Source organism: Leucoraja erinacea, chromosome 27 (genome assembly GCF_028641065.1).
Source record: "Leucoraja erinacea ecotype New England chromosome 27, Leri_hhj_1, whole genome shotgun sequence".
NCBI lineage: Eukaryota > Metazoa > Chordata > Chondrichthyes > Rajiformes > Rajidae > Leucoraja > Leucoraja erinaceus.
In genome coordinates this window covers 29,626,318-30,079,544 of record NC_073403.1, presented here as the reverse complement: position 1 = coordinate 30,079,544, position 453,227 = coordinate 29,626,318, and the positions used below count along the sequence as shown (strand labels likewise).

At 45.8% G+C, this 453,227-nt stretch overlaps 2 protein-coding genes across 3 annotated transcripts; one reads left to right on the top strand and one right to left on the bottom strand.

The window, feature by feature from the left end:
- Positions 1-51,994: 51,994 nt before the first annotated feature.
- Positions 51,995-130,928, top strand: grnb (granulin b). Of its 2 annotated transcripts, XM_055657355.1 has the most exons (14): positions 51,995-52,094; positions 59,078-59,152; positions 85,393-85,536; positions 89,179-89,307; positions 92,147-92,296; positions 92,554-92,781; positions 95,308-95,386; positions 101,946-102,055; positions 102,498-102,645; positions 107,059-107,156; positions 111,045-111,275; positions 119,365-119,595; positions 125,080-125,298; positions 128,072-130,928. In XM_055657355.1, exons 3-14 carry the CDS (start codon positions 85,396-85,398, stop codon positions 128,210-128,212), a joined length of 1,905 nt encoding a protein of 634 aa, XP_055513330.1. In that variant the 5' UTR covers positions 51,995-52,094; positions 59,078-59,152; positions 85,393-85,395; the 3' UTR covers positions 128,213-130,928. The 2 variants fall into 2 exon arrangements, with proteins under 2 accessions (XP_055513330.1, XP_055513331.1); XM_055657356.1 differs by lacking the exon at positions 119,365-119,595 and having other exon boundaries at positions 52,002-52,094.
- A 12,453-nt stretch (positions 130,929-143,381) lies between these two features.
- fam171a2a (family with sequence similarity 171 member A2a) lies at positions 143,382-424,396 on the bottom strand. Its single transcript, XM_055657354.1, has 8 exons — positions 424,169-424,396; positions 325,701-325,928; positions 275,815-275,907; positions 229,447-229,605; positions 218,716-218,892; positions 161,992-162,108; positions 155,133-155,256; positions 143,382-145,328 (listed from the first exon to the last, which is right to left on the bottom strand). The coding sequence occupies exons 1-8, from the start codon at positions 424,257-424,259 to the stop codon at positions 143,771-143,773; spliced, it is 2,547 nt and encodes an 848-aa protein (XP_055513329.1). The 5' UTR covers positions 424,260-424,396; the 3' UTR covers positions 143,382-143,770.
- Positions 424,397-453,227: the final 28,831 nt, after the last annotated feature.

Here is a 453,227-nt window from a genome sequence, read left to right as displayed (position 1 = left end):
AGACTTGATGGGCCGAATTACCTAATTCTGCTCCTAGAACTAATGTTTATTTTATTAATCTTGCTTTTCTCCTAAAGTACATACTGAATTTTCTCAGAAACATCGCCTATTTCCTTCGCTCCTTAAATGCTGCCTCACCCGCTGAGTTTCTCCAGCATTTTTGTCTACCTTCGATTTTCCAGCATCTGCAGTTCCTTCTTAAACATACTGAATGTTCTTAACATTTTCAACACCACAATCAACTAACCACTCTAACTTTTACACACAATTACATGCAAATGCTCCTCATAATTTAACCATCTAAGCTTTGCTACTATTCTAATTAATATATGCAACACCACCTAATATCACTGTTTTGAGAGATTTACATATTTTCTGGGTAGTCTCAACAGGCAATTAGGAACTCATTCAGAAAATGGTGCAATAGGGAATCTTAAAAACATGTGATTACTTTTACCCATTACTTACCATGGATAAGGAGTATGGTATCTGAGAATTTCACTTTTTGGTAACATATTGGTGCGGTCTTTTATCGGGAATCAGCTCAAGGAACAGAATTAGGCTGGTCCATCAAGTCTACTTCACCATTCAATCATGGCTGAGCTATCTTTTCCTCTCAACCCCATTCTCCTGCCTTCTCCCCATAACCTCCGACACCCGTACTAATCAAATCTATGTGAACCTATTTGTATGACCATGAAACAGTGACACATTTAACTTTCTAGACTCATGTGCTTCAAGTCCATTTTACAATGCAAACAAGGAATTATATCAGAGGTTCAAATCCAATGTAATTTCTGTGTCATACGGACTTGCCTATGAAAGCCAAGTTGCTACACTTTCCGCCCAAGTTTTCAAACTAGGCGAATCAATGTGGTTCTTCAATCAATATAATGTTCAAATTAATGCTGGCTAGTGTGGTGACTTCTGATGTCTGGTGTAAGTAAGCTGCCCAGGCATTTTCAAAGGGAAAACCTGTTAACAAAAGCTTATTTAATTCAATAATTAGAACTTTGTCATTTTGGCAGCAGAAAATAATGGCTTTAAGTTTAGTTTAGTTTAGTTTCGAGATACAGCGTGAAAACAGGCCATTTCGGCCCACCGTGTCAGCACAGCCCAGCGATCCCCACACACGAACACTATCCCACACACACTAGGGAAAATTTACAATTTTACCAAGCCAATTAGCCTTCAAATCTGTACATTTTTGTAGTGTGGGAGGAAACCAGTGCTCCCAGAGAAAACCCACATGGTCACAGAGAAACATACAAGCTCCGTACAGACTGCACCCATAGTCAGGATCGAACCTGGGTCTCTGGCGCTGCGAAGCAGTAACACTGCCACTGCACCACTGTGCCTCCCTAATTTGACATAAAAACCTGTGTTGCCTTGTAAGAGTTATTAAAAGAACAGTCATGTGTGATATAGTCATGTCATCTGAAGAAGGGCTTCGGCCCAAAATGTTGCCTATTTCCTTCGCTCCATAGATGCTGCTGCACCCGCTGAGTTTCTCCAGCATTTTGTGTGATATGTTAGCTCAAAAGTCATTTTTCCAGTTTCATTTCAAAGTTATTTACATTAAAAAGTCTTTTAGTTCCTTTAATGCCATAGATTGTATTTCAAACAAATTGACCCCACTGATTTATTAAAGCATTAATGTTTTTTTTTACTGGATCAGAATAAATATCACAACTATAAATCATTTTCCTAAACCCTTCAAGACTGACATACCTAATATCTCAGTCCCATTGCACAGGTTTTCTCTTTATCTTGAAATTTGTTATAGGTGGTAACAGCCAGTAAGCTAGTGTTGCCACGGCAAGGCTTATTCCTGCTGCTGCCAATCCAACATCTAAATTGACTTAAGCAAAATTAGAGAATACAATTGAAAGGTTGAAGTCCTGTTTCTCACTGTTGCTTTCACTGCTTATGTTGCACCTATATAAATAAATGCTTATCATATGAACCTAGCTTGAACAGAGCGTCTCAAAAAACAGAGGTCGTTTGCGTCTATAGACAGGTACATGGATAGGACGGGTTTGGAGGGATATGGACCAAACGCGGGCAGATGGGACTAGTGTAGCTGGGACATATTGGCCGGTGTGGGCAAGTTGGGTTGAAGGGCCGGTTTCCACACTGTATCATTCTATGATTCTCGGTAATTGATATTGTATGGAAAGGCACAGAAAATGCCCAATAGCAATGGCTCAGATGACCTCTATAGTATATATATAATCCTTTGGTTTTTAGCAAACATCTATTTATTTGAATGTTCAACATTGGTCTACTGTTATTTAAATTTCTCTCTCTGGGGGAGATATTTCTCATAGTCTTACTTTGGCAGAAACTTAGCCTGCAATGTGGTACTTCCTATCACTGATAAAATGTCAATGTTCTCCAAGATGCGAAGAAATTCCTGTGCACAGCTGCATGTCTTTTTTTTAAATATATAATTACATTAGGCAAGCTTTAGTTTGTAAATATTGTTGAATTCTTGTAATTGACTGCATGTGAGACAGCCAAAATTTTATTTATAACTGAGGCCAAATCCAATGATGTAAGACTGTTGGCAGGAAGTGTGACAGATCATTAATAATGATGTACAAAGTTGCATTGGCATTTTACAGCAGAGCAACGAATTTAATTAAATTAATGCAATGATCTGCATTCTGATCACTCCTGGTCTTGTTCCTTTTTCCAGAAAGCCGATGCTTATGAAATATCTTTGGGGAAAGATTATTTTACTAAATAGTGCAAAAAATCACTAAATCCTTGTCAAATCTCTGATGCTCAGACAGTGTCAACATAGAATCACTGCTGGTCAGGCAGAGATGAGAGTGGCAGTGAAGGCAGTAAACTCCTCCCTAACCCCACTAACAATGATGACATCTGGAATGAGGAGAAGCTAATATGTCCACAAAGCACCCATCAAAGCCATTCAGTTCAGAATTCAGAATGTATCATATGGACCGGCAATAATCTCACTATAAACCTTGGCACAGATCAGTAGGACTGAAAGAAGGGTCTCGACCCGAAACAACACCCATTCCATCTCTCCAGAGATGCTGCCTGTCCCACTGAGTTACTCCAGCTTTTCCTGTCTAGTCCGTTTCCATGTTCATGGGCCTCCCCCAATATGCCAGCATGTGATCACCTTCTATCTTCATTCACAGAACACCAAGTTTCTTTGTTTAGCTTTTACTCAGGATGGAAAAACGAAATACTAGAGAGCAGAGCTTTAAGGCGAGAGGGGAAAAGTTTAAAGGAGGTGTGCAGGGCAAGATTTTTACACAGAGGCTGTCGAGTGCCTGGAAAACGCTGCTGGGGGTGGTGGGTGAAGCAGATACGATAGTGGCATTCATGAGACTTTTGGATAGGCACATATGCAGGGAATGGAGGGCAATGCATTATGTTCTGGCAGATAAGTGATGTTCATAAGCTCATAGGTAATAGCAGAATTAGATCATTCGGCCCATCAAGCCTAACCCACCATTTAATCATGGCTGATCTATATCTTCCTCTTAACCTCATTCCCCTGCCTTCTCCCCATAACCCTTGACACCAGGTATTTGGCACTATGTTCAGCACAGATATTGTGGGCCGAAGGGCGTGCTCTTGTGCTATCTGCTTAACGTTCTTATCTAAAACAATGCAGCCCTTTATTTTCCACTGCATTTCTCATGGATAATTAAATAGATAAATTGAGCTCTTATATATAGCCCTATCCATACATAACTCTTTCCATCGAAGAAGGTAAGTTGTCCCATTGAGTCTGTGCCACATCTCAGAGCAATCCCTATCCTTCATCCCCTCCTCCACCCCCCCCCCCCCCCCCCCCCCCCCCACCCCTAGTCGTCCTACTAGTTTTGACTGTTGTCCTGTCAAGTTCCATTGTCTGTAATAGCTTGTTATCCTACAGCCAACAGTGGGCCATTGTGGGCTCCACCTTTCTTTGATTATCACCATTTTTGCATATCTTCCACTCATTTTTCCTAGTATATATCTTTATATCTCATTCCCCTCTCCACTGACTCTCAGTCTGAAGAAGGTTCTCAACCCGAAACGTCACCTATTCCTTTTCTCCAGAGATGCTGCATGACCCGCCGAGTTAAGGGCATGTCCCACTTTCACGACCTAATTCACGACCTCTGCCGAGTTTGCCCTTGAATCATACTCGCAGCATGGTCGTCACGAGGTCATAGGAGGTCGTGGGAGGTTGTAGGTAGGTCGTGATGCTAGTCATAGGTACTCGTGGCATCAAGTAGGTCGTGGCGTTTTTCTAGCCTGATGAAAAACGTCCATGAGTAAAAAAGGTCATGAATTAGGGACAGGCCCTTTACTCCAGCTATTTGTGTCTCCCTATCCCCCAAGTTATTTTCTATGGTAACCCATTACATGCTTTCCACCTCCACCCTGAGTATCCTCCACTGCGGATACTCCACAAGCTGCGGATATTCCACCTTCATTAGGAATGTGGGAGGAAGCCAGAGCACCTGAGGGGAACCCACACAGTCATGCAGAATATGAAGTCTCCAACTTAGACAGTACAAGAGGTCTGGATCAATGTAGATAGCTGGAGCTCTGAGGTAGCAGCTTTAGATCCTGCTCTGCTTTGCCAAATCAAAGGCTCCTCCTAATTCCTTGGTTATTTATATTATTTTCAGAAATGGCCATTAACCAGAAATGTCACAGAGCCACAGAACCATACGGCACAGAAATAGGTCCAACTGTCTCTATGCTGTTCACCAAGTAGCCATCTATGCTCATCCCAAACCCTTCACCTAAGAAACAATGAAAGATCATTTTGTCTTTGTATAACCTCATGCAGTATCAAGCTCAAGTAATGTCCCTCATTCACACTCCCAAGGTGCGGCTTAATATTTAAGAATGAAATTAGTCTCTTTGTCTTAACTTTTTCTCCAGTTAAGGTACATCATGAGTCCGTTATTTCTGAATCAAGGAATACAACATGGCTCCAGTAGGTGAAGAGAAATAGTTTCTACTGGCAAATGTGTCTGTAACAAATGGACACATTTTAAGTAATCACCTAAAGAACTAGTGGGTTTACTAAAAGAAAGAAAGGTCCACCGCACCATGATGTGACCTGTATGTCACAGATTGGAGCTGTTGAAAGCAGATGGAATAGCAACTTTTGAAAGACTATTGATATACTTGATAATGATAAATTTGAAAGATTATGAGAAATTAGGGCAGTGCATGATAGATGAATGACTTTCTGTGAGGTAAGGTTCAAATTAACCGATTGTAAGAGTATTTAAAACACCTAACCGTGAGATTGGCAGGTTAATTCTTAAATGTGATAATCAACTAAATGGGGTGGCATGGTGGCGCAGAGATAGAGTTGGTGGCTCATAGCGCCAGAGACCTGGGTTCGATCCTCACTACAGCTGCTGTCTGTACAGAGTTTATACATTTAGCCCCGTGACCTGCATGGGTTTTTTCCAGGCCCCCACTCCAAAAAAGTACACGTTTGCAGGTTGGCTTTGGTCAAATTGACTTTGGTAAAATTGTGAATTATCCCTAGTGTATCGGATAGTACTAGTTTACGGGGTGATCATTGGTCAATGTGGATTTGGTGGCCGAAGGGCCTGTTTCCGTGCTGTATCTCTAATGTCTAGAGTCCAAAAGTAATAGGATGGCTCCTAGACTAAACGCTTCTTGCGGCCACTTCCAGCTGGACATGGACCCTTTTATCAGATGACATCATTTGGGTTCCAACCCATTTATTTAGTCCATTCTGGATTCTAACCTGCCAATTAGCTATTGATAACAATGTAACGGTTCATCAAATCCAGGTCAATGAGTCCATCCATTGAAAGGATTAAACTATTCAACACTTGGATGGACAATTTGACCATTCTGCCCAATGTCCTCTTTCTACTTGCTAGAAATTACATTCAACCATGATGATGCCTTAGGAAATGTTCCAATCTCCTCTCTTCATTGCCCACTTGCTACAAAGGATATAGTCTGCCAATTCATAGTTTTGCTGCTGCCTTCAAAGGTGCAGTGGTGACCTGGTATGAGAATAGAATTTCCCCTTAGGCAGCTGCAACTTTGACTGATTTAGCTCCCCGTCTCTCTCTCTCTCTTTACACTTCTTCACATCCCAACTTTCTCCTTCGTTGAGATCCTCTTCAAAAGATATCTCTTCTGAGTTCTCCTAATCCTCTCGATCATTTCACCTTTTTAAAAACTCCATGGCCAGTACATGTTTAAGTGTGCTTACTGGCAGAATATTGGAAAACGAAGCAGCCATTTTGTGCAAGGCAAGTTTACGCAAACAGCTACATGGGGACAGGGAATTCTCAAACTGTCCTGACCTTGATATATATTGTCACTCCTTCTATAGCACTTAAACTGTGGAACTTAATAAGTAAATGCACTGTGGAAAGTGCCTGCAGATATCCAAGAAGATAGCTCAACAACCCACCTTCTCGAGCACAGCAATGGACACTGAGGTACAGCATTCATTATTGGAACCATTACCAAGTAACCATTGCCGAGCATAGACACAAAAGGAACAATGAATGAAGGATATGCAAAAAAAGTAATGATGAGAAAGGAAACATGCTGGGGCAATCCTTCTCTCTATCCCTCCCCCACCCAATTTGCACTAGCTTCTAATTTTCACCCGACAAATAGCTTACAATGGCCCGTTTCCGTTATCATCATTACTTTTTGGCATATCTTTCGTTCACTGTTCTTTATCGCTGCACATCACCGTCCATATCTCTCGTTTCCCTAATCCCCAAACAGTCTGAAGAAGGATCTCGACCCAAAACGTCACCCATTCCTTCTCTCTAGAGATGTTGCCTGTCCCGCTGAGTTACTCCAGCTTTTCGTGTCTATCTTCGGTTTAAACCAGCATCTGCAGCTCCTTCTTACACACATCCATTGCCAAGGTACAGTAAAGCTTTTCACTGTACCTCAATACATGTGACAATAAACTGAACTGAACCAATGGCTGGCTTTGTCAGTGATATCCACATCCTCTGAATGAATAAATTATAAAAATCGGGATAAACAGTCAAATAATTCACTTTATTGATATTAGTCAAGAGATAAATATTGACACGGTCACCAGGGAGAAATATACTACACTAATTTGTGTAGTGTCATGTATTCTCTTATGTCTTCCATGGAGTCCAAGTATAACTCTCTTCTGAACGATGATCACTCTGATAGATCACTGTACCCACACATCTATCATGGACAGTAAAGTTTAGAGAGATATGGGCCAAACACGGGCAGGTGGGACTAGTGTAGACGGGGCAACATGGGCAGGTTGGGCTAAAGGGCCTGTTTCTATGCTGTATGACTCTATGACTCAATCTGCACTATGTGCCGGTGTATTTCAACTGGGCATTGAACCCATGATTGTCTAATGTGGGAACATTTATTAGGATAATGAGAGGAGAGAAATTTGCATGTATTTATGCATAGCCATTAGTGCTTGCGTCTCAAGCAAAGTCTGAGGAATGGTCTCGACCCAAAACATCACCCATTCCATCTCACCAGAGATGCTGCTTGTCCCGCTGAGCTACTCCAGCATTTTGTGTCAACCTTCGCCAGCAAATAACTTGTTGCATGAAATACTTTAAGACATTTTATCCACACGTTATGAAATAGCAGAATCTCTTTCTTACTTTCTCTAGGCACAGTTACCAACTTGCTTTATTTTATGCATTAGTTCCTCAATTACAATGGAGGACAAAGAATATGTACACGGATGCATTTTGTTTTTGATACACAATCATTGTTAATCTCCAAGTGAAAATAATGTTTTTTCTGCTCTGGATTACAAATAAGATGTCCACCAGAAAAGACAGGATCAATTAATAAATCTGATGCTTTCTCTCTGTTCATCTCAACATTTTCTTTGGCAAATCTTTAAATATTGGGAATGTGATTGTTTTGAACTATTTCCAGAGCGGACTGGATTTTGTGAACACTACAACTGCACTACAAAAGTTCTTAAGGGATAAACCCCATGGCCTTTATAGCCTAAAAGGCTGGTTATCTGTATTGTTAATGTGTTAACTGTATTGTTAACTTGGGGATGTAAGATGTATCAATTATGACGGATAAGACGTTTTTGGAGGGGGCTGAAATTTTCTCTGTAAAGTTGTAATAAACTATACATTAGTAACTAAATTAAACTTGATTTCCTTGATTGCTTGGAGGAGACCACAAGCCACCCTAAGAGCCACACTGCTGTTAAAAAACACCAAGCCGACATGATTTCCAATGCACACTCATGATTTCGTTTAGTTTAGCTTAGTTTAAAGATACGGCATGGAAACAGGCCCTTCGGCCCACCTAGTCCGCACCAGCCAGCCATCCCCACACACTAACACTATCCTACACACACTGGGGACAATTGTCTTTTAACATTTATACTAAGTGTAGATGACATATGCATGTGACCCTTAATATAGTTACCTCATCCCTACTAACCACTCCCCATATGGCAAGTATAATTACAACCTCCCCACCCACATATCGCTCTCTAGTTGGTGTCCGTGACAGACCAGGTACAGCCAGTGCTTTCTGTAATGCCACAGTATGAATAAAGGAAGTAAAGTCACAGTGTGTTGATAACACTTCTTTACACTAAGCTAGTTACATAGTGTGGGAAGAAACCGAAGATCTTGGGGAAAACCCACGCAGGTCCCTAGGAGAACGTGCAAACTCCATACAGACAAGCACCCGTAGCCAGGATCGAACCTGGATCTCTGGCGCTGTAAGGCAGTAGCTCTACCGCTGCACCACCGTTCCGCCAGTTGGTTGTATGACTTTCAATAGCTTTAGTATGTTTATATGACATACACATTCATTAATCAGTGGCAGATGTTCATATTGATCAGCATTCATGATTACTAAACATTTGAGTTAATTGGATATCATTTAAACATAAATCTGATCTTGATTCTTGGGCTCTGCAGCTTGACTTATTTCTCCAATCTCAGCCAATTCTACGAAGATAAATCCTGACATTAGTTTGGCTAGTTTTTCAGCACTAATTCAATAAATCGCAAAGGAGGAATTTCTCCACTTAGTTTAGTTTAGATTTAGTTTTGAGAAACAGCGCGGAAACACCGTGGCCACGAAGCCAAATTAACCAACGCACATGTACGTCTTTGGAGTGTAGGAGGAAACCAGAGCACCCGGGGAAAACCCACTCGGTCAGAACCCTGGTGTGTACTCCATGTGGTCCTGGTGATTTATCACATTCAGACCTTTCAGCTGGCCAAGCACCTTCTCCTTTAGTAATAATAACCTACAAACGCCTCCCTCCACCCCCCTCCCCTCCCTCCCTCTTTCCCCCGACCTTCCTCAACTAAAAGTTGGTTAACCAGTTCCTCAGTCACAATGATGTATCCCTCTTGGACCCCTACCATCTCTAGCCAACAATCAGCCGAAGTGGAAACCTCTTTGCCTGAGGTCATCTGTTGCTGGCCCTGATTTGTCCTGGGCTTTTTCTACTTCCAGTTCCCTTCCCCTCTACTTTCAGTCTGAAGAAGGGATCCGACCCAAAACGTCACCTACCCTTTTTCTCCAGAGATGCTGCCTGGCTCGCTGAGTTACTCCAGCACTTTGTGTCTATGTTTCATTTCCACTTTGCCCAGTTCTGCCCATGAATTTCTTTCAGCCACCTAAGCAACTAAAACTTGGCCATTTTATCATGCACTAGACCAAGTGGGACCCGTTGGGTCCCTGACACACGGGAGACCTGGTCCCCCAACGCAACCTGTTCCCCGATGCAATATTCTACCACTCACCCGTTCCCCCAACGTAACCAGTTTCCACCACTCACCTGTGTTCAAGAAGGAACTGCAGATGCTGGAAGATCGAAGGTACACAAAAATGCTGGAGAAACTCAGCGGGTGCAGCAGCGTCTATGGAGCGAAGGAAATAGGCGACGTTTCGGGCCAAAACCCTTCTTCAGACTGATCTGTCTGATCAGTCTGAAGAAGGGTTTCAGCCCGAAACGTCGCCTATTTCCTTCGCTCCATAGATGCTGCTGCACCCGCTGAGTTTCTCCAGCATTTTTGTGTACCTTCCACCACTCACCTGTACCTCCAACGCAACCTGTTCCCCAACGCAATATTCCACCACTCACCACATAGTCCTCAACTGCACAGGCGCAGCTCATTTCCCCTCATCCCCCACCACTACCTCCCCAACCTTTTCACCCTCCCTCTTCTCTACCCCTCTCCTTCTTCCCTCCTCCATTCCCTCCCTCCCCTTTCCCCTACCTTCAGTCACTCCCTACCCTCAGTCGCTCTCTCCCTCCCTCAATAAACCTTCTCCCCTCCCCACCTCCCTGACCCGTTGGGCTCCGTTCTCCCAATGCATTATTCCAACACTCACCCATTCCCCAACACAACCCGTTCCCCGAATACAATATTCCACCACTCACCGATAGCCCCCAACTGTGCAGGCGCAGCTCAATTCCCCTCAAGCTCCAGCATTCCCTCACCTACCTCTTCACCCTCCCTCTTCTTTCCCTTCTCTCCTCCCCTCCCCGACTCCCTCCTCACCTCTCCTTCCCTCTCCCTCCCTCTCCTTTCCCCTACCCTCAGTCACTCCCTCCCTCCCTCCAGAAACCATCTCCCCTCCATACCCCCCTCCTCTCCCTCTATCACCATGCTCCCCACTCCTCACCTCTCCCCTATCGCACTCCCCCACTAAACACAATGTTTAAATAACATTTCACCTCCTCCCCTCCCCCTCCTTACACCAATGTAACAAATCTTTCATTGCACTGAGTGGAACACTGTTGAAGAGCAGTTTATGTAAATGAGATCCCATTGTGACATCATAGCTGCTAACTGCGAGTGCAGATGGAAGACATTTTTCACAAAGTTAAAAATGTGAATAACTTGTAAAATATAACATCAATCTGAACAAAACTTTGATACACCACACCACAGGATAATGGTGAGTAAGGTGGTCCAAAAATTGTAGTGCTATCATGTACCATTTTTGGCGTAATTCAGGGCACGAGAGACATACACATAGACATCCACACAGACAAGATGAGATTTTAGTAATATATAGAAGACCAACTGGGTCCTGTTGGGTCCCGGTCACAGGGGAGGCTTGGTTCCCCAATGCAACCCATTCCCCCAATGCAATATTCGACCACTCACCCGTTCCCCCATATTCCAGCACTCACCCATAACCCCCAACTGTGCAGGGGCATATACCCAAGCACTGCCTCCCCCTCTTCTTAATATGAGGATTTTTAAAAATAATGCAATTGCCCCCTCCCTCTCCTGTTGAGCTAAAAACTTGCTGGAAGGACTGAGTGTTCCTCAATTGCAACTTTGTATGCAACTTTGTAAGGATTTAGCTGTTAAATTCTTCTTAGAATTTAAATATTATGAATAAGGTGAAATATAACATCAATGTGAACAAAACTTTATAGGAACGACCACGGGACAAAGGTGAGTAAGGTGGCGCAACACTTTTTGCGCAACCGTGTACCATTTTGGTGTAGGTCCCAGATCGCATACATATAGAAACAAACAAAATGAGAATTTTAGTATTATATAGATACTAGACCAAGTGGGACCCAATGGGTCCCTGTCACATGGGGAACGGACAGGCTTGATGCAGGAAGATTGTTCCCGATGTTGGGGAAGTCCAGAACACTGGGTCACAGTTAAAGGATAAGGGGGAAGTCTTTTAGGACCGAGATGAGAAAAACATTTTTCACACAGAGAGTGGCGAATCTGTGGAATTCTCTGCCACAGAAGGTAGTTGAGGCCAGTTCATTGGCTATATTTAAGAGGGAGTTTGATATGGCCCTTGTGGTTAAAGGGATCAGGGGGTGTGGAGAGCAGGCAGGTACAGTATACTGAGTTGGATGATCAGCCATGATCATATTGAATGGCGGTGCAGGCTTGAAGGGCCGAATGGCTGAATGGCCTATCCTGCACCTATTTTCTATGTTTCTATGTTTCTATGAGAGGCCTGGTCCCCCAACGCAAACCGTTCCCCAACGTTCCCCAATGCAACCCATTCCCCCAACACAATATTCCACCACTCACCCATAGCCCCCAACTGCCAGGAGCTGCTCATTTTCCCTTATTCATCCTCCCTCATTTTAAACTTTAAAAAAAAGCAATTTCACTTGCTAGGGCTGGCATGAGTCAGTGTCCTAGGATAGCAACATTGTAGTGAGCAGGGCTACAATCCCATTGTGACATCATAGCTGTAAGCTGTGCAAAATGGTGGCCCCTGCGGCAGCGGCCCCTGCAGTCCGTCTGTCCTTTTTTAAATTTTTGCCCCGTTCAATGTGTAGTTTGCTGTGGTTTTTATATTGTTTTTGACTGTGTATATGTGGGGGGCGGGTGGGGAAGATGGGGGTGTGGGGGAAACGTTTAAATCTCTTCCCTGCATGGGAGACCCGACCTTTTCCCTGTCGGGTCTCCGTTGTCGTTGGGGCCTAGCACCATGGAGCGGCCTCCAGCCGGAACCACCTGGGGGCTCCAGTCGCGGAGGCTGCGGACTTAACATCGTGGGGGTGGCCGACCTCGGAGCATGGGGAACTGTGGTGACGCACAGCTGCGACCAGACTTCGGAGCTTTGGAGGCTCCAGCTGCAGGCCTGTGGTTGGTGACATCGGGAGCTTGCGGGTCCCTGGTGGGAGACCGCTTTTCGGAGCTCCGACGGCGGCAGCTTCTCCCGCCCGAGTTGCGGGGCTGAAAACAACCCAGGGCGGGGCCTGACATCACCTGGCGCGGCCTTACCAGCCGTGGGACTTGCCGAGACTTTGCCTTCTATCACAGTGAGGAGGAGATTCACTGTGATGGATGTCCGTGTGAATTGATTTGGTTGTGTGTCTTGCAAAATTGTTTACTTTTGTTGTATGGCTGCAGAACCCAAAGTTCGTAATAGAAAAATAAAGCTCATTGAATTGAAGTGCCAGTGCAGAGTGAAGAAATCTTTCTCAAATTGAATTTTGAAACGTTAAACATGTGAATAACTTGTAAAATATAACATCAATCTGAACGAAACTTGAGACACCACACCACAGGACAATTGTGAGTAAGGTGGTGGAAAAATTGTAGTGCCATTATGTACATACATACACACACACACGCGCGTAGAAACACACAAGATGAGAGTTTTAGTAATATAATATATAAGTTGGGACCTATTGGGCCCCGTTCCCAATGCAATAATCCATCACTCACTCATTCCCCCAACGCAACCCATTTCCACCACTCACCCATTCCCCCAACGTAACCCGTTCCCCCAGCGCAATATTCCACCACTCACCTATAGCCCCGATGGGAGGCCTGGTCCCCCAACACAACCTATTCCCCAATGTAAGATTCCACCACTTCCCTGCCTCCCCAGCACTGGAATTAAAAAAATCCAATTCCACTTCCCCTGGCCCCTCCCCCTCCCCCTCCTGTTCAATCACTTGCTGCCAGGACCACGACTAAGTGTTCTATGATGGCAACATTGTTGCAAATGTCGGTGGAGGACTGTGAGATCCCATTAGGACGTCATTGCTGCAACTGCCAACACTGAAGTGTTGAAGTGTATATCAAAGTGGATTTAGTAAACTTAAAAATGTGATAACTTGTGAAATATAACATAAATCTGAACGAAACTTGATGCAAACAACCACAGGTCAATGTTGAGTAAGGTGACGCAAAGATTTTCTCTCTATTGTGTACCATTTTGGCGTAGTTCCTTGGGATCGCACGCATGCAGACAGACAGATATCCAAACAAGACGAGACTTTCAGTAATATACTAGACCAAGTGAGACCCATTGGACCTTGTACACCTAATGCAATATTCCACCACTCAACCATAGCCCTGATGGGAGGCCTGATCCCCCAACGCAAACCTATCCCCAACGTAAGATTCCACCACTTCCCTGCCTCCCCAGCACTGGAATAAAAAAATTCCAATTCCACTTCCCCTGGCCCCTCCCTCTCCTGTTCAATCACTTGCTGCCAGGACCACGACTAAGTGTTCTATGAAGGCAACATTGTTGCAAATGTCGGGTGGAGGACTGTGAGATCCCATTAGGACGTCATAGCTGCAACTGCCAGCACTGAATTTTCGAGCTATTGTTTACCGTTTTGGCGTAGTTCCTTGAGCTCAATCACACACACGCATGCACGCAGATAAACAAGACAAGAGTTTTAGTAATATGTAGAAAGATGGATAGATAGATATAGATAGATAGATGTGAACAAATAGCTTTTGTCGATAGGTGGAAATCATCGCGATTCTTGGAAAGGCTTGCATGATAATTCAGCCTTATAAGGATGGCAATTCTCGCTGCAGCTGTCTATTAGGTGGAACTTACGGAGAACTCCCTTGCTTTTATTGAGCATGAGAGGACACAGGATCAAATGTTTGATTTGAATGTTAAAAATGGTCAGATGGGCTTATTCATGTCTTCTGTTTACTGATGCTCTCAGTAAAGGAAACCTGATGTCCAGGATACTCACGTTACAGTATTATTTTGGTACAAATTGCCTTCCGGTTCATTCAATTTTGAACACTAATTTAGAAGTTGGTAATCCAAGAGATCCTGTGCAAATTCCAAGTCTGGAAAGGAAACAAACATTTCATATTTTATACATCACGATGAGTTATGTCCTTGAATACGGAAGCAGATCCGAGCTGCCGAAGAATCTCTGCTAACAGTTGTCCAGCGTGAGTATTTAATTCCTGATATAGATTTGCTAACGAGCCATAGGCTTAGAAATTACTGTTGGTGATATTAGCGTGCAAACAGTTAACATAGTCAGATAATATTGCTTTCATTGTTATGGCAGCGTTGACCCACAACAGACTCATTGTCCCAGATGCTTGGTGTACATATAGGAGACCCAGGATATGATCAGTTACCAATGAGCTCAGTGAGCTGCCAAGATCAGTGCCTAGGTCTGGCTCAGATCCCCACAGCAAATTTGGTATCAGGTCCAAATCTGGGTATTGCAGGTTAATACGTTCATAAGTCATAGGAGCAGAATTAGGCCATTTGGCCCATCAAGTCTAGTCCTCCTCCTCCAACCTAGAACTAACGTGTTCGATGTGGACGGTGGACTGTACGGCCTGCTCCATGATGTATCACTAAAAAAAAACTATTAAGAATATTTTTAAACTATTATATATAAACCAAACTGCAACTAAAAGGATAGGAGTAGAATTAGGCCATTCGGCCCGTCAAGTCTCCTCTGCCATTTATTCATGGCTGATCTATCTCTCCTTCCTAACCCCATTTTCTTGCCTTCTCCTCATAGCCCCTGACACCCTCACAAGTCAAGAATCTGTCAGTCCCCACCTTAGGCAGGGATACAGAGATGGAGGAGTGAGGATGGTGTGGAGTTGAACATTGCCAGGGCTCGAGGGCCTGATGTACAGGGAGAGGTAGGGCAGGGGAATAGAAAGAGAGGGGAATAAATACAGTGCTTATCCCAGGGTAGGGTAGTCTAAAACTAGAGGGCAGATATCTAACGTGAGAGGGAAAATACACAAGGTGGGTCCTGAGGTGTGATTTTTTCACACAGAGGATGGCGGGTATGTGGAACAAGCAGCCAGAGGAAGCTGTGGAGGTGGTACAGTTACTTTGTCTGAAAGACGTTTGAATAGGTGCATGCATAGGGGATGTTTAGATATATAGGGCAATTGCTGGCAAATGGGACCATAGAAACATAGAAACATAGAAATTAGGTGCAGGAGTAGGCCATTCGGCCCTTCGAGCCTAAACCGCCATTCAATATGATCATGGCTGATCATCCAACTCAGTATCCTGTACCTGCCCTTATCTCCATACCCACTCATCCCCTTGGCCACAAGGGCCACATCTAACTCCCTCTTAAATATAGCCAATGAACTGGCCTCAACTACCCTCTGTGGCAGAGAGTTCCAGAGATTCACCACTCTCTGCGTGAAAAAAGTTCTTCTCATCTCGGTTTTAAAGGATTTCCCCTTTATCCTTAAGCTGTGACCCCTTGTCCTGGACTTCCCTAACATCGGGAACAATTTTCCTGCATCTAGCCTGTCCACCCCCTTAAGAATTTTGTAAGTTTCTATAAGATCCCCTCTCAATCTTCTAAATTCTAGAGAGTATAAACCAAGTCTATCCAGTCTTTCTTCATAAGACAGTCCTGACATCCCAGGAATCAGTCTGGTGAACCGTCTCTGCACTCCCTCTATGGCAATAATGTCCTTCCTCAGATTTGGAGACCAAAACTGTACGCAATACTCCAAGTATTGACCAGCTCAACAAGGCAACATGGCTGGCATGAACAAGATCCAAATGACCTATTTCGTGCTCATAAACCTTGTTTGCCTCTAACTTTTTTAGTTTTGTTTAGAGATACAGTGCAGAAAATGGCCCTTCGGCCCACCGAGTCCGCGCTGGCCAGCGATCTCCGTACATTAACGTTGTCCTACCAATTAACTTGCAAAACTGTACGTCTTTGGAGTGTGGGAGGAAACCGGAGAAAATCCACACACATCACAGGAAGAACGTACAAACTCCATACAGACTGCACCCGTAGTCAGAATCGAACCCGGATCTCTAGCACTGTAAGGCAGCAACTCTACCGCTGCGCCACTTTGCCACCCACATCTGTGTGAAAAAGTTGTACCTCAAGACTCCTTTACGTAATTGCCCGCTCATCTTACATTTATGCCCTCTAGTTTTATACTCCCCTACCATGGGAAAATGACTGTATCCATCCCCCTGTGGATTCTACTCCCCTCTCTCACCTCACCCCATCAGCCTCCTATGCTCCAGTTATAAAATCCCCAGCCTATCAAGTCTCACCATATAACTCATCCAGTCCCGGTAACATCTTTGTAAATCAGTTCTACATCCTTTCCAGTTTAATGACATTCTTCTCAGAGGTAGGCGACAAGAACTGATCACAATACTCAAGTGTCATCTCACCAAAGTCTTGAACAGTTGAAACATGATGTCTCAACTCTTGTACTCAATGCCCTGACCGATGAAGGCAAGCATGTCAAATGCCTTCTTCACCATTCTCTCTACCTGTGTCACCATATTCAGGGAAGCCTGTACTTGTACTCCCACTCCTCTCTGTTCTACAACATTTTCTAGAGAATCTACCATTTGCTGGGAAAGTCCTGCCCTGGTTTAACGTGCCAAAACCAACTTGTACGAATTGTGCTTGTGCGAATTACATTCCATCTTCCAATCCTTAGCCCAATTTTGTATTAGTCTCACTTTCCCAATCGATCTTGATCTTGTTTAATCTAAGCCAACCTTCTTCACTGTCCACTGAACCATACATCTTGTTGTCATCTGCAAACTTACTAACCATACCCCCGAGATATACATCTAAATTTAGTGTAGTTTAGTTTAGAGATACAGCATGGAAACAGGCCCTTTGGGCCACCGAGTCCACACCAACCAACGATCCCCGCACATTATCACAAGCCTACACAGTCTAGGGACAATTTACACTCATACCAAGTATACAAACCCAAGCCAATTAAACTACAAACCTGTACGTCTTTGGAGTGTGGGAGGAAACCGAAGATCTCAGAGAAAACCCACACGATCACGGGGAGAACGTACAAACTCCATTAGACAGCACCTGTAGTCAGGATCGAACCCAGGTCGCTGGCGCTGAAAGTGCTGCAAGACATTGTTGATATAAATTTAAAAAAACAAGTGGACCCAACTCAGATGGGTCACAGGCCTCCAATCTGACAAGGAACCCTTCATCACCACCTCCTTCTGACTTCTACAACCAGGTCAATTTTGTATCCAATTAGCTAGCTCACCCTTCAACCCTCGTGTTCTGACCTTCCAGACCCTACAGAATCTTACGTCTGTTTACTGCCAGAAAAAGTACACTGTGCAGATAAATATTTATCCTATTAAATATAGCTTTACGGGACCTTGTCAAAGGCCTTGCTCAGGTCCACTGTAGACAATGTAAGCACTTGTCTCATCAGTCCTCTCGGTCACCTCTTCAGTCACATTAGTGAAATACAATTTCCCATGCGGGGTTGTAGATTAATTGTCCTCTGTAAAATTGCCTCTAGTGTGTAGGGAGTGGATGAAAGAGTGGGATAACATGGAACTAATACAAAACTAGTGTGAGGGGGTGATCAATGGTGAGCATGGACTCTGTGGGCTGAAGGGCCTGTTTCCATGCTAAACTAAACTCACTTGAGCGAAATGCAATGCTGCGGTCACAGTAATACAGCACAGAAACATTCCTTTCAGTCCACAATCGCAATGCTGCCAATTACATATCCAACTGCGCTAATCCCAAATTCCAGCATTTGCTTCATTGTCTCTATGCCCTTGCAATTCAAGTGCCCTATGAAGGAATCTTTGCCTCTACCACCCCTTCAGGCTGCATTCAAGATTCCAACAACCTTCTGGACGAATGGTTATTTTAGATTAGTTTAGTTTAGTTTAGTTTAATTTAGTTTAGAGATACAGAGCAAAAGCAGGCCCTTCAGCCCACCGGGTCCATGCCGACCAGCGATCCACACACATCAAAAATATCCTACACGCATGAGGGACAATTTACAATTTTACCAAGCCAATGAACCTACAAACCTGTACGTCTTTGGAGTGTGGGAGGAAATCTGAGCATCCCGGATAAAATCCACGCGGTCATGGGGGAACGTACAAACTCCGTGTAGACAGCACCTGCAGTCATGACCCAAATTCAGAATGGTTCAATAGTTTGTTATGAGCAGGAAAGAACTACAGGTACTGGTTTAAATCAAAGGTAGACACAAAATGCTGGAGTAACTCAGCAGGACAGGCAGCATCTCTGGAGAGAAGGAATGGGTGACATTTCGGGTCAAGACCCTTCTTCAGACTGATGTCAAGGGAGTGGGCAGGACAGAGATAGAATATAGTCGGAGACAGTGAGACTGGTGGGAGAACTTTGAAGGGGGAGGAGATGGAGAGAAAGGGAAAGAAAGGGTTACTTGAAGTTAGAGAGGTCAATGTTCATACCGCTGGGGTGGAAGCTGCCCAAGCGAAATATGAGGTGCTGTTCCTCCAATATGCGGTGGGCCTCACTGACAATGGAGGAGGCCCAGGGCAGAAAGGTCAGTGTGGAAATGGGAGGGGGAGTTAAAGTGGGATATCACGTTTATTATCACGTGTAGCAAGATACAGCAAAATACTTTTTTTTTGCAAACAGATCAACAAGACTATCCCCATTCACAACCCCCCGATTAGTACAGAATGTCCAGGACAGCTCACTGAGTCCATATGAAAGAATCGCCATTTTGGCGACATTGTACAGTCCCAGCTGCAGCTGGCAACGAAGGCTCACTGCAGCCGTCACCTGCATTCCGGTCGTCCCATGAACAATCGTCCCTCTCCTCGCCTGGCCCTCTTCAGCCCTGTTCCCTGGGAGGCGCCTCCCGCAGTTGACTTTGACAGTACAGGAGATAAAACCTCCTGGATCTTCCTAACAGGCCTTTATTCCAGCATCCGCCGCCATCTTCCTCCATCATCCTCTCTGATTCACCATCTCCAGGGGCGAGCAGGGGCCGGGCTCGCCGATCTTCCCACTCCAGCCCGGTTCCCGGTTCCCGGTTCCACGGCGGGAGAGCCAGGCCTGCGGTTGGGAGAAGGCCGCAGCTTGCAGGGAAGCATTCTCACCGCCTCCTCTCATCCTCCCTAAACCTTCCACTCTCACCTTCAACCTCTGCCTTGGATTTAGACAGCTTTGTTATTACATTCTACAATAATGTCGTATTATGCTCAGTGACATGTATATTGCCACCAGTTTAGGGCACTCTGCAGGTAAATATTTAGTCAATCAAACATTGCTTGCTACAATCACAAACAGTCATTTCTTAATTGGGTGGCACGGTGGCGCAGTGGTAGAACTACTGCCTTACAGCGTCAGAGACCCAGGTTCAATTCTGACTACAGGTGCTTGTATGTAGGGAATTTGTAAGTTCTCCCTGTGACCTGCGTGGGTTTTATCTGGGAAGCTCCGGTTTCCTCCCACACTGCTGGTCAGGGTAGATTCCGTGGGCTGAAGGTGTATATCTAAACTAAACTAAACTAAACTAAACTAAACTAAATTCTCGTTTATGCTGGACTTTGAATTCATAATGTACACTTCAAACATGCTCATTTGGTGAAACTATTGGTCAAATCGTTAGGCAAGATTCAGATTGCAATGTCCTTTAGACAATTTCGTAGCTTTGAAAATTGCGCATTGCAACAACAGTTTGCAATTCTAAATCTTGCATTTGACATTTTTCTACAAGTGCTAAGCTATCATCTTGTGGTGTAGCAGCGGTCATCATTTCTATTTGTGGAGACTAATGCTGGTCGAAGGCTCTCTCTCTGCCAAGTCAGAGATGGACCCGTCTTGTTCCTGACATGGAGCGTGAACTTGATATCCAGAGGCATCTGCTAATGTGATCACAGAACGTCCATCGTTTCTTAATGAGCCTTGTGTACTTATCCCCTTAAAAACATATGCAGCAAACTTTAATATCTTTGAGGTCATTCAGAAATGCATCAATGAAAACAGTTTGCCCAGAATTAAATAGAGAATACGTGTTCGGCACGGACTAGAAGGGTCGAGATGGCCTGTTTCCATGCTGTAATTGTTATATGGTTATTACAGCTAAAACATCTGGCGTTTCAACCCAGCTAACTGCAAGTATTTAAGCTGCATATGAGCATCCATCTGCCCTAATATATTTCACCCTGTCAATGTGACCTATTCATTTCTCCCTCATGCACCGGTAACTTTCACTTAAACTCCTCAATACTATTGCACCACTGATTAAGGATCAATGGGTCCAGAGATGAAGGATCTTCAAGGAGACTCTTGCCAGGACCAGTTCAATGTTTCCACGACTCGAGGGCTTGAGCTATAAGGAGAGGTTGGGCATGCTAGGGCTTTTCCTTGGCATGCAGGAGGTTAAGGGGTGATCATGTAGTGGTGTATATCTCTATAGGTAGATGCACAGAGTCTTTTACTCACAGTAGGGTAATCAAGAACCAGAGGACATAGGTTTAAGTTGAGAGGGCAAAGATTTAATTGGAACCTCAGGGCCAAGTTTTACACATACATGAGATATATGGAACTAGCCACCAGATGGTTGAAGCAGGGAAAATAATAACTTTTAAAAGTTACTTGTTCAGGTGTAGAGCTTTAGAGGGATATGGACCAAACACAGGCAGCTGGGACTAGATTACAGGTGGCATCATGGTTGGCATAAGCAAGTTAGGCCGAAGGGCCTGTTTTGTACTGTATGACTCTCTGACTCTGTGAGGTTCGGGGGCGGCAGTGGCACATCAAGTAGTGCTACTGCCTCACTGCTCCAGCAACCCAGCTTTTTTCCTGACCTCCCTCGCTGTCTGTGTGGAGTTTGCATGTTGTCTTTGTAACTGTGTGGGTGAATTTTTAGTCAGAGGGTGGTGAATCTGTGGAACTTTCTGCCACAGAAGGCTGTGGAGACCAAGTTTTTAAGGCAGAGGCAGATAGATTCTTGATTAGTACGGATGTCAGGGGTTATGGGGAGAAGGCAGGAGAATGGGGTTAGGAGGAAGAGATAGATCAGCCATGATTGAATGGCTGAGTAGACTTGATGGGCCGAATGGCCTAATTCTACTCCAATCACATGACCTTATGGCCTTGTCTCTGTATCCTTCAGTAGAAAGCAGAATGTGGTATGTTATGTGGTTGGTTATACAGAGGATTTCCAGGTGTATGGTTGCATGTGTATGAAACTGGGGGATAGTTTCAGACCAGAACCACAACCAGGAAGGAAATAATGAGGAGTTTCAGTGCCTTTGTGTTCACACTCACTACAACCATATGCACGTAATCAGAGCTGCAAGATCTATGCATCCACCAAGCTCACACTTATTATTCTGAGCTGGTTCACTTTGCATTCTATAAACCAACCTTTGCATCACACTCCCTTCCATTGACTCCATTTGCATCTCACGCTGCCTCGGCAAGGCCAGCAGCATAATCACCCTGACCACTCCCTCTTCTCCCCTCTCCCATTAAGCATAAGATATAGAAGTGTGAAAACACACATCTCCAGATTCAGGAACAGTTTCTTCCCAGCTGTTATCAGGCAACTGAACCATCCTACCACAACCAGAGAGCAGTGCTGAACTGCTATCTACCTAATTTGAGACACTTCAGACTATCTTTGATCGGACTTTACTGACTTTACCTTGCACTAAACATTATTCCCCTTTACCCTGTATCTGTGCACTGTGGATTGCTCGATTGTAACCATGTATTGTCTTTCTGCTGACGGGTTAGTGTGTAACAAAAGCGTTTTACTGCACCTCGTGACAATAACCAAATGTGACAACAAACTAAACAAAACTAAACTAAACTAGATATATAGATTCAGAAGGAACTGCAGATGCCGGAAAATCGAAGGTAGACAAAAATGCTTGAGAAACTCAACGGGTGAGGCAGCATCTATGGAGCGAAAGAAATAGATGACGTTTCGGGTCGAGACCCTTCTTCTAGAGAAGTTGTATGCAGCTGCTCGATGGACGGTATAGATACTGTATGGTGGGCCTGAGTATAAACTAAAAATATGTCACATCATTGAATAAACAGATCACTTCCTCAAATTAGGAGAACAAAACTGTACAGAATTATCCAGATGTGGTCTTACCAGAGCCCTATACAAATGCTGAAGGAAATGCTCTTTACTCCTATATTGAAATCCTCTTGTTATGAAGGCCAACATTCCATCAGCTTTCTTCACTGCCTGCTGTACCTGCACGCCAACTTTCAGTGACTGGTGTACAAGGACACCCAGGTCTCGCTGCACCTCCCCCTTACCTAACCTAACCCCATTGAGATAATAATCTGCCCCCTTGTTTTTGCCGCCAAAGTGGATAACCTCACACTTATCTAAATTATACTGCATCTGCCACGCATCTGCCCACTCACTCAACCTGCCCAGGTCACCCTGCAACCTCCTAACATCCTCTTCACAGTTCACACTGCCACCCAGCTTTGTGTCATCCGCAAACTTGCTGGTGTTGCTCCTAATTCCCTCGTCCAAATCATTAATATATATGGTAAACAGTTGCGGCCCCAACACCGAGCCTGCGGCACTCCACTCGCCACTGCCTGCCATTCTGAAAAGGACCCGTTCACTCCTACTCTTTGCTTCCTGTCTGCCAACCAATTTTCTATCCACGTTAACACCCTACCCCCAATACCCTACCCCCAATACCATGTGCTCTAATTTTAGTCACCAGTCTCCTATGTGGGACCTTATCAAAGGCTTTCTGAAAGTCTAGATACACTACATCCACTGGCTCCCCTTTATCCGTTTTACTTGTCACATCCTCAAAAAATTCCAGAAGATCTTACACCAGTCTAACTAGGCAAGGTCAGGATTTTAATTAAAATATAAAAGACTAGAATAAATTGGATATTAGGTAAAAAAGAAAAAGACACAAGTGCTGGAGTAACTCTGCAGGACAGGCAGCATCTATGGAGATCTTGTATAGGTGTCATTTCAGGTCAGGACCGCACTTCAGACTGATTGTGTGTGTGTGTGTGTGTGTGTGTGTGTGTGTGTTGGGGGGAGGGGGCAAGGTGTGGTAGATAATAGGTGAACACAGGCAAGGGGGTTATTTGATAGGCAGATGTTTGGACAAAGGCCAAAGATGAAAGGACAGAAGATGTGAGACAAAAGGATTGAAGGACTACAAATAGTGAAGCCAGATGAGGGAATGTGGGTGAAGGGGGAGGGAGGTGTTAGATAGGTGATTAGTTAATTCCAAAAGAGTAGTTTGACACGCTAGTTTGCTTTGCTTCTGTAAATCACCACTATTGTAGATGGGTGCTTGGAGAGCCCGTGGGTGGACATTGGTTAGGATGAGGGCAGACAAGTTGTATACAGCTGCTCGATGGACAGTATAGATATGATGGGCCTGGGTCTGGTTCAATATTGCATGACTTGGTGTCAATTTCTCATGGACACTTCAGCTGAATTATGTCTCCTCTAATCTTTCTCTATTCCAAAAAAAACAACAAATCTGGCATATTTGATCTTTCCTCAGAGATACAGTTCCAGCAACAGTTTTCTAAATCTCCTCTGTTCCTCATCATTTTCCCAGTTTAATCGCATCTTTTCTGTTACATGAAGACCATGTATGCATTACTCACACTGTGTTTTGTTTCATGGCCTCCTAGCTTTGATAACCAATGTTAAGCTTACAAGTAAAAGTTTAGTTTAGTTTTGTTTAGAAATACAGTGTGGAAACTGGCCCCACAGCCCACTGAGTCCACGCCGACCAACAATCACCCATGCACTAGTTCTATCCTACACACTAGGGACAATTTACAGAGCCAAGTCTTTGGAATATTGGAGGAATTTTCTTCTAATTCCACAGCATTTTCTCATTTAATCTCATTTATTCTACATTTCCCTGTCTTATTGCACCTTCCCAAATACAATACCTCGCCTTTCCCTGATTTAAGTTCCATTTACCACTTTTCTGTCTAACTGATCTTCCTTCAATCTAAAACGTTTCTGTTTACTGCATGAGGGATTTTAATGGAGAAATTAACCATCAACTGTATTTTTTTAATATATCGGGTTGCTAAGAACAAGAATGTAATTTGTATAAAGCAAGCAAGGGATTGGTCTATTTGTATAAAGCAACCAATAAGGGCTGACGATTTGGGATGTAACTTTCAATTGCTTGAACTTGCTTTAGAGTTGTTTATTAATAACAACAAACTTCCTTAACTCTTTGATATTTTCAAGTAAGATTCTAATCAGTGAATTCTGGAAATGAAAATTGGCCCAACAGAAGCTTCAGTGATACAATGGTGCACTCTAGTGGTGACCTGCACAACTGCATATCGCCAATGACGAACAATGAATAGTTTTTAAATGTTTTCTGTATTAGGCTTCTAACGTTTATAATATTTTCAGTGTTATCAATTAGGAAAATCTGCATGAATTCAAAATCTGAACTGTACGATGCATTAATCAGAATGAATTAAAATATAGTATTCAGCACATTTTTAACCATTGGAAGGAAGATAGGACTGCTTCAGTTGCTGAGGTGTTGTACATGTCCACTACCGGTTTTCCGGCAGCCCTGGTTCCAGAGCCTTGCTGGATTAGCTGTTTTCACGGACCAACAGAGGTCACATAATAATGATACAACCATACACCTCTGAAAGACTAATTATATCCTTCACGTGTCTGTATAGCACCATGGACTGCTAGAAACTTAAACAAAATATATATTACAGAAAAAGCAATTTATTTGTTTGTTTATTTATTTATTTTTAAATCTTCTTGTTGTTTCTTTTTCCAAAAAAACAACAATAAAACATAAAAAACAGCAAAAAGAATAATGATAAACATAACAATGGAATTGATACATATCGATCAGGGTTACATTAATAACAGGTATAACCTAATATGAGACCAGTGTCAAAATACAACAATACAATACAATACAATACAATTTTATTGTCATTTGAGCCCCAGTGAGGCTCAAACGAAATTCTGTTTCCACAGCCATACAAACAAAGACAATTTCCTAGACATACACACAATTTAATTCACACAAACATCCATCCATGATGGAAGGCAAAGTCTTTTCTCTCCCCTGTTCTCCATGTCTCTCCCGATATCCAAGCCCCAGGTGGGCGATGATAAGTCCCACGGCCATTTTAGGCCGTGCCGGGCGATTTACGGCCCCGCTCCCGGTCTAAATGTCACAAAGTTGGAGCCCCCGGCAGGCGCTGGAATGTCCCACGGCCATGAAGCCGCGCTGGGCGATGTACGACCCCGCTCCGGGTCGTTCCAACCCCGCGACACTTGGGCTGGAGAAGTCGCGTTGCGGGAGCTCCGGGACTCTTTGATATTTTCTCTCTCTCTCCCCCCGGACCCGCGAGCTCCCGATGGCCCAACAGCTTCAGTGATTCACCGGACCTGTGGGACCTGCGTTGCTGGAGCCTCCGACGCCCCATGGATGTTTTCGTAGTCGCAGCAGCGAGTCACCACCGCTCCCCCACGCTCAAATCTGGTACGATGCATTAATCAGAATGCCCCACGATGGTGAGTATTTTCCGCAGCTCCGCAGCTCCGCAGTAAGACCCGAGCCCTGAGGTGTTGTACATGTTCACTTCCGACGATTTTTTGGAGGCCGCTCCACGGTGCCTTGCCCCAACGGCAACGGAGACCGACAGGGAAAAGGTCGGGTCTCCCGGACAGGGAAGAGATTTTTAACGGTTTCCCCCGCCCCCCCACATATACACATTTAAAACTAGTATTAAAAAACACCAACACTACATTTAACTAGACAAAAAATAAAAAAAAACAGAGACAGGCTGCAGGGGCCGCTGCAACTGCAACTGGTGAGTCGCGCCGCCAACCAACCAATACACAATGAATATAGATTTCCCGGTCTCTATGTAAATATAGTTAAATCTTTAAAAGGAAACATAAATGTAAAAAAAACCCACAAAGATAAAACGACAAAAAGAAAAAGAAAAAAGGTAAAAACAAAACCCCCCTAAACTAAAGGAAAAAACATTAATAATAATAAAATAAGAATAAAAATAAAATAAATAAAAAAACAAAGCAAAACAAAACAGAATCTGAACTGAGAATTTCAACAATTTAAGTCTGTTTGTCGTCAAGTCCATTCCACCCGATAGAGGTAAAATAATTTTTATAACGGTTAAAGAGGGAGCAAATTATGTTGTATGAAAGTGTTCAATACATTTTCCCCAAATTATCAAATTTAACCAAGGGTTCAACAATGTAATTCCTGATTTTTTTCTAAATTTAAACATGATATCGTTTCAGAATACCACTGGAGTGTGGTCAGAGGGTTGGAGGGTTTGGAAAAAAAATAAATAAATAAATGCAATTTAAAATTACAGTGAAACGTGCCTTTCTTGCATGGGCAGCCCAGGCGCTGGTTAACTGGAAATCCTGATGAGGGTTGGATCAGAGACCACCAGTGGGGCCGAGGGGCCACCTTGCTGGCAGGACGACCGGGCCGACCCAAGATTAGCCAAATCTGCTGAAAATCTCCGCCACCGTCTGATACGAGACTCCGAGAGGAGTCAAACGGTGCTGGAATGGTTTACTTAGGTTACCAGGGGGCTCCTCAAACTGCGGTGCATCCTGGACAATACAGCTCACCCCATGCTGCCCCTCCCCCGAGTCACAACAGAGACCCCTAGTCCTTACCTTCCACCCCATCAGCCATCGCATACAACACATAATCTTCCGAAATTTCCGCCACCTCCAACGGGAACCCACCACTAGTCACATTTTCCCATCTCCACCTCTTTCCGCCTTCCACAGATACAGTTCACTCCACAACTCCCTGGTTAACTCATCCCTTCCCACCCAACCCACCCCCTCCCCAGGTACCTTCCCCTGCAACTGCAGAAGATGTAACACCTGTCGCTATACCTCCTCCCTCGACTCTGTCCAGGGACTCTGACAGTCCTTTAGGTTCGGCAGAGGTTCACTTGCACCTCCTCCAACCTCATCTACTGTGCCCATTGTTCAAGATGTGGCCTCTTATACATCAGCGAGACCAAACGCAGACTGGATGATCATTTCACAGAACACCTTCGCTCAGCCCGCCTGAACCTACCTGATCTCCAGGTGGCTCAACACTTTAACTATCCTTCCCATTCCAACACATACCTTTCTGTCCTGGGTCTCCTCCATTGTCAGAGTGAGGCTAAATGCAATTTGGAGGAACAGCATCTTTATTTCACTTGGGCAGCTTACAGCCCAGTGGTATGAATATTAATTTCTCTCACTTCAGGTAGCCCCGGCATTCCCTCTTTCTCTATCCCTCCCCCACCCAAGTTGCACAGCTTCTCATTGTCACCCTGCAAAGTTAACAATGGCCTGTTTCTTTTATTATCGCTACTTTTTTGCATATCTTTAATTCATTGTTCTTGATCTCTCCACATCACCGTCCATATTTCTTGTTTCCCTTATCCCAATCCAGTCTGAAGAAGGATCTCGACCCGAAACATCACTCCAGAGATGCTGCCTGTCCCGCTGAGTTACTCCAGCTTTATGTGCCTGTCTTCGGTTTAAACCAGCAGCTGCAGTTCATTCTTACACACGTATGTAGGTTAATTGGCTCTGTATAAGTGTAAATTGTCCCAAGTGTGTGTAGGGTAGTGTCAATATGCGGGGATCGCTGTTCGTTGCAGACTCCATGGGCCCTATGGCCTATTTCCGTACTGTTTCTCTAGATAGATAGATAGATCCTTTATTGTCATTCAGACCTTTCGGTCTGAACGAAAACTCTAAAACCAAAACTAAACTAAAATGTCTTTCTGCATCGCTCATTGGACCACAATCGACAGTAGTAGTTGAGCGAATATTCCAGCCCATGAGCTTATAGACTGTGCTGGCTCTATCTCTGTTGTTGCTGATGCTCTACAATTATGGAATACAACTGATGGAACTGTTCTAAATCAATCTCATTTTTGCCAGCCCACAATACATCCCATCGGTAGGTACAGGACTTTAAGGTAAGATGCCGTGAGGACAACAAGATCAAGATATTTACAAAATGCTGGAGTAACTCAGTTGGTCAGGCAGCATCTCTATAGAAAATGAATAGGTGGGCCACTTCTTCAGAGTGAAGAAGGGTCCCAATCCGAAAAGTCACATATCCCTTTTCTCCAGACTTGCTTTCTGACCCGTTGAGATACTCCAGCATTTTGCGAATCTATACTATTACTAACACTCTCATTTTACCACTTCCTATATTGCTAAGATTACTCGCCACCTTACTCACCATTCTCCTCTGCTCCAAGCACACCATGTTTTGTTCCGATCGGTGGATGATTTCAAAAGTTATGAATGTTTAAAAAATCGTGAGATCAGCAGATTGGTCTTCTCGCCTGTCACTCACCATGAAGGTAACGCCCCTTCCAGAACCCACAGAGAATATAATCCCTGGATGCGGGGCTGAGTCCACAAGCCGTGCGCCCGCTGTGAGTCTCCATCGCACCCCCAACCCCTTCCCCTCTGGTCCCCCTCGCTGGCTCCTGCCACTTCCCCCGTAATACCACCTCTCCCCAAGGCTCTTCCCGCTGCCCACACACACCCCGAGCTCTCTCCCTGCATCTTTACTGCAGCTGCGGGAGGCTCTGGTTGAGCCGGCCCGGCCCCACACAGCCAGCGCCGAGTCGGAGACGGTGCCAAAGTTGCCAAATGGAAAGCGGAGATTTGATCCGCGAAGTGGCCAGAGCCCGCATCTCCCCCGTGGCTCTCCCCGTCTTTTTCTCCAAGCTCTTTCCCCGCCTGCCCCCACACCCCTTCCCCCCCCCCCCCCCCCCCCCACACACACCCCTCCCCCTACACACCCAACCGCCTCCCACACAACCCTCACAACCACCCCCCTTCCCACAAACAACCCTCTCCCCACACATACGCCCCACACACACCCCTCACTCCTCCCACTATCACTCTTCCCACACATACCCCCCTCCAACCCCCCCAACAAACCCTCCCCCCACACCCCCCCCTCTCCCCCCACAACCCCCCACCCTCCCCCACAACCCCCCTCTCCCCACCCTCCCCCCACAACCCCCCACCCTCCCCCACAACCCACACTCTCTCCCCCACAACCCCCTCCCTACCCATAAACCCCCTCCCCCTCCCCCTCCGTCCACAAACACCCCCCATCCTTCCCCACAACCCCCCGCTCCCCCCCCCCACACAACCACCTCCCCACCCACAAACCCCTCCTCCACAACACCCCCTGCCCACAACCCCCTCTCCCCCCCACAACCCCCCACCCACAAACACACCCCTCCCCTCCACACACCCCCGCACACACACCACTCCCCCAAACCACCCCCCTCCCACATCCTCCTCCCTCCCCCACCCCCCCCCCCCTCCCCCCACAACCCCCCACCCCTCCCCCACAACCCCCACCCTCCCCACAACCCCCCCTCTCCCCCCAACCCCCCCTCTCCTCCCCCACCCCCCCCCCCTCTCCCCCACACCCCCCCCCTCCCCCACAACCCCCCCTCTCCCCCACAACCCCACCCTCCCCCACAACCCCCGCTCTCCCCCACAACCCCACCTCCCCCACACATCCCCCCTCCCCCAACACAACCCCCCTCCCTACCCATAAACCCCCCCCCCCCCTCCCCCTCCGTCCACAAACACCCCCCCATCCTTCCCCACAACCCCCGCTCCCCCCACACACAACCACCTCCCCACCCACAAACCCCTCCTCCACAACAACACCCCCTGCCCACAACCCCCTCTCTCCCCCACAACCCCCCGCCCACAAACTCACCCCTCCCCTCCACACACCCCCGCACACACACCACTCCCCCAAACCACCCCCTCCCACATCCTCCCTCCCCCCCCACACCCCGCCCACCACACCACATCCCCCTTCCCCTTCCCCTTCCCCTTCCCTACCCACTCATCCTTCCTCCTCCCCTCCTCCCCTCCCCCCCTCGCAAACCCCTCCAGCCTACATACACACTTTCTGCTTGCCTTTTCCATGCCCAGCCCAGGTATCCGTGAATGCTGGGCAGTCCAGTGGTTTAACCTTCCTCTCTTTCAAAACAGAAGGTGTGGTGCAACAGCTTGAATTGCTAAGCCATTCAAATTTCGACCACACTTTTTGCAGCCCAGTAGTTTTTCACTCATCATTAGCAATGACGTGCCGGAAGAAGGGTCTCGGCCTGATACGTCACCCATGCTGTCTCTCCAGAGATGCTGCCTGTCCCGCAGATTTACTCCAGCATTTTGTGTCTATCATTACCAATGACTAATTGGATATGAAACAGAGGGAATGGGCACGTTGCATTGGGGAACAGCCAAAGCTGTGATCGAGGCTGCGATTGTAAGGAGTGCCTCAGGGTTCATGGTGATGGGAAGAAGAAATATCAAAACAACAGTGATACCAAAACAACACAAGTGAAAGTAACCGATCGTCAGCACTAGGCCTGATTTCCCCTCTCTTATGGGGGTCATTTGTGACACAACCCAATGCTCGCAATTTTAACCAGAAATAAAATCAGATTTTAAAATTCTCTTCCTGCATTCAAATAGTAAAGAAATAAAACTACATTACTGATGCTTATATAATTAATGGTTAAATGCAGTACATCTGCAGTGTCTGTCCTTTTCGTCTTTTTTTGTGTTATTTTTAATGTGTTTAAACAGTTTATGTTAATGTTCCCTGCTTTGTTTTATGTGGGGGTGGGGGCTGGGGGAAACTTGTTTTCAATTTCTTACCTTGCTGGAGATGCGATTGTTTTCCGTATCGTGTCTCCGGTCGCTCTGCAGTCTAACATCGTGGAGCTGTAGGTCTTGCTCGGGACTGACTTTGAGCCCCACCGCGGGGCCGTGGACTTACCATCGGAGCCTGCGATCCCTTGCCAGGGATCAACACTCCAACCGATGCCTGCGGGTTGATACCGATGTCGGGAGCTCCAAAAGCCGCACAACGTTCGACCAGCTCCGACCCGGGGTAGATCGCCTGGCGCGGGGGAGCTGAGATTCCCCCCCCGATGCAGGAGCTCGATCGCCACAACGAGGAGGCTCGCCGATGGCAATGGGGGTAAGATCGTCCCGTCAACGGAAAGTTAGAGGCCCCCAACCGTTGGAGGACAAAGAAGGGAGAGATTGAACTTCTTTTCACCTTCCATCACAGTGAGGAATGTGGAGGAGTCACTGTGGCGGATGTTCTTGTTAAAATGTATTTGTTGTGTTCCGTTGCTCTTCATTGGTATAACTGTATGACAAATCAAATTCCTCGTATGCTGTAAAACATACTTGGCTAATAAAGTACGTTTATGATTATTATTATGATTATGGTCTGATTAATCATTTGCAAATTAATTCTACTTAATTACTTCTCTGAAAGTTGCAAATACTTGTATGTGCTCACAGACTTTGGATATAAGAATAAAGACTGGGCAGCATGGTGGCATGGCAGTAGAGTTGTTGCCTCACAGCGCCAGAGACCCAGGTTTGATCCGGGCCACGGGTGCTGGCTGTACGGAGTTTGTACGTTCTCCCCGTGACTGCGTGGGTTTCCCCGGCATCTCCAGTATTCTTCCACATTCCAAAGGGGTACAGGTTTGTAGGTTAATCACGTTTCAGTAAAGATTGTAAATTGTCCCTGGAGTGTAGGATAGTGCTAATGTGCAGGGATCGCTGGGCGGCACAGACTCGGGTGGGCCAAAGGGCCTGTTTCCGTGCTGTATCACTAAACTAAACTAACCTACAACTAAAGAAAATAACGCAGCCACTTCTGTGTGGCTCTGGGTTATATCCTTCCTCATTCCAGTTAGAACCCACAAGGTTTGCATAAACAAGCTGCGATAAGGCACCTGATGGAAACCACCAGATCAAGATAGGGCATATTTACAGAACTCTTAAGCTGGAGTAAAACTCAGAAGTTAATGTTTACAATGCCTAAATCCAAAAGGTCCACCAAGAAGCCAGTATTCCTGAAATTATAAAAACAAGGAACTGCAGGTGCAGGTTTACAAAAAAAGACATAACGTGCTGGAGTAACTCAGTGGGTCAGGCACCAGCTGGCAACTGAATCATCCTACCACAACCAGAGAGCAGTGGTGATAGTACTACTATCTACCTCCTTGGTGATCCTTGGACTATCCTTGATCGGACATTGCTGGCTTTATCTTGCACTAAACTTTCTTCCTTTATCATGTATCTATACACTGTAAGTGGATCGATTGTAAACATGTATTGTCTTTCTGCCAACTGGTTAGCACACAACAAAAGCTTCTCACTGTACCTCGGTATTGTACACGTGACATCAACTAAACTAAACATCCCTGACTACAGAACCACTACAATGGCAGCCTCTGCCTACAGTCTGCCTGTTTTTTCATCATTTTGTTATTTAAGTCTGTTTAAAAGGTATGTTTTGGAGGTTTCTTCGTCTTTTTTATGAGGAGGAGGTCGAGAGGGGAAGGGGGGAAACCGTTTCTCTGTCACTTTGTGGCGAGAATGCGACTATTCTCCGAGTCACGCCGTCCCCCCCTCACGGCCTAACATCTGGATTGGTGCAGTCTTTCCTGCCGGAGACCGACCAGAGCTTCAGCGGCGGCGCAGAACTGATTTACCATCGTGGAGCGGGCGATGCCTTACCGGGGATCGCTTGTTGAAGCTCCAGAGTGTTGGGCCTGCTGCTTTATCCTCGTGCAGCTGTGGTTGCAGAGCTTCTAGCCGCGGGCGGGCGCTGACTTGAACAATGCGGAGTCCTGGTGATCCCTTTGCCGAGGGCCGCCAGCGTTGAATCTCCGCCCAGCTTGGCCCGTGGAGCTGTGGACTCCGGTAGGAAGTGGCCGATTCGGAACTCCAAGCCACGGGTGTGTTCTTCCATTCCGACGTCGGAGTTCCGATCATCCCTGTCAACCTGTACAAGATTGAGGGTGGATCTTATAGAAAGTTACAAAATTCTTAAGGGGTTGGACAGGCTAGATGCAGGAATATTATTCCCGATGTTGGGGAAGTCCAGGACAAGGGGTCACAGTTTAAGGATGAGGGGGAAATCATTTTTTACACAGATAGTGGTGAATCTGTCGAATTCTCTGCCACAGAATTCAGATTCAGATTTAGATTCAATTTAACTGTCATTGTCAGTGTACAGTACAGAGACAACAAAATGCATTGACAACGAAATGACATTGACAACGAAATGACAACGAAATGCAACGAAGGTAGTTGAGGCCAGTTCATTGGCTATATTTAAGAGGGAGTTAGAAGTGGCCCTTGTGGCTAGATGGATCGGGGGGTATGGAGAGAAGGCAGGTACAGGATATTGAGTGGGGGAAGTCCAGGACAAGGGGTCACAGGTTAAGGATGAGGGGGAAATCATTTTTTACACAGATAGTGGTGAATCTGTGGAATTCTCTGCCACAGTACAGAGAAGGTAGTTGAGGCCAGTTCATTGGCTATATTTAAGAGGGAGTTAGATGTGGCCCTTGTGGCTAAAGGGATCAGGGGGTATGGAGAGAAGGCAGGTACAGGATACTGAGTTGGATGATCATATTGAATGGCGGTGCAGGCTCGAATGGCTGAATGGCCTACTCCTGCACCTATTTTCTATGTTTCTATGTAAGCTCGCCAATTAGGTCACCGCAGTGGGACAGCCCCTTAACATCGGGAGCTGCGATCCTTTGCCGAGGGTTGGCAACGGAGCTCCTACCTCGTGGCCTATGGACTTTAACACCGTGAAGCCCCAGTCTCCAATAAGAAGAAGCCGACTCAGGATATCCATGGAGTGTTCCGATCCATACCGACACCAAGTTTCGATCGTCCCAATTATTTTATGTGGCTGTGTGTATTGTTGCTTTTCACTTAGTATGGCTGTATGGTAACTCAAATTTCACTGTGCCTCGGTTGGTTACGTGACAATAAACGCAAACTTGAACTTGAACTTGGACCTCCAGCAGAAGACATTGGTGAGGCCGCATTTTGTGCAAAACATTGGTGAGACCACGTTTGAAATATTGTGTTGGATTTTGGTCACCCTGTTGTAGGAAAGATGTTGTTAAGCTGGAAAGGGTGCAGGGAGGATTCATGACCATGTTGCCAAGACTTGAGGGACTGAGCTATAAGGAGAGGTTGATCAGGCTAGGACTATATTCCTTGGAGCGCAGGAGGATGAGGGGTGATCTTATACAGGGGTATACAATCATGAGGGAAATAGATAGGATAAATGCACGGAGTATTTTACCAAGTTACTAACTTCAAATAGATCTTGCTTTCCCTGTCTCTCGATCCCCACCCCTTCCCAGTTCTCCCACTAGTGTTACTGTCTCCGACTACATTCTATCTCTGTCCCGCCCACTCCCCTGATATCAGTCTGAAGAAGGTTCTCGACCCAAAAATGTCACCCATTCTCTCCAGAGATAGTGCCTGGCCCGAGTTACTCATTTTGAGTCTTTTACCAAGTTGGGGAATCAAGAACCAGGTGACATAGGTTTACGGTGAGAGCAGGCACGTGCCGTCAGGGTGGGCAAGGTAGGCACTCCCTACCCTGACTAAAATTATAAAATGGTAATTACTAAATACAAATCGTAAAGGCATAGGAGAATTATGCCTATCTAAGAGATCGATGTCTTAGGTAGGCATAATTCTCCGTGCCTTTCATCTGCACCACTTGCAACAAGCGAAGGTCTGTGCAGCCCACATGCCATCAGCGCTACTTCAAGCCATCAATGACAAGCGGAGCTGAAGTCAGCTGAAATTCTGCCTTTGCTGTACTGCGCAGGCGCGGCAGCCTACTGTGCATGCGTGGCGCTGGTTTCTTGGCGGGCTTTTCAAATATGGATTGCCATTATCTGAAGTATAACTTAGGAAACAAGGAGAGAAGAATGGAGTTTGTGTACCAATAATGTGGTAAGTACATTTCTTGGTGCTATGTTTTTAAATGCCGTATTTCCCGGGGTAGGGGGGGGGAAAAAGTTCCTTTCACAGCGTTTGGGGAGTCTGACCTGGGGTAAAGTTGCGGGGAGGGCAGGAGCGTTGTGAAGGAGGGGATCCGGATCATGCCAGTAACCCACTTGCGACGTTCCTTGCATGGAGCCACCGCATTGAGGCGGGGGGGAGAAGTAGCTCAGGTGGCTGTGAGCGGCCGCCACCTCGGCACCTTCTGCCGGCCCCCGCTCACCTCTGGCAGCTCTTCATCTAAAAACCTCGCTCCTGCCGCTCGCTGGCCTTAGTGCGCCGATAGTGCGATTGAGGTTACTCGGCTGTGGGAATTTAAGGATTTGCGGGAAGCGACTGACATGAGCAAAGTCGGCGAGCTGCAGGTGAGAGGTCTTCAGACGGAGAGCGCTGCCAAAGGTAGAAGGCGCTGAAGTGGCGGCTAGTTCTGCTGTCGGGTCCCGGCGGCCGCTTGCAGCCACCCAAGCTGCTTCTATCCCCGGCTACAATGCGATGGCGCCACGTCTGGAGTGCCGCAGCAGCGGTGAGTGAGTGATTTACTGGCATTATCCCCGACCCCCTCCTTCTCAACACTCCCGCCCTCCCTGCAACTTTACCCCCGGCACGGACTCTCCACACGCTGTGAAAGGAACTCTCCCCCCAATTGGTCCCCTGAACAAGTGTTGTCATTCAATAAGATGACAACTGTTTCAACTTGTCCCGGTGTGCTCCCGTTTTCCCCACCATCAATCCACCTGCCATTACCCTTCACCCCCATTCAGTAATTCAGAATAAAGGAGACGTGGAAGCCTTAGGCAAATTGAATTGTTACTGTCTTTATTTTGTTTTTTATTTTTACGGAGAGAACAATTTGCGCATGCGCGGTTTAAGTTTTTTTTTAAAGACGACTGACTGCCTACCCTGAGTAATTAATCACGGCACGTGCCTGGGTGAGGGGGGAAAGATTTAATAGGAACCTGGTGGGCAACATTTTTACACAAAGGGTGGAAGGTATGTGGAATGAGCTGCCAGAGGGGGTAGTTGAGGCAGGTTCTATCCCAGCACTTCAAAGGCATTTGAACAGGTACATGGATACAATGAGTTTACATGAGCCAAACGCAGGCAGGTGGGATTGGTTTAAATGGGGTATCATGGGCAAGTTGGGCCGATGGACCTGTTTCCACTCTATTACTATTGTCAGTGGCCAAGTAACCTACAAACCCACACGTCTTTGGGATGTGGGAGGAAACAGGAGCACAGAGAAAACTCACACGGTCACAGGGAGTACAGTTGTAGGGCGGCACAGCGGTAGAGTTGCTGCCTTACAGCAAAAGCAATGCCGGAGACCCGGGTTCGATCCCGACTATGGGTGCTGTCTGTATGGAGTTTGTACGTTCTCCCCGTGACCTGCGTTTAGTTTAGTTTCGCTTTATAGATACCGTGCGGAAACAGGCTCTTCGGCCCACCGGGTCCACGCCGACCAGCGATCCCCGCATGCTAACACTATCCTACACACACTAGGGCCAATTTTTACATTTACCAAGCCAAGTAACCTACAAACCTGTACTTCTTTGGAATGGGGGAGGAAACCGAATATCTCAGTTAGTGACCTGCGTGGGCTTTCACCGAGATATTCGGTTTCCTCCCACTGATCCACTGGAAGAATCAATGAATATCAAGGCGGAGTCACAAAAATTAATATCATATCTATATAACAGTATTTTAAACATAGAATTACCATCAACAGAGGCAATTAGAGAAGACTGGGAAAAATAATTAATGATAAAAATTTCAAAAGAAACGTGGGAAAAGTATTTGATATATATATACATAAATGTTCGATTAACGCTAGACATAATTTAATTCAATTTAAAATAATACATAGATTATATTATTTAAAAACTAGGTTGAATAAATTATATCCAAATATCTCTCCCATCTGTGATAAATGTCTTTCTCAAAATGCCAATACTACACACTCATTTGTTTCTTGTATAAAACTTCATAAATTTTGGTGTGATATATTTGATATATTCACAAAGCTATTTAAGATAAAAATGGAACCTAATACTGAAATGATTATATTTGGTGTAAGAGGAGATGGGAACAAATTAAATAAACACCAAAACTCATTCTTTAATTATGGGTAAATAATAGCAAAAAAACTCATACTTAAATTTTGGAAAAATGCTAATATACCAACATTTAAAATGTGGATCAGTAATATGCTGGACACAGCACATTTGGAAGAAATGAGACTCCTCCTAATAGACAAACAAGACCAATTCTTAATGAGTTGGTCCCCATTTATTGATTTCTTGGAGTCATGTGGTGCTACAGTATCGTGAAAATTAAAAGTTTCAGGTATGGGTGAAAGATGATCTAGAGCATAAAAAATCATCTCCTTGTGGCGATTGAATAAACTCCCTTCTGCTTTCCCTCCTCACTTATTCTTCACTATTTTCTTTTTCTGTCTTTTACTCATGCACACTAGCCTATCCCTCATTCTTTACTACCTTGCTTTCCTTTTTCTCTTCCTACTTTTTTCTTTAAAAAAAAAAAGGAAGTTGTACAGAGAATGTAATATGTTAACATAATTTTGGGAACCTGTAAAAAGGTACCACTGTATTGTACTTAATTCTAATAAATAAATTTATTTATTTAATTATTTATTTTTTTAAATAAAGAAAAATCCTTAAACTGTGACCCCTTGTTCTGGACTTCCCCAACATCGGGAATAATCTTCCTGCATCTAGCCTGTCCAACCCCTTAAGAATTGTATACGTTTCTATAAGATCCCCCCCTCAATCTTCTAAATTCTAGCGTGTACAAGCCAAGTCCAGTCTTTCTTCATATGAAAGTCCCGCCATGCCAGGAATCAGCATGGTGAACCTTCTCTGTTCTCCCTCAATGGCAAGAATGTCTTTCCTCAGATTAGGAGACCAAAACTATACGCAATACTCCAGGTGTGGTTTCACCAAGACCCTGTACAACTGCCTCAACTGTTCTCAACTGACAGTTTAGAACAGTTTGCCTTCAACTCATACTCGTAGCAAGGTTGACACGAGGTCCTAGGAAGTCTTTGTAACTTTCCTTCATGCTTGTGAGTAATTCCCGCGTACTCGAGGCCTCACCTAGGTCGCAAAATATTTTTCAACATGCTGAAAAATGCCCGCGAGTAAAAATAGGTCGCCATGGAAAAAATTGATATATTCTTTACTCCTAGGTTTAGTCGAAGTAGGTCATTGTTGGTCGGCATGTTATTCTTACGTAATCGAGGGTAGTTGAAGGTAATCGAAGGTAGTCGAAGGTAGTCTTCAACATAGTCGAAGGAGGTCAATAGACAATAGACAATAGGTGCAGGAGTAGGCCATTCGGCCCTTCGAGCCAGCACCGCCAGTCAATGTGATCATGGCTGATCATCCCCAATCAGTACCCCGTTCCTGCCTTCTCCCCATATCTCCTGACCTCTATTTTTAAGAGCCCTATCTTGCTCTCTCTTGAAAGCATCCAGAAAACCTGCCTCCACCGCCCTCTGAGGCAGAGAACTCCACAGACTCACCACTCTCTGTGAGAAAAAGTTTTTCCTCATCTCCATTCTAAATGGCTTACTCCTTATTCTTAAACTGTAGCCCCTAGTTCTGGACTCCCCCAACATCAGGAACATATTTCCTGCCTCTAACATGTCCAAAACCTTAACAATCTTATATGTTTCAATGAGAACCCTCTCATCCTTCTAAACTCCAGAGTGTACAAGCCCAGCTGCTCCATTCTCTCAGCATATGACAGTCCCGCCATCCCGGGAATTAACTTACGCTGCACTCCCTCAATAGCAAGAATGTCCTTTCACAAATTAGGGGACCAAAACTGCATACAATACTCGAGGTGTAGTCTCACTAGGGCTCTGTACAACTGCAGAAGGACCTCTTTGCTCCTATATTCGATTCCTCTTGTTATAAAGGCCAACACGCTATTCGCTTTCTTCACTGCCTGCTGTACCTGCATGCTTACTTTCATAGACGGATGTACAAGGACCCCCAGATCCCGTTGTACTTCCCATTTTCCCAACTTGACGCCATTTAGATAGTAATCTGCCTTCCTGTTTTTTCTACCAAAGTGGATAACCTCACATTTATCCGCATTAAACTTAATCTGCCATGCACCTGCCCACTCCCCCAACCTGTCCCAAGTCACCCTGCATTCTCATAGCATCTACCTCACAGTTCACACTGCCATCCAGCTTTGTGTCATCTGCAGATTTTCTAATGTTACTTTGAATCCCTTCATCCAAATCATTGATGTATATTGTAAATAGTTGCGTTCCCAGCACCGAGCCTTGCGGTACTCCACTAGTCACTGCCTGCCATCTCTGAAAGAGACCCGTTAATCCCTACTCTTTGTTTCCTCTCTGCCAAAAACTTCTCTATCCATGTCAACACTCTACCCCCAATACCATGTGCCCTCATTTTGCCCATTAATCTCCTATGTGGGACCTTATCAAATGCTTTCTGAAAGTCCAGGTACAAAAAATTCAAGAAGATTAGTCAAGCATGATTTCCCCTTCGTAAATCCATGCTGACTCGGACTGATCCTGTTACTGCTATCCAAATGTTCGACTATCTCAACTTTTATAATTGACTCCAGTATCTACCCCACCATCGAAGGAGGTCTTCAACATGACACTTTTTCAAACTCTCCTAAAAACTCTCCAATTAGGTCGCCGCAGTGGGACAGCCCCTTTAAAGTCCGCGTGCGCCCGCGGCTTGAAGCTCCGGGCAGGTCTCCAGGAAAGGCCACACCACTCCTCATTGTGAGCCGCAGGGGGGGTATGGAGACATGGAGAAAAATCGCATCTTCCTCAAGGTAAGTGACTGAAATTCTTGAACTTGGTAATACAATCAATCTTTAAATTGAAAATGCAAATTAGAGGAACATCACCGCATATTTTGCTTGTGAAGCTTACAACCCAGCGGTATGAATATTGATTTCTCTAATTTCAAGTAACCCTTGCATCTCCTCTCTCTCCATCCCTCCCCCACCCTGGACGACCTACTAGTTTCACTGTTTGTATCCCTTTGTTATCACCTCTTCCACAGCCAACAATGGGCCATTGTGTGCTCCACATTTCCTGGCTCTGATTTGTTTTGAACCTTTTCATACCGCTAGATTTTCTCCCCCCTGATTCTCAGTCTGAAGAAGGGTCTCGACCCGAATCGTCACTGTTCCGCTTCTCCAGAGATGCTGCCTGGCCCGTTGAGTTACTCCAGCTTCTCATGTCTATCTTTTATATTGTACTTACAGCAAGTCGGAGGAGGCTATTTGGCATGTCGGGTGCATGCTGCATCCCAGAGAGGAATGCTGTTAATGTTAATCCCTTGTTCTTTTCTTCCTTGTACCCCTGCAATTTATTCTTTCCCACACGTCCATCAAGCCTTTAACATTTTTATTATTAACCTGTACCAAGGGGTAATGTACAATAACTAATTAACCTAGCACTACATCTTTCAGATGTGGGCGAACATCGGAGCACCACATACATCATGGAGAGATTATCACACAGCATTGGCCACTCCCTCTTCTCCCCTCTCCCATCGGGTAAGAGGGAGAGAAGTGTGAAAACACACACCTCCAGATTCAGGGACAGAATCTTCCCAGCTGTTGTCGGGCAAGTGAACCATCCAACCAACAACCACAGAGCAGTTCTGAGCTACTATCTACCTCATTGGAGACGCTGGGACTATCTTTAAATGGACTTCACTTGCTCTATTTTGCACTAAACGTTATTCACGTCATTCCCTTGATCACCTATCTCGACATTGTGGGTGGCTCGATTGCAATCATGTATTGTCTTTTCCGCAAATGGGAAGCACGCAACAAAAGCTTTTTACGGTACCTCAGAACACGTGACAATACACTAAACTAAACTAAACGTGAAAGAAGGTACTGCAGATGCTGATTTAAACCAAAGATGGACACAAAATGCTGTAGTAACTCAACGGGACAGGCAGTATCTCTGGAGAGAAGGAATGGGTGACGTTTCAGATCGAGACACTTCTTCAGACTGGTTAGGGAAAAGGGAAACAAGAGATAGAGGAAGCAGCTGATTGGGTGCAACCCCAGGTTTACATTTCTGCTTTCAGGTTAAGGGATCAGTGAGTTAAGGGATCTGTGAGTTAAGGGATCTGTGAGTTAAGGGATCTGTGAGTTAAGGGATCTGTGAGTTAAGGGATCTGTGAGTTAAGGGATCAGTGAGTTAAGGGATCAGTGAGTTAAGGGATCAGTGAGTTAAGGGATCAGTGAGTTAAGGGATCAGTGAATTAAGGGATCTGTGAGTTAAGGGATCTGTGAGTTAAGGGTACAGTATTTATTAGTAAAGGTACAGTTTAAAGGATGAAGATTTTATAGTGTGAGGGAGTTGAGTTAATTTGGGAGTAAGCTATGTCAGTGGAGATTGGCCCCGTGGTTTGCACAGCCTGCAACATGTGGGAGATCAGGGATGTGGTCGGTGTCCCTGGTGACTACGTTTGCAGGAAGTGTGTCCAGCTGCAGCTCCTGGCAGACCGCATTGAACCGTTGGAGCTGCGGTTGGATTCATACTGGAGCATCCACGATGCTGAGAAAGTCGTGAATAGCACGTACAGCGAGTTGGTCACATCGCAGGTAACAGGAAAGAGGACAGAAAGGGAACGGGTGGCCAATAACCAGCAAAGCAGTAGGCAGGTAGTGCAGGAGTCCCCTGCGGTCATCTCCCTCCTAAACAGGTATACCATTTTGGATACTGTTGGGGGAGATTGCTCATCAGGGGAATGCAGCAGCAGCCAAGTTCATGGCACCATGGGTGGCTCTGCGGCACAGGAGGGGAGAAAAAAGAGTGGAAGGGCAATAGTAATAGGGGATTCAATTGTAAGGGGAATAGATAGGCATTTCTGCGGCCACAAACGAGACTCCAGGATGGTATGTTGCCTCCCTGGTGCAAGGGTCAGGGATGTCACTGAACGACTGCTGAACATTCTGGAGGGGGAGGGTGAACAGCCAGTTGTCGTGGTGCATATTGGCACCAACGATATAGGTAAAAAAAGGGATGAGGTCCTACAAGGTGAATTTAGGGAGCTAGGAGATAAACTTAAAAGTAGGACCTCAAAGGTAATAATCTCTGGATTACTACCAGTACCACGGGCCAGTCAGAGTAGAAATAGGAGGATATTGCAGATGAATACGTGGCTTGAAAAATGGTGCATGGGGGAGGGATTCAAATTTTTAGGGCATTGGAACCAGTTCTAGGGGGGGTGGGACCAGTACAAGCAGAACGGTCTGTACCTGGGCTGGAATGGAACCAATGTCCTTGCGGGAGTGTTTGCTAGTGCTGTCGGGGAGGATTTAAACTAATGTGGCAGGGGGATGGGTGCAAGAACAGAGAGGCAGAGGGGTATAAAATGAGGGTACAAGCAATAGGTAGCAAGGTGAAAAGTAAAAGTGGCAGGCAGACAAATCCAGGACAAAAATCAAAAAGGGCCACTTTTCAACATAATTGTATAAGGGGTAAGAGTGTTGTAAAGACAAGCCTGAAGGCTTTGTATCTTAATGCAAGGAGCATTCGTAATAAGGTGGATGAGTTGAATGTGCAGATAGTTATTAATGATTATGATATAGTTGGGATCACGGAGACATGGCTCCAGGGTGACCAAGGCTGGGAGCTGAACATCCAGGGATATTCAATATTCAGGAGGGATAGACAGAAAGGAAAAGGAGGCGGGGTAGCGTTGCTGGTTAGAGAGGAGATTAACGCAATAGAAAGGAAGGACATTAGCTTGGAGGATGTGGAATCGATATGGGTAGAGCTGCGAAACACTAAGGGGCAGAAAACGCTAGTGGGAGTGGTGTACCGGCCACCTAACAGTAGTAGTGGAGTTGGGGATGGCATCAAACAGGAAATTAGAAATGCATGCAACAAAGGTAAAACAGTTATAATGGGTGACTTCAATCTACATATAGAATGGGTGAATCAAATTGGCAGGGGTGCTGAGGAAGAGGATTTCTTGGAATGTATGCGGGATAGTTTTCTAAACCAACATGTAGAAGAACCAACGAGAGAGCAGGCTATTCTAGCCTGGGTATTGAGTAATGAGGAAGGGTTAGTTAGCAGTCTTGTTGTGCGTGGCCCCTTGGGCAAGAGTGACCAAAATATGGTTGAGTTCTTCATTAGGATGGAGAGTGACATTGTTAATTCAGAAACAAGGGTCCTGAACTTAAAGAAGGTGACTTTGAGGGTATGAGACGTGAATTGGCCAAGATAGACTGGCAAATGATTCTTAAAGGGTTGACGGTGGATATGCAATGGAAGACATTTAAAAAACTGCATGGATGAACTACAACAAGTGTTCATCCCAGTTTGGCGAAAGAATAAATCAGGTAGTACATCCGTGGATAACAAGGGAAATCAGGGATAGTATCAAAACAAAAGATGAAGCGTACAAATTAGCCAGAACAAGCAGCCTACCAGACGACTGGGAGAAATTCAGGGTCCAGCAGAGGAGGACAAAAGGCTTAATTTGGAAAGAGAAAATAGATTATGAAAGAAAACTGGCAGGGAACATAAAAACTGACTGCAAAAGCTTTTATAGATATGTGAAGAGGAAAAGATTTGTTAAAACAAATGTAGGTCCCTTGCAGTCAGAAACAGGCAAATTGATCATGGGGGACAAGGACATGGCAGACCAATTGAATAACTACTTTGGTTCTGTCTTCACTAAGGAAGACATAAACAATCTGCCAGAAATAGCAAGGGACCGGGGGTTAAATGAGGGAGGAACTGAGTGAAATCCAGGTTAGCCGGGAAGTGGTGTTAGGTAAATTGAATGGATTAAAGGCCGATAAATCCCCAGGGCCAGATAAGTTGCATCCCAGAGTACTTAAGGAAGTAGCCGCAGAAATAGTGGATGCATTAGTGATAATATTTCAAAACTCTTTAGATTCTGGAGTAGTTCCTGAGGACTGGAGGGTAGCTAATGTAACCCCACTTTTTAAAAAGGGAGGGAGAGAGAAAACGGGGAATTACAGACCAGTTAGTCTAACTTCGGTGGTGGGGAAAATTCTGGAGTCAGTTATTAAAGATGGGATAGCAGCACATTTGGAAAGTGCTGAATTCATTGGACAAAGTCAGCATGGATTTATGAAAGGTAAATCATGTCTGACGAATCTTATAGAATTTTTCGAGGATGTAACTAGTAGAGTGGATAAGGGAGAACCAGTGGATGTGTTATATCTGGACTTCCAGAAGGCTTTCGACAAGGTCCCACATAAGAGATTAATATACAAACTTAAAGCACATGGTATCGGGGGTTCAGTATTGATGTGGATAGAGAACTGGCTGACAGACAGGAAGCAAAGAGTGGGAGTAAACGGGTCCTTTTCAGAATGGCAGGCAGGGACTAGTGGGGTACCGCAAGGCTCAGTGCTGTGACCCCAGCAATTTACAATATATACTAATGATCTGGATGAGGGAATTGAATGCAACATCTCCAAATTTGCGGATGACACGAAGCTGGGGGGCAGTGTTAGCTGTGAGGAGGATGCTAGGAGGCTGCAAGGTGTCTTGGATAGGTTGGGTGAGTGGACAAATGCATGGCAGATGCAGTATAATGTGGATAAATGTGAGGTTATCCACTTTGGTGGCAAAAACAGGAAAGTAGACTATTATCTGAATGGTGACCGATTAGGAAAAGGGGAGATGCAACGAGACCTGGGTGTCATGGTACACCAATCATTAGTAGGAATGCAGGTGCAGCAGGCAGTGAAGAAAGCAAATGGTATGATAGCATTCATAGCAAAAGGATTTGAGTATTTGAGTAATCTGAGGAAAGACATTCTTGCCATAGAGGGGGTACAGAGAAGGTTCACCAGACTGATTCCTGGGATGCCAGGACTTTCATATCAAGAAAGACTGGATAGACTCGGCTTGTACACACTGGAATTCAGAAGATTGAGGGGGGATCTTATAGAAACGTACAAAATTCTTAAGGGGTTGGACAGGCTAGATGTAGGAAGATTGTTCCCGATGTTGGGGAAGTCCAGAACTAGGGGGCACAGTTTAAGGATAAGAGGGAAGTCTTTAAGGACCGAGATGAGAAAATCATTTTTTACACAGAGAGTGGTGAATCTGTGGAATTCTCTGCCACAGAAGGTAGTTGAGGCCAGTTCTTTGGCTATATTTAAGAGGGAGTTAGATGTGGCCCTTGTGGCTAAAGAGATCAGGGGGTATGGAGAGAAGGCAGGGATGGGATACTGAGTTGGATGATCAGCCATGATCATATCGAATGGCCGTGCAGGCTCGAAGGGCCGAATGGCCTACTCCTGCACCTATTTTCTATGTTTCTATGTTTCTATATAAACGGTGTGGTGGAGAGATAAAGAACAATGAATGAAAGATATGCAAGAAAAGTAAAGATAGTAAAAGAAACAACCCATTGGGAGCTGTTTGTTGGGTGAAAATGAGAAGCTAGTGTGACGAGTGTGGGAGGGATAGAGAGAGAGGGAATGCTGGGGCTACCTGCTGAGAGAAATTAATATTCATACGCTACCCAAGTGAAATATGAGATGCTATTCCTCAAATTTGCCTCACTCTGACAATGGAGAGGACCGAGGACAGAAAGGTCCGTGAAGGAATGGCATTAAGGATAATTAAAGTGTCCAGCAACCGGGAGATCAGGTAGGTTCACACGGGCTGAGTTAAGATGTTCCGCGAAATGATCACCCAGTCTGCGTTTGGTCTCGCCAATGTATAAGAGTCTACACCTTGAACAATGGATACAGCAGATGAGATTGGAGGAGGTGCAAGTGAAACTCTGCCTAACTTGAAAGGACTGTTGGGGTCCCTAGACATTCAAGGGAGGAGGTATAGCGAAACTAAACATGGATACTACGCAAACATCATCCCACGGCCAGAGTTGAACATGGCTCACTGCAACTATAACAAAAACTGCAGCATTTATTGGCTCTATCATTCTGCAGCCAAGTTGTGAATTTTCCTAGAGTATAACTCCTTCATAAACTGAGAAATACTTGTGAAAATTGTGAGATCATACAGGGCAACATTAGCAAGTTTGCTGATGATACAAAAGTGGGTGGTTTTGCAGATAGTGAAGATGGTTGTGAAAGATTGCAGCAGGATCTGGATCGATTGGTCAGGTGGGCTGAGGGATGATTGATGGAATTTAATGCAGAGAACTGTGAGATGTTGCATTTTGGGAAGTCTAACAAGGGCAGGACCTACGCAGTAAATGGTAGGCCTCTAGGTACTGTTGTAGAGCAGAGGGATCTTGGAGTACAGGTGCATGGTTGTTTCAAGGTCGAGTCGCAGGTAGATAAGGTGGTCAAAAAGGCTTTTGGCACTTTGGCCTTCATCAGTCAGAGTATTGAGTATAGAAGTTGGGAGGTCATATTGCAGATGTATAAGACATTGGTGAGACCGCATTTAGAATATTGTGTTCAATTCTGGTCATAGGAAAGGTATTGTCAAGCTTTAATGGTTCAGAGATTTACGAGGATGTTGCCAGGACTAGAGGGTGTGAGTTACAGGGTGAGGTTGAGTAGGCTGGGTCTCTATTCCTTGGAGTGCAGGAGGATGAGGGGTGATCTTATAGAAGTGTACAAAATCATGATAGGAATAGATCGGCTAGATGCACAGAGTCTCTTGCCCAGAGTAGGGGAATCGAGGACCAGAGGACATAGGTTCAAGCCGAAGGTGCAAAGATTTAATAGGAATCTGAGGGATAACTTTTTCACACAAAGGGTGGTGGATGTACGGAACAAGCTGCCAGATGAGGTAGTTGAGGTTGGGCTATCCCAATGTTTAAGAAACAGTTGGACAGGTACATGGATGGGACAGGTTTGGAGGTATATGGATCAAGCACAGGCAGGTGAAACTAGTGTAGCTCGGAGATAATGGCCTGTGTGGGCAAGTTGGGCTCTATGACTATAAGTCCTGAATGAACCAGGAGACTCAACCTGCTGAGGGTTCGATCAGTGGTGGTTAAGACTAGCGACCCAGTAGCACATATGAAGTTTAAGTATAGGTTTCTGATGGTCACCAAGAATATGAAGAGACAATTTGGAGCTATACTGAAGATGCAGATGAATGCCTGACAAATGTAGGTGGGATTGCTGTTGTCGACTTCTACAAGGCAAGACCGGGTTGCATAAGTGGAAACAACACATCAATTCCAGGTGGGCTTGATGCCGTTTATACACACTTTGAAAGGAAGAATGATGACACACCTGTAAGAGCCCCCACATCTCCTGAAGATCCTGTGATATCAGTCTCTGAGGTCAACACCAAAGTATCGTTCAAAGCGGTGAATCCATGTAAACTATTGTCCCACACGGCGACCCTGCCTGAGTGCTAAAGTCCTATGCAGACCAACTGGCTGGAGGATTCAAGGACATCTTCAAACTCTTGCTTCTGTAGTCTGAGGTTGTTACCTGCTTCAGAAGGGCATTGCCCAAGAAGAGCAAGGTGACCCGTCTCAATGACTACTAAGCCAGCAACACTTACATCCACTGTAATAAAGCACTTTGAGGGGTTGGTTAAATCACAAATCAACTCATGCCTCAGAAATAAACTGTAAGTGCTTCAATTTGCATATTGCTGCAAAATGTCAACAGCAGATGCAGTCTCACTGGTTCTGGATACTCAACTCTGGACCATCTGGATAACAGGAACAGGTACGGCAGGTTGCCATTCACCCACTCCATCTCTATCACCCTCTCCAAACTATTCACAAAGCTCCAAGGTCTGGGCCTCTTTACCTCCCTTTGTAATTAGGTCCTTGACCTCCTCATTGAGAGATCTCAATCAGTGCAGAACAGTAATAACATCTTCTCCTCACTGACCATCCTCACGGGGGTACACCTCAAAGCTGTGTGCTTATCCCCTATTCTGCTTCTCTTCAAATCTATGGGTGTGTAGTTAACTGCAGCTCCAAGGCCAGCTGTAAATCCACTGATAACCACACTGTGGTTGGCTGCATCATGTGATGGAGGCGACTCAGTATACATGAGAGAGATAGAACACACCTGGTTGAGTGATGCCGCAACAACGACTTCTCACTCAGCGACAACAAGACCAAGGAACTAATTATTTGACTTCAGAATGTGGAAGTTGGGAGATCAGGTGCTTTCACTCTCTTTCCATCCCTCCCCCATTCTAGTTCTCTGACCAGTCTGACTATTCCCGATTAAATTTAATCTCTGTATGCTTTGTTGTCACCGTCCTCTCGCTAACGATCCATTCTATATTTTCCTTGATCTCATCTCCTTTGACGTCTCGTTTTCACTACTATATCTCTGTGTCTCCCTCTTCCCTGACTCAGTCTGAAGAAGGGTTTCAACCCGAAATGTCACCCATTTTTTCTCTCCAGAGATGCTGCCTGTCCCATTGACACCCTCCTCCTCCCCCTCCTCCCCCCATTGGTACGGAACATTTGCATTTTTCAGCTTGAAATTGTGCAATAGGGTGCATACTGTAGCGAGTCTTTTACCTTACACTTGAATGCAATATATATGCTTTAAATTGGATTGGAGCGTTTTTGAAAGGGGGGAGGCTGTGGGATCATTGATCAGTGGTCTTGGGGGTACCCGGTGAGGGAGTGGAGCAACCGAGTGGGGAGAGGGTGTAGCCAAAGGGTGTCCCCCCTCCCAGGGTAGGAATTTTTTGAAATTTGAAGTATTAAAATCATGTATTAGTGCACTGTAGAAGTATGATTTCAATGTTTTTTGTATGAAGTATTTTTAAGAGGTAACTTTTTAAGGGGCAACTTTATCCACACAAAGGGTGATGGGTTTATGGAAAAAGCTGCCAGAGGAGGTAGGTGAGGCTGGGACCATCCCAACATTTAAGAAAAAGTTAGACTGATACATGGATAGGACAGGTTTGGAGGTATGGACCAAAAGCAGGTGGCTTAGTTTCATGTTGGTAGGTGTGGGAAGGTTGCACCGAAGGGCCTGTTTTCACACTGTATCACTCTATGACTACATTATACCTCCACCATGCATGAATGCTTCAAAATCAAGTGATCGAGTTTTATTGCCATATACTCAAGCATAGAAACATAGAAAAATAGGTGCAGGAATAGGCCATTGGCCCTTCGAGCCAGCACTGCCATTCAATATGATCATGGCTATTCATCTAAAATCTACTGATTTTACTGATACTGTTTTTTCCCCATATCCCTTGATGTCGTTAAGAAAGTTTGTTCTCATCTCAGAACTAAATGCTCCCCCCCCCCTCTCTCTTGAAAGCATCCAGTGAATTGGTCTGCACTGCCTTCCCAGGCAAGCAGGATGCTTTCACCAACCACCCCCATTTGAAGTCCACTATCTTCCACCGTATCTACCCAGTGCTTGGTACTTTCTTCCAGCAGCCACTGGTTGTCCTCCAGGATGCATCGAGCCGCAGCCTGATCCATGCTGGTCACCTGGGCAAATTCGGCACCGAGACTCTCACGGCAGCGGCGCAACGCTTCGATGCCTCCGACGGCCCGGGACTCTTGCACTGAGGTTGCTCCATGGCCCGATCTGCAGTAAGCGACTTGCCAGCCCGGCAAACACTCGCCAGCCCCACTCCCTGTCCGCATCTGTCCCCGCCACTGCTTCTGCTTCCAACACCCACGGCCCATGCAGCTGATATGAGTTTTGAATTTTTCGTTGATCACAGAATTTCTCACAATAGAGCGAGAGATATTTGTGATCAGCGTGAGAATTTGGTGAAATGCGTGATTCTCACGCTCAATGCATGGGAGCTGGCAGCCCTGCCTCTCTCCCCCCCTCCCTCTCCCCCTCTCTCTCCACCTCTTTCTCTCTCTCTCTCTCTCTCTCTCTCTCTCTCTCTCTCTCTCTCTCTCTCTCTCTCCCCCCCTTCTCTCTCTCTCTCTCTCCCCCCCCCTCTCTCTCCCTCCCTCTCTCCCCCCTTCCCTCTCTCTCCCCCCCCCCCTCTCTCTCTCTCTCTCTCTCCCCCCCCCTCCCTCTCTCTCTCCCTTCTCTTCCCCCTAACTCTCTCTTCCCGTTCTTTCCCCTAACTCTCTCTCCCCTCTCTTTCCCCTAACTCTCTCCCCTCTCTTTCCCCCCCCTCTCTCTCTCTCGTTTCCCCTCTCTCTCTCCCCCCCCTTTCTCTCTCCTCCCCTCTCTTCCCCTCTCTCCCTCCCTTCTCTTTCCCCTCCTCCGCCTCTCTCCCTCCCTTCTCTTTCCCCTCCCCCTCTCCCTTTCCTTCCTCTCTTTCTTTTCTCTCTCCCCTTCTCTCTCTCTCTCTCTCTCTCTTCCCACCTCTCCCGCCTCTCTCTCCTCTTTCTACCTCCTCCCTCTCTATATCTCCCTCACTCTACCTCTCTCCATACTCTCCTCTCTCTCTCTGTCTCTCCTTCTCTGCTTCTCTCTCCCTCTCTCTCTCTCCCTCTCTCCCCCATTTCTCTCCCTCCCACCTCACTCTCCCCCCTGGCTCTCTCTTTCTCCTCTGTCTCTATCTTCTCTTTCTCATTGCCCCCCATCTCTTTCTCTTTCCCCCTCTCTCTCTCTTTTACCACCCCTCTCTCTTCCCCCTCTCTCCCCCCTTTTCTCCAACCCTCTCCTCCCTCTCCACCCTCTCTCTCTTCCCCCTCACCGCCCTCTCCCCCTCCCCCCCTCTCCCACCTCCCTCTCTCCCCTCTCTCCCCCCCCCCCCCCCTCCCTCCTCCCTCTCCCCCCCCCCCCCCTCTCCCTCTCCCTCTCTCCATTCACGCCCCCTCTGTCTCTCTCTCCTCTCTCACCCCCTCTCTCTCCGCCCACTGTCTCCCTGTCTCCTCCCCCCCCCCCCCTCTCTCTCTCCACCTCTCTTTGAGAGTCTGTCCCTTCGGCACAGAGATTCTCACGGCAGCGGCGCAACGCTCCCGACAGCTCCGACGGACCGGGACTTGCACTGTCCGGAGTGCTCCATGGCCAGAGCTGCAGCGAGCGACTCGTCGACGCCGCAAACACTCGCCTGTCCCGGCTCCCCGCAACTGTTCCCGCCGCTGGTTCTGCTCCCATCCCTCCCTCAGCCCCGGCTCTCCAACACCCGCGGACCATGCAGTTTATCCGAGTTTTGACATTTTCGTTGATCGCAACATTTCTCACCACTGAGCGTGAGAAATTTCTGATCAGCGTGAGGGCGTGAGAGTTTGCTTGAGGGCGTGAGTCTCACGCTCAATGCATGAGAGTTAGCAGCCCTGCACATGGCATATGTTTACGGTGGGATGGTTAAAGATTTTTCACACAAAGGGTACAGGTCCATGCAGTCATGTGTGTGGAAGTACCGCCCACTAGACGCATGCCCCGCCCACTAGACGCATGCCCCGCCCACTGGATTCAGACCCCGCCCACTGGACACAGACCCCGCCCACTGGGCACATGTCCCGCCCCCCAGAGCACAAGCCCCGCCCACCAGCTGGGAACGAAGCCCATTGGACATAATTCTTGTTCATCAGCGGGTAGCTCCGCCCCGCCCTCGCCAGGTCCCGCCCCCGGCCCCACGTGACGGGTGACCGCGGGAGGTGAGGAGAGGGCGGGACGGCAGCGGCGCCGGCGGTTAGGACAGGAGGACAGGTGAGGTGAAGGAAGTGGCCCCGTGGTTGTCGACCGGCCGACGGGCGCGCTGCTCACGGGCTGTGGCGACGGACAGAGCGGCTGGGCAAGGCGGGGGTGGAGCCTGGGCCCAGAGCACACCCCGGCCCGCCCCCCTCCTCCCCCCCCCCCTCACCCCCCTCCCTCCACACCCCCCCCCCCTCCTCTGCCCCTTCCCCCCTCACCACACCCCTTCCACCCTCTCCCCCCCCCCCCTCCCTCCCCCCCTCCCTCCACACCTCTTCCTCCCTCACCCCCTCCCCCCTCCCTCCACACCCCTTCCCCCCTCTGCCCCGTCCCCCCTCTTCCCCCTCTCACCCCCTCCCCTCCACACCCATCCTCGCTCCACACCCCTTCCTCCCTCTGCCCCGTCCCCCCTGAACCACATCCTCACCCCGTCCCATCCCCCCCCCCCCCCTGTCAACCTCACTATCTCCCCCCACCCCTTCCTTCTACACCTCTCGCCCCCATCTCTGCGTCCCTCCCTCGTCACTCTGCCCCTTCCCCTCTCCACCCACAAGTATATCGCTGTACCCCCAACCACATCTCCCCGTCCCCATCACTCGTTCCCAACCCACAGTTTATGTTTGTGATTATCTCTGCTAGTCCTCCCTGTGCTAGGGTTGGATTAAACTTTCATGTGCATTCGTAAAGATCCATTCTGTTTCTGCATTTCTCTGTCTCTGTCTCTGTCTCTCTCTATTGGGCTTGTGCTTGGTCCCATGCAGTTTGGCAAAGTAATGATTTGGATTAAAGTATTGCTTGCATAATTAGTAAGTTTGTGGATAACACCGAAAAATTGGTGTCCTGGGCAGTGAGGAAGGTTACTACAGGAAATTGGGAAATTCAGCAAAGGAATGATAGATGGAAATCTACTCAGGCAAGTGTGAAGTGGTACATTTTCGGAAGTTAAAATGAAATGGGATATACATAATGAATGTCAGTACTGTGGGAAAAATTGTGCAGCAGAGCGAGTTTGTGGACACCAGTACAGAGGTCCCTGAAAGTGGTGGCACCGGTAGACAAGATGGCGTATGGCATGCTTGCCATCATTGGACGGAAAGTACAAGAGTTGGATGTTATGTATAAGATATGTGAAACCCCATTTATAAGTATTGTGTACAGTTCTTGCAATACTATAGGAAGGATGTGATTTAAGATAGAGGAGGTGCAGGAGAAAAATACAAGGATGTTGCTGTGACTGGTTTAAGGTATGAGGAAAGACTGGAGTCTGGACTCGTTACCTTGGAGCACAGGTGGCTGAGATGACTTAAAAGAAGTTTATAAAATCCATAAGGTGTGTCCAGTAATACTCAGTCCTTCCCCATCATTGGGGGGGATTTACAACTGGAGGGGATAGGATTAAGGTGAGAGGGAAAAGATTTCAAAGGGAACCCAAGGGGCAAGTTTTTATTAACTGAAGGAAGTATATGGAATGAGCTGCCAGTAGTGGTAGAGGGAAGTATAATGACAATGTTTTAAGGACATTCGACCAGATTCATGGATAGATTTGGAGGGAGATGGGATAAATGCAGGCATATGGGACAAGCTGCAGAAGCATCTTAGTCGGAATGGACGAGGGGACTGTGGGCTGTTGTATAATTCTATGTTCTGTGTTCATTTTCACTTGGGAAAATCTTTTGCAGTGAGAAATGCAGTAAATCAGAGTGACAGTACATCCTACTGGTGATAAGCGAGTTCGGTATTCCGGCTGCGCATGCCCAGGTCATAGGTCACTCGTGATAAACATTATCGGCAACTGTGCTGTTACATGTATACAGACCTGCGTTTGATCCGCAGTCAGGATCGAGCCTGAGTCTCCGGCGCTGCAAGCACTGTGAATTGCTACTGGACGTCCCCGTCTGCTGAGTGTCCCATCCCAGTCCGTGGGCGGTCAGAGATTTCCTGGACTGACGGACACCGGCCCGGAGCAGTGGCAATGCCAGGCTTGCATCCAGCGTAGAAAAGAAGCGCTAACTCCACCTGAACTCTGCCGGTCTGCCGGGTTAACCGACAGCCCTGGACTGACCAGCCCAGAACAGTGGAGTTTGCTTTTCTTCTCTGCGCTAGCTGTAAGAAAAATAATCCAAATTTGTCTAACCTCTTCTTATAGCTACTACCTTTTAATCCAGGCAGAATTCTGGAAAATCTCCTGCACCCACTATAATCCTTCATGCCCTCACTGTAATGGGGCAACCAGAACTGCCTACAATACTCCAAATGTTATCTAACCAAACTCCTATATAACTGCATCATTGCTTTCTCATCGCTCAGTCCGCCTGAACCTACCTGATCTCCTGGTTGCTAAACACTTTATTTCCCCTCCCCATTCCCACAAAGAGTTTTGTCATAGAACAGCATCTCATATTTCGCTTGGGCAGCTTATGGCCCAGTGGTATGAATATTGATTTATCTCACTTCAGGTAGCTCCAGCATTCCCTCTTTATCTATCCCTCCCCCACCCAAGTTGCACAGCTTCTTGTTTTCACCTAACAAACAGCTAACAATGGCTTTTCCTTTATCTGTGTTACTTGTGTGCATATTTTTCATCCATTGTTCTTTATCTCTCCACATCATCGCCTATATCTCTGGTTTTCCTTATCCCTGACCAATCTGGAGAAGGGTCTCGACCTGAAACATCACCCATTCCTCCTCTCCAGATATGCTGTTTGTCCCGCTGAGTTACTCCAGCTATTTGCAACATGACAATGACAATTAAAATTAAAATTGAATCTGTATTTGCAACATTGCTTTATGCTCAACGCTCCTGACCTTTGAGCAAACATACTGCATGATGAAGATAGTTTAATGTAGCTGTGTATTGTATTATCTATTGGCAAAGCTCACTGCTTTTGCCTCGTGTCGCACCAGGAAGCAAATTAAATTTTAAGACGAGTCTGACACAACCGCTTTCCAAAGTTGTTTTGGAAATATTTTATTGCCTGTTTATACTCTGACTTTTGGAGTTTTACTGATATGGCACAAAACCTTTACTCTGCCAAATCCACTGGTGCCATCAAGCTCCCTTTGGACTAATATGATATTAATTCCACATGAGTATACTTTCTGCTCACTTCATTTAACTTTCCCGAGTAGGAGAGTCGAGAACTAGAGGTCGTAGCCACAAAGGATATTCTTTTAGGAAGAAGATGAGGAGAAATTTCTTTAGTCAGAGAGTGGTGAATCTGTGGAATTCTTTGACACAGCAGACGGCTGTGGAGGTCAAGTCAGTGGATATTTTTAAGGCACATAGATACGTTCTTGATTAGTACAGGTGTCGGAGGTTATGGGGAGAAGGAGGAAGAGATAGGTCAGCCATGATTGAATGGTGGAGTAGACTTGATGGGCCGTATGGCCTAATTCTACTATCCCTTATGATTTTCCACACAACAGCATACTACGGTGTTTAAGAAGGAACTGCAGATGCTGGAAGATCGAAGGTACACAACATTGCTGGAGAAACTCAGCGGGTGCAGCAGCATCTATGGAGCGAAGAAAATAGGCGACGTTTCGGGCCAAAACCCTTCTTCAGACTGATGGGGGGTGGGAGGGGAGAAGGAAGGAAATGGGTAGGAGGAGGAGCCCGAGGGCGGGGGATAGGAGGAGACGGCTTGAGGGTTAAGGAAGGGGAGGAGACAGCAAGGACTAGCAAAATTGGGAGAATTCAACATTCATGCCATCAGGATGCAAGCTGCCCAGGCGGAATATGAGGTGCTGTTCCTCCAATTTCCAGTGTTGCTCACTCTGGCAATGGAGGAGACCCAGGACAGAGAGGTCGGATTGGGAATGGGAGGGGGAGTTGAAGTGCTGAGCCACCGGGAGTTCAGGTAGGTTATTGCGGACTGAGCGGAGGTGTTCGGCGAAACGATCGCCCAACCGCTGCTTAGTCTTCCCGATGTAAATCAGCTGACATCTAGAGCAGCGGATGCAGTAGATGAGGTTGGAGGAGATCCAGGTGAACCTTTGTCGCACCTGGAACGACTGCTCTGGACCTTGAATGGAGTCGAGGGGGGAGGTGAAGGGACAGTTGTTGTATTTCTTGCGGTTTACATACTACGGTGATTTATGGACAATTAACCTACAAATCTCGAGCTCTAGGAAAATAAAAGAAAACTGCGGCACTCGGAGGAAATCTATGTGGTCACGGGAAGAGAATCTGGAAACCCCACACAAAGTTGAGGTGTAACTGGGCTGTAAGGGAATGAGGCATCAGCGTTCTCAAGGAGTCCTCACCTAAATGGTGATGACCCCTTCTCCCATCTCCACCGGTCCCCCTCACCTTGGACTCCCCAGAACAGCCTTCTATCCTCTCTAGATCTCTTTATTTCTAACTGCCGGTGTAATATCAACCATCTCAACTTTTCCACTCCCCTTGCCCACTCCAACCACACACCCTCTGAATGTACAGCCCTCTGCTCACTGCAGCAACCCTGACATTATAATCAAACTCGCCGACAAGGGTGGTGCTGTGGTAGTCTGGCGAGCTGACCTCTACCGGGCTGAGGCCAGGTGACAACTCTCAGACACCTCCTCCTACTTATCCTTGGACCATGATCCCACAGATGAGCACCAGGCCTCAATCTCACACACCATTACTGATTTCATCACTTCTGGCTGTCTGCCTTCCACAGCCTCCAACCTTATTGTTTCCCAGCCCCACACAGCCCGGTTTTACCTTCTTCTCAAAATCCACAAACACAACTGCCCTGGCAGACCCATTGTTTCTGCCTACTCCTGTCCCACAGAAATGATTTCCACGTACTGCGATTCTATCCTATCAGAAGAAACCATCACAAGAAATAGACTATAGACTGACGTCTATTACAAACCCACTGATTCCCACAACTATCTTGACTACAGTTCTTCCCACCCTGCTTCCAACAAAGTCTATCCCCTACACCCAATTCCTCCATCTATGCCGCATCTGCGCCCAAGATGAGGTGTTCACACAGAGGATCCGTTAGGTGGCGGGACTCGCGTCAACAGCGGCCTCTGCAGCCCGTCTGCGTTTTTATTATTTTTTGTCTATGTTTTTATGTAGTTTTTGTTATTTTTTGTTGGGGTGTGTGTGTGGGGGGGGGGGTGGGGTGGGAGGGAGGGAGGGGGTAACTTTTAAATCTCTCCCTGCACGGGAGACCTGACCTTTTCCTTGTCGGGTCTTCGTTGTCGTTGGGGCTGCAACGAGGAGCAGCCTCCAACAGGAAGACTGGGGGCTCTGGTGCCGACGACTCACCTCACCGTTGCGGATCTGGCCGAGTCGAGAGCGGGTGGAGCGGTGGTGGAGTGCTGCCGCTGCTGCGGCCTGACCTCCGGAGATTCGGAGGCTGCTACTGCGGGTCTGGCGGACGGCGGCACCGGGAGCCCGCGGGTCCCTGGAGGGAGACCGCTTTTCAGGGCTCCCGCAACGGCGACTTCTCCCGCCTGAGTTACGGGGTCGAAGAGCTCCTGGAGCGGGGCCTTACTGCACCGCCCCGCGCGGCTTGGAATGGCCGCGGGACTCTGCGAGCGCACGCCGGGGGCTCTAACACCAAGACCCGGTGTGCGACCTTGCACCACCTGGCGTGGCTTTAATGGCCGCGGGACAATCGCCATCGCCAGCCGGGGGCTTTGACTTTGACTCTGACATTGGGGGGGGGGGGGGGGGGGAGAGTGCAGTGGAGAGAAATTTTTTTTGGCCTTCCATCACAGCGATGTGATGGATGTTTATGTAAAATGTAAATTATGTTGTGTCTTGGGTCTATTTGTTTGTAATGTATGGCAGCAGAAACGGCATTTCGTTTGGACCTCAAGGGGTCCAAATGACAATTAAATTGAATCTTGATCTTGACTAGGACATTGAGATGTCCTCATTCTTTAGGGAATGGGGGTTTTCCCCTCCCATAATAGATGAGACCCTCACTCGTGTGTCCTCAGTACCCTGCAGCTCCGCCTTTGCTCCCCCTCCCCCTCCCCTACTCGCAGCAGAGACAAAGTCCCCCTGGTCCTTGCCTTCCACCCCATCAGCTCTCTCGCTCTCTCGCGCTCTGTCGAACTAGCTTCTCATTTTCACCCTAAAAACAGCCAGTTTCCATCATCATCATAACTTTTTTGCATATCCTTCATTCATTGTTCTTTATCTCTCCACATCTCATTTCCCTTATCCCTCCTAACCAGTCTGAAGAAGGATCTCAACCTGAAACGTCACCCATTCCTTCTCTCCAGAGATGCTGCCTGTCCAGCTGAGTTACTCCAGCTTTTATGTCTGTTTTTGGTTTAAACCAGCATCTGCAGCTCCTTCTTACACACTTAGCGCTTCTTACTATTCTTGTCTTCCTGAGATTCATGGTGCAGGGTGTCACATCCTCTCACCAGGTGACCTGCCTTGTGCTACAACAGGTCAATCTTTATGTGCATATTGTTGGAAATGTTTTCCTGTTCTGGTGATAACATTAGTTACAAAAACATAAACTGCAACTAGTTGCTGTGTTTTATTGTGAATACAAGCAGTGGTCTACTTTTTTTTTAATGGTCTATATAATCTGGGCAGAATTTGACCAAGAGCTGAGTAATATCTGTACTGTTTTCAAGACGTAGAACTCAAAAATACCTAAAGCCACTGACTGATAACATCACTGTGGGGTGCTTAAGATGTTTTACCATGTTAAATGTTCTGTATATATACATGTCTTTGTGACCAACTACCAAATGGTGACTTTTTCTTTGGTATTTTCTTCTCTTCTGGTTATGGTTATACAGGACTTGAAGAAGGAAGTTTTGAGTTTCTTTGGAAAAAGTTAACCACAAATATGGGGATGTTCAAATCTGAGCTCAGTAATCTCAGTACAAAAACAGGATCTTGTGTCATGAAACTCTGGCAGCGGTCATGCAGCATGTGACTTCTCTTTGCCCAATGTGGTTGACTCGCTGAGAGTGCTGGTTTGAGGCTGCAGTTTGCAACACCCTAATTGTTACATATTTGATTTCAGATCTGAATCTTGGGAGGAACATTGCATTTGGAAAATTTGGGGTGCCTTTTCTGCTGCTGCTATTACTCATCTTTGGTGAGATGCCTTTGTATTTCTTTAATGGATTAGTAACAAAGTGATTTTTGTAAATTGGTTACAGAATTTCTGCTCTGCATTAATGCTGCTGTAGATATGATGTAGTGTCACCCAGATCACTTTGTGCTCTCCTCTGCTCTGGATGTGGTGGTAATGAATATTGGTCATCTTAATTTGAATTAAATTAAAGGAATTTAGGATTTGGCTATATCTTAATCCGAGTTTGAGGTTCTGGTGCAAGTTAAGTTAAAAGTTCATGATGATTTCCCTGCTGCTTCCCTTGTTCTTAACCAAGCAACCCAAACCATTTTAATCACCATTGCTAATTTTTTCCAACTAAAGGATCCTGATCTTTAACTTAAACAGTCTATTGGGTTGATTTTCAAGGCTTGTTCATTGTGATATTTTACATGATATTTATTAGGATTTAAATAGGTGCTTAGTAACATAATTCAGCTAAATCATCTGTACTTGTATTTTATGCAATGTCTGCCTTTTAACTTTTATTTCTATTCCTTTTTATATTTCCAAGAAGTTTCCTATTTCCTATTTTCAAGAAGTTTCCCCAATTGTCTCCCAGTTTTTTCACATTTTTTTATTTTTGCCTTGCCAATTGATTTGCAGTAACCTTGAATTTTGAGGGCTTGGGTTTGATGTATTAAACTAGTGGAAGCAGTCCTCCATTTGTACACTAATTAATTCATTCATGGTTTTGAAGACCTCAGTCAGGTCTCCAATTCTTTTTCAAAATAATTCTTCTTCCTGCTGAATGAATGCTCCAAACTGTTCTTATTTGCAGCTTAAGACCGTTCTGGTCCTATCTTTCTAAATCTCTTGTACATATCCTACATTTGTTTGTACTGTTTGCAGTAAGGATCACTGCATGGTGCGCAGACTGACCAGGTCCCAGAAAATTTTACACAATTTTACAATAGAACTTTATATATGTAGGAATCTACTTCATACTTATGGTTTGTTGACATTCAATCCTGATTTCAAGATTTACAGAGTATTCCTGTTATCTTCATTAGACCGATTACTATTACAGTTTACAACATGAGCTATGAATTACAAAGCCAGAATTACCTAATGTTGAAATATTCTGTCATGCTTGCAATGGAGTAATATAAAGTGCTGGCAAATTCATGATATGGAACCGTTCATGTGCATCAATTTGAATTTGTCTAGTTCCAATCTTTAAACGTGAAGTTTTGCGTCAATTTTTGTCTCATTCAATAACTACAGATTTTTTGCGGTCACTTTTTATTTTGCTGTACTTGAAATAAACTGAATTACCAACAAAATTATTTTCTGACCTGGCAGCAAATCTAGTTGCAATGAAGTGTCCTGTTGCATTTTGTGTCGGAAGGAACTGCAGATGCTGGATTAAACCAAAGATAGACGCAAAATGCTGGAGTAACTCAACGGGTCAGACAGCATCTCTGGAGAGAAGAATGTGATGTTTCGGGTCGGGTCTGAAGAAGGGTCTCGACCCAAAATGTCACCTATTCCTTTTCTCCAGAGATGCCGCCTGACCCGCAGAGCTATTCCAGCTTTGTGTGTCTATGTCCTGTTGCATTTACTTGCTTCACTTCCTTTAAGTTTGGCATTATTGGGATTATGCTGTGGTATCTGATTTGAAGGCTGTTATAGTGTATCATTGACTGTAGAATGGTTTTAATATAATAGCTTGCTAAATTTGGGTATATAACTCAATGCTTGAAATTGATTAGTTTTGCTATTGTTCTAATTTTAATGAAAACTTGAATGAACATCTTTAATAAAAATGGCATAAGGGATCAATTTATTAAACACTATCAATTTGCTGACATTTTACTTTAAAACTGGAATAGTAAGAATACTAATCTGAGCCATCACCTCCATGCGGAAGAAGCCATCTTAACTATGCCTGGCTTACTTTCATCTGCACTGAGTTAATGGTAGGACTGGAGTGGCTGAAAGATATGGGAGCAGCTAGTAATCAGCATTGTGTAGCCTTACTGGTGTCCATTCACTGGATGTTTTTATATACCAAGTAGCTTGTAAAATAACTAAATGAATAGTCTTCAAGATATATGTGGGACGAAGTGGTTTGTCATGAAGGTCCGAAGGGGGAGTGCATTGGGTGCGACCGCACCCCCCTTTTTTTCCCTTAAGAAAAAAGTCACCAAAAAAAAAAATTCGAAAAACAAAATTCGAAATTAAAAAAAAAAAAATCAACGTTTCCACTTTGGAAACGGCCAGTTCTCTGTTCTCCCGTCCCCGGGCGGGAGTGGCTGAATCTGAACCCAACGGCTGTATCCCCAACACCAGTCGCCGCTGCGGCGGAGCCCGCTCCCCTCGCCACCCCCCGCCAGCGGGGCCCAAGCCATCTTCCTCCCACACCACCCCCGCTGACCCCGGCTGGGCCCACGCCACCCCGGCTGGGCCCACGCCACCCCGGCTGGGCCCACGCCACCCCGGCTGGGCCCACGCCACCCCAGCTGACCCCCGCTGGGTCCACGCCACCCCCGCTGGGCCCACGCCACCCCCGCTGGGCCCACGCCACCCCCTGCTGACACCCGCTGGGTCCTCGCCACCTCCACGGGGACCCAAGCCACCTTCATCCTCTCCCGCCCGCTGGGCCCGCGCCACCTTCATCTTCGCCCCCCCCCCCCCCTGCAAGAAAGAGGAGGGATGGGGGAGGGGGCGAGAGAGTGGGGAAGGGAGAGGAGAGTCATGGGGAGGGGAGAGGGAAAGGGGGATTATCTTGAGTGAGATTGCAAAATTAAGGTAGGTTTTAGAGCTATTATATTTTCTCCTCCATATGAATAATATAAAACAATATCAAATAATATCAAACAATTGGAACTGCTTTCTTTTCGATAACAATACTGAAAATTATAAATTCCATAGTTTGTGACATAAATACACATTTTAATGGGATCATTATATACAGATGTAACATTTCCATTTTGAGATCGGGGGGAAAGGGGTGTGTTGGGGGCAAATACAGGTGCACAACCTTTTATCCGGTGTTCCAGAAACCGAAAAGCTCCGAAAACCGGCCATTTTTTCCAGATGTCGTCTGCGCACCAAAGCTCGCGTTTGGCCCCAAACCTGACCCAAAACTACCCACGGTCAACCCAGGTCTGTACTACTGTAGCGGCTGCCTCCTCCCTGGAGACCGGGAAACGCTTAAACATCTGTAAATCATTGCTTAAATGTTAGTCAGTTAGTTTGGAGGGCTTTTATGTGAAGGGGGGTGAAGGGGTAAACTTTAATTCTTAGTCCCCTACCTGGTCGGAGAGGCGGGGAGCGGTCAATGCCTTACCGGGTCGCTGTGCAGTAAGCTCCGCAGCGCTGTGGCCGGTGGGGCCGCGGGCGGCGCCGGTTGTAGCTCCGACCCCGGCAACTCTACCCCTGGCTGCGAGGCGCTCCAAATCCAGCGCGGCCCGCGGCCGGACGCCCCAGCTCCGCGAATGTCGGGAGTCGGCGGCGTCGCAGCGCTGGGATACCAGCGGGGTGCGGGCAATGCCTTACCGGGTCGCCGTGCGGCAAGCTCCGGAGCGCTGTGGCCGCCGACACACAACATCGCGGAGCGTCGCTGGATTTGGAGCCACGCAGCCAGGGGTAGAGTTGCCGGGGTCGGAGCTCCAACCGGCACCGCCCGCGGCCGGACGGAGCCCCCAAATCCAGCGACGCTCCGCGAATGTTGGAAGAAGGTGGCCACAGCGCTCCGGAGCTTGCCGCATGGCGACCCGGTAAGGCATTGCTCGCTCCCCGCTGGTATCCCAGCACTGCGACGCCGCCGACTCCCGACATTCTCGGAGCTGGGACGTCCGGCCGCGGGCCGCGCTGGATTTGGAGCGCCTCGCAGCCAGGGGTAGAGTTGCCGGGGTCGGAGCTACAACCGGCGCCGCCCGCGGCCGGACGGAGCCCCCAGCTCCGCGAGGTTGGGAGTCGCCGACCAGGTAGGTAGGGGACTAAGAATTAAAGTTTCCCCCTTCACCCCTTCACCCCTACACCACCACCACCACATAAAATCCCTCCAAACTAACTGACTAACATTTATGCAATGATTCTCCCGGTCTCCGGGGAGGAGGCAGCTGCTCCAGACTTTTCAAGCCGCCCGCGCTACCTACCTAATCTACGCTAAAAATCTTCCATTCTGAAATCCGAAAATGTCCGAAATCCGACAAGTGTCTGGTCCCAAGGCTTTCGGATAAAAGGTTGTGCACCTGTATGCGTCAAGCCGATAGCCTAATCGTTAATGAGTTAAAAGATAGCCTAATCGATAAAGCGCCGAGAAGAGGAATCAGAGCTGCCAAGGAAAGATACTCTGAGAAGTTGAGGAGCAAGTTCTCATCTAGTGATTCTTCTTCAGTTTGGAAGGGCATGCAAGAAATCACCGGCTATAAGAGGAAAGCCTCCCGCTCTTTGGACAATCGTCAGCTGACAAACAACCTGAATGAGTTTTACTGCAGGCTTGAAAATCAGAAACGTAACCCCAACAAACACAGCCAGACCCCAGTCTGCAAAGAATGGACCCTGCACCCTCTCCTTCACTTTCACCACTTCACACCTACTTAAGGCAAGACTCCAGTATGAAAAGAGTGGAACCTTTCCCACCCCACCCAACCACTTCACACCCACTCACAGCCTGACCTCAATCAGCAAAAACTGGGCCCTTCTACACCCACCCCACTCCAATCACCACTCCACTCCAATCACCACTTCATACCCAATGACTGCACCTCCACGGACATCTCTGTCAAGCTTCTCAAGTTTGTGGATGACAAAATTGGACTGATCCAGGATGGGGATCTCTGTACTCTTTTCAGTTTGACATATTTCCTATAACATGGTGCCCAGAACTGAACACAATATTCTAAATGCGGTCTCACCAACGTCTTATACAACTGCAACATGACCTCCCAACTTCTATACTCAATACTCGGACTGACGAGGACCAAAGTGCCAAAATACTTTTTGACCACCTGATATACCTGCGACATGACCTTCAAGGAACCATGCAACCATCAACCATTCCTCTGCCCACCTGGCTAATTGATCCAGAACCTGCTGCAATCTTTCACAACCATCTTCACTATCTGCAAAACCACTCACTTCTGTATCATCAGCAAACTTGCTAATCTTGCCCTGTCCTGTGACGTTTCAGAGTGCTAGAGTAACTCAGCGGGTCGGGTGAGTATAGAAGTTGGGAGGTCATGTTGCAGTAGCATAAGAAGTTGGTGAGGCCGCATTCAGAGTATTATGTTCAGTTCTGGGCACCATGTTATAGGAAAGATGTCATCAAACTGGAAAAGGCAAGTGAAGATTTATGAGGGTGTTGCCAGGACTAGAGGGCCAGAGCTATAGGGAGAGGCAGAGTAGGCTGGGACTCTATTTCAAGGAGCCCATGAGGCTGAGGGACGATCTAATAGAGGTGTATAAAATAATGATTTGAATAGATATGATTGAGTCTTTTGCCCAGAGTAAATGAATCGAGGAGCAGAGGACATAAGTTTAAGGTGAAGGGCAAAAGATTTAATAGGAATCCGAGGGGTATGTTTTTCACACAAAGGGTGGTAGGTGTATGGAACAAGCTGCCAGAGGAGGTAGTTGTGGCGGGGACTATCGCAACATTTAAGAAACAGTTAGACAGGTACATGGATAGGACAGGTTCGGAGGGGTATGGATCAAACGTGGGCAGGTGGGACGTGCAGATGAGACATGCTGGGCCGAAGGGCCTGTTTCCACACTGTATCACCCTATGACTCTATCTTTCCCTCTCAAACCCATTCTCCTACCTTCTCCCCATTACCTCTGACACCCGTATCAATCAAGAATCTATCAATCTCCTCCTAAAAAATGTCCAGTGACTTGACCTCCACAGCTGTCTGTGGCAATGAATTCCACAGTTCTCCACCCTCTGACTTAAGAAATTCCTGCTCATCTCCTTCCTAAAGGAATATCTTTTAATTCTGAGGCTGTGGCCACTGATCCTAGACTCCCACTAGCGGAAACATTCTCTTCAAATCCACTCCATCCAGGTTTTTACCAGGCTGGGACAGACGGCAACAGCTTCACACCATGCCCCAAAGCTTGTGTCCTGTCCTGCATCACCCAAGGCAGCAGAGACGTTATAGGAGAGGACAAGCACCGTAACAAAGTAGCTCACGATGGTTTGGGTAACATTCAGGAATGTCTATGCATGGCACATCATGAATATTACTGAAGAACGGTCTTGACCCGAACTATAATCTATACCTTTTCTCCGGAGATGCTGCCTGACTCACTGAGTTACTCCAGCATTCTGTGAAACGTCGCCTATTCATATTCTCCACAGATGCTGCCTGACCCGCTGAGTTACTCCAGCACTTTGTGACTATTTTCCCTTCACCCATCTGCCCAAGCCCACTCTCCCCCCTCCTTTCCTATGTTCCTTTCCACCCATAAACCTCTCTCTGCCTTTACATTTCACTCCTCTTTCAAATCTGCTCTACTATCTACATGCATTTTTCTTCTTCACTTTTTAATCATAGAATGATGCAATGTGGAAACAGGCCCTTCAGCCCAACTTGCCCACACCAACCGACATGTCCCATCTAAACTAGTCCCACTCACACACGTTTGGGACATATCGATCTGAATCTGTCCTATCCATGTACGTGACCAAATGTCTCTTAAACATTAGGATAGTCCCAGTCTTAACTACCTCCTCTGGCAGCTCGTTACATACACCCAGCACCCTTTGTGAAAAAGCTACCTCAGATTCTGAAATATTGGTCATAAATTTGGTACAAAAATGCTCCAAAACAAGGCTCAGAACGGATCAGAGATCATCTTAAAACCCCTGAGCGGGCCCTGGACCCCGGCATCGAGGGACTTCGCGCTCATGATGTGTGCAGCGCACACATTATTTAACATTAAGTTTTTTGTAATCCTGTCATGCCGCCCCCCTTTTTGAAAAGCTTTGTACGGGCCTATTTGTGACAGGACAACTTTGCAGTTTTGTTGCATAAATGTACTGTGCCATTGCAGAAAATGTTAAGTCAAATCAAATTTCACTTAGAAGTTATCTAAATATTTGGAAACTTTCATTCTGAACTATACCATACTATATTACTCAACTACTATACATCTATAAATGTCAGCACTGTGGTGTGATGGTATGCATGTCCTGGAAATACTAGTTAAATTTACTTTGGTTTAAGAAAATTGTCATTTGCTAAAAGGATGGAATCTTTTAGCAATATGAAGCAAACTTGAAGCTGTCTGATTGTGGAAAAAAAAATTGTATTTTGGGTTAGTTTTGTGATTCAGCAAGGAAATAGGCCCTTGGACCCAATGAATCTACGCTGGCCATTCACACTACTTTTAAGTTCTACTTTTGCATACGATACAATAGAACTTTAATTTTTCCCAGGAAGAAAATTGGTCTGCCAACAATCATAAAACACAACCAGATGCATGAAACGTGAAACTAAAGGACATGGAAAGTCCAAGATTGGGGATTGGGAGTCAGTCTCCCCCACGACAGATGGGAGTTGTGCAGTTAGATAGCCACAGGAACAATGGCATAATGTGGTGTTCTGTGCTGCATCTTGGATCCAGTCTGTTGCTGTAGGTGCTCCTCAGGTTGACTAGTATGTCATGGAGGGGGTGAGCTGTATTGTCCAAGATGCTCTGCATTTTGAGGAGCAAGCCTTCCTTATGAGCTTGTTAATTCTGTGTCATCTGTGGCCTTCACCCTGCTGCCCCAACACACGACAGTGAAGAAAATGGCACTGACTACCACCGGTAGAACATCTGCAGCACCTTACAGCAGATGTTGAAAGAGCAGAGCCTCCTCAGAAAGTACAGATGGCTCTGTCCCTTCTTATAGAGTGCCTCAGCATTCCTGGACCAGTCCAATTTACTGTCCAGGTCAACTCGAAGATTCTTGTACTCCTTGATAAGCTGTACATCCACACCTTTGCTAGAGACAGAGGTGTTCCTCTGCTCCTAAAGTCCACCACTAACTCCTTAGTCTTGTTGGTGTCGAGCTGCAGGTGATTCAGCCCACAACACTCAACAAAGTCGTTGACTACACCTCTGTATTCAGCTTCCCTCCCCTCACTGATGTAGCTGGTGTAGATGGTAAACAAGAAGGGAGGGAGGACTGTTCACTGTGGGGCCCATGTTGCTCATTTGCATGTCTGTTCCCTACATACTAGGGGCAATTTACTGAAGCCAGTTAACTATATACCTATAACTATATAATCAATCTGACGAAGGGTCTCGACCTAAACCATCACCCATTCCTTCTCTCCAGCGATGCTGCCTGACCTGTTGAGTTACTCTAGCATTTTGTGTTAACTATATACCCACATGTCTTTAGGATGTTGGAGGAAACATACGTGGTCACAGAGAGAATGTGCAAACTCCACACAGGCAGTACCTGAGGTCAGAATCGAACCGGTGTCTCTTGTGTCGTGAGTTCAGCAAGGCTACTAGCTGAGCCACTGTGCCACCCATATTGACCTCGATGATATTTTGTCAGAATGTCTGATACCTAATGATTGGTTTTAAAGTATCCTTGCAATCTAAATTTTGGACATGTTATTTAGGCATTTTGAAGATTTAATATTTTGACCTTCTTCACGATATTCTAATGTGGCCATCAGTAAAGTACGTTGCAGTGTAGTTGCTGTAGTAATTTGGGGAATATAGTTGGACTTTTATGCACAGCAGTAAAATAGTAGCTTTCACAGTCAATTATTTCTCAAGCTTTGATATTCAGTGTCAAATTAGGTCGGATAAAAAAGAAAAATGCTGTTGTTGAAAATTAAAATGTTGGAAATAGCAGGTAGCATGTGTGGATAGAAGAAATGTGAACACGAAAGTCTTTTGTCAAATTTATCAATGAGCCATGTAAAGAGCTTAGGATAGGTGGCCAAATGTTTAATCAAAGAAGTAGATTTGGAGTACCTGTATGAAAAGGATTGAGAATTCCAGAGCTTTCATAGAACTGTGGAATTGTGTGGTTCAGATGCAAGGCTATATTAAAAAAAACTTTGGATGTTTCCAACACCCCAAATCCTTAACGACCATAAAATAATAGCACTTTCAGTGCACATTCAGTTGCTTTTTTAACTGTGGCGAGTGTTACTCCCTTCTGCCACCACTTTTCAAGAAGTAGTTCAGAGTCCCACTGAAATGAAAATAAAATTCCCCTCCACTTCCTTCTCATTTTAACCATTTACTTTCCAGTTCGTAACTGTTTTTTAGGAGATTAGGTAGTTCCTGGTCGCCACATCCAGGCTTCTATTTTTTGCCTGTTAAATTTGCTTTGGTTCTTGTGCCCAATATTACAACCACAGCCATCAAGTCCCTCTTCTAAACTAAAATCGCACATTTTGGAAACATTCATATACATTTATTTTGTGGCCTTACCTGTTGTGTTTTCAATGCAAGCCAATAACTTAGTGGGTGAGGCAGCATCTCTGGGGAATATGTATCTAATGTATTATTCACATTTGTTTTACTTTGGTGGGGCTTGGCAGCTGGTGGAGAGAGGTATAAGTGTTCAGATGGAAGGGTTGCAGAGATCTGAGCATTACCGAGCTGAATATGTTTGGAGATGGAAGCTATGAAAGCAGTTTTGAATTGTAGGCATTACTGTAGTAGGAACTGGTGTAAATTGAGCAATAGTGTGATGGATGAATTTAACAGTGCAAGTTGGAATACAGACAACATTTTGGATTGAAGTTTGAAAAGTGGACTGCTAGCCAGACGAGTTGTGTAGAGACTGGGTATATCATTCGAATGGGTTGGGAGTAGAGGGTTGAATTGTTTTGCTATTGGAATATTACGCTCATATTTCGCTTGGGCAGCTTATTCATTAAAATTAATTCCTCTAACTTTGTAACATTTGCTTTTCCCCCTCTCCCTCGCTCTCTGTCCCTCCCCACCTTAATTCTCTGACTAGTTTCACTGCCTTCCTGATTAATTTTACTGTTTGTGTGCCTTGTCACCTTCCCCTCGCCCAACAATCAACCATTCTACATTTTGTAGAACATCATCTGCTTTGATCTGTCCTTTTCACACTTTACCCTTCTAAATCTCTAGTTTCCTCTTCCCTGACTCAGTCTGAGGAAGGGGTTCGACCTGAAACGTCGCCCATTTCTTCTCTCCAGAGATGTTGCCTGTCCCAATTTAGATCAATATGACCTTTCTTTACATTTTGATAGGTGGAATTTGTGTAATACTTGAACTGAAACTTGGTTGTGGAAAGCTTTCTGGTACATTATCGTGTGCATAGAGTCTAGGACACATGAGATGTGATTGGAACTTCACTACCTGAGTACAGATTCTGAACTGAGAAACTTGTCTAGAATATTTAATTTGATGCTGATATTGTTAGAGAAAAACAGAAAATGGATGTAAATTGATGTAGGAAGCTAAAAATAGATCTTTTTAACTAATGTTCTTGATTATTAAATAGTGAGTTTAAGTGGTAAAACAGTTTGATCATCATTAAGTGCTAGAATCGACAATCCTTTGAGTTTAGTTGGTATGTATCATGGAACTACAGTGATTTACTTGGGTATTTCAGTATGTGAATTCAAAGTTATATACTAATAGACCTGTCCCACTTCGATTTTTCAGGTGACTGCTGGCGACTGTCAGAGTGGAGCAGACACAGACACACAGATACAGACACACCTTCCTACACACACACACACCTTCCTTCACCAGCCTGTTATGCAGGCGGGGGACAGGGCAAGCGAGGGGAGCGTTGTCCGAGTGAAATTCACACGGTGCAAAGCCAATGTAATACAGACACACACCGCGATGAACAGGAAGCTTGGCGCTGTAATTAAGATGGTGAAAGTACAGTGTACGGGAAGGGTCACGCAAGTCCTTTAAAAGGGGGGGGGGGGCGGGAGGGGGCAGAAGGAGTGGGGACAACTTTTAAGAAGCCAGAGATACTCGGCTGTGAAGCTCGGCAGACGTTAACATTGCCGGTTGGTTATCCTCGATTCTGAAAACTACGGCTTAAGTTTTTTTTCCCCAATGAGCCAATGAAATTCACCAGTCAGCACCGGCTACAACCTACATGAACCTTCGACCTCCCGGCAACCCACTAGGACCTGCTGGCGATCCACCGATGGCACGAGAATTCTCGCTACTCTCCATGGCGACTTTATTCTGGTTGACGCTAATATTTCAACATGTTGAAAAATTTGCGGCGACCATTCCCAGAATGTGGGAACTCCTGACGACCATGAGAGTGACTCCCCGGCGACCACCCGCAAACATGTGGCGGCCCTGTGGCAGCCGCAGAGTCTCCTGCAGTTGCCTAAGTGGGACTGGCCCATAAGGCTTTGGGACAAGCTGGATGTCCTGCATTTTGAATGACCTAATTTAGGGTTCAATGTCGTCAGTATCGGAGTAGACCTTGACTGAGTTTCTTCCATCACGTAATTGGTTTGTAGCGATCATTTAGTCTTATTTTACTACAGGTGTTCAGCGATGATGAAAACAAGAGAATACTTTAGTGATTCTATTTCAGCATGTGGAAAATGTGGCTTGTCTTTCAGACTATTTTGACTCCTTTAAGTAATCAATTTGCTTCAGACTTTCAAATATCATTCAGGCAGTAAACCTCAAAATTAACAGATGCTCGTTTTTTATAGCTGATGTCTATTCTTGCCAATTTGGCATTTTAAGGAAGTAGGATTTTGGTGTACAATCTGATTGCTAACTTCATGACTTGTGTTTAAAAAAAAAAAAAAAAAAATCATTTTATTTGAACATGTGCTATCATTAATAATGCTGTAAGTAAGAAAAATCATTTGATTTGGACTCTTGAGCTAATGTATTAGAGGCTGATAAAGGGTTGACAATAAGGTGAGGACACCAGGGGGAATAACATATTTGGGTGCAATGTAAATCGTGGCATTGCCTCGTGAGTTCTGTCAAAGTGCCAAATATCTGTTTGGAGATATTGTATAAACTGGCATGATTCTGGAAAACTGGTATTTTTAATGGGTTTGCACAGAAGCTCAGATCGTGGAATGAGTTTGCAATTTTAAGGGAACATCAAAAGGCAATTTTTACAGAAAATGCAGGATGTCGGGCAGTAAACATGGAAGACTAAAAAGCATTTGTTCTCCATGGATTTATTAGACTAGAGACGAAAGGAAAAGTCCAAACAAAATGAGTGGTGTCTTGGATATTATAGTACACAAACATGGAGGGCGTGCGAATAGAAGGCAGTTTATAGAATACCTGCGTTTGGGATATTTGTAGCTTCAAATTGTGGGGATGAAGATAGAGCATTAATAAAAACTGGGATGGATTTAAGTGTCATAGTCACAAAATCAAACACCACAGAAATAAGTCGTTCGGCCCAACTTGCCCATGCCAACGAAGATGCCCCATCTACGCAATCTGCCTACATTTGTCCCATATCCCTCTAAACCTTTCCTGTCCACGTAGCTGTCCCAATGTCTTTTAAATGTACCTGTCACAACTACTTTTTCTGGCAACTTGTTCCATATACCCACCACGCTCTGTGGTAAAAGTTACCCCTCTGGTTTCTATTACATATTTCCCACATTCACTTCAACCTACGTCCTTGATTCCACTCTTTTACCAAATCTGTTCCCCTCATGATCTTGCATGCCTCTATAACATTCTTGCTCAGCTTTGCTCTTCACAGAATAAAGTTCTGGCTTGCCCGGCCTCTTCCCCATAGCTGTAGCCCTCGAGTCATGGCAACATCCTTGTAAATCTTTTCTGCACCCTTTCCAGCTTAACAACATCCTTACTGTAATAGGGTGACCAAAACTGAACACTATTCCAAATGCAGCATCACCAATGTCTTGTACAACTGTAACATAACATCACAGCCTCTAAGCTCAATATACCCTGTCTGACGAAGGCCAATGTACTGTAAGCCTTCTTGACCATCCTATCTACCTGTGATGCCACTTTCAAGGAACTATGTACCTGGACTCCTAAATCCCTTTGTTCTACAATGCTATTCACTGTGAAGTTCCTGCCTTGTTTTGACTTCCCAAAATGCAACACCTCACACTTATTCCTCAGCCCACTTGCCCAACTGATCCTGCTGTAATATTTGATAACCATCTTCGCTATCTGCAATACTACCCTCTTTAATGTCATCTTCAAGCTTATTAATCGTGCATTCTACATTCTCATCCAAATTTTTGACATAAACCACAACCAGCAATGGGCCGAGCACTGATCCCTGAGCCACACTACTAGGCATGGGGCTCCAGTTCATAAAATAACCTTCCACCATCACTCTCTGCTTCCATGAAGCCAATTCTCTATCCAGTTGTTTAAGAAGGAAGTGCAGATGCTGGAAAATCGAAGGTAGACAAAAATGCTGGAGAAACTCAGCGGGTGAGGCAGCATCTATAGAGTGAAGGAAATGGCGCCAGTTCAGTTCGCTAGCTCTTGCTGTATCTCGTGCAATCTGACTTTCCACAACCACTAACCACGCAGAATCTGATCAAAAACCTTGCTCGGCCAAATAAACAACTTTATCAACCTCATCAACCTATTTGGTTACTTAAAACAAAACTCAATCAGATTCATAAGATACAATCTCTCATGTTCATGCTGACTATCCATAATCAGCCCAAATGCACAGAGGTGAAGCTCACTGAGGTATAGTTCCCTGGCTTTTCCTTGCAGCCTTTCCTAAATAGAGGCATAGCATTAGACACCCTCCTGTCTTCTGACACTGCACCCATGCACAACGATGATTTGTATATCTCAGCCTGGGCTCTTGCAATTTCTTTAGCTTCCCACAGTGTCCATAAGATTTATCTGCCTTCATACACCTTAGGATGTCAAGCATCTCCTCGACTGCAAATCAAATTGTCCTTGAGACTCTTCCATTAGCTGTCCAAAGTTCCCCAGTCTTTGTCTTTCTCCGCAGTAAAAGCAGAGGGGAAATACTCATTGGAGACCTTGACCGTCTCCTGTAGCTCCATACACACAGATGACTACTTTGATTTCTGTGGGACTATAATTTCCCTGTTTTCCTTAATTTACATAAAATCTCTTCGGATTATCCTTAATATTATCTGACAGAGCTATCTCCTGCCTCCTTTTTACCCTAATTTCCTTAAGTACTGTCTTCAGTTCCTGTAATTCCTTTGTGCCAGCTGCCGATTGGCATCTCAAGTCTTTTTCCTGACAAGAGCCTCGATTTCTCTCGTGATCAAAGGATTTATCATGTCATTGGTGAACATTTTTAAATAATAAAAATTGAAAATGATAGCTGTCAAAGTGTTGTGTTGAATTTAATTAGTACATGTGTCAGAGGATATGGGGAGATGGCAGGAGAATGGGGTTAGGAAGGAGAGATAGTTCAGCTGTAATTGAATGGCAGAGTAAACTTGATGGGCCAATTGGACTAATTCTGCTCGTATCACATGAACTTATGAATTGATGGCCAAAAGATAGTGAATTTGAAAGTGCAGGTGGAAGTAATTATGTAAAAAAAAATGAATATCTTCAGAGTACCTTCACTTTTACCCTGAAGACCAAACATTTTTTGGGGCATAACCATATGAAGTGGGTAAGCAAAGATCTTAGAGCAGAGCAAGATGGGTTACTCTCACGCAAACGTGTAGTACGCTCATGGGCAGATTCATCGGTGATTATAGGACCCATTTTAGCAACCATCCCGCCATCTTGTTCCGCCATCTTGCTCCGCCATCTTGCTTCCGGCCAAAGATCGGATCTTTGTTTCCGCAGCGGGGTGAGGGGGTGTGTGTGCGGGGCAGCGGGAGGGGGGGGGGGGGGGGGAGGGCAGAGGGTAGTGCGGCCCGGGAGGGGGGGGGGAGACATTGTAGTGGGGGGGCAGTAGTGTGGGGGGGGGCGAGGGAGGGGGGGGGGGGGGGGGGGGGGGGGGTAGAGAGAGAGAGTTGAGGGGTGGGATAAGGCCTAGTGTGTGTGTGAAGGTTTACAATGTTTCTTATTTAATGTCCCTTGTCTAGTCTGAAATAAAGTTCATCATTGGATCAGAAGAAATATAATTGTGTGTGTTATATGATTATATACATTTATATCGCATTCATGTATGTGTGTTTATAAACATTTTATTCTTTAACAAGAATTAACAGAATTATGAACTAACAGAATTATGAATCTAACCCTATATCACACAAAAACTTCCCCCGCAATGTCAATTACCCTGCGAGTCGGGTCGGGTAGGTTCCGGTTACTACAAAATCAACTCAAACACTGCTTGTGAGCCATTTAAAAATAAATGATTTAAAAAACATTAAAAAAAGACAATTACCAGAGTCAAATTTTATTCTTGACAAGAAGTATGAACTGACAGAATTATGAATCTAACCCTATATCACACACACAAACTGTTGCCCCGCAACATTGATTACACTGCGAGTCGGGTCGTGTCAGGTAGGCTCCAGTTACTAAAATGGGCGATGAAAAATGCCCAGGATCCCCTCCGTAGCGTACTACACGTCAGCCCATTGTATTTCGCAGGAGTGGCCTATCTTGCTCTGCTCTAGGATCTTTGTGGGTAAGTAGCATCATTTTCAAATTGCTAACAAAAGTAACATTGAGTTTGCTCAAGATCTTGAATGATATTGGTTTTTCCATCAGTGTTCTTGGGTATTAATATTTGATGTATCTATGTTTGTAAATGCAATCCTTGACATTTCTGTCCACATTAAATGGATTTAGTAAGCAAAAAGGACAGATACTTCTAAAAGCTTAAGTTGGACCTCAGAGAAAAGGGAAATGTGGAACCTAAAGGGCCTGTCCCACCAGCATGCGATTGCATGCATCTAGCACGATCAAAATTGGTGGCTTGAGGCGTACAGCCTCATGGGGCCGGTCCCACTTCCAACCGCGGAGCCATCTAGAGTTGTAAGGGGCCGGTCCCGACATCATACTCGCCAATCAGCTGGGCAGGAGGTGGGCCGACTGAATTTGGACATCGCACGGTGTCGGGCGGTTACGTCATCACGCAACGGCACGCCGGACGGTGACGTCATCGCGCAATGCCACCGCTAGGCATACACCGTCAAGATGCTGTGTACGGCGTCAAGAAGCTGCTAACGCCCGTCGAGGCGCTGCGTAAGGCCTCAATGTCAGTTTTTCGGAACCCCGCGCGATGTCGGGACCAGCCCCGCACAACTCCATACGGCTCCGGCAATCGAAGTGGGACCGGCCCCGCGAGGCCGTAAGGCTCAAGCGACCACGTTAGATCGCGCTCGCCGCATGCAGTTGCATGCTGGTGGGACAGGCCCTTGACTAAATGTATCTGGCTTGTGTTGAGTGTATTTTCTGTTGAATCATTGGTTAGGTTGGGCTGTGCTGAGCCAGGCTGGCTCTGTACTTTAAGCAGTCTATCCTGACCTGGGTAGTATTAGTGCCTGGTCAGTAGTTGGTGTTTCTTAATGCTATGATTTAAAAACAAGTTGAGGATAAATTACATGAGATTTTGGAGCGGCTTAGTCATTGGCATTGACAATTGATGTCAGCTGATGTTGATTTTTTTTTTGATTTGATTCCTTTATTGTCATTCAGATCTTTCGGTCTGAACGAAATTTCTTTGCCTGCAGTCATACACAATAATAATAATAATAAATAACAAAACATACAATAAACACAAATTAACATCCACCACAGTGAGTTCACCAAGCACCTCCTCACTGTGATGGAGGCAAATGTCTTAGTCTCTGTCTCTTCCCTCCTTGTTCTCCCTCTGCGCTGAGGCGATCCAGGCCGAAGATGCCGCCCTCCAGTCCAGCGGACCTCCGAAGTGATGTCGCCGCTGCTAAAAGCCGGAACGCAGTCTCCACTCCGAGTCGGCCTGCCACAGCCTTGGCTCCGAGTCGGCCTGCCACAGCCTTGGCTCCGAGTCGGCCTGCCACAGCCTCGGCTCCGAGTCCCGCCGCCTCGGCTCCGAGTCCCGCCGCCTCGGCTCCGAGTCCCGCCGCTGCCGAAAGCTGGAACGCCGCATCAGCGAGTCAGGCCGCCGCCGCCTTAGCCCCGAAGTCGGCCAGCCTCGCGTTGTAAGTCCTGGCTGGTTCTGCCTCAAAGAGCCTCGAGGTCGGTCGCAGTTGGAGACCGCCAGCTCCGCCATTAGGCCTCAGCACAGACGGAGGCAGAGAAGGGGGATACGACAAGAAAAAGTCGCATTCCCCCAAAAGAAGAAGACAAAAAAAACATTTCACCCCCCCCCCCCCATAACACATCCTAATATATCAAAATTTAACTAAAACAAGACAAAAAAAACCAAAAAAAAGTAAAAACAGACGGACTGCAGGCGAGCAGCAGCTGTTCAACAGCGCCGCCACTTCCGGACTTGATGGAGGATGTCAAGTTCCAGGATGTTTGGAGAACAGAATTGGAGGAGCACAGATAGAGTAAATGAATGTAGAAATAACGGACTGCAAATGCTAGTTTACAAAAAAGGTCAAAGTGCTATAGTAACTCAGTGGATCAGCCAGCATCTCTGGAGAACATGGATAGTGATGTTTCTGGTTGGGTCTGAACAATGGTCCTGACACAAAATGTCTCCTATCAATCTTCTCCAGAGATGCTGCCTGACCTGCTGAGTCTAGCACTTTATTTCATTTTTCATAATGAATGAATGTAGGACCAGAATAGTTCAAGTTAACGGGAGGTCGAGGCCATGGAATGACTTTGAAATGGGGATAAGATTTTTTCAAATAACTGCCAGAAAGCAGATAATGAACATTGTTATGAATTAATATATTTTAGGATAATGATTGGCATAAGCAACCAATATTTGATAACCTTAAGTTTATCTTTATTGAAGCCAGTCAACAATGAATGGCAGGTACAACAGCAAGTGGTCATACCATGGTCATGTTCTTAAAGGTATACAAGTTCAAAATATTGTTATGTCACTGGAATAAGATTCGGACATGAGCAAGAGAAAGTGAGGTGTAATTGGATGTAATCAGTGAGTATGTGCAAAATATTAGATTTTGCTGAAGAACAACATGTAGATAAGTTCATTGGCAGGATTGGTCCCTGGTAGACACCACAAGGAAGAAAGAATCTTTATTTACCAAGCACCTTTTAGCACTTTGACTATAATCAGCTTTATGAAAGTTAAATGAAATCCTTTTGAAGTAAAGCTACAGTTGTGCCTTTGCTGCTTCTGATGTAGTGATGAAAGTTTAAAGTTTGTGCAGTCAGCCTCTCTGAAATATAAATTGACCTGAAAACAAGTCATTTAAAATGGAGGTGCACAAATTTCTTGAGGGTAGTATTCTCTGACACAGTGGATGGTGAAGGCTAAATCATTACAAATATTTAACTTTGAGATAGTTGTCAAATCCGCTTTCAATATTATGTATGGGAATTTGTATAGAAGAGTTAAGGCCAGCGTAGATCAGCTGTGATAATTTAAAATGGTGGAACAGGCATGAAGAGCTGGGTCTCTGCCAACTCTTGCTCCTATTTGCTTTTGTTCTCGCGTAATGTGGAAACTCCCTTGCAAACCATTTATCAATCTTCTCTATTGCCTCAGCAGTGCTGGAAACGAAACTAACTGATAGAGAACTTGAATGTTATGGAAACTGCTGTGAACTGTGTCTAAAAACTTTCTCAGTTGAGGTGAATTAAAACTGCTGGAATAGTTTCTGAAGCAAGTTAACAAACAGTAAGCTTAACTACAGTCTCTGCATCACTGTTTGACCTGACCATGATTATCACCCAAACTGAGAGTAGACTAATGTGACTTTATACATGCTAGATGGAATTTAATGCAGAAAACTGAGAATTATCTACATTAATATTTTAGACTTTTGCTTTGGTGATACAATGTGGAAAAAAGCCCTTCGGCACACCGAGTCCGCGCCGACCAGCAAACATTCCGCCCACTAACACTATCCTATACACTAGGGACAATTTTACAATTTTTACCGAAACCAATTAACTTACAAACCTATACATCTTTGGACTGTGAGGAAACCGGAGCACCTGGAGAAAACCCACGTGGTCACAGGGAGACCATTCAAACTCTGTGAAGATAGTACCAACAGTCAGGATCGAGCCCTGGTCTCATGTACTATAAGGCAGCAACTCTACTGCTGCACCCCTGTGCTGATCTGAAATTCTCGAAGGGGATGTGTTAAGAATAGTAATTAAATAGTACAGTTTAGAGTGTCATGCATAATTTTTGAAAATCGCTGTTTTTTCTTTTTGAAAAATGAACAGTAGATGTTTGTTATAATCAGACACAAAAATGAACAGTGAATTAAATCAGCTGCAGAATTTGGGTCTCGGTCCTTTATATCCAAATCTGGGCTGCACACAAGTGGAACGGTTGCAGGCTTTTGCCATGTGCCAGAAATGAGCAATGGTGTCCTCTGTTGCTTGGATGTTAAAGCACTGATATAAGTTATAGGATATGGCTTGAAGTTTCAGGCTGGATTTCCAGGACTAAACTTCTAGATACTTTATTACAGTGCATGCTGGGTTGCTGCATGGCCTCATCTGAAAGATTGTATTTAAGACAAGGTTTCATCTGCTGTAGGTTGAACATAAAAGAACAAGTGGTATTGTTTTGAGACAATAAGATGTGGAAATATTAGGCCATTCAGCCCCTTGAGCCTCCCCTACCATTAATAGGATCATGGCCGATTCCATATTCAATATCACTCTTTTATTCTTTGCTCATAATTTCTGAAATCTATCAAACACTCATTCCTCAGTCTTAAATGGTTCTGGGACCATGCAATCTTGTTATGGCTTAGCTTCATGAGATGTATCATTCACTCAGCATTTAGTGTCTAGTCTAAGATTCTCCTGCAGCATTTAACAACAGAAGCATAACTAGGCTGCTCTCCCCCTCGTGCCTGCCCTGCCATTCACTACGATCTGTCCCAGGCTTAATTTCCTTTGTGTCTGTTCCCCAGTCCTTTAGCTTTTAACGCAAAATGATCTAGGCTCCTTTTAAATGAGGTTAATTTCATTATTCTTCCATAATGAGCAAGGTTGCAGTTACCTTCAATATTCTACATTTTTAATATGTTGACCCCTTACTTAAGCTGTATCTCAGGGAAAAGTGCATTTGCCTTGCAACTTGTCTTTCCACCTAATTTTGTTGGTAAATGTGGCTGCATTCATTTATGCTGTACTATTAGCTTTGAATTGCCAACTGGAAAATGTCCCCCCTTATCTGTACTTGCTGCTTCCTGCTCATTAGTCATTCCTCTACCCATGCCAGTATATTGCCTCTAATAAAGCCCTTTGTTTCCTAACCTTCTGAGACACCTTCTGGAAAGCCGATTATGGGGCATTGGTTCCCCATGATCCACTCGGGTAAAGAGTTTGTTATAAAACTCTAAAGGGTCTTAGAATAGAATAGTTTCTTTATTGTCATTGTAACATGAACCATGTACAACGAAATTTAAAAATGTCAGCCAGTCAGTGCACCATTCAAACATTTCTAAAAGCTAACGATACATACAAGATAAAATATTAAAAGATAAACAACTAAAATAAATATCACGAAAATAGCACGCATAAACACCCAACCCTCCATCCTTCTGTGGATTTCACAGTGTACCACAGTCCCTTAGTATGTATCGCCCCTGCGTTCCTTGGCGGCTACATTTAGTGCTTTTATAGCAGTGGGGTAAAAACTGTTTTTTAGTCTGTTCGTCCTTGTCCTTGTAGATCTGTACCGTCTGCCTGACGGCCACAGTTCAAACAGGGAGTGTCCGGGGTGGGAAATGTCCTTTATGTTACTCTGGGATTTTTTGATGCAGCGGGAACTGTGTAAGTCCTCCAAGGTAAGGAGAGGGCACCCGACAATCCTCTGGGCGTTGTCAATGGCCCTCTGGAGCGCTTTCCTCTGAGCCGCTGTGCAGCTGGTGTACCACACGCATACACAGTATGTTAGTATGCTCTCAATGGAGCACCGATAAAAGGACAGCAGCAGTCTCTGAGTGATGTTATTCTTCCTGAGCACCCTCAGGAAGTGCAGTCTCTGCTGGACCTTTTTCAGCAGCGCAGTGGTGTTCACGCTCCCATGTCAGGTCCTCCTCAATATGGATTCCCAGGAAGTGGAAATCCGCCACCCTCTCCACACAGTCCCCTCTGATAATCAATGGTACCATGTCCGTTTTATTCTTCCTAAAGTCTATTATTAATTCCTTTGTCTTTAAGGTGTTGAGGAGCAGGTTATTTTCTTCACACCACACTGTCAGCTGCTCCGCCTCATCCCGGTAGGCGTACTCGTCCCCCCCCAGAGATGAGTCCCACCACCGTAGTGTCATCCGCAAATTTGACAATGGTGTTGCTGTGGTGGGCGGGGGTGCAGTCATGTGTGTAGATGGTGTAGAGCAGGGGGCTCAGTACGCAGCCCTGTGGAGAGCCGGTACTGAGGCTGAGGGCCGTGGATGTATGATGACCCACTCTGACTCTCTGGCTGCGACCCGACAGGAAGCTATTTATCCACGTGCAGGTGGAGTGTGGAAGTCCCAAGTCCCCCAGTCTTTGGCCTAAAGTAATCATTATTCTTGTATCTTGTAACCTTGTGTTCATTTATTTTCATTTTCTTTCATCCTCCTTAACTAAATTCTAAAATTTGTCTCCATCTTTCGATTTACTGGTTTATTTTGCCTCATGTTTTCTGTTTTAAGCAATGCTTTCCTTGGTTAACCATGGTTGATTCATCTGTCCAATAATATATTTCCTCATTTGGATATATTTTTGCTATGTATTAACGCTTGCTAACCTGCTTGCTAACTGCTTGCTAACCTGACTGCTTATTCCACTTGAGTCGTCCTCAACCATTGTAATTCCATTTTATTTAACTTCAATAGTTGTTTCTAGCCCAAGTTCCTTGTGTCGCCAATAGCTACAAACCCAACTGGGTCCAGTCACAAATACCATTGTTATCATAGCAGGTATCCTGCCCTGAGTGACTTGTCTTGACATCCTATCTAGAAACCAACCTCCCTTCTATTGACTCCATCTATACTTTATGCTGCCTCGGCAAGGCCACTCGTATAATCTAGGACGAGTCTCACCCCAGACACTTCCTCTTCTCCCCTCTCCCATCAGCCAAGAGGTACAGAAGTGTGAAAACACACACCTCCAGACTTGGACAGTTTCTTCCGAGCTGTTATCAGGCAACTGAGCCTTCCTATCACCACTAGAGAATGGTCCTGACCTACTACCATCCACCTCATTGGAGATCTTCAGTATATTATTTAATCAAGTTTTACTGGACTTTATGTTCGATACATCTCTGCATGTGCAATTATATTCGATACATCTGCCTTTCTCTCCCTCAAAATCCCATCTCCCTGCTCGTTACTCCTCCTACGTAAACTTTTCGACTGCCAGTAAGTTCTCTGAGGCTCTCATAGCTGCCCCCCACATCTCAGCACTAACGACCTAATTTCTTTATTCAATACCACTTGCTCTTCCATCCTGGATTCTGTTGCTCCTCATAAAATGAAAAAGCTTAAGCCTAAAGACTGGCCTGGCTCAATGACTCCACCAGAGCCCTAAGAAGAGAGTGCAGAAAATCAGAACGGAAGTATAAATCTGATAAGCTTCCAATTTCCTTTGAACTTCTGAGAAACAATCTTCTCAAATACCAGGAAGCAGTAAAGTCTGCGAGAACACAATACTTTTCCGACCTTATTTCACAAAACGCCCATAACTCCAAGGTCCTTTTTAGTACCATTACCTCTGTCATATGTCCTGCCCCCAGTACCAGCTTAGCTGGCTCCCCTGCGAAGTGCGAAGAATTAACAACATTTTTCACCAGCAAAGGTAAGAAAATCAGAACAGATATTTCCCCTCCCATCCGTGACCTATTCCCCCTGAAACCCAACAACCAATCAAATCTACTCGGCCTTATTCACTGCCTCGAGGATATAAAGTGTTGGATGATCCAGAACTTCCTCCAACTAAACAAAAGCAAGTCTGAGGTCATGCTACTCGGCCCCTCGGACTCCATCAAAACTTAGCAGGCAGCCTTGGATGCCTTACCCCCTTACTCAAACCTCACGTCAAAAACCTTGGCGTGATATTGCACTCCGCGTTGAAGTTTGACAAACAAGTCAATGCTGTGGTAAAAGCTAGCTTCTTCCAGCTTCGCACGATTGTTCCAAAACGCCGCAGCGAGACTTCTTTCAGGCACCCGAAAAAGAGACCACATCACTCCGATTCTGGCCTCTCACCACTGGCTCCCAGTGTGGTTCAGAATAAATTTCAAGCTCCTCCTTTATGTATACGAAGCCCTTAAGGGCTTGCCCCCACCTACATCAGAAATCTGCTAACCAACCATACTACCTCCAGGTCCCTCAGGTCAGCCGACTTGGGATAACTGACTATCCCGCAGTCCAGGCATAAGCTCAGGGGCGACCGTGCTTTTGCGGTTGCAGCACCTAGACTATGGAACAGCATCCCTCTTCCCATCAGAACTGCCCCCTCCATCAACTCTTACATCTAGACTTAAAACTTATTTTTACTCACAAGTGTTTCTTGAGGTCCTCTGAGAGAGCGCTGTATGTATTTATGTATGTATTGTTTAATCTATGTACCATTGTTTGTAGAACATTAGTACCTGCACTGATGTAAAGCACTTTGGTCAATGAGAGTTGTTTTTAAATGTGCTATAGAAATAAAGTTGACTTGACTTGACTTTATCTTGCACTAAACATTATTCCCTTTATCATGTATCGGGCTTGATTGTAATCATGTATAGGCTTTCTGCTGACTGGATAACACTCAGCCAAAAGCTTTTCAATAAACTAAACTAAACCATTAAGTATAATGGAATATTTTCCTCTTGCGTGGAGGAGAATGGCTCCAACAATTTGCAAGGACCTAAGAACCATCTGAGACCAAGTGTCCTATTTGATTTGCACTCGTTTGCCACCCAGTATTCATTCCTTCATATACAACTTAAGGTTGTTACTTGCCATGGCTTCTGCATCTCTTCCTAAACCTGTGGGGTTTTTTTGCCATCTGACAGTCAAGGGCAGCAGTTGCCTGGGAAACATCACCATCTGAAGATTCTTGTCTCAAGTCATATCATCTTGATTTGCAAATGCATTACCAGTCCTTCACTGTTGGGTCTAAATACTAGAACTCCCTATCCAATACCATAATACAATGGCTCAAAAAACACTGCCATCTAATGTGCGGTTAGAGATTGGCAATAAATGTTGGCCTCAGATGACCCTCAGATCCCAAAAATAAAAAGAGCAAAGGTGTGATCTATCTGATGTCTTTGGCAATGTGGATTCCTCAGTCCACTGGTTATTGCATTGCTATTTGTCATGACTTGCTATGTACAAAGTGTTACATTATTTTGTGGAAGTGTCAGGTTTTTTGGTTGGTCATTAAAGCCCTTCTTGATTGAATTTTCCTTTTAACTAAAAAATACCAATTTGAGGCTTTAGTGCAAAAGAATTGGGGATAAATGAGAATTGAGTGATCTGGAAAGCAATGACTGGAAATAAAATTCACTGTCCCCTTCAAAAAGGGAATTTGATCTTAAAATTCAAAATAATCCTTTTCAATAGTTCAACAGTACTTATTTGTCTTGTGTACAGTGAAATTCTTTTTTTTCATACAATTCAGTGGCAATCCAATATATAAGGAACAATCATACTATGTATCGTACGTTGCTGTGCAGGTTGATACAGAACTCTCTCAAAGCTTTAAGATGTGCATTATAGACTGTTTAAATGTTCGTCCCTGATCTTGTACATGTCCAGATTGAGAAGCTTACAACTCGCTAATCAAAGGGAAGAGCCTTAATGTTTTGACCTGACTCCACTTTGAGCTTGCTTACAGCCCCCATTTTGGTAGCTAATTTTACAAGCCAATTCCAAATGCAGTTCTGAATGCATGTCAATGCTTAATCTCATTGAGCAACGAACTCTTAAGGCAAAAGAATTGCTTCCTTAAGTCAAATGCTGTGGTGTCGACATGTTAAACGTTTAGCATCTCTTGTATGTGTTTTGGTAATGTGTATTTTAATGTATTGTCCTGGGTTTTCTTTTGATGATGCATCTTCCAAAAATGATGTTTCCCTTTTAAAACAAAACACGCTGCAATGACTTAAGCTCTTCAGCTTGTTTTGATAAATTATTGATTCTGCAGCAGCCTGGTGTTTTCTAGTATATCTGCATTCTTTATCCCAACGACTCTTTTGTTTTGTGTAAAGCCTCAACAGCAACTGTGATTATATGACATTTCAGCTGGGCTTAAATTTGTTCTTATAAAACATGTTTCCAATGGGCATCTCTGAGCAGGAGGAACCCTAGACTCTCCCCTTGTTTCCATAGTCAATATTGCCCATTGTCCCTGAACTGTATCTTCATTGAACTGTTGAATAAATTGATTTAAATGGATATTAACTCGGGTATTACTGAATTGAGCAAAGATCCATAAAGCTGGTTCAGCTTTGAGTAGAATGAAGGGGAAGTAGTTTTATTCAGTATTTGTAATGAGTAGTCAAAGGTACCTTTTTAGAGAAGGTGAATGCTCCTAAATTATACTTTCCTGATTTAAATAAATTTGCTCAACTAACGTGATTAAATTTGTGCAGTTTCATAATACTCATTTGAGATTTTTTTTTTCTTGAATACGGTTTAATAACTGCGAAAAAACGTATACTTAAATTCTGGAAAAAGATAACTGTCCCCATAGTGAAGATGTGGATCACTATGTGAAATGACAGAGCCACTACATCTAGAAAAAATAAGGTTTGTCTTGACTGACAAACCAGATCAATTTTCAAAAATATGGTCTCCTTTTATTGAATTTCTTCAACAACATAATGGTTGAACACAAACTCAAAACTGATGGTAGGGTCGGGTGAGCGGGCGTATGGAAGGGTAGTTGGATGTATCTCCGCTTCTTTTACACCTTTGTTAGTTCCGGGGTTTTTTTTCTTGTTTTTCTTTAAACATTTTTTTCTTTCTCTCTTTTCTTCTTTCTTTCCCTTTTTTTCCTTTTTCTTTTTATCCCATCTAGTTATTAGTTTATAAAATGTTAAAACTGAAGCAGTATGAAAATTGTATAACTGTTATGTCGATCATTTTATTTTTGTACAATTGCTTCTAACAAAAATTTTAAAAAGAAGAGAAAAAAAAAAGAAAATACGAAGTATCCAGTTTATGTATAAGCAGATAAAGGCATTATCCACTCAATTTGTGCACTTTTCTGTTCTGTTTTAGGTCATGATTCCAAAGTTTCTGCTCCTGTGCCTGGTTGTTGGCCTGGCTTCAGCCGTCATTTGTCCAGATGGACACGATTGCGGCGATAACGCAACCTGCTGTAAGAAACCAGATGGAACATATGCCTGCTGCCCTTTACCCAAAGTAGGTTCCACTTGTTGCTCTTTAATAAATTGCTTCTAGTGACTCTTCAGGCTTTGCCACTCGGGTTGAAATGCTTGTAGTAATTTTCTACAAATTCCTTTAATGTTTTTGCCTCTCTAAAGAAACTGGTAGAATTTTGAAATTGTTCAAAGAGTAATTGATGCTTGGTCATTTGTTACTCAACTCCACGCAATAGTTTATTGGTTCAGAGGGAAGAAAATCCACCTTTTTGTCTGACATTTTCCACAGTAATATTTAATCACTATATTTATAGCCTTTGCTGAGAAATTTGAGATTTTGACTCCTGGGGTTGGTATATTTATTTCCAAAACCCACATAACTTTTGCGTGCCTATTTTAGCGTTCCTTAATGTGAATAAACTTAATGCCAGTTTCTTATTTTATCTTGAGTTTACATATTTGCTTTAATTCCCCTCGTCTTTTTCTTTACCCACGAGTCAGTTTTAAGAATAAGTATCTTTGTATATCCAAGTGTAAAACATTCGGGTTGTAATCCAACCCGCATCATTTTTGCACATTCGTAAAGCTTGCAGTAAATTGACCTTGTCAATAATTTGCTAACCTTATATTTGCAGCTTTCAGGTCAGTGTTTGCCTCCAACCAGAAAGTGACCTAACAATTAGAAAACTTAAATAACTGAAATGTACGTTTTTCAAATGTCATTTCCTTCCATGTACATTTCTAAATTGTTTTTAGTTTCCTAATATACCAATAGTGGTGTTCTTTCCTCCTTTGTTCATGGGTGTTTTTCAAATATTTGTAAAATGTGGATGTGTGAGAGTTGAAAACTCTCTTCCAAATATGACTTGCCAATTGGTGTGTCATCACTTATGAGAACTGGGTTCAGATCTTGTTTTTAAAGTTGAATTAAGCATTCACTATATATATATATATATATATTTGCTTTTTATCTAATAACAAAGTTAAGTCAACTTTGAAAAGCTTCAGTAAGCACAATTGAAGCTTAAAGCCTTTTAGGCCTGACACATTAGGGCACTGTTTTAGTCCATTGCTTTTTTTTTCTGCTAGAAGAGGCTTTGTCCTCAAAAGCAAGGACCCAGAAAGAAAACATTTGTGTTATTCCCCTTTATCATGTATCTGCACACTGTAGATAGCTTGATTGTAATCATGTATTGTATTTCCGCTGAAAAAGGCTTTTGCTTTTCACTGTACGCGTGACAATAAACTAAACTCAACTCAAAATGCTACATTTGCCATCGCTCCCCAAAGCCCAATAATGATGAGGCTTTGAAAAGCTTGATTGTTAATGAATCATATTTGAATTATTTCATATAATTTAAGGAGTATTCTGGGGGGGGGGGACAGATTAATTTAGTGTGGATCAGTGCTTAGGCTTGATGTTGTGGCCATTCTGGGAACTTGGTTGCATGAGGGATGTGACTGACAGCTCAATGTTCCAGGGTTTTAATGTTTCAGATGGAGAGGGAGGGAAAAGAGATGGAGGAGCTGCTTTACTAACCATGAAGAATATCATGGTACACTCAAAGGACATGGCGGAGGGTTTATCTGCTGAGAAGATAGTGGACCAAGCTCAAAAATAGGAAAAGTGCAAGCACTCAAATGGGATTGTACTATAGGCTTCCCAATAGCCAATGGGAAATAGAGGAACAGATATGTAGAGGCATTACTGAAAGATACCAAAGGAACAAGGTTGTCTTAGTGGGTGACCAAACTTCATCTATGTCCACTGGGTCTTGCTCGGATGGGGCAGAATTTGTTAGGTGTATCCAAGAGGTTTCTTGAAGCAGTATGTGGATAGTCCTGTACCCTATGTTGAGGGATACACAAAATGCTGGAGCAACTCAGCTGGACCGGCAGCATCTCTGAAGAGAAGGAATGGTGTGATGTTTCGGGTCGAGACCCTTCTTCAGACCTGTTTCGGGTCGAGACCCTTCTTCAGACTTGTGTTGAGGGAACAAGCTTGGCCAGGTAACTGGTGTTTCAGTGGAAGAGCATTTTGGGAACAGTGACCGCAACTCGATAATTGTTAAGATTAATTTGAAGGCTGGACCTTGTGGTAAGTACTGAATTGTAGCAAGGCAAATTGCAACGTTATTGAGCAGGAGGTTGGTTACATTGGAAGTAGTTGTTATTGGGCAAGTCCATATCTGACATGTGGGAATTGCTTAAAGGGCAATTGATCAAGAGTGACAAGTTCCACTAAGGAGAGGGATCAGGATGTCAAAGTAAGGGAAAATTGGATAACCAAGGAGGTCGTAAATTTGGTCAAATGAGAAAGCATAAACAAATTTTTAAAAGATAAAATCAGACAGCCTTTGAGGATTATAAAGCAAGGAGGAAAGATTCAGGCGATTGGGGCCACAAAATGGCTTTGGCAAATCAGATTAAAGAAAATCCCATGTTTTTTTTATACTTAACATTAAAAACAACGGTAAACAGTACAAACTCAAGGATAAAGGATGGAATTTGTGCTTGGAGTCAGGGGACATAGACGGGGTACTAAATTAGTACTTTGCAGCTGTTTTTACCAAGATGGAGGACAGTGAGATCGGTGTGGAGTACACTACTCCCATATGGAAGAGAATAAGTTAATTGGGGATAGTTAGCATTGTTTGTCCATGGCAGATTGTGTCTTACTAACTTCGAGTTTTTTTTGAAGAGGTGATGAATGTGATTGATGATGGTAGGATTGTGGATGTTGTCTATGCATCGTCCTCCATGGTAGGCTGATCTAAAAGATTCAGGTGCACAGGTTTAACAGTGAGTAACTTGGTGGTATTGTTTCATTATTGGCTTACTGATAGAAGGTTGTGGTGGAAAGACAATATTGTGGCTGGAGGTCTGTGGTCAGTGATGTTCCATAGGGATCGGCAGGGACCTCTATTTCTAATATATATAAATGACTCTGACATAACCTTAGATAAATTGGTTAGTAAGTTTGCAGATGACACTAAGATTGCTGGGGTTGTGGACTTGAAAGGCTGTCAAATTATACAGCGGCATATGCTGCAGATTAGTTATAAAAATAGGCAGAGAAATGGCTAATGGAGTTTAATCAGAGCAAATATGAAGTGTTGCACTTTGTGTGATCGAATGTAATGGGAAAACAAATGAATAAGGAAGAACCCTTAACAGCATTAATACATGGGGATCTTGGAGCCCAAGTCCATAACTCCCTGAAAGTGGCAACACAAGTAGATAGTGATAAAGAAGGCATATAATTTGCATCCCTTCGTTAGTCAAGGCATTGAGTATAAGAGTCAGGATATCATGATGTGGCATTTTCGGACTTTGATTAGGCTACATTTGAGTATTGCATTCAGTTCTGGTCGCCCCAAAACAAGAAGGACCTGGAGGCTTTGAAAAGGGTGCAGAGGAGGCTTACCAGAATGATTAACTATAGGGAGAGGTTAGAAATGGACTGCAAATCTACTTCAGCTAATTAGTGCAGGGGGACTACATGGGTTTAGTTTGGGGTGATTATTTGAAATATAGACTCTGTATTCATGCATAAAAATCCCTGGTGTCATTTTATAGTCAAAATAACTTAATATGGATTGAATCGCTTACTTGTTAAGACTGTCTACAAAGCGTAAGGTTTTGTATTTTCCACTCAAGATTGCATATTTCTCTGTTGCAGGCAGTTTGTTGTTCTGATATGTTGCACTGCTGTCCTGAAAATACCACCTGTGATACAGAGCATTCAAAGTGCATTGGTGTGACTACCGTACCCTGGGTGGAGAAAGTCCCAGCAATCAGCACTTCCCTGGTAAATCAAGATTAAGTTCTATGCTGTAAATTAAGCAACAGAAATTTCATTAAATTGTGTTACGAAATAAATTAAGTAATTTTCAAGCCAAAATTACACTTTTTACATTTTGGTCAAGTGTATGGTATTACAAATTCTTTCATTTCAATTTTTTTGTTTTTTCAGTATTCTAGATTGTTGAACTGGCTTGAGGACAATAATTAATAATTATTTATTAATCATTTTATTTCTCCAGGTATATCCGCTTCACAATTTTCTATCTAAAACAATGTGATGTGAGCTCATTTTTTATGCAGACCTAGCTTACATTCTGCCATTGTTTGACAAGCCATGACAGTCTTGACATTCTGAGCACTTTTTTGGTCCCAGCATTTAGTTTCCTTATCTCGGTAGTTTATCAAGCCAGTTATCCCTGCTCAAGAAAAAGCTGTTTATAGAGTCATACAGTGGGAAATGGGCCCTTTGGCCCAAATTGCTCACACCGACCAACATGTACCTACTACACTAGTTTTTGGTACCTACACTACCTATGTTTGGCCCATATCCCTTTAATCCTGTCCTATCCATGTACCTGTCCAAATGTTTCTTAAACATTGCGATATTACCTGCCTCAAATACCTCCTCTGGCAGCTCGTTCCATAGACCCACCACTCTCTTTGTGAAAAATTATCCCTCAGGTTCTTATGAAATCTTTCCTCCCTCACCTTAAGACTATGTTCTCTGGTTCCTCGATTCCCCTACTCTGGGCAAGAGACCGTCTACCTGATCGATTCCTTTCATGATTTTGTACACCGCTCCAAAATCACCTCTCATCCTCCTGCACTCCAAGGAATAGTCCTAGCCTGCTCAATCTCTCCCTATAGCTCAGGCCCTCGAGTCCCTTGACGACCACTAGGGGCGCTGCATTGAAGGCGCCTCTGCCTACAGCCTGTCTGTTTTTTCCCTTTTTTTAATTTTAGTTTGTTTTGGGGTTACTTTAGTTTTTCTATGTGGGGTAGGGTAAGTGGGAAATCGTTTCTTAGTCGCTTCCTGGCGGGGATGCGACTATTTCTCCGAGACTCGTCCTCGCCCCACTCCCTCCTCGTCCTCGCCCCACTACCAGCTGGATCGGAGCGGCGTTTCCTACCAGAGACCGGGGACCGGACCACAGCTACTACAGTGGCGACGCGGCGCTGGGTTCCCCGCGGAGCGGGCGATACCTACCTAGATTGCCGTTTGGAGCTCCGGAGTGTTGGGCCTGCAGCATCGACATTATGCAGCTGTGGTTCATGGAGCTCCCAACGTGGGCGGCGCTGACCGACATCGCGGAGTCCTGGGGCCCTTTGCCGAGGGCAGCCAGTGTTGAATCTCCGCCCAGCGCGGCCTGGGGACGTCGGGAGCTGCGGACTCCGGTGGGAAGCGGCCGTTTTGGAGGTCCAAGCCGCTGAGGTTGGCCTCCAGTCCCGACGGCGGAGAGCCAACATCGCGGCGAGCGGGCCTGAGCGGCGGGCTGCCCGGAGCGGCGACTGCGTAGGGCTCCGGAGGCCCCAACCACGGGTGAATATCGAGGAAGAGACTGACTTTGATGCCTTCCCCCACAGTGGGAAACTTTTGATTCTGCTGTGTGGGGATGTTATATGTTTAAATCTATCATGTGTTGTGTTCTTTATTTTAGTGTATGGCTGTATGGTGATCACATTTCACTGTGCCATCTGGCACATGTGACAAATAAATATATCTTGTATCTCTTGTATCCTGGCAACAATCTTGTAAATCTTTTCTGCACGCTTTCCAGCTTGACAACATTTTTCCAACATGATCCCTATAACTGAACACAATACATGTTCACTATAACTGAACACAATACTCTAAATGTGGCCTCACCCACATCTTATATAACTGCCACATGACCTCCAAACTTCTATGGTCAATTCTCTGAGGAAGGCCAATGTGCCAATAGCCTTTTGATCATCCTATCTACCTGCGGTGCCACTTTAAAAAAGCTATGTACCTGCATTCCTAGATCCTCTGCTCTACCACACTCCCAAGAGACCTATCATTCATTGTGTAGGTCCTGTCCATGTTAATCTTCCCAGAATGTAACACGTCTCATTTCTCTCCATTGAATTCCATCCTCAGCTGAACTGCCCAACTGATCAAGATCCTGCTACAATGTTTGACAACCATCTGCAATCTACTTTGTTGACTGATTAGTCGGACTACTGTAGTTCTTTTATTTTGCAGAGAAATCAAAGGTTTCAAATGTCTTTTATTGTCACGTACCATAAGGTACAGTGATATGCGAACTACCATATAGCCATACGAAAAAAAAAGCAACAAGACACATAATTACATAAAAGTTAACATAGACATCCACCACAGCGGATTCCCCACACTCCTCACTATGATGGAAAGCAGAGAAGTCCAATCTTCTTCCTCGTTATTCTCTCGCGGCCGGGGCAGTCAAACCATCCGCAGTCGGGGTGGTCGAAACTTCCGCATCGGGGCGGTCGAAACTCCCCCATTTTGGAGTTCCCTAAGTCGGTCTCTGACCGTGAGCTCCGTGATGCTAAAGTCTGCAAGCACCCACGGCGGAGCTCCGAGGTTGATCCCTGGAAAAGGGATTGCGAGCTCCATGTTGATAAGTCCACTGACTCCGCGGCAAAGCTTCTCGAAGAAGGTCTCCAGCAAAGGCTGCCAATTCCTCAATGTTAGGCCGCAGTGCGGAAGGAGATACGATACGGAAAAAAATCGCATCTCCGTCGAGGTAAGAGATTAGAAAATGTTTCCCACATAGACCATGGTGAACAAAAAAGTTTTCAAATGAATGAGAAATGATATCTTGTCTCTCTAATTCCAGTGGGAAGAAGTCGAAACCACCCCACTCGTGCAAGCAGGAACAACGAATGCAGTGACTGAAAATGTGTGTCTGGATAATACTGAATGCCCGCCTGAGTACACGTGCGTGCCTACTTCTAAAGGAGTCTACGGCTGTTGCCCACTCACTGATGTAAGATTACTTTGTTTTAATGTCCTTCCTTCATGATTACTATCTTGTGCACACCACAATGGCTTTTTCACTGAACATTTTGCACCATTACTTGCTGTCACCAGTTTAATGCAAGTAAAACATAATGGAACACGAGTTCAAATGAGTAAATGCTTTTGTAGAACCTCAGAATATTAATTTTTCATAAATTTGCTCGATCTACTCAGATGTTTTTTTAATATAAAATGCTGGTTTTAATTTTTTTTCTTTCTGTTAAGGCAACCATATGCAAGGATTGGGAGCATTGTTGTCCAAAGGGATACGAGTGTGATCTAGTCAAGGCCAGATGCAAAAGGACTGGAGTCGATGAAGAATTACCATTGGTTTCTGCAGTCAGAAACCTGCGTACTGCTGAGAGCGAGCTTTGTGGGAACATGTCTTGCTCCGAGGGATATACCTGTTGTACCTCTACAGGCTTTGGTTGGGGATGCTGTCCTATGAATGATGTAAGCCTTGAATGAAATTACCTTTTATGGTTTCTCTTTGAAGCAAGTACCAATACAGCACCTATAATTCATAACTAACTTTCCATACATATATTGACACTGAATGTTTTTATTTTTTATTTTATGTGAAAGCAAAATACTACAAATCTGTAGGTCAGCCACCATCTGTGGAGAATTGGTGTGCTAGGCCAAAGACCTTTCATCGTATCTTGGTGAAAAAAGTTTGGAATTAAATTATGGGAAATGCCAGAGAAAGGGAGAAGAGGATGAGTGAAGGGCCTGTCCCACTTGCGTGTCCTTGTCGTCACGTTGAGGCGCACGGGCATCTTATGGCCGCGCGGGGCCAGTCCCACTGAGAAGCGTGGAGGGGTATGTAGTTGTGCGCGACATCGCTCGGGGCTCCAAAATTTTTGTAGCAAACGAAATCTTCGCGCGCCAATGGCCTGTCGCATAACTGACGGCCAAAGTGGGACAGGCCCAAGACCCTCGCGTGACGCAACTTCTCACCTCCAACAGCAGCAGAAGCAGGCAAACGATCGTCGAACTCGGCCTGGCGCTCACGGCCGTTGAGGTCCAGATCCGCCCCCACTTCTACACCCAGAGCGGGGCCAAGAAAATTGAAGATAGACACAATGCTGGAGTAACTCAGCAATGGATGACGTTTTGGGTCAAGACCCTTCTTCAGTCTCGACACAAAACATTATCCATTCCTTCTCTCCAGAGATGGTGCCGGTCCCGCTGAGTTACTCCGGCATTTTGTGTCCATCTTCAAATTATGTCACGTGCTCCAGACGGCTGTGCGGTCGAATGAAATTGCGCACAACCTTCGCGGGACCGACGCGGCTTAACGCGACCACGATGTCGCGTAATTAGCGTGCCAAGCACATGCAAGTGGGACGGGCGTATGTGTTTTTGAAGGTGGAATTCATTCTTCTCTCCAACATAGGCTTAATAAACTGCCCTGCAACTTAAGGCTTGAAACTGAGCATTGAAGCTGCTCTCTTTTACAGCCAGTGAACATGTTTACCAACTGTTGGCAGATTCACTTAGTTCAGGACAATTTCTTTTCTGTAATGATACAAAATGAAGAATGCACCTCCGGGTTTTTCCTGATGTTCTCACATTTGACTTGGTCAAACATTTCTATTGACAGGAATTCATAGGAAATCTGGCTGAGAAATTAGCCATTTAGCCCGACCATGTATTGGGGTCATAATCATTAGTTTTTATGCTTCTCTATCTATGATTTCAAACACCTGACTGCCAACGAGGCTGTTTGGTAGCTTATGTCTTGGTATTTAGCTGACTTTTCGAAAAATGTGCCTTACTTTGGACTGCTCATCAAAACATCTTCAATTATTGAAGCTTAATGCTGAACTTAGCAGATAGACACTCAGCTGTCAATGTTCAGGAGCTCCTGTGATGAGAGAATTTCAAAAATGTTGCAAAATATCGCTTTATTACACAGCAAGTAGCGTCTCATTCAGATGTAGGAAAAGCAGATTCAGCTATTTGTATTCAGTTGTGTTGTTGTGCACTCTGGCATTCTGCACCTTGAACCAGACATTGTTATTAGTGGTCTTCAGAAAAGCTTGGAAACAAATAATATATGCAGATTATAACATTAAGCTACTATTACTGATGGAGGGTTTGACTTTTAATATGCAAAGGATATTTTTAACATGGGTATTATTGGTCTTTCAAGTCCTGGATTGTCACTAGCTATTACTGCACTAGCTATATGCCTTTGTCGTTTTTGCCTTCAGAAAGGAACAAGAAAGCCAACCCACACTTCGCATTCCATCAGCATTGAGCCTGAAACTCTTCTTGTTTGGGCAGAACATCTGACGTGACTGAGATCACGAGCTAAAGAAGCTGAAATGTCTCCCAAGTCCTTTGTTCAGGCAATTGGTGACATTTCGCAAGATTCTCATTCCATATCATTGCCTACTTGTTATAAAATAATTTCCTCTGCAAACCAGGCCCATTGTCAGGTTTGAGGAATGAAGGAAATGGGGTTAGATTATGATCACCTTAAAAGAGCAGTACTGCTATAATTTCTGGACTTGCTTCTTTTCCACCTGCTTGGTTGTCATAGTCATACAGCACAGAAACGTGCCTTGAAGCCCAAGTCGTCCATGCTGACAAAATTCTCATCTATGCCATTTGCCTGCATTTTACACATATTCCTCTAAACCCTTCCTATTCATGTACCTGTTCAATACACAATAACTTTTAAAAGACTGCCCCAACCTACCCATCAGTGGTTCACTTGGCTGTGAAATGAGAACATTAGTTTTAGTTTAATTTTAACAACTTTAGTTTTATCTATGCTGTCAATAGTTGATTTTTTTAATATATATTTTAATGCAGCCTGCAATATTGCATCCTTTGTACATAAAACAGACACCACTAGATATTATTTGTTAACTTTTTTGTCTATCGGGTTGAATGGAAGAAATATTGTTTTAGTTTTTAAAAATTGCACTCTTTCCTGAAGTTGCCCCCAATTCCATCTCATTACAGGCTGTATGTTGTGGTGATCGCTGTTGTCCAAAGGGGTTCCAGTGTGATAAGGCACGGAAAACCTGCATCAAACCCATTGGTAAGTTGCTACAAGATTGATCCTGGCAAGTATTTAGACTCCAGTCATTATAGCCTTTCCAATATATTCAAGCATCATGTTTATACAAGATACAACAAGATACAAGATAAATTTAATTGTCACGTGTGCCAGATGGCACAGTGAAATGAATTCCCATACAGCCATACAATAAAAATAAACAGGACTCAACACACTATAGAATTCAACACAAAACATCCCCACACAGCAGCACCAAAGTTTCCCACTGTGTGGGAAGGCACCAAAGTCAGTCTCTTCCTCCACTGTTCCCCGTGGTCAGGGTCTCCCCAAGCCCTCCGCAGTTGCAGCTACGGGCGGCCCGATGTCCAGGACCGCTCGCCGGGATGATACCAGTCCGCCGTCGGGGCTGCGGGACGTCCTCAGCGGCGTGGACACCAGAGTCGGCCCCCTCCTACCGGAGTCGGCGGCTTCCAATATCCGTAGGCTGCGCCGGGTGGAGACTGCTGCTGTAGACCCTCTGCAAGGCGCCCCAGGACTCCACGATGTTGTTCAACGCCGCCCGCGTTGGAAGCTCTCCGCACCAGAGCTCCACGATGTTGGAGCAACGGCCCAACGCTCCGGAGGTCCAAACGGCGACCCAGGTAGGCATCGCCCGCTCCGCAGTGACTCCAGCGCTGCGCCGCCGCTGTAGCAGCCCTGGTCCGGATACCGGTCCCCGGCAGGAAAGGCCGCTCCGATCCAGCTGGTAGGCCGCGAGATGGGGGGCGAGGACGCGACTCGGAGAAATAGTCGCGTCCCCGCCAGGAAGAGACTGGGAAACGGTTTCCCCCTTACCCTGCCCCCCTCCCCCACATAGAAAAGTAAAAGTTTCCCCCTAAAACAGACTTTAGACTAACTAAAAATAATAAAAAAGATGGAAATGACATACAGGCTGTAGGTAGAGGCTGCTGCCAGGGCAGCATCTGTTCAAGTATCTGTTCAAGCCAGAATGGATATGTTTTCAATTATCATTGCTGGATGAATTTCAAGCTATGTTTTATTGTGAATTATATCACTGTTCCAAAAGCCTTAAGTTATTGGCAACCACTGCAGGCTGGGTCATCTGACTCGCTCCCTAATCACCAGTCCTGTCTGTCCTTGGCCCAGTGGTCATTCTGGATGCAGTCTTGTGCAATGAACTGCCTCCTAACATTTCTCAACCTTGGTTAATGCACTGGGGCAGTGTCAGAATTAAAGGATGGTGCGTCATGGGAACAGGGTGGAAGTCCCATGGGATTAAATACCAATGGTTTGGCATGTTTTCTCACCAACAATTCTAGTTTGCATTTAAACACAGGCTCAAATGTCAGCACTGAGTCCGTGTGTCAGGAGAGCAACACCTTGTGCAATATCCAGTGACGTCATTGCAACTATAGCAAAACTAGCAATTCTGAAAGTTAATTGAAGATAAGACCAAAATGTTGGAAATACCTGGCAGATCAAACAGCATAAATGGTAGAGTGTAAACAGTTAATGTGTTTCAATTAACTTTTATTTTCAGTTGCAAAAAAAAAAGACAGTAGATGTGAAGGAACATAAACGACAGGCCAAAGATAGACACAAAATGCTGGAATAACTCAGTGGGACAGGCAGCATCTGTGGAGAGAAGGAATGGGTGATGTTTTGGGTCGAAACCCTTCTTTAGTCTTGACCCAAAATGTCACCCATTCCTTCTCTCTAGAGATGCTGCCTGTCCCACTGAATTACTCCAGCATTTTGCATCTATCTTTGGTTTAAACAGCATCTGCAGTTTCTTCCTACACAAATGATAGGCCTGTGTAAGGCAGAAGCCCAGAAGAAATTGAGCAAAAAAAAATTGCTCGAGGAACTTGGCTGGCCAGGCAGCCTTCGTGGAGGGAAAATACACAGATGATATTTGGGGGATCCTTCTTCATGGTGAAGTGAAATGAGGTCTGTCAGGTTTGCTCCACAGAAGCTGGCTGAACTACAGATCTAGAATCTAGAAACTTTGACCAACAATGCCCTTGTTGAACATGATACCAAGACCAACTCTTCTGATGCACATAATTGACATTTCTTCATTTGCCTACATATTCATATGCCCAATCAAGGAATGCCACCATTGTATCTGCCTGAATCACCACCCTGGCTGCGTGTTCCAGGCACCCACAAGCCTTTGTAAAGATGAAAACTTGCCCTACACATCTACTCTTAAACTTTGCCCTTTTCACTTTAGAGCGATGCCCTCTAGAATTTGGCATTAGAATGCCTGGGTTTCAACAACTAAGTTACAGAGATAGGTTGAATAAGTTAGGTCTTTATTCCCTGGAGCGCAGAAGGTTAAGGGGGGACTTGATAGAGGTCTTTAAAATGATGAGAGGGATAGACAGAGTTGATGTGGACAAGCTTTTCCCTTTGAGAATAGGGAAGATTCAAACAAGAGGACATGACTTCAGAATTAAGGGACAGAAGTTTAGTGGTAATATGAGGGGGAACTTCTTTACTCAGAGAGTGGTAGCGGATCCTTGTGGAATGAGCTTCCAGTGGAAGTGGTGGAGGCAGGTTCATTGGTATCATTTAAAAATAAATTGGATAGGCATATGGATGAGAAGGGAATGGAGGGTTATGGTATGAGTGCAGGCAGGTGGGACTAAGGGGAAAAAAAAATTGTTCGGCACGGACTTGTAGGGCCGAGATGGCCTGTTTCCGTGCTGTAATTGTTGTATGGTTATATGGTTAATTTGAGTTTCCATCTGAGGAAAAAGGTTCTACGCCTACCCTATCCATGCCTCTCAATTTTATATACTTCAATCACGTCTCCAGCATATTCTGATGTTCCGGAGAAAACAATCCAAGTATGTCTGACCCGAATCTAATAGCCTCTAATCCAAGCATCATTCTGGTAATCATCCTCAGCACCCTTTCCAAAGCCTCCACATCCTATTTGTTTTGAGGCGACCAGATCTGAATGCTAAAAGCCTCAACCAATGAAAGCGAACATACCACATGTGGTCCTTACCACTCAATCTACTTCTGTTGCCACTTCTGGACACTAGAATCCCTCTATATATCAATACTGTTAAGGGGCATGTTATTAATTGTATATTTTCCCCCTTGCATTTGATCTCCCAAAGTCCAAGACCTCACACATGCTTGGATTGAACTCCATTTGTCACTTCTCCACCCACTTCTGTACCTGATCTATATCCCGCTATATACTAGGACAGCCTTCCTCAGAGTCCCTCACTCCAGCAATCTTGGTGTCATCTGCAAATTTACCAGCCAACCATCTACACTTACATCCAAGTTCCAATGTTCAGGAAGAGTCCCAGGATTTTGACCCAGTAACTTTAAAGGAATAATGATATTTCTAAGTCAGGAATGTGCGTGCCTTGGAATGCCACCAGCTTACTTCAAGCTGGTGGTATTACCATTCTTTTGAAGCCCACTTCATTCTAGCTGGTGGAGGATGTGGGTTTGGAAGATGTCTAAGGAGTCTTGGTGAGTTACTGCAGTGCATCCTGCAGTATAAACAGCCACAACCGTGCATCAGTAGTTGTGTGAGTGCCTGGTTGTGGGTGGGCTACCTATCCAAGCAAGTCGCTATGTCCTGATGTCAACCTTCTTGCGTGTTATTGAAGTTTTTCACATCAGACTAGTGAAGAGTATTCTATCCGAAGTTAGAATTGACCCCGGGTCTCTGGTGTTGTGAGGCAGCAGCTGATGCTAAGGGCACACCCTTGGCATCAGTGTTAGTTTGGTTTGACCAGTCTACATCGACTAAAGTCAGTCTTGATTGCAGCTGTACCCTTTATTACACTAATCTTTAGTTTCATATTTAATTCCATCCTCTACATCACTGCGAGTGATTGGGAGCTTGTAGATAACCCCCACCAATGTTTCCTGCCCTTAGTGTTTCTTATGGTCACCCATACTGTGGTGCAGCAGACGTTCTACTGCTGCACCACAGTGTTGCCCTAAAGTTTTGATATAATTAAGGACTGCCAATCACCACCACCCCCCCCCCCCCCCCCCCCCCCCCCCCCCCCCAGACACTTATTATTTTTTATTCAAATCGTTTGCTATGTCGCTCTTCAAGGGAGATGCTAAATGCATTTCGTTGTCTCTGTACTGTACACTGACAATGACAATTAAAATTGAATCTGAATCTGATACTGATTGCTTTTCAATTTTCCATCCAACCTCGTCATGCAGTGAGTTCCTCCTTTTCTACCAACATCATGAACTTCCTTTTCTTATTGAATATTCCTCAATATTCATTTCCTAATCCTGGTTATCCTCCAACCAGACCTCAGTTATAAACAACAATATTATACCATTTATACCTCCGTGCTGTTAATTCATATCTTATTGTACATTTAAAAAAGCCTTTAGACTTTTCAATCTCGTGAATCATTTTAGTGTTTTTTTTTGTATTGTGGCCCTGTTTGCATATTTCCACATGTTTTCTGCGTTTTCACTTCTGCTTTTGTCTTTCACTTCTCTACTGGTTTTCTTCGCTCCCCGTCCCTATGTCCCTGCTCAAGTTCCTCTTGCCCTGGTTCTGACCGTTCCAGCTGACACCACTTAACACCCATTGGTCTAATCCTGCCCAGCATCCATTTGTACTGGTTGCATGGTCTCACCTCCCCACAAATGTGTCCCTGGAATCAGTTCCTCACGATGCCACCACTCCAGCCCAACATTCATTTGATATATTTTTACATTTCATCATACTGGTTTGTGACGTCCAAGGTAATCCTAAAATTGTAGTCCTTTTCAACTTGCCTTTTACCTCCCTGTGTTGTTTGTGGGACCTTGTCAATTTTTAACTAGTTTAATTGAAACATAGAAAAATAGGTGCAGGAGTAGGTGATTCGGCCCTTCGAGCCAGCACTGCCATTCAATATGATCATGGCTGATCATCTAATATCATTACCCCATTCCTGCTTTTTCCCCATATCCCTTGATTCCTTTAGCCAGAAATCTAAGAGCTAAATCTTAACTCTTGAAAACATCCAGTGAATTGGCCTCCACTGCCTTCTGTGGCAGATAATTCCACAGATTCACAACTCTCTGGGTGAAAAAGTTTTTCCTCGTCTCATTCCTAAATGGCCTACCCATTATTCTTAAACTGGGACCCCTGGTTCTGGACTCTCCCAACTTCGGGAACATTTTTCCTGCATCTAGCCTGTCCAATCCTTTAAGAATTTTATATGTTTCTATAATCCTTCTAAATTCCATATTTGTTTCTCATCCTTCTAAATTCCAGTGAATACAAGCCGACCCATTCTTTCATCATATGTCAGTCCTGCCATCCTGGGAATGTTCCAGAACCAAAGGAACTCCCATCTATTAGTTTAAGATTGCATCCTCAATCACTACAGCTTTCTGACTCGTCCTCCCTATTGTGCAATAGTTTATGGCAGCATAAACGTGGTTGCTGCTGCCTTTCTCTGAAATCCATCATCCCTTATCAGTGTCCACAGCAGTCCATCATTTAGAGAGGGGATAGCTATGGTATTCCTACACCAAGCATCAACACAAAATGCTAGAGTAACTAAGCCGATTTGGAAGCATCTCTGGAGAAAATAGGTAGGTGAACTTTAGGGTCATTACCCGTTTTCAGACTATTCCTACACTACCTGCCTTCCTTAACTCTGCCTGGTGTCCATGCAGTCTTTACCAGTAGTGGAATCACCTTGTCATGTGATATCCACACGCAATTTGCCATTGTGAATGCTCCACAGTGAACCTCTCTGCAACTGGTCTGTAATGCTCTGTTCCCTCTTTGTTAATTGGCATCGTACAGGTTGATGGATTTTGACAAGTTAAAGCAAGATCATGGGCTCTGGCAAGAGGGTTAGTAACCAGAGATCATAAATTTGAAATTGGTTGCAAAATATTCCAATTGTTGTGATCTATAGCTTGAATAAATGATGGAAGCTATTTCATTTATTGATTTTAAAGAAGTGCTTGAAGATGGGCTTGATTTACAAATGGAAAATGATATTAAGTTGGATTGGTTATAAGGAATCTTCATTGCTCTGCCAGAGACTAGTGCAAGGTTAATTGCAAACAACTGTGACTAATTATAAGGAACCAGACCTGCCTTGGGCCTTTTTTTTGGAGCAACTGCTGAGCAGTGATCGTTATTGATTTTTATTGTAAATAAATGTCCATGAGTTTATTGGTTGACTTTGTGACGTAACAATCTTACTTTTTCTTGAGCAAGGAGCCATTGTGAGTTGTTGAGCTAATCATTTTTATTTGTGTCCCACACTTCTCAATTTCTCCCGTGCTTTCATTCATCATCTCCCAGATATTGATGGTTCTTTGCACTCTTTGTGGGCACCAGCACCCTGCCACTTGTCACTCTATCACAGTTATGTCCTTTCCTCTCTGCATGCCTTCACTCCAACTTAAAGCATGCTTGAGTTCTAACTTTTTCCCCAAGCTCCATCAAAAAGTCATTGGTGTGAGAACACCAGCTCCATAGACCTCGTTATTTCCAACATTTCATTTGTATTTTGAGTTTTTCTTATTTGTTTCCAATGACTGAAATAAGATTTGTTCATAGCTGAAAATATGAAGGCAGTTATTTGCCCGGACGGGGAATCGGAGTGTCCAGATGGGTCCACATGTTGCCAACTTTCGGATCAGCAATGGGGATGCTGCCCTTTGGAAAAGGTATTAGTCAAGTTTACTGGAAGACTCTAAACTTCCAATAATAATTTCTTACAGTAGACTGCTGAACATTTTAATTAAATGCAAGGGCCAAGTGTTGTAATTATAACAGTAGCATGGTAGAGGTCTATGGTAGAGATGGTGGAGATTCATAAATTGAAAGTTTGGACCACGTGATGTGAATTATGAAATTGATTTCAACACACTTAACAATTTGAGCCCTAACTATTGTAAAATTTGCAGAGAGATTGCAAGATTAAATATTGGATTTCCATGAACCGATGGTGTTTTCTGAGTCCTATAGTTATTTTTGCAGACTATAGAATATGTATTATTAACAATGGGTTTGTATTAGCAGCTTCCGTTTTTTCTATGTAAATATTTTGTCCGTGGATTTGAATATGCTTCTGTATTTTTCATTTCCCCTATTATTTTGCATGTACAGGCTATATGCTGTGAGGACCACCTGCATTGTTGTCCTTCAGATACCAAGTGCGACCTGAAGCAATCCAAGTGTTTGTCTGAGTATGGAGTGATGGAAATGTGGACAAAATTTCCAGCCCGCAGACGATTTGCCATGAAAAACACACAAGGTTTTTTATTCTTATTATTGTTTCTCACACCCTAAATTATACTTTATTTTAAATGGATCTCATTACTTCTTTGAGTGTTCTAATATGAAAACTTCAGTGAGATGAACTGAATAAGTTGAACTACAACACGGGCCACCGCAGGACACAACTTCAATTTTTTGTTCAGCAGGGTATGCTCCTTCTGGGGTGTTGTGGCTTATTGCTTCATCTATATATTATATTACATTACTAAAACTCTCATCTTGTTTGTTTGCGTGCGAGTGCGTGAGATCCCAAAATTCCACAAAAACGGTACACGATAGCGCTACAATTTTTGGCGCACCATACCATTATCCTGCAATGTAAATGAAATAAGTTTCATTCAGATTGATGGTATATTTTGCAAGTTATTGACATTTTAAACTTTACAAAAATACTGTTACAAAAATCACTTTTCCACTTGGCCTGCCCGTCAGCCGCGAATGACGTCACAAGGGGATCCCGAATTTCTTTTTTTTTTTTTAAATCGCCATGGGTTTTTTTCCACGTAAAGTTGCCTGGCCTCACATCTGGGATCCAACGGCTCCACGGGAAAGGTTTCTTCTACTTTATAAACGCCTCCATGGGTCCTCTATTCACTATTAACTTTAACTTATTTTCAGCCAACAACGGCACAAGTTTGAACGTGCGCAGTTTGGTGTAATATTGCATTGGGGGAGCGGGCCCAACACGTCTGGACTTGGTCTAGTCTCCATTAAGAGCCATGCCTGGCCATGCAATTGTTGATATTATTACTTGCCCTTCCCATCACTAAGAGCACCGAATGTACTTCCATAATAATGCAGCAACTCATTTGTACTACCTCCAGTTTGTATACTGCTCACAATAAGGTAGATTTTACACTGGTGAGAAACCAAGCCTAGTGGGCGACTACTTTGCAAAACACTTCTGTAAATATGATGCTGAGCTTCCAGTTTGTAGATACCCCACTCCACAGGGTGACACAGTGGGGCAGTGGTAGAGCTGTGGCCTTACAGTGTCAGACAACTGGGTTCATTCCTGACTCCGGGTGCTCTCTGTACCGAGGTAGTACGTTCTCCCCATGATTGCATGAGTATTCTCTGGGGGCTCGGTATCCTCCCACATTCCAAAGACATTCAAGGTTGTAGGTTAATTGGCTTCAGTAAGAATTGTAAATTGTCCCTAGTGTGTAGGATAGTGCTAGTGTACGGGGATTGCTAGTCGGGGTGGACTCGGTAGGCCAAAGGCCCTGTTTCCGAGGAATCTGCCTCCAGACAGGAAGTGACACAGCTGATGCCCCAAACCATCGCAACAACCTAGAGCTCAATGCTCTTAAGACGGTGGAATTTATTGTAGGGTTTAGGAGAGCTTCCCCTCCCCTCCCCCCACTCACCATCAACAACACTACAGTCACATCTGTGGTCATTTAAGTTCCTTGGAACCATCATCTCCAGGGACCTTAAATGGGAGGCCATCATCGTCTCCACAGTCAAAAAGTCAGTCAAACAGAGGATGTATGTCCTGCGGCAGCGGAGAAAACACAACCTGCCACAGGCAATGAAATAAAAGTCCAGATTTATACTGCCATCCCAGGGTCTGTCCTCACCTTCTCCATCATGGTCTGGTTTGGCTCAGCCACCAAGCATGACATCCGGAGGCTGCAGCGCATCATTCGATCAACTGAGAAGGTTGTTGGCTGCAACCTTCCCCACATCGACAAACTATACACTGCAGGGGCCAGGAAGCGAGCGGGGAAGATCATCTCTGACCTGTCTCACCCTGGCCACAAACTATTTGAAGCACTTCCCTCTGGAAGGCGACTCCAGACTGTCAAAGCTGCCACATCCAGCCATTAAAACAGATTTTTTTTCCACGAACAGTAGCTCTAGGCAACGGCCAAAAGTCTGTAGCCTCCTTCTGCTCCTGTATTTTATTTCATTCTTCACATGTTTAAATCATAATGTTTTATTTTTAATTGTCTCCTGTATATCTTGTTGTGACTTGCGTGCAAAGCACCGTGGCAAATTCCTTTTACGTATACATATTTGGCTAATAAAATGTATTCCATATTCAATTCAATATCTCGAATGTCTAAAACTAAATTAAACACTAAAAATGTATTCCTATTCCTTCTATACTCTTCCAGCAAAGCTTAACTCTGTTCTCCCTTGTCTTTCTGCTGAGCATGTTAATCCCCCCAGATTAGATTTAGTTATGCCGCATGGCAGTTGATGGCTTTTCTACCATTAATTTCCCTTCTAATTTGGGAGGTGGTGCTTTGCACATTTATAAGCTTTCCCAGATATGATTCATTAATCCCTGTATCATTTTGTACATAATGCTTTTACCACTGTCCTTCAACTCGCAACACCACCTCATCTTTTATTCCAACTCTCCTGGTCTACACCGTATCATAGATATTCCTTAGTTTATTCATGTTCATAGGTTATAGGTTATAGGAGCACAATTAGGCCGTTTGCCCCATCAAGTCTACTCCGCCATTCAATTATGGTTGATCACTCTTTCCCCTCAACCCCATTCCCCTTCCTTTTCCCAATAGCCCCTGACACGCTGCCACCATGTTAGTCTGTTTGAATGTTTGATGTGCTCCGATCTTTGCTCCATCAGTCTGGTAATGACCAGATGTGAGGATATTTTACAGGCCTGCCGTCGAGGCAAAGGTTGACATTGACATTTTTCACTGCCTTCATTGTGCCTTTGGTCAATTGAGGTAAAGGATATTTGAAGATCACGGCCAGCTTTACCAGGGAAGTGTGTTTGATGCTCTGTGGGGTGCACAGATGCAGGCATTTGCAGTTTTAGAAAACTCATAGTTGACCAGGCTACAGTGATCCCTGCCCTATTATAAATCCTAGAATGCCTGCAGCAAGCATTTCATTAAAATAATTTCTATGCAATGCCATCTCTGCAAAATTCTCCCAATTTTCTGGACATAAAAGCAAATAGACATCAACACCTTTCAAATCAGAATGAAAGCTTGTAGACGGAAGGAGCTTCAAGTGTTAGTTTACAAAACGACAAAGCTGGAGTAATTCAACAGTACAAAAATTGACAGTGCTGGAGTATTTTGTCTAAAGAAGAGTCCTGACCCAAAATGTCACCTACCCATGTTCTTCAGAGAATGCAGTCTGACTTGCTAGTTGCTCCACCTCTGTGTCTTGAATGAAAGCATGGTTGCACAATTCGGCTATATTGAGCTAGCTGTGCCATCCACATACCCAACACCAGATTTTCCAACCAGACTATTCTGAGGTCTTTATAGAAGTAATTACCAGACTGACGGAGCAGAGATTGGAACACATCTTATAAATGATCCACTGTTCAACCACTAGCCATCACGTACCCTATCTGTGGAAGAGTCTGTGTAAACCACATTGGCCACCTCAGAACCATAAAATTGGAACTGAGATTAAGTCAACCTCTCTCCCAAACGACTGGCCAAGAAATATTGAAATGTCGTTAACACTAAGGTAGGCAAATGAAATCGTGAAACATTCATGAGTGACCAAACGGCAAGAGAGGCTGAATGGCAGAATTTTAATGTATTCAAGGCTTAATAACTTGGTAAATTTGAAGAAATTTGAAGCCCTCCAATCTCAACCTCGAGTTTGCGTACACTTTGGAATGTGGGAGGCTGGGGGGGTGGCCTAATTCAGGTGTACCAGATCATAAGGGGCATGGATAAAGTGAACGGTCACGGTCTTTTTCCCAAGGTAGAGGATTATAAAACTAGACTAGAGGACATAGGCTTAAGATGAATGGGGAGAGATCGAAGAGAGACCTCGGGGGCAGCTTTTTCACTCCATATCTGGAACAAGCTGTCAGAGGAAGTATTGAAGCAGATATAAATATGACTTTTTAAGGACATATAGACAGAAATATGGGATATGGGCCAATTGCAGGTAAATGGGACTAGCCCAGAATGCCAAGTAGGCATGGACAAGGTGGGCCAAAGGGCCTGTTTCCACGTTGTACAGCTATGACTCTGGACTTCCCAACATTTATAACTTATACTGAGCTCTTGACTTGCTCAATAAATAGGCACAAATTTTACATCCTCTTCGACTGATTATAACCTTTCAATGCTGAGATGCTTTGGTTGAATGAAAGTGTTCTTTGCTATTATACAACAGATATGCTCCAATTGTGGTAGACTTTCAGTCAATTGATGGAAACAAGATCTTTCTTTCAGACTTTCAAATAAATAAAGTATTTCAAGTTTGTAGCCATAAGAGATGTTTGAACTTGCTAATGCCTCGAGTTTTTGTAAATTCCATCACACATGAGAATTTAATTATTACTGCCTCCTGTTCCTTTCTCATCGTCCTTTTATTTTCTTCCTCCCGTGATGATTTTCTAGTTTTGTTCAACCTTATCATGTTTTCTTTGCAGTTCATAATGTGCAGTGCAATGGGACTGTGTACTGCCCTGGAAATGCAACCTGCTGCGTGATGGCCTCAGGAGAGTATGGGTGTTGTCCTTTGCCAGATGTAAGAGATTTGCACACTTGAAATGTGTAACTACTTTATTTTCAGCCCATCTGTAATGTTGGGAATCTCCTGACACAATAGGTTGACAACTTTGAGGTGGCCCTTTGGCCCAACTTGCCCACACCGACCAACATGATCCATCTACACTAGTCCCACCTGCCTGTATTTGGCCCATATTACCTTAAACCTGTGCTGTCCATGCACCTGTCTAATTGTTTCTTAAGTGTTGCGATAGTCCCTGCCTCAACTCTCTCCTCCTCCTTCAAAAAACATTGAGCACCTGAGCCCCACAGACTGGGGAATGATTCTCTGCTGATCTATGCTGAGTTAGTGGCTCTTTATTAGGAGTCTGAAGAATGCTGCATCAAATTTCAGTTGTCTGGGTTCTGGGAAAAGTGATTTGATTATTACGATCGCTGTAGTGCATCGAGCTGACAATATTTATGTGTTTGTTGGGTAAGAGCAGGCTTGAACTTGACCTGCAAACATGACTTGGCTAATCTCGTAAAGAACCATAAAAGGTGCACCTGTAGCGTATCAAGTTCCAGCTTTTGGGAAGATGTGTACGGAATTTATTTAGGTGAAAGCAAAATTTAATGTCGCTGCACAAAATGTAAGAATTAATTATCCATTAGTTTAATGTTGTAATTCCTGTGTCCAACTGCATACACTTCAGAAATTGCTTGATTTTGCACTGTTATACCAAACGTTAATAGTTGTGTTGTTTTTGTAACCCAAAATCGGAATCAATGCGTGGGCTTTGACATAAAGTTTAAGTAATTTCCTTACCAAAAATTAAAGTACTTCATGCATTGCAATTACCAGCGGCATTTACTCCTGGGACTGTTAACAAAACACATGGTGCTCACCTCTGCCTGCTTCTCTCATTCTCTCATTTGCTTGGGTTTGTCCAGAAGAATACCTTCACACAATAGACAATAGGTGCAGGTGTAGGCCATTCGGCCCTTCAAGCCAGCACCGCCATTCAATGTGATCATGGCTGATCATCCACAATCATTACCCTGTTCCCCATATCCGCTATCTTCAAGAGCCCTATCTAGCTCTCTCTTGAAAGTATACAGAGAACCGGTCGGTCTCCACTGCCCTCTGAGGCAGAGAATTCCACAGACTCACAACTCTCAGTGTGAAAAACTGTTTCCTCGTCTCCGTTCTAAATGGCTTGCCCCTTATTATTAAACTGTGGCCCCTGGTTCTGGGCTCCCCCAACATCGGGAACATGTTTCCTGCCTCTAGCATGTCCAAACCTTTAATCTTATATGCTTCAATAAGATATCCTCTCATCCTTCTAAATTCCAGAGAATACAAGCCCAGCCGCTGCATTCTCTCAGCATATGACAGTCCCGTCATCCCGGGAATTAACCCTGTGAACCTACGCTGCACTCCCTCAATAGCAAGAGTGTCCTTCCTCAAATTTTGAGACCAAAACTGCACACAATACTCCAGATGTTGTCTCACTAGGGCCCTGTACAACTGCAGAAGGACTTATTTGCTCCTATATTTGATTCCTCTTGTTATAAAGGCCAACATGCCATTCGCTTTCTTCATGGCCTGCTATACCTGCATGCTTACTCTCATTGACTGATGAACAAGGATCCCCCAGATCCTGTTGTACTTCCCCTTTTCCCAAACTTGACACTATTTAGATAATCTGCCTTTTTTTGCTTCCAAAGTGAATAACCTCACATATATCCACATTAAACTGCATCTGCCCACTCACCCAACCTGTCCAAGTCATCCTGCATTCTTATGGCATCCTCCTCACAGTTCACACTGCCACCCAGCTTTGTGTCATCTGCAAATTTGCTAATGTTACTTGTAATCCCTTCATCTAAATCATTAATATATATTGTAAATAGCTGCGGTCCCAGAACCGAGCCATGCGGTGCCCCACTAGTCACTACCTGCCATTCTGAAAGGGACCTGTTAATTCCTACTCTTTGTTTCCTGTCTGCCAAACAATATTCTATCCATGTCAGCACACTACCCCCAATACCATGTGCCCTAATTTTCCCCACTAATCTCCAATGTGGGACCTTATCAAATGCTTTCTGAAAGTCCAGGTACACTACATCCACTGGCTCTCCCTTGTCCATTTTCAAAAATTTCTAGAAGATTAGTCAAGCATGATTTCCCCTTCGTAATTTCCATGCTGACATGGACCGATCCTGTTACTGCTATCCAAATGTGCCGCTATTTCATCTTTTAAGATTGACCCCAGCAACTTCCCCACCACCGATGGCAGGCTAACTGGTCTATAATTTCCTGTTTTCTCTCTCCCGCCTTTCTTGAAAAGTGGGATAACATTAGTTACCCTCCAATCCACAGGAACTGATCCTGAATCTATAGAACATTGGAAAATGATCACCAATGCGTCTACGATTTCTAAAGCCACTTCCTTAAGCATCCTGGGATGCAGACCATCAGGCCCTGGGGATTTATCAGCCTTCAGTCCCATCAGTCTACCCAACACCATTCCTTGTCTAATGTGGATTTCCTTCAGTTCTTCCATCACCCCAGACCCTCTTGCTAGTACATCAGGAAGATTGTTTGTGTCCTCCTTCATGAAGGCGGATCCCAAGTACCTGTTCAACTCATCTGCCTTGTTCCCCATAATAAATTCACCCTTTTCAGTCTTCATGGGTCCAACTTTGGTCTTAACTTCGACCCGGAGGGAGGTGGGTGTATGGAACGAGCTACCAGAGGGGTTAGTTGAGGCAGGGACTATTGTAACGTTTAAGAAACAATTGTGTACATGGATAGGGCAGGTTTATCCAATCCAATCCAACTTTATTTGTTAAGCACTTTAAAACAGCCAATGTTGACCAAAGTGCTGTACAGAAGAATAAACAAGACATCGTAAACAGACACCATAACAGCTCACATGAGGCACAAAAATTACATATGAAATACAACAATAAATTAAAAGACATAAAACATGAGTAAAAATAATAGCCACGGAATAAAAGCAATCAAAAAATAAGAAATTCAATCAAGTAAACAAATAAAGTCGACATCTTACTGGGTATCAAAGGCCACGGAGAAGAGATGGGTTTTAAGAAGTGATTTAAAAACAGACAGAGAAGAGGCCTGTTTAATGTGGAGAGGCAGATCGTTCCATAATTTGGGTGCCGACACAGCAAAGGCACGGTCCCCTCTGAGCTTCAGCTTAGTTTTAGGCCCACTCAGGAGCAGATGATTATCTGACCTGAGAGAGCGGGCGGGTGTATAAGGGTGTAGAAGCTCAGATAGGTAGGGCGGGGCAAGACCATTCGGGGATTTAAAAGAAAATAAAAGAATTTTAAAATGGATCCTAAACTGAATAGGCAACCAGTGGAGTGAGGCTAAAATGTGCTCATGTTTACGTGTGCCAGTTAAAAGACGTACAGCTGCATTCTGTACCATCTGGAGATGGGCGATGGAGGACCCACTAACCCCCACATACAGTGCATTGCACTAATCCAGCCGAGTGGTAACAAAGGCGTGGATTACCGTCTCAAAGTGCTGCCTTGATAGAATTGGCTTTATTTTGGCCAGCTGCCTCAAATGGAAAAAGCTTGATTTAACAGCCTTGATCTGACTGTCAAATTTAAGCTCAGGGTCCACTTTAACCCCTAGGTTTGTGATGCTTGGTCTGATATACTGGGCCAGAGGGATATGGGCCAAAGCCGGGCAGGTGGGACTAGTGTGGATAAGACATGTTAGTTGGTGTGAGCAAGTTGGGCTGCAGGGCCTGTTTCCATGCTGTATGACTATAATAGTCAGGAATATAAAGTCTTAAACATTGTAATGATTTAAAATTACTGTATTTATTATTTTTGTGACAATATTTAATTGTACTACAATAAGTTTTCTTTATTCTCCCATCAGGCAGTTTGTTGTAGTGATAAAATACACTGCTGTCCACAAGGAACGACGTGTGTCGGTGATACTGGAGAATGTCAGAGGAAGCATGCTTCCATGCGCTGGAGGACCAAAATGCCAGCTGTTGTGAAAGGTGCCATGATCGATGTGAAGTGTAATGCTACCACGAGCTGCCCCGCAGGTGAAACCTGCTGCAAGCAACCTTCTGGGGACTGGGGATGCTGCCCTATCCCATTGGTTAGTTCTAAAAACAAATCTTTAATTGTAATGGGCGAACAATGACATTTGTATCTGTTATGGAAAATAGCTATCCAATTAATTTAAGGAATCTTCTTCATTAATGTTCCCCATATGAAATGGATGGAAAAGTGGCTTGTTTGTAATGTAAGTCGGCTGGGCCAGACTTATAGCCCCATTGGAAGTCACACTTGTACAGCTTTATCTGGATCAGGGATGTTGTAGAGTACGTTAATGTTATCTACAGCATACAGTGCATTCAGAAAGTATTCAGACCGTCACGTTTTCCACATTTTGTTATGTTGCAGCCTTATGGATTAAATCCATAAAAAATCCATTTTAAAAATATTTTTTTATTATCATCTACACACAATACCCCAGAATGAAGAAGCGAAAACAGGTGTTTAGAAAGTTTAAGTAATTAAAAATAAATAACTGAAATATCATATTTACGTAAGTGTTCAGAGTCTTTGCTATGACACTCAAAAGACGAAGGAATTGTCCGTGGTCCTCCGAGACAGGATTGTGTCGAGACACAGATCTGGTATAAATCGAGGAAGGTATAAAACAATTTCTGCAGCATTGCAGGTCCCGAAGAGTACAATGGCCTCCGTCATTCTTAGATGGAAGAACTTTGGAACCACCAGGAGTCTTCATAGAGCTGGCCGTCTGGCCAAACTGAGCAATCGGGGGTGAAAGGCATTGGTCAGGGAGGTGACCAAGAACCCGATGGTCACTCTGACAGAGCTCCTGAGCTCTGTGGCGATGGGAGAACATTCCAGAAGGACAACTATATCTGCAGCACTCCACCAATCAGGCCTTTATGGTAGAGTGGCCAGACAGAAGGCACTCCTCAGTAAAAGGCACATGACAGCCCGCTTGGAGTTTGCCAAAAGGCACCTAAAGGACTCTCAGACCTTGAGAAGCAAGATTCCGCTCATCACCTGGCCAATACCATACCTACGGTGAAGCATGGTGGTGACAGCATCATGCTGTGGGGATGTTTTTCAGCGGCAGGAACTGGCAGACTAGTCGGGATCGAGGGAAAGATGAACGGAGCAAAGTACAGAGAGATCCTTGATGAAAACCTGCTCCAGAGCATTCTGGACCTCAGACGTGGGTGGAGGTTCACCTTCCAACAGGACAACGGCCTTAAGTACACAGCCAAGACAACGCAGAGTGGCTTCATGACAAGTCTGTGAATGTCCTTGAGTGGCCCAGCCAGAGCCTGGACTTGAACCCGATCAAACTTCTCTGGAGGGACCTGAAAATAGCTGTGCATCGACGCTCCCCATCCAACCTGACAGAGCTTGAGAGGATCTGCAGAAAAGAATGTGTGAAATTACCCAAATAGGTGTGCCAAGCTTGTAGCGTCATACCCAAGAAGACTTGAGGCTGTTGTTTAAGAAGGAACTGCAGATGCTGGAAAAATCAAAGGTAGACAAAAATGCTGGAGAAACTCAGCGGGTGAGGCAGCATCTATGGAGCGAAAATAGGTGAAATATCTGGTCGAGACCCTTCTTCAGATTCTTCTTCGAAACCCTTCTTGAGGCTGTAATCACTGCCAAAGGTGCCTCAACAAAGTACTGAGTTAAGGGTCTGAATACTTATGTAAATGTGATATTTCAGTTGTTTCTTTTTAATTACTTTGCAAAAATTTCCAAACACCTGTTTTTGCTTTTTTATTATGAGCTATTGTGTATAGATTGATGATAAAATGAATTTAATCAGTTTTAGAATAAGGCTGTAACATACTAAAATGTGGAAAAAGTGAAGGGGTCTGAATACTTTCTGAATGCACTGTAGATTCAGTTGTTACCTGAAAATAACACTGTTCAGGAAATGAGGGTCCTATTGAATCTACTGTCTTCTGAGTACTTACTATTTTGTGTAGGTTTGGAGTTTTCGTTCAGTATATGTATAGCTCCCACTGGGGTTATGGGTGCTATTGCAGTTTCAGGTCAAACAACCTCCATTCCATTGATATTTTGTGAACAGAAAAGTTAATGTGATGCCATTTATTGAGGGGCTGCACAGGTCAAGCAACATCTGTGAAAGGAAATGGACGGATGACATTTTGATCGCGACCCAAAACATTGCCTGTCCATTCACTTTCCGCAGATGTTGCTAGGGCTGCTGCGTTCCTCCAGCAATTTGCTTTTTGCTCAAAATTCCAGCATCCACAGTTTCTTGTGTTTGTATTTTGGGAACTAAATTAGAGTGAAACCATACAGTCCTTCAATTTTCAACTGCTTTGACTGGTATGAGGCATTATGTCGAACATGGAATTGGGTCTGAAGAAGGGTCTCGCCCGAAATGCCGCCTATTCCTTTTTTCCAGAGATGATCCATTGAGCCACTGCAGCATTTTGTGTACCTATTGTACCCTCGGCCCACAATGCTTGTGCTGAACATGATGTTAAGATCAACTCTTATTTGCCTGCACGTAATCCATATCCCTCTATTCTCTGCATGTCCATGTGCCTTTATAAAAGCCTCTTAAATCCTCTATATGAGGGCCAACCCACATTCTTTCAGGAGGACACTGAAAAGCTTTGCTAACAATCACTGCAGTGAGTATGCAATAGCTGGTGGAAGAGACGTACGATTCAACCAGTATGCTGTTTTCAAATAACTGGTCTATCTTATGTTTAAATTAGATTGTGTTTAAATTAGTCGACACTATTTAGTCTGTCACCCTTGAGACCAGACTGATGCTGGACCACAAATATTGTCCCTGATTGTCTCCTGAGCAGGAGAACTATTCTTAAGTAGAGGTATCCCCAGGTTATGTATGGGTTCCAAGAACTGTTTGTAACCCGTTTCTCTTAAATCGGCAGCATTGGCTGTCTGCTGAGATTGCAAAAGGTATACTGGTAAGAGTTACTCAGCTACAGATTAGGTTTAAAACGTGCTGGGTCATGGGATTTACTGACCATGGGAAGTTGAGCCAGAAAATTTCAAGCTGCATTATTGTTAGGGGAAATGGACAAAAGCCTGGAGTGGGATTCTGATGTACAGGTGGCTGGGTATTGAACTGAGATTATGATACTGCCCTGCTATCCTTATTTCAGGATGACGACTTTTGGGTTTCACGGAGACTCTTACGGCAGACATTGACTTGTCTCTTGGCAGTCACATCTTAATTTGATTTAACTTTGCTGCAGCCTGCAATGTGCTGTGAAGATCTTGTACACTGCTGTCCCAATGTCTCCTTGTGTAATCTTCAGGTAGGGCTCTGTTGAGAACATGAGTGCTTCTGTTCCCATGGCGCTAAAGTAATGAATGTAAATAAAATGAAGGCAGCATGTCTGACACTGGTGTAGTGATGTTAGTGCAGCAGTACAGGCATGCTGCAGAATTATCCTTTACCTTGCGTTGGAGGGATTCTTCTGCTAACTTCCCTTTCTGTCCCCTTTAAAATGCAGAAACTTTACACATCTGATTAGCCACAGAGGAAGCCTGTTTGATATTTGGCATCTTTTTGGTCCTGAGGCTGAAGGAGGAATTGTCAAACCCTACCGAACCTTACTAAAACAAGTCAAACTTCCTAAGACAGCTCCAATTCTCCCCCTCTCAATCTGCCACACTTCTTAGAATAAAGGGGAGGCCTTTTAAGACTGAGGTGAGAAGAAACTGTTTCACCAAGAGAGTTGTGAATTTGTGGAATTTCCTGCCACAGAGGGCAGTGGAGGCCAAATCACTAGATGGATTTAAGAGAGCTAGATAGAGCTCTAGGAATCAGGGCTAGTGGAATCAAGGAAGATGGGGAGAAGGCAGGCACGGGTTATTGATTGGGGACAATCAGCCATGATCGCAATGAATGGTGGTGCCGAATGGCCTCCTGCATCTATTTTCTATGTTTCTCCCTTCTACAGTCCGTGATGGTCTTAACCTGCCCCTGGTGTTCGACTTTCCCTCATCTTCGCCATTTGACTAGAATTATAATTATTTCCATTTCTTCCTCTTAACCTTATTTATTTATCCCAGCCTTAAGCTTTGCCTTTCAACTGAGAAAATATGAAATTAAGCTTTTGTCACAGTAAAATTCTATTTTTAAATTTTGGTCACATTCAAAGACTTGCATACAGAAACATAGAAAATAGGTGCAGGAGTAGGCCATTTGATATGATCTTGGCTGATCATCCAGAATCAGTACCCCGTTCCTGCTTTTTCCCCATATATCTTGATTCCGTTAACCCTTAGAGCTATATCTAACTCTCTTGAAAACATCCAGTGAATTGGCCTCCACTGCCTTCTGTGGCAGAGAATTCCACAGATTCACAACTCCCTGGGTGAAAAAACCTTTCCTCATCTCAGTCCCAAATGGCCTTCCCCTTATTCTTAAACTGTGACCCCCTGGTTCTGGATTCCCCTGACATCAGGAACATTTTTCCTGCATATAAATTATAATAAAATTTATCATTCATAACCTACAGATTTTAGCTGAATTTTACATTTATTTTCTCATTAAACACCTCCTTGTCTTGCACTGTTTCCCTGCCTACCTTTTCTTCTATTGCCACCAGAGAGACTTCTTTACTCTCCCATCCTTAAAAATATCATCCTTAATCATACCATCCTTAAACTCATTCTAACTTCACTCCTGGTATACAATTCACCTATCATTCATCGATGACTTGTTTTTTTGCTGATCTGTTAATGCCTTACATTTTTTGATAGGCTTATTTAAAATCGTGATTATGTACATCACAATTGAGAAAAGCTACTATCTAAACGCACATTCCGGCATTAGGTTTAAGGCATTGCAGATCACGGGTCTTTAAATATCCCATTGCTGTTACAGTGCCCTCCATAATGTTTGGGACAAAGACGCATCATTTATTTATTTGCCTCTATACTCCACAATTTGAGATTTGTAACAGAAAACATTCCATGTGGTTGAAGTTCAATTTGTCAGATTTTAATAAAGGTCATTTTTATACATTTTGGTTTCACCATGTAGAAATTCCAGCTGTGTTCTACATAGTCCCCCACATTTCAGGGCACCATGATGTTTGGGACACATAGCTTCACAGGCGTTTGTAATTGCTCAGTAATTGCCTCCTTAATGCAGGTACAAGAGAGCTCTCAGCACCTAGTATTTCCTCCAGTCTTTCCATCACCTTCAGAAACTTTTATTGCAGTTTATCAACACGAGGACCAAAGTTGTGCCAATGAAGTCAAAGAAGCCATTATGAGACTAAGAAACAAGAATAGAACTGTTAGAGACATCAGCCAAACCTTATGCTTACCAATATCAACTGTTTGGAGCATCATTAAGAAGAAAGAGGGCACTGGTGAGCTTACTAATCGCAATGGGACTGGCAGGCCAAGGAAGACCTCCACAGCTGACGACAGAAGAATTCTCTATATAATAAAGAAAAATCCCCGAACTGTCTGACAGATCAGAAACACTCTTCAGGAGTCGGGTGTGGATTTGTCAATGATCACTGTCCGTAGAAGACTTCATGAACAGAAATACAGAGGCTACACTGCAAGATGCAAACCACTGGTATCCGCAAAAATAGGATGGCAAGATTACGGTTTGCCAAGAAGCACTTAAAAGAGCAACTGCCGTTCTGGAAAATGGTCTTGTGGGCAGATGGGACAAAGATTAACTTATATCAGAGTGATGGCAAGAGCAAAGTATGGGGGAGAGAAGGAACTGCCCAAGATCCAAAACATACCATCTCATCTGTGAAAAAATGAAAATGAAATGATTCAATTTATTGTCATTGTCAGTGTACAGTACAGAGACAACGAAATGCATTTTTAGCATCTCCCTTGAAAGGGAGACACAGGGCGTCGCGGTGTGCCCGCGCCTGCCGCCGTAATTACATTCCATTACAGGCAAAGGTGGGTGAAGTGTCTTGCCCAAGGACACAACGACAGTATGCACTCCAAGCGGGATTTGAACCGGCTACCTTCCGGTCGCCAGCCGAACTCTTAGCCCATTGTGCTATCTGTCGCTTTCCTGTGAAACACAGTGATGAGGGTGTTATGGCCTGGGCATGTATGGCAACTGAAGGAACTGGCTCACTTATCTTCATTGATTATACAACTGCTGATGGTAGTAGCATAATTAATTCTGAAATGTACAGACACTTCCTATCTGTTCAAGTTCAAACAAATGCCTCAAAACTCATTGGCCGGTGGTTCATTCTTCAGTAAGACAATGATCCAAAACATACTGCTAAAGTAACAAAGGAGTTTTTCAAAGCTAAAAAACGGTCAATTCTTGAGTGGCCAAGTCAATCACCTGATCTGAACCCAATTGAGCATGCCTTTTATATGCTGAAGAGAAAACGGAAGGGGACTAGCCCCCTAAACAAGTATAAGCTAAAGATAGCTGCAATACAGGCCTGGCAGAGCATCACCAGAGAAGACACCCAGCAACTGGTGATGTCTATGAATTGCAGACTTCAAGCAGCCATTGTATGCAAAGGATATGCAACAAAATACTAAACATGGCTACTTTCATTTACATGACATTGCTGCGTCCCAAACATTACGGTGCCCTGTAATGGGGAGACTATGTATAAACACTGCTGTAATTTCTACATGGTGAAACCATAATGTATAAAAATGGCCTTTCTTAAAATCTGACAATATGTGCAGGGGTAGGCCATTCGGCCCTTCGAACCAGCACTGCCATTCAATGTGATCTCTGACAATATGTGCAGGAGTAGGCCATTCGGCCCTTCAAACCAGCAATGCCATTCAATGTGATCATGGCTGATCATCCCCAATCAGTACCCCGTTCCTGCCTTCTCCCCATATCTCCTGACTCCGCTATTTTTAAGAGCCCTATCTAGCTCTCTCTTGATGTGCACTTTAACTACATGTGATTTATTTTCTATTGCAAATCTCAAATTGTGGAGTACTGAGGCAAATAACTAAATGATGGGTCTTTGTCCCAAATATTATGGAGGGCACTGTAAATGTGAGCGTGGTTACTGTGCGTAGCACCTTTGCATTCTGGAAGTTCCAGACTTGTTCTGGATGGGATGGGGTGGAAAAATTCTTGCCTCTGTTTTTATTTGCCATTAAGAAGTCTTCATCAAAAAGTGGTGCCCTAGACAAGGTGACTAATACTGTGTTGTGAAATTACAAGCTGCCGAACAAGCACTCCATGGTGTCAGCTGAACTGTGGGATGTGGGGGACTTGCTGTCTGCTTCTACGATACTTGAAGATGATTTAAGGGCCTGTCTCACTTGGCGATTTTCTTAGGCGACTGCCGGCATCATTGACTGACGCATCATGTTACCAAAAAAGTTGAGGCGGTGACGCACGTGGTGGCGTATTGACGCACGGTGTTTCCTCAAGTGTCGCAACATTTTTTCTGTGGCCGCTGGATTTTGAAATGTTCAAAATCTTCTGGCGACCCTGATACGTCAGTCAATGACGCCAGCAGTCGCAGAAAAAAACGCGAACAGAGACAGGCCCCTTATGTTTCTCTTTGTATTTTGGTCAAATTTGGTCATTTGCTCCTTTTGCATATTATCGTGACTGTTTTTTTGCAAAACAATATTTTATCCTCTTTGTGGCTTGAAGGTTAGCAGAAGAGTTCATTTGTCCACCAGAAGGTCTTGTCTCAAATAATGCCCTTGGCAATGCAGCACTCCTTCAGTACTGCAACAGGTCGTTTCTGATGCAAGAATGACTTGTTTTATAGTGTGGCTTGAATCCTAGACCTTCTCGTCATGAGATTAAGTATTGAGCCATGTGACACTTCAACAACGCCTCCAATCTGGAGAGCAATAGAAGAAAAGCTAATGCAGCCAATTGTGACATGGTATGCTTTGTATCAAGTATGAGATCATATTTTAGGGGGGAAAAGTGCATTTTTGATGACATTTGGTTTTGGTGAGAGCCAGGTCATCCAATGTATTGCACAGCTGCTAAGGATTTGTGCTGCATATCTTGTGGTTCAATGTGGAAAATAAACCTGAGGATGGAAACAGGATATTTATTCCCAGAAGTAGATTGTTAGAGTGAAGCTACTTAATCAGCTTTATTTTAGAATAACACTTTGTGGATTATGACTTGGGTTTTGAGATATAGCAGTATTTCTTTTCTCTATCAGGGAGTTTGCTGTGGCGATCATATTCATTGCTGCCCCAGTGGTTATACATGTGATGTTCAAGCACAGCTCTGTCACAAAGGCAGTATTTCTATCCCCCTATTAACAAAGATGCCAAGTATTGTGAAAAGCGAAGCCTTAGATGTCCAGTGTGATGAAACTGTGAAGTGTCAATCAGGCTCGACTTGCTGCAAGTTGACCTCAGGATCCTGGGCCTGCTGCCCTCTTCTACAGGTTAGTTGTCGCTGCTTGGTTATATTTCTTCGTGCCATCTGTGTGAATGCTTGTGTGTTCATTCATGCCATACTGCCTTGGTGCTTCACATGTGGCTGGTGCATTAATTTCTGTATGCATGCACATCGTCTTTTCTGTATTAGTTTCCATTTGTATAGTTTAGAGAGATCGCGCGGAAACCGGCTCTTCGGCCCACCGACTCCGCGCGGACCTGCCATCCCCGTACACCAACACTATCTTAAACACTAGGGACAATTGGCAATCTTTGCCAAATCCAATTAACCTACAAACCTCTACATCTTTGGAGTGTGGGAGGAAACCGGAGCACCCGGGGAAAACCCACGCGGTCACGGGGAGGACATACAAGTCCGTGCAAGCAGCACGTCTAGAAACCGGGTGTCTGGTGCCGTAAGGTAGTAACTCTACCGCTGTGTCATCATGCCGCCTTGCTTTGTTTTACAAACATGCAATACCTTACTCTTCCCTGTTTCTTGCTGCATGGGTTTTAGCTTTGTGTCTCATGCACCTCAATTCTTACACGTGGGAAAGAAAGATATGAATATGGTCATTATGCAACAAGCAATTATCTTTAAATGAGGTATAATTATAGGTGAGATGAAATAACATTCATAGAATGTAGAAAATGTACAACACAGACTGCTTTGTTCTGATCAGAGCCTAACTCCATCTTGCAATTTAGTCTGTAGTTCTGTAGCTCATGACCCTCAAAGTACATCAAAATACTGAAGGATTCCAAGCCAAAGCATTACCTGTACATGTTCTCCAGAGATGCTTTCATACCTGCAGAGTTACGCCGACATTCTTGTTTTTGGAAACCACCATCTGCATTTCCTTGTATTCTACTTTATTCCCTTTCCACTAAATCTTTCAGGGTAATGAGTGCCAGACACTGGGTGAAAATATTTTATTGCTCCTCTTCTCTTAAAGTATGTTACTTGGAAGGAAAACTACCATGTCAAGCTTTGAACTTAATTTCTTGCTCCTTTATACTTTTAATGAAATAAATAAAGATCAAGTGAAAAAAATTAATGTTAGAAGAAATAACTTTATTTGTCTCTGCAAAGCAGTTCATTTAGCTCTGTTTTCAGTTTGCATATGAAGGCGATACAATGAAATTGGCATAAATTTATCATTGACATGTTAAAAAACAAGTTTTGCATTCTATCCACACAATCATACTATGCTTGAGTACATTGGGTAGTGCAAAGGAATAAACACTGCTGAATATAGTGCCACAGTTAAAGCGAGCGTGCCCATATAAACTGCAAGAGCCGACTGTAAGAGGTCCCTTAAAGAGTCTGATAACAGTGGAGAAGTTGTTCTTGAATCTGATGGTACGTGCTTTCAAGCTTTAGTATCTTCTGCCTGATGGGAGAAAAATGACTAAGCTGTGTGAGTGGTCCTTGATTATATTGGCTGCTTTTCTGAGTTTGTGTGAAGTATAGAGTGACCAGATATTGTCAGATCCCAACTATGTCCTGCCCTGTGCTCCCTATTTCAGCCGGGCTTGCTCAGTAGCGGACCTTACAGGCAGCATTTCCACACTAGATACCAGGGTGATTCATTGAGTGGATTGGCAGGAATTCACGCCACATTCCTGGCATGGTTGCATGCGGCAGAGGGGTGAGCAAGCGTCTGTCGAGTTCCTGATGCAGCAGTGGGGATGGCAGGGTTTAATGTCCGCCTCTTGGCATAGCACCTTGAGCAAGTACAAGGACACATTCCTTGGGGTGTTTTGACTGGAGGACCTAGGGCATTATAATATATTGCTGCTCTGGGGAAAGGGCTATGTCGGGTACCAGTGTACAAGAGGTGTATTTTCATATTTACTCTGCATTTAAAAAAATATTTCCATTGAAGAATTCCCGTGAATGGCATCTCTGGGTTTTAGTCCCACTGGTATGTTTCTGGAATGTAAATTTCAAGAATAGACACCGTGCTGCATGTCAGGCAGCATCTCAATGCCCATTTCACCCATTTCTCCCCCTTCCACCTACATTCCATCCTCTGGTGCCACAATTTGCAATTTTCTATCCTTATCTCGCTCCTTTTTACCTTTTCATCTCTGGCCTACATCCAAAGATCTGCCTCTCAAAAACCCTCACCTGTATCTGCCTATTACTTGCCAGGCTTTGTCCTTCCAGTCTTTTCCAGCTTTCTTTCTCCCCCACTCCCCACAATGTTGTTGTTGTTGGTCCTTTGTAGTCAAAGAAGACCATGACTTCAGTGTTTTTGTTTGTGGGTCTGGAGGTGACTGGTGAGACTGACCTGGGCCCGGAAGGCTCGCCCACATATGGGTCACAGTTGGATGGGTGCTGCAGTAGAAGTTGAAGTGGCTGGAGACTTGCGCGCGGCTCATTTCCTCTGAGCTTCTGCGGTGCACCCCTTCCCAGCTGCACGCTCTCCTGTGGTGATCTTCCTTTGCCCAGTTGGGCGGTACGGGTCCCGAAGTCATGACTTGCGCTTGACTTGGATTAGAGTGAGGGAGAGTTGCACAAATCGTCAGCCTCACTCTCTCATCCCGGCCTATCTGGATCCAGTGGCAAGACATAGTCATGATGGCTGGCGATAGGTCAGGATGCAGTGGTCGGCCATCAGTGTTCAACATGAACATTGTGCCCTAAATGCGCTCCACGACGCTTTGCTGGGTCCACCTTCCTACCCGTTGGACCGCCAAATGGTGGTCTCCTCCGTGTATTCTGCCGTACCAGTCTTCACCTTTCCTGAATAGGGTAATAGCCACAAGGCAGTGGAGGTTTGCATTTGGTGTTTTACTTCACCCCTCCAGGGTGTTATATGGAGGACGCCTGTGTGCGACTTTGTTTAATGTGGGGAGACTGTTGCACAGGCAGTCACCCCATGGTCCTTGACAGATTTGGGTCAGGATCTGGTGGCATGGAGACAACCGGAGACTCTTTGCTGTTGCAGCCTTCATCCGCTTTCCCAGCTGTTGTGACGTTCAAGTGAGTTTATTGGCATGTGTCCCTGTATAGGACAATGAAATTCTTGCTTTGCTTAAGCACACAGAAAATAGTAGGCATTTACTACAAAACAGATAAATGTGTCCATATACCATGATATAAATATATACACGCATGAATAAATAAACTGATAAAGTGCAAATAACAGAGAGTAGTTATTCATAATCATAGTTTTGTCCGAGCCAGGTTTAATAGCCTGATGGCTGTGGGGAAGCAGCTATTCCTGAACCTGGTTGTTGCTGTCTTCAGGCTAATGTACCTTCTACCTGAAGGTAGCAGGGAGATGAGTGTGTGGCCAGGATGGTGTGGGTCTTTGGTGATACTGCCAGCCTTTTTGAGGCAGCGACTGCGATAAATCCCCTCGATTGAAGGAAGGTCAGAGCCGATGATGGACTGGGCAGTGTTTACTACTTTTTGTAGTCTTTTCCTCTCCAAGGCGCTCAAATTGCCGAACCAAGCCACGATGCAACCGGTCAGCATGCTCTCGACTGTGCACTGTGTAGAAGTTAGAGAGAGTCTTCCTTGACAATCCGACTCTCCGTAATCTTCTCAGGAAGTAGAGGCGCCAGGAAAGATCTTCAGAGATGTGCACGCCCCGGAATTTGAAGTTCTTGACCCTTTCAACCATCAACGATATAAATGGGGCTGTGGGCCCCCCTCCTACACCTTCCAAAGTCCACAATCAGTTCCTTGGTTTTGCTGGTGTTGAGGGCCAGGTTATTGCGCTGGCACCATATGGACAGTTGCTCGATCTCTCTTTTGTATTCTGACTCATCCCCATCAGTGATACGCCCCACAATAGTGGTGTCGTCAGCGAACTTGATGATGGAGTTCGCACTGTGGTTCGCTACGCAGTCATGGGTATAGAGTGAGTACAGTAGGGGGCTGAGCACGCAGCCTTGAGGTGCTCCCGTGCTGATTGTTATCGAGGCTGACAAATTTCCACCAATACGAACAGACTGGTCTGTGGATGAGGAAGTCGAGGATCCAGTTGCAGAGGGATGCGCAGAGACCCAGTTCTGCGAGTTTGGTAACCAGTTTGGAGGGGATGATTGTGTTAAATGCCGAGCTGTAATCAATGAATAACAGCCTGACATATGAGTTTTTGTTGTCCAAGTGGTCCAGAGCGGAGTGGAGGGCCAGCGAGATCGCATCCACCATTGATCGGTTGTGGCGGTAAGCGAACTGCAGTGGGTCCAGGTTTTTGCCAGGGTCCACTAAGGTCAGCCATCTTCCTCTGCCTGTTCCACCTTTGAGGTCTTGGTTGGATTGCTCTTTGTCCCCATGGGTGGACCTACCAGGAGCATAGCTCCAGACGGCATTGCTCTCAGGAACTCGGGTTCATACAAGCTTCTCCACCACGACAATCCACAATAACTCTGACAAAGCATTCTGATTTGAAAGGTCACCTATCCATGTTCTCCAGAGATGCCGCCTGACCAGCTGAGTTACTTCAGCACTTTGTCTTTATATTGTAAACCAGCATCTGCAGTTCCTAGTTTCTTTGTAAATTTCAAGATGTGGGAGATTTAGGTTGTTTTGCTTAAAACCCCAATGGAGTGATTGCTCAGACTTCATCCTGCTAGATCTCGTGATTAACCTCTGATATTAATGTACCTGATAATGTCTCCATTTGTTGATCCAAACCATTGGGACAATGGAGTTTTCATTCCTCCTAGCCCATGATATTCCGACAGGGACAAAGCACTAAATTACAGAATACAGTTCATTGGTGGTGTAGGTGCTCTGAGAATCTGATTAGCCTTAAACTCTGTTTGGTTGAGAGATACAGCATGGAAAAGGACCCTTGATCAACCGTACACTAGTTGTATCCTACACACTTGCCAACTTACAGAAGCCAATTAATGTTTCAACGGTTAAGGTCTTTTATTGTCACACGTCACACCAATTAAGGTACAGTGAGATGTGAATTATGAGGGGGAAAAAAAGCCTACAAGACACACAACTACACAAGTTAACAATTAACCTACAAACCTATACGTCTTTGGATTGTGGAAGGAATCCGGAGAAAACCATGCCGTCATAAGGAGTATGTAAAAATTCCATAAAGACAGCACCCGTAGTCAGTATTGAACCTGGGTCTCTAGCACTGCATTTGCTGTAAGGCAGCAACTCTACCTCTGTGTCACTGTGCCATCCCAAAACGTAAATTGAAAATATCAATGAACCATGATTGAGTCGTATTAATGACATAGGTTAAAACATTTAATAAAAGATCCACATTGTGTTGCATGTATCCTGTTCATGCTAGAAGATGGTAATGCCATAAACTTTCAAGCAGTTTTGATTTAATATTTTCCCCATGGCACCTGCTTTTCCCACCCTGTTGGATTTTTTAAAATCATAAATTACTTTGTGTTTGAGAAGTGTTTTTGATTTTTTTAAAAGGCTTCAGTTTATTTGCTTGGAGCGGGAGGGCCTTGAGTGAGATGTTGCTGTAGATTGTTCTCATCTCTTCCAGGCGGTCTGCTGTGAGGATCATGAGCACTGCTGCCCAAATGGCTACACCTGTAACTTGGCATCCGAGACCTGTGAAAAACAAAGTGTCTCCGTACCTGCGATTGTCAAGCCGTCGCCAGCCTCTGCCTCCGTGAAATGTGATGACGAGGTGCAGTGCCCGTCTCCAGCCACTTGCTGCAAGGTGGCCTCGGGCAGCTGGGCTTGCTGTCCGTATGAACAAGTAGGTGCTTCAATAATCGTAGAGTTTCTGCCGCTCGCCGTTTGTCTCGTCAGGACTGGTCAGTGTTGACTTTAGAGGTACCGCGTGGAAACAGGCTCTTTGGCCCACTGAGTCAACGCTGACCAGCGATCACCCTGTACACTAGCACTACCCTACACACAGTAGGGACAATTTACAATTTTACAGAAGCCAATTAACCTACAAACCTGCACGTCTTTGGAGTGTGGGAGGAAACCAGAGCTCCTAGAGAAAAACCATGCGATCACAGGGAGAACGTACAACATTCACACATAGCACCTGAGGTTAGGATTGAAACCAAGTCTCCGGCGCTGTGAGGCAGCTGCTCTTCCACAGTGTCACTCTATGCCATGTTATCTTTAATGATGGTGCTAAATTGAGCTGAATTGTTGCTGAAGGTACTTAAACTGTGGTTTAATGTAACGTGGTGAGAAGATTGCACCAACCAGATTATTTTAACTGTCCAGCACCAGTAAATAACGTGAATAAATTAAGGCATAATGCATCCTCACATAACATCCCATGACCATGCCCAATAGTGCACTAAATTGGTTAATCAGCAGTTGAAGAATGCTGGTTGGAACTACAAATCATATCCTTTCATTACTGCTGCAAGGATAACGTGCTGAAGCTGATTCTTCAGCACATTACAGCCAGGTCCTTATCTCTTGAACCAAAACTCATTGTACATTACCTTTAATCTAAAAAAAATCCACTAGTGAGAGAATCTAGGACCAGAGGTCATAGGCTCGGAATAAAAGAATGGACCTTTAGAAAGGAGATGAGGATGAATTAATTTAATCAGAGGATGGTGAATCTTTGGAATTCATTGTCACAGATGGCTGTGGAGGCCAAGTCAGTGGATATTTTTAAGGTAGAGACTGATAGATTCTTGATTAATACAGTGTTATGGGGAGGGCAGGAGAATGGGGTCAGATGGGTCTGCTATGATTGAATGGCAGAGTTGACGATGCGCTGAATGGCCTATCACTTATGAAATCCACATGCATTTAGAAACATAGAAAAATAGGTGCAGGAGTAGGCCATTTGGCCCTTCAAGTCAGCACTGCCATTCAATATGATCATGGCTGATCATCTAAAATCAGTACCCCATTCCTACATTCAATACAATACAACGGTTTATTTGTCACATTGCACAAAAAGTGCAAGTGAAATGATATGTCAGCAGCGATACAATGATAAAGGGCACACACAAAAACACAATAAAATTTTACATAAACATCCACCACAGCATTCATCACTGTGGTGGAAGGCACACAATTTGGCCAGTCCTCCTCCATTTTCCCCCGTGGTCGGGACCTCAACCCTCCGCAGCCGTTGCTGCGGGCGTCCAGATGGTAAGGACAAGGTACAAGTCCAGGTAAGTCCAGAGTCGGCTCATCCCCACCGGAGACCGCAGCTTTTAGTTGATATAGGCCGGCGGCCGAAGATTTAAAGTTCCCTCCACGTCGCAGCCATAAGCACCGCAGTCTGCAGGGCCGGCGGTCGAAGCTCCCCTCCAGGGGTGATGTTAAGTCCATACCGGACCCGCGGTAGAAGTTGGCCGCGGGCCGGCGGTGGAAGCTTCTTCTTCCCCCCGGGTCCCCCATGAGGTCCCCCATCATTAAAGATAACATGACGCCGCGCCAGCTGGAGCTATGCAGACTGCGGCTTCAGGCTGCCGTCTGCTGCGGGCCAACGAAACGGAGCGCTCCCCATTCTCCCCATATCTCTTGATTCCTTTAGCCCTAAAAGCTAAATCTATCTTGAAATATCCAGTGAATTGGCCTCCACTACCTTCAGTATTTTTGCAGTGTCACAGCATTTTCCCATGGCTTACCTTGACAATCAATTCAGTAAATGGTGGCACTGAGCTTTACAATTATTCCTAACACTAGTTTGGTTTTATATCTGTTTATATCATATTGCAGTCCCACAATTTAATTATTAAATAATACTGAATAAGTAAACTGGACCCTCTGTTAAACATTAGTACAGTCCTGGCCTGATTATCTCGCAAAGTAATCGTTTGTCAGTAAATTCCTTATTTGGCTTTTATAATCTGTAATGTGAAAGATTAGTTTCACTAGTTAGAGGGATATTGCATCTTGTAATCGGGATTGCTTCAAGATACTGATTTCCACTGCTGCTGATTTTACGGGGGGAGAATTGTTAAATCAGATGGGTAATAACTGTGGCCATGCCAGCATCACTCATGCTATGAACAAATTGATTGTAAGAGATTGTTTCAATATTTAAATTTGGATCACAATATGGAAAGAAAATTCAATGAAAATGAGAAGATATTCCATTGCACTGTAAAATGTAAAAATACAATTTTGTATACATGTAAAATAAAGTGAACAGTTCAGAATGTAAAAAGTATCTAAAACAGTCCAAGGTCTTACTTTTCCACTAAATGGTGTCTGATTGACTGCAGGTATTTTATACATTTAGGATCCAATAACTAGAGCGTAGCATGATGTTATTCTTTCTCTAAGATGAAATAAACATTCAGAAGAAAATATTCATTTTGTTCTTTGCATTAATCGTAACTCTGCTCACCAATGGCTTTCTGTTGCTCTGCATCAGCATAGCTTTTCCAGGAATGAATGTCAGAATGATTTAAAGATCAGGGAAACTGAGTTCAATGTGCGTTGTCAAGATGTTACATTGGTGTGCACCCACCCCTATTGCCCAGCATTATGATCCAACATTATGGGGTCCTTAACCTGATGTTCTGATTCTTTTGCAGGCAACGTGCTGTGAAGATGAAATGCACTGCTGCCCATATGGCTACACGTGCAACATGGGAGCTGAAGCATGTACTCTGCAGCGTCTTCGTCGCTGGGACCTATTTTTCCCAAAGCACATGAAGACCTTCAACACTCTGTAACATGTTTTGGTCCCCTAAACCACTAATTGTGTAATGGTCTCAAACAAAACTCTTCAATTTGTAAACTTGGGCTATTCAAAGAGGGAGATTTGGCAAACTTTTGATAATGAATGAATCTTCTGACAAAGTATACCCCACAGGGAATATCTCTGGTGGTGAGTCCATATTGCAAACTGTTTTGGAAGTTGATTTATTTCAGAGAGCAATATTTTTTTTTTCTCTAAAACCTTGGGGCCTTGAATTGAATTTTGTTTTTGTGCATTACATGGATGTTGAATGTAAAATTACATCACAGTGAAATCTATCTGCTTGGTTTGCATAACAAATGGACAATTCTCAGCTTGTTCACCTAAAAAAAACAATGAACAGGCAACGTACGTGATTTAAATTTGTAACCCAATTGATGCTTGGCTTTAATTCAGAAATGCTGCATATTTACCTAGATCTTTAAGTTCAGTAGTGATTTTTTTTTGTGTGTTGTGCACTCTTGGGATTGTTCCCTTAACCATCTCATCTGACAGAAACACATGGTTCAATTGTGGTTAATGCTATGCAGGCACATTAGCATCGGTGGAGGGTGGATGAGGAATAGGAGTATTGTTCTTTAGTGTTTGGTCTAGGTGGTCATATACTTCTCGCCCATAAAGTTAGAACGCGCCCACGCTCGACCCCCCCCCCCCCCCCCCCCCCCCCTCCCCCGTACACACTCCCTCAATTCATTTTCTTCTTCTTATTACGTATGGTGTGCACAGCCTAAAGTTGTAGGACAACTTGTTCTATTCGATCTTACTTGATTGTGCACGCCAGGTTGATTGCATTCGTCGAAACATGACGAAAAATTTGGCGGACCACGTGAAGGTTGCAATCTCCCACCCCAATTCATTCTCTCTGCCTTATACACTTAATCCTGGCAGAGTCGAGAATGTCATCCCAGAGTCAGTGATCTGATATCTTGCCCAAAATCTAAGTTTCACCAGATATCCCAGCTGATCTCATGCTGTAATGCCCCTGTATACAAAAATGACAAAGCACAGGAAGTCTATTCTAAAGCTCTTAATTTGAAGATTTGAGTTTCAGCATAGACTAAAGATTGACAATAATGAGTGTAGAATTTAGCTTGATTGTAAAATTTCAGTAAGAATGCCTTGTGAATAACTTTGCTAGAACTCCAATCCATAGTACACTACAATCCCAGTCCTACACTCTTTAAAATTGTAGTAATATCTACTTTAATGGTGTTTTGAAGAGCAAGAGAAACAGTGTGCTGGTTCCAAGGTATTGATAGCTTGCAGAATTTGAAATGGGAATAATTGCAAAAATTCCAGCTTATACAGACTCTAGTGTTTAGGTTTTTGTGCACATGAAGGATTACTGGTCTCATTTTCTAATGCAATTAATATGTTTAAATTTCATTAAGTTGAATATAAAATACAGCATTCAGCAATACAATCAGAATCATAAACATGGAATGGGCCATTTGCCCCCTACTGGTCCGTGCTAACCAGTGCGAACATTCTGTATTGACCCCATCATTCAGCACACTGTACCCAAGTGTTCAAGTGTTCGTTGACTCACTTAAGTGTTGCAGGAATCCAGCTTTAACTCCACTTAGTACATTCCAGCTACTTACCAGTCTCTTGGTGAAGGTCCCCCATGTATCCTATGGGAAATCTTTCACCCACCACACCCTCGCCCCCTTACCGTAAACCCCTGTATCTACCTCTATTGTGGGGGACGGGGAAGAGGTTTTCTGCAGGCTACCTTAACTATATTCGTACACCTCAATCATGTTCCCTCTTAACTTCCTCAATACCAGTGGGGAAAAATAAATGGCTTCTTCAAGCCATCCTCACAACTGAAATGCTCCATCATGGGCAATATCCCTGTGAATCTCCTCTGTACCCTCTCCAGTGCAAACACGTCCCTCCTGTGGCTTAGTGGTGAGTCCTGCACCCAGTACTCTAAACCAAGTTCTGACAAAATGGTTTATAATGTTGGAGCATAACCTCCCTACTTCTGTGGCCTGATTAATGAAGGCCAATATTCCACATGCCTTCCCAACTATTTGCACTAACCCATCAAGGATCTATGGATTTGTACTTGGACATTTCGGGTCAAGACCCTTCTACAGACTGAGTCGGGGGTGAGAGAAACAAGTTTGTCTGCAGAAGGGTCTTGGCCCGAAACGTCACCTTTTTTCTCCAAACCTACTGAGCTACTCCAATTGTTTGTGTTTTTCTTTGGTATAAACCATCATCTACAGTTCCTACACAGCATATGTCCTGCTCCTTTTTGGTGTTCTATACTAGTAGCTTTTGTTTAATTATTTGTTCTGGATTGTTATTAAACACTCCAAATGAGGTGCATAGTTTCATAAATTGAATTAATGGCAGTAATTTTCTATTTTTGCTCATTTATAATAAACAATGCTTGAAATGAGAGTTTCAGATTTAGCAGTTTTGAATACTTGTATCTGCAAAACAATGCAATTCATTAATCAGACCGTTCCATGGTGGCCACTCATTTAAAGCACTTCATTGCTACCTTTTCACTGAAACTTGGTCATCTGGTGGATTCTGAGCATCACTCACTTGATAGAAGAGATGGCGCTCTATGGCTTTTGGTTTACTGCAAAGGGAAATTTCATGATGGAAATTGTTATTGCTTGTACGGTGTGGCTTTCTTTCTTAAAAATAAAATTGAACTGATTTGAAAACCTCTGTAGTCCGACTGCTCCATCAGGACCTCATTACCAATGGAATAAAATGGCTGCTCTGGTGAAAGGCATCTGTCCCTGAGGTTATATACATTTGAATGTGTTCTACTATTGCAAAGGCCATATTTTGTGTTAATTAGGGTGTTCTCTTCTCATTCTGCATTGAGGATTCGGATGAGACAATCAAATTAACTCAATTATAACATGAGTTGAGCTTGCCAAAAAAACACAGCGCAGGAGTAACTCAGTGGGTCAGGTAGCATTTCTGCAGAACATGAAGAGGTGACGTTTAATTTAGTTTCTTAGATGCTACTTGATACAAATGACTGCATAATTATGTATCATAGAGCAGCTATTATCTATAAATCAGCAGAGCTACTAAATTAGCACTGCAAATATGACAGGAGGAGGCGAGGGTAGTTTGGGAGTGTGTGACATAGTGAGAAAGGAAAATTAACGGGAAACAAATCCACTACTTTACATCATTCTTAGTGAACACAAAATAGCCTAAAGATATTTCAAATAGTAGGGACAAACTTTTCCTTCCTGATGGATATTGTTTTTAAAAAAATGCCTTTTGGATAAACTAAAAATTAAAGGGAGGATTAAAGGCAGACAAGTTAAATACTAAACAGGATTTATACATAACTTACAGGGACCTCCAGGAATTTTGATGGGTAGAACTCCCTGAAATGTCATAGCTCCCTGAAATGGTGACCCAGGTTGATAGGGTAGTGAAGAAGGCATTTGGCATGATTGCATATATAGGCAGAGGCATTTAATATAGGAGTTGGGATGTTATATAGTTATTTACCCAGGGTGGTAGTGGTAATAACGCACTGCCGCATACTGCACAACAATTCAACACAGCATTTCACAGACACACACTGCCAAATCACAGTCCCACTTGCAACAATAGCAATATTTTTAAATGCTTTCTACGTGCTTCAATAAAAAAGCATATAGAAGGTTATTTCATTTCATATGGTTCCTAGTCCGTGATCAGCAATTAAAAAGCTGGACATTTGGTAGCTGGAGAGGGTCCTGAAGAATCCTGCGTGACTTTAAGACTGTTGGTCGCATAGGGCCGTGGAGAGTTTCGGCTGGCTGCTCTTTTTGAGCAGACTTGACCTACCTTCAACAGCGTTTCTGTTTTGCTGAGGGATTGGAACTCAGCTAGTGAACGAAGAATGTTATTGACACAATGTATTAATCATGTATTGACTTTCTGCTGACTGGATAGCATGCAACAAAACTTTTCACTGTACCTTGGTACACGTGACAATAAACTAAAACTGAAATTATATGGAGGAAGTGGTAGACAAAATACAATTACAACATTTAAAAGGCATTTGGACACTTATTTGGAAAGATATAGATAAACCTTGTGTTTAGTGTGAGTGAGTTGGGTAAAGGTGCCATTGTTCAGTTGCACAACGGTGATTCTAAAAGGAATCAAGAGTCGGGCGAAGGGTCTTGTCCCAAAACATCATCCATTCCTTCAATCCAGAGATGCTGCTTGACCCGCTGAGTTACTCCAGTATTTTGTGTCTACCAAAGAAACAAAGACTGATTTTGGGCAACAAGACAAAACAAAATGGCTGCACCTGGTGCAAGTTCTGCTCCTCAACTGCAGACTGGCTTACAGAGGGCTTACTCAAAATAAGATGGTCACATATTACTCATCATCCATATGAAATAGATTGTACCAATTTTATGTTTGAGGGGTGGGTTAATATTCATCTTGTGGAATACCATAACAGTGGAGGGGGGGGTTACACAGTGGGGTCTTGGAATGTGCCGCTGGGGTAGAGATGGAGGCAGATATGATTGTGGTTTTTAGGAGGCTTTTGAATATGTACATGGAAGTGCAGGGAATGGAGGGATATGGATCATGTGCAGGCATGTGAGATCAGTTTAACTTGGCATCATGTTCGGCACAAACATTGTGGAGCAAAGGGCCTGTGCCTGTGCTGCACAGCTCCAGGTTCTCAAAGTATTCAATGGGATATAGATTACCTAAAGAAATGGCAGATAGAACTAAATCTGTGCAGGGGTGAGCTGTTACACTTTGGGAGGTTGAATGCAATGAGAAGGTATTAACTTAGCAATATCCTTAACAGCACTGATGTACAGAGGGATTTTGGTGTCCCAAGTGCACAGCTCCCTGAAGGTGGCAACACAAGTGAATGGAGTGCTGAAAAAGGCATATGGCATGCTTGTCTTCACAACCCAGGACATTGAGTATCAGAGTTAGAGAGTCATGTTGCAACTTTATAGGACTTTGCTTAGACCAGACTTGGAACGTGCAGTTCTGGTCGCACCATTAACTGAAGGATGTGCAGGGCGGAGACAAGGTTTATCGGAATGTTGCTTGGGGATTAGCTACAAAGAGAGGTTGGACAAAGTTGGAATTTTCTGAGGATGTAACAAGTAGAATGGATAAGGGAGAGTTTTCAGAAAGCCTTTGTATGGTCCCACACAGGAGATTAGTGGGCAAAATTGGGGGTAGGGTATTGGCATGGATAGAAAATTAGATGGCAGACAGGAAACGAACAGTAGGGATTAACGGGTCCCTTTCAGAATGTCAGGCAGTGACTAGTGGGGTGCCGCAATGCTTGGTGCTGGGATTGCAGCTATTTACAATATATATTAATGATTTAGATGAAGGAATTAAAAGTAACAATAGAAAATTTGCAGATGACACATAGCTGGGTGGCAGTGTGAACTGTGAAGAGGATGTTATGAGGATGCACGGTGACTTGGATAGGTTGGGAGAGTGGGCAGATGCAGTATAATGTGGATAAATGTGTGGCAAGAACATGAAGGCAAATTATTATCTGAATGGTGTCAGGTTAGGAAAAGGGGAAGTACAACGAGACCTGGGTGTCCTTGTACATCAGTCACTGAAAGTAAGCATGCAGGTTCAGCAGGCAGTGAAGAAAGCTAATGGCATGTTGGCCTTCATAATGAGACGAGTTGAGCATAGGAACAAAGAGATCCTTCTGCTGTTGTACCGGGCCCTGGTGAGATCACACCTAGAGTATTGTGTGCAGTTTTGGTCTCTAAATTGAGGAAGGACATACTTGCTATTGAGGGAGTGCAGTGTAGATTCACAAGGTTAATTCCCGGGATGGCGGGACTGTCATATGATGAAAGAATGGAATGACTGGGCTTCAATTCACTGGAATTTAGAAGGGTGAAAGGGGATCTTATAAAAACATATAAAATTATTAAGGGGTTGGACATTTAGAACTGAGATGAGGAAAAACTGTTTCACCCAGAGAGTGAATTTGTGGAATGCTCTGCCTCAGAAGGCACTGGATGCATTCAAAAGATAGTTAGATAGAGCTCTTTGGGCTAGTGGAATCAAGGGATATGGGAAGAAGGCAGGAACGGGGTACAGATTGTGGATGATCAGCCATGATCATATTGAATGGCAGTGCTGGCACGAAGGGCTGAATGATGCTGTTGGTTTATTTAATGGCCGCCACTCACTCGTGCAGCAGCTGCAGACTGAGCTCGCACACACCGCCGGCTGCAGGACCTCCCGCCAACGCCACCACCCGCGCTCACTGCAACCGCACCACTGTCACCTCCCACAACTGTGTGACAAGCACGAGGTCCAGCAGCTGACTGATAAATCACAACTTAGTTTGGATCAGTGCTGTTAAAAATATTTGTGGCCCAAAGAACAGAGGCCTACCCTGGGAAGAACCAAGTGTGGGGGGAAGATTATCAGTGTGACTTGTTTAATTTGCACTTAGTATTGTCACATGACCAAAATAAAGTGAAAAGCTTTTATTTGTATGCTATCCATTCATAGAAAAGACTGTACATGATTACAATCAAGCTGTCTACAGAGCATAGGTAAAGGATGAAAGGTACAATATTTAGTGCACAGATATAACGTTGAAGTCTGATTAAAGATAGTTCAACTGCTCTACATCGGTGCGATCAAGCGCAGGCTTGGTGATCGCTTCGCTCAACACCTCCTCTCAGTTCACAATAACCAACCTGATCTCCCGGTGGCTCAGCACTTCAACTCCCCCTCCCATTCCCAATCTGACCTTTCTGTCCAAGGGCTTCCTCCATTGCCAGAGTGAGGCCCAGCGCAAATTGGAGGAGCAGCACCTCATATTTTTCTTGGGGAGTTTACATGAGTACATTTGTATGAACATTGACCTCCAATTTCAGGTAATCCTTTCCCCCCCCCTTCCCCCCCCCTTCCCCGCCCGCCCACAGCCCACTTCCTTTCTTTTCCCCCCCCCCCCCCACCCCCCCCCCCCCCCCCCCTTCCCAGCTCCCCAAAAAGCCTACTGTCTCCGCCTCTTCCTTTCTTTTTCCCATCCCTCCACCCTTCCGACATCAGTCTGAAGAAGGGTCTCGACCCGAAATGTCGCCAGGTCCTTCTCTCCATAGATGCTGCCTCACCCGCTGAGTTACTCCAGCATTTTTGTCTGCCAAAGATATATCCAAGGTCTCCAATGAGGTAGATGGGAGGTCAGAGCCACACTCGGTGATGAGAGGACCGCTCGGTTGCCTGATGGGAAGAAACTGTCCATGAATCTGGAGGTATTCAATTTCAAACTTTTGTTCCCTTGCCTTGCAGGAGCGGAGAGAGGAGAGTGATCGGGGTGAGAGTGGACCGTGAGTATGCTGGTGGCCTTGCCGAGGCAGCATGTGGTGTAGATAGAGTTGAGGTTTGTGTGATGGTCTGGGCTACATCCACAACTCTGTAATTTCCTGTAGCTGCCCAATGCTTTCCTCAGACATCAACTCATTCAGTGTATTCACATTTGATGTAGTACATTCTACATTTTTAAGTAAAAAAAACGATCTCCTGTTTCCCTGATCTAAATGAAACAACTTTAGGACTATCTTAAAGGTTAAGAATAGACTATGATACACTCTAAGAGTAAATACCTTTCCATTCTGTGGTGGAGAGAGTAAAATTGATGGAAGCAAGATTATATTATGAAAATTGAATAGATTCACAGATGTGTGCAGCGTGAGTAGCAAAAGGCAGGGCATGTTCATCACATTTTCTCATGTGGAAATGTCACTATCACAAATGGTAATTGTCTTCCAAAGCTTTCTTTTCTCTCTTGCTTACCTGATATACCAACCTGTTCACTGGCATGTGGTTCCATGGTTGGCTAAATGTTAATTCTTTGCTTATCTCTAAACCCTATTTCACCCATGGGGGTCTCATAGCTGAATCCATACCAGTCTACACCTGATATCCCTTCACTCCAACATGCAGGAAATCTGCTGCTTCCTCTACAGGTCAAGAATTATCCATTGGTTTGGCATCATCATAGGATGCTTGCACCAACCCTGGGCAATATGGTTCTGTGGGAGCTGAAATGCAAGGCAACACTACAATGTTTGAAATCAGCCTCGTTAGTGTCACTTGTTCAGCTCAGCCTAGAAGCCAAACTCTAACCTTCCTAGTTTTTTAGTCTAAAGATACAGCACAGAAATATGCCCTTCGGCCGACCGACCAGTGATCCCCGTACATTAACACTTTCCTACACACACTATGGACAATTTCCAATTTATACCAAAGCCAATTAACCTGCAACCCTGCACATCTTTGGAGCGTGGGAGGAAACCGGAGATCTCGGAGAAAACCCACAGGGAGAACAGACAAACTCCGTACAGACAGCACCCGCAGTCAGGATCGAACCCGGGTCTCTGGCACTGTAAGGCAGCAACTCTACCGCTGTGCCACCATGCCACCCCACCTTGTTCTAGTGGTAAGGGAAGGGGGAGGAAAAGTGAGATCCAAAACACTTCAACTTTATATAATTCCAATGTCTGTATATCGCTTCGCAACACTTGAAATTTTTAATTCAGTTTAAAGAAATCTATTCATTTGTCAAAAATGTTTTTAATAAGCTTTATTTTAACAATTTTACTTTAGGAACAAGCAAAAAAGATTGCACAGAATTTTCACCATGTTTTCTTTGAAAAGATCAGAGCAAACTGGAAGCAAGCACACATCTCTGTTCAAGACCACTTCATTTAAAAAAAAACGTGGCCAAGAATAAAACGAGAGACACTGAGTCACTAGCACTAATAATCAGTTTAAAATGTAGCCACACATACAACACATCCAGTAAAAACAGTCCCATATCATTCATCTTCCCTTAGTTGTGGCACAATATCTGAAACTCAATGACATGAACTCTCCAAAGGAGATGTGAACCGATGGCACAAAGACAAATGTCTATCAGGTTAGAAAAACGCGTCCACAATTACAATACCAATAACTCTTAAAGTAGTTCCTGTCTTGAGCCTAAAATTACAGTGTTTAATATGTGCATGAACAGTAAAGCTAGAGTGCCTTAATTAAATGGAATACTTTATAGTCACATGTGTTATGTCACAGTGAAAGTCTTAGCTTGCATACCCGAAGTATGCAAATAGTTGCCACATAAAGGCCACTGACAAAGTATCCCCTCCCCCCCACGCTGAGCCCTCGTTTGTTCTCCCCCTCCCTCACAGCAGTCAATAGGCTTTTTGTTTAAAAATGAAAACATGTTAAAAATATACATTCCTTAATACCTCTGGCCTACTCTGGTCTATAGCACCTGCCCACTACTTGTGGGCAGTGAGCAGATGCTATAGACCTGCACGGGAATGTAGATGCTCCCGCCCCCACGAGTCTCGGGCAGATGGGGCTCGTCAACCTGGGAAGGCAGTCCATCTAGGGGAGGGGAAAACTCTGATTTAAAACCTCCCTGCCTTGTGGCCATATCCAGTCATGGAAAAGGCTCCTGGTGTAAACCTCAAGAAAATCCGGAGTCGGAGCCCCTAAGTCTACAACCTCGCTCTGGTATCTCCTGCGATGGCGCTGGTGCCAAACTGTAACGGCCCTGCTGTTCCTTTGGATCAATTAGCGATGTGGAGAGGGGGATGTGCTGCATGGGCAGCAGCCTGTCCTCCATATGACATCGTCCAGGCTTGCATCCGACCAGGATGCATCACCCATGGTCAGTCATGACCTAAGGGGGCCTACTACTCTGGTCTATCATGGGGAGAGTTGTGGTTATTTCACAACAGCTGGGGTAGTTTATGGGTTTGAACCAGGAGTGAAAAATAAGGGTGCTGATGCCACCAGCAACCCTCTGGCCTTGTGGGTTTCTGTGGCAAGAGCTCAGCCTGGCCTGAGGACGACAGTTTCGCCACTTGTCAGCGTTTTGCTGAAGAACAAAGTTTGCCTGCGATCGCACGCTCCACCTGCACTAAATTCATAACGAGAAGATCGACAACTTCCCTCGAACAAAACATCCCTAAAGAGGTACGCTACGCAGCGGTACAGTTACTGCGCCAGAGATTCGCGTTTGATTCTCTCCATGGGTGCTACCTGTACAGAGTTTGTACATTCATCCCGTGACCTGCGTGTGTTTTAAGAAATGTAGAGAGAAAACGGAAAATTATAGACCAGTTTGACACATTAGTAGTGGGGAAAATACTTGGGTCGTATTATTAAAAATGTAATAGCAGTGCATTTGGAAAACAGTGAACTGATCGGTCAAAGTCAGCGTGGATTGATGAAGGGGAAATCATGTTTGACTAATCTTCTGGAATTTTTTGAGGATGTAACAAGTAGAATGGATAACGGAGAGCCAGTGGATGTAGTGTATCTGGACTTTCAAAAAGCCTTTGACAAGGTCCCACACAAGAGATTAGTGTGCAAAATTAGAGCACATGGTATTGGGGGTAGTGTATTGATATGGATAGAGAACAGGTTGGCAGACAGGAAGCAAAGAGTAGGAATTAACGGGTCCTTTTCAGAATGGCAGGCAGTGACTAGTGGGGTGCTGCAAGGCACGGTGCTGGGACCCCAGTTATTTACAATATATAGTAACAATTTAGACGAGGGAATTAAATGTAACATCTCCAAGTTTGCGGATGACACAAAGCTGGTTGGCAGTGTGAGCTGCGAGGAGGATGCTATGAGGCTGCAGGGTGATTTGGCTAGGTTGGGTGAGTTGGCAGATGCATGGCAGATGCAGTATAATGTGGATAAATGTGCAGTTATTCACTTTGGTGGCAAGAACAGGAAGGCAGATTATTATCTGAATGGTGTCAGATTAAGAGAAGGGGAGGTGCAACGAGACCTGAGTGTGCTTGTACATCAGTAAGTAGTAGCAGAATGTAAGCCTGCAGGTACTGCAGGCAGTGAAGAAAGTTGGCCTTCATTACGAGAGGAGTTGAGTATAGGAGCAAGGAGGTCCTACTGCTGTTGTACAAGGCCCTGGTGAGACCACACCTGGAGTATTGTGTGTAGTTTTGGTCCCCTAATTTTAGAAAGGACATTCTTGCTATTGAGGGAGTGCAGCGTAGCTTCACCAGGTTAATTCCCGGGATGGCGGGACTGTCATATGTTGAAAGAATGGAGCGACTGGGCTTGTATACACTGGAATTTAGAAGGATGAGAGGATATCATATTGAAACATATAAGAGTATTAAGAGATTAGACACGCTAGAGGCAGGAAACATGTTCCGATGTTGGGGGAGTCCAGAAGCAGGGGCCGCTTTTTAAGAATAAGGGGTAAGCCATTTAGAATGGAGATGAGGAAAAATGTTTTCACCCAGAGAGTTCCGAATCTGTGGAATTCGCTGCCACAGAAGGCAGTGGATGCCAATTCTCTGGATGCTTTCAAGAGAGAGTTAGATAGAGCTCTTAAAGATAGCGGAGTCGAGGGATATGGGGAGAAGGCAGGAACGGTGTACTGAATGTGGATGATCAGCCATGATCATAATGAATGGCGGTGCTGGCTCAAAGGGCCGAATAGCCGACTCCTGCACCTATTGTCTATTGTCTTTGTAGTGTGGGAAGAAACCGGAGCACCCAGAGAATACCCACGCAGTCAAGGGGAGAACGTACAAACTCCGTACAGGCAGCACCCATGGTCAGGCTCGAACTTGAATCTCTGGCGCTGCAAGGCAGCAACTCCACTGCTGCGCCACCATGCCACCCAGCTGCTCACTGAAATCTATGGTTCCTGGCTGTAATGGAGAGCAGAAAGATTATGGTGCACCAGGTAACAGGGCTGTACGGGGAAGGCTAGACAAGTCTCCTTCAGTTAGTCTCTTCCATGAAGACAGACATGAGTTCCATTCGGATCCACCAAATATTGAAATGCCAACTGGGCTTATTCCAAGTCCTTTTGTCCTGTTTTTATGTACCTTTCCCGAGAAATGGAATTATTTCAGAGTTGTTATCCTATTGGGAGTGGGTACCTAACAGCTTGCCAATTAATTAAATACAAGTTCCAGATGGTTTATGTCTTTAATAGTCAGATTCAGTATTGCAAATAAATTATTTTCTTTAGTATGAATCAATCACATCGGGGGAGGGACATTTCCAGGTCTTTCTCACCTTAATGATCACTGGAATACTATCTGTCAGTGACACAGGGTGTCAGGGGTTATTGGAGTAAAGTTTGTTCTCTTTGTTTCAACCATGGGATTTTGACTTGGGTTCAATTGTAGTATGTCCTGCAAACTGTGGCTAAAGTTACTGGATATGTTCAGATGAAATATCTCCTCCCCCCACCCACCCACCCACCGCCCCATCACCCCGAGCTGTGTTTGAACCCACATCTAGCAATATGCAATATGTGTTCATACTCTATATCCAGTTATTCAACAGGAAATACTCGATCCATAAAAAGAAAGCAAACATGTCAGATCTATTTCCTGCAGCTACCTATTGCTAAATTGAGTCAAAGCACAGGATCACACACAAGCTGAACTTTGAAGGGAGCACACTGTACAGAGCAAAGCACAAAGTGCTGGAGGAACGAGGCTGTTGCCAGGTCTCGAGGGCCTGAGCTACAGGGGGAGGCTGGGCAGGCTTGGACTTCCTATCTAGGAGCGCAGGGAAATGAGGAGCGAGTATATAAGATCATGTGGGGAATAGATAGCATTGATACACAGGGTCTCTCACCCAGTTGGAGAATCAAGAACCTCAGGACGTAGGTTTAAGGTGAGAAGGGAAAGATTTAATAGGAACCTAAAGGGCAACCTTTTTCTGGTGGGTTTATGGAATAAGCTGCCAGGGGGGGGGTAGTTGAAGCATCTACCATAGCAACATTTAATAGATACTTGGACAGATACATGGATAGGAAAGGTTTAGAGGGATATGGGCCCAACATGAGCAGGTTTGGGACATCTGTAGATGTGGCATCTTGGTCAGCAAAGGCAAGTTGGGATGAAGGGCCTGCTTCCAAGCTATGACTTTATAACTCAGTTTGGAAGAATATAGCTGATCCTTCCTGGAAATAAAATCATGGGGCTGAATCAATAGCAATATCTTCACAACAGGGACTGCAGTGGTTTAGAAAGGCCACTCATCACCCTTTCATACAACATTTTGCAACAAGCTTTAAATGCTGACCTTGCTGGCAATGCCCAAATAGGAACAAATAAATACTTGTTTGGAAAACCCTAATTAAATATTTTATTATGTTTTCAACCACAAATCAGTCATCTTCAGAAGTATATAGTGCTCGTAGATATTAAACTAAAGGGATTCAAAAGAAGTAAAATTGTCTTTTACCGTTCGGTTCAAGTTGATTTAACAACTAATTCATACGTTGAAGAAAATAAAATCATTTATCCTTAAATGACAGAACAATTGAGTTGCAAGTGTGTTACTTACAATGACTGGTGTAAGGGTCTAGTTGGCAGACCTGTGTGGTTGATCAGTGGGGGAGACCTGACCTACATTGATTCCCTGGTCACAGCTGCATTGGGACAGCAGGATGCGATGAATTTGGTTTCTCATGGAGGCCTAAACAACCTCGATACCAAGAGGTGGAGGAGCTGTGTGGGTATAGGGCAGTGAGCAAATCTCACGGCAGTAATGGTCCTGGGAAAACCAGTGAAGAATCCTCATTGATGGGATACTCTTCAAACCTGTTACTCACCCCCATGTTTCACCCTTTGACTTGCTCCAACAAGCCGCATCCAGAACATGGTAGACACTGTCCCAGTAATATTGTATCATCCCAAACTACACATAACATGGACTAACTCCAGTGGGTCAAGTGGCATCTATGGAGAACATGGATAGGCGACTTTTTCGGTTGGAACCATCACCTATAAATGCTGTCTAACCCGCTTCAGTTACTCCAGCAATTTGTGTCCTTTTCTGTAAACCAGCATCTGCAGTTCCTTGCATCTACATATGAAATGGGTCCGTCCTCAATCGAAGGATCCTCCTCTCCATGGAACAATGCCATAACTCTTCATGGATCTCACCATCATGTCTCCATGGACCAATGCCATAACCTTCATGGACCTCACCATCGTAAGTCTTCATGGACCCCCACATATCCCACGAGGACAATAAACAGAGGGCTGCCCATTTTCAAGGCACTGGCCCACACCTCCTCCCCTCCGTCACTGTCCCACTCTTATCTTCAGGACAAATGGATACATTTGTCCCACTTTTCCCACACATTCCACCCCGTGAACTGGCCACTCCAGCCTTGCACCTAGGATCGCTGCAGCAGAATTCCAGTAGTCACGTACATTAGCTGATCTACACAAAAGATTTACAAATGCATCATTGTTTTTTTGTGTGTAAATGATTATTTTACTCTTGTGTCCAAGATGGCTGCCGGAAGGGAGCGTGCACGCTGGCGCGCTTTAGCTGCCGCTGCTCTCTCTTCATATTGTGTTTTTGATTTTTGTCTTTGGATTGAATTCGGTCTTTAATTTGTGTACTGGTGATGTCTTTACTATTTATTTCATTCCGCTTACATGTTTTTACTCTATTTGCTAAATTTTGTAAGGTGTCCTTGAGACTCTTGAAAGGCGCCCATAAATAAAATGTATTATTATTATTATCATTAATAGGACTCCTTCTCATCTTTCATCTCCCATATTGATTAAGTAATCAACAGATGAAATTTACTTATTAAACGCTGTTGTGAACAAATTGTATACAGATTAGCGTTTCCTACCTGGTATATTGACCAGAGTCCAGGAGAAATCACAGTGGCAATGGGGATACATTTCTTTAGCTGTTTCTGCACATATTAAACATTACAAAACAAGTATAAAAATCTTTGACTTCCTAACTTCAGGCTCCTGATCACCACTCTCCACTTCACATCGGTACAGTCAATAAGAGTTGCTTTCCCTCCGGTTTTTTTTGCACAACTTAGACATAAAGAAGGCACTTGGAGAGTCCTGGACCAGATCTAAGTGGTCTGCTACTGGAGATGGTTTGGGGTCAAGTTAAGGAAAGCACGGTACACAAAAAGGAAAAGAAAATCTACCTTCCAAAAAAGCCTCGATTCAAAAAAGCCATGACATGTAAAATTACTGATCCTCAAGCATGAAAATGCTTCATTTGGTAGGGTTGTTCCAATTAAAATAACAAAAAGGACTGAACCTTTATATAGTCTTTTCATCTTCCTCAGGAAAAACAAAATTCAGTGAGTTTATTGTGTGGGTTGGTACCACAATGACTTTTTTTTTTTTACAAAAACTCAGTTATAAGTTCTAAAGACAACATGAATGCTTGTCCAATCCGCCCTTACAGAAGACATGCAGTTGCGTCACTGAGATCCTTCCCTCCTTTTCAACCATTGTTTCAGCTTAGCGATATAATGTTGCACAAGTTCTGGGAGAATGATTTTGCTGCTCCCTGGGTCCAAGGGTCCTAATACAAGAGGCATGTTGGGTTTTGTTACTCTAGACTTCATCGACTTCCGTTGTTTGTGCTCAGGTTTTCTCACGGGATGCTGATGCGCTTTCAAAAAACTTGTGAAGATTTAATTCAAGGTGTTGGAAAAGTCAAGTAGGCCCGTTCACTTCAGGTTAAACACCATCAGTGGCCGCTCCTCCCTCTTCTGCCAAGGACTCTTTTTGTTCTCCCCTTGGTCGTCGCCCCCTTCAGACTGATCCTGCATCTCCTCCTCTGGGCTGGTGGTGGAATCCCTGCGGGTCTCGCTCATGCTGCTCCTCATGCTGTTGCCTCTGCTGTGCTCTCGATGGAGGGTCTGCCTGTGCTCGGAGCTCTCCTCCAGCAGAGGAGTCAGCGAGTTGTCCTCTGGCGAGCAGACCGCCGTTCTGCTTTCACTGCTGCTCTGCTCATTGTCCTCCACGTAGACCAGTTTGCTGTAGGCCATGTTTCCGGGACCGTGCCTCTCCCGCTCCTCCTTGGGCTTCCTCCCAGCCTTGGTCTCGTTCACGTCCACACCAGAATCCAGACTGGCGTCGTTGCTGCCGATCCTCTCCCCGGTCTGCAGGTCGATGTAGGAGTGCCGAACGTGAGCGTTGGATCTGCCATCCAACGACACAAACCAGGCCCTGGGGTGCTGAGGCTTCACCCCCAGCTCCAAGAACTTCTTCTCGGTCAATGCCTGCAGCTCCCCATTCATCTGTGCCATCGCTGACTCGTTCAGCAATACCGCCATTGGGCCGCTCATGGAAGAGGAATGGGGGCCCCAGGGTTTGTCTTCTCCATCGTCTGACTGAGGGGTCGCCTGTTGGCCTTGGTGTTGATACTGCTGGGCTCCAGGCTGATGGGACAATGGGACTCCCATCTGCATCCCTTTCATCTCCATCTGTTCCATTGGGCCGCTTGCTGACGAGTCCATGCAAGGATAATCGGAAGTTAATCCCACGTAATGGGCGGGAATGACCAAAGTAGGCATTACATTCCTGTACATGTTGTCTTTCATGTGATCGATTGATCCACAGAAGATTAGTTGACCGTGCTGGGACAGGGTTGTAGGCCTGGCCAGATGGTCAACAGATTGGGACATCATGTATTCCGAAGTCTTATTATCCATTTTGTGGCCACCAAGAGATTCGAAAGGTGGTGGCAGTGGGGGGGGTGAGGGTGGATCATTTGCACACAGTTTACTTTCAGCCAAAACGCGCCGGCCCTGAATCTCTCTACCCTTTTCGTCTGTTGGTTGCTGTGAGACCATCGAATTATAGCTGCGTCTGTAGTCATCCATCAGAGGCGGTTCCAGCTCTCCTGAAGCATCCATGGACCTTGCAACCTTCAGCGGATAGCTCTCCACCGTCCTGTGGTAGTCTTCCTTGGAATTCCCTCTGTGGGCCAGAGTGTCAGTGGATGCTTTGCTGATGTGCCTCATCTTTGGACCTGAATCCCTATACGGAATCTGTTTGAAGAACTCTTCCCTAGAGCTCTCAAACTCTCGAGAGGTACTAAAGGCGGACTTCAGGATGGGTGTGTGAATGTCCATGTCCCCGTTGGAGGACACCGACTCCAGGTGGCTGGTACTGATCAAGTTGATGTGAGACATGGAGGTGGCCTGGTCCTTCTTGGAGTTGTCCGACGTGGAAGCAATCTGCAATTTTCGGTGATGTTGCCGTGGTTTTAGACATCTTCGCCTGTTGAATTAAAAAACACTGTTAGTGAAATTACTAGGTGCGTCAAGTCACCACAAGTCCACATGGAAACTACGTGATCCAGGTGACAACTTTCACTTATATTGCAGGTCAATTCAAATTCAATACTTGGCTTTAGAAGTGTTAAGGGCCGGTCCCACATACACGACCTATACAGGCGACCTCCGGCACCCGTGATAGGTCGCCAAAATTTTCAACATGTTGAAACTTCAACGGCGACCGGAAAGACGCTACGACTGTTTGGAGACCTCGCACAACCGTAGGAGACCTCTCACCCCCTTGGTCGTGAGTGGTCTCCAAAGAGTCCCAGCGTCTTTCTGGTCGCCGCTGAATTTTCAACATGTTGAAAATTTCGGCGACCTATCACGGGTGCCGGCAGTCGCCTGTAAAGGTCGCGTAAGTGGGACAGGCCCTTTACGTTATAAAGACATTTCTAAATGAGTTAGAACTTTATACTCAGTCAAGAGTCTGCACTGGTTTTTGCCAAAAACTGCCCCAGTGATCCAGGTACAACTTCCAAACATGTTGCTGATCTTTTCAAGCTCAATACTTGGCTGTAGAAGTGTTATATTATAAAGTATTACTAAATGAGTTCAAACTTTATTAATCGGTCAATAGGCTGCACCGATTTCACCAGAAATGGCTGGAAAATGTGCAATAGGACCAATAATAATTGTTATAAAGTTTAAGAAGGAACTGCAGATGCTGGCACAATCGTAGGTAGATAAAAATGCTGGAGAAACTCAGCAGGACCGGCATCATATATGGAGCGAAGGAATGGGTGACATTTCGGGTCGAGACCCTTCTTTAGACTACTTCAAAGTAGTTTGTGTCAGGAGTGTAGCAACATTACAGCAGGGATAAATTAACTGTAGGTTACACAAAAAAGCTGGAGAAACTCAGCGGGTGCAGCAGCATCTATGGAGCGAAGGAAATAGGCAACGTTTCGGGCCGAAACCCTTCTTCAGACTGAAGGCTTCGCTCCTATTTCCTTCGCTCCATAGATGCTGCTGCACCCGCTGAGTTTCTCCAGCATTTTTGTGTAACCTTCGATTCTCCAGCATCTGCAGTTCCTTCTTAAACACATAAATTAACTGCATCTGTGTGAAGGATTCCATAGAAATACTTGTTTAAGATCGCATCCCAATGGACGCTACTTTTTCCCTTAAGATACATACATTTGATAAGGTCCCACATAGGAGATTAGTGGGCAAAGTTAGGGCACTTGGTATTGGGGTAGAGTGCTGACATGGATAGAGAAGTGGTCGGCAGACAGGAAACAAAGAGTAGGGATTAACGGGTCCCTTTCAGAATGGCAGGCAGTGACTAGTGGGGTGCCGCAAGGCTCGGTGCTGGGATCGCAGCTATTTACAATATACAGCGAGCACAAATTTAATATCTTTATATGTGAAATACGTTACCTGGACTATGGAAGTTAAGGACATGTAAATGAAGGGGTTTACACACATTACACACATAGATAGTAACAGGCACACGCTTATTGCCCGTGCTCCATCCAGTTTCTATGGGGTTGCACAATCAGAGGGGAGGCTCAGCTCGTCGCTGCCTCACCTCTCATCTCTCCCTGTATTTCCAGCGGAGCTGTGAAAATTTTTAGATTTTTACTATAAAAAATGATTAGATTAATTTAGAAATGACATTTATAACACAGATCAGTGGAAAAATCTTTATAATTATTTTATTTTATTATTATTTTTCTTTACTTTTCTTAACAGCTATTTTCATTGGGAGTATGACAGGTGAGGCTCTGCTTCCCCTGACCCGCATGTCCCTGGTGTCACTCTCTGACTCTATGGCTATCTCTGTGACAGCAACAACTTCACATTCCCATTTGCTAGTCATTGGCTTCAGTTCCACCACCCAACCTGGCAGATGCATTGTATAACAGTGACACTCCAACTCTGCCTCCCTCCAGTGCGTTTAGTCAAGTCTAAGCAGGCTCTTCCGCTAGGATTGACATTAGTTTTCCAGCTTCTTTGTCTATTCCTCACCCACTATTATCGTTCTACCCTGTGCCTCATTCCCCAGACGAGTTAATTAACCTCTCTCCAACAGCGCTAACAAACCCCCACAGCAATGTTGAACCTGTTCCAGTTCAGGTGCAACCAGCTCAGCTTGTACAGGTATCACCTTCCCCACAGATCCAGCGTGGTTGGGGAATGTAGATCATTTATCACTGTTTTTAAACTCGTTTGTGTTGGAGTTGGATTGTTGCAACCTTACGACAGTGACAATTAACTAGTTTAGTTTAGTTTAGAGATACAGCACTAAAACAGGCCCTGCTGCCCACCGAGTCCACGGGGACCAGCGATTCCCGCACATTAACACTAACACACACACACACACACACACACACACACACACACACACACACACACACACACACACACACACACACACACACACACACACACACACACACACACACACACACACACACACACACACACACACACACACACACACACACACACACACACACACACACACACACACACACACACACACACACACACACACACAACAGAAAATTTACAATGTTACCGAAGCAAATTAACCTACAAACCTGCACGTCTTCGGAGTGTTGGAGGAAACCGGAGCACCCGGTGAAAACCCACGCAGCCACAGGAAGAACGTACTAACTCCGTACAGACAGCACCCTTGGGGTCAGGATTGAACTTGGGTATCAGGCACTGTAAGGCAGCAACTCTACCGCTGCACCACCGTGCTGTCTCTAGAATCATTTTGCAAGCAATGAGGTCCTGTTATATCTTTACCAGCGGCATATGATTACACCATCGGTTTATTTAATATAGTTTAGAGATACAATGTGGAAACGGACCTACTGAGTCGATGCCAACCATCGATCACCCATTCACACTAGTTCTATGTTATCTCACTTTCTCACGGTGGAGGCAGGTTCTCTGGATGCTTTCAAGAGAGAGCTAGATAGGGCTCTTAAAAATAGCGGAGTCAGGGGATATGGGGAGGAGGCAGGAACGGGGTACTGATTGGGGATGATCAGCCATGATCACATTGAATGGCGGTGCTGGCTCGAAGGGCCAAATGGCCTACTCCTGCACCTATTGTCTATTGTCTATTCTCATTCTCTCCCTACACACTAGGTGCAATTTACAGGTCTATTAATCTATAAAACTGTACGTCTTGGGAATGCGGGCAGAAACCAGAGCACCCGGAGGAAATCCATGCAGTCATAGGGAGAACGTGCAAACTCCATACAGACAGCACCCGAGGTCAGGATCGAACCTAGGCCACTGCCGCAGTGAGGTCTCTGAAACACAGCATGAATCATTCACATAAATCCAGTATTCATCTCATAATGTACATTCAGGTTCTATCCAGATGTCCGGAGCTGCCTGTGTGGAGTTTGCCTGTTCTGCCTGTAACCACATTTCCCGCGGAGCTCTGGTATCTTCCCTCATCCCAAGGGTGGGTGGGTTGGTAGGGGAATGGCCTCTGTTACTTTCCCCTTGAGTAGGTGGCCGGTGGGAGGATGAGGGGAATGCAAGTGGGCATGTGTGAGAGGGATGTAAGTGGAGGAATGGGATTGCTCTGAGATCTGGCATGCACACAATGAGCTAAATGGCCTCCTTTGACCAATGGAAATATGGATGGGTGCACAATCTGGTGGTCTCTCGCTCCTGTAGTCTTTACACACTCCTACTGTAGTGCTAATGATTCCATGAAACGCCCTAGAGGAAACTCTGATATACTGGAAGAACAACACAGTGACACAGCAGGCAGTGCTGCTGCCTCACAGCACCAGAGACCCGGGTTCGATTCTGACCTCGGGCTCTGTCTGTGTTGAGTTTCATGTTCTCCCTGTGACCAAGTGGGCTTCCTCCGGGTGCTCCGGTTTCCTCCCACATCCCAAAAGCGTACGGGTTTGTAGGTCAATTGGCCTCTGTAAATTGCTCCTAGTGTGTAGGGAGTGGATGAGAAAGTGGGATTGCATAGAACTTGTGTGAACGGGTGATCGATGGTCGGCGTGGACTCAGTGGGCCGAAGGAACTGTATCTCTGTACATTCCATCTCTAAACTAACTGAATTAAAACAATGGTGAACTCATACATCACTGCTAAAGATGCAACCGCAACTCACTGCTTGCAATATGAATCTCATACCTCCCCTTGGACTGATCGTCCCCAATCAATAACCCGTGCCTGCCTTCTCCCCATATCCCTTGATTCCACTAGCCCCTAGAGCTCTATCCAACTCTCTCTTAAATGCATCCAGTGACTCGGCCACCACTGCCCTCTGTGGCAGGGAATTCCACAAATTCACAACTCTCTGGGTGAAAACGTTTTTTTCTGACCTCAGTCTTAAATGGCCTCCCCTTTAGTCTAAGACTGTGGCCCCTGGTTCTGGACTCGCCCAACATTGGGAACATTATTCCTGCATCCAGCTTGTCCAGTCCTTTTATAATTTTATATGTTCCTATAAGAATCCCCCTCATCCTTCTCTGGTTGTGGTAGGATGGTTCAGTTGCCTGATAACAGCTGGGAAGAAACTGATGCTGAATCTGGAGGTGTGCGTTTTCACACTTCTGTACCTTTAGCCTGATGGGAGAGGGGAGAAGAGGGAGTGGCCAGGGTGAGACTGGTCCTTGATTATGCTGCTGGCCGTGCCGAGGCAGCGTGAGGTATAAATGGAGTCAATGGAAAGGAGATTACACATCCTTGTCACTCAACCGGGAAATAATGGGCACATTGCCTGCCATTTATTCCCTGTGTAGAGCATTGCACAGTACAGTACATAACAGGCCCTTTGGCCCACAATTGCACAATGCTGGCACAAGGAACTGCAGATGTTGTTTGATGCCAAGTAAACTGATCTCATCAGCCTGTACATGGTCCCTCTATTCCCTGCAGTTCTATGCAACTATCTAAAAGCCTCTAAAACACAAATATCCACCAACACCCCTGGCAATGCTTTCCAGGCCCCCACCTCTCTCTGTGTATAAAACTTGTCACGCACATTGCCATTAAACTTTCCACCTCATATTATGCCTTCTAGTCTTGGACATTTCCACCCTGGGAAAAACAGTTCTGACAGTCTACCCTATCTCTGCCTCCCACAGTGTCATGTACTTCCATCAAGTCTCCCTTCAAACTCCAACATTCCAGAGAAAACCATCCAAGTTTATCCAAAAATAAATTAAAAATGTGGGAGTAACTCATTGGGTCAGCACCTTTGGAGAAAATGAATAGGTGATATTTCAGATCAGGACCCTTCTTCAGCTCAACTTAGGTTTATCCAATCTAGATAAATGCAGAAAAATCATAGCAAGTACATCCAGACCTTCGCAGCAGACAAGTCAGTGACAATGGCCTGGATCCCCACAGCCAACAATAGACCATTGTGGGCTCCACCTTTCCTTGATCTTCGTTGCTGTCTTTGATCTGTCCTTTTACATATCTTTCATTCATTTGTTCTATTCTTCTGCAGGCTCTGGTGAGACCACATCTGGACTATTGTGTACAGTTTTGGTCTCCTAACTTGAGGAAGGACATCCTTGTGATTGAGGCAGTGCAGCGTAGGTTCACGAGATTGATCACTGGGATAGCGAGACTGTCATATGAGGAATGATTGAAAAGATTAGGCTTGTATTCACTGGAGTTTAGAAGGATGAGGGGTTATCTTATAGAAACATATAAAATTATCAAAGGACTGGACAAGCCAGATGCAGGAAAAATGTTCCCAATGTTGGGCGAGTCCAGAACCAGGGGTCACAGTATTAGAAGAAAGGGGAGGCAATTTAAGACTGAGGTGAGAAAAATGTTTTCACCCAGAGAGTTGTGAATTTGTGGAATTCCCTGCCACAGAGGGCAGTGGAGGCCAAATCACTGGATGGATTTAAGAGTTAGATAGAGCTCTAGGGGCGAGTGGAATCAAGGGATGGCAGGCACGGGTTATTGATTGGGGACGATCAGCCATGATCACAATGAACGGCTGTGCTGACTCGAAGGGCCGAATGGCCTCCTCCTTCACCTATTTTCTATGTTTCTATGTACCTTTGCATATCTCGCTGTTCCCTCTCCCCAACTCTCAGACTGAAGAAGGGGCTCGACCCGAGACGTCACCTATTCTTTGGTGCCTTTCTTTGGATAAATTTGGATTATTTCCTCTGGAATGTTGGAAGATTTGATCAAAGTGTGTAACATTGTGAGAGGCATAGATAGGGTAGACAGTCAGAGCTTTTTTTCCAGGGTGGAAATGTCCAACACGATAGGGCATTGCTATAAGATGAGAGGGGAAACATTTTAAGGAGATATGCAGGGCAACAGGGAATCCTGTTGTTCAGTTCTCCCACCCAGGTTAAGTATTTTGTTGATAAAGTTGGCGTTATATTAATTTGATGATCGTTTGTTTGTAAAACAGTCAACATAGGCCGTCTTTGATTGTGCTAAGTTGTATTTTTATTTTTATTTTTTTGAATAAAAGTATTTGTGTGATCAAACAACAGTGTGGGTACTGACAAGCAGAGGCAGTGTGAGCCGCAGGCTGAGAGGCTCCAAGCTCAGAGCGCCACCTACTGGTGCTTTCATCTCTCATGATTCACAGGGCTTGCAGCTTGATTTTGTCAAACTCTCTGAATGAGTTGTACATGCAGCTTATGTAAAACCGGTTCCACTGACTGGTTAGCACGCAACGAGAGCTTTTCACTGAACCTCGGTAGACGTGACAATGAATTAAACTCAAACAATTCAAACACCAACCACCATATTGTGTGCAAATGTTGCCCCTCAGATTTCTATATATTTTCCCATTCACCTTAAACCTATGTCCTCTGGTTTTCAATTCAGACTGATTGTGGAGGAAAGCTGGAAAGAGGTGGTGGTGGGTCAAGTCCTGGCAAGTGATAGGTGGATACAAGTGAGAGGGGATACTGATACGCATCTACCGTGGAAAGTGGCCAAATGGTGCGAGTTTATTTCATGACAGGAAGTCGAGTTTATAGCGTGTGCAAAAATGGAACTTGCTCTCTGGGAACATAGAACATAGAACAGTACAGCACAGGAACGGGCCCTTCGGCCCACAATGTCTGTGGTGAACGTGATGCCAAGCTAAACTATTCTCCTCTGCCTGCCCTTGATCCAATTCCCTCCAATCCCTGCATATCGATGTGCCTATACAAAAAAAACTCTTAAATGCCACTATTGTATCTGCCTCCACCACCACCCCTGGCAGTGTTCCAGGCACTCACAACTTGTCTTTTAAAATGTATCCCTCTCACCTTAAAGCTATGCCCTCCAGTCTATGACATTATCACCCAATGGAAAAAGGTTCTGACTCTCTACCTTATCTATGCCTCTTATAATTTCACAGACAATTATCAAGTGTCCCCTTTACCTGCGATGTTCCAGAGAAGACAATCCAAGTCTGTTCAACCTCGCCTTCTGGATAAAAACTACATATCCAGACATCATTCTGGTAAACCTCTACCGCACCTTGTCCAAGGACTTCACATCCTTCCTGTATTGGGGATTGCACGCAATACTCCAAATGCAGCCAACCCAAGACCTATAAAGTTGCATCACGACTCCCTAATTCTTGTGATCAATGCCCCTACCAATTAAACCAAGGATTCCATATGCCTTCTTCACTACTCTATCTACCTGTGCCTTCTTCACCACTCTACCTGTTTTGCCACTCTCAATGTGTTATGGACTTGGATCCCTCTACATCAATGCTATTAAGGGTCATTCTTTTAACTGTCTACTTTTCCCCTGTATTCAACCTCCCAAAATGCAACACCGCACACTTGCTGGAATTAAACGCCATTACTCACCCATTTCTACAGCTGATCTACACCCCGCTGTATACTTTGACAGTCTTCCTCACAGTCTGCAGTTCCACCAATTTTTGTGTGGGTCAGCAAACTTAGGAACCATCTACATTTATGTCCAAGTCGTTTATGCCCATCACAAACAGCAGAGGTCTCCTGCACAGATCGTTGCCGCATTCCACTGTCACGGAGCTCCAGCACAATAACTCCCTTCCACCAACACCCTCTGTATTTATGAGTAAGCATTTCTGAATCCAAACACCAAAGTCACCGCGGCTCCCATGCAACCAAATCTCCTGGACCAGCCTCTCATGAGGGACTTTATTGACATACTCTTCTACCCTCAATGATCACCTTTGCCATCTCGACAAAAAAACTCCATCAAGATCCACGTTCTGGGCTGCAATGCACCAGAGTATAAATTTGATGCCCCGTCATGAATCGTTGCACCATTTGCCAACGTTCTACGGAAGGTGTGCAGGCAATGACATTGGCGCAGCTCGTAGAGCTGCTGCCTCACAGCGCCAGAGACCCGGGTTTGATCCTGACCTCGGGTGCAGTCTGTGTGGTGTTTGCACGTTCTTCCTGGGACCACGTGGCTTTCCTTCAGGTGCTCCAGTTTCCTCCCACATCCCAAAGACGTGCGAGGCTTGTAGGTTAATTGGCCTTTGTAAATTGCCTGCAGTGTGTAGGGACTGGATGAGAATGTGGGATAACACAGAACCAGTGCAGTCAGTAAGGAATCGGTGGGCCGAAGGGTCTGTTTTCATGCTGTATCTTTCACTCAATCAATTGTTCTGATGCCCGCTTGCCATTGGCCCTCTGAGCCACACCAACCATTCAGAATGGCCCCCACCTAAATTGTCAAAATGTCACCTATCCATGTTCTCCAGAGATGCTGCCTGACTTGCTGAGTTTGTCCAGACACTGTATCTTATAAACCAGATGGATTCCTTGTTTCAATAAGTTTTTAAGGTGTTGCTTGCTTGACAGAAGCTCAACTTAAAGGGAGTTTCCCCAAACTGGTCAGGGCCTGGCTCTGGGGATCTTACTTGGAGAAGGCCCTATTTGTATACATCTACTCTTCCTTAGGCATCCTGCCACATGGACCATCAATGCACCAGTTCCCTCCTTCATAATGTTTGCGTACCTCTACACCCACCTACACACAGGCCCCAGTAGCAGAAACCAACCCCAAACACCCACCACCCGACCGTGCCACCAACTCACCACCCACCTCACTCTAAACCCCACCCCCCCACCTCCTCCAACCTGGCTGCCCACCTCAATACTACTGCTGGGAAAGATAAAGATTTAACAGACCTGGATTCCTTCAATCCATATACCATCCTGCCCATTGTCACTGTAGGGTCCAATTCCTGGCATTTTCTCCAACAGCACTGTGAGATGTCCAAGGGGTCAGCTTTCCACCAAGGCAATGGTCAATAAATGCAGGCCTTGTCAGTGATGCCCATAACAGCAAAAACTCATGGAGGTCCAGAAATCATAGTCATACAGTGTGGAAACAGGCCCTTCTACCCAACCGGCCCACAACGACCAACATGTCCCATCTACACTCGTCCCACCTGCCTGCATTTGGCCCATATCCCTTTGAACCTGTCCTATCTATGTACCTGTTTAACTGTCTCTTAAATGTTGCGATAGTCCCTCAACTACCTCCTTTGGCAGCTAATCCAACCTTTGTTTGAAAAAGTCACCCCTCAGATTCCTATTAAATCGTTCCCCTTCACCTTAAACCTTAGTCCAAAGGGTTAAATTGTCCTTACCCCAACATGTCTCACTCTGCTGTATTATAGGGACCCAGTGATGCTGAGAGACAGGTAATGTGGGGTGGGATTTGGGGGAGTGTGGGGGGTGGGGGTGAACAGACAAAGAACAGAAACATTACAACACTTGCAAAGAAAATTAATCAATTCAATGAATGGTGGGTTTACCTGCAGTAATAGAGAAGCAAGCACAGGAGCACCAGGACCAGGAGAGCCATGGCTCCAAGGATGGTGAGCAAGAATATGGTGTGGTAGGTGCTCAGGTCTCCAAACCTTGATGTGTTGACTGCAGCTGTAAAGAAGCGGTGAAAAACAGAGTTAGCAACTAAACCGGTTTCTGACAGAAAAAGATTGAGTCATAGAGTGATACAGCGTGGAAACTTGTCACTTCGGCCCAATTTGCCCACACCGGCCAACATGTCCCATCTACACTAGTCCTGTCTGCGTTTGGTCCATATCCCTCTAAACGTATCCTATCCATGTACCTGTCCCTGTCTCAACTACCACCTCTAGCAGCTTGTTCCATGCACCCACAACTCTTTGTGTGAAAAAGTTACCTCTCAGATTCCTATTAAATCTTTAACATTTTAAAAAGTTGGCTCTAGAAAATATTCCTCGTCCTCAGCTTAATATTGTCTGCTGGCAGATGAACAATGGAGATTTTAAGTAATAAAGACAGTCCATCCAGGCCAACAAACCTATTTCCTGATGGAAGGATGCAGGCACCTACCACGGCAACACCACTCCATCACCTCCCTCCAGTCATAACCTCCTCCAACGCAAAGGGCCGAACGGCCTACTCCTGCACCTTTTGTCTTGTCTCTCCCAACCTGGACCTGCTTCAAAGGCATTTAGTGACAGCTTGGTTCTTAACTCTGAACACTGACAATGTGTTCACTTCCCCATCTCACCTTTGATCATTGACAACCAGGTGCTTGGAAATATGTTCAGTCAGGGAGGTGAGGTGAGATGGGAAAGGAATGTGAAAGGAAGGAGATGGCTGGAGGCCTGTAACAGCCTGGGGCTTGCCTGCAACACGCACCACTCATAAGAACTGCAGCGTGGACTGAAAATACCGCCAAACGCAGTAAAATGGCACCAAAACATGGCGCCTCTTTCACGCGGGCTCAGTAAACCATTTGCTAATCGAGGATCGGGTCTACGGCAACAATCTATTGGATTGTTTGTAAGATAAAGAATTGCACTGTGTTAGCACTTCACACATTTATACGTAACTAAACCTCTGATCTTGTTATCTTCCGGTTTAGCGGTCATTCTATTTCAAACGGTTTGCGATAGCGCTACGACTTTTTGCCAGTTCGTTCACCGTTCTCCTGTGCTGCGAGTGCACCAAGTTTTGTTCTGATCGGTTGAATGTCGTAAAAGTTAGCGAGGTTTAAAAATCTTTAAAACTGTGTGTGCACATATCAATGTCTTCTCCTGCCTTCCAGCACCGCGCAGATTAGTCTCTTCCCCTGTCACTCCCCCGGACGGTTCACCTCTTCCTGCGCCATCACTTCTTTAGTGGAGTTGAGGATGGCCCACACACACACAGCCCCCGCCCACACACACACAGCCCCCGCCCACACACACACAGCCCCCGCCCACACACACACACAGCCCCCCCGCCCACACACACACAGCCCCCCCCCCACACACACACAGCCCCCGCCCACACACCCCCCCCTGCCCACACACACACCCCCCCCTGCCCACACACACACAGCCCCGCCCACACACACCCCCCCCTGCCCACACACACACAGCCCCGCCCACACACACCCCCCCCTGCCCACACACACACAGCCCCGCCCCACACACACACAGCCCCCGCCCACACACACACAGCCCCCCCTGCCCACACACACACAGCCCCCGCCCACACACCCCCCCCCTGCCCACACACACACAGCCCCCGCCCCCACACACACACAGCCCCCCTGCCCACACACACACACAGCCCCCGCCCACACACACACCCCCCCCTGCCCACACACACACACAGCCCCCCCCGCCACACACCCCCCCCCTGCCCACACACACACAGCCCCCGCCCACACACACACAGCCCCCCCACACACACACAGCCCCCCTGCCCACACACACAAACCCCCACACACATACCCCCACACACACCCTCCCCTTCACACCCCGCCACCCACACTCACACCCCCCCCACACACCCCCCCCCCTGCCCACACCCCCCCCCCCCCCCATTGCCCACACACACCCCCCCTCCCCTCACACACACCCTCCGGTCCACAATCACCCCACCCAGCCCACACACACACACACACACACCCACACACCTCGCCACCCACAACCTCCCCCGCCCCCACAAACCCCCCTCCCCCACACACCCACACAACCGCCGCCCACACCCCTCCTCCCCCCACAACCCCCCCTCCCCCACAACCCCCCGCCCTAACATCTCTCCCCCCACACCTCCCCGTACACACACACCCCTCCTCCCCTCTCCCCCCACAACCCCTCCCCTTGCCACACAGCCCACTTCCCTCCCTTGCTGCCCTCCCACAAATGAAGAGGAGGGGGAGGGAGTGCTATGGGTGAGTGGTGGAATATTGCATTGGGGGAACGGGTTGCGTTGGGGGACCAACGCTGGAACTTTTCTATTTCAATCCCTTTAGATGACAGAATAAACAGCACAGAAGTGCAGTGAATGAGTACAGTGTAGAGTAGACGTGGTCCTGGGATCTGTAAGGATTTTCCAAAGGGGGAACATCCCATTAAAACATTTTCATTTGCGTCTGTCCGAGCCAGGAACAACTCCCAGAACCAGATTCCTAGATGATCCCGGTCAGTTAATGTGGAATCACCTTTATTTTCCGAATTGGTTTATTATTAGAATTGGCTTACTATCTTCACGTGTGGCATGTAGTACTTTGTTTTACACACTACCTAGACATCGCACCATCCACGAGGACAATCACTTTGTGTGGGAAGGAGCTGCAGATGCTGGTTTAAACCGAGATAGACACAAAAAGCTGTAGTAACTGAGCAGGACAGGCAGCATCTCTGGAGAGATGGCATGGGTGACGTTTCGGGTCGAAACCGTTCTTCAGACTGACGAAGTCTGAAGAAAGGTCTCGACCCAAAACATCACCCATTCTTTCCAGAGATGCTGCCTGTCCCGCCGAGTTACTACAGCTTTTTGTGACTACAACCACATTTTGTTTAGTTTGCGAAGCCAAGTGTAGGAATACACACATCTTGTCAATTTACAAAAAGGTTTGCTCAAATCTCCCAGTTAAAAACATCTTTCTTTTTGAGAAATTGCAGAATTTCAGTACATTTACCAATTGATAATAAAAGTGGCCTACAGTGACTATGAACTGTAATAAGTAAGGTTCACCTACTAGTTCTCAGTACAACATAAGGCCACACTACAAAATTAGAATTGAGGGCAGTCCACATGCTCAGACATACATATCCATCCAGCAGTCTTGATCGTAAATCCCCAAGCACTTCTTTAGCCTCCAGTGTCACACTTACACAGCATCTGGGTTTACTCACCGTGGGCTTGTACAGCTCCACAGATTTATTTCATCCAGCTGATGATAAAGCAGGGCAATGATTCAGCGGCCCTGCAATGGTGGGGCAAAGGAATCCCTCCCTTATTGATGGCCTCTGGTGCATGACTAGTTCAACAAAGTGTACATAGAGACATAGAAAATAGGTGCAGGAGTAGGCCATTCGGCCCTTCGAGCTAGCACCGCCATTCAATATGATCATGGCTGATCATCCAAAATCAGTACCTCGTTCCTGTTTCTCCCCATATCCCTTGATTTCATTAGAAATGAGGGCTAAATCTAACTCTCTCTTGAAAACTCCCAAAGTGGAGAAAAGACTCTGCTGGTCTTCTGCAAAAACCATTCCAGAAACTCGTATGTGTGGAAGGAACTGCAGATGCTGGTTTAAATCGAAGATAGACACACAAAATGCTGGAGTAACTCAACAGGACAGACAACATCTCTGGAGAGAAGAAGTGAGTGATGTTTTGGGTCAAGACCCTTCTTCAGATTGATGTCAAGGAAGAGGGAGATACATAGATAAGGAAGTGTAAGGTGTCAAAACAGAAAAAAAAGGGAATGGAGATCTTTGAAAATGTGGAATAGATCATTGTGAGAAATATGAGGTGCTGTTCCTCCAATTTGCACCAGAAACTTGGCAGTTTGCTAACATTGCCTTGTCCTATGAGCCTTCTGGAGTGGATAGTTATTTATTCAGACATCATGTATATGGGTCGAATGGCCTGCCTCTGTGCCAGAAGTTTCAATCATTCCGTGGTTTCAAGTGACCACGAGGAACATTGAACAGAACAGCACAGGAACGCCCTGCACGTGATCCATGTAGCTACGTGAAAGGCTCTTAACTATAATACCTGCCTCCTCGAGCATCCCTGGCAACCACCCACCCACCACTCTCCCTGTAAAAAGAACCTGTCCCAAACATCTCTTTTGAACTTTGTCCCGCTAACAGTAAAACTATGCCTTCCAGTCTTTGACATTTCCACCCTTGAGAAAAAAGCTCTGACTGTCTACCTTGTCTATGCCAACATATCAGAATTATGCCTTGTGTGCACACTGCGTTAGCTGTTTCATATCAGCTCGGCTTTTAAATGTGCTTCATCCCTCAAAGTTATAAGATAAAGAGTAGGTAGACACCTATTCCTTCGCTCCATAGATGTTGCCTCGCCCGCTGAGTTTCTCCAGTATTTTTGTCTACCTTTGATTTTTCCAGCATCTGGAGCTGGAGTCGTTTTGTGCTTTTGTGAACAGTGCTAATTAATTTCAATGAGAAATAAAATGCAATGACTTGACCTTGTTGTAGTGAGGAGAAATCCAAACAAGTGGAGTGTGCTCCGATGGTGCAACCACCTCTGCAGTATTTGTGCATGCATGCAGCCTGAGCTCGTCACACACAGGTCACTCATGCAGAGGCTGCACTTGTGTGGCCAGCCTCGATGATACTTAAAGCAGACTGCCCAGGGCATGTACCTCACAGGAGTCTGTGAACCTGTGGAATTCATTGTCACAGACGGCTGTGGAGGCAAAGAGGAGGGAGGGGGGAGAGAGAGGGGGGGGGGGGGGGAAGAGGGAGGGGGGAGAGAGGAGGGGGGGGGGGGAGAGGGGGGGGGGAGAGAAGGGAAAAGGGGGAGAGGGAGGGGGGGAGAGGGAGGGGGAGAGGTGGGGGAAAGGGAGGGGGGAGGAAGGGGGGGGGGGTGAGAGGGGGGTATGGATGGGAAGAGCGAAGGGGTGGGGGGGGGAAAGAAGGCGGGAGGATAGGGGGGGGGGGGAGAGAAGGGGAGAAGGGAGGGAGGAGAGGGGTATGGCCGGCCAGCAGCCGTCGGCCTCAGCGTGAGCCACAGCCTCAGCCATTTCCAATTCCAGGTCTGTTTTCTGGGGGGGGGGGGGGGGGGGGGGGGGGAGTGTAAGGGCAGAGAGGGAGAGAGAGACAGAGAAAATTTGAGCAGTGCAAAATTGAATGTAAAAGTGAATGAGCTAGCGACATGGAAAAAATGACGGAGTTTAATGATAGAGTGCTGGCGTAGCAGGGAATCAAAGGCCAAAGCGCGCACACACGCACGCACGCACACACACACACACACGCACACACACACACCCACACACAATAATAGATTTGGACAGGTCCATGGATAGGTCTAGAGGGTTATAGGTCAAGTGCGGGCAGGTGTAGATGGAGCATTTTGGTCAGCGTGGACAAGTTGGGCCAAAGGGCCTGTTACTACACTGTATGACTCTATTAGTATAAGTCCCATTTGCTATTAAGTCCAAACATTGATAATGGTTATGTTAGAATATCCTTATTTAGGATAGGCCCTTCACCTCAAGTCAAGAGAGTTTATTGGCATGTGTCCCAGATAGGACAATGACATTCTTGCTTGCTGCAGCACAACAGAATATTTTAGGCATAAATACAGATCAGATCAGTGTGACCATATACCATAGAATATATATATGCACACATAAATACACAGATAAAGTGCAATAGGCTGTTATAGTTCATAGATTATTTGAAGTTGTGTTTAATATTCTGATGGCTGTGGGGAAGCAGCTATTCCTGAATCTGGTTGTTGCAGATTTCAGGCTCGTGTACCTTCTACCTGATGGCAGCGGAGAGATGAGTGTGTGGCCAGGATGGTGCGGGTCCTTGATGATGCTGCCAGCCTTTTTGAGGCAGCGACTCCGATAGATCCCCTCAATGGTGGGAAGGTCAGAGCCGATGATGGACTGGGCAGTTTTTACAACTTTTTGCAGCCTTTTATGCTCCTGGATGCTCAGGTTGCCGAACCAAGCCACGATGCAACCGGTCAGTATGCTCTCTACTGTGCACCTGTAGAAGTTAGAGAGAGTCCTCCTTGACAAACCGACTCTCCGCAATCTTATCAGGAAGTAGAGGCGCTGATGGGCTTTCTTTATGATTGCATCAGTGTTCTGGGACCGGGAGAGATCTTCAGAAATATGCATGTCCAGGAATATGAAGTTCTTGACCCTCTCCACCACCGACCATTGATATAAACGGGACTGTGGGTCCCCATCCTACCCCTTCCGAAGTCCACAATCAGTTCCTTGGTTTTGCTGGTGTTGAGAGCCAGGTTATTGTGCTGGCACCATTTGGTTGCCATACCAAGCCACGATGCAACCGGTCAGCGTGCTCTCTACTGTGCACCTGTAGAAGTTCGAGAGAGTCCTCCTTGACATACCGACTCTCCATATGTCATCATCCCAATTCAAGGCTTTCCAGGGATGGAGGGCTGTTACAACATCTCTGTAGATGCAGTAGGTCCAGTGGTTCATTTTTTGGACACCTTACAAAACTTGACAATGCTGCTGTATGTAAACCCCAGTACCATATATTACAATATCACAATCATATTCAATAGCAAGAACTGCTCAGAAACCAACGTCTGGGTTCAGATCTGCTCGTGGATACCAGTGGTTCCTTGGTTACTGAGGGTGGATTTGGACAAGGCTAGCTCACTTACCTTGGCTTAAGGGAAGCAGGGCTGCTGCCCAGTAACCCAGCTGTGGAGCGCGGTACACCCAGGTGAGCTGGCTCCCGTCCTTCATGATCATCCCGGTCCCACTCCTCACCCAAACCCCTGCAAAACAGGTCAACGAGGAGCCGTCATTCTCATTGCACTCCAGAACGGGCCGCGTTGTGTGATCAAACAAACAAAAGAATCATAGAGTCATAGATTCATACAGTGTGGAAACAGGTCTTTGGCCCAGGTCTTTGGCCCAACTTGCCCACACCGGCCAACATGTCCCAGAAACACCCTTTATGTGAAAAAGTGACTCCTCAGATTCCTATTAAATCTTTTCCCCTTCACCTTGAACCTACGTGCTCTGGTCCTCAATTCACCTTCTCTGTGCATCTCCCGATCTATTGCTCATTCCAACCTCATGTCTCCTCATTCTACCATCCCCCTCCCACACCCTGCCTCTTCCCTTACTCAGCTCTTCATGTAAGGAGCCGTCTGAGAAAGATGCTAAGTTGACTTTGGTCTACAGATAAAAGCTGCACGTTTAGAAAGAGAGAGTGCAATTGAAGACAATGCATAAAAGGGCCTGTTTCCACACTGTTTTATTCTATGACTAACTAAACAACTACAAAGGTTTAAACGCCATATTTAATTTACAGCGAACATGCAAATCTCAGTGGAGAAACAGGCCATTCAGCCCCACACAACTATACTGGTCTTTATGCTCCCCATGAGCTGCCTCCCACCTTAATTCATCTCACCATGTCCTACACATCCTTCAATTTATTTTTCCACCTGCGGTACACTATCTTCAGAATGCAACAATGACTAACAGAGGGCGGCACGGTGGCGCAGCGGTAGAGTTGCTGCCTTACAGCACTTACAGCGCCAGAGACCCAAGTTCTATCCCGACTACGGGTGCTGTCTGTACAGCGTTTGTACGTTCTCTCTGTGACCACATGGGTTTTGTCTGAGATCTTCAGTTTCCTCCCACACTCCAAAGACGTACAGGTTTGTTGGTTAATTGGCTTGGTATAAATGTAAATTGTCCCTAGTGTGTACAGGATGGTGTTAATGTGCGGGGATCACTGGTCCGCGAGGACTTAGTGGGCTGACGCGCCTGTTCCCAAGCTGTATCTCTAAACTAAACTAAACTAAACTCCCTGAGGGAAGAGGTTATGGCTTAATTTCTTATTGAAATAAATGTCACCAATATACATTTAAGGAACCTAGCTTACCAATACTCATTCATAAGCAATAACCTCTCTATGTTCACCTTATTAACCTCTTTCATAATTATCTAGATCTTCACCACATCCCCAATCAGCCCCCATTGTAAAAGAGAAGGATGTTTCTGTTCCGACTTCCTTGGCCTTAGCCTCCCTTGTAAAATTCTTCTCCACTCTGTCGCATCTATAATGTTTTTGTTGTAAAATGAAGATGCAATTCGCTACAAATGCCATCAAATCAAAGCTAATGCTCTTGTTGTAATTATACTTCACACGTAGTAGGATGCAGTGTGATGGCAGTAAGTGTAATGGCTATAACTGCTGGATATTTAAAACTATGAATAAAAAAATTTTGAACGAATGAAAATGTTATTTGCCAAGGGTGTATACGTAAAAGGAATTTGCCTCGGTGCTTTGCTCGCAAAAGTATAAAATCACGCAGCAAATAAAACATTATAATTTAAACATGTGTAAATACAGTGTATACAGAGGCTACGGACTTTTGGCTGTTTAGTAGAGCTACTGCTCGTGGGAAGAAGCTGCTTTTATGTCTGGCTGTGGCGGCTTTGACAGTCCGGAGCCGCTTCCCAGAGGTAAGTGATTCAAAGAGTTTGTGGCCAGGGTGAGAGGGGTCAGAGTGGTCAGGTCAGGGATCCTATATTCTGAGAGGAAGAGCAGCCAAGGTGCCAGAGCAAAAGAATGGGAGCCCCTGTCATCCCATCTGCTTTCTTCTACATTATCTCCACTTTTCCACCCTGTCCTACCCCAAATCCGTTGGTTCTCTGAGTGACCAAACATCACAATTGCCTGATTCGTGACTACCTCCTTTTTGTTAGGCAGTATTTTAGAATCAAGAAGGGTTTGAAAGTTGCTGATTAGACATTGTATCATTTCTTTGATAATATTCCAATCAACCTGGCTGTGGCCCTGGCATTTTTCTTTTACCTGCGCTTTCTCTGTATGTGTAACATTATATTCCCTTTCTGTTCATGTATGGGATGTATGGTTATATATGGTTTGATATTCAAAACACAGTGTAATCTTCTAACCATCTAGCTGGTGGAACTGCAGTTGGGGATTATTATTGAAGGGAGTAGAAGAAATTCAAAGGACAGCACAGTGGTGCAGCTGATAGAGCTACTGCCTCAGCGCCAGAGACCCAGCTAGGGCCCTGACCTCCGGTGCTGTCTGTGTGGAGTTTACAACTTCTCCCTGTGATCACGTGTGTTTCCTCTGGGTGCCACAGTTTTTTCCCATGTCCCAAAGACGTGCATGTTGGCAATTAATCGGCCTCTGCAAATTGCCTTAGTGTGTAGGGAGTGGATGCGAAAGTGGGCTAGCACAGAACTAACGTGAACAATGATCGATGGTAAGGAATTGATGGGCTGAAGGGCCTGCATCCATGCTGTCTCTCTAAACTAAAAAATAAATAAATTGAGGACCTGCTAGCTTTGATCAAAACACACGCAGAAGACAGAGCAGGGGAGAGAGTGGTAACTTGCCCAGTGAGCTGATTTGCAGCTGTAGTCAAGAGTGCAAGAGACATATAACAAACTGCTCAGGCACTCCAAATAAATTGTAGCAACAAACACATGCTGACAAAAAGTCATAAAGAAATCACAGAAGCATTAAAATTAATAGCATAGAGTTGGTCCATAAGAGCCATCCAGCCTAATCCCACTCGCAGCCTGGGGCCACGATATCACACTACCTTCACGAACCTTTCAGCAGTCTCACACAATCCTCCAAACTAAAACATTACTCACCCCTCTCTGCTCCTATAGTTAACTCACTTGCAGGCCCCCTGTTATCCAGCTCCCAGCTCAGGGACACGAACTCCTTCAATCTTAACCCATACTCTCTTCTATTCCAAAGAAAGCATTAAAGTCCATCCAATCTCTTTCCATAAACCTCTCTCATCTGGCACCTTCCGTGTTAGAGCCCCTTGGTGACCCATCTCAATGGAGCTTAATTTCTACCATGTGCAAATGCACAGTGAAATAATTTTTTCATATTTACACATGCAGATGCCGCCATGCTTTGTTGCTATTTCCAAAGTCCAAAGTCAGGCCCGCCCGCTCGCTCGGTCTACTGGAGAGGCTCCCGATCCAGGCGAGCCCCAGGCTCCTGCTGGGCCTTCGACCAGATCAGCCCACAAACCAACGTCCCTCCCTGGTTCTGGGAGTCCAGAACCAGGGGCCACAGTTTACGAATAAGGAGTAAGCCATTTAGAACGGAGACGAGGAAACACTTTTTCTCACAGAGAGTGGTGAGTGTGGAATTCTCTGCTTCGGAGGGAGGTGGAGGCAGGTTCTCTGGATGCTTTCAAGAGAGAGCTAAATAGGGCTCTTAAAAATAGCGGAGTCAGAGAATATGGGGAGAAGGCAGGAACGGGGTACTGATTGGGGATGATCAGCCATGATCACATTGAATGGCTCGAAGGCTCGAAGGGCCGAATGGCCTACTCCTGCACCTATTGTCTATTGTCCTGGCCCAGTCATCGTTGTGTCCCTTGGGCACCTCCTGCAGCCGACCATGAGGCCCTGTTTACACACTTCGTGCAGAGTGGTGGCTGAAGATGTGCTCAGTGCTCTAACTCTGACTTTAGTTTAGTTCAGCGATAGAGTATGGAAACAGTCCCTTCAGCCACCGAGCCTGCACCGACCAGCAATCACCCCGTACACTAGCAGTATCCTACAAACTAGGGACTATTTACAATTTTTTTACTGAAGCCAATTAATCTACGAACCTGTATGTCTGTAGAACGTGGGAGGAAACCGATTCTCCCGGAGAAAACACACGCGGACACAGGGAGAACGTATAGACTCCGTACAGCCACCACCCGTGGTCAGGATCGAACCCGGGTCTCTGGCGCTGTAAGGCAGCAACTCTACCACTGCGCCACCGTGCCATCCCTTTTTATACTTTGTACAGTTCCAAGATAATGTTCCTGCTCCCATATTCTATTTTTGTTATTATACATATTAATTTGTTGATATAAATATTAATATATTTATTATTGGAAAGGATCCATGTCTTCTACCCTACCAACAGTACCATTCCCGGGACCCCTGGATCTCTAATCCAAGTGTCCACTGCTCCTGTCTAAAAAATCCTTTCAGATGATATTTCCTCGTTTTTATTACACGCCAGTGAAATCAATTCTTGATAATGAAGAACCGTTGCTTCCTCGTCACCAGTTACATTCTGCTTTTTATTACAACATTCCAGGAGCTCTGCCAACGTTTTACAGATCACATTCCATGATTTATGTTTTCTCGTCTTGTTAATAAATCCCGATTTATTTTAAAAGACATCAAATTGATATAAACACATCAGGAAACTTCAGTGGGGTTGTGGAGGGCGCCAGAAAATCTTTGAAAATTTTAGATTTTAGTCCTGCACAACTGTATACAAGTAGGTGATAGCAAATTCATGAGCATTAGAAAGAAACTAGTTCACATCATCGCGCAAAATCAATGTCTAAACAGCTTTGTAGGCAAAGTGTGTTAATTTATGTACGATATTTAACTGGAGGCTTCAGAACAGGCCTGAACTGTACAGATCAGTCATTATAGGAAGGATTAGCTCCTTTCAAGTGACAAACAGAACTTGTTTTATGTTAAGGGCCTGTCCCACTTGGGCCATCACTTCCGTGACAGGCCGGTAGTGACGGTCGTGCTACGGTCCCGCGAGAGTCGCGTGCGATTTCATGCGTCCGCACAGCCGTCTGGAGCGCGTGACGTCATTTGAAGATGGACATAAAATGCAGGAGTAACTCAGCGGGACCGGCAGCATCTCTGGAGAGAAGCAATGGGTGATGTTTCATGTCGAGCCTCTTCTTCAGTCTGAAAGAAGGGTCGTGACCCGAAACCTCACACATTGCTTCTCTCCAGAAATGCTGCCGGTCCCGCTGAGTAACTCCTGCATTTTGTGTCTATCTTCAATTTTCTTGGCCCCGCTCAGGGAGTAGGAGTGGGGGGCGGATCCGAATCCGCAATGGCCGTGAGCCCCAGGCCGAGTTCGGTGATCGTTTGCCTGCTTCTGCTGCTGTTGGAGGTGAGACGTTGCGTTGCACCATGTCTTGGGCCTGTCCCACTTCAGCCGTCAATTACGCGACAGGCCTTTGGCGTGCGAAGATTTAGTACAGGACAAAGTCCACACTCCTCCACGCCACTCTATGTGCCCGTCCCCGCGCTACCCACACGCTAGCAGGTCGCGTAAATGGCGCGCGAAAGACAGCCAAGTGGGACAGGCCCTTTACTTTTTACTTTATTACCAATAATCAATTAGAGTAAAAAAGTAAAATACAACAAGTGCTGTTTGTCACTAGAAAGGAACTAATCTTTCCTGTCATATTATAATTAATAAAGTAAAGTAACATCCTTTATTAACCGATTAACACCTGCGTTTTACTTTATGAACCAAGTAACACGTACACATCCCCGTATCACAACATTTTTCCGTTCACAATTTGCCCATTCAGCAGTTTACACTTGAACTCGAACCAAGTTGGGGAATGAGATCCCTGGGATAGGCTTCCGGACCACCGCATGCCGCCTGCATGGGGTATCCGCCAATCTGGGGCTCTGCTCGGAGAACGCGGTAGACCACGGCCTGGGAAGGTGAGCCCACCGAGCCAACCCTGCGCGTCCCCTGAAGACCAGAGACCAGGAGGATGGAGCCGGCGGTGGACGAGGCGGGGCTAGTAGGAGAGGAGAGGGAACCGGGGAATGGCCTACCATGCCCTCGAGGTCAGCTGTAGGAGGTGTCTCCGGGGTACAGAGGTGGACGGACGAGGAGAGGGACGGCGGTTCGCAGGTCGACCACCACGTACAAGGAATGTGATGACTGGAGGCCTTGCAGCAGCCTGGGGCTCACATGCATCAGGCAATGCTCATTACACCTACAGCATGGACTGGACTGCCAGGAGAATGAATCCAAAACCTGACACCTCTTGCATGTGGGATCAATAGACTATTTCTGTGTAATTTGCTAATCGGGGAACAGGGGTATGGCAATACGCTACTGGACTGTTTGTAAGAAAATAATTTCACTGTGTGTTTGGACTTTGCACATGTGACAATAGAACCACCATTGTTGGCGACTGGGAGCAGGGTCTTGAATGCCTGGAGTGCGGGCCACTGCCACTGCCACTGCCACTGCCTGCCCTTCCATAGCTGAAGTTCCAGTCTTTGGGAACGGGCTTTGGGTGATCTCCACAATGTGGCAGAGAGCAGCAAACAGAGATGTGGCAGAAAGAAATGTGGGCAGTAAAATGGAACGAGCCAGGAAGCCGAGACTAACCATGATCTTGGTTTAGTTCAGAGATACAATGCAGAAACAGGCCCTTCGGCCCACCCAGTCTGCACCAACCAGCGATCCCCGCACATAACACGTCACGAGGGGCAATTTACACTTACATCAAGCCAATTAACCTGTTTGTGAGGGGAGTGGTGAAGACACGTATGAGGTTACAGCTGGGGGTCACAAGTCACGTCTCTCAAAGGACACAGGACTTTGAGTGTTGGCTTTTTAACTCAGAAAGATCTGAATTGAAAGATCCAGCTTGGAAATTGGCCCTTCGGCCCATCCACCGCCAATCACCCATGTTAACCACGCTCCATGTTATCCCATTTCTGCATCCACCTCCTACACTCTAGGGGCAATTTACAGAGGCCAATGAACCTACAAAGCAACATGTCTCTGGGACGTGGAGGAAACCCACTCGGTCACAGGAGGACATGTAGCAGGCTGGATTGGAGGGTGATTGAGAAGTGAAGATTGCATGGGGTGAGGTGGCGGGGTGAGAGCAGATCACTGTTGGGGATGAGACAAGGTCATGCTGGGAGGGTTATGGCAATGAGATTGTGGTGGAGAAGAGAGAGGGTGACTGGAGTGGACCAGCAAGACAGACAGACCACCCAATGTCAGGATCAAACTTGGGTCTGTGGCATGTGTGGTAAGTTTGAGGGCGATTGGAGATTCAACCAGAAAGTAGGTATGTTACAAAACCTACCTGAATCGCCATTGGGAATCTGCCCACAGCCAGGTCCGCGATTTTGGCGCTGTTTGGAGGGGGCGGGTTTAAAACGCGATTTTTACTAGGCTGTACTAATCGCAGATGTTCAGCCTAGTAAATCATTAACGAAAAATCGCTGCAAGACCCGGTCGCAAAAGGTATTATTAGTTTTATAGGCCTCGATAATATAGTTATAATAGTTTTAAATTACTGTCTCATTCCGCAACCTCTCGCAGCCCCAGGGTTTTATAAAGCAAACAATTAAAGGTATGTACCTTATTTTTACATTAAATGGGGCATATATATAACCCTATATATCACGTTATCTATAGCGAGTAGTTCCTTTTGGGCTTTTTATATCCCGCAGTATTTTTCTCAGCATTTGAGGGCACTAATCCAGCGCGATATCAACGTTCTAAACCAGCGCGTTCCACATGAACCCACTAGAAAGCCGATTTAAATGGGCATTTATTTACAGCAATTGAACACTAAATTCCTTCAATTTGGCCTATAAATTAATGTAAATTAGATATAAAAATCATGTTATATTGTGAATTATTTGTGAATAATCTTTGGACACTTAGGCTATTTAAAAATGTTAATCTTTCCTTAAGAAATGGGCCTTTGACTATCCAAGATCACAGCTTTTTTGTAATGTCCATTGAAAATCAATAGGGAACAAGATGCTAATTTCCGAGTATGAAAATGGCCATAACTTTTTTAATACTTGAGATATGAAAGTGAATTTGGTGTCAAATTAAACTTATTGTTATGCTTTATCTGATGGGATAAATTGCAGACTTGATTTTTAAAATCTCAAAATTTTGTAACATTGCTACAGAAAGGGAGCCTATTTTTCCGACAGAAATCCATACCAAATTCCTTTATTTCAGTGGTCCATGGTTTCCCCCACAATTCACGAGTTGTATGAACCAAGTTAAGTCTTCCATCTTAAATCAATGCTTCCTGACTCTTCTGAAGAAGGTTCTCGACCCGAAACGTCACCTATTCCTTCTCTTTGGAGATGCTGCCTGTCCCGCTGAGTTACTCCAGCATTTTGTGTCTATCTTCGGTTTAAACCAGCATCTGCAGTCCTTCCTACACTTTCTCACTCTTAGTCTGATGAAGGGCCTCGACTCGAAACGTCACCTATTCCTTTTCTCCGGAGATGGTGCCTGACCCGCTGAGTTACTCCAGCTTTTTGCGTCTATGTTTCTCGACATAGGCTCTCCACTATCTCCTCATAACTCAAGCCCTCCCATCCAGGCAACAACCTTGAACTCCTCTCCACCCTCTGCTATGTCATATTCTTCCTATAGTGAGGTGACCGGATCTGTAGAGAATCCTCCAAGTGCGGCCTCATCAACTGTACAACTGTAACATGGTGTCCCACCATCCTTCCGAACACTCTTCCCACTCTGAAGATAGACACAAAAGGTGGAGTAACTCAGCGGGACAGGCAGCATCTCTGGAGAGATGGAATGGGGGAGGTTCCTGGTCGAGACCCTTCTTCTGACTGTGAGCCAGGGGAGAGAGAGACATAGAGATATGGAAGGGTAAGGTGTGAAAACACTTCCCACCCTACCCGATACAGACAAGGAGGTTAGTGGAGATTAAATAATTCCAGTGTCTTCAGTCTCCAAAAGACCTTTCAGAATAAGGAAATACACAAAAGGACTTGCAGAAGAGAAACTGTGCAAATGAATAATGCAGATGATTAAACAAATAGAGACTACCCAGGAGTATGAATATTGATTTCTCCAACTTCAAGTCACCCTGCACTCCCTCTCTCTCCATCCCTCCCCCACCCATGTCACACCAGCTCCTCATTCTCACCCAACAAACAGCTAGCAATGGCCTGTTTCATAGAAACATAGAAGCATAGAAATTAGGTGCAGGAGTAGGCCATTCGGCCCTTCGAGCCTGCACCGCCATTCAATATGATCATGGCTGATCATCCAATTCCTTTATCATCATTACTTTTTTGCATATCTTTCATTCATTATTCTATATCTCTCTACATCATCGTCTCTATCTCTCATTTCCCTTTCCCGTGACTCCGTCTGAAGAAGGGTCTCGACCCGAAACGTTTCCTATTCCTTCTCTCCAGAGATGCTGCATGGTCCGCTGAGTTACACCAGCTTTATGTGTCTATCTTCTGTTTAAACCAGCATCTGCAGTTCCTTCTTACACATTCCTTATTTGGTTATCAGGAACAGTCTGTACTTGCTGACAATCTCACAACAAGCGGAAAAAATGAAGACTTGTAGTGACGGTGCTTCTGCAGATGGCCATTGAAGAGATAATCAACAGCTGCTCAGAAGACAAAAATCAGCGACTTTGCAAATCAGTTATTCTCCTGAGTCACACTGCTACTAAATAATTCAAATGCCAGCATCACTTTGTTTTTTAGTGAAATATTCACTTCACATCAAATTACTTAAAAGGCTCAGCTAATTTAATTAAAACTCACTGTTTTTTTTAAATGTAAATACATTGGTTTAACATTTGACGTGACAGTGGTGAACTCTTTGGTAGGCGGCGCGACTCTCGTCAGCAGCGGCCTCTGCAGCCCGTCCGCATTTTTATTATTTTTTTGTCTATGTTTATATATAGTTTTTGTTATTTTTTGTTGGGGTGTGTGTGGGGCAACTTTTAAATCTCTCCCTGCACGGGAGACCCGACCTTTTCTTGTCGGGTCTCCGTTGTCGTTGGGGCGGCCTCCAACAGAAGAAGACCGGGGACTCTGGTGCCGACTCACCTCACCGTCGCGGAGCTGGCCGAGTCCAGAGCGGGTGGAGCGGTGGTGGAGCGCTGCTGCTGCTGCTGCTGATTCGGAGGCTGCAACTGTGGGTCTGCGGACGGCGGCACCGGGAACCCGCAGGTCCCTGGAGGGAGACCGCTTTTCAGGGCTCCTGCAACAGCGACTTCTCCCGCCCGAGTTGCGGGGTGGAAGAGCTCCTGGAGCGGGGCCTAACATCACCGCCCCGCGCGGCTTGGAATGGCCGCGGGACTCTGCGAGCGCACGCCGGGGGCTCCAAAATCAAGATCCGGTGTGCGACCTTGCATCACCCGGCGTGGGTTTAATGGCCGCGGGACAATCGCCATCGCCAGCCGGGGGCTTTGACTTTGACTCTGACATGGGGGGGGGAGAGTGCAGTGGAGAGATAAGTTTTTTTTGGCCTTCCATCACAGCAATGTGATGGATGTTTATGTAAAATGTAAATTATGTTGTGTCTTGGGTCTATTTGTTTGTAATGTATGGCTGCAGAAACAGCATTTCGTTTGGACCTCAAGGGGTCCAAATGACAATTAAATTGACTCTCGACTCTTGATGGTTCATTTCTATTAATACACGTTAGTATTTGCATCTGAAAGGAACTGCAGATACTGGTTTACCAAAAAAAAGACATCAAGTTTTGGAGTAACTCAGTGGGTCAGGCAGCATCTCTGAAGAACATGAATAGGCAACTTTTTGGGTTCCCTATTTAGTCTGGGGAAGTGTAGACCCAAAACATCAGCTAGCCATGTTCTCCGGAGATGCTGCCTGACATTATGTCATACATAGACACAAAATGCTGGAATAACTCAGTGGGTCAGGCGGCATCTCTGGAGAAAAAGAATAGGTGACGTTTCGGGTTGAGATCCATTTTCAGACTGAGAGTCAGGGGAGAGGGAGACTAGAGGTATGAAAAGGGCAGGCACGTGCCATGAGTAATTACTCAGGGTAGGCAGTCAGTCAGCGTTTAGAAAATCTTAAACCGCACATGTGCAGATTGTTCTCCTCTCTGTAAGCTGTCAGTCGACTTTTATAAAGTCTTCAAAAGCCATATCTCTTAATAAAGTACCGTATTTCCTGGCAATGAAGACGCACCTGCGTCGAAGACTCACCCCCATTTTGAGTTGCTAAATTTTGAAAGAAGCCTGGCGGGACATTTTCTGGCTCAAAAAATTAAAAAGTAAAAATAAAGAAAGTAACAATTCAATTTGCCCAAGGCTTCCAAATCTCCTTCATTCTGATTTACTGAATGGGTGGGGGGTGGAGGGTGATGGTAGGTGGATAGATGGTGGGAAAAATGGGAGCGCACCGAGACAAGTTGAATCAGTTGTGATCTTATTGAATGACAATACTAGTTCAAGGGACCAATTGGGGGGAGAGTTCCTTTCACAGCATGTGGGGAGTCTGGCCAGGGGTAAAGTTGTGGGGAGGATAGGAGCGTTGAGAAGGAGGGGGTCGGGGATCATGCCAGCAACTCACTCACTCACCATTGCCGCGATGCTCCGGGCGAGGAGACGCAGCATTGTGGCCAGGGAGTGAATTAGCTCGGATGGCTGCGAGCAGCCGCCTTGACTGGACAGTGGAACTGACCGCCATCGCAGCACCTTCTGCCGACCCGCTCACCTCTGGCAGTGCGGGCGGTGAAGCTTACTACTGTGTCAGCGCGAGTAACCTCAATTGGTCTCTTGATCGCGCTGACACATGAGTAAGCTCAACTGCCCGCACTGCCAGAGGTGAGCGGGCTGGCAGAAGGAGCTGAGGTGGCGGCTACTTCCCTCCCCGTCCACAATGGGGTGGCTCCGCGCCCAGAGCGTCGAGGCAGCAGTGAGTGAGTGAGTTTCTGACATGATCCTTGATCCCCGACCCCGTACATCTCAACGCTCCTGCCCTCTCCGCAACTTTACCCCTGGCCAGACTCTCCACATGCTGTGAAAGGACCCCCCCCCCCCCCCCCCACTAAGAACACTATCCTACATTGTTCTTGATGTTGCTGTACTGATGGATAGCCAAGTCTATCTTTCTTGGCTAACAACCTAACCTTCGGCCTCCAAGACACCGGTATCTTTTAGTAAAAAAAATAGCGTCTTCATTGCCGGGAAATATGGTAGCTCAAAGAAATCTACAAAGAACCATTTAGCTCAAAGAAATCTACTTACAACATAATTTGTACATGAACTCCATTCTTCCCTCTTTGTTTCTTAAGATACTCTTAAGATAATGACAATCCATGTTTGAAAAACCCGCCAAGAAACTTGCGCTGCGCATGCGCAGTAGGCTGCTGCAGTACGCAGTCCACGGTGCAAAGGCAGAATTTCAGCAGCCTTTAAAGACCGTTGTCATTGACGGTTTGAAGCAGTGTCGACTGCGTGTGAGCTGCTCAGACGTTTGCATGTACTATACTGTATTACATATACTGCGCATGAAAGGCACGGAAGAATTATGCCGACCAAAGAGATCGATCTGGTAGGCATAATTCTCCCATGCCTTTACTATTTATATTTAATAATTACCATTTTATAATTTTACTCAGTGCCTACCTTACCCACCCTGACAGCACGTGCCTGGAAAAGGGACAGGTGCATGATGCTGCTCTGGGCTACCCCAACACTGGTTTTGTTTAGTATTTGCATCTCAAGGTTTTGCTCTTGAACTCCTTTCCTGAATGTCATTATCTATCAAGCTATACAGCTATAAAACGCATTGACTCAAGCACACAATAACTGCATATAGACCAACATTAAGCACATGTAGATATCGAGCCTCTGCTGTAATGTAGGCATGGCTGCGTAGCAATAGAGTTGCTGCCTTACAGCGCCAGGGCCTGTTTTTGATCCCGACTTCAGCTGCTCTCTGTATGGAGTTTGTACGTTCTCCCCAACCACTAACACTATCCTACACACACTAGGGACAATTAACTATTTTAACCGAAGCCAAGTAACCTACTAACCTGTACGTCTTTGGTGTGTGGGAAGAAACCGGAGCACCCAGAGAAAAAACCCACGCGGTCATAGGGAGAACGAGATAAATCCCCAGGATGGCGTCTCTGTCATATGAGGAAAGATTGGAAAGACTGGGCTTGTATTCACTGGAATTTAGAAGGATGAGAAGCTATCATAGAAATATATAAAATTATAAAAGGACTGGACAAGTTAGATGCAGGAAAATTGCTCCCAATATTGGGGGAGTCCAGGACCAGGGGCCACAGTCTAAGAATAAAGGAGAGGCCATTTAAAACTGAGATGAGCAAAAACTTTTCACCCAGAGAGCTGTGAATTTGTGGAATTCTCTGCCACAGAAGGCAGTAGAGGCCAATTCACTGGATGAATTCAAAAGAGAGTTAGATAGAGCTCTAGGGGCTAGCAGAATCAAGGGATTTGGGGAGAAGGCAGGCATGGGTTACTGATTGTGGATGATCAACCATGATCACAATGAATGGCGGTGCTGGCTCGAAGGGCCGAATGACCTCCTCCTGCACCTATTTTCTATGTTTCTGTGTAACAGGATTGTAGGTTAATTGACTTGGTATAATTGTAAGGTACAGGATACTGAGTTGTCTGATCAGCCATGATCATATTGAATGCCGGTGCAGGCTCGAAGGGCCGAATGGCCTACTCCTGCACCTATTCTCTATGTTTCTATGTTTCTAGTGGGTGTAGGATAGTGTTAATGTGCAGGGATCACTGGTCGGTACAGACTCGGTGGACAAAAGGGCCTGTTTCTGCGCTGTATCTCTAAACTAACCTAAACCTACAAAAAGAATGTCTCAGAGAAAACCCATGTGGTCACAGAGAGAACGTACAAACTCCGTACAGACAGCACCCATAGTCCGGATCAAACCTGGGTCTCTGGCGCTGTGAGTTTGCGGACAGCTGATGCATGGTGCAGCATCACCAGAGTTTAGAGGTGTGAAGCTGGGACAGAACAAGTCCAGACCTGGTCTAGCTATCCTGCCCTTGCATATGTGCAGGAAGGGACTGCAGATGCTGGTTTACGCCGAAGATAGACACAAAGTGCTGGAGTAACTCAGTGGCTCAGGCAGCATCTTTGAAGAAAAAGGATGGGTGACGTTTTGGGTCATCAGACGTCTGAAGAAGGGTCCCGACCCAAAACGTCACCCATGTGTTGACCCCTGTGCCAGCTTCTCGGCCACTCTCCACTGGGGTAAGGCCCTTAATGAGAATACTTCCACATTTCCTCTTTCTTCCCAATGTAAATCTCAAAACATGTTATGGTACATTTAAACATTAGGTAAATAAAAATGACAGCAAACTCCCAGGTGTCAAACCGCCATGAAGGTGGTCCACAGAACGCTCTCCCAGGCAAGGTTATCGCTAACTGTACTGAGGGAGTGCTGCACTGTTGCAGATGCATATTTTTAGATAAGACGTTAACTTGTAATCCTGCCTGTTGCTCGAGGTGCCCACAAAAAGAAAACATCCCATGATGTTATTAGACAAGGAAATGGAAAGTTAATATTACCTGGGTTAAGATAAGCTTAGACAACAATGGGAATATACCAGTGTTCAGCTAACAGTGAACGACATAAATCGGCATTGTAGTGCGGCATAACAACTCCCAATATGGTCACTGTGTAATCCAGCACACGTCTCCAGGTCCTTTAGCAAGATCCATTCCTTTCTTCTTGCGGCTTTGTAGATTAACTGGCCACTGTAAATTGTCCATAGTCTGAAGAAGGGTCTCGACCCATAATGTCACCTATTCCTTCTCTCCAGAGATGCTGCGTGTCCCGCTGAGTTACTCCAGCTTTTTGTGTCTGTCTTCAGTTTAAACCAGCATCTGCAGTTCCTTTCTACATCGAGTGTGTAGGCTGGGAGTGGATACAAAAGTGGTATAACACAGAACTGGTGTGAACGGGTGATCGATGGTCAGCGTGGCCACGATGGTCCAAAGGGCCTGTTGTATCTCTGAAGGTTGAACTCTCAACATACGTGACTTCATCTCAATACATGCACTGCTCCCTCACTGTCGGGTGAGAGGAGTTACCACTGGGTTGTTCCAATATCTCTCTCACACTGCCCTGTGAGGAGACCAGGATCCCGGCGACAACACAAGGTGGAGGCGGATGGTTTCCACCAGCGATGCCTGACAATAGCTGTGTGTGAAACGGACTGGCCTTGAACTCTGTTTCACCCGTGCCACCCGGCCCTCTGGCAGCTTCAGAGCGCAGCACTAGAACTCACGGCTTTACTAAGTGGCACGTTAATTAACAATCTGTACAGCAATGGAGGAGCTGAGGAGAACAGCGCTGATCGAGTGAGCAGATGGAGGGCCCATTCTTCTGCTTTACACAATGGATATTTTGGGTAGAAAGACACATAAGGCTGGGGTTTTAACCAGCATCTGCAGTTCCTTCCTACATAATGTGGGTGAAATTCCCTAAGAATGTGAATGCATGTATGAGTGTGTGGGCATATATACATATGTGTGTGTGTGTGTATATATATAGGTATGTGCAGTATATCTATATTACTAAAAGTCTGATCTTGACCACTTCCTGTAGTTCTGTATATTGATTTTAGAAAAAACGTTGCCAATTACGATTGTGATTTTTGGCCATCTTACTCAAAGTCCCCCTCCGCTGCCCAGGACAAGAAGATTTTTCCCATCGATAAAAAACAAAAGAGTTATTAGTGTTTGAAAAATGTTGAGATTCTCTCTCCTGAAGGCCACACCCCTTCCGGAGGGAAGTGTTGAGTGCCTCAGTCGGGGAGAGGCACTCAACACTTCCGTCCTTGTCGGGGAGCGAAAGGGTCACGTCTCTCAGTCTGAGCTGTGAATAACACTGAACACATTTCTACTAAACTGTGAGTGGTTTTACTGACCTGTCAGTGTCCTTAATGTGGTTTGAAAATATAGTTTGGAAAAGCTAAAGCTGTGTTGCCTTTGATTTGGAAATGCTAAAGCTGTGTTGCCTTTGGTTTGGAAATGCGAAAACTGTGTTGCCTTAGATTTGGAAATGCTAAAGCTATGTTGTCTTTGGTTTGGAAATGCTAAAGCTATGTTGCCTCTGGTTTGGAAATGCTAAAGCTGTGTTGTCTTTGGTTTGGAAATGCTAAAGCTGTGTTGCCAAATTAAAGTTGCCTTGCCTAATTAAAGTTGCCTTGCCTAATTAAAGTTGCCTTGCCTTCTATATAATTAAAAATCTAATCTTGACCACTTCCTGTTTGCGCTTTATATTGATTTTAGAAAAACGCTACTAGCGTTTTGGACATCTCACTCAGAAGCGGCCTCCGCTCATCAATTGCCGAGGATTTATCCCATCAATGAAAAATATCAGTTATTAGTGTTTAAAAAATGTTGAGGTTCTCTCTCCTGTCAATCATGCCATGAAGGCCACGCCCCTTCTGGTGGGAGAGACTATAAAACCCAGAAGTGTAGGCGTGGCAGTCTCTGCAAGATGGAGGAGTGAGAGGTCAAGCTATGAGAATGCAGGGTGACTTGGACAGGTTGGGAAGATGCATGGTAGATGTAGTTTAATGTGGATAAATGTGAGGTTATCTACTTTGGTGGAATTGGTGAAGAGGTTGAATATTGCGTTGTGGACCAGCCCTCCCGTGTGATGCTGGGACCCAACAGGTCCCACTTAGACTAGTATATATCATACTTTTTGCGAATATGAATATATATATATATTTTATTACATTTTTTCATAAACAATTTTTCATTTATTATATTGTTTACAGAGTACTATGTTTACATATTCTAGTTAGTTTAATTTAGTTTAATGATACAGCGTGGAAACAGGCCCTTCGGCCCACTGATTCCGCGCCGGCCAGGGATCCCCGCACATTCACACTGTCCTACAATTTATAATTTTACCAAGTCAATTAGCCTACAAATCTGTACGTCTTTGTGGAGTGTGGGAGCTAACCGGAGCACCTGGAGAAAACCCACCAGGTCACAGGGAAAACGTACGAACTCCAGACAGACAACATCTGTAGTCAGGATTGAACCCAGGTCTCTGGAGCTGTAAGGCAGCAACTCTACCACTATGCCACCACCTGTTGTGTACCAGGGCCACCCATCTTTACAAAACATATAACTATAAAGTATGTAGATAGGAACTGCAGATGCTGGTTTATACTGAAGATAGACGCAAAGTGCTGGAATAACTCAGTGGGTCAATCAGCAATGTCTGGTGACATTTAGTTTCGGGACCCTTCTGCAGACTGGATGTTTCGGGTCGAGACCTTTCTTCAAACTGGCCAGTCTGAAGAAGGGTCTCGACCCGAAATGTTACCCATCTTTTTTCTCCAGAGTTGCTGCCTGTCTCGCTGAGTTACTCCAGCATTTTGTGTCCATCTTCAATAGCTGTAAACTGGTCATGATCCAGTTGTATGCTAGGTAGACAAAAGTGCTGAAGCGAAGGAAATAGGCAACATTTCGGGCTGAAACCCTTCTTCAGACTTTCAGCCCGAAACGTTGCCTATTTCCTTTGCTCCATAGATGCTGCTGCACCCGCTGAGTTTCTCCAGCACCTTTGTCTACCTACGATTTTTCAGCATCTTCAGTTCCTTCTTAAGCACCAGTTATATGCAAAGCATCACACACACACACATTCCCAGATAGACACTGACCCAGGAATCAACCAGAGAGATTGATGTTTGTCTGAGATCAACAGCAGGCCCAACTGACACTTACTCATTCCACACGCAGCCTATCTAATCTGGCCATACCTCTCCAGTACACACTACTCAGCGGTCGGTCAAAGCTATTGCTTTGCTCTTTATTTCCCACCCATAAATTGCCATCTAATTTAAGAATCTCTCAACCCCCTCATTCAGCACAATTCAGTCCCTGACAACATGCATATTGTCCTGGTCTTGAACCTGGCCACTTTACAACATCAATACCATTGATGACAAATGAATCCATTTGACTCTGTCCCAAAACATTGCCGATCCACTCCTCTTTACTATATTCAGCTTCAAACTGAGAACTGAACAAGCTAAGATTTAACAGGCGGGTTGGCACGTGGCGCAGCGGTAAAGTTACTGGATTACAGTACCAGAGACGCGGGCTCGATCCTAATTGCGGGTGCTCTCTGTACGGAGTTTGTACGTTCTCCCCGTAATCACGTGGGTTTTCTCTGCGTGCTGCGATATCCTCCCACACTCAAAAGATGTACAGGTTTGTCGGTGAAATGGCTTTGGTTCAAATGGGAAAATGTACAGGAAAAGTTACGAAAGACACCCAAATTAATGGGACGGAAAGTTCAAGAAGGGATAAGAGAGCAAGGCCAGGTGAAATAGGAACCGGTGTGAGAGTGGAAGTGAATACTGAATTAAAAGTGTTATATATGAATGTGCAAAGTATAAGAAATAAAGTGGATGAGCTTGAGGCTCAGTTAAAAATTAGTGAGTATGATGTTGTGGGAATTACAGAGACATTGCTGCAAGAGGATCAGAGCTGGGAACTGAATATTCAAGGGTATACATCCTATCGAAAAGACAGTCAGATGGGCAGAGGGAGTGGGATGGCTCTGTTGGTAAGGAATGAAATTCAGTCCCTTGTGTGTCAGCATGGATTTACGAAGGGGAAATCATATTTGACTAATCTTCTGGAATAAGTAAAATAGACAAGGGAGAGCCAGTGGATGCAGTGTACCTGGACTTTCAGAAAGCTTTTGATAAGGTCCCACAGGAGATTTTTGGGCAAAATTAGAGAACATGGTATTGGGGGTAGGGTATTGACATGGATGGAAAATTGGCTGGCAGACAGGAAACAAAAAGTAAGGATTAGTAGGTCCCTTTCAGAATGGCAGGCAGTGACTATTGGGGTACCGCAAGGTTCGGTGCTGGGACCACAGCTATTTACAATATACATTACTGATTTAGATGAAAGGATTAACAGTAACATTAGTAAATTTGCAGATGACACAAAGCTGGCAGTGTGAATTGTGACGAGGATGCTATGAGGCTGCAGGATGACTTGGGTAGGTTGGGTGAATGGGCAGGTGCATGGCAGATGCAGTATAATATGGATACATGTGAGATTATCCAATTTGGTGGCAAGAACAGGAAGGCAGATTATATATCTGAATGGTGTGAGGTTAGGAAAAGAGGAGGTGCAACGAGACTGGGGTGTCCTTGTACATCAGTCATTGAAAGTAAGCATGTAGGTACAGCAGGCAGTGAAGAAATCTAATGGCATGTTGGCCTTCATAACGAGACGAGTTGAGTACAGGAGCAAAGAGGTCCTTCTACAGTTGTACAGGGCCCTAATGAGACCACACCTGGAGTATTGTGTACACTTTTGGTCTCCTCATTTGAGGCAGGACATTCTTGCTATTGTGGGAGTGCAGCATAGGTTCAAAAGGTTAATTCCCAGGATGGCAGGACTGTCATATGCTGAAAGAATGGAGTGACTGGATTTTTATTCACTGGAATTTAGAAGGATGAGAGGATTTCTTATTGAAACATTTTTAATTATTCAGGGATTGAACAAGCTAGATGCAGGAAACATGTTCCCGATGTTGGGCGAGTCCAGAACCAGGGGTCACAGTTTAAGAATAAGGGGTAGGCATTTAGAACTGCAATGAGGAAAAACCTTTTTACCCAGAGAGTTGTGAATTTGTGGAATTCTCTGCCTCAGCAGGCAGTGGAAGCCGATTCACTGGATACATTCAAAAGAGAGTTAGATAGACCTCTTGGGGCTAGCAGAATCAAGGGATACGGGGAGAAGGCAGGAACGGGGTACTGATTGTGGATGATCAGCCATGGTCACATTGAATGGTGTTGCTGGCTCGAAGGGCCGAATGGCCTACTCCTGCACCTATTGTCTAAGAATCTTTGTATCTATGTAAATTGTCTCGAGTATGTGCAGGATAGTGCTGGTGTACGGGGATTGCTGGTTGGCGCGGGCTCAGTGGGCTGAAGGGCCTGTTTCCGCACTGAACCTCTGAACTAAAAATGACCCGAAATGTCACCCATTCCTTCTCCAGCAATTTGTGTGTACCTTCAGTGTAAACCAGCATTCCTTCCTACACATAAAACCTAAACTATTCTTGTTCAACAGCAATCATTTGCACCGACTGAAAGCCAGTTCCAATCATTATTGTTCGGTAAACATCCTAACAATAAGCCAGTCTGTTCAGAGGCAGATATCAGCTGCTGGTCTCTCAGATTGTCAAGGTGCCCCTTATTGTGTGTGTGGGTGAATGAATTCCTCTTTTGGAACCTCAGACGACTTTTTTTTAACTTAATTACTATCATCAATCAAACCCACTCCCCATTCAACCTTCACCGCTCTTTCACCTTATGTTCAATCACATTCAGGGACTGTGAGGAGGGAGATGGTAGTATTTCATCGGAAGCTTCACAATGCTTGATTGGATTAATTATAAAATATGAGTGCGGCTGGAACAGAAATGTCACGGGCAGTTTGTATTGAAACCAAACTGATCTGAATGAGTTTACAAAATGGTGAGATATTTTTGATGTATTTGACTTCCATCAACGGAATGGGCAGAGATCGTGCAGGGTTATGAGAGCAATAACATTTAAAAAATAATGACAAATAATTAGTTAGCCAGCATGAAAACAAAATATTACAAGTCAGAGAACACTGGTTCTCTGGTTAACCAACGCCAGTATCTGAGTGGAAAATATTTATCAGCTGCATTCCATCAGTTTGTCTTGTTTAGTTTAGAGACACAGTGGAGAAACAGGCCCTTCGGCCCACCGAGTTCGCACTGGCCCTTGCAATTTTTACCGCAACCAATTAACCTACAAACCTGTTTGTCCTTTGGAGTCTGGGAGGAATCTGGAGCACCAGGAGAAAACCCATGCAGGTCACGGGGAGAATGTACAGACAGCACCAGTAGTCAGGATCGAACCCAGGGCTCTGGCGCTGTAAGGCAGCAACTCTACTGCTGCGTCACTGTGCCGTACTCTCCATTAATAGCACGTACCAATTTATCATCCCTGTGGTGTCTAACATGAAGGGCAAGAATGATCAATGTCATGGCAACCGTGCGGCCTCTGTGTACATCGTTCAGTCTGACCAGATTGTCATCTGGGGTAGTACCCTGACATTGGCCAAGGCAGGAGCACAATGACTTCAGCTTCCATGGCTGCCTTCACAAAGATTCAGATTCACATTCAAACTTTATTGTCATTGTGCAGTGTACAAGTACAGAGACAACAAAATGCAGTTAGCATCTCACCCAGAAGAGCGAACACAGAATAATGGAACAGTAATATAGGGGGGGAGGGGGGGAGATCAGTCACTGGGGAAGGAGTGTCCAAGGTGTGGAGGGGGGAGGGGGGTGACTGGCAATCACCAAGGTGCAGAGTTAAGTAGGGTAACAGCCGCAGGGAAGAAACTGTTCCTGAACCTGCTGGTCCGGCAACGGAGAGACCTGTAGCGCCTCCCAGATGAGAGGAGGGTAAACAGTCCGTGGTTGGGGTCATAGCAGTCCTTGACGATGCTGCGCGCCCTCTCCGCAGACAACGCTTGCTCTGGACAGACTCAATGGAGGAGAGTGAGGAACCGGTGATGCGTTGGGCAGTTTTCACCACCCTCTGCAATGCTTTCCGGTCTGAAAGAGGCACAGCTGGCAGAGCTATTGCAAGAGGAGGATGTTGAGGCAGGTATTATAACAGTATAGAACAATGCACAGCACAGGAACAGGCCCTTCGGCCCATAATGTCAGTGCCCAACTTGATGCTAAGACCAACCCTTATTTATCTGCACAAGATTCATGTCCCTCCATTCCCTGCATATCCATGTGCCTTACCAAAAGTCTCTTGGAGAGGAGAGCTCTTCAGCGGCAAAAGGCGGAGAGGAGAGCTCTTCAGCGCGTCGTCCACAGAGCGCAGAGGATTATTGGGACACAGCTACCAGCCTTGGAGGGCATCTACCACACATGGTGCCTCAGGAAGGCCGTCAGCATCCATAAAGACTCCTCACACCCTTGTAACGGACTGTTCGAACTACTTCCCTCCGGCAGACGTTACAAGGCCTTCTACGCCCGAACCTCCAGACTCAGGAACAGCTTCATTCCCAGAGCTATAGCGGCTCTGAACCGGCCCTGCTGAGTGCCCCCCATCCCCCCTGGACTGTCTTCCTCGGATGGTCACGTCACACAGACACATCTGCACTTTAGTCTGAACTGTTTTGACTGTTTTACTGTGCTTTTTACTATCCATGTTCTCGGGATATCTAAATCCAAATTTTACTATTTATTTATGTTATGACATCGGTTGGAAGCTGCAGACCAAATCTCGTTGCGCTTATGTGCAATGACAATAAAATATATATTATTATTATTATTATTATTATTATTATTAATTATTATTATTATATGCTACTATTGTATCTGCCTCCACCACCACCCCTGGCGTTGGTTAGGGCCAAATGCTGGGAAATGAGACAATGGGGCATGTTGGTCGGCATGGATGATTTGGGTTTCCATAGGTCAGGATCGAACCCTCGTCTCTGGCACAGTAAGGCAGCAACCCTACCTCTGCACCACTGTGCCGTCCCAAATTTAAAATAGTATCGCATCAGTCAGATACAGGTCAGTGTACTGTCCTCAAAGCACTCACTGTAATCAGAGCTGTCAGAAATCGAAGGAAGAGCAAAAAAAAAAGACTCTTTATTGCGAGCAGACTCAGAGCCCATCAAGTTCACGGCTCTGCTCCCCTCCTGCTGCCTCAATGATAAATTGCATTAACGGGACGATAACAGAAATCTAATTAAAATACGGATAACACGCCAGTGAATTTGCCAGCTGACTCTCCAAGATGGAACTGATGTGATGTGCAATGGAGGCAGAATTTATGTCAACAGGAGGCAGATTACTTCTCTGCAAACCAGCGTCATAAACATGTTGGGTTATTCTTGTGTGTGAATGTTTCCCAGAGCAAGGATAAAAGAGTGCAGAGGGAACAGCTGCCACATGAGAACCACATTTAATAAAACAGTGACTGAAACAATTATTTCCCTTCAGTAAACAGCGGTGCGGTAGTTAACAGAGTTATGGAGACAGGGCTTGGGGTAGGAATTATCCAGAGCCCAGGATCTCTAATTGAAGGCAACACAGTGGCACAGCTTGTAGAGCTGCTGCCTCGCAGCACCAGACACCCGTGGTTCAATCCTGACCTCGGGTGCTGTCTGTGTGGAGTTTGTACACTCTTACTGTGACCCCGTGGGTTTACTCCAGGTGCTCCAGTTCCCTCTCACATCCCAAAGATGTGCAGGTTTCTAGGTTAATTGGCCTCTCGTCTGCAGAGGGTGGATGAGAAGGTGGGATAATGTAGAACTAGTGAGAACAGGTGATCGATGGTTGGCATGGAATCGGTAGGCCAAGGGGTTTTCATGATGTATATCTAAACAAAACCACTGAATTTAGCAGTAAAATTTGAAAACAAGGTTAATGCCAGGAAAAGAGAAGACAAAGGTGCTGGAAATGTATTAATACCTGACGGTTTCAATGTCAATAAAGAAAGCTGCCATCTTTACCCAGTGGGTCGGGCTATATGAGGAATAGAGTGAACAATTCTGGTCAAAAACTTTAATCAGAAAGTTCCCCCCTGCTTTACGAGGGCATCAATAATACCAGTGCTCAAGAAGAGTACTGTACCTCATTGACCGTTATGTTAAAGTGCTTTGAGAGGTTGGTTATGGTGCATATCAACTCCTGCCTCAACAAAAACCTCGACCCATTACAGTTCAACAGGTCAACGGAGGATGCGATCTCACTGGCTCGCCACTCTATACTGGACCACTTGCACAAGCAGAACACATATGTCAGTAGGTTCACGGCCTACAGCTCGGCGTTCAATACCATCATCCTCACCATTGGGGACCTGGGGTGGAGGGTATTGCACCGAGGTGTTCCCTGCAACCTGTTTCTCTCGTGGTTCACAGACTCGCCAGCCGCCTGCCACTTGTGGGCTGGAAGAGTCTGTGTACCACGTGTACATGGAGTGTGTGAGGCTGCAGTCACTGTTTCAATATCTGAAGGGGCTGCTCCTTGCCTTCTGGCTGCACTTCTCACCCACCATCCTCGACTTTGGACACCCTGTGCGTAGGGGAGAGGGTAGGGCTGATTGGGTTGGGTTGCTCCTGGGCCTGGCCAAGCTGGCCATCCGCGAGTCACGGCGCCAGGCGGCGGAGGGCTCTGTCCAAGCCGGCTGCCTGGTGCTTTTCCGTGGTTACATCTGTGCCCGGGTGGTCTCGGAGAGGGACTACACGATGTCCACGGGCACCCTGGGGGATTTCCGGGACCCCTGGGCACTGCAGGGTGTGGAATGCATCCTGGACAAGGAGTGTAACATATTTGTATAGTAGTTTATTTAGTATATTTGTTTGTTTTGTATTATGGTGGTGGGTCCTGTTTTGTTTTATTGTAGTGTAAATATTATTTTTAATAATTGATTAATTTTTTTGGATTAAAAAAAAAAGTTGGTTACCAAGCTCACGGAACTGGGTGTGTGCGCATCTCTCTGCAACTGGATCCTCGACTTCCGCATCAACAGACCACAATCAGTACGAACTGACACCAACGCTTCCTCCTCGATAACCATCAGCAAAGGACCACCTCGAGGCTGTGTGCTCAGCTCCCGCTCTACTCACTCTATACTCACGACTGTGTAGCCGGGCACGGTTCCAACTCCATCTTTTAAGCCGCTGATGACACCACCACTCTTGGGCGAATTACATGTCGTGATGAATTGGAGTATACGAGGGCGAGAATGTGATTGAATGGGGGCAGAACAACAACTTCACTCTCATTGAACATAGAGGCTGATACAGAAGCAAAATACTGAGGATCCACAAACACCCCCGCGACATGTTGACAAGTGATGCCTGCATGGTCGTGGGCAGTTGCCCAAACAGTCGTACCTTTTTCTGGTCGCCGCTGGATTTTCACCATGTTGACATTTTCGGCGACCTGCTGCGACTATGACGGGGTGCCGGCAAGTCGCCGAAAAAAATCGCGTAAGTGGGACAGGCCCTTAAGGTTGTTATTCTGGACCCTTTCAATCAGATTCTCTCCCTCCTATACTCCAACACTGTTTACGTTCACAAGTGTAGGTAGAGACTATATTGATTGGTTGCATCACAGTCTGGTTTGGCAACTCGAATGCCAATGGATGAAGGAGGTTACGTAACGTGGTGGACACTGCCCAGTCCGTCACAGGTACTGACCCCCTCACCATAGGAGGGATCTACAAGAGGTGCTGCTTCAAAAAGGCAGCCAGCATCATCAGAGACCCGCACCACCCAGTCCATGTTCTCATTTCAATCCTGCCATCGTGAAGGAGTCTAAAAATCAGGTTCAAGAACAGCTTCTTTTCAACAACCATCAGGCTCTTAAACTCTAGACAACACTAAACTATGAATGATGGTCTGTCTTTGGCTTCCCAAGGACTTAGATCTTTTTATACTAGTTTTACTGGAGTTATTCATTAATTTTGTTAATTTTAATGTTATCTATGACTATTTTGTTGGACTACAATCATTTCTCCTAGTGACTAAACTTCTTGACATTCATGATCGTATCTTGAGTAAATGTATATTACCAGAAACTCCAAGCTGAAAGGGATGTCTGCTGTTGCACACAGCTTACTGGCATAATTACATGATTACCTTACTGGAATGGAGTGCAGAACCTGGGCCATGGAATGAATGAAAAATACTCAACTGTTCGATTGAGAATTCAGGTGCAAATAATTAATTGAAACAAAAATAAAATATCTGTAATTGTAAGGGTGACCGTGAAACTACCAAAAGATAGATATAAAATGCTGGGGTAACTCAGCAGGGCAGGCAGCATCTCTAGAGAGAAGAAATAGGTAATGTTATGGGTCGGAACCCTTCTTCCGACTCTGGACTAGGGGGACTATGTCTCTGTTACAACCAGGGGGAGGGAGAGCTAGAGCGGAACTACGGGATACAGAGGAGACACATGTGAGAAAGGGGGGGACCCCCGTTTCCTAAACAATGAGGACATCTCAAGTGTCCTAGTATGGAACACCTCATCTTTGGCGCAAATGCAGGAGAAAGAGAGGAATTGGGAGTAGGGGATTGAGTATTTGCAAGAGGCAGGGTGAGAAGATGTGTAGCCCAGGTAACTGTGGAAGAATACGATTGTGGGTTCCCTCCCTACTATCACAGATGAGGCCCTCATAAAGGTCTCCTCTGTACCACGCAGCTCTGCTCTTGCTCCCCTCCCCCCAGTTTGCAACAGGGACAGTCCAGCAAGTCTAGAGTCTGAAGAAAGGTTCCGACCTGGAACAGCACAGATGCTGCCTCACCCACTGAATTACTCCAACATTTTGTGTCTATCTTCTGTGTAAACCAGCACCTGCAGTTCCTTCCTACACACTGTGAAACTACCAGGTTGGATGACAATCCCCTTCAGGCTAGGAGAGCTCTGTGCCCCTTGTCTGACCTATATCCATCTACAGATCCATCAATGTCACCAATCAACAAACATCTGACATTAGAGAACCATAGGTTCAAGGTGAGGGAGGGAAGATTTAATAGGAATCTGAGGGGTAACTTTTGCACACAAAGGGTGGTGAGTGTATGGAACAAGCAGCCAGAGGAGGCAGTTGTGCCTGGGACTATAGGTACAAGGTGAGGGAGGGAAGATTTTTGGAACAGGCCTTTTCACAAAAAGTGCGGGGGTGGGCCGGTGTATGGGACAAGCAGCCAGAGGAGGCAGTTGTGGCTGGGACTATCCCAACATTTAAGAAACAGTTAGACAGGTACATGTATAGGACAGGTTTACAGGGATGTGGGACAAACGCAGGCAGGTGGGACTAGTGTAAAGGGGCTGTCCCACTGCAGCGACCTAATTGGTGAGTTTAGAAGAGTTCAGGAGAGTTTGAAAAAATGTCATGTTGAAGACTGTTGAAGACTACTTGCTTCGGGAAAATTGGACACTGAATAATGGAGAGTGAAGACAACCTCTCTCGATCTCCTTCGACCTCCCTTCGACTATGATGAAGACTACTATCTATGACTACCTTCGACTACCCTCGATTACCTATGAATAACATGCCGACCTACCTCGACTAAACCTACGAGTAAAAAAAGTATCGATTTTTTCATGGCGACCATTTTTTACTCACGGCAATTTTTCAACATGTTGAAAAATACGCCGTGACCTAGCTGAGGCCTCGAGTACGCGGGGACTACTCGCGAGAATGAAGGAGAGTTACAAAGACCTCCTTGGACCTCATGTCGACCATGCTGCGAGTAGGAGTCGAGGGAAAACCTGCCAGAACTCGCGGATTAGGTCACCGCAGCGGGACAGCCCCTTAATTGGGACATGTTGGTCGGTGTTGGGCAAGTTGGGCCGGAGGGCCTGTTTCCACTCTATGACACTGCAAGTTGTTGGATTCAGTGGGAGTAGCCAGAGATGACAAGAAACACTGAACTCCACAGCATGTGAACATATTAATCAAAGATTTGGCAAGACTGGAAAGCAAGCCAGCTGTGTTCAGACAGCCCGGTCGGTGTCTGGTTTAACACAGACACAGTAACCGTTTGATTTACTAATACATATTGAAGGACAATGGCTAAATCCAATGGGCGGCTCAACATACAGTGCAGTAGCTGGGTTTGCTCCAGCAGAACCGAGCGTCCCTGAGGTAAGGTTGAGGAGAGGCAAGAGGGGAAAGCTAACCACGGCTCCTGCCACTGATGTTTAAATGCATCTTAATAGTGACATTGTTAAGGAAGGAACTGCAGATGCTGGTTTAAACCCAAGATAGACACAAACTGCTGGAGTAATTCTGCAGGTCAGACAGCATCTCTATAGAAAAGAAATAGGTGACCATTGATATCCTTCTCATAAGGGTATGACTGTGCCTGTGTGTGGGTCTTGACTAGAAATGTCACCTATTCCTTCTCTCTCTCTCTCGAGACGCTGTCTGACTCACTGAGTTACTCCATCTTTTTGTGTCTATCTTAATTGACATTGTTCACATTCCACTAAGATGCTACCATGCCCGCAATATGGCTGGCAATCATGGTCTCATACATGTTAATGCCAACTGGGCAGAATATTAGTTTAGTTTAGAGATACAGTGTGGAAACAGGCCCTTCGGTCCGCCGAGTCCTTGCCAACCAGCGATCACCCTTACACTATTTCTATCCAACACCCTTGGAGGATAGTTGGAGGACTTGTAGAAATTTTAAAAAGCCAATCGCAATAATGACTTTAGACTTTAGAGATACAGTGTGGAAACAGGCTCGTCGGCCCACCGAGTCCGCGCTGACCTGTGATCCCGTACACTAGCACTAGGGACAATTTACAATTTCACCATTGTCAATTAATCTACAAACCTGCACATCTTTGGATTGTGGGAGGAAACCAGAGCACCCGGAGAAAACCCACGCAATCACAGGGAGAACGTACAAACTCCACACAGACAGCACCCATAGTCAGGATCGAACCTGGATCTGTGGTGCTGCAAGGCAGCAGCTCTACCACTGCGCCACCGTGCCGCCCGAAATGGTAATCAGAAAAACCTGGACATAAAACCTTTCTGCCACTTTACCTGCTCTGGCCTCCAGTGTAACTTCAGCCCAACATCATAGCTCAATGTTCACTGCCTTCCCAGTTCATGGAGCAGTGGGAAGGAAAATAAAATGTTGGTGTCTACTCCAATGTAAGACTGACAGAGTGATGTGAAGTTATGACACTGTCGTTTGGATAATACATTACACTAAGGCCATGCTCGCAGATGAACAGAGAAGATCCCATGTGTAGGAAGCAACTGCACATGCTGGTTTACACCTAAGATAGACACAAAATGCTGAAGTCTCAAGAAGGGTCTCGACCCAAAATATAACCATTCCGTCTCTCCAGAGGTGCTGCTTGTCCCGCTGAGTAACTCCAGCATTTTGCGTCTATCTGTAGAAGATCCCATTCCAGATTCAGGGACCAGATTTCAGATCCAGATTTCTTCCCAGCTATTATCTGGCAATTCAACCATCCTCTCACCAGCTATATTGCTGTCCTGACCTCTCACCTACTTCATTGGGGACCGCTGAACTATCCGTAATCTGACTTTGTTGCACTGAATGACATGCCCCTTAACCTTCATCTTTCCACTGTGGACGGCATGATTGTAATCGTGACTAGTATTTTCTGTGACTGGATAGCACACAACATTCTTCACTGTACCCCAGTACACAGGATAATAGTAAATTATTAAAATAGTATTATTAAAATGTAAAATTTAATAATAGTAGATAAAAATAAAAATAAAAATAAATTAAACAAGTTCTCTGCAATGTTCTGGCAAATATTTATCCTTCAGTTTAATTTAGTTTAGTTTAGAGATACAGCGTGGAAACAGGCCCTTTGAACCACTGGGTCCGTGCCGACCAGCGATCACCCACATATTAATGAACACTATCCTACACACACCAGGGACAATTTTGACATTTACCATGCAGGTCACTGGGAGAACGTACAAACTCTGTACAGACAAGCATCCGTAGTCGGGATCGAACCCGGGTCTCCGGCACTGCATGTGCTGTGAGGCAGCAACTATACCGCTGTGCCACTGTGCCGCCCATTTTAGCTGACATTAAAGAAATTCTAATGGTCGGTGAGAATTGCAGACGGCACAAACTGTCTGCCGTTTCTACTGTTATAATCCTGACCTCACTTCAATGGCTGCAAGGCAGTGAATGCCTGAGATTGATGTAGACCTCACATAAATACAAATCTTTCTTTTCACCTTTTCATTAAATTCCTCAACTCCAACCATCATTTACAGTTGTGTATTTAAGCCATTCGTATATCCTCGGGTAAACACATTTGAAAACATTCGACAAACAAATCTCACAAATGAAAAAATGATTTGACAAATATTGAAACAACACAGATGAATCAGGATCTTCTTTTATCCATTGACAAGTTGACCTCGGCTGTATACACAGCTTGCCGCTGAGGGCTCGTCCTCCTGATAACCTCGCCGCGTTACAATGCACAGTAAATCGTGTTGCTGCCTCGTTTGTGCGTTCGGATCTCATCAGCTGATGGTCTGTGTGCTTTCCCCTCGGGACGTGTCTGGATATTGTGCCCCTGTGGTAGCTCAGCTCAAAGCTTTCTCTAAAAGACCATATGCCCACCCCAGCTAATTCACCAGTGGACAGATTGACTGGATTCTTGCAGGCCCTTTGTGTATCTTTATTTGTCAAAGGGACAAATGGAAAAGACCTGCGTTTGTTCATTTAACAGAGGGATGTGGACCGCGTACCCGAGCAGGATCTGAACCTCACGTCCCTTTACCCTTTACCCAGACAGCTTTACATTAGGGACCTTCCAATGACATTGAACGATATAGCATTGCAGACAGACGGCATGGCGGCGCAGCGGTAGAGTTGCTGCCTTACCGCACCAGAGACCAGGGTTCGATACTGACTATGGGTGCTGCCTGTGTGGAGTTTGTACGTTCTCTTTGTGACCGCATGGGCTTTCTCCAGGTTGCTCCGGTTTCCTCCCACACTCCAAAAATGTACAGGTTTATAGGTTAATTGGCTTGGTATAATTGTACATTTTCATGACGATAGACACAAAATACTGGAGTAACTCAGCGGGTCAGGCAGCATCTCTGGAAAGAAGGAATGGGAAACGTCACATATTCCTTTCCTCCAGAGATGCTCCCTGTCCCGCTGAGTTACTCCAGCATTTTGTTTCTATCTTCAGTGTAAACCAGCATCTGCAGTTCCTTTCCACTATGTAAATTGTCCCTAGTGTGTGGGATAGTGCTAGTGTACGGAGATCGCTGGCTGTAGTGGACTCGGTGGGCTGAAGGGCCTGTTTCCATGCTGTATCTCCAAGCTAAACTAAACAAGTGCATGCAATATTATTTAGATTTAAGCATTTACTTGTTGACGTGGTGTAGCAGGAAGTTAGGCTTCAATTCCTTCATTCCTCAAATCTTCCTGACACAACAGATGAGGATGTTTATGTTCTCTACCGACAAGACTGGGATCTATCAGCAACATCTGTATGGACCAGTGAAGAGGAGTAAGCGGGGGGTGAATTAGCTGAGGTTCCACTGTACTGGAGCATGCTGTCTCTTTCAAAATACTATGTAAATGGAACAAAGGAGACTAAAACAATATTCTTTACACAGCTCCGACAGTTACATTCCAAAGACGTACAGGTTTGTTGGTTAATTGTCTTTGGTAAAATTGTCAAATTGTTGCTCGTGTGTAAGATAGTGCTCGTTTAGTTTAGTTTAGAGATACTGTGTGGAAACAGGCCCTTCGGCCCACCAAGTCCGTGCCACACATTCACACTATCCTACACACACTAGGCCAATTTATATTTATACCAATTAACCTACAAACCTGTACGTCTTTGGAGTGTGGGAGGAAACCGAAGATCCCGGAGAAAACCCACGCAGGTCACGGGGAGAACGTACAAACTCTGTAAAACAGCACCCGTAGTCAGGATCGAACCCGGGTCTCTGGCGTTGTAAGGCAGCAATTCTACCGTTGCACCACCGTGCCACTCGCGTGTGGGGATCGCTGGTCAGTGCGGACTTGGTGGGATGAAGATTCTGTTTCCGTGCTATATCTCTAAACTAAACTAAATAATAAATACTAAATTCTGGAACACAAATACCATTGCATATTCCCAAGGTGTTAGCTGGCAATCGGAAGATGACTGATGTGTCAATTGTAGAATTCAATTTGACGGCTCGATCTCACAAACCTTCCTTCCCTGAACTAATTGTGCAGAATTCAAGTCCTATATAACAGATGTGAGTGGCGTCTCTGTATTGGGACTTGGTGTAGCCGTGAGGTGACCTCATTACCAAAATCATACCGCTCACACAATTACCGAGCTAGCAGGCAGACCTTGGCCCCAGCTGACAACCAGCATAAGTGGCTGTCAGTAAATTGTAAAGCGGAAATCTATCGCAAAGTCCTCCATTCGTCACGGACACCACAGCAAACATCAACCGTTTCTGAGATCACAACAACGCGACCTAATTGCAAATCATGTTGTAGTTTTTTGATCGTGTTTTGTGTCTATCTGGAGGAGAGGTGCCAGGGTGTTGTGGAGATCAGCTCCATTCTATTTTAGATCTCAGGGGAGTCGTAAGAGAAATGTGCTCAAGACTGCGGCATGGTGGTGCAGCGGTAGAGTTATTGCCTTACAGCGCCAGAGTAAAGGGCCTGTCCCACTGTACAAGTTTACCCAAGAGCTCTCCCGAGTTTAAAAAAAATCAAACTCGTGGTAAGTACGTAGAATGTACGTAGCGGGTACGTCGGAACTCGGGATGTCTCTTAGCGGCTCGTAATGCTAACGGCAGGTACTCGGACAACGTGGTAAGTTCATGAAGTTTTTTCAACATGTTGAAAAATGTCGATGAGAGCCCCGAGTACCTACGAGCGGCTATTACCGTAATTCTCCAAGTTCGAATCAGGGGAAACTCGGGAGAACTCTCGAATTACCTTGTACAGTGGGACAGGCCCTTTACTGCCTTACAGCGCCAGAGACCCGGGTTCGATCCTGACTACGGGTGCGGTCTGTACGGAGTTTGTACGTTCTCCCCATGACCACGTGGGTTTTCTCCGGGTGCTCCGGTTTCCACCCTCGCTCCAAAGACGAACAGGTTTTTACGTTAATTGGCTTTGGTAAAATTGTAAATTGTACTTAGTGTGCAGAACAATGCTAGTATACGGGATCGCTGGTCGGCGCGGACTTGATGGGCGGGCTGAGGGGCCTGTTTTCACCCTGTATCTCTAGACTTCCTGGTGTGCACCCAGTTTCCTGTCCCCAGCTGAGACTGGAGGCTACTTGAGAAAAGAGCACCAATCCTGATTGATATAGAACTAAGATCATTGCATCAACCAATCCAAATCAGGATCTACTATCGACTGATTTACACATTGGATTCAAGTTATGAACAGCGAGTATGAATTCTAATTCCCTATAACAGGTGGGCATTGTGTACAGACTCACTTTTACTATTGCATTGTACAGTATTTCAAAATATCAGTCATTTTATCCCTTACTAAACTTTAGTCTTTACTCTAGACCAGTGGTTCCCAACGTGGGGCGTACGCCCCACAGGGGGGCAATTTGATTTTTAAGGGGGGCAATTGAGCGCGACTGAGGAGGTCTGGATCCAAATTTTCGATTTTTATTTTTTAGGATTTTCCATCAGGTAAACATATGTAGTTTATGTTTCAGATGTTATTTTGAATAAATATTTTTTTTGGGGGTAAAAAAGGTCTTTATTGTATAGTTATTACAACCAAGGTATTGGCGTTTTAAGCTTCTTCAGCTGAAACGGAGTTCACTTTTTAAATGATAAGAATTATATATCACCACACATGGGGGCGGGCATCAGGATTTTAGAGGTGATTAGGTGGGGCGTGGCCACAAAAAGGTTGGGAACCACTGCTTTAGACTTTTGAGATACAGTGAGGAAACAGGCCTAAAGATGAGGTTTAGGTTTATTATTGTACTGAGGTACAATGGAACGCCTGGTTTTGCTTGCTATCAAATCAGATAATATTATACATAAATGCAATTGTCAAACTCAAGATCAATGGGTAGAGTGAAGGGGAAGATGCAGAGTGTAGATATAGTTCTCAGCATTGTAGCGCATCAGTCCAGAGACAAAGTCCAATGTCCACAATGGGGTAGAGGTGAATCGGACAGTATCCTAGCTTATGGAAGGACCGTTCAGAAGCCTGATAACAGAGGGGAAGAAGTTGTTCCTGAGTGGTGCACATTTGTGTATCTTCTACCTGACTAATCAATTTAAACGTTTTTTCTTCTGGAAGAATTCACGGAAATCGCGTTGAAGTTCAAAACCAAAATACAACAGATGGTGGGTAATGGAATAAAATAGAAACTGCAGAAATACTCAGCAGATCATCCACATTAACAAAGTGCTTGCCAAAGAACTAGGAGCAATGATTGGCAGAGTATCCTGTCAGGATTGCTGAAACCTACTTCCTACCTCAACATGGGCCAGTGTAGGGGATGTCCCCAAAGTGAACATCAAAAAATAATGCTTGATATCTAAAATAAATACAGAAACTGAGGGAAACATTCAGCAAGTCAGGTTGCATCTATAAGGAAGAGAAACAGAGTTGTCAAAGACCCAGTTCAGTTTAGTTTATTGTCACATGTACCGAGGTACAGTGAAAAGCTTTTATTATGCGCTAACCAGCCAGCGGAAAGCAATACATGATTACAATTGAGCCATTTACTGTGTATAGATACATAACGTTTAGTGCAAGGTAAAGCCAGCAAAGTCCAATCAAGGATAGTCCGAGGGTCACCAATGAGGTAGATAGTAGTTCAGGACTACTCTCTGGATGTGATAGGATGATTCAGATGCCTGATAACCACTGGGAAGAAACTGTCCCTGAATCTGGAGGTGTGCGTTTTGTCAACCTGAAAATTTAAATCTTTCTCTTCCCACAAACAGTACCCGACCTGCTGAATATTTCTAATATTTTCTGTTTTTATTTTAATGTCCCCAAAAAGTCTTCTTTCACTCCTTTGTCGTTGAGACATTCTCCACTATTTATATGGAGATATTAACAGTGGGATATATTTAGAAGTGTCCTTGGTTGGTTTGTGTGTACATATTAAGTCAATATATATATCGGAAGAAACGAGCAGAGTTTTCCTTCTCATCTCAAAAAAGGGAATAGTCAGCACCACTGTGGTAGGAGAGGTTTACAGGGCTATGGGCCAAACGCAGACAAATGGGACCTTAGATAGACACAAAATGCTGGAGTAACTCAGCGGTTCAGACAGCCTCTCTGGAGAAAAGGGATAGGTTACTTTTCAGGTCGAGATCCTTCTTCAGACTTAAGCCAGCCAATCCAGTTCCTTCGTACACAAATGTGACCTTAAATGGGGCATCATGGATGAGTTGGGCAGAAGGGCCTGTTTCCATGCTGTATGTCTCTATAGTTCTGTGAATGTATTGGAGATGGGACTTCTGGCAAGACTTGAGGCAAATAAAGAATAGAGCTCATCGATGCTGTCTCCACAAACTACAGCAACCAGGTCAATAGCAAAGGTCGTGATAAAAACATAACGACTTTGTCAGCAAAATGCAGTAAATGGGGAATAGTTACATTCGACTGACTCAGTCATTGAAATCAATCCCGGTCATGACAGGCAGCTGATGGGGGAATCGGCCTGCAATGGCGTTACAGTGTGTAGTCCTGTATCCAAGAGGAGCCAGTCTTTTCCAAGCACAGGGCAGACCTTGTTTCACGCATGGAACCACGTCCCCTCAGGAGGATGGATCACTGGGGCTGAAGTTGGCCCAGGTACTTCCTTCCACAAGCAGCAGTGAGCACAGGAGCAATGCTGGTGGCACGGTGGCACAGCGATAGAGTCGCTGCCATACAGAGCTTACAGCACCCGAGACCCATGTTCAATCCCGACTACCGGTGCTGTCTGTACGGAGTTTTACATTCTCCTGGTGACCACACTCCAAAGACGTACAGGTTTGTCGGCTAATTGGCTTGGTATAAATGTAAATTGTCCCTAGTGTGTGTGTAGGATAGTGTTAATGTGCGGGGATCGCTGGTCGGTGCAGACTCAGTGGGCTGAAGGGCCTGTTTCAGCGCTATTTCTCTAAACGATACTAAACAGTCTCGGCAGAATACGGGGTGGGATTGACAGGAGAGCAGAGAGAATCAGAGACACTCCCACCCACACTCAGCTCAAGGGTTCAGGGACAAAAGTAGAAGCACACGGAATGAAGCACAGTTTTACACATGTTCAGCAGTAACTTGCTGCAAAAAAAAGGCACAAAGTGCTGGAGGAACTCAGTGGGTCTGACAGCATCACTGGAGAACAATGAGGGGTGAAGTTTCGCAAGAGTTCTGAAGAAGGTTCCCAACCCAAAATGTCACCTATCCATGTTCTCGAGTTGCCGCTGAGTTACTCCAGCACTTTGTGTCTTTTTTTTGTAAAGCAGTACCTGCAGTTTCTTGTGTCTCCAATAATTTGCTGCAATCACGCAAGGGTTCTTCCCAGGTGGAAAGCCCAGAGAAACTAGGATTATATCCGTTAGCATAATGCTATGGAATGATATAATGTCAGTTTTTAAAACATTGCGCAGTTTAATGGGAAATATAGGGGGAAACTGTATCCACAAGCAGAGGGGTTGAATGGCAGAGGATGTGGATTTAAAGTAATGGTTTAACCTGGAAATAGCTTGAAGAAAATTCAATCATAATTTCTTAAATGGATATTGAGTTTAGTTGAGTTTAGTTTAGAGATATGTGGAAACAGGCCCTTCGACCCCACAGCACCCGTAGTTAGGATCGAACCCAGGTCTCTGGCGTTGTAAGGCAGCAACTCTACCGCTGCACCACCGTGAATGGGACAGTGGAGTTGCTCGAATAGGTCATTTTTTCAAGGAGCTGGGACATGCAGAATGGACAGGTTGTGAAGTACAACTCAGAGGAAGCGAATAACTGAGATGTAGGGCTTTAGCCACGATCTTCCAAAGTATTCTGTACCCAGGAACACCCCACCCCCTTTTTGATTGCAAAGGAAAGTTGAAAGAGAGGGGAGGAATTGGATAATATAGATTTGTTAGTGCAACATCTGTTGTGGGATCGTCAATTAAGTGCACAATTAACGACAGCGTTTGAAGTCGGAGCTAAATGACTCATTCAACATGGTTTGTTTAATCAAAAGCAATTTCTTCTTGAGGAAGTCTCAGACGTTATGCCCATAAATGGTGTATGCGATGGGCAATTGCAAGGCTCTAAGTAAGAGTCAGGGCTAACCTTTCTGTCCTGGGCCTCCTCGATTGTCAGAGTGAGGCCACAGACAAAATGGAGGATCAGCATCTCATATTACACTTGGGCAGCTTACACCCCTGCGGTACCAGCACTGAATTCTCTCATTTTAGGTAACTTATGCAAACACTCCCCCTCCATTAAAACCAGTTCCACAGTTCGCAAAGATATAGAAACATAGAAAATAGGTGCAGGAGTAGGCCATTTGGCCCTTCGAGCCTGCACCACCATTCAATATGATCATGGCTGATCATCCAACTCAGTATCCTGTACCTGCCTTCTCTCCATACCCCCTGATCCCTTTAGCCACAAGGGCCACATCTAACTCCCTCTTAAATATAGCCAATGCATAACAGGGGAAGAGAAATAAAGGAAAAAGTTCCATAACTAACATATATAGTATAATAATAATATATTGTATTATATTGTAAAATATAGCTGCTGTATTCCTCTCTCTGAACCTCAAGTTACATTTTTAAGTAAATTGGTCACCACCACAATACATTGCATGGAAAGACTGGTTTAAACCTAAAATAGACACAAAAGGCTGGAATAACTCAGGAAGGAATGGGTGACGTTTTGGGTCTGAAGAAGGGTCTCGACCCAAAACGTCAGCCATTCCTTCTCTCTAGAGATGCTGCCTGTCCCACTGAGTTACTCCAGCTTTTTGTATCTATCATGTGCAATACAGTTGCAGGATGCAGTGACCGATCGCTATGTTTCATACGTTTAGTTTTGTTTAGAGTTACAACATGGAAACAGGCCATTCGGCCCACAGAGTCCACCCTGACCACTGATGAGAGACTGATTTGCCTTGTGTCCATGCTTGGAACTTGCACTGTGTGGTTTATCACCGTTCCACTTTTCCACAATATTTTGGCCACACACATGTTTGACTGAAGCACTGGTCACCTCCTTCAATCACACTCTTCACTCACACACCAGGTTTCATTTCTGATAATTACATTAGGATCTCCTCATTACCTCAAAGGTAGCAGAATTAAAGTGATATTCCACTTGAGCAGCTCACAAGCCAACGGTATGACCATTGAAATCAAATTCAGTAACATGCCCCCTTTTCTCTCCCCCTTTCTCTTCTCTGTGCCCCAACCCAGGTGCACGTCTATTCCTCACACTATCTCATCTTCCTGTCCCCCTTCTCCCCTATCAATATCGCTGAGAAAAGATTCTGAATGTCCTTAGCTATACCTCTCATAATTGTCGACGCTTCTATCAGGTTTACCCTTCAACGCTCCAGAGAAAACAATCCAAGTTTGTCCAACTGAGACCAAGCGCAGGCTCGCCGATCGTTTCGCTGAACACCTCCGCTCCGTTCTCCTAAACCTACCTGATCTCCCGGTTGCTAAACACTTTAACTTCCCCTCCCATTCCCACACTTACCTTTCTGTCCTGAGCCTCATCAATTGTCAGAGTGAAGCCCAGCGCAAATTGGAAGAACAGCACCTCATATTCCGCTTGGGAAGCTTACCCCCAGCGGTATGAACATTGACTTCTCTAACTTCAAGTAGCCCTTGCTTTCCCTCTCTCTCTCTCTATCCCTGAGGGCCTGAACATCGGGCCGCCCGTGGCGGCGAATACGGTGGGCTCGGGAGTCCCCGACCACGGGTGAACATCTGGGAAGAACAGCGAGGAAGTTGACTGGACTTTGGCTCCTTCCCTCACAGTGGGGACCTTTGATGCCGCTGTGGGGATTTCTGTGTCGTGGACTTCTGTGTTTTGTGCTTTTTTAAAATCTGTATGACTGTAAGGAAAATAACATTTCGTTGTCTCTAGACAATGACAATAAATTGAATCCAATCCAATTTAGTATCTCTCCTTGAAACTTAAACCTGGACCTAGCTAATGACTATAGCTAATCCAGTCAGCATTCTGCTAAACTTCATCAACGGTCGGCGCGGGCTCAGTGGGTCAAAGGCGCTGTTTCCGCATTGTATCTCTAAAGTCTAAGGAGTTTATTGAGGGTTAGGTTTACAAGAGTGACATTGAAAATCCAGCTGAAGTGGAGGTCGAATTTGGACCACTTGTTTGGGATATTGTCATATCCATTTTCATACGTTATAGGAGCAGAATTAGGCCATTCGGCCCATCAAGTCTACTCCGCCATCCAATCATGGCTGATCTATCTTTCCCTCTCAACCGCATTCTCCTGCCTTCTCCCCATAACCCCCGGCACCCGTACTAATCAAGAATCTATCAATCTCCTCCTTGTAAATATCTATTGACTTGGCCTCCACAGCCATCTGTGACAAAGAATTCGAACGATTCACCACCCTCTGGCTAAATAAATTCCTCCTCATTTCCTTTCTAAATCAAACTGGAGTCACAGGAGGCTCACATAAGGATTCTGCACGGAAACAGGCCCTTCAACCCACGAATTCCTACCGACCATTAAACACTGATTTACACTAATCCAACGTTAAGTCCACTTTAAAATAAAACTCTCCCCGCATTCTGATCAACTCTCCCCAGATTCTATCACTCTCCCACACACTACCGACGGTTCACGATGGCCAATTCCACCAGCCAACGAGGCTGTCCACAGAATGTTGGGAGGAACCCCACAAGGTTACAGAGAGAACGTGCAAACTCCACACAGACAGCACCTGAGGTCAGGATTGAACCGGGACCTCGGTCACTGACTCTCCAAGCTGTGTCACCCAGTACTAGCAGGGTATCCCAGGGGGGGGGTCAAGTTAGACAAGGATGCCAAAGTTTTACGGTTGCAGTGAAACTACTCAAAAAATACCCATCGAAAAGGGAGAATCGCAAGATTCGAAACAGTCACAACAAAGAACGATTACTTTAAATGCTGCCCAACTTTGACACATGCCATATATATTCTTGCACACGCCATTACATTTTATTTCCTGTTCCCAGAACAAATCATGTAACCAGTGATGTAATCATGCTTATTTAATAACTGGCACTGTCGTACCACTGAATAAAACACAGCAGCAATAGTATTTATGAGGTCACTATTCCCGTCTGCCATAATTGAGTTTTATCCAAGATACCGCTCCAATATTTCTGCACCCCTTTATGGTCACAGTAATGCAAACTCCCATGAAACACTGGAGATGAGAGTGATACGCTGTGGAGACAGGCCCGCGGCCCACCGAGGCCACGCCGACCACCGACCACCCTAGCACTATCCGACACATGATGGACAGTTTACAATTTTTACACACCAATTAACCGACAAACCTGCATGTCTTTGGAGTGTTGGAGGAAACTGGAGCACCCGGAGAAAACCCATGCAGGTCACGGGGAGAACGTACAAACTCCGTGAAGACAGCACCCGAGGGCAGGATCGAACCCGGGGTCTCTGGCGCTGTAAGGCAGCAACTCTACCACTGCACCACCATGCCGCCATGGAATGAGTGGGTGATCCTTCAATCTGAGCAACCTACCTGTGGTGATTGGAATGGGAACAGCAGACTGGCAGCCTGTTCTGCATCATTGCCTGTCCCTGTGGAACTATCCTGCAGGAGGAACAGTGAAGACTGCTGATGTCCACAGTCGTTAAAAGACAGAGCGGGCACCGCTTCAATAATTCAGCCATTCCTTGACGTGCAAAAGGAAATGCCTTCCTAAAATAACGTCTTATCAAGCAAAGCTTCACAAACTGAAGTGCATTATTGTAATGTTGGCACAATGTATCCCAATGCATTTACTGGTCATTAAAGTCACAAAAATAGAAATCAAGGACACAAATAAATGCCAAAGGTTCAATGATATGATGGCACTAGAGAAATTGATAGCTTGAAGAAATAGCCACGGATGTCTTAGATGAATCCAATGGTCATTAACAAACTTTTTTTTTCTTCTTTTTTTTTCTTTTCACACAGAGAGTGGTGAATCTCTGGAACTCTCTGCCACAGAGGGTAGTTGAGGACAGTTAATTGGCTATATTTAAGAGGGAGTTAGATGTGGCCCTTGTGGCTAAGGGGATCAGGGGGTATGGAGAGAAGGCAGGTACGGGATACTGAGTTGGATGATCAGCCATGATCATATTGAATGGCGATGCAGGCTCGAAGGGCCGAATGGCCTACTCCTGCACCTAATTTCTATGTTTCTATGTTCCAAAGGCTGTAACTTCCAGTTATTCGGAGCCTCCTATAAGCTAAATCCATTCAAATGGGTCAGCATGTATCTTCACAGTAATTGTCACACGACATGGAAACAGTCCTCTCGATTCTCTGAGTCCTTCCTGAACATCCAGCAGACATTTATTTCATTGGGATGTTATTTGTCACATGTGGAATTACACCGTGAAATTCTGTTTGGGCAATCACACATCCGGGCACCGCCATGTTTAGGCGCCATTGTCCAAAGTCCGCTTCGCCCGCGCGCTCGGTCCACTGGAGCGGCTCCTGATCCCGGTAAACCCAAGGCTCCCGCAGGGCCTTCCCTCCGTCACCTTCGACCGGATCGGCCCACGAACCAACACCCCTCTCCTGTCATAGACACAGAATACTGGAGGAACTCAGCAGGACAGGCAGCATCTCGGAAGAGAAGGAATGGGTGACGTTTTGGGTGGAGACCCTTCATCAGAAGAATGATTTCGACCCGAAACGTCACCCATTCCTTCCCTCCAGAAATGCTGCCTGTCCCTCTATGAGCTACTCCAGCATTTTGTGTCAATCTTCGGTTTAAACCGGCATCTGCAGTTTCTTCCAACACATTCCTCTTGTCTCCTGACCCGGCCATCTTTGTGCCCAGGTGCATCTCCTGCAGCAGAACTTGGTCGGTGCTGGAGGCATTACTCCGGTTCACCCTCCTTGTATCCAATATCTCCAGCGAATGTCTCCCGGTACGATGTTAGCTTCTTGAGCTATACTTTGTGCTTCTCGCAGACCTTCCGACCATCATTGAACTAAAGTAGGTCAACACTATCGGTTTGCCAGATTAATGATCCCATTCTGCCCCAACCCCACCACTCACCCACACAAAGGGACAATTTACAGCAGGCATGGAAATCACTATCAAAACATGTGGGGGACCAAGGGGAGGGGGACACAATTTCTTGCGCATACTCATGCGCACACTCACATGCGAGGCTTCGGAGGCTTCAGCCGTGGGCCCTGTGGACGGTAATTACGAGAACAAAGGTCCAGGGTTATGGCCAGCGAGGGGAAGCAGCGCTAAATCCAGGTCAACTCTGCCTGTCTCGCCGGGTTAACCTACAGCATTGCCTGGACTGACGGGACACCAGTCCGGAGTCGTGGAGGTAGCACTGTTTCTCTGCGCTGGCCGTAAGCCTGGGCCGTCGTTCCCATAAGTCCAGGCAGGGCTGTAGGTTAACCTGGCGGGACAGGCAGAGTTGAGCTGGATTTAGCGCTGCTTATCTGCGCTGGCTGTGGGTCTGGGGGCACCACTCCCGTCTGACTCCCGACGTCTCTGGCCACCCCCGGGGGAGCACTCGGGTATGGACGGGGATGGTGCAGTGGTGGTTCGGCAGCGATTGCAGCACTGGAGAGCTGGCCGGGATTGATCCTGGCTGCGGATGAGGCGCAGGTCTGTGTCCAGGGCTGCCGAGAGTGTTTTTCGCTTGTGACCCTATGACTTGGGCATGCATTTCAAGCTCTGCTCTATGATCTTTGCTCCACCAGAACTTCTCCCTCCTCCCCATCACCGCGCTCTAATCTCAGTCCCACCCACCTCCCTCCTCCATCATCACGCTGAATCATCATGGCTTAGCCCCCCCCCCCCCCCCTCATTGCCTGCTGACCGACGTCTCTCCCGTGCAATCCGCGCCCGCGATCATCAGTCCCACCTCCGCTGATTCCAGAAAGCAGAGATTTCACGGAGTTTTAAAATCCAGATTACAAAAAATGGGGGGGGGATTGTCCCTCTCAAAACAGGGGGGGGGGGGGGGGGGGGGGGGGGGGGGGGGGGGGGGGGGGGGGTCAAATCATGCGGGGGGTGTCATGTTCCCCCCCCCCCCCCCCCCCCCCCCCCCCCGTCCACCCGGGATTTCCGCCCCTGATTTACAGTGGGCAATTACCTACCAGTTTGTTTAGTTTAGAGACATAGAAACATAGAAAACAGGTGCAGGAATAGGCCATTCGGCCCTTCCAGCCTGCACCACCATTCAATATGATCATGGCTGATCATCCAACTCGGTATCCTGTACCTGACTTCTCTCCATACCCCCTGATCCCTTTAGCCACAAGGGCCACATCCAACTCCCTCTTAAATATGGCCAATGAACTGGCCTCAACTACCTTCTGTGGCAGAGAATTCCAGAGATACACCACTCTCTGTGTAAAAAATGATTTTCTCATCTCGGTCCTAAAGGACTTCCCCCTTATCCTTAAACTGTGACCCCTTGTTCTGGACTTCCCCAACATCGGGAATAATCTTCCTGCAGCTAGCATGTCCAACCCCTTAAGAATTTTATAAGTCTCTATAAAATCCCCCCTCAATCTTCTAAATTCTAGTGAGTACAAGCCGAGCCAAGTCTATCCAGCCACGACATGGCATAGAAATAAGCATTTCACCTGCTGAGTCCCTCCTGGCCATCGATCACCCATTCATGCAATACAATCCCACTTTTGTATCCAGTTTCTGCACACTAGGGTCAATTTACAGAGGTCAATTAACCAACATCTTTAGGATGTGGGAGAAACCGGAGCCCCTGGAGGAAACCCATGCGGTCACAGGGAATGTCGAAAGTGGCAGAGTCCCGTGTGTGGAATTACACGGGAACTTTATCATTTAAAATTTGTTTTCGCTCGCGATTAAAAGGATCTCGGCAAGCTGCGGGCGAATGGTAAGCCTGGCTCACGTGCCGCGGAATCCGAGATGTGCCGCCCGGCGGCAGGAGGCTCCCGAGATGCTCTGCGGAGCCGATCTACCCAGCGGGAGGGCCGCAGAGAATGAGGGGGGTATCGGCGCCACCGAGAGTGAGGGGAGGACCCGTGCCGCCGAGAGTGAGTGGGGTCCTGTGAGCGAGGAGGGTCACTGCAAGAAACCCAGCAGGGGGCATCTGAAAGCCTAGGGGGGCTCACACTGCCGAGAGCGTAGGGGGACCACTGAGAGCATCCAGACAGGGGGTCGCCGTGATGGAAGGGACCATGTGCAGGTTGCAAGGCTGCATGGGGAAGCTAAGACTGTGATGAACTCTTTGTATCTCTGTAAACGTGGCGACACCTATACTGCTGTCTGCTGTGTGATTTTACCGGATTATGCAAAACAGTAGATAATAAATTAAATAAGATAAGAACAGTGACAATAACTTATCATTCAATCAGTGAAGTCCTTCTAAATCTCAATCAGTCCTTTCTCTATCCCCTTTAGATCTACAATGGAGCGGTTTCTACCGTATTTCAATTATCACCTTTTATGCATCCAGCATTTATTTTGCCTGAAAATAGACACAAGATGCTGGAGTAACTCGGATCGAGACTGAAGTTTCACCCATTCCTTCTCTCCAGAGACGCTGCCTGTCCCACCGAGTTACTCTAGCATTTTGCGTCTATTTTCGGTGTAAACCAGTGTCTGAAGTTCCATTCCTACACATCCATTGTGCCTGTTAACTGCGGCTCATACTTCCAACGCCTAGACTCTAATCTCAGGAATTCCATTCTTAAATCCCTCTCCCTCTCTACCTCTCTCACCTCCAAATGCTTACGTCTGTTTCAGCAGGCTTTTGCTCAACCGGCCTGACAAATTTCCACAAATTGCTTTGCACAAACAAGCTTGTGCGAAGCCTTTGGATGAAGGATAAAATAAATGGGTTTGTTTACATTTGAACTGCTTCTGCACATACACTGTGTGCAATGAGGGGTTGCAAAAGTATTCTGCTGACCTTGAAAGGCTGGGACATTTCACAAAGGCTGGAAAAACAAATGTCCAATCAATATTTGTTGCTTTATACTGTACATAATTTATATAATGCAATGCAGAGCAAGTGATAAAAGCAGCCTAATTTTTCGCAAGCAATCACCATCCACTCTGGGAGGCTCGGGTGAAACACCGAGGAAGGATCAACTTTCCTAATAGCAGGCATCTTCTTCAAAAAAGACAAGCTGGCAGGTTTTACCAAAAATGCAAGATGCGTGACTGAATGTGTAGGAAAGAACTGCAGATGCAGGTTTAAACCGAAGAGAGACACAAAACGATGGTGTAACTCAGCAGGACAGGCAGCATCTCTGGAGAAAAGGAACAGGGGTAGTTTTGGGTTGAGCCCTTTTTCCGACTCAATTAGACTCAAAGTTCTTGGAAAAGAATTCCCTGCAGAGATTGTATCTATTCAATCCTGGGTACAACAGCAGCCTGTCTGGCTTGACAATGTGTGAGCTGGTATTAATCTCATCACGGTCAGAATAGCAACTGGTAGGGATAGGAATAGAAATACATGTGACTAGGCACAGGGAGATTCTTTGCTGGCAAAAACAATTTACACAGATAGCAGCCACCTACGATGCTGATAAAGTTACAAAGCCACGCCGGACCCGGACCCCCCTTTTGTCCCCCCCACCCCCACAACAGTGCCCCCACGCTGGGACCCCATTGTCCTTTGTCCCCCCTCCCCCCCTCCGATTGTCCATTGTTCTTCCCCTCTCCCCACATGGCGGCCCCCCCCACCCCGGGTCCTCCATGTACTCTAAGCTGTCGGACATTGGGTTTCGAGTCGAGACCCCTCTTCAGACTGAGAGTCAGGGGACAGGGAAACGAGAGATATCGACGGTGATATGGAGAGATAAATGAACAAATGAATGAGCGATTTGCAAAAAAGTGACAATGATAGATGCTGGCCATTGTTAGCTATGGGCTAGGTGAAAACTAGTTACAGACAATGAGACTCAATGAGACTGAACCTTCAACCCATTTGTTTGGGCTATCCTACTTTCCTGCGGGTGAGAGCTCCAGGATGAGCAAGGATTAAAGAAAAAGACAAATCTCCCAAATCTCAAAATTATCTCACTTCCTTTTTCATCTGAATGAGGAAATTATTGCTGAAAAATAATGTGTCCCTGGAACATAGAACAGTTCAATACAACAGGAACAGGTGATGTGGTACACAATATCTCTGCCGCACCCGATGCCAAGGTACTCATTATTCTGTGTAAACAAACTTGCCCCGCACATCTCCTCTAAACTTTGCTCTCACCTTAATGCCAAGCCCTTTAGTTTAGTTTAGTTTAGAGATACAACGCGGAGACAGGCCCTTCAGCCCACTGGGTCCGCGTCAACCAGCAATCCCTGCATATTAACACTATCCTACACACGGTAGGGACAATTTTTTACATTTACCAAGCCAATTAACATACAAACCTGTACGTCTTTGGAGTGTGGGAGGAACCAAAGATCTCGGAGAAAACCAACGCAGGTCATGGGGCGAACATACAGACTCCGTACAGACAGCACCCGTAGTCGAGATCGAACCCGACTCTCTGGCGTGCATGCGCTGTAAGGCAGCAACTCTACTGCCGCACCGCCGTGTCTCCTCTTATAATGGTCCTTGGCTATTATATCTTGGGTAAAGGTTCTGACTGTCCACCCTATCCACACCTCTCAAACACTTCACAACTTTCTATAAGGTCGCCCCTCAACCTCTGACATTCCAGATGTTTGTCCAGCCTCTCCCTTGAAACAATATATTCTCATGCAGGCAGCATTTCTGGCAAAGCTCTTCTGCACCCTTTTCAAAGCCTCCATGGAATAACAAAAGCAAACTTTGGAAAGATATGGGATTGAGTCTGACCAGTCGCTGCTGCACATATGCCATGCAGCACCATTGGCATTTGCTGGTGCTAATAACCAAAGATAAGCATCAAACATTTCATAGAGCAGGTGAAATGATAAAGGTTAATTCTCAGAATGATGCCGCAAGCTTTCATGTTGTAGCGGCGGCGACTGTGCAATGACTAACACCCGCACGGGACTGTCAGCGTGAAGTTCACCGATCTCGATATCGCTGGACATCATGCAATTTATGTTAATTTATACCATTCTCCACTTTACTGAAGCCATCTGTTGAAGATTGACATCAGGAACTGTGAATGTGTAAAAAGTAAATTATAACCGTTATGAACCGTATCGAATGATCACCTTACGCACATGCCCGCGTGTACATTACGCACGTGCTCGCCTGTACATTATGTGTATACACACACGTCTGTACCTCACGTGCATGTACCTTACATGCATGCCTACCTAAACGTTACGTGCAAGGTGTCAGTACCGCATGTGCATGCTCGCATGTACCGTATGTCCATGCCTGCCTGTATCTTGGTGCATGGCCGCCTGTACACCTACAGGCCGGGAACATCACGAGTAGAGGGGTGCGCAGTGAATCAGCAGCACCCTACAATGGGATGATGGAGGTGTGACTCGCGCGGTGCCCTCTGGGACACACACCGCATTGTAAGCAGCCATTTTGTGTTAGGTGCAACTATTTTCAACGTTATTTGGTAAACTCCTGTTTTATACTTACTCTGTTGTCGTTCTTTCTCCATGCAATACATGACAGGTTACACCAGCTCACACAGAGTCATAGAGTCACAGGACCTTATGGCGTGGAAACAGGCCTTCCGGCCCAACAGACCCACACAAGCCAACATGCTCCATCTACACTCGGCCCACCTGCCTGTGTTTGGCCCATATCCCTCCAAACCTGTTCTATCCACGTACCTGTTGAAATTTTTCTTAAATGTTGTGATAGTCCATGCATTAACTATCTTCACCGGCAGCTCGTTCCATACATCCACCAACCTGTGTGTAAAAAGGTTACCCCTCAGGTTTCTATTAAATCTTTCCCCCCCTCACCTTAAAGCTATGTCCCCTGGTTCTCAATCTCCTACTCTGAGCAAAAGAATGTGCATTTACCTGCTCTAGTCCTCTCATGATTCTGTACACCTCAATAAGATGAAAAGATAGTCAGGTAAAATATGGTGCATTCAGCTCTAGTTGATGCCAGTTAAAACAAAATAAAAGGAGATCGAATTGTGTTGTCAAATCAAGATGAAATAGGTGTCATCTCTGACTCGGGTGTCATGCTGAGCTCTTAGAAAACAATTCACGTTACTAAGCCAAATGTCAGAAACTTAATCACACAACGTAGGCTCGCACTTAATTTAATGAATGATGAGTCATTAACCTAGGCTATCCCCGCTTTTCACAGATGTTTTTATTCCATCACTATCAGAGAAGCCAGGTTCATCCATCAACTAACTTCACTGTGGATTATCTGTTTGTTACCTCATCGCTGGTTTGTAGGAGCTGGTGATACTCCAACTGGCTGCTAAATACCCTGCAGTCACCATGCTGACTGCACACCAAAGGTACATCAGAAGCTCATGTTCATGAGTGATAGGAGCAGAATGAGGCCATTCAGCCCATCAAGTCAGCTCCGTCTTTCAATCATGGCTGATCTATCTCTCTCTCCTAACCCCATCCTCCTGCCTTCAAAACCCCTGACACCCGTACTAATCAAAAATCTATCTATCTCTGCCTTAAAACTATCCATTGACCTGGCCTCCACAGCCTTCTGTGGCAATGAATTCCACAGATTCACCACCCTCTGACAAAAGAAATTCCCCCTCAATAGACAATAAACAATAGGTGCAGGAGTAGGCCATTCAGCCCTTTGAGCCAACACCGCCATTCAATGTGATCATGGCTGATCATCCCCAATCAGTACCCCGTTCCTGCCTTCTCCCCATATCCCCTGACTCCGCAATTTATAAGAGCCTTAACTAGCTCTCTCTTGAAAGCACCCAGAGAACCCGCCTCCACCACCCTCTGAGGCAGAGAATTCCCTCATCTCCTTCCTAAAGGAACGTCCCTTCATTCCGAGGCTGTGACCTCTGGTCCTAGACTCTCCCACTTCATTTGTATTATAGTGTGCAGGTACAGCCTGGGTTCAGCAGCAGACCCTGCTCAACACATTACCTTTCCTGGAGTAGCCCACTCATCACACTGCCACTTACTGCAGTAGGTTGAAAGATTTATTCTCAGCACCTGCTCTGGGTCCCAGCAGCTGGCCTGACTCCACAGAGTTAATACCTGTTGCAGACTGCGCTGTTCAATGTTTGGATTATGTTGCTACTTGACTGATGAGTCTGCAGGAAAGCCATACAACCTTTTAGTTAATTGACTGAATGTCCATGAAAATGTGTGTTTATGCTTAAATACAGCCTTTGAAGGGATAGGTTTCATCCAGTGAATGTAGTGTTTTTCTGTAATACAGATAACATTTCAGTGCTCTAGTTTAGTTTAGTTTAGTTTAGTTAATTAAGAGATACAGCGTGGAAACAAGCCCTTCGGCCCACTGAGTCCATGCCGACCAACGATCCCCGCGCACTTACACTATCCTACAAACACCAAGGACAATTTACAAATTTACCAAGCCAATTAGCTTACAAACCTGCACGTTTTTGGAGTGTGGAAGGAAACAGGAGCACCTTGAGAGAACCCACGCTGGACACGGGGAGAAGGTGCAGACTTCGTACAGATAACAACCGTAGTCAGGATTGAACCCATGTCTCCGGCTCAGTAAGGCATCAACTCTACCGCTGCACCACCGTGCTGTCCGCCAGTAACTAATAACTGGAGAAGAGCTGATCAAGGCTGTAGTGAACATTGGCTGTATGTGTGTGCCACCTCCTCCAATCCATAGGCATTTGTATTTGGACACGGCACAGGATACACTTACATGAATCTCCCCATGAGCAGAAAGGGTTGTGTACCTGATCTATTCCTCTCATGATTTTATACACCTCTATTAAATCATCCCTCATCCTCCTGCACTCCAAGGAATAGAGTCCTAGCCTGCTCAACATCACCCCCATAGCTCAGGCCCTCGAGTACTGGCAACATCCTCGTAAATCTTCTCTGCACCCTTTCCAGCTTGACAACGTCTTTCCTCTAATAAGTTGCCCAGGACGGAACCCAATACTCTAAATGTAACTGCACCAATGTCTTATACAGCTGCAACATGACCTCCCAACTTCTATACTCATGCACTGCTGACCAAACTATTGCAGGTTCCCTCAAAATCTTCAGCTTCAATTTGGACATGGCTGGGGTGTTATTTCTCAGCATTTCAATTCTCCCTCCCATTCCCAATCTGACCTTTCTGTCCTGGGCCTCAGAGTGAGGCCCAGAGTGAGGCCCAGAGTGGGGCCCAGAGTGGGGCCCAGAGTGGGGCCCAGAGTGAGGCCCAGAGTAAATTAGAGGAACAGCACAGAGAAATATGAGGTGTTGCATTTTGGGAAGTCTAACAGGGGCAGGACCTACCCAGTGAATGGTAGGGCTCTGGGGAGTGTTGTAGAGCAGAGGGATCTAGGAGTGCAGGTACATGGTTCCTTGAAAGTGGCATCACAGGTGGATAAGGCTGGTCAAGAAGGCTTTCGGCATATTGGTATTCATCAGTCAGAGTATTGAGTATAGAAGTTGGGAGGCCATGTGACATTTATAGAAGTCGTTGATGAGGTCATATTTAGAGTATTGTGCTCAGTTCTGGGCACCATGTTATAGGAAAGAATATTGTCAAGCTTGAAAGGGTTCAGACAAGATTTACCAGGATATAGCCAGACTCGAGTGCCTGAGCCATAGGTAGATGTTGAGTAGGCTGGGACTCTATCTATCCCTTGGTGCACAGGAACACGAGGGGTGATCTTATAGAGGTGTATAAATTCATGAGAGGAATAGATCGGAATCATTGCAGAGTCTTTTACCCATAGTGGGATCGAGAACCAGGAGCCATATGTTTAAGGTGAGGGGAGAAAGAGTTAATGGGAACCTATGGGGCAACATTTTTTTAATATAAAGGGTGGTGGGTGTGTGGAACAAGCTGCCAGAGGAGGTAGATGAGGCAGGTACTACCACCACGTTTAAGAAACATTTAGATAGGTACATGGATACAATATGTTTAGAGGGATATAGGCTAAGCGTGGGCAAGTGGGACTAGTGTAGATGGGGCATGTTGGTCAGCATGGGTAAGTTGGGCCGAAGGGCCTGTTACTGTATGACTCTATGGCTGTCTGTCTGGCAGTCATTACAATTCAATAATGCGACAATATCCTGGACATCTGGCGTGAGCAGTGGAGTTAGCCCAAGGGACAATGCTTCTTGATGATTCATACACTCCAAAATAAGATTGTTAAGAATACTTAAACTATGGTGACATCTCTAAACACACGTCTTAAAGTGGACCATACTTAATCATAACAGTGGAACAATGAACTGCAGATGCTGGTTTATAATAAAGGGTCCTGACTAGAAACGTCACCGATCCATGGTTCTCCAAATAGTGTGATACATAGAGTCAATGAGTGATACAGTGTTGAAACAGGCCCATCGGCCCAACTTGCCCACGTGTCCCAGCTACACTTTGGGCATAGAGACATAGAGTGATATAGTGTGGAAATTGGCCCTTCGGCCCAACTTGCCCACACAGGCCAACAATGTCCCAGCTACACTAGTACCGCTCGCCTGCGCTTGGTCCATATCCCTCCAAACCTGTCCTATCCATGTACCCGTTTAACTGTTTCTTAAACATTGCGATAGTCCCATCCTCAACTACCTCCTCTGGCAACTTGTTACATACACCCACCACCCATTGTGTGCAAACGTTACCCCTCGGATTCCTATTAAATCTTTTTCCCTTCACCTTGAACCAATGTCCTCTGGTCCTTGATTCATGCACTCTGGGTGCATCTACCCCATCTATTCCTCACATGATTTTTGTACACCGTTATAAAATCATCCCTCGTCCTCCTGCGCTCCAAGGAATTGAGTTCCAGCCAACCATATGTTGCCTGACCCAGTAAGTTACTCCAGCACTTTGTGTCTGTGTATGAAATCATCTCAACAGAATAATGTCGGTCTGGTAAAACAATACTCCAGGGTATCGTTGTATCAAAGCTTTGCATTTGAAAATGGATCCGTCTGGAGTCAGGCATGCGTGGAATCAGCTGTCAATGACCCACCCAACTGCCCATTGCTGCTATTTCTTACATCAGATGCTGTAAGCTTGCAAAGTGCTGCTCAAACGCAGTCATATGTGGAAGAGGGGTGGGGGGGTGCGGGAGAAAATCTCCATGAAGGCAGGCTTTCGTGACCCAGATACAACAATGACATTCTTACTTGCAGCTTAATTGACTTGACCCACTTAATTTGCGTCAAACTCAAGCTGCCCCAGACATTGCAGCCAGCATTTAGCCAGTGGTGTGAATGAATTCCACCTCAAGGTTTCCCTGGAGAAGATGACTCCTTTGTGACTCCAGAAATGTCAGTGACATCACTCAAATATCTCCCACAGCAACTGTTCCGTTAAAAATAGTTCCCTTCAATGGGCGAGTTTCCGCAGCTATTTGAGCAAACACGCATCAGATCTCGGTTGTCCATTCCTTCACGTGCACCTGTTGCAATGCAACTATTACCGTGGCAACTAGATTGAATGCTTTATATATAAGCTCGAACCCTCTCCTCACCCCATCAACTGGGCTACTTCCAGAGATTATGGGGCAAATTCTCCTCATCACTGTGCCTACCTGTAGGGAGTTGCCTACAGCAGGAATTGGGCCCTTCTTTAGATCTTAGACTTTAGAGATACATAGTGGAAACTGGCCCTTCATCCCACTGAATCTGTGCCAACCAGCAGTCTCCCCATACACTACACAATAGGAGCAGTTTACAATTTTTATTGAAGCCAATTAAATAACAAGCATGTACGTCTTTGGAGTGTGGGAGGAAACCGGAGCATCGGAGAAAACCCACGCTGTCACAGGTAGAATGTACAAACTCCGTACAGACAGCACCCGTAGTCAGGATCGAAGCTGGGCCTCAGACACTGTAAGACAGAAATTCTATTGTCATGCCACTGTGGCACCCTTCTATATTCTGCTAATGTTTGGCCCTCCAGACAGATTCATCTCCTTGTACCATGCAAGATCTGCTCTTGAATTTCCACTGGCATAGATCCGGGGTCTACCCAAATTCATTATGAAACAAGTACGCAGTCTACTTTGGTTAATGAGTAGTTATCCTTCACCAGGTTGCATCCCACCCTAGCCACGTACCCGGGGTCACCCAGGGTTCGATCCCGTTGACTGGCGAACAAAGTCAAGGACAAGTTGGGGTTTTCCACGGCGCCCACATATTCTGTTGCATTAGCAAGTGAAAGCACCAACATTTTATCCCTTCACAGGATGTAGGCATCATTAGGTAGGCACTAGATTATTGCCGGTCATTCATTCCCATGACATACCATGTTATTCCAGTCTGAAGAACGGTCTCGACCCGAAACGCCACCTATTCCTTCGCTCCATAAATGCTGCCTCACCCGCTGAGTTTCTCCAGCATTTTTGTCTACCTACGTTATTTCAATAGGCCAATTAAGAGATAAAATCATTGCTGTGTGTATAAAGTTCACATACAAAGCAGACTGGATGGAGACAAAACTCCTTCCATAAAGACCATCAGTGAACACCAGCTTCCGTACGCCAAGGTTTATCTAATTACTAATTATCTAATTACTTAGTGTAGTGTACCGGCATCACTGGTCGGCTGTGAGCTGACGGACTGTTTCTGCATTGTATCTCTAAACTTAACTAAACTCGATACCTGTCCAGCGGTTTTGTTCCTTACGCGATCATATAAAATCGAAACTTTTATTGTAAGCACATAAAAACTAGTTCTAAAAGAAAGCTGTGATGTTTGATAGGAAAAGGTCCATTAAAATATTATCACAACAATTTCCATTGCTCAGTAACATACGGTACAAGTCGACAAATCACCTCCTTTTGTTTGCATTGAACTTGTGAGCTTGCACTTACACAGGACCCTTGCAATCATTGGGATGTCATTCGTTATAATGGAACCAACAGGACATAATGCAGAGTGGATAGACACTACAATAACTCAGCAAGTCAGGCAGCATCTCGGGAGAAAAAGAATAGGTGATGTTTTGGGTAGAGACCCTTCTTCAAACTTCATGCTGCCTGACACGCTGAGTTACTTTAGCATTTGTGCCCATCTTTGGTGTAAACCAGCATCTGCAGTTCCTTCCTACACCTAATGCATGGTGGCGCTGGTCTGTGGATATCTGCATCTCTTGTGTACTGTTCTTCAGCATTGGGCCACTACACAGGCTGGGAGTCAGAATCACTGATACTTCCACCTATCTTCCCCTTGTCACTGTTTCTTGGGTGGATAGTTCTGGATGATGCCAGGTTATGGAGAAGTGGGAGAAGGAAGAACAATGAGATATGGTGGAGAGAGGAATCTTTAATCGTTCTTTACCTTGCACTGAACGTTATTCCCTCATATTGTATCTGTACCCTGCGGATGGTTTGATTGTAATCATGTATAGTCTTCTCACTGACTGGATAGCACGCAACAAAAAAGATTTTCCCTATACCTCGCTACACATGACAATAACTGAAACTAAAAACAGGAGCATTGGCGGGAATGATTTGTACTTCTAATGTGTAGGAAAGAACTGCAGATGCTGGTTTAAACCGAAAATAGACATAAAAAGCTGGAGTAACTCAGCGGGCCAGGCAGCATCTCTGGAGAGAATGAATGGGTGACGTTTCGGGTCGAGATTTCTGATGTGATTCATGCAGTCTCAGTGTTCGGTTTAGTTTAGTTTTGTGATACAGTGCAGAGACTGACTCTATGGCCCACCGAGTCTGCGCCAACCAGCGATCCCCGCACACTAACACTATCCTACACACACTAGGGACAATTTACAATTTTACCAAAGCCAATTAACCTACAAACCTGTACGTCTTTGGAGTGTGGGAAGAAACCGGAGCTCCTGGAGAAAACCCACGCAACTCACAGGGAGAACGTACAAACTACGTACAGATAGCACCCATAGTCAGGATCGAACCAGGGTCTCTGGCGCAGCGGCTGCGGCCCAACTGCGGAGCTTCAGATGCTTCGGCCGCAGGCTCTGTGGACGGTAAAATCGGGAGCTCCAGGTCCCTGATGGGAGACCAATTTTCGGGAGCTCCCGCAATGGCAACTTCGCCCACCCCGAATAGTGGGGTTGAATCGGCCCGTCGCAGGGCCTTCCATCGCCCGGTGCGGCTTAATCGGCCGCGGGACTTACCATCGCCCACCGGGGGCTTTTACATCAGGAACCTCGATCGCCTCGATGCGGGAGAAGAACAAAGAACAGGGAAGAGATAATACTTTTACCTTCCTTCACAGCGAGGAGGTGTTTGGAGATTCACTGTGATGGATGTTTGTATGAAACTGTGCTAAGTGTGTGTTATGTTTATTTTACTGTTATCACTGCAGGGAACAACATTTTGTTCAAATCTCTGTTGTTTGAATGACAATAAAGGCAATTTGTATTTGTATTTGTAAGGCAGCAACTCTACCGCTGTTGGGAGTTGTTGGAAGAGCTGGGAGTTGATGCTAGAATGAAATCAGATGCTGAGCAGTCAGTAATTGAGCACGCCAAACCTAAATGAAGTTTTGCTCAAGTTAGGCTTGCTCAACTTCATTCATTTTATTTTTTAAATCTGAGAGCTATGAATTTGCAGATCAAGTTGTTCCCTGTGAAACGGTACTAAAACACAACTCCAAATAGCCAGGGGGTGTTTTCAAAAACATGTTAAGTGATAACACCATGTTGTAAATTGAACACATTGGTAATAAAATTATATGGCTCAGCGAGAGAATGCGACTTGTCCAGAAATCACACATTGTGTTACAAATAAACGAGACACGGCTTTATCAATTACGTTCCTAGAGAGAAGTACCAGTTGCATGAGATGAAGCCGTGATCAACAAAGTGACAACCACAACATTTCAGATCCAATTTGAGGTGACAAAAAAATAACAAAGATTTCAACTGTAGCGATGTAAGAATGTCCAATGCAAGATAGCCCAAGGAATACAGAATGTCCTCTTGCGTAGATGAGCAGAAACACATTGAATTTCACCTATCTCAGAGTGAACATTACAAGCAATTTCAGTCTATTCTTAGTGAATTCATAGATTGATAATACTCTGTTCAACGAAAGACATCCAAAATACCAAGGCAAATTCCTTGTATGCGAATACTTGGCCAATAAACTTACTTACTTACTCTTACTTATTTCCCAGATTTTGCTACCTCAATGGTAGGGTGGTCACGAAGTAACACAAAGGTCTTCAAGTTCAATGAGAGGCACATTCCTATCTTCGGATCACAGCACCAACTATCTTCATCATTTAACCAAGGTTTGATAACCCTGCACACAAAGCCTCACCACAATGACCCTGGTACATCAAGGGGGAAGCTTACATGTATCTTTCCAGCGAGCTAGGGATGGAGGTGTTATCTGTTTCAGGGATCAAAGGCAGTGCCAGTGTGGCTGGTAATACCAGTACATGGCAGTGGCATTACCAGCAAACACTATTTTCCAAAAAGGGATTAAAAAAATTATCTTATTAAATATGCTACGTCATCAATCTGAAACATTGGTTTTGTTTAGTTTAGAGATACAGCACGGAAACAGGCTCTTTGAGCCCACCAAGTCCACACCGACCAGTGATCCCCGCACAGTGATGCTATCCTACACACACTAGGGACAATTCACAATTTTACCAAGCCAATTAACATACAGAGTGGGAGGAATCCGGAGCATCCGGAGAAAATGCACACGGACATAGGGAGAACGTACAAACTCCACACACACAGCATCTGTAGTCAGGATCAAATCCAGGTCTCTGGCGCTGTAAGGTTGCAACTCTACCGCAGCGCCACCGTGCCGCCCATCTCTTTCTCACTCTGTTACCTGATGAGGTTTTCCTCATCCTCTCGTCGTTTTTGTAAATTTTCCACTGTATCGCTTTATAGGTTCAATACAAACTGATTCAAACCGCCCATCTCCCCAGAGGTTACTCACCAATCTTCCTCTCAAACCTCCAGACTGGGATGTTTCTCATAGTTGTCACAAGGCCGTCAGTGGGCAAAGGAACAGAGACGTCAATGGGGCCCGAGACTTTGACACGAGACCCATTGCTGGTGAACAGGTGAATGCTGATGGCAGCCACAGGAGTCAGTTCAAACCTGGAGCGATTCACTGCATTAAATCAAAGATAAGAAAAACACTGTCAGCACCCCCACCACAACAGATAACTGTGAAATAAAACACAAAGTGCTGGAGTAACTCAGCAGGCCAGGCAGCATCTCTGGAGGACATGGCTGGGGGACATTGCAGGTCTTTACCCATCAGATTTGAATCATGCGGGGGACCTTTCCTCAAACTTATTCATGTTCTCCAGGCATGGTGACTGACCCGCTAGAGTTACTCCAGCACCATGTTTTTTGTTCATGATTCCATCATCTACAGTTCCTCCTGTATGAAGGAACTGGTTTATATCGAAGATAGACAACAACAGCTGGAGTAACTCAGCAGGTTAGGCAGCATCTCTGGATAAAAGGAATGGGTCGACACCTGATTCTCGACTCCCCCAACATCGGGAACATTTATCCTACATCTAGCCTGTCCAATCCTTTAAGAATGATATATTTTTCTATAAGATCACCTCTCGTCCTTCTAAATTCCAGTGACTACAAGCCCAGTCGCTCCATTCTTTCATCATATGACAGTCCGGCCATCCCGGGAATTAACCTTGTGAACCTATGCTGCACTCCCTCAATAGCAATAATGTCCTTCCTCAGCTTAGGAGACCAAAATAGCACACAATACTCGAGGTGCGGTCTCACCAGGACCTAGTAAGACCTCCTTGCTCCTAAACACAGAGCTGTTGTAGATTTGGAAGCAACAGCAGGAGGAGATAAGCAAGATAAAACACTGATTGGCTCTAGCCCAAGTGGGAGGAGAGAAGTGAGTCAGAGCGGGGAAAACAGTTGAAAACTGAGGAATTTGGTTTGTAAATTGGTAAATTAGGCAATTTATCAGTCAATATAAGCAAGACTGCCACTTAGGGAGTGGCAGTACAAAGGACCCAGTAGCTGAAACAACAGGGGCAGCTGTGGTAGTGCAAGGGTTGAATGTTGAGATTTGCAAAAGAACAAATAACTATTTGGCAGTATATACAGTGGAACTGTATGCTATTTTGATGGCAGTTTGGTGGATAGAACAGGTGCAACCATGCAAAATATTAATTTGTAGCGACTCATTGTCTGCAATCCAGAGTATTGGGTCTGGTGCGTCCCATAGGCGGCCTGACCTAGTGTATGAAATTCTACTACTATTAAGCCAAGTAACAAGGAAGGGCAGTGACGTGACTTTGTTGTGGGTCCCAGCACACATTGGTGTGCTAGGAAATGAAAAAGTGGATAAATTAGCAAAAGAGGCCGTTAAAAAAGAGAACATAGAGGTAAACCTACAATTATCCAAATCTGAAGGAAGACACATTGTGTGGAAGAAAATAAATCAGGAATGGCAACAATACTGGGAACAGGAGACAAAGGGGAGACACCTCTATTCGCTACAAAACAGAGTGGGCATTACAGCAAGAAGAGGGGGGAACAGGAGAGAACAGGTAGTATTAGCAAGATTGAGGATAGGACACACCCACCTGAACAGCACATTAAAAATGTTGGGAAAACACCCTACTGGGATGTGTGAGGAATGCCATCAGCCGGAAACAGTTCAGCATGCTCTAGTTGCATGTAGAAGATATGCAACAGAAAGAAGAGTTTTGATCAATGAAATGAAGAAAATTGGAATGACAGATATATCAGAAAAGAACATTCTAGAGTATGGAGGGGAAGGAAAAGGAGTAAATTTGTTGTTTAATTTCTTGAGGGCCTCTGGCCTTATAAAAAGGATATAAAGTAAAGACATGAGGACTGTGGAGTGAAGCCAGAAGGTGGCAGCAATGCAACATTGTGGATGCCGGCTGCCGTAAAACTCCAAAGAAGAAGAAGAAGGGAGTGGCAGTGAGGAAGCAGCCTTGTGAGAAAAGTGTGAGTCTTTGGAGAGGCGGCTACGCAAAACACTGCAGAGGGAGAGACGAAAGAAGGAGATGTCCGGCAAGCTGATTCAGTGCGATGCTTGCAGTATGTGGGAGGTCAAGGACACCGCTGGTGCCTCTGGCTGCTACAAATGTGACAAGTGCATCCAGGTAGAGCTCCTGAAGGACCGAGTTGGGGAACTGGGGAAGCAAGTGGATGACCTCGGGTTCGTCTGCGAAACGGAGTTGTTCCTCGACAAGTCCTACAGTACGATTGTTACACCTAAGGTACTGGAAGAGAGAAGGTGGGAGACAGTGAGAAAGGGAGGGAAGCATGGAATGCAAACGTCCCCGGGTGTTGTACCTCTTGTGAACAGGTTCACCCACTTAGAAGCTGTCGGGACAGAAGACGTTTTTACACTGAGCGGCGGACTGGCTTGCAATGCGAATAGGGCTGTTGAGCCAAAACCAAAAAGGCCAAAGTCAGGCAAGGCCATTGTAGTGGGAGACTCCATTGTGAGAGGTATGGACAGGGGTTTCTGCGGCAACAGACGGGATTCGAGGATGGTGTGCTGCCTTCCTGGTGCCAGGATCCAGGATGTCACGGACAGAGTGCAGAAAATCCTCAAGGGCGAAGGTGAACAGCCGGAAGTGGTAGTGCATGTCGGCACAAATGATGTCGGAAAGAAGGGGATGAATATTCTGCAGCGTGACTTTAGATAACTCGGAAAAATGCTGAAAAGCAGGACCTCCAGGGTTGTTATCTCCGGTTTGCTTCCAGTTCCTTGTGCTGGCGAGAGCAGGAACAGGGAGATACGGGACCTGAATGTGTGGCTGAGGAACTGGTGCACGGAGCAGGGATTTAGATTCTTAGATCACTGGGATCAGTTTTGGAGTAAGGGGGAACTGTACAAAAGGGCCGGATTGCATCTTAAGAGGTGGGGGACCAGCATTCTGGCAGGCAGGTTTGCCACTGCTACACGGGTGGTTTTAAACTGAATAAGGGGGGTGGGGTGTCGAATGGGATAGTTGAGGATGGAGTTAAAGGGAAAAGGTTTCTTAAATGTGTGAGCGTAGGGTGTGAAATGAGGGTAGAAGCAAGGTGAAAAGTAAAAGTGGCAGGCAGACAAAACCAGGGCAAAAATCAAAAAGGGCCACTTTTCAACATAATTGTATAAGGGGTAAGAGGGTTGTAAAAACAAGCCTGAAGGCTTTGTGTCTCAATGCAAGGGGCATTCGTAATAAGGTGGATTAGTTGAACGTGCAGATAGCTATTAATGACTATGATATAGTTGGGATCACGGAGACATGGCTCCAGGGTGACCGAGACTGGGAGCTGAACATCCAGGGATATTCAATATTCAGGAGGGATAGACAGAAAGGGAAAGGAGGTGAGGTAGCGTTGCTGGTTAGAGAGCTGCTTAACGCAATAGAAAGGAAGGACATTAGCTTGGAGGATGTGGAATCGATATGGGTAGAGCTGCGCAACACTAAGGGGCAGAAAACGCTAGTGGGAGTTGTGTGCAGGCCACCTAACCGTAGTAGTGGAGTTGGGAATGGCATCAAACAGGAAATTAGAAATGCGTGCAACAAAGGTAAAACAGTTATAATGGGTGACTTCAATCTACATATAGATTGTGTGAATCAAATTTTACAAGGGTGCTGAGGAAGACGATTTCTTGGAATGTATGCGGGGTAGTTTTCTAAACCAACATGTAGATGAACCAACGAGAGAGCAGGCTATTCTAGACTGGGTATTGAGGAAGGGTTAGTTAGCAGTCTTGTTGTGCGTGGCCCCTTGGGCAAGAGCGACCATAATATGGTTGAGTTCTTCATTAGGATGGAGAGTGACATTGTTAATTCAGAAACAAGGGTCCTGAACTTAAAGAAAGGTAACTTTGAGGATATGAGACGTGAATTGGCCAAAATAGACTGGCAATTGATTCTTAATGGGTTGACGATGGATATGCAATGGAAGGCATTTAAAGACTGCATGGATGAACTACAACAATTGTTCATCCCAGTTTGGCAAAAAAATAAATCAGGGAAGGCAGTGCATCCGTGGATAACAAGGGAAATCAGGGATAGTATCAAAATAAAAGATGAAGTGTACAAATTAGCCAGAAAACGCAGCCTACCAGAGGACTGGGAGAGATTAGGAGTGCAGCAGAGGAGGACAAAGGGCTTAATTAGGAAAGGGAAAATAGATTATGAAAGAAAACTGGCAGGGAACATAAAAACTGACTGCAAAAGCTTTTATAGATATGTGAAGAGAAAAAGATTAGTTAAAGCAAATATAGGTCCCTTGCAGTCAGAAACAGGTGACTTGATCATGGGGAACAAGGACATGGCAGACCAATTGAATAACTACTTTGTTTCTGTCTTCACTAAGGAAGACATAAATAATCTGCCGGACATAGCAGGGGACCGGGGGTCAAATGAGATGGAGGAACTGAGTGAAATCCAGGTTAGCCGGGAAGTGATGTTAGGTAAATTGAATGTATTAAAGGCCGATAAATCCCCAGGGCCAGATAGGCTGCATCCCAGAGTACTTAAGGAAGTAGCCCCAGAAATAGTGGATGCATTAGTGATAATTTTTCAAAACTCTTTAGATTCTGTAGTAATTCCTGACGATTGGAGGGTAGCTAATGTAACCCCACTTTTTAAAAAGGGAGGGAGATAGAAAACGGGGAATTACAGACCAGTTAGTTTAACGTCGGTAGTGGGGAAACTGCTAGAATCAGTAATTAAAGATGGGATAGCAGCGCATTTGGAAAGTGGTGAAATCATTGGACAAAGTCAGCATGGATTTATGAAAGGTAAATCATGTCTGACGAATCTTATAGAATTTTTCGAGGATGTAACTAGTAGAGTGGATGAGGGAGAACCAGTGGATGTGGTATATCTGGACTTTCAGAAGGCATTCGACAAGGTCCCACATAAGAGATTAGTATACAAACTTAAAGTAACGGTATTGGGGGTTCAGTATTGATGTGTATAGAGAACTGGCTGGCAAACAGGAAGCAAAGAGTAGGAGTAAACGGGTCCTTTTCACAATGGCAGGCAGTGACTAGTGGGGTACTGCAAGGCTTAGTGCTGGGACCCCAGCTATTTACGATAGATATTAATGATTTGGACGAGGGAATTGAATGCAACATCTCCAAGTTTGCGGATGACACGAAGCTGGGGGGCTGTGTGGAGATGATGCTAGGAGGCGGCAAGGTGACTTGGATATGCTGAGTGAGTGGGCAAATGCATGGCAGATGCAGCATAATGTGGATAAATGTGAGGTTATCCACTTTGGTGGCAAAAACAGGAAAATAGACTATTATCTGAATGGTGGCCGATTAGGAAAGGAGGAGATGCAACGAGACCGGGGTGTCATGGTACACCAGTCATAAAAAGTAGGCATGCAGGTGCAGCAGGCAGTGAAGAAGGCGAATGGTATGTTAGCATTCACAGCAAAAGGATTTGAGTACAGGAGCAGGGAGGTTCTACTGCAGTTGTACAGGGTCTTGGTGAGATAACACCTGGAGTATTGCGTACAGTTTTGGTCTCGTAATCTGAGGAAAGACATTCTTGCCATAGAGGGAGTACAGAGAAGGTTCACCAGACTGATTCCTGGGATGTCAGGAATTTCATATGAAGAAAGACTGGATAGACCCGGTTTGTACTCGCTATAATTTAGAAGATTGAGGGGGGATCTTATAGAAACTTACAAAATTCATAAGGGGTTGGACAGGCTAGATGTAGGAAGATTGTTCCCGATGTTGGGGAAGTCCAGAACAATGGGTCACAGTTTAAGGATAAGGGGGAAATCTTTTAGGACCGAGATGAGGAAAACATTTTTCACACAGAGTGGTGAATCTCTGGCATTCTCTGCCACAGAAGGTAGTTGAGGCCAGTTCATTGGCTATATTTAAGAGGGAGTTAGATGTGGCCCTTGTGGATAAAGGGATCAGGAGGTATGGAGAGAAGGCAGGTACAGGATACTGAGTTGGATGATCAGCCATGATCATATTGAATGGCGTTGCAGGCTCGAAGGGCCCAATGGCCTACTCCTGCACCTAATTTCTATGTTTCTAAATCCTCTTGCAATGAAGTCCAACATGCCATTAGCTTTCTTCACTGCCTGCTGTACCTGCATGCTTACTTTCAGTGACTGATGTACAAACACAGCCAGATCTCGTTGCACCTCCCCTTCTCCTAATCTGACAACATTCCGATAATAATCTTTCTTCCACTTTATACTGCATCTGCCCACTCACCCAACCTATCCGAATCGCCCTGCAGCCTCATCGCATCTTCCTCACAGCTCACACTGCCACCCCTAATCCCCTCCAAACTGGTTACCAGAACTGGATCCTCGACTTCCTCATCCACAGACCACAGTCTGTTTGAATTGGCAGAAAACACTTCATCCTCAGTAACAATCAGTACTGGAGCACCTCAAGGCTGCGTGCTCAGCCCCCTGCTCTACTCACTGTATACTCGCGCCTGTATAGCCGGACACTTTGCCATCTGCATCTTCCAAGTTCGCCAACGACACCACCGTTGTTGGACGAATTACAGATGATGATGAGTCGGAGTATAGAGATGAGATCGACCGATTGACCAAATGGTGTCAGCACAGCAACCTGGCTCTCAATGTCAGTAAGACCAATGAACTGATTGTGGACTTTGGAAGAGGAAGGACCCACAATACTGTTAATATGTTGGAGAGAGTCAAAAGCTTCAAATTCCTGGGCGTGCATATTTATGAAGACCATTCCTGGACCCAGCACATTGATGCGATTATAAAGAATGTGCATCAGCACCTCTATTTCCAGAGAAGATGACAGAGATTCTGCATATCAGAGAGGATTCTCTTGAACGTTTACAGGTGTACAGTAGAGAGCATATTGACTGGTTGCATCACGGCCTGGTTCGGCAACTTGAACGCCCAAAAGCGAAGAAGACTGCACAAAGTTGTGACCATTGCCCAGTCCGTCACCGGTTCTGACCTCCCCAACATTGAAGGGATTTACCGGAGTCGTTGCATCAAAAAGGTAGCCAACATCATCAGAGGCCCACACCACCCTGGCCACGCACTCATTTCATCCCTGCCATCAGGAAGAACGTACAGGAGCCTGAAAACTGTAACATGCAGGTTCAGGAACAGCTTCTTCCCTACAGCCATCAGGCTATTAAACACGATAACCTCCAAATAAGCTGTGACCTACAATAGACTACTATTGCACTCCTATTCTTTGTTTTGTGTACGTATGTGGATATATACATACAGAAAATGTTGCAAGTATATACAGTATTTGTGAGTAAGTGTGTATACAGTATATACACGCATGGAACTTTCTCTCTTGTTTATGATATTGTTTACAGTGTACTATGTTTACATGTACCATTGTGCTGCTGCAAGTAAGAATGTCATTATTCTGTCTGGGACAGATCGACAATAAAACACTTGACTCTCTCTCTCTTGATTCTTATACACGCGTACAAAAGTATGGGAGGAATAGATCGGGTAAATGTGCAGAGACATTAGCCCAGAATAGAGGAATCAAGAACCCGAGGACATAGGTTTAAGGTCAGGGGGGAAAGATTTAACAGGAACTCTTTTTGACACAAATGTGGTGGGGCCACAGAACGAGCTGCCAAAGGAGGTAATTGATTTAGGTTACTATCGCAATGTTTTTCAGGGAGATCCCCATCGGGGGATGGAATTAAAGCCAGAGGTGCCAGTTCCAGCCAACGTGTTTCTATTTATACACTCCATCACATCCAATCTCTTCAGAGATAAACGCAACTTGCATTTTGAGAGACTGGCAGACAGGCTGATGTCACATAGAAACATAGAAAATAGGTGCAGGAGTAGGCCATTCGGCCCTTCGCCCCTGCACCGCCATTCAACATGATCATGGCTGATCATCCAACTCGGTATCCTGTACCTGCCTTCTCTCCATACCCCCTGATCCCTTTAGCCACAAGGGCCACATCTAAGTCCCTCTTAAATATAGCCAATGAACTGGCCTCAACTACCTTCTGTGGCAGAGAATTCCACAGATTCACCACTCTCTGTGTGAAAAATGTTTTCCTCATCTCGGTCCTAAAAGATTCCCCCTTATCCTTAAACTGTGACCCCTTGTTCTGGACTTCCCCAACATCGGGAACAATCTTCCTGCATCTAGCCTGTCCAACCCCTTAAGAATGTTGTAACTTTCTATAAGATCCCCCCTCAATCTTCTAAATTCTAGGGAGTTCAAACCGAGTCTATCCAGTCTTTCTTCATATGAAAGTCCTGACATCACAGGAATCAGTCTGGTGAACCTTCTCTGTACTCCCTCTATGGCAAGAAAACCCATGTTGCTGATAATATATTCTTATTTCTGCAATTTTGATTCTGAGTTTAAACAGATCAACTCTTCTGCTAGAACATAATAAAGACAAAGTGAATCTCACGACAATAAAGACCAGGACACTTTCAGTGTAGTCCTAATTTCAGGAATTGTCCAAGCTGTCCTGCCAGTGTAAGAGACCCGGGTCGATCCTGACCACGGGTGCTGTCTGTACGGAGTTTGTACGTTCTCCCTGTGACTACGTGTGTTTTCTCCGGTTTCCTCCCACACTCCAAAGACGTACAGGTTTATAGATTAATTGGCTTTGATAAAAATTGTATATTATCCCTAGTGTGTAGGATAGTGTGTAGTGATCACTGGTTGGCTCAGACTTTAGTTTAGTTTAATTTAGAGATACAGCGTGGAAACATGCCCTTCAGCCCACCGAGTTCGCACCGACCAGCGATCCCTGCACATTAACACCATCCTACACACACTAGGGAGAATTTGCACTTATACCAGGCTATACTCTCCACTCTATAACAGATAATCTCCCTATTCTCTAAAGGAGCCTGTCCCACTTGTGCGATTTTTTTTCAGCGACTGCCGGCACCCATCATAGTCGCAGCAGGTGGCCGAAAATGTTCAACGTGTTGAAAATCCTGCGGCGACCAGAAAAAGGTACGACTCTTTGGGCGACTACTCACGACCATACAGGCGTCACGTGTCGACAATTCTGATGAAATGTCTCAGACGTCAAATGTCAATTCTATTTTTCTCTCCAGATGATGCCTGTGACCTGCTGAGTATCACCAATATACTTGAGGAGGAGCCATTTTGGGGAGCGGCTGCTAACCGACAGCCGTCCGTTTAATTCACTTTTTTTTTGGAGTTCTAATGAGCCCTGTGTTTTGTTTGTGGGAGAAATAGACTTTTTAATGTGGGGGGAAGGGGGTAACTATATTTCTAGGTCCCTACCTGGTCGGTGAGGTAGCTATTTCTCCGGGCTGCCCCGTCGACCCGTCCTCGTGGCCTACCAGCGGGCGTGGAGAGCCATTTCCTGGCGGGGACCGCCCAGCACCTCGGCTTCAGTGGCGGCATAGCGCTGGAGCGGAGCGGGCGATGCCTTGCCTGGGTCGCCGCGCTGGATCGCCGCGCTGGAGCTCCGGTGAGCTGTGACCGCCAAGTTCAACTCCTTCGGGCTGCGGGTCTGCGGAGCGGAGCGGGCGGCGCCGACTTCACCATCGGGAGCCTGGGAGCTCCAAACCGGCGCGGCCTTGTCGGCTTCGGAAGCCGCGGTCTCCGGTAAGGAAGCGGCCGTTCCAGGTGGCCCAGCCGCTGAGAGGACTCTCCCGACGCTGGGGCGACAGCACCCCGCGAGAACGGCCAGGAACATCGGGTCTCCGTAGAGGCTATAGCGGAGGCCTCAATTGGCCTGACTTTGGGAGAACAAGGGATGGGAACTCGACATTGTGCCTTCACCCACAGTGGTAACCATTGTGGGGGGATGATTTTTGTGTGTAAGTGATTATTTTAGTTTGTGTCCAAGATGGCTGTCGGAAGGGAGAGTGTACGCTGGCGCGGTTTAGCTGCCGCTGCTCTCTCTTCACATTGTGTTTTTGATTTTTTTGTCTTTGGATCGAATTCGGTCTTTAATTTGTGTATTGGTGATGTCTTTATTATTTATTTTACTCCGATTATATGTGTTTTACTCTTGTTAAATTCTGTAAGGTGTCCTCGAGACTTTTGAAAGGCGCCCGCAAATAAAATTTATTATTATTATTACTTGCACGCACCAGGAACTGCAGATGCTGGTTTACAAAAAAAAGTGTTGGACTAACTCAGCGGGTCAGGCAGCTTCTCTGGAGAACATGGATAGGTTGAACTTCCTGGCCTTTGTCCAACCATCTGCCTATCAAACCCCCGCCCCTCACTATTATTCACCTATCACTCGTCATGCTTTGTCCTGCCCCTCCTCTCTTCCAGCTTTCTCCCCCACCACCAGAAGCACTGGACAAGCATCCCAACCCGAAACATTCTCCAGAGATGCTGCCTGACCCACTTTGTGTCTTTCCCCAATACATTGGTGTTTATTTCGCCAATCTTTCCTGTCTTTGGGCATTTCTTTGGGAAGGAAACAAACAACTAAATAAAAACTTGAAATGAGAAATGAAAAATGACAACAAAAGAAAGAAAAAGGCAATACTCAGTGCATCACTAGAAATAATGGTTTGGCTTCCAATGTTGCAATTGTCACATCAGTGACTTGTTGATGTCTGCTGTATCCATAGTCAACAAGTACATCAAAGTGTTTTCAATTTATCAGCTGCTGAACTCCCAGGAATGTTTTTTTAAAATCACAAATTTAGCATTCCTCACCTGTTTTATTGGCTTCGTAGCCCAGGAGATAGGGGAATCGCTCCACTCCCATGTCATCGTTGGCCGTGGTGAGGAAGGCAGACAGATCACTGTACGAAGTGTTTTCTGGAAGCCCAACATTCTTCCTTCTGAACTGGACCCACGGTTGATTCTTGGCACCTAAATGAGAAGTGAATAGACAATAATTACCTGGAGACCTACCCACCACTTGCACCATTTCCCTTCGAGTCACATAGTCAGTAATACAGCACAGAATCAGGTCCTTTAGCCCAACTTGTCCATGTCGCCAGGTTGCCTAACTGAGCTTGTCTCACTGCCTGGGCTTGGCCTAAGTTCCTCCAAACGTTTCCTATCCATCCGTAGGAAGGAACTTCAGATGCTGGTTTCAACCGAAGATAGACATAAAAAGCTGGAGTAACTTAGCGGGACAGGTAGCAGTTCTGGAGAGAAGAATGGGTGACATTTTGGGTTGAGACCCTTCTTCAGACTGCTATCTATATCCATGTACCTGTCCAAATGTCTGTTAAATGTTATTTTACCTGCCTTAACTATTTTGTCTAACAGCTAGTTCCATATGCAGCCCACCCTCTGCTTGAAAAAGTTGCTGCTCAAGTCCATTTCAAAGCTTTCAATTTAGAACTATGCCCTCTAGTCTTATACTCCCTTGATCTGGGATGTAGACTGTGGCTATCCACCTTTACTCTAACCCTGATGATTTTATAAACCTCTATAAAGATCACTCCAGGGGATAAAAAAGACCTGATCCACCTTCTCCTTATGACTTAAACCTTCCAGACCTTGTAAATCTTTGTTGCTCATTCCGTTTAATGACATCCTTCATATCGCAGGGCAGACTGAAGTGTGCACAACACTCTAAATGTGGCTTTACCAATGCCCTGTACAGTGGTAGCATGACATCCCAACTCCTGTATTCAATATCCTGACCGATGAACATGAGCATGCCAATGTCTTCTTCATATTTACCTGTTGCAACATTGACGGAACTGTATTCTTGCATCCCTGGGTCTTTGTTCTGTAACACTCCCCGGGATTAGTGCAGGTGTCAGAGGTTATGGGGAGAAGGCAGGAAAATGAGATACAGGCCTGCCATGATAGAATGGCGGAATAGACTTGATGGGCTGCATAGCTTAATTCCACTACTTAATTCCTAATGACCTTAAACCATTGACTGTGGAAATCCTGCCTTGGTTTGTTCTCGCAAAATGCCATGCCTCGCGTTTATCCAAATTATACTCTGCCGTTCCTTGTCCTGTTGACCCACAAGATCCAATCCTGATCCAATCCAGATCAAGATAGAAAGATTCTTGATCAGAACGGGTGTCAAGGGTTATAGGGAGAAGGCGGGAAAATGGGATTAGGAGGCAGAGATCAGTCATGATTGAATGGCGGAGTGGAATTGCTGAGGCGAATGGCCTAATTCTACTCCTATAAGCTTGTGCAATTGTGAACAATTGTAATCTTAGATAACCTTCTTCACCTATCTACTAGACCAAAAATGTTAGTGTAATCCTCAAATGTTATTAACCATGCCTCTTACATTATGTCCACATCATTAATATAATGAAGGAACAACTGTGGACCCACCACCAATCCCTGTGGCACGTCACCTGCACATACCTTCAGTCTGAAAAAACTTCCACCCACCTCCACCCTTTGTCATTGAAGCCAATTTTGTATTCAGTTAGCTAACTTGTCTTGGATCCCACGTGATCTAACCATCAAGACCATTTTATCATGTGGTATCTTGGCAAAGACCTTGCTAAAGTCCGCATACATTATATGTCTACCCTGAGTCTTCGTGGTCACCTCTTCAAAGAACTCAAACTAATTCGAAAGACATGATTTCCCATGCACTAAGCCATGTTGACTGTCTCGACCTGAAACGTCACCCGTTCCTTCTCTCCAGAGATGCTGCCTGTCCCGCTGAGTTGTTCCAGCATTTTGTGTCTACCTTTGACTATCCCCAATCAGTCCTTGCCTTTCCCAATGCACGTAGATTCTGTCGCTCAGATTCCCTTTCCTGAATTACTGACCACTGATGATAGAACTATACTGTGGTTTACACATTTTTATTTTCTTAAATAGAGCCACAACATTAGCCACGATTCTTCCCTCACTTGCCAGCATGTCCCAGGATATGCTAGATCAAACCTGGTGTTTATCTACGTGGAGTGTAGAGACCCCCCGCATCGCCTGTCATGTAATGTCGACTCTCTTTGAGATATCACTATTAACCACCCCAAATTCTCCAGCATCCATATCTTTCTAAACAGTAAATGTTAGCTATCTAATATTTAAGAGCATGAGGAGCAGTTACCAAGTAATCTAAAGGGGCTGTCCCACTGTACGATCTATTTCAAGAGTTCTCCCGAGTTTCCCCTGATTCGAACTTGGAGAATTACGGTAATAGCCGCTCGTAGGTACTTGGGCTCTCATGAACATTTTTCAACATGTTTGAAAAATCTTCACGAGTCTTCACGAGCTTACCGCGTTTCCCGAGTACCTGCCATTAGCGTTACGAGCGTTAGCCATTAGCGTTAACAGATGTCCGAGCTCCAACGTACCTGCTACGCTCATTCTACGTGCTTACCATGAGTTTGACTTTTTTTAAAACTCGGGAGAGCGCTTGAATTACCTCGTACAGTGGGACAGGCCCTTTAATCAATGAAAAGCATCAACAGGATAGTGCTGTTATTGGGTATGGGGGGGAGGTGTCAAAGAATACAAGATGAAATACCTTCAGGTATAGTTATGTTTTATATTAATATGATATATCTATATATATATATGTTCTCCAAAGGCTTTAGCATTGACAATTTCTTGCAAATAATGCCATTAGATATTTCCCGAACAACCTCCAACGATTCCATCAAAGGACAAAGGAGGTTTATCGTCACATTGGTGCAGTGACATTTGAGTTGCCATTGCAGCACACAAATAAAATAAACACAACATTATAGAATTTAACATTAAACATAAAAAAACATCCCCCCAAGCGGGATCAACATTTCCCACTGTGAGGGAAGGCAGCAAAGTTCAGTCCACTTCTTCGATGTTCACCTGTGGTCGGGGCCTATTAAGGCCTCCGTAGTCGCTGCTGCTGCGGCCCGATGTTTCAGGCCCACTCGCCGGGATGATGGAACTCCGGCGGTGGAACAGAAGAACACTCTCTGCGGCTTGGAGTTCCGAAATGGCCGCTTCCTTCTGGAGACCGCGGCTCCCAAAGTCTACGATGGCCCTCCAGAGTTGAGCTTTACCTGCACTTTGTTATGTATTTTTCTTCAGTATCTTTATCCTTCTAGCCTGACCACTGCCTATTTTTCTACAATTTTAAATAAATAAAATAATCTCCTTTTTTCCAGCCCAACACTCCATAATCATCTCCACATTGATCTTCACTCTACAGCTACCTGTGTTGTTGTCCCACGGTGACAACCATGCTGAATAATTGGTAATTCCATGTCGTAGACCAAATCCAGACTTTTATACATCGGTGGAACCAAACGTAGACTGAGCAATCGTTTCATTCGTTTCATTCATTAATTTTGTTCAACAGCTTCGCTCAGTCCGCCTGATCTCCCGGTTGCTAAACACTTTAATTCCCCTTCCCTTTCCCACACTGATTTTCTGTCCAAGGTCTCCTCCATTGTCAGAGGGAGCAACGATGGAGCAAAGGAATAGGCGACGTTTCGACCCAAAAGGTCACCTATTCCTTTGCTCCATAGATGCTGCCCCACCCACTGAGTTTCTCCAGCATTTTTGTCTGCCTTCGATTTCTCTAGCATCGCAGTTTTTTTTTCATAAATAAATGGAAAATGTATTTTCTCCCAGTGACCACGTGGTTTGCCGCAGTAGAGCTCAGGGTTCCTCTACAGCGACCAGAGGGTTTGAGCCATTGGCTTCTGAAAATCCCGATCTACTGTACGGCTGCTGTCTGGTTGGCGTGGACTCAGCGTACGTTCTGTTTCCCCGTGACCACGTGCGTGAAAATTAATGCTCAGGAAGCTCAGAGCTTTGGGTTCCTCTCACATTTTGCAACTTAAAGGATAGTGGAATAACAAAAGACTTGAGGGTTTGTAAGCTCATTGGCTTCTGAAAATTGTGTCGTGTGTTGGATAAATCTACTGTACGGCTGGCTGATCGCTGGTTGGCGTGGACTCAGCGGACCGATGAGTCTGTTTCCATGCTGTGCCTCTAAAGGAACTTTTGAAAATGTAGTCACTGATGCTCACGCATCAATGGAGGTCAATGGACGAGGTCATTTGAAGAGCAATTTAATTGTCATTTGGACAACCACAGGTCCAAAGCAAGATTGACCAATTTCTGCAGCCATACATTGGGTTGACACAACCAATTCTGTGCTCACATCCATCACATAGCTGTGACTAAAGGCAAAAAAAAATTGAGTCCACTGATCCCCCCAACTTAAAGGATAGTGGCGATGGCGAACAACAAAAGGCAGATCTGGTCATAGTACCAAAGATGCTTACATGGTGCTTATATGGAACAAGCTGCCAGAGGAAGTGGTGGAGGCGGGTATAACTGGGACATTTAAAAGACTCTTGGACAGAGGTAGAGGGATAAGAAGTGCAGGATGGATCTGCAGACTCACTGGTTAGCAGCAGCCTCCGACTCAAACCGAAGCATAGGCACAAAATGGTGGCAGCAGCAGCTCCGCGGGGACAGGCAGCTCCGCCCCACCGCTCCATCCGGTCTCGGCCAGTGACGGCAACGTTGAGTCGGCACCAGAGTCCCCGGCTTCTTCCGTTGGAGACCGTCCTCTTCAGCCCCAACTACTGGATACCCGAGAGAAAAGTCGGGTTTGGAGGGGAGATGGGCCACACACACCCCAACATAAAATAACAAAAACTACATAAAAACACAGACAAAAAAATAATAAAACGCGGACAGGCTGCAGAGGCCGCTGCTGACCAGAGTCGCGCCGCCTACCGGAAGTGGGGCAAGTTGGGTTAGATCGCTGGTTGGCGTGGACGTGTTGGGCTGATGGGCCTGTTTCTGTGTTGTACAGCTCTATACTTCTCTGAAGGTCATCACCTTGTTGTGGTGTTGAAGCTTGCGATCCTGAGAACTTCACGTGGTGGGCTGGTCGAAGGGGAGGCCGGCCAAGAGGAAGACCTCCACGGTGGAACAGGTGGAGTGTGGTGGCTGGTAGGCAGGTGGAGCACCACAAACAGCCAGAAGGTGGAAGGAGGAGGCACCAGCCAGAGACTCCCAGCCATGCTGTTGGACCCGGGTCTGTCTCTATCAAGGACCATGTGGTGGCTGTCCATGCACCAGTCTCCCCATGTTAGAAGACCTCACACATGGGTGCCCACCTGGAGATAAGGTCTGTGTCTCCAGAATCAGCCACTAGTCATCTCATGGGCCACAGAAAGGACCTACCACGAGGACTATACCATACTTGACTTTGAGTGATAGCCGATGATGATAGCTCTACATATCTAACAGGTTGTCAACTCACATTTGCTGATCTTGGGTTCTGGCTTATCCTACTTCATCTGAATGTGGTGAAGTAAAAAATAACAGCTTGCAGAAACTCAATCCCATCAGATGTAGACAGAAAATGCTGGAGTAACTCAGCGGGACAGGCAGCATCTCTGGAGAGAAGGAATGGGTGATATTTTGGGTCGAGGCCCTTCTTCAGTGAGAATAAGGGGAGATGAAAACAAGAGATATAGATGGCGATATAGAGAGATATGGAACAAAGAAATAAAAGATATGCAAAAAATGCAACATTAATCAACAAAGCAATCCATTGTGAGCTGTGGGCCAGGTGAGAAGAGGTTATACAGACAACAGCTGACAATGGATCGCTTCTTTGACCATCGCTACTTTTTGCATATCTTTTGTTTCTTTGTTCTGTATCTCTCTATATCGCTGTCTATATCTCTTGTTTCCATTCCCCTGACTCTCAGTCTGTAGAAGGGTCTAACCCGAAACGTCACCCGTTCATTCTCTCCAGAGATGCTACCTGTCCCGCTGAGCTACTCCAGCTTTTTAGAAGGATGAGACGGGATCTTATTGAAACATATAAGATTATTAAGGGTTTGGACATGCTAGAGGCAGGAAACATGTTCACACTCCAGAACCAGGGGCCACTTTTTAAGAATAAGGGGTAAGCTATTTAGAATGGAGATGAGGAAAAACACTGTCACACAGAGAGTTGTGAGTCTGTGGAATACTCTGCCTCAGAGGGCGGTGGAGGCCAGTTCTCTGGATGCTTTCAAGAGAGAGCTAGATAGAGCCCTTAACGATAGCGAAATCAGGGGATATGGGGAGAAGGCAGGAACGGGGTACTGATTGTGGATGATCAGCCATGATCACATTGAATGGCGGTGCTGGCTCAAAGGGCCGAATGTTCTACTCCTGCACCTATTGTCTATTTTCGTGTCTATCTTCAGTGTAAATCAGCATCTGCAGTTGCCTCCTATCTACTAGACGTGAGTGTTTTGTCAGTTTCTGCTCTCTATATGTGCATTCGACTAAACAATGCTTGATTTCGCTTCAAGCATCTCACTTTCCCCTCAGCTCAGCACTCTCAGATTTAAAATGCTGAAACCAAAGTTCTTTATGGAGATGTTTTTGACTGATATGCTGAATTATTAAACAGCTCGTAGAAACATAGAAAATAGGTGCAGGAGTAGGCCATTCGGCCCTTCGAGCCTGCACCGCCATTCAATATGATCATGGCTGATCATCCAACTCAGTGTCCTGTACCTGCCTTCTCTCCATACCCCCTGATCCCTTTAGCCACAAGGTCCACATCTAACTCCCTCTTAAATATAGCCAATGAACTGGCCTCAACTACCTTCTGCGGCAGAGTTCTCATCTCAGCCCACAACACTTTTTGCTGATTATTCACATCCAATGCAGCGCCTGATAACTGTATATAGATCTTACAAAGCATGCAGGTTGATTGTGTTTAGACATCTTAAATAGGGGAAAGAACAGAACCCCAACTATTTCTGCTTACAACATCCACTGTGCCTCCTCCGTTAGATCTTTGGAAACATTTTATTACCCTGAGTATCTTATTTTGTCCTAGATTAGTTGGGCTCCTCACATGCGCAAAGTGTACTACAGGTCACCCTTGGTTCCAGCGCCTCTCTGGGCTATCCATTTTGCCGGACAAACAGAGGTCACGGCCTCCGAGTGGAGTCCAACGGTGTCGGAACGTTCCGCCTACGCCACCGGGGGCCTCAGAGTCGACCTCGGAAGCCGGCAATGGGAACGGATCTGCCGGTTCTGGCTGGGCCAGAGTTCCAGAGCCTCGGCCACAGGGCGCAAATTTGACCCACCGATCGGCCATGGAAGTCCCAATGAGGTCGAGATCGGCCATCTCACCTGGCCTAGGCACCACATTTTCGGGGGGCTTCCAGCTGGGGGTGGGGGGAGAGAGAGGGGAATTTCAGGAGTGCTCTGGTGATTTAGTTCAGGTTAAAGGACCATCAGTTGTCAGAAAATACATGGTGGACACGTACCATGTTGAAGCTCATAACATTAAAGCTATTAAGAAACCCACAGAGAGTATTTTTTAATTTTTATACCCACTCACATGAATCTGTAGCTTTGCCCAATGCAACCCAGTGGAAAAAATGTAGTCATATGTGCATTCTGCATTTTCAACCTCCAGTAATCCACAGTCCTATCTTTATCAGGTGTACAGGTAAGCCCTCCCTTTACAGGGGAGAGGTGGGGAGAGGGGGTTGTATTCCTCAGAAATATATTCTTTCCCACTGTGATGAACAGAATTACGTGTGCACATGAAATTCCCTCTGGAAATGTGATGCCGAGGCGGGTTAAGCGGCCGACCTCTACCTCATCGGGACCTCCACGCTGATCGGCGGGTAGATTTGCCGTCTGCAGCTGGGACTCTGGAACTCCGGGGATTGAGTTTCTGCTAGCTTTCTGTAAAGCAAGGCTCTGTTCTCCGAACATGCATCAAGAAACTGGAGTTGAAAATAAATTGCATCTCAAATTTTTGAGTAGTAATCTGTGAATTCTGTACAGGTGAATTTCCATAACCTGGACTGTGTAACACAGGGCTTGCTTCTATTACTTCTCTATAAATCACTGTCTTCTGGAGATCTCTATTAAATCCTACTGTTCCACCAGTTTACTCCATTTTCATTCATACAAAGTACAATCAGTGTTTGTTTGCCTTTACATTCATTGTGCCATGAAACCAACACATACTCTTAGAATGCATTAACACCAGCTTAATCCCCATCTACCAAGGCCTCCTTCCCATTGTTCCTTCACTAATCAGGGTTTTAATACATTGCACAATATTGCACATCTTAAATCTCAGATATATCTTCCTCTGCAGTGCAGATATATGTGTGTGTGTGTGTGTGTGTTGTGTGTGTGAGTGTGTGTGTGTGTGTGTGTGTGTGTTGTGTGTGTGTGTGTGTGTGTGAGTGTGTTTGTGTGTGTGTGTGTGTGTGTGTGTGTGTGTGTGTGTGTGTGTGTGAGTGCGTGTGTGTGTGTGTGTGTGTGTGTGTGTGTGTGTGTGTTTGTGTGTGTGTGTGTGTGTGTGTGTGTGTGTGTGTGTGTGTGTGTGTGTGTGTGTGTGTGTGTGTGTGTGTGTGTGTGTGTGTGTGTGTGTGTGTGTGTGTGTGTGTGTGTGTGTGTGTGTGTGTGTGTGTGTGTGTGTGCGTGCGTGTGTGTATGTGTGTGTGTGTAGGTGTGTGTGTGTGTGTGTGTGTGTGTGTGTGTGTGTGTGTGTGTGTGTGTGTGTGTGTGTGTGTGTGCGTATATACATAATTTACAGATTACTACCCAAAAGTTTGAGATGCAATTTATTTTCAACTCCTGTTTCTTGATGTATGTATATATGTGTATACACAAACAGATATACAGCAGAATATGACAGATTTATAACTGAAGTTCAGATAGAACATAGTACAGTTCAGCAACCGAACAGGTACTTTCATTCTACACAGATAGACTTTCAGCTTGATCCCCACGGATGTGGAAAGGATTGTGACAGAATATAGAAGAGTACAGCACAGGGTGTCTGCACTGACCACGATCCATATCCCTCATTCCCCAGCCCTGGCAGTGTGTTGCAGGCATAAACCCCCATCCCTCCTGCACATCTCCTTTCAACTGTGCCTCTCTTGCCCTTTAGTATCTGTCATTAAACAAAATATAAAAATGCATCAATACTTCAAGATTATTCTTGTTCAACCTACAAAACACTTCCAACATTCAAAGCAGTATGTAGGAGCCATTCTTGCTTAGGCTAGTTACTGTTAGAATATTTTATTATTTTGTCCAGATATTTCTTGCAGAATTATTTTGTAAGCTTGGGGTGGGCTTTTGATATGTAGATGGGCGTGACATCGGATCAGCCAAGCGAAACCACAGGGAGTGGTAAGGTCGACTAGAGCCGACACGGGAGAAGGAATACAGTTTGAATACCAGTTCAGATAGTAAGAACTGAAAGCTATGATTTGTATACGGATGAAGAGGATCTGGTGTGTTTACTTCTTTGTCTGTACAAGTACTTCAATACAAATCTATGAAACTGGAAAGGATGGCTGGAGGATTCATTTTTGTTCTCAACTGCATAGATTCCACTCCTCCATGCCTGTGTAGCAACAGCAATAATAAGTTGAACATTGGAAAAGTTTAAAATTGCCATTACACAGTATAGATGACCCAAGTTCAATATCGAGTAATAGGTTACCCCGGGATGTAGCAATTAGATTATATTTCTTTTGCCTAAATACTCCAATGAACTCCTACTGTTTGGTGTTAAATATAAACTTAATTATTATGGACAGAAGGATGTTACCGATACATCAAGGGTGGAAGTGAAAAGTGAATTACTGCCTGTATTAAAGATGATTACTGAACAAAATGCACCATCCCCAATTATTTGCGATCAATCAAAATCTTTGCACTGTTGATCTGAATGTTTAAAGTTGGAACTTTTGTGGTCAATACACTGTTTCCATTTCACTCAATTAATCAAAGTTAAGTGTGCAGGAAGGTTAGACTCAAAATGCTAGAGTAACTCAGCGGGACAGGCGGCATCCCTGGAGAAAAATAACAGGTGACATTTTGGGTCAGAACTCTTCTTCAGACTGGGGATGTGGGGTGGGGGAGAGGGAAGGAAATAAACTGGAAGGCCAGAACAAATCAGGGCCGGTAAAAGATTTTAGGAACTTCAGGAAGGGTGGAGCCCATCAGGGCCCATTGTTGGCTGGGAAAGGTGTGAAAACCAGAGGGATACAAGTGTGCAAACAGTTGCATTGATAAGGTGTCTAGGGTGGGGGAAGGGGAGAGAGAGAAGGAGGAAAGGGAATGCAGGAGTTACTTGAAATTCGAGAAGCCAATGTTCATACCGTAAGATGTCCAAGCAACTATGAGGTGCTGTTTGCGTTTGGCCTCACTCTGGCAGTCAAGTGCTCTGTTCATGAGTTTTTGGGAAGTAAGAGGGAATGGGGGTGTTTTGTGCATGGGGTAGGATTGTACACATACAGTATGATCTGCCCGAATATCACGCAAGGAAGATTTGTCACTGTACCTTGGTATTTGTGACATTGATAAATACTCACCATTTTAATACGGTTTGCGATATAGTGACGTTACTGGAAGATTGTAGCAGAAGTACTCTATTCGTGAGGAAGGGGGCAAGGTCCAAACATTAGACTAGTACGTCCAAATACAATTGAAAGATTTGACCCACATGTACATGAAGATGCTGCTGTGGGATACAGGGATCTCCTTCCTATTTAGTTCAGTTTTTGTTCAGGGATACAGCGATGAAACAGACCCTTCAGCTCACCGAGTCCACACTGACCAGCGATCCCCGCATATTAACACTCAATTTTTTTACACATACATCAAGCCAATTCACTTACAAACCGGCACGTCTTTGGAGCGTGGGAGGAAACCAAAGTTCTTGGATCAAACCCACGCGGTCACGGGGAGAACGTCTAAACATCATTCAGACAGGATCGAACCCGGGTCTCTGGCACGGTAAAGCACCAATTCTCCCGCTGTGCCACCTTTGTTAGTGGCGGAGAGGCAGTACTGGCAAGGGGATGTCCCAAACTCACGTGACCCCACAAAAAATAATTCATAAAATGTAGAGATAATTTTGGGAAGTTAGTCGGGAAGTTATTTGGATAAAACGAATGTCTATGGTCACCAGTGACACAATTTGCAGCATTCTTAAAAACATAGAAAATAGGACTAGGCCATTCATCCCTTCGAGCATCCAGCACCGCCATTCAATATGATCATGGCTGATCATCCAAAATCCAAATCTTGCTTGAGTCAGCAGATTCTGGGCCCAATCCTGACATAACATAAAGTTCCTGATGTGTCAGTGCCAGAGATGCAGGCATTCAGAAGAGACTTTCAGTTCAGGTGAAAGTAATGGATAGCAGGAGGACGACACAGAGGAGTGGAGCCTATGGGTCTCCAGGGAGTTACGTATCAATAGGACAAGGGGGATGGGCCGCTGGGAGCAGAGGGACCCAGAGGAGGAGGGGGGAGGGGGCAAGAACCAAGATGGATGTTGTGGGGGGCCTTGGAAAAAGAGAGACCAGTCGACGGGCCGCTGAGAACGAAGAGGGACCTGGCGGGGGGGCCGCCCAGAATGAACTGGGATCCAGTGGGGACCACGATAACTGGGGGATCTGGCAGGGGCCACCAGGAGCAAAGAGGGACCTGACGGGGGCCACCAAGCTCAGAGAGGGGCCCGGCAGGGGGGGCCCTTGTGGCCACGTGCGGTGGCTGGCCTGGCTCACTGCTGCGATATAAAGCTGTTCAAATAAATTTTGAAACGTAGCAACTCTTTCTGTACTGCCTGGGTGAGGTCTGCTGCATGATTATATTGGGATGTACACAAAACAAAGCCTTTCTCTGTACCTAGATACACGTGACTGTAAAGTACCATTCCTGCTTCACAAGGCATGCAAGCAGAGAACCACCACGCATGCAAATACCATGGGTGATTTTAATCTGCATATTGACTGGCTTCATCAAGGCAACAGGGGTAGTGTGGGAGAGGAACTTGGGGAACGTGGTGCGGTGCTTTCCTCAGGGAATGTCGGTGTCGGTGGGACCGGGAACCCGCCAGAAGGTTCGGCAGACGGTGTAACCGTGAGGGAGCTGGGGAAGCCTGGAGCAAGGTGCCAGGGCCGGCAGGAGTGTGAACCGAGTTATAGCCTTCAGCGCCTTCAAGGTGGGGCACAAAAATGGCCGGGTGTGGAGAGGAGAGAGATGTCGGTTTGTGGGAACTGCTCCAGTACATCAAGCGCACGGGCCGACCGGACTTTGAATAATGGTGGTGAAGATGGCGGTGCCCGCATGTGTAATATATGCAAACAGAATTTCACCATGCAGTTGTTTATGTGACCAATAAAGCTCCATTGACTACTGATATTTGGATCTTTAGAACGCAGGGACAAGGTACCTCTTAACAGCCGGCGTGCAAGATAAATAAAATCACGGTGTTACGGCAAGTGACTGGACAGCAGTTATTACAATGAAAGAGTCAGGATAAATTACCTTGAATATGTAACTGGTGCAGAGTCCTAAAGATCAGTTCTTGCTCACAATTATTGATATTATTAATGTAGAGGAGGGGGCAGATGGCAGGTATCCGGGTCTAACAACGCCCCAAGCCTAGGAGGGGTGGCATGTAGCGATGAGGATATTTGGACTTTGCCTCTGGCCATAGATAGGTTGAACGAATGGGTAACAACTTGGTAACTGGGATTTAAGGTGGGAAAGTGCAAGGACATGCATTTCAGTAAAAAAGGAATCTAAAGGCAGGCTTCCCTAAACAGAAAATGATTGCAAATATGTGAACTAGAGAGATCTAGGTGTCCTTGTGCATGGAGCACTAGAAAGATAGCAGAATCGTTAGGAGGGCAGAAGGCATATTGGTCTTTATTGCACCCAGATTGGCATTTAGAATTAGGGTAGTTAGGGAAGTATTGTAACCATGGTACAGGGTGCAGGTGAAATCACACCTGGAGTAATGTGCACAGTAAAGCCCCTTGTCCCACTTTCACAACCTAATTGGCGACCTCTGCCAAGTTTGCCCTTGACTCGTACTCGCAGCATGTATGAAATGTTATATTAGTACTGTACAGCATACCAATTGTTATGGCAATTCAATTCAATTTATTTGGACATTCTGAAATGCCTTAATATTTAAGAAATTAGTAGGAAGGAACTGCAGATGCTGGTTTAAACCGAAGATAGACACCAAAAGCTGGAGTAATTCAATGGTTCAAGCAGCATCTCTGGAGAAAAGGAATAGGTGACGTTTCGGGTCGAGACCTTTCTTCATACTGAGAGTCAAGAGAAATGTAAACGAGAGATATAGATGGTGATTTCGGGAAATATAGAACTATATATAGATATAGAAGTGATATAGATGTAGAGATTAAGAAATTAGCTCATGTTTATACATGAATGCTGTGTATTTTCTGTTTGTCCAATTCCATTTTATTCTGTTTCTGTAACTCTCTCTGCTCCCCCATTTTTGATTCTTCTTCAGACAATAAATGAATCCTAAATGTTCTTCATTGAGTGTTGGAGAGGCTGCAGCTTATAGGCCGAGCGTGTGATAAAACAAGCAGAGGACAAGTGGTTGCCAGGGAAACCCTTGTTCCCAGTGAGCACCAGCCTCTCTTTGTGCAGAGTAAACAGCTTTAAACACAGGTGGTACGAGCAGGATTTGACTCTGCACTGGGAAACTGCACTGCATTGCTCACCCTGTGCATTACCACTTGTCACCTTGCACATATTCACAGCCGAACAACACGGCAGGCAATTCAATGGAAGATGATTTTTCTGAAGGACATGGGCCGGCACGGTGGCGTAGCAGTAGAGTTGCTGCCTCACAATGCCAGAGACCTGGGTTCGATCCTGACTATGGGTGCTGTCTGTACGGAGTTTGTATGTTCCCCCTGTGTGACCACGTGGGTTTTCTCCGGGTGCTCCGGTTTCCTCCTTCTTTTCAAAGACATGCAGGTTTGTACGTCAATTGGCTTCAGTAAATATCGTAAATTGTCCCTAGTGTGTAGAATAGTGTTAGCTAACGGGGTGATTGCTGGTCAGCGCGGGCTCGGTGGGCAGAAGGGCCTATTTCGCGATGCTCTGAATTCATAGTTAATCACTGCAGCTCGAACAAGGAGTTGGATGTAAACAACCATCTGCGCTTTGCTTCAAATACAGACCTGCCACCAAAGGTTAAATTACTTGCAATGGAGTAGATAGAGTAGATGCACAGTCTTTTACCCGGGGTAGGGGAGTCACGAACCAAAGGACTTAGGTTTAAGGTGAGCGGGGAAAGTTTTAATAGGAACCTGAGTGGTATCGTTTTCACACAGAGGGAGGTGGGTATATGGAACTAGCTGTCAGAGAAGGTAGTTGAGGCAGGCAGTTAGTTACAGATACAGCGTGGAGGCAGGCCCTTCGTCCCACCGAGTTGGCACCGACCAACAATCCCCGTACACTAAAACCATTCTACACGCTCATGACAGTTTTTTACCAAAGCCAATTAACCTACAAACCTGCAAGTTTTTGGAATATGGGAGGAATCCGGAGCCCCCGGAGGAAACCTACACGGTCATGGGGAGAACATTACAAACACCGTACAGACAGCACCCGTAGTCAGGATCGAACCCGGCTGTCTGGCGCTGTAAGGCAACAACTCTACCACTGTGCCACTGTGTCGTCCACATGAATAGGAAAGGTTTAGAATGATATGGGCCACACAAAGGCAAGTGGGAGCAGCGTACATAGATGAGGCATCTTGGTCAGCATGGTAAGAGTTGGGCCGATGGGCCTGTTTCCATGCTGTATGACTCTATGATTCAATGTAACACAAACACCATCGGGACACTGCTCTCTACAACCTAGATGTGTGGGCATCTCTCAGTAACTGTGTGGGCACCTCACAGCGCACAGCGCCAGAAAGAACTGTTCCACCCTCACCTCGGGTCCTCTCTGTGTGGAGTTTGCATGTTCTCCCTGTGACCGCATGGCTTTCCTCCGGATGCTCTGGTTTCCTCCCACATCCCAATGACGTGCGGGTTTGTAGATTAATTAGCCTCTGTAAATTGTCCCTAGTGTGTGAGGAGTGGATGCCAAAATGAGATAACCCGTGTGAAAGGGTGATCGATGGTCGGCATGGACTCAGTGGACTCAAGGGCCTGTTTTAATGCTGTACCAAATAAACTAAACTAAAGTAAACCATTTAAGAATTCTTATTTTACAGTGATGTGAAGTAAGGGTAAGAACGAGGGAGTTAGTGCTGCCGCACAGAACCAGGCCCTCATCCCAACCTTGGATGCTGTCGACGTTGAGTTTGCACGTTCTCCCAGTCACTCCTGTGTGTTCCAGTTTACTCCCACACAGCAAAGGAGGATAGTTCAGATGATTGTTGGCCTTTATAACAAGAGGAGTTGTGTATAGGAGCAAAGAGGTCCTTCTGCAGTTTGTATAGGGCCCTAGTGAGAATTCCACAGTGAGACCACACCTAGGGAGTATTGTGTGCAGTTTTGCTCCCCTAATTTGAGGAAGGACATTCTTGCTATTGAGGGAATGCAGCGTAGGTTTACAAGGTTAATTCCCGAGATGGCGGGACTGTTATATGCTGAGAGAATGGAATAGCTGGGCTTGTATACTCTGGAGTTTAGAAGGATGAAAGGGTATCTTATTGACACATATAAGGTTATTAAGGGTTAGGACACGTTAGAGGCAGGAAACATATTCCCGATGTTGGGGGAGTCCAGAACCAGGGGCCACAGTTTAAGAATAGGGGTAAGCCATTTAGAACGGAGACGAGGAAACACTTTTTCACACAAAGAGTTGAGAGCCTGTGGAATTCTTTGCCTCAGAGGGCGGTGACGCAGCGGTAGAATTGCCGTTGGGAATTTGTCCTTTATTTTGACATTTTGTCCCTTATTTGGGAGTGAGAAAGTTGGCATCTCTAGCTTTGGGTGAGGTACCAGAAGACTGGAGGCTGGCTAATGTCATGCCTTTATATAAGCAGGGCTGCAAGGACAAGCCAAGGAACTACAGCCGATGAGTCTCATGTCAGTGGCAGTGATATAACTGGAGGGGATCTTGAGATGCAGGGTCCAAGTGTATCTGGAATGGTGAGAATGGATTGGGGATAGTCAGCATGGTACCAAATTAAATATGTCTTGGAAGTTATTTTACAGTGATGTGAAGGGTAGCAAAGAAGAAATGAGTGCTGTGGCCTCACAGATTCCGGGACCTGGGTCCCATCCCACCTTGGGTGCTGTCAGTATTGAGTTTGCATGTTCTCCCAGTCATTGCCTTGATTCTCGCTGGGTGCTCTAATTTTCTCCCACACCGAGCGTTTGACGGCACATGGCCTCTACTCGCTGGAGTTTAGAAGGATGAGGAGGGACCTTATTGAAACTTACTGATTAGTGAAAGGCCTGGATAGAGTGAATGTGGAGAGGATGTTTCCACAAGTGGGAGAGTCTAGACCAAAGGCCAGAGCCTCAGAATAAAAGGAGGTCACTTTAGAAAGGAGATCATTCCTTTAGTCAGAGGGTGGTGAATCTGTGGAATTCATTGCCACTGACAGGTGTGGAGGCCAAGTCAATGGCCTTTTTTTGTGTGGAGATTGACTGATTCGTGATTAGTAAGGGTGTCAGGGGTTATGGGGCGAAGGCAGGAGAATGGGGTTGAGAGGGAAAGATAGATCAGCCATGGTTGAATGGCAGAGTAGACTTGATGGGCTTAATGGCCTATTTCTGCTCCTAGAACTTATGAACCTAAAAGGTAGAATTGAAGTGTAGGTCAGATGCTGTATTGGGCACAAGGGAAGAAGTAAGGTCATGGAATCATTGGGACATTTGGGACCATGGGATTCTGCACATGGGATATCGTGCCTATCAAATTTGACTGAGTTTGTATTTGAGAAGGTCACAAGAGGATGGATGAGGAAAGAGCAAAGGACGTTGTCCACTTTGACTTTAGCAAGTCCCACATGGTAGGCTTGGCAGGAAAGTTAGATCACTTCAGCACGGTGACGCAGCAGTAGAGTTGTTGCCTTACAGTGCCTGATATCCGGGTTCAATCCCGACTGAGGGTGTGTGTCTGTACGGAGTTGGTACATTCTCCCTGTGACTTGCGGGATTTTCTCCGGGTGCTCCGGTTTCCTCCCACATTCCAAAGACGTGCAGGTTTGTGGGTTAATTGGTGTTGTATAAAAATGTAAAAATTAGCCCTAGTGTTTGGGGGGTAGTGTTAATGTGCGGGAATCGCTGGTCGGTGCGGACTCGGTGGGCCGAAGATCTTGTTTCTTCTGCTGCAGTTGTATAGGGCTCTGGTAAGACCACATCTGGAATATTGTGTACAGTTTTGGTTTCCTAATTTGAGGAAGGACATCCTTGTGATTGAAGCAGTGCAGCGTAGGTTCACAAGATTAATCCCTGGGCTGTTGAGAATGTCAGATGAGTAAAGATTGAAAAGACTAGGCTTGTATTCACTGGAATTTAGAAGGATGAGGGGGATCTTATAGAAACATATACAATTATAAAAGGACTGGACAAGCTAGATGCAGAAAAAATGTTCCCAATGTTGGGCGAGTCCAGAACCAGGGGCCACAGTCTTAGAATAAAGGGGAGGCCATTTAAGACTGAGGTGAGAATTTTTTTTTTCATCCAGAGAGTTGTGAATTTGTGGAATTCCCTGCCACAGAGGGCAGTGGAGGCTGTCACTGGATGGATTTAAGAGAGAGTTAGATAGAGCTCTAGGGGCTGTTGGGATCAGGGGATATGGGGAGAAGGCAGGCACGGGTTATTGATTGGGGACGATCAGCCATGATCACAATGAATGGCGGTGCTGGCTCGAAGGGCCGAATTGCCTCCTCCTGCACCTATTTTCTATGTTTTCTATGTTTCCGCACAGTATCTCTAAACTAAACTGAACCGATTGACTACAAACCATTTTGTATGATGATTCCAGCATCTGCAGTATCTCGTCTACCTTCATTAATTCTATGGATCGCTTTATAAAGCCAGTTGTTGTCAAAGATGGCAAAGACATGCCATTTTCTCTTCTATCATCCCCTGCCTACCACCGCGTTGCATTTTCTCTCCCCCCTGGTGTTGCTTCTCACCTTTGCTCAGCTTTATTAGAAATACCAACTCAAACTGGAGATTTTTAGCCACAAAAACGTTGGCCAGAATAGGCTGTTCCCACAGCTGTTCCCCATCCTCCCCATCCCATCCCAGCAGGCTTCCTTCCCATTGCCGCCCATCACTGCCCCCCTGGGCTCTCCACTCCTCTCTTATCATTACTCACAGGAAGACTATTATTTCATCTGTCTGCATGTCAATAATTAATGATGTCTACTCTAAATATAGGTTTTGAAACATGATAATAATCATTTCTGGATTATTTCGGGTCACGGTGGAAATCTGGCGATGTTCGTGGCACAAGTGTATCACTCTGTAACTCTAACTCATGGTCTCTCATAGAGTACCAGAGCCATATAGCGTGGAAACAGACCCTTCGGCCCAACTTGCTGACACTGACCAACATGTCCCATCTATACTAGTTCCACCTGCCTGCGTTTGGCCCATGTCCCTCTAAACCTGTCCTATCCTGTCCAAATGTTTCTTAAATGTTGTAATAGTACTTGCTTCAACCACCTCCTCCGCCAGCTCGTTCCATACACCCACCACCTTTGTGCGATAGTACTTGCAGATTCATCTCCGTCAGAAGAGATTCCAGCATCGAATGTGCATCAAATGATCATTTTTTAATGCAATGTTTGTTTTGTACTGTTGCAGTGAAACAAATACACATGGTCTCAGAAACACTCATTACCATTCCCCGAATGATCATGTCGATGGTCTGTGATGCAGATGAATCCCATGATTTTATGTCCCATCCCAGCGAACCTCCACAACAATAGTCAATAAACAATAGACAATAGGTGCCAGAGTAGGCCATTCGGCCCCTCGAGCCAGCACCGCCATTCAATGTGATCATGGCCGATCATCACCAATCAGTACCCCGTTCCTGCCTTCTCCCCATATCCCCTGACTCTGCTATCTTTAAGAGCCCTATCTAGCTCTCTCTTGAAAGTATCCAGAGAACCGGCCTCCACCGCCCTCTGAGGCAGAGAATTGCACAGACTCACAACTCTCTGTGAGAAAAAGTGTTTCATCGTCTCCGTTCTAAATGGCTTACCTTTTATTCTTAAACTGTGGCCCCTGGTTCTGGATTCCCCCAACATCGGGAACATGTTTCCTGCCTCTAGCGTGTCCACAACACACAACAGCCCAACCCATTGCCCCACCACCACAGTCTCCAATTGACTGACTAATCCTTTTGATATTGATATTTGATATAATAACATCTTGATATTTAACATTGAATCGCCCGCTCACCTCACCCAATCCAGATGCCGCCCAATTCATAGCACTCCAGCTGCTGGGGTAGGTAGTTGAAGCAAGTACTATCACAACATCTTCAATGATCGCCCAACCTCCTTGCCCCATTTCTCTTATCATTAGCTTCCCACTCTGCCTCCTCGCCCCAATCACCATTGTGATGCATCACCTGTGTCCCTGTTCCCAGTCGCTACTTCCAAATTCCTAATCATATCTGATGGTTGCCTTAACACAAATTGACACAAAGCGTTGGAGTAAATCAGTGGGTTTACAATCTCTAGAGAACATAGATAGATGACATGCAAGAAGGAACTGTAGATGCATTTTTAAACCCAAGATGGACACCAAATGCTGGAGCGGGGCAGGCAGCATCTCTGGATAGAATGAATGGGTGACATTTTAGGTCGAGACCCTGCTTCAGACTAAAGACTTCACCCCTTCCTTCTCTCCAGAGATGCTGCCTGTCCCGCTGGGTTACTCCAGCATTTTGTATCTATATATGGATAGATGACAGTCAGGACCCTTCTTCAGCAGCCCCCCCCCCCCTCTCCCAACCCCCCCACCCCTAAAAGTCACCTATCTATGTTCTCCAGAAATGCTGCCTGACCCGCTGAGTTACTCCGGATTTTTTGGGTCTATCTTCGGTTTAAACCAGCATCTGCAGTTCCTTGTTGCTTCACTTTGAAACACAAGGCAGTCTAACCAGGCCAGTTACAGATTAAATCAGAAAGTACTTTCATGAAACTAGGATCTCTGGTAATCTGCTTCTTCGTAAACAGTTCCACATCGTAGACAGTGTTCACATCAACCCATAAAATATTTACAACAACAAAACCCAGCTCTTGCAGGCCACAGCTCAACTTCTCATCCAATGTGATGAGAATTTCTGACACTATCCTTTCATCCATCTCATTTGTCTTTTTTTCTGGTCCACCCCACCTCTATCAGCTAGAAGTTATTAACTCCCTGTATAACTGTCCATAAATCTGTCCATTAAAGTTAACAACATAACCTTGGATCCTACTCATTGATCTTTCCATTAACAGAAATAGTTGTCTTCAAAGATACTTGTGAAGCTGCCAAATTGATACGATGAATTTTATACACTTTGAATTCATCTCCCGTCAGATTTACGAGTTTATACAATCACCATCCGAACCGTTCCTTCCACGTGACCTCAAGTTCTCCTGAAATTCAGTTCCCTCTTCCCTATCGCGATCACAACCTTCCTGGAAGATACTGTGGACACTACAACTGCACTCAGAAATCTAGCTAGTCAGAAAATCAAACTGCAGATATTGGAAATCTGAAGTACGAACTGAAAATGCTGGGAAGTGTCAGGTCTGGAGGTAACTAGGAATGGAGTCAACCTTGTGTTTAAGAAGGAACTGCAGATGCTGGAAAATCGAAGGTACACAAAAATGCTGGAGAAACTCAGCGAGTGCATCAGCATCTATGGAGCGAAGGAAATAGGCAACGTTTCGGGCCAAAACCCTTCTTCAGACTGATGGGGGGTGGGGGGAGGCGGGGAGAAGAAAGGAAAAAGGAGGAGGAGGAGCCCGAGGGCTGAGAAAAAGGTAGGAAGGGGAGGAGACAGCAAGGGCTAACAGAATTGTGGGAATTCAATGTTCAACCTTTCCCAGTTGAATGTCTTCATCAGAACAAGGTGAAGAATCTTCAGCCATAAAACATTAACTATGTTCCTTCTCATAAGTTCATGTTCATAAGTATATGAGTAAAATTAGGCCATTCGGCCCATCAAGTCTACTCCGCAATTCAATCGTGGCTGATCAATCTTGCCCTCTCAACACCATTCCCCTGCCTTCTCTCGATTCTCCCCTGACACCCTTACTATCAAGAGTCTATCAATCTCGGCCTTAATAATATCCATTGATTTTGGCTTCCAGGTCCTTCGCTCGTCAGATGCTGCTTGACATGCTGAGTGTTTCCAGCGTTTTCTGCAGTCATCCTAGGTATGGTCTGATCAGCCTCGTGTGGTTCTAGTGTGACATTTATGCTTCAATGTTCTATGCCTTGACTAATAAAATATACATAGACATCTTTGTTATATTTAGGGCTGGCACAGTGGCACTGCTGGTAGAGCTGCTGCCTCACAGTGCCGAAGATCCGGGTTCAATCCTGACTTTGGGTGCTGCCTGTCTGGAGTTTGCATGTTCTCTCTGTGGTGCACTGGCAACACAACAAGGTGACAGGATAGACGTAGAAACTGAACTGCAGATGCTGGCTATGCCAAACACAAACACAAAGTGCTGGAGTAACTCAGCAGGTCGGGCAGCATCTCTGGAGAAAAAGGGTGGGTGACGTTTTGAGTCCCATTCTTCTCTCCAGAGATGTTGCCTGACCCGCTGAGTTACTCCAGCACTTTGTGTCTGTGTTTGGCAGGATGAGATAATTGTTGAACGGTATGGTAGATTGAAAAAACATCAAGTTCATGTGAAGAGAAGTTATTGCTGAAGGTCACACAGTTTAGTTATGCTACATTTGGATTTGCATTTGCAGATCTCATGCTGATCTGTACATCTTTGGGATGTGGTAGGAAACCGGAGCACCCAGAAAACATGAACGTGGTGACAGAGACATCGTACTCTGTACAGACGATATCTGTAGTCAGGATAGAACCCGGGTCTCTGGTGCCGTGAGATAGCACCTTTACCCCATGTCAGTGTTGGGGAAGATAGACCGATGCTCATCCTACATCCGCCAGCAACTGATCCAGACATGGTCCTGCTGCCGAGAAAAGTATTGATAGAATCACAAAGCAATTTCTCTCAGGGAAAAAGATTTTATTTCTTTTGAAATTCAATTACAGAATGTGACAAAGCCTTGTATTTATCAAATCACTTGTCCTTATGACAGTGCTGGAGCTGTGCAGCTACAAGTTGCTGCAGTCATACAGGTGAAGGTACTCACACTGTGAATTACATTGGTTGTTTGTGGATTGAGGGCCAGCAATGATTAAGGAGCAGTGGCATGTTGCCAAATCAGAACTTCACCACAAGCAACAATGGTGAAGGAAGAGAATGTCACCGTCATCTGACCTGTGGTTCTCTGCAGATTGATTAGCATCTGAGATTCATTTGAACTTGCCTTATGAGCAGGGGATGAGGGGGGGTCATGAGGAAGGCCATGGTCTTTTGGCAGCTTCCTTACAGCGCCAGAGACCCGAGTTCCATCCTAACTATGGGTGCAGTCTGTACGGAGTTTGTACGTTCTCCCCGTGACCTGTGTGTGTTTTCTCTGGGATCTTCGGTTTCCTTCCACACTCCAAAGAAGTTTGTAGGTCAATTAGCTTGTATTAATGTAAATTGTCCCTCGTGTGTGTGTAGGATGGTGTTAATGTGCGGGGATCGCTGGTTAGTGCGGACTCCGTGGGCCTGTTTTCGCGCTGAATCTCTAAACTAAACTAAACTAAACTAAAACCCCTCCATTGCCAGGTTTTAGTTCCACTTTGTTTAGAGATACAGCGCGCTAACAGGCCCTTCGGCCCACCCAGTCCGTGCCAACACCATCCTGCACACTAGGGGCAATATACTATTATACCAAGCCAATTAACCCACAAACCTCTACGTGTTTGGAATGCAGGAGGAAACCGGAGCACCCGGAGAAAACCCACGCGGTCACGGGGAGACGCATAAACTCTGTACAGACAGCACCCGGAGTCAGGATCGAACTCTGGTGTCTGGTGCTGTAAGGCAGCAACTCTACCACTGTGCCATCGTGACGCCCTAGGTCGCGATTAACAGGTCTCCAGAGAACAGGGCATAAAACATTGCAAACAACGCCATCATCCCGATGGCCACCTCCATGAGCGATTGCCTCAGGCTCCGTGTACAGTGCCAGTGTACCATCACTACATGTACTCCCTCCACAGAGTCTATACCTTCTCCCAGTGATCTGTGTAGGTTGCCCCCGGGTAGCTCCGGTTTCCTCCCACACGCCAAAGACATACAGGTTTAGCCATCGAGTCATAGATTGATACATTGTGGAAACAGGCCCTTTAGCTCAACTCGCCCACACGGGCTACGCTAGTTCCACTTGCCTGTGCTAGGTCCATAACCGTCCAAACCTGTTTTATCCATGTACCTGTCTAACTGTTTCTTAAATGATGGGATAGACCCAGCCTCAACTACCGCCTCTGGCAGCTTGTTCCATACACCTACCACCCTGTGTGTGAAAAAATGACCCCTCAGAGTCCTATTTAATCTTTTCCCCTTCACCTTATACCTATGTCCTCTGGTCCTCGATTCCCCTAATCTGGGCAAAGGACTCTGTGCATCTACCCGATCTATACCTCTCATGATTTTGTATACCTCTATAAAATCTCCCCTCATCCTCCTGCGCTCCATGGAATAGAGACCCAGCCTACTCAACCTCTCCCTATAGCTCACCAGCTCTAGTTCTGGCAACATCCTCGTAAATCTTTTCTGAACCCTTTCAAGCTTGACAATATCGTTTCTATAACATGGTGCCCAGAACTGAAGACAATATTCTAACACAATGTCTCACCAACGTCTTATACAACTGCAACATGACCTCCCAACTTCTATACTCAATACTCTGACTGGTGAAGCCCAAAGAACCAAAAGTCTTTTTGACCAACATATCTACCTGCGACTCGACCTTCAAGTAAACATGCACCTGTACTCCTAGATCCCTCTGCTCTACAACACTATCCAGATGCCTACCATTTACAGTGTAGGTCCTGCCCTTGTTTGACATCCCAAAATGCAACACCTCACACTTCTCTGCATTAAATTCCATCAACCATTCCACCGCACACCTGGCCAATCGATCCAGATCCTGCTACAATCTTTCACAACCATCTTCACTATCTGCAAAACCACTCACTTTGGTATCATCAGCAAACTTGCTAGGTTAATTGGCTTGGTAAAAATGGTAAATTGCTCCTAGTGTGCAGGATTGTGCTAGTGTGCGGGGACTGTTGGTCGGCGCAGACTCGATGGGCCAAAGGGCCTGTTTCGGCACTATAAATTCTAACCTAAAGCAGCTCTTCAACAGAGGACTCCCTAACCCAGGCCCAGAGAACAAAGCATCAAGTACGACTGGACAGTAATCAACTGTGAAAGACACACTTTGGATAGACGAGTTAGTGGGTGGCCTTCTCAGTGTAGGGAGATGTGCGCTAATGAGTGCTGTTGACTGGTGGGTTCCAGGGGCTGGAGTACATGCTAAGGGATACACTGAAGATCATCACAAAGGCTGAGTGGGGAAGGATCTCAGTCCTTCTTCCACAACACACCAGGCCCTGTGTGACAGCCTCTTCATCATCATCATCATCAAACCTTGTTATTTTTTGGGAGGACGCCGGTGTGTGACTTTGTTTAACGTGGGGAGACTGGTGCACAGACAGCCACCCCGCAGTCCTTGACAGATCTGGGCCAGGATCCAGTGGCATGGGATTAGGTTAGATAACGGGGAGTTGCAGCGAGACCTGGGTGTCCATGTCACCGGTCACTGAAAGTTGGCATGCAGGTACAGCAGGCAGTGAAGAAAGCTAATGGAATGTTGACTTTCATAACAAGAGGAATGCAGTATAGGAGTAGAGAGGTTCTTCTGCAGTTGTATAGGTCTCTGGTAAGACCACATCTGGAGCATTGTGTACAGTTTTGGTCTCCTAATTTGAGGAAGGACATCCTTGTGATGGAGGCAGTGCAGCGTAGGTTCACGAGATTGATCCCTGGGATGGTGGGACTGTCATATGAGGAACGATTGAAAAGGCTAGGCTTGTATTCACTGGAGTTTAGAAGGATGAGGGGATATCTTATAGAAACATATAAAATTATAAAAGGACTGGACAAGCTAGATGCAGGACAAATGTTCCCAAGTTGGGCGAGTCCAGAACCAGGGGCCACAGTCTTAGAATAAAGGGGAGGCCATTTAAGACTGAGGTGAGAACATTTATTCTCACCCAGAGAGTTGTGAATTTGTGGAATTTCCTGCCACAGAGGGCAGTGGAGGTCAAATCACTGGATGGATTTAAGAGAGAGTTAGACTGGGAACTCTGGGGGCTAGTGGAATCAAGGGATATGGGGAGAAGGCAGGCACGGGCTATTGATTGGGGACGATCAGCCATGATCACGATGAATGGCGGTGCTGGCTCGAAGGGACGAATGGCCTCCTCCAGCACATATGTTTCTAAGATGACCGGAGATGATCCGTCCCTAATGCCATCACGATGATCCATGGCTTGGTTGGATTGCTTTGTCAGAGACCTCCCCCTCGACCTTACCACCATGATCTAGCCCTACCGGGCATGCTCCAGACGGCATCGCTCTGGATCTTGCGGACCACCTTCATCCGCCTATGTTTCTAAGATGACCGGAGACCCTTTTCTGCTGCAGCCTTCATCCGCCTTCCCAGCCGTCCACTAAGGTCAGCCATCATCCTCCGGGTGATCCACCGTTGAGGTCTTGGTTGGATTGCTCTTTGTCAGAGACCTCCCCCTCGACCTTACCGCCATGAGTAGCCCTACCAGGAGCATGGCTCCAGACGGCATCACTCTCAGGATCTCAGGACCACAAAAGCATCGACCACCATGACAAGGTGACAATCCACGGAGAAGGACAGGCTCTTAAACTGTGTAACAGCCTCTTAAACACCTCACAGGTGCATTGTGACAGGAGGAAGCACGAGTAGAGACCACAAAAAGCTGGGACAGGCAGCATCTCTGGAGAGAAGGAATGGGTGACCTTTAGGATCGAGACCTTTCTTTAGACGCATGAGTGTTGTCAATGCAAGGCATGCGAATGTATGGGATTGATGGTTCAATGAAGGTAGAGGGAGATGAATTTCAATCATACTTGGATATATATATATATATATGTTATGAAACCATTTTTGAAATAAAAGAGAATGAGTGTTTAGACTGTTCAAAACATTGACTCTTCATTCCGGTGGTGCAGCGGTAGAGCTGCTGCGTTAAAGCGCCAGAGACCCGGGTTCGATCCCGACTGCGGGTGCTTTCTGTACGGAGTTTGTTCATTCTCCCCATGACTTGCGTGGGTTTTCTCCAGGTTCTCTGGTTTCCTCCCCCACTCCAAAGACGTACAGGTATGTAGGTTTATTGGCTTTGTAAAACTGTAGGCTAATTGGCTTAGTAAAATTGTAATTAATCCCGAGGGTGTGTAGGATAGTGTTCGTGTGCAGGGGTCGCTGGTCGGCGTAGACTCGGTGGGCCGAAGGGCCTGTTTTACTGCACTGTATCTCTAAACAAGACTAAACTAAACAGGTGTACATAGGAACTTCAGATGCTGGTTTAAACCGAATATGGACACAAAAATCTGGAGTATAATAACTCAGTGGGCCAGTCAGCATCTCTGGAGAAAAGGAATAGGTGACGTTTTGGGCCTGTCTGAAGAAGGGTTCTGACCCGAAACGCCACCTATTTTTTTTCTCCAGAGATGCTGCCTTTCCCTGGTTATCTCGGGTTTGGGTGCTGCCTCTTGTCTTTGTGCGCAACTGTTCACCATCTGTGCTGAAGACAATGCTTCAGAAGTAAGCTCCCGTTAATCTGTCTATTGCTGGCACACATTGGTGGCTGCTGCTACTGTGTCAACTCCACTGTAATATTGACTGAGAATCATTAGCCTGGGCCATACAAACAAATAGTCTCATCGTCTCCTATTTGTCTCTTCTAGATCCCTTTTATTATCCTTTTCTTTCCTTTTCTTCTCTGGACCTTGTCCACTTATCTGCCAATTAAATCTACCCTCACCTGTATTCACCCAGGCTTTGTCCCGCTCCATCTCACTTCTAGCTTTCTCTCCCCCCCCCCCCCCCCCCCCCCCCCCCCCCCCCCCCCCCGTTACAATTAGTCTGATCTTCCCGCTGCAGATCAGTCATCATGGTCTCATACTGGCCCAAAGTGGGTCTCATCCGGATCCACACAGACCTCTTCCTAGGTTTCTTGCTAGCCTTTCTTGCTGTACTCCTGCCTGTCTGATCTGTAAGTATGAGGGTTGCTGCTAACAGAAGTCTCTGTTGTTGCTGTTGCAATAAAATCTGTAGTTCTTCCATGATGGTCATGATGCAGAATAGGGAAGCAGGTTATTCTAATGATGTCACGTGCACCAGACCGCTGTGCTGACGCATGATGACGTGTGATTTGCGCGCGACCGTCGCTCGTCAGTCACTACCGGCCTGTTGCGTAAATGACGCCCAAGTGGGACAGGCCCTTAAGGCTACAACTCTACCGCTGCGCCACCATGCCACCCCTGCCCAAAGCCTATAACGCTCCTGAATTGGATCATCACAGCATGGACACAGGTCCAAAGATAGGCACATGGTGCTGGAGTAACTCAGGGGGTCAGGCAGCATCTCTGCAGAATAGGCATTTTCTTACCTACCTCACTTTCACTTTCGGTCTGAGGAAGGGTACCAAAAAACATCACTCGCATCCTTTTTCTCCAGAGATGCTGCCTGACCTGCTGAGTCACTCCAGCATTTTTCTGTCTATCTTCAGTGTAAATCAGCATTTACCGTTCCATTCGGACACATCGCCGGGGAAATATTGGGGCTCTGTAGTTATAGAGGGACCGTATTTAATGTCCTTGCCCCAATGCTGACACTGAATAACAGAGCAACTCCAAACAGAAGCAAAGCAGTGGGAACAAGGAGAGAAATCTTCAACGGAACATTCCACACCACTGCTGTCTCAGCAGCAGTGTCATTATTGCATGGAGTACAGATCAGCGATGGCAACTACAGTGGCAGCAACATTTATTTATGACTCCCAAGACTGTGTGCTGCGTACCTAAACAGACTACAAAGCATTTCATCATTCTGCCCTGGGTCCCTGGAACGAATGTACCAGAAAATAAATTCTTACTTGTAAGCAGCGGTAGAGTTGCTGCCTTACAGCGCATGTGACCTGTGTTCGATCCTGACTATGGGTGCTGTCTGTACTGAGTTTGTACATTCACCCCGTGACCACGTGGGTTTTCTCCAGGTGCTCCGAGGTGCTCCGATTCCCTCCCACGCTCCAAAGACGTACATGTTCGTAGGTTAATTGGCTTCAGTAAAGATTGTAAATTGTCGCTAGTATGTTGGTTAGTGTTGGTGTACGGCGATCGTTGGCCAGCGCTGACTCGGTGGGCTGAAGGGCCTGTTTCCGCAATGTATCTTTAAACTAAACTAAACCAAACCTTGTTTTTGTTCAATGGTTCACATGAAAGGAGTCACTTTCAGACAGTAACATAAACTTGATTATGCCCAGGTCAAACCCTTCACTACATAACTTCTGCTATTGTTTTCTATTTGCTATGAAAAGGCATCTCTCTAGTCCATTCAGAATGCGTCAAGGTTTATTAACTTGAGCACTGCATTTAACTGAATTGCCAATCTATACCAGGGTGTCATTTTAACTACAATGTCCACAATCTGGTTATATTCTTCAACATTCATCTGGTGGAAAGACAATAGATTTCAGGTTCACTGAAGCTCGCACTGTAAGCCCCACTATGAAGTTCCACCTCGCAATACCCAGGGTGTTGGACCAAGATTATAAAAGATTTGTCTGTGAGGGAAATCGACGGACAATATAAAAAAGATAACTTTAGTTTAGTTTAGAGATACAGCGCGGAAACAGGCCCTTCGGCTCACTGAGTCCGCGCCGACCAGTGATCCCCGCACATTAACACTATCCTACACAAACTAGGGAGAATTTACATTCATACCAAGCCAATTAACCTACAAACCTGCACATCTTTGGACTGTGGGAGGAAACCGGAGATCCCGGAGAAAACCCACACAGGTCATGGGGAGAACGTACAAACTCCATACAGCCAGCATCTGTTGTCAGGATCAAACCCGGGTCTCTGGCGCTGTGAGGCAGCAACTGTGAGCCAGCTCGGCAAAATTATGGCCATGCTTCTCCTCTGCAACATTTCTGTGTGATAGACAATCCACAAAATATCACCAAGCGTTCCTTAGATATCAGCTATCAAAGGAAAACAAAGTTAAACCTATAACATGAAAAGTTCTCATGCTTTTTAAGACAAAAACAGTGTGGAATCAATCGGAGAGCATAAACGTTATCAATGTCGGACTATCTTTGAGTTTCATACAGTTGTACAGGGTCTTGGTGAGACCACACCTGGAGTATTGCGTACAGTTTTGGTCTCCAAATCTGAGGAAGGACGTTATTGCCATAGAGGGAGTACAGAGAAGGTTCACCAGACTGATTCCTGGGATGTCAGGACTGTCTTATGAAGAAAGACTGGATAGACCTGGTTTATACTCTCTAGAATTTAGAAGATTGAGAGGGGATCTTATAGAAACTTACAAAATTCTTAAGGGGTTGGACAGGCTAGATGCAGGAAGATTGTTCCCGATGTTAGGGAAGTCCAGGACAAGGGGTCACAGCTTAAGGATAAAGGGGAAATCCTTTAAAACCGAGATGAGAAGAACTTTTTTTCACGCAGAGAGTGGTGAATCTCTGGAACTCTCTGCCACAGAGGGTAGTTGAGGCCAGTTCATTGGCTATATTTAAGAGGGAGTTAGATGTGGCCCTTGTGGCTAAGGGGATCAGGGGGTATGGAGAGAAGGCAGGTACGGGATACTGAGTTGGATGATCAGCCATGATCATATTGAATGGCGGTGCAGGCTCGAAGGGCCGAATGGCCTACTCCTGCACCTAATTTCTATGTTTCTATGTGTCTATGTTTCTCCAGCTTTTTTGTGTACCTTCGATTTTCCAGCATCTGCAGTTCCTTCTTAAACACTTAATATCTTTGATCGAACTTTGCTGGCTTTACCTTGCACGAAATGTTATTCCCTTATCATGTATCCGTACACTGTAGATGGCTCGATTATAACTATGGATTGTCGTTCTGCTGATTGGATAGCACGCAATTAAAGCTTTTCACTGTATCTCGGTACACGTGACAATAAACTAAAATGTCACCTGGGCAGGCAGCATCTCTGGAGAGAAGGAATATTTGACGCTACGGGTCGAGACCTTTCTTCAGACCGAAGAAGGTTCTCGACCCGAAATGTCACCCATTCCTTCTATCCAGAAATGCTGTCTGTCTCGCTGAGTTACTCCAGCTTTTTGTGTCTATCTCGATGTAAACCAGCTTCTGCAGTTCCTTACTACACAAACTGTCATCTGAATTGACTCCAATACAATTCATGAGTTTCCAAGAGCTGGTGCTGCAGTTGTCAGCCTGTGCTCTGTGTGTTATAATTAATGTTTAGTGACATTTTGTGGATCATCTGTCAGAAAGAAATGGCCCCGAGGAGAACACGAGCACAATAATCATAAGGTTATATGTAACAGGAGCAGAATTAGGCCATTCGGCCCGTCACGTCTACCCCGCCATTCAATCATGGGTGATCTATCTCTCCTTCCTAACCCCATTCTCATGCCTCCTCCCTATAACTCCTGACACCCATATTAATCAAGTAATCATTCCTGGAGCAGTGGTGTGGAACCGCACGTTACAGAGGGTGGATGCACTGCATGAAGGATCAGAGGTTGGCATTAAGCTTCAATGTACAGAACATAACTCAGAAAGGGTGATGCAGTGCTGCTCTTTGCCTCCTACAATCAGATCCTCTCCTAATACAGGCCCAATGATTCCATGCATCAATGGTGTATATTGGCATGTGTGCACTGTACAGAGATTCTTTTTACATGGCTCACACCTGCATGAGTCGCCATATTCTAGCGCCATCTACCAAAAGTCCAAAGTCCGGTCCACTCACTCCATCTAATGCCCCGCTCCCTCTCCCACCGGCCCACTCCTCGAGTCCGTCATATCCAGGGCTCCCATCTCCTCAGTTCTCCGGTCTTCAGGTCCGGGCTCAGTGGTCACTGAGCTTTCCCCCTGCAGCTGGCGGTCCGCCGGTCCTGTCTTCACGGCAGCGAGCCAAGTCTGGGGGATCGGCGGCTTTCCCCTACGACTTACGGCCCGACAGGTCTTCCGTCAACAGACCACCAGATCTCCTGGGTAGGTTCCCCGCACCAGTGTATCACAGGCTCCCTCTGCACGTAAGATGGTGGCATGTGTTCAAGAACACTTTGTTCCTACAAACTCAGCAGGTCAGGCAGCACCTCTGGAGAACATGGCTAGGTGGTGTTTTGGGTTGGGACCCTTCTTCTGATTGATTATTTCAGGGAGCGGTGGAGCGGTGGGGGGGGGGGGGGGGGGGGGGGGGGGGGGGGGAAATGATGCTGGGAGAGAGGAGGGCCAGGACAAAGCCTGGCAAGTAACAGGTGGATACACGCTGTAACAGGTTTTGATAGGTAGATGTAGATGGATGGACAAAGGCCAGAGATGACAATCGTAGAGTGTGAGAGTAAAGGATGTTAGTTGTGAAGCTGGAGGGAGGAACGTAGTTGGAAGGGGAGGGGAGAAATAGGCACAAGCCCAGGTGGAGTACAGGGGCCAGAGGGAAGCAAATAATATGGCAGGGGGTGGGGGGGGGGGGGGAGTAAAAAGGCCGGTTGGGGAGAAAGGGAGAGCAAGGGGGGGATTCTGTAGTTATTTAAAATTGTAGGATTTAATCTTCATGCTATTGGGTTGTTCGTCTATCCAGGGATCCCAGCAATGCTTCTGGGTGAGACAGAGATTCATGTGCACCTCCTCCAATCTCATCCACCACATCTGATGTTTCCGATATGGCCTCCTGTACATCGATGAGACCAAGCGTAGACTTGGACGCCATTTTGCCAAACACTTGCGCACTCGCCATGGCCTACGGGATCCTCCAGTTGCTGCCATTTTAACTCTCCTTCCCATTCCCACACTGACCCCTCTGTCCAGGGCCTCCTCCACTGTTAGAGTGAGGCCACACAAACTGGAGAAACTCTTATTCCACCTGGGGAGCTTGTGGTATATACTTTGAATTCTCCAATGTTAGGTAAATACCAACCTCCCCACCCCCCACTACCTTCTCCCCCCCTTTCATCCTCCACCTCCTCCACCCCCCCCCCCCCCCCCCCCCCACACACACACACACACACACGGACTCTCACCTTTTTCATCCCTCCTCCTCGTACACCTACAATTCTTTTGGCTGCACACTTTTTAACTTCAGTCATTTTATGGTCTTTGCATCTCTGGCCTTTCTCCATCTGCGTATGAAACCCCCACCAGTATCTGCCTATTTTACTTCGGAGTCACGTGAGTGATTCCGCGAAGAACCCGCACAGCAGAGCAAAAGCGGCACAGCGGGAGTCAGGTGCTCCCGCTACGGAGGTGAAAGAACGAACCGTCAGGTAAGCTGAGGTCGGGTTTTTCTTTCACAGGGAGCCTTCTGCTTTCTGGCAGAGATGAAAGGCTCTAGAACAAACCTGTCCCCCGCTCGGCTCCACGGAGGAGCGTTCCATCTGGGAGGGGGGGGGTAGCAACAAGGCAGTAGGACCGCTTTCCGGGCGCTCCGCTATTCCCCGACACCGTGCCGGGCCCAGTCCCGCTAGCGCCTGAGCAGCGGGCTGGAAGTAAAGCCACAGAAGAGGCATCCGGCCGGTGGCTCCGACTTATCGGATGGGGACGTCTCTCCACCCAGGCGGGGGAGAGACAGCCGCCTGAGCCGCATGGAGCGGCTCTTGGAGCAGGAGCTCCAGCGAGGTGCACCCCAGGAGGGGCGCTCTCGCAGAGGGAGGTCAGGCACTCCCTCCACAGTGCCTTGTGCACTGTCCATTGCTTCCTCCTGTCCAGAGGATAGCTTTGGTGACCAGGACTGGGCTGGTCAAGAACAGGGGCAATGGCTGAAGATCTCGGGAGTATGCAAGGGGTGCAGGAACAGGAAGAGCTGCTAGGTGTGGTGGACCGCTACGTGGCAACCCCACGTGCAAGAGGCCGTTAAAAGCCTGACGTCAGCCATCACATCGTTTTCCTCGTTCCGTGGACAAATACGGAGATGACCACAACCTTCGTAAACAAGTTATAAGACCTGCCATAAAAATCCTACATTGCGGTGTTGTGCATACCCCAGCCACTGAGCCAGACCCACTGCTCTTTGGCAAAAACCTCACAAAGCATATGAAGGACATGAAAGAGGTTTTACAAAACTTTCGGCTCATGAGGGCAGGGCCGGGACGAGTAACCAAAAACAGTAATTCCAACGCAGCAGCACCCCATCGCATCCATCAGTCAACGTCTACCATATGGGACTGATGAAAGCTCGGGGTCCGCATTCTATCACCGAAAGTCTTCTTTAGACCAGGGCCCAGAGCGGACCCCATGGAAAATGTGCCAACCCCCAACGTCACCGCCACGTCAGACAACGTGCAACACTCGTTGGACCGGCAGGAAACAGAAGAATACCCATAACCATGGAGGTAGGTGGGTCTGGTTCCTACCAGTATATAGAGTAATACTAACACATGGGAGTCTATCACGAGTGATCAGTATATACTCAATGGCATTAGTGAATACAAATACATTCATACAAGAAAAATCGCCACCAGGTCAACATTCACCCCAGAAGGTATTTTCCCGTCTCCGTTAAAGAAACAAGAGGGACAAGCTGAACTGGTGAGAATAATTACAAAGGGTATCGTGGGGAAACCTGAACCCTTGCAATTTGTATTAAATATATTCACTAAACCCAAAAAAGATGGTGGATGTCGCATCATCATTGACTTAACTTCACTAAATATGTTTGTTAAGTACATACATTTCAAAATGGAACCGGTTGTTACTGCCAAACAACTAAATTCCAAAGGATACTTCATGGTAAGCATTCATCTTAAGATGTTTACTATTTAGTACCATTCACAAGAATCATCGCAGATACCTGAAATTTACCTGGATGGGGCAGCTATAGCAGTTTAAAGCGTTACCCAATGGGTTCACATCAGCCCAAGATTGTTCATGAAGACACTAAAAGCAGCTCTGGCAATATTCAGAAGACAAAAACATATTGTCATGGCATATCTTGATGATATCTTAAATGATAGGCAAGACCATGGAATTGACTATGTTAGCTGTATCAGCTACCAAACAGTTATTTGAAACCCTGGGATTGTCTTACATCTAGATAAATTTAAGTTGAAGCCATCCACTATCAGGGACTACTTGGGCTTCACAATTAATTCTGTCTACTCAACTGTAACATTGCCAAGAGAACGTTTGGCATAATTTCAGCCTATTATCATCACTAACCCTATGTCAGTTATCCAAACAGATGCCAGTGCTCAAGGCTGGGGAGCAACTAACTCTATATCCAGCACAAGTAGTAGATGGACTAACCCAGAGTCATCGTTACCACTTACACTGAGCATTAATTATCTAGAGATGTTGGGTGACTTTTATGGTTTAAAAGCATATGCATAAATATGCATCACTTGCATGTACGGTTACAAATAGATAATACTACGATGGTGGCCTACATTAACCATATGGGCGGCATAAAATCGGTATCATTCGACAAATTGGTCAACACAATTTGACAATGGTGTGTCCAAAGACATATTTGGTTATCAGCAACTTACCTGCCAGGTAAGCTAAATACAGTGGCAGACACCAGGTCACGTAAATTTAATAACAACATCGAATTGATGTTAAAACCCAAAAATAAAAACAAATAAAAAGAAAATTCGCAAATGTTATCAAGCAATATGGCACGCCAGATATCGATTTATTTGCATCAAGGCTAAATCACCAGGTACCTATGTATGTCGCTTGGGAACCAGACCCTGAGGCAGCAGCGGTAGATGTGTTCGCGCTGGATTGGGGAAATTCTTCTTCTATGCATTTCCTCCCTTCTGCCTCATCAGTCGGGGACTACGCACAATACAAATGGACTCTGCTTCAGGTATTTTGATAGTACCCAACTGGCCTACACAACCATGGTTCCCAATACTCCATGACATGGTTGTTGAAGCTCCGATGGTATTCCCCAGTGACTCAGAGTTATTAATACCCAGTATCGGGCGCAAGCCACCCATGCCATGAAAAAAAAAATCAAACTCCTGGGTTGCAGATTCTGCACAAACCACTTCTGGGACTGGGATTATCATAACAAACCGTCGACACCATGTCAGCATCCCTCCGAACATCCACTAAAAAACAGCGCTTGTCCAGCATCAAAAAATGGCAGAAGTACTGCTTGGATACAGGGACCACCTACTCAACCGCTACAGTTACCAACGTACTGGAATTCCTGGCGAACCTTCACCACGATGAAGGACTCAGCTACAGAGCCATCAACACAGCTAGAAGTGCCCTGTCTGTCTATTTAAAACCAGCTCCAGGACAACAGGCCATGGGGTCGCAACCGCTGGTGGTCAAACTAATGAAGGGTATTTACAACTCTAACCCCCTAGACCAAGGTACACCCATATATGGGATGTCAGTGTGGTCCTGACATACCTCAGGGGATGGCCACCAGCCAGATCCCTCAACCTGGAACCATCTATGCTCAAAACACTCATGTTGATGGCACTTGTATCTGCACAGAGGGTCCAGTCACTACACCTATTGCGACTGGACAGCATGCTCACAGCTCCAGACCAGATCTCTGTCGTTATCCAGAGACTGATCAAACAGAGCAGACCAGGAACACCTAATCCAGTCGTGGAATTCCGGGCTCACCCGCCAGAACCACGGTTATGTGCCATGACCCACCTACTATCCTACGTGCCCTCCGCTCCCACCCTCAATAATATGGGTCAAACTGATAAACTGATGTCTCCTTGTCTTTACTATGTTTACTTCAATAACTGTGTCTATCTGTGATTCCACACCGCTGCTTTGAAGTATGCCGCGCATGCGTGCTGAGCGGGTTCTTCACATAATCCCTCATCGTAACTCCTCAGATCAAACTTCAAACTGGTAAGTTCTCGTTTAATCTTACTATTATTTGCCAGGCTTTGCCCAGCCTCTCCTTTCTTCCAACTTCCTTTACTCCCCCCTCACAATCTGTCTGAAGAATGGTCCCGACTTGAAACGTCACCCATCTATGTTCTGCAGAGATGCTGTTTGACCCGCTGAGTTACTTTGTGTCTTTTTTGGGATCAACATTATCTACCGAGGTGATTCTATCATAGAAGTGGCATAAAAACAGGCCCCTCGACGTTCAAACACCCATTTATACACTATTCCAGCCATAACCTGTTCCCCCCATATTCCGATTATCTCCTCCTAAATTCTACCATGATCTAGACCTTAGGAGAAATATATTGTGGTCAATTAACCTTCCAACCTTCTTGTCAGGGATGTGAAATTAAACCAGACTATCTGGAGAAAACGCACGCAATCACACGGTCAACGTGGGACTCCACAGACAATAACAGAGGACAGGACCATTCTCCCAGGGTGGAAGTGTCCAACCTAGAGGCCATGGCTACAAGGTGAGAGGGGGGGGAAGTTTAATGGAGATGTTCGGAGCAAGGTTTTCTGAGAGTGGTGGGGGCATGGAACGCATTGACAAGGAGACAGATACGATAGTGGCGTTTACGCAGTTTTTGGATTGGCACATGTATCGGGAATAGTGGGATATGGGTCAAGTACAGGGAGATGTGATCAGATTAACATCATCATTGTGGGCCTTACGAGTCTGTTCCTGTGCTGCACTGTTCTATATAGGAAGGAACTGCAGATGCCGGTTTATACTGAAGATAGACACAAAATGCTGGAGTAACTAAGCGGGACAGGCAGCATCTCCGGAGAGAAGGAATGGGTGACGTTTCGGGTCAAGTCTGAAGAAGGGTCTGGACCCAAGGCAGCACCGATTCCTTCTCTCCAGAGATGCTCTTGTCCCGCTGAGTTACTCCAGCATTTTGTGTCTATCTGCACTGTTCTATGTTCTGTGTCCAACCTGGATAAGCTGCAAGACAGCAGCCCCATCAGCTGCACCTCTGTGCTGCACCTAAATAATACCAACTATTTAGGAAAATCTATACACACAGTGAACTGTACTATTAGCTAAACCAATAGATTTTATAATTTTCGAGGCTATTACCTGAAAATATAAACAAAACTAAATAAAAATTTGGCAATGAAACCAATGAGTGCCATTTCCCACCAGCCCCACATATGATGAATGATATGTCTTGTTCTCTAATGATGTTACAACAGTACATAATGATTAATAGTGTGTGGCATGCATTTGCAAGCTCAAAGCACAGTTCACCAATTACTTACTACACAAGTTCAATGATACATCCAAAATACTGAGCAATAACAAGCATAATTTTGAACATAAAAGTTTCTTCCTCAATCCCACTTTGTGTTCAGCCATGCCCCATTCATTAAATAACTTCTATTTCTTGTTCCCACTGACAATGCTCCTTTCCTTTTCTAAGATGATTCTTTACAAATCATCATCTTCCCAGAAGCTAATTAATAGCAATCAACATATCTGCCGTGACTAATGCCCTCTCCTTTTTAGGTTTAGATTCATTATTGTCATGTGCACTGATGTGCAGTTAAAAGCCTTGTTTCCATAGAACATAGGACAGTACAGCACAGGAACAGGGGCTTCAGCCCACGTCAGTGCCGAATATGAGGCCAAGACCATCACTTATCTAAGATAGATACAAGAATTTGGAGAAAATCAATGGGTCAGATAGCATTTCTGGAGAAAAGGAATAGGTGATGTATCAGGTCGAGACCCTACCCACCTCTTATCTACCTGCACATGGCCCATATCCCTCCATTCCCTCGTATCTGTATGGCTATCCAAAAGCCTCTTAAATGCCACTATTGCGTCTGCCTCCATCACCATCCCTGGCAATGCATTCCAGGTACTTACCACCCACTGTGCAAAAAAATTGCCTTGCACATCTCCTTTAGATCTTACCCCTCTCACCCTGAAACTATACCCTCTAGTTTGTTGGTTTTCCATCCTGGTGAAAAGGTTCTGACTGTCTCTCCAATCTATGCCTCACAGAGTTTTATATATTGTAGACTTTTAGAATGTAGACTTTAGAGATACAGTGTGGAAACAGGCATTACCAGCCACTGATTCCGTGCCGACCAGCGATCACCCCCGTACACTAGCAGTATCGTACACACTAAGGACAATTTTACCAAAGCCAATTAGCCTACAATCCTGTATTTCTTTGGAGTGTGGGAGGAAACTGGTGCTCCCGGAGAAAACCCATGCGGTTAAAGGTAGAATATACAAACTCCGTACAGACAGCACCCGTAGTCAGGATCAAACCCGCGTCTCTGGTGCTGTAAGGAAGCAGCTGTACCGCTGCACCACCGTGCTGCCCTATGGTTGTTATACATTTTGCAGGAGGCACAATGGTTTGTTCCATCATGGAAGTAGCGCCCGTGGTCAGGATTGAGCCCGGGTTTCTGGCGCTGCACGGCACTGCCAACTTTTATCAGATCTCCTCACGACCTTCGGCGTTCCAGAGAAAACAATCCAAGTCAGTCCTCATTCCATTCTGTGAACTTGAGGTTATCCAAACCTCTACTGCCCTTGGGCTGCATGAAGTTGTTACAGTTATACAGATTATCACCACTTCTGAGAAATAGCTCCCTCCTTCTGGGTTCCAGAGGGAAATTATTGGGAACATTATTTCCAGGGCTTCATGGGAGAAACAAAAAAAAAAAAAAAATTGGTTAAGACTGTTGAATGCATTTCTCTGCAAAGACACCACCAACTCATCAACCAAACACCATGGATTGTTCCCCCACCATGCTGCTGCTGCCTCTAGCTTAGGAAATGCCTCAGTTTTGTTTTAATTTATTTATTGTCACGTGCACCAAGGTACAGTGAAAAGCTTTTATTGCGTGCTAACCAGTCAGCGGAAAGACAACACATGATTACAATCGAGCCATCCACAGTGTACAGATACATGATAAAGAGAAAAACGAATAACGTTTAGTGCAAGATAAATCCCAATCAAGTTCGGATAAAAATAGTCCAATGAGGTAGATAGTAGCTCAGGCCGGCTCTCTAGTTGTTGGGAGGATGGTTCAGTTGCTTGTTGGCAGTTGAGAAGAAACTGTCTCTGAATCTGGAGGTGTGTTTTCCACTTATGTACCTCTTGCCTGATGGGATAGGGGGGAAGAAGGAATGGTCAGCGTGTGACTCATCCTTGATAAAGCTGCTGGCGTTGCCGAGGCAATGAAAGGGAGGTTGGTTTGTGTGACGGTCTGGACTGCATCCACAATTCTGTGCAATTTCTGGTGGTCTTGGATGGAGCTGTTCACAAACCGTGCTGTGATGCATCCCAATGCATATGCCTACTTTGAAAAAGTTCTCTTCTCTCCAACGAGAGTTCTGCAACACTCTCTCTCACTGCTACTGATTGTATGCCTTGTTGTCACCTTCCCCTCAGCAAACAATGAACCATTCAACATTTTCCTTGATCATCGTCCTCTTTGATCTGTGTTTTCACATCTTCCCCTTCCATATCTCTTTGGCTCCCTCTCCCCTGACTCTCAGTCTGAAGAAGGGTCTCGACCTGAAACATCACCCATTCCTTCTCTCCAGAGATGCTGCTGGTCCCGCTGATCACTCCAACATCTTGCATCATTTGCATCTGCAGTTCCTTCCTACACTGTAAATAGTTGTTGCTCTCATAACACTCAAGGCATCTGCATAGAAACATAGAAAATAGGTGCAGGAGTAGGTCATTTGGCCATTTGGCCCTTCAATATGATCATGGCCGATCATCCAACTCAGTATCCTGTACCTGCTTTCTCTCCATACCCCCTGATCCCTTTAGCCACAAGGGCCACATCTAACTCCCTCTTAAATATAGCCCATGAACTGGCCTCAATTACATTCTGTGGCAGAGAATTCCAGAGATTCACCACTCTCTGTGTAAAAAATGTTTTTCTCATCTCAGTCCTAAAAGATTTCCCCTTTATCCTTAAACTGTGACCCCTTGTTTTGGACTTCCCCAACATCGGGAACAATCTTCCTGCATCTAGCCTGTCCAACCCCTTAAGAATTTCGTAAGTTTGTGCAAATCTGAACACAAATAAAATCATTAATCCTGCAACACCCTCTCTCTGTGATTGTGTGCCTCGTTGTCACCGTCCCCTCAGCTAACAATGAGCCATTCTACATTTTCATTGAGCTTCGTCCCCTTTGATCTATGTTTTCACACCTTGCCATTCCATATGTCCACGTCTCCCTCTCCCCTGACTCTCAGTCTGAAGAAGAGTCTTTTTTGCAACCACTTAATCACCAGGAATCTAGCAGTTCGATCACAGCTGGGTTTCTAAATGATATGATGTTCAGTTTAAGAGAAAAACCCAGCAAATTACATGGTGCTGAACGTCTGTTAAAATCTTTGCCACTTTCGCTTCTCATTTTATGCTTCATCTCCGATGTTGACTTTATATGACGATATGCTACTCCTTGATGCAACTCAAGGGGAATGATGCTGACAAGGAGTCACGGTAAAGACATGTTTGGTCCTTCATTTAGTCTAGACAGTGTTGTGAAAATAGCAATTAAAACTCTGTTGGACAATCTGTAGAAAATCAGCATCTGGGTGTCTAATTTTAGTGACCCATTAACAGATAATGTTATACTGCAACAGTGTCTTGGTTCCCCACCACTTCTTCTCCGGGTTGAAGGGGGAAGTCATTAAGTTTGTGGAAATAGCACGGAGGAGGACAATTCCTGGAAATGACAATCAACTACAAAAAGTTAGACTATTTTCTACCCTTCAAGGACACACTCATTTCTCCCAATTGTAACTGTTGTCAATGCATTGACATTGTTGTTTCATAAAGATAGGCACACAATGCTGGATTGACGCAGGCAGCATCTCTGGATGGAAGGAAGGGGTGACGTTTCGGGTCAAGACCTTTCTTCAGACTGAGAGTCAGTGGAGAGGGAGAAACAAAGATAAGGAAGGGTAAGGTGTGAAAATGAGACATCAAAGGGGATGGAAAATCAGGGAACATAAAGAATAGATCATTGTTAGCCAGGGGAAGGTGACTAAGGAGCATACAAAGATAAAATTTAATCAGAAGGACAGTAAGACTGGTCGGAGAACTAGGATGGGGGAGGGATGGAGAGAGAGGGAAAGCAAGGGGAAGAGTCTCGACCTGAAACATCACCCATTCCTTCTCTCTTCTGCCAGTCCCGCTGAGTTAATCCAGTTTTTTGTGTCTATCTTTGGTTTCTATGTCAGCTCTCTATCCTGGCCAAAGGAACATCTCCATGCTTCTGTTCCGTACATTGTTATGGAAGAGGTCATAAAGTTACACAGCACGGAAACAGGCCCATGGATCCAACTTCTCCACGCCGACCAACATGCACCATTTGCAAAGTAGAACACACATCCACGAGTGAAACTGGTGGGAACATCCACAAACAAAGATTGGCATCTCACTTCAGTGAATAACTTGCCGCTAGGTTCTGGAGTCTATAGAAATCTTCCTTGTTGCACCATGTTTCCGAGTCTGCACAAAAGATTTTAATTAAAAACCTGAGCACATTCAGCGCTGGTTACAAAACCTCTTTCTTATTCTCTACCCATTTGACGTGTTTATATTCACAAACCACAGACGGCTCCTGCATGTTTGAACAGGGTTTGCCGGTGGAAGCCTCACGAGCAGCCAGTCGCACAGAGGGAGGCTTTGAGCTCTAGATGGATAGGAGCTGCAGTGGCGCAGCGATAGAGTTGCTGCCTTACAGCGCCAGAGACTTGGTTTCGATCCTGACTACGGGTGTTGGCAGCACGGAGTATGTACGTGCTCCCTGTGACGTGTGTGTGTCTTCTCCGTGTGCTCCAGATTCCTCCCACACTCCAAAGACTTGCACAAATGTAGGCTGATTGGTTTGGTAAAATTGGAAATTGTCCCTACTGTGTGTGTAGGATTGTGTTAGTGGGCAGGAATCGCTGGTCGGCACGGACTGGATGGGCCGGAGGGCTTGTTTATCTGCTGGTCTGTGCCGCAATACTCTGCCACAAGATGCCAACAGATAATGAGGTACTGCGCTACCTCACTCCAGATGTCTGTTGGGATCTACATCACTGGACTCGGTCCCAATATGTCACCGACACTCGATCCCACCGTCCACCCAACCCAACATTCAACCCATTGTGATCACAGCCCTACAAGCCGCAGTATGAAATAAGCAGTATGGAAACAGGCCATTCAGCCCATTGAGTCCATGCCGACCATCCATCACCCGTTCACACAAATTCTATGCTACCCCACTTTCGCATCCACTCCCTGCACACTAGGGACAATTTACAGAGGCTGATCAACCCACAAACCTGCACATCATTGGGATGTGGCAGGAAACTGGAGCACTCGGAGGAAACACCAAGTCCGAAGGGAGAACGTGCAAACTCCACTTAGACTGCACATGAGGTGAGGATGGAACCCTGTTCACTGGCACTGCGAGGCAGCAACTCTACCGCTGCGCCTCTAAGCCACCCATGACCCGACATCAATGCCATGACTTGGCCCCAAAGGTCCCATTCCCCTCACACGCACCTGAATGTCTAATCTTCCCGACACCTCTACAGGTGTCCCGTCACTGAGCTATTGGAGAAATGGCCTTTGTACACATTGGTGGCAGCCGCTCAATGTTGCAGGACAAGGGTTGGTTATAATAGAACAATGCGATGCAGAGGAACCCAAATCCCAAAACATGCATTAGCCCACCACACATCTCCAGATTAATTCACCAGATTAATACGGTATGGAAAACATCTCTGGTCACAAAGTTTAATTACAGGTACTTTTATGCCCACAGTCCTAACCAAACTGCTTATATGTTTACAAAGAGCTTTGAAAATTCAAGTTCAACATAGGCATTGTAGGGAAAGGCAGTAAAATATTGCAGTTCGCACATCGCTCACTGTCTGTATGACAACACAGGGTCAAGGAGCTTCACATTATCTATATTACTAAAAGTCTGATCTTGAACACTTCCTGTTGGTCTGTATATTGATTTTAGAAAAAACGCTGCCACGTACGGCTGTGATTTTTGCCCATCTTACTCAGAGTCCCCCTCCGCTGCGCAGGACAAGAGGATTTTTCCCATCGAATAAAAATAAAAGAGTTATTAGTGTTTAAAAAATGTTGAGATTCTCTCTCCTGAAGGCCACGCCCCTTCCGGAGGGACTATAAAACCCGGAAGTGTTGAGTGCCTCAGTCAGTCTGTGCAAGATGGAGGAGCGAGAGGGTTTGGAAATGCTAAAGCTGTGTTGCCTAATTAAAGTTGCCTTGACTAATTAAAGTTGTCTTGCCTAATTAAAGTTGCCTTGCCTAATTAAAGTTGCCTTGCCTTCTATATAATTAAAAGTCTAATCTTGACCACTTCCTGTTTGCGCTTTATATTGATTTAATTGCGCTTTAAAAAACGCTACCCCGTATGGCTGTGATTTTTGGCCATCTTACTCAGAGAGTCCCCCTCCGTTGATCAGGTGCCGAGGATTTTTCCCATCAATGAAAAATAAAAGAGTTATTAGTGTTTAAATAATGTGGAGATTCTCTCTCCTGTCAATCACGCCATGAAGGCCATGCCCCTTCTGGTGGGGGGGGGGAGGGGCTATAAAACCTAGAAGTGTGAGCTCTGCAAGATGGATGAGGGAACGGTCATGACTCGCTTTAGTGGCCTTGCAACCTGCTTGAAATGGTAAGAAACAGCATTTGAATTTGGTGACCTTGCACCCTGCTTGAAATGGAATTTCAAGGACTAGCCGTGAGACAACCGCCAGCCCACCAGCCGTGAGTGAGTGAGTGAGCTGCCAGCACAACAGGCTTGAGCCACCAGACCAAGAATCCATTTGGCTCACAATATCCATACTCGCCCTCTGGAAACCAGTTACTTCAGCGCACAATACCCATACTAGCGCTCCAGAAAGCCCCCTACCCCCCCCCCCCCCCCCCCCCCCCCACCCCACTGGCCACCAATATAGGAATTGGTGGAGAGGTGGAATATTGCTTTGGAGGACCAGCCCTCCCGTGTGATGCTGGGACCCAACGGGTCCCACATAGTCTAGTACTCGATAAAAAGAGACACAAAATGCTGGATTAACTCAGCAGGACAGGCGGCAACTCTGGATGCAAGGAATGGGTGATGTTTGAAGTCTGAAGAAGTGTCTCGACCCGAAACATCACCCATTTCTTCTCTCCAGAGATGCTGCCTGTCCCGCTGAGTTACTCCAGCGTTTAGTGTCTATTTTCGGCGCAAACCAACACTTGTAATTCCTTCCCACACATGATTACAATTGTTACATTCAATGATCATCTCCAGGTTTTTCATTATATTGTCAGAATTGGGAAAATAAGGAATATTATCTCAATAAATAATTGCACAACTGAGTTATTTTTGATACAACTTTCCTTTAATTTTATCCCTTTGACTAGTGTTTTTGATCAGTTCTACAAATTTAAAACAATAGTTAAATAGACAATAGACAATAGGTGCAGGAGTAGGCCATTCGGCCCTTCAAGCCAGCACCGCCATTCACTGTGATCATGCAGATCATCCACAATCAGTACCCCGCTCTTGCCTTCTCCCCATATCCCTTGACTCCACTATCTTTAAAAGCTCTATATAACTCTCTCTTGAAAGTATCCAGAGCCTTCTGTGGCAGCAAATTCCACAGACTCAGAACCCTCTGGGTGGAATAGTTTTTCCTCATCTCCGTTCTAAATGGCCTATCCCTTATTCATAAACTGTGGCCCCTGGTTCTGGACTGCCCCAACATTGGGAACATGTTTCCTGCCTCTAGCACGTCCAATAATCTTATATGTTTCAATAAGATTCCCTCTCGTCCTTCTAAATTCCAGAGTATACAAGCCCAGCTCCTCCATTCGATCAACACATGACAGTCTCACCATCCCGGGAATTAACCTCATGAACCTACGCTATACTTCCTCAATAGCAAGAATGTCCTTCCTCAAATTTGGTGATCAAAACTGCACACAATACTCCAGGTGTGGTCTCATCAGGGCCCTGTATAACTGCAGAAGGACCTCTTTGCTCTTAACTCAACTCCTCTTGTTATAAAGGTCAACATACCATTAGCTTTCTTCACTGCCTGCTGTACCTGCATGCTTACTATCAGTGACTGATGAACAAGGACACCCAGGTCTCGATGTACTTCCCCTTTTCCCAACTTGACACCATTCAGATAATAATCTGCCTTACTGTTTTTGCCATCAAAGTGGATAACCTCACATTTATCTACATTAAACTGCATCTGCCATGCATGCATCCCCCAACCTGTCCACATTCCTCATAGCATCCTCCCCCAACACTGTCCAAGTCACCAAATTTGCATCTTTTAATCATAGCATCCTCCTCACAGCTAAGGACACTTTAAACCGAGATGAGAAAGAACCACCCAGCTTTGTGTCATCTCCACAGAATAGTTTGCTAATGGTATATTTTTAGAATGGCCCCTTCATCTAAATACATTAATGTATATTGTGCAGGCTCGAAGGGCCGATGCTACTCCTGCACCTCTTGTGTTTCTATCCCTCCTAAATCATTAATGTATATTGTAAATAGATGCGGTCCCAGCACCGAGCCTTGTGGTAGTCCACTAGTCACTGCCTGCCATTCTGTAAGGGACCCGTTAATCCCTACTCTTCGTTTCCTGTCTGTCAACCAATTTTCTATCCTTGTCAGTACTCTACCTCCAATACCATGTGCTCTAATTTTGCCCACTGATCTCCTATGTGGGACCTTATCAAAATAGTCCAAAAGATGAACCCTCTTATCCCCATGCATGCTTTCTGACCCACTAAAGCTTTCCAGAGTATTGTCTTTGTTCTCAGTTCAAGTGTTATTATTGTTGAAGAGCTGCAGTTGAATAGCATCTGCAATTAGTTGGTAAATCCATAGGAAGACGCACTTGAATTGAATAAACGATGGCACTACCAGCTGAATAAAGATTCACATTGAACGATAGCACTTGCCCTCAAATTAGTGCAGAAAGTTCCGTTGATTATTCCTCACTTACCTGGCGAACCCAGCAGGATCTGCACCACGTCATCGTACAGCATTAAGGTCGCTGGTCGCTCCGGTAGGAGATAGAGGCTCACCGACGTAAACACTGAGGGGAAAAAATACAGATTGTAGATTCAGGTCGGCCACTCCTTTTACAACTTGTTTTATTAAATCAGCAGACATAGTATACAAGTAGAAAGACACAAAGTGCTGGAGTAACTCAGCGGGTCGGGCAGCATCCCTGGAGATAATCAGCATCTGCACATTGTATACAAGTACTTTACTTGTGGGAATCCTTCACTCTCTGTGTAAACCAGGATATATTCTATTCTTAGTCAGTTGAGTGTAGTTTATTGTCACGTGTACCGAGGTACAGTGAAAAGCTTTTGTTGCGTGCTAACCGGCCAGCGGAAAGACAACACATGATTACAACCAAGCCATTTACAGTGTATAGACACATGATAAGGGAATAACGTTTAGTTCAAGGTAAAGGCAGTAAAGTCCAATCAAGGATAGTCCAAAGGAAAAGTAAGAAATGTTGCTGTAGGAATAGAGATTTGATTTGATTTGATTTGATTCAACTTTATTGTCATTGTCCATAGTACAAATGCTTTTTCCCATTCAGCCATACGAATATTTCAAAAATAAATAAATAAATAAATAGACAAATAAAAAAGCACAAAGCACGATAGTCGACAACATAAATATCCCCACAGCGGTATCAAAGTTTTCCACTTTGAGGGAAAGCACCAAAGTTCAGTCAACCTCCCCGTCGATGTTCCCCGATGTTCTTTGATGTTCACCCGTGGTCGGGGCCTCCCGAGCCCCCCGCAGTCGCCGCTACTTAAGAGTGTGGAGCGATTGCATAATACGTAACTGTAAATCTGCTTCTGTGCTTCGCACGCTGATAGTCACCTGGGTTGGACTCCATCTTGGCAGCTCAACATATGCTGCAGACTGTTGGATAGTTTCTCATTACTTGCCACAAACTCAGTGGCGTGAAACCAAACATAAAGTTTACCTTTAGAAACAAATGTTTTACATCATTTGCATGTTTAAATGCGCTATGTTGCACATCACTACTTTTGACGTGCTTAGTGTGCTGTGGGCGACATCACGCAGAGAAAGATAGACAAATGAACAGGTAAATATCACTTTGTGGCATTGGTGAAAGATTATATATCAGCCCAATAGAGTTTGCACCTTTGAATGGTACTTTGCTCACTCATACAGCATGAAATAGGCCCTTCGGCCCACTACCAATGCTGGCCATTAAGCACCTAGTTACACTGATCCTACCGCATTCCCCACGACATATTCCTCATCTCTCCTGTAGGCTACACTTACCTACACATTGGAAACAACTTATAGCAGTCAATTAGACTACTAACAGGCACGGCATTAGAATGTAGGAGACCCAAGCAACTGGAGAAAACCCACTTGGTCATTGGAGAACATGCAAAGTCCACACTGACAACGCCTTTGGGGGTGGTGCATCTGTGGAATTCATTGCCGGAGACAGCTTTGGAGGCCGTCAATGGATATTTTTAAGGATTGAAGGAGTCTAGCATTTCCCTCACATTTATAGCCTCCTGTCTCTGCTCTGTTGAGAGACCAGCATGAGGCAGGCATCCCTAAATGGGTATTTTTAAGGCGGAGATTGACAGGTTCTTGATTGGTACGGGTGTCAGAGGAGAAGGCAGGGGAATGGGGTTGGGAGGTAAAGATAGATCAGCCATGATTGAATGGCGGTGTAGACGATTGTCCCAATGGCCTAATTCTGCTGGAAGAACTTATGAATGGCGGTAGCCAGGATTGAACCTGGGTTACTGGAACTATGAAGCAGCGGCTCTACCAGGTCAGCCACCTTTTCTTTTTATTCATTGCATATGCCTTAATATTAGGCTTTCAGGTTATGGCTAATGTTTCTCTCCATTGTTACATTGCCATCTATGAGGAAATTCCATGCTATGTTCTGCTTCCAGTTCCTCAGCTCATTTACACCAGTGTTTGGCAACCGCAAGATCAGGTAGGTCCAGGCGGACTGAGCGAAGGTGTTCAGCAAAACGATTGTCCAGTCTTCGTTTGGTCTCACCGATGCATAAGAGTCCACATCTTGATTAATGGAGACCTACGTGATCTCCCAGTTGCTAAACACTTTAATTCTCCTTCCAATTCCCACACTGACCTTTCTGTCCTGGGCCTCCTCTCCTCATTGTCAGCATCTCACATTTTGTTTGGGCAGCTTACATCCCAGCAGTATGAATATTGATTTCTCTAACTTCAAGTAACCCGTGCACTCCCTCTCTCTCCATCCCTCCCCCACCCAAGTCCCACCAGCTTCTCGTTCGCACATAGCAAACAGCTAACAATGGCCTGTTTCCTTTATCATTCTTACTTTTTTTGCATATCTTTCATTCATTTGTTCTATTTCTCTCTACATCCCCATCTATATCTCTCGTTTCCTTTCCCCCCCCAACTCCCAGTCTGAAGAAAGGTCTCGAACCAAATATCACCCATTCTTTCTCTCAAGCGATGCTGCTGGTCCCGCTGAGTTACACCAGCATTTTGTGCCTATCTTCGGTTTAAACCAGCATTTGCAGTTCCTTCCTACACATTCTACAAACCTGTACGTCTTTGGGATGTGGGAGGAAACCAGAGCACCCAGAGAAAACCCACATGATCACAGGAAGAGTGTACATACTCCGTAGAGACAGCACCCTTAGTCAGGGTCGAACCCGAGTCTCTGACGCTGTGAGGCAGCAGCTCTACCGCTGCCGCCCCAGATGTTGGTAGGAACATGATATTTTCTTGAACCAGAGTACATTATTCACCTTGCCAAATACCAGTGCTGGGCAGGGAGAGCATCAAAATGCACCATGTTGTGGTGAAAGATGACGGTCTCTGGATGATGGATTTGTAAACGGTGAAACTGCATTTTTTTCCCTCTCCATCTAAACTCAAGAGTACGTGCACTTGGGAGCCTGTGGAGTGGCTGGGCAGGAAAATTAATCACTCAATCAGCGGGGAGGAATTCTCAATCTACTGTACATATGTAAATACCTTCAGGCTACTCAAAGCAAGCTATTCAACACCTGTTAATCTTACGACCCAACTTTGTTTTTAGTCAGTGAGCAGACTGAAAAAAAAAAAGATTATTAAAAAAACAGCAAGGCTGAAGATTATGGGATGATGAAAAGATGCATCTTTGTTAATCTATTCAACTGGCTTTGATTCATAGAGTCTTACAGCATGGAAACAGGCCCTTCGGCTCAATTTTCCCACAATGACCAACCCCATCTACACTAGTCCCACTTGCCCGCACTTAGCCCATATCTGTCTAAACTGGTCTTATCCATGTACCTGACTAAATGTTTCTTAAACGTTATGATAGTATCTGTATAGTGTTTGTATAATACCTATCAGCCACTCTCATTGTAAATAACATTTCATCAACTGAGATATCAGGTGTAGTCAGCTGTTTGCACATTCTGTAATGAATCATTTTCAAGGTCAAACGAACTGAAATCAGGGGAAAAATAATTAGGCTCTTCTCTGATCATGACAGATGGCCTATTATTCAGTTACAAACTAGGCTAGTTTAGTTTAGTTTAGAGATACAGTGTGGAAACATGCCCTTCAGGCCACCGAGTCCACACCGATCAGCCAATCCCCGTACACAAGCACCATCCTATATGCTAAGACAATTTACAATTTTTGTTTTACCAGAGCAAATTAACCCACAAACCTGAGCGTCTTTGGAGTGTGGGAGGAAACCGGAGCACCCGGGAATACCCCATATGGTCAAGGAGAGAACGTACAAACTCTGTACAGACAGAACACTTGGTCAAGATCGAACCCGGGTCTCAGGCGCTGTATGGCTGAAATACTACCGCTGCGCCCCCGTGCCTCCTAGACTAGTTTGTACAACAAAAATTTGCAATCAACTTTATAATAATAATACTCAGTTTTTACTCAAGATGGTCCTCTTATATTCAACACCAGTTCCACGCATAAGCACTTTCCCATGCTCTGCAGTATGATCTGACCTACTATTTGGTAACAAAAAGACTGGTGATCTAAATATCAGTTTCAGTTCTGTTTAGTTTATTGCCACGTGTACCGAGGTACAGTGGGAAGCTTTTGTTGCGTGCTAACCAGTCAGCGGAAAGACAATACATAATTACAATCGATCCATTCACAGTGTACAGATACACGATGAGGGAATAATGTTTATCGTAGTTAAAGTAAGAAATGATGGTGTAGGAATAGAGATTTAAGAGTTTGGAGCGATTGTAATATGTGATTGTAGATCTGCTTCTGTGACTTGCACGCAAACAGTCGGCTGGGTTGGGCACCATCTTGCTGGCAATGTGCCTACGCACATTAGTGGATAAAGCCGTGGTTTGCAGGTCTTTGGAAAGCCAGAGAATAACCTTAGATTACATTCAACATAAGCAAAGACTAACATAGCAAAAGACCGAAAATAGTGGGGCCTCAGGCACTTGCACTTAATTTAACAAGTTGCATGAAGGGACTTGGTGGACTGAACCAACATTGCTGAGGATGCAAAGGTAGCATCACGAACAGATTCAGATTCAGATTCAGATTCAATTTTAATTGTCATTGTCAGTGTACAGTACAGAGACAACGAAATGCATTACAACGAACAGAGTCTGTAAAGAGGTATTGATGGGTTGAACGTATGAGCAGGACATTGCTGAATTGAATACAACTGTCAGAAAATATATGACCATCTTCTTCGGAAGGATGAAGTACCACTGCAAATGTTGCATTCTATAGTCACCTGGGTTCCAAGAGCATGGGACACGAAGGGATGGAATGTAGATACAGCAAATCATGGGGAAGGCCAATGGAATACTGCCCCTTCTCGTAAGGAAGATGGAATATGGATACTTTGATGCAACTATGCAGAAGAACACCAGGAGCCCAAGTGGATACCTACATACAGTATTGATTTCCATTGTTAAGGAAAGATTCGCACTGTTGGAGCCAAGGCAGAGAAGGTTCACAATGTTGATCCATGGAATCAGGTGTTGAGATATGAAGATAGACACATATTGCTGGAGTAACTCAACGGGTCAGGCAGCATCCTTGAAGAACAAGGGTGGCTGACGTTTCTGGTCGGGACCCTTCTTCAGACTGTATAAATGAAGCTGTTGGGCTAACACTCCTTGAAACTGTGAACAAGGAAGGTTAATCATTCAAATGTATGCATTTCCAAGAGGCATTGACAATGTGGATGCTGAGAGAATGTTTGCCCAAGAAGGGCTATTTTGAACCCAGGGGCGTAGCTTCAGAATAAAGGGGGTACATTTAGAAGGAGATGAGGAAGAATTTCTTCCGAATTTCTAAAATTCTTTCTCCCTAGTTGTCTATCACAATAGAGTCCCTCAATACACTTGAGGAAGAGACTGGCAGATATTTAAACTGCCAGGGAGTCAATAAGGCTTGGGGAGAATGGTGTTGAGGCCAAGACATTAGTGACAGAACAGTGGCGCAGCTGCTTCCTCACATACCAGTGAGACCCAGGTTCGATCCTGACCTCGGGTGCTGTCTGTGTGGAGTTTGCATGGTCTCTCTGTTACCGCTTTGGTTTCCTCTTGGTGCTCCAGTTCAAAAGTAAAGTCAAAATCAAAGTATCCTTTATTGTCATTCAGACCTTTCGGTCTGAACGAAATTCCGTGCCTTGCATAACATATAATAAAAATAACAAAAACACATAATAGAAACAAATTTAACATCCACCACAGTGAGTTCACCAGGCACCTCCTCACTGTGATGGAAGGCAAAAGTCTTAAAGTCTTTGTCTCTTCCCTCCTTGTTCTCCCTCTGCGCTGAGGCGATCCAGGCTTCCGATGTTCCACTGGGCCTGTGGCCGAGCCCCCGAAGTCGGGCCGCCGCCGCCGGAGCGCCACCACAGCTCCGAAGTCGGGTCCGCCGCTGGAATGCTGGTTTCCTCCTACATCCCAAAGACGTGTGGATAAATGGCCTCTGTAAATTGCTTCTAGTATATAGGGAGTGGATGCTAAAGTGGGATAACATAGAACCAGTGTGAATGGATGATTGATGGTCTGCATAGACTCAGCGGGCCAAAGGGATGGTTTCCATGCTGTATCATTCGATCAATCAAACAAGGGTGGATCAACGATGATGTTGAATGGCACCCAGGTTAGGGGGCTGAATGGCCTTCTCCTGCTCCTGTTTATTACATTTCCCTTGCAAGAGTAGAGAGAGGTGATCCAACAGCTGAGCAGCTGCACGTACATGCTTGGATTCCAGCCCAAGATACCCTTCTCGGCTCTAACAAGTGTTCTCAATACTTCAGATGCCAACAAGCTAATTAGGTCCAGAACTCTCTCTAGTGTTTCTCTATCATCAAATATTGCTGATGTTGCTGTTTGTAGATTGATGGATAATTGAAATGTGACAAAGTGATCTGACAAAATTACTTTGGGCTCTTTCTACAATCAATGATGGCAATATTAATTCACTGGCATCATCAATTCTCTACATTTGGTGCACAGTTGGGGCCGAAGCGATAATCCCCAATGTGTTGTAAATGCAACTCCCAACACATGATGAACAGCCTTGAGCAGCTATGACCCTGTCAACCATGGGAGGTCACACTGCCCCACACAAACACACCTCCCCGATACAAGGTCAGCCTAATTCAGTGGCGGCACAGTGACAGCATCTGGGTACTGTCTCTACGGAGTCTGTACATTCTCCCTATGACCACGTGGGTTTTCTCCGGGTGCTCCGGTTTCCTCCCACACTCCAAAAACCTACAGGTTTGTAGGCTAATTGGTTTCTGTACATTGTCCCTGGTGTGTAGGATAGTGCTAGTGTTCAGGTGATAGCTGGTCGGCACGGACTGGGTGGGTTGAAGGGCCTGTTTCCTCATTGTATCTCTAAAGTAAAGTGATGGACCTTGCAATTGCAGTAGAAGATCCTGTGAGTTTAGCATCTGGGTATCTACTCTCCCCTCCCTGCAGTACAAATACGGAGAATAAAGTGTAGAGCAACAAATAGGCCATCCCACCCGACTAGTCCATGCCAAAGTTGACCTCATCTTTCTCTCTCCAATTCCAGTGTTGTGCTCAACTCTCTTCACTCCCAAGTGCTTACAGCCTCCCCTTTAACACTTCCACACTATTCTTCTCAGGCACCATCTTAGGTGATGCCCCATCTACTTTAATCCCACCTGCCTGCATTTGGCACCTATGCCTCTAAACCTTTCCTATCCATGTACCTGTCCATGTGTCTATTAAATGTCGTTACAGTACTTGCCTCAACTACCTTCTCTGGCAGCTCGTTACATATACCCGCGCCCACTGTGAAAAAGATGCTCCTTTGGTTCCTATTGAGTTTGAGTTTAGTTTATTGAGGCCACTCCCTCTTCACCCCTCTCCCATCTGGCAAGAGGTACAGAAGTGTGAAAACTCACACCTCCCGATTCAGGGACAGTTTGTCCCAGCTGTTTTGCGGGATAGCGGAACTGACATATGGTGAAAGAATGGGTCGACTGGTCTTGTCTTCACTGGCATTTAGAAGGATAAGAGGGGATCTTTCAGAAACATATAAAATTCTTAAAGGATTAGATAGACTAGATGCAGGAAAAATGTTCCCGATGGTGGGGGGAGTCCATAGTCAGGGATCACAGTTTAAGAATAAGGGGTAGGCCATTTAGGACTGAGATGAGGAAAATCCTTTTAACCCAGAGAGTTGTGAATCTGTGGAATTATCTGCCACAGAAGGCAGTGGAGGCCCATTCACTGGATGTTTTCAAGAGAGAGTTAGATCTAGCTCTTAGTGCTAAAGCAGGGGTCTCCAAACTATGCCCCGTGGGCCACATCCGGCCCGCCACGAGATTTTGTCCAGTCCGCAGCGACAGCGACCTGTGAGTGAGTGAGTGAGTGGGTGGGTGAGTGGGTTGGTGAGTGGGTAAGTGATTTATTTTTTCCTATGGTCTGCAAAAATATGCCAAATATATAATGTGGCCCTCATGCTGAAAGGTTTGGAGGCCCCCGTGCTAAAGGAATCAAGGGATATGGGGAAAAAGCAGGAACAGGGCACTAATTTTGAATGATCAGCCGTGATCATAATGAATGGCAGTACTGGCTCGAAGGGCCGAATGGCCTACTCCTGCACCTACTTTCTATGTTTCTATATCGTTCACTCTCGCTTTTCCTGCACCATTTCCCCACAGATTCTCCTTGTTCACATAACTGCTGCTGATTTTAATGAGTTTGCCTGTTGTCCTCTTGTTCCCTTTCAGTTTTACACTCTCCACTCAGCAGCACAACTTTCCTGTTCCTCCATTAAACCCCAAATGCTCTATTGTCCACCTTGTTTGCCGCAGGTATCGCCCCTGCGTTCCTTGGCGGCTACATTTAGTGCTTTTATAGCAGTGGGGTAAAAACTGTTTTTTATACTAAGGGACTGTGGTAACTGTGGAATCGACAGAAGAATGGAGGGTTGGGTGTGTATGCGTGCTTTGTCCGTGATACCTTGTATGTATCGTTAGCTTTTAGAAATGTTTGAATGCTGCACTGACTGGCTGACATTTTAAATTTCGTTGTACATGGTTCTTGTTACAATGACAATAAAGAAACTATTCTATTCTATTCTATTCTATTCTAACTATTCTATTCTATTCTATTCTAAACACCCTCTGTTTAAAAGAACTAACACAATGTGAACTTACTGAAGGCTTTAATGTAGAACATAGAACAGTACAGCACATATACAGGCCCTTCAGCTCACAGTGCCTGCACTGACCATGATGCCCAAGCCAACACTTATCTGCCTGTACTTGATCCATTCCCTTCATATCCATTTGCCTCTTAAATGCCATTATCGTATCTGCCTCCAGCATCTCCTCTGGCATTCACCACCCTCTGAGTACAAAAACTTGCCCCGCACATCTCCTTTAATAGACAATAGACAATAGACCCAGGACTAGGCCATTTGGCCCTTCGAGCCAGCACTGTCATTTAATATGATTATGGCTAATCATCCATAAAAATCAGTACCCCGTTCCTGCCTTCTCGCCATATCCCCTGACTCCGCTATCTTTAAGAGCTATCTTTAAGAACTTTGTCCATCTGACCTTAAAGCTATGCCCCCTAGTCTTTGATATTTCCAACCTGGGAAAAGGGTTCTGCCAGTCTACCCTATTGACGCCTCTCATCATTTTATACACTTCTATCAGGTCTGCCCTCAACATCCGATGTTCCAGAGAAAATAATCCACCTCTGTCCAACCTCTCTGCATAGCTAATCCCCTCTAATCCAGGCATCATTCTGCTAAACCTCCTCCTCACCCATACCAAAGCCACCACATCCTTCCTGTAATGGGGCGACCAGACTGATTAAGACTCCGTAACTGTGAAATACTTCATGCTACAGCCTCTAGGCATTAAAATCCACCAGATGTTATCCTTTCTTCCGTTAATCCCCTTTCCTCCCTCCCTTTTGGTCCATTGTTCAACATTTTGAGCTCTGACCATTCTGATCTTTATTTATTGACGAAAATTTGTGTTCAGCGCAAACAAATTTGCCAACTGCAGCGTTTGGCCCTGACCCTCCATGATCAAAAAGTAACTGAATACTATGTGCTCCTTCTGATGTAAAACCCAGATGCTAAATGCTGCGTGGCGTTACACACTGGGTCGACAAATTGTCCCCGCTTGTGGAAACATTTGCAAAACATTTACTTTAAGTACGATGGCGTCACCAAGAATACTTTTCTTTTGATCCCATCACTGATCTGAAAAATTCCCCTGATTTGTTTGTGCCTCAGCATTGTCTTGTTCAGCTGCTCCAGAAATTAAACAATGACTTCACCTCAGAAGAATGCCAACTCGAGCTAACTGACTCTTTATTCTCTGCACTCGAGTTTCCCACAGTTGACCTTCTGAATTAGTTGATCTCCTAAATGCTTCAACAGAATGGAAAAAAGTTGAAGGTTTAGGTCAGGGGTCGGCAACCGAATGCGGCCTGTAACCCAAAATTATCTGGCCCGCCCCGAGCGCGGCCGAGCTTTGACTGTACCGCATCCTGCGCAAAGCCGCCGGCACGGCAGCGCACCTTCTGCGAACACGTTTTACGAAAGAACTGCAGCTGTTGGAAAAATTGATGGTGGACAAAAATGCTGGAGAATCTCAGCGGGTGAGACATGCAAACATTGCATTAGGCTGCCTCACCCCCTGAGTTTCTCTAGCTTTTTTGTCTACCAGTGAGCACGTGATTTGATGCCTGCCATCCGGGGCGGGATCCATGTGTACACGTGATAGATGTGGCCCGCCACCCGCTCACAGACATGCGTCCCGGCCCCCATGCAGAACAAGGTTGCCGAACCCTGGCTATAAGGTTATAAGGTCATAAGTGATAGGAGTACAAATAGGCCATTCGGCCCATCAAGTCTGCTCTGCCATTCAATCTGATCAATCTCTTCCTCCCAACCCCATTCTCCTGCCTTCTCCCAATGGTGGAATTCTTTGCCACAGAAAGCTGTGGAGGCCAAGTCAATGGATATTTTTAAGGCAGAGATAGATAGATTCTTAATTAGTACGGGTGTCAGGGGTTATGTGGAGAAGGCAAGAGAATGGGGTTAGCAGGGAGAGATAGATCAGCCATGATTGAATGATGGAGTAGACCGAATGGGCCGAATGGCCTAATTCTGCTCCTATCACATGACCTTATGACCCATGACATCCATACAAATCAAGAATCTATATGTCTCTGCCTTAATAATATCTATTGATGGCCACAGCCTTCTGTGGCAAAAATTCCACTGATTCACCACCTAAAGGAACTTCATTTAATTCTGAGGCTATGGCCGCTGGTCACAGACTCTCCCACTAGTGGAAACATCCTCTCCACATCCACTCTATCCAAGCCTTTCAATATTCGGCAAGTTTCAATTATCATTCTTCTAACTGTCTTCCCTCAAGGGTGGACGGCTGCTGCATTGGTCAGGTTCCGCAAGACCATGTGTTCACCGCATAAATAAGGCTTGTGCTGCAGTCCCTGCCCATGCAGAATTGCATCAATGCATTAAGTCATGCAGATGAAATATCTAGGAAGGAACTGCAGATTCTAATTTACATCGAAGATAAACATGAAACGCTGGAGTAACTTGGCAGAATAGGCGTCATCTCTGGAGTGAAAGAATGGGTGACGTGTTGGATCGACACCCTTCTTCAGACAGAGAGTCAGGGGAGAGGGAGTCCAGAGGTATAGAAGGGTAAGGCGTGAAAAGGATAGTGTGGATGGTGCTAAGGAGATGTAGATTGGTTGAGTGGTTGGCTGAGGGAAAGTGACAACGTGGCAACATCCAGTGATATTTAATCAGAACAGTGGAACTAGTCGGAGAACTAGGATGGGGGAGGGACAGAGAGAGAGAGGGAAAAGCAAGAGTTACTTGAAGTTGGAGAACCGCTGGCTTGTAAGCTGCCCAAGCTGCAGGCCTGGTGAAGCCACGTTTAGGGTATTGTGTACAGTTTTGGTCACCCGCACCACTGAAAAGGTGCAGAGAAGGTTGTGTGGTTGTTGCCAGGACCCGAGGGCCTGAGCTACAGGGAGAGGTTGAGCAGGCTAGGACTTTATTCCTTGGAGCACAGGAGGATGAGGGTTAATTTTATAGAGGTGTATAAGATCAATAGAGGAATAGATTGGGTGAATGCACAGTATTTTACCCAGAGTAGGGGAATCCAGAACCAGGGGACATAGATTTAAGGTGAGGGGACAAAGATTTAATAGGAATCTGAGAGGCAACCTATTCACACAGAGGGCGGTGGGTGCATGGAACAAGCTGCTAGAGGACGTAGTTGAGGCAGGTACTATCCCAACGTTTAAAAGACATTTGGACAGATACATGGATAGGCAAGGTTTATGGGCTAAATGCAGGCAGGTGGGACTAGTGTAGATAGGGCATGTTGTTCAGCATCTGCAACGTGCCGAAGGACCTGTTTCCACGCTGTATGACTATATGACATTATCAGAATAGATTCTAAGGATTTCCTCATTTGATAATTAAATGTGCAGTTTACACAACATGCCTGACCTGCTGAGCTACTCCAGCACTTTGTGTCATTTACTGTCCAATTCATCTCCGCCCCATTGTGGACATTGGACAGTGTCTATGGAACTGATGCACTACAATGCTGAGAACTATATTCTGCACTCTGTATCTTCCCCTTTGCTCTACCTATTGTACTTGTGTCTGGCCTGATTGTATTATGTACAATGTTATCCGATGAGTTTAAGAAGGAACTGCAGATGCTGGAAAATCGAAGGTACACAAAAATGCTGGAGAAACTCAGCGGGTGCAGTAGCATCTATGGAGCGAAGGAAATAGGCAACGTTTCGGGCTGAAGCCCGAAACGTTGCCTATTTCCTTCGCTCCATAGATTGTGTACCTTCTGTTATCTGATGAGATTGGATTGAATGCAATACATGGTTTTCACTGTACTTTGGCTATTAATGTTGCAATAATAAACCTATACTTAAACATCATTGAAGCAAATGATTTATTTGGTTATTATCATTTTGCTCTTTACAAATCAGTAGCCCAATTGCCTGCATTATAAGAGTAACCAATATAATCCACTCTGTAAATTATGTTTGAATGGTCTTAAGATCAAGAAATAAGGAAAAAAATGTATATCTTCAAATGTATTTTCTTGCTCTAATCCAAAGTTATCGGGTCCCAAATGGGCCCGGATTTGAATGTAGCTGAAAACTCTTAATACTTAGTGGTATTGAGCCAAGGGTAACTCAATTATGGCCAACATCACTTGAGTTTCTGATACCAATAACAGGTTTACTTTAATTAACTTGAGCCATTACTGCATAGAGTCAGAGAGTCATGGAAGATAGATCCATAACGTGGAGTAACTCAGCGGGACAGGCAGCATCTCTGGAGAGAATAGACAATAGCCAATAGGTGCAGGAGTAGGCCATTTGGCCCTTTAAGCCAGCACCGCCATTCAATGTGATCATGGCTGATCATCCCCAATCAGTACCCCGTTCCTGCCTTCTCCACATATCCCCTGAGTCCGCTATTTTTAAGAGCCCTATCTAGCTCTCTCTTGAAAGCATCCAGAGAACCTGCATCCTGTGGAATTCTCTGAGGCAGAGAATTCCACAGTCTCACAACTCTCTGTGAGAAAAAGTGTTTCCTCGTCTCCGTTCTAAATGGATTACTCCTTATTCTTCAAGGAATGGGTGACGCTTCATGTCGAGACCCTTCTTCAGTCTCGACCCAAAACGGCACCCATTCCTTCTCCCCAGAGATGCCGCCTGAGACGCCAGCATTTTGGGTCTATCTTCAGTTTAACACCAGCATCTGTAGTTCCTTCCTACACATAGAGTCATAGAGTTACACAGTATGGAAACAGGCCCTTCGGCCCCACTTGCCCACACCGGCCAACATGTCCCAGCTACACTAGTTCCACATGCCTTCTAAACTTGCCCTATCCACCTGAAATATATTGAAGATAAACATGAACAGCATGCACCTTTGATGATTATGAAAATGCTCACTGTCATTAGATAATTTTAGTTTATGTAGTGAAATAATAAGGGACAATCACATTCTTCCTGTTGGACAATGTTAATGTAAACACACACTGCCCCTCCGATGTACGGGAAGGTCATGTTATTTTGATGCAGTAACTTTGTGTATAATGAGAACATTTGGGTTAGTCCTTGGAAGTTCCTTTACTTTTCATATTCTATTCCTAACTTCAGCTGGCACCACACACGCGCAGATGGAGCTTGATTTAATGCTCATGCTGTTGAGGTCGTCTTTGATCAGAGTTGGCAAGCAATCTTAACACAACAAGATGTTGACATACAAAAACCCAGTCTTGCTTGTCTGCTTTTACACCCTTTTCCTCATGTTTCATGATATGTAAAGCTTCTAATACTGACTAGAAATCTTCAGCACGTTTCATACGGAGTCTTGTTTGTCATATTTTTGATTTTCATTTCCAACTTGACATATCTGTTCAGTTTAGAGATGAGAGATACAGCATGGAAACAGGCCCTTCAGCCCATCGAGTTCTTGCTGCTATTCACTCGAGTTCTATGGTATCTCTTCTGCTCTCTCCACACTGGGGACAATGTACAGAGGCCAATTAACCTACAAACCCACGCATCCTTGGGATGCAGGGGGAAAACCTGAGCACCCGGATAAACCCATAAGGTCACAGAGATTACGTGCAAACTCCACACAGACAGCACCCGAGGACGGGATCTTACGTGGGTCTCTGGTGCAGTTAGGCATCAGCTCTACCTGCTGCACCACTGTTATACGGACAATCCCTTCACCTAGAACATACTTACTACTCAGAACTCTCCAGATAGCAGCAATTTAAAAAGCAGCTTTAAAGGGGGAAGTGGACTTGTCTCTAACAGATGAAAAGAAAATGGTGCAGGGGAAAAAGACAGGACAATGGGCAAATAAATAAACAAAGGCTATAATGACTCAATTATTACAATGACTGTGTTTGTCCCACCTTGGTAGGGTGGCATCTCGTTTATTTCCCCTGATGTTTTAGTTTAGTTTAGTTTAGATATACAACACGGAAACAGGCCCTTCAGCCCACCCAGTCCACAGCAACCAACACCAACACTATCCTACACACGAGGGACAATTTATATTTTTGCCAAGGCAATGAACCGACAAACCTGTGTGCCTTTGGAGAGTGGGAGAAAACCAGAGATCCCAGATAAAACCCACGCAGGTCACGGGGAGAACGTACAAAGGTCATACAGACAGCACCCATAGTGAGATCGAACCGGGTCTCTGGCGCTGCAAGGCTGCAACTATAGAAACATAGAAACATAGAAATTAGGTGCAGGAGTAGGCCATTCGGCCCTTCGAGCCTGCACCGCCATTTAATATGATCATGGCTGATCATCCAACTCAGTATCCCGTACCTGCCTTTTCTCCAGACCCTCTGATCCCCTTGGCCACAAGGGCCACATCTAACTCCCTCTTAAATATAGCCAATGAACTGGCCTCAACTACCCTCTGTGGCAGAGAGTTCCAGAGATTCACCACTCTCTGTGTGAAAAAAGTTCTCCTCATCTCGGTTTTAAAGGATTTCCCCCTTATCCTTAAGCTGTGACCCCTTGTCCTGGACTTCCCCAACATCGGAAAACAATCTTCCTGCATCTAGCCTGTCCAACCCCTTAAGAATTTTGTAAGTTTCTATAAGATCCCCTCTCAATCTCCTAAACTCTAGAGATTATAAACCAAGTCTATCCATTCTTTCTTCATAAGACTGTCCTGACATCCCAGGAATCAGTCTGATGAACCTTCTCTGCACTCCCTCTATTTCAATAATGTCCTTCCTCAGATTTGGAGACCAAAACTGCACGCAATACTCCAGGTGTGGTCTCACCAAGACCCTATACAACTGCAGTCCACAACCTCCCTGCTCCTATACTCAAATCCTCTTGCTACGAAAGCCAACATGCCATTCGCTTTCTTTACTGCCTGCTGCACCTGCATGCCTACCTTCAATGACTGGTGTACCATGACACCCAGGTCTCGCTGCATCTCCCCCTTCCCCAATCGGCCACCGTTTAGATAATAATCTGCTTTCCCGTTTTTGCCACCAAAATGGATAACCTCACATTTATCCACATTAAACTGCATCTGCCAAACATTTGCCCACTCACCCAGCCTATCCAAGGCACCACTATACCGCTGTGCCACCCTAGTATTGTGCTGCCCAGTACAATACAAGACTTTGAATAGCTTTGTAAGAGAACCACACTGACAAGGTAGGTGAATGACTTTGTTTTGTGTGGTGATAGGCCTTCGCTCTATGAAGGACCAAAATGGCAAAGTACCCCGTTTCATGCTGTTTACCTAATTCAATCAATCTGTGCACATCCCGACAGCAAGTCCCCCGTTTTATTTTATAATCACTTCAGAGGAACCAGGCAACAAACATTATCACAAGCCAACAGCTGTACAAACTTCCTGTCCGTTTTGTTTAACGCTCTTCCTGAGATGGGAGATGCATTGTCCAACTTTGACAAGTCCTGAATCAACATGTCCATCAGTCAAGTCTGGCTGAAACGAGACTCCACACAGACACCCCACCTTCCGGCCTGTGCTGTAAATATTTCACTTTTGTGACCAATTGGAAGGTATTTGAGTCTAAGGTGGCTGTGACTTGGCAAAAACAAAGGATCACAAACTTCACAGGAGATGGTGTTGACACGGATTACTCTGTGCCTGAAGGCGGGAAAACAAACAGAGCTGCCAAGCTGAATCTGAAACAGAAATCCTCATGCTGGGAGGAGTCAGCCTCTTGAGCAGCATCCACGGCAATGTGTTAAAGACCCATCGTAACAACTGGGATGAGGAAAGTAAGATCGTCTGAATAGGAGAGAAAGAAGGAAAGAGGGTAGGCAGAAGTGTTGTAATGCCAATGAGGAATTGGGGAATCCCAGCAAGTCGTTAGGGGGGGCCGCGCGAGGGTGAGGAGGACCCACCTGAGAGTGAAGTGGGCCCATCAGAGAGCGAGGTGGGCTGTCGAGAGTGAGTTTGATGGGGGAGGGGGGGGAGGGGGGACAGTGGGGGGCTGCCAAGTTGAAAGGGTGGACCTGGCAGAGGGCTACCTGCTGCCTTACACGGTGGTCGGCCTAGTTCACCGCTGTGAGGAAATATAAACTGGGCACAAGTTGGCAGACAATGGGGGTAAAAGCGTGCCCAACGTCGCCCTCACCCTGATGGGCACCTTCGTGTGTGGCTGCATCAGGCGGAGCGTTGAGCCAAGGCACGTGGGCACCAAGTGTCACTACCTGTTGAGGTTCTACCTGTCCCCGGTGTTGCGAAGGATGGGCCTGGCGCAGATGCCACACAATGTGCCAGTCAGCTGGACATTGCCGCCCCATCAGTCATTCGTGGAAAGGTTCTTCCGGACCAACATATCTGCCTTCCGCAAAGACCGCTCCCTCCATAACTCCCTTGTCAATTCTTCCCTTCCCTCTCGGTCCACCCCCTCCCCGGGCACTTTCCCTTGAAACCGCAAGAGATGCAACACTTTACCTCCCCCCTCGACTCCGTTCAAGGACCCAAGCAATCGTTCCAGGTGCGACAGAGGTTTACCTGCATCTCTTCCAACCTCATCTATTGCGTCCGCTGCTCTATATTTCAGCAGAGCTATATCGGTTTGACCAAGCGGAGGTTGGGCGATCGTTTCGCCGAACACCTCCGCGTCGGTCCGCAATAACCAAGCTGACCTCCGGTGGCTCAGCAGGTTCAACTCCCCCTCCCACTCCGCCTCCGACCTCTCTGTCCTGGGTCTCCTCCATGGCCACAGCGAGCAGCACCGGAAATTGGAGGAACAGCACCTCATATTCCGTTTGGGGAGTCTGCACCCCGGGGGCATGAACATCGAATTCTCCCAATTTTGTTAGTCCTTGCTGTCTCCTCCCCTTCCTCAGCCCCCCTGCTGTCTCCTCCCATCCCCCCGCCTTCGGGCTCCTCCTCCCTTCCCCTTTCTTGTACCCGCCCACCCACGCCCCCGATCAGTCTGAAGAAGGGTTTCGGCCCGAAACGTTGCCTATTTCCTTCGCTCCAAGATGCTGCTGCACCCGCTGAGTTTCTCCAGCTTTTTTTGTGTAATCTCTTTGACCACAAGTCCATTGGGCAGTGGTCAGCAGGCACTGCAGGGAAACAACTCCATGGATCCTGTGGCGTGGTTCCCAGAGCAGACCGCCCAGCTTGTCTGGCGAAATGCCTCATCGCCAGAACTCACCAATAAACACCAAGACCTGGCTTGGCTGGCGGTGAGGGGAGCCCTCCCAGTTAGATCCTTCCTGCACCGTCGGAACCTCACTACCAGCGCACCCTCATCTCGCCACTGCCATCAGGTAGAAGGTACAGGAGCCTGAATTCTGCAACATCCAGGTTCAGGAACAGCTTCTTCCCCACAGCCATCAGACTATTAAACACAACTTCAAACACACTCTGAACTATAACAGCCTATTGCACTTTATCTGTTTATTTATGTGTATATATATATTCTATGGTATATGGACACACTGATCTGATCTGTATTTATGCCTGTAATATTCTGTTGTGCTGCAGCAAGCAAGAATTTCATTGTCCTATCTGGGACACATGACAATAAACTCTCTCTTGACTTGACTTGACTTGACACTGCCCTCGGGATGGCTGTTATGGAGAGGAGACGGTAGCCCACCTCTTTGCAGAGTGTGGATTTGCAAAGCGAGCCTGGAGAGGTCTGCAAGGGTCCCTGTCATGATATATTCTGAACCGCTCCGTCAAAGAGGACTCTGTGATTTACGGATTGTTCCCACAAACGCATTCAGAGACTGACATCGAATGCTGCTGGAGGGTCATCAACTCAGTGAAAGACGCTCTTTGGTCTGCCTGAGCGTTGTTGATCTCCCAGCAGAGCGAGATGTCCATCAGGGAATGTTGCCTGCTGCAGACTGCAGGAGTACGTGCTGGGGGACGCACTGAAGCTCCGTGCAGCCAACACCAAGACTCGGTGGGGGAGGACCACAGTCTAGGGTCCTTCCGTTGCTGGACATGGGGGGGCAGGGTGTAGTGGAGAAGCCCCTCAAAATAAGGGAAGAGATTCCACCCCTGTGGGCCACATGAGTGGCAAGGGTGGGCGCAAATTTGTTTCATTTGTGCAAACAGTATTGAATGTATGTACAGCCTACGAGAATGTTGGATGAAGTCTTGTAAGGATCACGTATTGGATATATTTATTTCTCGAATAAAGTATATTTTGAAATTTAAAAAAAGATGAACTTTTTGTAACTTTGTTGGTGCCAGAAGCGCAGTGACTCTTTGTGTAGTGCCTCGGTGAGGTCTGCTGTGTGACATTACCAGGTTGTACACAGAACAAACGTTTCACTCTACCTAGGTTCCTGTGACAATAATGCATCATTGAATCACTGAATTGGAACACTATTTGCATTCGGTGGATCCAATTATTTGTAATGTCATTTTGATCAGGAACTAGAGAACCACGTGAGATGTTACTTTGGAATTTAAAAGCAGAAAAAATGCTAGTTTGGGAAAATAGTGTTCGGGAAATCATTCCCAGATAACCTCCCCCTCGTAATCACACACCATGGACTCTTAAGAACACAAGTGCTGCTTTAACTGCACTGAAAATGACAAGCAACCACTTCTATTGACACCTGTGCAATGATGATAGACACAAAATGCTGGAGTAACTCAGCGGGACAGGCTGGATAGGAATCTCTGGATAGAAGGAATGGGTGACGTTTTGGGCCAAGACCCTTCTTCAGACCCAAAACGTACACCCATTCATTCTACGCTGTCCTCAACACCTGTGCTCTGCAACGATGTCTTCCCAGTCCCCTTCTTTACTCCTTGAATACACACGACTGTGCAGCCATGTACAAAACTAATTCAATTTTCAAATTCGCCAACGACACCATCATTGTGTGCCAGATATCAAATAGCGATGAGACAAGTCGAGGACGGAAATCGTGATCCTAGTGTCCTAGTTTTGAGATAACAACCAGGGGCGGTACGATGACGCAGCGGTAGGGTTGGTGCCTTACAGCGCTTTCAGCGCCAGAGACCCGAGTTCGATCCCAACTGCGGATACTGTCGGTACAGAGTATGTACATTCTCCACGTGACCGCATGAGTTTTCTCCGAGATCCTCTGTGTAAAACCTTTACACAGATTAAAGTTTTCTGCTGATACAAAATAGGTGATATTGAAGGTAGTGCCGAAGGAAGCATCAGGAAAGAATGAATTAACTACTTTAAGCAAATGGACAGAAAGAGGTCAAATGGATTCCTGTACTGGCAAGTGTGAGGTCATTCACTTTGGACAGAAAAACAATTACTCAGAGTGCTTCACAATGCTGAAAACATAGGTGAGTGCCAGCCACAGACTTAATGGTCCCTGCAATTATATCATTGAATTGACATGAACAGGTCAAAATAATGAAATGGTATAATTGAATGCTCGCCTAGGAGGGTTAGATGCTATACTGCAGCTGTTTAAAGGCTCGCTTTTTTGATTGAACTGAGTAAAAATACAGCAATGAAACAGGCCCTTTGCCTGACCAAGACCACACCGACCAATGTTCGCCCGTTCACACTAGTTCTATGATACACTGGGGGCAATTTACAGAGGCCAATTAACCTACAAACCCGCACGTCTTTGGGATGTGGGAGGAAACTGGAGCTCCCAGAGCAAACCTACATAGTCACAGAGAGAACGAGTGAACTCCACAAAGACAACATCTGTGATCAGGATTAAACCTGGGTATCCGGCGTTGTGAGGCAGCAGCTCTACCAGCTGGTCTGTCTAGATTGTACTTGATATGTCAATCTCAATTCTGGGTCTTATTTCTATTGTCAGTCAAATATATTTTAGTATTTATTTTTTAGCATATAAATATATCATTTAGTATTTACATTATGTTCTATTCAAGTCATGAATAAAGAGTTTCAAGTTAATGGAGACACAATAGACTACAGATGCTGGTGGACACAAATTGCTGGAGTAACTCAGCAGGACAGGCAGCATCACTGGAGAGAAGGAATGGGTGACATTTCGGGTCAAGGCCCTTCTTCAGACTAGTCAGGGGAAAGGGGAAAGGGAAATGAGAAATATAAACAAATGAATGAAAGATGCAAAAAAGTAACAATGATAAAAGAAACAGGCCGTTGTTAGCTGTTTGCTACGTGAGAACAAGAACCTGGTGCAACTTGGGTGGGGGAGGGATGGAGAGAGAGGTATTGCTTGCAGTGGTTACTTGAAGTTAGAGAAATCAATATTCATACCACTGGGCTGTAAGCTGCCCAAGTGAAATATGAGTTGCTGTTTCTCCAATTTGCCATTAACCTCACTCTGACAATGGAGGAGGCCTAGGACAGAAAGGCCAGCGTGGGAATGGGAAGGGGAATTAAAGTGTTTGGCAACTGGGAGATCAGGTAGGTCCAGGTGAAGGTGTTCAGCAAAATGATCGCCCAGTCTACGTTTGGACTCTCCGATGTACAAGAACAACGGATACAGTAGATGAAGTTGCAAGTGAACCACTGCCTAACCTGCTGGAACCTTTGAGATTAATAAAAACATTAACTGCTGGAGGAATTCAGTGCACCCGGCATTTTGTGTGGAGCAAAATGACACCTGACCTTCTGGGTCAAGGTCCATAGAGTCATACAGCATGGAAACAGGCCCTCTGGCCCAACCTGCCCACACCAACCAAGATGTCCCATCTACACTAGTCCCACCTGCCCACATTTGGCCAATATCCCCCTAAACCTTTCCTATCCATGTACCTGTCCAAGTGTCTGTCCAAGCTCCATATACCCACTACCCTCTATGTGAAAAAGTTGCCCTTACTGTTCCTATTAAATCTTACCTCTCTCACCTTAAACCTATGTCCTCATGTTCTTGATTCCCCTGCTCTGGATGAAGGACTGCATCCACCCAATGTATTCTCCTCTTAATCTTATTCATCTCTATAAGATCACCCTTTCTCCTCCTGCGCTCCAAGGAATAAAGTCCTAGCCTGCTCAACCTCTCCCTGTATCTCAAGTCCTGACAACATCCTAATCTTCACTGCACTCTTTCCAGCTTCATAACATCTATCCTGCAGCAGGTTGACCAAAACTGAACACAATACTCCAAATGTGGCCTCACCAATGTCTTAGGTTACTATAAACTAACATCCCAACTTCTGTGTGTGGGAAAGAACTGCAGATGCTGGTTTAAATCGAAGGTAGACACAAAATGCTGGACTAACTCAGCGGGAAGGTTCTGAAGAAGGTTCCCAACCTGAAATGCCACCGATCCATGTCGTGAGAGGTGCTGCCTGACCCGCTAGGTTACTCCTTTTGCTCATATAATTGCAATTGTGGTCTTTTCCTCATATAATTACTCTGTTCTATTCAATGTTCCATTTTACCAACAAACTCACTAATTTGTTTAATTTGCCAACAACCCTGTGCATTGATAAAGTGGTTGGAATTCAGTGTTGTAAACTCGTTAGCTTGCTAACACCCACTTCCCTTTATTAATCCCGTTTGTTACTTAAATTCACGGAGTTTGACATTATCAATTGTCTCCTATTTGTCACCTTTTCCTTCTCTCCAGAGATGCTGCTTGTCCTGCTGAGTTACCCTAGCTTTCTGTGTGTATATTTGGTGTAAACCAGCATCTGCTGTTCATTCCAACACATACTGTAAATTCCTGCATTGATACCAGAGTACTATCTACATCTAGAATCTACATAGTGGAAGTTGGAAGTTGACCATTACGCTGGGAAGACAGAAGATCTGGCCCAGACCAGCTGTCGCCCCCCCCCCCCCCCCCCCCCCCCCCCCCCCCCCCCCCCCCCCCCCCCCCCCCCCCAAAAAAAAACACAGCACCAACTGGGCATTGGAATGATTGGTTTGCCATGCAAAATAGCCTTGGTGATAAAGCAAAGGCATGCGGGCTATGGCATCAATGCAGATACGTGAAATAGCAGTAACGGTACACGGCAGATGGTGATTAACAGAGCATGCCTGCATTGTGCCCAGGAATTGTAAACACGGCTGGAACAGCTCTTTATAATTCATACCATGTTGAGTTGCTGAGCTGAAGGCTGCGCTGGCATCCGCAACGCGACCGCCTGCATCCTCAGTCCTCCGCAGCATTGGAGAGGCAGGGAGAGCTGCGGCCGCAACAAGAGACTCAACTCCACATGCGCGGGATCATCATCCCCCCCCTGCACCCAACCACGCAACAACCTACCTCATCACTATCCTGCTCGTTATTCTTCCATAAACGGCAAGTTTACTTTACAATGCTGAGAGGAGATTAAGTCGGGTCTCGACCCGAAACGTCACCCATTCCTTCTTTCAGATTCAGATTCAGATTCAGAAAACTTTATTGTCTGTCGTAACAGAAAATCTTCTTTGACGTGGCTCAACATACAGACAGGACAATGTACTGATAAGCAGTCATACAACACAGATTTCTGAGAGCACACACAGTGTGCATCGATCTTAAAAACAAATATAAAGATTAAAAACTGTAAAAATAGACAAGATAAAAGTTGTGGATACGTGTAAAGTGACAATGCGTCAGGGTTAATTTGTCCATTGTTCATTTTTTATTTAAGCTGTTTATGACAATGGGTATGAATGAGTTTTTGTGGATGTTTTTCTTGGATAGGGGGACTTTATATCGGCAGCCTGATGGCAGAAGTTGGAAAGACTTGTGCAGTGGGTGGGTGGGATCCTGTGTAATGAGATTGGCTTTCCTTACAACTGCCTGGGTGTGGAGTACTGATAATTGATTCCAGAGATGCTGCCTGCCCCGATGAGTTAATCTAGCTCTTTGTGTCTATTCTCAATGAGAACTACATTCTGCACTCTGTATCTATCCCTTTGCTCTACCTACTGCACTTGAGTTTGTACTCATTCTACCTATAGTATGTATCTGATCTGTTTGGTTAACATACAGAACAATGCTTTTAACTGTACAATACTAAACCTAAACCTTTTAGTTTAGTTTAGTTTCAAGATACAGCGCAGAAACAGGCCTGATGGCCCATACCGACCAGCGATCCCCGCACACTAACACTATCCTACACAAACTAGGGACACTTTACAATTATATGAAGCCAATTAGCCTACAAATCTGTCATCTTTGGAGTGTGGGAGGAAACTGGAGATCCCGGAGAAAACCCACGCAGGTCACGGGGAGAACGTACGACTCCGTACGGACACCGCCCGTAGTCAGGATTGAACCCGTGTCTCTGGCGCTGTAAGTCCTCAAGGACTTCAGTTGAGTTCAACATGTGGGAAAGTAGACAGTGAATGCTGACAGGCTATTTCACCATCGGACCACACAAGATCACACAATGGCCATCAGCTGACGGACGTTAGGATGAGATTTTTATTCCCTAACCCAACGTAAAAGAGTCCAGCTGCTCGGACATCTGCAATCACACCGGGAATCTATGATCTTAGTTTAGTTTAGTTTAATTTACTTTAGAGATACAGCGCGGAAATATGTCCTTTGGCCCACCGAGTCCACACCGACCAGCGATCCCCATACACTAACACTATCCTACACACACTAAGGACAATTTACAATTTTTACCAAATCCAAATTAGCTTACAAACCTGTACGAAAAACCCATGTGGACGTGGGGAGATTGTACAAACTCCTTGTAGATAGCAACCATGGTCAGGATCGAACCTGGGTCGCTGGGGCTGTAAGGTAGCAACTTGTTAAACTTCAAACTATCACAAAGCTACAGAGCCATCTAAAGTCTGAACAAAGTTTTAAAAAAAAGATTCATTATTTTAATTGCCCCCACTTAAGGGTGGCACGGTGGCGCAGCGATCGAGTTGCTGCCTTATAGCGACATGTTCAATCCTAACTACGGTGCTGCCTGTACGGAATTTGTACGTTCTCCCCGCGACCGCGTGGGTTTGTACCGACATCTTAGGTTTCCTCCCACACTCCAAAGACATACAGCTATGTAATGTTAATTGGCTTGGTATAATTGTAAATTGTCCCTCGTGCATGAAGGCAGTGTTAGTGTGCGGGGATCGCTGGTTGGCACGGACTCTCTAGGCCGAAGCCTGTTTCCGCGCTGTATCTCTGAAGTAAACTAAATACCTAACCGAGGAGGTTCGATATCTTCAGCAACTGTGTTTAAAATGGGAGAGAAAAAAATTCTGGTTGGTCAGTCAACTGGATAAAATGTAATCTACAACAGAACAAAGCCAAATGAAAAACCTTTTATACAGAGCTGTTTGGACAAGAATCACCCAACCAGCAGAGGAAGCAAAATGCAGAAGAGATTTAATAAAACTATAAATAAATATCTGAAAAAAATTGCATTCAGAAGGAATGAAAAATGGAGTTGGGCTGTGAATGCAGTCTTTTCCCATTTAACATTCTGCAATAAAGAACAATGATTTACAGGCAACATTGATTCATTGACTGGATCAATTATTTGAAATTGTGAAATGGTTTCCTATTTGCAATATTTCATTTTGTGAACAGTTTGGTCTGTGTTTCCAGTATTTAGTGCAGGAATAGGCAATGCTTGAGGGGGCAATTGTAAGAGTAAAGACTAAGTAATTGTTACATCACCACAGTAGGTTTATCAGGAAATCAAGATTCTTCATACAGTGTGAAGGACCAGTCACAGATATTTAATCTACAAATTCATACAACATTCAATGCACTGGTAGCAGTTGCAAAATTAACTGTTTGGTGAATGCTGCAACACAGCCCATTCACCAGCTCGGCTCAATATGCACAGGGAAATTATGCTGCAGCCATTAGATACCGTTAATTGTCAGATCTTGACAGATTCACTCTGGTGGTTATTGTAAAAGGGTCAACATAAGCATCACCCTGCTCGGATCTCCAGTCAATGTTGAATTCATGATGGGAGCTTCACCCCCCGCCTCACACTGGAACAATAACCACAAATTATCAACCTGCCATCAGGCCACGCACGACAAAGGGAAGTCGGCCCCGGCTCCCAGATCCGTAGCACCCGCCTCTGCCAGCTCTACACATATGTAACTGTGATCACAGTCTTGGGGCCGCACAGCACTAACAGGCCCCACTGTCCACTATCTTCACAGGACATTGCAAGAGCAAGGCTGGACGTATCGTCAAAGATGCCTGCCACCCTGCCTTTCCCTCTTCTGCCTTCTGGGAAGAGACAGAGGCTTGAACGTCCTAGACAGAACAATGGCATTCTCACTTGCAGCAGCACAATGGTCTATGTAAACATAGTGCACTGTAAACCATATAATAAATGAATTAAAACATTCAGTGTGTGTAAATATATATCCCCTCGATGCAGGAGCTGATAGCCCCGACACGGAGGGCCTGACCACCCCTACGGGAGTCAAGATCGTCCCGTCAATGGAAGGCTCGAGGCAACCGAGAACAAAGAAGGGAAAAGATTGAACTTTTTTTCACCTTCCATCACAGTGAGGAATGTGGAGGAGTCACTTTGGTGGATGTTTATGTTAAAATGTGTTTTGTGTGTTCTGTTGCTTTTTATTTGTATGACTGTAAAGCAAATCAAATTCCTCGTATGTTGCAAAACATATTTGGCTAATAAAGAATTATTATAATTATGATTATGATTATATATATATATATATATATATATAAAAATATATTTATATATTATTTATATTTATAAAGAAAGGTAAAGTACAAGTTAAACACTATTATTGCTTGTTTTCATGTGTACTGTATGTATGTGTATGTATATCACACACAACACACACACACACACACACACACACACACACACACACATGCACACGCATAAACTAAGAATGGGACGACTGGGCTTGTATTCACTGGAATTGAGAGGGATGAGAGGGAATCTTCTAGAAACATAACATTCTTAAAGGATTGGGCAGGCGAGATGCAGGAATGTTTCCGATGTTGGGGGAGTCCAGAACTAGGGGTCACCAATTAAGAATAAGGGGTAGGCCATTTAGAACTGAGATGAGGAAAACAGTTTCATCCAGAGATTTGTGAATCTGTGGAATTCTCTGCCACAGAAAGCAGCGGAGGCCAATTCACTGGATGTGTTCCTGAGTTGGATACAGATCTTTGGGCTAACTGAATCAAGGTATATGGGGAGAAGGCAAGAACGGGATACTGGTTCTGGATGAACAGCTATGATCATATTGAATGGCCTTGTCCTGTGCCTATTTTCTATGTGTATATATATATATATATATATATATATATATATATATATATATATATATTCACACACACACACACATAGACATGTATACACATAAAAACAAACAGAGAATAATAGTGTTTAACCTATTGTAGTTTGGGTTTCTTTTTGCACTACGTGAGATTGCACGATCATATTTGCACCATTCTGGTTTTGCGCTCCTTGCGTTTATTGTTGTGTTCATCATGACTGAACAATGAATCTCATTGCATCCTAATGTGTATGACCATTAACTAATCCGAATGTCCAGGCTGACCATCCACTACCTATTAATACTAATCACACTAACCAGTACCTGGTCTGTAGTCTTCTCTGCCTTGGTGATGATGGTATTATACAGGTGTGTTAAAGTGGGCCCAAGCAAAGCAGGTTGGCAAGTGAATTCACGGACACCTGCCAGTGGTTATTTAGCAGAGCTAGGCCTTGACATTTTTTCAGTTGGTTTTGTTTATTAAATACTATCTCTGAATAATATATTTACAGGTCTGTTATGCTGCTGCAAGTAAGAATTCCATTCTTTACTCGGCTAGAGGCAGCCTCCTTTAAATTGTTCCAGCACCATGGTGCAGCAGTAGAGTTAAGGGCCTGTCCCACGAGCATGCGACTGCATGCGGCAAGCGCGACCTAACGTTATCGTTTGAGCCGTACGGGCCTCGCGGGGCCAGTCACACTTTGATCGCCGGAGCCTTATGGAGTTGTGCGGAGCTGGTCCCGACATCGCGCGGGGCTCCGAAAAATTGACACTGTCCAAAAATTCCGCACGGCAACGGCCTGTCAGCCCGCAGCCGCATTGAGGCCGTACGCACCACCTCGACGGGCATGAGCAACGTCTCGATGCCGTACGCAGCGTCTTGATGCCGTACGTCACGCGCGAACTTCCCACGGACTTCGCTCGAACTTCACGTCAACTCATATGGGATCACTCGACCTCCGCGCGGCCCCCGCTTCCGGTTTGGTCGCGCTTGCCGCATGCAGTCGCATGCTCATGGACAGGCCCTTTACTGCTTTACAGCGCCAGAGTCCCAGGTTTGATCCTGACCAGGGTTGCTGTCTGTACAGAGTTTACACATTATCCCCGTGACCTGCGTGGGTTTTCTCCGGATGCTCCGGTTTTCTCCCACACTCCAAAGACGTACAGTTTTGTAGGTAATCGGCTTTGGTAAATTGTCCCTAGTGTGTAGGATGGGACTAGTGTACGGGGATCGCTGGTCGGTACAGACTTGGTGGACAGAAAGGCCTGTTTCCGTGCAATATTTCTAAACTAAACTAGACTAGCCAAAACCATAAGTGAAATGTAATCTACAACAGAACAATGCGAAATGAAAAACTTTTGATACAGAGCTGATTGGACAAGAATCACCCAACCAGCAGAGGAAGCAAAATGTAGAAGAGATTTAGTAAAACTATAAATAAATATCTGAAAAAAATTGCATTCAGAAGGAATGAAAAATGGATTTGGGCTGTGAATGCGGTATTTTCCCATTTAACATTCTGCAATAAAGAACAATGATTTACAGGCAACATTGACTCATTGACTGGATCAATGATTTGAAATTATGAAATGGTTTCCTATTTGCAATATTTCATTTTGTGAACAGTTTGGTCTGTGTTTCCAGTATTTAGTGCAGGAATAGGCAATGCTTGAGGGGGCAATTGTAAGAGTAAAGACTAAGTAATTGTTACATCACCACGGTAGGTTTATCAGGAAATCAAGATTCTTCATACAGTGTGAAGGACCAGTCACAGATATTTAATCTACAAAGTCAAACAACATTCAATGCACTGGTAGCAGTTGCAAAATTAACTGTTTGGTGAATGCTGCAACACAGCCCATTCACCAGCTCAGCTCAATATGCACAGGGAAATTATGCTGCAGGTATTAGATACCGTTAATTGTCAGATCTTGACAGATTCACTCTGATGGTTATTGTAAAAGGGTCAACACAAGCATCACCCTGCTCGGATCTCCAGTCAATGTTGAATTTATGACGGGACCCCTCAACCAATCTCCTCTCACACCCCCTTCTTCAAAGTGCTGCCTCCCACTTACTCAAGAGTCAAGAGTGTTTTATTGTCGATACGTCCCAGACAGAACAATGACATTCTTACTTGCAGCAGCACAATGGTATATGTAAACATAGTACACGGTAAACCATATAATAAATGAATTAAAAAGTTCAGTGTGTGTAAATATATATACAGTGTATTCAGAGAGTATTCAGACCCCTTCACCGTTTCCACATTTTGTTACGTTACAGCCTTATTTTAAAATGGATTAAATTTTTTTTTATCATCAACCTAAACACAATAACACAGAATGAAACGAAAACAGGTGTTTAGAAATTTTTGCAAAGTAATTTAAATTAAATAACTGAAATATCACATTTACATAAGTATTCAGACCCTTTGCTATGACACTCAAAATTGAGCTTAAGTTCATCCTGTTTCCATTGATGATCCTTGAGATGTTTCTATAATTTAATTGGTCCACCAGTGGAAAATTAAATTGGTTGGACATGATTTGGAAAAACACACACCTGTCAATATAAGGTCCCACAGTTGACAGTGCATGTCAGAGCAGAAACCAAGCCATGAAGACGAAGGAATTGTCCTTATACCTCCAAGACAGGATTGTGTCGAGACACAGATCTGGGGAAGGGTATAAAACAATTTCTGCAGCATTGCAGGTCCCGAAGAGCACAGTGGCCTCCGTCATTCTTAAATGGAAGCACTTTGGAACCACCAGGACTCTTCATGGAGCTGGCCGCCCGGCCAAACTGAGCAATCGGGGGAGAAGGGCCTTGGTCAGAGAGGTGACCAAGAACCCGATGATCAGTCTGACAGAGTTCCTCCGTAGAAATGGGGAACCTTCCAGAAGGACAACTATATCTGCAGCACTCTACCAATCAGGCCCTTATGCTAGAGTTGCCAAATGGAAGGCACTCCTCAGTAAAAAGCACATGAGAGCCTGCTTGGAGTTTGCCAAAAGGCATCTAAACAAGATTCTCTGGTCTGATGAAACCAAGATTGAACTCTTTTGGCCTGAATGGCAAGCGTAACATCTGGAGGAAACCAGACACCGCTCATCACCTGGCCAATACCATACCTACGGTGAAGCATGGTGGTGGCAGCATCATGCTGTGGGGATGTTTTTCACCGGCAGGAACTGGTAGACCAGTCAGAATCGAGGGAAAGATGAATGGAGCAAAGTACAGAGAGATCCTTGATGAAAACCTGCTCCAGAGCGTTCCGGACCTCAGACTGGGGCAGAGGTTCACCTTCCAACAGGAGAATGACCCCAAGCACACAGCCAAGACAACACAGGAGTAGCTTTGTGACAAGTCTGTGAATGTCCTTTAGTGGACTTGAACCCGATCAAACATCTCTGGAAGGACCTGAAATTAGCTGTGCATCGATGCTCCCCATCCACACTGACAGAGCTTAAGAGGATCTGCAGAGAAGAATGGGAGAAATTACCCAAATACAGGTGTGCCAAGCTTGTAGCGTCATACCCAAGAAGACTTGAGGCTGTAATCGCTGCCAAACGTGCCAACAAAGTACTGAGTAAAGCAGGGTCGGCAACCTTGTTCTGCACAGGGGCTCAGGACGCATGTTTGTGAACGGATGACAGGCCACATCTATCACGTGTACACATGGATCCCACCCCTTCGAGGATGCCACTCATGCTCGCTCGTCACCGGTCTATTGACAAGCCCAATCCCGACCAAAGACCATAGAGCATATCTTTGATCCCGACAGTGAAACCCAGACACAAAAGGAGCGCGGCCGTGCCGGCGGCTTTGCGCAGGATGCGGTACAACCAGAGCTCGGCGCGCTGCTCGCGCTCGTCGGCACTCAGCGCTGTTCACCACTCTGCATTACTCGGCAGTTCCGCCATTGCAGGTACTGGAGATGAAGGAAATCTGCGGGCCGTATAATTATGGGGGAAAAAAATACGCCTGCGGGCAGGATGATTTCAGGTTACGGGCCGCATTCGACCCGGGAGCCGTAGGTTGCCGACCCCTGGAGTAAAGTGTCTGATTACTTATGTAAATGTGATATTTCAGTTATTTATTTTTAATTACTTTGCAAAAATTTCTAAACACCTGTTTTTGTTTTTTTTATTATGGGGTACTGTGTGTAGATTGATGATAAAAAAAATGTTTTGATCTATTTTAGAATAAGGCTGTAACGTAACAAAATGTGGAAAAAGTGAAGGGGTCTGAATACTTTCTGAATGCACTGTATATATAGTTACTGCTTTACAGCACCAGAGACCCAGGTTCGATCCTGACCAGGTTTCCTATCTGTACAGAGTTTACACATTCTCCCCGTGACCTGCGTGGGTTTTCTCCAGATGCTCCGGTTTTCTCCCACAACGTCTCTAACAACGTGCAGGTTTGTAGGTAATTGGCTTCGGTAAATTGTCCCTAGTGTGTAGGATAGAACTAGTGTAAGGGGATCGCTGGTCGGTGTGAACTTGGTGGGCAGAAAGGCCTGTTTCCGCGCAGTATTTCTAAACTAAACTAGACTAAACTATACGTGAAATGAATGTGCTTTGGAGGGGAGTGTGGACTGTCAGCAGATGATGAATCTACCTGGCTATCGGCTGCAATAGATGGCTACGTTCGATTTAATTAGGACAAAATGAAAAGCAGATTTATGTCAGTAAAGTACCAGAATTATTTTCCATGTTGCCTCACTCAAGCTCATGGATTGCTCTGCACAGCACTTCACAGTCTTACAGTTGGTCAGGGGGGCAGACTGCACAGAAACGGACCCTTCAGCCCAACATGTCATGCCGACCAACATGCCCCATCTGAGCTTGTCGAACCTGCCTGCGTTTGGCCCGTATCCCTCTAAACTTGTCCGATCCATGTATCTGTCCACATGTCTTTCAAATGCTGTTTAACTGCTTCAACTACCTCCTCTGGCAGCTCGTTCCATGTAAATGGTTCTATTTAAATCTTTCCCCTCTCACACTAAACCTATGTCCCCTGGATTTTGATTCCCCTTCCCTGGGTAAAGAAATCTGTGCATTCATCTTGTCTATTCCAGTCATGATTTTACACATATAATCGGAAGGAAAGTACATCCTTTCCTGAAAGCATCCAGCTTTAATGACCTGCGTACATTTTACTTTGAGAATGAAGGTTCAAATGACTGTGTTATCGTGCTTCGTGATAACACAGGTGGACAGTCTGTGCTGACGAGTCACTCCGGCTTACACTACTAACGCGAAACCTGTCTAAGTACATCACTGCTGCACAGACACATCTGCAGAGCAAATTAACTGTTTGTCAGCAGCAGAGGGACCTTGTACCTTAATAATCAGAACCTGGCGAGGACATCCAAAAGGCAACGCTCGATCTAATGCATAACTTCACCATTGGGACACCAAGGCTAATACCCACCCATCACTGTCTTCCACTCCCTTCCCTGTGCCCCACTTGGATGTGCACCCACTTCCCCCACAGCCCTTCACCTTCCCACCCACTATATCGCCTTCTCCAGCCTCGCATTTCACATCTCCTCTCTCCTTACCTCACATGCTTTTGTCTTCCTTTCATCTCCACCCATCTACCGATCAACCCCCTTCACCTGTATCCACCCATCACTTGCATCTACCGATCAACCCCGCTCACCTGTATCCACCCGTCATCCCCTCCCCCAACTCTATTCCAGCTTTCTACACAGTCTAAAGAAGGGTCCTGTTTAAAAACACACAAAGTGCTGGAGTGTGTCAGAAAGAAATGCAAATACTGGTTTAAATCGAAGGTAGACACAAAATGCTGGAGTAACTCAGTGGGAGAGAAGGAATGGGTGACGTTCCGGGTCGAGACACTTCTTCAGACTGGAGTAACTGGGTCATGCTGCATCTCCGGAGAACATGGATAGGTGATATTTCACATTAGGAATACAGAGCTGAAACGCCACCAATCCTTGTCTTCCAGAGATGCTGCCTGAGCTGCTGTTAATCCAGCACTTTGTGTCTTCAAATGGTGGAAATCTGCCTCACCTTTTCCTTGAGCCTAGATGCATCCAGGTCAATGGCCTTGCTCCCCATCTCCAACACCAGCAGAGATCACCACAGAATGAACAGCAACCCTGGGCCTTGTGTTCTCTCAACGTTACTATTATGTGTAGGATGGAATTGCTGATGCTGGTTTACACCAAAGATAGACACAAAATGTTGGAGTAACTCAGCGGCTCAGGCAGCATCTCTGGAGAAAAGGAGTAGGTGACGTTTCGGGTTGAGATGGGTTTGAAGAAGGGTCTCAATCCAAATCGTCACCTATTCCTTTTCTCCAGAGATCCTGCCTTCCCCACAGAGTAACTCCAACAACTACACACATAGATACATAGACAGTAGGGGCAGGAGTAAGCCATTTGGCTCTTCCCCTTTTCCCAACTTGACATAATTCAGATAATAATCTGCCTTCCTATTCTTGCCACCAAAGTGGATAACCTCATGCTTATCCACATTCTACTGCATCTGCCATGCATCTGCCCACTCACAAAACCTCTGACAAGTCACCCTGCATTCTCATAGCATCTTCTTCACAGTTCACACTGCCACCAACCGTTTTGTCATCTGCAAATTTGCTGATGTTACTTTAATTCCTTCATCTAAATCATTATGTAAATAGTTGTGGTCCCAGCACCGAGCCTTAACGGAACCCCGCTAGTCACTGCCTGCCATTCTGAAAGGGACCCATTAATCCCTACTCTTTGTTTCCTGTCTACCAACAAATCTTTTTTATTTATTTTTGTATTTTTTTAATTTATTAGAAGTACAGTAAATTACAGTAGTACAAGCCAGATATATCTTATTACATTTATTGTACCCCTTCATTTTTTAAGCTTTAAGGAAAGATAGAAATAAAGAAAGTAGAGAAAGTGAGAGAAAGTTGTGTTAGTGTAAAAGAGTGATCAATAAAAAAAACCCATTAGTTAGGGAAAAGAGTTAAGAAATAGACCTTAGAAAAGAAAGAAAGAAAAAAAAAAAAGCTCTATTATGAAAACTGCGCAAAAGGGATATACCAACTTCGTTTTTTTCCTCCCCCCTTACCAGATCCTGACACCTTTTCTTTTTTGAAGTACTGATGCACCTTATCCTTGTAGTAAGTCGATAAATGCAGACCACGTCATTTGGAAGTAGTCTGATTTGCCTGCAAGGAGGAGTCTCATATCTTCCAGGTGTAATGTTTCAAACATGTTTGAAATCCACATATTTATTGTTGGTATAGGAGCGTTCTTCCAGAATTTAAGTATAAGCTTTTCCCCCCATTATTAGCCCATAGATTATTTTGAAACACATTTAATTCAGGACTACCTTCCATTGTTATAAAGATAATCCATTCAGGTTTTGGTATCAGTTTTATTTTAAATAATTTTGTGAAGATTTCAAACTTTTTTGAATTTTTATACAAAAAACAAGTGAGTGCGCTATAGTAGCTTCTTGAGATCGGCATTTATCACAAATAGGTGACGTTAGGAAAACGTTTACTCGCGCTCGATTAACGTAAGGCACACTCTAATTCAATTCAAAATCTTATACAGATTATACTATTCAAAAACTAAAATAAGTCTGCCAACAAATCTATCCATGTCAATACCCTACCCCCAATACCATCAAAGATCCTTATGAAACATTCCGAGGATTAGCTGGGAGGACAAACGCACCAACATCAGCGTTTTGGAGGAAGCCAACATGACCAGCATCACCACCACAATAATGCAGCACCAACTTCGATGGACTGGCCATGTCATCCGCATGTCCAACATCCATCTCCCTAAACAAATCCTGTACTCTCAATTGAAGGAAGGTCGGCGAACCCCCAGCGGGCCAAAGAAACGCTACAAGGACAACATCAAGAACAGTCTGAAGAAATTCCACATCACATCGAGCAACTGGGAGCACATTGCACCGGACAGGCGCTCCTGGAGGAAATCCGTGCAGGACGAAATCCATGCCACGTCACGAAATGGAACGAAACAGAGACAAAGTGACAGGACCGCAAGGAGAGAGAAGGGGGCTCGACGACTACCAACCACCGCCAGTCTCCACTGCCCACGTTGCACCAAGGTGTGTGGATCGCGGATCGGCCTCTACAGGCATCTGCAGACCCACATGTAGACAACCCTATGGAGAGGAGAGGAGAGGACAGTCACACTCATTTCGGGTGACCGCCAATGATGATGTATAACATGTGCTCTAATTTTGCCCACTAATCTCCTGTGTGGGACCTTATCAAAGTCCAGGTACACTACATCCATTGGCACTCCATTGACCATTTTACTTGTTACATCCTCAAAAAATTCCAGAAGATTAGTCAATCATGATTTCTCCTTCGTAAATCGATGCTGACTTGGACAAATCCTGCTACTGCAATCCAAATCTGTCGCTATTACATCTTTGATAATCAACTCCAGCATCTTCCCCACCACTGATGTCAGGCGAACTGGTCTATAATTCCCTGTTTTCTCTCCCGCCTTTCTTAAAAAGTGGGATAACATTAAATACCCTCCAATCCACAGGAACTGATCCAAACCCTATAGAACATTGGAAAATGATCAATAATGCGTCCACGATTCCCATTTCTGTCTTCAAGGGACCCACATTTGTCTTAACTTTTTTCCTCTTCACATACGTAAAGAAGCTTTTACTATCCTCCTTTATATTCTTGGCTAGCTTACCTTCGTACCTCATCTTTTCTCCACGTATTGCCTTTTTAGTTACCTTCTGTTGATCTTTAAAAGTTACCCAATCCCCTGGCTTCCTGCTCATCTTTGCTCTGTTACACGCCTTATTTTTTTATTTTTATACTGTCCTTGACTTCCCTTGTCAGCCACAGTCGCCTCTTATTCCCCATAGAATCTTTTTTCCTCTTTGGAATGAAATGATCCTGCATCTTCTGGATTATTCCCAGACAAACCTGCCATTCTACCACTGTCATCCCTGCTGGGGTCCCTTTCCAGTTAACTTTGGCCAGCTCCTCCCTCATGCCTCCATAGGTCCCTTTGTTCAACTGTAATACTGACACTTCCGATTTTACCTTCTCCCTCTGAAATTGCAGATTAAAACTTATCATATTTTGGTCACTACCTCCTAATGAGCTCCCTTATCAAATTCTGTTCATTACACAACACTAAATCCAGAATTGCCTTCTCCCTGGTTGGCTCCAGTATAAGGTGCTCCAAGAATCCATCTCGGAGGCACTCTACAAACTCCCTTTCTTGGGATCCAGTACCAACCTGATTTCGCCAGTCTACCTGCATGTCGAAATCTCCCATAACCACCGTAGCATTACCTTTGTTACATGCCAATTTTAACTCCTGATGCAACTTGCACCCTATCTCCAGGCTGCTGTTTGGGGGCCGGTAGATAACTCCTGTGAGGGTCTTTTTACCCTCACAATTTCTCAGTTCTATCTACAATGACTCCACATCTTCTGATTCTATGTCAACCCTCGCAAGGGACTGAATTTCATTTCTTACCACCAAAGCTACCCCACCTCCTCTACCCACCCGTCTGGCTTTTCGATAGGATGTATACACCTGAATATTCAGTTCCCAGCTCTGATCCTCTTGCAGCCATGTCTCTGTAATTCCCACAACATCATACGTGCCAATTTCTAACTGAGCTTCAAGCTCATCCACTTTATTTCTTATACTTTGCGCATTCATATAAAACATTTTTAATTCGGTATTCACCTCCCCTCTCACACCGGTTCCTATTTCACCTGGCCTTACTCTCTTATCCCTTCTTCAACTTTCCGTCTCATTAATTTGAGTGTCTTTCGTAACTTTTCCTGTACTCTCTTCCCCTTTAACTCCATCCTTATTTGTCAACCCCTCTTCCCCGCTATTTAGTTTAAACCCACATGTGTAGCACTAGCAAACCTGCCTGCCAGAATGTTGGTCCCCTCCAGTTAAGGTGTAACCTGTCCCTTTTGTACAGGTCACCCCTACTCCAGAAGAGATCCCAGTGGTCTATAAATCTAAATCCCTGCTCCCTGCACCAGCCCCTCAGCCACACATTCAGATCTCCTATCTCCTGTTCCTGCCCTCACTAGAGAGCAGTCCTGAACTACTATCTACCTGATTAGTGACCCTCGGACTATCTTTGATTGGACTTTACTAGCTTTACCTTGCACTAAATGTTATTCCCTTATCATATATCTCCACACTGTAAATGGCTCGATGTAATCATGTATTGTCTTTCCGATGAATGGTTAGCACGCAACAAAAGCTTTTCACTGTACCTTGATGCACGTGGCAATAAACTAAACTGAACTGAGCATCTATGGACAACATGGAGAGATGACATTTTGGGTCAGAAAGCTTCTTCAGACTGAGTAGAACTGGATGGGGCGTGGGAGGCTGGGATAATAAGGTGGCGCTAATGCGCTTGAGTTGCATTGCACACCTCTGGAAGGTAAAGCGTACCACTGCTTGGCTAATTCTACTATCTAGTGATAAGGTGCCTTAATCACAGGGTAGCAGGCTCCCTGAACATGAAGGTTTTATCAAGAAACCCTAGATCAACATAGACGTGGTGATTTATTACAGAGCGCTGCTTCATGAGCCCCAAGGGCAAACTCAAAAGGCAGCAGAAACAATAACAAAGGGCAGCCTGACATTCTAGGTGCAGTGCTGAATCTGCCATCACAGATTATTCACAAGGCAAACACCCAGCAGAAACGCTCACTGAAGACAGAAACAAAAAGCTGCAGTAAGTTCTGGAGAAAAGGAGTAGGTGACGTTTTGGGTCGAGACCCTTCTTCAGACTCATGAAGGATGTGTGCTTCTGATCAACTTCAATACCGTCACATTTTTCAAGAACTTTAAAACATCAATCCCAGCATAATGGTTACGGTCAGTGACTAAATAAGAACAAAGAAGGAAAGAGATTTAACTTTTTTTCACCTTCCATCATTGAGGAATGTGGGGGAGTCACTGTGGTGGATGTTTATGTTAAAATGTAATTTTTGTGTTCTGCTGCTTTTTATTTGTATGACTGACTTGGCAATTGAAATTCCTCGTATGTTGCAAAACATACTTGACTAATGAAGTATTATTGTGATTGTGATATTGTATTGACTGACACAAACATGGGCTTTAAGTTAGGCACGCGAGCACCTCTGTAAATCATTGCTCCACGGAGACTGAGACTGTGAATATCTGAGCATCTGCGGGCCACTTGATGAGGTTGATGAGCCACCCCGACCATCGGGCACTCACCGCACATTAAGTGACCCTACTGTTCTGGCCAAGAATGAGCCAAAAACAAATGGTTGAAGATGCCACAGACGTACCAACACCTGATCCCGAGGTCACATGGACGTGGTGTGAGTTAGCATTTCATGGGCAGTTAATAATGCAAATTTGAAGTTGGAGCCCCATTTTCCCCTCCATATCTCAACATCCCTGAAGTCAATATCACTGCCTTGGTAAGATGATATCAACACTTGATCAGCTTTCGAGAAGTGATATATATTTATTTAGTTAGTTGCATGAATGCAAAAAAACTGCACTCTCAAAATCCAGGTGTGACACATTGATGGTGTCTCATCTCATCACCTGCTCCATAGTCTTTCTTCTGAACCTGTTGCCCACACTGGGCCAGTTTGCAAAGGACTTAAGTCTTTTATCCTTCACTTACCAGTCTCGGATCTCAATGATACATTATGGTCATCTGTTCCTCAGTACAATGAAATTATTTTTTGTTACACAGAGTACACTGATAATCCCACAGTACAATATTCACAACCATTCAAGTCTAACAGTGTAGGATAGTATACTGCACGATCTCTGCAACTGTATGCCCAATTATCCTCATATCTAGATGATAGACACAAAATGCTGGAGTAACTCAGCGAGACAGGCAGCATCTCTGGAATCGTCTTCACTTCAGGGTGTCAACATGAAACGTCACCCATTCCTTCTCTCCAGAGATGCTGCCTGTCTCGCTGAGTTACTCCAACATTTTGTGTCTATCTTCAGTGCAAACCAGCATCTGCAGTTCCTTCCTACACATGTCTAGTAGTAGGTCTGTATCAATTAGAGTTCAGGAGATTGAGAGAGGATGTGACTTGAACACACAAGATGCTGATGGGCCTGACAGGTTGGAAGTGTAAATGGTATTTCCTATTGTGGGAGAAACAGGAAGTGGGGGGTCAATATGGCAACAAAACAAGTCACCAATTCAAGACAGATGAAGCAAAAGGATTTTCTCTCAGATGTTCATGAGTCTTTGGAATTATCTTCCTCAAAATGGTGGCGGAAATATATATATTTTTGACAGCAGAGTAGATATTTGCAAAGCAATGGAGTGAATGACCACACCGGTCGATCCAGCTCGCGGTTTCATCGCTGACGGTCGATCCATCACGAGGTTTTCCAGGCGAGAGCCCTCGAGCTTGACGGTCGAAGACACTCTTCTGAACTCGCGGATTAGGTCGCCGCAGTGAGACAGCCCCTTTACAGCGGCAGAAACCCAAGTTCGATTCAGACTATGGGTGCTGTCCGTATGGAGTTTGTACGTTCTCCACACGTAGACCACGTGGGTTCTCCCCAGGTGCTCCGGTTTCCGTACGGCTTCGGCAAAGATTGTGGATCGTCCCTCGTGTGTAGGATGGTGCTAGTGTACGGGGATCGCTGGTCAGCGCGGACTCGGTGGGCCGAAGGGCCTGTTTCTGCGCTGTATCTCTGAACTAAACTAAACTAAACACAGAAAGCGAGCACAGCTGAGTAATTGCAAGCTCCTTTCTGCAACAATTCCACACTATCTGCTCTGACGGACATGCACAGATATTGTAGTTCTAATTTAGTTGATTTATACCCGTCTTCAACAGAGAATCATTCAAAAATGGCAGCTCTGTAACACATCCTATACTACTGATCTATTTATGGCACAGCAGGAAACTAGACCGGGCCCTGAAGGACAGGAGTAATAGACATGGGGGCTGGCAATGTCTTTTTTTTTAATCTAGCCATTCATCAGCTTGCTTCATGGTTGTTAATAATCAACTTGACCTCACAAGAACATTGACAGAAGCAGGAGCTGAACCATCTGACCCCTTAGCCCTGCCCTGTCATTCAACGGTGGTGCAGCGGTAGAGTTCTGCCTCACAGCGCCAGAGACCCGGGTTCCATCCCGACCTCGGGTGCTGTCTGTATGGAGTTTGCACGTTCTCCCCGTGACCACGTGGGTTTTCTCCAACTGCTTCGGTTTCCTCCCACATTCCAAAGACGTACAGGTTTGGAGGTTAATTGGCTTCGGTAAAGATTGTAACTTGTCCCTAGTGTGTGTAGGATAGTGCTAGTGTACAGGGTGATCGCTGGCTAACGCGGACTCGGTGGGCCAGAGGGCCTGTTTCCGCGCTGCATCGCTAAACTAAACTAAACTAAATGCCATGATGCATGACCATTCAAGAGGAAAGTCCTCCTCATCTCTGCCTTCACTGGGAGATACCTCATTCTAAACCATGCCTCTAACTCTAACTTCTCTCACCAGGGCAAAGCAACATCTCCCCAGGGATCAACTCAGTGATCGATTGTGAGTTGGAGATGATGAGGAATTTCTATAGTCAGGGGATGGTGAATCTGTGGAATTCATTGCCACAGACGGCTGTGGAGGCCAAGTCATTGGGTACTATATAAATAAGATTTTTTTTTTTTTTTTATAGCGGAGATTGACAGGTCCTTGATTAGGAAGGGTATCAAAGGTCATGAGGAGAATGGGGTTGAGAGTGTTGAGAAAATAGATCAGCCATGATGGAATGGCGGAGAATGCTCGATGGGCTGAATGGTCTAATTCTGCTCCTCCATCTGGCGATCTTCCCTGAAGGGACTCCAATGTGAGTAGATCCTGACTTAGATCCAGCACTATGCCCAGTGCTTCAGCACACAATGCACCCTCAACAGCTGAAACCTGGTATTCTTACTTTAGGTTACTTTAGTCTAGTTTAGTTTAGTTAAGAGATACAGTGTGGAAACACGCCCTTCGTCTCACCGAGTCCGCTCTGACCAGTGATCATCCCACACCCTCGTTCTATTCTACACATTAGGGACAATTTACAGAAGGCAATTAACCTACAAACCTGCACATTTTTGAAAATGTGGGAGGAAATCGGAGCACCCAGAGAAAAACAACTGGGTCACAGGGGGAACGTGCAAACTCCGTACAGACAGCACCCGTAGTCAGGATGGAAGCCGAGTCTCTGGCACTGTAAGGCAGCAACCCTGCCGCTGCGCCACCGTGCCGCCCACTGTTGGGAGTTCAATCCTGCCTTCCTATTATCTTGCTGGAACTGCATGGGAACTTGCTGTACCAGGTGTGGTAAAGGGATTAAATAAGTACTTTGTGGTAATTTTTACATGTAATGAACTGCTGGTAAATGGGACTAGCTTAGATGGGGAATCTAGGACGAGTCGGTCTGAGGGGCCTGTGTCCATGCTGCATGACTCTGTGACTCTAAATGACAAGGATACCCAGAACCTACACTGCAGCAGCAAGCTGACATTTTCCTTCAATTTAATAATATTCTCACCCTCTATTCTCTGAAAAGTAAATGCCCTCAAATTTCTCCACATTTTATTCCATCTTTCCATCTGCCCAGCCACTTGCTGCCAATATTTATAATCTCTGAGTCCCCTTCACAACTTGCTTTACAAACTTATTTTATACTGTCAGAAAATGTAGTTACCGCTCAGTCTCACACAATCCCATCATTTTGTTTACTTCTGCGGATGTTGCTGGCAGTGACTCCTGTGTGAGGTGGCAGTTCAGAGCCAACCACATAGGCATATCTAGTTTTATTGTGGTTCAGTTTAGTTCATTGTCACGTGTACCGAGGTGCAGTGAAAAGCTTTTCCATTGCGTGCTATCCAGTCAGTGAAAAGACAACACATGATTGCAATCGAGCCATTGACAGTGTACACATACAGGATTAAGGAAATACAATTTAGTGCAAGATAAAGTCCAGTAAAGTCCGATTAAAGATAGACTGAGGGTCTCAAATTAGGTAGATGGCAGGTCAGGGCCGCTCTCTAATTGTTGATTGGATGGTTCAGTTGTCTGATAACAGCTGGGAAGAAACTGTCCCCGAATCTGGAATCTGGAGTTGTGCGTTTTCACACTTCTTTACCTCTTGCCCGATGGGAGGGGGGAGAAGAGGGAGTGACTTGTCCTTGAGTATGCTGGTGGCCTTGCTGAGGCAGCGTGAAGTGTAGATGGAGTCATTGGAAGTGAGGTTGGTTTGCGTGATAGTCTGGGCTGCGTCCACTATTCTCTGTAATTTCTTGCGGTCTTGGATGGAGCTGTTCCCAAACCATGTTGTGATGCATCTCAATAATATAGTTCTATGTTATCCCGTATTCACCTCCATTCCCTCCACTCTATGGGCAATGTACAGAGGCCGATTAACCTACACATCCACGGGTCTTTGGGATATGGGAGGACACTGGAAAACCTGTGGTCGCAAGGAGAACGTGAAAACTCCACACAGACAGCACCCAAGGTCAGGATCCAATCCAGGTCTCTGGCTCTGTGAGGCAACAGCTCTACCCGCAGAGCCACTCTGCTGCCTGCTTGTAAACAATCTTGAAAATAAACCTCTGAATTTGGTTTGCTTTTAAATATGAAGTACATTTGATTTTGGCAACTGATGTTATCTGGCCTGTAGCCCTGAAGATGTGTTCCAACTGAAAACATCACCTATCCTTTTTCTGCAGAGATGCTGGCTGTCCCGCCGAGTTACTCCAGCACTTTGTGTCTGCCTTCTGTATAAACCAGCATCTGCAGTTCCTTCCAACACACCACTTGGTATTCCTTGGACAAACTCGGGGAACTGCTCAAAATAACATGGAATTCGAGTCTGAATGCCAAGTCAGGATCTCTGCCAAACACCAAAAACCATTGAGACTTGAAAACAGAATAAGTGCTATGCTCACACAAAATCCCAGAGGACATTATCCATTTGCACAGAGCACAAGTACTTGCAATTTCACTGAAAAGAGAAATTCATCTGGCTACAAATCATAGCTGGAAATCTAATATATTCAAGTTCCCTCCAGACTTTAATGTGAAAATCTGGAATTAATGCATTACTTAAGAAAATACAGAGGTATACACAGCAAGCTGGAGTAGCTCAGTCGGTCAGGTAGCTTCACTGGAGAAAAGGAATAGAAAACATATTGGATCGAGACCCTTCCTCAACCCAGCATTTTGTGTCTATCTATGGTGCAAAAAGCAGCATCTGCAGTTCCTTCCTGCAAATACAGAGGTGTGCACCTCTGGAGAGAAGGAATGGGTGACGTTTCGGGTCGAGACCCTTCTTCAGTCACATCATTCCTTCTCTCCAAAGATGCTGCCTGTCCTGCTAAGTTACTCCAGCATTTTGTGTCTACCTTCGATTTAAACAAGCATCTGCAGTTCCTTCCTACACAAATACAGAGGAGTGTTGGGTCTATGCATAACAGTTATATTTATTCAGTTTCAGTTTATAGTCACGTGTACCGAGGTACAGCGAAAAGCTTTTGTTGCATGCTAACCAGCCAACGGAAAGACAATACATGATTACAATCGAGCCATTTACAGTGTACCGATACATGATAAGGGAATAACCAGTTACAACTAGTTACAAAACCTCCAATATTTTCTGGATCACTGTGTAGTTGTTGGGTAAAGCGTATTCTCGGGAGCACGGATGAAGCCACGAACCACAACAAAACAAAGTTGGATAATGGGTACACGGAAACCGGAAAAGGAGGAATGGGAATTAAGTGGCTGCCTTGAGAGATGGCATAGACTCATTAAATTCAATAATTTCCCAATTCATATTGGAAATAATAAATAATGAAAATATTGCTTTTGCGTTTGTGCCTCATTACACATGTCCCAAAGTCCCAATCTTCAAAAATGATTACCCAAACAAATTTGTTACAAAATGTCTTTGGAAAGAAGCAATTCACACCATTCGTTAAAATAGAAATCAGGAGTGGAATGACTTTGTTTTGGTTCTTCTGCCTCAGAAACTGAAGATAGGATCTTCGAGTCACTTAAACGTTATTCACAAGCATCACAAGGAGGAGGATTCTGAAGACTTCTATTTCCTTGCCTTACCCTCTTGCTAAATCTATCTCTTTAATGCCGACTGGGCTTGCAGTAATTCTCCCCTTTTATCATTACTGGTAGAAGACTGGAGAATCTGGTGATGTTCAGCTCAGGCTGGAGGAGGTTGGTAAGGGATTTAACAGGTATCAAGACCATGACTGGCTTAAATAAGTGAAGCTCGTCCCTTCGGTGAATTGTTTAAGGATGAGGTATAAAAAATTGTGATCAAAGAACGCGAGGGGTTGAGTACGTCCACACCGACCATCGATCCCTGCACATTAACACTACCCTATACACACTAGGGACAATTTACACTTATACCAAGCCAATGAACCTATAAACCTGTGCGGCTGGAGTGTGGGAGGAAACTGAAAATCTCGCAGAAAACCCACACAGGTCACGGGGGGGGGGGGGGGGGGGGGGGGGGGGGGGGAACGTTCAAACTCAGCACAGACAGCATCCGTAGTCAGGATCAAACCCGGGTACCTGGTGCTGTGAGGCAGCAGCTCTACCCGCTGCGCCTCCTTGCTGCCCCAATGATTGTTATGCGACTTGCAAAAGGCAGAGACCCCACGGCACAATGGTTTGTTCCATCATGGAAAATCAACAGAATAAAACCGGGCGGGCTGCGGCCTGTATTTGGAATCTGCCAAGCCGGCCCTCACTCGTCCACTGAAGACCAGAGAGTGGAGAGGAGGGAGCTGGCGATGACGGACCTGAGGATCAAGGCTGGTGGGAGAGTGGCTCAGGGTCTTAACTTCCCCATCCTCAAGGATGGCCACGGGAGGCGCCCCCCCCCCCCCCCCCCCCCCCCCCCCCCCCCAAGGCCACACAGGTCTCTGGCGCTGTAAGTAGGTATGTTACAAAACCTACCTGAATCGTGGCTGAGCATCTGCCCCACCCCTTGTGTGTGATTTTGGCGCTGTTTGGAGGGGGCGGGTTTAAAACGCTATTTTTACTAGGCTGATTTACTAGGCCAATCGCAGATGTTCAGCCTAGTAAATCATTAACGGAGAATCGCTGCAAGACCCGGTCGCAAAAGCTATTATTAGTTTTATAGGCCTCGAATAATGGATATAATAGTCTTAAAAGCTAACGTTCACTCCGCAACCTCTCACAGCCCCAGGGTTTTATGAAGCAAACTATTAAAGGTATGTACCTTATTTTTACATTAAATGGGGCATATATATAACCCTGTATATCAAGTTATCTATAACGAGTAGTTCATTTTGGGCTTTTTATATCCCGCAGTATTTTTCTCGGCATTTGAGGGCACTAATCCAGCGCGATGTCAACGTTCTAAACCAGCGCGTTCACATGAACCCAGTAGAAAGCCGATTTAAATGGGCATTTATTTACAGCAATTGAACACTAAATTCCTTCCATTTGGCCTATAAATTAATGTAAATTAGATATAAAAAATCATGTTATATTGTGAATTATTTGTGAATAATCTTTGGACACTTAGGCTATTTAAAAATGTTAATCTTTCCTTAAGAAATGGGCTTTTGACTATCCAAGATCACAGCTTTTTTGTAATGTCCATTGAAAATCAATAGGGAACAAGATGCTAATTTCCGAGTATGAAAATGGCCATAACTTTTTTAATACTTGAGATATGAAAGTGAATTTGGTGTCAAATTAAACTTATTGTTATGCTTTATCTGATGGGATAAATTGCAGACTTGATTTTTAAAATCTCAAAATTTTGTAACATTGCTACTGTAAGGCAGCGACTCTACCGCTGCACCACTGTGCCGCTCATTGTATGTTTATTTGTTGTCTTGTTGTATGAATGTGCTGTGAAGCTGCTGCAAGAAGTTCATTGCACCAGTCCCAGTACGTACGTCAACTAAACATCCGACTGTCTATACTGCAGACAGATCAATGGTGCTAAGTCTCTTTTCAGTTCCATGACCAGGAATACATTTCCAGACCCAGTATCCTGAGCCGACATGCACACTGCACCAATGGACAGCTAAACGGAAGGGGACGGGATTGTGGTGAACTCTGACTAGAGAGAGAGAGGTTTGTGGTTGGGATGTTTCACACCAACCTGTGAGATTGCTCAGAATTTAAATACCCTGTTAAATACACAAGTAGTGTTGGAATACCAGTCGTGAAGCGAACATAACATAAACATCGGAGATAAGACACCAAATGCTGGAATAACTTAGCGGGTCAGGCAGTATCTCCGGGGAGAAGGAATAGGTGGCGTTTCAGACTGAAGAAGGAACTCAACCCAAAACGTCACCTATTTATTTTCTCCACAGATGCTGCCTGATCCGCTGAGTTACTCGAGCACTTTGTGTCTATCTTCGGTGTAAACCAGCATCTGCAGTTCCTCCCTACACATAACATGAACATCTCCAGAATTGCTCATCTAACTCTTATAACCAAGCAAGAGTTGGCTATTCGGCCCATTGGCCAAGTGGTGACTTCCAGGGGAACAATCCCATTCAGCCTACTCCCTCTCTATGCCCAGGCAACTTATCATGTCTCCTACATCATCAGCATCACCTTGACAACAGCCGGTTAATAGATACATAGACAATAGGTGTAGGAGTAGATCATTCGGCCCTTCGAGCCAGCACCGCCATTCAATGTGATCATGGCTGATAATCGACAAGCAGTACACCGTTCCTGCCTTCTCCCTCTATCCCTTGATTCCGCTAGCCCCAAGAGCTCTGTCTAACTCTCTTTTGAATGCATCCAGTGAATCGACCTCCACTGCCTTCTGAGGCAGAGAATTCCCCAAATTCATAACTCCCTGTGTGAAAAGGTTTTCCCTCATTACAGTTATAAATGGCCTACCCCTTATGCTTAAACTGTGGCCCCTGGTTCTGGACTCCCCCAACATCGGGATCATGTTTCCTGCATCTAGCGTGTCCAATCCCTCAATAATTTTCTATGTTTCTATAAGATACCCTCTCATCCTTCTAAATTCCAGTGAATACAAGCCCAGCCGACCCATTCTTTCATCATATGACAGTCCTGCCATCTCGGGAATTAACCTGGTGAACTTACACTGCATTCCCTCAATAGCAATAATGTCCTTCCTTAAATTAGGAGACCAAAACTGCACACAATACTCAAGGTGCCGTCTCACAAGGGCCCTGTACTCAACTTCTCTCGTTATGAAGGCCAATTAGCTTTCTTCACTGCCTGCTGAACAAGCATGCTTACTTTCAGTAACTGATGTACAAGGACACCCAGGTCTTATTGCACCTCCCCTTTTCCTAACCTGACACCATTCAGATAATAATCTGACTTCTTGCTGTTCTTGCCACCAAAGTGGATCACCTCACATTTATCCACATTATACTGCACCCGCCATGCATCCGCCCACTTATCCAACCTATCTAAGTCACCCTGCAACCTCTTAGCATCCTCTTCACAGTTCACACTGCCACCCAGCTTTGTGTCATCTGCAAATTTGTGAATTTGCTTTTAATTCCTTCATCTAAATCATTAATGTATATTGTAAATAGCTATAGTCCCAGCACCAAACATTGCAGCACCACACTAGTCACTGCCTGCCATTCTGAAAGGGACCCGTTAATCCCTTTGTTTCCTGTCTGCCAACCAATTTTCTATCCATGTCGGCACTCTACCCCCCAAAACCATGTGCTCTAATTTTGCCTACTAATCTCCTGTGTGGGACCTCATCAAAGGCTTTATGAAAGTCCAGGTACACTACATCCACTGGCTCTCCATTTTACTTGTTAATCCTAAATAAATTCCAGAAGATTAGTCAAGCATGATTTCCCCTTCATAAATCCATGCTGACTTGGACCGATCCTGTTACTGCTATCCAAATGTGTCGCTAGTTCACCTTTAATAATCGACTCCAGCATCTTCCCCACCACTGATGTCCAGCATATCTGCAGGACAGAACTGGAGCCCAGTGGGGGTCCCTCTACGCAGGGATTCTCCCCCTCTACATCAGGGACCTGGGGTGGAGGGCACTGCACCGAGGAGTTCCCTTGCAACCTGTTTATCTTGCGGTTGACAGACTCGCTAGCCGCCTGCCACTTGCGGGCTGGATGAGTCTGTGCACCACGTGTACATGGAGTGAGTGAGGCTGCAGCCACTGTTCCAATATCTATAGGGGCTGCTCCTTGCCTTCTGTCTGCACTTCACACCCGCCATCCTCATCTTTGGACACCCTGTGCGTAGGGGAGAGGGTAGGGCTGAAGATGTCCTGGCTGGGTTGCTCCTAGCCTGGCCATCCGCGAGTCACGGCGCCAGGTGGAAGAGGACTCTGCCCGAGCTGGCTGCCTGCCCCTTTACCGGGGTTACGTCCGCACTCGGGTGGTACTAGAGAGGGACTATGCACTGTCCACGTGCACCCTTTGTACTATGGTGGTGGGTGTGTTACTACGGTTTTGTTTTGTAAGCATTATTTGGTATTGTAATTGAAGTAATTATTTGTGAAACAAAAAAAAAAGGGATACACACGCAGACAAGGAGAGAACATCGGTGTTCAGCATGAAGAGTATCTGAGGTGGGAATGAAGCCAAGCCCCTCCACCCTGAGACAGCGATGCTGACAACTACACTGTGGGAGCTCGCTGGCAGACGGATAGAAGTATATAGAATTATTAGAGGCATAGATGGGGTAGACAGTCAGAACCTTTTTCCCAGTATGGAAATAACAGAGACTAGCGGGCATAGCTGTAATGTGAGAGGAGCAAAGTTTAAAGATGTGCAGGGCAATTTTTATTTTACACAGAGGGTGGTGAATGCCTGTAACACACATCTGGGGTGGTAGTCCGTGGTATTGTCACGTGTACTGTGGTACAGTGTAAAGCTTTTTGTTGCGTGCTAGCCAGTCAGTGGAAAGACTATACATGATTACAATTGAGCTGTCCACTTTGAACAGATACAGGATAAAGGGAATAACGTTTAGTGCAAGATAAAGTCCTATAAAGTCTGATTAATGGGCCTGTCCCACTTAAGCGATTTTTCAGCGGAGTACCGGCAACTGTCAAGTTGCTGGCAGTCGCCTGCAAATCCCGGAACTGGAGTGGCGACTATCAGAGTGGAACACACACACAAACACATCGCTTCCTTCACCAGCCCATGTTAATTTTTTAGACAGCACTCCCCCTGCTTGCCCTGTCACCGTTGCAAAGCCAAGGTGATACAAACACACGCTGCGATGAACAGGAAGGTTGGCGCTGTAAAAAGACGGCTAAAGCACAATGTACGGTAAGTCCTTTAAAAAAGGGAGGGAGAAGGAGTGGAGACAACTTTTAAGAAGCCAGAGATACACGGCTCTGAAGCTCGGCGGATATTTAACATCACCGGTCGCTTATCCTACGATAACCTCCGAGAACCTTCGACTTCCTGGCGACCCACCTGTGGCTCGAGAATTCTCGCTACTCTCGATCTCGGCCTCATTCTAGTCACCGCTAATTTTTCAACATGTTGCCTAAAAAGTCGCCAAAGAGGGACAGACCCATAAAGATAGTCTGATGGTCTCCAATGAGGTAGATAGTAGCTCAGGACTGCTCTATGGTTGTGGTAGGATGGTTCAGTTGCCTGATAACAGCTGGGAAGAAACTGTCCGTGAATCTGGACGGGTGTGTTTTCACAATTCAGCTGGGAAGAAACTGTCCGTGAATCTGGACGGGTGTGTTTTCAAAATTCTGTAACTTTTGCCTGATGGAAGAGGGGAGAAAAAGGAGTGATCAGGGGGGAGACTAGACTGCTCCTTGATTATGCTGCTGGCTTGTGTTGGTGGAGAGAATGATAATTTTGGGGATTTGTTTTTGAACCAGTGCACGTTGTGGCAGAGAGACTTTAAACACTGCCAACTCCGAACAAAAGCTGAAAGTACATCTTCAAATGACTTTGTCTGTGTCGAGTTCTTTCCCAGCAATTAGCAGCACTTAATAATATATCACCTAAAAAAAATCGCAGAGTTGCTGCTGACAGCTTCTCACTTACGTGGAGTTTTTTTGGCGTGCCAGGGGGCAGAGTTGGTGACGAAGCCGTGCTTTGCAGCGCTGACGACCAGCCATGTTCCCAGTCGGTACTGTACGGTGATCAGTGCCACGCCATCTCTGTCCGTCGTTCCTGCAGCTAACCACGACTGGTTTGTGTAAACATCCACCGCGGCCTCTGACAGGGGAGACAGGTCACCGTTGTCGAAGACTTGCACTTTTATAGACACCTCTGAAAGGAGAGGGACAGGTGGCCCATTAGTGTATTTGGCCCAGTCTAGTCTCCAGCCCACTCTAGTCTCCAGCCCAGTCTAGCCTCCAGCCCAGTCTAGTCTCCAGCCCAGTCTAGTCTCTCACTCTAGTCTCCAGCCCAGTCTAGTCTCCTGCCCAGTCTAGTCTCCTGCCCAGTCTAGTCTCCAGCCCAGTCTAGTCTCCTGCCCAGTCTAGCCTCCAGCTCACTCTAGTCTCCAGCCCAGTCTAGTTTCCTGCCCAGTCTAGTCTCCTGCCCAGTCTAGTCTCCTGCCCAGTCTAGACTCCAGCCCAGTCTGGTCTCCAGCCCAGTCTAGACTCCACCTCAGTCTAGCCTCCAGCCCAGTCTAGCCTCCAGCCCAGTCTAGTCTCCAGCCCAGTCTAGTCTCCAGCCCAGCCTAGTCTCCAGCCCAGTCTAGTCTCCTGCCCAGTCTCTCCAGCTCAGTCTAGCCTCCAGCCCAGTCTAGTCTCCAGCCCAGTCTAGTCTCCTGCCCAGTCTAGTCTCCAGCCCAGTCTAGTCTCCAGCCCAGTCTAGTCTCCAGCCCAGTCTAGTCTCCAGCCCAGTCTAGTCTCCAGCCCAGTCTAGCCTCCAGCCCAGTCTAGTCTCCTGCCCAGTCTAGTCTCCTGCCCAGTCTAGACTCCAGCCCAGTCTAGCCTCCAGCCCAGACTAGTCTCCAGCCCCCAGTCTCCAGCCCAGTCTAGTCTCCTGCCCAGTCTAGTCTCCAGCCCAGTCTAGTCTCCAGCCCAGTCTAGTCTCCTGCCCAGTCTAGTCTCCAGCCCAGTCTAGTCTCCTGCCCAGTCTAGTCTCCAGCCCAGTCTAGTCTCCAGCCCAGTCTAGTCTCCTGCCCAGTCTAGTCTCCAGCCCAGTCTAGTCTCCTGCCCAGCCTAGTCTCCAGCCCAGTCTAGTCTCCTGCCCAGTCTAGACTCGAGCCCAGACTAGTCTCCAGGCCAGTCTAGTCTCCATCCCACCCCACGCCTGCATGTACACTTTTTATTACAAAATTAAATGTATTAAATTGTTTACCATAAGATTTACACAACAAACAATATCAAAACATCCACCATCATAGTACAACATTTCCAAGTATTCTTACTATTAAACAGTAAATGATGATGTTACAATCCTGATCCATGTTACAATTAACCCCCCGAGGTGCGCAGCGGTCCCGGGACCCACCTGTAGACACCACGTGGTCTTTTTCAAGGGACACACAGACACGGATGTAACCCCGGGAAAGGGGGCAGGTACAGCCTTCGTCTGCCTGGCGCCGTGACCCACGAATGGCCAGCTTGACCAGGCCCAGGGGTGGACAGTGCATGGCCCACCCTACAACGTACACCATACTCTCCACCTCCCAGCCCACACATTCCAAGATGAGTGCCCAATTGTACAATGCACCAGCTTACCTGTGTTCGACTAACAGAACAAGATTGTTTTCAGTTTAGTTTAGTTTATTGTCACGTGCACTGAGGTACTTTGTGGCGTGCTAACCAATCAGCAGAAAGACAACACATGATAACAATCGAGCCATCCACATTTGTTGTTTCAATTGTAAAGCAGCTCAGGCTTCAACTTGAATTGATGAGAAGACCATGAAGATGGCTCTCGACCCAAAACGTCGCCTATTTCCTTTGCTCCATAGATGCTGCCTCACCCGCTGAGTTTCTCCAGCATTTTTATCTACCCTGACTTACGGCAAAGTCCTAGACATCTCAACTAACACTAATCACCAATCTCAATAATTGTTTACAGCTTATAGCGGGCCGCACAGTGGCGTAGCGGTAGAGTTGCTGCCTTACATTGCCAGGGACCCAGGTTTGATCAGGACAATGGGCGCTGTATGTATGGAGTTTGTATATTCTCACTGTGACCGCGTGGCTTTTCTTCAGGTGGTCCAGTTTCCATCCACACTCCAAACACATGAAGGTTTGTAGGTTAATTAGCTTCAGTAAAATTGTCCCTAGTGTGTAGGATGGTGCTAGTGTACGGGGATCGCTGGTTGGCACGGGCTCGGTCTACTGAGGGCCTGTTTCTACGCTGTGTCTCTATAAAGTCTACCTGTCCCATTGCATCACCAAAGTTCCCACGTTGCAGATGGGAGAACAGAGCAGTAATAAGAAGAATGTTGGTATCCCTTGAGCACTGAGGCCCGAGCCACACTCAATCATTTCTATTGACTGCGTCATTTGGACGTTGGCCATCAGGTTCTCAAAGCTTTCACTCTGTTCCAGACTCTGCCACTGGCAGAAATGGCCAGGCAGGCAGTGAAAGAAGATCTATGGATATATTCAAATGCAACACCACACTCACTCCGGGGAATCTCTGGCCAATGTCGACACACAGAGTGAAGGAGCAGCATTGATGATCGCAGTGTAAAGGTTGTGTGAACGCACTGGGACCACGGAGCACCCAGTGTGAAGGGGAATGGGTAGAGCAGAGGATGTCCTGCTTGGCTTGTTCCCGGGCCTGGTCAAGCTGGCTATTCGTGGGCCACTGTGCCAGGCAGAAGAGGGCTCTGCCCGAGCCGACTGCCAGCCCCTTTTCCACGGGTTAGGTCCATGCCAGGGTGTCCCTCAAAAAGGAACCTGCGGTGTCCACGATTTCCGGGACCGCTGGGCACCGCGGGAGGTCAACTGTATCCTGGATTAGGATTAGAATATCATTAGTTAATATTTAGTTTCAAGAAAATATTAGTGGTGGGTGTGTTCTGACTGTTTTGTAAATATTACTATTGTTAATAATTTAATACATTTAGTTTTGTTAAAAAAAAAGGCACGGAAAAGCCCTGGTTGGGCAGCAGATGAGATAGACCACCGCAAACCGCTCGCCCCTACTGCCCAAAACGGGACCTCTTGCCATCCATGGAAGTGTCTGCAGTTCCTACACTGGCTCAAGAAACATTGCTTAATAACCATTGCTCAACAACCATCGCTCAACAACCATTGCAGAAGCCAAGAACTGGAGGAGGAACAGGTCAGTCACGATCATTGGATGCAGTTTTGGAAAAGTTTGCTCAGCAGCTTAGATACGTTGTTGGTACACTTGCGAGCCATGTTGTGCACTTTCCGTTCTACACAAGATATTCGACGAAGAGAGACACAAAATGCAGGAGTAACTCAGCGGATCAAGTTAGCATCTCTGGAGAGAAAAATAGGTGTGGTTTCAGGTCGCGACCCTAGCGTCTGCAGTTCCTTTGTGACTTCATGTCGCGATAGCATCTCATCCATCAGTTCTTCTAGTGTCTAGAAATGTTGATGGATTTCCAAAGGAGGATAATTATCTGCTGAAACAGCAGGGCGAACTGATGGGTGAGATGCCACCTCAACAGGAATTACAGATGCTACAATCTTACCACATGAGTTCAAAGGTGTTCCATCGACGTGTGGCACCAAATCAGCACTTCAATGTACATCACAGGTTGTGGTGGAAGAGCTTTTCCAGTTTTCAGTTTAGTTTATTGGGCGTCTCAGTGGCACAGCGGTAGAGTTGCGGCCTTCCAGTGCCATAGACCCGGGTTTGATCCTGACTACGGATGCTCTCTGTACAGAGTTAGTACGTTCTCCCCGTGACCTGCGTGGGATTTCTCAGAATTCTTCGGTTTCCTCCCACACTCCAAGGAGGCTAATTGGCTTGGTATAAATGTTAAAACAAATTGTTCCCAGCGTGTGTAGGAGAGTGGTAATGTGCTAGGATCGCTGGTCGGTGTGGACTCGATGGGCCGAAGGGCCTGTTTCCACCCTACATCTCCAAGTACGTTGTCACACCCGCTGTCCTAAGTACGTTGACATTGAAGAAGGAAATACAATTTGCAGAATGTAGAACAGTATAGCACAGGAACAGGCCCTTCAGCCCACAAAGTCTGTGCTAAACACAATGCTAAAACCAACTCTAATCTGCTTGCACAAAATCCACATCCCTCCAATCCCTGCATATCCATGGGCCTGTTGCAAAGTCTACCATATGTGCCTCCTCCACCACTTCTGGCAGCACGTTCCAGGCACTCACCACCCTCTGTGTAAAAAAAACTTATCCACACCTCAGCTTTAAACTTTGTCCCACTCAACTTAAGGTTATACTCTGTAGTATTTGATATTTCCATACTGGGAAAAAGAGTTCTGACTGGGACAGGCAGCATCTCTAGAAAGAAGGAATGGTTACGTTTCAGGTCGAGACCCTTCTTCAGTCTGAAGAAGGGTCTCGACCTGAAACACCACCCATTCCTTCTCTCCAGAGATGCCGCCTGTCACGCTGAGTTACTCCAGCATTTTGTGTCTACTTTCAGTGTAAACCGGCATCTGCAGTTTCTTCCTAACAAAGGGTTCTGACTGTCTACCATATCTATACCTTCCCAAACCTGTAGTTTTTGTTGAAAGCCACAGACACAGAACACAGAGAATATCACAACGACAGACTGGAAGATGTAATGGCCCAACGATGAGGGGGCTGCAGTCGCAGCTGAAGGAAACACACGTTCATTTGGTGATCTTGCCACTTAATCTACACATGCTGAATAACCCCCTCCCCCCTACACAGCACTGGGCTCTGCAACGCAGGATTAACTACCCCCCAGTGACAAGCTCAGCAGCTCATCATCTCAAAGAAAAATACACCAAGGGATGACGACCCTGTAAAGAAAAGTGTGTTCATTTATAGCTTGGCTACAGAACTCTGTACTTGGTAAACAGCTGTAAACATCTGGCCGTGGACTACCCCAAAATGCTTTGCTTTCTGGCTCCACTTTAGTCCCACCAACCTCGTTGTTGGGCACCCTGTTCGTGGGGGGGGGGGGGGGGGGCACGTAGGGCAGAGGATGTCCTGGTTGGGTTGCTCCTGGGCCTGGTCTAGCTGCCCGAGGCAACTGCCCGCCACCTTTACGGGGTTACGTCCACGCCCAGGTGTACCTTGAGAATTAACACGCTGCACCCACAGGCACCATGGAAAGGTTCTGGGACCGGTGGGGGCATTGACCGCAGGATTGTAACATCGTTACCTTATATTTAGTTTAGTTTTGTTTAGAGATGCAGCACGGAAATAGGCCGTTCGGCCCACCTGGTCCGCATCGACCAGCGATCCCCGCACACTAACACTAACACTATCCTGCACACTCCAGGGGCGATTTTACATTCATACCAAGCCAATTAACCTATTAACCTGTACGTCTTTGGAGTGTGGGAGGAAACCGAAGATCTTGTAGAAACCCCACGCAGGTCACGGGGAGAACGTACAAACTCCGTACAGACAGCACCCGTAATCAGGTTCTAACCCGTGTCTCTGCCGCTGTAAGGCAGCAACTCTACCACTGCACCACCGTGCCGCCCCCATTTCGTGATAAGAATATTTGGTCACTTTTGAATTATGGTGGTGGGGGCGTTGTTATTCTTTGTTTTGTAAATATTAGTATTGTAAATATTTGAATAAATTTGGTTTGGATTTAAAAAAACACCTGACATTAATTGATGTGCAGTAGTGACTTCATACAGGTACGGAAACACAACGTTAAACTCTTCCCGACACTACAAGTTTGCATTTCCATAAATCACTTTTAACAAGTTGAAACGTTGCCAAATATCATCGCAGACTCACTAGACAAAACTAACAGTCCAAAATAGAACCGGCTACATTCTCAATCACTGGAAGCACAAGGAACTGCAGACACTGGAATCCTGAATAAAACACAAAGTGCCGGAGGAACTCAGCAGATCTGGCAGTATCTGGGGAGGGAATGGATAGGTGGGCGTTTCGGGTCTGAAGAAGGGTCGCGACCTGAAACGTTACCTCCCCATTCCCTCACCAGATGAGTTAAGGGCCTGTCCCACGAGCATGCGCCTGCATCCGGCAAGCGCAACCTAACATGGTCGGGTGATCCGTCGGGTGATCCGTACGGTCTCACTTCGATCGCCGGAGCCGTATGGAGTTGTGCGGAGCTGGTCCCGACATCGCGTGGGGCTCCGAAAAACTGACCCGTGTTTAAAAATTCCGCAGCCACCTCGACGCCGTGTCATTCACTCGACCTCCCTGCGGCTCCCGCTTCTGGTTTGTTCGCGCTTGCCACATGCCGTAACGCTCAAGCGACCACGTTAGGTGCATGCTGGTGGGACCGGCACTCTAGGTCGCGCTTGCCGCATGCAGGTCGCATGCTCGTGGGACAGGCCCTTTACTCATCCTCTTTGAGTTACTTCAACATTTTGTCTTTTATCACGCATCATTTGCTTCTTGGTCATACTTAAAAGGAAGTATTTAGACGTTAGAGATGTGGCGCAGAAACAGGCCCTTCAGCCCATCAAGACCACGCCGACCAGCGATCCCCGTACTCTAGTGCTATCCCACACACTCAGGACAATTTACTCATTTTACCGAATGCCAATTAACCTACAAACCTGCACGTTGGGTGTGGGAGGAAACCAGAGCACCCTGAGAAAACCCACGCGGTCACAGGGAGAACGTACAAACTCCATACAGACAGCACCTGAGGTGAGAATCACACCTGGCACTCTAGCGCTGTGAGGCAGCAACTCTACCACTGCACCACCGTGCCACCTTAAATTCAATTTAATGTGGGAAAAAAGCCAAATATATTTATACAAAGAGAATTCTCCTTCAGTGAACAAACGTGAAGGAAGGATTGTAACATCCTTCAAACTCTGCAGCCATCTCATTTGAAGTGACACTAAATGGTGGTCCTCACTTTCAGACATCGAGTTGCTGTTCTACATTACGCCAGCTAGCTACTAATTATCACCAAGGAAACAAGCATTAGATACAATATTGTGCTCACAAGACGGCTGGTAGCGATCACATTGTCAATCTTGTTAAACAAGTTATGTTAGGTGAGGATCGGCACAAAAAGCCGGAGTAATTCAGCAGGTCAGTCAGCATCTCTGGAGGAACGTTTGGTCTAAATGTAAATTGTCCCTAGTGTGTGTAGGATAATGTTAACGTGCGGGGATTGCTGAATGGTGCAGACACGGTGGGCCGAAGGGCCTCGTTTCGTGCTGTATCTCTGAGACTAAAAACAAACCACTTTAAAGGGATAGGTGATGTTTCGGGTCGAGACCCTTCTTCAGACGGAGAGTGAGGAGAAAGGGAAATGAGAGATGTACATGGTGAAGTCAAGTGATATAGACCAAATGAAAGATATGCATAAAAAGTAACGATGTTTAAGTGAAACCCTCTCGCCCAAGGTAAAATAGCGTCATGAAAAAGCTCTTGCACTCTCTGGATGCCTTCCACAAGACAGGCCCTCAATGCCTTACACAACTCAGATGGTCACTGCTGTAATGTGGGCAACTATTTGACAAACCGCGCCTCACAATGAACAGAATACAGGGCTGCCAACTCTCATGCTTTGAGCGTGAGAATCACGCCCTCAAGCAAACTCTCACGCCCTCACGCTGATCAGAATTTCTCACGCTCTGTGGTGAGAAATTCTGTGATCATCAAAAATGTCAAAACTGGGATAAACTGCATGGTCCGCGGGTGTTGGAGAGCCGGGGCTGAGGGAGGGATGGGAGCAGCGGGCGGATACTGATGCGGGGAGCTGGGGCTGGTGAGTTTGCGGGGCTGACGAGTATTTGGGCGGCTAGCGAGTCGCTCGCTGCAGCTTCGGCCATGGAGCAGCTCTGGACAGTGCGAGTGTCCTGGGCCGTCAGAGGCGTCGGAAGCTCCGCTGCCACGAGAGTCTCTGTGCCGAAGGGACAGACTCTCAAAGGGAGGTGGAGAGAGAGAGGGGAAGGAGACAGGGAGACATGGGGGAGAGAGAGAGGGGGGTGAGAGGAGAGGGAGGAGAGAGAGAGAGAGGGGGGTGAATGGATGGAGAGAGAGAAGAGGGAGAGGGGAAAAGGTAGGGGGAGAGAGAGGGGGGAGAGTGAGGTGGGAGAGGGGGGGAAAGAGAGAGAGGGGTGAGAGGGAAGAAAGAAAAGAGGGAAGAGAGAGAGAGAGAGAGAGGAGGTGGAGAGTGAGGAGAGGGTAGGAGAGAATGGGGGGGGGAGAGAGGGGGGAAGAGAGGGGTGGTAAAAGAGAGGGGAGAGGGGGAAAGAGAGAGAAATCGGGGAAAAGAGAGAGATGGGGCAAAAAGAGAAAGGAGAGAGAGGAGAAAGAGAGAGGAGAGAGAGAGAGGGAAGGAGGGGGCGAGGGAGAGAGAGAGGGGGAGATAGAGAGAGAGAGAGAGAGAGAGGAGAGAGAGGGAGAGAGAGAGGGGGAGAGAGAGGGGGAGAGAGAGAGAGAGGGATAGAGAGAGAGGGAGGAGATGAGAGGGGAGAGAGAGTAGAGAGAGAGAGAGAGAGAGAGAGAGAGATAGAGAGAGAGAGAGAGGGAGTCAGAGAGAGATAGGGGAGGGAGGGAGAGAGAGAGTAGAGAGGGGAGGGAAGAGAGAGAGAGGGGGAGAGAGGGGGAGAGGGAGAGAGGGGGAAGAGAGAGAGAGAGGGGGGAGAGAGGGGAGGAGAGAGGAGAGAGAGAGAGGGAGAGAGAGAGAGAGAGAGGGGGGAGAGGAGGGGGAGAGAGAATGGAAGGGAAGAGAGTGAGAAGAGAGTGAGAGGGGTGAGGAGAAAGAGAGAGGGGAAAGAGAGATGGAGGGGAGAGATAGAGGGGGAGAGAGAGAGGGGGGTTGAGAGGAGAGAGAGTGCATCCTGGAGGATAACCAGTGGCTGCTGGAAGTGAGTACCAAGCACTGGGTAGATTTTCACTTACTGTAACTGCAGGAAAAATGTTCCCGATGTTGGGGGCGATCAGAACCATGGGTCACAGTTTAAGAATAAAGGGGGGGCCAGTTAGGACTGAGATGAGAACAAACTTTCTTCACGCAGAGAGGTGTGAATCTGCGGAATTCTCTGCCACAGTATGCAGTGCCGGCCAATTCACTGGATGTTTTCAAGAGAGAGTTAGATTTAGTTCTTGGGGCTAACGACATCTAGGGATATGGGGAAAAAACAGGACAGAGGTACTGATTTTAGATTAATAGCCATGATCATATTGAATGGCAGTGCTGGCTCGAAGGGCCAATGGCCTATTCCTGCACCTATTTTCTATGTTTCTATGCTTGAGTATATGGCAATAAAACTCGATCACTTGATTTTGAAGCATTCATGCATGGTGGAGGTATAATGTAGTCATAGAGTGATACAGTGTGAAAACAGGCCCTTCGGCGCAACTTGCCCACACCCGCCAACATGTCCCAGCTACGCCACCTGCTTTTGGTCCATACCTCCAAACCTGTCCTATCCATGTATCAGTTTAACTTTTTCTTAAATGTTGGGATGGTCCCAGCCTCACCTACCTCCTCTGGCAGCTTGTTCCAGACACCCATCACCCTTTGTGTGGATAAAGTTACCCCTTAAAAAGTGACCTCTTAAAAATACTTCATACAAAAAACATTGAAATCATACTTCTACAGTGCACTAAAACATGATTTTGATACATCAAATTTCAAAAAGTTCCTACCCTTGGAGGGAGGACCCCCTTCTTCCACACCCTCTCCCCACTCGGTTGCTCTACTCCCTCACTGGGTACCCCCAAGGCCAGCGATCAGTGATCGCACAGCCTCCCCCCTTTCAAAAACGCTCCAATCCAATTTAAAGCATATATATTGTATTCAAGTGTGTTAAAAGACTTGCTGCAGTATGCACCGTGTTGCACAATTCCAATGGGAGGGGGACATGTCACTATTGGTAAGTGTCACTATTACAGTAAGTCAAGTCAACTTTATTTCTATAGCACATTTAAAAACAACTCTCGTTGACCAAAGTGCTTTACATCGGTACAGGTACTAACGTTCTACAAACAGTGGTACATAGATCAACAATACATAGATAAATACATCCAGCGCTCCCTCAAGAAAGGCTTGAGAGTAGAAATAAGTTTTAAGTCTAGACTCTTTTGAGTCGATGGAGGGGGCAGTTCTGATGGGAAGGGGGATGCTGTTCCATAGTCTGGGAGCTGCAACCGCAAAAGTGCGGTCGCCCCTGAGTTTATGCCTGGACCGCGGGGTGGTCAGTAACCCCAAGTCGGCCGATCTGAGGGACCTGGAGGTGGTGTGGTGGGTAAGTACGTTTGTCACGTTTGGAGAACGACCTTTTGTACGTTCTCCCCGTGACCACGTGGGTTTTCTCCGGGTGCTCCGGTTTCCCTCGACCCTCCAAAGGCGTGCAGGTTTGGAGATTAATTGGCAAGGTAAAATGATAAATTGTGTTAGTGTGCGGGGATGGCAGGTCGGCATTGACTCGGCAGGCCGAAGGGCCTGTTTCTGCATTGTATCTAAACTAAACTAAACAGGGGTGGCAACACTTCAAAAACATTTCATTGGCTATTAAACACTTTGGGACACAGGGAGGTTGTGAAAAGTCATAAAATAAATGCGAGTTCTCTCTTTGTGTGTTCAGATATGAACTCGGGTTTAATTGTTCCTGACACCTCATTGCATGGAATTTAACAGCAATTGGCAGTTAATTAGTTCTAGATTCATAACAAGTATTTGTGGAGAATATGAACCATCGCACGGTTTCCAGATGGCCCACAAAAGCCCCATAAAAATGCTATTTCATCTCAGGGGATATAAATAGAATGAATGAAAGTAGACAAAAATGCTGGTGAAACTCAGCGGGTGAGGCAGCATCGATGGAGTGAAGGAAATAGGCAACGTTTCGGCCCGAAAAGTTGCCTACTTCCTTCGCTCCATCAATGCTGCCTCACCCGCTGAGTTTCCCCAGCATTTTAGTCTACCTTCGATTTTCCAGCATCTGCAGTTCCTTCTTGAACATAGAATGAATGATGGCAGCCTTGTCCTAATATGGACATTCGTTAGAGATCCCAGCATCTGCATACAAGTAGCTCGTACAATTCATTTCAGTAAATGAAAACAATTTCTAAACTGTGCAAGCAAAATATGATACAGACAAGGAGAAATAACGTGGATGTAAACACTGGAAATGTTAGAAGGAAACATATACTGACCACAGACCTTACTAAAGTTGCATCAGTGAACTAAAGAGGATTATCAACTAAAATAATTCCTGGGCTATGACCTCAAATTGACAGCGCCAAAGACCCGGGTTCAATCCTGACTACTGGTGCTGTCTGCACGGAGTTTGTAACGTTCTCCCTGTGACTGCGTGGGTTTTCTCCAGGTGCTCTGGTTTCCTCCCGCACTACAAACAGGTTAATTGGCTGCTGTAAATTGGCCCGAGAGTGTGGGATAGTGCTAGTGTACGCAGAGCCGGTTTTACCACTAGGCTTCATAGGCTGAAGCATAGGGCCTCGAAATCTAGGGTGCCTCCGGCCAAGTGTACAATATTTTTGACACTGTTATAGGCCTTTCTTACATATGCTGTCACAACGCACTGTAGTCTCTAAACAACCCTTCAGTAATTTTCCATGCCCTCCATTTCAGAATAATAGTGTTTTAAGCCGATAACTCGACACTAGCACTGGCAATAAATAAATAAATGAAAGCGCAGCTTTCCAGCCCCTTATCTCTTTGGCCACACTCGGTTACAAATCGGTGTCAATCTGGTGGACCATCTTCCTCTAGTCGTGGGGGTGGGGGATTGGGAGGGGCCTCACAAGTGGAACAGCACAGGGCCTCTCTTCATTTAATTCCGGCACTGAGTGTACGGGGTGATCTCTGGTCGGCATGGAAATGGTCAGCCGAAGGGCCTGTTTCTGCATTGTGCCACGAGACTCGCTAAAGTCTAGGAGGCAACTGTTTTGAAAAGAAAGCAAAATCTCCAATAGCAGAAAAATATTTCATTGCTTAGTGAAGACAATATTAGGCCAGGTTCTAAATGGTGAATTTATAATCGACCCCCCGATGTTGTAAAACGTCCGAAGAGAATTAATCCAGGTATAGTCAGAAAAATAATTAGCACCAATACAAAGGTGGAGATAAAGAACAGAAAATGCTGGAGCTCCTCAGCAGGTCAGGGAGCAGAGGATGGAGAGATACTGTGCTGGAGTAACTCAGCGGGACAGGCAGCATCTCTGGAGAAAAGGAATGGGTGACATTTCGTGCTGCGACCCTTCTTCACACTTGTTGTAACAGAACCTGGGAATTGTCAAGAAGGGTCTGGATTGGCCAGCCCAATTTTTGTTACAGCGCGGAAACAGGCCCTTTGGCCCACTGAATCCGCACCGACCAGCGATCACGCTGTACACTAGCCCAATCCTCCACACTCAGGACAATCTTACAATTTTTATTGATGCCAATTAACCTACAAACCTGCATATCTTTGGAGCGTGGGAGGAAACCAGAGCGCCTGAAGAAAACCCACGCGGTCATGGGGAAAACGGACAATCTCCATACTGACATCACCACAGATGTTAGTGCCACTGGTCGATAGTCACTGAGGCACGTCACCTTGCTCTTCTTGGGCGCCGGTATAATTGATGCGCTTTTAAAGCAGGTGGGGACCTCGGACCTCAGAAGTGAGAGGTTGAAAATGTCCGTAAAACCTCCAGCCAGTTGGTCCGCACAGGTTTTTAGAACACGACCGGGTATACCATCAGGTCCAGGCACTTTCCGAGGGTTCACCCCTCTGAAGTATTTTCTGACGTCGGTCTCTGTGATTGAGACTGAAATAACATCAAAGCGAATGGGGGCTCGGGAAGGCACATCAGCGTTCTCCCTATCAAAGTGTGCGTAAAACGCATTGAGCTCATCAGAGAGTGATGCTTCGCTGACATTTGAGCTGCCCCCTGATTTTGCCTTGTAAAAAGTGATTGCATTCAGGCCCCGCCACAGCTGTCGAACATCTGTCTCATCCTCCAGTCCCCTTTGGCCTTTTTGATGGCCTTACCAAGGTCGTATCTAGACTTCTTGTAGACCTCTGTATCATCAGACATGAATGCCCGGTGTCTGGTCTTCAGAAGAGTGAGGATCTCAGAGTTCATCCAAGGAGTCTGGTTAGGAAACAGTCGGGAGGTTTTTGTCGGCACGCAGTCCTCCACACATTCCTTTACGAAGTCTGTAACGACTGTGGCGTATTCGTTCAGGTCTGTTGCCGAGTCCCTGAACATTGGCCAGTCTACAGACTCCAAACAGTCCTGGAGTTGTTCCTCTGCCCCTCAACCCAGCCCCCCTCCCTCCCCCCCCGCCCCTCCGACCAGCTCTGTACTGTCCTCACTTCTGGGGGTGCGCTCTTCAATTGCTGCCTGTAGGCAGGAAGAAGCAGCACCGCAGTATGGTCGGATTTACCAAAGTGAGGGCGAGGGATAGAGCGATAAGCATCCTTGATGGTGGTGTAGCAGTGGTCGAGGGTGTTAGGTCCTCTGGTGCAGCAGGAGACATGTTGGTGGAAGTTAGGGAGCGATTTCTTAAGGTTGGCTTTGTTAAAATCCCCGGCAATGGTGGTAAACGCCTCGGGGTAAGACGTCTGGTGTTTGTTGACCACGGCGTGCAGCTCCCCCCGTGCCAGACGTATGTCTGCCTGGGGTGGGATGTAGACCGCGGTCAGGATGATGGAGGTGAATTCCCTCGGTAGGTAGAAGGGACGGCACTTCACCGCCAGGTGTTCCAGGTGTGGAGAGCAGGAGTTGGGCAGGACTGCCACGTCTGAGCAACACGCAGAGTTGACCATGAAACAGACGCCCCCTCCTCTCCCTTTCCCAGATGCCAGTGTACGGTCCATGCGATGGATGGAGAACCCTTAAGGCTGGGGAGCTGGGGGTGAGCCATGTCTCTGTGAAACAGAACACAGAGCATTCCCTCAGCTCCCTTTGGTAAAGCAGCCTTGACCTTAAGTCCTTCACTTTGTTTTTAAGGGACTGTACATTGGCCAGCAGGATGGTAGGGAGAGGGCCTATTAAAAGATCACAGCAGTGTCATGGGCCACTTCGGCTCCACATACATTTTGCAATGTTAAGATGTTTGTGATTTTTTTCCATGATTAAAAATTTGCCATATGTTACCAAAATCCATCCATAATATATTTCCCTCCAGCCTTCGTATAGGTTTAAGGTGAAGGGGAAAAGATTTCATAGGGACCTGAGGGGGGTAAATTTTTCCCTCAAAGGGTGGTGTGTGTATGGAACAAGTTGCCACAGGAAGCAATTGTGGCAGGGACTATCGCGACGTTTAAGAAACAGTTAGACAGCTACATGGATAGGGCAGGTTTGGAGGTATATGGGTCAAACGCGGGCAGGTGGGACTAGTGTAGCTGGGACATGTTGGCCGGTGTGAGAAAGTTGGGCTGAAGGGCCTGTTTCCACACTGTATCACTCTATGACCATACAGTTGCCAAAGGCTGGACCCTCTCATGAGCAGTGGGGTTGCTGAGACTTTGAGCGCAGCCTTGAAACTTTTCCCCAGTCCGCCTGCTACTCCCGCCACTGTAGTCACCGATCGGTTACGTCTGCTTTTCACCACAATTCAACCAACTGACGGCAGCTGGAAAATTGCCCCCTTCCCAGATGAGGACAGCAAAATGCAGGTTTGTTGTTGAAGTCGTTCTCTGCCAGGTTATAGAAATACCGCAGGGAGACCATCTGCTCCCTGCGCTTATTGCTGTCAGCCACAACCATTTTGACATATTGTTGATTGTTTTTTTAGTTTAGTTTAGATTAGATTATTTTAAAGATACAGCGCAGAAACAGGCCCTTCGGTCCACCGAGTCCGCGCCGACCAGCAAAACTAACACTATCCTACACACACTAGGAACTATAGACAATTTTTACCAAAGCCAAACAGCCTACAAACCTGTACGTCTTTGGAGTGTGGGAGGGAACCGGAGCACCTGGGGAAAACCGACATGGTGACGGAGAGAACATACAAACTCCGTACGGACAGCACCCGTGGTCAGGATTAAACCCAGGTGCCTGATGCTGTAAGGCAGCAACTCTACCGCTGCGCCACCGTGCACCACGCACAGAGATACAGCATAGGAACAGGCCCTTAGGCCCAACAAGTTCATGCTGACCAACAATCGCCCGTTTACATTAATTTTATGCTTTCTTACTTTCTCATCCACTCCCTACACACTAGGGACAATTTACAAATTTAATTTACAATTAACTTACAAACCTGCACGTCTTTGGGATGTGGGGGGGAAACCGGAGCACCGAGAGGAAACCCACATGATCACAGGGAGAATGTGCAAACTCCACACAGACAGCATCCGAGGGCAGGACCGAGCCGCGGTCTCTCCTGCTATTGCCACCGTGCTGCCCAATTGCTTCAGTGATACAGGGAATGGCACCAGGCTACTTCTCACTGTCATGAACTTCACGTTGGGACTGTAAATGGGATTGACACCTCACACACACGTGTTCAGGTTGTCACAAGAGCCCGTCATCACGGTTCAATCACAGTAAATACATTTCTGTTGAGCACCACTTAATGGAATTTTTCGGCTGGACCGGGCGCCACTCCAAGATGCCGAGCATGTGGACGGGACGTGGCCTGCAGCGGTGAAGCAGCAGTGGAGGACACCATGGCTATGATGGGCCAGGCCCACCCTGCAACGTCGCCATGACAACGGGCCTTCATAGTCAGGTCAAGGACCCTGCACTTACAACAACTGGGACTAGGATATGGCGCCAAACTGGTGACTGTGTACACTGTCTTACTGTACTACTGCTACACACGTGTACTGTATCTGTGATGCCTATCTATGATGTGTCTAAGCGGTTATGTACTTAAGTGTGAACAATATAATGAATTTCACTCTACACCAGTACAGGTGGCAAATAAAGTACCATACCATTGTAAACAAAGCCACGCAAGGCGGCACGGTGGCGCAGCGGTAGAGTTGCTGCCTCACAGCACCAGAGACCCGGGTTCCATCCTGACTACAGGTGCTGTCTGTACGGAGTTTGTACGTTCTCCCCATGACCGCGTGGGTTTTCTCCGAGATCTTCGGTTTCCTCCCACACTACAGGTTCGCAGGTTAATTGGCTTGGTGTATGTGTAAAATTGTCCCTAGTGTGTGTAGGATAGTGTTAATGTGCCGGGATCGCTGGTCAGTGCAGACTCGGTGGGCCGAAGGGCCTGTTTCCATATTCAGGAAGGAATCTTAGTTTCTACCACTGCACCACTACAGTTATGCTATTTGTAAGACCAGTTTAAGTTCAAAAATGAAAAACAATCTTGCCATTGGAGGAATGACTACAATCCTGACTACGGGTGCTGTCTGTAAGGAGTTTGTAACTTCTCCCCGTAACCTGCGTGGGTTTTCTCCGACATCTCTACAGACGTACAAGTTTGTAGGTTAATTCGCTGCGGTAAATTTGTAACTTGTCCTTAGTGTGTGTAGGATAGTGTTAGGTTTGTGCGGGGATCGCTGGTCAGCATGGACTTGGTGGGCTGAAGGGCCTGTTTACACGCTGTATCTCTAACCTAGACTAAACAAAACATCGCAAACACCCAATGCCACTCCTGAAGGAATGCTTTGTGGAAGCCCAGAAGTTTCCATTTATCACACTGTATATTCACAGGGAAACACTTTTGTGGCATTTGGTCTTTATTTGTCTGCCAATATTTCATAATATCTCACCAGGCATGGACAGAGCTCACCCCACAATACATTATATACGACCAAAACACAGCGAGAGGACTTAGAAAGCTGAGGGGCATTCCTATCACCAGGATTTAGTATTATAATAATCAGTACAGAGTCTCACTTTAGTTTAGTTTATGGATACAGTGTGGAAACAGGCCCTTCTGCTCACTGTCCCCACGTCGACCAGCTATCCCCGACCACGAACACTATCCTACACACACTAGGGACAGATTTTTTTACATTTATGCCAAGCCAATTAACCTGCAAATTTATACGTCTTTGGAGTGTGGGAAGAAACCAGAGCACCCGGAGAAAAACCCACGAGGTCACAGGGAGAACGTACAAACTCTGTACAGACAGCGCCCGTAGTCAGGATCGAACCCGGGTCTCTGGTGCCGTAAGTCAGAAACTATACTGCTGCGTCACTGTGCCCCCCGATCCTGAACCTTTCCATTTTTACAGCTACCGTGAGCTTGCTGTGACTAAACAAGCCCTGCTGTTACAGGTCGTTTCAAGGTAGAGTTAACCAAGTAAATCCCACCAATCCTCCAGCCTCATGTTTGAAACCATACGTGGCCTAACCAAGGTTAATGAAGACAATGTACCCAGATGTTCCCAACCCTCAACTAAATAACGTCTGAACTGATCTAAACACACAGTGTGATTATTCGCCAACTCGATCAGCAAGGATCTCTGTTTCAGCAAGCGGTGGGTTTGTGCTGCTGCAAACTGGTGGCAGATGGTGGTCACAGAACTATCCCTGCCCGGGACACCCTCAGGGTAACCTCACCCAGCACCACATGGGGAGGGGGTCGGGGGATGGGGGTGGGGGGGGGGGGGGGGGGGGGGGGGGGGGAAGGAGGAGGGGCGAGAGAGGGAGGGAGGGGGAGGGTGACAGAGGGAGGGAGAGAGAGGGTGGGAGTCAGAGAGGGAGAATCCGAGAGACAGAGAGAAAGACAGATATAGAGGAGAGAGAGAGACGGAGAGAGAGAGAGAGAGAGGGGGGAGAGAGAGAGAGGCGGAGAGAGAGAGAGAGAGGGAGAGAGAGAGGGGGAGAGAGGGGAGAGGAGGGGGAGAGAGGAAGAGAGATAGAGGGGGAGAGAGAGGGGGGAGAGAGAGGGGGGACAGAAATGGGGGAGAGAGGGGGGGTCATCAGAGGTGGAGAGAGAGAGAGAGGAGAGCAGTGGAGAATGGGAAAGGACCAGAGGTTGAGATAAGTGGGGATGGTCAGAATGAGGGAAATGAGGGAGGGGAGAGCGGGGGATGGAGAGAGACAGAGAGGAGGGGCTGGAGGGAGGGAGAGGGAGAGAGAATGGTGGATAATAGTCATTAATGACACAGCAAATGAAAAAAAAGTGAAGGAGTGGGAAGCAAACAACAGGTCAAATCCCTTCCTGTTGTGTTGCCCACTCCTTTCAGCAGTTTCCCCGACAGCTTTACAGGATAAATGCTGAAGAGAATTGTTTCTGAGCCAGTTTTATTTCACGTCAGGACAATCCCAAATCAGTTCACACACTCTGAAACATTGTTCCTCACCGACGCCGCAAACATCTTCATCGTTACTTTGTTCAATTGGATTAAGAGGAAAGAAACCGCGTTCCAGCGCTCTCCCCCGCTCGTATTCAATCCATCATGTTGCTTAAGTGAGACGTCAAGAAATCTCTGTTAACAACATGAGTAATATTTCTCTGCCTCGCTCAGTCAGTTTGAGATCAACTTTCGAGACACAAGAGACTGGAATCTAGAGCAAAAAAACAAACTTTGGTACATTTCCTCCAGTTACATGTGCAGTGGTAGAGTTGCTGCCTCACAGCGCCAGAGACCCGGGTTCGGTCTTGACTACAGTTGCTGCCAGTACAGAGTTTGCACGTTCTCCCTGTGGTGACCGTGTGGGTTTTCTCCAGGTTCCACCCTCCAATGATGTGCAGGTTTGTAGGTTAATTGGCTTCGGTAAAAATAGTAAATTGTCCGCATCGTGTTGGATGGAGCCAGTCTACAGGGATTGCTGGTTGGTGCGGACTCGGAGGGCCGAAGGGCCTGTTTCCGTGCCGTATCTTGGTCGGCGCGACCCGCCCAAAGGCACGACGGTCGGCGTGACCGTGCGGGAGCTGGAGGCGTCTGGCGCTAGAGGTGGGAGGGTGAACCAGCGACTTCAGGAGGCGCCCCGGGACACAAAGATATCCGGGTGCGGAGAGGAGAGGGATGTTGGCTTGCGGGTTCGCGGGAACTGCTCCATGACATCGAGCACGCAAGACAACTGGACTTTGGATTTTGAATAATGGCGACGAAAATGGCGGTGCCAGCATGTGTAATATATGCAAACAGAATTTCACTGCATAGTTGCACATGTGATCAATAAAGCAGCATTGAAGCATTGAACTAAACTAAACTAGGGTCCTGTTAACACATGCCTAAATCGTTAGCCACTCCACATTGACAGCAATGTCAAGACCCCATCTTGCTGCCATGATGCATCCAGACTCGAGTCTCCAACAGGGTGCTGGCGAGAACTCCCCTGGACCCACTGATATCTGGCAAAGCTCTGCCTCAGCTTTATCAGCTGTCAAAATCAGAGTTTCTCAGAGTGTCATAGAAAATATTAAACAACTCCGTAATGAATAAGACAACTTCTCTCCAACAGCTCCACAATCCCCACTAAATTCGGTGCCGTTCCCGATCCAGCCTGGCACAAGGCAGATTACCAATCCCACCGTCAGTATTGGGGAATGCCAGCAAGAGTTTCCCCACGGGACTGGGTGGGGAAATGGTGGATCACCTTGACACAGGAATGACCAGTATTACTCTGCACACTCTTAACTCCTGCATTAGTTCTTGTTTCAAGATACAGCGTGGAAACAGGCCCTTCGGCCCACCGAGTCCTCACCGACCAGCGATCCCTGCACACTAACACTATCCTACACACACTAGGGACAATTTACATTTACACCAAGCCAATTAGCCTACAAACCTGTACGCCTTTGGAGTCATAGAGTCATAGAGTGTTGGAGGAAACTAGTTAACCCACACAGGTCATGGGGGCAATGTACAAACTCCGTACAGACAGCACCCGTAGTCAGGATCTAACCTGGGTCTCTGGCGCTATAAGGCAGCAACTACACCGCTGCGCCACCGTGCCGCCCTGCTGCTTAAATTCAGATTCAGGGACAGATTCTTCCCAGCTGTCATCAGGCAACTGAACCATCCCACCACCAACTGGAGAACAGTCCTGACCTACCATCTACCTCGTTGAAGACCTTCAGACCATCTTTAATCAGACTTTGCTGAACTTTATCTTGCACTAATTGGTATACCCTTTCCCCAGTATCTGTACATTATAATCATGTGTTGTCTTTCTGCTGACTGGATAGCACTCAACAAAAAGCTTTTCATTGTACCTCGGTACACGTGACAGTAAACTCGACTAAACTGACAAGCACTAACGTCTATTCTTGGAGAGCCACCACAATGACCCTGTGTCTTTTTGAAGGTCTCGCGATCTTCCTTGGCTCCACATTCATTATCATTGAAGTGCTTTGCAGAATCTTTCTGCTTTGACGTGGCTGCATAAGCTGCTGACATTTCACAATCTGCATTTCAGATTTGTCGTGTCGGCAATCTACACCGCCAGGAGACTTTCTGTTCATCTCTCCACTGTAGTAAGCGCCCCCAAGGTAACGATAGTCTTTAGAAACATTATTTTAGCCGTTTCTTACATCCTGTGATTCCACTTGGCCTTTGATGAGTGGTGGAACACCAATGTACAGGATGTTGTTCTAACCTTTAAACGCGAGGAAAAACTGAAAGATAAGGAACTGGCAGCAGATACACTACAGGTCCATCACATATTTCCAGCACCTCCTTCAATCCGGACAAAATTACGATGAGCGCACTTGAAATCCCCTCTGGAAGCCCCCCCACCCACCTCCCCGTGTTGCCTAGACCGGGTGAGGCGGCCGATCTCGACCTCATGGGGACTTCCGCGGCCGATTAGCGAGTTGACTTTGACCCCCTGTGGCCTGGACTCTGGAACTTTGGCCCAGTTGGAGCCGGCTGATCCGTTCCCGTAACCGGCTCTCCCCCCCCATCCCCATCCCCATCCCCATCCCCAAGGCCAGGATCTCTGCTGCTCCGGCAAAACGGATAATACGGCAAGGCTCTGGAACCAAGGGCGCCGGAAAATCGGCGGTGGACCTGTATATGAAGAGTGGGAACTACACTGAGTCTGTGCCAGAGATATTTGAAAGAATCCTTTCCTTCTTAAATTGTACTTTGTTATTGCGCATTATTTTTTCATTTTCTCACCAACATTAAGGTTCAGGTTCACGCCACAAGATGGAAATCCGCTTCAAAAAGTATCGAATGTCTCCAGCATTTGAGGATAGGCCAATGAGTCCATTTGAGATCTACAAGCTGCCAGAGACATGGTGAAGCCACACTTGTCAGAAGGCACTTTCCCCTGAGATTCATTTACCATCTTTTCACCACTTTCTTTCCAACCATACAGAGAGCAAAACAGTCTTTTTCAGTCTGGACACAGTGGTTGGTGCAGCTGGGAGAGTTGCTGCCAGAGACGCAAGCTCGATCATAACTTCGGATGCTGTCTGTGTGGAGTTTTCATGTTCTCCCTGAGACCATGTCAAGTCAAGTCAAGTCAAGTTTATTTGTTACATACACATACGAGATGTGCAGTGAAATGAAAGTGGCAATGCTCGCGGATTTTTTGTGCAAAAAGACAAACAACAAAACAACCAAACACAATTATAAACACAATCATAACACACATATTATTTTACATAATAAATAATAGAAGGAAAAACGTTCTGTAGAGTTAGTCCCTGGTGAGATAGGCGTTTACAGTCTGAATTGCCTCTGGGAAGAAACTCCTTCTCAACCTCTCCGTTCTCACCGCATGGCAACGGAGGCGTTTGCCTGACCGTAGCAGCTGGAACAGTCCGTTGCAGGGGTGGAAGGGGTCTCTCATGATGTGGGCTTCCGGTTTCCTCCCACATCCCCAAAACATGCGGGTTAGTGGGTTAATTGGTCTCTGTAAATTGCCCCCAATTTGTAGGGAGTGGATGAGTTAGTGGAATAACACTAGTGTGAATGGGTGATCGATGGTCAGTGTGGACTTGGTGGGCTGAAGGGCCGGTGTCCATGCCATCTCTCTACACTAAGCAATAGCTCTCTGCTAAAGATGAAGGATTTTGACATTAACCCTGACACTATCCAAAAGCAAATACATGATAAACATATTGTTTCGGACTGAGGGACAAAAAAATTGCTGAATTTCAAACAGTTCAACTAAATCTTTGAGATCATGTTATCGCCTCAGCTGCCCCTTATTTAAGACAATCTTCCATGGTTCATTGAAGTTGGAAATAATCAAATACAGCACATTGTCTATTGCGGCAATCATGAAGCCACCATTGTTTTCCAATAATCCACTAGCGTTCAACTTCGAGAACATTCATGTCAATACTGAGTTCTATCCAAAACCTTCTCAGCAGAATTGACAGTAAGTCAGGAAAACACACGAAGGTATAAAGGGTGAGTTAGACTTTAGAGCTACAGCGCGGAAACATGCCCTTCGGCCCACCTAGTCCGTGCCGACCAGCGATCACCACGTACACTAGCACTATCCTACACACTAGGGACGATTTACAATGTTACCAAAGCCAATTAACCTGCAAACGTGAACGTGTGGGAGGAAACCAGAGCACCCGGAGAAAACCCACGCAGGTCACGGGGTGAAAGTACAAACTCTGTACAGACAGCACCCGTCGTCAGGATCGAACCCGGGTCTCTGATGCTGTAAGGCAGCAACTCTACCGCTGCGCCACCCCAAGGTTTTCTATCCAGCATCTAATCCTATTGTACGCATGTCTGAGAGTCGCCCATTGCTGGAATTAGGAAAACAGCAGCCAGGGAGGGCGGGGGGGATGGAGCAGAGGATGGGGAAGAGGTGTTAGAGCAGATGGTGGGGGGAGGAAGAGTGGAGAGTGGGGGGGGGGGGGGGGGGGGAGGGGGGGGGGGGGGGGGAGGGGGAGGAGCAGAGGGCAGGGGGGAGAGAGTGAGGTGGGGGGGGGGGGGGGGGAGGAATTGGGTGGGGGAGGGGGAGGGGGGGGGGAGGAAGTTGGGGTGGGGGGGGGGGAGAGAGATTGGGTGGGGGAGGGGGGGGGGGGAGGAGCAGAGGGCAGGGGGGAGAGGGGGTTGGCGCACAAGTGCCGAGGGAGGCTGATAACTGTCAGATCGTTGCATTTTCAAAACATGATGAAATAGTGTCACTTCTTTCAAACGGTGGCATTTGCAGCTGTGCCTGCGCAGAGAGACAGCGGAGGTGTCCCGTGAATACGGAGGGAGATACGATTGGTGGGCAGGGTGACTGCTGCAAACACTGTGATTGAGCAGCTGCCTGGGAACATAGAGCAGCTACACATACATCTGCTGAGTGCAACTCCATCAAAGCTAACTGCCGTGGAACACGTCTATGAGAAACCTGGAAAATAATACATCTGGTTTTTTGATGCTTTGAAACCAGTTAATTCGCTTTGGATCCTGTACAAAAGGTGGAGACAATATGAAAGGTCCCTGTGACACACAAGGCTGTTTGATTCAAGTTTTCTCCGAGATAGTTGGCAGGCAGACCACAGGCCTGTTGCTTTTAAAACCTTCAAGTGCCTTTCCCACACCTAACTGTAAATTCTCTCGACTATTATAACCTTCCCTGTAAAACAAAAGTTTGTTCCGAAAGCTGTTACCTGAATCGAATATTAAAAAAAATTATAATCTCCTGTTGTGCGCGGTCAACACATTCACACTTTAAACGACAGCGTTTACTGCCTTTACAGAAGAGCAGCAATCCCACCTCCACCTCGTCACATCAACTAGGGCCAGACTGAAGAGACGGCTCAGTGGAGAGGAGCAGAACACAGAGGGCGGCACGGTGGCGCAGCGGTAGAGTTGCAGCCTCACTGTGCCAGAGAGCCGGGTTCCACCCTGACCACGGGTACGGAGTTTGTACGTTCTCCCTGTGACCTGTGTGGGTTTTCACCGGGATCTCTGGTTTCCTCCCACACTCCAAAGACGTACTGGTTGGCAGATTAATTGGCTTCAGTAAGATTGGAAATTGCCCTTCGTGTGTATAGGGTCTAAATGCCTCACAGCGCCAGTGACCTTGGAAACTATCTGCGTGGAGTTTGCATGTTCTCCCCATGATTGCGTGGGTTTCCTCCGAGTGCTCTGGTTTTCTCCCACATTCCAAAGATGTCCAGGTTCAAAGGTTAATTAGTGTAAATTGCCCCTAATGTGTAGGGAATTGAGAAAGTGGGATAACATAGAACTAGTGATGGATGGTCAGCGTGGACTCGATGGGCCGAAGGGCCTGTGTATCTATGCCCTATCTTTCAAACTCTAAACTCTGAGTCTTTTCATAAATATCAATCTTACTCTGCAAATCTCTACATAATGAGTAAGGATTTTTCTTACACCCATCTTTCAGAATATCGAATTACACATCACCTTAAGTAAGAGAGGAAACTGCATATTTGGTTTAGTTTGGATATACAGCACAGAAACACGCTCTTTGGCCCACCTAGTGCAGGCCGATCAGCGATCACCATTACACTAGTTCTATGTTATCCCATTTTCTCTTTGCAATCACCTATTGGGGCACAGGTCAGTATTGGTGGTGGGGGAGTCTAGGACCAGAGGCCATAGCTTCAGAATTAAAGGGCGCTCTTTTAGAAAGGAGGTGAGGAGGAACTTCTTTAGTCAGAGAGCAGTAAATCTGTGGAACTCATTCCCACAGTGGGCTGTGGAGGCCATCAGTGGATATTTTTAAGGCAGAGATAGATAAATTGTTGATTAGAACGGGTGTCAAGGGTTACGGGGAGAAGGCAGGAAAATGGGATTAGGAATCAGAGATTACCCATGATTGAATGGTGGAGTGGACTTGATGGGGCAAATGGCCCAATTCTACTCCTATTACTTGTGAATGTGAAGTGTTTATTGCATATTATTCCCCTATCCCCCCCCCCCCCTTTTCCACGAGGCACCTGCCTGAATGGCCACAGTCCTTCTTGTGAAGCGGATCGCTAGGTGAAGTTGGGCAGCGAACTCCTGGATTTGAAGCAAATGGCGGTAGTGGAACGGTAACACTTTGCTAAGCAGGATGCCACATAATATGAAGTACAGGTGCTGGTGTTTCTAAGCACCTGCTGCTTCTGTCCTTGTTACTGCAACTCCCAATACACTGACATTAGCCAATCATCCCTGTCCCGCCTGCAATTGGTCCAAAACGCCGCAGCGAGACTTCTGACGGGTACCTGTAAAAGGGATCACATCACCCCGATTTTGGCCTCTCTCCACTGGCTCCCAGTATGGTACAGAATCAATTTCAAGCCCCTCCTATATGTATGATATTGCCCCCACCTATATCAAAAATCTGCTAACCAACCATACTACCTCCAGGTCCCTCAGATCGGCCGACTTGGGGCTACTGACTATCCCGCGGTCCAGGTTTAAGCTCGGGGCCACCGCGCTTTTGCGGGTGCAACACCTAGACTGTGGAATAGCATCGCTCTTCTTATCAGAACTGCCCCCTCCATCAACTCCCTTAAGTCTAGGCTTAAAACCTATTTCTGCTCACAAGCGTTTCTTGAGGTCCTCTGAGGGAGTGCTGTATGTATGTATTTATGTATGTATTGTTAGATCTATATCACTGTATGTAGCACGTTAGTACCCGCACTGATGTAAAGCACTTTGGTCAACGAGAGTTGTTTTAAATGTGCTATAGAAATAAAATTGACTTGACTAGGTGTTGATGAGAGAAGCTGACAGGTTTGAGAGGTGCTGGTGCAATGAACCTGCGGCCATTTGGCAGCTGCCACACTGTAACCACACTGTTTAGTTTGAAGTCTGAAGAAGGGTCTCGACCCGAAACGTCACCCTTCCTTCTCTCCAGAAATATTGCCTCTGCCTCCTCTAGCTTTTTGTGTCTCTCTTCTGTTTAGTTTAGTTTAATACAGAGCGGAAACAGGCCCTTCGGCCCCCTGAGTCCGCGCCGACCAGCGATCCCCGTACACCAACACTATCCTACACACACTAGGAACAATTTACAATTTTTACTGAAGCCAATTAACCTACAAACCAGTACGTCTTTGGAGTGTGGGAGGAAACCGAATTTCTCGGAAAAAAAGCCACGCAGGTCACAGGGAGAATGTGCAGACAGCACCCGTAGTCGGGATCGAACCCGGGTCTCTGGCGCTCGTAAGGCAGCAACTCTACCGCTGCAACACCGTATTTTGGAGATTAGAGAGAAGAAAATCACCAGCTGGAATCAACGGTGTTGGAAATGTGAGTCATTTGTTTCAGCTGCAATAAGGCCGACTCAGTGCAAGCTGAAAACCGATCTGGGGTTGCCATGGCGACAATCCTGTGCACAATAGGCACAGATCCGACTCTTGAACGGGGAGTTTTCAAGTGGTCAGGATAAACACTGTTCCGCACCCCCCCCCCCCCCCCCCCCCCCCCCTCCCCCGTGACTGTCTGAACCTTGAGCTTGTCATCAGGAAGACCGACAACAACAAAAGGGTTTCAACTTAATAACCTCCTAAAGAACAACAACAAACTTAATAACCTCCTTCGCCTCTCCTCTCTTCACCCCCCCTACCCCCCTCTTCCACCCCCCCCCCACCCCCATACTTTCCCTTTACTGGAATTCCCAGCTTTAGTGAATGGAATTTAAGGCATTTACAACTGATGTAGGAAAACCCACCGGAAACCTAATCCTCCTCTTCCCGACAAAGTGTCAACAGAAGCAAAGCATCACTGTTTTCACAGTTATTGTGCAGTTGCAACCAGTTATAAGAAGCACGTTTTTGTTTGAAATCAGATCCGATGGAACGTACAATAGATCTATTTCAATGATTCAATGATACTTTATTGTCACATGTACCCAGGTGCAGTGAAATGCTTTGTTTTGCTTACATGGTAAAACCATACAGCAGACCTCACCGAGGCAGTACACATGTTGCCACATTTTTGGCACTGACGTTACAAATGTTCACCGAACCGTCCTATCTACTGCCTGCCGCCGCATGTCCCCATTCTTCCCCCAACCTCCCCCCCCTCCCCCCTTTCCCCTCCCCCACCCACGATGGGTCCCCCTTCATTCTCGGTGGCTTATTGATTAGGAAGGCTACGTGTTACGTACTTCAATCTGGAAAGAGCATCAAATAAGTAACAAAAATCAGTCTAAAAGAAGAGCCCCAACACAAAACGTCATCTATCCATGTTCTCCAGAAATGCTGAAGATACACACACAATGCTGGAGTAAGTCAGCGGGACAGGGAGCATCTCCAGGTAGAAGGAATGGTTGACTTTTCGGGCCGAGACACTTTATTCAGACTGAGAGAAGTGCTCCAGAACAAAGTTTCCGGAAATGCTGTCTGCCTGCCGAGTTACTCCAGTACTTTGTGTCATTGTTTTGTGGACCAGGATCTGCAGTTCCTTGAGACACCGACTAAAATTGCATTCCTGGAAAAGACTAGGAGTTACAAAAGCAAAAATAAAAATATCTGAATCGAAGGCAAAAACGTCAGTTCCAATAATAGAATGTCGTGCTCTGACAAGTTTGTTCTGAAGCTTCCGATATAATTAAGTGGCTTAAAACAGAACCTAATGAGAGTCACAGATTCCCAATGCTGACACTAAGCACAGCAGGTCCCAAATGCCCCAACAATGCTGCAAACATTTCCCGCGCTTCTCTCTGGTTATGGGGAGAAGGCAGGAGAATGGGGTTAGGTCGGAACTATTTCTGACACCTCTCTCCCCTTCTGAAGAAGGGTCTCGACCTGAAATGTCACCCATTCCTTCTCCCCAGAGAAGCTGCCTGTCCCGCTGAGTTACTCCAGCTTTCAGTGTCCGTCTTCGGTTTAAACCAGCATCTGCGGTTCCTTCATACACCTCTCTCCCCTTCACTGTACACCGGTGAGAGTTGCCATACAGGTACAGCCGGCAGTGAAGAAAGCTAATGGAATGTTGGCTTTCATAACAAGATTTCAGTATAGGAGTAGAGAGGTTCTTCTGCAGTTGTATAGGGCTCTGGTAGGACCACATCTGGAGTATTGTGTACAGTTTTGGTCTCCTAATTTGAGGAAGGACATCCTTGTGATTGAGGCAGTGCAGCGTAGGTTCACAAGCTTGACCCCTGGGACGGCGGGACTGTCATATGAGGAAAGATTGAAAAGACTAGGCTTGTATTCACTGGAGTTTAGAAGGATGAGGGGGTTCTTATAGAAACATATAAAATTACAAAAGGACTGGACAGGCTAGATGCAGGAAAAATGGTCCCAAAGTTGGATGAGTCCAGAACCAGGGGCCACAGTCTCAGAATAAAGGGGAGGCCATTTAGGACTGAGGTGAGAAAAAACCTTTTCACCCAGAGAGTTGTGAATTTGTGGAATTCCCTGCCACAGAGGGCAGTGGAGGCCAAATCACTGGATGGATTTAAGAGAGAGTTTAGAGCTCTAGGGGCTAGTGGAATCAAGGGATATGGGAAGAAGGCAGGCACAGGTTATTGATTGGGGACGATCAGCCATGAGCACAATGTATGGCGGTGCTGGCTCGAAGGGCCGAATGGCCTCCTCCTGCACCTTTTTTCTATGTTTCATCCCTATGACTCCATCACAGGGGATAGACTATTGACTGGTGTTTACTGTGATGTAATTAAAGTGAAGGGGGAGATGTGATGTATTTGTAATGTACTATCATTGAATGTATTAGAATAGAATTTGTGATGTATATGTAATGTATTATTTAATGTAAATGCCAGTGCCCCTTGAGGCCAAAAGCAGAAGCTGGCAATTGTACCTGTGCCTCGTGACTGAGTCAAGTGACCTTCGGGAAGTTTCAGACATAGCAAGTTAAATCTTACTTACAAGATGTCGGACGTGTATTCATTGTGCTGGACACAACAGGGCCTGACAGAGAACGTTAGTTACATGGTGTCAAAGTAAAAAATATATCTAGAGGGACTCAAGCCTCCAGGACCACTCTCCATGAAAAAAATAAAAAGAAAGGTCGGAACGGGAAGCGAGAGCGCAAGGGAAACAAGTGGGGCAATAAGTGTCACACTGAAGAGCGTAGCTGGAAGCTAGAAGCCTAACCAGCAGGACACTTACCTGGAATGTTTTCCAGGGTTGTGCAGCCGCCACGGACTTCGGGCGAGTTCCAGGGCCGTGTAGCTCGCGGCCACGCCCAATAGCCACGAGCGGAGTCAGCCCGGACGTGAGACAAAGTCAGGCCGAGCGAAGAGAGGGTCCGACCGCGAGAAAAGCCGACTCCACCGCAAGAGAAACGCACCGACTCCCACTTTTATCGAGATCACTGTTCCTCCCACTCGTACAAAGACATTATCCCCTACTCTCAATCCCTCCAGAGCTGCTACCGCTTGCAGTCAAGGGAAAAAGCATGGATGTATTTAAGAGAAGACTGTAGAAATAAAGGATACTTTGACTTTGACTTTGAAATACATGAGGAGTGAACAAAGCTCAATGAAATATTGAGCTGAGACTTGTGTAGGTCTGAAGAAGGGTCTCGACCCACAGTCACCCATTCCCGCACTCCAGAGATGCTGCCTGTCCCGCTGAGTTACTCCAGCATTTTGCATCTATCTTGGGAGGAGACTTGAATGATGCACAAGCGTTGGTGTGGGTGAGTTGGGCTGCATAGTCTAACTAGCTGCAATACTCAAGGTAATACTCAAGGAGGAGCTGAGTTCACCATAAAGTCACTGAAGCAACAGGCAGTTCTTGCCTCCCCCGCCAGTGCAACGACCAGAGTCATACAGTGTGGAAACAGGCCCTTCAGCCCACCTTGCCCATGCCAAACAACATGTCCCAACTAGTCCCACCTGCCTGTGTTTGCCCATATCCTTCTAAACTTGTCCTTCTAAACCACGTGCCTGTGTAAATGTTTCTTAAACGTTGCCTCAACTACCTCCTTCTTCTTCTTCTTGCGTATGGTGTGCACAGCCTAAGGTTTTAGGACAACTTGTTCTAATTGATCTTATTTGATTGTGCACGCCAGGTTGATTTCATTTGTTGAAACAGGGCAGACCACATGAAGGTTGCAATCACCCACCCCAACTACCTCCTCTGGCAGCTTGTTCCACCCACCCACCACCCATAGTGTAAATAAGTAACATGGTTCTCGATTTCCATTCTCTGGGCAGGAGACTCTGTGCATTTACTTTATCTATTCCTCTCATGATTTTATACACCTCTAAGATCACCCATCATCTTCCTGTGCTCCAAGGAATAGAGACCTAGCCTGCTCAACATCTCCCTATAGATCACACCCTCGAGCCCTGCCAACATCCTTGTAAATTTTCTCTGCACCATTTCCAACTTGACAACATCTTTCCCTGTAACATGGTGCCCAGATCTAAACCCGATACTCTAAATGTGGCCTTACCAACATGACCTATATAGTCTATAATATGTAAGAAGAAGGAACTGCAGATGCTGGTTTACAGTGAAACTAGACACAAAAGGCTGGATTAACTCAGCGGCTCAGGCATCCTCTCTGGAGGTGATGTTTCGGGTCGAGATCCTTCTTCAGACTGAGAGTCAGGGGAGAGGGAAACAAAAGATATGAAAAGACACATGGAACAAATGGATGAAAGATATACAAATGAACAAATCAAAGGCAGCAATGATAATCAAGGAATGTTGGGGCTCACAATGGTCCATTGTTGGCTGTGGGGACGATGATAGCGAGTGGATTCGAACAATGAAACTCAGCAGAATGACAGTGAAACTAGTACGATGATTAGGGTGGGGGCGGGACGGAGAGAGAGGGTGTGCAAGCAGGGTCTGATGAGCCGCAGATAAGAATGTCTCCAGACGACCAGAACATGAGGCACAAACCACTGCGTTAACCAATAACATATTTTCAAGAGAAACAACCAAAGCCTGCAACTTTGGTGAAGTTGCCATCCACAAATAAAACCTGATGTATCTAAAATTATTTATTCAGTAGCACATCCAGTGTGGCTGCAGAGCCACGAATATTTCACATTCCTCCCCTTCATTGGAGCGATTCTAAAGCAGTGACTCAGGACCTGTGTGTGTCTGTCACCCCATTGGCTCCTGCAGCAGGGGAGGGGGGCTTGCTACAGACTACGCAGGTTCCACGAGGCTGCAATATCGCTTGGGTGGCAAGTTCACCCGGAAAAGGATGAAAATTCAGTAGCCACAACCGCTGTGTGGTGGCATTGTGGCGCAGCGGTAGAGACCCGGGTTCCATCCTGACTACAGGTGCTGTCTGTACTGAGTTTGTACCTTCTCCTCGTGATCTGCATGGGTTTTCTCCGGGTGCTCCGGTTTCCTCCCAAAGATGTGCAGATTGGTAGGTTAAGTGGCTTCTGTAAAATTGTCCCTCTGTCTGTATGATTGAACCAATATATGGGTATTAGCTGGTCAGCACGGACTCGGTGGGCCAAAGGGCCTGTTTTCATGCTGTATATCTCAACCAAACTAAACTAAACTAAACAAACTAAGATTCAGGAATGCTACCAACTACTAGCCACCCGCAGGACTACCCAACTGTTTACAAGCAGCCAGTGGGTCCATCAGGCATTTTGAGGATAGAATGGATGCAATACTCTGCCAGTGTGGATAAATGGGGCTCGCAGTAAACAAAAGCTAAAAGTCCTGGTGCAGCTCAATGGATCAGGCAGCATCTGTGAAGAAAATGGCCTGACGACATTGTGGGTCGGGATACTTGTTCAGACAACCCAACCCAAAACATCGTCTGTCCAATCCCCCCCACTGACGCTGCCTGGCCCGCTGAGTTCCTCCAGCTCTTTGGGCTTTGTTTGAGATTCCAGCACCTACATTTTCTTGTGCCAGGCATTATAGAATATTGGGAACCACAGTCCCGAATAATAATGTTATCCTTAAGTTGGAGATGATTGAGGAGACTTGGCTGGGATTCAATCCATGGTCTCGTTATCTCATTAAAGAACAAGATGAAACTTCAGTGCTTTACAACCAATAAAGTACTTAAGTGTTATAAATGTAGCAAACATAATGACCAATATGGGCCCAGCATTGTCTCCACGAGTCTTTATAACTCCAGTGGCTCTACGCAATTCCAACTCCCAAATGCTTGGTAGTTTTTTGGAAAATTAAGACTTGGGAACTCCAGGATACCTGATGGACAATGATGGGGTCCAAACGCCCAAGCCCTGTGAAAGCAATACTACTCTGGGAGTGAATGATGAACACAACACTCTGGACTAGTTTCCCCAGCAAAGCTTCACAAGATACTTGGATGGAGAACACACCAGTTTGCATTTGATAATCTTGTTGAACTTGCCTGAAATAGCCTGGTCAAATGTGAAGGGATCTGGAAATGGTCACTACTGTGTATAACTTTGTCCAAAGTGTATATTGAATCATGTGGTTCTAAACTAATTGTCACCCAATCTCAAGATCAAATGAACTTGTATATTTTAATTTAGTTTAGAGATACACTGGCATCTTTAATCAGTCCTTGTTTCTCTAAATGCAACTAAACCCAGTCTCTCAAATACCATTTAATAACTTTCTCACCACTGGCTGATAGTTTAGTTTAGTTTAAGATGCAGCGTGGAAACAGGCCTTTTGTCCACACCGACCAGCGATCGCTAATTCTGCCCTATACACGCTAGGGACAATTTACAATTTTTAACAAAGGCAATTAACCTACAAACCTGTACATCTTTGGAGTGTGGGAGGAAACCGGAACTCCCGGAGAAAACCCACGCAGTCACAGGGGGAACGTACAAACTCCGTACAGCAAGTACCCAGGATCGAACCCAGGTCTATGTCAGGTGCTGCCCTAGTTCCATGGCTTTCTCAGCCCTTCTTGAATATCGGCACATCATTAGTTATTCCTTTTCTCAATCTCCTCAATATAGATTAATATAGATTTCCCTTCCCAATATAGATTAAAGTGTGATGAGCTCTATCTTTTTCCCTTTAGGGTTGTTTAATGGTTTCAGAGGTAAACGTTCCCATTGTACATGAGCTAGCAACAGGGGAAGGGGTGATGTTTCAGAGTGGATTGTGCAGAATTATAATAAAGATGACTGATGATGGATTGCTTCCACTGATGCACAAGTTTGCAAAAGAGCCCACAACATTTCACATCTATCTGACATAATTTATAGACCTTTGGAAGAGTCTTTGCGGAGAAGATTGGAAAGTAGAATGCTGCACCCGAACAAATAGAGCAGAGGCAATGTCCGTAAATCACAGCAATAGAAGCAAGCACAAGTCTGATGAGAGGCCCAGACCCGAATCGTCGCCTATGCATGTCCTCCAGGGATGCTGTATGACTCACTGAGTTACTCCAGCACTTTATATTCCACTCAAAATTCCAGCATCTGCCATTCCTTGTGTCTACAATGTTCCTTAAGCACTTTTTTTAGAAGCAGTGAGATGGTTGTTTTTAACGTATGTGAATATAGTTCGGCATGGTGGTGCAGCGGTAGAGTTGAGGTAGAGTTGCTTCCATACAACGCCAGAGACCAGGGTTCAATCCTGACTATGGGTACTGGCTGTACAAAGTTTGTACATTCTCCCATGATGTGGGTTTTCCCGGGCGCTCCGGTTTCCTCCCACACTCCAAAGACCTACAGGTTTGTAGGTTAATTGCCTTTGGTAAAAATTGTAAATTGTCCCTCATGTGTAGCACAGTGCTCATGTACGCTGATCAGCACCGACTCCGGTGGGCCATAGGGCCTGTTTCCACACTGTATCTCTAAAGTCTCAAGACTCCCAAGGCAGTGGAATTAGTTATAGAGACAATGGTCGTGCAGATTTGATGGGCCGAATAAACTCATTGCACCAGTGCAGTTTTGTTGCAATCAATGCATGAAGTTGGGACCCTATTCACTGTTGTTTCATTTTAATAACCCGCCAAAGAAAACAATCTTGTCTTTTTTTGACCTGGTGCAAGATTGTGACTTCAGCTCTGTATTAATCAGAGAACTGCTACAGATAAGCAGCTAGGTCAATGTGACTGTTAAGAATATTGTGTTACAAATCAAACCACAGCTGTTTCCCATTAGAGTCCATATGAAGAAGCAGCTCTCAGCTCACAGAAAGGAGGATTGTTCTACTAGTAGGCTGGTAAGTAAACCTCCACACAGTGGCTGTCTTTATCCATGGTACACCAAAGCCACTGATAACTGACCTAGTGCCCCAGGTCCTCCTCATATGCCCACCTGGAAATGAAGTCCTGGGGCAGCGGATGATGCACTTTCTGAGCATAGCTACACCCACCTTGCCCTGGGGAACACCTGCGGTACTGAGACTGGCTTGGAGCCCAGAGTTGGAGAAAGAAAATCAGGTGCACAGGTTTTAATCAGAAGAACTGCTGCTTATTTCCAGAATGCCACATGATGGAGATGAAGCCTCGTTGCAATGGTGCTGTTGAGATGATCTATTGATTATGTTGCTTTGATGTGCCGAGGCTCTGTAAGGCACGGGTCAGACCACATTTGGAGTATTGTGTAAGAAGGAACTGCAGATGCTGGTTTACACCGAAGATAGGCACAAAAAGCTGGAGTAACTCAGCGGCTCAAACAGCGCCTCTGGAGAAAGCAAATAGGTCACTTCTTCAGACTGAGAGTCAGGGGAAAGGGAGATATAAATGGTGATACAGAGAGATATAAATGGTGATACAGAGAGATATAGAGAATAAGGGGTAAGCCATTTAGAACGGAGATGAGGAAACACTTTTTCTCACAGAGAGTTGTGAGTCTGTGGAATTCTCTGCCTCAGAGGGCCACGGAGGCCGAATCTCTGGATACTTTCAAGAGAGCTAGATAGGGCTCTTAAAGATAGCGGTCAGGAGATATGGGGAGAAGGCAGGAACGGGGTACTGATTGGGGATGATCAGCCATGATCACATTGAATGGCGGTGCTGGCTCGAAGGGCCGAATGACCTGCTCCTGCACCCATTGTCTATCATTTATTGTCATATATTGTGAGCCGTTTTGGACCCCTTATCTGAGGATGTGCTGGCATTGGAGAAGGTCCAGAAGAGATGGTTTACCAGAATGATCCCAGGGATGATCGGGTTAACATGTGATGAGCATTTGAAGGCACTGGGCCTGTACTCACTGGAGTTTAGAAAGATGAGGGGGGACCTCATTGAAACTTACCGAATAGTGAAATGCCTGGATAGAGCGGATGTGAGTGGGAAAGTCCAGGACCAGGGACCATAGCATCAGAATAAAAGGACATACCTTTAAAAAGGAGATGAGGAGGATCTACATTCAACAGCTCCTGACTAATATCTTGCACTTATCACTGGAGCACAACAAGGAAGCCAGAGGGCAGGGCCTGCAGTGTGGTGAATACATCCACATGAGCAACATTTTGGAGAATGAGTAGACAATCCATGGAGAAAGCTCCCATGGGAGATGGTCAAAGCACCAAGTATTGATTGATTCCAATGCATCTTAAAGCAATCACAATATGATGATCTGGTGCACAATTTATGAGCAAACCAGGGGAGATTTAATGTATTTGGAAAGGTTAAAGACCTTAGACCTTTGCTCTCAAAATGTTCCCTAATGGAGTTTTCCTCATGTTTCATCTGGATTTGTTGTAGGTTGAGTGATGGAGACCAATCATCCTGATGAGAAAACCTCTCCTGGACCAGATCACACAACGACACGCTGTGTTTCAACACTGTTACACACTCTCGGCTAGAATACAAGGTACACAGAGAAGGAAATCCTACTCCCCCACTACATGGCAGGTTACATCCTTGTACTCCCACCCAGAAAGAAGTCCTGATCCATGTTAGACTTTGCAGGAGTGCCTTGTACACAACACTCCTGTTGTAATCTTACATTAATGTTACGGCCAATTCCAGTACAAAGATAGGTTGTGAAAACTAAGATCGGTAGCTTCTGAACAAATACATTTAACTAGAGGTTGAAGTACGCTATCAATGCAAGGGGGGCACAGTGGTGCGTCTGGTAGATCCGCTGCCTCACGCACCAGAGGCCCTGGTTCGATCCTGACGTTGAGTGCTACCTATGTGGAGATCGCACGTTCTCTCTGTGACTGCGTTGGTTTGCTCCGGATGCTCCAGTTTCCTTCCACATCCCAAAGAAATGCAGGTTTGTAGGTTAACTGGTCTCTGTAAATTTCCCCTAGTGTGTAGGTGGTGGATGAAAAAATGGGCGAACCTGGAACTAGTGTCGGTATGGATTTGCGGGGGGGAGACCAAGAGCCCCGTTTCCATGCTGTATCTTTCAATGAATCAATTAACGGTCGGCCTGTTAAGGCCAAGTCAGGATAAAGATAGGATTTGGGACCAAAGATTGGCAACATCTAATCACATCCATAAAATCAGGCACGTATGTTCTTATTTAGGACTGGTAATTGGTATAAAATAACCTGGTTTCAGGTTCAAACTCTTACCCTGTAATGGCCACTAAATTGTAAAGTAATTAAATATCAAAAATGTTGCTGAAAAAAAAGTTTAATTTTGCAAACCCAAGTACAAAACCAGCAGGAAGCCAATATTGGCAATTATTTTTTTTGTTGTTATTTTGATTACTGATTAGAATTGATTTGAGTCACCACTTGATCCGCAAATTGGTCGATCTATATCAATCCTAGACTGCGATAGAATGCCCCTCCAGGGAACTCTGTAATCGAGACCTTCAATCACTGTCCCGCACTTAACACCAGGCTGGGGTGCAGTTGTACTACAGGGATGACCCCGACAGAGGGGAGATGATCAGCCACATGCTGCAAACCTTTCATCAATCAGGGACTGGCTTTCCCATCACCTGACTTCACCTCCAGCAGGTTTGCCAACAACTACTATCAATAGGATGAGGATTTCTGACAAATATAGATTAAAAAAATGTTAACAATGCCAACATTTGTTTTGTTACAATGTGAGCGTCACGCTGGTGCAGCGGTAGAGTTGTTGCCATACAGCGCCAAAGACTCGGGTTCTATCCTGACTGCGGGTGCTGTCTGTATGTAGTTTGTACTTTCTCCCTGAGACTTGCGTGGGTTTTCCCCGGGTGCTCTGGTTTCTTCCCACACTCCAAAGACGTGCAGTTTTGTAGGCTAATTGTCTTGAGAAAATTGTAAATTGCCCCTAGTGTGTGTAGGATAGTGTTAGTGTACGGGGATCGCTGGTCGGCGCGGACTCGGTGGGCCAAATGGCTTGTTTCTGTGCTGTATCTCTAAACTAAACAAATGGAAAATATGCAGAATATCAAGAACTTCGACTGGCCATAGGTGGATGGGTGGATATTAACATTTCAGAAATCACAAGACTGAATAAACCTTCCTCAATCCCACTCACTTTTTTGGATCTTTACAGCAACTAAGCCACCTGCTTGATTCATTACCTTTTCACTTTCTCGCCCAGATTATTAAACATCTGCTCTGTGTCGGAACTAGGAAGATGAAGAGTTAAATCTGTACCAGCACGCTTAATTTATCAAAGACATAAAGTGTTGGAGCAGCCCAGTGGGTCAGGCAGCATCCCTGGAGAACATGGACATGTGATGTTTCGGGTCGGATCCCAAGCCAAAACATCACCTGTCCATTCCCACCACAGACACTGCCTGACCCGCTGAGTTATTCCAGCATTTTGTATCGTTTTGTAAACCAGCATCAGCAGTTCCTTATCTCCAGCTTGCTCGGTCACTTCAGCCACACACGTTGCCCTTTTGCCTTCGGCCCATCGAGCCTACTCCACCATTCAATCATGGCTGATCTATCTTTCCCTCCCAACCCCATTCTTCTGCCTTCTCCCCATAATAACTGGGGCATGGCAACCTCTCGCTAGAAGCTCCTGGCTCTAGACCTGCAGAAACATAGAATGTCTTGGTCCGGAGTGGACCAGGGAACGTTAGAGGAGCGGTCGGTGTGGCGGTAGATGATGGCGCTGACCGATGGATGGGGACGGGCACGTGGAAGTGAGGACATCGCGGCCGAGCGAAGAAACAAAGGCGGACCCGGAGTGGGGAAACCGCCGTGAGGGAGGGGGAAGGTCAAAGGGGGGGACTGGCAAGGTATGCAATGGACGAATATCACTGTGACTTGTTACATCTGACAATAAAGTATTCAATTCAATTCAGTGAGCAGCTTACAACCCAGCGGTATGCATAGCGATTTGTCTAACTTCAAGTAAAGGGGCTGTCCCACTTGGGCGACCTAATTGCCGAGTTTAGAAGAGTTTAGGAGAGTTTGAAAAAATGTCATGTTGAAGACCTTCGACTATGTAGAAGACCTCCTTCGACCTCCCTTTGACTATGTTGAAGACTGTCTACAACTACCATCGATTACCTTTGACTACCCTCAATTACCTACGACTAACATGCCTACCTACTACGACCTACTTCGACTAAACCTACGAGTAAAAAAAGTGTAGATTTTTTCCATGGCGATCTTTTTTTACTCACGGGCATTTTTCAACATGTTGAAAAAAACGCCACGACCTAGCTGAGGCCTCGAGTACGTGGGGTCTACTCTCGAGCATGAAGGAGAATTACAAAGACCTCCTACGACCTTGTGTCGGCCATGCTGCGAGTATGAGTCGAGGGCAAACTCGCCAGAACTCGCGGATTAGGTCGCTCAAGTGGGACAGCCCCTTAACCCTTGCTTTCCTTCTCTCTCCATCCCCCCCCACCCCATCCTAGTTTTGCGACTCGTTTACAGTCCTCCTGATTAAATTTTACTGATTGTATGTCTCGTTGTCTCCTTCCCCTCAGCTAACAAGAACCGTACTACATTTCCTTGATCAACTTCCCCTTTGATCTGTCATTTTCACACCTTAACCTTCGATATGTCTCCCTCTCCTCTGACTCTTAGCCTGAAGAAGTGGTCTCGACCTGGAACGTCACCCATTCCTTCTCTCCAGAGATGTTGCCTGTCCAGCTGAGTTACTCCAGCATTTTGTGTCTATCTTTAGTCCAGATTTACACAGGGATATCTTGACACTGTCAGCCTTGCAAATGAAGCTCTCACTCTCAATGCAACAGTGCAAAAGTGACCTTCAAAGTGGTTGTAAAGTTGAATTAGGTAGCCTGGAGGCTATTGAGAGCCGCCATCCCTTCACACCATCCCCCAGCTTAAAACCCCTAGCAACCTCAGTCTCACCAGGTTCACTTGGCCCCAGGCTGCGGGAACAATTCCAGAATTCCACTGCTCATTTGGCAAGGTGTTTTCCGGCAAAGAAACAAAAGAGCCAACGGGATTTCAGCCCTGTGCTTTCTCTGAATACTTCCTGGTGTCACAGGAGGCCACTCCGCCCATTTGGCGCATGCTATATCCCAAGCCCAGAGACAAGAGATTCTCTCTAAAGTACATTCTTCTTGAGACTAAGCAATTGTAGATACTGGAATCCGGGGCAAAACACAAAGTGCTGGAGAACTCAGTGGATCGGTGCGCCCATCCCAGTGGAGGGAAATGGAGAGCCAACATTTTAGGTCCAGGTGATGGTCCTGACCCGAAACGTCAACTGTCCACTCTCCTCTAGGTGATCCACTGAGTTCCTCCAGCAGTTTGTTTCATCACATATCTCGAGGCACTCCTGAAAATCAATAACGGTCACGATGCGGAATCAGAACACATCCTCAAGATTGTGCCTGAGTCACAACAAATTTCAGAGTGAGGACTCAATCTCCAACAGGTTTTGTGTTTGATTTGTCATGCGATTTCCAGAGCTAACATGGGGCAACATCTTACACAGCAGGATGGCACGGTGGCACAGTGGTAGAGTTGCTGCCTTAACACTGCCAGAGACCCAGATTCAATCCTGATCATGGGTGCTGTCTGTACGTTCTCCCTGTTACAGCGTGGGTTTTCTCTGGGATCTCCAGTATCCTTCCCACACTCCAAATATGTACAGGTGTGTAGGCTAATTGGCTTGGTATAATTGTAAATTGTCCCTCGTCGGTGTGGGATAGTGTAAGTGTGCGGGGATCGCTGGTCAGCGCGGACTTAGTGGGCCGAAGGGCCCGTTTCCATGCTGTATCTATAAACTAAATTAAACTAAACACCTCTTCTATTCTACCCTCCATCTCTCTACATCTCCCTACACCATGCCCTCTTTCCCTTCTATAGAAACAAGTAACTGCAGATGCTGGTTTATACCAAAGATAGTCAAATTGCTGGAGTTATTCAGCGGGTCAGGCAGAATCTCTGGAGAAAAAGGCCGGGTTGATGAAGGATCCAGACCCAAAATGTCACCTCGACTTTTGCTCCAGAGATGCTGCCTGACCCACTGAATGGCCCCAGCACACTTTGACTATCTTTGGTATAATTCCACAGATTCACCATCTCCTGACTAAAGAAATTCCTCCTCATCTCCTTCTTAAAGGAACAGCTTTTCATTCTGAGGCCGTGAACTCTGGTCCTAAACTCTGCCACTAGTGGGAACATCCTCTCCACATCCACTCTATCCAGGCTTTACACTATTCGATACATTTCAATGAGGTGTCCCCTCATCCTAAACGCAACGAGTACAGGCCCAGTGCCGTCAAACGCTCATCATGTGCAGGAATGAACTGCTGTTGCTGGTTTAAACCAAAGATAGGCACGCTGATTGGGCGGTGCGACTGACTTTGCAGCGGCCTCTGCAGTCTGTCTGTGTATTTTTTTTTGTTTTGTCCCGTTGAGGGTTTAGTTTGTTGTGGGTTTTTAAATGTGTATGTGTGGAGGGTGGGGGGTGGGTGGGGGAAACTTTTAAATCTCTTCCCTGCATGGAGACCCGACCTTTTACCTGTCGGGTCTTCGTTGCCTTTGGGGCCTAGCGCCGTGGAGCGGCCTCCAACCGGAACGACCTGGAGGCTCAAGTCACGGAGCCTGTGGAGCTGTGGAGCCGCGGAGCTGTGCGGACCTACCTTCGTGGAGCTAGCCAGCTTCGGAGCGTGGAGAGCTGCGGTGTCGAGCTGCTGCGACCCGACTCCGGTGGATGGTGACACCGGGAGCTCGCGGGTCCCCGGTGGGAGACTGCTTTGCGGGGCACCGGCAACGGCGACTTCTCTCGCTCGAATTGCGGGGGTTCAGAGTAACCTGGAGCGGAGCCTTACAACGCCCGGCGAGGCTTTAAATTGCCATGGACTTGCTAGCGCCCGCAGGGGGCTCCAACATTAAGACCCGGGGCAGGGCCTTACATCGCCCGGCGTGGCTTTGAGTGGCCGCGGACTTGCTAGCGCCCACCGGGGCCTTTGACCTCGATTTCGGGAGAGGAATGGAGAACAGGGGAGAGACAAGACTTTGCCTTCCATCACAGTGAGGAGGAGACTCACTGTGATGGATGTTTGTGTGAATTGTGTTGGTGTGTGTCTTGGTTCTTTTCTTGTATGGCTGCAGAAACCAAATTTCGTTTGAACCTCATGTGAGGTTCAAATGACAAATAAATGGTATTGTATTGTATTGTAAAAGCTGGAGTAACTCAGTGGGACAGGCAGCATCTCTGGAGAGAAGGAATGGGTGATTCTTCTGAAGAAATGTCTCGACCCGAAACGTCATCCAAATGCTCATCGTGATTCCAATGGTTATGTTGTGCTTGGATCACAGCTTCTAAACAGTGGGAAATATTCTGGGAGACTGGAATTTCAAATTGGCTGGCAATACCACTTGGACTGGAGAGATATTTATCAACTTCGCTTGTGCAGTCAGTAGAATTAGAGACACGTTCTGAGCATTAAGTACAAAAATGTGCCAAATCTTACTGCTCCCGTGCCATTAAAGGAATTCTCCTAATTGCACAGATAATCTCCATATGTTTCAGTGGCTGGCCAGAAGGAGAACAAAGCTCTTTGGCGAGCAAGGATAGTTTTAAAAACGGACAACAGGAGATGGAGGCTGAGGCCAGAAATCAGGAGCAGAGTCGACAAAGAATAGAATGGAGAGATCTACGATTGATCAAGGATTAATAGTAAGATTAAACAAGAACTTACCAGTTTGAAGTTTGATCTTGATTTTATGAGCAGTTACGATGAGCGATTACGTGAAGAAGGGCCGTCCGTCTGCGTGCGCGACAATCTTCAAAGCAGCGGTGTCAAATCACAGATAACTAAGAAGACCTGAGAATAGTAAGATTGTGACAAACTAGAACTTCCATGTGACCTTGATAATATGAGGGTGGGAGCGGTGGGCACGTAATCGCTCATCGTAACTCCTCATAAGATCAAGATCAAACTTCAAACTGGTAAGTTCTCGTTTAATCTTACTATTTTACTTCGGAGTCACGTGAGTGACTACGTGAAGATTTCAAAGCTCTGTGATTTTACGCCAGCTACGAATCCAGGCGTCACACACTGAATGGATTGACCATGGATGAGATTATTATTAAAGCATTCAGACATAACGTAGTTATTAATGACAATGATGCTTTAAAATAAAGGAAAAAATAAATGTTTTATTTGCTTCCCCTCCAAACCTGTGGGAAAGGTAGGTAACAGAATTTAAGATGGCACGAGCAAATACCCCTGGTCGGACTATGGGTTTATTATAAAACCGCTGGAACGTTCTTTCGTTCACCCATCCTGCAGCTGCTAGGATGTCATCAAGGGGCACGTCCATCGTTCTTGCTGCCGACGTAGATGCAGCCCTGGTGGAGTGAGATTTAAAGATATGAGTATTTATTCCCACTACCACCATTACCTCCTTTAACCATCTGGAGATAGTTTGTGTCGACACCTTTCGGTGTGGTTTCTTGTGGCTGATGAGGACCGATTGTTCTGAGCCTCTGAGGTTTTCCGTGACTCTCAGGTAGTGGTGTAAATGTGTTACCACACACAATCGTAGGTCCTCTGGGTATGCCAGGAACTGGATCTTCATCACTGGCATTCCTGGCCTGCTCTGTTTGATCAGGTCCTTTACAACGAATGTTATATTATTAGTGTTGCTGGTCATGTAGTCCAGTCGTAGTTTTTGTAGTGTCTGGACTCTTTGGGCTGTTATTAGCGCCATCAGCATAACCACTTTCAATGTTAGTTTAGACAAAGATAAGGCCATTGGCTGTCCCCACTGACGAAGTAAGGTCAGTACCATGCTCACATCCCATGTGTCCGTGTACCTAAGCCTTGGGGGTATCAAATTATAAATTCCCTTCTTGAATTTTATTACGAAGGGGTGCGTTCCTATTGGCCCGTGCCCTGCCTCCAGTGTCAAATAGGAGGATAGTGCACATCTGGCACTGTTGATTGCACTATAACTTAATTTATAGTCATAGTACAGGTTTGATAGGAACTCCAAGACATCCGTTATCCGAACTGTGTTGTATGCTATCTCGTTTGCATGGCAGAAAACTTCCCACTTCTTAATATGAGTGGCGTACTGTTTTTTGGTACTCTCCCTCCATGCCTTTGTGATGACATCCACAGTTCGTTCGGATAATCCAATGTCTTCAAATGGCCTCCTTAGAATCTGCAAACCAACAAATCAATCCGGTCAGAAAGTGGATGGCTGCTCCCTGAAACTGGGTTTACTAGGAGATCTCTCCTCTTAGGTACAACCATTAATGGCTGGACTATGATCCCCAATGTTTTTGGGAACCAGGCTTGTGTAGGCCAATCTGGTACTACTAAAATGCCTGTGGCTTTGGCTTGCTTGATTTTAGCCAAGCATCGGTTTATGAGGCAGAATGGTGGGAATGCATAAATATACATTCCTCCCCAATTTAGGGAAAAGGCATCCACTGACTCTGCTCCTGGGTCTGGTTCCCAGGACACATATCTGGGTAATTGATGGTTCGATCTGGATGCAAAGAGGTCCAAATCTGGAGTGCCAAATCGTATAGTTATTTCATTGAATACCGTATGATTCAACATCCATTCTATGTTATCATTAAACGTCCGTGACCTTGCATCTGCCACCGTGTTATATCTTCCTGGTAGATATACTGCCGTGACCCAAATATCCCTCTCGATGCATCAGTGCCAAATGAGGTTAGATAATCTGTCACAGGATACAGATTTTACACCACCCATGTGATTGATATATGCTACCGCAGTAGTGTTATCAATCTGAATTTGAACATGCACTTGTTGCATGTTGTTACAGAGAGACTTGAGTCCATATAGTGCCCCCAACAATTCTAGGTAATTGATCCCATATTGTTGGAGTATAGTTGACTATTGCTCATTCCATCTGCCTCCACAGCTCCTGTCTGTGTTAGTGGCTCCCCATCCTAACCCGCTTGCGTCGGTTTGGAGAAACACTGATGGGCTCTCAATAAAGATTTCCCTTGAGCTGAGTCTTATGTTTGCCATCCACCATTGTAGTTTAATAATGGCTTCTGGTGGTAACCGCATTGATTTGCCAAACTGACCTGCATGTAGTTTCAATGCTCGTTCCTTTGCCCGCTGTAAATGCTGGTAATGCAAAGGTCCGTAGCGTACTGCAGGAAAGGCAGCTACCAATTTCCCAATAGCACTTGCTGTTTGTCTGATAGTTGGTTTGTGTTTTCCTATCAGATCATTGCAGGCTTTCCTCAAGTCCTTTTTGTTTGCCTTTTGGCAGAGTCACCAACATGGTTAATGTGTTTATAGTAAATCCTAGATAATCAATTACCTTAGTAGGAGTTAACTTTGATTTTACTGGATGGATTAGGAACCCAAGTTTCTCAAACAGGGTTTTGGTTGCCTTGACTGTTGCATCTGCCAATTCTTTGGTGACTCCAAAGATGAAAATGTCATCCAAATATGCCATGACTATGTGATTTTGAGATCTTAACAGCCCCAGAATTGGTTTAAGTAATTTGGTAAACAGTCTAGGGGCTGATGTCAACCCATTTGGTAGAGCCTTGAACTGCCATAATTGACCCATCCAGGTAAACTACAAATATCTCCTATTCTCTTTGTGAATAGACACTGAATAGTATGCAAGTTTTAGGTCGATGCATGCCATATAGCCATTTTTGGAAACTAACTGAGTTGCTGTTCCAAAATTGTCCATTTTAAAGTGTTTGTATTGCACATATGTATTTAGTTCCGTAAGATCCAAAATAATATGGATCCCTCCATCTTTTTTATCTTTTGGAAAAATGTCGGATATAAATTGGTGAGGTTCTGTGTATGACCTCTCAATGACATTATTGTCAGATAGCGTTTCAATTTCTTTTTGTATATCCATTGTCTCTTTTTGAGAAAAGACATATGTGCGAGTATTAGAATGTGTTGGTGGTGGTGATAAATTTAAATTGAACTCAATTTTGAATCCTTCTATACTGTGCAGTATGAATGGATCCTTTGTAACCCAACACCATTCTTTTAAGAAGTATTTTAACCTTCCCCCCACCTGTAAGTGAGGTTCGTCTGGTATGTTCCCTGAGGAACTGGTTTGACTTACCACTGTTGTTACTGGCGTCGTTATGCTGGCTTTCGACTGCGAGGTTTGGGGAGCAGAGCTGGTGGTTGCTCTCTCCTCATCCTCGCTGTCGGTCTGCTGGGGCCTGCCCCTAAAAAAGACATTGTCTCAGAGGTGAACCTTCCTCCTGTGCCTGGCTCTATTGGTGTGAAACGCCGAGAGCTGTAGGGGTGGAATCTCATGGCTGGGCCCCTGGGTGTGGGCTGACCTCTTGTTATGAGGCACACAGTTTTTGCCTCATCATCCATGTCCCGTACCTGTCTAGACAGGTCTTCTCCAAACAGGTATCTTGCTCCCGCTCAGTGAGGATGCCTCCTTCCACACCGCCCGCAAACGAAGTGATTCCTGACCCCAGCAGGTTTAACACTTTTTGGAACTTCAGTTCCTGGTTCCTGATTATGGGACCTATTTGTCCCCAAATTATGCGGTTCACCGCTTGCACCTTTAGGGAAGCACAGTTTGATGGTGGGGGGTACCTGTTTAGGGTTTCCTCCATAACAAGATCCTTCAGTTCATGAGACGCCAAGTAGTTTATGTTCCTTGCTAGGTCTTCATCCAATGGTGCTCCCAGTGCTGTGGAGATCGCATATTTGGTTGATTGTAGGGGTACTTCCTCCAATCCCCCCTGGGAGTGTTCCCCCCCTGTGCTTCCAAACTCTGAGTCCGGGTAGTCCCCGTATGTACTTCCCCCTTCCATGGAGAAGACATATTGCTGCCCAGAGTATGAGGGTGCTGGCACGGTCTGTAAATGGGACTCGTGCTGATAATGCTCCTTTCTCCGGAGTTTATCATTGTGGAGCAGCTTCTCCACCAGCTGCTCCATCTGGGAGAGTCGTCCTCGGACGCTTCCCGATGAGGGAGGGTATCCCTCTTCCCCGGACTCATCCGAGTCTACGGGTCTGGCAGACTTATGGGTGGCTTTACGTCCCGCCTGGACCACCACGGTGCTGATCTCCTGCACCAAGTCTGCTCCTGCCGGTTCTGTTGCCGGCGGCAATGTCGGCGAGAATGAGTGTCGTCCGCTACCGGGAATGCTGCAGTCTTCGGCAGCCGGTTTCCCCGCGGACCTTCTCTTTGACATTTCTGGGGCTCTGAAAGAAAAATCACTTCTTTAGCCCGAACAGAAAGTGCAGAGTAAGTGGTTCAACTTTTCTTACCTGCCGCCTTTTTTTAAATCCCAACGGCTGGGAGGACGCAGTGCCGCTCCCGTCCGTTGCGCGCGTTGCTTTCAGACGTAATGACGCGCACGCAGACGGACGGCCCTTCTTCACGTAGTCACTCACGTGACTCCGAAGTAAAATTATTACCGAGGTTTGGCTTTACGAGGTCTGTAGATTGGACGAACAAGGGAAAACCGAGCACTATGGAAAGGGGTGTAGGAGCAGATGGTCGGGCTAACGCCCAACTCACAGCATGGAAGCAAACGTGTTGTGGTGAAGCCACCAGGATAGCAACATTGACAACGTCGATAGATTCAAAATGCTGGAGTAACTCGGCACAACAGGCAGCATCTCTGGGTAGAAAGAATGCGTGACGTTTCGGGTCAAGATCATTCTGCAGACTGAGAGTCGGGAGAGAGAGAGAGAGACATATGGAAGGTTAAGGAATGCAAATGACAGATCCAAGGGGACGATGATCAAGGAAATGTAGAATGGTTCATTGTTAGCTGATGGGAAGGTGACAAAGAGGCAGTGTCAGTGTCTGAAGAAGGGTCTCCACCCGAAACGTCACCCATTCCTTTTCTCCAGAGATGCTGCCCTACACGCTGAGTTAAGGGCCTGTCCCACTTGGGCGTCATTTGCGCATCACCGTGTCACCACACACCATGCGCATGTAATGCACGCCATGCGCACATCAAGAGCGCGTGGTGCGTCATGACGCGCGAGTGATGTCGCGTAAATGACGCGCAAATGACGCCCAAGCGGGAGAGGCCCTTTACTCCAGTTTTTTTTTTACTATCTTTGACTGCAGAGATTTCACCTGCAGGTTAGAAGCTCGAGATGAATTTCTGTCCTTCCAATTTGCTGGGAGCTCTTGACCGACAAGTGTGGCGAGGGGCGAGGGGGAGTTTAAGATTACAGCCCAGTCACGCTTGCTAGGAACTGGGCATTGAATGAGGCCAAGATCATGCCAGACAGTCCACTCTCACTATGGTGGCCACCATCATAGCTCCTTGGATAAAGTCCTGGTGACCAACTGAATGAACGATGAACGATTCTATGTTATCACATGTGACATATCACCGTGAAATCCTTTTTTTTTGCATACCATGCACAAGGTATGAGAAGTGTAGGAAGGAACTGCAGATGCTGGATAAAACCGAAGATAGACACAAAACGCTGGAGTAACTCAGCGGGACAGGCAGCGTCTGTGGAGAGAAGGAATGGTTGACGTTTCGGGTCGAGACCCTTCTGCAGACTGACGTCAGGGGGGAGGGAGATACATAGATAAGGAAGTGTGAAGGTGTGAAGGCATTGTAGAGAGTGGTGAAAATTGCCCAACGCATCACCGGTTCCACTCTCCCCTCCATTGAGTCTGTCCAAAGCAAGCGCTGTCTGCGGAGGGCGCTCAGCATCGCCAAGGACTGCTCTCACCCCAACCATGGACTGTTTACTCTCCTACCATCCGGGAGGCGCTACAGGTCTCTCCGTTGCCGAACCAGCAGGTCGAGGAACAGCTTCTTTCCGGCGGCTGTCACTCTACCAAACAACGTACCTCGGTGACTGCCAATCACCCCCCCCCGGACACTTATTTTTTTTTTAATTCAAATCGATTGCTATGTCGCTCTTCAAGGGAGATGCTAAATGCATTTCGTTGTCTCTGTACACTGACAATGACAATTAAAATTGAATCTGAATCTGAATCTGAATCTGAAAACAGGTCAAAGGGAATGGAGATCAAAGGCAATGTAGAATGGATCATTGTGAGGTTGGAGAAGGTAACAACAGAGGTATGAGAAGAGTATAGGGGGTGACAAAGTTACGTAGTGGTCAAAGTAGTCCCAACGGTCTGTCTTTGTTCTCGGAGGGGCCCCACGCCAGGTCCCTCGTTGTTCTCAGCAGCAACCACACACCACACTATTGGCAAGATGCAAGGAACAATACAGGGTGCTCCAGTGTAAACTGCTCCACTGCGCCATGTTGGTAAACCATGAAATAAAATCAGTCAACGGTGGCCACAGCAAACGGATCACACACCTTCTGTGGGGGGAAGGACGGCTACCGATTCACGTTCGCGACCAGCAAATTCTGGTGTTCATTTAAGACTGCCAGCAACTGGAGATCTTTGCTTTGCAACATGTGCGGCACGGTGACGCAGAGGTGGAGTTGCTGCCTTACAGCGCTTACAGTGCCAGAGACCCTGGTCCGATCCTGACTGCACGTTCTCCCCGTGACCTGCGTGGGTTTTCTGCGAGGTCTTTGGTTTCCTCCCACACTCCAAAGATTGTCGGCTAATTGGCTTGGTATAAATGTAACATTGTCCATAGTGTGTGTAGGATCGTGTTAGTGTACGGGGATCGTTGATCGGCATGGACCCGGTGGGCCGAAGGGCCTGTTTCCGCGCTGTATCTCTCACTATGGTGGCCAGCATCATATCTCCTTGAGTAAAGTCCTGGTGTCCATCTGACTATTGACAAGATGTCGGGACCAAGGCAGGGTGCAATATAAACTGCTGCATTGATCAATGCTAGTAAACCATGAAATAAACACAGGGAATGGTGGCCACACCAAACGGACCTCACGGCATCTGTGGGAGGAAGAACATCTATTGATTCACATCCGTGACCAGCAATTTCTGGTATTTATTTAAGATTTCCAGCATCTGTCGACCTTTGCTTTCCAACATCTGGCCAGCACAGACCACACTTTGGCTCGGTCTGATTCCGTGGAGTTTGATATCATCTGTAACAAAGCTGGGGCAGCAGGGATCAGACACTGCTTCAAATCAATTTGCTGAAATCAAACATCTGACCCAGTATTATTTACACAACAGCTGCACATCCAATTTTGACACACAAGTGGAAATGAAACTTGTACGATCCATTCTCCCGAGAGAGGATAAATGTATTATCCCAGTGGGGGAAAAGGTTATTGACAAATGTCGCATTGAGGTGGGCTGCAATGTATTTATACTTGAAAGATACAGCCTGGCAACAGGCCCTTCGGCCCACTGAGTCCGTGCTGAGCAGCGATCACCCCACACACTATCCGACACACTGTATACACTGTAAATGGATTGATTGTAATCATGTCTTGTCTTTCTGCTGGCTGGTTAGCACGCAACAAAAAGCTTTTCATTGTACCGTGACAAACCGGAAACTAGAGACAATGTTTTTTTTACCAAAGCAGTGTGAGGAAACCAGAGCACCTGGAGAAAACACACGCAGGTCCCAGGGAGAACGTACAAACAGACAGCACCCGTACCGAGGATCGTACCCGGGACTCTGGCGCTGTAAGACAGCAACTCAACTGCTGTGCCACCGTGCTGCCCCATATGGTTGACAGTGTCAGTGTGGAACGCTGCTCTTTTACATTAAACACAGGGCGATCATGACTTTGGGTGCTGTCTGTACGGAGTTTGTGCGTTCTCCCTGTGACCTGCGTGGGTTTTCACCTGGATCTCCAGTTTCCAAAGACATACAGGTTTGTAGGCTAATTGGCTTTGGTGAAATTGTAAATTGTCCCTAGTGTGTGAGGGATAGTGCTAGTGTGTGGGGATCGCTGGTCAGCATGGGCTCGGTGGGCCAAAGGGCCTGTTTCTGTGCTGTGTCTCTAAATGAAACCTTTGCACTTCCAGCGACTGCTCTCCGGCCCTGCCTCAGTGCTCTGAGTACCACGGCAGTGGGCACGGCATCCCACCAGCTGCATCCTCCCCTCACCATGACCACTCTCCTCCACAGCAAAACTCCAATAATCCTCCATCAAACTATTCACAGACACCAGTGGTCAGGCACGAGGCTGCGGGTGAGACATCAACCACTATCTGTCACTCACTGGGACTCTCCTGTTAACATCTCTGGCTTCACGGGCTATTTTATTAAACCCACTGTAACATCCAAAAGCGAAAGTAAATTAAAAGTATGTCAGGATACTAACAGGAGTGACCTGCAATTGTCTGGAAAATTAAAGGGCCAGTCCCACTTTTTCGGCGACAGCCGGCACCCATCATAGGTCGTTACAGGTCGCCGAAAATTTTCAACATGTTGAAAATCCAGCGGCGACCAGAACAAGGTATGACTCTTTGGGCGACTACTCACAACCACCCGCGACATGTCGCCTGTATGGTCGTGAGTAGTCTCCTCGGTTGCCCAAAGAGTAGTAGCATCTTTCTGGTCCCCGCTGAATTTTCAACATGTTGAAAATTTTCAGCGACCTATGACGGGTGCCAGCAGTCTCCGAAAAAGTCGCGTAAGTGGGACAGGCCCTTAAATGACCAACCCAATTCCGAGTGTGCCAGGTTCCCAATGAACAAGCAACTCATGAAGTCCAGAAATCAAACCACGTTACTTTAGTTTAGAGATTCAGCGTGGAGTCGGGTTCTTCAGCCCACCGAGTCCATGCCGACCATTGATCACCCATTCACACAAGCTCTATGTTACCCACAATTTCACATCCACGCTCGGTGCAAACTGCAGTGGCCAATTAACCTACAAACTCGCACGTCTTTCGGATGTTGGGAAACCGGAGCACCCGGAGGAAACCCACGAGGTCATAGAGAGAACGGGAAAACTCAACACAGACAACAGCCGAGGTCAGAATCGAACCTGGGGCTTTAGTGGCAACCAGCTGCAGCACTGTGCTGCAGTCGACGGATTGGTAATGGGGGAAATAGCCTGCCTAATGTCATCAAAACCCCGTGATCGCATCATAAACAACACAGAACCCCAATCCACAAAATGGCAACAAGCCTAAGATTGTGTAAGGAAGGATCAGAGTGCATCACTGGTATATGTACCAAAAACAGAACAATGAAATTCTTACTTGCTGCAGCATAAGTCTGTCAACACAGTACTCATAGATAACACAAGAAATAAAAGTTCAATAATTTAAAAAATAATATTAGTACGAAAACAAAAGCAATTAGTAAGAAACATTAGTACGAAAAAATAATATTAGTACGAAACGGTCGCTCGTGCAACCTAAAGAATCTGTTGTTTAGTTGGCGTTGGTAGCATTTATATGGTGGTGGTTGGGAAGAAGTCGTTCCTGAACCTGGATGTTACAGTTTTCACTCCTATATCTTCCTATAGATCTCTTCAGTGGCGTGGAGGTCAGTTCACCATCTTTTGTCATCTCCTACGAACCAGGCCGTCATGTAATATGCTCGCTACTGTGCATCTGTACAAGTTCAGGAGCGTCTTCGTTGACACACCAAATCTCCTCAATCTTTGTAGGAAGTAGAGGCGTTGATGGGCGTTCTTTAGGATTGCATCATTGTGCTGGGTCCAGGATAGATCTTCAGATATGCATGCGCAAGAACTTGAAGTTGTTGCCTCTCTCCATCACTGACCCACCGATGAAGACAGGGTTGTGGATCCTCCGTCTTTCCCTTCCAAAGCCAACAATCAGATCCTTGGTTTTATTTGCATTGAGAGCAAAGTGGTCGTTTTGGCGCCAGTCAGCCGATCGATCTCCTTCCTATATTCTGACTATTTGTCCATTGAGGTATTGGTGGCAAATTTACAGATGGATTTGGAACTGGATCTGGTTACACTGTCATGGATGTAGAGTGAGTAGAGAGAGCAGGGGACTGAGCACACAGCCTTGACGTGCCCGTGCTGATGGTTATTGTCTAGGAAGCTTAGTGCGGATGGTGTTCTGTTCATGGGGAAGTCGAGGATCCAGTCACAGAGACCCAGTCCCCTGAGCTTGATAACCAGTTTGAAGGGGATAATGGTGTTGAACACTAAGCTGTAGTCTGTGAACAACAGCCTGACGTATGTGTTTTAATTGTCCAAGTGGTCCAGTGCAGAGTTGAGATCGATCCTCCGTTGACCTGTTGTGGAGGAAGGCAAATTGTAGTGTGTGGATGATCTTGTTGAGGTAGGAGTTGGTATGCACCACAACCAAACTCTCAAAGCACTTCATCATCACGGACGTTAAAGCCACTGGTCGATATTCTTTGAGGCACGTCACCCTGCTCTTCTCGGGCCCATTATTGATGTCCTTTTAGAGCAGGTGGGAACCTCAGAGTTCAGTAATGAGAGGTTGAAGATGTCTGCAAAAACTGCAGCCAGTTGGTCCAGGCAGGTTTTGACAACGTGACCAAGTGTACAACAGGTCCAGACACTTTCAAAGGATTCACCCCACTGAAGGATCTTCTGACGTCAGCCTTGGTGACTGAGATTACCATGTCATCGGGGGGGTATGGGGGCCCGAGAAGCCACAACAGTGTTCCTCCCTTCAACCGTACAGAGGACTCGTTCAGGAGTGACCCCTCGTTCAGGAGTGATCCCTCGTTCAGGAGTGATTCCTCGTTCAGGAGTGATCCCTCGCTGTTTGTTGAAGTGAAGAGCTGATTTTGTATTGTAAACTCTTTCGAAAATAATGCATTCAGGAAGGGCGGCACGGTGGCGCAGCGGTAGAGTTGCTGCCAAACAGCGCCAGACACCCAGGTTTGATCCTGACTACGGGTGCTGTCTGTATGTTTTCCCCGTGACCTGGGTGGATTTTCTCCAATTTCCTCCCACACTCCAAAGACATACAGGTGTGTAGGGTAATTGGCTTGGTATAAGTGTAAAATTGTCCCTAGTGTGTGTCGGGTAGTATTAATGTGCGGGGATCGCTGGTCGATGCGGACTCAGTGGGCCGAAGGGGCCTGATTCCGTGCTGTATCTGTAAAACTAAAACTGAAATTACAGCAAAGTGCTTCTGCCCGGGCCTTCCTGTTTCAATCAAAGCATCGCTAAATTGGTAGCTTGCGATTAATGTAGTTTATTGTCACGTGTAGAGGTACGGTGAAAAGCATATGCTGATGATAATATGTTGCATGGTTCCCCACGGAGGGAGCAGCGGCACTTGGTGAATCTCATCCGTCAGCCAGGTATGGGGAAACTCAAGCGTTAACCCTAGCGTTAAAACTGCTGGAGTAACTGCAGCTCCTTTATGTCTACGTTAAACAAGGGAACTTGCATTCTCAGCAGTCGGTCTATCACCACACAAAGTAGTCCCTTAGATAGACGCAAAAAGCTGGAGTAACTCAACGGGACAGGCAGCATCTCTGGAGAGAAAGGGTGGGTGATGTTTCGGGTCGAGACCCTTCTTCATTCACCCATACCTTCTCTCCAGAGATGCTGCCTGTCGTGCTGAGCATTTTGTGTCCATCTTCGGTTTAAGCCAGCATCTGCCGTTCCTTCCTCACACTGCTCCAGAGTTGTGTACAAGCCACATCATATTGTACAACTAACACACAATAGAAGTTTTCATTCGTGTTCTCAAATTTTACCGTTTAGATTGTGTGAGAATCAGATTATCACAAAGTACCTGTCTCAGGAGTCTATGAGTAAAGAGTTGGGAATGATCTTACCCCCAAGGTCCTACTTGCTGGATCTGCTACATATCCATCCCCTTTATGAAACATCCCCATGAAAATGAAAGTTGGACGAAGCCTCGAGTTTGTGGGATCCGTGCAGTGCCGGGCTTTACTACAGAATGATTTACTTCCACTCAATCAGCGGTGCTCCCACACAAAGTCATCGCTCAATGCCGGGGTAGGGATGGGGGAGATCAGATTGACTTGGGGATTTCAGATCAGGCAGGGTGCCATGTAGGGTTGCAGACTATCCCATATTAGCCGGGACATCCAGTATATTGGGCTAAATTGGTTTGTCCCGTACGGGACCGCCCTTGTCCCGTATTTGACTGCTACTACTCGGGTCGAGGGGACTGTCGGATTGGAGCGCTGCGTTTGGCCCCGCCTCACCCATTCCGATGCAGTGCAGCAGCAGCAGCAGCAGCGCTCGCCCGTGGCCCCGTCCGTCAGCACCCCGGCCAGCTGTCCGACCTTCGGACCTTCGCTTACTGCCGACACCACCACCCCTCCTTCTCATGGCCGATCATCGGTTCATGAGTTGGATGGGGTGCCGGACTTTGCATGCAGCTGAACACAAAGCCCAGCCGCGGGCCAGCTCAGGAGTTTTGGCCCGGGCCACGCAAAGTCCGGCGCCCCGGCCAAAACTCCTCAGCCGGCCCGTCGGCTGGGCTTTGTGTGCAATCCAGCACCCGGGCCAGCTCATCATTTACCCAGCCACGGCCGAGTCGGTCAACGAATTGTGACCTTTTGTCCCTTATTTGGGAATAGGAAAGTTGGCAACTAACGCCAGGATATGGGGAGAAGAGGAGGTGGGGAAATTGTAGAAGTCGTTGAGGAAGGGTTTTGTATCAGAATCAAGTTGCAGATCACAGTGAGTGGGACCAGGGTGGGGCGGTACAGAGACGCCATGTACTGTGAGGAGGGTGGTGACAGTTTGAAGGCAGATGTAGAGAAATGAAGTTGGGCCTTGGTCCTAAACATGCACAGTTTGCAGGAAAATTCACCAGCGAAGCAGCATTAAAGTGTGTGGGAAGGAACTGCAGATGCTGGTTTACACAGAAGATACACACTAAATGCTGGAGTAACTCAGCGGGACAGGCAGCATCTCTGGAGAGGATTCCTTCTGTCCAAAGATGCCGCCTGTCCCACTGAGTTACTCCAGCATTTTGTGGCTACCTCAAGCACCATTATAATCTGGCTACTCGGTCTCCATACCCACTGCACAGTCAGCTAAGGGTATTTGAAACTGGAGCAGGTTGCTTTTGAGAGGCTTTTAAATAGGAACATGGACTTGCAAGGAAGGGAGGGATTTGGGGGCCAAGATTCGATTATTTTGGCCCCCATGTTCGGCACTGACATTGTCAGCCGTGCTGTACAGTGCTATGTACGCCTTAAAGACGTCTTAAAAGCCAGCATGTAGAAATGTGCAATCGCCATCGACAATTGGGAGACCAATGCCAATGACAGGAAACTCTGGCGAACCATCATCCAAGAAGGAACAGCGGCCTTCGAAGCCAAGAGATGTGCAGAATTAGAAGAAAAAAGAAGAAAACGGAAAGAGAGGCAGCAACTACCAAAGCCCGATCTGCCGACTGGAATTACCTGTCCTGAATGCCGAAGAACTTTCAAAGTCAGGATTGGACTCATAAGCCACCTGAGAGTCCATAAAAACAACAGAACGTAGACCATCATCCTCGACCTCGAGGGATAGCCACAACGCTATATTCCATAGGTAGACAAAATTGCTGGAGAAACTCAGCATCTATGGAGCGAAGGAAATAGGCAACGTTTCGGGCCGAAACCCTTCTTCGGGGGGGGGGGGGGGGGGGGGGGGAGGGAAGAAGAAAGGAAGAGGAGGAGCCAGAGGGCTGAGGGAGAGCTGAGAAGGGGAGGAGACAGCAAGGGCTACTGGAAATTGGAGAAGTCAATGTTCAGGCCACCGGGATGCAGACTGCCCAAGCGGAATATGAGGTACTGCTCCTCCAGTTTCCGGTGGTGCTCACTCTGGCAATGGAGGAGACCCAGGATAGAAAGGTCGGAATCGGAATGGGAGGGGGAGTTGAAGTGCTGAGCCACCGGGTGATCAAGTTGGTTAATGCGGACCGAGCGGAGGTGTTCGGCGAAACGATTGCCAAGCCTACGCTTGGCTTGCCGTACCCGCTGCTGCACCCGCTGAGTTTCTCCAGCAATTTTGTCTACCTTCGATTTTCCAGCATCTGCAGTTCCTTCTTGAACACGCTATATTCCATAGACCTGATAGAAGCATATGTGTAGGAAGGAACTGCAGATGCTGGTTTAAACTGAAGATACGACACAAAATGCTGGAGTATCTCAGCAGACCAGGCAGTATCTCTGGAGAGAAGGAATGGGCGACGTTTCGGGTCGAGACCCTTCTTCAGACTCATCATGGGTCAATGATAACCCAACAGGGGGTTGCGCAGCTGGGCATCGAGATTATTAATGCTTACACATGAAGGTTAAAATCTGTTGGAATTCTATTTGCCTTAAAATAAAAGTTAATGCCTCGACTGAACTATGGGAGAGAGAGGCATTTGCAACGAGGGCACCTCACCTGTAGCAAGTTCAACTTTAATGGGATGGAATGCGAGAGGAACAATCAGCATTGACTCCCTGAACGACAAGCACGGGGCTTCTAATCTATGTAAATATAATCCACTACACAAACAGCCCTTGACTAGTCTCTTGATGTGCAACCCACACACTTTAAATCGCAGGCCAAGTTCTGCAAGGCCTCTGCGCCACGCAATCCCACAAAGGTTCCCTGAGAAAGGAAATCAATTTACAGAGCAGCACTTCTCCAAAGCCAGATGCAAAGCTGCCTGCGGCAAACAAAGAAACGAAATATGTGGCTTGGCCCGAGGTGCTTTTTTCCCTTCTGATGAATCCAAATAAATTTCCAGCTTTCAATCCACTTTCTACCACGTGAGAAATTCATACTTCATCTGGTTTTCTGTGCTGCGTTTTATGCCCAGTTCATGCAATGCCCCAATCAAAGCATCGTTACAGGATCACTAGGGCGGGGGGAGCGGAACCGCTATCCCCTCAGCCAGAACTGTCAGTGAGCCAAGAAATCACAGGATGCTCAGCAGTGTCTATTCCCCTTATAACTCAGAGTAAAAGGCATCTTTAAATTAAGAAATAGGACTCAACGCTGACAGACAGTAACGGACACACAGAGTCAGAGTGAGAGACAGACTGAGACAGAGGGAGAGACAGAGTCAGTCACAGAGTGAGACAGAGGCACACAGAGGGAGAGACACACACAGAGACAGAGGGAGAGGGAGATGGAGAGGGGAGAGAGAGGGAGAGGGACGGGAGGAGAACGTGAGAGAGCCCATAAACACACACCAACTCTCTCTGTGTGAACTCCTCGTTACTGACAATCACTCCCGTCTTCATCACAAAGGGAAAGGAAACTGTTTCAAAGCGTTTGTTTGCCACAAAGCTCAGGCTGACTGTATTACTCGCTGACGGTTTGAACTGTTGCATTGAGCTCTATAGAACACATTTCCTTTTCGCTCGGCCCTTCAAGTCACTGATGCATTGGCTGCTGTGTGAATGATTCCAACTAAAACGCCTATTTGACAAGAAAGCCGTTTCAGAGTTCGCCCACTTGCTTTTAAATTTGCTTTTAATTGCACGAATCTCCTAAAATGGTCCAATTAAACCATGCTTCCTCTCCCTTTTGTTAAGATGAAACATTTGTGCTCTTAGACTGGCCAACAATGACCATTTTCATGCACTGGCTGCAGCTTAGCTGGGAGTTGGTAACATGCCTGCTCTTGTGTTTGGAGAATGATGTAGGAGGCAGGGTGTGTGTGGCTGTGTCCGTAACACAAGGAAGACCAAAAACATAGCAGAAGTTCTCAAATTGTTGTCCATCTTCTACCATCAGCGGCTGTTAACTTTGTCACATTACTAGTTTCCACCAAGACTGAGTGCTGGAGTAAGTCAGCAGATCAGGCAGCATCTCTTCCACAGCCAACAATGTACCATTGTGGGCTCCACCCTTCCTGAGTCATCAGTGCTGGCTCTGATTTGTTCAGCACCTTTTCAAACCTCTAGTTTCTCTCTCCCCTCACTCTCAGTCTGAAGTAGAGTCTCGATCCGAAATGTCATCCATTCCCTTTCTCCATTGATGCTGCCTGACCCGCTGAGTAACTTTAACATTTTGTGTCTATCTTTGGTGCAAACTGGTATCTGCAGTTCCGTCCTACACATCTCTGGAGGACGTGGATAAGCGATGTTTCAGGTCGGTTCTGCCAACTAGATTTTCCTCAAATCACATTAAGACAAAACTTACACCCTTATTTACAGAAATTGAATGATTGTGCCTTTATAACAATATCTACAACGGGTGATGGCAAATTATTTTTGTTTTATCATCTTCAGAAATAAGCATTGAAAGAGTCCAATTGAGCTGCTGATGTACCATTGCTCATTTACAAGTCAGATTACCAGTGCCAGCAAACTTGTACACTATACACCATCACAAATACATTGCTCAGGATTTTGTGCTTGGCAGAATACTAACTTAACACAAACTTAACAACCAAATCCCTGCAATTAAAGGGTGGCACAGCAGTGCAGCTGGCAGTGTTGCTGCCTCACGCTGCCAGCAACCTGGGTTCAATCCTGATCTCAGGTGCAGTCCATGTGGAGTTTGCATGTTCTCCCTGTACCCGTGGAGGTTTCCTCCCATTTCCTCTCACAACCCAAAGACGTGCGGGTTTGTAAGTGTGTGTAGGAAGGAACTCCAGATGCTGGTTTAAACCGAAGATAGACACAAAAAGCTGGAGTAACTCAGCAGGACAGGCAGCATCCCTGGAGAGAAGGAATGGGTGACGTTTCGGGTCGAGACCCTTCTATGAACTTAAGATCTCAAAGCGAACAGTGCAGGAGCTGCATCCTTCAACCAAGCTTCCCTCATCCATCATAGTGAATGATTCACCATGATGCTGCAGAGCCTTGCCTGTCACAAGCTCAAACCTCCCCACTATCAAAAGCATCGACATTGAAGCTCTGCCTCAATGGTTCTCTAATATCACATGGCCCGAGGTCCAGTGAATTTATTTTCTTAAGTAGATTATCCACAAGGACCATCATGGATTACGTACAAAATGTGTAGAAATAGTTCACTGAGGCCATATACAGAGTCGCCAGGTTTTGGCGTTGTTTTCAAAGTCCAAGTGGTTTTAAGTGCAGGCCCTACACACCAACAAAGGCCCAACAAACCAACAAAGGCCCTACACACCAACAAAGGCCCTACACACCTATAAAGGCCCGACCTACCAACAAAGGCCCGACACACCAACAAAGGCCCTACACACCAACAAAGGCCCTACACACCAACAAAGGCCCTACCCACCCACAAAGGCCCTACACACCAACGAAGGCCCTACACACCAACAAAGGCCCTACACACCAACAAAGGCCCTACACACCTATAAAGGCCCGACATACCAACAAAGGCCCGACACACCAACAAAGGCCCTACACACCAACACCAACATAGGCCCCACACACCAACAAAGGCCCGACATACCAACAAAGGCCCTACACACCAACAAAGGCCCTACACACCAACAAAGGCCCTACACACCAACAAAGGCCCGACACACCAACAAAGGCCCGACACACCAACAAAGGCCCTACACACCAACAAAGGCCCTACACACCAACAAAGGCCCTACACACCAACAAAGGCCCTACACACCAATAAAGGCCCTACACACCAACAAAGGCCCTACACACCAACAAAGGCCCTACACACCCACAAAGGCCCTACACACCAACAAAGGCCCTACACACCAACAAAGGCCCTACACACCAACAAAGGCCCTACACACCAACAAAGGCCCTACACACCAACAAAGGCCCTACACACCAACAAAGGCCCTACACACCAACAAAGGCCCTACACACCAACAAAGGCCCTACACACCAACAAAGGCCCTACACACCAACAAAGGCCCTACACACCAATAAAGGCCCTACACACCAATAAAGGCCCTACACTCTAATAAAGGCCCTACACTCTAATAGAGGCCCTACACTCCAATAAAGGCCCTACACACCAATAAAGGCCCTACACACCAATAAAGGCCCTACACACCAATAAAGGCCCTACACTTCCTCAGTCCAAAGACTGCAACTGGCCCAGCTACCACTCTGCCTGGTCACAACGATACTGAGCGAGTGTAATAAGTGTACGACTCTTTGGGCGACTACTCAGACCATACAGATGTCACGTGGCGACATGTTGCGGGGTGACGCCTGTTTGGTCGTGAGTGGTCGCCCAAAGAGTCGTACCTTTTTCTGGTCGCCGCTGGAATTTGAAAATTTTCAGCGATCTGCCGCGACGATGACGGGTGCCAGCAAGTCACCAAAAAAAATCGGACAGGCCCTTAAAGGCTCCTCTCCATTTGGATCATGCCCATCACTTGTAACACCCCTCACAATCCTAATCATACCTCATCAATGGAGCACCACAGACCTTCTCTGGCACTACCATGAACAATAATATTTTGCACTGTCCGTTTTTGTTTGCAGTGTTTTCTTTCTACTCTTGTAGAATTTTTGATTTATTTATAATTGATGCTTCAGTGTGCTGCCGGAGTACATGTGCCTGTGATGCTGCTGCAAGTGAGATGTTCCTTGTCCCTGTATCTCGTCGTACTTGTGCAGATGTCAGGAAGCTCGACAAGATGTCAATCTCCCTTCACCACTGTGAATACTTAACACACAAACATTCAGAAACGTTGGTGAAAGATTGGGATGGAACCGCGCCAAGCCTGACAAGATCAATAAAAGATTTACCGATGTTATGCGCAATAATATGGAGGTCCCTTTCGTGCTGATAAACATTAGGGCGGCACGGAGGCGCAGTGGCAGCATTGTTGCCTTACAGCACCAGAGACCAAGGATCGATCTTGACTATGGCCGCTGTCTGTACGGGCTTTGTACGTTCTCCCTGTGACCTGCATGGGTTTTCTCCAGGTGCTCTGGTTTCCTCTCACACTCCAAAGACGTTCAGGTTTGTAGTTCAATTGGCTTCAGTAAAAATTGTAAATTGAGCCTAGTGTGGATAGTGTACGGGATCGCTAGATGGTGCGGACTCGATGGGCTGAAGGGCCCATTTCCGCGTTGTATTTCTGAACTAAACTAAACTGGCTTGTATAAATTAGCCCGAGTGTGTAGGATAAAACTAGTGTTCGGGTGATCACTGGTCGGCACAGAATCGGGGGGCCGAAAGACATACTTCCAAGCTGTATCTCTAAACTAAACGTGTTGGCATTGCCATTTATTGAATGTACTTGTACTGAGACTGCAACGTGAGACATTTAGCACATAGCTCAACACCTTGGCCACTTCAACAGGGCAGCCCACATGAAGAACAACCAGCTGAGGGCGAGCAGCAGCAATGAGATCACCTTTCAGTTCAAAGTTCCACCCTATAGTGGAGCAGACATGATTAGTCACTGACTGCTGAAGTAACTGCTGCCTTTTGTTCTCGACCTCCGAGAGGCACGGTTAGATCTTCTGTCTCGGGGCAAGAATGCAGAGGAAGAATGTGGGGCACAGCGGTAGAGTTGCTGCTTACAGTGCTTACTGCTCCAGAGACCCGGGTTCGATCCCGGCTACGGGAGCTTGTCTGTACGGAGTTTTACATTCTCCCCGAGACCTGCATGGGTTTTTTTCCGAGAACTTTGGTGACTCCAATATACGTACAGGTTTGTAGGTTAATTGGCTTGGTGTAAATGTAAAGATTGTGCCTAGTGTAGGATAGTGCTAATGTGCATGGATCGCTGGTGGGTGCGGACTCGGTGGGCCGAAGGGCCTGTTTCTGCGCTGTAACTATAAAACTAAAGAAAAACTAAAGCTACGGCATGGGAAAACTATTTAGCAAAGTACACACATCACATGGGATAAATAAACGGTGAATTACAACGCACGTTCCTGCTTTGGCAACTGCGTACATTTACATTAGTGAGCAATATTTAGCCAGTCGTTCTTCAGCGAATGCCTTTCCCACATTTCCCTAGCAACCCCCGCCCCCCCTTCCCCCGGCACAAGCCCCTATCCCTTCACACCCTGTGAAGATTATACACCATCATATACAAAGCCAACGTTTAAACTCCCTGCTGTTGCGTCTGTGAGCCAAGTTCAGCGGGTCAGGCTTAGCAGTAGCAACAGCAGCAGCAGATTTCAGTCCCTGTTCTGAAAACAGTCAGGTTGCTAGATAGAGTCAACAAGCTGAGTTCAGGAGGCTTCTACCAGAAAAGAGATGAAGTACTTGCCAAAACGTCCTTCACCACGTAGGTGGTCATAAGGCTCCAGTACAACAGCATCTCACGTTGTTCTCTGCTTCAATGATACTTTAAACTCACATGTACCGAGGTACAGTGAAATGCTTTGTATTTCATGCACCCCGGTAAAATTCCTCACCTGGGCAGCACACAAAGAGTCACCACGTTTCTGGTGGCAACAAAGTTAATTGAACAGTCTTATCCCCTCACAGTGGCAAACCAGGCCTTGCACCACATGTGGCAGCAGGCAGCCCCTGCTGGGACCCCGCTTTTTTGGCAGCCCCCCCCCCTCTCGTCCGATCCCCATTCATTCTTGGCACCCCCCGTCGGGTTTGCCCTCAGCGACCCTCCTCCCTCTCAACGCTTCAGTTCCATTGAAGCCGACAACTACCGATCAAAAAGCAAATCTTTCCAAGTTTGCGATTAATTTTGCAGACGTCACTGCGACTATCAGACCGTCTAAGCCCAGAGGATGATATTAATGGAGCACATGCTGTGGCTGCATTCAACTTGGATGCAAGCAATGGAAGGCCTGAGGGGGGGAAGATAGCCCTCTCTAGATTAGCTGAGGTGTGAAAGACTACAATGCAATTGCATCTCAGTCTGAAGAAGGGTCTCGACCCAAAACGTCACCCATTCCTTCTCTCCAGAGATGCTGCCTGTCCCGCTGAGTTACTCCAGCTTTTTGTGTCTATCTTTTGCATCATTCAACACATCAGTCGCTCCCCTATCTATCTTACCCAAGCAGCAAGGTGGAGACACAAGAGACCGCACATGCTGCATTCTTGAGCAAAATACAAACTGCTGGAGGAATTTTGTGGCAGGCAGCATCTGTGGAGAAAAATCAACTCTTTACTTTGGAACGCTTCTTCAGAATAAAGGGACGTGACCTGAAACACCAACTGTTCATTTCCCTCCACAGATGCTGCCTAATCTGACGAGTTCCTCCAGCAGGTTGTTTTTTTTGTAAAATAACACATTTAGTCTAGTTTAGTTTAGCAAGGAACTGCAGATGCTGGTTTACACCGACCATAGACACAAAATGTAATCGGGACAGGCAGCATCTCTGGAGAAAAGGGATGGGTGTCGGTTTGGGTCGAGACCCTTCTTTAGACTTAGATGCAATTGCATTGTAGTCTTTCACACCTCACACCACTTGAGTTTGAAGAATGGTCTCAAACCCCAAAACATCACCCAGTCCTCTCTAGAGATGCTGCCTGTCCCACTGAGTTACTTATCTTAGTTTAGTTTAGTTTAGAGATACACCTTGAAATAGGCCCTTCGGCCCTCCAAGTTCGTGCCGACCAGCGATACCCGCACATTTACACTATCCTACACACACTAGGGACAAGTTTTACATTCATACCAAGCCCATTAGCTACAAACCTGTACGTATTTGGAGTGTGGGAGGAAACCGGAGATCCCAGAGAAAACGCACGCTGGTCACAGGGAGATCGTGCAAACTCCGTACAGATAGCACCCAGAGTGAGGATTGAACCCGGGTCGCTGATGCTGTAAGGCAGCAACTCCACCGCTGCGCGATTGTGCACTGTATTGAGCTAATGATGATTGAACGGTCTCTTTCACAGGGACGCAGGTGAAGTTTATAAAATGCACCAACAACAGCTGGAATATTTGGTACAAAAGTGATATAACACGTGTCAGAAGTGTTTGTGACTGAAGGCTTTACAAAGAAGGATGAAATGTCCTCGGCAGACACAAATCCATCGCCACTTGGTATTTACGACCTACTTTGGCAGTGGCCAATCTTTCCAGATGAGTGCGTAAAGCTGCCAAAGAAATTGTTTCCAACTGCTGATTCTGCTGATCTCTAGACTGGAAGGCAGCGACAGAGGAAGTGGAAAACACAAATCTTCAGGTCATTCGGGGTCTGGGGTGTACGGAGTCTGGGAGGTGTACGGAGTCTGGGATGTGTACAGGGTCTGGGATGTGTACGGGGATGTACAGGGTCTGGGATGTACGGAGTCTGGGGTGTGTACGGGGCCAAAGGGCTTGTTTCCATGCTGTATGCCTGTATGGAGGGTGGACCCCGAGAGAGAGGGAGTCGGCCCCAAGAGAGAGTCGGCTCCGAGAAGGAGGGGGGGTGGGGGGGAGAGGAGGAGGAGGGAGAGAGAGGGGGGAGAGAGAGGGGGAGAGAGAGAGAGGGGGAGAGGGAGGGGGAGGGGGAGGGGGAGGGGGAGGGGGGGGGGAGGGGGGGGGGGGGAGAGGGAGAGTGAGGGAGAGGGAGAGAGAGATGGGGGATATATCCCCCCATTTTTTGAGTTGGGGATGGTCTGAATTATCCCCCAGTTTTTGGAGGTCGAGCACAAAAAAAGTAAATAATTGTGTCGCCCTCCCCCCCGCTCGGCTCTCCGCGCCCTCACCGGGTAACCCCTGAGGCCGGTGAACAGTGACCGCCCAGCCCCCCCACTTTCAAAAATGTTCTGCAGCCCCTGCGTAACACTCCCTCTCCCTCTATCCCTCTCCTCTCTCTCCTCTCTCCCCTCCCTCTCTCACTATCTTGCTATCTCCCACTCTCATCCCCCTACCCCCCCCTCTCATCATTCCCCCCCCCCCCCCCCCCCCCCTCCCCCCCCCCCCCCTGCAATGCCACGTTTAACTGGAGCTTACATGCTGACTGTACAATTCACTTGACAGAAAGCATCAATATTGTAACAAACTGCAATAATAATAATGCCACCCAGAGACCTGCTTGTAATATGACAAATCATTATTATACACCTTAGTATGAAATCCCATTGATTTTTCAAACTCCTTGGCACGATCCCAACTCCTCATACTGTCCACGTACACCAACATTTAGTTGATTTGTGACGGAGGCAACAATTAATCTATGATGCTGCCTCACCCACTGAGTTTCTCCAGCATTTTTGTCTAACTTCGATTTTTCCAGCATCTACAGTTCTTTCTTAACGTATTAAAACCCAGTTCAGTTTAAACCACCTCTTAGTAAATGAAGTAATAAACTGGTTCAATAGAAATTGGCCCAGTGGGGTGCTGTCTTGCTGTGGATTGGAAATGGCTGAGAGCATCAGGGTTGAAAAGGTCACAGAGCAAAGACTGGATTGAGAGTTCAACTCAAACCCTGTCCCAGTATCCCACTCCCCCAGTGTGGAAGGAAGCCAGATTCCAATATGATCCTATACGATACGATAGAACGTTAGTTATCCCAGGAGGGAAATTGTTCTGCCAACTGTCATAGAAACACAAGATACATGGAACATGAAATTAAAGTGACGAGTGGAAAGGATTGGGGATGTACTTGTGCTTGTGACCCACTGCCTTCAAAGGCTGCTTTACCACTGTGTCTGGCCCTCACACTCCACAATCTGTCCAAATGCAAAATGTGGCTTGTATGAAATCTTAGCCAAACCAGCCGAATAATTTGGTTATATTAAAGTTGGTTATATTACATTTTTTCAAAATGCTGGAGTAACTCAACAGGACAGACATCATCTCTGGAGACACAAAATACTGGAGTAGTTCCTGAACTACTATCTACCTCATTGGTGACCCTCGGACTATCTTTGATCGGAGTCGGACTTTACTGGCTTCACCTTGCCCCAAAGGTTATTCCCTTAACATGTATCTGTACACTGTAAATGGTGCAATCGTAATCATGTATTAGATAGATAGATAGATAGATAGATAGATAGATAGCCTTTTATTGTCATTCAGACTTAGTCTGAACGAAATTGCAGCAGTCATACATATAATACAATACAATAAAACAACAATAAACACATATTAACATCCACCACAGTGAGTCCACCCAGCATCTCCTCACTGTGATGGAGGCAAAAGTCTTAGGTCTGCAGTCTCTTCCCTCCTCTTCTCCCTCTGCGCTGGGGCGATACCCCCCCCGGGCGATGTTAAAAACAGTCCCGCGGCTCAAACACCGCGGCCCGGGGCCGAACCCCGGACTCAGGCCACCACCGCCAGAACATCGTCCCAGCCACCCTCACGTGAGTACTGCGCCGTCTTCAGCCTCGGGCTGGGCCGCCACGACATGGGCGCCGAACCTCCCCCGGACCGGGCCGCCCCGACTTGGGCGTCGCTTCTCCCCCGGACCGGGCCGCCCCAACTTGGGCGTCGCTTCTCCCCCGGACCGGGCCGCCCCGACTTGGGCGTCGCTTCTCCCCCGGGCTGGGCCGCCCCGACTTGGGCGTCGCTTCTCCCCCGGGCTGGGCTGCCCCGACTTGGGCGCCGAACCTCCCTCGGGCTGCGAGCGCCGCACCTTCCCGAGCTCGGCCGCTCCGACGGGAGCCTCGTTCCACCCTCGGGCTGGCCGCCCTCACGGGAGCGTCCCAACCTCTTCCAGCCCTGAGCCGGACCACCCTCACGGGAGCGAGCTCAGAGCGAGTCCTGACGGTGCTCTGCCTCCGGAGCCTCGAGGTCGTCAGCTCCATTAGGCCTCAGTGCAGACGGAGGCAGAGAAGGGGAATACGACAAAAAGGTCGTATTCCCCCGCAGGGAGAGACTGCAAACCCCGTTTCAACCCCCCCCCCCCCCCCAAAACACAAACTAAAACCAAAAAACTAGACTAACCAAAACAAAATAAACAACATAAAAAACACAAAACAACGGGACTGCCGGTAAGCCGCCAGAGCCGCGCCGCCACTCCGAAGTCTCTCCGCTGACTGGTTAGCACGCGACAAAAGCTTTTCACTGTACCTCGGTACACGTGACAATATAAACTAAACCAAAAAAAACTAAATTGTGGTGGGGACAATTGTAGTGGAGTCCAAGCATCCTGGACAACACAGCTCATCCCCTCCATGACGCACTGGTCAAACTGAGGAGTACCTTCAGCAACAGTGGTTCCACCAAGATGCAGGACAGAATGCCACAGGAGATCCTATTTCCCTGTGGCTATCAAACTGTACAACCCCCCCCCCCCGTTCTGTCCTGGGGTAGACCGACTCCCCTTCCTTCCCCTAGGTCAAAGACCCTTCATTTATTTATTTGCCTCTGTACTCCACAATTTGAGATTTGTAATAGAAAAAAAAATCACATGTGGTTAAAGTGAACATTGTCAGATTTTAAGAAAGGCCATTTTTATACATTTTGGTTTCACCATGTATAAATTACAGCAGTGTTTATATATAGTTCCCCCATTTCAGGGCACCATCATGTGTGGGACACAGCAATGTCATATAAATGATAGTCATGTTTGGTATTCTGTTGCATATCCTTTGCATGCAATGACTGCTTGTGGTCTGTAATTCATGGACATCGCCAGTTGCTGGGTGTCTTCTCTGGTGATGCTCTGCCAGGCCTGTATTGCAGCCTTCTTTAGCTTATGCTTGTTTTGGGGGCTAGTCCCCTTCAGTTTTCTATTCAGCATATAAAAGGCATGCTCAATTGGGTTCAGATTGGGTGATTGACTTGGCCACTCAAGAATTGACAATTTTTTAGCTTTGAAAAACTTATTTGGTGCTTTAGCACTATGTTTGGGATCATTGTCTTGCTGTAGAATGAACTGCCGGCCAATGAGTTTTGAGGCATTTGTTTGAATTTGAGCAGATAGGATGTGTCTATAACCTTCAGAATTCATTATGCTACTACCATCAGCAGTTGTATCATCAATGAAGATAAGTGAGCCAGTTCCTTCAGTAGCCATACATGCCCAGGCCATAACAACCCTACCACTGTGTTTCACAGATGAGGTGGTATGCTTTGGATCTTGGGCAGTTCCTTCTCTCCTCCATACTTTGCTCTTGCCATCACTCTGATATAAGTTCATCTTCATCTCATCTGTCCACAAGACCTTTTTCCAGAACTGTGGTTGCACTTTTAAGTACTTCTTGACAAACTGTAATCTGGCCATCCTATTTTTGCAGCTAACCAGTGGTTTGCATCTTACAGTGTAGCCTCTGTATTTCTGTTCATGAAGTCTTCTGCGGACAGTGGTCATTGACAAATCCACACCCGACTCCTGAAGAGTGTTTCTGATCTGTCGGACAAGTGTTTGGGGATTTTTCTTTATTATAGAGAGAATTCTTCTGTCATCAGCTGTGGAGGTCTTCCTTGGCCTGCCAGTCCCTTTTCGATTAGTAAGCTCACCAGTGCTCTCTTCTGAATGATGTTCCTAACAGTTGATTTTGGTAAGCATAAGATTTGGCTGATGTCTCTAACAGTTATATTCTTGTTTCTCAGTCTCATAATGGCTTTTTTATTGGCACAACTTTGGTGTTGATAAACAGCAATAAAAGTTTCCAAAGGTGATGGAAAGACTGGAGGAAAGACTAGGTGCTGAGAGCTCTCTTGTACCTGCATTAAGGAGGCAATTAAACACACCTGAGCAATTACAGACGCCTGTGAAGTCATGTGTTCCAAACATTATGGTGCCCTGAAATGGGGGGACTATCTATAAACACAGCTGTAATTTCTACATGGTGAAACCAAAATGTATAAAAATGGCCTTTATTAAAATCTGACAATGCGCACTTTAACCACACGTGTTTTTTTCCTATTACAAATCTCAAATTGTGGAGTACAGAGGCAAATAAATAAATGATGGGTCTTTGTCCCAAACATAGAAACATAAAAAATAGGTGCAGGAGTAGGCCATTCGGCCCTTCGAGCCTGCACCGCCATTCAATATGATCATGGCTGATCATCCAACTCAGTATCCTGTTCCTGCCTTCTCTCCATACCCCCTGATCCTTTTAGCCACAAGGGCCATATCTAACTCTTAAATATAGCCAATGAACTGGCCTCAACTACCTTCTACGGCAGAGAATTCCAGAGATTCACCACTCTCTGTGTGAAAAAAGTTTTCCTCATCTCGGTCCTAAAAGATTTCCCCTTTATCCTTAAACTGTGACCCCTTGTTCTGGAGGGCATTATGGAGGGCACATTATGGAGGGCACTGTAAGTTAGTGATATAGATTGTAAATAGTCCAGGCCCAGTCACCCATACTTTACAATGCTCCTCCAGCTGCAGACTGTCATCACATAATGGCAGACAGGAACTAGACTTAATTCCACAATTCCACCTGCAACAATGGCCTCACTGAGTCGGGACTGGGACGTCAGCTGGTATAATGGTGCAAGTCAATAGTGTAGCTTGACCCTGTAACCCGCTGGCTTTACCACAGGGCAAGACTGTGGAGCGAAGGGGAAATAATCATTGGCTTATGTAGATCGTGAGAATGTACAGACTCCCAGAAAATCCACACATTTCTTCCAGCCGTAAAAAAACTAATGAAAAATAACGTGCGCGCCTCAAAAGCACGACAATGAGGGGATTGAGATTCGCTTCACACAAAGCTCCACAAATGTGAGTGTTTCCCAGTGACATTCCTGGGTCACTTTCCTGGCGGCTGGTGCTCCGCTGGGAAACAATGTGCTGCACACACTCTCTGAGATTATTCAGCAGAAGCCAGCCAAGGACCCATCTCACCTCCCACACTATTTACCAACAAACTTTCATTTGGGTTTTGCAAGAACAGTCGGGTAGTTACACACTGCTCATTAGCTTTGTTCAGTTTATTGCCACGTGTACCATGGTATAGTGAAAAGCTTTTTGTTGCGTGCTAACCAGTCAGCGGAAAGACAATACATGATTACAATCGAGCCACCCACAGTGAAGATTCAATAAGGGGAATAGCGTCTAGTGAAATCCAATTAAACATAGTCCGAGGGCCTCCAATGAGGCAGATTGTAGATTAGGACCACTATCTAACTATTGGGTCAGTTGGCTGATAACAGCTGGGAAGAAACTGTCCCTAAATCTGGAGATGTGCGTTTTCACACTTCTATACCTCTTGCCTGATGGGAGAGGGGAGAAGAGGGAGTGACCGGGGTGGGACTCAGCCTTGATTATGCTGCTATGCTTGATTACTCCCAACAAGCCAAGGATAAATGGCCAATTCAGTGAAGTGAGGCGTAGAAACCCTGATTCTATTAAGACAAGGCTTCAAGCATTAAAGAAAACAACTTTGGGCAGCACGGTGGCGCAGCAGCAGAGTTGCTGCCTTACAGTGCCAGAGACCCAGGTCCCGACTACGGTTGCTGTCTGTACGGAGTTTGTACGTTTTACCCGTGACTATGTGGGTTTCTCCAGACGCTCCGGTTTCCTCCCAAACTCCAAAGGCGTACAGGTTTGTAGATTAGTTGGCTTTGGTAACTGCATTCTCGCTAATGTGTGGTATACTGCTAAGGTGCAATGGGATTACTAGTTGGTACAGACTCAGTGGGTTGAAGGGCCTGTTTCCATGCTGTATCTCTAAAGTCTAAATAGATCCTACCAGAAATATGTTTTACAGCAACGTTCAAAATGAAAAAGTGAAAGTTTGTGATTTGCTACAACTTGATAGGTTGAGGTAGACCCAAGCAAAGGCAGATAGTTCAGTTATCCACAGAGTGCATGCAGATGGAGCTAGGCCATGACTACAATGCTCATGAGATGGTGTTTGGCACTGGGCTCTTTCACAATGCTGCAACAAAGGAATCCAAGTGCCAACATCCTGGACTAGAGATGCAAGAAATTGGCAAATTACAGGACATTCCAGAAAACTTGAAAACAAAGACTGCACATCAATGGATAGTTGCAAAGGCATAAAAAAAGATCACCAGTGTGCGTAGGAAAGAACTGGTTTAAATCGAAGGCAGACACAAAATGCTGGAGTAACTCAGCGGGACAGGCAGCATCTCTGGAGAGAAGGGATGGATGACGTTTGGGGTTGAGACGAAGGGCCTCGATCCAAAACGTCACCCATTCCTGCTCTCCAGAGATGCTGCCTGTCCCGCAGATCAACAGTGAGGTTGTTATTGCGAAGAATAACAACAGCAGTTTTGAAAGAAAGGGCTGAGCACCAGAGGGAAGCAAAGGCAATTGCAACCTCAACATCAGGAGCAGAGGTGAGGTGGATAGTAGTGGTAGCAGGATTGTTGCACCAGTACCTGGGTCTAGAAACAGCTCAAGAAGAGGAACAAATATAGGAAGAGAAAGATAGGGAGTGGGATTTTACACATGAAGAAGTTGAGGAACCTCAAACTTACAGGTGATTAGTGAAGACAAACACATAATGCTAGATTTACTCAAAAGATCGGGCAGCATCTCCGGAGAAAAAGGATAGGTGATGTTTCGGGAACCTTCTTCAGTCCCGAACTGAAACGTCACCCATCCTTTTTGCCCAGAGATGCTGCCTGGCCCGCTGAGTTACTCCATGTTTATCTTTGATATGAACTAGCATCTGCAGTTCTTGGTTTCTATACTAGGCAATTACCAGCAGTCTGTTAGAAACTGAGGCACCCATAGATAGCATGGTTAAAGATGAGCAATCTTAAAAAAATAAATTGAATGTTAGGTGACCTTTTTCTGCCTTTGAAGAAAGCACCAATAAAAAGGCTGCTTTCAGTCTACTGATCTGTCGCCTTGCTTGGGCCCAGTAAAGCACTGTGCGCAATCTCTTTTGACATCGTAAAGGCAAGGAGATCATTAATTAACTTGCAGAAGTACTCAACATGATTCTACTTTTGCTTTGGGCCATCTGCAGAGTTTTCCCAATGGAGTTGCATTCTGGGCATTAGCAGCTCTTGGAATGGTGACTCGCTTTATATTCCCCTCTTCCCTCACACAGACGGCAGAAAGCAAACCAAGTGTTCTTCCCGATGATACAACAGAAGGTTTAAAAACAGGAAAAATAGTGCCAGCCAGCCAAATATACCAGCGGCTTTGCAGTGCACAATAGAAACTCCAGGCCACTTTGGTCGGGCATAACAGCCGCCTTTATAAACTATGTCGAAAACAGTTAATTTTACAGAGGTATGGTGAAAAGCTTTTTGTCGCGCGCTATCCAGTCAGCGGAAAGACTATACATGATTACTCTATCCAGACTGAAGTAGACCGAAAAAGGATGATTTTACCATTAAGGATCATACTGCTATCGACAAGATCCCTGCTTGTTCCAGCCTGATCAATAGATTAGTTCAAAACTTTAGTTTAGTTTAGAGATACAGCATGAAAGCAGCCCCTTCAGCCAATCGAGTCCGCACCGACCAGAGGTACACTCGTTCTATCCTGCATTCTAGCGACAATTTACAGAAGCCAATTAACCTAGACTTGTACACCTTTGGAGTGTGGGAGGAAACCCCACGCGGTCACGGGGAGAACGTGCAAACTCCGTACAAACAGCACCCGTGGTCAGGATGGCACCTGGGTCTGTGAGGCAGCGACTCTACCGTTCCGCCCACCGTGCCGCCCCATTTGGGAAAGTTCCACTGACAGTCACACCCACACAACAGCAAGACAGACCATCCACGGAAGAACGATTCATCTCCTCACCACTTTTACAGGCAACTAAGGAGAAAATTCACCGCGTTAAAACATGGTACGATTTCCCCCCACTATTTTTTTCAAACAGTTTAAATTCTCAGCACATTGAGGGGGAGAAAAGGAATGAATGGATCAGGAGTTTGGAACCCTGCATTCAGGTGATGAGTACCTCCACGAGCAGTGGCGCAGCTGGCAGCCTCGCAGCTCCAGTGCCCCAGGTTCAATCCCGACCTCTGCTACTGACGGTACATTGAATGTACGCACATTCTCCGTAACCGTATGGGTTTCTTCCAGGTGCTCCGTTTCCCCCCCACAGCTCAAAGACATTCAGGTTAGTCGGTTCATTGGCCTCGATATTGCCTTGAGCGTGTAAATGATTAGCAGAATGTTGTGAGACTTGACAAAAATGTGAAGAGTGTTGATTACAGGGAATATTTAGTGAGGGAATGGGCTTCATAAGGTCATAAGGAGCAGAAATAGGCCATTCGGCCCATCAACTGTACTCCAACCTTAGATCTTGACAGGAAGAGGACTGATCCTTTCACCACCCTTGCCCAGAAATAGACCCAGGTTAGTAACACCAAACACATCCATGGTACTGTACATATATTGCATTCTGCCGGTAATTCCTTTCCAAAGCCACTTTCAGATGAAAAGCACATCATGTCACTACTGCTCTAGGTCATTTGGCATGAGTTCAAAGACAAATTTCAAGCCACCTTTAACGAACTCACTACAATTCGTGGCAAATTAATACCAGTTAATTTATTACCTACATGCAAGATTAGTATCAGTTATTAAAGGTATCAAAGGTATTTTATTAGTCACATTCACATACATCTAGGTGTAGTGAAGTGAAATGCTTTTTGCCATTTTGCAGCACACAAAAAAAGAATACAGACATAACACCAATGCGAGTCTTAAACACATAGAACATCCCCCCACAATGGCTCCCACCATGAGGGAAGGCACAAAGTCCAGTCCCCAACCCCAGTTCACCCATAGTCGGGCCCATTGAGGCCTCCACAGTTGTCTCTACGGAGGCCCGATGTTCCTGGCCGTTCTCGCCGGGTGGTGTTGCTCCGGCGTCGGGAGAGTCCTCCCAGTGGCCTGGGAACCCTGGAACGGCCGCTTCCGCACTGGAGGCTGCGGCTTCCGAAGCCGACAAGGCCGCGCCGGTTGGAGCTCCACAATTGGCGATCTCATCGCGAGATCCCAGGCTCCCGGTGTAAAGTTCAGCGCCGCCACCCGCAGCTGGCCGCTCCACAGTCCCGCAGCTCCGCGATGTTGTTCCCGGCGGTCTCAGCTCACCAGAGCTCCAGCGCGGCGACCCAAGCAAGGCTCCACGATAGCGCTCCAGCGCTGTACCGCCACCGAAAGCCGTGGTTCTGGGCAGTCCCCGACAGGAAACGCCGCTCCAGGCCCGCTGGTAGGCCGCGAGGACGGGTCGAAGCTGCAGCCCGGAGAAAAGCCACCTCTCCAACCAGGTAGGGACCCTGAAAGGTAGTTTCCCCCCCCCATAAAAAAAGTCTAGACCTCAAACTTTAACTAACTTAAAATAAAAATAAAAAGATGAAGAGACAGACAGCTGCTGGCTGGGCAGCCATGCACAGGACAGCGCCCCCTAGTGAGTATAGAATAAGACTTAAGGGCCTGTTTGGATTTTTTTATTCGACTGCAGGCAACTAGGCTGTCGCCACATGGTCGCCGGTGGGTGTCGCCTGTATGGTCGTGAGTCGTCTCCTCAGTTGCCCAAAGAGTCGTAACGTTTTTCTGGTCATGGCTGGAATTTGAAATGTTCAAAACATTTCGCCGACAGTGGGCTTGACGCCAATGAGCGTAGTTTGACTTCTCCTGACGTAGGTGCTGTCGTAGGTTGTCGCCAGGATGATGTAGGTTGTTGCCAGGTGACATTGGTTGTCGCTGGTGCTGACTTCGGTGAATTCCATTGGCAACTACCTACGTCAACCAGCGACAGGTACCGGCAACTGAATTGTCTTAAGTTGTCATCAGTTGTTGCCGATAGGGTCGTTCCTTGTCATAGCTTGTCGCGGGTGGACATAGGTTGTCGTAGATGGACGTCCTAATGGGTCACCAGTTGTCTGTAGCTTGCCATAGACTAGGTAGTAGGTTGTTGTAGACATTGTTCTAGGGGGGGGTCCAGTCGCTGTTTTTTTGGTGCCCTGCTACGACTATGACAGTCGCCGAAAAAATTGCCTAAGTGGAACAGGCCCATTGGAACAATAATTTCAAGTTTGAGTTCTAATTTTAGAGATACAGTGTGGAAACAGGCCCTTCGGCCCGCCGAGCCGGGCCGACCAGCGATTACCCTGTACGCCCCCCAGCGCCAGAGACCCAGGTTCAATCCTGACTACAGGTGCTTCTTGTGTGTAGGAGTTTGTACGTTCTCCCCATGACCTGTGTGGATTTCCACTGGGTGCTTCAGTTTCCTCCCACACCCCAAACACATACAGGTTTGTAAGTTAATTGGCTCTGATAAAATTGTAAATTGTCCCTAGTGTGTGTAGGATAGTACTAGTATGCAGTGGGATCGCTGGTCGGCATGGACTCGGTGGGCCAAAGGGCCTATTCCAAGCTGTACCTCTAAAATAAACTGAAGATAGACAAAATACTGGAGTAACTCAACAGGACAGGCAGCATCAATAGTGAGAAGGAATGTCTGAAGGAGGGTCTCGACCTGAAACGTTACCCATTCCTTCTCTCCAGACATGCTGCCCATCCCGCTGAGTTACTCCAGCATTTTGTGTCCATCTTCAGTATAAACCAGCATCTGCCGTTCCTTCCTACACATACTAAACTAAACTATATTATTTCAAATAAAATGGACAAATAAAGTATGTGGTATTTGAGGTATTAATTTAATTAAAGCCCTGTCAAATGTTGAGGTGTTAAAGTAATTACCTAATAGCCTGTAACATATGCAGCAGAGTGGAAGCCAGTCTGTTGCTAAGGTTGACAGTGTACCAGAGGAAGAGACAGAATAATATTTTCCAATCCTTCACTTAATTCCCCATTCCTCCTACTCACACAGCTGCAGAATCCAGCGTTCTTGCTAATAAGGCTGGAATAATTAAAAACGTATGGGTTCCACTGCCATCACAAACGTACGCTGTGTCGCATTGAAAAAAAAGAGCTATTCAGACAAAGAAAATGTGATGTTATTTGAACACATGAAGATTGCACGCATGCAAAGCGCTCTCCCAGCCCGACTCCCTGACTCAGTCTCCCTTTGCATGGAATTACTAGGCTGTGATCCAGCCACATCCTTTCCAAGAACATCGCACACAAGCTTCACACGTGTAGAGAGCAACATACTGTACAATCAAAATATCAAAAGCTGGTATCGATTAATATTCAATGCGCTAAGTGTAGAGAAGGTGGTGTTGTATCAGGGAGAGGTCCATAACCAATTATTGTCCAGGATGTGCAGGAAGGAACTGCAGATGCTGCTTTACACCGCAGATAGGCACAAAATGCGAAAGTAACATAGCGGGGCAGGCAGCACATCTGAAGAAAACGAATAGTTGACGTGCCAGGGATGGGTAAGGGGTAGGGAAGGTATATCTCCATCTTTTCTTTTCTTATTTATTTTATTTTCTCTTGCACTTCTTTGGTAGTTTAGGAATCTTTTTCTCCCTTTTTCCTATTTCACCTTCTTCATTCTCTTCTTTTTTCTCTCTTTCTTTCATATTTTTTCTTTTTCTTTTTTTGATTAGGTTCTAACGTTAAAAATGAAGCTGTACAATAATTGTATAACTGTTATGTGGATCACCTTATCCTTGTACAATCGCTTCTAATAAAACAAATAAATAAATTAAAAAGAAGGGTCTCGACCCGAAACATCAATTATTGTCCAGCAGCCCGCACCAGTGGACCTTGTACACACGTCACAAACGCGTTGCTGCATATATCTGCGTCTATGCGATCCATTTCCAGAGGTGATGGCTAAAGCTATTCAAGATGAGGGGGCTCGGCAGTAGAGTTGCTGCCTCACAGCGCCAGAGGCCCAGGATCGATCTTGACTACGGGTGCTGTCTGTGTGGAGTTTGCACGTTCTCCCTGTGACCACGTGGGTGTTCTCCGGGTGCTTCAGTTTCCTTCCACACACCAACGATGTGCAGGTTTGTACGTTAATTGGCTTCGGTAAAAAAATTGTAAATTGGCCCTCGTGTGCAGGAGAGTGCCAGTGTGCGGGGATCGCTGGTCGACGCATTCTCTTGTGGGCCTTAGGGCCTGTTTCCATGCTGCATCTCTAAACTAAACTAAATGAGTAGGAAGGAACTGTGGATGCTAGTTTACACTGAAGATAGACACAAAACGCTGGAGTAACTCTGCGGGTCAGGCGGCATCTCTGGAGAAAAGGAATAGGTGACGTTTCAGGTCGAGACACTTCTTCAGACTGAGAGTCAGGGGTGGGCCTGAATGAATGACATTGGATTGTGGATCAAGGGAAAGGAAAGTTACAATACAGAAAAGGCTGGGGAAATGTAATTGGAACAATCAGCTGACTTTAAGATGCTAAACGTCAACATGCACTGCTTGTGACAAATGGCTGCTTTCTTTGTCCAAAGCTTCAGGAATGTGCTCAACTAACGGACCTCATTGGATGGAGAAGTTATCCCAGTGATCGGGGATGAGAAAGAGAGATGAATCAAATCTGGTGGATTCACCCCTTGACCAAGGGTGTGGGACAGGCAGGATTTCTCTACCAGGAGCCAGCATGTACTTGATGGGCCGAATGGCTTCAACAAAACAATTCTAGCACTTATGATGTTTAAGAAGGGACTGCAGATGCTGGAAAATCGAAGGTAGACAAAAATGCCGGAGAAACCCAGCGGGTGAGGCAGCATCCATGGAGCGAAGGAAATAGGCAACATTTCAGGTCGAGACCTGCGCTTGGAGCAGAGGAGAACGGTGAGTAAGGTGGTGAAAATATTCTAGCAATATAGGGTAGCGTTTTTGCACAAATGTAATTACAATGCAGGAAATGGTCAAGATGAGAGTTTTAGTAATAATATAGATAGATAAGATCTCCTCTCATCCTTCTAAACTCCAGAGAATATAAGCCCAGTCGATCCATTCTTTCATCACATATCTGTCCTGCCATGAGTTCAAGGAAAGAGCGTTCACATCGCGGCCTTGTTTCCGCCACCACGCGCAAGAAGACGTCATTGTATGCAAATGCAGAGAAGTGTGTTCAGCTCTGGCTGAACAATGTCTAATCTTGTGATGTGGGCTCAATAAGAAGAAGTCCTGCCATCCTGGGAATTAACCTGGTGAACCTACACTGCAATCGGCTCAATCGCAAGAATGTCCTTCCTCAAATTAGGAGACCAAAACTGCTCACCAGGGCCCTGTACAACTGCAGTAGGACCTCCTTGCACCTATACGGGGGCACTCGGGAGGGGACGGGGATGGTCCAGTGTCGGTTCGGCAGCGATTGCGGCGCCAGGGACCCGGGATCGATCCTGGCTGCAGATGAGGCGCAGGTCTATGCCGCGGCATGGCTGCCGAGAGTTTTTATTGCATGTGACCTTTGACAAATCCCATGATTCCTTGCGTTTTTTCGGAATACCAAACTCGCTTATTGAACCGGGGTCTCTGGCGCTGTAAGGCAGCAACTCTGCACTTGTGCCACCGTGCCGTCACCTATTTCCAATAACCTGCTCTCTTACGTATGCCCATTAACACCTGGATTCTGGCAACAACCATACACTTGGGGCAATTTACAGTGGCTAATTAACCAATGTCTACAGGGAGGCTATAAACTCTGTGCAGACAGCCATCAAAATCAGAATCAAACCTAGACCACTGGCGCTGTTAAACGGTCTCACTATCTGCAGCCGTCTACCTTGTAACAGTGAATGAAAGCGTGTGCTCTTCACCGAATGCACCACCTCTGCAATAAAAAGCACTCGAGCAGACCCGCCCTGATGCCATCGACACAAGGAACCGCAGATGCTGGTTTACAATAAAAACACACAAAGTGCTGGAGTAACTCAGCGGGTCAGGCAAGATCTCTGGAAGACATGGACAGCTGACTTTTCAGGTCACTGAAGAAGGGTCCCAGCCCGAAATATCACCCGTCCATGTCTTCCAGAAATGCTGTCTGATCTGCTGAGCTACTCCAACACTTTGTGTTTTTTTAACAATGATACTAGTGCCTTGTTTGAAGTCTTACTAGCTTTAGTTTAGTTTAGAGATACAGCGTGGAAATAGGCCCTTCGGCCAACTGTGTCCACACCGACCAGCAATCCCCGTACACTAACACTACCCTACACACACCAGGGACAATTTACAATTTTACGGAAGCCAATTAACCTACAAACCTGTACGTCTTTGGAGTGTGGGATGAAACTGAAGCACCCGGAGAAAACCCACAGTCATAGGGAGAACATGCAAACTCTATACAGACAGCGCCCGTAGTCAGGATCGAACCAGGGTCTCTGGCACTGTACAGCAGCAACTCTACCACTGCTCCACTGTCCCTGTACAAACTTTAAGCCCTCTGTTTGTGTTTCAGTCGACCGAATAAACAATACCTCCATAAAGAGCCTCTATTGTTTGTGACAGACTATTTGAATATTCAGGGCACAGCTGTGTGGCAGCACTTGAAGGCAGGGGAAGGGATCTTAATCGTTTGATTATTGTGTATTTACATTGCATGCATGTTGAGCCACAGTGGTGCACTGACCCGTTAAAGCCTAAGTCAATCATATTTAACTCTGGTGGCATTTCCTTTCAGGGGGGCGCTGAGTTTTACAATAACATCATCCAAGTCTAGATGCACAGAGTCTCTTGCCCATAGTAGGTGAATCGAGGACCAGAGGACATAGGTTTAAGATGAAGGGGAAAATATTTCATTGGAATCTGAGGGGTAACTTTTTCCACACAGAGAGTGGTGGGTGTATGGAACAAGCTGCCAGAGGAGGTAGTTGAGGCTGGGACTATCGCAATGTTTATGAAACAGTTAGACAGGTACATGGATAGGACAGATGTTTTCAAGAGAGAGTTGGATGTAGCTCTTAGGACTAACGGAATCAAGGGATATGGGGAAAAAGCAGGAACAGGGTGCTGATTCTGGATGATCAGCCATGATCATATTGAATGGCGGTGCTGGCAGGAAAGGCCGAATGGCCTACTCCAGCACCTATTTTCTGTATTTCCATGTTTGGAGGGATATGGACCAAACGCGGGCAGGTGGGACTAGCGTAGCTGGCTAGTTGGGCTGAAGGGCCCTTTTCTACACTGTATCACTCTATGACTGTCAGCCAGTGAGGAGGTCTCCATGGCGAGTGCTTTGAGCCACAGACTACCGCACATTTGTGAGGCTTTCACCGCTCCTGTCCCTGTAGCAGCTGCTGGATTCGTCCTTTTCAACCTTGCATTACGTGTGATTGGGAAAGAGGAGGAAGGGGTCGCGAGGATAATGTTTAAGGCCAAGAAAGAGCTGCACCACTGTTGCTATTGTATACCAATGTCCATTTACTAACGAACCAGCATTCTCCCTAAACAAACCAGGCATTCCCATCTGGCCATACAATATCAGTGGTTCATTTACCTGGTCACCAAATCTGAATCATCCTCTTTAGGCTTTGGACTTTAGACTTGGGACTTTAGAGATGCAGTGCAGAACCTCCACGCCAACCATCGATCACCCCGTACACCAGCACTATCCTACACACTAGGGACAATGTCCAATTTCCAGAAGCCAATTAAGCTACTAAACTGATCGCCTTTGGAGCAAGGGATGAAACCGGAGCACCCGGGGAAAATCCATGCAGGCCACGGGGAAAACGTACACGCTCCATACAGACAGGACCCCTACCGCTGCACCGCTGTGCCCCCCCCCCCCCTTCTGTTCCTGCAGCCACATTGTGCAAGTTTGTGCAAGTGGTATTGCTTTAAGAAGCCATGACACAAGGTGCTGGAGTAAGTCAGCAGATCAGGCAGCATCTCTGGAGAGCAGGGATAGGTGACGTTTTGGGTCGGGACCCTTCTTCAGATCTCTTAATCAGTGGTAACATATTTAAAAGACACTTGGACAGGCACGCGGATAAAAAAGGTTTAGAGGGATATGAATCAAATACTGGCAAAGGGAGTAGCTTAGATGGAGCATCTTGGTAAGCATGGCCAATAGACAATACACAATAGGTGCAGGAGTAGGCCATTCGGCCCGTCGAGTCAGCACCACCATGCAATGTGATCATGGCTGATCATCCACAATCAGTACCCTGTTCCTGCCTTCTCCCCATATCCCCTGACTCCGCTATCTATAAGAGCCCTATCTAGCTCTCTCTTGAAAATATCCAGAGAACCGGCCTCCACCGCCCTCTGAGGCCGAGAATTCCACACTCACAACTCTCTGTGTGAAAAAGTGTTTCCTCGTCTGCGTTCTAAATGGCTTACCCCTTATTCTTACCAAGTTGGGCTGAAGGGCCTATCTCCTTGTTGTATGGATATGACTGTAATTTCAAGTAACCCTTGCATCCCCTCTCTCTCCGTCCCTCCCCCACCCTAGTCATCCTGCTAATTTCACTGTTCAATTTCACTTAAGTGTGAAAACGCACATCTCCAGATTCAAGATTTCTTCCCAGCTGTCATCAGGCAACTGAATCATCCCACTACTATCCACCTCGTTGATGACCCTCAGGCTATCTTTGATCGGACTTCACTGCCTTTACCTTGCACTAAACGTTATTCCCTTATGATGTATCTATGCACTGTAAAGGGCTCGATTGTAATCATGTATTGTCTTTCCGCTGACTGGTTCGCACGCAACAAAAGATTTTCACTGCATCTGTACACGTGACAATAAACTAAACTCATTGACTGTTTGTATCACTTCATTATCATCTCTTCCACAGCCACCAATGGACCATTGTGGGCTCTGACTTTCCTTGATCATCGATGCCGTCTCTGATTTGTACTGAACCTTTTCCCACCCCTCGTTTCCCTCTCCCCTATTCCTTTTCTCCAGAGATGCTGCCTGACCCGCTGAGTTACTCCAGCATTTTGTGTCAGCATTTTGGAGTCTGAAGAAGGGTCTCGACCCAAAACGCCGCCTATTTCCTTCGCTCCATAGATGCTGCCTCACCCACTGAGTTTCTCCAGCATTTTTGTCTATCTTTGTGTCTATCTATGTTCATTCAGAAGTGGAAGCCCGAGAAGCAGCATAACACAGGCACAAGGCTCAACAGCAAGATGAAGGGAGTTGCCATTCACAATTCACATGGAAGTCAATGCGTTCTCTCAAACAAGTGGCATGCATGAAGTTACAACAAAGCATCGCAATGCCAGCATCGAATTCCACCAGATCCCACAAGGCAATACACTTTAACTGTCCCATCTGTCAAAGAAACATAATTTCCCTGAAATTAAAAAGGTCCAGCAAGTATATTCATTGGATTGGATCAAGAATATTGAACTGAATTTATTAAATACTAATAAGCTTAGAAGACAGAATAAACCGTGCAACAATTCAATAAACAATCAACACTTATGCTCTGCTATTGCTTCAGGCACCAAGCGTGTCGGTCGCATCAGCAGTTATTAATGACCCACAGCTCACACCACAAGGGACACGGAAGCACACACAGAAACACACAGATGCTCAACAGTGTGGGGCATTTGTTATTTTTTTTTGTCTTGCTTGCATTTCCAAGCGTTCTCCTCCTCTCCCCCAGGTACACTGAGCCCCATGAAAGAAAGTACACTTCAAAAGGATCAGTAGATTAGAATTCAAATGTCTTCCTGTGCAGGAGACCTGGGTACGATCCAGACCTCGGGTGCTGCCTGTGTGGATCGAGTTTGCATCCCAAACATGTGTGGGTAGAAGGGCCTGTTTCATTCGCTGCATTACTCTATCACTCATGGCACAGTGGCCTAGCTGCTGCAGCCATTGCCTCACTGCGCCAGGGACCCAGGTTTGATCCTGACCTCTGGCGCTGTCTGTGTGGAGTTTGCACGTTCTCCCTATGAGCATGCAGAGGGTTTCCTCTGGGTGCTTATGTTTCCTCCCACATCTCAAAGACGTGCGGGTTTGTAGGTTAACTGACCGTTGTAAATTTGCCTCTAGTGTGTAGGGAGTGGATGAGAAAGTGGGACAGAGCTCGTGTGAATGGGTGACTGATGGTCAGCATGGACTCAATAGGCTGAAGAGCCTGTTTCCATGATGTATATTACAATCAATTATATGAAATATGGGTAGAAAATTGATGAATGAGGTGAGTACAAGGTCCTCTTTATCCACTTTATCCACTCTGACTGGATAGAGTGGATACAAGCACAAACAACTAGGAGTGGGAAGTGATAGATGTGGTGGGGACACGAGGCAACACTGAAATCCTCAGCAAAACACAAAGGAATAGTGGGTCAGGCGGCATCTGTGGAGGCAACGATCTGGGTGGGGACCATTCTGCAGACTGATTGTAGTGGGGGGGGGGGGGGGGGGGGGGGGAAGCCAGATGAGATGGGGTGGAACAAAGTCCGGCAAATGTTGGGAGGCACGGGGGGGGGGGATGGGGGGGGGGGGGGGGGGGGGGGGGGGGGGGGGGGGGGGGGGGGGGGGGTTGATTTGGCACATTGGGGGATTAAATGGTTGGAGCCGAATAGACTACAAATGGGTGTCAGATAGGGAGAGAAGAGCGGATGAGTGAAAGGCAAAGCCAGAGGCATTTAGGCGGAAAGGAAGAAGGATGGGGGCACAGGAAAGAGAAAATTCAATGCTCATACCACGCCATTGTAAGATACCCATGCAGAATATGGGATGCTGTGCTCAGTGGCGGACTGGGTCTAAAAATATTGGTTGCCAGGAGACAAAGGGGAGCCCACTTCATCAGGGGCCCACTTGATATAGGAGGCCCACTTCATCAGGGGCCCACTTGATATAGGAGGCCCACTTCATCAGGGGCCCACTTGCCATCGGGCAAGCTGACACCCTGGCCAGTCCGCCAATGGCCATGCTTCTAGTTTGCGTGTGGCCTGACTTTGGCAATGAAGGAGGCCCAGGATGGAAAGGTCAGTAAGGGAATGTGAAGGGGAGTTAAAATGGTGAGCAACTGGGAGATCCAGCAGGCCTTGGCGCAAGTGTTCGGTAAAATGGTCCCCTCTCCCTTCCCAGCTCTCCCATAAGCCTACCGTCTCCGCGTCTTCCTTTCTTTTTCCCGCTCCCCCGCCGACGCCAGCTTGAAGAAGGGTCTCGACCCGAAACGTCACCTATTCCTTCTCTCCATAGATGCTGCCTCACCCGCTGAGTTCCTCCAGCATTTTTGTCCACCTATTCTATGATTGGTGTCACAGATGTAAAGAAGCCTCCTTTGTCACTTACTCCATCCATCAGCTAATTAAACCCACCTCACCTGTGTCACCTATAACGAGCTTGGCTTCATCCTGCCCCCACCTCTGTCCCTGCTTTCTCCCCCACACTACAATCAGTCCCGACACAAAACGTCACGTATCCATGTTCTCCACAGATTCGCTGATCTGTGCCTGATCCGCTGAGTTACTCCAGCACTTTGTGTCGATGTACATGGACTTTGTAAATGGCACATGTTCCCGTTATTGGCTGAGACCCAAAGTGGAAGGTTTATCAGAACCCCTACATTTATTGCAGAGTCATGACCCTGGTCTGCTCTCCCTACCACACACATCTCAGGGTTGTAATGCTGAGGCTCTATAAGGCACTGGTTCGGCCACATTTGGAGTATCATGAGTGGTTTTGGGCCCATATCTGAGCAAGGATGTGTTGGCATTAGAGAGGGTCCAGAATGATTGGGTCAACATATGATGAGCATGTGACGGCGCTGGGCCTGTACCCGCTGGAGTTTACAAGGATGAGGGGGACCCTCATTGAAATGACTGGATAGAGTGGATGTGGAGAGGATGATTCCAAATGTGGGAGAGTCTAGGACCAGAGACCACAGCCTCAGAACTAAAGGACGTACCTTTAGAAAGATGAGGAGGAGTTTCATTAGTCAGAGGTGGCGAATCTGTGGAACTCTTTGCCACAGAGGCTGTGGAATCCAAATCTATGGATGTTTTTAATGTGGAGATTGATAGAGACTCGTGATTAGTACAGGCGTCGGGGGTTATGGGGAGAAGGCAGGAGAACGAGGTTGAGAAGGAAAGATAGATCAGCCATGATTGAGTGGTGGAGTAGACTTGATGGGCAGAATGGCCTAAATCTGCTCCTGGAATTTATGGATTCCATTCCATTTATTCACATAACGAGCAACGAACAATGAACAAACACACCAAACTCTGGGTAAGAGAGTGGAGGGACAATGCACAAAATGGCATGAGAACAGCATGTTCCTTCTGAATCAACCTCCACTGGACTAATAGACCTGCTGCACCCAAAATGAGCTCAAGGTGATGAAACGCAATATGCAGTTTATATGCAGGAAAGCGAATTGGTTGATCATCATACCGGGCCTCTGTTCAATGTACACAACTGCACTCATTGCACAAGATATCTTTCACCAACATGCAAAATAAAGGAATGCTGAAAGACATTTAATCTCCCTAATCAAGGAGAAAAAATATATAGTTTGTAATGTCTATAAGCATTTGAACCTGATACTGCTAAAACCAAACGTTTGGCCTATTTACAAGTTTTTAGCCTAATAAAAGAAATCTGCTGGAAACAGGAGTCCTCGCCCACCAACGATCCCCGCACATTAATGCTACCCTGCACACATTAGGAACAATTTTACATTTTATACCAAGCCAAATAAACCTGTACATCTTTGGACTGTGGAAAGAAACCGGAGCACCCGGAGAAAACCCACACAGGACACAGAGAGAACATACATACATCCGTACAGACAAGCACCCGTAGTCAGGATCAAACCCGGGTCTCCGGCGCTGTAAGGCAGCGCCACTGCGCCACCGTGTCACCCGTTAGTCAGTGTAGACGTTCTGTGCCTACATATTGCATCACAATGCTGTGTGCAAGAGGTCGGGCGCTGGTGCATGGGAAATCTCACTCCGCAAATGCATTCTCCAGCATGTCCAGGGGTAATTCAGGGTTTTCCCGAGCTAAGGATCCAACTCGCTCTCTGAACTGTGCGTCTCAACCCAAAACGCCACCCATTCCTTTTCTCCAGAGATGCTGCCTGACCCGCTGGTTGAATCCTGCACTTTGTGTCTATCTTCAATATCTGAACCTTCAGCCATTGCTGATGCATCATTCAATCTCAAGGGGTGAACAACACATGTTCAAAAGGAAAGCAAAGGTTGCGTTTCTTTACTTCACGATATTCTTTCTTTCAATACACATAGTGCTTTAGTATGTGAAGTTGCCTTGTATATCTTTTAATGCTAGAATTAACTGCCTATCATCCGTTTCACAATGTCTCTGATGGTCAGGACATTGAGAGAATCTTGAAAGTACTCCGAGAGAACAGGCTGTCAGAAGACATTGGGTGTCCAAGGGCATGGCCAAAGACTTCAAGACACAAGCCCTTCACATTGCACACAAACCACACCAGTTCATGAGACGCAAGTTCATGAGAACGTTTTTGTCCTGAAACGTCACCTACTCCTTTTCCCCAGGGATACTGCCTGACCCGCTGAGTTATCAGGTCATAAGGTCACATGATAGGAGCAGAATTAGGCCATTTGGCCCATCAAGTCTACTCCACCTGACCATTCAGGTGGAGGGGGAGTGCAGCGTAGGTTCACCTGGTTAATTCCCAGAATTGCTGGATTGGCTTATGATGAAAGAATGGGTCGACTGGGCTTGTATTCACTGGAATTTAGAAGGATGAGAGGGAATGTTATAGAAATATATACAATTCTTAGTGGATTGGACAGGCTAGATGCAGGAACAATGTTCCCGAAGTTGGGGGAGTCCAGAACCAAAGTGTAATGGTTTTGTCAGTTTATTGTCACATGTACCAATTAAGGGACAGTGAAATTTGAGTAACCAGGGGACACCGTTTAAGAATAAGGGATGGGCCATTTAGGATTGAGATGAGGAAAAACTTTTTCACCCAGATGGTTGTGAATCTGTGAAATTCTCTGCCACAGAATGCAGTGGAGGCCAATTCACTGGAGGGGGGATTTAGAATATTCAAGAGAGAGTTAGATTTAGCTCTTAGTGCTATGGGAATCAAGGGATATGGGGAGAAAGCAGGAACGGGGTACCGATTTTGGATGATCAGCCATGATCATATTAAGTGGCGGTGCTGGCTCGAAGGGCCGAATGGCCTACTCCTGCACCTATTTTCCATGTCTACGTTTCTATGAGGGAAAACTTTTTCACCCAGACAGTTGTGAATCTGTGGAATTCTCTGCCACAGACGGCAGTGGAGGTCAATTCTGGAAGTTTTCAAGAGAGTTAGATTTAGGGCTAACGGAATCAGGGGATATGGGGAAAAAGCAGGAACGGGGTACTGATTTTGAATGATCAGCCATGATCATATTGAATGACTAGCTTGATGGACCGAATGGCCTATTCCTGCTATTTTCTACGTTTCTAATCATGGCTGATCTATCTCACCTCCTAAACCCATTCTCCTGCCTTCTCCCCATAACCCCCGACCCACGTAATATCATGAATCAATCTATCTCTGCTGTAAAAATATCCAATGACCTGCTCCACAGCCTTTCGGGGCAAAGAATTCCACAGATTCACCACCATCTGATTAAGAAATGCCTCCTCATCTCCTTACTAAAGGAACGTCCTTTAATTCTGATGCTATGACCTGTAGTCCTGGATTCTCCCACTAGTGGAAACATCCTCTCCACATCCACTCCATCCAAGCCTTCCACTGTTTGAGTATTTCCAGAAACATTCCAACAAAAAGCACGAGAACTGCAGATGGTGCAAATGAAACTAACACGCGACAGGAAATGTTGGAAACTTTGCCAAGTCAAGCACTGTGCGGAGAAACGATGGGATACTATTTCTGACAGAGGCCACCACTGCAAAGTATTAGTCCAACCTCTCCCTCAACTGAGGCTGCTGAACCGGCTGAGATATACCCACTTTTTAAACTCCAATTAATGTTCATTTTAAGTGTTGGAATGTCGTAAGTCATAGGAGCAGAATTATGCCATTCATCAATTAGTTTACTCTACCATTCAATCATGGCTGGTCTATCTTTCCCTCTCAACCCCATTCTTCTGCACTCTCACCGTAACCCCTGACACCCGTCCAAATCAAGAATCTCTCAATCTCTGCCTGAAAAATACCCAATGAATTGGCCTCCTCGTCTATCTGTGGCAATTAATTCCACAGATCCACCACCCTCTAACTAAAGAAATTCCTCCTCATCTCATTTTTAAAGATATGTCCTTATATTCTGAGGCTGTGACCTCTGGTCCTAGATTTTCCCACCAATGGAAACATCCTCTTCACATTCACTCTATCCAGACTTTTCTCTATTCGATAAGTTTCAATGAGGTTCACCCCTCATCCTTCTAAACTCCAGTGAGTACAGGCCGTCAAAGGCTCGTCATATGTTATAGAGCACAGGAGCAGGCCCTTCGCTCCAACCTGCCTATGCCAACCAAGATGCCCCATCTATACTAGTCCCACTTGCCTGCATATCCCACTAAACCTTTCCTATCCATATACCTACAAATGTATTTTAAATGCTTCCCATTATTCATCTTGAACAACAAGAACTTATTTTTTGAGGATCATTTGCACAATCAAACTCTTTTCCCGAGCCCAATAGATCATCTCATCATTGAAAGTTTTAATCGATAAACAGAGGAATCAAAACAAGTGTTCCCCAGTGGTCAGAGCCGCAAAAACTACATGTGCATCGAAAGAAACCTTGCATTTTGTAGTAAATTCATGTGATAGGAGCAGAATTAGGCCATTCAGCCCAAGTCTATTCCGCCATTCAATCATGGCTGATCTATCTCTCCTTCCTAACCCCATTCTCCTGCCTTCTCTCCATAACCCCTGACACCCTCCACAACTGAAGCACGTTCAGAAATACTTCGAAGCAAATCACATATTACGGTAAAATAGTTAATGTATCATGTACTGAAGGTGCCGAGCAACCTGCAAACATCAAGGTCCCACAAACAATGAGGCAAGTGTGCTCCTGTTCTGGAGGATGAGTAAAAAATATTGGTCAGAAATAAAGCCACTAGATCTCTTACATGCCCTGGTGGACAAATGGGACATGTTTCAGGATTCACAACTCCCCTCAACATGAGACTAGTATGTCATAGAATTTATGTCATTCACACCAACGACATATCAAAAAAACCTCCAGTATTCCCACAGTCCATCTCCGTAACCTTGATGGAACAACGTTTCACAATCTACTTACTATTATTGTTTGTATATAGATATATATTTATATTTTTATTTATTTATATCTATGATACAAAAATTCTCATCTTGTTTGTGTTTGTTTGTACCTGAATTTGCGCAACCCCCCCCCCACACCCTCCTTCCCTCCCCTCCACCCCCTCCAACATATGAAGAGAAGGGGAGGGGATGCTGGGGGATGAGAGGAAATGAGCCACGTCTGCGCAATTAGGGGCTATGGGCGAGTGGTGGAATATTGCGTTGGGGGAACGGGTTGCATTGGGGGAACGAGTGAGTGGAGGATATTGCTTTGGGGGACCAGGCCTCCCATGTGACAATGGGACCCAACGGGTCCCACTTAGCCTAGTATATATATATATTTCGGGTTGAGACCCTTCTTCAGACTGAATCTATCTTTGAATCTATGTAGATTCTATTTGAATCTATCTTTGATTTTATATAAATATACAAATTATATATACGTGTGTCTGTGTTTGTGTCCATGTCCTTGTGTGTATGCGTGTGTACGTGAGTGTGTACATCAGTGTGTATATTAGTGGGTACGTGAGTGTGTATGTGAGTGAACGTGTATGTGAGTGTGTATGTGTGCGCGATGATTTTTTTTTAAATTATATTGTTTACGAAGTACTATGTTGTGCTGCTGCAAGTAAGAATTTAATTGTTCTGTCCAGGGCAAATGACATTAAACACTCTTGACTTGAGAGACGTTTCTGCATACATTATGGTTCATGTACCCAAGTCTCTGGAGACGCTATTTAACCCCTCTGAATCAGACAAGGGGTCCTGACCCGAAATATCACCTATCTACGTTCTCCAGAGATGCTGCCTGACCCTTTGAGTTACTCCAGCACTCTGTGTCCGTTTTTTTGTGAACTGGCATCTGCAGTTTGCGTCTCCTGGAACACGGTCAGATTGTCACAGCTCACATTATCATCTAGTGATCACTTATTTCTCAGAAAGCAGATATAATGGCAAACACATTGGAAGTGGAAGGAGAGTGTCCACAAAGTAACTAACTGGTGAACAAAAATGAGGATGAGATTGAAACCAACAAAGGTGAACTAGATAAGGAACTAGCAATAATGAATACTTCTTCAAAAAAGAGAAACTGGTCATGAGATTGCAGGATGAGCAAATTTTATGAAATGGGCAAGAAAGAACAAGTCAATAATAAATTGCCACGGATGAAGAAAGATTGAAAGATTAAAAGTTAAACTATAGATTGGTAGCATTGTTTTGTTTAGTTTAGAGATACAGCGCCCAAACTGGTCCTTCGGCCCACCGAGTCCACACAGACCAGCGATCCCCACTAATTAACACTATCCCACACACACTAGGGACATTTTTTTAAAAACATTTATACCAAGCCAATTAACCTATAACATGTACGTCCTTGGAGTATGGGTGGAAACCAACGATCTCAGGAAAAAACCCATGCAGGTCACGGGGAGAACGTACAAACTCCACAGAGACAGGCACCCATCGTCAGGATCGAACCCGAGTCTCTGGGGCTGTGAGGCAGCAACTCTACCACTGCGCCACCATGCCGGCCTTAACCAACCACTAAATTGCCTCTAGTATGTAGGTCAGTGTTAGAAGCTGAGGCAGATGTTCGGACAAATGAGAAGAGAATAAAATTAAATTAGTATCGGATTATTATAAATAGGTGCATTGTTGTGTGACTGGTGGGTCAAAGGCCCTGTTCCCTTGCTCCATGAGCCTACAGATGTATATACCAAGAGCCTAGACACCAAAAGAGTGGGTGACAATCCATCATTCAGAATGGATAGAATAAAAAATAAAGAAGATCTGTGAAATATAGATCACAAAGGATTTTAAAAACACAAATATTAGCGGCAAAATCTAGATGGAAATATTATCATTAGATAAACTCACGAACTGAGTCTGCAAAATTGCAGGAATATTAAATAGCTTCCTTGAACATATACTTACCAAGGAAATAATATTACATAAAATAAATGCCAGAACATGAATTGCATTTAACGAGCAAGGGGAAAGATAATTGATAAACACATCAAATTTAGACAAATCTTCTATACCCATGAGGATTGCAGGCAGCTACAATGACTGGCAAAAAGTGGAAGGAGGTAGAAGGAGTGTTGGGATGAGGGCTATTTGCGAGTTGCATCATTTAGACACTGGAATCAAAGTAAAACCTCTCAATTTGAAGCCGACATCAAAACAAGGTTGGCAGCAAATACATTACATGGATATTTATTGCATATGTGACAATAAATATCCATTGAACCATTGTTAGGAAGAATGAGGAGCAAAGGGTTTGGGAGTACACTAGAGGCCATGAAAGCAATGTGGCTTGTTTCTAAAGGCATGCAGTTTAAATCTAAGGACAATGTTGACAAAGAATTGTGCCTGGACAACACTTGGACTACCCTTCAACAGAACCATTCTTCATCTTGGGAAAAGGATAAAGAGGCATGAGAAAAAAGTAGAAAAGAGATTCACGGGGAAGATATCAGAGCCGTCAGGAACTTTTGCAGAGATTTCCACCAAGGGAAAAAATTTCAGGCAGAGTTGAACTTGATAGATATTTTTAAGATCATGAAAGGTCTAATTAGAGCATGGAGATAGTAGTCCCACGTGCAGGTGCAAACTATCAGACAAACCAACCTCTTTTCCATTGACTCCATCTACACTTCACGCTGCCTCGGCAAGGCCACCAACATTATCAAGGACCAGTCTCAGCCTGGCCACTCCCTCTTGTCCCCTCTCCCATCACGCAGGAGCTACATCAGGATTCAAACACCTCAGGATTCAAGGACAGTTTCTTCTCAGCTGGCAACAGGAAACTGAACCATCCTACCAACAACTAGAGCATGGTCCTGAGCAACCATCTACCTCATTGGAGACCCTCGGACTATCATTGATCGGACTTTACCCTGCACAATACGTTATTCCCTTTATCTGTACACTGTGGACGGCTCGATTGTAATAATCTTTCCGCTAACTGGGTAGCGCACCATAATAAAGCTTTTCACTGTACCTCGGTACACGTGACAATAAACTAAACTTACTAGAGGAACATAAATTAGGTGGTCAACCATTGGGTCTAGTAGGAGCTGAGAGAAATGTCTTCAACCATATTGTGGTTCTGAGGTGGAACAAACATGAAGGAAAAGAAGGAATGCATTGAAGGAAAAGCTGGGAAACATGAGATCGGAAGGAATGGAAGAGTATCCAGCATTGATCCAGAACTGTCAATGTGGGAACATTAGGCAGCACACTGGTGCATCTGGTAGAGTTGCTGACTCACAGCACCAGAGGCCCGGGTTCAATCCCAATCTCGGGTACTGTTTGCGTGGAGTTCGCATGTTCTCCCTGTGACCACGTGGATTTCCTCCAGGTGCTCCGGTTCCCTCCCACATCTCAAAGACATGCAGGTTTGTGGGTTAATTGCCCTCTGTGAATTGATCCGAATGTGTAGGAAATCAATGTGAAAGTGGAACTAGTGTGAACAGATGATCAATGGTCGGCAAGGACTCGGTGGGCTGAAGGGCATGTTTCCTTGCTGCAACTTTCAATCAATACTTAATGGACATGGACCAATTTAAAAAATGCAATCCTTGCTTCAGTTACGTTCCCTGTTCAATTACATTATTTTCATTGCAGTTCGTGTTGAATAATGGGGGAAATGGCAGAGTCAGTAGTTGTGTACGGTGATGGTTCCCAGGTGTCAGCTACTCAGTACAAGCTAGTGTTGGCTGGATTCTCATTAAATAGGTCTTCTGGTTCCACTAAAAATGAAATGGCGAGACCAATAGAGGCGAGGTTGACTCCTCCAACCAAGTTGCCAGAGATGGTGCCTCATAACACCAGGGACCGGAGTTCGATCCTGATCTCGGGTGCTGTCTGTGCGGAGTTTGCACGTTCTCCCTGTGACCACATGGGTTTCCTCCCACATCTCAAAGACGTGCAGGTTTGTAGGCTAATCGGCCTCAAAATAAAATTGCCCCTCGTGTGTCGGGAGTGGATGAGAAAGTGGGATGATATAAAACTAGTGTGAATGGGCGATCGATAGTCAGCGTGGACTCGGTATGCCTGTTTCATGCCATATTGGTACAACTAAAAAACTTGAATTTCAAAAGCACCAAACTGCTTCCTTATACAAGGATAAACGTCCCGTGGCTTTGTCGCCCAGTGTTCACACTTGGTATCAACAGCTGAATGTAAATCATGCATATCAGATGATTTTATTTGCATAATCCATTGGCTCCTACCTGCTGCGCTTCAGCTGAATTGGGAACTGCTTTTTTAAATAGACCCTGAATGGACACAATAGGAATCACACCAGCTAGGTCCCAGTGTGGTAATGGCTTTGAAGACTAATTGAAGTCAGTTTACATTTAACTGCAAAAATGCATATTTGGCATTTAAGAGTATCTGAACGAGGATGGATTGCCAAAGTACAGGAGATACAGACTAAGTGCCAGCAAGTGGGGTTAGTATGGATAGATACTTGAGGGTCAGTAGCGACATGGTGGGCTGAAGGGTCTGCTTCTGTGCCACATGACTACAATATAATCAATTGATTTTGTTTTTGTTGAGATTTCCTATTATTAGATAACTGGATAAAAGTCCTGGAAGTTAGATATTAGATATGCATAGATGGCATGGTGGCACTGCAGAAAGAGGTGTTGCCTTACAGCATCTCATCCTGACTATGGGTGCTGTCTGTATGGAGTTTGTACGTTCTCCCCGTGACCTGCGTGATCTCTGGTTTCCTCCCACACTACAAAGACATGCAGGTTTGTTGCTTAATTTGCTTGGTATAAATGTAAAATTGACTCTAGTGTGTGTAGGATAGTGTTAATGTGCGGGGATCGCTGGTTGGTGCTGACTCGGTGGGCCAAAGGGCCTGTTTCTGCGCTGTATCTCTAAACGAAAACCAATTTCCTATTAGTAGCAGGCTGATCTTTTCTCAAAATAAATATCCTGGATGTTAGGATATTAAAAGTAAAAGCTTTTCCTTTGGAACTCAGTGTTCAATAAAAAAAAGCTGCAGATTCAGCTTCCAAATAGCTGAGGCATAACGGAAGCCCGGTACAATTGGAATTCACGGGAGTAATTTCCGCTCAGGATTGCACCTCGATGGACTCCTGCGTAGATCAGGATAGCTTAAGCTGGATCCCAGGCTGCAGTTGCTGTTGCTAAAGCGGACATGCATGCCTACGCTGTACCGCCTTGGTGTAACGCAACCTAGCTGTTGATACAGCTGTTTCAGGGTCAACCAAGGTGGCATGTACTGATGTTGCTCACAGGCCAGACTCACTTCCCCACCCCCTCGAAAAAAGATTCATGAGGTAGCTCGATTTTTTCACCCTCTTCCAACAATTTCACAATACCCATTTAATAATTTGATGATACTCGCTCTCTGTGTAGGAAGGGACTGCAGGTGCCGGTTTACACTGAAAAAGTTCGAGAGCGAAGATAGACACAAAAAACTGGAGTAACTCAGCGGGTCAGACAGCATCTCTGGAGAAAAGGAATAGTCTGAAGAAGGGTCTCAACCCAAAACCTCCCTATTACTTTGCTCCAGAGATGCTGCCCGACCCGTTGAGTTACTCCAGATTTTGTGTCTATCTTCGCTCTCAAACTGCCGAGATCTGAATTCTAAAGTCCTATTGATTAGCAATCTGCCACCATCATCATTACCCCACTGTGCTGTGCCTGCTCTGACCCCCAAAGCTATAAAATAATGTGTGACCCTGCAACAAAAGCCCAGCTTACGTTGAAAGCATTGCCGACTCAGTGGTGCAGGAACCCCCCAATAACTAGCTGGCAGCAAAAGCAGAAAGTGGAAAATGGTGCAATGAAAGGACGCTGGCAGAAGCCAATCAATTGCTGCACAACCAAGCCTTCAAATATATTACTCATTGTGCTTTTCCATTTATCCAATGAAAGGAACACTATCACACCATATTATCTTGTCGCCACTTTTAATCTAACGTTAGCAGCACAAACACAGTTCGCTTCCCGACCTAACACAGCCAGTCGACCAGAAATTGACTGCAGAGACGGGGATGGTCTCTGCTGGGGGAAGGAAAGGAAAGCACTCCAACCTCAGCAGAGAGGATCTGCTGTCCTGGTACCAGAAATAAGACAGTTAGTCAAGAGATAAAAGTAAGCAACCAGGAAGACAAATGGAGTGCTGGATTTCATTGCAAGAGGGAGGATGGGGTAGGTCAGGGTACAAAGGCAAGAAAGCTTTTCTTCCAATTGTATAGGGCTTTCATAAGTTCATGTGATAGGAGCAGAATTAGGCCATTCGGCCCATCAGGTCTATGCCAATCAGTCATAGTTGATCTATCTCTCCCTCTTAACCCCATTCTGTTTCCACTGGTGGGAGAGTCTAGGACTAGAGGTCACATCCCCAGAATTAGACTTCCTTTAGGAAGGAGATGAGGAGGAATTTATTTAGTCAGAGGGCAGTGAATCTGTGGAATTCATTGCCACAGAAGGCTGTGGAGGCCAAGTCAATGGATATTTTTAAGGCAGATATAGATAGACTCTCGATTCCTATGGGTATCAGGGGGTATGGGGAAATGGCAGGAGAATGTTATTTTAAAAGTGTATTGAAGTGGGATGTTTTTAAAAGTGTACTGGTAGGCTGCTCTGGAAGGTTAGATCAAATGGGATCCAAGGAGAGATAGCTGAATGGATAGCAAATTGGCTCCATGGAAGGAAGTAGATGGGGATGGTGGAAGGTTGCCTCTCGGACTGGAGGCCTGTGACTAGTAGTGTGCCTCAAGGTTTGGTGCTGGGCCCGTTACTGTATGTCATCTACATCAATGATTTGGATGAGAACATACAGGGCAAGATTAGCAAGATAGTGAAGATGGTTGTGAAAAAAATTGCAGCAGGATCCGAATCGATTGGCCAGGTGGGCGGAGGAATACAGAAAAGTGGGAGGTGTTGCATTTTGGGATGTCGAACAAGGGCAGGACCTACACAGTAAATGGTAGGGTTGTGTTGTAGAGCAGAGGGATCTCGGAGTACAGGTGCATGGTTCCTTGAAGGCCGAGTCGCTGGTAGATAAGGTGGTCAAAAAGGCTTTTGGCACTTTGGCCTTCACCAGTCAGAGTATTGTGTAGAAGTTGGGAGGTTATGTTGCAGTTGTATAAGATGTTGGTGGGACCGCATTTAGAATACTGTGTTGTTCTGGGCACCATGTTATTGGAAAGATGTTGTCAATCTTGAAAGGGTTCAGAAAAGAGTTACAATGTTGCCAGGACTAGCGGGTGTGAGCTATAGGGGGAGGTTGAGTAGGCTGGGTCTCTATTCCATGGAGCGCAGGAGGATGAGGGGAGATCTTATAGAGGTTTACAAAATCATGAGAGGAATAGATCAGGTAGATGGGCAGAGTCTTTTGCCCAGAGTAGGGGAATGCGGGACCAGAGGACATAGGTTCAAGGTGAAGGGGAAAAGATTTAATAGGAATCCGAGGGGTAACTTTTTCACACAAAGGGTGGTGGGTATGGAACCCAAGCTGCCAGAGGAGTTTAGGCTGGGACTATCCCATCGTTTAAGAAACAGTTAGACAGGTACATGGATAGGACAGGTTTGGAGGGATATGGACCAAGCACAGGCAAGTGGGACTAGTGTAGCTGGGACATTGTTGGCCAGTGTGAGCGAGTTGGGCCGAAGCGCCTATTTCCACACTGTATCACTCTATGACTCCAATGGGGTTAGGAGGGAGAGATAGATCAGCCATGATTGAATGGCAGTAGATTTGAAGAACTGAATGGCCTAATTCTGCTCCTATCACTTGTGACCTTATGACTAACTCTTCTTCATTTGCCCTGCTATTTACTTCCTCAATGAGCCAACCTGGAATAACACAAACTGTTTGTCTCTGCATAATGGGGGAGAGATATACCTGTAAACACAAGCAACTACAGATGCAGGAATCTGGGGCAGTTTTGTGTCTCCGATCATCCTACCCCATCTCTAGACAAGACAGTTCACAAACTCAATTTTGAATCACAAAATAAATTTGATGCGCAAAATCAGATCACGGTGAATTGATGGAAAGGGAGGGACTGGAAAGCTGTATTGCCTGTATTTCCAACAATATATTCATTCAAGAGGACCTAGGGCTTTGTCTGTGACAAGAAACCCACTGTCATTTTATTGGTGAACACAGGAGTGTTGGAACCTGGGAGGGAAAGTGAGGAAGTGGAGGACTGTAGACAGAAGGGACTGTGGATATTGTTCACAAAGTGCTGGTGCAACTCAGTGGGTCAGGCAGCATCGCGAGGACATGGATAGAGAGGTAATGTTTCAGATCAGTACCCTTCTTCAAAAGTGGAGGAAGGCAGCTCACAAAAATTAAGATTTGGGGAAAATGATTTTTAATCAAACTTACGGCATGGGAGCTGGGAGGTGGCCACTCTGCCCACAATGGGAAGATTCTTGATTAGTGCGGGTGTCAGGGGTTATGGGGAGAAGGCAGGGGAATGGGGTTGAGAGGGGAAGATAGATCGGCCATGATTGCAGATGGCAGAGTAACTTGATCTTGATTCTGCCCCTATCACTTATGAACACAAGCACAGCCCCTGAACTAACTATAGCATTTTATCAGCAAAGTAAAACCATGACTACCACTGGAACCATTTTTAATCTTGACATAGCTCAACATATTTGGAATCAATTCAAAATGACCAATTCCAAGATTAGAGACTTGTTATTTTTCATCAACTGGAAGGGACGCAAAAATGATTTATTTAAAGACTGAGGTGACCACTGACTATTCGGGTTGTATCGTATCTGAGAGTGTTCAGCAGTCTGAGCCACGGAGTCAATTTGATGCAAGGAATCAGATCACGGATCGAATAATTAAATGACCATTGACCGTCAAATCAGACACGACCCTGCTGAACATGTAGGAAGGAACTGCAGATGCTGGTTTAAACCGAAGATAAGACACAAAATGCTGGAGTAACTCAGCGGGACAGGCAGCATCTCTGGGGAGAAAGAATGGGCGATGTTTCGGGTCGAGACCCTTCTTCAGAAGTGTCGATGATCATGCTAAAACTTAGTTTCCAATATTCAATTGGCAAATTCGTGATTAGTACGGCTGCCGGGGAGAAGGCATGAAACTAGTTGCTAGTCTGGGTCCCCATTGCAGTTCTGCCCACCTCTACACTCCTCGCCCCAGAATGTATAATGAGGAGGACTTGCTGTTTACAAAATTCGCTCCAATGCTCAGATGTGGAGTTGGCTACGGCGGAGACACACACAAACACACACGGAGAAGCCATCACACAAATGCGGAGAGAGCCGCTGCTTACACACCCTTTTGATAAAACCAATAAGGGGGTTGGGGTTCTCGGTGAAATTCTCACGTCCCTGCCCATCCCAGCTGGTGAAACTCGGCCAAACCGTGACCTGCAGCCCCGCCCAAGGCACACATAGCTTCAAAAACAAACAAAAAATCAAGGGTATCCTTTCCCCCCTTTGGTTTCAATGAATGAAGGGCGCTGTATTACTTCCCCCCGCCTCCGCCTCTCCCACGGCCCCACATGATGTCCCTAGTCCCTGTCCTGCTGTGGTCATTGTTCACTTCTCCAGCCGCTGCTCGCACCGTGGCCGCCGCCGGGCCAGAGGAGGGGGACGAGCCCTATTGTGCGTTCAAACCCCCGTCACGTTGCGGGTGTGAGAGGGGGGGACTTGCTTTTGGCCCTCGGGTTGCGCTGAGAGCGGCCGCCCAGCGTGGAAGGCAGGACGGGCGGGGGGCCGCTGCGCTGCGCTGCGCTACATTTCGTGTCATTTCATTGTACGTGGGGCACTCACCGTGAACGCCCAGCGCTTTGCCCAGCGCTGCCCGCAGCCCGCAGCTCCACAAGCTCAGCAGGCTGAGTGCCAGCGCCGCAAGAAGCGACATTATCACAGGGACATCGCCCGGGTAGCAGCCTCCGTGTCCCGCTGCAGTCTCCGCCTCAGCCACCCATCTGCATCCTCGCCGCCAAACGCCCAGGCAGCCGATCTCCCACCCTCAATCCGCCTCTCCCTCCCTCCCTCCTCCCTCCTAATGGTTTGTTTCACAGTCTTGGTGGGAGGGAGGAAGGGAAGAATAGACCCGTCGCTCAGCGCCATCCTGCGACCCGCCCCAGCATCGCCGCCTTCAGTGTATCCTCCCTTAAAAGGGAAATAAATGCCCGGCCGTGGGCTGCGTCCCGTCGCTTTCCACTGCCGCAATCTATGAGCTGAGGCGCCACGGCAGTGTGGGGGGATTAGTGTGGAGAGAGACACACAATGCTGGCGTAGCTCAGCGGGACAGGCAGCATCTCTGGATTCCCATGGGATACAGAGTGCACTCTGAGGCACGAAGCAGGAAGGGGGCAAACCTGGCATCTGAGGCTGGCATCTGGAACAAAAATATGGAAGATTTAGAGAGAAGATAGACACAAAGTGCTGAAGTCTCTCAGTAGGTCAGGCGGCATCCCTGGAGAACATGCATCGGTGAAAGAAAGTCCCAATCCGAAATGTCACCCCATCCCTTGTCTCCAGAGATGCTGCCTGACCCGCTGACTTACTCCATCACTTTGTGCCCATCCTCGCTATAATCCAGCATCTGGAATTTCTTTCTACACAAGATTTAGACGGATATGGGCCAAATATAGAACATGGTGACGTGTTTTAATAGGGATATGAGCCAAACGCAGGCAAATGGGATCAACAACGGCATATCTCAAAGAGTGTGGGCATTTACTTAGTCCTTAAGATGTAGCGTGAAAACAGACCAATCGGCCCATCGTCCATGCCAGCCATTGCCCAGCATCATCCTGCAGAGCCGAGATGGTCTAAAGAGCTTTGTTTTCTTGCTGTAAGACTCTACGAGTCTGTATGAAGCCTGAGAGAACTCAGAAGCAAGTCAAGAAGCATCTGTGGAAGCAGAAGGTATATGCCATGATTTAGTTGAGTTTAGTTTAGAGATACAGTGCGGAGACAGGCCCTTTGGCCCACCGGGTCCGCACTGACCAGTGATCCCCGCACACTAAAGCTATGCTACACACACTAGGGACAATTTACAATTACATCAAGCCAACCAAATAACCTACAAACCTGTACTCTTTGGAGTGTGGGAGGAAACCAAAGATCTTGGAGAAAGCCCACGCAGGTCACAGGGAGAACATGCAAACTCTGTACAGACAGCATCAGTAGTCAGGATCGAACCCGGGTCTCCGGTGCTGCAATATTGCCTCCAGCGCCTTCAAAGTCGGCTGCAGTAGGCGCCTCCGGGTCACCAAGGTGGTTGGGCGAGGAGAGGGACGTCGGTTCATGAGCCGAGCCAGTCAAGGGCCACAGAGGAGGCCATGTAGTGGCTGGGGCTTATCTGTGTCAGGGGCACTGTAGTACATCCAGCTCGTGGACCAGACCTTTCCTTTCTGTAAATGGCACCACAATGTGGCAACTGCACATATGTGAGCGAAGCAACGAGAATGTCACTATGCAGTGCACACATGACACTAAAGAATCATTGAGCCATTGTAAATGAGTGGTCGATGGCCGGTGAGGACTCGGTGGGCTGGAGGACCTGTTCCTGCATTGGATTCCTCAACAACTTGAAAGGTCTATGGTTGAAACCACCTCAGAGCCTGAAGATTAAAATTCAGCTTGATGCTCCAGCACTGCGCTATTTATAGGATGAGACACCAACTGAGACTCTCTCACACTGCTGTCAACTGGTCTGCTCACAGAAAATCAAATGTAACCATATTTGGAAGAGCAAATATAGATTACACAGATCTGTGCTTATTTCTTCTGGCGGAGAAGGTTCGTGTCAATGCTGATGCTGTCTCACCCCAATGAAAAAATATCCTTTACCCATATCTCAAAGAGTGTGCGAATTGACGAGGTCCTTAGAGATACAGCATGGAAACAGGCCCTTCAGCCCACTGAGTCCATGCCGAGCATCGATCACCCGTTCTCACTAGTTTAGTTTAGTGTAGTTTGGAAATGCAGTGTGGAAACAGGCCCTTCGGCCCATCGTGTCCACTCCGACCAGCAATCCTAGCACACTTACACTATCCCGCACACCCTGGCAATGATTTGCAATTTTTACCACAGCCAATTAGCCTACAAACCTGTACATCTTTGGAGTGTGGGAGGAAACTGGAGCAGCCGGAGAAAACCCATGCAGGTTGCAGGGAGATGGTATAAACTCCATACAGACAGCACCCATAGACAGGATGGAACCCAGGTCTCTGGCGCTGTAAGGCAGTAACTCTTCTGCTGCGCCACAGTTCTATGTTACCCCACTTTCGCATATACCCGCTACACATTCGGGGTGATTTACAACAGCCATTGAACCCGCACGTCTTGGGATGTGGGAGGAAACTGGTACACCTGGAGGAAACCCAGGCAGTCACAAGGAGAACGTGCAGACTCCTCCCAGACAGCAATCGAGGTCAGGATGGAACCTGGGTCTGGTGCTGTGAGGAATCAGTTCCACCAGCTAAGTCACTGCACCGCTCCAAGTTCTCCGAATAAATTGTGTCCAAATTGAGTCTGAAAAAGGGTCTCGACCTGAAACATCGCCCATTCCCTCTCTCCAGAGATGCTGCCTGTCCCACTGAGTTTCTCCAGCTTTTTGTGTCTATCTTATTTCCAAATTCTCCCCATGTATTCCTAAAATCACTGAAACAAATCTAATCATCTTCACTTTGCAGTTTGTATGGGCTTGCTGAGTGTAGTTTGGACCCACATCTAAACCTGGCAAGAGGTGAATCTGGATGTGTACAGTGAAGCTGGAACAGGCCAAGGTGAATAGTGGAAGCGGGAAAAAGATGGATATGCAGCAGTTTTGTTGGACTGCCTTAAAGATCAGGGAATACATAAACAGAAATTTCAAGGAATTAATGAATTGGGATGGACTCGATCATAATGTGATGGGCGGTATCTGTGCTAGGAAGAGAGATGAGAGGCTGAGAATCCCTTTTCTCATATGCAGTCACATCACAAATGTAAAGCTTCTGTACTGTCAATTCCATCACGTACTTTCCCAAAATCGCCACGTTTCCTATGCACAGCAATTAATCTTAGTGCTTGTTTCATCACTAGTTTAGAGATGCAGTGCGGAAACAGGCCCTTCAGCCCACCGAGTCCCTGCCGACATGCAATCCCCGCACATCAACACTGTTCTACACACACTAGGGACAATTTACAATTATACCAAACCCATTAGCCTACAAACCTGTACGTCTTTGGAGTGTGAGGGGAAACTGGAGTACCCGGAGAAAACCCACTCAGGTCATGGGGAGAACATACAAATGTACAGACAGCACCCGTAGTCAGGATCGAACCGGGGTATCTGTTACTATAGGGCAGTAACTCTACTGCTGTGCCAAGTGCGCCAGGATTTGAATATTCAACATTGGAGCCTGAACCATTGAAATAGACTAAGATGGCTCCATATCTTGATTATATTTATCTGTGTTTACTCTGTATGTTGGAACCCATCCAGATCATCTGGTAGTGTAGGGATACTCCAATTCATGCAGCATCTGTAGTCTTCTGGAATGAATGGGGAGGTGGGATTCCAGATTTTAATTACCCATTTTCGGGAAAACTGATCCTGAATTCCCTCCTGGGTAATGGGAGGTCTAGGAGGGGGGTGGTGGGCAATGTCCATGGTGATGTATGACTGGCTTGGCGATAGAATTTTGAATCTGCTCTGAATTTAGGAAGGCAGCGGCAGAGTTGCTGCCTAAACAGCCCCCAAGACATGGGTTCAATCCTGACTACAGGTACTGTCTGTATGGAGTTTGTCCGTGATTTGCATAGTTTTTCTCCGGGATCTCCGGTTTCCTCCCACACTCCAAAGACGTACAGGTTTGTCGACTAATTGGCTTGGTGTCATTGTAAATTGTCCCTAGTGTGTGTAGGATCGTGTTAATATGTGGGCTTTGCTGGTCGATGCAGACTCGGTGGGCCAAAGGGCCCATTACAGTGCTGTATCTCTAAAATTGACTGTGGATATTGAATTTGCTTCTCTGTCACAACTTATAACAAAGCTTAATGAACTTAAATGACCTTATTAATTGAATTCCTTTTCAAAACTTGCAGCATCTTAAAGGGGCACAAATATTTTAAATGGAGGCAACTTATTTGTTGCATTTTGCACATTTGTACTTTCCCCCTTAAGGCTCCAGGAAATGTTTGCCTTCTTCACCCTGAGCCCATTTGTGATAATATTTATTGCCTGTATGGAATCTCTGACAGACTTGGCTTCATCAACACAACCTTCCTATGAACATGTGGCTTAAAACATTTCTGCCGAAAAAAATTGTTGGCTCTGAGCCAGCTAAAATGTAACGTAATATTATGAGATATTAAAAACTCATCTCTGATAAACTGATAAATTTACAGACTAAAATAGAACCAGCAGACACTCGTTATACGCAAGAGGCATATTAGCATCAATCAGTTTAATGTTCCAAACATTGATCTTCTGTTAGTTTTAATTGGCAACAAATGGTTCACAACCAATAACCTCAACATTGTGGAGTTTACTAGCTTAGGCGTAAATATTTTGTTTTAAAAATTAGTCCGGTCAAGGTCCACTGATTTGGGGGGATGTTTTGTTTAGTTTAGTTTAGAGCTGGGGGGTCTCCAAACTATGGCCCGCGGGCCACATCCGGCCCGCCACGAGATTTTATCCGGCCTGCAGCAACCTCTTAACACGTTCCATGCGACAGGCTATTTAGCGGGTTCTGTAGTAGCGCTGGAACTTACACATCAGTTTGCCGTAGGCTATCAAGTTGGGGGTTTGTGTGCAGTTGCTGACAGGTTACTGTCGATGGCCCCGGGAAGACAGTGAAGGTCGGCGACAGTGGCCCCAGTGGGTGAGTGTTTGTGTGGTGTTGTGTGTGTGTGTGTGTGTGTCGGTGTGTGTGTGTGTGGGTGTGTGTGTGTGTGTGTGTGTGTGTGTGTGTGTGTGTGGGTGGATGTGTGTGATTGTGTGTGTGTGAGTGTGTGATTGGGTGTGTGTGTGTGTGGATGTGTGTGTGTGAGAGTGTGTGTGGTGGTGTGTGTGTGTGTGTGGGTGTGTGTGTGTGTGGTGGTGTGTGTGTGGGTGTGTGTGTGTGTGTGTGTGTGTGTGTGTGTGTGTGTGTGTGTGTGTGTGTGTGTGTGTGTGTGTGGGTGGATGTGTGTGATGTGTGTGTGAGTGTGTGTGTAATTGTGTGTGAGTGTGTGTGTGTGTGTGTGTGTGTGTGTGTGTGGGTGGGTGGATGTGTGTGATTGTGTGTGTGTGTGTGTGTGTGTGTGTGTGTACGGCCTGCAAAAAATGTGCCAAATATATAATGTGGCTCTAATGCTAAAAAGTTTGGAGGCCCCTGGTTGAGAGATACAGAGTGGAAACAGGCCCTTCGGCCCACTGAGCCCACACTAACCAGCGATCCCCGCACATTAACACTATCTTACAATAGGAACAATTTTACATTTACACTAAGATAATTAATCTGCAAACCTGCACGTCTTTGATGTACGGGAGGAAAGCAAAATTCTCAGAGAAGACCCATGTAGGTTACGTCAAGGAGAAGATACAAACTCCATACAGACAAGCACCCGTAGTCAGGATCGAACCTGGGTTTCTGGTGCTGTACGCGCTGTAGGGCAGCAACTCTACTGATGCACGCCCTTTGTTGGTGGAAGGTGGGAAAGAGTTTGCTAATGAGCCATTAGACATTGGGTAGGAAGAATTCCAAGTCGAAACAATGAACCAATCTCACTGACCCATTATTCAGTGACCGAGGGACAGTGGTGACATGGGTTTCTGTAATTGGACCATTGAGGGTGCTGCAACACATTGTATTTTATTTCATTATTTCTTTGCCAGGTGTATCATCCGGAGCCTACAATGTCACGGGCCGCCGCTTACAAAGAATAGTTGACACACCAGGTGGGACTACAATGTCCCAAAGAAAGATTGAGCAGTATATTCTCTAAATGCCTGGAAGTTGAAAACTGTGGGTGAACAGAAAGATTTAGTGTTCCTTAACTTCCAAATCTGTGACTGCTGAGTACCAGAACAGCAGGGTGGCATAGCAGTGGAGTTGCAGCCTTACAGCACCAGAGACCCGGGTTCAATCCCGACTACGCTGCTGTCTGTGCGGAGTTTGTACGTTCTCCCCGTGACCTGCGTGGGGTTTCTCTGAGATCTTCAGTTTCCTCCCACACTCGAAAGACATACAGGTTTGTAGGATAATTGGTATAAATGTAAAAATTGTCCCTAGTGTGTGTAGGGTAGTGTTCATGTGCGGGGATCGCTGGTCGGTGCGGGCTCGGTGGGCCGAAGGGCGTGTTTCCGTGCTGTATCTCTAAGCTAAACTTTAAAAAAATTATAGTATGGTGCTGACAAAAGAAACAAAGTTATGCTTAAATGTGTCGGAAGAAACTGCAGATGCTGGTTACACCAAAGATAGACACAAAATACAGGAGTAACTCAGCGGGTCAGGCAGCATCTCTGGAGAAAAGGAGTAGATGATGTTTTGGGTCGAGACCCTTCTTGCTTTACTCTGTATAATTATTTATATATAGGGCTGGCACAACTAGTAGGACTGCTACCTCACAGTGCCAGAGACGCAGGGCCAATCCCAACTTTGGGCCTCATCTGTGTGCAATTAGTATGTTCATCAATATAGGAGGACCTCAAGGCCATGTGCCCAGTTACCAGCTCTACTCTCTCTATAGCCATGATTGCATCGCCAGAGTCCGTACAGACAGCACCCATAGTCAGAATTGAACCTGGATCACCGGTGCTGCAAGGCAGCAACTCTACCACTGCTCCACCGAGTCATCCCATAGAAGTACAGCTTGGTAGATTAATTGGCTGGTACAATATTGATGAGTGTGATCAGAATAGTTTTTTTAAATAATTGGAGGATTGTTGTACATGAGTGATGCTGACTCGATGGGCGTAGTGGCCTCTGCTGTACGACTCTGATAATGTTTGTTTGTCCACCCATTTAACAAAAAGGGCTTTTGTTATGACTTTATTTAGTGATGTCTGTGGTAATCTGGATTGTCACTCAGAGATCCAGATATTGAAATCGTATAAAGCTCCTGGAGATTGTTAATTAATTATTTGAAACGGCTAATGGAATATTCCCATTTTATCTCAAGAGACCAGAATACAAAAAGAATGGAAATGATAATACAGCTGAGCAGTTAAGCCCCATCGGGACAGCTCATGGTACCGTGATATCCGAGCGATATGTTGGCTTTCAACACGTGGCATGCAAGATTCACCAGAAATAAAATTTGTTCTGAAAGTGTTAAATTGATGATTTTTTAAAAAAATGTTTAAATAATTTTATTTATTAGAAGTAAAGTACATTACAATAATACAAGCCAAATATAACATTACATTTCTTGTACCACTTCATTATTTAAGCTTTAAAAAGAGAAAAAAGTAAAGAAAGTGAGAAAAAATCGTGATTGAAATTGACGATTTATCACCTCATAGACTAAACTGTATTCCTGAGAAATGATTGGAGGTATTGAAAATATTTAGGGTTAATCCTTAGGGTTGATCGCAATTATTTCTTCCGGTGAGGAGATCAAAAAAAAGGTGCATTGCCTTAACATTCGAGATGGACCATTGAGTGGCCACAGATGATTCTTCGCAAAGATGATACATTTTTGAACCATTGAAGAAGGACATATTCTTTCAGCTTGCTCCTTCCAATAGCTATTTACTGTAGTCTGCTATTCCCACCTAGGCGTGGTAAGCCTCCCATCCATGAGCTGTGGAGTTACTTGTGTCTTAGCATGCTGTTCAATTGAAAATTTCAAAACCAACATGGACTGAAGTCTGTTTGATGAGGGTTGGCTTGTGGGTGGGGTTAGGTGGATGGAGGTTCCATGCTAACTACCCAAGACCTAAGCCATAAATGATAGGAAAAGCCCACAGTCGATCACGGCTTCCAAGCCATAGTTGGCTAAGTATCCAAATTTCCTTGTCCACATGGTGGAAAAATCTTCCGATATTTAACGCCATTCATCCTCAGTAGAATGGGGCTGGAGTAACCTCACAGTGTCTCCTGTGAGATGTTGAACAGGCTGATCAAGAAAGCCAAACAAAGTGGGCTCCCTGTTTCAAAGGTGAAGGAAAAGAGGATGCAGTCATCCATTGGCCCATATCCTCCATGTTGATCAAGATGCCCCATCAAAGCTTGTCCCATTTGACAAATGTTGGCCCATATCTCCCTGAACTTTTCCTATCAATGTACCTGTCCAAATGTATTTTTAAATGTTGTTTTTGTACCTTCCTCAACTACTTCCTCTGGTAGTTCATTCCATATAATGTGACCCACTGCGTGAAGTGACCCCCCAGGTTCCCATTAAATTTTCCTCTCTCACTTTAAACCTATTCACATAGTGGATATATGGAATGGTCTGCCAGATGAGGTAGTTGGAGCGGGTATAACAACAATGTTTCAAAGACATCAGGGCAAGCACATGGATCAGAAGGGTTGATGGGGGTATGGGGTAAATGCTAGCAAATAGGACTAGTGTTGATGGGGCATTTTGGCCAGCATGAACACGTTGGGCAAAAGAGCCTATTTCCTTTACTGTATGCCTCTATGACTCATGGCACAGTAGCCAAGCTGGTAGAGCCATTACCTCACAGCGCCAGGGACCCAGTTTTGATCCTGCCCTCGGATGCTGTCTATGTGGAGTTTGCACATTCACCCTTTCACTGCATGGGTTTCCTCCAGGTGCTCCGGTTTCCTCACACATCCCGAAGACAAGCAGGTTTGTAGGTTCATAGGATCATAAGTGATAGGAGTAGAATTAGGCCATTCGGCCCATCATCTACGCCATTCAATCATGGCTGATCTTACTCTCCCTCCTAACCCCATTCTCCTGCCTTCTTCCCATAACCTCTGACACCCGTACTAATCAATAATCTATCTATCTCTGCCTTAAATATATCCATTGACTTGACCTCCACAGCCTTCTGTGGCAAAGAATTCCACACATTTACCGCCCTATGACTAAATAAAATCCTTGTCATCTCCTTCCTAAAGGAACGTTCATTAATTCTGAGACTATGACTTCCAGTCCTAGACTCTCCACATCATTCTATAGGTTAATTTGCCTCTGTAAATTGCCCCTAGTGTGTAGGATGTGGATGATATAGAACTAGTGTGAATGGGTAATTGATGGTCGGTGTGTACTCGGTGGGACACAGAGCCTGTTTCCATGCTGCATAACTCTATGACACTAATTTAACTTGAGTTTAATTTGATTTTTGCACAATATAGTTTAAAAAAACAGCTGGTTACCTTTAGCTAGCCAGCATCAGCAGGGAATGGATTCTCCATCCATGGGAAACACCATTGAAACCTGGAAGCTATTACATGCAGTGTAGAAAGGAGCTGCAGATGCTTGTTTATACTGCAGATAGACACAAAGTGCAGTCTAAAGGGCTGTCCCACTTTCACAACTTAATTCACGACCTTTGCCGAGTTTGTCCTTGACTCATACTCGCAGCAGAGTTGTCTCGAGGTCGTCACGAGGTCGTAGGAGATCGTAGCATGCCATGACGCTAGTCGTAGGTACTCGTGGCATCAAGTAGGTCGGGGCGTTTTTTCTAGCATGATGAAAAATGTCCACGAGTAAAAAAGGTTGTGAATTAGGTCGTGAAAGTGGGACAGGCCCTTAAGTCAGCGGGTCAGGCAGCATCTCTGGAGGAAAAGGTTGGGTGACATTTCCGGTTGGGACCTTTCCTCAGACTGGAGGTCTGTAGTCTGAAGAAGGGTGACAGACCTGAAACATCACCCATCCATTTTCTCCAGAGATGCTGCCTGACCCGGTGAGTTAATCTAGCACTTTGTGTCTATCTTCAAGTCAAGTCAAGTCAAGTTTATTCGTCATATACACATACGAGATGTGCGATGAAATGAAAAGTGGCAATGTTCGCGAACTTTGTGCAAAAAGACAAACAAACAAACAACCAAACAAACTACAAACAGAAGCACATATTCTTTTACATATTAAATATTGTGGGCGGAAGGAAAAAGGGAAAAAAACAGCAATTTTTTAAAAAGCAGTAGAATGCTACAGTAAAAGTTAGTCCCTGGTGAGATAGGAGTTTACAGTCCTAATGGCCTCTGGGAAGAAACTCCTTCTCAACCTATCCATCTCACAGCATGGCAACGGAGGTGTTTGCCTGACCGTAGCAGCTGGAACTGTAGCAGCTGGAGACCCCTGCCACCGTTGCAGGGGTGGAAGGGGTCTCCCATGATTTTATTGGCTCTGGAGTTGCACCTCCTGATGTATAGTCCCTGCAGAGGGGCGAGTGAAGTTCCCATAGTGCGTTCGGCCGAACGCACTACTCTCTGCAGAGCCTTCTTGTCCTGGGCAGAGCAATTCCCAAACCAGATTGTAATATTTCCGGGCAAGATGCTTTCCACAGCCGCTGAGTAGAAGCACTGGAGGATCCTCTGAGACACTCTGAATTTCCTCAATTGCCTGAGGTGGTAAAGGCGCTGCCTTGCCTTACTCACGAGTGCTGTGGTGTGTGATGTCCATGTCATATCCTCAGAGATGTGAACTCCCAGATATTTAAAACAGCTCACCCTATCCACAGTATCCCCATTTATCCTCAATGGTGTGTACATCCTCGGATGATGTGCCCTCCTAAAGTCCACGATCAGCTCCTTCGTTTTTTTGACGTTCAAGAGGGGGCTGTTGTCCTGACACCAGAGTGCTAGATCAGCCACCTCCTCCCGGTAGGCCTTCTCATCGTTGTCTGAGATCAGGCCCACCACCACAATGTCATCAGCAAACTTGATTATTGAGTTGGAGCTGAACCTAGCCACACAGTCATGTGTGTACAGGGAGTACAATAGGGGGCTGAGGACGCAACCCTGGGGCGATCCTGTGCTCAGGGTGAGGGACTTTGATGTATTCACTCCCATCTTGACTACCTGGGGCCTGGTGGTGACAAAGTCCAGAGCTCAGGCACACAGGGGGGTGTTGAGCCCTAATTCCAGTAGCTTCTCGGCCAGTCTGGTGTTGAAGGCTCAACTGAAGTCTATGAACAGCATCCTCACGTAGCCCCCCTTCTGGCTGTCAAGATGAGAGAGAGCGGTGTGCAAAACCTGGGAGACCGCATCGTCCGTGGATCAGTTCGGACGGTATACGAACTGTAACGGGTCCATGTTCCGAGGGAGGAAGGCACAGATGTGTTTCTTCACCAGCCTCTCAAAGCATTTCATGACTACCGAGGTGAGGGCATGTAATCTTCTATTACATGCAGTTGCAGTCAGCAATCCAGTCGAACAAAGAACTCTATAAATAGAGAATGGCTCACTCACTTCTATATCTGAGGAAACCCGTTTGGAAAGAAAGAAAATGGTTGGTAGTTTTCAGGACCAACTTTGTGATTTGCAGGAAATACGTCCTCCTTCAGTTTTCCCTTTGTTCTCCTGAAAGCCCCGAATTATCCCATTAAAGTTGCAGAGTCACACCGCGTGGAAACAGGCCCTTGACCCAACCTGTTCACACCAACCAACATGTCCCATCCACACTAGTCCTACCTGCCTGCGTTTGGCCCATATCCCCTCCATCCTATCCACGTGCCTGTTTAATTGTTTCTTAAACATTGCGATAGTCCCTATCTCAACCACCTCCTCCGGCAACTCGTTCCATACACCAAACACCCTTTGTGTGAAAATGTCACCCCTCAGATTCCTATTAAATCTTTCCACCCCCCCCTCACTGTAAACCTATGTTCCCTTGTTCTCGATTCCTCTACTCTGAGCAAGAGACTGTTCATTTACCCGATCTACTCCACTCATGATTTTGTACACCTCTATACGATCACCCGTCCTCCTGCTGTGCTCCAAGCACTAGAGTCCTAGCCTATTCAATCTCTCCCTGTAGCTCACACCCTCGGGTACTGTCACCATTCTCGTAAATCTTCTCTGCATCTTTCCAGCTTGACATCCTTCCTATAATATGGTTCCCAAATCTGAACACAATACTCTAAATGCGGTCTCACCAATGTCTTGTACACCTGCAACATGACTTCCCAACTCCTATACTCAATACTTTGTCTGATGAAGTCCAATGTGCCGTAAGCCTTTTTGACCACCCTATCTAACTGTGGTGCAAACTTCAAAGAAAGGTCATCTGAATTCCCAATCTGTCATTTGTTGCTGGGTTGGTCTCTTCCTCTTCTCTAATCGCTTGAGGACCTTCCCCTCTCTCAGTTACTTTTTGCACGTCTTCCCAAAGTTCTCTATAACTTAGCTTTCCAAAATTCCTTCTGCTGTCCAATACTTCAGCTTTGCCACCTCCCCAGCCCGTGAGGGCACTAACTTTCCCCCTGTCTTCTCTTACAATCCTCAGTTGTCACTGTCTCCTACCTGTAACCCAATCTGCCCCATCCTTCTTCCTCATTCATCTCACCATTGTCCCCTGTACAGCGAGTCATCCATCCCTGGCCTTCTTTGCGTCACCTTTCACAGCAACTCATCTATTGTATTCTCAACCCCATGTCTATTACACCACTCACAACCCAACTTGTCTCTCCCCGCATTAATTACTATTAACAATAGTGCCCTCTCTGATAGTGTGGTCACCTTCTTTTTGAAAGTTGCACAATTATATGCATCTCTACAGACGCATCGTAGAAGGCATTTCATCGGGATACATCACTGTGTGATTTGGGAACAGCTCCATCCAAGACTGCAAGAAATTGGGCAAGAAAGATGTAGCCCAGATCATCACACAAACCAACCTCCCTTCCATTGACTCCATCGACACTTCATGCTGCCTCAGTAATGCCACCAGCATAACCAAGGACGAGTCTCACTCTGGTCACCTCCTTTTCTTCCATCAGGCAAGAGGTACAGACATTTGAAAACGCACACCTCCAGATTTCAGGCTAGTTTCTTTCCTACTTGTTATCAGGCAACTGAACCATCCTCTCACCAACTAGAGAGCAGACCAGATCTACCATCTACCTCAGTGGAGACCTTTAAACTATCTTTAATCAGACTTTACTGGACTTTATCTTGCACTATCCACTATCTATTATCTGGACACTGGTTTGATTGTCTTCATGGTGAATGGTTTTGCTGGCTGGATAGCTCACAGCAAAAAGCTTTTCTCTGTACCTCAGTACACTTGACAATAATAACCTAGTCTAAATGAATCTCTTCACATGCATGTTCTCTCGGGTTGATCAGAAGCTGGCTCAGTTTTCCCTTTATCTAACCCTGGGAGTTTGAAGCTCGTTCAGAACTAGTCCACCTCAGCACAGATGAGCCAATTCATCACTGGTCTAGAGTGAAGCCCTGGGACATTGCTGGCTCTGTCTGCCCCAAAGATACACTTGGCAGTAAACTTGTGTACAACAGGGGAGTCTGGAGTAAATCATACAGTGTGCAGAAAGTTTATGCTCAGCATAAAACTGCCTTATATATTACAACTGGTAGGAATGTGCTTTAATCAAATGGCTCCCTACTGCATATTACAGCATCCAAAATATGAGCTATATTTTATTAATGTGAACATGGTGCACAGTACCATCAGTTGAAGATCATCCACAGAGTGAACAAAAAAGGGTTTTCTTCCATCCTTTTAGAAATGAACTCATTTTTTAATGTATTTTTGGACTTTATTTCTCGCTGCTTGTCAATGCTCAGTAGAATCACACTTTTCCCCTTTGCACTATCTATTGTATTTGAGTTTGACTTAATTGTATCTGTGTATGGTATATCTGATCTGATTGGATAGCATGCAAAACAAAGTTTTTCACTTTACCTCCATATTTCGACAATAATAAACGTAAACCAAAAAAAGAAATACACAAAATACTCCAATCGTAAATGCTCCTTCATTGGGAAGATGTTCTTCAAGTGGAAAGTTGGTTATCAGCTAACAAAGCTTTTTCTTCCAGGAAACCAATTACTGAAGGAAGGATATATTTATTGGGAATGAGGTGCTGAGACTTCTTAGGAGTTGAATTAAAATTCAAGGTGGAAAGTTGGGTTCTGACATGGAGATCCTGGAGGGATGACAGGAAAATAAGGGGCCATTTTTTACATCAGGTCCGGTAGGCGGTTTTGGTGTAGGTTATTTTTTGTTGGGGGGTAGAGGGAGATGTGTAATTACTGAAGGAAGGATATATTTATCATCAAGGTAGTACTATGAAGGTGCACGAGAGTGCTTCTTAGGATGGCAGAGTTGACTGAGGAGGAAAGAGGCTGCTGCTGAGGGGGTCTGGACAGCGGCGCCGGGACAAGGTAGACTACCCTCTGACGGCGAATTCGGGACAATTGCATCATTGCCTAACACCATTGCCCCGCGCGGCTGGACGGGACTTTTCAGTGGAGGGTGACAATGCCATCGCCAGCCGGGGGCTTTGACTTTGTTGAGAGAAGTTTTTTTTGTTGCCACATATGTGATGGGGGAATCTGGGTCAACTAATGGGGCATTTCATTTCAGGGCACGATGACAATTTTGACCACTACTCAGATCGAGGTGAGGGAGGAAATTCCCTTGAAGGTTATTATTTATTTTTGAAATTTCTATCCTCAAGCAGTGGGTGCTGAATCATGAAGTATTCAAGATCACAACAGACTTTTAGACTATGGATGGGGTGTTAGGTTATGAGAACAGAACTAAAGTGTAGGCCAGCTGTGATCCTTTCAGCTCAATGGACTGAATATACTCCAGCTTCCTAATGTTCTTCTTCTTGCGTATGGTGTGCACAGCCTAAAGTTGCAAGACAACTTGTTCTCTTTGATCTTCTGATTGTGCACGCCAGGTTGAAGGCATTCATCGAAACAGGGTGGACCAGGTGAAGGTCACAATCTCCCACCCCAGATTCCTAATGTTGTTATACAAACTAAAACCCATTGCTCTGTTTTGTGCACCATCCCAGCACAAAGCCAGTGGAAAGGCAGTCTGGAACTTCTGACTCGAAACATCACCCATCCATGTTCTCCAGAGAAGCTGCCTGACCCAGCGAGTTACTTCAGCACTTTGTGTCTTTGTTTTGTAAACCAGCGTCTGCAGTTCCTAGTTTCTGCTGGATCTTCACGTAGCTGATTCTGGAGGATTCAGCTCTGTTCAGGTATCTTGGGAAGAGGAATTGAATAGGAGGCAGGTCTGGTCCTGACGAACGAAAGGGAGTCTCAGCGTTTCTCAAGAAATCAAGTTAGCATCGACAAGCAGCGCCATTCATTTCATTTGACGCACGTGATTTGGGGAATTGCTGCCACTTTGAAACCGGAGCAGCGGGAGAAAACCCAAGCAGTCACAGGGAGAACGTGAAAACTCTGTACAGACAGCACCCGCAGTCAGGATCGAATCCGGGTCTCTGGCACTGTACAGCAACTCCACCGCTGTGCCACCGTTCTGCCCAAGTAGCGCATATCACCGCACAACTAATCACCCACCCACCATTTCAACCCCTTCCTGCCCCATCTGTATCCAAGAGTGAACTTCTCACCCTCCCCGCTCCACAACCCACAGAACTGCAGTGGAAGGAAGTCATCTATGATCTCAGGGGACAGCCCGAGAAAAAAAAAAGAACAGACTGAATATGTGGAAAGCATGAGGAGTAGTATTTACAAAATGGGTCATAGATAGCCTCGGGCACTCCCTCTTATCCCTTCTCTCATCAGACAAGAGGTACAGAAGTGTGAAAACACACACCATCAGATTCAGGGACCGTTTCTTCCCAGCTGTTATGATGCAACTGAACAGTCCTCTCATCAGCTAGAGAAGTCCTGACATTACAGAGTAGCAATCCAAGTTGATGGATTCCCAATGGAAGTATCTTTGTTTATAAATTATGCATTACATTTTGGAACAGAATGGAATACTTTATTGTCACAAGGCCCAGTGAAATTCTTTGCTTGCATACCCAAGGTATACAAATAGCGGCCACCTGCATATATATAATACTAGACTAAGTGGGACCCATTGGGTCCCAGCATCACATGGGAGGGCTGGTCCCCCAACGCAACATTCCACCTCTCCACCAATTCCAATATTGATGGCCAGTGGAGGGGGGGGGGGGGGGGCTTTCTGAAATGCTAGTATGGATGTTGTGGGCTGAAGGGACTGGTTTCCAGAGGTATAGTATGGACATTGTGGGCCGAATAGATGCTTGGACCGGCGGCTAAGTCACTCAAGCCCGTTGTGCTGGCAGCTCACTTACTCACCGCTGGTGGGCTGGCAGTTGATTCACGGCTATTCCTTGAGACCACCAAATTCAAGTGAGGTTTCTTATCACTTCAAGCAGGGTGCAAGGCCACCAAATTCAAGTGCAGTTTCATACCATTTCAAGCAGGGTGCAAGGCCACTAAAGACAGCGAGTCATGACCTCTCCCTCCTCCATCTTGCAAAGACTGAGCCACACCCACACTTCTGGGTTTTATAGTCCTTCCCCCTCCCACCAGAAGGGACGTGACTTTCATTGTATGATTGACAGGAGAGAGAAACTCAACATTTTTTAAACACTAATAATTCTTTTATTTTTCACCTATGGGAAAAATCCTCGGCACCTGATGAGCAGAGAGGGACTCTGAGTAAGATGGCCAAAAATCACAGTAATTCACGGTAACATTTTTTCTAAAATCAATATAAAGCACAAACAGGAAGTGGTCAAGATTAGACTTTTAATTATATAGAAGGCAAGGCAACTTTAATTAGGCAAGGCAACTTTAATTAGGCAAGGCAACTTTAATTAGGCAAGGTAACTTTAATTAGGCAAGGCAACTTTAATAAGGTAGGCATCTTTAATTGGGCATGGCAACTTTAATTAGGCAAGGCAACTTTAATTCGGCAAGGCAACTTTAATTCGGCAAGGCAACTTTACTTAGGCAAGGCAACTGTAATTAGGCAACACAGCATTAGCATTTCCAAACCGAAGGCAACACAGCTTTAGCATTTCCAAACCAAAGGCAACACAGCTTTAGCATTTCCAAACTCTATTTTCAAACCACATTAAGGGCACTGACAGGTCAGTAAAATCACTCAGTTTAGTAGATATGTTTTTTAGTAATATAGATACCACATACAGGATAAACATAGAATATACCACGTATAGAATATACCACGTAAAATATACCACATATCTATCTATATTTAAAACTCTGTGTGTGTGTGTGTGTGTGTGTGTGTGTGTGTTTCTGCCTGTCACTACATTCGTTGCTACGCCAACACCACACGCAGAAACGCCGAGATTTTTTTCCATTTCGGTAGAGATTTCACTTTTCATTCCAAGTATGCACTTCTGATTAAATTTTGTCGTGTTTATGTACACATATTTAATAAAATCCTTCTCCACCCCCCACCCCAACACTCATTTTGACGCCTCTTGCTGGCCAGCGACCATAACAGCTGCTGGCGCCCGGATCCGTTGCCATGCAGTGAGAACGGAGAGGTTGAGAAGGAGTTTCTTCCCAGAGGCAATTCGGACTGTAAACGCCTATCTCACCAGGGACTAACTCTACTGAACGTTTTTCCTTCCATTATTTATAATGTAAAAGAATATGTGTGTTATGATTGTGTTTATAATTTGTTTGGTTGTTTTGTTGTTTGTCTTTTGCACAAAAGTCCGCGAGTATTGCCACTTTCATTTCACTGCACATGTGACAAATAAAACTTGACTTGACTTGACTCTCGCCTCAAAGGCGCCATTTAAAAACAGCCGAAAGAAGCCGCCTCATGACCGCCAGCTGTCTCCCCCCTCTCTGACCGCCCGCCCGCCGCCTCGCTCGGTATCCTCAGGTCTATCCCCGCCCGTGGCCCCCTTCCAGTCCATGCCTGGTGGTAGGGCGATTATGGGGTAAAAGAAGCAAATTAATAATATTAATGTATTAACAAGGGGGTAGTTACCGTGTGTGCGGGGGGGGGGGGGGGGGGTTAGTTAGTGTTTGTGTGGGGGTGGTTAATGTGTGTGAGGCCCCCCCCTTCCTCAACTGCACGTTGGGGGAACAGACCTAGTAGAATATATCATCCTAGATAGAAACATAGAAACATAGAAAATAGGTGCAGGAGTAGGCCAGTATCCTGTACCTGCCTTCTCTCCATACCCCCTGATCCCTTTAGCCACAAGGGCCACATCTAACTCCCTCTTAAATATAGCCAATGAACTGGCCTCAACAACATTCTGTGGCAGAAAATTCCAGAGATTCACCACTCTCTGTGTGAAAAATGTTTTTCTCATCTCAGTCCTAAAAGATTTCCCCTTTATCCTTAAACTGTGACCCCTTGTTCTAGACTTCCCCAACATCGGGAACAATCTTCCTGCATCTAGCCTGTCCAACCCCTTAAGTTTGTATAAGATCCCCCCTCAATCTTTTAAATTCTAGTGAGTACAAGCTGAGTCTATCCAGTCTTTCTTCATATGAAAGTCCTGACATCCTCGGAATCAGTCTGGTGAACCTTCTCTGTACTCCCTCTATGGCAAGAATGTCTTTCCTCAGATTAGGAGACCAAAACTGTATGCAATACTCCAGGTGTGGTCTCACCAAGACCCTGTACAACTGCAGTTGAACCTCCCTGCTCCTATACTCAAATTATTTTGCTATGAATGCTAACATACTATTTGCTTTCTTCACTGCCTGCTGCACCTGCATGCCTACTTTCAATCTGAAGAAGGGTTTCGGCCCAAAACGTCACCTATTTCCTTCACTCCATAGATGCTGCTGCACCCGCTGAGTTTTTCCAGCATTTTTGTGTACCTGCCTACTTTCAATGACTGGTGTACCATGACACCCAGGTCTCGTTGCATCTCCTCTTTTCCTAATCGGCCACCATTCAGATAATAGTCTACTTTCCTGTTTTTGCCACCAAAGTGGATAACCTCACATTTATCCACATTATACTGCATCTGCGATGCATTTGCCCACTCACCCAGCCTATCCAAGTCACCTTGCAGCCTCCTAGCATCCTCACCTCACAACTAACACATTCAATTCCCTCATCCAAATCATTAATGTATATTGTAAATAGCTGGGGCCCCAGGACATTATTTTCCAGTTGTGGAAGACATTCCTAAGGTTACACATGGGCGGTGTCAGCAAGTTGGGCTGAAGGGCCTGTGTCCATGCTGTATGACTCTATCATTATATCCAATAAAATGTGTAGGAAGGAACTGCTGACGCTGGTTAACCGAAGATAGACACACAAAGCTGGAGTAACTCAGCGGGTCAGGCATCATCTCTGGAGCAAAGGAACGGACAATGTTTCAGGTCGAGACCCCTCTTCAGACTGAGAGTCGACGGAAAGGGAAACGAGAGATATAGAACAATGAAATGAAAGATATGCAAAAAAGTAACAATGATCAAGAAAATGGTCCATTGTAGGCTGTGGGCTCGGTGTTAACCAGTTATCCAGACAATGAAACTCATCAGGATGAGAATGAAACTAGCGCAATGACAAGGGTGGGGAGGGACAGAGAGAGAGGGGATGCAAGTTACTTGAAGTTAAGAAATCAAGAAAGGTCTCGACTCAAAACGCCACCCACTCCCTTTCTCCAGAAATGATGTTCGACCCACCGAGTTACTCCAGCTTTTTGTGACTATCTTCAATAATCTTATGGCTGGGCTGTAAGCTGCCCAAGTGAAATACTGTATGAGGTGCCGTTCCTCCAATTTGTGTTTGGCCTCAATCTGTCACGGCCCTTCACATCGCCACACTGACCTTTCTGTCCACGGTCTCCCCCATTGTTAGTGAGGACAAACGCTCATTGGAGGTGGCACACTGAAGAAGGGTCTCAACCCGAAACGCCACCCATTCCTTCTCTCCAGAGATGCTGCCTGTCCCGCTGAGCCACTCCCGCTCCTTGTGGCATCATGGAGTGTGAATAAGGATGATAATGAGATAACAGTGTCAGTGGATGAAATTATAAACTTCACATATTGAGCCTTAATCATAACACAGACAAGTAGACATAATTCCTCCTCACTAAGGTGATGCATTGGTGTGTCATCAGTGTGATTCAATTGAAAGTGTACTCATTGGAACATATTGGGCAGCACGGTGGCACAGCGGTGCAGCTGCTGCCTGACAGCTCCAAAGACCCAGGTTCAATCCTGACTACGGATGCTGTCTGCATGGAGTTTGTACAATCTCCCTATAACCATGTGGGTTTTCTTCAGGTGCTCCGGGTTTCATCCCACATTCCAAAGACGTGCAGTTTTGTAGGTTAATTAGCCTTTGTAAATTGCCCCCTAGCGTGTAGGACGCAAAAGTGGGTTAACATAGAACCATGTACAGGTGATCAAAGGTCGGCGTGGATTCAGTGGGCTGATGGGCTTATTACCATGCTGTGTCTCTAAACTAAACTAAATAAAACCAACTGATGTGCAGGCAAGTAACCTTTCTAAGAATGTAATGAAGAGGGAGAAATAATTCACTTTTGTACATTGGGCTGGATATTGCGTAATTGGCATAAGGGGAAAGATTTGTATAAACCATTAAGCTCTCCAATGAGGCCCTGGAGAATGTGTTAAATATAATCTAAACACAGCAATTGGCCAAGAACTAAAACAGTAGACATCTACTGATCTTCACAACACCAGGAGTCAGGAGAAACTTTTGATACTGTTTTTGGAGCGAAGGTTGCAAGCAAGTAGTTACAAATCACAGATTTAAAGGACCCACTTATCAGGTCTTGGATTACTCGTGGAATGTGGGAGTGCAGCCGAAGGCACTGTTTACCATGTGAGACAGAATTAAATGTACTCAGCGGCACGGTGGCGCAGCGATAAAGTTGCTGCCTTACAGCGCCAGAGACCCGGGTTCGATCCTGACTCTGGGTGCAGTCTGTACAGATTTTGTATGTTCTCCCCGTGACCTGCGTGGGTTTTCCTCGGGTTTCATCCCTCACTCAAACGACGTACAGGTTTGTAGGTTAATTGGCTTCTGTAGATTGTAAATTGTCTCAAGAGTGTGTAGGATAGTTGGGGATCGCTGGTCGGTGCGGACTCGGTGGGCTGAAGGGCCTGTTTTTGAGCTATATCTCTAAAGGAAACTAAACTGCAAACGGGCATGCAAAGTTGCAAGGATAGAGCAAAGCTCAATGAGATGCTTTGTGTGACCAATTAAGGGAATATATATGGTGAAGAGAGATAAAAAGTAGGAAGGTGAAAATACTGCCAGGGTGGCTTTGTATTTTAGATGATAACACAAATGGTGGAGAAGCAGGTCTGGGGAGAAAATAGTCAATAAACAATAGACAATAGGTGCAGGAGTAGGCCATTCGGCCCTTCTAGCCAGCACCGCCATTCAATGTGATCATGGCTGATCATCCCCAATCAGAACCCCTTTCCTGCCTTCTCCTCATATCCCCTGGCTCCGCTATTTGTAAGAGCCCTATCTAGCTCTTGAAAGCATCCAGAGAACCTGCCTCCACCGCCCTCTGAGGCAGAGAAATGTGCAGGATGTGACATTTCTCCCAACAGTATATATTGAAGGGGATGTTGAAAGAGCAGAGTCCGTGTCGTGAGTCAGGTGAGTTTATTCAGGGACAATCACAGAATCTCAATCATGGATTCACCGAATCATACAGCATCAAACCGGCCCTTTGGCCCAACCTGTCTCTGCCAACCAGAATGCCACGTCTATGCTAGTCTCACCTGCATGTGTTTGGCCCATATCACTTTAAACCATTCCTATCCATGTACCTGCCCAAGTGTCTTTGAAATGTTGTTATAGTACGTGCCTCAACTATCTCCTCTGGCAGCTCGTTCCATATACCCACCACTGTCTGCATGAAAAAGTAACACCTCAGGTTCCTATTAAATCTACCACCGCTCACATCACACCTCTGCCCACTGATTCTTGATTCCACAACCCTGGGGAGAATACTTTGTGCATTCACCTTATCCATTCCCGTGGTCTTGTTCACCACTCACTCTGCTGCACGCCAAATAATAAAGTCCTAGCCTGCTCAACCCTACAGCTCAGTCCCACAAGTCCAGGCCTTATCCTTGTAAATCTTCTCTGTAATCTTCCAGCTTAACAACATCTTCCACCTTAACGATTCAGTTTACCAATTGAAAGCAATTGTGAACAATGTACCCAGCAGTAAGCAAATCAACTCAGTGGAATAATCCTCCACGAGATGTCTTTATGCCTTGATATTGGAGAGAGAACATCCAGTGGCTTGGATCAGGAACAATGTCTAATATCCTTCAGGAGCAAGCTATTAACCTATTAGTTGAAACGAATCTCATGCTATAAAGATGCAGCATGACTATACTGAAGATAGACACAAAGAGCTGGAGTAACTCCGAGGGACAGGCTGCATCTCTGGAGGGAAGGAATGGGTGAGGTTTTGGGTCGAGACCCTTCTTCAGACTGTACTGAAGCTGCTTTTGGAAAGTCGGAACCCAAAGAATGAAGAGAGCTATGATGTGGGATTCATCACAATGAACCAGAAGATATCACGTCATTACCTGGAAGGGCTAATATCCAACAAGTGCATAAGTTCATATGTTGTAGGAGCAGGATTAGGCCATTCGGCCCATCAAGTCTACTCCGCCATTCAATCATGACTGATCTATCTTTCCCTCTCAACCCCATTCTTCTGCCTTCTTCCCGTAACCCCTGACACCAGTACTAATCAAGCTCAACTTTCAAAATATCTATTGACGACCTCCGCAGCCTTCTGTGGAAACTTGAATATATTTCTCAGTGATGGTGAGTGTTTATTACTGTCAGAACACTTTGACTAAAAACCTTCATGGAAGTAATCCACCATTGTGACCCTGTGTGATTGATATTCCAGATCCACTGATGTGATTGACTATTAATTGCTTCTTCAATTCACGGGCTATTAGGAGTGGAGTATATTTGTCAATATTACTAGTCATGTTCCATGAACAAATAATTTTAATAAAATTAATTTGTAAAGTATCTAATTCCTCGCATATGGTATATGTCCTAGTCAATTATATTTCTTCCTGGAAATAAATACCTGGTGGCACAGTGGCGCAGCGGTAGAGTTGCTGTCTTACAGCACCAGAGACCCAGGTTCAATCCTCACTGCGGGTGCAGGCTGCATGGAATTTGTACGTTCTCCCGATGACCTACATGGGTTTTCTCTGGCTTCTCCGGTTTACCCCCACACTCCAATGACTAGTAATATTGACAAAGGTGTATGGCTTTGTAGACTAATTGGCTTTGAAAAATTGTAAATTCCCCTAGTATGTGGAGGATAGTGTTAGTGTGCGGGAATTGCTGGTCGGCACGGACTCGGTGGGCCGAAGGACCTGTTTCCGCGCTGTCTCCCTAAACTAAACTAAACTAAACTAAACTAAACTAAACTAAACTAAACTAAACTAAACTAAACTAAACTAAACAAGATAAATAAATTAAGTGCTGGAGGAACTCAGTGGGTCAGGCAGCATTGAGTTTAGTTTAGTTTAGTTTGTTATTATCATGTGTCCCAAGGTACAATGCAAAGCTTTTGTTTGAGTGGGATCCCGTCAAAGAAAAGACTATACATGATTACAATTAAGCCGTCCACAGTGGACATATAAAGTATAAAGGACAGCGGATATATAAAGGATAAAGGACAGTGGATAGAGGAGTCAATGGATATGGGGAGAAGGCTGGAATGGGGTACTGATTGGGGATGATCAGCCATGATCACATTGAATGGCGGTGCTGGCTCAAAGGGCCGAATGGTCTACTACTGCACCTATTGTCTATTGTCTATTGACACAACATTTAGTGCAAGATAAAATCTGATAACGTCCAATGAAAGATTCTTCAAATGTTTCCAATGAGGTCGATGGGAGGTCAGGACCACACTCTAGCTGACAACTGTGGAGGCAAATGGACAGATGATGTTTTAGGTTGGGACCCTTCTTCAGACTGAGCACTTTCATTTCTTCACCAATGCAGTATATACAGTGCATTGAGAAAGTATTCAGACCCCTTCACTTTTTCCACATTTTGTTACATTACAGCCTTATTCTAAAACTGGTTACAATCATTTTTTTTATCACCAATCTACGCACAATACCTCATAATATAAAAGCGAAAACAGGTGTTTAGTAATTATTGCAAAATAATTAAAAATAAATAACTATAATATCACATTTGCGTAAGTATTCAGACCCTTTGCTGTGACTCTCAAAATTGAGCTTTGGTGCATCGTGTTTCCATTGATTATCCTCGAGATGTTTCTACAACTTGATAGGAGTCTACAAGTGGTAAATTAAATTGATTGTACATGATTTGGAAAGGCACACACCTGTCTATGTAAGGTCCCACAGTTGACAGTGCATGTCAGAGCAAAAAACAAGCCATGAAGACGAAGGAATTGTCTGTAGACCTCCGAGACAGGATTGTGTTGAGACACAGATCTGGGGAAGGGTATAAAATATTTTTTGGAGCATTGCAGGTCCCAAAGAGCACAGTGGCCTCCATCATTCTTAAATTAAACTTTGAAACCACCAGGACTCTTCATAGAGCCTGGCCAAACTGAGCAATCGGGGGAGAAGGGCATTAGGGTGGAGACTTACTAACATATTCATGGAGGTGACCAAGAACCCGATGGTCACTCTGACAGAGCTCCAGTCCAGAGTTCCTCTGTGGAGATGGGAGAAACTTCCAGAAGGACAACTATATCTGCAGCACTCCACCAATCAGGCCTTTATTATAGAGTGGCCAGACAGAAGCCACTCCTCAGTTAAAGGCACATGACAGCCCGCTTGGAGTTTGCCAAAAGGCACCTAAACAAAATTCCCTGGCCTGATGAAACCAAGATTGAACTCTTTGGCCTGAATGCCAAGTGTCACGTCTGGAGGAAAACAGGCACCGCTCATCACCTGGCCAATACCATATCTACGGTGAATCATGGTGGTGGCAGCATCATGCTGTAGGGATGTTTTTCAGCGGTAGGAATGGGAGACCAGTCAGGATCGAGGTAAAGATGAACGGAGCAAAGTATAGAGAGATCCTTGATGAAAACCTGCCCCAGACCTCGGACTGGGGCAGACGTTCACCTTCCAACAGGACAATGACCTAAAGCTCACGTCCAAGACAACGCAGGAGTGGCTTTGTGACAAGTCTGTGAATGTCCGTAAGTGGCCCGGCCAGGGCCCGGACTTGAACCCGATCGAACATCTCTGGAGGGACCTGAAAATAGCTGTGCATCAACATTCCCCATCCAACCTGACAGAGCTTGAGAAGATCTGCTGAGAAGAATGGGATAAATTACCCAAATACAGGTGTGCCAAGCTTGTAGCGTGATACCCAAGAAGACTTGAGGTTGTAATCACTGCCAAAGGTGCCTCAATAAAGTACTGAGTAAAGGGTCTGAATACTTATGTAAATGTGATATTTCAGTTATTTATTTTTAATTATTTTGCAAAAATTTCTAAACACCTGTTTTCACTTATTTTATTGTGGGCTATTGTGTGTAGATTGCTGATAAAAAAAAATGAATTTAATCCATTTTAGAATAAGGCTGTAACGTAACAAAATGTGGAAAAAGTGAAGAGGTCTGAATACTTTCTGAATGCACTATATATATGGACTTCTGTCAGAAATTGCTTACCCATCATTTTAGGAGCCGAGCCCAATGAAAATCTGATACGTAAGTCATTGCATCAGGCCATCATGTGGACCCCCAGCAGGACCAAAAGCAAGACCTGTCAAAGGGCGGATGAGCTTCTAGTGAGCCAACGGCCATCCACACTTCAGTAGAAGTTGCGATCACTGTCGTACATAGCATTGTAAGGAATGATGATAAAGCACGCACACCAAAATCCTATACTTCTAGCGGCGGAAGTCCACAGGAACTGGAGGACAGAGATGTGTGGTGCGTCCGTCACCGTTCCCGCTGGAAACAAGCACCACTGCATCACTAATGTTTTCAACGATGATGAATGAATGAATGAATGAATGAATGATGTGGCAATCTGTCTTGCTGAAGCTGTAATTCTCCTACTTTGAATAATGGGTACAGCCTTGAATAAATGAATCTTCTAACTGAGCTAAGTACAGATGTGCAAACACGTATGCTACAATTTCTGATCCCATTGTTTGCTGAGCATGGGCCTGCACCGCACAGGAACTGTACCTTCATGCTGAACACAATGCCAAGTGAAACTGATCTCATCTGCCTTTACATGATCCATATCTCTGTATTCCCTGCGCTTCCACATGCCTATCGAAAAGCCCCTGAAACATCACTGTTGTACCTGCCTCCACGACCACCACCACCACCTGTGTCAATGTGTTCCATGTCCTCACTACTCTCTGTGTAAAAAAACTTGCTCCGCACATCTCCATTAAACTTTCCCCCTCTCACCTTATCTCTATTTGGAACACCAATCTAGACGGCAGCTCAAACACTGTAGTTAGCTAAATATTCCGGAAATTTGTGTCCTCTAGTGTTGCACATTTCCACCCTGGAGAAAAGATAGTCTACTCTATCTTTGCCTCTCATTATGTTATACACTTCCATCAGGTCTCCCCTCCGCGTCTGACATTCCAGAGAAAAGAATCCAAGGTCTATCCAACCTCTCCTTGTAACTGAAAGCCTCCAATCCAGGTAGCATTCTGGTAAACCTTCTCTGCACCCTCTCCATCCATCCTGTATAGGGGAGGCCAGAACTGCACGCAATACTGCAAGTACTCAAGAATGCAATGCTCCAAATGCAGCCCAACCGAAGTTTGATAGAGCTGCTTCATGACTTCCTGACTGACTGATGTTTAGGCCAAGCAGAACCCGAGCAAAGACAATGCGGGATAATCACAAAGTGCTGGAGTAACTCAGCGGGTCAGGCAACATCCCTGGAGGTAAAGGATGGGTGATGTTTCAGGTGGGGACTCTTCTACAATGTGGTTGGCCAAGCACTCAAATGAATCTGCGAGACCACCACAGCAGCAGAGCCAGTGCTGCATTAATTAAAGAAGGAAGTAACACATCTGGCCATCACAGGGATACAAGAGACGGCAGATGCTAGAATGTGGAACAACAGACAATCTGCGGAGGACCTTGGTGAGTCACGCAGCATCTGTGTGGGGGTGGGAAAGAAATTGCTGACATTTTGTGTCAAGACCCTGTGTCTCAAATGGTCAACAATTCCTCTGACCCCCCCCCCCCCCCCCCCCCCCCCCCCCCCCCCCCCCCCCCCTCCACCAACACACATACACATAATACAGATGCTGCTCAGCCCACTGACATCTTTGTTTGTTATCATGGGCATTTATGTCAGAACGGCACGATGATCTAGCAAGGTCAGCTGATAGAATACACAAACGGAAACCTCATGAGCACGGTGAGAAGAGTCAGAAGTGTTTTATTGCCGTATGACAATGCCGCTATATGTTCAATGAAGACAAGCAATGAAGGCAAGCATGCCATAAGCCTTTTTTACCCACCTATCTACTTGCGCTGCTACCTTCAGTGAGCTATGAAACAGGTTTCCTGAACACACAAAATTTAGAAGACTATTATGAACGCCAATACAGACAGGAGTTCAAAGACTAAATATTCAGGCAATCCCATTATGTGTAAGGAACTCAATTGTGGATAACTCACCACTTGGTGCTAATTATTTGCAAGATAGTTATGTAAAGATAAACAGCTCTACCCGTGAGAATATTTGATTTAAATATCTATTTTGCACGTGGGATACGACTAACACATCTGTTTGTTCATTTCACAACATTGAACAGAAATTATATGTTGCCAAAATAGCACATGGAAGAATTATCATCATAATAAATAGCTTCAACATGGATAAAAAAAGAACTGCAGATGCTACTTAATACTTAAAAGGACACAAAGTGCTGGAGTAACTCAGCAGGTCAGGCAGTATCCCTGGAGAACATGAATAGGTGATGTTTCGGGTCGAGAACCCTCTAAACCTATCCTATCCATGTACCTGTCTAATTGTTACTCCAGTATTTTGTGTCCAACCATTGTAACAGTGTGCAAGGCACTGTCATTTGATACCACGAGTGCTTCTTGCAAAGGTACCACTGTAATCGTAGAGTCATGGTCATACAGCACAGAAACAGGCACTTCAGTTCAATTTGCCCATGACCACCAAGCCCGCATATGGCCCATATCCATCTAAGCCTTTACTATTCATCTACCTGACCAAATGTATTTTAAATAGTGTTATAGTTCCTGCCTCAAATACCTCCTCTGGCAGCTTGTTCCATATATCCACCACACTTTGTGTGAAAAGTTTGCCCCTCAGATTCCTATTAAACCTTTCCCCTCCATCTTAAACCTGCCTGCTCTGGTTCTTCATTCTCCAACTCTGGGTAATAATAATAATAATAATAATAATAATAATAATAATAATAATAATAATAATAATAATAATAATAATAATAATAATTAATAATAATAATAATAATAATAATAATAATAATAATAATAATAATAATAATAATAACAATAATAATAACAAATAATAATAATAATAATAATAATATTATTATTTATATAGCACATTTTTAGTCAACTTGCATTGACCCCAAAGTGCTTCACATAATTACATTACATTTACACACAGGCAAAGGTGGGTGAAGTGTCTTGCCCCAAGGACACAACGACAGTATGCATTCCAAGCGGGATTCGAACCGGCTACCTTCCGGTCGCCAGCCGAACACTTAGCCCATTGCGCCATCTGTCGTCCCAAGCATCTGTAATGCCCAGGTTGATGTTGTAGGACAGCTGATAGAACCATGGCAGTTATTTACATCTGGACACAGATGGAGAAGGAAGAACCCCCATGCTTAGTTTAGTTTAGAGATAGAAACAGTAGAAACAGTGTAGAAACAGGCCCTTCGGCCCACCAAGTCCACACCGACCAGCGCACACTAACAC

Excerpts from the sequence above, each read along its gene's own strand:
- grnb (XM_055657355.1), top strand. The coding sequence starts at position 85,396 with ATGATTCCAAAGTTTCTGCTCCTGTGCCTGGTTGTTGGCCTGGCTTCA. Across the intron at positions 85,537-89,178 it reads CCTGCTGCCCTTTACCCAAA|GCAGTTTGTTGTTCTGATAT; the intron begins GTAGGTTCCACT and ends TCTCTGTTGCAG. Across the intron at positions 102,646-107,058 it reads TGCCATGAAAAACACACAAG|TTCATAATGTGCAGTGCAAT; the intron begins GTTTTTTATTCT and ends TTTTCTTTGCAG.
- fam171a2a (XM_055657354.1), bottom strand. The coding sequence starts at position 424,259 with ATGTCGCTTCTTGCGGCGCTGGCACTCAGCCTGCTGAGCTTGTGGAGC. Across the intron at positions 229,606-275,814 it reads GATCCTGCTGGGTTCGCCAG|GTGCCAAGAATCAACCGTGG; the intron begins GTAAGTGAGGAA and ends CTTCTCATTTAG. Across the intron at positions 155,257-161,991 it reads CCTGCTTCCCTTAAGCCAAG|CTGCAGTCAACACATCAAGG; the intron begins GTAAGTGAGCTA and ends GCTTCTTTACAG.